The sequence below is a fragment of the Anolis sagrei genome, chromosome 1 (genome assembly GCF_037176765.1).
Source record: "Anolis sagrei isolate rAnoSag1 chromosome 1, rAnoSag1.mat, whole genome shotgun sequence".
In the NCBI taxonomy this organism is placed as follows: Eukaryota; Metazoa; Chordata; class Lepidosauria; order Squamata; family Dactyloidae; genus Anolis; species Anolis sagrei.
This window is the reverse complement of record NC_090021.1, coordinates 89,104,251-89,680,966: the sequence shown is the minus strand read 5'-3', so window position 1 is coordinate 89,680,966 and position 576,716 is coordinate 89,104,251. Positions and strand designations below refer to the sequence as shown.

Below are 576,716 nucleotides of genomic sequence, written 5' to 3'. Positions count from 1 at the left end.
GCCCGTAGCCAGGATTTCGATTTGGGGGGGGGGCTGAGTTTGTTTGGTGGGGGCTGAGCCTGAGTGAAAGAGGGTCTACCCTAGCAAACCTTTTGTATTGTTACCCCAATACCCCCATGCATATGGGATATAATGAGTATGGTGATCAGATCATGATATGAATAAACATAACAGTTTAAATAATGCACCAGTAAGGCCTTTTCGTGAACCATCATGAGAATTTGGGGTGGGGCTGAAGCCCCCCAAGCCCCCCCCCCCCCCCCCCCGCGGCTACATGCCTGATAGTCATGTTTGGGGAACTACAGACTCCCAGAGAAAACACCTTAAGGAATCTATAGTTCCTCCAGAACTATCCAGTGGAAGTTGGAGAAACTAAAGATTCCTGGAGAGGTGCTCTTTCTCGGGTACAATATAATTATTCTATTATCTGAAAATTTTCACTTTAGTAGGGATCTTGTGCCCCTAACCCCAGTGAATGTGGAGGGTTGACTTTACTTTTGAATTCATACAGTGTTTTAACTAATATATGAGCTGTCTTCAGTCCCACTTGGGAGAAAAGCAGGGAACAACCAACCCAACCACATGAAGTTACTATGGAGATTTTGGCTTCAGTAAATGGACTATGATGAATTAGTTAGTTCTGAGTCATGAATGAAGAATCAAGCCCTTAGGATGTCATCCCATGGAGGGAGTGGGGCGTCATATTACCATAATAGGAAACAAATCATATCACGTCTCAGATCCCATTATACTTTGTTCTTTCTTGCCTTTTCTCCCAAAATCATCTGTTTTCAGATTTATCCTGAGTGAGAGCAGTTACCACCCACTCAATTTTATTAAAAAAAACCTTTGGAAAAAACTTTGGGGATGGATTTTTTCTTCCAATCCTGCTACTCTCGAGTAGATTTGAGCCAAAATTCTTAGAAGGTAGAGACCACTTTGGAGATATAGACTTTCCCTTCCAATCCTGCTATTTCCAAGGAGACATGAGGCATTAACTTGTATTCCCCTTTTCTCTGGGCACCTCTCCTTCCTCCCAGTGTTATTGTTCTCCATCAGAGAAGTTCAAAACAAAAGTTAAAAAGCTAGCTGTAGTGCAATTTTGAAAGCGAAGATTGGTATAAAGGAGAAAGAAAAGGAAAAACAAGGTGGTGGTATTTTGAAATTTCACTATTTCTAATCATTAAATTAATTTAAAAAATTACCATGCTAGCTTCATGAAGCAGGATTTTGTGAGAGAAATGCCAGTGCTCAGCAGGATACTGCTCATAGGAATGCACCTTACTCCATGTCACTAAAGCGATTCAACACAGGCCAATTTGGCCAATACCATTCCATGTGTTTTTTTCCCATTTTCTCCAATTTCATAGTGATTCCTGAGATCAGAAGATAACCTCTGTCCATCCCCCCCACACACACACACACACTTCTTGACAGTTCAGAAACACTTTCTTTACAAGACATGACAGGCGCAGTGAGAAAATCCCCCTGCGCCATATGATGGGCTCCATTATACATTGCTAAATTTCCGTATTACAAGTGTTGAGAAACTGGGGGGGGGGGGCTTTGTGTGATAATGTTCATAGAGATCATCTCTGTGTTTCCTTTAGCAAGGAAGAAATGAGAAAGAATAATGTACAAGGAAGGATAAGGTGGCAAAATTAGCTTTAGTGTTAAGAAAGTGCATTGTTGGTGCATGGTGAAGTGGACACCTCTGAGATGTGGAATACTCTAAATCAGAATAAACAAACTTTTCTAGAGAACTGTCTGAGAACAGCTCAAATAAATAATAATAATAATAATAATAATAATAATAATAATAATAATAGGCAGTCAAGAACCAACATTGAGGAAAGTCAATAGTAGTAAACTGCTTCAAGTGCAAAACACAAAGAGTGACTACCGTAAAAACACAATCAAGAGCAGAAGAGAAAACTGGCAAAAGAAGGCTCTCCATGGACAGTTCCTGGGAAAAATTAAGAGCCAAATTGATAAAGAAAAAACATGGATGTGGCTCACAAATGGAACTTTGAAAAAGGAGACGGAGGGCCTGATTCTGGCAGCCCAAGAACAAGCCATTAGACAAATGCCATCAAAGCCAGAATTGAAAAGTCAACAACAGATCCCAAATGTAGACTCTGCAAGGAAGCAGATGAAACAATAGATCACATCCTCAGCTGCTGCAAGAAGATTATGCAGACAGACTACAAGCAGAGGCATAACACCGTTGCTCAGATGATTCATTGGAACTTGTGTCACAAATACCATCTGCCTGCAACAAAGAACTGGTGGGATCACAAGTCAGAAAAAGTTACAGGGAATGAACACATAAAACTCCTCTGGGACTTCTGGATTCAGACAGACAGAGTTTTGGAGCACAATACTCCTGACCTCACAATCGTGTTAAAAAAACAAAGTATGGATTGTTGATGTTGCAATCCCAGGTGACAGCAGGATTGAAGAGAAACAACTGGAAAAGCTGACACAATATGAGGATTTAAAGATTGAACTGCAAAGACTCTGGCACAAGCAAGTCAAGGTGGTCCCAGTGGTGATCAGCACACTGGATGCAGTGCCTGAAGAGCTTGGCCTGCACTTAAACAGAATCAGCGCTGACAAGATTACCACCTTCCCGCTGCAGAAGGCCACCTTACTGGGATCTGCACACATTATTCGCCGATACATCACACAGTCCTAGACACTTGGGAAGTGTCTGACGTGTGATCCAATACAACAGCCAGCAGAGTTTCTGCTGTGGACTCATCTTGTTGTGTTTCTAATAATAATTATAACAACAACAACAACTTTATTTCTAGACTGCCCTCTCTCCCCAAAGGGACTCAGGGCAGTTTACACATTAAAAAAGCAAACATTCAGTGCCTCAAAATGGGTACAAACACATCAAAATAATGCAGGATATTTATTTATTTATTTATTTATTTATTTATTTATTTACTTTACTTTACTTATATACCACTGTTCTCAGCCCGAAGGCGACTCACAGCGGTTCACAACAAATACGAACAGCAAAAATTCAGTGCTATAGTATAAAAACAGTTAACAACCTAACACATTACACAATTAATAAACAGTTACTACAATACCCATTCACTGTCGTCTCGTCATCAAAAACATGTTCCAGATTCGTCATCCATTGTTCCATTCCAGTGTTCATTAACCAATCATTGCACTAATTATTCGAACGCCTGCTCAAACAGCCAGGTCTTCACTTTTTTAATGGATAGTAACAACATAAAACTTACACCAAAGGAATTAAGCATTGAAATAAAAATAAACCAGTAACAATCCACTAAGACATAAAGAACTAAAACGTAAGTAAACATTAGAATATACACTCTAAAAGCAAATTAAGAGACATTACATTAAAAATGGCTGACATCAGAAAGACACTGACCTTTTAATCGGTGCGTTTAGAGCAGTTCAGCAAACTTTGAAAATAAATGAAAGATAAGAATTTTAAAAATTAAAAAATTAAAGCGTTTTAAATACTAGCTCCAGGACAGGTGTTCACATAAAAACAGTTGAATCTGATGGTTTAACTACACTCCAGTCCATGGGATGATGGAAGTTGGACCAAACACATTTGAAGACTATCAGCCTCGATGGGTAAATAATTATAGTGCAAGAGCAATTAACCTGAACCAGGCTACCACTGTAGTAAGATTGTTTATAAGGACCCTCCTCTGAATGGCCCTAACAATGTAGGGGTTGTGGGGCTACTCTCACAAGGAATTGTGAGAATTTACCACATCTGGTCAACACACAGTTAGGGAAGGCTACACTAGAGCTAGACTTCACTGTGCTAAATTAGTATAATCAAATAAAATATGGCATCTTTTTTTTTTACACACAAATCAAATAGAAACCTCTTTCTAGACTGAACTGAATAAGATAGTTGCGCAGGGCATTACTGCAGTGTGAAAGGCGATGCCTCATATTCCCTGGGGCAATGTCAGCTTGATGTTTGAAGATAACATCCTTTTAGTCCATTGAAGGCCTGTACTAATCCTTGCTGAGCTACTGTTGTGCTGGGCAGCCATTCCCTCGACCAAACCTTGTATTTGGGAGTTCCCTTTCTTAGTGGATTAGAAACAAAGGTCGCTTATATGCTTAATTGTTTAATGTATTATATGTCTAAATCATTATATGGTTTTATAATTATCAGTGATGTTCCTTTGTGTTACAATTAACATGTTTATTGTGCTTTTATTTTCCTCTATATATTATGATTTGTTTTTTTGATTTGCTGTTTTGATTTAACTTTTCCTGATTAGATTGTATGACTATTATTAATTATACTGTTTTCCTTGTTATAAGCTGCCCCGAGTCCCCTTGGGCAGAGGGGGGGGGGGGGATATAAATAAAACATTATTATTATTATTATTATTATTATTATTATTATTATTATTACACAATAGAAATGCAGTTGACATTAAGTTAGTTCTCTATCAGCTTTTCCTTGAAGCATTTGAACATTGAAGAAGTGCCGCAGAGCTCTTAATAAAAAGAAGAAACTGTTTTGTTAAGGGTGAAAAAAACCTTTTTATATACAAAGGTTGTGCTTTGCTCTTTAGCATTTGTAATGACTATTTAAAAGGCATGAGACGTTTGTACCATTTTTAAGGTGACCATTGTTCTTTAAAGTAGAGTTGCCAGTTTAGGGCCATTTCAGGTTCTGAGACATGTAACAACAGCCTCCATTGATTAACGTAAGCATTACCCATCAAGTATTAACCACAGTTGATCAAAATGTGTAATTATAACATCGAGATAGCAGGTCAAGGTGAAATGATAGATTTATTATTTTTCCCTTACTTAGTGTGGTGGATGAGGAAATTGAATGTAGCCTTCTTGCTTTTAGCTAGAAAGTGAATACAGGGTATAGCAGATGGTGAACTCTGGCATTTCAATGACTTGGAGGAACCTGACTAAGTAAATTTATATAGCCTTTTACAAGTCTTTGCAAGATAAGCAATGCCGTATTCATAGAGTAATCACTTTTCCCCTGCTATAAACAGTCTAGTGAGTGCAGGAAGACTCCATGCTTCCCTCTTAAAGTGGCTTGCTGCACTATACAAAAAACAGCTTCATCTGCACACCTGCCCCCATTCCAGCTACAGCACTTCGCTCACCCGTGTGCCCACCTGCCTACCTTCTATGGCAATTCACTTACCCATCTATCCACCCAGCATCCAGCTACAAAAACCCAGTATTTTTGGACTCAACCATGTGAAGCACTGTACCTACAAGACAGAAGGGTGATCATTATTACAGCTTTATTGGTTGTTGGTTGAGGTTGATTTTATATTTGTTATAATGCTGTTTGATTTTGTTTCTGTTGTTGTTTATGTATTTTAATGCATTTTATTTTAACTATGTTGATCGGGCTTGTCCTCATATAAGCCGCCCCGCATCCCCTTGGGGAGATGGAGGTGGGGTACAAAAATAAAGTTGTTGTTATTATCATTATCATTATTATCATTATAGGGTGGTAGGCAAGTGAAGCACCATGGCTAGAAGAAGGGTGGGTGTGCAGGTGAAACTATTATTTGTTTAGTGCTGCAAGACACATAAAGAGGGAAGCCTGAATTCTTCCCCATGCTAGCTAGACTGTTTATAGTGGGGAAGTTGTGTACCTCTGCTGGCTACACCATATGCAGATCATTTCACAACACTACACTGGGGTGATGAATCAAGGCTGCAACTATTATGCAATGAAAGCAACAATTTGGGGGCCAAAGAAAGGAGTGTGACTATCATATGGTGACAACTAGTGTGTCGTGAAATACGGTATATCAATTAAAACTTGCAAACTGTAGAAAACTGCTAACCCATGACATGGACCAGTAATTTGTACACAGATATTTCTTCTTGCACAGAGCTTAGCCCACCAAATTGGCAGACTTACCATCTCACACCTGAAGATGGCCTGTGAAAACTAGGCACTCAGGGAAAGTCCCTAAAATCTGGTAACTATACCTTAAAGCTCCCTCTAAATTTTTGCTGAGATTGTGATTAGAATAAAGGGCATCAGTTCCAGGAAGAACTGTTAACCATCTCATCTCTTAGGCAATTACCATACTACTATCCCACATTAAATTCTATGGCTGCCTCTTGTAGAATCCTGGGATTTGCAGTTTAGAGAAAGGCCTTTAAAATTCTCAGTTTGACTAAACTACAAACTCCAGAATTCTACAAGAAGGCAGCCAAAGAATTTAAAGTGAGATGGCAATATGATAATTAAGGACCTCATCACATGAAACAATTTTCCTGCTTCTAGATGCTGTCAAAGTGAAATCCCTCAACTGCCATCACATAACGCAAGCCTACTCCCCTCGCAGCCCCCCATTTACCCTTCCAACCTCCTGACACATCATGTTGGTATATCAGGAGTTTTTGATGGGGGTCCTAAGCATTAGCCAGGCTCCTCAGGTAAGTTTAAGGGGTAAATAGGGGGCTAGGGGCTTGCTAGAGAGAACTTGGCAGGTTCCAGAGAATGACTCAACATTGTACATGCTGCTAGATGTACATAATGGGATCTTGGTTTGCCACTATTCCTACAGCACAGCATGCCATCAAGTAATTGCTCTGTTGGGAGGGAGGTAGCAGGTAAAAAGTTGGGAGAAAAAATGGGTCATTGCAAATAAATGAATTCATACCTCTGCAATGAACAAAATACCACAACTGGATATGATCTAATGGGATAGCAGCCCTTATTTCGTTTTTGCAGTCCTGGTAGGGATAGAAATAATTTTCTAAAATAATTAAGGAATAGGTGAAAAACAAGGGTTTCTTGAACATCAAGAATCCTGGACTGACCAGAATATATGCAGTTCAGCATTTATTCTGTGCAAAATCCACACTTTTATTTTGCATTTTTTTAAAAAATAGCATTTTCTGAACAGGAAAAAAACATGTGGGGAATGGTTCTATGTATGACATTTTGTAGACCTGATGGGGAAACTCCATGGGCCATGTCCTGCACAACAGTCTATGGTTTAAGAAATATTTCATATCTGCTAATACATTCTACATGAGTTACTATATTTTCATTACATTTTCAGATAGGTTTCTGCAATTTAAAAAAAAAAACCTTCTGGAAAATGGATCAAATGGGATCAGGAACCAGACTATATAAGAGTGTCTTGAGTGTCTTCAAGAACCACAGCCTGCAAAGTTAGTTTGAGGAACTGAATGAAAATACCAAGATTGTGCATCTTAAACTCAATGGCTCTTCAGCAAATGCATATGCCAAGGCCAATAATGCTTTTGTTATAGCTGCTTTCAAACCTCTTCAAAACAATCATCTGTCTTCGCCCTAGCTTTTGCATGTGAATTATACATGTGGGAAATGGATCTTGTGCAAACAGCCATAGCTTTGCAGAATGACCTAGTGCTTTATTTTTAAAGGCCGCTTATGTCAATGCTTTCTGTCCTGTGACCATGTTAGCCACCATTATTCCAGGGTGAGGTCAGTCTTTTCCTTTTGCTCAGGCTGTCTGCCAGTTTCTTAACACCTGCCTTGAAAGTGACAGCTCTATGGGTGTCCTCATAAATTACGAATCATGTGCCCCTGTCCCAATGCCTTGGGACAGGCACAAAGTTAGAAACTGTCCTGTAACATTAGAACTGTGGCTTCTGGATGGGACAGCTGAGAAGAAAACAGAGAGACAAATCAGCAGGGGACCAGCTAAGTATTCCCCAGACTGCCAACTTGGGATGAGTGGACAGTTGGTAACACAAGTTGGGAACTAACTGTGTGATGTATGTATATATAGACTGTTATTATCTTGTAAAACATTATGGAAATATGGCCTCTTTCCCCACAACTTACATTGGAGCTGAAAGGAGGTAGCCCTGAGATTCCAAGCGTGAAGGAATATTAAGAATTCAATCTTGGAGATACTGGGAGTACGGCTGTTTCTAACATTCAGAGTCCTGGCATGCAGGGTAGTTCATCCCATGCTGCTCCTCATATATGATATGGACCAGTAGAAAGCAGGCAAACATGAGTTGTCACATGCATGTAGGTACACCCCAAGAAACATTGTTGCTTGTGGCAAAGCAGTGAATGATATCTCCCACATCAGCATCCAGACAAAAATACTCCAATGCTCGTGGAAGTTTTATTTTGATATCTGAGGCAGACAAATGCTACAAACACGTCTCCTTTTCCTGGTAATGGAAATATAACTACAGCTACAGCATCAACAATAACAACAACACATCAACTGGAACAATTTGCAACCATTTCATGAAACCATTTCAGTCACCTCACTGTGACTAATATTAGGGTTAGTCCCATTGCTCAGCAATCATAATGATGGGAGAAAGTAGTGAGTGAATAAACTTTTGTTGCTGTTATTTCATGCAAAGTTTGCATTTTAAAAGTGGTTTTCATATTCCAGGAGTTTTAATGAAAAGTTTGTTATTTTTTTGTATGGAAAAATGCATTTTTTGCACAAAATACAATGTTTTGTGCAAAATAAAAACCCAAGAAAAACAGGGGGAAACACAAAAGAGTTGCTTTTTATTGTACATATTTGGAAAATCTAATGGGGAGACACCATGTCTTACCACATCAAAAGACACATTCTTGTTAAGAAGAAATTTTGCAAATATTGTTTGCATATCTAACCTATCTAACATTAAGAAAATAAAAATGATACTGATATTAACATGAAAAGGGATTAAGAAATGACCCAGCGATAGATCCTATAAACACGGCAGTGGTGGCCCTTGTAGTTTTTTCCAGCTTTATGATTGTATGAAATACCAATAAAATGCACAAATAATTACAAAAGGGTGCCATGTTTCATCCAGGGAAGATTTTATTGAGGCTAAAGAGGCCTTATTTTTTCTATTTATATTTTCTATCGTATGCAGTGATACCTTGACTTAAGAGTTTAATTTGTCCTATGACCAAGCTCTTAACTCATAACACTCTGATCTGAAAGCAAATTTTTCCATTGAATTGCATTGAAATGCTATTAATTCATTTTAGGGCCCTGAAACTCATCCACCCTTGAATTATTTAGTTCTGTGTTTTTAAATACAAACATGCACTTTATAAATAACAAATAATGTATATATGCACATTCACATGAAACAAAAAAAAGATTAACTTTCAAATTGTAGAACCACAAAGTCGTGGCAATGGAGCACAAAGCACCAAGTGAAGAGGCAGAAGCATCATTTTCTTCATACTGTACTCATTCAGCCTCCCTCCCTCTCTTGCTCTCTCTCACTTTCTCTCTTCATGAAGCCAAACATACCAGGAATAAAAATCACACCAAATCAACTAAGCTAAAGTTCTTTAAAACAGACAAGAACAAAGCAGACAGCAATCTCCCAAAGCAGACAAGAGCACAGGCATGGAGGCTGCTTCCTTGAAGCCCCAATTCCCAGTACTCTCACACTAGTGCTCCCTCTGGAACTAACTTAACTCAAAATGCTGCTCTTATGTCAAAGCAAAACTGAGCTGAGTGACAGCTCTTAACTCAAATTGCCCTTAAATTGGGATGCTCTGAAATAGAGGTTCCATTGTAATCTGAAACTTGATCTTGTGTTTTTGCATGGTAGAGGTTGGATTGAATGGCCCTTGTTGTCTCTTCCAATTTTATGATTCTAAGTTCAACAAGAGGTAACAGAATGGCAGTATAATTCACCTTCGTTATCAATAGCAGAGAAATGGGACAGAGATGTCATTTCTGACCTTTCTGGATCAAATTGATTATTTTCGTGAATGACCTTGGCATTCAATGTGAATTTGAAAGTTCCATCGTCAGAAAGGTATGCACTGTGACTTACTTGAGAATGTTTTTTTATCATGATAGCCTCAATTATCATCAACATTATTAGAAGTTAAACAAGTCCTTATTGCCAGGGCAATATTGCTAGATTTATAATGTCTTACAATTACGAATGGTTCTTTGAAGGCAACAATAAAGCTATATGGCCCTTAGTGAAAATGTGTTTGACACCACTGATGTGGTGTTCCTCACGTTAAAAAATCTTTTTCATGGTTTTTCACTTTCACAGGGGAACTGTGTCCCTAACTGCAATGAATATGGAGGGATATTTGAATAATGCCTTTATTTTCAAAGAGAAGAGAAAATCATTTTCAATTGGCACATTCTTGTAAAACAGTCTGATATTTTACTGCATACAAATGCTTCAGGTGCTCTTTGGTCATTATATTGTGCCTCAGAAGCATTTTATTACATCTTTATCATTCAGGTTTGGCATCAGGTTGTGCCTTATACTTCAGATCAGAGCATGGTCTTTCCCCTCAATCAATTCTCATACTGAATGTTTTACCCCCTTTTGCTTCTAGTTCTCCTTTCCCATTCCCATCACCTGCTCAGTTGCTTGTCCTGCTTCAGGGCCTCTAAATCTTCCATCTGTCAAACTTCCTCGAAACAGTAGATACAATTACAGCATAAATTTGAACTTAGCTAGTTGTTTAAAGAAAAATCTTGCCTTTCCTGAAAGCCATTTCATTAGACAACAGAAGAACAACAAGACAAGAACAAGCAGGACAGCTGTGAGCAATTTGCAACATTTCATGCCCACAGTATTATTGGCATTGTGAGTGATGAGCCAATTAAGGTTGAGGAAAATCCCCAGTGAACTTTCTTTAGTAACTACAGATATCCTATTAAAGTGGCCATTTACCCAATTAGCTGCAATAGACGTAGATACTTCTTATCCCTCACACATGCTACTGCTATGGTCTGTCCTAATGAATATAGGCCGTAACAAGATAATGTAGCAAAGTTGAGAAATACTCATAGAACCAGATTTTTTTAGCTGTATTCAACACTTATTAGAAATCCTTAGATTAGAGTGTGACTGACATGAAAGTCAATGATGAGCACATGAAGGAGGATGGAATACAATAAATTCAGATAATTGTGTGGCTTAGTGTATCAAAGCTATCAAGAAATGCGGAGCCCCCGGTGGCACAGTGGGCTAAGGCCCTGTGCTGGCAGGACTGAAGACCGACAGGTCGCAGGTTCGAATCTGGGGAGAGGCGGATGAGCTCCCTCTATCAGCTCCAGCTCCTCATGCGGGGACATGAGAGAAGCCTCCCACAAGGATGATAAAAACATCAAAATCATCCAGGCGTCCCCTGGGCAACGTCCTTGCAGATGGCCAATTCTCTCACAACAGGAGTCACTCCTGACACGACAAAAAAAAAATCAAGAAATGAAATAGATCCTGGATAAGGAAGATGTTCAATAACAGCAACAGGCCACTCCTCATGAAGAAGAAGAATTGGATAATCATCTACTAAATCAAGAACAAAGACATTTATATTTAAAGACATTTCTTTAAATATAAATGGACTAAATTTGCTAAACAAGAGGAATAGACCTTTTCATTATTTACAGTTACTGGAAACAAGAAGATATTCCCACTCAAGATTTATGGATTACAAAAATGATGGATCTGGCAGAAATGGACACATTGATAAAGGTTTATACAACCACCAGACCCTCCTGTGGTTGTGTTTTAGGATCAGGGTGCTTTGGATGTGGGGAATAATGTTAATGAGGTTCAAGATGAATTTCAAGATGGTGATGGTTTGGTCAGTGATACTGATGCAGAGAATGACCAGGATATCCCTGTAGTTTCCCATTATAATGTCCCTGAGGGATATGGGGATGATGGTGTGCTTTCTGAATTGTTACCAGAGAGTTCTCATAAGAGAGAACATGAAAATAGTTTGGAACCTGCAGAAAATAATGAGCAAGTAGATAATGAGCCAAGAGATAGACGAAAAGAGTTCAGTCAAAACAGGAGACTTGTGTAATGGCTTAGGCGCTCTGCCAGACTTTGACAGAAAACAATAACAAAGCCTCAACTAAAGAGAAACCAATTTCTGACCGCTTAGTGACCTAGCTAACAAGGGGATAAAAGTCTCCAGTTTGGGATGTGTAGTCAGATGAAGCATTGTTTAGAATCACGCCAAGTTCTCATCCTAGTTTCATGGAAGCTTTGCTTTGAAGTTCCATGCTAAGATATTTCTTATTTCATGGTTCTGAATCCTGGATCTCGTGATTGCTTACCCAAGCCTTGGATCAAGGTATTGCTGATTTTCTGGATTATATTAGAGTTGTGTGGACTTTGCTTTTATGGACTTTTCTGATCTCTACCTTGGACTAATTTGTTCCTGCTTATCTTCATACCTAATTGGATTTACCTATTCCTTTAATGTGCTTCTTACTTTGCTGTTTTTTACTTATCTTCAATAAAAGGATTGTTTTTTTCCTAGTCAACATGTGGTGTTTAAAGTCAGAGGATTATTTGTGTCCTGCAGTAGAACACCTCCCAAATTTGAAGAAGAAATCTAATACTGTAATAAACAGAGATGGACAAATTGACCAAGCTCATACAATTGCCAGAACTTTCCAAATTTGAAGAAGAATGGCAGCCTTTTCTTGACTCTTTAAAAGAAGAAAATGAAAATATTGGGTTTTCTATAGCATCAAGGGAAAATAGTAGTACAGGGATGTAGGAATAACAAGATAAGAAAAAATAGAGAAATCTGTGACAAGAATAACAGGATCCCCAATGATATCCAAGGGACTCTGGAAAGTTAATCTACCAGAGATAAGAAGTTTTATGACAAAAGTTTTTTTATTAGTAGAGACAGGAAAGGAAGCATCAGTTGGAATTTTCTATTTACCATTTCTCAATTTTTCTATCTCATTTGTTTCAAAACAATGTATACCAGCTTTTCTCTCCTTCTGTTTTAGAATAGAAATGTTCTTTTCCCCTCTTTTCTGTATTAAATAACAATGGAAGAAGACAAAGATGGAAGATGTTAAAATGCTCCTGTTCTGTTTTTACCATTTCCCCATTTGTCATATATTTTCAATACAATTATATTTTAAAAAGAAGAAATGCAGAAGAAATAGGTGAAAAGGAAAAATGTAATGGCACGTGGTGGCAATGGGCTATATGCTGTTGACAGTGCAGTTGGTTCTCCACATTTGTGAATTGAACTTTTGCAGATTTGATTAATGTGTTCTCTGTAGGAATTTCTAGGTGTTTCAGGGCAACTCTATGGACCCAGAAATTCTAGAAGATCTACAGTGTTCTCTCAAGTTTTTTTTTTTAAAAAGAAAACATTTTTATTTATGTTTTTCCCACTTTTGCATGGATGTGTGCCCTAGGCCCTGCAAAGGTGGTGGACTGACTGTGTAAACTAATATAGACTTCCTAAATCAAATGCTAAACAGTAAGTCAATGCTTGTGCAAATCACACTGATTCAATGGCTCTATTCTAGATTGACAGTTGGATAGGTTTAGGCACTAAGTGAAAAAGAAACCACAACAGTACTCTTAAATCATTATAATCTTGTATCATATTGTTTTGTTATATCAAATATTTTCAATGCGAGCCTTTGAAATTTGATGTAATTCTTGCTCTGCCCACCAGTTAAACCAGTAATATCTACAAACAGCAGCCCTGCCACACACACACCCCCACACCCCCCCACCCCCACCTCGATATATATCAGTTTTTAAAAAAGGGTTTACTCATTAATTTTAACTGGTTAACCAATTTCTGAGCAAACCAGGTTTTTTTCCCCAAGCACATTTGTGGGGGGAGGGGGGTTGAACCCAACCCCTCTGGCTACGGGCCTGCTGCAACATTAGTATATTGTTGTAGACAGAATTTAAAATACCAAGTGGAGTTAAAGAAATGTTTAGGACTGTATCTACGGTAATTTGACTATGATGCAAACCCAAACACAATCTTTCCAATTTGGAGCAGGAATTACAATTGTAATTTAAGAGTATTATCACTTGTTGAACATTTTATTTTCTGTGCACTTTTTCTTTAGCTAAGTTGACTTTCTGTTCTAAAATACTGAAATTAAATAATTACATTTCATTTAAAGAATACAAAAAGTTGTAATTACTGAAGCAAAAATGCTCAAGTGATACCATTGCCTCATTGTTTGCATTTTGCCAGTCTTTTGTATCTACATTGTGCAAAACAGTTCAGGATATCTGCAATGGTTGCTAACCTGTGATATTTAGGGGCTTGCTAGAATTGGGGGGGGGGGGGGTCAGCAGAGATTTTTGGATTTTTGAAACAAACTAGATCTTAGCATATGGCCTTACATAGCCACCAGTTGTGTTTATTGGATCATAATGAATGTCCCTATCTTTTGATAAACCAAGCAGAAGATACTTTTTTATTGTAACAGCGAGTTATTAGCAACTGGGAGCAGGGGCAAAAAGGCTCTACTATTCATTACCAAATACAGATCCTGTTTCTGTACAATAAACCTTACTAAAGAGACGCTCTTCATAACAGAGTGAAGCACCTTGACAGGAGGCTGCAAAATAGCCATTTGTTTGTATGCTTGTTGAGGAGATCATAAATTTAGTTCTATAGAAAACTATAGTCCTATGCATACTTGCTTGAGAGTAATGTCAGGGAAACGTATTCTGAATAAACATGCTTAACATTGTATTGTTAAATGCTTATGGTTGTAGAAATTATGTTTTTCTACCTACCTCTTTGGGGAATGATTCCCCACCAACTCGTCCAGCTCCTTTTCACCCATCTGGGTGGCCAAGAAAACAATAAATTTGATCCTTACAGAGTGGCAGCTTTGGAATCTCATTACTGGGAGTAAAACACAGAATCAAATTGACTAAATCCTCCAGGAATTCCATCAGGCAGCAGTTTTCCTTAATCTCTGCAACACGACATTTAAGGTCTTTTGTAGTTACATTAATATATTATACTTTTCCACCTCCAAAGACTTTTATTTTACTACATTTGGATGCGTAAGATGTTCTGATTCTTGGCATTGAATGAAATTGCTTTACAGGTTGAAAATACAAAAAGTGTCTTGTTGATATGTTGCAACCTGTAAGAGAAGAATTGTCTCGTAAGTATCCAATAGGATTTCAACTTGCCTCCAGACAGGACCAATAAACAAGGATATGAAGGGTGCCTAATGTAATAAAATATAGTAACATCAATCTTGATTGAGACCAGTTTGGATTTAATATTAATAATATAAATATTAATAATTTATTTATCATGTCAAGAGCCACCAGACATTTGAATTACATTTTTAACAAAACAAACAAACAGACAAAACACAAAGTTTGCAAGCTTGGTAGTTGATTAAATGTCCTTTGACCAGTATCTGGCCACTTGGAGTGCCTCTGGTGTTGCCGCAAGGAGGTCCTCCATTGTGCATGTAGCAGGGCTCAGGTTGCATTGCAGCAGGTGGTCAGTGGTTTGCTCTTCTCCACACTCGCATGTCGTGGATTCCACTTTGTAGCCCCATTTCTTAAGATTGGCTCTGCATCTCATGGTGCCAGAGCGCAGTCTGTTGAGCATGTTCCAAGTCGCCCAGTTTTCTGTGTACCCAGTGGGGAGCCTTTCATTTGGTATCAGCCATTGATTGAGGTTCTGGGTTTGAGCCTGCCACTTTTGGTCTCTCGCTTGCTGGGGTGTTCCAACAAGTCTCTTTAGATCTTAGAAAACTATTTCTTGATTTAAGTTGTTGACGTGCTGGCTGATACCCAAATAAGGGATGAGCTGGAGATGTCACTGCCTTGGTCCTTTCACTATTGGCTGCTACTTCCCGGCAGATATCAGGTGGTGCAATATTGGCTAGACAGTGTAGTTTCTCCAGTGCTGTAGGGCACAGACACCCCGTGATAATGAGGCATGTCTCATTAAGAGCCACATCCACTGTTTTAGCATGGTGAGATGTGTCCCACACTGGGCATATATACTCATAATAACAATAATACTTTATTTATAGACCATCCTCTCTCCCCAAGGGGACTCAGGGCTGTTTAAAACACAAAAAGGCAAACATTCAATACCCAGACAAATGCAAAAAAAAAAAACCCAATAATGCAATATAATAAACATAACAATCCAGAAAGGAGAAATATTCCAGAATATTCCAAAATCAAAATGTGTAGATTTGACTCTTAAAACTGAAGTTGAAGCTCTGGTTAGTGGTGTGATGAACTGGAGTTGCTTTAGAGTTTTCATTTTAGTGCATTTGCAGTGGAGATTTTGAAGACACCTGTGCTCTTTCTTGACATTTTCTGTGTGATTGTTGGACTTCACCTGTTCAGATAGGAAATTTTATATTTCATTTATTGTCAGAAGAGGTAACATGAATTATACACAGATCATATGAAAGATGATCATTAACAATCCTTCAGAATGCTTGGATGTGTTTTGCTTGTAATTCAATAAATATATATTTTAATTAGGATTGCTGCATCTTTTTTCTGAAAGGTTCCACATCTTAACACTGATATGGCGGACAGGTTCAATATGACCATGGCTCTGCTGGGAATTGTTCTGTCTCTTGAATTTGCTTACTGTGAGTGGGAATCAACTTCACTGGACTCATTTTTGAAAAAAATTACCAAATTTGGGAAGCAGAAATTACTGCTGTAAGAATAGCAGCAGTAGTAGAGCTCTGTACCAGGTGTGCATATTCTGCATACATTTCCAAGTTCTTCTCAAAAAAATAGTTATTGATTGGACATTTTTTTTCAAATCTGAAGTTTGTATTCCTAGTTCTCTTTCACACTACACAATTTCACACTGCACCATGACTGCAATTGCTCTCGTCTGTGAAAGCCTTGGGTTTACAGTTTTGTGAAATATCACAAATTCTGAACCAAAGAGCAATCATACAAAGGTTACAAGCCACAAATCTCAATTAATTTTTACAATGAATGAAGCTTGGTTTCACCTATGGCAATACATTTTATTGTTTAGCTCATTGGCTGTATCAAAACATTTAACAAACACATTTAACACAAGGCACTTTACATACAGGACTCAAGGCAGCTTTACACACAGGCAATGATTTGATACCTTAAAACATAATGTACACTTAAATAAATATTAAAATAGAATTAAAAACAATTAAAACATTTAAAAACAATACATTCAGAGTTAAACACATAATCCACTAGTGTAATCCGGGCCATTCCAATGGTCATTGCACGTTGTTCCAAGTCTATCTATTGCACAAGTTCTCTAAAGTCTTGGTCACAAAGCCACATTTTCACTCTCTTGCAGAAGGTCAGGAGGGAGGGAGTTGATCTATTATCCTTGGAGAGGGAGTTCCACAGCCAAGGGGCCACCACTAAGAAGGCCCTATCTCTCGTCTCCGCCAAACGTGCCTGCAAGGGGGGCAAGACTGAGAGCAGGGCCTCCCCAGATGATCATAAACTCTGTGGTGGTTCATAGAAGGAGATACGTTCAGATAGATAAGCTGGGCCAGAACCGTTTAGGGTTTTATAGGCTAAAGTCAGCACTTTGAATTGTGCTCGGCAGCAGATTGGCAGCCAGTGGAGCTGATGTAACAGGGAGGTTGTATTGGGCTGTTTGAAAAGTATGTTTAAGATGACTTAGACATTTCAATGAGCCAGTTTTATTGAGGGTAGCAATGTCTTTCTGAGCTTCTATATCTAGTATTCATTGTGCAACAATTTTTGGATATAGTTCTAGATTTGGATATAGAATTGGAAGTCAACCACTCCTAATGTAGTTTGTCAACTGAAGTAGCCAAGAGGTCTGGTGTTGATTTTTGTCCACAGGCACAGTTTTGGTAGTCTGTCATTTTCCATGACATGCATTTTTACCCAGTAGTTGTATGCTCTAATTTTAGATAAGCCATCAACTGTATATACTCCCAGCTCTGCTCTTACTGTGGCAGCTTGGGTCCTTTCACCTATGGCAATATATATTAGAATAATATTAAGTGCCATGTGGATCTCTTTCATTTCTCATCTCTGCCTCCCCCCTCCCCCCCCCCCCCCCCCCCACTCCCAGCCTCACTATTTAATTGACATTTCTGGAAAATAAAGCTTGAGAGAATTGAGTGGAACCAATACCTCTCTGTGGAGACCTTGTAAGCTCATATTTCAGAACCCTGTCTGCTCCCATTAGTTCCAGTGGCAAGAGGTCTCCAGTGAGCGACTCATTAAAAAGTTGTGTGGGGCCTTCTCCCCACTTTCTAGTTACACAGCTCTTACATGGATGCCAAACTTATCGGAAAGGTCAGAAAAACCCAAAGTTTTGTATAACTAACAGAATAATTATTTGAGCATGATAAATGAATATTGCGGCAAATGGAGTTTTTAGGAGAAAAGGAAGCTTCTAGGCTGGGTGAAGACATGTTACCCTCAAAAGGGAGCTCTCCACATTTTGTTGCAAATTCCATTGATGTATTAATTCTTAAGACTCAATTGTGATCTTAACTGGTTTAGCAAACCTTGTAAAAAGAACTGAAATAATGATGATGGTGATGATGATGATGATGATGATGATGATGATGATGATGATGACTTTATTTTTATACCCCGCCTCCATCTCCTGAAAGGGACTCGGGCGGCTTACAAAGGGACAAGCCCAAAGATTACAAGTTGCAACAAACACAGTTACTTACTTACTTACTTACTTGGGCGATCCCTCATTGGACGAGTAAGATGGTCTTCCATTATGGATTTCCTTGTGGGTCCGTATGTGGCTGTGGAGCCCTATTCTTGCTCTGCATCTTCTTCCGCAGTGAGGGCATTGGTTTCCAGGTGGAAGGTGGTCCCGGTCGGGGTTGGCTTGATGCGCCTTCCTCCTGGCACGTTTCACTCTTTCACCCTCCACTCGTGCCTCTTCAAATTCTGCAGCACTGCTGGTCACAGCTGACCTCCAGCTGGAGCGCTCAAGGGCCAGGGCTTCCCAGTTCTCAGTGTCTATGCCAGAGTTTTTAAGGTTGGCTTTGAGCCCATCTTTAAATCTCTTTTCCTGTCCACCAACATTCCGTTTTCCGTTCTTAAGTTTAGAGTAGAGCAACTGCTTTGGGAGACGGTGGTCAGGCATCCGGACAACGTGGCCGGCCCAGCGGAGTTGATGTTGGGGGACCATCGCTTCAATGCTGGTGGTCTTTGCTTCTTCCAGCACACTGACGTTTGTCCGCTTGTCTTCCCAGGAGATTTGCAGGATTTTCCGGAGGCAGCGCTGATGGAAACGTTTCAGGAGCTGCATGTGACGTCTGTAGACAGTCCACGTCTCACAGGCATAGAGCAGGGTTGGGAGGACAATAGCTTTATAGACAAGCACCTTGGTCTCCCTACGGATGTCCCGGTCCTCAAACACTCTCTGCTTCATTCTGGAAAATGCTGCACTTGCAGAGCTCAGGCGGTGTTGTATTTCGGCGTCGATGTTGACTTTGGTGGAGAGGTGGCTGCCAAGGTAGCGGAAATGATCAACATTTTCTAATGTTACACCATTAAGCTGTATCACTGGCATTGGAGAGGGATTGGCTGGTGACTGCTGGAACAGCACCTTGGTTTTCTCAATGTTCAATGACAGGCCGAGCTTCTCGTATGCTTCTGCAAAGGTGTTTAGAGTGGCTTGTAGGTCTTCTTCTGAATGCGCACAGACGACATTGTCATCAGCATACTGGAGTTCTATAACAGATGTTGTTGTAACCTTGGTTTTGGCTTTCAGTCTGCTGAGGTTGAATAGCTTGCCATCTGTCCGATAGATGATTTCCACTCCGGTGGGAAGCTTCCCATCAACAAGGTGAAGTATCATAGCGATGAAGATGGAGAATAGAATTGGGGCAATAACACATCCCTGTTTGACACTGGATTCCACTTTAAAGGGACAAGCCCAAAGATTACAAGTTGCAACAAACACAGTAAAATACTAGCAATAACAACAAATAATAAAAAACATTAAAATCAATTAACATCATAAGAACAACACTCTGGCTGGCCAACAATTTGAAGCTGGGTTCAGGCTCAGAGTAAGTGCAATGATTCCTTGGTAGAGCCGAGGGAAGGCGCAATAGTCAGGGGGCTGAGTTGCCAGGATAATGTCCTTGTCCATTAAAGTGTAAGTAAAGGAAAGGGGGCAAATAAAATGCAGGAGCTGAGAGAAGGTCAGGATAATTCTCTAGTGAATCAGCTAGTCAAAAGCACAACAGAACAACCAAGTTTGTGAACTGTGCCCTTTCCCAGAACAAACACAGTCCATTAATTAGCTAGCATATTTTTAAAAGGAGTATCTGTGATATTCACCTAATCTAAATGATCCAGTCCTTCATTGCTTGTGAAGTATAAATGATGAAGTTAAATTATAACAGAGTAATTTTAATAGCTTTTAGTTCTGCTCAGCCTTGGTTAGCACTTGGATGGAAAACTACAAATCAAGACTAGGTGCTGTAGGCTATATTTGAGAGGTATTGGCAAAACCACCTCTGAATCTTCCTTGCCTAAGAAAATCCTATTGATCATAGAGTTGAAAGAGACCCCAAAAACCATTCAGACTAACCCCCTTATGAAAGTCATTGAATCACTATAATAGGCAATTTGAAGGCATATGTACACAGAGAGAGTTCTATGAAGGTCATTGACATCTAACAATTTTGGGGCATTTAGGATAAGTGAAACATCATTGCAGAAAACTGGGCACCTCAATAGTTAACATTTTTATGAAAACCAGTTGGCATTTTTTATCTGTGTTATAGCACAAAGGTCCTGATAATCTAGTATCAGTCTTCAATTTAGGTAATTAAAAAATTATGTGGACCTGTTAGTGAGGCAGCAAAATTGTCATGTTTGGTAGGCAACAGACAGCTCATGGAATTGGTAATTGGATAGTACAACCTTTTGCCTATAAGTCTTTCATCCAAATGCACTCTATGTCAGTAGCTGACAAAAATATTGCCCTTGAGGCTGTTCCCTAGCTGAGTTCAGATGGCTGTGTCTTCCCATCTCAAGCATATCTGTATCAGAAGTTTCCACCACACAATGGTAACTTGTAAGTATATTCCAAATAGATGATGCAAAAGACTATCTAGAATTAATGTCAGAATGGGCTACATTAATAATAATTGGAATAATTCTGCCCTTGAGTTGTTGATCTGCATTTTCCAGCATTCCTCATCCTTTGCCATGATAGATATTTCAGGCCAGCAATATCTGGAGGATTTCAGGATTCATACACTTGAGGTAGCTGGCTGCATATAAGAGGGATAAGACTGCCACCCCTCCTTAATGCAGACAAATCAAAACTCACATCTCCAAAAGTTTTGTAAGAAGTTTGTTTTCATATGCCTCCATGAGTCAACTTGTTTTTGAGCACAAGCAAACTCTTCTGGGAGGCATAGCCAATCTTGCCCCATCACATGCTCTCCATAGCAGCCACATACAGACAGCAGCCACGTGCCTCCTCTCTCAACATTCTGAGATGAAGATCAATTGAGGTCTCAGGAGCTCATTTTTGGTCTGTTCTCCAGTGCTTTTGCATGCAGCCATCAGTCTAGCAGCCACATCCAACCAACAGCAGGCAGCTAGCCACAACTTAGGAACCCTTTAGGATCATTTTCTTTGTGTGTGAGAGAGAAGATATAGTGAAGATAGTCACCCAATTAGTGATATACCACCGCTTGACACCAATTATAGTGAAGATATGTCCCAACAACCTGAGATATCCCACCAAGTGCCACCAATTATAAACAACTGCCTCCAATTATGACAAACAATGGAGAGACCGTAGGCAGAATTTGTCTCAGACACACTCACACACAAGATGGAAGACAAAAGGCAAACAACAAGGCTTGGCCCAAGGCAAGACCGTGAGGGAACCAGTGCACATATACATACACCCTCACTCACAGAAAGCCAGTCAGTGGAAAACCTCCACTGTATACTATATTTTACCTTTGCTCCTTCCAATTATTTATTAAAAACCTCTTTCTTCTTCTGCCACCAATTTATTATTTTATTAGGCCACCTCCTTTACTGGGATATTCATAAAGCCATACAAAGACTTCAGTTGGAATAAAACAGGAAACTATTTTAGAACAGTCAATATGCTTAATGGTTGCAGATAATTTGTAGGCTTTTATTCAATACAGAGGATGGTACTTATATTCTTGATTTTCTTAGAGTTACACACATAGAAATCCAAACAGGAATCTTTTAAAACCTTTTGAAGTCTCCCTTCCTTCCTTCACAGCACTCTAAACACTATAGAGATCTAATTATTATTATTCATCAAAGAGGTATATTTCCTATAGCAACGCAGTTCCCAAATTTCTTCCTTCCTCCCTTCCTTCCCTTTAGACTCCTAGCTCCTTCTCCTTCTTCATCAATACCCTAACTCAGTGATTCTCAACCTGGGGTCCCCAGATGTTTTTGGCCTTCAACTCCCAGAAATCCTAACAGCTGGTCAACTGGCTGGGATTTCTGGGAGTTGTAGGCCAAAAACATCTGGGGACCCCAGGTTGAGAATCACTGCCCTAACTGATCTTAAAATGACTGCTGTCTTCTTCCTTTTGCTCTGACTCCGCCCATCTCCAGCAACTGAACTTTTCCCTCCAATTTTATTAGCCAATCAGACTGCACTTCTGGCTTGGAGTCTGCCTGATTGCTCCACCCCTAAGCTCTGCTTACCTTCAACAAGTTGGTCCTGGCTTCTGCCTTTACACCAACCTTTTACACAACAATCCTTTAGAGTAGGCCAATCCATTATTTTATTAGGCCACCTCCTTTACTGGGATATTCATAAAGCCATACAAAGACTTCAGTTGGTGAGATGTCAAGACTAAAGATAGACATTCTGGGGGTCAGCAAACTGAAATGGACTGGAATGGGCCACTTCACATCAGATGACCACCAGATCTACTACTGCGGACAAGAGGAACATCAAAGAAATGGAGTAGCCTTCATAATTAATAAGAAATTCGCTAAAGCGGTGCTTGGATACAACCCAAAAAATGACAGAATGATCTCAATTCGAGTGCAAGGAAAGCCTTTCAACATTACAGTGATCCAAATATACGCCCCAACCACAGCTGCTGAAGAAGCAGAAGTAGATCAGTTCTATGAGAATCTGCAGGAACTACTGGATAATACACCAAAAAGAGACATTATTTTCATTACAGGAGACTGGAATGCCACGGTGGGAAGTCAAATGACAACAGGGATCACAGGCAAGCATAGTCTGGGAGAACAAAATGAAGCGGGACGCAGGCTGATAGAATTTTGCCAGGAAAACTCGCTGTGTATAACGAATACTCTCTTCCAACAACCTAAAAGACGGCTTTACACATGGACCTCACCAGACGGTCAACACCGAAATCAGATTGACTACATCCTTTGCAGCCAAAGGTGGCGGACATCCATCCAGTCAGTGAAAACAAGACCTGGGGCTGACTGTAGCTCAGATCACGAACTTCTTATTGCCCAATTTAGAATAAAACTAAAGAGATCAGGGAAAATACACAGGCCAGTTAGATATGATCTCACTAACATTCCTAGCGAATATACAGTGGAAGTGAAGAACAGATTTGAAGGACTAGATTTAGTAAACAGAGTCCCAGAAGAACTATGGACAGAAGTCCGGGACATTGTTCAGGAGGCGGCAACAAAGTACGTCCCAAAGAAAAAGAAAACCAAGAAGGCAAAATGGTTGTCTGCTGAGACACTGGAAGTAGCCCAAGAAAGGAGGAAAGCAAAAGGAAACAGGGATAAGGGGAGATATGCCCAGTTAAATGCGCAATTCCAGAGGTTAGCCAGAAGATATAAGGAACTATTTTTAAATAAGCAATGCATGGAAGTGGAAGAAGACAACAGAATAGGAAGGACAAGAGACCTCTTCCAGAAAATTAGAAACATTGGAGGTAAATTTCAGGCAAAAATTGGCATGATAAGAAACAAAGATGGCAGGGACCTAACAGAAGCTGAAGAGATCAAGAGAAGGTGGCGAGACTATACAGAAGATCTGTATAGGAAGGATAATAATATTGAGGATAGCTTTGACGGTGTGGTGAATGAATTAGAACCAGACATCCTGAGGAGTGAGGTTGAATGGGCCTTAAGAAGCATTGCTAACAACAAGGCAGCAGGAGACGACGGGATCCCAGCTGAACTGTTTAAAATCTTAAAAGATGATGCTGTCAAGGTGATGCATGCCATTTGCCAGCAAATATGGAAAACACAAGAATGGCCATCAGACTGGAAAAAATCAGCTTACATCCCCATACCAAAAAAGGGAAATGCGAAAGACTGCTCAAACTTCCGTACAGTGGCCCTTATTTCTCATGCCAGTAAGGTAATGCTCAAGATCCTTCAAGGAAGACTCCAGCAATACATGGAGCGAGAGTTACCAGATGTTCAGGCTGGGTTTAGAAAAGGCAGAGGAATGAGAGACCAAATTGCCAATATCCGCTGGATAATGGAGAAAAGCAGGGAGTTTCAGAAAAACATCTACTTCTGCTTCATTGACTACTCTAAAGCCTTTGACTGTGTGGATCATAATAAATTGTGGCAAGTTCTTAGTGGGATGGGCATCCCAAGCCACCTTGTCTCTCTCCTGAGGAATCTGTACAAGGACCAAGTAGCAACAGTCAGAACTGACCACGGAACAACAGACTGGTTCAAGATTGGGAAAGGCGTACGGCAAGGCTGCATCCTCTCACCCAACCTTTTTAACTTGTATGCAGAACACATCATGCGATGTGCGGGGCTGGATGAATGCAAAGCTGGGGTGAAAATTGCTGGAAGAAACATTAACAACCTCAGATATGCAGATGACACCACTCTGATGGCCGAAAGCGAGGAGGAGCTGAGGAGCCTTCTAATCAAGGTGAAAGAAGAAAGCGCAAAAGCCGGGTTGCAGCTAAACGTCAAAAAAACCAAGATTATGGCAACAAGAATGATTGACAACTGGAAAATAGAGGGAGAAACCGTGGAGGCCGTGACAGACTTTGTATTTCTAGGCGCAAAGATTACTGCAGATGCAGACTGTGGCCAGGAAATCAGAAGACGCTTACTTCTTGGGAGGAGAGCAATGTCCAATCTCGATAAAATACTAAAGAGTAGAGACATCAGACTGGCAACAAAGATCCGCCTAGTCAAAGCCATGGTATTCCCTGTAGTAACCTACGGATGTGAGAGCTGGACCTTAGGGAAGGCTGAGCGAAGGAAGATCGATGCTTTTGAGCTGTGGTGTTGGAGGAAAGTTCTGAGAGTGCCTTGGACTGCGAAAAAAACCAACCAGTCCATCCTCCAGGAAATAAAGCCCGACTGCTCACTGGAAGGAAAGATACTAGAGACAAAGTTGAAGCACTTTGGCCACATCATGAGGAGACAGGAAAGCCTAGAGAAGACAATTATGCTGGGGAAAGTGGAAGGCAAAAGGAAGAGGGGCCGACCAAGGGCAAGATGGATGGATGGCATCCTTGAAGTGACTGGACTGACCTTGAGGGAGCTGGGGGTGGTATTGGCTGACAGGGAGCTCTGGCGTGGGCTGGTCCATGAGGTCACGAAGAGTCGGAGACGACTGAACGAATGAACAACAACAGGCCAATCCATTACAGGAGGTTTTCCATTTACTAGAATTTAGAGGTGCCAAAATGGGAAGTGTTCCCATTGGTATGAATGGGGAGATTAACAAAACAAAATATTAACAAATTGTTGGTGTTTTAAATTTGAAACAAAAGGACCCCTCAATATAGTTTAGAAACACTAACAAAATTAAACAGAGGGCACACAAAATTCATATTTTGAAACAAAACAGATTTTTATTTGCACACCTCTATTATAATCTACTGAGGTTTGGTTCCTGGACTCATTGTGGATACCAAAATCAGTGGATGCTCAAGTCCTATTATATAGTATGATGTAGTAAAATGGTTTCCCTTGTATAAAATGACAAAATTAAGCTTTGCTCTTGAGATTTTAAAAATATTTTCAATCAGTGGATGGTTGACTCTCTGGATACAGAATCCATGGATATGGAGGGCTGACCGCATGTGAGAAAACATGAGATGGGTGCTTAAGAGTAACATATATTGAAACATTTGTGATTGTCATGTGCCTGAATCTACAAAAGAGATCCAAATGTATCTGATAATTTAAAGAAAAGAAAAGTGAGGGACTTTCCTCACATCATACTTGCATCTCGATTGGAGAGAGGTTTTTTAGTGAAAATTATATGGAATTTTTTGAAACCACCATCCAAAATCTACATTGACTGAGGAGCAGGTGGGTGCTCATTTCAATCTATTGAAAATTGTGTTACCTAATAATAGCCTTGCATATATTTCAGCCACCAGCAATTTAGCGCGTGTGGGCCCTCCACTTTCCTCTAAACATGACAGATATTGTAATTAGCACAAATCATTAATCTTACCTCCACTTCCCCTTGGCCTCCAACAGGACACTTTTGCGGCTCTGGGCTTAGAGACACAGCAAGTTACGCGGGACATTCCCAAGATTCCCCACAACATGACAGCAATGCTTTAGAGAGTTTCTGCAGCTTGTTATGAGGGATGCCGTGCATGATTACTGGAGGGTATATTTTCATTTAGTCCAGAAGCTTGGCACACTTTGTCAATAAGCAGAAACCTAGAAAGAAAAGGAAAGGATTGTTTTCCTCATGCTCAGAATGGTGAAAACAATGGACCAATTTGTATCCATCGAGACTCAACATCTTTTTTAAAGAGAAGATCCCAAGAAGACATATTAAATTCCGGTCCACCACACCATACGTGTTTTGAATTCTTTTATGGCGAAACATGATCGGAATGCAAATCATGAGGATCCCCTTTTTATGTTTACATTTGTACATTTTTCCCCTGCCCCCATTGGCTATTTCTGACAAGAGGCAGATTAGTGGAGCTGTCTATAATTTGATCTCATTGACAGAAGAGCCGTTGGATACTTCTCACCCCTAGTCCCAATATCCAATCGAAACACCAGACCCTGCAGTGTATACCTATATGGCATTTTAAGTGCTGGTAAATATTTTCAAGAGGAAAATTGCTGCTAAAAATAAGCATGAGAGCATTACAGCGATCACAGCAATAACGCCCGGATGAAAGGCTTGGTTTATGACATGTGACATATTCAATTAGTTATTTGGATCCCTTAAGCAGTTCAGTTAGACTATTATAAACAGCTACAGATTCCATTACATAATTTTAAAACAATGTCCCTCAGCTTGTGTCTGGTCTGTGTTGGGAACAGGCTTACTATCTACTTGTTTCATCATTGCCTCTTTTTCTTAAAAACCATGTCATTCACTATATGGTTTGAGATCTGATTTTTTTAAAAACCATGCGTGTAAACACAATTGATTCTGTCAAGATCAAGATACAAATACAGAATTATAACTTAATATTATCTCACTGAAATTCTGAAGAAATACTACTAGGATGAGCATAGGCCACAGTACACAGGGGTGTTTTATAAAGTTCGGTAAAGCCTAAAATTTCCAGGCAAAATCTTGCATCATCAGGCATAACTATTATTTATTTTGAGGCATTTTCTTTTATTTAAGACATCCATAATGTTAATCTTGATCCAGTTTTGAAATGTTTCATAGGATTGAGTCATCTGATTTCATACAAAGAGCCACTAGAGCAGGGGTCCTCAGACTTTTAAAGCAGGGGGCCGGTTCAAATTCCCCCAGATGGTGGGGGGGGGGGGCAGACTACAATTTGAAAAAAAATATGAACCAATTCCTATGCACACTGCACAAATCTTATTTGCAGTGTTGTGTCTGACTCTGGAGGGTAGTGCTCATCTCCATTTCTAAGCTGAAGAGCCACCGTTGTCCATATACACCTTCAAGGTCATGTGGCTAGCATGACTGCATGGAGTGCCGTTACCTTCCCTATTGATCTATGCACATTTGCATGTTTTTGAATTGCTAAGTTGGCAGAAGCTGGGGCTAAAAGCGGGAGCTCACCCTGCTCCCCAGACTCAAACCGTCGAACTTTTGGTCAGCAAATTCAGCAGTTCAATGGGAAGTATGGACCTGCTTCTGGCTGATTAGATAGTCAAGTTAGTTTAGTTAGGATTGTTGTTGTGTGCTTTCAAGTTGTTTCAGACTTACGGCAATCCTAAATCTAAAGTTTAAGGCAGGTGGTGGTAAATGATCTTGGAGGGCCTCACCTGGCCCTCAGGCCTTAGTTTGGAGACCCTGCACTAGAGGCACATTATGCTATGGAACTATGGAACCATTCACACTAGATAGTTTTGAGTGGGGTATTTGGACTTCTAAGCCTCACCAACCTACAAACACTAAAATTCTCTGGCGAGGAGCTGTGACGATTAAAGTAGAATTATACCACTATAGGTTTTTTAGGGCTGTATGGCCATGGTCTAGAGGCATTCTCTCCTGACGTTTCGCCTGCATCTATGGCAAGCATCCTCAGAGGTAGTAAGGTCTGTTGGAACTAGGGAAAAGGGTTTATATATCTGTGGAATGACCAGGGTGAGACAAAGGACTCTTTTCTGCTGGAGCTGGGTGTGAATGTTTCAGCTGACCACCTTGATTAGCATACAATGGGCTGACTGTGCCTGGAGCAAACTTTTGTTGAGAGGTAATTAGATGTCCCTGCCTGCTTCCTCTCTGTGGACCTACTACAACCCAGTGATTCCGGCCATGAAAGCCTTCGACAATACATTATACCACTATAATTGTGCAGTGTAGAAGGACCTACTTTTCAGTATAGAGAATAAAATTGTTGGGTATGCTAACACAAAAATCCTTTATGTTTGTCATCACTGGGCTATGTGTACAGATATATTCCTCTGGGCATTCAATAAATTAACAGAAGAAAAACAAATTCTAAATTTAGGGCATTAAGACCCCCAACCATGTAACAAAGCTTGCAGGGCTGACAACATCAATTATGAGCTTGACACAATAAAGATGGTTCTAATGCAATATAAGAGCCACTCACTTTAATGGTCTGGATGTTGAAAATCAAACACAACAAATGAAAAACAAGCAATTAACGGTTGAATAAAGATCTTTTCACTTGATTTAGTATAAATGGAGGTCACTGGCAGGTTTGTTGCAAATCTCACCGGAGCTTTTCCCAGTCTCATTTTTTTGGATTACAGCTCTGAGAATCCCTCAGCCAGCATGATCCTGGAAGTTGCAGTCCAAAAGGGAAGCTTTCCAAATTCAGTCTCAGGCTTCCATTATATGTCTCTCAATTAATATTAACCCTGGAATATCAGACTAGCACAGCCTAGGACTGTAGCTTATCTGCTGCATCTGATCCTACTAAACATCTCTCCAGTTGACCTTGCTTCATAGCTGTTGTATTTAGTGTAGATCTAAGCATTCACAATTGCTGTGAAGTCTGTGTTTCAAAGTTGTGCATTTGTGTCACCAAATAGCACATACATTAATTCTGAGAAGCTTTCAAATCGACTGCAAATTTATGAAGCATTCATCTTCTATCGTTTTTTTAAATTGCAATCGCTTTTTATCTCAGAGGTCATTGGCATGTTGTAACAAGCAAATTACAATATACCAAATACACAATGAAAGCTTTTCCTCATCACTAAAGAAGGGAATAATGGAAAGGGATGGAATGCTTTGCTTCTTCTAAAAGCAGCACAAGAAATAATACCCAAGAAACTAGTTTTGATCAATATCCAGTGCTACACTGTGCTCCTTTGATTTAAATGTCTAATCACATTAACACAGATGGAACTACACTGGCCAGAACCCAGGTTCTTTTGCATAACTGACAGGGTTGTGTGTGTAAGAAATTACATTCATACTAGTTCAGTAACTACCTATGCACTGAGTCATAGGAGAGGCACCTTCATATTTAGAAGTCCCTAGATTTTGGGAAATCTTTGGCACCTGGTTTCATTGGTGTCATTTCATGGAAAGCTCTTCAACAATAAACATTTTGCTGCAGAGAATTTATCACGGGGAAAGCAAAAATGGAACAATTTGCAACAATACCATCACATAAATGGGTAGAAGAAAGTAAGTTTCTGAAAAACTGTCATTATCTGTGGTTTCATGAAGAGGAATATAAGAACCAGATCTAAAGAAAATTAGGAAAAAGGAGCAAAACAGGGATTCAAATAAAATTTTCTGTCATGAAAATAGAGAAAATCACTTTATGACATAATATCCAGCATATCCAGATTTACAGATAGGTAAACAAGTGTAAAGAGCTATACACAAGAACCTTGCATGTGGTTTTAGCTTTGAATATGTTTTTAATCAGTTTTAAGGATTTTAACTGGTTTTTTATTAAGACCATTAGTTAATAACATTGATGTTTAATTCTATTTTAATGAATGTATATTTTTGGATTATAAATTATATTTAAATGCTTTTAATGTAAGGACTCTTTTCCAAACCAGAAGTCTACAATTGCCATTGACCCCAAGCAGTCAGGCCAATGATTTGAGATAACAGGATTTTAAAACATTTGGAGAACACCAAGTTACAGAAGATGACTCTAGACTTTAAGGCAAAGTGAGAAAACAAAATTTGGAATAGCTGTGTGACTGGGCACCATCCTACAATACAAAGCTATCTAAGAAAAAAAAATATGTCAGCCTAATTAATAAGATCCTAATTTTAACACCTGCAGCAAAGCTGAATCAAATCTTGTTTTCAACAAAGCTTGGTGAATTTCAAGGACATTAACTAAACTAGCCTGAACAAAGATAGTAAGGCACATGCTCAAGAGCCATAGAAAGATGTGTCCTTTTGGATGACATCCTTCAGTGGTTTGATCTTCAGTGTGACATTTATTAATATAGTCCAATGTAAAATGGCATCAGAACTGATGAGAAAATGCTTTTATTTATAGCAGACTTAGTTGAATGGGCAAACGTTATAGTTTGTCCATTGAACTCTGATCTTGATTCTTGAATCTTAATTGAAAGTTACCGTTGTTGAGCCACAGCACCCACCCAAAAAAAAATTATAGTACACCAAGAGTCTTCAAGCAAATAATACGGGTTTTTTTCTGTTTTAATTAAAACCTTTTCTGCAGATCCAGAGTTGCAAAATGCCAAAGTGCTAGAGGTTCCAGAACATACCTAGGAACAGCTGTACCCTGCAAACTCTCATATCTAAACCCTTTAATAAAATGTATCAATTTGATGGGGGTTGTATATCTTACATCTTTTATGTATTGTGTCAATCCCTAAAAGTATAAACTGGACCTCAAAAACACTGATGTGAATATAAGGAAGTGGATACAAGAAGATTTTTATGTTATTATCTCTCCTCATCGTCCTGCTGCCTTTACATTTGCCGCCTTGAACCCCATTTCCCTCTGGGGTTACTTACCTGCCATTCTGGTACCCACTGTGTAATTTAAAGCTCCATTTAATTTCATAATTATGAGAACAAAGGAATGGTTGGAGAGAGTTCTCATGGGAATTGATGTCCTCTATCTAGCCACCTGTGTGTCCATGGCTCCATTTGTTTACCTCTCTCATCAGCTGTTCTAGGATTATAAAATGAGAATTAGTGCAGTCCACACCAACATATCAGAACCAAGTCTTGCGGAGTTTTTTAGGCCTTTTTTACTGGAGGGATACGCAGTCCTCCATAGAGTACATTTTTTGGCCAATCGCAAATTTAAAGAGGACCTTTTTAACACTTGTTTTTCATCTGATCCTATGATCCTGAGCGTGTTTTTGCTGAATGTCATTTGAAACACACACCCCTTTTCCCAGTTTCTTGCAGATTTTAAGGCATGTGTAGAAGGGGCCTCCTCCTTCTCCTGTGTAAACTTGCTCATCTCCAGTGGCCATTTTGGAAGATCCAACATTCCCAGGTATATGTTGGAGTCACTGGACAATGGAGAGAGAAGTTGTCTGATGACCAGGTTTGGTCTCTGGAACTCCTTTCTGAGGAAGCCTGTGTCATGTCCTCATCAGTGATCTAGAACATGTTTTTTGGTATGCTAATTGAAACAAACTAAAAGGTTACGATTTCACTGTCTTTTTGAACTGCCTGTTTTGCATTTACTTTTAATAGTTTAAGTGTTGCAAGGATAGATTAAAAGAGTATTAGCAAACATGTAGGTACTTTAAATGAGCTCAAGTGTTGAACCAGTTGAATTAGACCCAGGGTGCTAAAAAGAGCCAACAGTGTTATTTCAGAGCTGCTGACTGTAATTTCTGGGAATTCTTAGAGTACTGGATTGGTTTCAAAGTGAAGACGAAGAAACGCTGTCCCAATTTTTATAAATGATGGGAATGCTACATCTAGAAAATAAAAAATAAACCTGTCAACTTGAGTCAATACCAGGCACAGTTTTAGTAGTCAATGGGGAATATACTGATTAATGATGATGATGATGATGATGTGATGCAAGAAGAGAGTTCTGCAGATACATTTGACTGCCAAAAGGCCAAATGAAGGGCTCCTACAGGAAAGGGTGTGCCCATGTTATGAAATCCTGAGTGCAAAAAAGCAAAATGGGGCAAGTAGGGATCAGCCCTTATCTTTGGTAGCCACATAATTTGAAAGTATATCCCTTTTTTAAAAATGTTTTTATTGTAATGGTATCCATCTAATCTATCGAAATAAACTTACTTTATATACATCCATAAACCATTACATTTTTGCCCCCCTTTTTCCCTCCCCCCTCTCTCCAACTTTACAACAACGCATTTTTAAGTGCAGCCAATCCAGGATTCTGTCCATTTTTTCCTTTATCTGATAATTAGCTTTCCCTTCTTCAACCCATTTCACATATTTTAACCAATTATCTTTAATTCTTTGTATTTTTATAGACCATGGTATATCTTGATGTATTATTCCCATAATATCCGATTGTACTTGTTCATAAGTGTATTCGCTCCATCTGTCCATTGTCCATTTTTTTCTTATCCTTCCATTCCAATGCTATTACAGCATGGGCAGCTTTAACCATCGCCATCAAAGTTTGTTGGTCTTCTTTCTTCAGCATTTGTAGGCCCAACGTTCCAATTTCCAACAGTCCCGGCCCAATGTACAAATTTACCTTGAATAACCCATTTATTTGTTGTAATACCCTCTTCCAGAATCTCTGCACTTCCTCACATTCCCACCACGTATGTGTAAACCATCCCTTCCCCTTTTTACAATGCCAACAAGTTTGAGCTTGACCCTTTTATCATATATGCTAACTGAGCTGGGGTTGTATACCACTTTAGATAAATCGTTTTTACTAATTCTTGAAGTGTTTCCATTTTAATGGTTGAAAGTATATCCCTTGATCTTATGGGGCTGCTAGAGAAGTCAGTAGGAGGACACATCCATTGAATACACTACTGTAAGATATTCTTCTCTGGTCAATCACAGCCACAACAGCCCAAGAACTGTTACTCCTTTTCTACCCAAGAAGGTCCAAAGAGACCAAGGCACCAATTTTATGAGCCAGGTCATGGCACAGATGTGGGATCTGTTGCAAATCAAACCACTATGAACTTGAGTGCACCACCTTCAGCAAAGATACATCTTTTATTTTTTGCAGATGTATTCTTCTTTATTGATTTGCTGGTGGTTTGATTGTTCACTGAGGTACCAACCCAACCCAGCTATCCTTGCTTGGACTCTTCATCCTGCAACTACTGCCAGAACCCTTCCGAAGCCTGAACCTATCAGCTATTCCCTGGAAACTGTGCTCCAGCCCTTTTTCCATGGCTGAGCACTCTTTGAGCTTAAACAAGCCTTTTCTTTCTATCCAAGGGACTCTGGATGTGCTTGAGGGCCCTTCTACACTGCCTCATATCCCAGGATCTGATACTATATTATCTATTTATCCCAGATTATATGGCAGTGTGGACTCATATAATCCATTTCAATGCAGATACCTGGGATCAGATCCTGGTATATCAGGACAGTGAAGAAGGAGCCTGAGAGATCGTCTGAGTAGGAGTATTTGACATACTCCTTTCTTTGGAGGATATTGCCTGTGTGACATTGGGTAACATTCAGTCCTCAGAGGCAGTGAGGATGCTTGCCATAGATGCAGGTGAAACATCAGGAGAAAATACTTCTAGAACATGGCCATATAACCCGAAAAAACCTACAACCCAGTGATTCTGGCCATGAAAGCCTTCAACAATACAAAAAATTCAAAACTATAATATGATTTCTGCTTATCCTTTTCTAATTTCTTATTTTTGGTAGCCTACATCAGAAGCAAAAAAACAAAAAACAAAAATCTCAGAAGCAAAAAAACAAAAAACAAAAACCTGTCCTCGACCTGCCAAAGTTACCCACCCTAATATAGTTTTTATGTTCATTGAGAAATATGTGTAAAATATATAGTATAATATAAGGGATTTTGTGTACATTTAGTACAGTATGTGTCTTCAACTGCAAATTTGCTTTCACAGTGTTATGACCTTTCTTGGCAACAGCAGCTCAGTTCTCCTTTTACAGCCTCAGCTGCTCCAAAAGTCTTGGCTTGCTTATTGACTGCTGTGTGTCTGCAAAACTGTTTTCAAAGTTTGTACCAACATACAATGGAATCCTTCATGTTGGAAGCAATACTTAGGAAAGTGCTGTGCCATCCACCCAGTTTTACTACATTTATTCTCATATTGAAAATATTTCAAGACTTGCTAGGTTAATCCCATTTGTCTCCTTGCCACACACCTTGTTTTCACATTGGTCACTATGAGGGAGCTGTCACTTGGAGACTTTGTGGGAAATTGATGGCAGACAGAGAAGGGCAAAAAGACAGGACAGATGGTACTGTCAGCACTCCTTGGTCAACACTGTGATAAACGTGCTGTGTCTCCTCATATGGCACTCTATTCCGTATACTCTCCCTCTCCTCAGCCTGATTACTTCACCAACAGCTGCATATTGTAAGATATTTGTTTTTTTCTTTATTAAAGAAATATATATTTTATCAGCTTTTAAGCTGGAAATTAATCCTTCCCTTGGACTCATGCAACTGTGGCTTTCACAGGCCCAGACTGAAGAAAATTCCCCAGGCACACAATTTCCACCTCTGACCTCCATAAACATTTGCCTGCGATATTTCTTCTCTGAACTGTGGCCTCAGTATTACCTTTCTATATACTGGTCTGAAAGCCTTGTTCTTTCTTCTATACCAGTGCTTCCAGCTGTTTTGAACTTCAACTCCCAGAAATCCCAACCAGGTTGGGATAAAGAAATCTGGGAGCTGAAGTCCAAAATATTTGCAAGTCCAAAGTTTGGGAAACACTGCTCCATACTGTAGCCTCAGTATTGCTTTTCTATAGGTTGATCTGGCCAGGTTTGTTTTACCAGATCTCATCTGAAACTTTATGAAGTAGTTTCTTGTCCTTCTATATCAGGAATCGGCAAACTTTCTAACTTGGGGGCTGCATGTTAGCAGTTCCTGCTAAGAGGATTGGCTGCCTGGTGATGGATGGATGGATGGAAGGAAGGAAGGAAGGAAGGAAGGAAAAAAAGGAAGAGAGGGAAGGAAGGAGGAAAGAGGGAAGGAAGGAGAAAGAGGGGGGAAATAAGGAGGAAAGAAAGAGAGAAGGAAGGAAAGACAAAAGAGAAGGAAGGAAGGAAGGAAGGAAGGAAGGAAGGAAGGAAGGAAGGAAGGAAGGAAGGAGGAAGGCGAGAAGGGAGAAGAGAAGGAAGGGAGGAAGAGAAGGATGGAAGGAAGGAAGTGAAGGAGAAAGGAAAAAGAGAAGAAAGGAAGGATGAAAAAGTAGAATGGAATGGAGGGAGGGAGAAAGAGAAAATGGAGGGAGGGAGGGAAGATACAAGGAAGGGAAGAAAAAAGAGAAGGAAGGAAAGAGAAAAGGAAGGAAGGATGAAAGAGTGGAATGGAATGGGGGAGGGAGAAAGAGGGAGGGAAGGGAGGGAGGGAGGAAAGAGAGAAGGAAGGAAAAAGAAAAGGGAAGGAAGTGATGAATGAGAGAAGGAAGGAAAAAGAAAAGGGAAGGAAGGAGAAAGAGTGTTCAAATCATTTATTGAGTAGCTGTATTTTGCACCAACTACAGTTTCTACATCATAAAGGCAGCACCACACAAATCACATTATACTAATCTGATCAAAGGGCTAGCAATGAATGAAGTGCTACAACTAGATTAGATCTATCGAGAAAACTCCTTAGTTGCCAGACCAAATGAAATTGGTCCCAGCTACCCTAAACCACAAAGTCTACTTCAACTTCTAGTGAAATGTATAGAACTCGAAGTAATCACAAAGTACATATTCCTCCCTTGGATAGAGTGTGATCACAGTTCCCAGACGTGAGAACCATCAATCCTCAGAACCTCCATCTTATCGTCAGGACTCATCTTCAGTTTATTGGTCATCATTCAGCCCATCACAGTATTCAGGCATTAGTCCAGCAACTTCACAGCACTAGATGACTCTGATGACAGGAAGAAGTACGGCTGAGTGTCATCATCAACATGCTGACTCCAAAACTCCTAATGTTCATACCCAATATCTTCATATAGATATTAAATAGCATAGGTGATAACATGGAACCTTGCAGCATCACACACCACTGAGATATATATGAATCCTCTAGTGCCACTCTACGGAACAGGTCCTACAGACAGGAAAAGAACCACTGTAAAGCAATGACTCCTATTCCCATCCTGCAAAACCACTAGGGCCCCTTCTACACTGCCAGATTGTTGGCCTTGAACTGGATTATATGGCAGTGTAGACTCATATAATCCAGTACAAAGCACATAATGTGTATTATCTGCTTTGACAATCTGGATTATATGGCAGTATAGAAGGGGCCTAAGAAAACAAACTCAGCTGTATCACTAGGTACTGTGTGATCCAGGAAGATCAACAGGGTAGAAAACTTCCTGTCTTTCTCCCACAATAAATACTCAGTGGGTGCACCTACTGTGCCATATCCTGACCCAAAACCAGACCAAATGAGTATGGATAAGTCTCCCAAGATGTCTCAAATTGCTCAGTCGTTTTTCCCAAAATGTCAGAAGTTGCTCAGTCACTACATATTCAAATGCCTTATCCAGAAAGCATATATTAGCACTAGAGTAGTACAAAATACCTTTGGGCCAAGGAAGGTCCTCTTCAGCAAAGAGTACACCATGCCTTCTTTCAAAGCAGTAGCCACTTCCCTTGGATTGAGTGGAATGTTTACCACCCTTTCCCAACAACTGATCCAATTCTAGCAGCCAAGACAGGCAAATACCAAGCTTACACGTGAAGGGGTGAACCAATTCAAGTTTTTTGTCTACATCTTCAGACCATAAGTGAAACCAATCCCCCAAAACCTGACCAGACATTACATTCTGGATCCTTCCTTGGACTCAGTGACAAATGTGTAAAAAGCTTTTGAGAAAATGCAGGAAACAAGTTACCTGGCAAACTTTTCGCAGCAGGTTCATCAAGTGTTCCTGTTCCAGTTTCTCTGGACCCAGTCCCAATAAACATCTCAACACTTTGAATAATCTTACCAGCTAGCAACTGAAGGACATAATATTACAAATACAAAAATATACTTGTATTTTGGCCCACAACATGGGCAAAATGATAAGTTATAGCTTATATTCAATTGCATTTACTCCAAGACCTATACTCTTGCCATCGATTGTGATTTTCACCTGGTCTGCTATGTCTTCAGCCAGTGCCTTGTTATGATGTTTTGCTTTTTTAAAAACTTTAGAGACTTAAGTGCTAAAATTGCTATAGTACTTATTTCCTCAGAATGAGATCCTCCCATAGATACAAGCACTTTTTCTTTACTGCTCATTTTCCTTCAGTACTTCAGTTCACATTGAGAGATAAACATACTCATAGGAAAAAAAACAATAGTACTATTATAATTTATTACCTTAGGAAGCAAAGTGAAGATATTATTATAAAGTGTTGAGCCAGTAGGTTGCTGATCTCAGAACCTACTGGCTTTTTAGACAGAAAAAAACCAGAATGTTAACTTAATAGCATGGATGACACCTGGTTTGACAATAGTACATGAGAAAAACATCTGGAGGTCTTAGTAGACCACAAGGTAAACATAATTCAACAGTGTGATGGACCAATCAAAAAAGCCAATGCAATTCTACACAGTATCATCAGGAATATGGTGCCCAGATCATGAAAAGTCTCAGAAGCACTTTTCTGTTTTGCTCAGATCTCACTTGGAATTTTGTGTCTCATTCCAGACACCACAATGCAAGGATTCTGACAAGTTGGAACAGAGGAGAGTGACCAAGATGATGAAAGGTCTGAAAACTAAGCTCTATGAGGAACAGCTTTGGGAGTTGGGGATATCTCACATGTAGAACAGTGGTTCTCAACCTTTTTTTGACCAGGGACCATTTGATCAGGGACCAGTATCCAACATAAGTACCAAAAGGGTTACGAATCAGTTTTTGGCCAGCTTTAGATTCGGCTTGGTTATTTGAGGTGCTGATTCAGAAAATTGCATTGGATAGACCACATCAGCTCTAGTTTCTGATACAGAACATATGCCCATCCACTAGCACCATCTGCTTGCCCACAGAAAACCATATTTAATAATCTAGAGCTGATGTAGTAGTAATCTTTTCATGAGTAGTCAGCCTCTCCCCTTCCGACATCTCTATTGCCTTGGCACTGTAAGAGGGTTTCATGAGACCAGTTGCTCTCATTGCCTTGTGGTTTCAAGGCAATGGCATAGTAATGGTGAGGCCGCGGACCATATTTTAGTTCTTGCGAACCACTAATGGTCCACAGGGCACAGATTGGGAGCCACTGATAATAATAACAAATAAAACTTTATTTGTATACTGCCTAGGGGACTCAGAGTGGTTTCTACATATGCAAAATAATACAAAAACATACAATATAAAAGAGAAACATAGACATAAACTGTTAACACAACATATACATTAAAATCAGTTTAAAACCAGTTCTGCTCTCTTCTTCATGCTAGTTAAGCTGCCAGCGGCAAAGATTTCAATAAGGAGCCTGGACTATTTGTAACAAGCTGGGCCAAGGAGAAGGAAAAAATGGGGCTGGCTGAATACTATAGTACAGATGTAGAAGAAAAGACTAAGAGAAGACATCTTTAAAAATTTGAAGGATTTGCATGTTGCAGTTTGTTTTCTATTGCTCCAGAAACTAAACACAACAAATGGAATCAAATTACAAGAAAAGAAATTCCAACTATAATAACTGGAAAGAATTCCCTGACTGCAAGAACTGTTCAACAGTTGGCAGACACTCTTTTGGGGGGCGGGGGGGATGAGGTCTTTAAATAGATGCTGGACGGCCATGTTTTAAAAGTTGCATGGCAGGGAATTGGACACGATGGTGTGTTAAGCTAAACACTTCAAAATATTGCAATTGAGGATGGTATAGCCAGAAACAAGATGTGTTTGGCAAAACATTGTTTGAACTTGCTTTGACAATGTGAAGTACAGCAAGAAAGACCTCTAACTAGTGTGAATAAATTGTCAATATTTGCTTGAGATAGTGCTTGCAGTTCTGGGGGGGACTCTTAATTTTTTGTGTGTCATAGACTTAGCATGGGAATTTGGTTAACCAATTAAATTCATGAGTAAACCAGGTTTATCTTTTTAACGTGAAAAATTTCGTGGGGGGGGTTGAACCCCTAACCCCCCCCCCTCGCTACAGGCCTGGCCCACGCTGCCATATATTCCAGTTCAAAGCAGAAAATGTGGGATTTTATCCAGCTGTGTGGAAGGGGCTCCAGCTGACATGTAATAAAAACCAATATCAAACATTATACCCTTTACAAAAGAAGTCATTTACTTTACAAAATGGCCTATAATCCAATTCCCTTAAATCTAAACTATTGGGACACATTCTTAACAGCAGTCATCTGCCATTTAGCATATTTTAAGGGTTTTTTAGAGAACGTCTTTAAGCAAAAGGATTTTCAATTTCATTAATTATTTAATGAGCTGCATCCCCTTATGTTCCAGGGTAGATAGGAGAAAAATGCACATATTGAAGACAGAGCCATATTTCTTGTGTTTAATTCCACATTCCCCTGAACTGAATTCTCAGGGGGATAATTTTCCTAGAGAATAGTTGCACAGGATTGAGATCCTCCATTCCTTCATTATTTTCTGGTCCTCCTCCAGATGAAAACAGCTGAACTCTAAAGAGGAGCCAGGAGCAGCACTTCAGTTAAACAAATGTCACAGAGTGACAGGATCTCTCTTTATTCTTTTAGTGGTGTCACATCTGCTTTCACTTTCCCAGTGAAAAGCCAAGTGCTAAGTACTGGTTATGAAGCTGAGGCACAGTAGCTTATCACTTAAATTAAGCTGCATGAAATTCTACATGATCTGTTAACACTCAAAAGGCAGTTGGAAAAATGTCATTAAGGAGGACAACTACTTTTCTTTATGATAAGATGAATCTTGAGGGGCTAGCAAATTATACTGAGGGGCCAGATCATACTAAAAAGCTTCAGTTCAGAAGGGCACACATTTCTTTTACTTACATGGTTTGGACTGAATGATGGTACTGGAATGCCTGCAGGACTAGCCCAAGTACAAATTAATGGTGCCCTTTCTCACTGCAGGCACAAAACCTAATAGGATAGATCAGTTGATAGGAATTAAGCAACTTTTGTGGGGAAAACCCTGTCTGACACCTCTCAAGATAGCTCCCCTGCCCCAAAAAAGCCAATGGGATTTTGGCCTGCATCAATAGAAGTATAGTGCCGAGATCCAAGAAAGTCGTGCTACCCCTCCATTCTGCCTTGGTTAGACCACATCTAGAGTACTGTGTCCAGTTCTGGGCACCACAATTGAAGAGAGATGTTGACAAGCTGGAATGTGTCCAGAGGAGGGTGATTAAGGGTCTGGGGATGATTAAGGGTCTGGAGAACAAGCCCTATGAGGAGCAACTGGGCATGTTTAGCCTGAAGAAGAGAAGACTGAGAGGAGACATGATAGCCTTGTATAAATATGTGAGAAGAAGTCATAGGGAGGAGGGAGCAAGCCTGTTTTCTGCTGCCCTGGAGACTAGGACGCGGAACAATGGCTTCAAACTATAAGAGAGGAGATTCCATCTGAACATTAGGAAGAACTTCCTAACTGTGAGAGCCGTTCAGTAGTGCAGCTCTCTGCCTCGGAGTGTAATGGAGGCTCCTTCTTTGGAAGCTTTTAAACAGAACCTGGACTCTATGATTCAATGATTCAATGATCACCTCCTCTCAAGTTTCCTATCTATTCCCTGGAATTTTCTGTTCTCTTTATTATCTTAGAATGAAGTTAAGATAGTTAGCATTAGAATCTCTGTTCTCTACTCCATCAGCAATGTAGTTCCTTTAATAAAGATTGCTTTTAACTTTTAACTACTGGCATTTGCTCCATAAAGTGGCATCTCACATTTCCTCTGCTATGAAGCTTATGAAGTTATGAAGCTAGATTAGGATATATACAGCAAGCTGCTTAACACACAGCTTTTTCCTCCAGCATCTCATTGGTACCAGCCAGCATTTTCTGCCGAAGGATGCTTCCAGATGGTGTCAAAACGTGGGACAAAGAAATTAGTTTTTAAAATGTGGGACCTGAAAAGGAGTCCAAACACAGATCTGTTGGTGCCACTGCATAGTCCACCACCCATCCTTACAGCTGTTTTTTGAAGCTGATTAAGATGAAGAGCAGACATCTGGTGGAAGTTTGATTTTTTAAATTCACTCCAGATGTGCACAGATGTGCATATGAAGTCCAGCTCATAATGAAGCATTAAAAAAACTTTCCTCAGATCTCTGTTTTTCCCCAATTGTTAATTCAAACTCTGTTTAACATGACAAGACAGACACTGAGAGAGCTGTATTTGCTTTCCACTTGTGCTTCCCTGAGTCACCCATGTCTCCATTTGGCAGAGGATCAGCTGATGAGCTGTTTCAGGCTTTTCAGAAATGCATGTTCTCTAAGGGAGTCCAGACAGGGGGGAGGGAAGCAAATTATGTATTTTCCATAGCTGTTAGGATACAGAGATATGGAAAGCTCCATGCTTCTCAGAAAGAATAGGGTTTAAAGGGCATTTTTAAGCACATGTTATCTAGCCCTTAATTCCTCCTGATTCCCCCTGCACTTTGGCTAAACATCACTCAACCAACCAACCCCCTTTAACCTGTGTCTTCTGGGGTTTTAATGCACACATGAGCCCTAAGGTAACAGTCTCATTCTCTGATGGTACAACTGACCCTACCTAGTTGTCACAAATAGCAAGTCATGGGACCATTCCTGGTCTTTCTAAAACAGATGGCTAGCAGCATACTAATTTTGAACTCCTGCATGTTTGAGATCAAATGGGCCATTACATTGTTGCAACAAATCCAACAAAGACCCGAGGTACATTAAAGATACAATTTAGGCTACTGATGAGAGGGGGGGGGGGAAATAAAGTGTAAGCACAGTTATAATGTTCTACATCTTAGTCCAATTCTTTGAGTAGAGAGGTGTTTTAGAACCAATGTCATTACATGTAAATCAGGAAATATGACAATATACCTATTACTTGATGGGCTATTGCCTTAATTTACACTGAATGCAATTGGAGAATACATAGTGACATGTATCTTTCTGGCTAGATTGGACAAAGTGTAACCCTCCAGATGTTGTTGGACTTCCAGACCCATCAGGCCTCGGGGGGGGGGGGGGGTCTATGCACACCTTCAAATCCCCTGTGGACTTATGACCACCTTGTAAATTTCATAGGGTTATCTTATGCAAGAAATACTCAGGAGTCATTTGTTCCTTCATCTAAAATATATTATACAGCCTATCCATAGTTGAAGACTTGATTTCAGCTGTCATTCCAGGTGGCTGCCACTTTTTTCCCAGTGGGGCTAAAATATTGTGCTATTCTGAGGATTTTGGGAGATAGCAGATATAACCACCACAAAAATGGACAGCTCCAACTGGCACCCTCCCCAATAGCCTAGACCTAATTTTTAGTTTCAAATAGTATAATTACTCAGTCACTTATATAATTCCCATTGATTCAGTCATTCTCTTCTAGGTAAGACTAACAGCGGTTTTAGACCAATTATCTTAGGAATTTTCTCATGGTTTGCCAATACTGTAGCAATAATAATTAGCAATTTTGGTCTCTGTATTTTAAAAATGGAAAATCTACAAGTTACTTGTCTGTGTAAGACAGGACAGAAAACTATTTTGCCAAGAAATGTCTGGGAAGCAAGCCAGCGCCATTAATCCGAGCCCTTCACTCTCATTCTATGAACAAAATAAAGTGACACGAAGCCAGCCTCTCCAAGAAAAGCCATCAGAGAAGTACCATGACTGGGAAAACATAAAGTCAATATTGGTTTTTCAAAAGTGGTGTTGTCCAAGAGATGGGAAATACCATATCAGGGTGACAGGAAGCCTAACAAGAAATCATGTTAGACATTTCGGACATCCTGAAACCTTCCACTTTTTGATGTAAAGTCAATAAGGTATGATTGGCTGATGAACAGAGAAGCAAGGGTCCATAATAGCTATAAAAGCTGACAAACTGCAGTTGTTAGAGGCCAGTTAGCAGTCTCTGCACTATGGAATTAGTGCAATTTGATTTCATATTAACTACAATAACACTTTGCTATGCTATGGAATCAATACTATGGAATTCTACGGGTTATCGTTTGACACTGCCAGATAATATGGGATAAACAGAAAACCTGGGATCAGATCCTGGGATATAAGGCCTATCTGGAAGGGTCCTAAGTCAGATGAAGCTGCCTGCTATGCTGTTTTCTATGCTAAGCTAAATAATAGCAGGCAAAATTTAATGCCCTTTACAGGCCAAATGAGAAACGCTCTTTGAAAACAAAGATTAAAGTAAATATCAGTGAATGTACTATGCAATCTAATTGATTATGTCCTACAAGTGCCATGCACTTTATAAGTACGAGAAATGCTTTTTAGAAGAAGATAGTGCACCTAAAGTATGTAATGTTTGTAAAAGCAATGTAATGTTTATACAGAGTATTGTATTCAGGCTGGAAATGTCTGTATGATCTGATGAACCTAAACAAGGAGTATGTAACTGCATCAGTATTTTTCTGCATAGAAAATGTATAATCACCTGTCTTTCTCCTATCATATAAAGTTGCTCAAAAACCAATGCTTAAGACATTCCAACCTTTGGAACCAACTGACCAAAAAAATGAACTCAAAGGAAATATAGCTAGGTGATGACAAACATAAGTTTTTAAATTGTTAGTCCTTTTGTAAAGAAGTAAGGACTGGGGGTCCTGCTTGTTTTAGTTTTACAATGCCTGGGGCACTCTGGCAAAATAAAGAGACCATTACTCACTGGTAGCTAAAGAAATGAATCCTGCATTCAATACCTCTGTTAAAGAAAGATTGTTCGATCTATTTCAATAAAAACAAATATGTGCCAAGAGATACCTAACCATATAGTGAAATCAATAAGCCCTTGATAATTAAGTATTTGTGCCAAAATGGGTGACAATGAGTGAACAAAAAGTGAAATCAACTTTTTCAGCAGCTATTGGAAAACCAGACCACTGACAAATTGGACTATTTAGAGATAGTCTGCTTCAGTGTTTCATTTTATTCTGTGGTATCTTCTAGGCTGTTCCTCATACATCTCACATATTCATAGAGGGTTTGGAGGGCTGAGTAAGTTAAGCTTCCTATTATCACAGCTGAAAGAATTGTATGAGAGTCATGATTACTTTGCTGCCTCCATACTTCATCTCTCTTCCTGCACTTGTGCTATTTTGCCTGCAACATATCTAATTTTTCCTTCTAGCATGAAAATGTTTTATGTTCAGCTTCTGCTCCAGAGCACTGGGAAGTAAAATGCTTTTTTGATGGTGTTTTGCAACAGCAAATATGCTGTACTTGCAAAGCCTATGGCAGCCTAGTTGTAAAACTAACCTTGGCTGCAGTCCTCTGTGATTTGCTTTCAAAGCCACAGCAGGAGATACTGGCCAACAGCACCTAGAACCAGTAATAAGAAACATCATTAATGTCAGCCAAAAGAGATATGTGAGTAGTTGCCGTATATAGATGACATTTGTCTCCAACATACAGTCAAAGATGTACTGCTCTGTCAAACCAGATGAGGTCATTTCATTCTGGCAAGGACTCCACCTAAGAAAAGAGATGGGTTTTGTAATTAATTTTAATTAAGTGAAATGAAATAAGTTATTATTGTTTACAATGTGGCAGGTATTATTAGTTTTGTATTGCTGTTCTTATATTGTGGGAGGCTTCTCTCATGTCTCCGCATGGGGAGCTGGAGCTGACAGAGGGAGCTCATTCGCACTCTCCCCAGATTTGAACCTCCGACTTGTTGGTCTTCAGTCCTGCCAGCATAAGGGTTTAACCCATTGTGCCTAGGGGCTCTACATATTGTGAGATGTTTTGGCCATACTATATTGAAAGATGGTATATAAATTTAAAATGTTCCTTATGATTATTAAGATAGTGCAGTACTGATACTACATTTACAACTGGTTGCTTGGGCTAATACCACTAATTTGTTTGGAAGTTTTGGGTGTACCAACATGCATTCAGATGCCCACTAGCCAAAGATCTTCGCTTCTACAAATGTACTCTCATGGACTTTAATTATCAGAGCCATAATTTACCAGCACTATTTTCTCCTTCCATCTTTGATCATGTGACAGTGGATACGTGGATAGCAAACTGTTCGTAATAAGTATTTGCATCCTAGGCACTTTACGGTTAGGAATCTCTACTCCAGGGTTATTAAAAGTGGTGGTCTGTGGTCCCTGAGCCATCTGCTACTGTTCCTTGGAAAACTTCTGGAAAAGAGCTAACAATGCTAGCCAATGAGCACAAATATGGTACCAGTCCCTGACATGCTCCCTCCACAAAAAAGAATTAAATAGCCTGAGTAGCAGTGTACACTGCATAGAATGATAATGAAATATTAGTTTATCATTTGCAAGAGAGTATTGAAGTTTACACATTTTATTTTATATACTCCACCTCATGCCACCGGGTTTGAGGAAGCACTTCAAATTGGAACTACTTTTCTGCTCCTATTGCTACTACCAAGGTTGCTGGTTGCTGATTGTCTGACTTGACTTGGAACCTGCTGTTTCTCCAGTGATTACTTGAAACTGAGCTCCTTACAGTAGCTAATGAAATTGGCAAGTCATTCCCAAACACTCCAGTGACCAGAAGCTTACATTTCAAAAGTTCACATAGTTTCGAGGGTAATCGCTGTTACGAAATGACATGCAGTCTATATATAGAAACCAGTTCCAACCATTCTGTTGCACCTTCATAACATTCCATTACACTTCAACATAATCCAGGAACCAAAACCGAGGCCAAAAGCTGAATCCAAAAAGGCTTGGATTATTAAAGCAAAAGAAGTGACGTTTACATCCATCCAAAACTGCTCTACTTCAGGTTCTCCCATGCTGCACAATGTCTGCCATTTTCTTCACCTGTGAGCAGTCTTCATCATGAGCATTATTTGGATGCCATAGCCACATGATCATGTGGTAAAATCCAGGTCTAATATGAACATGATTATTGGTCTCAGCCCTCCAAACATCAAGAGAGAGACTGGGAGATCAATGAAGATAAGAGAACACCAAAATGTGTGAATGATTCATTCTCATCACTCCGCCACTGCTGTAAAGTTAGCAAAAAGACAGATTGGTTAATTTGTCTTTGACTCTTAATCCCAAGAGCAAATAGAGGATTGTATGCAGTTCTGATAAAAGCTTGGGACTGTTTCTTTTCCAGATTATAAAGTCAGGGTACCATTTTGGAAGATTCTGGAATTTATAGATCAAAATAGTAGCTTTTCTGAGCACTGATGTTTCTATCCAATCTTCAAGTCCTTTGTTCTTTGTGGGAGGGAGTTCAAATTGCCCTTTCCTTTGTTGGAGATAAATGTGTGGTGTCACACAGCTTTCGTTGCCTAATTTTAACTTCTAACATGGTTTGCTAAACCACCAAGATCTTGATCCAAGCCAGAAATAGGAGGCAAGACGATAGCCATGTGGTCAGCAAGGAGCTGGGCCACATGCCAAAACACATTTGAGATGGATGGAATTTCTTGCCCCTGTGAAAATGCAGTGCTAAATCTTCCTCTGTCTCTCCTCCTCTTTATACACAAGTGGATCTCTCTAGTGCACTGAACTGTCATTTGAAACTAACAAGGAGGATGTGTCTCCCAGCAATCTGAGCTTCGGTCGAAAGTTCATGACTTACCCAGCCCTATGACATCTTGGACCACAATTTCTGGAATGGTTAGAAAAATATTTTGGTGTAATTCACCTTGCTATGTTATTTCACTAATAACTTCTAAAAATGCAAGGAATGCATCCTTAACATTCCTTGAAATCATCAGTTTATGGAGCTGGGACTTTTTTACTGTATAAATGAATGAATGAATGAATGAATGAATGGCCTGAAGTTGCATAGATGTTCTGTCTCTCCAACTCCGCTCTTTTGCATTTTTACCATTTACTAATTCCTGTTTGACCGCAGAGTCACCAGAGGAGCAGAAATTACTTTCATTTTCAAATAAGAAATTCCTCACTGCCCTTAAAAAATAACTAAGGTTTGAGACCAAAAAGAAATATATTTTATGTTTTGCCTTTATTTTGCACCACTAGTAGTGCAACAATGTTTCATTTGCTATCATGGCATCTTTTAGTCCTCTGCCTAATCCAAAGCTCTAACATGGAACTCCATAACATGCAAACTTCTAGGTTGCCTTTAGTGGACAGAACTGTTTTGCAAAGAGCTGCAATTCCATTGGAGTGAATAGGTGGTGGCTTCTCAGCTCTGGAATGCCCTCCCTAAAGAGATTAGGCTAGCCCCCACTCTCCAAGTTTTCCAGAAACACCTGAAAACATGTCTTTTTAAAGAAGTCCTTGACCATGTTTCGAGATTATGGCCTTTATCACTATATTTGAGGACTTAGTGTGTTGCTTCACTTCAGTACTTTATGGGAACCGCTATTGTATACAACCACTATTTTTGTAGCTTGTGGGGTTTTATAGTATCTCTTAAATTGATAGAGGGGTTATTGCTGTTTTAAGTATAATTGAGACTTTTTTTTTACTTTTCTGTATTTTGTTATATTTGTATTTTGATGCACTATTGAGCACTTTCTGTGAGCTGCCCTGAGTCCCTTCAGGCAGATGGTAGTGAGATACAAAGAAAGCTTTATTATTATTATTTGATATGTAACAAGATTAGTATACAGCAAACTATGCTGGCATTTGTATTTGATCACATGTCAGACACTTCCCATGTGTCTAGAACTGAGTGATGTATCGGCAAATAATACGTGCACATCCGACAGATGGTAATTATTATTGTTGTTATTCTTATTATAGGTGCACACCAGGTGAGTTCCATGTGTCTGTTGGAGTCCATGAACATATAGCCATTGCAGGATTAGGACACTGGTGTGCTGTAAGAGAAACTTAACCAACTAAGCAATATACTGGGTGCTGTTCTGTGGTATGTCTCAGCAGTATGGGTCGTTGGCCATCTCAATCAAGAGTGTTTGGAAATACAGATACTTTCCAGCACATGCTAACAAGAGAAACATCCAGCTATAACACCACTGTCCATTGCTTCTCCTTTCTTCATCCATATTTCTATTGTCTGCTTACATACAGTCAAGATCAAATCCATACCTGTCATGACCCAACCAAAATGAAGCTCTTTAACTCAATAATTTTGAGAAATGGGTTGGGGGTCAGCAAGCACTCAACTTTGACTGGAGCCCAACTACTGTAGACATAGTGGACTAGGGGCTTTGGAGAACCAGAATTGAATCCCTGTTTCGCCACTGATAACTTTGGACAATTCACACTTTCTCAGAGGACAGCAATGGGAAAACTCTGAAAAAGTCTTGGCAAGAAAACCTTGTCTATCGTAAGATGCATCAGCTCGTAGAATTAATGCCATTTGACATCACTTTAAACTGCCATGGCTGAATGCTATGGAATCCTGGGATTTGTGGTTTGGTGAAGAACTAGCACTCTTTAACAGAGAAGGCTAAAGACCTTGCAAAACTACAGACCCCATGATTCCACAGCATTGACCCATATAACTTAAAATGGTGCCAAACTGCATCAATTCTACAGTGTAGATGACACTACAGTGCAGTGTTGTTGTTAAGTCAGAAATTACTTGAAAGCACATAACAGTAAAAACCACTGCATTAGGGTGCTATAGAAAAGACAAAACACAGCTTCCAATGAAAGCAAACTGAAAATGAAATGTTTGTTCCCATGAACACTAGTGGACAGATGTTGCACCAAGAACTTAAAGAGGAAACATAGGAATTTTGTTTCTGTACAAATAGTATTAGAACACCGTTCTCTTCTGTGTATGTACATATATGCCTATAGAACTGAACAGTGTTCCTCCTCCATACAAGAAAGCATCAGAAAGAGTTTCAGCAGTGACTTCACCCTTGTTTCCTGTAACAGTAATCAATGCTTCTTGCTGAAAGAAATGTGAAAGCCGGCTTCTGCGCTGCCGGAATGTGTGGACTGTGTGGTGTTTGCATGGGGCTGGAAGGCGAGAGGCTGAAGTATGGCTTGGCAAGAGCATCCTGGAAAGGCTGTGCAAATACTGAAAGACATGTATGCGTTTTTAGGCATGCAGGAGCCAGCATTAAAATACATGCCCAGAGGAGAGAGAAAAAGCCTGGTTTCTATCTGGATTCTTTCTCTCTAAAAGACAATGTGTGGTAGGATCCAGTTGGTTAACGGTATCTCACACTAAAAGCAACTTACAAACTTGCCTGCATTTTGAGATCTTCTAGTGGAGTCCTGCTTGCTGTCCTGTTAGGATCACAGGTACATCTGGCGACAAGACAGGAGAGGGCATTCTCAGTAGCTGTCCCCAGGCTCTGCAACTCCTTTCCGAGAGGGGCTGGTCTGGCACCCTCCTTGCTATCTTTCCACAAGCAGCAAAACTCTTTTTTACCCCTTTAGGCAAGCCTGTGAGAAGTGATATTTTAGGGGGAACAGTTTTTGTATAATGTGATGGGCTGTTCTTGCTGTTCTTTTTTCTTTTTTGGTTTCAAATTTTATGGCAGATTTATTTTTAACTTTTTGAATGTTGATCATTTAAAACTATGTTTGCTTAATTCCTATAAGCCACCTTAAATCCTAAAATGTGGAAAAGGAAAGATGTTGGGGAGGGGAAGCAAGAAAGCCACAATAATAATAATAATAATAATAATAATAATAATAATAATAATCTGCTCTATCAGAATAAAGAATATAGAATCATAGAATCATAGAGTTGGAAGAGACTTGATGGGCCATCCAGTCCAACCCCCTGCCAAGAAGCAGGACAATCATGTTCAAAGCTCCCCCAGCAGATGGCCTTCCAGCTTCTCTTTAAAAGCCTCCATAGAAGGAGCCTCCACCACACTTCCAGGTAGAGAGTTCCACTGCTGAACAGCTCTCACAGTTAGGAAGTTCTTCCTAATGTTCAGATGGAATCTGTTTTCCTGTAGTTTGAAGCCATTGTTCCACATCCTAGTCTCCAGGGCAGCAGAAAACAAGCCCCCTCCCTATATATGTGTGTGTGTGGGGGGGGGCAAACATTCAATGCCATTATATAATTAACAGTGACAGACAATACATAGACAGGGGCAAGGCTTCCCTTTTTTTCATCTCCAGAATCTGGAGGCTGTGCCCGACTGGCCATGGAGAGGTACTGTTGTTCCCTTTTTCCATGCCAAGGAGCTTGTTGTCCATGGATGCCTTCTTGGTCGAATTGCCAGCATGTCTTCAGGGCCACCTTTTTACCTTTCTGCCAAAGTGGTACCTATTTATCTACTCACATTGCTGTTTACGAACTGCTAGGTAAGCAATAGCTAGGGCTGATGGTGGAAGCTCACCCTGACCTTGGCTTGAACTGTCAACTTTCCAGTCAGCAAGATTTTCTGTAGCTGGTGATTTAACCTGCTGTGCTAAACACTGCCCCATTAATCCATGTTATAAGATTGCAAAGACTAAATACAAAAATTGCATAATAAAGTAGCTGCTATACTTTATGTATAGGGAAATTATGTGAACAGGAATTCCATAAAGAGTTCTTGAGAGAAGTAGTGGGCCAGTTGCACATATACAACGAAAAGTTTCTTGGAATGAAATACAATCAAATCATTGCATTGTTGTAGCCAAGAAACAGATCAATCCAACAGTTAATAGTTAGGAAATAGTCCAATGGAAGAAGCTCTTGTAGGCATATATTTTCTACATAATCTTTACAGATCCTGTTTTCAAATGTTAGGTATTCTTTATTTTATTTATTTTATTTCTGCCCTGTTTTACTTCAAAATGGGAATCAAAGCAGCTTTTTCAAAGTTTAGAAAAGTTACTTTTTGTCAATTCTCAGAATTACTGTTACTATGACTAGTAAGATACTATTTCATTTCTAGCATTAATATGTATGTCTGTATAAATGTGTACATATGTGTTAAAATGGACTAATACCTTTTTTTAGTATACCCCCACTTTGATAATGTAAAACACTAAAATAAAGTGTAATTTGGCTTATTATGTACTTACTATATTTAATATTTAGCATGGCATGTATTTATTTCATAGATTTAATGTGTTTATGTGTCCAGATACTAGCAACTGAAGGCTCTTCTGGTCTTGATCATAAAGGAAGGCACCTAGAAGATTATGAAAATGAATTGTAAAAAAGGTTGTTATTGGACTACACTTCTCAGTATTTTCCAGACAGAATGCCCGATGGAGGGAGAACCAGAATTGTGCCACCTGTCTCCAGCCCATTGACTCTCATCACTGATCTTGGAAAAATTACTGTATATACTTGAGTGTAAGCTGAGTTTTTCAGCCCTTTTTTAGGCTGAAAAAGCCCCCCTCAGCTTATATTTGAGTCAGTTATTTATTATTTTAGTATTGTTTTTATTATTATTATTACATTAACTTTATTATTATTACATTTACTTTCTTTTACTCTTATTATTATTATTATTTTATTTTTATTACACTTATTATTTTACTCAATTATTATTATTTTACTATTTTTATTACACTTATTTTACATTATTATTATTATTATTATTATTATTGGAAGGATACATTTGCACATTTACATCGAAGGTTAGAATAATGGTTTGATCAGAGTTGGACAGTCTTATCTTAAATTACAGTTTTATATAAATATTGAAGACCATTTAACCTACTGATACCTCAATGAATGTAATTTCATTGGTATCTATTTTTATTTTGACATTTACCAGTAGCTTTCCCATCCTCGGCTTAAACTCAAGTCAATAAGTTTTCCCAGTTTTTTGTAGTAAAATTAGGTCCCTCGGCTTATATTTGGGTTGGCTTATACTCGAGTATATACAGTGCTTTTTTTATTACAGCTTCCAGATTCTTCTAGCCATCAAGGCTATGGCTTCAAGAAAAAAACTTTTCAAAACTCTGAATCCTGGAATTTTTTTCGTACATGCAGAGTGGACTTCTTCTTTAAATGCATAAAGACACTTCTTTAAATGCATTAAGGATGGGGGTACAGCTGATGAGAGAAAAGTCTAGTGTTAAAAGCAAACCACGAATGATGTTAATTGTTTATTTTCTGGGACAAAAAAGACATGACAATATTCTAAAACCAACAATAACAAGTTTACTTTATTGGTATAATGAGTAACCATTTCCAGTTATTTTCAAAAATTACTTTTTAAAGCATTCTAGAAAGAAAGGTAATATGCAATAAAAACACTTTGAGTTATCCCTTTCCTACACTATTATGATAGTAAAATAGCTGTTTTGTAAATGTTAAGAATAACTTACTCTTGCAAGATAAGTATACAATACTATCCCAAGTGTTTGTTTGTTTTGCAGTACCAACCCTATTACATAAAGACCTCTGCAGAGTTTATGTCAATCAATGTAAAGCTATATTAACACCAAAAAAAACAAACATATAAAACCATAAAATCAAGGCTAGCAGAACACGACAATGGAAAACCAAAAATCAATAGGGATCCCATAGGCTTTATTTTATTCATATGTTCCCTCATGATGGTCTTGGTTTTCTCTTGAACAGCCACCTACTGAGTTCTTCACCTGCTGCAGTCAACAGAAAAAAGACAAGTGATCTTCCTTTGCATCCCACTTACAAAGATCTCATCGCAGGATTGGTTGAGTAAACTGATTGACGTGAAGCAGATGCTATGTTTCTATTTCTCCTATTAAACAAACCCATAAATAAGTGACACATACCCCCAAACAGTACAATACTGAAGTTTGGAGGAGATGTATTGTCGCACATGTGCATGCAATAAATATTATCGCTGTGCGGTTAGCCTGAACCAGTGAACTCTTAAGTGATTATAATGAATCAGAGTCACTTGGTACAAAACTCAGAGTTTCATTCACTCCTACTGAATGAAAAATGTGTTGTGTTGCTGTTGTTGTTATTGTATCTTGCATAAAACAGCTACCAAGAACAGCTTGATTATTATTAAAGCCTTAAGCCTTTTTATTCAATGCACTGCAAAAAGCATCCAATTTTAAGCCATGCACTAGTTGGTGGAGAGTTCATATGCACAGAAGCTAGAAATTTGGATTAAAGGGCAAAGACATCAATGACAACTCCTCTAAAGATATTCTCCAAAATACACAACTAACCTTGTTTGTTTGTTTGCTTGCTTGTTGGTGGGAGTGAGAGAATAAATGGATGGGAAGAGAAGAGATGGAAAGTTTCCAGAGAGTTTACATCTCAGAAACTGATGGATAAATGGCAGGAGTATTTGGGGCCACTGAAAGCTACTCAATCCTTTGGTACTTTTTTTCCTAAACATCTTTTAGTGGTAAGCATTGTTGCATTATGTTGCAACTCTTTTGACTATCCATTCTTAATGCAGTCCTCCTCATTTCCTACTGACTTACCGTTCTCACCAAGCATTACACTATGTAAAAAAAAAATGAAACATTTTCTGTTCCTGGTTTGAAAGTGTTATTCCTGTTTAATTGTGTGGTACTGACTTGGAAAGTAGTTGTTATACTCCAGAAACTTTGTTTTTGTGGCTGCTACAAATGATGTTGAATTGGTTGAGAGTCAGTGATATATTCATTAAAACCTATAGCAAAATGTGCTGCAGGATGTCCCTCAAAAACAAAGTGTTTGCAGTTTAATAAACTTTTTTCCATGCTTTTATTTTTAATATAATTTTATTGATATTTTCAAATAATATATTATAAGAAGAAAAAAAGGAAAAAAAGATGGATAGTGGAAGTTAAATAGAAGAAAGGAAAAGAAAGAGAATGATGTGTGTGTGTGTGTATACACACACACACACACACACATACATACATACATACATATATATATGTACCCTTTTATATTGGCGAGGAATGTTGGGAGGATTTGGGGGAGGAGGGGAAGGGCAGATGGGATGTGTTTGGGTTAGATTATGGTAGTCAAAGGGGAACATGTAGGTTATGGGGAAAAGAAAGAAGATAAGAGAAGAAAAAAGAAGAGAAGAAAAAAAGAGAAAAACTAAGATGGGGGAAGGGTGGCAATGAAAAAACGTTTATGATCTTCTTGTACACTTCTCACGATCTGGTGGTGTTTCCTCTTTGGTTTTACTGTTGCTAATCCTCTTGTGGATCATATTGTCTTTCCAGTTATCTTGCTAATAAAATTTTGAACAATGATCCAATCAGTCTTTTCTTGTGTCTTCGTTTGCTTGTTTCTGAGACAGAACCAATTAGGAATGACATTTATAACCGAGGAACAAAAACCGTGTTACATTGTGTTATTATCTTTTACAATGAGTCATGTCATCTCATTATAGTGTCAGGCTAGGTACTAGAGAGTGTTCATGTTTGATTTATTTGCAGACCAATGTATCTATCCTATGGGTTGTTGTATGTTTTTGTGCTATATGGCCATGCTCTAGAAGCATTCTCTCCTGACATTTCACCTGCATCTATGGCAGGCATCCTCAAAGGTTGTGAGGTCACTACCTCTGAGGATGCCTGCCATAGATGCAGGCAAAATGTCAGGAGATTATTTATTTATTTATTTCAGGTATTTGTATCCCACCCTTCTCAACCCCCCCGGGGGGGGGGGCGCTCAGGGCGGCTTCCAGCCAACACATGAGCCTACATGTAAAATACAATAAAATACACACCAAAATCAATAATTACAAATAGTTAAAACATTAAATGAATACAATAAAGTCTCTTTAAAAGGGAGCCAGTCTAGTGGCCGTCATCCCATTGAGTTCTGTAATTGTAGTCTCCATTAAGCTTGTCCATAAACCATTTCCATAGCAGTTGTCATCATTATCATCATCAAGTCTGCAAGATTACCCAAAGGCCTGGTCCCACATCCAAGTTTTTAATTTCTTTCTAAAGGAGAGGAGGGATGAAAATGACCTAATTTCCCTGTGGAGCGAATTCCACAGAAGGCCCTGTCCCTCGTCCCTGCCAACCGTGTTTCTGACAGGGGCGGGGCCAAGAGCAGGGCCTCTCCAGAAGATGTTAAACTCCTAGGTGGGACGTAGAAGGAGATAGGTTTGGACAGGTACGCCGGGCCAGAACCGTATAGGGTTTTATAGGTCAAGACCAGCACTTTGAATTGTTCTCAGAATTGAATCGGCAGTTCTAGATTGTGGGCATATAGTCCAAAAAACCTACAACAACCCAGTGATTGCAGCCATGGAAACCTTCAACAATAAATCTATCCTATACAAAAAGTCAAGGATGTACAGTGAACAATAAAAAGTTTAATCCATGCACCCCTTAAGTTTCTTCTTCCATGTTGGACAATTGGGATCATCTTTGCTGCCAAAACTTTACGTCACATGAATTGTGAGGGATTTCTTCTTAACATGCATGGTAACCAAATTAATACTTTTTAAGTTGCTCTAATACAGCCGTGAAAATGCAAACAGCCGCCAGACTTCCTGCAACCACTCCTGAGCTTCAATAACTTTTTTAAAGACTCCAAAAAGGAGAATCACAAAATCTCTGTGAACTTGATTCTGTAGCTAAAACACCTTTTTTTTCTAAAATTATAAATCAGCATCTTCTTTGTTCTAGTTTTGAAAATGAAAATGACTGAGCACATCCCAGGGAGGATTTGGGGCTTGCAAATGTAGCAGTTATGGCCCCTGAGTGCACCGGCACATGATCATTCCTGACACATAGAAGCAGAGAGGATTAGGTAGTGTGATCCTGTTAATTCTCCTTGATATCTCAATGGCCACAAGAATGAGACCAAGCATAGGACCTCATCACATGGACCTTGGGGAGCGTCCTAGGACACTTTAAGGACATTTCCTCGACGGAGCCCATCATACAGGACTACTTCTGGTGGGGTTCTGTAAAGGAAGCATCCTGGCGGCATCCAGAGAACAAGGGCTTCCTGTCTTCTCATTAGATAGAATTGGGGGGGGGGGGGGGGAGCCAAGCAGCAACGCTTCCCCCTGTGTGATGGGGAAAGCAACACAGTGGGCAATGCGGGGCAATAATATCCAAAATACTCCAAATTCCAAAATTGATCTTTCAATTTATGATGGTTCAATAAACACACACTTTTGTCTGAGCACAAAATTATTAAAAATATTATATAAAATTCGACTTTGTGTATATAAAAAGAATGTTGTGTTTAAACTTGAGTTTCATATTGAGAATATCCCATTGCATATGATTAATACCAACACAAGCCTTCCAAAATCAAAAAAAAATTCCCAAACTCTTCCAGTATAAAGCATTTTAGATAGGAGATACACCACCAGTATATAATATTCTTGGCATTCTAAGTCTGTCATCTCCAGTTTGTCTGTTTGTCTGCTTTTCTTTTCTTTTTTTCCCCATGAAATACTTCTACCAACTTCTGCTAGATCACTATCTGCCACAGTTAGCAAGTGCCCTCATTATCTATATTCCGTTAAACTCCAGATTTGATTATCATGAAATGAGGTGCCTTAAATGTGTGTTGTAAGCGTCAATCGATGCTAAAAATGGCTGACAGAATATATAGACTGACACAGCCATATATAGAGACTGACACAACCAGACTTGTGCATATCGTGCCACTTTTAACTGAACTCACCAGGAAATATATTCATTTCCTCACCCAGTTCAATGTGTGATGATTAATTTAGTTAGGGACCTAAATACCTGAAGCTCCACTTCTTCCCACATCACAGACTGAGCTTTGAGGACTCTGATATGCAGTCTGAGTATTTACCATTTGGTTTCAGTTACTCAAAATGCCTGGAAGCACATTTGTTTCTGTTGCACATGCTTGAAGCTAAATCGCCTAATGTGTGTGCATTCTTCATCCTAGAAAGCCACAAAAAGAAATGAAATCTATGTCCTGCCCAAGGCTTGCTTTGTGTTTGCTGTCGCCAGCAACGAACTGAGGATTCCCCTAGCATGGAAGGAAATCCTGGGTGTTTTAGAAATGACATACTCAGTTTACATTGCATTCTGTCAACATAGCTGTTGTGGCTGCAGGACAGAGGAACATGGCTGGGATAATATTGCATTCTGGCAATCTGTGTCTGAGAGAAATGCAATCGCTGTGTCATCCAGTAGCTCTTGCTTGTTTTGTGAAAAGTTCCAAATGGCTCCTATCTATCCTGTCTATCTATCTATCTATCTATCTATCTATCTATCTATCTATCTATTAATCACCTCCTAAATTGTGCCCAAAAAAATCACTTGGAGGCCAAGATGGATGATGGAATATTGCTGCAATCTGCTCTTGGAAACCCAATCTTATAAGTTAATCACCATATTTCACCTTTATTGAAGTTCATACATTAATCAAGAGCATTCCCATATAAAACACATTTCAATAATGTATGCTGAAGGTTTTTTTTGTTATGTTTTGTTTTTTTTTTTTGTTAATGTCAGTGGTAACCACCAAGTCCTGTCCATATAAAATGCACATTCTTCTCACAGCAAGAAAAGAGGGAGGTGAGAGCTTTTAGCCAGCTTCACTAACAAGTAGTCCATTTCCAGACACAATTTCATGTGCTGATGTATGACCCATAAAGTGCTTGGGTACAGACTGTTAATGGTATAACTGCTTTAGTTATATATATTTTAAAGTACCCATACAAGGTTAAAGCTGTAAGACTAAATTAAATGAATTTAATGCTGCAAGACTAAACTGAATTGGTTTATTTTGTGGATTTATTTTAAGTATAATCCTCATGCTGCAAAACTAAACCAAACTGGCTTATTAGATATATTTTTGATCTTTTTTTAAATGACATATTCGTAACCTTTTGGGAAAACTAGGAATCTCCACAGAATTTTAGAAGTGTGATCCTTTTGGAGATCAATTGGCATTCATACTATTTGGAATAATCATAACCTATTGGAAAGGCATGACCTTGTTAGAAATCATAACTTTTTGCAAAGTATGATCTTCCTGAGAAGAGTTAAAAACTTGCTTGAGTCAACTTTCTCCTTAGTGGTAAATATCCACTAGTATTCATGCAAGGCAATAAGGTTTCTCAGCTGTTAGACTGATATACCTAGATATATCTTTGAACTGTTAGGAACAAAGATATGCCAATGCACAAAAATATATAGCAGAGCTTCAGAAGTTTTATTTCAGTTGCCCAAAAACATCTGTTCTCCCTTAAAACATCTTGGTTCAAATCATGCTCTCAAGAGACCAAAAATAATCTTCATTAAAATAACATAGTTGGTTTACTCACAAACTTTGTGTATTAAGCATACAGGTACTTTGCATATCAATCCAGTTACAGATAGGATTTGAAGTCGTTTCTCTGTGCAGATAACACAGGGCATCTTTCTTAGATTTTTAATAGTCCATAGTCTAGAGTAGAGCATCTCTCTGTTCTGAGAGTCTAATAGAGTCTGTAAAGTAATCTGTTTCTACTGACTTCTAAAAGCATACTGTTTCTAAAATGGAGTCTGATATCCGAATAGTCCCAGATGTAATCACATGGTCTGCAGCCCCTCTTGCAACACAGAGTTAAGGAAAACTACATATCAATACACGCATATACAATACAGTAAGCAATCTGAATTACATACAAACAAATTACTAGTATAGGAGGCTTGTAGAAGGTTGCTATTTCCAACATTAATTCCAGTAAAGTATAATCAACATGTGATTATAACCTATGAATAAACAGAAATAGCTGGATGCTACTTTGAGGTATTATTTCTTCCTCCTTTTTTGAAGGAACAATTCAAATTTATAACTTTGCAAATCTGAGTATAAAAAATTCCTGGAAAGTCAGAATGAAGAACTGAAATCATAATTCATTTGCCAAATAGTATATTTGAAATCACAGTTAGAAACCATCAGTATCTTCCGTTAATGTGCGTGGTATAATGCCACCAGTTCACTTTTGTCCCATTTCATGTGCATCACATTTTCTTTAAGAAAGTTTGGAGAAAGTCAATCAAGATAGTTTGTGGTTTAATATTGTCCTTGGCTAGACGCAGGTAGAAATTTTGTTCAGACTCTTATATATATGCATTCTCCAAAAGGTGAAAATTTCAAACTTCTGTTTGTGGGGAAAAAAACAATTTGGAAGAAAGCAAAACTGAGAGATTTTCCTATCCCAGCAGAAGATTTCCAAATGCAGAGCTCTTAAAACTCTGGCTTTCAATCCCTATGTAATTCATTGTATATAATGTTCACTTTAAAGTGGCTGCCTCTTTTTCTCCTAACAGGCTCCTCATCTTTAACAAATCCATCACTGCCACATCCAATATGATAATGACTTTGCCCTGCTAATGAATCTGGTCAGCTCAGATGGTGAGAATTTCAGACAATGAATGAACAGTGGAATTCCTGACATGAAACAATAAGGACCAGCTAACACCTCCCAACAACAGATTCCCCCAGGCAGGAAGTAGTCAGGCTTTGAAGCTGCAAGGCCATTCAATGCTAATCAAGGTGGCCAATTGCAACATTCACACTTGCCACAAGCAGACAAGAGTTCTGTCTCCCACTCTGGACATTCCACAGACAGAATAACCTCACTTGCCTAGTTTCCATCAGACCTCACAACCTATGAGGATACCTGCCAGAGATGTGGGTGAAACGTCAGGAGACAATGCTTCTGGAAAATGGCCAGACAGCCCATAAAAATCACATCAACCTAGTGATTCTGGTGTGAAACTGATTAAAATGCAGATGACGTGCTATACAAGATACATATAAACAAGAGGGAGAATACTGCAAATAAAAACAGGGTAAATTTCAGCCAGTCTAATACAGGGAAGCTGGCTTTCAGTCATCTTGTTGTCATTTAATTCACTTTGTTGTTGTGTCCAAGTTTTTTCTGACTTACAACTTTAACAAGAACCAATCATGGGGTTTTCCTGGCATGATTGGTTCCAAACCGATTGTTGTTGTTATCTATTATCAAATCTTTTCAGATGTATGGCACTCCTAAAATGGACATATCAGGGAGTCTTCTTGGCAAAAATGGTTCAGAGGGGTTTGCCTTTGCCTTCCTTTGAAGCTAAGAGAGTGTGACTTGCCCAAGGTCACCCAGTGGGTTTTCATGGCTGAGTGGAGATTCAAACCCTGGTTTTCAAAGTTGTAATCCAACACTCAGACCACTACACCACATTCTTTCAAAACTACTGTGGTTTTTGTTTTGTTTTTGTTTTTTTGCTGCCCTGAAATCCTCAGCCAGGAAAGAAATATTTTAATGATGCTAATGTAGTTGATGGTAATGATGGTACCAGTTTCTCCTGCTTTCTGCTGCTCCTTGAATTGACAGGCTAGTGAAAATGGCTGCTAAGAACTCTAGCCACTGCCATCACAGTCACAAAAAAGGACAGGGCAATAGCTCCTTGCCATTCATCACACATGTCAAAGGTTACAAGACGCTCTATTGACAACAGTGCAAATATCTCTGGGTTGCATGACTTGTGAGGCTGAGATCCTGACCTGGCCAACTTTTAATGACCCTAAAATCTTCCAGCATTTACTTCCCCGCCATTTTCCTCCAGGCAGGAATTTTTCCAGCTCCAAAAAATGGGAGAGGAAGGGATGAAAAACCCATTCAAAATAACAATGAGGGGGGAAAGAATGGACAGCCAGCAACATCAGAAAGTGTGGGTCTTGCAGCTGGATTGGATTGCAGGACCTCTAAGGCTGGATCTACACTGCCATATAATTCAGATTATTGCAGCAAATAATAGATTATCTGCTTTGAACTGGATTATAGAAATCTACATTGCCAGATAATCCAGTTCAAAGCAGATAACCTGGGATCAGATCCTAGAATATAGGACAGTGTAGAAGGGGCCTGAGATGCATCCTGTGGTTTGAGTTGCAAGACCTCTAAGGTCCCTGATATCAGAGATTTCCAAACATTTCATGATGGTGACACACTTTTTGGCATACATCATTTCACCACCCAATAATTTGGTTTTATTAGCAAGACAATCCCTTGGAAGAGATGGAAATGCATACATAAATGGTAATGATCCAACCTATGGGGAGACAACATATCTCATGAAAACCTTTCCCTGATATTTTATAAAAGAATATGTTCTCCTTACTTTTGCGGGTGTTGTGGTTTATTAGTTCCCTCCTTTCGGACTCTTTGAGACCTCATGGATTAGCCCATGCCAGAGCTCCTTGTTGGCAGTCACCACCCTCAGCTCCTTCAGAGTCATGCCAGTCACTTCAAGGATGCCATCCATCCATCTTGCCCTTAGTCGGCTCCTCTTCCTTTTTCCTTCAATTTCCCCAGCATCATTGTATTCTCCAAGCTTTCCTGTCTTCTCATTACTTCATCTTTGCTTCTAATATCCTTCCTTCCAATGAGCAGTTGCGCCCCCCCCCCCCAAGTATGGGCACACACCTATAAACTGCAGCACTATAAATACTACTAACATGTTGCTTTGGACAGCTGTGCCTTAGGGCCCTTCCACACAGCCATATACCCAGAATATCAAGGCAGAAAATCCCACAATACCTGCTTTGAACTGTCCATACCGCCATTTGGTCCAGTTCAGAGCAGATATTGGGGGAATTTATTCAGTACTGCGAAAGGAGCCTTTGAGTTGGGTTACAGGGCCTCTACAATCCCTTTGAACCCTGTGGATTGAGCTGCATGGCCCCTCTACGGTCCCTTCGATGCACCCTGTGGGTTGAGTTGCATGACCTTCCTCTGAAGCTGAGAGAGTGTGACTTGCCCAATTTTGTAAGGACCCTAAAATCTTCCAGCATTTCCTTCCCCATTAGTTTTCTCGCGGCTTTTTTTTTCCAACTCCAAAAGGCGAGAAAGATGCAAACCTGGGGAGGGGAGGGTCTCCCTGCTGGAGGAGCACGAGGTCTCCCGGTGCGCGCGAGCGGGGCTCAGCAAGGGTCCCGGAGGGGGGGGGGCTGTGCCTCTCGGGCCTTCCCATTGGTCCTCCTCCGCCCCGCCCCTCCTGACGCCGCGCGTGCCGCTTAAAGGTCTCCCGCCTGGCGCCCGGGGCACCTGTTGGCCCCTTATGGAGAAGGAGGAGGAGGAGGAGGAGGAGGCATAGGCGTAGGCATGTCCTTGCTGGAAGGGAAGGCGCCGAGGAGGAGGAAGGGGCGAGGGGCTTGAGGGCGGGCGGGCTTTTTTCTTTCCTTCCTTCCTTCCTTCCTTCCTTCCTTGTGGCCTGGAGTTGAGGCGCCGCTCCATGGTTGGCCCCCGCCGCCTCCAGCCATGAGCTGCCTGGATGTGATGTACCAAGTCTATGGTCCTCCGCAGCCTTACTTCGCCGCCGCCTACAGCCCTTACCACCAGGTAGGTCCCCGGCCAGGGCCAAGGCAAAGGCGCCACGCCACACCCCACCCATCCCGGCATCCGCGGGCGGGGGAAAAAAAGTTTCTTCCCGCCGTTCTCGCGGGAAACAGGAGCGGATTGGGTTCGGGTTGGCTTCCTTTCGGTCCTTGTTTTTCTCCCTTTATGTGTAAAGATATCAAGAGAGAAGGAAGGAGAGGCTACACACACACACACACACACCTTGGGAGCCCCTGACCACTTCGGCAGGAAGATAACCGCGCTCCTTACAGTCATGCCGGCCACATAACCTAGGAGGTGTCTACGGACAATGCCGGCTCTTCAGCTTAGAAATGGAAATGAGCACCAACCCCCAGAGTCCGACCCGACTGGACTTCTTGTCAGGGGAAAACCTTTACCTTATACATACATGCACGGAGCCCCCGGTGGCGCAGTGGGTTAAAGCACACAGCTGCTGAACTGGCTGACCCAAAGGTCGCAGGTTCGAATCCGGGGGGAACGGGGTGAGCTCTTGCTGTTAGCCCCAGCTTCTGCCAACCTAACAGTTTGAAAACATGCATATGTGAGTAGATCAATAGGTACCGCTCTGGCGGGAAGGTAACGGCGCTCCGTGCAGTCATGCCGGCCACACGACCTTGGAGGTGTCTATGGGCAACGCCGGCTCTTCGGCTTAGCAATGGAGATGAGCACCAACCCCCCAGAGTCGGACAAGACTAGACTTAATGTCAGGAGAAACCTTTACCTTACATACATATAGACACATGCGAGTGGATTGCGTGGGTTGGAGATAGGATGATGTGGAGTTCGCTCTCATCCCTTAATATGCCCGTGTGTAAAGATAGATTGATGCAGTCGGGCAGTCTATGCGACTAGGCGTGCATGTGAGTGACTCGCGTGGATTCGATGCTTTTGCGTTGCCTTTCGTTGGATCCTTGTGGGTCAAAAAGTAATGCCTCCATCGCTCTAACTTTTATCCCTTTCACAGCATGATATGCTAGAGGGAACCTTCTTCTCCTGACAGAGCATTTTCTTTTTCCGATGGACTGATTAGAACCTTGAATCTGAAGCTTAAACAGCCGGCATTGAATTTCTGGCCAAAGAAGGTTAATGCGCGCCTCGGGAAATCCAGAATCGTTTGGAGAATGTTTATGATTTTGGCCCCTTCGGACTTTTACATGTTTGGACCCCCGAATTACAATCTACCTGGGTTGTTGTGGGTTTTTCTGGCTGTATGGCTGTATGTTCTAGAAGCATTCTCTCCTGACGTTTCGCCTGCATCTATGGCAGGCGTGTTCAGAGGTTATTAGGTCAGACCTAAACAACCTCTGAACACACCTGCCATAGATGCAGGCGAAACGTCAAGAAAGAATGCTTCTCGAACATGGCCATACAGCCCGAAAAACCCTCAACAACCCAGTGATTCTGGCCATGAAAGCCTTCGGCAACCCATCCTACCTGGTTTCAAATTCAAAGACTTAAATGACAGTTCAAACAGCTTTAAAATCATGAATCAGGAAGCGAAACCCTGATTCCCCCCCCCCCCCCCGCCCCAAATGGTTTGGTTCCATAGTGTGATGATCTGTAGCAACTTCTGCTGTTATGTGTTCATTCATAACGCTTTTATGACCCGGGAGGCAAAACTTTTTGACCCACCCGTGTATATACAGAGAGAGAAATCGCAGAATGGCCTATTAAATATAGAGAGATGTAGATAGAGATGTATCTATGCACGCATGTGAGTGAGGCCGAGTGGATTAGAGGCGGAATGATGTCGAGGTGACTTTCCTTTTTCCTCCCTTAACATATATACATAGAGAGCGAGACAGAGAAAACAAAACGATGTTTGTGTGTGTCTACACAGTCTGTCTGCGTGTGCGTATGTATGTATATATGTGGTTTTGCGCATGGATTGTAATGTATTTTTTTATTATTTTGGGTGCTTTTGAGTCTCTTCCGCTGTGTTTTTTCAGTGTTTTTATGAGTGGTGGTCACTCCTTGGCCTGATAGATGTATTGTGTCCAAATTTGGTGTCAATTTGCTCAGTGGTTTTTGAGTTATGTTAATCCCACAAACGAACATTACATTTTATTATATACTAGCCGTCCCCTGTCACGCGTTGCTGTGGCCCACATGGGGGTTCTTTGTGGGAGGTTTAGCCCAATTCTATCGTTGGTGGGGTTCAGAATGCTCCGTGATTGTAGGTAAATCCCAGCTACTACAACTCCCAAATGTCAAGATTCTATTTTCCTCAAACTCCACCAGTGTTCACATTTGGGTATATGGAGTATTCATGTAGAGTTTGGCCCAGATCCATCATTGTTTTGAGTCCACAGTCCTCTCTGGATGTAGGTGAACTGCAATTCCAAAACCAAAGGACACTGCCCACCAAACCCTTCCAGTATTTTCTGTTGGTCATGGGAGAACTGTGTGCCAAGTTTGGTTCAATTCCATCGTTGGTGGGGTTCAATATGCTCTTTGATTGTAGGTGAACTATAAATCCCAGCAACTACAACTCCCAAATGACAAAATCATTTTTGAGTGAAGGACATACATTGGGTTGTTAGGTGTCTTGTGTCCAAATGTGGTGCCAATTCGTCCATTGGTTTTTGAGTGCTGTTAATCCCACAAACGAACATTACATTTTTATTTATATAGATCGATAAGAAGATTCTCCGGTCAGGAGCGACTTGAAAAATTGCAAGTCGCTTCTGGTGTGAGAGAATTGGCTGTCTGCAAGGACGTTGGCCAGGGGACGTTGCTCGGATGTTTTGATGTTTTACTATCCTTGTGGGAGGCTTTTCTCATATCCCTGCATGGGGAGCTGGAGCTGACAGAGGGAGCTCATCCGCGCTGTCCCAGGATTCGAACTTCCGACCTGTTTGTTGGTCTTCAGTCCTACCCATTGCGCCCCCAGGGGCTATTGTGAGCATATATATATATAGAGAGAGAGAGAGAGAGAGATAAAAAGAGGAGGAACGTCAACTTGAAAGCAGCCCATGCCTGATCCACTCAAATGCGCACGTGCGTATATGCGAATGGTAATTATATGTGTTTATGTCTATGTGTAAACAAGGCATTGCTTGCATTTGATTCGATCTGCCGACCCGCGCGTGGGAAGGACCTGATCCTGCCTCGGAGGAATGTTGCGCCTCTCCTTAGAAGAGAGAGAGAGAGAGAGTGATGCTGCTGCCAGTTCTATTCTCTAAATGATAGAATGCATTACTGTCATGAGATAGATTAGATTAGGCCTGGGCAAACTCTGGCCCTCCTTCCAGGTGTTTTTGGACTTCAACTCCCACCATTCCTAACAGCCTCAGGCCGCTTAAGCGGCTGAAGGGGAAAAGGAGGTTGTTAGGAATGGTGGGAGTTGGTCCAAAACACCTGGAAGGAAGGCCAGAGTTTGCCCAGTCCTCGGTTAGATAGATCGTGTGAATTAGATAGGTTAGATTTCGATCCATGGATTGAGAGTTTCTCTACCAGTTGCAGAGCCGTGGATCCAGCGTGGCTTTGAACACGTATAAAACGGGCTCCGGGTTGCAGCCTCCACCCTTTCAGTCCACTTAACATCCGGCGACTCGCTCGCAGAATTAGATTGAGTCCGATTGCATTAATCAAATTGTAAACACCGTCGTAAAATAAAACTAACCCGGCACTACTTCTTGAAGTAAGTCTCTTCTTGCAACCTGCTGGCACCTTCCTGTGGTCCTCGAATGGGTCGCCAAATGGAAGAATTCTGACTTTGTCCAGAAGTTTTGCATTTTGGGAACGAAAGGACTTCCTGGAAGTCAATCTTTGCAAAGATCTTTGATGACACAACCCCATCCAATGATTTTATATCAGTGAGTAGATAAAGGCGGGTAGGTGCATTCTGGTCTGTGTCTCAAAAACTAGAGCAAATAGGAGGAAACTGGTGCCGTTTTTGGAATCGGCAGGTCAAATATATACCCAGAAACAGGGCGAATATTTGAGGCACCCAAGTGTGTATTGGCCAGTGTTGTTGCGTATTATTATGGTTATAAGGAGCCCCTGGTGTCACAGTGGGTTAGAGCCTTGTGCCGTCAGGACTGAAGACCGACCGGTCGCAGGTTCCAATCCGAGGAGAGCATGGATGAGCTCCCTCTGTCAGCTCCAGCTCCTCATGCAGGGACATGAGAGAAGCCTCCCACAAGAATGGTAAAACAGCAATACATCCTGACAACGTCCTTGCAGAACGACCAATTCTCTCACATCAGTAGCGACTTGCAGTTTCTCAAGTAACTTCTGACACGAAAAAAATATTGTTATTATTGACTCAATGCTCTTTCACTAAAAAGGAAAACAAACGACCTTCCAGTGCGAAGAGAGCCCACATTTCCAATAGAATCTTATTCAAAAGTCAGCTAAGACTCCTTCTACACTGCCATATAAAATCCCACAATTTCTGTTTTGAACTGGATTATGTGACAGTGTGGACTCAGATAACTCAGTTCAAAACAGATATTGTGGGATTTTTCTGCCTTGATATTCTGGGTTATAGGGCTGTGTGGAAGGGCCCTAAGATCCCTTCTACGCTGCCATATAAAATCCAGATTATCTGCTTTGAATCGGAATATATGTCAGTGTGGACTCAGATAATAATCTGGATTATTTGATTAATGTGGATTCTACGGCAGTGTAGATCCACCCTAACTCTGCTAAGGAAATGATTTGCAACTTATGTATCAAGTCTGTTCCCTGACGGGGATTTCTAAACGCGATTTTAAATGGCATATCGGGATTGAATTGACAAGGAGAACTGCACCTGTTCGGCCTTTTTCTCTCTCTCCTCTTGGTGGAAATTGTTTTTCCGCGTTCCTGAGATTGGGCGAAATTCCCCAGTGGCTTCAAAATAAAGCGTGTCGAGCTTCCTGTGTTAGAATGGGCGAAACAGAGGATTGGTGCAACAGGGGATGGATGCTATGGGACCCGGTGGGAGCTGTAGTTTGACAAGGTCTTGAGCCTCCTCTGCCGAAAAGTGCTGGTGTCTCGCTCAGTGACAATCTCCCGGTCCCGCGGCACCCAATTCAAGCGGTGTCAAACGGCATTCATTCTACACGGGCCAACTTGGGACCTCCAGGTGTTTTGGGACCTCCTCGCACTAGAGAATGAATCCGCTCTAAATCCGGTTGCTGCCTCCTGCAGAATTCTGGGGTTTGTAGTTTAGGGAGGAGCCTTTTACAGCCCCCCCCCCCCTAAACCCCAGCCCTCTGCAGGAGGCAGAAACCGGATTTAAAGTGGATTCATTCTCTAGTGTGATGAAGCAGCTGGACTTCAACTCCCACCATTCCTAACAGCCCCGAGCCCTTTTCTTTTCTCCCTCAGCTGCCTGAAGCTGTTAGGGATGGTGGGAGTTAAAGTCCAAAAGACCTGGAGAGCTCGCGGAGCTTGTCCGTGCCTTGCCGGCGTTCTGCTTTCGAGGGCGACGCACCAAACGCCGCCGACCTGAAGCAGCGGACTTGGGCAATCCCGCTTTCTCTCCGTCAAAGGATCTGGCCACACGAATTGGGTCCCGCCGGAAACGCCTCTCTCCTCGCGCTGCCCCTCCAGGGAAGAAGGCCGCCTCGCTCCCAAGTCGCTTTAGCCACGGACCCGCCCTCTGTGCTCATCGCAGAGCCTGCTTCGGAAAAGCACCCACTTCGGGAAATCCAGAAACAAAAACACGCGCGATTTCTTTGCGACATCTCGACTGGCGCTGAGAGCCGGAAAAAAAAGACGCTGACTGAACGCGGGAAAGACAAGTGGTCTCCGTGTAAACGCCTTCTTCCTCTTCGCTTCCGCCGTCGTGTGCCTCCTGTGAAAATCGACGAGATCTTGCCCGTTCGTTTCGGGGAGAAAAGCAAAGCCCCTTCTCCCCAAATCTAGGCTTTTCTATTTATTATGCTAACCATTATTTATTAAAGTACTGCTTTTCGTTTTATATTATTATTATTATTATTATTATTAAGTATATAGTATTAGTTATATATTCAATTATATATTAAAATAATAAAATTAGATCTTATTAAAATTAAATACTGTTATAATAATAATAATAATATATTATTATTATATTAAATAGTATTATATCAAATATAATGGTCATTCTATATTATTATATTATATTAAATATGAAATAGTATTATATTATATTAATTATTATGGCCGCTTTGGGTCCCGTTAGGAAAAGCGGGATATAAATAAATATTTATTATTATTGGATTGTTGTGATCTCACAACCTCTAAGGATGCTTGCCATAGATGCAGGCGAAACGTCAGGAGAAAATGCCTCCAGAACATGGCCATATAGCCCGAAAAAACAACAATAACCCAGTGATTCCGGCCATGAAAGCCTTCTATAATACAATTGTTGTTATTATTATTATTATTATTATTATTATTATTATTATTATTATTCCGCCTGGAGCCATGGGGAAAGGCAGGGAATTATTATTATTATTATTATTATTATTATTATTATTATTATTATTGTCACATGCATATTAGGTCCAAGTGTCTGGGATTCATCTCTGAATATTGGGCTCTTTCCAAGGGCCAAGGATATTAGTGGTATTTTCAGAGTGCTGCCTTTTCTGGCTTGTACTCACACCAAGATTTACTGCAGAGTAGGCCATACTTCTGGCAAATGTTCCAGTTCACCATTGCTGCTTGTGGGAGGCTTCTCTCAAGGCCCCGCATGGGGAGCTGGGGCGTCCCCTGGGCAACATCCTTGCAGACTGCGAATTCTCTCACGCCAGAAGCGACTTGCAGATTCTCATGTCGTTCCTGACACACAAAAACCCTCCATTGCTGCTATTCTGTTGTGACGCTCGATGTAGTCAGTTGATTATTATTATTATTATTCCTATAATTATTAGTAGTAATTATTAAAGTATTACTATTAAAGTAATCGTATTGACAACTTCGAGAAATCCCGTTTTAAAAACTGGCTTGAGGCCCCTTCCACACAACCATGTAACCCAGAATATCAAGTCAGATTATCCACATTATCTGCATTGAACTGGATTATATGAGTTTACACTGCCATATAATCTAGTTCAAAGCAGATAATCTAGATTTTATATTACAGTGTAGAAGGGGCCTTAAGGCCCTTCCACACAGCCATATAACCCAGAATATCAAGACAGACAATCCACAATATCTGCTTTGAATTAGATTATATGAGTCCACACTGCCATATAATCCACTTCAATGTGAATGTTATACAGCTGAGTGGAAAGGACCCTAGGGCCCTTCCACGCAGCCATATAACCCAGAATATCTAGGCAGACAATCCCACAGTATCTTCTTTGAGCGGAGTTATTTGAGTCCACACTGCCATATATTTCAGTTCAGAGCAAATAATGTGGGATTTTATTGAGTTGTGTGGAAGGGGTCTTAGGGCCTTTCTACACAGCCCTATATCCCTGAATATCAAGGCAGAAAATCCCATTTTATCTGAGTATGGACTCAGATAACCCAGTTCAAAGCAGTCATTGTGGGATTTCCTGCCTTGATATGCTGGGTTATAGGGCTGTGTGGAAGGGCTCCTAGTCACCTCCATTAGGTTATTTCTCACACCCGGTTTGCTTCCCGTCAGATAACAGCGTGGCTTCTAAGGCTGCGTCTACATTGCAGCCTGAATGTAGTTTGCTTCCATTTCAGCAGCCAGAGCTGTGCCATCCTAGGAAATGCGGTTTCGCAGGGCAAATCCCAGGACTACATCGCATTGAGCCGGGATAGGAAAAAAAAAAACAAAAAACGGGGGCTCTAACCCCATCTATTCTCATGTGCAAATGCGCCTAAGGATTGCGTGTTTTTAACCTAAATCCGATTCTGATGGACGCTGTGGGAAGATGCGGGGGGGGGGGTGCGGACGGCCCTGCCCCCTGCGCCTGGCCCTTGGATCCGGCTTCACTCCGTTTTCCAGTCCACACAGCCTCGAGGAATCCCCAATGCGCCGCTTGCTCTCCTGGCTTCCTTCGGAAAGAGCAAAGCCTGCTTTTTTCTATTCCTTGACCCGATCTAGTTGGTTAAACTAGACGGAGGGCAAGATTCGCCTTTAAGCGAAATCAGCGTGGAGCTAAGAGCACCCCCCCCCCCAACTGAAATTTCCCATTGGATCATAGGGTGCCAAACTGAAAATAGTGCATGCAGCTGAACCTCGTCCCACAAAACGGGACTACCACGGGCATGGGCAAACTTCGGCCCTCTTCCAGGTGCTTTGGACTTCAACTCCCTGGCTGTTAGGAATGGTGGGAGTTGAAGTCCAAAACACCTGGAGGAGAGCTGAAGTTTGCCTATGCCTGGGCAACCACAATAAAAGACTTAGAACAAATAGAAGGAAGCTTTTCAAATATGTTATTTTGAATGAGATCTCTCTATCTTTTAAGTGCTGAGGGCATCTCAAGGTCCCCATTGAGCCCTGCACTAGACTGCCTTGGGGAGCCCTCTTGTTCCCAAGGAATGCTTTGGCTGGGACATGGCCAGGAGGGTGGCTGGGCATGGCTAGGCCTCCCTAGAAAACTCCCCACCGCCACTCTTCCAAATTGCTCAATTAAGTGACAACTTAATTGGATGCTGAAGTCTACCTCATCAGATTGTATAGGGCACAAAATCAAAAACTGGAAATTAATTCTGACAAGAACCCAAAATGCCCAATTGGTACAAATGAAGTAACCTTGCCATTATTGCTCATGCTTATATTAGTGTGCATCTTGTAACAATTTCTGGCCTATGACAACCCTAAGGCAAACCTATCACAAGGGTATCTTGACAAGTGTTGTCCAAGGCTTTCATGGCCTGAATCACTGAGTTTTCCGGGATGTATGGCAATGTTCCATAAGCATTCTCTCCTGACTAGCATTTAATGGCCTTGCAGCTTCAAAGCCTGGCTGCTTCCTTCCTGGGGGAATCCTTTGTTGGGAGGTGTTATCTTGGCAAGATTTGTTCAGAAGGTCTTTCCCATCTTCTGAAGGCCAGAGTGTGTGATTTGCCCAAGTCACTCTGAGCTTCCATGGGAATTCAGACTGTAGTCCAGTGCTCAGCCCATGTGTCATATTGGTTCTGACATCATTACACTAGAGAATGAATCCACCTTAAATCTGGTTTCTGCCTGCTGCGGAATCATGAGGTTTGTAGATTAGGGAAGAGCCTTTAACAGCCTCACTAAACTACTAACACCAGAATTATGCAGGAGACAGAAACCGAGTTTAAAGTGGATTCTTTCTCTAGTGTGATAACACATTATTTTTAAAGCTCTGGCCCAAAGTAAGTTGGAATCAGGGCAGACCTTTTCATGGACTGTAGGCCTCTTCATCAGGTGCCAAGAGGTTGCAGTTGACCAAAAAAGCAACTAAATGTGATAGCTTTTAAGATGCCAGAAAACTATTTGTGTTTGTGGAGGAGTGTACTTGCATGTGCACATGCTGCAACAGACCCCCAGCATGGTCACTTCTGTTGTTCACAACAACATCACAATCCAATGGTACTTCACAATCTTTTTGTGGCACAGAAACTCTTAACTTACATTAGCAATAAAACTCTGCAGGTCTTAAACCTTATGGGGACGAGAGAGAAGGCCTTCTCAGTGGTGGCCCCTCAGCTGTGGAACTCCTTCCCCTGAGATACTCAATCACCCTCCTAGCCTTCAGAAAGAAAGTAAAAACATGGCTATGGGACCAAGCTTTCAGAGAATAACTGCAGTGTAATAAATGAATGTAGAATCTGTGCAATGACAACTGGAATGGCTCTGGATTACAATCTTGGACTGTGTGATTTTAATAATTGATGCAATTGTTTAGATGTTTTAATTCTTTGGTTTTTAGTACATTGCTTTTATGGCATTGAATTGTTGCCGATACTTAAGGCAACTCTGAGTCCTTCTCAGGGTTGAGGACAGGGTACAAATGTGGTAAATCAAATAAATAAATACTATGATGTGCACATATACAAGCTTTTTCCCAGCTAGCAAGCACTTCTTCAAATGCATAGAATGGGCTTTGTTCAAAAATACTGCTCCAATCAAGTGTTCTCTTCACAATCTGTCTCCCCATTTGCTCAAAGGTAAATTGTAATGCATGACAATAAATAATCAATGTATCTAGGCATCCTGCCTTTAAGGTCTTTGGTATCTCTATCCAGTCATGGGCTAACTTGGTCCTCTTGGTGTTTTGGACTTCAACTCCCAGAAATCCTAGCCAACTTGCCAGCAGTTAGGAATTGTGGGAGTTGAAGTCCAAAACACCTGAAGGGTCTTTTTCCATGCCTGCTCTAGTCACTCCTTCCTCCCTTTTCCTTCTCTCTTCAAGATTATGAGACATCTTGAATCATCTTGATGATGTTTTGTCTCATGTCTGTTATAACAGGCTGTGCTTTTTATTTAATTTTAGTTTATTAAGTTATAATTCGTATTTATATGTTGGGTTGTATAAACTTTGTTAGTACGGATGTATTGCTGTTGTATTGGGGCACTGAATGTTTGCCTTTTATGTTTGGAATCCATCCTGAGTCCCTTTGGGGAGGTAGAACAGAATATAAATAAATTAATTATTATTATTATTATTATTATTATTATCACAGCTCTACTGGGCTCCACCTAAAACTTTTGTTCAGTTTGTCAGGGTTTAAGCAATCTGTACATATTTTTACATTCAGAATGTATTTTTCAATATAATTATGAAATTTTCCAGGTACATAATTTGACCAGTGCCTGTTGGCTTTGTGTGACTGAAGTTACTATATATGCTCATGGATAAAGTGACCCCATGTATAAGTCGAGGACAGGTTTTGAGGGCAAAATTATGGACTCTTAGATGACCTGTGGATAAGTCAAGGGTCATTCCACAGGCAAAGAAAAGCACCAGTGCCACTGCTATTTTCCCATCCAAGCATTAAGAATGATCAGAAGCACCACCACAGTAGAGAGGGTTGGTGCTTCTTTCATGTTCTTCTTGGACAAACTTAGCTCTTGCCTTTGGCCCTTCTACTTGGGGAACCACATAGAATTAAGGTACGGTACTCATATTGATATGTGGATAAGTTGACCCACATGGGAGCTGAAGGACATAACTTTGTTTCATCTTTCTCTACCTGGAAAAGCAATGTTGTACAATTATTACAAAGCAAGCTTAATCTGAACAGGAAGGATGTGTGGACCTTACTTACTTAAGCAATCCATCGTAGCCCGAGGATGATGATCCTCCAAGTATAGTGTCTTGGTGGTGGGTCTGTAGGTGATTGTGGAGCCCTATTCTTGATCCGCATGTTCTCCTGCAGTGAAAACATCAGTTTCCAAGTGGAAGGCGGTCCCGGTCAGCACTGGCTTGACATGTCTTCCTCTTGGCACGTTTCTCCCTTTCAACCTCCATTCGTGCTTCTTTGAATTCTGCAGCACTCCTGGTCACAGCTGTCCTCCAGTCAGAGCACTCAAGGGCCAGGGCTTCCCAGTTCTCAGTGTCTATGCCACAGTTTTTAAGGTTGGCTTTCAACCCATCTTTAAATCTCTTTTCCTGTCCACTAACGTTACGTTTCCCATTCTTGAGTTAGGAGTATAGTGATTCCATTGGGAGACAGTGATCAGGCATTTGGACAATGTGGCCAGTCCAGCAGAGCTGATGGCATAGGAGCATTGCTTCAGTGGTCTTTGCTTCCTCCAGAAAAGTGTATGGACCAGGCCCTGACTGACTTTTGTTCTCTTCCACAGAAACTTGCCTTCTACTCAAAAATGCAGGAAGCCGCAGAGAGTGCCAGCAGCGCCAGCACAAGTGGGGGAGGCAGTGCCAGCAGCTCTTTTTCCAGCCACACCACTGCTGCCAGCATCAAAGAGGAAGAGTGCAGCCCAGAGAAAGAGCGCCCCCCGGAGGCCGAGTACATCAGCTCCAGATGTGTCCTGTTCACCTATTTCAAAGGGGACATCAGTGCTGTGGTGGACGAGCACTTCAGCCGGGCCCTCAGCCAGTCCAGCAGCTACTCACCCAGCAGCACCAGCACGAAGGCTGCTGCAGCTGCTAGGAGCACCAGCTCTTGGAGGGGTGAGCCCACTGGGCCTCTTGGCCATGCCACAACCTTGTGGGGTTGTCTGTCTGCACACTGTCCTTGGAAAATATTGCCTGTCTTTGTCTGTGGAGCAAGAACCATTGATGGGGAAGGCAGGACTGCATACTGTATTTCACTGTTATAACATGTTATTATACTTGAATTGCTGTGGAAACATAATGGGATTTTAGGGCAGGGAATTTATATTTTTCAGCTCATAATTTCACTGTCTGCTGCCATGACAGTTAAAGTGGAATATATAGTGCTATAACAATGTAGAGTGATAAGGTTTGAGGTTGTTTTCTTTTCAAACCTGGGGTTCAAAATGGCGTCTGACTGCTACTGTTTAGTATAGCGATTGCAGGGCAATCCAGTTGGAGCTGTGCCTTCTAGAATATATATGCGTCTTTCCCTGGGTGGTAACTGACTTTAAGCTTCACCTTCAAAAACTGGAAAGCAGAACTTGGAAACTTTTTGAGATAGATTCTAAGGCATGCCACTATTACCACATTGATATCCATCATAAAGCACTTATTTTCAGGGAGTCAGAATTGAAAGTACTACAAGATTCTTTTGCTGCTTATACTCAGGTGGGCATGATTTGAATGTTGGTATCCTCATGGCTATAAGTCTGTAAAGAAGGGGGATTTCCTTTAACAGGCATCAGAAAGCTTAGTTGTAATTCCTATCATACTTTATTTCTTTTATCTGAAAGTAGAAAAGTGAACTGTGGCATGTTAAAGAATAGTATTTTTCCCAAAGGCACAATCTTTCATTCACCTGGTACCTGCCTCTCCTTCAGAAGAGAGAGAGGGCTCAACCTCCTAACCATTCAGCTATGAAGTCATTAAGCAGGAATATGAGAGGTTAATGTCAAAATAATCTCTAGAGAAGGCTTAGTCAAACTTTGGCCTTCCTCCAGGTCTTTTGGACTACAACTCCCACAATTCCTAACAGCTTACCGGCTGTTAGGAATTGTGTGAGTTAAAGTCCAAAACACCTGGAGAAAGGCCAAAGTTTGACCAAGCCTGCTCTAGAAATACAACTCTAGTTGCACTAAAAAGAATAACAAAATGATCATTGTTTGTTGCAATATCTGTTCTTTAAAACTCAATAATAATAATAATAATAATAATAATAATAATAATAATAATGTGGGCTGAAAAATTTATCATAATGAGAGCAGATTTAAAGTAGCTGTTTTGAATAGTGACTGAGTGATACTTTCCCAACTGTCACAGTCACAAACTCATTGCTGGCCCTGAAAATGTGGTGCTGATTTTATTTATATTTAATATATACATTATTTTGGGATCAAGCCTTTGGAGAACAATTGTAGTGTGATAGATGATCTTGGAATTATGTGCAAAGACTATCAAAATGGCCTGAATTATGATTGTGGATACTGTGGTTTTAATAGTGATTGTAGGTAAAGGTAAAGGTTTTCCCCTGACATTAAGTCCAGTCATGTCCGACTCTAGGGGTTGGTGCTCATCTCCATTTCTAAGCCGAAGAGCTAGCATTGTCTCCTCCAAGGTCACGTGGCTGGCATGACTGCATGGAGCACCGTTACCTTCCCGCCAAAGCAGTACCTATTGATCTACTGACATTTACATGTTTTCAAACTGCTAGGTTGGCAGAGGATGGGGCTGACAGCAGAAGCTCACTCTGCTCCCCAGATTTAAACCTGCGACCTTTTGGTCAACAAACTTAGCAGCTCAGCAGTTTAATCCACTGCGCCACCGGGGTCGTAATGCTTTTTAATCTAAATGTTTATTTTAATTGTACATTGTATTTAAGGCACTGAATTGTTGCCTATCTGTTTGGGGTTTTGTGTGTGTGTGTGTGTGTGTGTGTGTGTCAGGAGCGGCTTGAGAAACTACAAGTTGCTTCTGGTGTGAGAGAATTGGCTGCTGCAAGGACGTTGCCCAGGGGATGTCTGGATGTTTTATGGTTTACCATCCTTGTGGGAGGCTTCTCTCATGTCCCTGCATCAGGAGCTGGAGCTGACAGAGGGAGCTCATCCACTCTCTCCCCAGATTCAAACCTCCGACCTGTCAGTCTTCAGTTCTGCTGGCACAAGGGTTTAATCTATTGCGCCACTGGGGCTCCTTGCTTATCTGTAAGCTGCCTTGAGTCCCCTTCGGGGTTGAGAAAGGAGGGTATAAATATAGTAAATAAATAAATATACTCAGTCCCCAGAGTTCTCCAAATCAATACATGTCAGATAAAAATATTGTGTGAAAACAGATAAAAACATTAAACAGAGAGAGAGATAATTCCAGCAGTCAGAAAATCCACCCTTCATTTTAAGGACCAAAAGCCATAGAAAACAATGTTTTCCTGGCTGCCTTTAGGAAATTCAAGTGTGGAGTAGAGGAATAAGCCATTCCCCTTGGAGGGAGGAATACAGTTTGGGTGTTGCAGCAGAAAAAGTCCTGTTGAATGTACATACCAACCTAGCCTCTCAGAACAGCGGTGAACCTGCACTAAAGATCTCACATTTCAAGCAGGCTCCTAAGAGAAGAGGCAACCTTTAAGGATGCTCTTGATTTAACCTAGATCAGTTTTCTTGACAAGATTTGGTCCCAACTAAGGACTTGAATTGGTTGTTCCAACGAAAGTGGGGTGGTGCCAGGGCTGAGGAATGAACAGAGCAGTCATAACTCACCAAGATGGCAGGGGGCCAGCTCAAGAGAGACTGGGCCAACTAAAGTGGAATCCACATTCCTTCCACCAAGAATGGCTCTAGTCTTGGCCTATCTGTGTGGCAACACGTGAGTCATGTCCTTGGGCTGCTAAGAGGCTTGAATCTGGCATAATTCTGCCCTTCCCTCACTCCACCCCTTGCCTGCCCTTGTTTTGGCTCATCTACCAGCAGCACAGTTGTGCTGGCTGATTCCAGAAAATATGCAGCCGTTAGGCTTGATATTAGCAGAAGGTCAATTTACCAGGCACAGAAGATTTCTGCTTTTCCCCTTAAATTTTTCTCATTTTGTCTCAAAGTTGTGCTAGCTGCAGAGGCTTAGAAGCTACAGAAACCTCTTCAGTTAGATGAAATGCCCAATTGCTGTATATCCCCCTTCTGCTAATTGATCTCAGAGATCAACTGGCTCAGGCACTATGCCACTATGCCTTCACAAAGTCCTAAGTCATTCCCAATGCTGTTTGGATTCAGTGGAGTTCCAGTTGCCTACTGTTGGCCCAGCTGTCACACTTCGAAGTCTGTTCTGCTTTGGCTATCACATGGGAGAGGGGCATTCAGCAATGTTTTAATGTGCCAGGATGATATCTATATTTGTGGCTACAAGTGTTCCTTCTTTTCCTGTAATTTCTCCATGGATTGTCAGCCAATGGTTCACATTGTAACATTGGTCCAGGGAACACCATTCTAAGTAGCGTTGCTCAAAGTCAGGTCCTTTAGGACAGGGTATAAATTCTTAATAAACACACAAATGTTGGCAAAAAGAAACAAAGACCGGAAGAACCATAGTAATTGTAAAGTATTACAACAGAGAGATTGGGCAGTCTTGTATTGAAAGTGCTGTTGCTGTTTTACCACTCTATTCCTGGGGGGGGGGGGGTGAGGGGGTTTGAGGGGTCACCAAAGACCATCAGAAAACACATATTTTTGATAGTTTTAGGAATCCTTTTGGCAGAGAAGGCCGAAGATCTCTCTGCCTGCCCTACACTTTCTTTTAGTCCTTTCAAGGCATTGGGGTTCTGTGTGGGAAGATTGGTCCAATTCTATCGTTGGTGGGGTTCAGAATGCTCTTTGATTGTAGGTGAACTATAAATCTCAGCAACTACATCTCCCAAATGTCAAGGTCTATTTTCCTCAAACTCCACCAGTGTTCACATTTGGGCATATTGAGTATTCGTGCCAAGTTTGGTCCAGATCCATCACTGTTTGAGTCCACAGTGCTCTCTTAATAGTAGATGAACTACAACTCCAAAACTCAAAGTCTAAGCCCACCAAACCCTTCCAATATTTTCTATTGGTCATGGGAGTTCTGTGTGCCAAGTTTGGTTCAATCCCATCATTAGTGGAGTTCAAAATGCTCTTTGATTGTAGGTGAAATATAAATTCCAGCAACTACAACTCCCAAATGACAAAATCAATCCCCCCCAACCCCACCAGTATTCAAATTTGGGTGTATCGGGTATTTGTGCCAAATTTGGTCCAGTGAATGAAAATAAATCCTGCATGTCAGATATTTACATTACAATTCAGAAAAGTAGCAAAATTATAGTTATGAAGTAGCAACAAAAATAATTTTATGATTGGGAGTCACCACAAAATGAGGAAATGCATTATGGGGTCACGGCATTAGGAAGGTTGAGAAACACTGCTCTATCTTGTAAGACTGTTCACTATGTCTGGCCACTGAGTGTAAAGTTGTAGGAAAAGTGGGAGACGACAGAACGTAAAAGAAGCCACAGCCCTGAATCTGCAAGATCCAAACATGGTAGTTAATGCCTGGTGATTTGGAAGGTCTTTTGTTCCTTGGGTCACCTCACATTGAATTTGACTTGACTAACAACAAAAAGGAGTGGGATTGAACCCCCTTTTTGAAAGACTGTTAGGAGGATTTGAACCCCACAGTTCCCCCAATGCTTTTACCTATCCACCTCTTCTGAGTAGATGTAAATAATGATGAATCATTTCTATCACAGAAGGGGATAAAAATGCTCTGGAGTTATGATCTCTTTTTCCCTGAACATGTTCTCTTTTGCAGAGTTAAAATTTCTGTCTGGGCCAATTATTGATGTTATATTCAATATAACTACCTCTTCAATTAAAACTGTAATGGTGTAGTTGTTTACGTACAATGAAGTTTAGGATTTTTTTTCTAGTAGCAGTTGCCACAGCTAGGGGTATTTAAAGTGAGAGTCCTCATAATGGGCAGTGCTTTTCAAAATATAGTGCCCTATCACATATATTTATATAATTCCATTACTTTCTTTTTATGTTATTTCTCCCTTGTTTTGTTGTTGTGAGCTTTCAAGTCTTTTCTGACTTAGGTGACACTATAACAGAGTTTTCGTGGCATAATTTGTTCACACAGAGTTTCCATTTTCCTTCCTCCGAGGCTGAGAGAATACGGCTTGACCACTTGGGTTTCATGGCTGAACAAGGGTTTGCATCCATGCCTGCAGGGTCATAGTCCCATGTAGTCCGATCACTATAACACACAGAGATCTAACCCCAAATTATTAGTTCCAGTGAGAGTTGAACCAATGGACACTTCATAAGCCAACTATTAAGTGGATTCCAGGGACTCAGTGGGTCTACTTTAGTTGGGACCAAGCACTGGATTTAGGCCACTAAGTCTATTTTCTGGCGTCGACAGAGGGAAAGACTGGTCATGCCTTGTTGTTCTTCTAAATTGGGAATTTCCTGCTACTGGGATCTGCTCCAAATACCTTTGTGCAAGGGTCACTCAGTTGGCTCAAGCACAGGCAAGGCAAACCGACTGGCTGTGGAAAAGGACTCCTTGGCACACAAGCTTGGCACCTGGCTCTGGCCCCACAAAAGAAGGTCTAGAATGTGCTCCTTGGAGCCAGAATGTGGGAAGCTGTCTAGAAAAAAAAGCCATGTGCAAGCATGTGAAGGAGTGAACCCAGGCAGAAACAGAGGGTGCATCTAGGCTGTAGAATGAATGCACTTTTGCAGTACTTTAACAGCCTTGACTTAAAACTATGGAATAATGGGAGTGTCGGTTTACAAAGTCTGTAGCCTTCTCTACCAAAGAGTCCTGGGACCTCATCAAACTGTATTTCACATGGCAGCTAAAGCGCTGTCAAACTGTATTGGCACCTACACTGTCCACCTTCTGCAAGAAACTAAAAACATGGATGTTCCACTGTGCCTTTGACTAAGCATTTCCAAAGAATTGTCCCAATGTTACCTAAGTTCCTGCACTTTAGCATGGCTCTTCGCTCTACAATCCTGACATTTTAATGCCCATGAACATTATGCTCTCAGCCCTGCCTTCTGAATTTTGCACTTTCCCTTAGTTCTATCTAGGAATTTGCACAAGCCCAGAGCCCTCTGAACTCAGCACGTCTATCATTCCATATGGTACTGTTTTTTATGATATGTTTTGTTCTGATATGTTTTTATTTGGTTTTGTTTTGTTGTTATTTTATTGTGATATGTTTTAAACTTTGTGCTCCCTGGGCTTGTCCCTTTGTAAGTTGCCCCGAATCCCTTAGGGGAGATGTTGTTGTTGTTATTATTATTATTATTATTATACTGACACAAAAACACAATATGTCACAGCAAATGAGATCTATATGCTGGATTTCGTATCACAAAATCAGAAGTCAAACACTTCCCAAGCATCTAGGACTGTGTGATGTATTTTCAAATGATGCACGCAGATCCAAGTAAGGTGGCCTTTTGCAGCTGACAGGTTGTGATTTCGTCAATGTTTATTGTTTCCAAATGCCAGCTGAGATCTTTTGGCACAGCACCCAGGGTGCCGATGACCACTGGAACCACCTGTACTCGTTTATGTCAGAGCCTTTGCAATTATTATTATTATTGACACAAAAACACAGTATGTCACACCAAATGAGATTTATATGATGGATTTCGTATCACAAAATCACAAGTCGAACGCTTCCCAAGCATCTAGGACTGTGTGATGTATTTTCGAATGAACTGGATTATCTGAGTCCACATTCAGCTAATGTGGGACATTTTGCCTTGATATCCTGGGATATAGGGCTGTGTGGAAGGGCCGCAGGTGCATGAGCCTACTCTGCAGTCTTGGAGGCAAGGCTGCATCCTTTGAGCCTTCAACAGCTTTGAGCCGAGGTAATAGTAGGTGATTCCAGTAGTTTTCCTGCCCAGTAGAACCCCTCATTTATTGATTCCCGCACATTAAGCAGCTGTCTGGGGCTCCAAAGAAGGCCAGGGCAGTGTTTTCTCTCTTCTCTGTCCCCTTCCACACAGCTGAATAAAATCCCACATTTTCTTTTTTGAACTGGAATATATGGCAGTGTGGACTCAGATGAGCCAATTCAAAGCAGATATTGTGAGATTTTCTGCCTTGATATTTTGGGTTATATGGCTGTGTGGAAGGGCCCTCTGCTAGTTAACCTGAAACCTCTTATAAGAGGATTGGATGCAGGGGGTCCTTCCTATTCTTGGGAGAGGAAAACTGCTGAAATTGTTGTTCCATCCAGATGTGCCTGATGAGTGGTGGCTGTGGAATTTATAATCCAACACAATTTGGGGAAGGCCTCAGAATTTGTTTTCTTCTCAGCACTTGGGTTTCTGTTTTCTGGACTGTGTTCCCATGTTCCAAAAGCATTTTCTCCTGATGTTTCACCTACATCAATGGCAGGCATCCTCAGAGGTTGAGGGGTCTGTTGGAAACTAAGCAACTGAGGTTTATATATCTTGAATAATATCCAGGGTGTGAGAAAGAACTCCTGTCTGCTTGAGGCAAGAGTGAATGTTGCAATTGGCCCTCTTGATTAGCACTGAATGAATGAATCACAATCCCTTGAGGGGTGGGGCAGAGCAGACCTTCCGAAGGAGTTGCTTACAAGCATGTAACACTACAGCTCCCACGGTTCCATAGTCTGGAGCAGTAGCAGTTAAAGCGGCATTAATTCCTCAGTGTAGATGCACCCTGGGTTGCAAGAAACCCCTCCCCTTTGAGACCCATGCCGTCCCCGCTTTCCGGCCAGATTGGAGCTTTGTCAAGGTGAGTCGAAGAAGTGTCCCTAACTCTGCTCAAAGGCAGACTCCAAAAATCCCAACTCCGTCATCGAGGGATCCTCCCACCGGTCTTCAGAGCTCATGACCCGCGGGAGGCAGCCCACCGCCTTCTGCTCCAAGAGTTGGAGGAGAAGAAGATTCAAACACACCCACCGCCTCTGCAAGGGCGAAAAAACAGGAGATCTCTCCCTCCATTCAGTTTTTCAGAGTAACAGTGACACTCGCCTAGGGGCAACTTTGAAACCTTAAACTGGTCGCTGAAAGATACAGTGAACTGGACTAGAAGGATTCCGGGGATTGTCTCTGGCCCCTTCCACACAGCTGAATAAAATACCACATGATCTGCTTTGAACTGGGATATATGGCAGTGTGGGCTCAGATAAGCCCGTTCAAAGCAGATATTGTGGGATTTTCTGCCTTGATATTCTGGAATATACTTACTTAAGTAGGCGATTCCTCGTAATCCAAGGATGATGGTCCTCCAAGTGTAGTATCCTGGTGGTGGGGCCGTGTTCCGGTAGGGGTTGGCGCCCTCCATTCGTGCCTCTTCAAATTCTGCAGCACTGCTGGTCACAGCTGACCTCCAACTGGAGCACTCAAGGGCCAGGGATTCCCAGTTCTCAGTGTCTATGCCACAGTTTTTAAGGTTGGCTTTGAGCTCATCTTTAAATCTCTTTTCCTGCCCACCAACATTCCATTTTCCGTTCTTGAGTTCGGAATAGAGCAACTACTTTTGGGAGAAGGTGGTGGGGTGGGCATTCGGACATCTTCCAGCACGCTGACATTTTCTCAAGAGATTTGCAGGATTTTCCAGAGGCAGCACTGATGTAATCCTTCCAGGAGTTGCATGTGACGTCTGTAGACTGTCCATGTCTCGCAGGTATATAGCAGGGTTGGGAGGACAATAGCTTTATAAACAAGCACCTTGGTATCCCTACGGATGTCTGGGATATAGGGTTGAGTGGAAGGGTAATAGTATGATAGCTGGGTCCAGAAGCTCCGAGCCTTAAGGAAATGCTGGATTGCTTCTTCAGGAGCGCTGTTAGCGCAAGAGAGACTTGGCTAATGTAAGCCAGGCCAGAGACAGACAATATAGAAGGAATGTAAGAGTTCTTCAATGGTGAAACCCTCATCCTTACCCTTAACCGTACCCTAACCGTAACCCCTAACTCTTACCGTAACCCAAACTCTAAACCTTGCCCTAACCCTTACCCTAAGCGTCCCCTCCTTTCTATCCTTCCTTCGCCCTCCCTCTGCCCCTTCTCTTCCCTTATTCACAGCCTCTTCCTAAGGCTCGCAGCTTCCGGACCCAGCTTTCATACTATCACCTGGAAGGACCCTAGAAAGGAGTTTCAGAGTACAGGCAGTTTCCGAGTTACAAATGTCTGCCTCGTAGTTAAGAACGGAGGTGACAGAACAGGAAGTGAGAGAAATCTACCCCTAGAAAGGGATTTTTACCCCCGAGAGCGTTATCATGGGGAAAAGGTATCTCCAATACAGCTTTATCTCCTTCCACACTGCCCTGTATCCCAGAATATCAAGGCAGAAAATCCCACAATATCTGCTTTGAACTGGGTTATCTGGGATGTGGGATTTTCTGCCTTGATATTCTGGGATACAGGGCAGTGTGGAAGGCCCCTCAAATCCTTGTTTCCACAACAAGCAAAATTTGTCAAATCCAATTATGACTGGGAGAGAAAGAGGGGTGAGAACTTCTGAACAGGGGCACAGGCAGCAAAACAAACACAAGAGTGTTAACCCTTCCCTATGCTGTCCAAAGCATATATATATATATACATATATGTGTGTATAGTACCTGTTCCAACTTACATACAAATTCAACTTAAGAACAAACCTCCAGAACCTATCCTGTTCCTTACTTGGGGACAGCCTGTATACAGATTACCAGGGTAGCACAAAGGTGTTTGCAGCCTGAGTCCAATGTAAACAGGGTGAAACCCAACTGAGATGCATGGCACTGAAAACCAATCAAGCTATTCTCCAGGGTCACTTTAGCAATCCAACCCATTGGATGCACTTTTTCAGGCCACCCAAAATCTGACCACTGCCTCACATTTCCTAATGGTAATTTGCTCTTGCTGTGTACCCTGAAATAGTTTCTGAATTATAGGAAACCTGAGTGGTGGGGTATTTGTACACAAAATGGCCTTACTTTCAAGAGGTGTTGGGTTTCATCCCTGAACTGCACAAATCTCTTGTGCCATCAAATTTCCAGACCTCAGTGAGTAGCTAGAGATAGGATTAGGCTGAGGAATTCCTCTCCCTGTCTCACATTCCTATGCATGTTTCCCAAAAGGGCTTTGGCTTTACTCTTCCTCCTTGCCACTGTCTCCTCCGGTTTGATGATGTAGGAATGGAATTCTATGAGGGAACTTCTTTAAAAGTATTTTTTTATTGCCCAGGGCTTGGCCATACAGTCATTCACCATTTCTCCCGTCTCTTCTGCTTTTCTTTCCACCTGCGAGGATGCACATTTTGCCTCTCTCTAGACAAAATGTAGCTTCGTGGATTTTCTACCCTTTTTGCCTCTTTAGAAGATGAAATTTAGTAAGCTAGTTACTCTGGGACCTTTTTGATCAAGAATGTATTTTATTTACTTCAATAGATACGTTGAACTTTAAGTTCTGACTCTGCAATCCTGTGTCATCCTAAAATATAGAAGCTTATCCCAGCTCATCACATGCAAGTTTCTGCTGCTTATGAAGTTTCCTTCTGGTACTCTGCTATATTATGGTGGAATCACTCCAACTGAGGGTTATTTTTGAGCCTAACTGGTCAGATGCACCAACAAGAAGAAACAGGAATCCTGCTAAAAAAAAAAAATCAACCTCCCCATTAGGCATTTCACTTGCTTGGCATCTCTGTGTCCCTCCTTGATCCTACATTGACCCACTGCAAATAGACATCTTGGTTGCAGCCCTTTTAAAAAAGAGTGAATATCCTGAGCTGCTAAAGCATGTACAATGTCGCAACTGTAAGATGTTCACCCAGAACATCATCTTACCTGTACTCAGTTAGAGATGGCTTTCCCATCCCAGGATATTAATTCATCCCCAAAGTGAATTTCCAAGTTTTGCATGATTACTTTGGGCTCTTCCACACAGCCCTATATCCCAGAATATCAAGGCAGAAAATCCCACAATATCTGCTTTGAACTGGGTTATCTGAGTTCACACTCAGATAATGTGGGTTTTCCTGCCTTGATATTCTATGGTATAGGGTTGTGTGGAAGGGCCCTTTGTTTGGTACACTGTTTCTTACATCCGTGAATGATCACAGATCAGAATGGACATAAAGAACATGTGTGTGGTTCTAGACTAGTCTGTTCAGCAATAAGGCTGACTGGGATCAATGGATCTTACTCCCCAGTAAATGACAGGAGAATTGCAGCCTAATCATTCCTCCTCTAGACACTGTCTTCGAACATAGGGAAAATGCAGCCCATAAACTGTATAAAGCCCATCCTGTTATAGTCAACCCCAGCTTCTGCCAACCTAGAAATTTGAAAACATGCAAATGTGAGTAGATCAATAGGTACTGCTTTTGCAGAAAGGTAACGACGCTCCATGTAGTCATGCTGGCCACATAACCTTGGAGGTGTCTACGGACAACGCCAGCTCTTTGGCTTAGAAAAAGAGATGAGTACCATCCCCCCAGAGTCAGACACAACTAGATTTAATTTCAGGGGAAACCTTTACCTTTACTAAGAAGGTTCCTTGCATCATGTAGGTTGTCAGGGCAGTTTTACTAATATAGCCATCTGCTTTATTAAGGAACCATAACTCAAAGAATCACCAAGCTACAGATCTCAGAAGTTTTGCAGAGTAACTTATGAATCAAGGAGATCAAGGAGATTACATTAATTAATAGTAAGCTATAGCAATTCATCCCCAAAGCCACTTTCATCTAAAGTATTTTGGATGGGATCATTAGTTATGAAATCACAACAAAAGTTGTTTTGTGTGTGTGTGTGTGTGTGTGTGTGTGTGTGTGTGTGTGTCACGAGTGACTTGAGAAACTGCAAGTCACTTCTGGTATGAGAGAATTGGCCATCTGCAAAGACATTGCTGAGGGGACACCTGGATGTTTTACCATCCTGTGATGGTTTCTCTCATGTCTCTGCATGGGAAGCTGGAGCTGACAGAGGGAGCTCACCCTGCTCCCTGCATTTGAAAGTCGAGACTGGTGAAAGGAGAAAATAATTCCTGGATGCATTTTGGAAGAAGTCTTCAGACAATCCCTAGAATGTTAAAAATTGTTTATTTATGCTAGGTTTTCATGACTTGGTTGTTTCATTTCTCATATGCATTTTTGGTACTTTTGAATTAAAAGTTTGCTGAAACAGTTGAACTTCTCTTTTTTATGATATCCTTTTTTCCATTTCATTTCTGCCCACAGTACTAAATGTTCTGTTAAAAGAAATAATGACCGGGAGGGTATCTACACTGTTTACTGAGGTATACCTATACAGCACTGAAAATAATGGATTATTCTTTGTGTATATGTGATAAAGTATTATCTTCTCACATGCTTCTAAGGTTTGGTTCCAGGACCATGGGTACCAAAATCTCTGGATGCTCAAGTCCCATTATATACAATGTCATAGTAAAATGGTATCCCTTATGGCAAAATAAGGTTTCCTTTTTTGGAAATTTTTTTGGTGTGTGTGTGTGTGGGGGGGGGGGGGGTATTTTCAGGTCATTGGATTGTTGAATCTATGGATGCAGAATCCATGAATACAGAGGGCCAATGGTACTCTTGTCGGGGGGGGGGGGGCAATTTGTCCTGGAAACTAATTCAACTTGTCCTGGAAACTAATACCAGTGGTTCTCAACCCTCCTAATGCTGCAGCCCCTTAATACAGTTCCTCATGTTGCAATGATCACCAACCATAAAGTTATTTTCGTTGCTATGTTATAACTGTAATTTTGCTACTGTTAAGAATTGTAATGCAAATATCTGATATGCAGGATGTATTTTCATTCACTGGACCAAATTTGGCACAAATACCCAATACACCCAAATTTGAATACTGGTGGGGTTGGGAGGATTAATTTTGTCATTTGGGAGTTGTAGTTGCTGAGATGTATAGTTCATCTACAATCAAAGAGCATTCTGAACCCCACCAACAATAGAATTGGGCCAATCTTTCCACGAAGAACCCCCATGACCAACAGAAAATACTGTGTTTTCTTATGATCTTTGCTGACCTCTCTGACACTCTCTTGCGACACCCCCCCCCCCAGGGGTCCTGACCCCCAGATTGAGAAACGCTGTTATATACAGAGTAGTACAGTAGTATAAATGACAGAGGGTGGTGATGAATAAACTAGCATCCCACCATTTCATTTCTCTGAATGTTTCTTCTCTCTGCCTTCCTTTTTCAGATGGATCATTCCCCATGAGTCAACGCAGCTTCCCACCCTCCTTCTGGAACAGCACGTACCAACCCTCTTCAGTGCCAGCTTCCTTGGGCAGCCCTCTGGCAGCCACCACCCACAGCGAACTGCCCTTTGCCACAGCGGACCCTTATTCTCCGGGCTCATTACACAGCCACCTCCACCAGGGCGGCCCAGAGCCCTGGCACCCTGCCCACCACCATCACCACCATCACCACCACCATCCTTACATTGGCACACAGAGCTCGGCCTATCCCCGCCCCACCACTGTACATGAGGTATATGGCCCCCACTTCGACCCTCGCTATGGCTCGCTCCTGGTGCCTGCTGCTTCTGTGCGCCCCCACCGCCTCACGCCTGGCTCTGTGCCTACACCTGTCAGCCCTCAGTGTGAACTAGGCAAAAGTGAGCCTGCCACATCAGCGTGGACAACGCCTGCACCTTTCGCCAGTCCGGCAGGGGAGATGGCACAGAGCTTAGGCCTCAATGTGGACACAGGTAAGGCCCACAAGAGACATCTGTGTGTGTCTGCGTGACCTCAGCACCTCAACAGGCTCTGCCATTATTATAAAATCAAGATGGGAAAGTATAGTGAAAGGAAACTTCCTGCATCATAGAATGCCATACTTTGTGTTACCACAGAAGATGCCAACATTCCTGTTTCTTTTTCCTTCTCATCCCATTTAACACACGAAGTTACACTTTGTGTTATATTATGCCATGAGTCCGTGCATTTCCTAATACTTTCTACCCATAGTTGGCAGTCACATATTTGTATCACACAGGAAGAGAAAGAGACACAAAGCAGTGACAGTACTCTTTTAGTAACTTTCATTCCACTTTCAGCAACCCAAGAATATATAGTCGCATTTGAAGTTATGCTTAAAAAATGGAGATGGCCTTTTCCTTGCAAAAACTTTTGGAATGTTATACTTCTTCAGATTCTTGACAGCAAACTATTTATCTCTAATAGAATGATATAAATTCTCTAGGGTATACAAACTGGGTTTTTCCCTTCACATTCATTCTTTCTTTCTTTCTTTCTTTTTCCCTTCTCTTTCAGGGTGGCAATAGCTAGTTTGATCTATGCAAAAGAAATAGATTGTTCTTGTTTGCATCTGGTTTAAATACAATGTCATATGTCTCGATATCTCATGTACCACTAGTGGAGTCGCAGTGGTGCAATGGGTTAACCCTTGCTCTGACTGGACTGCTGACCTGAAGGCTGGCGGTTCAAATCTGTGAGATGGGGTGAGCTCCCATCTGTCAGTTCCAGCTTCCCATGCAGGGATATGAGAGAAGCCTCCCACAGGATGATAACACATCCAGGCATCTCCTGGACAATGTCTCTGCAGATGGCCAATTCTCTCACACGAGAAGCAACTTGCAGTTTCTCAAGTACTTCTGACTTTATAAAAAATGTACCAGTAACTCCAATGGAAAGTGGAATGATGGGTATTTGATGTTCCCCTAATATTTCCCACTTGGCCAAAAGTTGACCATATAGCTGCACTGGCGAACCTCAAGACTGTTGTCAAAGGCTTTCATGGCCAGGATCACTGGGATGCTGTGAGTTTTCCAGGCTGTATAGCAATGTTCCAGAAGCATTCTCTCTTAACATTATATGTGAGCAAAACGTCAGGAGAGAACACTTCTGTAACATGGTCGTACAGCTCAGAAAACTCACAGCAACCCAACCTCAAGATTCCTAGAGATAATATTTTTCATCCAATCCACAAATAACCAAATCTGCAAAAGTCAAACCCAAAAATGGGGAGGGCAGACTAGTTTTTTTGTCCACCATCTTGGCCTCACCTCTGTAATAACCACTTGAAGTAAGGCAAACCCTTTGGTAGTGTGGTTGGATGGGGATTAGTTCTCACTATCACAAGTAATTGTTTAATGTCAGGCTTATAGGCAAATCTGAGCTCTGGCACCACTGCCTCTCCCTTAGACATGAAAAGCCCTTTCAGGCAATTATAGCATTATCATTCCATTTAACTGCCATGGCTGCCCTCCTGTGGAATCCTGGGGTTTGCAAAGGGAGCGTTGAACCTTCTCTGCCAGAGAGCTCTTCTAGTGCCCAACTAAACTACAAACCCAGGATCCTGTGGCCGCTAAAAGTGAAATCAAAATGCCTCACCTAACTCCAAACAAAAGGTAGTTTATTTGCCCATGCAAGAAAATGACAGTGTTTGACTTTTTTCTGTCCTTATTTTAAATTTCTCCCTTTCCCTTTCTATTTTGGTTTATTTCCAATTTTTTTTCTCTTTCTCTCTCTGTTCTCAGGTTTGCAGCCTCAGGATAAAAGCAAGGATCTCTATTGGTTTTAGAGCTGTCTTCCCATCTTCTCAATCCCCTCTAGTCAGACCTCTCTACCTAAGTAGGACTGGTGGTGACAGAGCTGAAACTGAGTCGATTTGTGTTGTAACAGCTTTTGATCTTGGTTTGCAGCTCACTGTTCTTCTTCCTTCTGTGCTGGATCCCTCCTGAGCTGAGCTGCCCATGTCTAAGGCTCCCCTTGTCATGCACAAACTCCATCTCCTCTGCCCTGCCCCCCATCTTTGACATTCAGAATTTCATGTCACATTTCAAGTTCAAGAACACAGGCAAAGCAATGGGATCTAACAGCTGCTTCAAGTTGCTATTTCACTCAAAAGAACAATAAGACATTGGGGAGATACGAAGGGGGTGAAGCAGTCTCTTTGCTATTGAAGAACTAAAACCAAGTGCAAGGAGATCACACCCAGAACTGTGAGCAGGCCATTCTAAAGAGCCAAGAAGGATGTGGAAATCACTGAGTTTTGGAAGGAAAACAATGAGTAGGAATGGCATGAACATTTCTTTTCAATTGTCATTTTTTAAAAAAACATCTACAATTTTCAAACAGCATGGGAAATGATTCAGACATTATAAATGGGATTATTTTTGCCCTGTATCGTGTGGAAACAAAAGAGAAGAATTCTAAACGCCAAAATCCATTTGGGACTTTAACAACAACACAAAAGAGAGAACAAGGACAAATCTTTCAGACTTCAGTGTGGTGGTGAGTGGCAAGTGACTAGCATGGGCCACCTGCCTTCAGGATTACACAAATGCAGCTGTTCGAGAGACAACTGTTCCAGCTCTAGAAACTTGACAACCAAGGTGGCACTTCTCCGAGTTTGGCACAACAATTGCGTTGGATAATGCATACATACATATGTGTATATAAAAGGTTTTTATACAAGGAACATTATGTGATGAAAGAAGAGACCCTTCCAGGAAAAGAGAAAGAGAGAAAAAAATCCTGACAAGCTGTCAAGAGGAACAACTGGAGAAAATAGGGGGGAAGTAACTAAATAGGCAAAGGACTTCATTTTGATTTGAACACTCTTGTGTATCTTTGTAAGGGTCAGGCAACTTGATCTCTTTCTCTCTTCCCTTTTCTTCAGAAGGGACATATAACAAGTGTTTCTTTGTAGAAAAGTTGTATTAAAGATGTCTCCTTTCACCCTCCAAGTACAAGAGTTTTGTGTAGAATTCAAGGAAAGTCAGTTTGAGAATTCTTGTGAACCCAGGCTCTAGTGAAGGGGCAAGCACCAATTCTTTTTAACTAGTATGGTTAAAGTGGGTGAAGAAGGAGAAAACCTTCTGAATACTATGCATAATTTAAGGCAGCTTGAGCGTGTTTCTCCTAGACATTCTTCTTTACTTTCTGTACTCAGCAGCCCCAATCATGGTGACTTTTCCTCCTAAAGGAGGTGTTCCAATCACATAAAAATTCTGATTGATTTTTTGAGTAGCTATTCCATGTTCTTTCAGGTGTGTCAGAGCTTTCTGATACTGCCAGCTTCCTTTTCAGGCCTTAGATATAGACAGGATAGCTTGGAGAAGATAATGATGCTGGGGAAAAGGAAGGAAAAAGGAAGAGGGGTCGACCAAGGGCAAGCTAGTCACCTTGAGGTAACTAGCTTGACCTTGAAGGAGCTGGAGACTGAACAAATAAACAAAAACAAAACCCTTGGCATCAATTTACAGGGAGATTTTTATTTATATAGATTCCTTGCCCCAGTAATGGCGGCAGTGCTCTGCAATTATCAAAGGTAACTTCATTGAAAACTGTTGACCTCCAAGCAAACACACATAGAGAGCGTTTTACTGCAGTGGCTCAGAAAACTAAATGCCAAATGAAAATGGTCTTAAGTATAATTTGGGGCATTTCTAGCAGTTTAAATCAGAGCAAGGAGCCCTACCCATGGTGTTGACTAGAGTGTTCTGTGCTATGGCCTCATCTTAGGCCCCTTCTACACTGCCATAGATTCAGTTCAAAGCAGATAATGTGGACAATCTGCTTTGATAATCTGGATTATATGGTAGTGTAGATGGAGTCTGGGTGAGAGGGACCCAAAAATATAAGCATATTTTACCTTAAAGGTTTTACTGTCTGTAATCAGGCCTTTGAAGAGATGGTTTCACATTTTAGAATAGGGAAAACCTATATGAACAAACTTTGGGGAACTGCAGCATAACCTTATAGGGTTGAATCCAGGAGGACTGGATTCAGCCCCAAGCTTCACAGCCCAGGAAGTAAAGCTATCCAAATGCAATAAGACAAACCTCTGAATCAACATGCAGTCCACTGCACTGGAGCCTTTTCTGCCAACCGGTCTTCTCATATGAATCCAGAGTAGAGATTTTTTTTTTTTTTTTTTAGATTCTGGGCTGTTAAGCTTGAAAATAACCCTCAGTTGGGGTGATTCCACCATAAATATAGCAGAGTACCAGAGGTAAACTTCATAACCAGCAGAAACTTACAAATGATGAGTTGGGATAAGCTTATATTCCTTAGGATGGCACAGGATTGCAGAGTCATAACTTTTGGTTCAAAAATATTTATTGAAGTAAGAGAAATACATTCTAGATAGAAAAGATCTTGGACCTAACTAGCTTACTAAATCTCATCTTACAGAGAAGTAAAGGGGTAAAAAGTAAAAAAAAAAAAAGAATTCATGCAGCTACATTTTGTCTAAAGAGAGGCAAAATGCATCCTCACTAGAAGGAAGAAAAGGTAGAAGAGACTGGAAAATGGCGAATGGTCACATGACCAAGTCCAGGGCAATAAGAATACCTTTAAAAAGGAAGCTCCCTCACAGATATTCCATTGCTATATCTTCAAAAGGGGATGAGACAGTAGCTAGCAGGAGGAGGAAAGACAAAGCCCTTTTGGTAAACATGCATAGGCATGTGGGGAAAGGAATCCCTCAGCTTAATCCTCTAGTCTCTATCTACTCATTGAGGTCTGGAAACTTGATGGCACAAGAGACTTGTGCAGTCCAGGGTTGAAACCCAACAGATGTAAAAGGGTTAAAGAGAATTTCATATTGCCTTTTCTCTTTGCCATTGGTTATCTGGTGTTTCTGAGATGCAGCAAAACTTGACCAGATAAATCTTTCTTAACCACTGCCATTTGTTTTCTTAGAAAAAAAGTTAAGAGTGGAGACTCAGGATGATAAAACAATCCCTTGTCTTTTCCGCTTCTTTTCTTCACCAATAAGAGGGAGAGAGGCTGTGTACTTCTGTTTGGTTTTTTATCTTTTTTGCATCCAGTGGTAAATACTGCAACTATTCAGAGGGCCAGTGCTTAAAACAGCAACACATCATTCTGTATTGTAGGATGCTTCTCCTTGCTATCTGGGCACAGACAACCAGAGCAAAGGTTTCCCCTGTGGGTACTGAAATTAATATCTTTCCTTCTGCCCATAATGTCACTAGATTGATGGAAGGTGGAACAAAATCAGAGGAGCCTTGGTGGCTAATGTTTCAACTGAATTCTTGCTGGGAGAATCAACTTATCTCAAGAGCATGGTGCAAGGGAACAAAGATATGACAAAATATTATTCTAACCAGAGAAGTATCAGGTGATTATTCATTTTCAATGTGAATTAGGGGTCATGAAAAAGCTTACAAATGTCCTGCAGGTCACATTTCAGTGCATGGGGAAAGCAAAACAACATCACTCAGTTGTTCCCAGGCACAAGTACACCATCAAACCTGTCTGCTCAGATGGCCATACAGCCTCTATAACCCAGGAAGGGAACTTACACAATAATTTGCATATTCGTATATTTGCATCTCAAGTTTCTATTTAAAAAATGCTGACATTTTTGGTGGACACCCCACAGCGGAAATCTTGGTGCTGCAAAATCCCAGAACAAAGTAGCAAGTGTGGACGACAGAGGCAGAAATCCCAGGACCAACTGATCTGTATGTGGCCTCTTCTCAGGTCCCAGGGTTTTTTCTGGCCCTGACTAAAACTCAACATTTGGTGCTGTCTGGAAGCACCCTGAGATCACTATGGACGTCAACTATGCATTCATCTACCTGTACATGTTGTTGGTATACATAGGAAAGTTTTGACCAAGTGCTGTAAATTGTGACCTTTTTTCTACCTATCGTAACATTTGAAATAATATTGTGTCGAATATCCTTTCATTGCCTTCATGAATCTCATGAAGGCAATGAACAAGGTGATGAACTCTTTACCACTTAAGCCTGTGCAACTTACAGTCCTCCCAATGATATGGGATTGCAACTTCCATCAGTTCTAGCCAGCAAAGCCAAAGTTGAAGGATAGTGGGAGTTTCAGTCCAACAACAGCTAGAGGACTGCAAGATGTCCAGTCCTGGTTTAAGTCAGTAGCATATCTAGAAAATAAACATTGGGGTCTTGTCTAATGAATACATTGGAGAGTGTTTGCCAATGACAATGGCAAACTGCTCTTTTAGACATAGAGGTAATGAATACACCAAGAACTGTAAAGCTTAATGAATTTATTAACTTATTGGGTAAGATCTCTAGATGTTATAACATAAATTCCTGTACCTTCCATATTCTTAAGCAAATCACTATACGCAAAGCAAATACATCTACAGAACAAATACAAGTGTTCATTCAGCTGTCGGAAGCCCTGGAGATGCAACACCAGAAATGTGTCTCTATAGCCAACATAAAGGCACCAAGCTCTCCCTGGGTAAGCCTCTTTATTCAGTATAAAGCCTCTTTGATCTTTCATGTCTGCACTCCATTGGATGTTTGCTTCAATTTATTTCACACGTATTTGAAAAATTCTAATGAGCTAATTAATGGTATCTGCTCTAACACTATGTTACATTTAACTGGACAAGGATGAGTTGCAGCAAGTAATTGTTACTGATAACTCCCTTTCTTCCAAGGCTATACTAAACTTAAATAAAAGATAAATGAAAATAAAAACCAATATTACAAAAGGTTACTATTAGCTGAAGCCAATACTGTATAGGCTTCTGTGGAAACATAGCCAAAATGGCCAATATCATGGGACATATATCATCCTAATCCTCCTTGTGCAAAGTTCTTCCAGTGTAATTTCTCCTGTCTGACATCTTTGAAACACACACACACATACACACACAAAACATTCCAAATTCCTGGATTTTCCTTGAGACAGATCTCTCTTAAACAAAAGACATGAAAGCCTATATTTCTGAAATGTACTTCAAGTGTTCAAAATGCTCTAAGTACTTTAGCCCAGAAATTCTTGAAAAATCTTTCAGGGAAATCTGACACTATTATATGCATGTCATAGGAGGATGTACTAGGATTTTTGGGGTGGGTGCAAAGCTGGATTGCTTAAAGCCATCTAATTGCAGTGCTTCCTTTTTACAGACACAATGTTCCATCTGTGAACACTCAAGCAAAAATATTTGGTCAAAAAAGGAAGGAAACAAACCAGGACAACTCACTAGCATTTTGAGCTCCATGTATTGCACTGGACTATCAAGAGGGTTGCTTTTAAAAGTTCTGATAGAAATCTAGGGGAACAGATAATTTTTGTTGCTGACATCTATGTTAGTGGGGTGATATATGGCAATTACATATGGTGACCCCAGATTGCAGTCTCCATTGCCACAGCACCCACAAAGTGTAGACTCTGCAAGGAAGCAGATGAAACAATAGATCACATCAGCTGCTGCAAGAAGATTGCGCAGACTACAAGCAGAGGCATAACACAGTTGCTCAGATGATTCATTGGAATTTGTGCCAAAGAACTGGTGGGATCACAAGTATGGATCGTCAATGTTGTAATCCCAGGCGACAGAAGGATTGAAGAGAAACAACTGGAAAAGCTGACACGATATGAGGATTTAAAGATTGAACCGCAAAGACTCTGGCACAAGCCAATAAAGGTGGTCCAAGTGGTGATCGGCACACTGTGTGCAGTGCCTAAAGACCTATCTGCCAGTTTCGAAAGGCCAGCTTACTGGGATCTGTACGCATTATTAACCAATACATCACACAGTCCTAGATACTTGGGAAGTGTCCGACGTGCGATCCAATACAACAGCCAGCAGAGTGATCTTGTTTGCTCTGGACTCATCTTGTTGTGTTTCAAATAATAATAAACTGTATTTGTACCCCACCACCATCTCCTCAAAGGGGACTCGGGCGGCTAACATGAGGCCAAGCCCCAAAATTACAGTACAGTAAAATAAAATACAAAAAAGCAGAAAATACCCCGCCTCCATCTTCCTGAAGAGACTCAGGGCGACTTACATATGGGGAAAAAATGTCCACAGAACATCAAAGCAAAAAATCAAAGCAAAAACAATCCATTAAAACAAAAAACCCAATTAAAATAAAACATAGCAAAACAGAACAATCGGATAAAACACAATTAAATAAAATATAAGGGTATAAAGAAGATCCAGATCTTTGCAGGGTTTTTCTTTAAGCCGGGCCCAAGTTGGAGTAAAAAGTTTACCTCTGATTAAATACATTAGCCTGGGTGAATCATTTGGATGCTATACCACACTATATGGCAGTGTACATGGGGCTTAAGATACTGAAGCCTATGTCAAAAGTATGTCCAGAATCTTTGACAGCACCTTTAAAATTCAGACTAAACTTCAGACTGCTATTGGAGACACCTTGCCATCGTTAAGCTGTAGGCGACTCATGAACAGGTTGACAACATGTCCTTGACGACTTGGATGGCAGTGACAACAGACACGCTTTATTTAGTGTGTTCACAAAAATTACATAAAATATACAATTCCTTGCAGGTGTTTCAAATGATCTGGCCAGGATCCATGTAAATCAGAGACAAGGGAACCTCCAGATGTTTTATACACTTAGGGGTTCATTATGAAGAGATTGCAGCAGTGTATAGCCCAGAACATCTGGAGGGTCAAGGGTTTCCAACCCCAGTTATAAATTCTAAATGGTTTCCAAGAATCCAGTTCAGCAGAGAGGTCCATCCCATTACAAGTGCCTTGAGTGTTAGTTTCTTCTTGTTGAAAATGCACACAATTTAGTGAAACCCTTATAAGTACAAGCACCTATGCCAGAGATAGTCAGTGTGTGGCCTGCCATGTTTTTTTACTGCATTTTGCAGAATCCCTCACTATGCATTAGGCTATGCTGACTAATGCTGATGAAAGTTGCAGATGAAAGCCATCTATAGGCATACAGTATTCCAGCCATAGCTTAGGGTCCATTCATATAAGCATGCTCATCATTTGATGACAGACTGCATTAAGTGTATTTATTTGGATGTGTGAAATGACTGTCACAAATGTAATCCATTACATCAAGCATACTAGTCCTGAAGGAGGTAGATCACACATTTCAGCTGCAATCCAGTGAGTGATGAGAGAAATACTGGCTACCCATTCCATATCATGTTAGGCCCCATAAGATAAAGGTAATATAAGCAGCCAGAGTTCTGCATCTCCCTAAATAGTTTTGATTATTCCTTTATAGTAGTCAAAATACAGTCTTGCTCTCTCTTAACCAAGAATTCAACTTGGCTGAACTCCATGGAGCTTTCTGAATGGGGACATATAGGATTGCACTGGAACCGTCATACTCATCAATATAAATAAAAATGTAATGTTCGTTTGTGGGATTAACATAACTCAAAAACCACTGGATGAATTGACACCAAATTGGGACACAATACATCTATCAGGCCAATGAGTGACCATCGCTCACAAAACACTGAAAAACACAGCAGAATGGACTTAAAAAGCCAAAAAAGCAACAACAAAAAAGCTACAGCGCATGCGCAAAAATGACACCCCTGCCACATGCAATAGCATATCCACACTCTCTTCTGGACTACAGCTCCCAGCATCCCCTAGACCAGGCCCTTAGGAGAGGAGGATGAGCCAAATTAACTGCTTCCAAGATGCAAGCTTTCTTCTCCTTGGATCTCTTTGAGAGCATCCCAATCCCTGCATATTTCCAATTCCTGGACTGCAACTCACAGAAATTCTCCAGATAGATTAGATAGAGATAGATAGGTAGATAGATAGATCAGTCAGGAGGACTGCTTGGAGTTGCAGTCCAAGAATAGGTAGTGAAGGAAGAACGGGGAGAAAGATGAAGGAAAAGAAAGGGAGGAAGGGAAGAGGAAGAGGAAGATAAGGAAGGAGAGAAGGAAAGATAAAAAGGGAAGGAGAGAAAGAAAGAAAGAAAGAAAGAAAGAAAGAAAGAAAGAAAGAAAGAGGAAATGTTGGCCACAGCAACACGTGGCAGGTACAGCTAGTATTCATATATTTCTCCTTTTCACATACAGCATATTTTTGTGTTATTCTCCCATTTTAAAAGTTAAGGGGCCATAGAATTTGTCTAGTGGTGAATTCAGCATCTTCACAGTTGTTGTTTGTATGTAACTGTACCACTGGTATTTCTGCAAGTAGCAGGAGTAAAGATAAACACAGCCCCCCTCTGACAAGTCAACATATTCAATCTCTCCCCTGCCATGCAGCCCCAGAATATGATCTGATCCTTAATTTGATCTTCTCTTTACAAGTGAAGAGCTTTGGTGTTCCTATATGCTGTCATATAGCAAGATGTAAATGATTATTCTTCCTTGACAGACCTGCACAGCTCTCTCTGTATTTAACTGCAGCCCCCACGAGTTAGACTAGGCAGGAGAGACACTTGATAGCTGCTGTTTCCGTGGTTGAAATATTTGTGAAGTTAACGCATAATCTGAAAGCAGAAGCTAATAAATTATAGGGTGCTAATTGGGGCCCGGAGTGGAGCCGTCAATCACATTATCCTAAACACACACAGAGACCCTCATAACCTAAAAAGGCAAGAGAGCCTCTCAGAACGGCTCCCAGTTGTCACCGGCCATGACATCCTGTGATCCATCTCAACTACTGTCAAGGCAGACAGTAGAGTTTAAAGATTTTTAAGACTGCAATCCCATGCATGGTTTCTCAGGAACAAATCCCATTGAACTCCACAGCAGTGCTAATTTCAGAAGAAAGATCAAAGGCAGTCATTTCTAGGAAATGTGCTCTTTTTAAAGGCAACCCTTTTTTAAAGATAAAAGTAAGAAATCTATTAATACACTGCAAATTTTAATGCAGTGAGGCCCACACTCTGAACCGATACATATAGCATATTTAGTTGTTGTTCCCTGCCACTATTTCCATAGGAGTCCCTTGTGGCGCAATGGGTTAAACCCTTGTGCCAGAAAGACTGCTGACCAAAAGGTTGAATCCGGGGAGTGGGGATGAGCTCCTGTCTGTCAGCTTCAGCTTCTCATGCGGGGACATAAGAGAAGCCTCCCACAGGATGGTAAAACATGCAGACATCTCCTGGGCAACATCCTTGCAGAAGACAAATTCTCTCAAACCAGAAGTGATTTGTCGTTTCTCAAGTCGCTTGTGACACACACAAAAAAACTATTTCCATATTTCTCAAATACTGGGCTGGATCTAGATTCAACTATGTGTACTATCGGACTCATGGGTGAATGAATTGAGTTATGAGCAGACAATACATGACCTCCCCAGACGATCAAGTGGAGGTAAAATTGGTGAACAGTGGGCCCTTGATATCCACTGAGGTTTGGTTCCAGGATCCCTTGTGCATACTAAAATCCATGGATGCTCAAGTCCTATTATATACAGTGGCATAATAAAATTTGTGTCCTTTATATAAAACGGCAAAATCAAGATTTTCTTTTGGGATTTTTAAAAAAAATCAAGCGGTGGATTCCTTAGATGCAGAATCAGTGAATATGGAGGGCTAACTGCACTTCCATTCACTGAAGTCAGCTTGCTATGCCCAATATTCTTCTTCTTTCTTGAAGAAAATGATGTTTTGATAGTACTGCAACACCTAAGTTTCTTGCAAAAATGGCTTTTTAGCAGAAAGCATTCAGCAATATTATTATTATTATTAATTATTATTATTATTATTATTATTATTATACTTTTCTCCTGCTTTTCTCCCACGGATGGGATTCAAAACAATGAACAAAATAGAAAAAAGTCAACTGCAGAATACAAAAGAATCCATCATCCCATCCACTCAACATATAACCAATAAATCAGACATTGCATAAAACATAAGTTGCATCCATATACATAAGGTAAAGGTAAAGGTTTTCCCCTGATATTAACTCCAGTCATGTCCGACTCTGAGGGTTCATGCTCATCTCTATTTCTAAGCCAAAGAGCTGGTGTTGTCAGTAGACACCTCCAAGTTCATGTGGCCAGCATGACTGCATGAAGCATCGTTAGCTTCCCGCCAAAGCAGTACCTATTGATCTACTCACATTTGCATGTTTTCTAACTGCTAGGTTGACAGAAGCTGGGGCTAACAGCAGGAATTCATCCTGCTCCCCGGATTTGAACCTACAACCTTTCAGTCAGCAAGTTCAGCAGCTCAGCGGTTTAACCCACTGCTCCATATACATATACATAAACAAAAAATAATCACATATATCACTGACATTAAAATTATATTTTTATTGTCATGATTTCTTTCTTTTGTTAGCAAAGGGTGCCTCATTTTTATGCCACCAGATCTATATACTATAAATCTTTATCATGGACAGGTGCTCATAGCAGACACAAATGGGTTAGTGTTCTGCCATAAACTTGCTACCACCTGCCGATAGGAAACAAAATGACATCTGTAAGCTTCTGATCTTTATTAGCAACTTACATCACCTGCCAATTTTCACCAGTTTGTCCTTGAAATAACTGGTATAACACAGAGTAAAAATACAGAATTTTAAGGAAGACTGGTAACATTCACATGATATGGTTTGAGCAGTTTAGAGAAAATTGTACATAACTGCTATGTTTATAATGGATAGGACTTACTTTGGTATAAACGTGATATGATCAGACTGTTATAAAATTACCTTAGGCAGAATGGTGTTTATTGCCTGGCTCTCAGTCTATTCAAGCAAAAGAAAAGTGGGCCAAAACAGTGCTGGAGCTAGAGAAAACCCAGTCTTGTGCTTCTTGTCATGCTATCGCCAGCGACTGCTTTTACAAAATCCACAAGGCAACAAGAAGTTAATAAGATAAGGTATATAACCATAAAGGGAACAAGGAGTTATGGATAACACAGCAGCATGTACAGCCAGCATGTTGTGTAAGTGGTTTGGGCACTGGTCTTTGTCTTAGAAGATCCAGCTTGAACATAGGGGTTTGTCCTTATTTTAAGTCAGACTGTCGTCCATCTGGCTCAGTATTGCTTCAGACCTTTTTCACACTACAAAATTACAGTACTCTGCACTTCAGATGCCACGGTTAGAGATACTATGGAATCCTGGAATTTGTAGTTTTGTAAGTTATTTAAAAATATCTGCCTCTCTATACTATAGGCTCCAGGAATCCATAGAAGGTAGTCATGGCAGTTAAAGTAAATTAAAGGGGTTTAATCTTACATTGAAAGAAAAGTCTGCTGTGGTAGCAGCTATCCACTGTCCCAAGCAGAGAAGGTAAGCAATGCATGTATCTTTCCCATTCCCTGCTGCCTGAATTTTTTTAAATTCAGGGATGGGCACACAAGCAAAAGGACTGCACCCTTCCCTCACTGCTATTACAGTCGCTGTTGAGATATTGTGGACCTGTGGCAGCTCTAGTGCTTTTGTGACTCCAGAGCTTTGTGAGATTGCAGAGCAATGTTATGACACAGAAGAAAGGTGTTTGAGAGTAGTTGCATTGTTTTTTGCTGTAACTATATTTTCAGCCATGTAGTACAACTTGCTATACTGGATGTATCAGTAGCAGGGAATGCAAAACAGGGGTTCATGGGCTGGATATGGCCAATGGCCATTCCAAACTTTGGGATCTTCAAAGTTTGAAGCCTGTGCTATGATTACACTGTGCTATGGTTCCTTCAGAGGTTTACCGTGCCATGAAGTTCACTGGCTAACCTTGCATCAGTCACAGTCTCTCAAGGTGCCTCTACAAGGCCAAATAATGCAGTTTGAAGCTGGCTGGGTGTTCACAAAATGTACCCCCACCTGTGCACATATTGGATTGCAAGTTGTGAGCAAATACATTGTGAGCCATAAAGTGAAGAGATGATGGAGTTGCCCAATATACTCACTGGAACTTCCTCTTCATATGGCCTTTGAGGGTCTTCTTTCTTCTCAGGCTGTTCATATTCATAACATGGATCCCCTTGGAAGTGACTTTTTAGCCCTGCAGTCAGTGTAACCATTTCTTTAGTAGGAGGGGGGGGGGGGAGAAGGCTCCAGTCAACATAGTTTAAGCTATGAACAACACATATAACAAAGGGGAACCATCAAGAGTTTTTATTGAAGGGAAAGAACAAGACATTCTTAAACATTATGAGATCTATTGGATCAACAAAGTGGATGACAAGAAGACAGATTCCATGGCACATAAAGCTGAAAAACAACCAATTGTTCATGACACCACAATGATAAAGAGAGGATCAAGCTAGAAATAACCCATTTTAAAACTCAGCAGAAAGTTCAAAAGAAACCACATAATGTGTTGCAACAAACTGGAATATATCCCATGCAGGGCTTGAATTCAAGGTAAAAAATGTCAGAACATCACTAGTGCTGAAGCACTCTAAAAACACTGAACCACAGCCAGATGGAAGGTAAACAATTACTCCCCCAGGAGAGGAAAACATATCATTCACATCGGAATTATCCCTTGCTGCCCCTTTGTTCACATTTCCTGTGCCCTGCCATGGTCTAGCACTGATCCTGAATGGACATGGAAATGTGCATCAGCACATCTCAGTGGCCTGGATCAGGAAAAAAAAAACACATGTTCCAGCAGCTGTCCAACTGCAGATACTGCGGTTTCTGAGTTCAGTTCTGATCTGCAATTAGCAGATACTGTGGCCTCCATCCCAGCCTCGAACCGGTTCCTGGGGTATTTGTGTAGGCACTGCACAGCGAAACCAGAGCATTTTAATCCATCTCCATATTGTATTATAGTCTGTGTAAAAGCACCCTCGGAATAATTTGCAACATGTTGTTAAAAGGATAAACTAGAGAATGTGGAGAACCATATACATTTTGTTTACCCAAAAATATTTTCTGTCAGTTCCCTCTATGAGCAGAGACTTTTTATACCATCTCCATCAGTTGGTTTATGTTCCCAAACCTCTAGCTGTTTTGGATTAGTGAACAGCCACTATGATTCCTGATGGTGGCCATATCTGCTAGTTCCAGGATGACACAGACAGCAAGGGAGAGGTACATTTCATTTTGGGGAAGACTGGATTAATTTACATTGATCTTGGGATTGAGAATAAAAAATATTTGTAAATGTTGAAAATTCCCTGGGAATATTTATTTATTTATTTCGAGCATTTGTACCCCATCCTTCTCACCTTTGGAGGGGGACTCAGGGCAGCCTCACAACAGGCAACCATTAGATGACAAATAAAAAATTATAAGATAAACATTTACAGTTAAAACAATTCTAAATATTCATTTAAAAGTTCCACCAGTTCAAAATCATAGTCCAAGGAATACCTCAGGATAGAAGCAAACATCACATAGATCTACAAATACATGCACACACAAAAGGAATGAACAAAACCAGGGACTTTCTGATTTTTCAGATCTATCTGTACAGATCCTTATTCTAACCAAGTGTAAAATTAGAAGGAACAGGAACAACATCTGGAACGTTTCAATCAGTTGGAATGCCCCTTATTAGAGGAAGGGGAAGAGGAAGAAGAAAAGGAGAGAAGGATAAGGAAGCTGTTGCCACTGCTAAGATCTTATATTACATTCATAACTATGTAAACATGACTATGAATGATTTAAGGAGTCAAGCCCTAAAGCCTACTTTCAACTCTAGGGAGCTGCATGGTTGAGTGGGGAACTCAATGATGCTTTGTTTGTTAGACAGTCCAAATTGCAATATATCACTAAATACATACAAATAGAACACAATTCCAATAGGCATTGGGATCTTTTACAGCAATAATTATCCATGCTCCATTGAATTTTAATATGAGTGTTATTTTGTATGAATATTATACCCCAGCACAAGCCCTAAATAAACATTGATGTGAACATAAATATATCAGAAAAGTTTAAGGAATATTTTTTTAAGTTTTTTAAAAAGTTTTGATGACAAAAACTGGCAGGTGAAAGACAACCTGTCAATTCAGCTAAAACCACTATGAGGAAAGATTTGCATTGATGGTGGCATGGTAACTGGATCTGTGCTCATGCTCACAAAGAGGGTACAGCTTAGTTATCTGATACACTCTTCTTCAGAAAATGATTCACATTCTAGGCTGTGAACAGACTGTGCTATCTTGCCTCAAACACCTTGAGGAGTATTTCTACAAAGTGCTCTTTAGTTACTGATCTGAAAGAGCTGTTGACAGCTGAGGCCTTGAAGCACCTGTGCTTCCCAGAAGGATGTATTGAGACAGGGAAAGCAAGAGAGAGAAAGGTAGAGGAGTAGAGCTTAGCAGAACTGTGGAAGAAGGATTCACTACAAATGATAGCTTTCCTTTCATGTTTTCTTTAAACCACTGTTGACTGGCAGCGAAAGCAATTAGATGTGGGATTCTCAAAATATGGACTCAAATTGCTTCTGAGAATGGACTGAATGGCCTTGGGGAAAGTTGTGGTCTCATGTTATTCTTTGGATAAAGCCAATCTTTTGAATTCATCTGTAAGTTGACTTTGGATAAGCCTTCAGTCCTTTCCAATGTTTCCCTATACAGGGAGGAGAGATGCTGTCAGAGAGGTAAAACGAATGGTTATGTTTGGGAAACATATCCAATTTTCTATGGGAGAAGAGCTCATTCAAATCCCACATCCCCATAGAAACACAAGGAGAAAGTAGCTTTTGATGGAGAGGAATTCCAACTGAGCCATTCCTGGCCAACACCAATCAAGTCTAGGCCTTGTGAAAGGAATACTAACAACAATATTTTAGTAAATTTGGAAAATGTAAAATGGTTAATAAACATAAAATGCTTAAATGTATATTTCTTCAAAAGGTCACCAAGCTTCTAAGTCTATTTACATGTATTTAAATATACCAGTTTGAATAAGGAGAAAGTGACCTACAAATGTTTAAATCAATGGTTCCCAATCTGTGGGCCGTGGCCCAGCAGTGGGCCACAAGAAGGAAAATCCAGCTCATGAACCTCCTTCCTCTTTATTTTATTTATTTTGCTACTTTCTACAGAGTTAACCAGCCCCACTCCTTTTGGTACTAATGTTGGAGAATAGTCCCTGGTCAAAGTGGTCCCTGGTCAAGTGGTTCTTCTTCAAGTGATCCCTGGTCAAGTGGACCCTGGTCAAAAAAAAGGTTGGGAACCACTGGTTTAGACAGACAAGTCTTTTTGCTGCCTACAGCACAGGAGCAAATGGTGTGTCCCCTTCTTCCGATCAAGTCAAGGTTCATAGTCCCGTGTTCCAGGCAAACCTTTTTCATACCAACATTTCACAGATAAAAATTAGGATATGCAACATCAGAGTGTGCTCAAGGTGACAAATAATAGCAAGAGGAAGAATATACAAGTTATAAATTGCTGTGGCAGTTTGTTTTGCCAGAGCTTAAGGGGAAGGGAAAGATTCAACTGGGCTGTGGTGCAGCTAGTTAGTAGCCAGCTGCATTAAATCACTACTGACTGAGAGGTCATGAGTTCAAAGTCAGTCCAGGTCAGAGTAAGCTCCCGACCATTAATAGTCTAGCTTGATGTCAACCTATGCAGCCCGAAAGACAGTTGCATCTGTCAAGTAGAAAATGTAGGTACCTCTTTATGCGGGGAGGCTAATTTAACTAATTTACGATGCCATAAAACCTTCCAGCAGCATGCAGAAGAATGAGGAAGTACTCCATCAAAGAACTCGGTGTCACAAGTGGACAGTAAAGCAGCAGCTCCCCCTGTGGCTGGAATCGAGAATACCCTTATGAAGCCAGAAAAACTGGAATGTTAAATGCCTCTGTGCCTGTCTATATATGTTGTATGTCTAAATGGCATTGAATGCTATATATATGTGCATTGTAATCTGTCCTGAGTCCCCTGTGGGATGAGAAGGGCAGAATATAAATACTGTAAACAAATAAATAAATAAATAAATAAACACTCTCTTCTCCCACCTGCTTTGCACTTTGAACTTGATTTTGAAGCTTGCCACTTTCTAGCTAGTAGATCAGCACATCTGGAGGAGAATATGTTTCAAATAGAGAAGTGGGCATTGTTTTCACTGTTTTTGGGAGTGTATCTGCATTACCAATTACAGAAGTTTGACACACCTTTGCTATTCACATCGCACCTATAAACTTAAAGCAACCCCACAAATTTAATAGGTTCTTATGCAGAGAATACTCATAGATAGTTTGGCTAATCCCTTCCTTGGAAACATAGCCATTAGCACCAGCAGTTTATTGGCAGTCTGCCACTCAAGTATCATGCAGGATCAGACAAGTGCCTTTAGCGAATTTTTACTTTCCAAAATAACTATTGTTTTTGTTGTCTGCTTTAAGTCATTTTGAACTTGAAGCGATCCTACGATGAAACTATCACAATGCTTTCTTGGCAAGATTTGTTCAGAGGGAGTTTGCCTTTGCCTTTCTCTGAAGCAGGGAGAGTGTGACTTGCCCAAGGTCACCCAACAGGTTTCCATGGTTGAGTAGGGATTCAAATCCTGATCCAGAGTCCTGGTCCAATGCTAAAACCACTACAGGACACTGGATCAAATATCAATCACTTTCCAAAATAACAATTGTTACTCAAACATTATTAGCTTCAACGGAGTCGCCTTATTTGTACATCTGGATACAAAGACAAAAATAAACACTTGTAAGTTATTATTGGTGCTGTTCTTTGGCTTATTCTTGGCAACCCATTCCTTTTGTCTCTAAACTGCTGCTGCACCACCACTACCCATGGTTCTCTACTTGAAAATGGAGCATGACACTGAAATCATAGCTCATGGCCACTTAGGAAACAAAGCAATGCCCTGGGAAGAAATTCTAAATTATAGAATAATTTCATTTCCTTTTCCTTTTTATTCATATGTTGAGTCACTTTAATATCATAAAACCTAGCAAAACAAATTGCTCAACAAAACTGAAACTCAGAAAAATACACCTAGGGCCCATCCAGACAGTACCTTTATCCCAAGAGCTCCCGCAGCAAACAGGAGGGTGGCCAAACGCTGTTCCCTGTAAACGCAGAAGCAATAGCTACAAACAGCAAAAATGTGAGATTTTCAGGTACAGACATAACCCAGATCTGAGGTGAGAATCCACATCTTTGAATGTCTGTATGTCCCTGCACTTGGAAAACATGGGATTTTTTATCTGGGTTTGTTCCCGGGTTTTAGATGTTTGTTCCTAATTGGTCTGTTCCTAGTTGAGTAGAATGCGAAAACTTTGTGTGCCAGAAACTTCATGAAACATGTGGAGGTCACATTTTCTTTGGCCAGGACAAAGTTGTGGCCCCCTAGTTGACGTTGTACGTCTTTTCAGAATAAGAGCAATCAGGAACAGTCATATATAACCAAGACCGTAGCCAGAAAAAAAATGGGGGGGGGGGGGGTTAATTTTTTTTAGTGAATAATTAGAAGTAGTTCTATAACACAAAATAATTTAAATAATATGATTCATTCTATTTTTATATAGACTTAATTAAATCTCCTTCATGGGAGGCTTCAAATCCCTCTCATGCCTTAGGCTTTGCCTACCAGCTGTGGGTGGGCCAACTTGGTTGCTTCCAGTATATCAACTATTACTGCAAATAATGACTGTGAATAAATTGTCAAAAATTGCCTGAGATAGTGTTTGCAGTTCTGGAGGGACTTGTTTAATTTTTGCTTTCCATAGACTTAGCAGGCGGGTTGGTTAACCAGTTAAAAATCATGAGTAAACCAGGGTTTTTTTAACTTGAATTTTTTTTTTGTGGGGAGGGTTTCCTTGCCCCTGACTAAAGCACATGATTGAGTGCTGTCTGGAACCGTCCCTAGATGCAAAGTTTTGTGGGATTTGGGGTGGGGAGGAACAAGAATAAAAAACATAATCCATAGCCATGGTGACAAACAGAAGAAGTAGAAAATAATAATAGATGCTCACTAATGATTTAAAATTATTAAGGCAATATTTAGGAAGATTCCATCCTTTTTTCAAGCTGTTGTTGTGTCGTCTTGAGGATTTCATTTCAGCCATGACTGAAACATGTCATGGGGGTTTAAAAGGGCAAAGAGCCTTAGAGCCGCAGTGTTAGCAAAAGGTTGAGGGTATTTTTGCAGGACATCCTTAAGACCAAAATATTAAAATAATGACTTCTAAGTAAAACTGGGTATTTACAGAGCAGACACATGCTGTGACCCGACTAAGTATAGAACATCAGAGAAGCAGTCACATTTCTTTTCCATATAATTATCTGGAGCTGATGAGATGATCTGTATACAAATGGAGATATGAAGTCACCGTGATATTTCTGCCAGATATATAGATAGATTACTAATACAGTACTAGAAGAGGAACAAAATACATCCATCTAAACCTTTTGCCACCATGGTATTGTAGCTTGTTTCCTTTCATTCAGTGGTAAAATTATATATAGCTATAGAAACACAGTTTTAAGAAGCCACAAACTAGTGGCCAAATGCAATGTTAGCCCTATTTGGAGTAGACCCGTTGAAATTAACCGTCCTTGGGCATACCTGATAAGTCATATAGATATCAATGGTTCCATTCTAGGTAAAATTTAACCCAATATCTGTTTTTTGAAAGCATATTGCTATATAAAATACCACTTAAGCTTAAGCCTTACTTAAACTCTTAACGAGAGTAGAAACCATGTGTGTGCCTTTAAGAAGACTGCAGGAACAGTTCGGTTTTGACTTCAGTGCTGGAACAGTATGCTTAGAGATTTATTAGACTCTCAAAACAGAGAGATGCTTTGGACTTTGTACTAGTGTTTCTAAGGAAGATGCCCTGCGTTTCCTACACAGAGAAACTACTTAAAATTCTATTGTAACTGGATTCGTAAGCAAAGTGCCTGTATTCTATACACAGTGACTCTGTTACTTTTAAAGAAGACTGTTTATTTGTGTCTCTTGAGAGCATGATTTAAAGGCAAATATTTTTAAGGGAGAATAGATGTGTTTGGGCAACTAAAGGATCACTTCTGAAACTCTGCTGAATATACATGTTTTTGTGCATTGGCATGTCTTTTTCCCTGACAGTTCAAAGAAATACTAGATACATCAGTTTAACAGCTGAGAGACCTAGTTGCCTTGCATGAATGCTGGTGAGTGCCATTTTCCCCAAAAGGTTGTGACTTCTAATAAGGTCATGCATTTCCTGTGAAGGTAATTAATCCCATTTCCCAAATGGTGATGGAGATTCACATTTTCAAAAAAATCCTCTTATATGAAGTATTACCATCCACATGTGTATCACATCTCCTAAAAGACAGCTATATGTGATCCATGTCCCATGTTAGTACAAGTTGCTTACATAGTGTGTATGATTATTTGGAGGCTTATACAGTCATGTCTGTATGCTCAAAGCCCCCTCCATACATGTTTTCATTAATTCTCAGTGAGTAAGTGACAATGCCTACTAAGTTTACTGTCCAAAGACCTCTGGCTCATTACTCATCAGTCTCTTAGTCTTGCTGCATCACTGGCTCTAATGGGCTATTACTCTCATTGGAGCCAATGAAATCACAAGTTGCTCAAGCCAATGGGACTTTAGCTTTTAGCCAAAACTTTAACATAAAGCTGGAGTTCCATTTGTTGAACAGAATTGGTATGTAATTTGCAATGGCAGCCAGGGATTTGTAGAATGTGCATACTAGAAAATTGCAAATAGTCTTTTCAGCAAAATCCTGAAAACAAAGTACACTACTGAAATTATGAACCAGGACTCAGGAGGCATTGTCAGCAATGTGGATACAGTTTCATACCCTGGCAACAAGTTGTGCCGGACCAGTAAGGCAAGGACTTTGTGTAAGAATTGAAGACAGGCATCCCCCTGAACATATCACAGAATTCCTGTAAGTGAAAGAATTTGTGACTCATTTTTATATCCCCCATGAATCATCTAACTGCTTTAGGGAAGTGCCTGCCTTCTTGGGCAAATGCCACTGAACTATTAACATGTGCCTCAGTTGATAGCCTTAATATTTAACACCTCTCAAGCACAGATGTTTTCACAACAGGAAAATGTAGTTATTTAGACTTCTTGTAGTGATGACAAACAGGGCTGGAGTAGCTTCATCTGCAAACATCTACGCCATCATTGGACTGTGGAAGCTCTGCTGTCAACCCAGATATTGGCATCATTTCCAGAACTGGAAGAACATCCGATGGCAATGCTTCTATGCCATGTAAATGCATTATCATCAATCAAATAATATTAAGCCATCAAGATTTAATTTATTACTGGCTTTAAAAAAAACCAATTTAGTGCTGCTTTTACTCTGGATGTGTGCCATCTTGACCAATGCAATATATTTTATTGTTTTCATTTTTAACTTTATGGTGTTCTTTGCTGAAAAGATTGTGTAATCCACTCTGAAAGGTTTTGTGAAGAATATACAGTAATTCAAAGCAAACAACCTCTTTCCTTTTCTCCAGACATGGTGCCATAAAGTACAACAGACAGCTTCCCCTTCCGTGAGTATCAAAGTACTTTGGTTTACAGGCATCCATCCAAATTTGTAGTTTTAATTTTTGTGGATTTTATTGACTGATTTGGTTTTTAAAAATGTTCTTTTTACAAATATGTAGGTCCTCTAATGTGATTGTGTGGTTGGTTTCCAGCAGAAGTTATGATAAATAATAATAAAATTTTATTTATATTCTGCCTTATCTCCCCAAAGGGACTCAGGGCGAATTCCAAGCAAATAAAAAGGCAAACATTCAGTACGCTACCAGATAAAACATAACCCAAAATAATCTAGCTTAGTTGACCATAGAGTCATGCTAAAAAAGAGAGATGTTCTCTCCAGCTAAAAAGAAGCATTTTATTTCAATTTTTAAATGTTCCATGGTGGTCCTAGTCCAGCAAATGTAGAGGCATGACTGTATTCTCTTCTATTCATTCTCTCATTTTAATTGATTTTCAACAATAGTTCTGTGCTGTGCTTCAACACAGAAATAAAATCAAACAGCTTCCTCCTGTTTAAGTAAATGTAAAACTATGTTGCTGCAATGGCCAGGCCCACTTCCATTGTTGGATTATCCCTTCTGCAAGGATCAGTAATGAACTTCCATAGACATTTCCCTTTCCAGCCTCTAGCCTCAAAACACACTTTTTTTGTTACACATAGATACACAAACAATTCCCATCAACACAAGACCTATTAAGTCTGACAGCTTCATGTCAGTTTTCCATGCAGACTCCCAAACCCTGCTTAGTAGAAGCAATTTGACCTTTGAGCTCTCTTCCTATTACCGATTGCTTGTTTTGTAAAGTGACTACAAGGAAGCTAAAATGCAGAGGGGACTGTGATTAATGGCTGCCATAGGATCATATGGAGGGAGGGAAGAATTCCAAGAATCTGCGTATTCCATTAATAACAGAGAAAAGTAGCAATAAGCTGTTTACTTTGCTGACAGCATCTGTGTGCAGGTGCTGAGTGTTTTGTGGCTGGGATAAAAGATGGTCTCAAGAGTCAAAAGACCTAACCCAAACCTTTGCATGTTAATCCTATGTTATTGATATCACACCCTGACCTCACAGGTTACAATGGCTTGGTTCAGAAGATAAGTTAACTAAAGGAAATTCTCAAAAGGAACGTTTCCCAACCCTTCTCCATTTTTCGGTCTCTTATACCTCCTGATAAGCCCTTTAGACAGGTGGAAGCAAAGACAGTTCCTGAACAGCATGGGTAGGACAGGAAGGTTGGGATAGGGGGTTGGTACAGGCAGAATGTTCTTAATTTCCTTAATTTATCCTAGAAACCAAATCTGACACTCCATGATTCCCCTTTTGCAGCAGCTCTCACCCATCTCCAGCTTGCCCCACCCCTCATTATTTTGCTATTTCATAAATCCAGAATTGTTTGAACTTTAGGATCCAAATAGCACTCAGGAAATATACATTTTGGGACTATAATTTTCAGCATCCTAAGTGACTGAATATTGTCAGTTAGAGATTCTGGAAGTTTCTTCCACAAAAAATTATTCCTAGAATGATAAAAAAACATAGTGTTAGAAGAGATCAAGCTCTAGACGTCAGCCTATGTAAAAATATGAAACTGCACCTGCTCCTGAAGAACAGGTTCAGACATTTATTTCTGGGAATAAATTTTGTAACCTGGGATTCATTCTCACTGTAGATGGCGCTTCTTAAGCAATCTGATGTGGGGGATTAATTACTTTCTTTCACATTATCCCAGGGATAATTCATTCTATTTACTACAAATGTTTGCCTTTCCTGGAAACTCTCTGGTCTGGCATTGGTCCATGGGCCGCCACTCTGAGTAATACCAATTTAAGAGATGGCGTTATTGAAGAAAATTCAGCACTTTATAATGGAATGGCCAAACTGCAAAAAGAGTCTCAAATTATAATTAAAGGCAGGGGGAGTACATAACAAGTGAAATAACACAGGCCTTACCCAGACTCGAAAAAAAGCACCTGTGCCTTGTTAGCACATCTTAACATAGTTAGTTCCATCGTCTCATCCAAATACGTCCAATACATGATTGGGCTTCATCCTTCTTAGATCTTCCTGCATGAACTGTGAGTGGGGCTGTGACGCGATCTTCAGAGGAGACCCTCCTCTTGGTCCCACCCCTGTCTCAAGCACGGCTGGTGGGAACAAGAGAGGGGATCTTCTTTGTAGATGCTCTCCGCCTCTGGAACTCTTTCCCAAAAAAACTAAAAAACGCCCCCCCCCCTTTCCTTGCCTTTAAAAGGTCACTAAAAACCCACCTATGCACTCAAGCATATGGAGAGGAGGAAGTCTAACACATCTCGACATACATCATCATCTAGATATGTTAAATCTTATCTAGTTACTGGAATTGACTTCAGCTTGTTGTTTGTAGAAAACCATTCCACCTCTTAATAAGGTTTTAGTTGTTAGTTTCAGATGTTTTACTCTGTGTTAAATTTATATTATGTGATTATTTCTCTTTTTTTAAGTTTTATTTCCTGGTTATTTTTTTATGTTATTAAGTTTAAAGTTAGCCTGTTTTATATTGTTTGATGTGTTCTGTTTCAATGTAATTTGTTTATATGGCTTCTCGTTGGCACTGAATGTTTGCCATATATGTTGGAAACTGCCCTGAGTCCCTTTGGGGAAATAGACAATACATAAATAAAGTTTTATTATATAATTATATTATTATTATTATTATTATTATTATTATTATTATGAGTATTTTGCAGGTTCTGCATCATTCTCCTTAAAACAATCTATGGTATTTGCTATTTGCTTATAATGCTGCTCTCACTTCAGTTTAATAAGGATATGTGTGATGATAAGATGGTCACTAAAGACCAGGAAAATGTGAGTCAAAGCAGATCTTTTTTCCCTGTGTAAATGATACCTATGATTCCAAGTTTCAGGCTAGCTTCCTACTTATTCAGAGTTGGTTTGAAGTCCCCCTCATTCACCTGCCTTTTTCAATCCATCTTTCTGCTATACCACAGATGTGTATGCATATAGCTACATATGTGTTTTAATGAATAACAATACCATCCTATAGAAGTAAGTACCCTTCAGATTTTATTGGATTGCAACTCTCATTGTCCCTCACTGCTGGCTATGTAGCCCAAGGCTCCTTGCATTACTGAGAAATTTGCCCTTCTCTATAATACAAAATGATTTTCACTGAATTCAATGGGCATTACTATGCTGCATGTTTTGTATTTTTTTTAAAAAATTAGTAGCAATGAATCATTTTGTGCCCTTCTCTACTCTCCTTATTACCATGTAAATTTGATGGAGATTGCACTCTTGTGCTGGGTTATCTTTACTGCTGTGCTGTCCTGTTGACAATGAATTGCAGAACATCTGCTGGAGGTGTAACTGTAGAAGAATTCCTAGAGAAGGACTTTGCCTGCTGGCTTCATAGCAAAAGAAGTTCTTGCTAAGCCAAGCCACCAGAATAGTGATCAGAGCTGGCTGCTGCAGTGATTTTCATGAAGTATACTCTTGCCTCCTGAAATAAGCAATTTCCTTAATTTTGATTGGATCAGGCACTCCTTCTGTGGTTTTTAGCATTGAATATGTTTTTATGGATTTTAACTGTGAATTTTAATACTATTGATATTTAATTCTGTTATAATCTATATATATAAATCTGTAGGGGGCGTCGTACGGAGCCGCATAACTCCACAACCCCCCAACGAAACTTAACCAAAATTGCCATGCCCCTAGGCCAACCCACTCGCTACAAACTAATCTACTCCAAAATAAAACAAACACCACTGCAACGACAAAAACACCACAAAACAACTGAACATGCGCACTGGCGCAAACTCCCCGGCACGCGCGCACGTACGGCCCCTCCCACCCCCCACCCCCCGCGCGGCACACACGCGCCCGCAGCGCAAACTCCCCGCCACGCGCGCACCCGCCGCCCCTCACCCCCCCCCCGCGGCACACGCGCGCGCGGCGCAAACTTCCCCCCCACAAGCGAACCCGCCGCCCCTCGCCCCCCCCCGGCGGCACACACGCGCGCGCGGCGGAAACTCCCCGCCACGCGCGCACCCGCCGCCCCTCACCCCCCCCCCCGCGGCACACGCGCGCGCGGCGCAAACTTCCCCCCCACAAGCGAACCCGCCGCCCCTCGCCCCCCCCCGGCGGCACACACGCGCGCGCGGTGGAAACTCCCCGCCACGCGCGCACCCGCCGCCCCTCACCCCCCCCCGCGGCACACACGCGCGCGCGGCGCAAACTCCCCGCCACGCGCGCACCCGCCGCCCCTCGCCCCCCCCCCGGCGGCACACGCGCGCGCGCGGCGCAAACTCCCCGCCACGCGCGCACCCGCCGCCCCTCACCCCCCCCGCGGCACACACGCGCGCGCGGCGGAAACTCCCCGCCACGCGCGCACCCGCCGCCCCTCGCCCCCCCCCGGCGGCACACCCCCTCCCCTCCTCCCTCTACCCTCCTAACATTACCTCCAAGCCACGCCCCCTTCTAAACCCATCCCCCCTCCCCTCCTCTCTCCTCACGTTACCTCCAAGCCACGCCCCCTTCTAAACACACACCCCTCCCCTCCCCCTCCTCACGTTACCTCCAAGCCACGCCCCCTTCTAAACCCATCCCCCCTCCCCTCCCCCTCCTAACATTACCTCCAAGCCACGCCCCTTCTAAACCCATCCCCCCTCCCCTCCTCCCTCCTCACGTTACCTCCAAGCCACGCCCCCTTCTAAACCCAACCCCCTCCCCTCCCCCTCCTAACATTACCTCCAAGCCACGCCCCTTCTAAACCCATCCCCCCTCCCCTCCTCCCTCCTCACGTTACCTCCAAGCCACGCCCCCTTCTAAACCCATCCCCCCTCCCCTCCTCTCTCCTCACGTTACCTCCAAGCCACGCCCCCTTCTAAACACACACCCCTCCCCTCCCCCTCCTCACGTTACCTCCAAGCCACGCCCCCTTCTAAACCCATCCCCCCTCCCCTCCCCCTCCTAACATTACCTCCAAGCCACGCCCCTTCTAAACCCATACCCCCTCCCCTCCTCCCTCCTCACGTTACCTCCAAGCCACGCCCCCTTCTAAACCCAACCCCCTCCCCTCCCCCTCCTAACATTACCTCCAAGCCACGCCCCTTCTAAACCCATCCCCCCTCCCCTCCTCCCTCCTCACGTTACCTCCAAGCCACGCCCCCTTCTAAACCCAACCCCCTCCCCTCCCCCTCCTAACATTACCTCCAAGCCACGCCCCTTCTAAACCCATCCCCCCTCCCCTCCTCCCTCCTCACGTTACCTCCAAGCCACGCCCCCTTCTAATCTGTCAAGGAAGAATCATAGAATCATAGAATCAAAGCGTTGGAAGAGACCTCATGGGCCATCCAGTCCAACCCCATTCTGCCAAGAAGCAGGAATATTGCATTCAAATCACCCCTGACAGGAGAGAAAGAGGGAGGGAAAGAAAGAAGGAAGGAAAGAATATAGGTAGAAAAGGAAGAAAGGAGAGAAAGAGGGAGGGAAAGAAAAAGGGGGAGGAAGGAAAGTTAGAGAAAGAAGGAAGGAGAGAAGGAAAGAAAAAAGGGAAAGAAGGAACGAAAGAAGGAGCGAAGGAAGGGGGGAAGATGTAGAGAAAGAGGGATGGAAGGAAAGATGGAAAGAGAGAAGGAAGAAAAGACAGACTGCAGAAGAGAAAAAGGAAGAAGGAAGGAAAGAGGGAGCGAAGGAAGGGGATAAAATGTAGAGAAAGAGGGAGGGAAAGAAAGGAGGAAAGAGAGAAGGAAGAAAAGAGAGACAACAGAAGAGAAAGAAAAAGGGGGAAGGAAGGAAAGCAATAGAGAAGGAAGGAAGGAGAGAAGGAAAGACGGGAAGGAAGGAAGGAAACAGGGAGTGAAGGAAGGAGGGAAAGAAGGGGAGATAGGGGGAAGGTTGGCCACAGCACCACTACTTTGTCAGTACTACATTTTCGAAAACAACACACTACGCCACAGCAACGCGTGGCCGGGTACAGCTAGTGTTTGTATATATTTGTAGATATTAAATTGTATTCAAATGTTTTTAATGTAAACTGCTTTGATTCTCCTTGTGAAGAGAAAAAGTGGGGTATAAATAAAACATGATGATAATAATAATATTTCAGTAAAATCAGGAAAGGACAATAAATCAAGAAACTTCCATTGACAATTGACTCTAATTGGCTTGAGTTACGCACTCATTCCAGCACAGCATGCACCAAGTAGAGATATTGCTCAGGGAAGCATGTATTATTTACGGCTTCTCCCATACATCATGTCAGTTCCATGGCCTACCTCTCAAGTCTCCGGTTGCACATACAACCTCCAGGCTGCATCATTCCACATCTGTGAAAACGACAGTCTACATAACATGGTGATCATTCTGGCAGAGCAGGAGGTCATACTTCTTTAGTCAGGCAGAGTAAAGAATGTGCCAACATGTCCTTCTTTCACAGGGCCGGGGCATTCTATATGCTTTTTTGTCCATTTTCTCCTTGAAACAAGGATTTCGAGGGCTGTTTTAAAAAGAAAAAAGAAACAAAGCTCTTTGGTTGTCTGATGATTCAACTAGAGATCAGTTAGCTCAAGATGGGTAGGGTTCTTCTTTTACATCAGGCTTAAATGGTTGAGACAGGAAATATGACATGACCTTGGCAGGAATAGCCATGTCAATTCATATTGCAAGTTTCTCATAGTTCTCAGCTGGCTGACAAGTATATTGCTCTTCCTTTTCTACATTGGTCTCATTTTGAACTGACAATAAATTCTAAGCAAGTATTATACTCCTCAAGGAAACCATTTATAGCCAGCAAGTATCAAATGAGTAGAAGGCACATAGCAACAGCAAAAAGGAGAAAAACGAGATTGAACTTCCATGTTGCAATGACAGCTTCCTCCTAAGATCTGAAAAGCCAATCCTTCTAATGCATGGGAGGTCCCAGAAACAGAAAAATGCTCTTGGGCCCCCAAAGGTGATCTACCCTAGTTTAAAATGAGCTCTCCTTGCAAACCCTTTGAACAGGACTGTAGAGATATTTCATCTCTGTCTGAGCATGCATCCACAATAGGTTGCTCATTTGAATTAGTTCATTTATTTAACAATTACTGTTAAGTCTCATTTTCCTGTCATGATCAGCAACATGCATTTTGAACAATTATATAGATATCCACAGCAACCCATGCCTCCTCAGAATTACAGTAAGACTTTCCCTATAGGTCTGCTAGTCAGTTTGGAATAGTTTGCTACTACAGTGATCCTGACAAATTGCTGGAGATGGAGAGAAGGATTTCTTCAAATCTAAGCCCAGATGCACATCTGAATGGTAGAATCCTCTCTAGTTTAATATTTAAAGGTTTTTAAAGCAGGGAAGGCAGACTCCAAAGTTAAATACCAAACTGAGGTAACTGAGGGAAGCAGACATATAACATTTTAAAGATTCGGGTGTCTAGAAGTGCAGGTATTTGTAATCAGCACCAGAATACCAGTGACAAATCTTTTCATTCATGGCTCTCCCTTGAGTATCTTTTGAGCCACATAATTTGGAATAGAGAAAACTATATTGATTGTTGCTTTAGTGAGAGAACTGGAAGACAGAAACTCTTGCAGGTCTTCTGCAAACCATACAGTGATCTACTAGTAAATTATATGGTCCACCTTTGGTTTAAAGAGAATGGTACTTAAATTGCAAATAATTGAGCTGTACATCATTATTTATTTATTTACTGCACTTTATATCCCACCCATCCCGACCCCGAAGGTTACAAAGGCAACAATTTGATGCCATGTGTAAACAAATCATAGATAAACAAACAAAGACATTAAAACATTAAAATCAATCAGTTAAACAACAATCGTGGGTTCCTTATGAGAATTACACACATAAAACTGGACTGTGCTTGTAACACTGGTATATATAGCATTCAGTCTTACTTCTGAGTAAGACATGCATCAATATAGAGAGGAGAAGGAGAACGGAGGTTTATTCCGCATACTTTGTGGGGAAATGTCCGAACTGTCAAGAAATACAATTGTGTGTGTGTGTGCGCGTATGCAAGCACACATGTGTAAGATGCACACCACACTTAAGACCCCAAATAAAGCCCTGGAGCCAAAATCCTCCCCAAAATTGTACAACAAGATACAAGATGATGGATATGATGCAACAAGAACATGGAATCTGTTAAACCTTTGTGAAAGACAATGTTCACAATGTTTTAATACATCTCTGTAGTTTAGCTTACATCTAAATCTAATATCTCTGATGAAGAAAAGAATAATGTCATCCTAAATAGAGATGTATTTATTTAAGGAACATGGCACTTGAGAAAAGAGAGTCTTTGTAAAGCCTCACATTGAAAACAGGGAAAAAATGTTAGGCTTCTCAGCTTTATCATGGCAGGGCAATATTTCCATATATTCACAGGTCCCTGTGCTGGTAGCTTACAGCACCAGGAAAGTATGCCTGAATGAAAGCTTATACAGCGTCAAGTATGCTTAACCATTCCCCTGCTGTCAGTTCTTCACATTTCATGAGCGTGTTACTGCCGTGGCAGCAGAGCAAGGGAGAGAACTCACTGGCATTTTGACTTATAGAACACCATGTGCACATGCTAGTGCTATATACATTAATAATGGTAATGATAACAACAACAACAACAAGGGCACAACAGCACCAAAATTTAAATGACCATAATTAGAAGAAAGGGAGTATTGCCTGCTTTGAGACTGACATGTCATTATTCTTGTAGCACCTGACTATCATAGCTATGTAAACATAACTAGGATCTGTTAGATGAACTTTCTTCTAACACACAGCGTTAAATCCGACTGCTCATCTCAACTAGAGTAAATCCTCTGAGTCAATAGGACTTTGGTAAGTCTACTAATCCTATAATTTATATCCCATACCTTACTAAAGCCAGAATTAATGTTAAAAGATAAATGTAAGTTTTGGTCATTGTAGAAACTATAAAAGATTACTTAATCATGAAAAGTTTTTTTATGTAGACAAAATAAATTCTTTTATTAAAATCACAAGGAGGGTCTTTGTCCTATGAAATTATTTTGAGACAAGTGACAATGGCCCTTGGGTTTTTAACACGAGAATTGCCACTTATATGTAACAAGGGTGACACTCTGTGGTCAGAATCATGCATGACACCGCTTTGGTTCTATTTCTTTGGCTCTCCTGTCCCCACTGAGGATAGCAAACCAATGGAAATGTTTTGAAGTGATTTGCCATCATCAAACTTTATTTATATCCTAGGAGCCCCTGGTGGCGCCTGTACCGGCAGGACTGAAGACCGACAGGTCACAGGTTCAAATTCGGGGAGAGCGCAGATGAGCTCCCTCTGTCAGCGCCGGCTCCCCATGTGGGGACATGAGAGAAGCCTCCCACAAGGATGGTAAAAACATCAAAATATGCTGGTGTTCCCTGGGCAGCGTCCTTGCAGACAGCCAGTTCTCTCACACCAGAAGTGACTGGCAGTTTCTCAAGTTGCTCCTGACATGAAAAAAAAAAATCTTGCCCCATCTCGCCATAGGGGCACAGGGTAGCTATGAGGCACTTACCATGCCATGACATTTTGTCCAAACAGGCACTTCCAACTGCAACCTTTTCTGCACAAAACACAGTGAAATGTGTGGCAGGGATTGGAAGAAATAGGTTTGAAGCATGATTTCCTGAATATACTGTTTTCCAAACCAGATATAGGTACAATTCTAAGTATAAGAAACAACAAAGTCCCACAGCATTTCAGACCGAACTTGGGAAGGTTATTTCTTTGGTTATTGGGCTGTGAGTTTCTGGGTGCTTTGGTCCAAAAATAATTTCCCAAGTTCTGTCTTTAAGACTAACTTATAGCATAAGCTTTTATGGACCAACAGGCAGAACTGGGATATATTGTGGGGACATATATCATTTTTTAAAGTCTCTTTCATCAAATATGAATGGTTATCCAAAATCCTGCATAACTCTTGTGTAGCATAAATCTACACTCACATAGTCCAGTGGTGGCTGGCCTATACTATCCAGCTGCTGAATGCTGGCATTGTACAATAAATTGCTGTATAGACTCATGTAGTCAAAAAATTGACCCCCAGAATTTGGGTTGACTTATCGATGGATAAAGTAAAGATTTCCCCTTGACATTAAGTCTAGTTGTTGTGTGACTCTGGGGGGTGATGCTTATCTCCATTTTTAAGCCAAGGAGCCAGCGTTGTCCATTGATGTCTCCAAGGTCATGTGGCTGTCATGACTGCATGGACCACTGTTACCTTCCCACCAGAGTGGTACCTATTGATCTATTCACGTTTGCATGTTTTTGAACTGCTAGGTTGGCAGAAGCTGTGGCTAATAGCAGGAGCTCCCCAGATTTGACCTTTAGATCAGCAAGTTCAACAGCTCATCAGTTTAACCCACTGCACCACCAGGGGCTCCATAAGTGTAAATACTCTATCTTAAATCTTACCAAAAAGCATTCTCTTCTCTGAGTAGAGGGCAAATGATGAGAGCTTTGTTCATCCCAGCTTTGAAAAAAAAACCTCTACTCTCTTATCCATGGTGCTACGTCTGCCTTTTAAAATAACTATTAAAATATTTAATATTATACTTAATAGCTAGAGTGGGAAATAGCAGTTGGACAGTTGATCTCCTGGAGTGGCACTGGTGCCTTCCCATGTCCACGGAATGATCCTCAACTTATCTACAAGTCATATTGAAACTCATAATTTTGGCCGCAAAACCTGCCCTTGACTTATACACGAGCTTGACTTATATATAATACAGTATATATAGTACATATCTATGACTGTGCTTCCTACTTATGAAGGCCCAGGGAATAAAGTGGTGTGCTGAAAGCATTGTTGAGTATCTATGCATCATACAAGAATATGCAATTGCATATCAAATTGTTACACTTACAAGCTTCTCTTTACCTCTGAACAGAATACACTGCAACCTACTTATCCATATTCCAAAAAAATCCCTTCCCTCCCACCTCCCCCACCCACCCAAAAAGTGTTTGAGGAACTTTCTACGTCTTGCTGTGCAATTCTATGGTATCCTTCCAACCCAAACATAGTCAAAATAATGGGTTTGCTATTATCCACGGGTTCATGGATCCCTAGGTTTTTTTAAAAAATTTATCCCCATAGAAATAGGGGTTGTATTATATGGTTATTGCACCATAGCCAAAAAAAGTACAACTGCACTTTTGGAAATGTACATGTGCATAACATACTAACAGGAACAGCACCATGTGAACAAAATGGTTTTAGTTGGGGCCTCGGTAGCACAGCGGGTTAAACCTCTAGCTGCAGAAAATCTACTGATCAGAAGTTTGGTGGTCCAAAGCCGCGAGTCAGGATGAGCTCCCGACTGTCAGCCCTAGCTTCTGCCAATCTAGCAATTTGAAAGCATGCAATATGAGTAGATCAATAGGTACCACCTCGAAGGGAAGGTACCTAGGGTGACCCACACAGATATGCAGACATGCCGGCAACACAATCAGAGATGTCTATGGACAACAGACTTCTTGGCATGGAAAAATGGAACAAGAGCACCTCACCATGGCTGGAGCTGAGCATCACCTCCAGACGTGAGAGATGGAAAAAAGGGGAAGGCCTTTACCTTTGTCCATGTTCTATGTCGTTGTTCACTGTGTGTAAAACACGTTGAATGCTTGCCTCATATATGTATATTGTAATCCACTCTGAGTCCCTCTAGGGAGATAAAACAGCATATAAATAAAATGTATTATTATTATTATCATTATTATTATTATTATGTGGAATGAAAGATTGACAGATTTTCAGTCAGATTTAGAATGGTTGAAGCATTAAGACAGAATTTTTATCAGAATGTATCCCCTTTCTTGCCTTGTCCTCTACTCAACCAATGTTCCTCAGTGCTTTTGGACTCTACTACTCCTTTTACCTCCACCCCCCCCCCCCCCAATTCCTCCTGAATTGCTTCCACAGGGTCTTCTGTGTCGGCAGGCTGTTCATCTTTTCTTCTCAGCAATCCCCTCGTGACATATTAAGGCAAAGAAAAAATGTGTAGTATTCATACTCAGGGGTCACCGAGTAACTTAACACCCTTCCTTCCACAGGTCGCAAAAATAGACAGACAGATTTTTTCCATGATATGACACATATTAATCTTTGTAGATGATGTACAGCCGGTAATCTGCAATGCAACACTACATCATAAGATGTAACATAAATTTAGCCTCTTGAAATGCTCTTTGGCTTATTATGGCATCTCACTGGGCAACGCTCAGCAGGGGTCTTAACCATGTTGCATGCTCTGCTGTCCTGTAATAAACCACTCAACTCACAAAAATGGAGACAGGCAAGTTGTTTAAGCACTTGGGACTTGGAAGATACTGGAAATATATCTCCATAACAGAAGCACAGCTGAACAGGTTGAAATCTGAGCCAATGTTTCATTTACATCTGTTTTAATTTTGTAAAATTGTTAGGGAGAGTCTGTGTCTTGCCCTTAAAATCAGTCCTTACTACTGTTTTCAAAACATTTAACCCATAAATAATCTGCTTTTCTGCATTCCTTCCCATCCTCTATTTCTATTCCATATACAGTATGTCGGGTCTGAAATCAGATGATAGTGCAGAGATGATCATACTACTTATTAAGTTGCTCTGGGCACTATTTTGGCTAAAAGAAAAGTTATAGATGTTTCAATTTGATAAGATGTGAAAATAAAAAGAGAATAAAAGTGTTGTAAAACACAGCGCCTTTTCAGTACCCATAACATGCCCTGGAATAGCCTGCTGTGAGAAATTCACTTTACCTTTTCATCTATTAATTAAAGATATTTCTTGGCAACCCTTCAAGACTTCTGAAGCTGGCTTAAGATATAAATACAGTAACATTTATATCTTAGTCAATAACATTTTTAACTAAAATTATAACATTTTTAACTAAAATTATTTTGAAATCAAGCGAATTAAATAAAATGTGATTTTGCATATATAACAGCATCAAAAACTATAAAGCATTGTCAATTAAAAGGCAGAAGGAACTCGTATATTTGAGAGCCCTCTTGAAAACAGATACAGAGGAAGTCAGGCTGGATCTATGCTGCCCTATATCCTAGGATCTGATCCCAGGTTATCTGATTTGAACTAGATTTTATGAGTCTCCACAGCCATATAATCTGAGATAAGAAGATAATCTGGGATCGGATCCAGGGCTATAGGGTCACGTAGAACAGGCCTCAGCCTTTTGCTTGTTGGGAGATAATTCCATTGACCACAATGGAAAAGGCTTTCTCTCTTGTGACTGGAAGCTCTTCTGATCTGAGTGGTAGGTGAAGAAGCAAGGCCTCTGAAGATGACATTAAAGCATGTGCAGTTACATTTGGGGAGAAGCAGTCCTTCTAATAACCAGAACGCACAATATTTTACAGAACTGAAAATCCATGCCAACGTTTTGAATTAAGTTTGGAAAGGGACTGGCATTCAGTGCTGCTGGTAGAGAACTGGTATAATATGATCTGATTGTCTAGCATCTGCAATCAATGTCAACTGATGCTTTTGACATCCCTTCCACACTGCCCTATATCCCAGGATCTGATCCCAGATTATCTGCTTTGAACTGGCTTATATGGCAGTGTAGACACGTATAATCCAGTACAGTACTTACAGTAGCCCAATCTCAATCTAACTAACACATGCTTAACAGAGGGTCCATCTACACAGGCCAAATGAGGCAGAGCTGGGGTGAATGAACACCATCACACCCATATGACATACAAAGCCAGTTCACCCTAACATCCACCAAGGCCACTGAACATGGCCTTGTCCTACATTTTAAAAAGTTGGGGGATGCTCTGGAGCCCACCCATACTTTGTGGCAGTGTAAATATTTGGGATGGCTCTGAGTCAGGACTGGTCACAGCTATTCATACAGTCGTGTTGCTTTCTCTGAGTTCATGTGGCCTGGGGACCTCGTGTCTTTGGCTTAGCGGCAGCCACCAAGTGATCGGCAATGTTTCCTCTTTTCCCCTTTCTTCTCCCACATTGCTACTGTTGCACATTAAAATGTGAATAACACAGAGGTATTACTTTTGGGAATTAGGATTTTATGTGGGGGTGTTGTTGTTTATATGACTATTGCAAAGTACTGTACATGGCCATGGTGATTTGATCTGACCAACATACAATCTCACACATGTCAAACTTAAGGTCACTGTCCCAGTCCAACCTACCATGTCATTTTATGTGGTCTTCCAGATGCTGGACTGCAACTCCTGTATTCCTCATAATTAAACGTCATGACTTTTGCTGATGGCAGATAAAGTAACGTTTGGAAGACTGCAGTTTGTTCTATTCAAGTCAGGTTAATAGGATTTGAATTTAGATACAAGGCTTGTGGATGTGATGTCTGCCTTTAAAATGTCCCAACCTCAGAGCTACAAATGCTGTTGTGTTGTAATTCCCATTATCCCCAGTCTGCATGGCAGATAATCAAAAGTGATGGGAGCTGTAGTTCAATAGCAACCTGGAACCCAAACTGAGTATAAACTAAGGAGCACCAGCCACTATGTAAACAAATTATAGTTGGCCCTCTGTATCCACAGATTCTCTGTCCACGGATTCAATGGCCCTTTGATGGCAGCCACTCACTAGCAAAGCAGTCTTACTCTGTGTCTAGTCTAGTCCCTATCAGCAGCAACAAGGGTTGGAAGAATTTAAAGGGGTGGGGGGGGCACTCCTGCTAAGAAACTAGTACTTTGTCTTCTCTGCCCAGAGCCTATGGGGAATTTACAGGTTCTATATGACTAAGTATATTATTTATTATTATTATTATTATTATTATTATTATTTAATCCATTTCAAAGCAGACAATCTGTGATCAGATACTGGCATACAGGGCAGTGTAGCTCCAGCCTTTTTTCAGGCTGGTCTGAAGCAGAGTCCCAATGACCCACTTTTCGAAGAGGCCTCATCCACTTCAGAAGAAATATCTGAAGCATCCAGAGTCTGAAATCCACTCACACTTCTTGGGTTGCAAAGATTTGTGGATGTTGACATTAATATCAGAAAAGATATTTAGCAGGCCATATCAGGGAAGCTGTCAACACAGATTTAATATGTAGCCCAGTTTCGCTTATGTAAAAGAAACACAATTATTTTTGTCCCTTAAAATTCAGAGGCCACAAAATTTGGCTGAAGAGCACAGGGAACAAACTAACATATTACGGCCACAAGAGGGCTCAGCTCACCTCTTGTTCTGAAAATGTAAGCAGCAAATTAAGTCTAGAGGAATACATTTAAAGAGCCTTGCAGAACCAGTAAAACTCAAACAATCTTATCTGGATTCTCACCAGCTCTCTCTAAATCAGAGGCCCCTTCTACACTGCTATATAATCCAGATTATCAACACAGATAATGCAAATTATCTTCTTTGAACTGATGAGTCTAGACTGCCATATAATCCAGTTCAGAGCAGATAATCTGGATTTTATATGGCAGTGTAGAAGGGGCCTGAGGTTGAGTCCTTGGAAGAGTCCTTGAGTCCTTGGAAGAGGGGTTGAGCATAAATAAAGGAGGAAGATAATAATTCAATTAGATATTCAATAATTCAAGAGAGATATTGACAAGTTGGAATGTGTCCAGAGGAGGGGGACTAAAATGATCAAGGGTCTGGAGAACAAGCCCTATGAGGAGCGGCTTGAGGAGCTGGGCATGTTTAGCCTGAAGAAGAGAAGGCTGAGAGGAGATATGATAGCCATGTATAAATATGTGAGAGGAAGCCACAGGGAGGAGGGAGCAAGCTTGTTTTCTGCTTCCTTGGAGACTAGGACGCGGAACAATGGCTTCAAACTACAAGAGAGGAGATTCCCCCTGAACATGAGGAAGAACTTCCTGACTGTGAAAGCTGTTCAGCAGTGGAACTCTCTGCCCCGGAGTGTGGTGGAGGCTCCTCAAACAGAGGCTGGATGGCCATCTGTCAGGGGTGATTTGAATGCAATTCCTGCTTCTTGGCAGGGGATTGAACTGGATGGCCCATGAGGTCTCTTCAAACTCTTTGATTCTATGATTCTATGAATAAGGATCATGATTTCAGAATTATGACCATATGTTTTTGTTTTTTCCCCCATGTCAGGAGCAACTTGAGAAACTATAAGTCGCTTCTGGTGTGAGAGAATTAGCCACCTGCAAGGACGTTGCGCAGGGGACACTTGGATGTTTTGATATTTTACCATCATTGTAGGAGTCTTCTCTCATGTCCCCGCATGGGGAGCTGGAGCGGACAGAGGGAGCTCATCCAAGCTCTCCCTGGATTCGAACCTCTGACCTGTCAGTCTTCAGTCCTGCCGACACCACAAGGGTTTAACCCATTGCACCACCAGGGGCTCCATGACCATATGTGACAGTACAGAAGTGAGAAAGTGGAAGACTGTATGTCAGACTTCCCCTGCCAAAGGCAAAGTCCAGAATCTAATCATCCTTCTGCTTTCCATTGCTGTTGCACATGTAGCATGGTATTGATCATTCTCAATAATGCAGATTTGAGGACAATGCTTATATATTTTAAATACGTCTCCAGTCCTCACTAGTCACACAAAAACTCTGGCAGTCTCCTCCTTCTCATGCTATATTTCTTCTACAGATGAGAATTAACATCCAACTGCACAATACAGAAACTTAAATAATACTGGTAATGAAAACAAGCACCAATGTCAAGCACATCTGAGAATTGTTTGAAACACTGATGAGAAAACCTTCCGCTTATTGAAGTACAACAAATATGATGATTGAATGGACATAATAATGACAGTGGCCCAGGAGATTGTGTTAATCTCTGTCTTCTTTCATACATCTTGCTGTTTATTGATTTCTTTAGCCTCTTTATAGAAGACCAACCAGATTGCAGGGAGGCAAGATAAAAGTATTAGCAATCTTCTACAAAAAGGAACTCTTAGGTAATGATTAACCTTAAAGTGACAAATGTTCTATTTTTCTTGGTCATTTCACATGAATAAGTACAAAAAAAGAATGAGTTTTGTTGCTCCAGCACCAGACTTTTTGCATTTCATAGGTGCCGATAAGGCCAAATTGTCTTAGGAAATCTAATGAATTAAAAATAGGGGGGGGGGGGGGATAAAATAATAGGTAATAAAGCACAACACATTTGTTTCTCTTTTTCACACACACACACAAAGGTTAATCGATAACATTTAGATGTAACACCCCTTGGAATATGAGATTTTATATAAACTATTTCTTGCTTGGAAAAAAGTACACAGTTTATGATCCTAGTTGTTATAAATGCTTTTGTCCTTGGCAACAGGTTAAAGAGTGTGTTCCTTTCAAGATGTTGAAGTGTGGTCTTCCTTGATGTCTTAATCACTTACCATCAAGGCCCTCTAATCTGAGGGCAAAATGTGTGGTCACAAATTCACCCATATGCCAGCTTTGTATTTTTTTTTGATTGACTGAATTAAAAGAGACGACAGCTGCCTGGTGGGGATTCCCTCTAGAGCTGGATCTACACTTCTCTATATCCCAGGATTTGATCCCAGATTTTCTGATTTGATCTGGATTATATGAGCCTCCACTGACATATAATCTGGGATAAGCAGATAATCCGGGATCAAATCCTGGGATATAGGGCAGTGTAGAAGTGGCCTAGGTCATATTTCCCAAATCCTGGTCTTCCAGCTGTTTTAGACTTCAGTTCCCAAAATCCCTGCTCATTGACCAAGGCAGCTGAGATTTCTGAGAGGTGAACTACAAAATACTTGGAGGACTAGAGTTTGGGAATCACAGCTCAGTACAAGGGAGTGTCAGGGTCTCTCCTTTCCCCTTGTCTTCTTTATGATATCCATGTAAAACATGCGTTCTCTGTGTGATTTCTAGGTGGCATCACCCTGCTTAAAGGAAAAGGAAGGAGGAACATTGTCCTCTATGGACATAGCCCAAAACTGCAGGCCAGGAGGCAGAAAATCAGTTCTTGACCTTGGTGGAAATGATATTATCCATTTTGTCTTGAATGATATTATCCATTCTGTCTGGGCACCACAATTCAAGAGAGATATTGACAAGCTGGAATGTGTCCAGAGGAGGGCAACTAAAATGATCAAGGGTCTGGAGAACAAGTCCTATGAGGAGCAGCTGAAAGGGCTGGGCATGTTTAGCCTGAAGAAGAGAAGGCCGAGAGGAGATATGATAGCCATGTATATATATGTGAGAGGAAGCCACAGGGAGGAGGGAGCAAGCTTGTTTTCTGCTTCCCTGGAGACTAGGACATGAAACAATGGCTTCAAACTACAAGAAAGGAGATTCCATCTGAACATGAGAAAGAACTTCCTGACTGTGAGAGCCGTTCAGCAGTGGAACTCTCTGCCCCGGAGTGTGGTGGAGGCTCCTTCTTTGGAAGCTTTTAAACAGAGGCTGGATGGCCATCTCAGGGATTATTTGAATGCAATATTCCTGCTTCTTGGCAGGGGGTTGGACTGGATGGCCCATGAGGTCTCTTCCAACTCTTTGATTCTATGATTCCATGACCTCTGTCTGCAGCTGATTTGTTCAATATAATTTAGAGATTATACTTCTTTTTAAAAACTTGCAAAAATGTGCAACTTTGTTATAAATATGAGAAAAGTGAAAGCAGTATAGAAAAATATAAATGCTCTTGATGCTGGAAATTTGAAGTTTTTCAAAGCCCCATGGATACTGAGGGAAGCCTGACAAGCTTTGCTAACCATGGATGTTTCAAGTTAGGAATCTCACCGAGTTGAAAGCAAATGACAGAGACTTTATTCAATTTGTGCACATACAGCAACAGGTACTCAAAGGGTACAAGTATAAAAGCAGAATCAAAAGCAAACATTTTTATACACAAGAGTTCTCATGTGTTAACAATGCTATGTTTTGAAACTCTCTCCCTTTCCCCTGATTGGCTGCTGCCAAGAAGGTGGCCAGTGTTTCCCAGGCCTCTGATTCATCAGAAGGTGGGTCCTAACCAGTGCGCACCCTGATTGGATGTAGCGGTGGTGACGCAGCTGGGGATCTCTTCCCAGCTGAGCAGGGAGGCCCCAAGGCTCCCAATGGGGTGGCAAAGGTGGTCTCAGGGAAGGAGGTGTTTCTAGGGGCTATGCCAACCCCTAGGTAGGTAGCAATAGAATACTGGAGACAAAGAAAAATCCAAAAAGATTATTTGGCAGGATTATGCAGATACTGGGTCCTGACTGCTGGGAAGACAAAGAAGGAGTCCCAAAGATGTCTAATGCTGATGGGATTGCAGTCAAGATTTCTTCCTAGACCTTTGTCCAATGGATAGCTGAGATCCCCAAAAAAGGAAGTCTTGAGTAGTGAGTAGTAAGCAGATGGCCTCCAGGAAGATCCTTTGTTCCATAGATTATGTCCCATCTCTGGTTCCAATGTAGGGCGTGGGAGAATCTGGAATTGCTCAAGAGGTTGTTTGACAGGTTACCGCAGTTCATGAGTTTATGTATATTTGCCTTCATTTTGTAGAGCTCAATAATAATAATAAATATATGAAAATATAAAAGTGAGTGCATGTGGTGTTTTTGGTATAGGCTTATAGAAGGAAAGGGGGATGAAGAGAGGGGGGTTTCGCTGTTGCTGAGCACAAGGTGGAAAATGTTATTTGCCTTATCTGTTTGTAATTTACCCCCTTCACTCATCTGCATATTCACATAGGAAGAAAAGCAAAATAAAAGAAATATAGAGAGGTATATTGTAGCAGGGGTTTGGACATTGTAGCTGTCTGGATTGTACCTGGCTGGAGGAAAAAGTGAGAGAGAAAGATCATGAGTTCTCCAGTGAAGTTCTGGAAATTCGCTGCTGCGGACCAGATCAGGCTGAACAGTTGAGCTGGTGATATTTGCTCGTGTGTGGGGGGTTTTGGAGGCTATGGGGTTGGGATTGCTGCTGACACTGGGAGGCTGTGGTACAATGGCAGTTTCCATTAATCTGGCCTTCCATCCTTGAGAAACTATAATTCCTGCAGGGACCAAATGATGCGTTCTTTTTATTAGAGGTGGGTTGGGGGTCTTTGACAATACTCCCAAATCCAGAATGGGCATTTGAAGGGAACTGTAGGATTTGGTCCAAAACATTCGATCACCCAAAATTCCCTTGCACTGTCTCTCAACACAAATCCTGATGCTAACGTTTGTTCAGGATATACCAGCAACCAGCATCAAATTCTGACTTTTACACATAGATACTCAATTTGGAAACTGACCGAAACGTTGTTTTAAAATGTTGTTTCTGGTGGGTTGACAATGGAGTTCCACTATTATTTCCACTAGGGGGCACTGTGACATGCCATACATTAAACTTTGGGAGTCAAGACAAAGTTCTCAAAATCCCTGGCTATTTTTTGATCCTTTGTTTTCTTCAGCGTTAGGCATGCATGAAGGAAAACATTCTCCTGAATCAGTGGAGTGGAAGAATGAGCCATAACTCCCAGGAGGAGGGGAGCCATAGGTAATTGAGGTTTTCAGCCTGGTTTAATCTGTATTATTTAGAGCAGTTTCAATTCATGCACACATCTCTCAACATTCCTGCTCTTCCTTATAGTCCAAGAGCTGAAGTACAATGAGATGCATTGGATGTATGTGGCGCAGAAGGACATTCTGCCAATGTCATTCCTAGAAATGCAAATATGACATGTCCTTATCAAAGATGAGTGTGCACTTGAGTATGACCTGCAGATTCTTTCCTAAAAGCTATATGACTATCATCCTTGTGTTTTGAGTCTAATGTTTATAGAATCATAGAATAATAAGAGTTGGAAGAGACTACAAGGGCCATCTAGTCCAACCCCCACCACGCAGGAAAACACAAAGTACCCCTGACAAATGGCCATCCAGCCTGTTTAAAGCCTCTAAGGAAGGAGCTTCCACTACACTCCAAGGCAGTGAGTTTCATGGTCAAGACGTTGGAGTATTGTGGGGTTTTCGCGCTGTATGGCCGTGTTCTGGCAGCATTTTCTCCTGACATTTCACCTGTGGCTGGCATCTTCAGAAGCATCTTCCCAATGTTCAGATGGAATCTCCTTTGTCAGAGCTCTAGCAGGTATACCCACTTAATAATTATTATTATCCTCATGTGGCCTCCAGATGCTACTGGTTATAATTTGTACTTGCTGTCTTTATTACAGTCCAATAATAATATTAGAAGGGCCACATAGTCTCTTTCCCCTCTGTAAATTTAATTGGCTGTTAAGTGATAGGGCCCCCTGGTAGCGCAGTGGGTTAAACTGCTGAGCTGCTGAACTTGCTGGCTGAAAGGTTAGTGGTTCGAATCTTGGAGCAGGTGAGGTCCTGCTGTTAGGCCCAGCTTCTGCCAACCTAGCAGTTCGAAAACATGCAAATGTGAGTAGATCAATAGACACTGCTTCTGTGGGAAGTTAATGCAACTTCATGTAGTCATGTTGGCCATATGACCTTGAAGGTATCTACGGACAGTGTCGGCTCTTCAGCTTAGAAATTAAAATGAGCACCACTCCCCAGAGTCGGACACGACTAGACTTAATGTCAGGGGAAACCTTTACCTTAAGCAACTGCAGACTTTGCTATCTACTTAGTAAAGGTAAAGGTTTTCCCTTTAATTAAATCTAGTCCTATCCAACTCTGGGGGTTGGTGTTCATTTCCATTTCCAAGCTGAAGAGCTGGCATTGTCTGTAGACACCTCCTAGGCCATGTGGCCAGCATGACTGCATTGTTACCTTCCTACAGAAGCAATCTCTATTGATCTACTCACATTTGCATGTTTTCGAACTGCTAGATTGCCAGAAACTGGGCCTTACAGCAGGAACTCACCCCACTCCCTGGACCTTTCTGTCAGCAAGTTCAGCAGCTCAGTGATTTAACCCACTGCGCCACCAGGGGGGCTTGGACTATCTACATAGCTGTCCAGAAATGCCAGTCGAACTACTTCCCTATGGAAGTCCAAACACAGAAAAAAAAAACCTGGATTTTCCCAGGCATTTTGTTACTGAACGTAATGTAGCATTGGTGCTCACCGTATTTTAAGAACAGTTATATTTTATTGTGAATAGCACTTTGGAGTGGTTGTTTTATTTTTGGATGTAACTAACAGCCTTGAGAATGGGTTAAGTTAGAATGGCAAATCATAAATTGCATAAATAAATGAAGATTTGCTTGCCAAGTCCTTGTAGGAGGGAGGCCTAGCCAGGCTTTTAGCTTCTCTGGCTCCCTTGAACTTGGCAACAGGGGAACCTGAGGTTGTGGGAACCGGTCAGACTTTGCATGGCACTTATCTCCTATTAATAAACTCTGGAGAATGGTGGCTTGCTTTCCATGAAGTTTTTTTTTAATTGAAAATAGTTTGCAGCGTGGGCCAACATAGGCCTCCTGTTCTAGGGTCGAGCTCCCTGACCTGCCTGGCCAAGATTTCTGTATGGCAAGCAACATTTTAACAGGTCCTCCTACGTGAGGTTCCCATACATCCAGCCCGATATGTGTGCTCTTGTCTCAGCATTTGGATCCATTCCCCTTTATCCTAGGAGTTGCCTTGGAAATGGGAAGAAAGCAAAGTAGTCTTCAAAGTCAAAAGCTTTGGCAACGTTTCCTAAAGGCCATATATAACCCCTGCAGCCACACTTTAGCTTTTGTTTACCATAAATTAGTTCTCAAGGTGCCACAGACTTTTTGTCGTCTGATGAAAAAAAAAAAAGCGCCAGGACACCAGCCAAGCAAGTATATTTTCCCTTCTGCCCACAGCCCAAATTGAAGTGTACACGGGAAGGGGCTCTATAGACACTGCTTTTTCTGCAGAGGACAAAGCAAGCACTGCTATGAATACTGCAATAGCTATTGGCTGTCCTCATGTTGACACTCAGATATTGCCATTTGATCCTGCAGGGGGAAAATGTGCTATTTAAGGGAGCTAAGCCTGAGTTATTTAGAATTTCTGCAACGGGGAGAAATCCCAGGATTCTGAACGGTAAAGCCCAACCTTGTTTAATGCTTTCTCTCTTATTTACTGTACACACTCAATCTGTTACTGATTCGGCCTTGGCCAGCACTGTTTGTTTACAGCGAGTGACCCCTGATTTTCCAAATGGAAAAAGGGGAGGAAAACAAACAAGGGGGGAAATGCACAAGTTTGGCTCAAGACCAATTGGCATCTCTGTAGATTACCAAAGAGGTCATGAAAATAAGGTTGCGAAAAACTGTAACGGATTGGAAAGACGGTCATTCATGAGATACTTCCCTAAACCAGTCAGGAGATGGGGATTTGTTTTCTCTCATGTGGAATAATGGCTGGACAAAATAGCATATTAAGTTGTTGGCCAGACATTTCTTTTAGCCAAGAAAGTCCAAACTCAAGAAAATTAACAATGGTAAGAACGCTGAAGATTTATTTGGAGAGGGAGGGAAATGGTTAATACATAGTGTGGCTCTTAGAGCAAGCTAATGGGGGGGCTACTCTTTAATAGCAAGAAGCAAAAACATGTTTATTGTTGTAAAAAATCAATCAGATCAAAGATAGATAAATAGGAATTGAACTGTTTAATGTATATGCTTCAAAAATCCCGGGGCCACCATATACTGTAGTAGTAGCAAGAATTACAAGGGCTTCCAGATGTGGCTGCATTATTCCCATCACCCACCCCAGTCTTACCGAATTAGCAGTAATCCATTTGTTTACAAAGGCTACTAAATTTATTTGCAAAATAAGCAGATGCAGGCTCTTGATCCTGCTAGTAAAAAGAAAGCAATCCAGTCTTCCAAGGGTACACTCGGGATGTATCTACACTGTGGAATTAATGCAGTTTGACCCCACTTTAACTGCTGTTATTTTTTATTTTGTGTGTGTGTGTCAGGAGCAACTTGAGAAACTGCAAGTCGCTTCAGGTGTGAGAATTGGACATTGTCCAGGGGACGCCCAGATGTTTTGATGTTTTATACTTGTGAGCGGCTTCTCTCATGTCTCCACATGGGGAGCCAGAACTGACAGAGGAAGCTCATCTGCGCTCTCCTCAGATTCGAACCTCCGATCTGTCAGTCTTCAGGTTATTTTTGTTGTTGCTGTTATATTTATGGGCTGCTTTTTGTTTCTTAATGAGACTCGAAGCAGTGAACAATGCCAAAAACAGTTCCATGGCTCAATGCTTTGGAATCACAGGAGTTGTAGTTTTACACGGTCTTTAGCCCTCTCTGCCAAAGAATGCTGGTGCCTCCCCATACTATAAATTCCATGATTCCATAGCATGGAGCCATGACAATTCATGTGGAGCCAAACTGCATTAATTCCACAGTGTAGACACACCCTTAGTGAATCCCTACACCGCTATTGATTGAAAAACTTGGCCCTCATTTTTACTGGCAGCAAATGAGGGCCCTTCCACACTGGCCCTTTATCCCAGGATCTGATCCCAGATTATCTGGCAGTGGGGACTCATATATTCCTGTTTAAAGCAGATAATCTGGGATCAGAGCCCCTGGTGGTGCAGCGGATTAAATCACTGAGCTGCTGAACTTGCTGACCGAAAGGTTGGCGGTTCAAATCCAGGGAGCGGGGTGAGCTTCCGCTGTCAGGCCCAGCTTCTGCCAACTTAACAGTTCAAAAACATGCAAATGTGAGTAGATCAATAGGTACCGCTTCTAGACTTAATGTCAAGGGGAAACCTTTGTTGCGAAATGAAAATCATGCGTAGTTCAGTCTTGCTAGAGAAAAATTATGCCACGCAGATATCAGTAAAGAATATGGTGTTTACTCTTTGTTATGCTGAGTAACATATATACAATCATGTGAACAGTCGCATTGACTCAGACAATGTCCTTTGAGAGAGATTCAGATGTTCCTTGGGTGTCCATGTGAAGGGTCTTTTTCTAGCAGCTCAGAAGCATAACTTGTCATGGCAAGCTCCTGCACAGAAACCTAAACATGTAACTGAGTTGTTGTAGGTTTTTTGGGCTGTATGGCCATGTTCTAGAAGCATTCACAATCTCTGAAGATGCCTGCCATAGATGCAGGCAAAACGTCAGGAGAGAATGCTTGTAGAACATGGCCATACAGCCCAAAAAACCTACAACCACCCACTGATTCCAGCCATGAAAGCCTTCAACAATAAACATGTAACTGGGTTGTTGTAGGTTTTTCAGGTTGTATGGCCATGTTCTAGAAGCATTCTCTCCTGACGTTTCACCTGCATCTGTGGCAAGCATCCTCAGAGGTTGTGAGGTTTCGGCCATGAAAGCCTTTGACAACATCTGTTGCCAAAACTCCCAGGCTCAGCTACCCTCTCAGGCGTGGCCCAATCAATCAGCTTTGTGCTTTGCATTTTTCAGTTAACACATTCACCAACCGATTTTACATGCTCCAACAACCTTTACCTTTACTAATATGGGATCAGATCCTGGGATAAAAGGGGCAGTGTAGAAGGGCCCTGAGCTCTTAAATCTCTTCTTGAAAGGAAAGTACAACGGGAAATTGCATCAGAATTGCACTATGACCCAGTGTGTCAGAAAATCCCACAATATCTGCTTTGAATTGGGTTATGAGTCCACACTGCCATAGATTCCAGTTCAAAGAAGATAATGTGAGCTTTTATTCAGTTCTGTGGAAGACATTCCAGTTCAAAGCAGATATTGTGGATTATCTGCCTTGATATTTTGGGTTATATGGCTGTGTGGAAGTGCCCTGAGAAAAGCTGAATACTGCTATTAAAATTAGAGGAACCTATTTGCTATTATTATGCTTTTAAAGCTATAAGCTCGATCCGGAAGAGGGAGCAGGCTTATGTGAAAGGTGCCTATGGCAACCGTGTGGGGAATTCTGGCGCCTGTAGTTCTGGCTGTGAAGGCCTTAAACTGCGAATCCCAGAATTCCAGAGGATGTTGCCATGGCAGCTAAGGCGGCACAGGGGCGCAGAAGAAGAAGAAGAGGGAAGTCAGGAGGAGGAGGAGGAGGAGGGATGGGCGGGGCGAGTGTGGTGGTGATGGGGGGGGGGAAATTCCCTTCCGCGCTTCTGATTGGATGTCCTTCCCTGAGGGGGACCTATCGGAAGCGCGCCGCCCGCCTTCCTTAGTCTCTGGGCTCCGAAAGAGCCGCCGGTCGCCGAGGGAAATCTCGAGGCTGGGCGGGAGAGGGAGGCTCGCCTCGCCTTGCCTCGCGCGCGCTCTCTCCCCTCTCTCCCACTGTCGCGCGCCCCCTGAGACGCGCGAGCCATGGGCGCCTGGATCCTGGAAGCGACCCTTCTCGACCTCTGCCCGCTGGTCCTCCTCGCCTTCCTTCTCCAGGGCTCTGCGGAGAAGCTGGGTGAGTCCAAGCCACCCCTGCCTCCGGCTTCGTGAGGAGCTGGAAAGTTTGGGGTGTTGCGTGGGAGGGGGCAGCTCTACACTGGAGAGTTAATACACTTTGACAACACTTTAACCGCCGTAGCTCAAGGCTAAGGGCCGTGTAACTTAACTACCCAGGATTCCATAGCATTGAGCCATGGCTCTTAAAGTGGTATCAAAGGGCATTGATACCCTATAGAAAGCATGGGGAAACTTGGGCCCTCCTTCCAGGTGTTTTGGACTGCAACTCCCACCATTCCTAACAGCCTCGGGGCCCTTCCTGGAAAAGGAAAGGGCCTGAGGCAGTTAGGAATGGTGGGAGTTGCAGTCCAAAACACCTGGAAGGAGGGCCCAAGTTTGCCTGTCCTATAGTGGAAGTGTGTGGGAGAAAGTGGGGGTGATATACTCTTACACACCACTTCCTCTCACCTGTGTGAATGGAACATGAGCCCCTTTCAATGAGAATGCCAGTGGATGGGAAAATATCTGGCACTTTTTTGCATTGGCCCTATAGCAAGCATGGGCAAACTTGTGCCCTCCAGGTACTGTGAACTGCAACTCCCACCATTCCTAACAACCTCAGACCCATTCCTTTCCCCCCTCAACCTGAGGCTGTTAGGAATGGTGGGAGTTGCAGTCCAAAACTCATGGAGGGCCCAAGTTTGCCCATGCCTGCCATACTCACACATCACTTCCGCTCACCTGTGTAGATGGAACATGAGCTCCTTTGGATGGGAATGCCAGTGGATGGGAAGATATTTAGCACTTTCTTGCCACCTGTATGTTCTCTTGCTCCTACACTGCGGAATTAACACAGTTTGATACCATTTTGACTGCCATGGTTACTGGAATCTTGAGAGTTCTAGTTTAGTGAGGCACCAGCTCTCTTTGGCAGAGAATAATAATAATAATAATAATAATAATAATAATAATAATACTCTTTATTTATATCCCACCACCATCTCCCCAATGGGGACTCAGGGTGACTAAGATGAGGCCGAGCCCCAAAATAATACAACAGAATAATATACAAAACAATAGAAAACTAAACACAACAAATACATAATGCAACAAAATAAAATAGACAATGCAAAATGACATAATAAAATCAACCACAAAGGGCGGGCCAAATGTGCAAGATAAAATGTTAAAAAACGTTAAAAACCTGGGTGAGATAGGAAGTAGAAAAGGTGTATTTGTAAAGGAGGAGCCGAGACTGCGCAACTCCCACTCTCCATGATTACATAGCATTGTAGATGTCTCTGGAGTCGTTATGACCCTTCAAGGTGCTTCTAACTTAAAACCAGCATAATTTTATGTGTATCCAAGGGCCCTTCCACACAGCCATATAACCCAGAATATCAAGGCAGAAAATCCCACAATGTCTGCTTTGAATTGGGTTATCTGAGACCACACTGCATATAACCCAGTTCAAAGCAGATAATGTGGGTTGCTGTGAGTTTTCCTGGCTGTATGGTCATGTTCTATACTCTGGAACGTGGCCATACAGCCCAGAAAACTCACCGCAGTCCAGTGATTCCAACCATGAAAGCCTTCGACAACACAAATAATATGGGATTTTAGGTTCTTTGGGATTTTTTAAAATCCCAAAAAATATGGGATTTTATTCAGCTGTGTGGAAGGCACCCAAATGTGCATGTTGGGAGAGGTTGAAGAAAAGCAGATACTTTCCCCACTCTGTTTTTATTTGGACACTAAAGTGACTGAAGTTACAAATCTCTATAAGACTGTAAATACAGGATGACGTGAGCCGGGATGAATTTAAATAACGTACATGAGTAAGACACTCATATTGTGTCCAGTTCTGGGCACCACAATTTAAGGAGGGTATTGACAAGCTAGAACGTGTCCAGAGAAGAACGGCCACAGCAATCAAAGGTTTGGAAACCCAGCCCTATGAGTAACGGCTGAGGGAGCTGGGGATGTTTGGCTTAAAGAAAAGAAGACCAGGAGGGGCATGATAGACATGTTTAAGTATTTGAAAAGATGTCACATTGAGGAGGGGACAAGGTTGTTTTCTGGTGCCCAGGAGACTAGGACATGGAGCAATGGATTCAAATTGCAGGCAAAGAGATTCCATCTAAGCATTAGGAAGGACTTCATGACTGTAAGGGCTGTTCGGCAGTGGAATATGCTGTCTTGGAGGGCAATGGAGTCTCTTACTCTGGAGATTCTTAAACAGACTACATCAGTGGTTCTCAACCTGTGGGTCTCCAGATGCTTGGCCTTCAACTCCCAGAATTCCTAACAGCTGGTAAATTGGCTGGGATTTCTGGGAGTTGTAGGCTAAAACATCTGGGGACACACAGGTTGAGAACCACAGGACTAGATGGTCATCTGTTGAGGGTGTTTTGATTGTGTGTTCCTGCATGGCAGTGGATTGGACTAGGTGGCCCTTGTGGCTTCTTCCAACTCTATGATTCGTGTTGCTGCAGGATTTACATTGTGTGTTTTCAAGTTATGTCCATTTTATGGCCAGACTATGCTGAACCTATCATAGGGTATTTCTTGACAAGGTTTGTTCAAAGCGGGATTGCCTTTGCTTTTATGTATTGTTGAAAGCTTTCATGGACGGAATCACTGGGTTGTTGTAGGTTTTTTCGGGCTAGATGGCCATGTTCTAGAGGCATTCTCTCCTGACATTTCGCCTTCATCTATGGCAAGCATTCTCATCTATGGCAAGCACCTCACTACCTCTGAGGATGCTTGCCATAGATGCAGGTGAAACATCGGGAAAGAATGCCTCTAGAACAGTGGTTCTCAACCTGGGGTCCCCGGATGTTTTTGGCCTACAACTCCCAGAAATCCCAGCCAGTTTATCAGCTGTTAGAATTTCTGGGAGTTGAATGCCAAAAACATCTGGGGACCCCAGGTTGAGAACCACTGCTCTAGAACATGGCTTATAGCCTGAAAAAACCTACAACAACCCACTGCCTTTGCTTTCTTCTGAGGGCCCTTCCACACAGTCATATAACCCATAATATCAAGGCAGGTAATCCACAATATCTGCTTTAAACTGGATTATCTAGGTCCACATTGCCATATAATCCAGTTCAATGTGGATCTTATACAGCTGTGTGGAAGGGGCCTGAAACTGAAAGAGGACAACTTTCCCAAGCTCTCACCCTGTGAGCTTCCATGGCTGAATAGGGATTTAAACCCTGGTCTCCAAAGTTGTAGAGCAATCCTCAAACTAGGACAACACTGTTGTTTGTTGCTGCTGCAAAGCCTACTAAATTATGCTGTCATTGCCACCTGGACCTTGTCCTGTTTTCTACAGGGATCATTGTAATAGATTATTGAAAAACCTTGCCTTGTATCGCCCACTCTACATATAGACAATTCATGACCTGATCAATCTACTTGTCCTCAGTCACTTTTCAGTCCAGTGGCCTGATAAGAACACCAAGACTTCCCTGCACACTCTTGTATGTGTGAAGCTGGCCTCCTCACAAGTAAAGAAGTATTTGTGTGTGGAACCTATATTTGAATTGAAAACCAATTTAGAGACATGTACTGTGATGCCATATTTGTCCCATTCATCCCCAACCAGGCTTGGACCTCAGATAAGTAGCACACTGTGGATCAGGATTACCTTCAGCAGTCCACCTCAACGTCAACTTTTATTTTAATTTTATTTTAATTTGTAACAGTCATATTCGTTGTTGTGTAGCATTTATAGTTCTTTCTAACGCCACCTCAATTAAAGGTATGTCTGGTTATGGGCATCAGACCTCCAGAAAAGTGAAAGACAGCAACTAAAAATATCTATTTTGTAACCTGAAAACATACCTCTCTGAGAATTTATAGGTTCTTCCGCATGACATCTGCCAGAAGTTGACCGTAAAATTGCACTGAAAAACTCCTAGAGGTGTTTTCTATATGATTCTCTAGATCTTTTAGCATGTCGATATGGTCTGTTTCCATACACTGGAGGATTAGACATTTCTAGAGATAACATTTTAATCAAATCCTTGAACAATCAAATTCTCAAATGTAGAGTACTGTAGTGTACTATACTTTTCTTAGGCTAAGATAAAATGAAAAGTAAGATATGTTGTGGAAAGCTTTCATGTCTGGAATCACTGGCTTGCTGTGAGTTTTATGGGCTGTATGGCCATGTTCCAGAGGCATTCTCTCCTGACGATTCACGCATATCTATGACACAACCTCTGAGGATGCCTGCCATAGATGTGGGCGAAACATCAGGAGAGAATGCCTCTGGAACATGGCCATACACCCTGGAAAACTCACAGCAACCCAAAAGTAAGATAATTCAGTGTTCATTTTTAGAGTTCATAACCAAAATTTCTGTAAATCACGGAGATTAAACACAGCAATGAACTCTCTGCTGCACTTACTATAAACAGTAGTCTAAAAAAAAAAAAACATAACTCTGCTTGGCACCCCCCCCAACCCCATACCTTCACTCAGGGCATATGCCCAGTTCACTCACACATAAGTTCATCCCAATCTCCAACTTTCCCATATTCGGCAGGAAATTTGGAAGGGTGAATGTAATAATGTTTACCTGAATGGCATTACAGCAGTCCTTTTTGTGACTGCAATCTGTGTTGTATCAGATTTCTAGACACCAGAAGGGTTGTAACTTAATTCAGGTAAATATGGTTATAGTCACCTTTCTGCTGGGGTGGGGAGATTGGGTTAGCATGTGCGTGGCTCTATGTGTCTTCCATTGATACATTGTATAAGTGCTATAACAGGGCTAAAGCGTGAACAAATTTCTTTCTTATTCATTTCTTGTTCCAGTGTGATGGGGGGCAGAGATCATAAAAGCACGCATTTACAAATATAGAAGTGTAAGACTGCACATTTACATGAGGCAGCTTTTCTGCCTTTGACAGTGGTTTATATGCTACCCAAGTGGCCTTGTATTTTGCAGGACCCGAGCTGAGCTTCATAAATGCTTTGTGAAAAATCCCATAGCTATGCATCTTTAAACAAAGAGCCCCTGGTGGCGCAGTGGGTTAAACTCTTGTGTCAGCAGGACCACTGACCAAAAGGTTGGCAGTTCATATCCAGGGAGCAGGGTGAGCTTCCTTCTGTTAGCCCCAGCTTCTCATGCTGGGACATGAGAGAAGCCTCCCACAGGATGATCAAACCTCCTTTCGCCTGGGCAACATCCTTGCAGACAGCCAATCCTCTCACCAGATGCAACTTGTAGTTTCTCAAACCGCTCCTGACACGAAAAGAAAAATCTTTAAACAACATGATTTGTGATGTTTGAAAGATTTTCTGATTTCTGTGCTTTTTTGTGAGTGTGCATAGGAAAAGGAGAAAATTGTTTAGTTTGGCAAAATATTCTCCATGGACCAGTTAGGCAACTAATAAATATCGCAGGGAGAGGGAGGAGCTTCTTTTGTTCTCTAACTTTAGTTGCAGTTTCTAAACTTAGTTTTCCTATATCTTACCAGTTGAAATTATTCAGCTTTTCAGATGTCATTAGATTTTTAATCTCAGTTGCTCTAGCCAGTTGTGGGGACTGCTGGAAGTTGTGGTCTGAAAACATTTGGAAAGTCATTTGCTTCTTACTCCTATTGTAGCTCGGTTTTGTGAATATTTTCTCAGAAGTAAATCCCATTGTATCCCAATGGGTCTTAATCCCAGCATGTGCCTTTAATTTGTCTTACTTTTAAGCTTAATCAAACAGTCTTGTCTTTTTCATCTCTATATCTTCTAGTAAGATGTGGGAATTTCCACTGCCAAAATGTCAAACTTTTGATTGTAACCTAGGGTTAGATGATAGATGGGTGCTGGTTGCCAAATGTAACAGTAGAAGGTTACGATTGTTCTGAAGAGGTTGAAATAAAAGGTCTATATTATGTTTGGTGGATCCATGACATCTGGCATGCAAGACAGAAGACAAAATATTCTGTTAATTAAAAGAAAAGTTGAATTACACAAAAGGGATTTCTTTAAGGACATAGAATTTCTAAATAATGGTTGCCTGTGTCACTTTAAAGGGAAAAACATATCTTGCTTCTGGTCTTTCATTACCTTCAATCACCCCAATAATCTTTTTTTGTTGTTGTTGTTTTATGGCAGCTGGAAAACGTGTCCCTGCCAGTATAATCATGCATTATGCTATCTTAGCTGATTTTCATGCTTTATATAGTTCTACCCTGTTAATCCGTGCCTAGTTTATCCATGAGTCTGAGTAGTTACAAGATTATAACAGTAACCCATTTTTATACCCAGTGTCTGTGGATTATTGTTCTTTTAAATCATCTCTTCTTAATTAGGTTTCTTGAAAACAATACATTGCATGGTAATTGATTACTCCTAAATATAGCTCCAAGTTGGCAGACATCAGGCTTGCGGTATCCAACATCAGCTGGGTGCAAAATCAAGAATTGGTTTGGGTACCAGAACTGAATATGGGTCAGTGTTCTCCCACACCCAAATCTATTCCAGGTTACCTTCCCCCACTCACTGTCTTTGTTTCAGCAGTATGCTGTAGGCCAAGCGAGGGAGTCTGTTGTTATTGTTAAATGACTGAGAGTCAGAAGTCTTTGCCCATCAACTGGAAATCACACAGAGATCTACAAGGAGACCCTGATCTGCCTTCTGCTGCCTTGTATAATGGCTAAGAATAAGAACTTTGAATTTTCCAGTTTAAATCTCAGGATCACCAGAAGGATGACATTAGGGAAATTATTACCTCTCTTTCTCAGCCCTTCCTTCAGCAGCATTATGCTGAACAACAATACAGACTTTTTAAAAATCCACTATAAGGATTTTAAAAATAATGCAAAGCTCTCTAAACTCCCTAAATACACTATATAGGTATTGAGACCATGAAACATTACAAAATATTTTTAAGCGTGACTGATTCTTAGGTGTGCTGTAGGGGAAACATGACTAGCAAAGACCCAGTGTTAACTTTTATGCATAGTGATATTATCTGTTAACTTAACCCGTGAGACATTGTCTCTTTATGAAGTTTGCAGTATGGCCCATGTTTGTGGGACTAGTATCCACGGTTTCACTTACCTGCATCAGGCAAAATATTTTTTTTTCTCTAAGAGTTTTCTAGGTTAAGTCTATGTTATGCTTCTGGCAAAAATTCCTATAGAGTTTCTCTGAAGGACCTAGCAAATTCCCAGAAAGGAGATACCTTGACAAATTTATGGCAGTGGTTCTCAACCTGTGTGTCTCCAGGTGTTTTGGCCTACAACTCCCAGAAATCCCAGCCAGTTTACCAACTGTTAGGATTTCTGGGAGTTGAAGGCCAAAGCATCTGGGGACCCACAGGTTGAGAACCACTGCTCTATGGTAACATCCGGTGGAAATAATTCATTTCAGTATTATCCATATTTTCCCGTTTCCGCAGTAAGCTCAGGAATATATATCCTGCTAACATAGGGGCTCTACTATATATGCATATAAACATGGCTTTTTAAAATTGGAAACATAAGATCAAGTGAATCCAGATTTCATATGTTACATATTAATTGATTTTGTTTGCATAGTTTAGGTGTGCATTCCTGACTTGTGAAACAAATATTAGTAATTTCATATATACTTTAAGATTCTTGCGAGAAAACTGTTATTATATTTGTTCCCCTTTTCTATATTTTGTATGTAATGGTAATTAGGAACAAGCTTTGTGCATCCAGTTAAAGCTTGTAAACGCGACAACAATTTACAAAAGTCACCAGTGGTTATATTGGCTGGTGGATTCTGAAAGTTGTAGTCTGAAAAGTGACTCTTTTGAAGGTAAATTATGCATTCAGTGCCCATTCCCAAATTATTCAGCAGTAGTTGGCATGCTGGGAATGTTCACCCTAACCAGGGCACTGTCCCTTTTATAGTTCTGTTTACAAGTTATATTTTGAGGTTAAGTTGTCAATCAGGCTTTCTCTCCTTCATCTCCCATTGAAGTATGTATAAGCTATATTCTTTTATTCAATTCTCATTTATTTCTGTGGCATTGTCCCCCCCCCCTTTCTGTAATTGATGCCAGTTTATCTTTTAGCCACCACATATATAATATGCCTTGAATTTCATAACCTCGCAGATTCAAAGTGGCTATGTTTTGTCCTATCACATTGTTGATTGTGGAGGCACGGAGAATATGCTATAGTGCAGGAAGGACAAAAATAAGCTGTGTTTCTAAAACATCCTGTTTTTAATGGCTTTGAAGTCATCTTATGCCATTGTGTGTTCATTAAAAATGTTCAGACTTTACAAAAGGCATGACTGGTTCAAGATTAAGCTATACAAAATCTGAGATAAATAAAATGTTCTGTTTGTACTGAGTTGTGCAAATTTACACTGGCTCTGTATTGGTAGCACTTTTGCCATTATAATTTCATATGGTTTTGGCTTCATTTCTAGTCAATCTGACCCGATTAACCTGCTTACTGATGACCAACATGTTTAAATCTGGGTGAAATGGTCATACAGTTTCAGGGCCATTTTATAAATCAGTAAAAACATCAGTTGGTTGTTTTCCCATAAGTTGATTTCCACCCTTAGGGTTTCCTGGCAAAACTTGAATTAAAATGGAATTTCCAAATGTAGGGCATAAGCAAAAGTGCCTCCCAGTGGGACTTGGTTTGAGGACATGTGAATTCCTAATTGATACTTCTCATCTGTTGTATGGCCCAGAAGCATCACAATTTCCAAGCTAAAGTTGTTCGGAATCAGCCTGTGGTTGTGTTCCAGGATGATCATGATGCTTCTGATGTGGACAGGGATGTGAGAAATGATGAGGGAAATGATGGTGCTGAGGCTGAGGTGCAAGATGGAGATGGTTTGGTCAATGATTTTCTTGCAGACAATGACAGAGAGGCCCCAGTGCAAAGGGCAGTTTCTCATGAGAATATTCCTGCTGGGCATAGGGATGATGGTTTACTCCCTCTCTCTGTGAGCTCTCAAGATTTGGGTTTGGAAAACAATCTGACACCTGAAAATTTTAATGAGCAGCCAGAAAGGGAGTTGAAAAACAGGCAGCTGGAGTTCAGCGAGGACCGACAACAAACTCAAGGTTTACGTCGCTCAGAAAGACTTTGTCAGATAAGAGTCAAGGGTGGGGGAAAACAAAACCAATTTCTGGGTTTTGGGATAAAAGATTTGTCTTTGTCCTGTTGATTCCTATCAGGATAAATACTGCCTTGGATTGTTTTTGTATTTTTGTGGACATTGTTTTGAGTTACTGCATTTTACTGACCTTTTACTTTTTGGAACTTTTCTATTTTCTTACAAGCATTTCTTTCTACTGGCTATTTTACTAAGTTTCAATAAAAAGGATTTGTTTCTTCACTCAACGTGTGGTGTTTTTTTTAAAATCTGAGGGCTTTTTCCTGTCCTGGAGTGCAACAGAAGTGATTTGGTCATTATTCCAAGAAGAAGGAAAAGTTGCTTTCAGGTAGCCAGTATAGTCCCACTACTACTGCAAGTTTTGTAAGGCTATGTAGTAACAGAAGTCTCCCCTGGCACTATGAGTAGTGAAGGCTGGGATTTTTGGGGGAATTGTCTTTTCTTTTACTCTTTAACTAGAAACACAGTCAATGTTACTCAAGCAAGGAGAAGCATTTGTTCCATTGGATTTGAAACAAAAGGTGGAGGGAGGCACAATCTAAGGAACAAAAGGGAAGAGGTAACTCACAGTTGCAAAGGAAACTCTGCAGTTGAATGAGGCTTGCTGCAGTTTGTGTTGCAATGGAACTGTCTGAGACTATTGTGTTTGCTCAAATAACTTGCAAGGCAATCTTATTGAAAAGCTGTGGTGTGTTTTGGACGCATTAAACTGCACATTCCTTTCAGTACATATTTGAAGGTGCTTTTGTTTTATATAATTGAAATGAGGGAAACAAACCTGCTGCATGTGCATGTTCCCGCTCCCCCATTCTCTCTCTAATAATTTTTTATTAGAATGTAAAAGTGCTTGTTAACACATCGGTGTTATTTTTAACTCCTATATGAAATGGGTTACAAGACCATACTGCTTAGCTTTGCTGTATAGTTTTGCAATTAACAAGCTTCACTATTAATTGCTCCACTTGATGCAACCCAAATGGCCAAAGTGTGTTGATTTTGAACTCGGGGGCATACATTGTTTTGAACAAGTAATGTAAAGCATTGAAGACCTATAGCAATCTGTAGGAGCCCCTGGTGGCACAGCAGATTAAATCGCTGAGCTGCTGAACTTGCTGAGTGAAAGGTCGATGGTTCGAATCTGGGGAGTGGGGTGAGCTCCCACTGGTAGCTCTAGCTTCTGCCAACCTAGCAGTTTGAAAACATGCAAATGTGAATAGATGAAATTTTTCCAGTGGGAAGGTAACGGGGCTCCATGCAGTCATGCCAGTCACATGACATTGGAGGCACCTACGGACAGTGGACAACGTTGGCTCTTCGGCTTAGAAATGGAGATGAGCACCACCCCCCAAAGTCAGACCTGACTCGACTTAATGCCAAGGGGAAACATTTACCTTTACTTTAAGTAATCTGTGGTGGTTATTTTGGAAAAATTGCATGAAGTGAAATGCTGAATTTCCAGCATAGTTCCATATGCTGGAAATTCAGCATCGACAAGGAAAAATCCTGTGTTGTATTAGAGAGTAAGTCTATGTTTACATGTTGCATGAGCACTCCCACTGTCTATCTGGCATAGCTCCTAGATGTTTTTTATGTACGTGTAATGTAGTGATGACCAATTCATTTTTTTTGTGGTCATATTGTCCATACAATCTGTGTAATGCCGATATACAAGAGAGGTAACAAAAGAATAGAGAACCTTTCTAGACAAGAAAAAAAAACCCCAGGTTTTGCCCATTTAAGCCAATATTATTTTGGGTATCCTCATGATATATTGTGTGTTCAAGTGCGCCATATACAGTGCTAATAGGCATCAAAAAGTGTTCCATATATAGTGCTACTAGGCATCAAAAAGGTCTCTCACAATGCTAATCTGAAAGAGAAGAGAAGAAGGGACAATAGAAGAAGATAAAAAATGCAACACAGATCCTGAAGGATAATTTGCTATTCTTGTTAGAGAAGACTTTATAGTTGGAAATTTTTCCCTTTTACTTCACGTTCTTCCTATACTAAAGAATATGTATAACGATACCCCTCCCCCCCGTCTTTGACGATACAATAGACTTGTGTATTTAACTAACATGACTCCGTAACTAATATACTATATCCTGTGATGTTCTCCGTCTTTCCCTTCTTTTTCCCTTTTTAATTGTTTATTTGAGTTTTCCCCCTCTTATTTTGAAAACAAAATAAAATCTTATTTGCAAAACAAACAAACCAAAAAGACTCGTGTCTAGCAAGATGTCATGCTTCTGACTAATAATGTCTTTGAGAATCTCATGCAGAAACCTGTTTTACAGTCCAAACCAAAACTACAGTTGACATTCTTACTTCTCTCTAGAAGTCAGTTTCTTGTTTGCCAGATCAGATCTGATTTTATCAAACAGAATGGATTTCAGAAACCCATGCATACAACTAGTAGCAGTGCTTATATATGGTGTACCCCAGCTCTCTTACTCCTGGATATGGACATTCTAGCCACTTGTATTGTGACTCTATCTGAAGTTTGCCCATGGTAAAACTTGGCTATGGAACCAAGTGTTTGGAAAGTAGTTACAGTGCAATGTGCTGCTATGAGATTAATGTAATATAATTGGATCGACTTTGGACTATTTTGGGACCATGTGCTATGTTTTTAACTTTTTATTTTAAATATTTTTATATGTTGCTGTTTTGATTTTAATCCACTATATATTTTTTATTTTGTTGGTTTTATGTTTTAATATGGCATTGAATTATTGCCAGTTTGGAAGCTGCCCTTCAGGGTTGAAATACAGCAGGGTAAAAATACAGCAAATAAACAAACAAACAAACAAACAAACAAATAAATAAATAAATAATGTGCATTAGAAAGCATCAGGATTTCTTATATGGGCAAATGCCTTCTATTGCATACTGGCCATATCTGTTAAGAGAAGTAGACAGTGTCAAGAGAAGTAATACTCTGTATGTGCTGGCCCGTTTAAAAAATATTAAAATTACAAGTGATGGCTTATGTTTGCAGACCCACAGGTCTGTTTGAAATCAATATACATAAAAGTGCCTTCTCCTCCACTTTAACTGTCTTAAAGGACAGTGAAAATAATTGAAACATTAGAAGTCTTCCCTTTTAATTCATTGTTCATTTTAATAGGCTTTTCTCCCAATGATATTAACTTTCTTCTCTGACAACTTACTTGGTCAGGACAAGCTTTTCAGCATTTCTCTTCGGTATTATCTTGATTCACTAACAAATCCTAAGTAAATATTTAGTCATCAAGTATCATCTAACCAGAAAGAGTTGCATGAACTGTCCCAAGCAAACTTCTTCGTAATCTTATTGGGCAGTTAACACCAGTCAGTAAAAATCTTATTTTCTTTCCATTATTTTGTCCTTTTGGCTATTATCCAACATTTATTTATAGTGGTCAAGAGATCTTAGAATCAGGATTAGAGAGACCAGAAGTAGAACTCTTGATTATCTATTGTTTTTTTTTAAAAAAGGTTTGCATATCAAGGATAAAGTTGCTCGTACTTTCGCAGAGCTTGTTATCACAGTATCTGAAGTAGTGTCTAGTGTCTCATCTTAATCATACTTCTTTGGGTCAGTTTCAGTTGCTTCAACTTGATGACATAGAAAAACACCTGAGTCAATATATCTCCCCACCTGTAAGGTTGACCCTTGTCTCTCTTGACCGATAAGATTAAGTAGATATATAGAGTGGAACCTGAGGTAATAAATGCCTCATTAAATAGGGTGTGTCACTTTGAAAAAGGTTATAGTGCACCATACTCAGAAAACGTTTCTCCAGGATCCACAATCACATGAGCACCACTGACCCATTGATAATACCTCTTTATTGGGCTATTATGTGCTCCCACACATTACCTGAAAAGGGATATTTTTTGACATTCTTGGAAGATACAGATTGTTTGGTTATATCTGAAATTTGGTTTCAAGCCATAGTTTGGTAATGAAACAGACCCAACCAATGGCCTGTTCTGAAGAATACACAGGAAGAGTATTGCCATGAATGTCTTAGGCATTTTGATGTCATTCACCTATTAGAGCAGTTCTGTAGGATGGGAATAGGAAGCACTTCTTTTGATTTTTAGCTACAGGACCAATTTCAAAATATAAATGTGAGAAATCTGTAATAATTACTTTTTCTTAAATGAGATATCTGAATAGCTTGAAACGTCTTTCTTGTCAAGGAAGAGAAAACTTGTTTACATTTGTTACATTCATCGTTTGATGCTAAGTAACACTTCTCTCTGTCACCACTGACCAAGTTAGAGTTAACAAACACAGCGGGAGATAATTCCAGTTGTCTTCTGGTTTTGTTTTTTTTTTTAAAAAAATGTGATCATGCTCAAATACAATTGAATAAAAAGCAAAGCCTTGTGATTTCTGTGATTTGTTTAATATTTTAGACTCTCTAACTGTTATCTTTTGAAATAATTTAAATGGCTTTTTCTACCCAGTGATCTTTTGATATATCAGGTGAAAAATATAAAAAAATAAATACTTAAAATAAAATGGAAAAGATGAGAAACTCAGGAGGCATGGCTAGTTCTGATTGCCTCTTTCTGGCAGGACTATGGACTTGATGTGCCAAACCTCTAGCTCCAATTTCTTTGTTATTCTACTGTCTGACTCTCAACTCCTCCATAAAATGCAAATGTATATTAATTAGTAATACTAAGGGTATTGTAGTTAAATTGTAGCACAAAGTAGTTCATCACCATGTTGTGACTCATCAGGCTTCTTCAATAGAATATAAATATTATTTGATTTACATTTCTGAATAAGAAAGTGTTCTTAAATTCCCATAAAAGTAAATATGCAAAAAAAAACCCATAATTGTTCAATATATTCTAAGCTTTTGTTTTAAATAGGAATTGATACATTTCTGATATTGCGCTTGGCTCCATAAACCTACTCCACTTCCCTGGTTTTAAATAATATACCTCCATATGTGAAACATGTAATTTCTTTCAGAATGCCCTGTGCTTTGGCCTTACACAGAACAGTACAGGGAAGATTCCTTTGCATTTCCAGGAATACTTGACATGGAAAAGAAAGTCTTGTGCATCTATCCTGGGATGTTAAATCAGACTGATGAAATTTACTTCCAAGCATGAATATGTTTGCAACAAAAATCATATCAGCTGTTCTGATTTTAAGGAAAATATAGCTCTGAGTCCCCTTGGGGAAAGAGGGTGGTCTATAAATAAAGTTGTTGTTGTTACATGTGTGAGCTTGCTGGTGTTTTTTTTAGTCCCTAGCCTGCCCTAGTTCTGATCTTTTTGTTACGTACAAAATTCGCTGTATAGATGTGCCTTACTGAAATATAAGAAGTTTGCAGGCAGTATAACAGTTAACATCCTCTTATTTCTGAATACAGAAAGGTAACACCTGCCAATCCCCTGGCTACATGTAGGTGGGGAAAAGAGGCTGCCTTCCTAGCATTGCTGTGAAGGTTATTTCCTCTCAAGTCACTTTTCTGGGCAAAGAAAATCTGTGGATCCAATGTCAAAGTATGAAGCCGTGCAAACCAAACTAGTTCCTAAATGTAATATTTTAAGTTGAAGTGGGAGAAGAGCACATCCCCCCACTCGCTTAACAATTACATCAGAACACTCCACTATCCCAATTATCTCTTATCATCACCATTTTAAAATGCTGATAGGAAGTGGTACATTGGTGCTTTCAATCATTTTTGGGTATAAGGGTGTTCAGTGTAACAAAGGAGTAAATTTTACCCCTTTCCCCTACACAGTTGTCTACTTAATTTAATTTAATTTTAGATTTTCTTCCTTGTCTGTTTATTGCTCTCACTTTCTCTATCACAGGATATAACTTTTGTATGAAGAAAAAAGCTAAGATATTCCACAAAGAGTGTACTGCTTTTATAAAGTCAGACACTTGGCTTATCAATCACAGAAAAGGGTGATACAAATAAACAAGTGGGATAGGACCCCTCTCTTGTTTGCCTCCATATTTCCTTTTCCTTTTAGCCTCCCATTCCCTCACTGGATCTGGTTTTTGGACTGTGTTCATTGTGGTAAAATGTGACCAACTCTTGCTCTCCATTGCAATTCTTAAATGAAAACTCAAAAACAATGGAAGATCACATCGATAAAATTTAGTATGTTACAATTACATTTAACATGACCTCCCTGAATGCTTTCCATTTTCCCAGATCTACAAACCTTATTTGGATCTTACCAATTATTTTCTTCATAACTGGTCTTCACTCTGTTTTTGACTTCCCAAATTCTACTTTATCCTGTTTCTGTCTCTTTAATTCACAAGTCTCTTAGTCATATCCTCCTCTCACAACCTTCACAGCGTTCTTCAGGCTGTGACTAGCTGGCTCACTTCACAGTCAGTTATCCAAATATACCAGGATCCAATAGTATATATCCAAATATGTATATTATTGGATCCTGTTCACTACCAGCAAGAGCACATGATGTCTTTCCATGGTTAAAAATAAAAGGATGCATGGTGCTTCATTGATAACACTGCCCAACCAAAAAAAAAATCTTGGCATCTTGGTTTTTAGGCCTGCCTCTGGGGTTATCTGCAGCACTGATTGAGAAAATTGCATTGGATAGACTGCATCATCTCTAGTTTCTTAGGTATAGTTGTCATGATTTTCTATGGACAAGCAAATGACTGGTATATGACGTCTGTTCAAGGAGGAGAAAGCTGGTGCCATTTTTTGAATCAGCAGGCCAAATATACTCAGAAACAGAGCTAATATTTGAGATGCCAGCATTTGTGTTGTCTTTGATTTGGGAGCTCATCTCCCATTCTTCACAATTGTTTGATTATTAGATTGGGAAATGAGGCAGAATATGTGCACTATTGTGATAAAGACTTCTAATCATCTTTTCCTCTCTCTCTCAATCCTTTCTGTTGTAAATAGGGGATGGATGTGGACCTATGACCTTCTATCAAGATAGTGGAACTCTGGCATCCAAGAACTATCCTGGGACATATCCCAACCACACCATCTGTGAGAAGAAAATTCAGGTGTCTCAGGGGAAACGGCTGATTCTGAAAATTGGAGATTTGGACATCGAATCACAAAAGTGTGAATCTAATTATCTTAGCATCCACAGTTCTACTACAGTGCATGGTATGTAAATACTGTTAAGGTTGAATTATCAGGAGAGTTAACATTGAGTAGAGGGATGGCAGAAAAATCCTTCTGGTTTTCGTTTTAATGTGGACTGAACTAGTTTATGCTTTCTGAACTAATACATGAAGTGGTATTTCATACTGCTAAAACAAATACTGCCAAAACTAAAATACTGTTATTTTGTAGTTCTCCAAATTTGATCATTCCTGATGATGAAACGTTAAAAAAAACTGTATATTTTAGAGGAAAAAAATACAGAAAATGTATACTCTAAGTATAGAAGACCTTCTCCCAAAGCATATACTGCATTAGTTAATATGGTATACAAAATGCAAAGGAATCTTTGTGTGTATATATATTTCCATGGACGTTGAAAAAAAAAACATTAATAAGCTTAGCTGGACCCAAGATGAAAAAGCACGAACATCGGAGAGAGCAAAAGATCTATTTCTTTATTCTTTTCTGTGTATGGAGAAAAGCAAGAAGCTATTGCTATCTCACTATGTCAAGATTTTTCTCAAATAAGGCTAGAAAATTTTGTGTCAGGCAACATAGTTCTGTTAGCATGGCTCTTTTCTGTATTATTGCAGTGCTACAAAGTTGCATAAGCATTGCCTTAAGTTTGTCTTCATTATATATTCTTCAAAACATTTGAACTTTCCGTTCATATCTCTAGTGGAAATATGACTTGGCATTGTATATTCCTTGCTAAAGAAACAATTACAGTTTCTCCCAAAATGGAACCAAAAAAATTGCAAATAGAATTATGCAATGGAAGAATACTTTGACTGGTTTACGTGTATTACAGAACCTTTATTTTTAGGCTTAGAAGTAATCAAACTTTTGAGCCTAAACATAAAGGTTCTGTAATATATATATATAACAAGTCAAAGTATTCTTCTTTGCATAACTCAAATTGCAATATTTTTGTTTGCTTTTGGGAGAAAAGCAGTATATAAATTAAATAAGTACATTGTAACTATTTTGCTAATGACAGGCAACTACAGGGCATGCTGTTGACATTTTATTTTTCTATCTTGCTGGTTCTGGAAATTTCAGCAGTTATTTGTTCTACACATACAGCATAGACTGGTAGACATGACTTTCTGAAACTAAAATTCAGAACCCAAAGGAAATCTGAGATTCTTGGGAATCTGAAATCTCTACCAACAGTATATGTTTTCCTGAATAATTACAGCATTGATGCACAGCTGAACCCACCCTCATATTAAGAACACCAGACACCTTGGCAGTGTTAAGCCATCTAATATATTGTAGATAAGCTTTTTGCAGGATTCAGTCTGTTTGAATGCATAATGTGATGGAGAAACTGTTCACATAGTAACACAGATGTAGAAAAATAAGCTAAAACAGTGGGTCAAAAGATAAAGAAAAAAGGACTGAAGATAATTGTATGTGAATTTCAGAAAAGAAATGCATTCACACTCCAGCTAGAATAGGCATGCACTGTGTATCATGCTCTGATTTTGCTTTTAGGAATTATGTTGCAACCTCTATTAAAATGAGGCTGGTTTTAAACCCAATAGCATGTACCCAGTGGACAGTGATGGCAGTGATTCATAATCGGGCACCTTGACAATGGATATTTATTCCTATGTGTTTAAATCTTCCTTCTTTTAATTTATGTTTAAATGTTAGAATAAGCTACAAACATGTCCTGTTGTAGAAGATAACAAGATAGCCAAACTTTAATAAATGCTGTACAACTTTGTAGCCAAAATATGAAGGGTTATTTTTCCCTTCTGGAGATTTGAGAAACTGCAAGTTGTTTCTGGTGTGAGAGAACTGGCTGTGAGGGAAGGTTGGCTCCCGTTTGTCAGCTCCAGCTTCCCATTCGGGGAAATGAGAAAAGCCTCCCAAAGAATGGTAAAACATCTGGGCATCCCCTGAGCAAAGTCCTTGCAGATGGCCAATTTTCTCACACTAGAAGCAACTTGCAGTTTCTCAAGTCACTCCTGACACACAAAAAAAGAGATGGAAGATGATGATGATGATGTTGATGATGATGATGATGATTACCTGCCTCTCCTTGAGGCCGCACACAACACACTTAAAAACACATAAAAGATACATATTTCCCCCATTCTGCCAATTGTGAAAGTGTTAACCTTTGACTTGAACAGGGACATTTAAAAAGAAAAATACACAACTTTCTCCTTTTGTGTGCATCAGCTCCCCCAGCGTAAGGGTATCTGTACTATCATCTTTCTAGTAATTCATATTATTTAACTTTGTCTCTCTCTGCTTCCATGTTCAGCGATAAAGTTTGCTTTTACAGACTCATGTAAGCTATCTCAAGGACCCATAAACTTTAAGGAACATATAAAAGCAGTCTTCCATGGGTTTATCTGACCTAGTATTCTGTTCTCTGGCGGGCAAGGACACTAGTGATTCTTGAAAGGACCCCCCACCCACCCACACACACACACACACACACACACACTTTCTTTTAAGATCCTTCAAAGTGAAGATATCAGGGTTTGTACCTAGGCAAGCAATGTTTTATTTACAATCTCATCTTAAAACATTCTGTAGCTGTTCTTCAGATTTTTTGAATCAATATGACACAGAGGCCTTGTAGATTTATACCTGCTGTATATGTAGTTTATAAATGATCCTCTAAATTAATAACAGAGGCTAGTGCAGCCTCTTCGAGTTTCCTCAGGGAGATGGGATATAAAAAAAAAAGTTGTTGTTGCCATCCCTCCACATTTGCAGCTTAGGCTTTTGCAGATTTGATTTTTCATGGATTTGATTAAAGTGTTCTCTCTAGGAATCTCTGGGTCCTCAAATGTGATTGTATGGTCAGCTTCTAGTGAAATTCAACCATAGAGTCATGCTAGAAGACCTAGAAATTCATAGAGACATATTCTCGTAGGTAAAAAAAAACAACAACAATTTTATTAGTCACCGTTTTTCACAATAATTCTGTGTCCCTATCCTCCGGGAGACATGGAGGGCTGACTGCACAGTTCATAATCTTTACTTTGAATTGTTTAAGAGCTGTTTCTTTTCCTGTTGTATGATATGTATCCTCGTTTGAGTAAGAAAAGAGCATTTCCTGTCCATCATGAATGTTTTCTTCACTCCTAAGAATCTTGCTGCAATTAATGTGTTTTCCCTTCTCCATTCCTTTCTTCCCTTTTTCTTTTTCTCTAAGCATTGAGACTGTCTGACATACTCTAATGTTGTCTGGGTATTCTCTGCCATAATCCTGGAATACTTTTTGGTGTACTGTTTTGACAGACCAGCCAGCCTTAGGATGAGTCAGCTGTCTTAATTTACCTGAGCAATAGACAGGTCACTGAGAGAAAACCGAGAAAAGTTCAGAAGAAAAGTATCTGTGGGAAAAACATGAGGCAACAACACTTGCGTAATAAAGGAAAAGAAGGGAAAAGACTAGTTTTCTCATGACCTTCAAAATATAAAACACAAATATTCTCCTTTCCCTTCTGTTTTTATCAGTGTGTTGGTTTGTTTCCCTGTTTAGCTTTTATGGAATATGGTATGACATCTCTGAATATAAACATAAAAAGATAGTCTTGCTTTGCTTTTTTCTTCCCCATAATAAAACATGAGATTGAATATTTTCAACAGTATGGCCTCTGAATTGGATGGGGGTATATTTCAGGAACTAACCTTATGTCCCCTGGATACCTAGAATCATAAGTTGGAAGAGACCCCAAGGGTCATCCAATCCAACCCCTGCTATCATGCAGGAACACAGAATCAAAGCACCCCCAACAGATGACCATTTAGCCTCTATTTGAAAACCTTTAGAGTGGGAGACTCCATCATGCTCTGAAGCAGCATACCTCATTGCTGAACAGCATTTACCACCAGGAAGTTCTTCCTAATTTTTAGGTGGAATCTTTTTTCTTGCAATTTGAATCCATTACTTTGTGTCTGAAAACTGTGGATAACAGCGGATCATAAACTTTGACTATACTTGAGCTAGAAACATATCATAGAAACCCATAGACCTAGAGAAGCCCACAAACACTTCTGGGGGGTTGGAAGAGGCTGGAGTGTGGGTAAATGAAACCGAATATTAAATCAGTGGATGAGGAATATTTGTTATAGGGATGGGAGGAATTCAAGTGATTGTCTATGTCTACATTAGGGATTGGAAATTATGTAGCATGCAGGTCACATGCAGACCTGCAGGGGTTTTCTTTATCAGTTTTGAGTTTGTCCCTCCACCAGAATCCTAGCATATCTCATACATTTCCCAGGTTTGTTTTTTTTTTCATATCAGAAGCAACTTGAGAAACTGCAAGTCACTCCTGGTGTGAGAGAATTGGCTGTCTGCAAGGACCTTGCCCAGGGGACACCTAGATGTTTTACCATCCTTATAGGAGGCTTCTCTCATGTCCCCAGTGGAAAAAAACCCCTCCAAATGATAAATTTCTATGTAGCATGCAATCTCCTAAATAAGAATTCCCCTAAACTCTGGAAATTTTTTAAAAATGGAAGTGATTTCCATTTTCAGCCAAAATCAAGCCAAATGTTGTAGTACAGCCTGCCACAGGAGGATAGGGATGACTATTGATATCCATGCCCAACATGGCTATCTACCTTTGAATTAATAGCAGCTTTTCTCAGCCTGGTCCCCTTTAATTTGCCTTCACTATTGGCCCCATTGAGATATATAAGAGTATAGTCTCAAACATCTGTAGGAACAATGGTGTTGACCATCCCTTATTTCAAATCCAAAATAGTCCACATGAGTGGATAAGACAGTGACACATTTTCTTTCTGCTGGTTCAGAGAACACAAACTTTGTCTCATGCACACACAAAAAATATTGTGGATAAAATTACCTTTACACTATGTGTATAAAGTGTATATGAAACATATATGAATGTCATGTTTACACTTGGATTGCATCTCCAAGAGATTTGAATGATGTATATGCAACTATTCCAAAATTCAAAATATTTCTAGTCCCTAGAAATGTTTTGGATAAGGGGCACTCAACCTGTAATATACTATATGGATGTGGTGAATGGAAGCCTAGTACAGATAAATGGTGTTGTTATGCATGGGTTAGTGACTGTCCTGTCTGGGATCGAGCCTGAGTTGTCGTCTTTCTCTGTTGTTTGGTACTCAAATGGTGTCTGTGGCCCCTCCAGGATTATAGGGATTTTATGCTTGCAGATTGTGTCGGCTTTAACTGTGTTTATTATTGTAATCTGCCTTAGAAGCTGAATGTTTAGATATATCAAAGACATACCATTTGGCTGCTGTGATATATATCCTGTAGTAACACTTCACCAACGCACTGTTTTGTGGACTGCCAGACATGTGTTGTTGAAACGGCTTTTATCCACAAATGTGCAACAAAACTAAGGTCTTGTTTCATGTCTTTGTTCAGGAGGAATTTTGATATTTCAAACTGGAATTCAGTATTTTTTTCCATCTTCGGGTTGGATCTCTTTAGTTGTTCTGTTTTTAAAAAAGGTTTGCTTAAAGCACTCCTCCTGTCATTCAAAGTTTTAAAAGAGACAATAGTAATTTCATAGAAATATTGTGTACTTCTTTATATGTCTTCTTAACCTAGAAATACAAATACGAGAAAATAAGGTAAAGCAAAGAAATAAATCAATATTTTAACTCTGCTTTTACCACACAGTTTTGCAAATATCTAAATCATCTCTTAATCAGAGAAATGAAATAGTTTTCAAGAAGTGTGTGAGGAGGGGATGTTTTCTTCATGTTAGGCAATCATACCTGTTAATTTGCACACTGTGTTATACTATAGAGTGAATTGACAAGTAGCAGGTGGGGGAATCAAGATTTTACAGGTCCAGTGATAGTTTCATGGTAGCATTCTGGAAAATGCTGGATTATACTTGGAGTCTACCTTTGTTACTTGTCTGGACCTGGCTACATGTTTTCATGATGTTATGTTTTATTGTGATATGTTTCTATTTGGTTTGTTTTTGTTTTTATTTTATTGCATTATGCTTTAACTGTGTGCTGTCTGGGTGTCAAGACCCAGGCCAGGCAGGAACACAACAGGCACCGTTAGAGTTAAAAGAAGGTGTTTAATGTCTATTAGCAAAACAAAAGGAGACTCTTCACTTCAGAGGTGTAAACTAAAGAGGCTTGCAGGCAGCAGAGAAGTAAACAAACCGGTCCCAGTCAGCCTTGGCTGACGAAAAGGAAAGTCAGTCTTAAACTAAAACAAACAGCTTGAATTCAGCAAGAAAACATAGTCCATTCCAAAAGCCAACGAAACAGCATACAGCAATCCTCATGAGGAGCGGTCCAACGAAGTTATCAGGATTAGGCAGGGGCGTAGTCAGGCAGTCCGAAGGTCAAAGCACAGAAGACTCACGAGTCAGGAACCAGCAGCGTTGTTCACAGGATCAGGTAACACGAAGCTGCAACAAGAACTCAGGCAGGAGTTAACACAAGGCACACGGCATGCGACACTTTGAACTCTGCGATTAGTCTGTCCCCAAGCTGCTGCTTAAATCTCATCCGAATCGCTGGAGTTACTGTCAGCTGGGTCCAATTCCTCAGGTAAATCCAGGCTGCGCCATTGTTGCCAGTCAGAACTCCGTGCTCCATCCTGCAAGGAATTATCTACATCCCAACTATCCTGAAACCCCTGGAATTCATCGCTTGAGGTGGGGGCATTAAGGACATCCATGACTTCTTGCACTTTAGTCCAGTCCAGATTTTCCTCTTCGCTGTCAAATTCCCCACAATCTGCTACATCTCTCAGGCGTTTAGCAACAGATCCTACATCGCTATTTGAGCTGCTGGCTACTCTTTTTACACCTCTGTAATCATCCAGCTCCATCTCCTCGCGAGTAAAACCTGCAAAATCCTCCTCATCGGTCGTCTCTAGGAACAAATCCCTGATCCTTTTCAGCTGCCGCTGAGCTTCATCATTCTCTAAGCTACGTTTCCTCCTACTACTAGTAGTAGGTGCATGAGACAGACGCTGAGTCTCAACACTGGGCTTGTCCCTTTGTAAGCCGCCCCAAGTCCCTTCGGACAATGGAATATTTGTAACTAAATACTTGTATACCTTAATAAATATTGTTGTAAGTCATATGATATCTGGATACTTATTCAATAGAAATGTATCTTTTTTTTCCTTCTAGTCTTTTATGAAATAATTAATTTTTATTTGGTTTTGCCTTGAGCTGGCCTACTGAGAATACATAAATATTCAGTTGACTTTGAATGCTATACTTCTTAAAGGCTATTGCTTTTTACATATGAACCTGGAGCAATTATTAATACAGAATAATAATTATTGGCTTCAAATATGTATGTTATTATGTATATTGATAGATAATGAATGTACTGTATTTATAATCATTATTTTCTTCAAAGTGAAACCAACATTTTCCACAAATATACACAAAATCCCCTTACTTGGTTTTTTTAAGGACCATACTGTGGAAATGTGCCTGTCCCAGAGGAAATCATCTTAGATTCCAATGAAGCAACTATTCACTTTGAGAGCAGGTCTCATGTTTCTGGAAGGGGCTTTCTTCTGTCTTTTGCTAGCAGTGACCATCCAGGTAAGATTGAACCCCAAAAATCATTTCAAGCTAGAGCAGAGGTTGATGCTGAGAGTTGATTAGCAGAGTGCTGCATTTTAGAACAAATGTGTAGAAAAAAGAAAATGTTTCACCTTCAGTGACGTCTGGTGTCAGCATACTACTTTGTTATGGCCCTTGGAGGACCTGGGGCCTAAACCGATCTCCCATTTTGTCACAGTCTTGACCTGCTCTCTGGGCCCATGAACCCAGACTTATATCCACATCAGCATTTCTTTCAATTCCTCTGAACTTCTTGAAGCATTTCAGATAGAGGTGAGCATGCAATACGGGAAGCAAAAGTGTGGCCAGGAAGCCCTTTGAGGAATGTGTTAACAGATATCTTTGGGACGTCCGGCAACTCTCTTCAGGCTTGTCATGCCTCCACCTCATTTTTTGGCAGAAGAACATTATGCAAAATCCAAAAGAATGTAGCCTGAGAGGGTACCATTCCTAGTCATTCAAAATAGCCACTACAGCAGGCATGGGCTAACCTTTTTGCCTTGGGACTACATTGTGGGCCCAGCTGGGAGGGTCAGGTTGAGTCAGGAAGGCAGCTGGGCACACACTGGGTGGAATGGGCACAGGAGCGGAGAGGACCTGGGAGAGGGCCCAGGGCATCATGAGGTTGTCCTCCTGACTTAATGCTGGGATGAAAACGAGATATGCGGTGATTTCCCCAATCCTCCTCCCCCAATCTTCAGGCTGTGCTCTCAGCTTTATACCGGGAGGAGGGCTAGACAGGCAATGTCTGAGAGCAGTTCGGAGGATTCTCAACCACTTTGTGCTTTCCTTAGGCCGTCCTCCTGGCATAAGGATGGGGCTGCTTGCACCATCCTTATGCCAGGAGAAGAACAAGGCATGCATGGGCTGAGAACCCTCCAGAGAGCTCTCAGTTGCTGTGTGCCTTCCTCCCCTGTCCTTTCTGCATAAGGATGTGGTGGGCCACCGCACCCTTATGCAGAGAGGACAGGGAAAATTGAGGGTCTGAGGTAAATGCCGAGGGGGCCACATCAGGCCCCTGGGCCTTAGTTTACCCATGCCTGCACTACAATGATGTGGCTGTGTTTTTCTAGAATTTTAGCAGAGCCAGACATTGTGTAATACAGTCTCCAGGCCCCAAGTGTGCCCATTCCTGTTGTAGTGGGAAGAGACTAACAAGAAGAATCTGACTTTGAATAATTATTTTCAATTGGAAGTCAAATCAGAAAATTCCTGTATGCCCATGGAAGCACTCTGAAGACCCCCATTCAGGACCTCTTTCTCCTTCTCCCCCATTTGTATATAGAAATACATTTCTGTCTCTATAACAGCACTGATTCTATTTCTCATATTTTGTAGAGAAGGAAATACATGCTAAACAGGAATGTGAACAATCCCTCTTGAGAATATGTAATGTATTTTCCCATAGCTTAAGGTTCCTGATTCTGTGAGGTGGAGATGACGTTTCTGCTCATATCCCACAATGAAAATGTAGGTTCTGTACGATTGGAGGATTTGGCTGAACTGAATTCATTGTGTTTGTTCATGTTACTTGCTTCCTTTCATGTGACATAGTAAAAAAATATGGTTCAAACTGAATGCTGTTTCAGAAAAGAGTTCCAGCTTTTCAGAGGATAAACTAGAGATAAATTTATTTCAAAAATTCACCAGAGGTTAAATGATTTGAATGACTGAAAGAACTACTTAAAATATTGCTATGAAATATTTGTGATATAACAAATCAGGAAGAGTATTCCTTAGTTTAATTAAAACTGCTCCATTGTACAGAAACATTAGGAAAACAGGAAGTGGCAGAGACATTCCTTGAAGACGTATGTTTGACCCTGGCTTTCATCAGCTGAAACAGCAAATGTTCTAGAGTGACACCTGACATAGATACATGGTTTTTATTGAAATACTAATGTGATATTGACCAAGATTTCTCTTCAGAGTTTTGACTCACCTCTTACCCTGGTAATTGATATTTATCATACTGACTAAATCTGTTTGCTGCAGACCTCAGCCTTTTTCTTTGATCTCAGTTCTCATTATACAAAAATATTCTGAAAATGACCATTACAAAGGTCTCTGCTATGACTGTGTGGGAAGTTTAGTTTGTGAATGAGTCCCCTCTGACGCAAGTTTTCTGACATAATTACTCCTGTAGGAGGAACATGTTGGCCCATCTTAAACAAATCTGGGAGCAGGGTAGGAGTAGAAAAGGGAAATGCTGAAAGTATTATGCGGCTATAGATTGATAGCTCTTGAAATGAGTTTGAAAGGGAAACATTTTAGCTTTATTTGAGTAGCTTCACTGTATTTCTTTATACATTCACATTCACAAAGAACTTTTGCTTTCAACAGATCTAATCACATGTTTAGACAGAGCAAATCACTATGTGGAAACGGAATACAGGTAAATATAGATTTGGGAACCTGACATTTTGGCTGTCATGTTGTGTCTTGCACTTTACAGATGCTGTAACCGGATGAAGTACACGATCACTTGTTATATGCTTGAAACTCTTCTGCCAACCACAGGAATGTATTTTCCTGGAGATATTCAGAGGTATCTGAATCTGTGATTATCTCCTTGATACTTATCTGTCTTCCTCTGAAAAACTCTGCATTCCAGTTAAATTAAGAAATGCTACTGCAGACCTCTGTTCTATTTTAGTGGAAGGCAGCACTGCCTTCCTATGCATGTGTGTGCTTGTATTTGTATGTACATGTATATGGGCATGCGCAGCACTTCACACCAGTTCCTATTTCTAACAAGATCCTTTTCTTTCTTTTTTTTATGGCAGCAGGTACTGTCCAGCTGGTTGCAGAGACATAGCAGGCGATATTTCTGGAAATATAGTGGAAGGCTACAGAGATGTAAGTTTATAAAATCACCTAGGGAAAAGATAGCATTGTTTTCAGAACATATTTTATCAATAAAAAATCAATATTGAGTTCAGTGGCCTGTAAAGCAACTTGCTTTGCAAAGTGGAGGATAGTCCCTTGTTTAGAAGACAAAAAAAATTGAAATCAATATAATGAACTGGCTCAGGTTATAAAAGTCAAATTGTGTTGTGTTGTTTTCATAGCCGGAATCGCTGTGTTGTTGTGAGTTTTCTAGGCTGTATGGCCATATTCCAGTCTTCTGGAATTCTCTCGACGTTTCATCTACTTTTTGAGCAAGACTCAAAAAGCAGGGAAATTCTAGACAAGAATCAGTCAGGGCCAGCTTACACTCCCAACAATGGATTCCCCCAGGCAGCCATCAGGCAGGCCTTGCAACTGCAGGCCATTAATGCTAGTCAAGATGGCCAATTGCACACGCTTGATTCACACGTGCCTCAAGCAGACAAGAGTTCTTTTCCCAACACTGGACATTCTACAGATATATAAACCACACTTACTTAATTTTCAACAGACCCTTCAATCTCTGCCATAGATGTGGACTAAATGTCAGGAAAGAATGCTTCTGGAACATATAACCCAAATTATGGTTGTTGGGAGTCATTTTTCCCTTGTTTAAAAATTCTATAAAATTGGTAAAGTTGAGACCATGACTAGTAGGTATATATACTAACTAATCAGCTATCTTCTGAATGTCTTAACATACCTAGCTTGGATAATGTGTAAGTGGTTTATTCCCCTGGTTGTCACAATTCTTTCTTATTATTGAGGATCAGGATAGAAAAGTATGTATTGTACCACTGAGCAACCAAATAGTTTTATTCCTGTGTCTGGAGGCTAAGTGGTATTGTGACTGTTTTGATGTAATAGATGTAATAGAAAATATAGTGACTGACTATCCCTTTCATAGTTCAGTCAGCTCTCCACATTTGTTGGGGATAAAGACACAGGACCTCTGAGAAAGAGAAAATCCATGAATAAAAATACAAATGTTTTTAGCAGAGAGAACAGCTTTCCAGGAATCTAGGTCAGTGGTTCTCAACCTGTGGGTCCCCAGGTGTTTTGGCCTACAGCTCCCAGAAATCCCAGCCAATTAGGAAATCCAGCTGTTAGGATTTCTTGGAGTTGAAGGCTAAACATCTGGGGACCACCCACAGGTTGAGAATCACTGCTCTAGGTCCTCCAGTGTGAGTCTGGTCAGTCTTTGATAGAAGTTGACCATCGAGTTGCACTGGAGGACCTAGAGATTTCTTGAGAGTCCATATCAATCAAACTGCAAATAATTAACTCTATGAAAGCTAAACCCACAAATGTGGAGGGGTGACTGTAAGAGTCTTCTGAATATGTGTGTCTGTGTGCTTCGTGTGTACAGGCCTGCATTGTAAGGTCTTGGTTACAGGTAATTGGCATGGGATTTTTTTCAAGCCATTTCTTTTTATTCAGTTTGTAAAGTAGCCATAGCTGATCTGATGTAGGGGGAAAACCCTCAGCTTTGCCACACGCATGATAGTTGAACTATCTGCATCAAAACACAGAAGTATGTTGCATCATGCTTCTCTACCTATAGAATGGGGAAGTGACGCCTTGTTAATGATTTTCCGAGCAAGCATTAGATGAAGGTGTGTTCCTACAGTGTAAAATATTAACCTTAGAACATACTTGCTGAACAAGTAAACGTATCTAAACATTTAAGAATATTTTCATAGCCTAAGTAATACAGAAGGAATTTGCTGCTTTTTCTTTTTAGACTTGAATTTTTTGAAAGATAGGATGATGTTTATGTATTTGTATTTTGATCTGGCTAACTGTGAGATCCTTGAATATTAAAATCAAATTTTATTTGATTTGTTCACTTCAGACGTCTTTATTGTGCAAATCTGCTATACATGCCGGAGTAATTGCCAACGAACTGGGTGGCCAGATTAGTGTGATTAAGATGAAAGGAACACAGCGATACCAAGGAATCCTGGCCAATGACATACTTTCACAGGAGTAAGTACTGGCCACATTCAGGTACTTGTGTCTCACTCACCCTTTTCACTTGAGATATCTACCAGCATTTTCCTTATGGATAGAGCTTTTTGAGTCTCTCTTTTGTGTGAGCCATGATTAAATTAGGAAGTCCCTGTTCATCCAGGAAGCTGGGGTTGTGCTCAGACAATGAGACTTCAGCCTCATGAGCTAACATTTGCCTGTGTTCCCAAGTTTTGCTCCTTCCTTTATGCACGTAAACAAACCAGGAAGTCTGGGATTAATTCTACTTTTCTGTTTTAGCTGAACTAGGGAAATAACATAAATAGCTTTTTGAACAATGTAGGTTTGTCCTGCTTTAGCTCTAGTTGGCCCTAACAAGCAGGCATGAAGAACAGGCAGGATTATTTTTAATATATATGTATTGTTGTGATAATTTTTATGCTTATGTTGTTTGGATAATTTTATGCTTATGTTGTTTACTCTGTATGTTTTGATGTCTGTTACTTGGAAACCACCCTGAGTCCCCTAAGGGAGAAAGAGCGGTATATAAATAAAGTTTTATTATTATTTATTATAGTAATAAGGGGTTAGAATGAAATCAAATAAAAAACAACCCAAATGTTGATTGTGGTGTATCTTTTTTCTTTCTTTCCAGTGGTTCTCTATCAGATAAGCGGTTTATTTTCCATTCAAATGGTAAGAAATATTATCTTATTCATACACACTTATGCGCACACAGGCATACTTCTGTACATTGTCGTTGAAGATATAAAAATAATATTTTAGTGATTTTGTCACTGAGGAATGTGTGACCAGCATATATGAATCAAGGCATTTTAAAACAGGGGAGTGGGTGAACAAACATACACATTCCGCATACTCTGTAACTATGCTCAGAGCCCTCATGTTTTTTTTTTATTTTCAGTACTGTTTTTAATACTGTTAATGTTTACTTCTATTTTAATGTTTATTTATTTTTTGATTTTAAATTATATTGTTTTGGTTTTATTGTGAGCTGATTTGAGTAACATTTTTAGAGAGATAAAGCAGGATGATGATAATGATGATGACAGTGATAAGAGCAATATTGTTCCGGGGTAAAACATATGAGGCAATTAGACTGTTATGTCAGTGGGGGGCTCCCAGTATGGCATGCAGTCCAATCAGAATATAGACAAAAAAATAAAAATAAAAATAAATTAAAAAAAATAAAAATAGACAAGAATAAGAGCACTCTTTCTCTCTTCTTTCGTGTAAACACTACACATATTGATGATGATGATGATGATAATGATACTTTTTTATATCCCGTTTTTCTCCTTCACGGGACCCAAAACGACTTACAACATATTAAAATCATGTAAACAACAATCCAAATACATGGATGATAAAGATAAAACATCATAAAATAAACAGCTTAAAACAACAATAATATACATTCACATTCTTGTAGCATCATGTCAGATTATATTGCACTTTGTTTCAGTCCATAAACATTATGGTGTTTCTTATTACTCCAGCTGATGCCTCCACTGAGCTTTTCAACATGATTCATCCAATCCATCCCCATGAATCCAGTCTACTGTCAGCTCTCCCCAACTGTTACATTTTCCTCAAAAGTAGTGACTTGAACGCTGTTTTGGATATAAACCAAAGCCATCTGGAGATGAATCTTGATGCATTCAAGATTAATTGTTACACTATTTCTTTGGTTTATTTTGCAATGAAAACTTGTTTAACAGTCACATTTTTTCTCTCTTGCCCCCACCTATAAACACCCCCCCCCCTTTTTTTTTTTTTTGCTTTCACTACTTACATATCCTTCCAGAAAGCTTTTAATCTTGAACAAGACTTATGTCAAATGCATGGGTTTTGCATATCAGATGGGGCTTTATCTCAGATTAGGATCATGAGGTCAATGGAATAAGCAAATATTTACAGGAACTATTGATGTGATCCAAACAGTATGTGATCCAGTGATAAAAGTAATCCAGTTTACTGAATGAATGGCTGTCCTCATTGTTCTTCAGCTGAAGTCAGCAACACAACCTAATTTTTCATTTACCCTATGTGACGTTGTTAGTGTTGAGGGATGATGGGTTTCATTTGGAAAGCTACTAGTTATTTGTTTCCCAATATGCATGTATACTAATTTTGTGGGGTTTTTTTTTACATTTTGAATTTTAAGGTTGCAATAAATCATTGGGCCTAGAAGGAGGAGATACTTCAAAGGGTCACATCACTTCATCTTCATTCTGGGAGGAAACCAGTGAAATTGGGGAGGTGACTCAGTGGTCTCCTGATAAGGCCTGGCTCAAAGTTCAAGGACCATCCTGGGCTGCCAATCAGAGCAACCATCGCCAGTGGCTGGAAATTGACCTGGGAGAGAGAACAAGAATAACAGGTCTGTTAACTGCCAAGCAGATTGTGTTCTTATCTGTCTGAAGTCACTATGGTTTTGATAAGCATCATTCAGATGTGAAACATGATCAGATGCCGTTTGCTTTCTATTTTGGAAGCTAGAGATTTGTGAGCTTAAATGCTGTGGAGGGGTACATATCGGTGTAACCCACAATTAAAAGTGTAATGTTTTAGAAAAGAGCCCTGTCCATGCCTCTCTGCTATCACTGCAGTTATTATCCATAAAAACATAGTTATTCAAATTGTACCCTGCCTTCACTAGCAAAGAGAATTCGAAATGCAAAGCTATGCCTTTAGGCCAAATTCCTCTGCATTCATCACAGCATTTCAGGAGCAAAGGGTTTTTCTAGTAACACAATAGGAAATGATTTATGGTTGGATAAAATGCAGAAGGCTCATTAGAGCTGGTTTGTGGTGTGCTCCTCTTATCAACTGCTATTAAGCCTTTATTGGTGGAATGTAGAAAGGAATTTTCCAAACCCATGTCTTCTGTTGTCCTTTTGGAACCATGTAATTGGTTGTAACTTATTATTTAAACATTCTTAGAGAGGTAGATGGACAAAACTAAATATAGCTGATTTCACTGCAGCTGTTGAACTGTCAATGGCACTTTGCTTATTCCTTTTTTATGTACCATACATTTTAATGTTACCAGGAGCATCATAGATTTATTCTGCTTACTGAAAGATGGGCTGAACTTTCAAGAAATACCCTCATATTTATATTTTGCTACTCAAAAATAATGTAATGTAGGTCACTAGCTTGTATAAAAAAGTCAAAATTCATCCTGGAAACTCCGAGAAATCTTCAGACGATGCTTTTGCTACCCCCACACAAGAAAGGAAGTTACACAAACTCACTCTCACCCTCTCCCTCTCTCTACATATATATGGTAAAGGTTTCCCCTTGACATTAATTCTAGTCCTGACTGATTCTGGGGGGTGGTGCTCATCTCTATTTCTGGGCCAAAGAGCCAGAGTTGTCCGTAGACACCTCCAAGGTCATGTGACCAGCATGACTGCATGGAGCGCCATTATCATTCTGCCGAAGTGGTACCTATTTATTTACTCACATTTGCATGTTTTCAAACTGTTAGGTTGGTAGAAGCTGGGGCTAACAGTGGGAGCTCACTCCACCCCCCTGATTTGAACCACCAAACTTTTGGTCAACAAGTACTGCAGCTCAGCGGTTTAATCTGCTGAGTCACCAGGGGACCCTGTTGAAAGTGATAGTGTATCATAAAGCTAAAGATTTTCAAAAATATGTCTTTAAATAATATGAACTAGTTACTTTTTCTTTTTAAATTAATGAACAAAAACTTACCTTCTTTTAAAACTTTTTTTCTTAAAAGGAATTAGAACTACAGGGTCCACTATGCTGAATTTTAACTATTATGTGAAGACCTTCATTGTGAACTATAAAAATAACAACTCAAAATGGAGGGTTTACAAAGGAATCCTGAGCAATGAAGAAAAGGTAATCAAGCGGAAGATGGAAAGGGAAGGGTTAGGGTTGGATGCTTTGACCTCCAGTTGGCACTTCATTATGAACTACCATCTATCCTTTTCTTCATATAATAAAGAATTGCAGTCCATTGTATGAGTATGTTTAAATCCCATTGACTCCTGCAGGGATAAAGTAGCCTTATAATGCACATGACTGCAGCCTAGGTTTGACTAAGTCATGGGTTATTTGTTTATACATTACATTAGGAAAGCTTGCTTCACAATATTTTTTTTTTTTGGCGTGTCAGGAGCGACCTGAGAAACTGCAAGTCGCTTCTGGTGTGAGAGAATTGGCCGTCTGCAAGGACATTGCCCAGGGGATGCCTGGATGATTGGATGTTTTTATCATCCTTGTGGGAGGCTTCTCTCCCCACATGAGGAGCTGGAGCTGATAGAGGGAGCTCATCTGCCTCTCCCCAGATTCCAACCTGCGACCTATCGGTCTTCAGTCCTGCCGGCACCGGGGGCTCCTCTGCTTCACAGTGATGATTGTGTTGCAGAAGAAGTAATAATAGAAGAAGAGAGGTGGTCTCCCCACCTCAAGCTTAAACAATAACACTGTTTAAGCTTGAAGAAACTGTGAAAAATACAATACATGAACAGAGGCAATGAGTCCCAAAGTAGAGTGTGCTCAAGTGCCCTCTGAACCATATTCTCAACAGATGGAGAAAGCATTTTAACAGTCCTGCACATGCATACACAAACAGTGAGAGGCCTAAGTGGATAAACCCTCTCCCTTGCGTGAAACTCAGGGCATTGAGCCAGATCGGATGATTTTCAGGGAGAAAAGCTGTCTTAGTCACATGTGGCGGGATGAAGGGAACTAGACAGCACAATATAGGAGATGCAGAATGAGTTGATTAGCACATTTCATGACAAATTTAACTGTTGAGCTAGCAACAAAATCTCGCTATTGTCACAATGCTCAATCTTTTGGATTGGCTATACTGTTTGAATGAGAGGAAAGTGTCTTCAATAGCTCTAATTATAGAAAGCCCTCACAGTCCTTTGACCTCCCTGAGTTCTTTCCATCCATTTCCTATTATGTGGAAGAGTGGGATCTAATACCCACTAATCCAGTGGTTCCCAACCTGTGGTTCGTGGACCACCAGTGGTCCACAATAATGAAAATATAGTCCACTGCCTCAAAACTATGCGGCAACAAGAACAACTGGTCTCACAAAACCCTCTTATAGTGCCGAAGTAATGGGGGTGTTGGGAGGGGAGAGATTGACTACCCACGAAAGAGTACTGCTACCACATCAGCTCTAAATTATTAAATATGTTTTTTTGTGGGCAAGCAGATGGCAACTACTGGATGGCATATGTTCTGTATCCGAAACTAGAGCTGATGTGGTCTATCCTATTCAGTTTTCTGAATCAGCACCTCAAATAACCAAACCAAATCTAAAGTTGACCAAAAACAAATTCATAACCCTTTTGGTACTAATGTTGGAGAATAGTCCTGGGTCAAAGTGGTCCTTGTTCAAGTGATCCCAGATCAAGCTGTCCCTGGTCAAAAAAAGGTTGGGAACCACTTCTCTAATCCATCCTATTCCCCAGGGTTCAAACGTGTGCTCCACAGTATTAATTATTCATGTGTATCTTTGTTTGAGATGTTTTAATTTGTTTTCAGTATGTATGATCTAAACATACGTTTAATGTTTATTTCAAATTATAGGTATTCAAAGCTAATTCAAATCATGGAGGTATAGTACGGAATAATTTCATTCCTCCCATAGTCGCCAGATATGTAAGGATTATTCCACAGAGCTGGCACAAAAGAATTGCTCTGAAGGTGGAACTTCTTGGTTGTCGTTTTGCCCAAGGTAAGCTATTTTTATCTTTATAAATATTTGATAGGTGATAGAATATGAGTGCTACATAAATCTGCTAAGATTCACCTAATTTTGTATTCTCTCTTCAGTGAACAACTCCATTATTTATCCTATCTGGCAAAGACCAAGTCAAAGTACAGGTGTTTCAGTCAGAAAAGAAGACAGAACGATCACAGAACCTCTGCCTCCAGAAGAAAATAACCTAGGTACTTAGTACTCATTCTAAAAGTTTTCAAGAATTAAAGTAATGCTTTCAGAACTTAACCCCTGGTGATGCAGCAGATTTAACCAATGAGCTGCTAAACTTTCTGACTGAAAGGTTGGCATTTCGAATCCAGGGAGCGGGGTGAGGTCCTGCTGTTAGCCCCAGCTTCTGCCAACCTAGAAGTTCGAAAACATGCAAATGTGAGTAGATCAATAGATCTGGCGGGAAGGTAACGACGCTTCGTGCAGTCATGCTGGCCACATGACCTTGGAGGTGTCTACGGACAACACCAGCTCTTCAGCTTAGAAATGGAGATGAACACCATCCCCTAGAGTCAGACATGACTAGACTTAATGTAAGGGGAAACCTTTACCTTTACCTTTTTCAGAATTTATCCCCCATGTTGGTTCTTGCACTTGGGCATATTAAGTTAATGAAAAGTAAATACTTAAAAATGATTGCAATCTGTTCCTTGTTTTTAAATATTGGGAACGTAAATTGTGAACGAATTAATTTTTCTCGAGATCAAAATTATTTTAAGAATACATGCTTTTCTGTATACCAGTACAATGTGATTTATTTATTTGTTTTGGTATATAGCTCAACTCTCAGACAAGTTTTTAGAACTTGGGTTTTTGCTTATTTATTTTGGCTTCTCTTTTTCTTTAGGAGCAAAATTGACTGTTATAATCGTTCCAGTCTTAGTGGTGCTTTTTTTGTTCTTGATATCTGGAATTTGTATCTCTGCTGCCCTGCGAAAGTAAGTGACAATTTCTTTTTTGAGCTGAAAAGTGTGATCCTTCTCATATGATTAATCCCTTCTCATGTATCATTGTTCAAAGAGCAGTTATCAGATTTACTGGACACTACTTGCAGTGAGAGCTGGGTTCTCAGTTCTTGTCTGAGCCATTGTTGTCATAAGACAGGAAGGAGCAAAGACCTAACACAAGAAGCCATATTGATAATTACTCAGTTATGTGCATGGACAATTTAGAATGTGGAGCTGTGGTCACCCCCTGATTGCAAGAAACAGGATCAGAAAGAATCATAACAGTTTTGACATCCTATATCACAGTTAAGGATGTGCATTGTTCCATATTCATTATCCCTAAGTGGTTGCTGATGTGACACTCTTGCCAGTCATAAATGCCCTCTCAAACCTACCTTACCAGGCATCATTTGCATCAAGTAGGAGCTCCCTTTGGCACAATAGGTTAAACTTGTTCCAGCAGGACTGCTGGCTGAAAGGTCAGCAGTTCAAATCCGGGAAGTGGGGTGAGCTCCTGTCTGTCAGCTCCAGCTTCTCATGCGGTACATTTAGCCAGACTTAGTGGATCTTGAGTATGTCCATGCCCACAAAGCTTGAGGGCACTCACTGCAATTTACAGAGTGACCCAGTGGGCATCTCAACTCACTTCAGAGAAGTGTTTAAAAACCTTTTTCTTCATTACAGGAAAGGAAAGAAAGGTGTTGCATATGGTTCCTGCAGCACAGGGAAACCAGGACCAGGTTAGTAGTAAAAAAAGAAGGAAAAAAACCCTTTTTAACATAGTAAAAGTAAGAGGAAGGCATAATGGCCAAAATCTGATCAGTATTCTCCTGTAAGGTAGATTCATTGCATCAGTTCTGGAATGAATGTTAAATCAGTAGTTGATTCATTAGGTCTACTTTTCCAATTTTAACTTTACATTTGGCCTTCCCACTGTTTTTAATTGTGTGTAATCTTATTGTTAATGGTTGCATATTTTGTTGTCTATGTTTTTTATTTTAATTGCTTGTATTGTTGTATTTGGGCTCGGCCTCATGAAAGCCGCACCGAGTCCCTTGGGGAGATGGTAGCGGGGTACAAATAAAGTGTTGTTGTTGTTGTTGTTGTTGTTGTTGTTGTTGTTGTTGTTACTTTAGTTGGAACTATCAGTAGGATGCCAGCTAATGTTTCTTATTATGTGTCAGTAATGAGTTTTTCACAGGTATTTGAAGTACCCTCTTGATATGTTTGTCCCCCATTCCCAACCATATTAACCCAATATGTGAGGATTGTTCCACAGTGCCGGCACAAAATAATACAAAAAATATGGAGCTTTTGTCCTTAATGTTGGGGTTCTACTGGAACATACGGATAGCAGCTAGTTCCAACTTTCCTTTTTTCATCTTTCTGTTCCTTGGTGCCACTATGACTGATTTGCAAAAACTTTGCTTACGCATCAGTGACTGACTGGGATCCTGTTCGTTACTCCTAGCTAGATTAGTGTAATGAATCAATTGTTGAATGACCTGTTTGTGGAAGGCCATCCTTCCACAAAAACTCTCCCACAGTTTTTGGCTCTTTCTGAGAAGGGCCTTTTTTATTCTCAGTATAAGCTATAACTTAAATTTGGTAAGTTCTTGAGAAGCAGGTATAACATGTTAGCTTTCTGTTCTAGGTTTCTGGAATCAAATCAAGCATCCCTTTATCAGACATCCATCTACTGAGTTCACCATCAGTTATAATAATGAAAAGGAAATGCCTCAAAAGTTAGATTTGGTCACAAGAGACATGGCAGGTAACACCGCTCTCCTTTGAATACAGTTGATATGTAGAGTGTAAGTGTGCAGGGAATGGGTTTAATCTCGCCACTCATGACTAACCAGAGTTAATATAGTTCAGTATTATGGTGCATAAATTTATTTGCTTGGAGATTTTTCATCTATCTTAAATAGAGTACAAGCATGTGAGTGGGATTTAGCTGTCTGTTCTTTTATAGAATTTGGTGTCCTATGTTACCTTGAGTGGATTCTTATTTTATTTAATTACTTCAGCTGTAATTCATGATTACAGGTATGGATGTGTAACCTAGAGTTTCATATTCATAACTAATTCCACAGCAACTGCAGTGCCAGAAGTGATGAATAAGCATCTCAACTATTTATTTATTTATTTATTTATTTGCAACATTTATATACTGCCCTTCTCACCCCGAAGGGGATTCAGGGTGGCTTACGTAATTGCCATTATTTCATGCCCAAACTGCAATTAAAAGCAATTAAACAACAATTTAAAACAACATTAAACAACATATGTAAAAATTAGATTACTATTGTGCATAGATCCAAAGACAGATAATCAATTAATTGTATTCATAAATCCAGGGTCAATTCCAACTGTATTACAAAGATAATTCTGCTGAACCAAATGCTTGCTCCCAAAACCAAGTTTTCACTTGTTTGCGAAATGACAGGAGGGAAGGGGCCAATCAAATCACACTAGGGAGGGAGTTCCACAACTCAGAAGCCACCACTGAGAAAGCCCTGTCTCTCGTCCCCACCAGTCACAGCTGTGAAGTTGGTGGAATCGAGAGCAGGACCCCTCCAAAAGGTTCATAGAGAGAAATGTGTTTGGACAGGTATGTTGGGCCAGGGACATTCAGAACTTTATAGGCCAAAGCCAGCATTTGGAATTGTGCTCAGTAGCAAACCGGCAACCAGTGGAGCTGGTGCAATAGGGGGGTTGTGTACTCCTTATATGCTGCTCCCGTTAGCAATCTGGCTGCCGCAGATTGGGCTAATTGAAGCTTCCGAACAGTCTTCAAAGGCAACCCCATTGATGGCACTTATCAACTCTCCTTTTTAAAGTTGTCCAATTTGGCAACCTTCACTACATTAGGTGGCCAATATTGAGCCCATTTGGAGTTGAGATGCAGTGTTCTAGATTAATTACTTTGTATTCAGAGTACATTAAAAGTTGGATTTATGAGCAGGTGTGAAGGGTGGGTCTGCCTTATGTTGAAAGGGAAACTAATATGTCTTATTCTGTAACGATTTCCTCAAGGGAAGTAATACAGCAGAATGCAAAAAAGGCATTGTATTTCCCCAGTGATGGATGTGGCAGGCTTAAGTAATAGTTGACATCCAGTTTCATCTGAATTCCAGAGCTACCTTTTCTTTTCCATCAGATTATCAGCAACCTCTCATGATAGGAACTGGGACAGTAACTCGAAAGGGCTCCACCTTCAGACCAATGGATACAGAGGATGAGAAGAAAGTTTGCGTAGAGACTGGGAACCACTACCTCTGTCCACCAAGAGCCAATCGTCATGATTACGCCCTACCTCTAACCAGTCAAGAGCCTGAATACGCCACTCCTATCATAGAGCGGCATATGGGAAGAGAAAATGCTCCGCCTTCCGAGAGCTGCTACAACATTCCCACTGTTTCTGCAACTCATAAATACTCTGTTTCTGCAGGCAGCTTCACTGCCTCGTGCAAGAGTGATTCTGAAAGCGGAGACTATCAGACACCACAAAATCAGAAGGGATATGATAAGCCAAAAAATAATATTTTGCCCATGGTGGATTATAGCACTGGCTACCAGAAGCCCCAGACTGGTTCAGGGATGCGTGAAGGCTATTCAACACCCAGATACTACCTGAAACCGATAAACCAGACTGCAATGACAGCTCTCCTATAACCTAGAGACCAAGGAAAAACTTGGCTGCCCTCATGGCCCAGGCACTGAAATGGACTTTCATAAAAACTATGTTTGTTTTTGTACAAGGATGGTGGACAAAAGCTAGAGTCTACAGTTCATCACTCAAGCCTTCACAAAGAGGTCTACAAGAAGTCAGTTCTCTGCAGCTGTGATATTGGTGCTCTAATCTAATGTTGTGCAATGTGTACATATGTTTTTAATTTAAGAAATGTAACTTAAATGATTCCATTAATTTGTTTTGTTCTGTTTTGTTTTGTTTTGGTTGTGTGTGTGTGTGTGTGTGTGTGTGTGAAGGAAGTGTGTTGATGAGACTATTTCTGGGATGGTGGAATATAGGTAATGCATATTACACCAATCAGTGTTTTTGCCCCAAGCTTCTTCCTCAAGTGTCCTTTTAATGAAAGGTTTTTCAAACTCAGTATACAAAACTGCAGGTAATCAGGACTAAAAACAAAAATATTTAATTCTGTGTCCCCACAGTACTGATTGATAGTTAACAAAAACTGAATGTTAACATGTTTAAAGTTATGTGAATTGGGCAGTAGCTTTGTCATCTTTACCTGATGTTTTGTGATCCCACTTGCCAAGAAATGCATAAGACATTGAGACCATATATTGATTTCATTCATCATCACTGTAGAGATTTCAGCAGACACTGTTAATACTCCTTCAAGCATTCCTATGCACCCCTAACCAACTATAAAGCCACTTTTGCAACTGTAAAAATGTGTTAGTTGTTCATACCAAAAGGCAGCATGGTGTAGTGATTTGATTCACCAGAAGTCCTGTTTTGGTGTGTCATCTAGCATAGAATATTTCAGTTTCTTTTTTCTGCCTCTGTACTTGAGTACAAGCTTGGATAAGGGTTATTTTGATGGGTATTCTCCAAGGTCTTATTGGTAGTATTCAACCAGTCTTTGCATAATATCCTTGGACTGTTTTTGCTACATCTTTCTTACTGTTCATTTCTTCTTTGATTTACATTTCCTGAGTAAAACACAGTGTAAACTGACCCCAAATATCCCATTTCTGTCTGTCCGCTTCTGCACACTCATCCAATGTATTGCAATGTTTATAGATTTCATTGCTTATTTTGTCTCTCTTCTCCTGATTCATGCTTCTTGTGTTCCACATTCCTATAATATTTGTTGTGCAACGTTCCTTTCACCTCTGAGCATATTCATGGCTGAACGCAGTTTCAGCTGGAAACCCATTTTGTCTTTAGCTACAGTGCCACTTTTATTGGTCTTTGCCGTATCCCAGTTGCTCACTAATTCCATCAGGCTTGGAAGTCAGCTTTTGGCACTATCTCTTGTTTATTTTGGAATGTTTTATCAAAGGGTTTTCATGGTAAAAGACATTCAAAAATGGTTTACTGTGCAAAGTGTTAGTCATGGTGGCACTACTGTTGTCTCTAAGAGATTCTCTGTCAGTATCACCTCCCACTCTGCCAGTGTCACATCTCACTATAGCTGCTGCCCTGTAACCACTTGGCACATTTAGTCTGGCTCGTCAGCAAAGTCTTATCTGACATGGAAGACCCTGCTACCAGCAGAGCTACCATCAGCACAGATTCATGTCTCACAGGAGCACTCAGTTCCACCACCAGGATCCCATTGGTGGGTTCTTCAACTGAAACATACAAGTTTGAATAATTTATGATGCCACGTCGTACTGCAAGGGCATGTTTGAGTTCCAGAAGAATACACAAGTAGGGTCAGTGCATGTATCCAAAGATACTTACAAAAGTGATAGATAAACCAAATGGTTGGTATTGATAAACTCTACTGGAAACATAATTTGAAATGCTGGAGGCATAACAACTTGCTGAGTTTTGCCTTTTTTGGTGAAATCCCAAAGTGAAGTTAAATAGCTACCATCATTGCCTTTGCATCCAAGAGCTGGGGATTTTGGTCCACAATGTAGAAAAGCTGTTCCAAACAATATAGATTGAAATTTCCAATGGTGACTAGGAGTCTCTTGCAACAAATTAAAGTAAAATGTACATAACAGTTACTAAATCTGACATAAGTGGAGAGAAAATCAACAAGCATCTCACTGATAAAGTCATAGCTGCAACAAGATCAGCTAGAACAGGGGTCCTCAAACTAAGGCCCGGGGGCCGGATACGGCCCTCCAAGGTCATTTACCTGGCCCTCGCTCAGGGTCAACCTAAGTCTGAAACGACTTGAAAGCACACAACAACAATCCTATCTCATCAGCCAAAAACAGGCCCACACTTCCCACTGAAATACTAATAAGTTTATATTTGTTAAAATTGTTCTTCATTTTAATTATTGTATTTTAGGTGTTTTTGCACTACAAATAAGGTATGTGCAGTGTGCATAGGAATTCATTTTTTTCTTCAAATTATAATCCGGCCCTCCAACAGTTTGAGGGACTGTGACCTGGCCCTCTGTTTAAAAAGTTTGGGGACCCCTGAGCTAGAAAGTGACAAATTAGGTCACGAAGACAAGGCATTATTCCACTTTCTTCAGTTACCATTGAATGAAAAGTAATAGCTTATTGCTGATGTATTTCTGTGGTTGAGGAGAAGCGTTTTCAGAAGATAAGTCTTCGATCAATAGTATGAGGTTAGCAATCGGAGAAGGTGATTGCACCAAAAATGTTAGCAAACACAGAAAGAAAGCTTAGCATGGCATGGTTATGTGTATTTTCTTTTCCAGCAGTTGCGGGATAGCTGACTTGTTCTGTGTATGTACTGGGAACTAATTAGGTTAAAGACCTAATTTCCTGGGGTCAGATCCTATGCTGCAGAATCCTTTGCTTTGAACTCTTTTCACTCTGTGAATAATTCTGGACTTTGCTCTGATGAAAGCTCATTTAAACACATAAGGATTAGTGTATCGGTTTGAGACAAGAAGTGTCATTAGTCCATTAATAGTGAGGGAAAGTATGCCTAAGCTTTTGCTGTGTTGTGGCAGAAGCATCTGCAGCAGTATGCATTCTATTTTTTCACACCAGGGGAGAGACTAGAACTACTGGTATTAACAGGACTAGAGGAGAGTCTTTATGATCGTGTTAAACATCCACTTCTTTTCTACTGTAACTCAATGGAGTTAACAGCAAGTAAACAATACATGTCAGTTCCTGGCTTTTCAAATTCATAGTATCTTCTGAATGCTCTACTGGTTGCTCATATTATTTGTGTGTGTATATCTATGAATACATATAGACATATATCTACACTCAAACATGTGTTTCTGTGTGTATATGGTCATTCAATCATTTCAAGCAATTTGATGTGGAAGGGATTCGAGGTTTTTTTTCTCCACTATGCCTTGGAGCAGTACTACGTTTGTACCCTTTGACACAAATGTTTCTAAGAAAGGCTTCAACGACAGTCAGTAGTTTGCAGTCCAGCACCGAACTAGGGATAGCACTGGTATCAGTAACAAATCCCATTGCATTTCAAGCAAGCTCAGCTGTTTCTCAATATTCAGTCTGCATGGGACTTCCTTAAAGTTTTGGATGCAGCATGCTGTAAGGCAGGGTTCCCCAAACGTTTTAAGTAGAGAGTCGGTACATGGTCCTTCAGACTGTTGGGGGGGGGATATAATTGTATGTGGGTGCATACACATGCATCGTATGTGCATAGGGGGTGTGTGCATGCATCAGCCATGCATGCATCGGCAGCCATGCCACACACCGCCACACACCCACAGCTGATGCTCACACTCATCCTCACCACACAATCACTGCCACTCACATGACCTTGCTGCTGCCACACAGTCACACATACACTTGTTGCCACCATTGCATGTGAACATGGTGATAGTGGTGACGGCCAGGGGAAAGACCTTGGCAGGCCGGATTCAAGAAATTCCTGTCCAGGTTACTTCGAAGGGCTATTTACAGGCCCACTTTCCCTGCAGTGCTGCACATCCTTTACTATACTCTTGATAACGTAGATGCTTAATTACCTGATGATCTTCACATGGTTTCCTCTGGAGAACATTGTGGGGAAGCTAACTAGTGGAAGACAGAACTGGTCACCATGGACATCCAAAGCACAGGACTCCGTCACTGCAGATTCCTCTGACTTTCTGCCTCATTATTGTCCTGACATGTTTATGTCTAGAGAGAGTTAGCTTTACAGCATGTACTATAGACTATTAAAAAAAGGTTACTCACAAAGAATCTCAAGGCCATCATTGTGGTTCAGAGATAAGACTATCGTCGCAACATTTCTCCTGGCAAGAGGCAAAAACAGCTGCGGTGACCCCTATCTAATAGACTGAATACACTCAAGGTTATAGATATAACTGATCAGGTTAAGAGTTTTTAAAAATATAATGCATAAGTTTTCATGTGCACAAAGGCCATCATTTCTAATGAGTTATTTGCAAGATCAGGTAAAGAGTTAGAAAAGCTTGTGCATGTGTATATATCTTTTGGGATGGTTCAGGGATCCATTTTCAGCTGAGTTTTTATTTAATTTCTTTTCAAATTAACCATTACATTACAATTAAAACATGAGAAGTTTAGGATACAGGTTGACCATCCCTTATTCGGAATTCGGAATTGTGTTTTCAGTTTCCGTAAAAGGGCACAGAAGTTATTTCCAAGATCACAAAGTTCCATAAAACAACACAAACTCCTTGCAAACAGATTTACACTTAGCAAGACTTAATCTATCCCATGTGGCTATTTTTAATGGATCACCTATAGTACTACTAAAGTTACCAAAGATGAGCTTGCAATATGAACAGAAAATATTCATTTTAAGTGTTTGGAGGTATGTTTCATGTTGTTCTGAGTGTGTAACAGCTGGACCTTTTTATAATTTGTAACCCATTGAGATAACAATCCTTTTGCTCGATCTTTGGGCTGAATATGCTCCAGGGCAGTAGTGTCAAAATGTAATTAACTGCAAATAGATATTTATTGACCTGATTGCTATGGCATGACATACTTAAACCAGTTTTTATAGTCAAAACCCATTGAAATGTGACTGTATTCTGAGAATTTATAAATGGGGAGCACTATGTACAAGAACACTGAAAACAAAGTGCACATAGATATCACACCACGCACCTTTATTGTAGAAAAAGCAGTAACATTTTCTGAAACTGGCAATGTATAGCAGTGCCAGAAGCAATATGATACATTCTGAAGAATGCCATATTTGCGGGTGAGGGGTGGACAGACATTCAGTGGGAAATGGAAACAGTTGAAATAAATGTTCTTCTGTTATAGACTGAGGCTATTTTGTTCCGCTCCTATCACAGCTCATGGAATAGAACTGCAGGTACAAACAAGGTCAATGCTTTGATTGTGTGTCTAAAACCTAGTTAATAAGACTTAAATACAATGTAAGTTATTATTGTTAGACCTGATGGACTTTGAAGTAGATTTTAATTGTAAGTTCCCAAAACCATAAGACATAACTAGCTAGCTTCTTCTTCAAAGAAGATGATATATATAAAGCATACTGGCAACACTTTGCAAAAACAGACAATCCTCCTTAACCAATATTAATCCTACCAAGAAATAACTCAAAATTAAAGTTTCATTAATTTGAGGGAGATTATTCTGAATCGGACTTACATTGTATTTAGTCCATAGTAAACATTCTTGAGAGCCAGTGTGGCATAGCACAATAGTTTGAATGTTGGACTATGACTGCGATTAGGGCTCAAATTCTTACCCAGCCATGGAAACTTAGGCAAATCACACTTTTACCTTCAGAGGAAGGCAAAGGCAAACCTCCTCTGACTAGATCAGTCGTTCCCAACCTGTGTTCCATGGACCACCCGTGGCCTGCAATAATGAAAATATGGTCCGCTGCCTTACCATTACTACACCGATGCCTCAAAACCATGTTGCAATGAGAGCAACTAGTCTCACTAAACCCTTCTTACAGTGCTGAGGCAACAGGGATATCAGGAAGTGAGAGGCCAACTACCCACAAAAGATTACTACCACCACATCATCTCTCAATGATTAAATATGGTTTTCTATGAGTGAGCAGATGGCGAATACTGGATGACATATGTTCTGTATCAGAAACCAGAGCTGATGTGATCTATCCAATGCAATTTTCTGAATCGGCTTCCCAAATAACCAGATCGAATCTGAAGTTGACCAAAAACTAATTCGTAACCTTTTGGTGCTAATGTTGGAGAGTGGTCTCTGGTCAATGTGGTCCCTGATCAAAAAAAAAAAAAGGTTGGGAACCACTGGACTAAATCTTGCAAACTTCTGTTCTTATATAACAGTATGCGATCTTTACCCAGAGGTCTGCCGCCTTAACAGAAAGGCTGGTCCTGCTTGTACAGAGATCAATCTGTCTAAAGTCAAAACCCATCAGAATTTGTTATCCATGAACATTAAAAAACACATCTGTTAACAAAAGCAATTTGCCGTATTGGCCTAAATTAAGCTACTAAACAAAGACTTCATCTGAATAGGAAGCAGAAGCTTCATTCCATGCTTGACTTGGTTCTTTATGCATTTATATATTTTTACACTTTCTTTTTTAACTTTTTCATTGTGTTCATCTGTAAGCTCCCCACTCTCTTATCTTTCCCCCCATAGTTGTCTTCTACTAAAATGTTTTGAACCAGCAATGAAAGCATCCACTTTCCACAAGGCTACACACTAGTTGTCTGCCCCAAACCAACTCATCACTTCAAAATCAATTGCAGATTAGCAGACAAACAGAAGATAGAAGAGCAGATGGTCCTGTTTGCATGAAATCATAAATGTATCATGAATCAAAGCCCTGTGGTTTGTTTAACTGCTCTTCTTGCAAGTTGGAGAGCTTGAACAGCATCCCCTACCAAGGTGTTCATATGCTCAGCAGGGCACCAACAAATCCTTGTCTTGATTCAGTACCTCTTATTGTACCCTCAAAAGAATACAGAAAATAATGATTGAGGCATTATTATCCTATTTTTTCCATTATACCATAATTAAATTGCCATTTTAAAATTTAGAATAAGACCTGCTATAGAATCTGGAAAAATCTGCACGTTATTTGATGTCAGTTTGCTGCCCATTCACCCTGGATGAAAGAATTATATATTCATTTGTGGCTGCTTCCTGCAGAATATAATGCAAGTCCTTCACATTCACTGGGACTTTAGGGTACAGAACAGCCACAAAAGAGGAAAACCATTAGTTAAAGGACACTTTTTACTTCAAAGAACATATCTCCAGAAACTCTAGATCATCTTGTGTAACTCTATGATCAACTTCTGTTGGAAGTTGACCATAGAATCACACTAGAGGACCTACGAATTTTTAGAGAAGTGTTATCGCGAGGTCTTCCAGCATAACTCCAGTGCACATTTACTACAGAGTTATATCAGAGGACTTAGAGATTCCTAGAGATAACATATTAATCAAAACCACAAATAATCAAATCCCCAAATATGAAACTTGCTAATGTGAAGATCCAATTCTACTGTTTTGTTCTTCACACAGTATCTTTATGTTTGATTTCTCTCCAGCAATAGATAATCTGTCAAGGATGACAATGAGGCTGTATTATGTATTTATTTATTTTTTAACTATAGTTTGCACTTCCATTATTTCTGGGACTGAGTGACCCCATTATTATAGCCCATTGGCATTATGTGCTATCGGTGCCAGAAGTTTTCCAGTTAGGTCTAGTCTGAGAATTTGGAAGCCTGGTATTCCTCACAACAAGAACACATTGCTCTCAGTTTGCAGCGTCTGCTTCTAAGATATAGAACAAATTTCTACTACTAAAATCCCTTAAAATTGTAAATGCATAAACGGAGAGTCATGAAACATAAGGGAACAAATCTATTTCCATTCTTGGTGAGAATAAGAACCTGAGAAAGGCATCCACTCTTAGCAAATTTAATAAGCAGATCTTCTGTAAGGCAGCTTTTCTTACTTAGTGTTAAGCTGTTTATCCCTAAGTGACACCATCTGTCCTCATAGACAGTGCTGTGAAGTGTGAATTGGCCAACATGAAGAAAGCACTGAAGCTCAGTTTTGCATGTGAAAGTCACACTGAAATGAAAGGAGGGCCCTAATACATATAGAGAAAGAGGTCTCCCCTTTTGGGCCCAAGAGTTTTAGAGGACCCTGGCACAGCCACCCCCCCCCCTACAAATCTCAAGGGCCCAATACAGGAATTGTCTTGAGGATAAACTTTAAATAATGCCTACAGGCATTTATAGAAATAGAAACACATTTCCTTGCATTGGTATATCTGCAGTCCATGTCTTATGGGTTTTTGTAAGGGCCAAAAGGTAACGTTAAGAGCAAGTGCTGGGAAGCCAAGTTTGCTCCAAGCAAACACCCCTCTCTAAGACAGAACAGTGTACTCTTGTTGTTAAAGTAGGACTATGTGGGACAGAGAAACAAAAAGATTTATTTCCTTCTGTCTAACATAGTCTATCATATGTAGGCTACATTCAGACGAAGGTAATTGCAAAACCAGCTCTGTGTATTCTTTGCCTAAAGAAACCCTATGAAATTCATGGGGCAAAACAAGGTTCCACAAGGCAGTGGGAGCAAGTCATGCTGCATTTTTCTGGCAGGGTTCATGGACTATTCAGTCAGTTTAGATGCAACTTGGACACACATTCAAACCAACCAAGAGCATTATTTTATATTTCTTTCAGTAACCCAATACAGTAGAGTCTCGCTTATCCAACATAAATGGGCTGGTGGAACGTTGGATAAGCAAAAATGTTGGATAATAAGGAGGGATTAAGGAAAAGCCTATTAAATATCACATTACATTATTATTTTACAAATTAAGCACCAAAACATCGTGTTTTACAACAAATTGACAGAAAAAAGCAGTCCAATACATGGTAACGTTATGTAGAAATTACTGTATTTACGAATTTAGCACTAAAATATCGCAATGTATTGAAACAGCTGTGAATCTGGGCAGAAGATAGACTGCATTGGATAATACAGAACATTGGATGAGCGAAGGCTGGATAAGCGGGACTCTATATCTTACTGAAGGCTGGAGATATGGAAGAAGCTTAAAGATATCCACTTCACAAGTATAACACAGATTGTGCTGAGAGTTTTAGTAGAGAAGTACTACGACTGGGTAAATTTGTGTTTTGATTCAATAGTAGTAGAGTTTTTAAAAAACAATTGTAATAGACCCCATTTTAAAAACTGAAATTGACCTTTGGCCACTTACTTTCACCCTGGCATTTTGGTGGATTATTTTACTCTGGAATGACCCAAGGAAAGGAATGGTCTCCCAAAATAACAACAGGTTTCCTCTCCCCTCTTCATGTTTTTTTGTATCGCATCAATGACTTTCACCAAAGCTGGTAGACATTTCAGCAAGCAAGCAGTCAACAATTCTACAACATGGCAAAAACAATCATAATTTCTAGCCATCTTGTCTTCTGAATGTAGCAATGCAAAAGAAACTGATGGCAACTCATAATTTTGATATGTTTCTAAGCCAAGGAAAAAATGAAGTTTTGCTAATAATTGGCCTAATATTTTCAGCCATGTTGGCATCAACAGAATTTATTTATTTATTTATTTCGGGCATTTCTACCCCACCCTTCTCACCCCCTAGGGGGGAATCAGGGCGGCTTACATCCGGCACAATTTGATGCCAACAATTACAATAAAATGCAATAACGATAAACACAATAGTTAAAAACATACAATTAATACAATATCAACTAAAAACCACTCTATAGCCCGTGTTCATCGAGTTCTAAAATCCGTCAATCCATTTAGCATTACCATAGTCCTTTCCAACTCTAGTCATCATTACCTTGTTAATCTGTCAGATTACCCAAATGCCTGGTCCCATATCCATGTCTTCAGCTTCCTTCTGAAGGAGAGGAGGGATGTTGACGACCTGATTTCCCCGGGAAGTGAATTCCACAGGTGAGGGGCCACCACTGAGACGGCCCTGTCTCTCGTCCCCACCAGCCTCACTTGTGATAAAAGTGGGGCCGAGAGCAGGGCCTCCCCAGAAGATCTTAAACTCCATGGTGGGACATAGAAGGAGATACGTTCGGACAGGTACACTGGGCTGGTGCTGTATAGGGTTTTATAGGTCAAAACCAGCACTTTGAATTGTGCTCAGAGCTGGATCGGCAGCCAGTGGGGCTGACGTAGCAGAGGAGTGGTGTGCTCCCTGTATGACGCTCCGGTGATTAATCTGGCTGCCGCTCGTTGGACTAGTTGAAGTTTCCAAACAGTCTTCAAAGGCAACCCCACGTAGAGTGTGTTGCAGTAATCTATTCGGGATGTAACAAGAGCGTGGACCACTGTGGCCAGATCAGACTTCCCAAGGTACGGGTGCAGCTGGTGCACAAGTTTTAATTGTGCAAAAGCTCTCCCGGCCACCGCTGAGACCTGGGGTTCCAGGCTCAGCGATGAGTCCAGGATCACTCCCAAGCTGCGAACCTGCGTCTTCAGGGGGAGTGTAACCCCATCTAACACAGGCTGTAACCCTATGCCCTGTTCGGCCTTGTGACTGACCAGTAGGACCTCTGTCTTGTCTGGATTCAATTTCAATTTGTTAGCTCTCATCCAGTCCGACACAGCGGCCAAACACCGGTTCAAGGTCTGGACAGCCTCCTTGGTGACAGGTGGGAAGGAGTGACAGATTTGGACATCATCTGTGTAGAGATAACATCGCATTCCGAAACTCCGGATGATCTCCCCCAGCGGCTTCATGTAAATGTTAAACAACCTCGGGGACAGAACTGAACCCTGTGGGACTCCACACAACAATGGTTGTGTGGGGCCGAACAGGAGTCACCCAGTAACACCTTCTGGGACTGATCCTCGAGAAAGGACTGGAGCCACTGCAAAGCAGTACCCCCAAGTCCCACATCTACGAGGCGTCCCAGGAGGATACCGTGGTCGACGGTATCGAAGACTGCTGAGAGGTCCAGCAGAACTAACAGGGACACACTCCCCCTGTCCAGCTCCCAGCAAAGATCATCTACCAAGGCGACCAAGGCTGTCTCAGTTCCATGTCCCGGCCTAAAACCGGACTGTGCCGGATCTAGATAATCAGTGTCTACCAGGAATTCCTGGAGTTGTATAGCCACCACATGTTCCATGACTTTGCCCAAATAGGGGAGATGGAAACAGGCCGAAAGTTGTCTAATTGAGTGGGGTCCAGTGATGGTTTTTTCAACAGCAGTTTTATAATAGCTTGTTTTAAGCTCGCTGGAAACTTTCCCTCCTGTAGGGAGGCATTAACCACCACCTTTACCCACTCTGCCAAACCCCCTCTGGCTTCTTTTATCAGCCAGGATGGGCAGGGGTCTAGGATGCATGTAGTAGGTCTCACCTCTCCAAGAATTCTGTCCACATCCTCAAGCTGAACCAATTGAAATGAATCCAATAAAACCGGACAAGCAGGTGCACGTGTTACATCCTCAGAGACTGCTGTTAACATGACTTCGAATCCGGACCGAATCAGCACAACTTTATCCGCAAAGAATCGAGCAAATGCTTCGCAATGAGCCACTGAGTCATCAGGGATCACACTCATCGGTGAATTTAACAGCCCTCTGACGACTCGGAATAGCTCCGCCGGACTATTCTTTGCAGATGCAATATTGGCAGCAAAGAATAATTTCTGTGCCGCTGCTATTGCCACGTCATAGAAACTTAAGGTATCTAGACGTGTTTGGGCTGATTTGGAAGGGTTCCGACGCCATACGTGCTCTAGCCTCTTCTTCTTTCGCTTCATCACTGCCAACTCCTCAGTAAACCAAGGAGATGGTTTAGCTCGGTTACTCGAGAGGGGGCGCTCCGGTGCGATTGTATCAATTGTCCTAGTCATCTCACTATCCCAGTCCAAGACCACAGTATCAACAGAGTTGCTTGCCAAGGAGGTGGGAAATTCCCCAAGAGCCGTCAAGAAACCATTTGGATCTATAAGTCTCCTGAGGCAGACCATTCTAATGGGTCCACCACCCCTGTGGAGGTTGAGAGACACAGTAAGTCTAAACCTAATCAGGTGGTGATCGGCCCATGGCAACGGAGAAGAACTCTTTGGTAATCAAAAACTATTAGCAAACTGACTCCAAGACAGATGTTATTAAATTAGCAAAGACAACAAGTGGGGCTGACTCTAGTTTTTTTCTTTTGTTTTCTTTTTTGAAATACAGAATATGCTACATTAATTTCAGAATTAAAATTAACATTGTTAGTTTGCATATCATACTGTGGTGGGATAAACTGTTGACCACAAAGCAACTATATTTGTTGCTTTCAGACCTTCTCCTCTGCACCATATCACAGCAAGCAACGAAAATGGGCTTCAATCAGTATCGCATGTTATTGAACCACCTGCCTCTGCGAGGAGAGTCAGTATATATAACATACCCCCAGAAGCAGACACAGTCATCTACACAGGCATTCAAAGATATGTCTGGCCTCAGATAAGGTAGACTACAGCTTCCATAACCCAGCATAGTTTTTGAGATTGTGGGAGTTGTAATTTAGTTGCAAGAACCAGTTTGCATGTCATAATATACTGAACAAGGCAGTCCAACTGATATTTCACACATTTTTGGACTACAACTGTGATGCTGGCAAAAGCTGATGGAAATTCCACTCTACCAAGATATGGAAGCCTACACATTCTCTCTCTTTGACTTAATATATCACTAAGAGCACAAACATAAATATACCAACTCAGAAATTAATCAGAGTACAACAAGAAAGTACGCCCAGGAAAGTGAGTGTGATGGGGAAGCCAAACGCATCCATTCATTTTGTGGTCTAACTCCAGGCGTGTCATCTTAGAAATCTCACTGAATTGAATGTAGGCTCATTGCAAGGTAAATCACTTTGATTATAGACTAATTTTGTTGGTGGACAATGCAAACAGCATAATCCAACAATGCCGAAGACTGAGCCTATACTTAATAGCCCATCATGCACATAATTCATTCTTTAAACTAGATGGCTTTAGGATGAGCTTGATTTTTAGAGGCAAGGAAAAATGAGTTAAAGTATGACTTCTATGAATCCTTTAACACTTTTCTGGGCAGAAAGCCCACCGATGCTCACACGTTGATCTTGGACAGATTGACTCAAACATCCCAGCACTTCTACACACACACACACACACACACACACACACACACACACATAAAACAATGTATTTATCGTGTCAGAAGCTAATTGTATTTAAAACACAAAGTTTAAAGCTTGGCATTATACTAAATATACTTTGACCAGAAGCTGGCCACTGAAAGTACCTCTAGTATTGCTATCATTTAAATTTTTACAATGCTTTCAGTCAGATCAGATTGAGAAGAATGTCATGTGTACAGCATAAGTGCATTCACAAATGCAACTATGGACACTCCCAGTTTCTGCTACTCATAGTGATGATCCCCCCAGTGCATGGGCTGCAGCTCTAGACATCAGCAGTTTCAAGGAAGCACCAGCAAGTGCAAGCCAAGATTTCATACTAGCAGAAAATTGGGATTATAGTCTTTTAATTATAATATGGATGTTGTTCCCTCCTCTGTCTGACTGGACTTCCTTTTCCTGTGCCACATGAGCACCCCAACCCCCTCCCTTCAGACTCCCTCCCTTTTAAATCCATTAATTGTGTTGGTTTTTGATATACTCTTGCTTTGATGTTCTGGCAATGATGCACTTGTCTTAAAGTTTAAGAGTTTTAAATTTCTGAAGTTTAAAAATTTTAAATCTCTCGACCCTTAGACCTGATGTGTTTGTGCGGGACTGTGTCCCTCTTCTCATGATCTGGTCATTGACCTTAATAAAGTGAACTTGACTTGACTCAAGGAATTCTCAAAAGCATTTAGACTCCCACTCAGGATTTGCTTTTTCTGCAAGTTCTGTCAGTGTAGGGACTATCTGTATCATTTGCTGCCCTCTGCTGACAATTTGTAAAATATCTCTAGGATTTGCTGCCATCTGATGACAATTTGTAAAATATTTCTTAGAAATGGCTTATCACACACACAAATAGTACAAAGTTCAAAGAAAGGGCATTTATCAGTTCATTCAAGAAGCTGATAGTCATACCATTTTACAAGAGTGCAAATCAAGTAGCAATATATGTAAATAAAACCTAAGCTCTGTCTAGCTATATACTAGCAATATACCAAATCTTAAGTGTAACGTAAGAAGTGTTAACTAGATATGTAAATAAAACCTAAGCTCTGTCTAGCTATATACTAGCAATATACCAAATCAAGTAGCAATATAGATAAATGTTGCTTTGTTTCCTAAAATCCAACCCTGCTGATTGGGTTTTTTTCTGCACAAATGCTCCAAACCACAGCAATGTAACTATTTTACTTTATAGCATCATTGGAAAAATTCCATTGGGATCTTACTTCCTGTCCAGTATTTTTCATCTTTGAAAACTGAACAGAACTACAGTTTAATGGCTGCTGGAAATACTACTTTATGCACAGATTGTAAAAGATTAGCAATATTTAATGAGAAAGCAATGTAAACTAAATTCATGCTGATTTTCCCTCTAAAGGCTCATCTGATCCTTGAAAGCAGCAGGGAATAGAGTGACCATATGTATGTACTGTAATTATTTCACAAGCCCAATGTGTCACCATCACCAGTCTGGCATTATCAAATAAAAATCCAAACACATCAATTTGCAAGGGCATCAACACAAGACTGCAGAAGTCCAAAGCTTCCTTAGATGTGGTCGGAAAAACAATGTGTGGGGTGAGTGTTCGAGAAAGCCTCTGTCTCTGCAATTTACCAGTGCTGATTGTAACTTCGACTGGTTTGCTTTGATACTCTCACACAGAGTAGTATAATGAAGAAACATTCAACAAAAGACTCCCTTTATAAAAACAACTAAGTTGTGCAAAGACAAGAAAGAAAAAAGGTTTCTACAAATAAATAGTGACATTACTGGTGTGAACTAATGTGTTCTGTGCAATATTTTGTCTAAGGTACTTAGACAAAATATTGCATAGAACACATTAGTTCACACCAGAAATGTCACTGGTGCTTACTGACCTCAGGTGGCAGGGAGAGCCACATTTGTAACTCACACACAATATGCTCTTTCTTATTTCAAATAATTCACTTTCCTCAGACATAGTATTATGGTTTGGATTACTTTAATATACAGTATTAAAGGAGCAGTTATAAAAATGTACTGCAAATGAAATACAGTTCCATGAGCAAGTGAGCAGAATGACCGACAAAATTATTTTATGAGCAACAGTTAAAGGAATTTATAAATAGCAAAAATCTTTGCATAAAGTATTTACATTTTTAAGATAGCTCTATAAACATATATATAAGTGCACCTAGAAGAGACAAGTTTAACTGTGCTCAACAAGACAACATTTTAAACACTAAACAGTAGGTTAACTGACATTGCACTAAAAGTATTTCACCCTTCAGGTATGTACATCCTATAGAAAAAAACACTTACAAAGTTTCATTTTACATTATTTCCACTCTCAAAATACATCTTTACTTGTTATAGTTTAATGGCCTGCAGCACAGTGAATGGAGAGCAGGCATTCCATGCTTTATCCTATAACAACAAAAGCTATTACATGGTTTGTAACTGTTCGCATATAGAGAGTGTGCATTCTAGTAAGGTACATATGTATATATATACACGCAAACACATACATAACAATAGAAGAACCTACCCAGGACAACCACCGTTGTATCAATGTCTTTGAAAAATACCTTAGGCATTCAAATGTGGTATTTTGCAATATTGGAGATTTTGCTTTTTAAAAATGTGTCTTTTATTGAAGTACTAACCTTAGTGTTTCTCAAACTTTGGTCTTTCTGGTGTTTTGGACCATTTCCCAGAATCCTAATCATTGGGCAAGGCAGCTAAGGCTTCTGGGAGTTGAAGTCCACCTAAGAGGCTATAGTTTGGGAATCACAAATGTGTTGCCTTATCTGGCACAGTAACTAGCATCACGTTACAGGACACACACTTCTCTCCCATTGATTCAGGGCCAATTCACATGATCCCCTTAATACAGTGCCAGCTGCTGACACACCGCTGATTGGTAACAATTACTGCTACCTCACTGCAAGAGAATTCTTCCCATAATGGTTCTAATGGCACAGAAACGGGGTTTTAAAAGGTCCTAACACATGACAGATAACCTTATTCCCCACACTGGAGGTTCCCTCTTAATGATGTAACTGGAGCCTACTGGCAACTGGCACTTGATGTGGTTAGTCATTGGGAGTAATTTTAAGGCAGTGATGATGTGGTCACTAATTTTAATGTTGCCTTACCATAATGCCAGAAATTCTCAAAAAATAGGTGGAAGGGTGGAATGATAAATCTTATGCTAAAGCAATCCCGTCACTACTAAGCCAGATTCAGGGCATAAAATATGCCCATCGGCTTCTTGCTAGCCTCCCATGCTTGAAGTCATGTGACTCTCCTCTTCCAGAGAAGTTTAATAAAAGACCTGAATGGCCATTCTTCATGTCTATGAGGAATATCGCCGTATTAGAATGAAGTCATTGTCCAGAAGCATCCAAAGCACAGTAATCCCTGCAATCGTCCCTCATGTGAACTGGTCATGTGTAAAACTGAGTGATGCTATGCTCTGAAGAAGCTAGATGTTTGCAGATTGTCAGAAATAACAGTGGAACTAAAAGTTCTTCAGACCACACAGCCCACAAAACACCGAGTGGTGACTACAAATCATACATGCTATGCAGTAAGAAGAGGAGGCATCTGAAGCCACCCTCACTCAGGCCAGGTAGAATGGAATGGTACCCACTCAACAGTATCAACTGTATGTTAGCTTCATACAAAGCCAAGGGCAGAATGAATTCCAGCAGGTCAATTTTACACTTTTTTGCACTTCAGTAGTAATATAAGTGTTTGTTTTAAAACTTTTAGAGTATTTCAGATCCAGCATTGACTGAGGAGGTCATAGAGGGCAGAATGAATTGCACACAATTTCATAAACAAACAGAACACTAAGATCTAAATCAGAGATTTAACTCGTAATATGCAACTCTGTGTCTAAAAAATACTGATTTTTGTATCTTGTGGCAATCCAGGATGATATTTTTGCCATTCAGATTTTTAAAAGATGTCATTTAATTTAGCTAGCTAAGTCAGATACATAAAATAGAGAAGTCATGCCTTCCTCATAACCGAGGAAGCAAATGGATGTGATGTTTTGTTTTTGCTATTTATCAGAGGAACACATGTCAACAGTTCTTCTGAATCATTCTAGTACCTTTTTTATATCATAGATGCGATCCAAAATTATATCATATTAAAAGAAACGTCTTTGGGGGGAAAACATGCTTTGGTGCTTACAATTCATGGGTATTTGTTTGACATGCAACTTCTTAGAAAATGGGGACATTTACATGTTTAGATTTACTCATAATGAAGCTTTGGGTGAACCAAATTAATAGGTTTTTTTCAGGCAACAGTAATGCAGCTTCCCTTTATCTTTTAACTGTCCTTCTTTAAAACTTTCTGTGGCATTTATATTATGTAGAACTGCTATAACCCATCTTGTGGAAAAATGTAGTCCCATTTTGATTTAGGTGTTGGAATTTTTAGGCTAAGCTTTCAGCAGACTGAGCTAGTTTCGATACAGTCTCTTCGGTGTCAACAGAATTTCCGAGGTTTCCATTTTCATGACCATCAATACTTGCTTTCTTCTCAAACACTGCAAAGGACAGAAAAAATGCATAAGACCTTATAGACTCTTAAGATGCATAAAATATATTTCTGCTTGTAAAGAAATAACTTGTGGGACTGTTCTTCTATATACAGGCAAGAACATAAGCCAGAACAGGCAGGAAAAACTACAGGCAAAAACACCTCCTCTGCGCTTCCACATCCATATCTGCTCTTGCAAAGGCTCAAGAATGAGTATGCTTCATCTAACAACATCTTTCAGCTTGACAAAGCAAACCCAATGCAAAGTACAGAATTCTGCTAACCAACAAAGAAATGCAATGCTGAAACACTTCAAAAGTAGGGTTTTTTTTTTCGTGTCAGGAGCAACTTGTGAAGCTGCAAGTCACTTCTGGTGTGAGAGAATTGACTGTCTGCAAGGACATTGCCCAGGGGATGTCTTATGCTATTTAATGTTTTTTATCTATTATGTTTATGTATACTGATTTGTTGGAAACCGCCTTAAGTCGCCAATTGGCTGAGAAACGCAGTATACAAATACAGCAAATAAATAAATAAATAAACAAATAAACACCATGTAAATATTTACTTCAACTTTCCCTTCATTATCTTCTGAAGGTTTTACCTTGCAATGATTTGACATCTCCGCTTCCATCTTTTCGACTGGAAGCAGAATTTCCACCTTCCTCCAATTCATCAAGATACAAACGATAACGATGCCCACTCTCATCCTCATATTCTACATTTTCATCATCTGAATCTACTTCTGGAGCGACATATACAACTTCAAATTCAATTTCTCCTCTCTAGAATAAAAGAAGAAAGGTTATGTGGCTTGTAAGTATGGGCAATACAGCAAGCTAAGCAAAGAATAGGGAGATAATAAAAATAATGAAGTAATGCCGTATTTCATCAATTGTAAGATACAGCCCTATTTTTGCTGTCCAATTTTGGGGGAAGTGGTATTTTCAAATCTAGGTAACACCCGTATATGGTAAGACAGCGTAATCTATTTATACCAGTTCAAAAACAGGTGAGTAGACAAAATGAGGGTTAAATTCCCATTTGCCACAAAAGACCAGGGGAGGAAGGACCACAGCAGCCCAATAGGAATGTTCTTCTTCCCTGTGATTTTGCAGCTAGTTCAACTCCTCTTCCACAGCCACACCCTCCATCTTTTGCTTACTAATAGTTAAGGTTCAACAGCAATCAACATTGAAAACTACAGAAATGTGAATTGAACATAGGTTATGTATCCCTTAGCTGAAAAACTTGGAACCAGAAGTTTTAGATTTTAGAATATTTGCATATACATAATGAGATCTCTTGGAGGTGGGACCCAAGTCTAAACACAAAAATTATTTTTGTTTCTTCTTTAGCTTCTACACATAGGCTGAAGGTAACTTTATATACAATATTTTAAATATTTTTGTGTGAAATCAGAATGCAAAGGTGTTGCTATCTCATGTGGACATTTCTGGAGCATTTTAGTATTTGAAATTCTGGATAAGGGATACTCCACCTGTAGTAACAAATATTCCTAAGAGAAGAGAAAAGATGGAGCAAATGATAAACTCTGTAATACAACAATGGATAACACATTACTTCACAGAATATTTGGAAGGAAAGTATTTTTGAACTTTTTGAACTAATGTCTGAAATATACTGCTCAATTTCAGTTCTTTTGTGCTTGAATGTTTTTTTGCATGTGACTGGTGTGATTGAATTTAGATTATCTGTATCTATATCTATATCTATGTATATAATAAAAGTCAAAACTTGTATGCGGAGGACAAAAGTGTGGCGGGAGGAGTATGTGCCAGCGTTTTGATTGGCTGCTGCAGTGGTGCTATTTGCATATGGTCTCTGATTGGCCAGCTTCAATAGGAGCCCCTGGTGGAGAAAAGAGTTCATGGCAGAAACGAGGACATGAGAAGGAAATTTGCATATGGTCTCTGATTGGCCAGCCTCAATTCCAAGATTCCGAGATGAGAAAGAGAGGAAAGGAAAGGCCGGGGGCCGGGTCAGAACACTACCAATACAGACCGAAATAGGCACACAGAGCCCCCATCACCCACTCGACATCCTACTGCAGTTTGGAGGACTATGAACCATGGATGATGGGACTTGCAGTACCACCACTCACATTCTGAGACCGCTGTTAACCTTATCCAATGTCTGATCAGGACCAAACTTGGCACATAGACCTCTCATGACCCACTTTACGTTCTGATGTGTGTTTGGCTGGGGATAGACCATGGATTATGGGACTTGAAGTACTTTTCCCCAATTCCTGAGACCACTGCAACCCTCATCCAATTACTGATAAAGACCAAACTTGGCACAGTGAGTCTCCATGACGCACTCTACATCCAGGTGCAGTTTGAAGGAGGATGCACCATGGACGATGGGACTTGCAATACCTGCACTCCCTTCCTAAGACCATTACAACTGCCAACAATGATGGATCAGGACCACAATTTACACAGAGACCCAGCATGACCCACTCTACATCCTGGTGCGGTTTGGGAGAATTTGACAATGGATGATGGGACTTGCAGTCACTTCACTCACTTCCTGAGACCACTGAGACCCTCGCCAATGACTCATCAAGACTAAACTTGGCACATGGAGCTTCAATGACCCACTCTACATCCTGGAGCAGTTTGGAGGATGACAGACCATGGATGATGGGACTTCAAGTACCTACACTACCCAAGACTGCTGCAAAACTCATCTAATGACCAATCAAGACCAAAGTTGGCACACAGAGTCCCCATGACCCACTCTACATCCTTCTTCAGTTTTGGAGAAGGGTGGACCATGGATGACGGAACTTCCAGTACCTTCACTCACATTCTGAGACCTCTGCAAACCTCATCCAATGACGGATCAAGACCAAACTTGGCACATAGACCTCTCATGACCCACGTTACATCCTGGTGTTGTTAGGAAAAATTTGGAGATGGATGATGGGACTTGCAGTACCTTTGCTCACTTCCTGAGACCACTGAGACCCTCGCCAATGACTAATCAAGACTTCACTTGGCACATGGAGCTCCAATGACCCACTCTACATCCTGGTGTAGATTGGAGGAGGACAGACCATGGATGATGGGACTTCAAGTACCTCCATTCCCTTCCGAAGATTGCTCAACCCTCTTCTAATGACAAATCAAGATCACACTTGGCACACAGAGCCCCCATGATCCACTCTACATCCTGCTGCAGTTTTAGAGGGGATGGACTTTGGATGATGGGACTTGCAGTACCTTCACTCACTTACTGACACCACTGCCACCCTCATCTAATGACTGAAAAAGACCAAACTTGGCACACAGAGCCCCCATGACCCACTCTATATCCTGCTGCTGTTTGTAGGAGGATGGGCCATGGATGATGGCACTTCAAGTACCTTCACTCACTTCCTGAAAATAATGCAGCCGTTATCCAAAGACCAATAAAGACCAAACTTGGCATACTGAACCGCCATTACCCACTTTCTCTAATAACCCTGGCAACGCCGGGTCCCCAAGCTAGTATATAATAAAGAAGAGTGTTTGTATCGGACAGAGGAAGGGCGGTGTATGTGGCAGCGTTCTGATTGGCTGCCGCTGTGGTGCTATTTGCATATGGTCTCTGATTGGCCAGCTTCAGTAGGCGCCCCTGGTGGAGAAGAGGGTTCATGGCAGAAACGGGGCATGACAGAAGGAAATTTGCATATGGTCTCTGATTGGCCAGCCTCAAGTCCAACATTCCGAGATGACAAAGAGAGGAAAGGAAAGGCCAAAGGGGGCTGGGTCAGAACACTCCCAATACAGACCGAAATAGGCACACAGAGCCCCCATCACCCACTCTACATCCTACTGCAGTTTGGAGGAGCATGAACCATGGATGATGGGACTTGCAGTACCATCACTCACATTCTGAGACCGCTGTTAACCTTATCCAATGACTGATCAGGACCAAACCTCGCACATAGACCTCTCATGACCCACTTTACGTCCTGGTGTGGTTTGGCCGGGGATGGACCGTGGATTATGGGACTTGCAGTACCATTGCTCAATTCTTCAGACCACTGCAACCCTTTGCTCACTTCCTGAGACCACTGAGACCCTCGCCAATGACTAATCAAGACTACACTTGGCACATGGAGCTCCAATGACCCACTCTACATCCTACTGCAGTTTGGAGGAGGATGAACCATGGATGATGGGACTTGCAGTACCATCACTTACATTCTGAGACCGCTGTTAACCTTATCCAATGACTGATCAGGACCAAACTTCGCACATACACCTCTCATGACCCACTTTACGTCCTGGTGTGGTTTGGCCGGGGATGGACCGTGGATTATGGGACTTGCAGTACCATTGCTCAATTCTTCAGACCACTGCAACCCTTTGCTCACTTCCTGAGACCACTGAGACCCTCGCCAATGACTAATCAAGACTACACGTGGCACATGGAGCTCCAATGACCCACTCTACATCCTGGTGCAGTTTGGAGGAGGATGAACCATGGATGATGGGACTTCAAGTACCTCCACTCCCTTCCGAAGATTGCTGCAACCCTCTTCTAATGACCAATCAAGACCACACTTGGCACACAGAGCCCCCATGATCCACTCTACATCCTGCTGCAGTTTGAAAGGGGATGGACTTTGGATGATGGGACTTGCAGTACCTTCACTCACTTACTGACACCACTGCCACCCTCATCTAATGACTGATAAAGACCAAACTTGGCACACAGAGCCCCCATGACCCACTCTATATCCTGCTGCTGTTTGTAGGAGGATGGCCCATGGATGATGGGACTTCAAGTACCTTCACTCACTTCCTGAAAATAATGCAGCCGTTATCCAAAGACCAATAAAGACCAAACTTGGCATACAGAACCGCCATTACCCACTTTCTCTAATAACCCGGGCAACGCCGGGTCCCCAAGCTAGTATATAATAAAAATAATTACAGGAGACTCCAAATGAAACTTTAAGCAACTGAATCCATCTATTGATGTAATGAAATGGGTTCTTCCAGGGCAGCTAGCACAATAAATAAGGGAAAAGTCATATAAATGTCAATAATAATCTAGGATTAACTAATGCAACAGTTACCTGCTGGGAGAGAATAGTTACAGCTTCTTTATGCTTGGCATCTCTCAAATTAACTCCATTTACAGCTAGAATAGCATCTCCAACGTGCAGACCACCACATCGATCAGCAGGCTGGCCAGGATGGATTTCAGAGATGAGGATGGGGACGCCATGCTCCTTTCCACCCTTTATAACAATGTTTAAAAGGACAGAGGCTTCAGACATTTCAAAATATCCCACAGCCTAACATATATATGTTTTCAAAACATTTTAAAGCCTAACAATATATATGTTTTTTCAAAACATTTTTTAAAGTTGAATTAATATTGCTAGCCATTTTTTCCGTGTCAGAAGCAACTTGCGAAACTGCAAGTCGTTTCTGGTATGAGGGAATTAGCTGCCTGCAAGGACATTGCCCAGGGGATGCTTGGATGTTTGATGGTTTACCATCCTTGTGGGAAGCTTGTCTCATGTCCCCGCATGGGGAGCTGGAGCTGACAGAGGGAGCTCAACCCACTTCTCCCCGGATTTGATCCGTTGACCTGTCGGTCAGCAGTCCTACCAGCACAAGGCCTTAACCCACTCCACCACCAGGGGCACCAGCCATCAAACATGGTGATAAAGAATTTCTCTATTCTATGAATCCCATTCACAGCACAGTTTGTAGAATGTCTACTATAAGAGCAAAAAGATAATGTCAAACACTGCACGTACAGGAGATGTAGAAGAAAATATAAACATTCAGTTAACAGAAAGAGGAAAACAAATTAAAATATTACGGTAATTGAAATGCCGAGTCCTTCATGATCTTCTTTAACCAAGAGAACTTTTCTGATTGGACCAACACCTTGACTCTTCTTTAAGGAATCTGTATTCTAGTTTCAAAGTAAAAATAAATATTATTATGGTCATAAAGAAAATCACAGGTTAGCAAGAAAAGTTTGCTTCTAAAATTGTCTTAAGAGTTTTCCCATGAGTTTTGGAAGCACTTCTAATTGCCACTACCCCATACAACAAAGTGTAAGAAACTGTCATTATTAAAAAGGAATCACTGTGGATATTTTTATCAGTATTTGTTTCTATGTGTCAATAGTCTCATGGCACTAGCAAAGTTGGCATTACACTGGCTACTGGGGCTTCAAGACAAGTAGACCTAAACAAAACCTAGATCTATGCCAATGGCCAACAAAGTAGAAATCATAACAAATGAAAAAATATATTTGGATGAGATATTCAGATAGTCTCTGTTCAAATGCTGGGGGCAGCTGTTTCTGTTTTGTTGTTCAGACATGCTCAGTGAAGGATTCAGGAGGCAACTTTCCTGCTAAATTCAAATACATGGCTAGAATCAGCTGCAGAAAAATCCCACATTTTCCCAACTCAAGCAACGTGACAACATGTTGCTCCAAATCAACACTAAAAGTCTGTAATTTTCCAACCCTCATTTAGCAGCCTTCCCATGCCAATGCTGCTTAAAAGACTTGCAGCTTGACAGAAGATGAAAAGTAAAAAAAAAAAATGGGAAAGGTTGGCAGGCATATAAAGATTTTGTAAAAAAATAGTTCTTGGTCAGATATTTTGTTAACTGAGGCATGCCCATTAGAGGTGTGCAATTTAGCTAAAAGGCATGTAATTTCAGGTTCCATTGTTGACCTCATTCTGTTACCATGAACTTACTCGAAAAGGGAGGAGTGTTGCCATTTTCATTCGGCAAAGATTCAACCCACTGGCTACAATGGGAAATTTTAAAGGTCTAATCCTCAGTCATTTTAAGGCCTATCTGCATGAAACCTCCCTCTGTTTTAGACACCATTTACAATTGCAGGCCTGCCAAGTTTCAAAGCAATTCACCAATTCATTAATTTTAAAGAATTATTTTAAGTTTTAGCTATAACGTTTTTTGAAATAAGGCAAACCGCAAGATAGGGTTCTGGGAATTGTAGTTGCCATTTGTATCCATTCTCAGCCAATCAGAGCATGGACACAACCACCCTGTTTTCCCCAAAATAAGATCTAGTAGAGGTTTTGCTGAATTGCTAAATATAAGGTCCCTCCCAAAAGACCTAGCAAAGTTTTTGTTTGGAAGCATGCTTCCCCTGGTGACCAGAAGCTGCAATACCATCCCTACTGTACAAGTGGTCTAGGCACTACTGTGGAAGATCGTTCCAGTCTCCAGACAGTGTGTGTGAGCCAGATAATTTACAGCCCTTGTTTTTTGTGGCCCTGTGTGTGACAGCCAGTATACTTATTATATACTGACAACTGTACAGTATATAATAAATGTTCATTTTTTGTTCAACAATAAATGTGAATTCTTCTTCATGGAAAAATAAGAAATCCCCTGAGAATATGACCTAGTGAATCTTTGGAAGCAAAAATTAATATAAGACACTGTCTTATTTTTGGGAAAACAGGAGACTTTTTATTGGCTGTGAAACAGAGAGAGTGAAAAACTTCAACTTCCATCATGCTCTGAGAGGAACTCAGAGACTTTTCAATGTCTGCCTATGCAAGTGCTGCTGGAAAAGTGAGTTCCCAGCAGGGCAACAGGGCCCTCTCTGGAGGAGGAGCCAAAGAAACTTTCCAAAAAAGAAATGGAGGGATGCTGCTTCTGTTGGGGAGGGAGAAAAGAAAAGATGAGGCAGAGCCCTGCATCAAGTATACAGTCTTAACTCCTTCCTCTCCAGGAACCAATAAAATCCAGCTCCCTTAATCTGTTTTTGCCGGGCTTTGCGGCTCCCTCCTCCCCGTTCTGTTTTTGGATATTATACAAAATGACCCATACAAAATATTACAAATATTACAAATCATTTTCGTTCGAACTGATTTGGGCTCAAGTCTAATGCTCATATAATGGTAGAAATGATATGCTCATAAATGCCAAGATCAGCATACTTACATGGCCTGGAGGTGCTTGCATGGGTCTCTTTAAGTCATTGCGACCACGACATGCCCTGATCACAGTTTTGTGCCGGTGCAAATGGATTTCAGCTTCCAACTGGTTCCAGAGTTTATCATGAGCAGGTCCTTTCATATCTCTTCCTAGTAACTGAATTTGTTGAACTCTATGTAGTAAGAAGAGAATATAATACACATAAGCCGATGTGTTAAACTAGTTTATCTTGCCACTCCTATGTTCTAAAATCCTCTAAAGAAGTGATCATGTGGCTTAAATCACTACTAAGACATAGCTGGAAGAATAAAATGGGGTATCTTGCCCACACTTCCCCCAAACAGATCCTACACCAGTTCCACCTTTATTCTCTCCCACTACTTCCGGTTTTCATAGTAGTCTAGAACTGCATAGATAAGAATGCCTGGATTATAGGCTTCTCTATTTCCCATATGTTGTTTAAATATACCAGGAAGCAGTGAATAGTTTAAGCCTAAGGCAACAGTTCTGACTAAAATTCCAATGCAGATGTCTGATTTTTCTTACATACCTTCCTGCCAGTTCTTTATCCAAGTATTTGGCTGCAAGCCTTGCCCCATACACTTCAGCCTGGAGGACAGCTATATGTCGGCGAAGTGCCTCATTTTCCTTCCTAAGTAACTTCACCTCAGCTTCAAGCTGAGCTTCTTTCACCTTTTCTTTTTTGTTGGCTTCTAGTTCTCTTTCCTGGAAAATGAAAAGTCCTAGTTGTTTAGTCATAAGATAAATAATCTTATTATGCACGTAGACATGAAGTCTACAAACACACCAATAAACCATTAGTTACATAGAGAAAAAAGCAATTACATATAAGTGTGGCCTTAGATTATCTGTGCCCCGTGCCTGAGCACATCAGGCATTCTTCTCTAAGAAAGGTTCACGTTCGCAAAATAGCACCGTAAGCGGAAACAAACGTATGGAAGCCCAGGAAGCATACTCTTCTTAATCCAATTGCCACATCTCTCTCTGCATTATAAGACAATTTACTGCAAGTATCAAAAATGATTTATTCTGAAAGAATCAGCTACTTGTACATAATAATTCAACATGGAAGTATATCAATGACAACTGAGTTAAATGAACATATGGAATGGCATTAAAAGTAACTTAAATGACCAATTAACAAGATGGTTAAAACAACATGAATGATGTTTTTTTATTTTATTTAAAAGGGATAATATTTTAAATATATCATTCAGATAATCATGTTTGGTATTTTCAGAGGTATGTTGGAAACACAAAAAAGCAGTATCCGATATTGCTGATCCAAGATTCCACTTCAAGATTATAAGATTAATTGCTAATTTTGTACTTCTAAATTCAGAAGGACTGGATAGTGCAATTTTTTGGCAATCGTTTTGAAAAGAGCTCTCTGAAGTGATGGGTAAAAGTCTGTGAGTATACATAGGTGACTCAGTGGAAGGGACGGAGAAGGTTCATCCCATGAGCCCCTTGGAAGCTTTTAAACAGAGGCTAGATGGCCATCTGTCAGGGGTGCTTTGATTGGACATTTCCTGCATGGCAGGGGGTTGGACTAGATGGACCATGTGATCTCTTCCAACTCTATTATTCTATGAATCTATGTTATTTTGAACTTGTATTCCAACATGCTTTATAAACAGTTATATCAAAAGAAAAAGTATAGAAACTGAGTTTCTGTAAAAATAAACTATAGCTTCTGCTAATCTATTAAGGTATCCAAAGCCAAAGTATATCACAACGCAGCTGGCTTTAAAAATGCAGCCAAAAAAGAACTCCAATGAAGAAATACCTTTCAAGATGTTATTCCATGAAGAAACAAAGGACATTTATGAGGCCAGTCAAGTCCTACTCATCATACTATTCTATGCAAATAAGCATCTTACAGCATTCTATATATTGGGATATTACAATTTTGTTATTTTAGAATTCACTGAATGTTGCATGATTTTGGCTGCTGATCAATTGACTGGTACTGCCAGTCTTTTGTATGAAGTTTTTGTGTCCCAGGAGGCAGCAATCTGGATTTCTGGATTGTGACTGCCATTCAATTTTTACAAACTTTTATAGCAAGACTAAATTCCAATTGCTACTCCAAAAAATGCAAGTTAATGATAGCAATCAACAACAGCAATGCAGGCATGCAGGTTGGGTGGAGAAAAGCATAAAATCTAAAAGCAGCACTGAGCAGACACGAATGCTTGGCGAAGAAACCGAGAAAGCAGAATAATCTAGCTAAAATCCACTGGCACTAAACATCCAGGTCAAAATGCATAAGTCAGCATAATCTACTGCACTGGTTTGAATTGAAACACAGATAAAGGCAGCTAGTAAACTTACCAGGTCCTCCACAGAAGGGACAGACTTAAGATGAGAGAAAAAAGGTTTCATGATTAGAAACAAAGGCAAAGCAATTAAGTTTATAAAAGAACGCCATACACCAGGTACCACAGTAGCCCAAATACTGAATTTCACCATGCGCAAGATCTAGCAAGGAAAATGACAACTTGGAATTTAATTTATGACTTACTTCAATAGGAAATGAAAATGGTCTATTAATGAACAAACAGTAGGAAACTGTTATCTAAATATTTATCATAGGCAACCCCATCTCACAATAAAGCTGAAGCCAATTTCATCAAGTAAGAACAAATCATTGCCCCAAAAATACTTTCAGCACTAACACATGTTTATTCAACAGACATGCAATTATGGAGGACAGATATAAGTAGAAATGTTTTTATAAGACCTAGATTTAAAGAAAGCCTTCAAGACTCCACTCAGATTAGCTTGCTTTTTAGTTTAACCGAAAAGGAAGTATACACATATGCATGCGCACGCACACTTTTTTTTCTGCGTCAAGTACTGTATTACCAAAATCCTTACTTTTGCATCCCTCTAGTTCTCAGTCTCCCCTTCCTCACCTTTAATTTAGTAGCAGCACAGAAGCAGAAGCATAGACAGAAGAAATTAAAACCATATTATCACCAACACATTTCTTTTCCTCTCTTCCCTCCATTCTACATCAGTTGAGGTAAGTGGTTTTGAATAAACTACACTCCATGCCACAATATAGTTACTATACTGCAATCCACCTACAGTGGGTGAGCAAATACAGGGGAAATGTGAAATTAAGCAATTTAAAGAGGGAAAGATAGCAGCTCAACAAGGAGAACTTCTGTGCTGTGCAGACTTATCTGTATGACAAGGGAGTTTGAGGTTTCGTCTCATTCTGAAATTCATGTTCTAAGTCCTAAAACAATGATGGGCAACCTTTTGAGCTTGGTGTGTCAATACTTGCCAAAAAACCGAGCATAACTTGAGTGGGGTGTCACTTCGAGAAAAAACCCATAATTTCTTGATATTTATAGTTTAATAACAAAAATATATTATTGTAATATATAACTGTATTTAATAAACCAAAAACTAATTATTTAATTCACCTGCTTTTTCTATAATGCCATATATCTCGGCATTATAGAAAAATGCTGGTGTAGGAGCCGAGGATTAAATGTCCTTCTTGGGATGCAGCCCCATCTTCTCTGTATGTGGCCACGTGCGGCTGTGTGTCATCGAAAATGGCTATGCGTGTCAGTGCTGACACACGTGTCATAGGTTCGCCATCATGGTCCTAAAACATAGCCATAAAACACAACTACTTTTCGGAGATCACTTCTAACTCCTCTGAAATAACATATTCTTGTTAATTAAATCACATATATCATGTGTGTATGTCTAGTTATCTATTTGAATCTGAAAGGGAACTCTACACACATACATGCACACACAGAGTCGTCTTTCTCAGGCAGCTGAATTGACAGGGAGAAAACAAAGTAGAGCATCAATACAAACACAATGGATTCTACTGTACTGTACATTTTCCCTAACAAACACACTCACCAGTTTTGCCTTGATTGCCCCTGAGTCAACACTCTGTCCTGTTTTGGCATGGAGCTGAAGCTGAATAGCATGAAGTTGTAATAGCTGGTCATGCACCTCTTTTTCTAATACCGCTTTTTCAGCCCGTGTTTCAGTCAGTTCAGATTTCAGATCCACTAGTTGGGCCTGGAAAATACAACATCATTTGTTCATTTACATGGGTAAAATGTCTACCGAGCAAGTTCACTTGAGCAGCACTGCTCTATTTGATGTGAAGGACCATCATCCCCTGCCATTTGGTAATAGACTAGTACAATATTTTTACAATATTTCCACACATTCCTGGAAACCGATTGGGGACTAGGAGTTGATGGCTCATGCAAAAAAAAAAAAAAAAAGAGAGAGAGAGAGAGAGAGAGAGAGTCTGCACACTACTACTCTGAGTAATACTGAGATATAGAAAGACATTGTGGCATTCATTATTATTATTATCCTGGGTTTTTCTGATTTTGTTTTTTTGCTTGATCAATCCAAAGCAGCTCGCAACCTTAAAAACATTATCATTGGAAACAACCAGTTCACAACTTAATAAATATAATTTAAAACCTACAAAAATATAGATATTAAATAGAATTAAACATACACTTATTAAAACAAATCAGTTAAAATCACAATAAACAAATATGAAACCACTGTAAAAAATTAAACACCATACAGCACATCTGAATGTGACCCCTAGGACTTGCAGGGATGCCTCCAGAAAGTATTCACAACATTTTTAAAGATGGCTTTTTAATAAGTGTTATGTTTACCATCCTAAACAGGGATTGCATCTGCTAAGGTTGTACGAATCACAGTACTTAATTACTATTAAGACAAATCACTCCTGTGGGAAAATTATTCACATTTCTTATTTGCTCAGCATGGTTTTTTTTCAACCTAATTAGTTCCACGGAAAAATACATGTGCACAGACTCTTGAGTTATAGACATAGTAAGCTATGCATGCTGCACCTTGATTTGTTTGGAATAAATAACCACTCCTGGTTCCACAGTTGGCAACACCTGTCAGCATCTATACTAAGTGTACACTAAGCAATAAACTGGAAATGTAAAATGACTACACCCTTGTAGTAAAATGACTACCATACCTGTATGACAGAAGGAAATAAATTAAAAGAGGAATCATATGACCCCCCAGATACCTAATTCCTGGCTAGTCTGGGATCCAAGAAGATCTAAAGATTGCTGATATAAATGGTTAAGGGACAATTACTACATGTTCTCTAGTTTGTGTTAAATGCACCAAGATTAAGACAACATGGAGAAAACAGGTATACTAAAACACCATGTTTCAAACAACCTATTAGAAACACCAACAGAAGAACATGGATTTACCGTATACACTCATGTGTAAGTCTAGAAATCTTTGTCAAAAAATCAACCCAGAAAACCTGGACTGACTTAGCCAAAGGTTGGTGTGTGTTCTGTATCTGAATTCCTATATTAAAAAGGGCTCATCCCTTTCTCTTCAGAGAGTGGTGAAAGGCACACAATGTCAATTCCAGAAGAATTTAAAAGAAGCACCGATCCTATCAATTCTTTCTGCCATGGTGCCACTTTGGGCCTTTTTGAGTGTCTGGATGGGGAAATGGTGGTAGCCAAGGACAGCTGCTGCCCCTCTGATGTGGTGTTTGGTGTTTCCCCGTCTCTGCAGAATGACCCTTGATTTATTCATAGATCATATCAAAAACCTGTTATTTTGGGTCCCAAACCTGCCCTTGACTTATACATGAGTTCAATATATACACCTGTATACAGGAAATCCAGTCCATGAGTTACAAACATCTGGCTTGCATACAATTCATAGTTACAAACAGAGATAAGACAACAGGAAGTGAGAGGAAATCTACACCTAGAAAGGGGCAATTTATTCCTGTAAGTTGTGAAAATGGTGTCTCCACTAAAGCTTTATCACTAATCTTTGTTTCCATGACAACCCAAAATTTTCAAATTCCAATTCTCATAGGAACAGAAAGGGGAGGTGAATTCTTCTAAATACAGCACAAATAGCAAAGTAAACATTGCAGGGGTGCTTACTCCTTTCCCTATCCTAGCCCAAACTTTAAAAATGACTGCAGTTACACTTAGAATATCTACCTGTTCCAACTTACATATAAATCCAGCTTAAGAACAAATATACAGAATCTATCTTGTTTGTTACCTGGAGACTGCCTATATATGGTAAAAACAAAAGAAAAAAGAATGTTTATGTTTAGATTCTAAATCACGTTGGCCAATCACACCCCCACAGTTAGTAGAATAGAATTAGAACAGGTTGTGGACAGTTAGTTTTGTCATAACATCTACTCTGATAATCTGCCACAGTAATGAAAGACTTCTCATCAACAATCAACATTCTTCTCCACATGCAAATTCGTTGATACCAGAGTTTTTAATATTACCCTTTTGGTATCTATTAAGTTTCAATATTCAGCTGAACATAAGAGTCATTAAAAAGCATGATTGAGATTGTAGCCTCTTGTCTATTCACACAGGTGATTGTCAACTCCACTTTTAAAATAGCTTCCTAAACATTTATGAATTTAATTTTTCATAACTATTAAGTTTCAGTCAAGTTTTGTAAGTTTTTTTAACATATAGGGAGACATCACCCCTTTGCTCATTTTTACGCATATACCAAAAAATACAAAATGAGATGAGGAGAAATCTAGGAGCACCTTTAAGGCCAATTGATCTATTTTATCATGAGCTAGGTGGGTAACAATTCACTTCTGATTAAAGCCACAGGTTTTTAAGCACAGTGAGCCAGTTGTGGCATGAAAGCTCATACTAAATTATATCAGTTTAAAGGTGCTGACATATCCAGCTTCCCTTCCCCTCCCCCCTTTATATGCTGTAATAGATAAACACAATGATTGCTTTGAAAACTGGTATGCCAAATGACATTTTAGTGTGTTTCTGGAAAGACTGGAAATATATTTTAACTTTTATCTTCAATTCTTACTTCTAAAGGGGATAGATAGAAAAACTGACCTCCAAGAAGACTGGGAAATATGAAAGTGGACCACAAAATATTTTAAGTTTACCACCACAAAGAGATAAAAGGCCTGCCATAGACTAAACAATGGCAATACATCAGGATGTACGATTATCCTAATTTTCTTTTATATTTCACCCATAACAATCAGCATACACCCCTTCAATTACAAACAAGAATGACTAGGCAGGAATTGCTGTTATAATCTTCATCTTCCAGAAGACACACAGTCTAAATGCATGACAAGCTAGCAGGAAATAAAAATACTAAAAAAACTGACTTATCTCTTTGAATGTTTAAGCAGGATTTATTTCCTCTGAAGCAAAGATGAAAAAGGACTGCCATCTGTTCAAAATTTAGAAAATATCTATATTCTCAATTGCAGAAATCTAAGAAGGGGAGTATGTTTTGTTTTTTTTTTAAAGTTACACTTCCTTTCAAAAAAGAATTACAGGCTGAGCATCCCTTATCTGGAATTCCAAAATCTGGATTACTCCAAAACCAAAAATTATCCTTATCGGTAGCTGAGATAGTGACACCTTGGTCTCTGATGGTTCAATGTACAGAAACTTTATTTCATGTACAAAATTATTACTAATATATAATAATATATAAGGTGTATATGAAACATAAATTAATTGACATGGAAGAAGAAGATATTTTAATATAGTTAAACTGGGAAGCCAATATCAACATTTCCCACTTTTAAGCTCTGAAGATACAGACTACATTACAGGATTTTAAGCTCTGAAGATATGGACTACATTACATATTAACTAGTACATAAACAACTTTGAATCACATCACTGTAGATGGCTCTTTAAATATTAATATGAGAATCAGAAAATTAGGATTCAAAACTGGAGGGAGATCCAGTCCCTATGATCCAGCACCCAGTCCTTATTTGCAGTTAACAGTAATCTCAGATTCTCTAAAACTAATGGATTGTTGTTTTTCCTTTAGCAAGAGCTGGAAACATTCTTTTGGTGAAATATGAAGAGTATCTATCTGAAGAAATAAAGCAGCCTAGCGACATTTCATTCTCACACCATCCTTTTCCTGGAAGAAATTTTCTGCACTGTTGTAGAGTCCAAGAACTGTGTAGCGTTAAAACTCCTGAGTGCCACTCACTTCCACAACCTCTGCAACAGCCACTAAATGACTGGAATCAACCTGACACCATTTTCCCAGCATGTTGATACCCATGCCTGCAACTATTTATTATCGCTGTGTTTTAATTATTTTTTGCTTGTTAATTTTAACTAGTCTCTTGTCCATAATTCTGCTTATATTATGGACTTAGTTGCATGATACTGTGATATCACAACAGGTACATTTCCTTTTGAATGCACACACAGAATATTTATCACATTCTTTGCTTTCTGGACTGACAATATTTTTAAGTAAAGAGTAACACTGAAATAGCTGTTATAGCATAAGCTACTTTCTGATTATGAGATTAGTTAATGTGTAGCATTGTTAGTTTTACAATGCATATAACCAGGATAAAAGTATCAAATTAAAACAGTGGCATCTCATGCTTCATTTGAATGCATCTTTTTTATATAATGAATGGAATGGGTGAAAAAGTACAGAGGTAGAAAAAACCAAACCCAAAATTCACAGTCTCGGTATTGTGGTGCCTCTAGGTACTCAAATGATCCTAAAAATATACGGCTCAAAAAGCTCAACTAGTACAAAATTATAAATACTTACACAATGTCACAAACTGTGAACACATTAGACTGCATGTATGACAGATATCAATTTTACTACAACCAGCCTCTCTAAAGCGTTGCAAACACAACTTAAATTTGTCAAAATATTTATTTTATTTTCCCGATGTTACATTTATACCAATTTTTCCCATCAAGTTTTATGCTTTGCTGCAATGTTTGCACACATGCATATTAAAACTGAATTGTCTCCAACAATATATACAGAGTGCCAAGAAAAATAATGTAGCAATCCCATGCTGAAATGATGAACTTCAAAGATGGGAGAAGATGCATTTTAATAAGATGTTCAGCTACATATGACTTCTGGGGAAGACAGAGATAGGAACTCCATTCTAGAACCTTCCAGGTTCACACGGAGATTAAACTGGCTCCCAGATCTGGAAATTCATTACAATAAAGAACATATGTAAAGCTGTATAATTAGAACAATAGTTGACAAAAGCACTGCTCATCTTATGTGGAACTGGCCTCCTCCTCCTCCAAAGTACAAAGTATCCTTCCAGGTACTTTGGATATTGGGAGAGAAAATTAATTTGCTGTGACTTGTGATCTGCTGTCAAAGGCAGAAAGGAGTAGCACTTCAAAATATGCAACAATAAAAAAGATTGGAAAAGGCTGATCTAAATTGTTAATTACCCGAGAGCACCCATTTCTGCATCTGACCTCTTATGTAGTTTGACACCACTGCCATGGCTCAATGCTATGAAATCCTGGGAGTTGTAGTTGGGTGAAACAACAGCAAAGAATGTGAAAGTTCTTTTAAAGCTTCAAGTACAACCCCCACAATTCCACAGCACTGAGCCATGGCAGTTAAAGTGATGTCAAACTGCATTCATTCATTTTGGTGTAGATGGATCCTTAGATTCACATATTTTGAATGGCTTTTATATTTTTCACCTCTCAAAACAGCTTTGTTTGTTTTGGATATGTTCCAGAATTATTATTTACCAAGCTACTTCTTACTTTTTCAAACTCATTCAGTAGACATATAGTGACCTATCTCGGTAGCATATTGACTTTCTTTAACTGCACTTTAAAAACCCAAGAAACACAGTTACTGGGATATGACTATGACTAATACCATAGGTGGATAAACTCACTTAAGGAAGCCACAGCCTTGAGTGGGCAAGATCTGAACTGCAAAGCTGTTAACACTGTGACTTCAAAGTCTCTCATTCATATGGTCACTTGGCAGTTAACAAATATGAATTAGATATGCTCTTTTTCACTAACCTTACAAAAGTTGGCATTTCTGTAGCAGTATTCTTAATACTATAGTTAAATGGAAATTGTTCAAAAAGTTAAGGCATAAGATATATAGTATTAGTAATAAAATAAATATATATGAGAGCTTTTTAAAATGAAAGTTGGAGCAAAGTCAGGATCATAGGGATGTCCCTAATAGGCATAGCCCCATAACTACACATGAAAGAATGCATTCTTGCAACATAAACTTTTTCTGGCTCTGCAAGTATTTACCAAATTATATGAAGGAAGTTCAGTATTGAAATTATACCACTATCATTTTTGCAAATGTATTCTGTCTGCTTATCCTCACATCACTGGAAAAACTTGAAACCTACTTAGAATTTCTGAGAGTATGTATTTTAGATCAGATTTTGGACACAGTAGCTTTCATATATACAAAGCTCTTTAGCATGCTTTCTTCAAGGTCCAACCTGGACATCTTGGTACATGAGCCCGAAATTCAATCAGCATCTCCACTCTTACTTGAAAAACACCCATTTCATATAGTGTGGGATGCTTGTTCTTTATGTTTAGTACCCTCAACAGTATTCAATAATAATCTGCAAGTGACAGCCCCATATTACTTCATGATATAGCTGACCACGTTTCCCCCAATACTGGGTTTTTTATGCTTTATAAAAGAGCACACCAAGTCATATCACATTGCTTGTCAGGACAAATAACTTAACCATCAATTACAATCATACCTGTTCTGATTAGCAGAGGTCCTCCAGGATCTCAGGAAGAAAGAAGACAAAATTTTCCATCCCCTGATACCTAAAGTTTTAACCGAAGATGCTAAGAACTGAACCTGGGATGTTTTATCTACAAATGCACTTGCTCTGCCACTGTTCCATGAATAAGGCAGAGAACTTCATTTTAATATTATTAGCAATTCAAGACTACATCTAAACCTTTATTTCAAAAACTCCAAATCCAAGTGGAGGGGACACTTTTTATTATACAGGTTGACTATCCCTTATTTGCAATTTTGAATTTTGCAGTAATATGTTTTATCTGGGTGTTTTAACTGTGTTGTACCCCCCAAGAGGCAGCTAACAAATAACAGTTATTATTATAATTAGAACAAAATAAAAATACTCCAAAATTCAAAATCATCCACTGTGATACTTTTGCTTCCATGTACCCAAACTTTGTCTCATGCACAACATTATTTAAGATACTGTGTATACAATTATTTCCAGGTTATATATACAATGTATATATGAAATACTAGTGAATTTCATGTTTATACTTGGGTCCTATTTTGAAGATATCCCATTATGTATATGCAAACATTCCAAAATCCAAACAAATCTGAAATATGGAACACTTCTGATCCCAAGCATTTTGCGTAAGTGATACTCAACCTGTACATATTTTGAGGTGGGAAAGCATGAAATCTTAGTATGATACTTGTATCTAAAATTTACCTCCCCTTTTGAGTCTCCAACTCACAATATCCAAGCAACAAAGTTTCAGAAACCTTGGACCCAGGCTTTTTCAATTCCAAGGGCAACACTTTTAAGCACGACAAAGCCACCACACTGGACAATTAGTTGTGTTTAACAAACTAAATTCCTATAAGTTTATCTCCCCATAAGTTCTTTGTCTTTAGGGTGCCACTGGCTACTTAGATGTGGTCAACACATTGTCTTCCCTTAGCTATGGCCAGATTAGACCAATTTGCTCACCAATCAGCTACTCATGAAAAATGTATATAAGGTATCTTTTAATCCCATTTGAAGGGTTGAAATGAGATGGCGTGTTCTCATGGCCTTGCTTTGCCATTAAACACCAGCAGAAGAAAATGAACTCCTCCCTATGACTTGAGGTGGAGTGGGGGAACAGAGCTTGGGGTTATTACTTTTGGGGCCTGCAGCTCCCAGAATTCCCCACCTTCTGGAGCTTGTATTCCAAAAAGCAACTTTTCGGAGCTGTGAAGAAAAGTCATTTTCCTTCTGCACATTACTTCTTTCACGTATGACTCCTACACCAACATCCCATTTCCTATTCCTCTCATCCCGGAACTGAACTCGGGCAGCTATTCTCTGCTTATTCCTTCCCCTTGAACTTCATTCACCTCTAATCATCTTTAATGTCTAAAAACATGAGACAATTTTCATAAAGAAGAAGGAAAATATAATGATATTTGTGGGCTTTGGGGATTAAGCTTTACCTGCTTTACTCAACAGGCAGAAGTTGAGACTCTATGCTAGATGGTACTTCTGCTTGGGACCAGAAGTGGTTTTTGTTTTTTGTTTTTTGGATTTTGGAATACCTGCATATGTATATGCATATGCACATACATACATGATGAGACACCTTGATAATATGACCCAAGACAAAACCCAATACCCATTTGTCCCTTATCCAAAATGCTTGGGGACAGAAGTGTCTTGGATGGATTTTTTTATATAAGGATATTTATACAAGATATTTTAAAATAATTTTGTGTATAAAACACAGGGAACAAAGGTGTCACACTTTCAGCCACCCATGTGGACAACTTTGGAGTATTTTGGAATCCTGTAAAACCTTTTAATGAGAAGATGATTATGCTTTGGGCTGGAGAGTGAGAAGTCAATTTTGAATTCTGTGCATTAAGAAAGAAGGGTTGTGAAGCATTTTTTCTTCATTTTCCCCCTTCCCCAACACCATCCTATTCCACATCACTTCCCTCCCTCATTTAAATATCTATTTTATTTACTTATGAAAATCTTAATTAAAATATTGTTTTAAAAAAGCAGACCTTTAAACTGTTAGAGGTCCAAGTTTGGGTCCAGGCTATTTGTCTAATCATATCTCCCCATACAGACCATTCCGTGCACTGTGGTCAGCAGAGGAAGCCCTCCTCTCAGTCCAACCCCTATCACAAGTGCAGTTGGTGTGAACAAGAGGGAAGGCCTTCTCCATGATCACTCCCTATCTGTGGAATTCCCTCCCAAAAGAACTAAAAGTAGCACCCACCCTCCTCTCCTCTTGAAAACGCACATGTGCACTTTGGCGTATGAAGAGGAGGAGGATTAGGACAGTCCTAACCTATTCCACTGCTGCTATGGTATATGAGAAGAACAACCTTGATAGTCATTTTAATTGCCTTTTCTAGGATTTATGTCTAAATGGTTAATTTATGTTAGCATTATAATTAGTTTTATTCGATTATTTGTATTTGGTCCTTATTTTCCTGTCAATTTCTCTTTTGTCATAAGTTTATGGTTATTATTTTGGTATTAATCTGTTGATTTTAAAATGTTTGTATTTGACTTGGGCATTGAATGTTTGCCTTTCTTGTGTGTAAACCACCCTGAGTCCTATTGGGGAGAGAGGGTGGTCTACAAATAAAGTTTTTTTTTTTAAAATATTATTAGCATGTCAGCCGCAGTGTGTAGGTGTGTCACACAAATGTAATGAGAAAGTTCTGGGTCAAGGTGAAATAAGCAATGAATCATATCTCAGAGAGAGAAAGATGTTCATGAAATATGTTGTGTCCCTATACATTTGAGCCAACAATGTGATGCGGCGGGAGAAAAAAGCCAATGGGTTTTTGGCCTGCATAAATGGGACTATAGTGCCTAGATCCAGGGAAGTCATGCTACCCCTCTATTCTGCCTTGGTCAGACCACACTTGGAATCACACTGTGTCCAAGTCTGGGCACCGCAACTGAAGGGAGATGTTGATAAGTTGGAGTGTGTCCAGAGGAGGGGAACTAAAATGATCAAGGGTCTGGAGAACAAAACCTATGAGGAGCGCCTTAAAAAGCTGGGCATGTTTAGCCTGAAGAAGAGAAGGCTGAGAGGAGGAGCATGTATAAATATGTGAGGGAAAGTCATAGGGAGGAGTGAGCAAGCTTGTTTTCTGTTGCCCTGGAGACTAGGACACGGAATAATGGCTTCAAACTACAAGAAAGGAGATTCCCCCTGAACATGAGGAAGAACTTCCTGACTGTGAAAGCTGTTCAGCAGTGGAACTCTCTGCCCCGGAGTGTGGTGGAGGCTCCTTCTTTGGAGGCTTTTAAACAGAGGCTGGGTGGCCATCTATCAGGGGTGCTTTGAATGCAATTTTCCTGCTTCTTGGCAGGGGGTTGGACTGCCAAGAGGTCTCTTCCAACTCAATGATTCTAAGATTTCACTATTAACAACCTATATATGTGTCACTATCTCTTATAACAGGCATGGGCAAACTTTGGCCCTCCAGGTGTTTTGGACTTCCACTCCCACAGCCGGTGGGCTGTTAGGAATTGTGGGAGTTGAAGCCCAAAACACTTGGAGGGCCAAAGTTTGCCCATGCCTGTTATAACCTCCAGTTTGTGAATAAAACTGAATTACTGTGTCGCAAAATTATGTTGGCAAAAAAAGTGTACCATCTCCTGAAAAGTTTGGAAGGCTCTGCTCTAAAGGGTGCTGTTGCCACTTAACATGATCTGTGGGGAGGTGCTTGGTTCGACCCTGGTGTTTGTATTTCAATGAAAGAGGGGTGTGGAGGGAGCATCAGGGGGACGGGTGGGCAGCGTGTGTCAAGCGTTTGGTTCCTCGGAGGAAGCCCCCGCGTGAGAGACTGAAAAGGGAAGGCAGCTTCACCTCGAGCTTGTGGTTGATCTGGGAGACGGTCTGGGCCTTGTGGCAGAGCTGGGCGAAGCAGGAGCTGAGGCTGGTCATCTTCTGCCGGCCCTCGTAGGTGATGTCCGCCTGGTCCGGGTCGATCTCGCCCAGCAGCAGGTCCACGTCCACGAAGGCCTTGTCGAACTCCTTCTCCAGCACCTCCAGCCACCGGAACATCGACAGGCCGCCCCCGCCGCCGCCCCCGGGGGACGAAGCCGACGAGGAGGCCGCTGCCCCACCGCAGGCCCCGGGGCCCGCCCCCCCGCAGGAGCCCCCGCCAGACATGGCGCCCCACTGGTGCTTCAAGCCTCTCCGCCAACTCACCCACCCACTCACCGACCCACGGGCCGCCTTGGCCTCCCTGCGCCTCACTCCCTCACTCGCTCGCTCGCGCACTCCCCACGGCGCATGCGCGGGAGCGGCGGCTCCTCTCCTGTCAGCCGGGAGACCCCGAGCGAGCGATTCCCTCGCCTGCCACAACGGAGACCCGCTGGCCAGGTGGGACGGGCCGAGCTCCGAATCATCGATCGGTCGGGAAGCTTCCCTTCCTGCCTCCCTCCCCTGCGGCCGCAAGGGGCGCTGCTGCGCAGTTTGAAGGGGCGGCTCCAACCAACCTTGGGTCCTCTGTCTGTTTAGAACTTCAACTCCCAGGATTCCTGGCAATTGGCAGTGGTGACAGGGGCTTCTGGGAAGCGAAGTCCCAATCAGCAGGAGGACCTGAGGTTTTCTCAACCTTCCTAATGCCGCGACCCCTTAATACAGTTCCTCGTGTTGTGGTGACCCCCAACCATAAAATTATTTTTGTTGCTATTTCGTAACTGTAATTTTGCTATTGTTATGAACCATTGAACCATAGAATCACAGAGCTGAAAGCCTCAAGGAATTCATTGGGTGTCCTAAGTTAACAGATGACTAAGTTAACATCTATCTTGGACAATTCAGAATCATAGAATCCTAGAATCAAAGAGTTGGAAGCGACCTCGTGGGCCATCCAGTCCAACCCCCTGCCAAGAAGCAGGAATATTGCATTCAAATCACCCCTGACAGATGGCCATCCAGCCTCTGTTTAAAAGCCTCCAAAGAAGGAGCCTCCACCACACTCCAGGGCAGAGAGTTCCACTGCTGAACAGCTCTCACAGTCAGGAAGTTCTTCCTCATGTTCAGGGGGACTCTCCTTGTAGTTTGAAGCCATTGTTCCGCATCCTAGTCTCCAGGGCAGCAGAAAACAAGCTTGCTCCCCCCTCCCTATGACTTCCTCTCACATTCTTATACATGGCCCTTATCATGTCTCCTCTCAGCCTTCTCTTCTTCAGGCTAAACATACACAGCTCTTTAAGCCGCTCCTCATAGGGCTTGTTCTCCAGACCCTTGATCATTTTAGTCGCCATCCTCTGGACATATTCCAGCTTGTCAATATCTCTCTTCAATTGTGGTGCCCAGAATTGGACACAGTATTCCAGATGTGGTCTAAGCAAAGCAGAGTAGAGGGGGAGAATGGCTTCCCTGGATCTAGACCAGGGGTACTCAAACTAAGGCCTGGGGGCTGGATGCGGCCCTCCAAGGTCATTTACCCGGCCCTCACTTAGGGTTAACCTAAGTCTGAAATGAAAGCACACAACAACAATCCAATCTCATGAGCCAAAAGCAGACCCACACTTCCCATTGAGATACTAATGAGTGTATATTTGTTAAAATTGTTCTTCATTTTAATTATTGTATTGTTTTAAGTGTTTTTTGCACTACAAATAAGATATGTGCAGTGTGCATAGGAATTCATTCATATATATTTTTCAAATTATAATCCGGCCCTTTAACAGTTTGAGAGACTGTGACCTGGCCCTCTGCTTAAAAAGTTTGAGGACTCCTGATATAGACACTATATACCTATTGATACAGGCCAAAATCCCGTTGTAAATATCTGATATGCAAGATGGATTTTCATTCACTGGACCAAATTTGGCACAAATACCTATTATGCCCAAATTTGGATAGTGGTGGGGTTGGGGGGGGGGGAGTAGATTTTGTTATTGGGAGTTGTAGTTACTGGAATTTATAGTTCATCTTCACTCAAAGAGCATTCACTTGGCACACATAACTCCCATGACCAAGAGAAAATACTGGAAGGGTTTTGTTGGGCATTGACCTTGAGTTTGGGAGTTGTAGTTCACCTACTTTCAGAGAGCACTGTGAACCCAAACAATGATGGATCTGGACCAAACTTGGCACAATTACTCAATATGCCGAAATGTGAACACTGGTGGAGTTTGGGGAAAATAGACCTTTGGTATTTGGGAGTTGTAGTTGCTGGGATTTATAGTTCACCTACAATCAAAGAGCATCCTGAACTTCACTAATGATGGAATTTAACCAAACTTGGCACACAGAACTCCCATGACCAAGAGAAATTATTGGAAGGTTTGATGGGCATTGACCTTGAGTTTTGGAGTTGTAGTTCACCTACACCCAGAGAGCACTGTGGACTCAAACAATGATGGATCTGGACCAAACTTGGCACAGATACATAATATGCTCTGGTGGAGTTTGGAGACCTTGACATTTGGGGGTTGTAGTTGCAGGGGTGTATAGTTCACCTTAAGAGAGTGAAGATGAAAAATGCTCTTGATTTTTCTGGTTGTCAAAATGGTGATTTGCTATTTCTGGAAGGTTCCATGTGAACAATTCACTCCATTTTGTGGCCAAAATGGGTGTCACAAGGGATCTGGAAGACCAGAGGAGTGACACACATCTTCACACATCACAGTGCTGCCTCAAAGCGTGGTGGTATTTCTTTCTCGTAAGGTATTAAACAGAGGCTGGATGGTCATCTGTCAGGGGTGCTTTGATTGTGTGTTCCTGAAAGCAGGGGGTTGGACTGGGTGGCCCTTGGGTAACAACTCTATGATTCTGTCTAAATTGTAACTAAAGTAGCTGATGTAATACATCAGCATTTCCCCAACGTACCCAGGGCTGTAATCATATGTGCCATTCTATCATTGCAAACTTTCCTAGAAACTTGCCACAGACCAGTAGCTGATATCTCATAGGTCAGCAGTGCTTCATAGACCATTATTTTCAGTAGCACTAATCTAAAGAATGGAGCCCCCGGTGGCACAGTGGGTTAAACCCCTGTGCCAGCAGGACTGAAGACCGACAAGTCGCAGGTTTGAATCCGGGGAGAGGCGAATGAGCTCCCTCTATCAGCTCCAGTTCCTGATGCGGGGACATGAGAGAAGCTTCCCACAAGGATGATAAAAACATTAAATCATCCTGGCGTCCCCTGGGCAACGTCGTTGCAGACGGCCAATTCTCTCACATCAGCAGCGACTTGCAGTTTCTCAAGTTGCTCCTGACATGACAAAAAAATATATATCTAAAGAATGGTGTGAAAACCTCCTATCGCAAATGGTCCAGAAAGCTCTGAAGACTATAATCACACCTTTTTGCTCTGCCATGTGTATTAGTCATGCTCCATTTGGTCTTCTAAGGTAAAGGTAAAAAGGTTTTCCCCTGACATTAAATCCAGTCGTGTCCAACTCTGGGGGTTGGTGCTCATCTCCATTTCTAATCCAAAGAGCCAGTGTTGTCCGTAGCTGGCTTGACTGCATGGAGCGCAGTTACCTTCCCACCGGATCGGTACCTATTGGTCTTCTACAGAAGTGGTTCTCCATATATTTTGGACTTCAGCTCCCAGAAGCCCCAGCTAGCATAACTTGTGATCGGGAATTCTGAAGAATGAAGTCCTAAACATCTGGAGGACCAAGGGTTGAGAACCACTGTTCTCCAGCATTCTCTAAGTGAAGCCTGTTTAGAATTCTCCATTTGGCCACAGACTTCTGGACAAGCTGTTGATCAGGGCCAGTTCCAAATGTGATTCGCTTGGTGTGTCAGCTACACTGGCTATCCAAAGCTTTGAAAAGTTAGACTAGGGAAACTTAAATATTCTAGAAATTTATCAAAATAAGTGTTTTCCCCCAGATATTGCTATTTACAGACACAGTTATGATGTACGTATGGTTCACCTATAACCCCCTGAACAATCTGGGCCAGGCTACATGAAAGGCAGCATTCATTCATACAAACCTGGTCAGATTTTGATTCCAGTGGGATGTGCCCATTGTCTATGAGCCATGAGAGGGGCAGTTGTTGGGGAAGAGTAGGTCATCTCACAATGGCCATTCCTTGTTGAAAGCGGCATGCTCTCTCTCTTTTCTTTGTCCTTCTGTTGGTAGAAAGAAAGCCCTTTGGCATTTCAGTTATTTATTGGCTGTAGGGACCGCTAACCAACTAAATTATCATTTATTGTTATTGCTGTGTTTTTATTGCTGAATTTGCTTTAATTTAGATGAGTATTTTATTATTTCAGCCACCTTGATTACCAGTGTTGGTGGAAAGGTGGGTTATAAGCCAAATAACAGATGATAAAATGAAGTACACTGTGATATGTTTTGAAAAGTTAACGGAACTATGCACTGTCCCCTTGAGACAGCTTAGATGTCAGCTTTGGTTTATCCAGGGCAATACTTCACTGGATTACCAACAAAGCCACCTAGTGCACCTGCTGTGAGGAAATCAGATTTCCTCATTACTGGGAACATAATATTGAATTACTGAGGAACTGGCACTTTCCTTCTCCACATGTACTAGATTATCGTCATATACACCTGATGCACCAGTGGAAATTTCCTCCTTTCTATCCATGCCACTTAAAAAAATATGTGGAGTTATTTTTTGGACTAATGCAAGTCCAATGTTGGACTATTACAAGTCCAAATGGTATTGGACTTGTGCTAATTCAACACTATTTTTGGACTAGTACAAGTTTCCATTTTTCAAAATATTTTTGTTGATTGAACATCCTTAACTCTATTAGGAAAATAAATGTTAAGTGCAATTATTTGAAAGGGGCTACAAAGTCCAGCAAAAGTAATCTCCTCCTCTTTCACCCCCATCTTCAACACCAACCTTTTTGCTTGGAATGCAACAAGGCCGAGGAGAGAATGCTTTAAAGTTTATCTTTAAGCGACTTCTGTGGGAGAAAACACATCAAAGCAACTAGTCAATGTCACCATAAAAGATCGCTTAAGAAAAAATACAGTATTACAAACACTGGATGGAGTCAGAACACAAAACTGCATTTTAAAGTTCTGCTACAGTCAGGTGTGCATTGACTGCAACCTTAAGCAGATGGATGGGAGGCGTTAAACATTCTGGAATGCCTCCCTGTTGCTCTGCAGGCTAGTGAGACAGTTCAGTTCCTCTGAATTGTTCTTTCCCTTTGAATTTTTGTTCTGCCTTTGTGTGTAGAGGGGTGCAGCATTTGTTCTTGATAAGACAACAAAATCCTGTTCATAAAGAATCACTGGTTGAAGCTGTGTGACAAACACTCTCATGTAATAAAGATTTTTATCACTGACAGGTGCAATTTGGTCAAATACCAGAATCCAAGGACAAATCCCTGTCAATTTCTTTTAAGTACATTGTGTTCTCTGAAATCTCACCTCAATTCAGATAAAAACTCCTATACTGACCTTCAGATCCTGTCATTAAAATAATCCAATATGACTTATATTACATTTTTGTCTTTATCAGAGGACTTCTAAGCCAAAGTTTTCAGCACAGTGCATTTATTTATTTATTTATTTATTTATCGTGTCAGGAGCAACCAGACATTTGCATTACAGCACAGTGCATTAAAAACACAGAAATCCACTGATTTTTTAAATAAACATAAAGCAACAAAAGAATAATGTCAAACGTAAAGAAAACACAGCAAAGTTAAGGAATTTTATCGAATGACAGCTGGGAAGCAGACAAGGAGCACTAATATTACAATGCAGTGAATTCCTCTAAATCAGTGTTTCTCAAACTCTGCTCTGTTTTGGACTTCAGCTCCAAAAATCCCAGCCAGCTTACCAGCTGTTAGGAATTGTGGGAGCTGATGTCCAAAACATCTGAAGGAGTACAGTTTGAGAAACTCTGCTCTAAATCATTACAGACTGAAACAGCAGATCAAGATGGTAATACTGTACATTATTAAGAAGTGGAGATGGGAAGTTACTGTATTCTATGTGGGATCAGCCCAAAAGAGAAAGAGGAAAACATACCATTGTAAAAATAACAAAAATGTGCTAAAATGGCAGGTGTGCAACCAGGATCTACTTAAACACGACTGTTCATAACGGTTGCAATACACTGATCTGGACTATGGCATAAAAATGTTGCCTATAGGAAACTGCTCATTTGCTTTGGTGGCAGAGCTACTGACATTTATATCAGGCATTTCTTCAGAAGAGTGTCATGTCAGCTGGTACAAGATAAGCAAACTGTGGTCATTCAGATGCTGTTAGATACAAGTCTCCCCAATCCCTTATCATTGGCCATCCAATGGTTGCAATCTGGAGGGATGTGAGGAGAACTGCGTGGAGCAATAACTTGGTTTTTATGGACCATATGGACCAATCATTGAGGGCAAAGAGGAGGCTAAAAGTAAATCCATCAGAGTTATGGGGGGTTTTTTTTGTTTTGTTTCCTTGAGCCAATGGCTCAACAGAAAGCAGGGCAGCAAGTACAATATTCCCCATGGCAGTAGTTTGATGGTATGAATGGCCTCACCACTGGATTGCTGTCTGTTTCAGAGACAGCAAAGGTGCAAGAATGGAAACAGACTTAAGCAGCCTATAATATAGTCATACTTGGGTCAGTGAACGGATGCACAGTGGGTGACTGTGAGACAGTGAAAAAGAGGGTAAAGTTATCTGAGCAACAGATTTATCCAGGAGACAATATCAACTATGAGCTTTAATCAGTTTTAAAAATTCATTTCAGCAATGACTATTGTTAAACTATGGGAAAGCATATGTGAAACAAAATAAGTGTTCTTGTTTTTTCTGGATCATTTAACTAAGAATGAATTAACTGGGTGCTTCAGAGTATTTTTTCCTGGTGGGTTTTGAATATCCAAATATTTTATAGCCCACTATAAAAGAACTCTTTATCTTTTCTCCCAGCTCCTTCTGTGATGTCACATTTAGCCAAATGAGGAAACTACCGATAATGGAAGTGTTTGCAGATTACACATCGGGCAATAAATAAGATCAATTTCCCATGCCAGACAAAATAAAGATTCCTTATCATTGTTTAAACTTTTTGCTCTTTGTGACACCTGCTAATATTTTAACCCACATAAGAGATGGTATTTTCTGCTTCCCCCTTCCCTTAAAAAAAAAAAAGAACACACAGCTGTATTTATCTTTTTATCAGGTGTTATGGTATAAAAGACCACATGGTTGCTTAAGTTCATGTTGCAGTTCATAGCTAGCTGGTTGAACTGAAGGATCTTTAGGAAAATGAAGCAATTTTATCTATTACTACTTTTGTTTCACTTTTACAGGGCTGTCATCCCCATGTGCCCACGAAAATGCAGCTGTGACTTGGCAAGAAGGGTACAATGCTACCAAGTTGGAGAAATTCCTAGAGGGATTGCATCTACTTCCAGAAGAATTCATATCAGCCACAGCAAAATAAAACGGCTCCAGGTAGAATGGTTTCTTCTCTCTTTCTCCTCCTCCCCTCCCCATTTCATCTATTCTTCCCTTTCATTTGGTTAGGTAATTAAGAGTTACATACAAAGTATATCATTATGGTAGGGGAAATTTAAAGGGTAAAGAGACGTCTACTTCTTAGCTTCTAAAACAAGGGAGGGAAGTTCCTCCAGATGTTGTTGGGCAGCAAGTTTAAGTAGCCGCAGCCAGCAAAGGTAATGAGTAATGCTAGGAGTAGCAGTCCACAGCGTTTGGAGAACTCCATGATTCTTGCCCCTATTTTAAGAAATCAGGAACCATGTTTTTCTCCCATATAGTAGGTCATGACAGACCTACATCCTCACATAGCCACATGTTATCAAATTTAGTACAACCTTACTTCTCAGTGGACTGGACTGGAATTCAAAGTTTAGTTCAATTGGAAATATATCACCTTTTATGTGATCCATCTAAACTTCACAAAAGTGGTGTGAGTGGGTTTGGAAAAGAGTACCTCTGACAGAAAACAGTGTAGAAGTTTGAATGTCTGTGTAGCATGTTGAGGTCATTCTTGTTGTTTATCATCAAGCAATTACGCATTTTTTAATTTTTAAGATGCCTTTTGTTGGCCAAAAGCCAAGGTGAGATAATTGGGTAAAATGGGTTTAAACTGAATCTATGTTCACACTAGGGGAAAAGGTCAATTAAAAACAAGTTATGTACTTTACTGAGTGGTTAGAGAGTGATGGAACCCTGATATTAAATAATGACAGTGCAAGGTTTACTTGATAAATGTAAGTGTGTCTGATGATGAAGCCTGCAAGCCTTTGAAGCTTCACTGGCTTCTTCATCATGATGCACCAATTGTTGAAAAACAATAACAGAAGTGGCAAACTATGAGTTAGGGCAGTTAAAAGTATATTATCGTCATTGTATCAGTATGGTAGATACTCCAATGTCAGCAATACATATATAATACACTCAGCAAACATGTTTTCGTGGCCAATAGAGATAATGGAAATAGTAGTCCAAAACATCTGAAGCATTAAGAGCGGCACAGTTTTTCCTAGCAAGTAGATTCAGGCAATGGCAGTGATAGTGGTGGCTTTTATATCAGTGGCATGGTGAATTTAATCCAGATTTTAGTTCCAAATCTAAAGGAGATATCCAAGGTGCTGAAACCCACACCCAAAATAGTTTTAGCAACTTGAATAGCTTCTTTAAAGTCTGGAGTACTATTCAGAAGGATTCACCACTCCACTGATACAGATGCCACCAGCTATCACCCTCAGCAGCACTACATACCATATTTTCTCAAATCTAATGCTCACCTTTTTTGGCTAAATTACATATCCAAAAGTGAGGTGCATGTTAAATTTGAAGGCATGTTAGAATCACGTATGTAAACCTGTCTGCTCTCCTCCATCAGGCTGAGGCTGGCAAAATTGTCAGCCTCAGCTTGACAGGCATGGCTTCCCAAATGTCTACATTCACAAGGCCTTCAAAACTTCTCCCTCAGTTTTGAAAATGTGAAAAAGGGCTTAGCTGAGAAGCTGCTGCCTGCATGTCAGGCCAAGACTGGTGTTTTCATCAGCCATAGCCTGGTGGTAGGGCATGGCTTCTCCTTCCTTGTCGCCTGTTCCAAGGCATGCAAAAGGATAGCCAACAGGCAAAAGGAAGTCATGCATTACATTTGGCAACATTTTTTTTTGCAATGCGTACCTTCAAAATTGAGGTGCGCATTACAATTAATGGCATGTTATACTTTAGTAAATACAGTGTGTTACCAGGCACAATTTGCACATAGCTCAGTTAAAAACATCAGCTCTCCAATCCCATAGTTTTCCTAGTGTCTCTGCAAGCAAAGCATCAACTCTCCAGTCCTACATATAGTAATGTATATGCCTGGCTCTCATCTCTGGAATAAAGTAATAATGAAATAAATAAGCCTTTAATACACAAAGAACATTTTTTCTCCATCACAACTGGTTCTTAGAGAAATAACTTTCATAATGTGGCTTTCAAGGAGTAAGTGTGGAAACTGGGTACCTAGCCCAAGCTCTCTCAGTCTTGTACTTGTCCCTTCATGATTCCCAATATACCTCCTGCCTAGTCATCCTTAGGTTTAACTTTCTTCCTCTTTGCAGAAAAATAATATTCCTGTGATCTAAAGCAAATTAGAAGTTAGCAACAAGGCAATGGTATATATCTATTTTATTTTCCATCAGCTACATGTAATCATATCATTTTTCACGCAAAGGACCTCAAGGTATTTTGCTCTTACAATATAAGCTATATCTACTCAAAAATACATGGCCCTGAATTCAAAACAGCCTACTTCCACGAAAGTGTAGAATTGCAGCTTTAACATCTGCATGATCAGGAAGGCAGGGTTAAAAAATCTTACTGAGGCATTTGTTTTTGTTAATTAAGTATTATACCTTCCTCACTTTTCTTAGTGCCTTGTAAGCAAAACTCCACAATACTTTAGCTTAAGAAATTTGCATAAATTGCTAAGTAGAGTGAACTCCCTGTGTACTTATGTAGACTTGCACACACACATATACACACAATTCTACAAAAAGGAATTACTAATAGTGCCAGCCAAAATTAACAGTCATTGCACAATGACAAAAAAAAATGGTTTGCCTTTGCCAGTCACCATAAGGCATCCTATTTCTCTGACAAGTGTGTATTACTAAGATATCTGAAGACACATTTGTAGATTGCAGCCAAAATTTACTTGAGTAGAGCTAATATATGAGGCACATGAGTAAACTTTCTTATACAAATAGCTCTATTTGCTCATTAGTATAAAATATAACCAAATTTCAGGGGCAAGAAAAATGTGTTTGTGTGTCATGATCAGAAAGAAAAATTGTCCTTCTTTATCAGTGTAATTGGCCATTTTATCATTTACTGACTCGATATTCGTAGCAATACAAACAATGCAACCATGAAGAGTGCCTTTACAATAGAGCCATAACCCCCTTTTGAATCTACTTAAAATGTCTGAAACATGAGTTTAAAAGCTGTGCACATAACGAACTTGTGATCCATGCTTCTAATCCTTCCTCTTGCTAGCCAATTCAGTCCTTTGAAGTTTAAAACTGATAATTACTAAATCAATAAACATTCTGATGTTCTTTATAAAATACATAGATTATAGCTTACAAGATAATAATAGGTTACAAGAGAGATCTCAAACAAGGTTTTACATTTTTCAGTAACTAATGCTTTGCCACAAATAGTTTCTGTTTCATTTGTGTTTTTAAAATATTTGTTTCTTTTAAAGTTTTTTAATCATTCAAAGCTTCCACAAGATCAAACAGAACATAATATATGAAATATATAAGTATATGCATTTTACATAACCAAAAAACCCCCACATTATTGAATTACACATATATCTATGCATAACCATGTCTCAGAGATCCAGTGTCCTCATCATTTTCTAGTAATTATCTCTTAATTTTCACATATTATGGACTGCATCAAAGTGTTAGTCGAAATGAGAATAAACTCATAAAATCAATGGGAGTTTAATATTTAAATTTAAATGACATTTAAATAAACAGGATTTATTCCATTGGGGACTAACAATTAGACTTAGGCCCATATTCTTATGGCTATAAAGCATGTGGAGCCCCCAGTGGTGCAGTGGGTTAAACCACTGAGCTGCTGAACTTGCTGACCAAAAGGTCAGCAGTTTGAATCCCTGGAGCGGGATGAGCTCCTGCTATTAGCCCCAGCTTCTGCCAACCTAGCAATTCGAAAATATGTAAATGTGAGTAGATCAATAAGTACTTCTCTGGCGGGAAGATAATGGCACTCCATGCAGTCATGCTAGCCACATGACCTTGGGGACATCTATGAACAACGCCAGGTTTTTGGCTTAGAAATGGAGATGAGCAATAACCCCCAGAGCTGGACACGACTAGACTTAATGCCAAGGGATTAAGTCTTTACCTTTACTATAAACCATGTGTCAAATTCAAAGTCTGTGGACTGAATGCAGCCCATGTCATTTTATGTGGCTCTCCAGATGCTGGAGTTGTCATTAGCGATCATGACTAGTGTTGATGTGAGTTGGGGCACAACAACATCTGTAGTTTGTTCTGTTTAGCCAGGATAGTAGGGTTTTAATTTAGGTACAAGGCTTTTGAATATGATGTCTGATTTTTAAAGGTCATTAACCTTTCCCCAACCTCAAAACCACAAATGAATTTGAGACCCTTGCTACAAATGGAGAATACAAATGATGAAGAGCATCAAATAAATCTTTGTAAATGCTGTAAATAAAAAACCTAAAAGGATTATAATTGCAGAAAGAAGTCTGAGTAAATATGCATAGAACTGAGGAATGAAATTACAATCTTACCCAAGTTTTCCTTAACAAGCAGCATTGGGATTTACATCTAATCAAATATGCTTAGGCGTGTTGTACTGCCTGTTCTTCTACAGTGGTGTTAATACAAGTTTTGCATATATTCTGCTTTACACCTCAAGAGGGCTCCAGCTTGCCATGGAAAATGCACCATTTCTGGTTTGGTGGGATTGTGTTCCCTTTACCTGAGAAGACTGTACAACTCCCATTCATTTGCAAATACAATCTTCCTGATTATGTGTGTTAATTCAGTTGAGGCATTAGTGAAATGCTCTATTGCTAAATTGACCTTACAAAAAATAATTTTGCTTTGCCATTTATCCATCAGGTCACTGATTTCCAAACAATGTCTTCCCTTGAAGAATTTGTCTTGACTTGCAGTGGGACAGAATCAGTGGAAACTAACACTTTCAAAACTTTGGATACTTTAAGAATCCTGGAACTGTGGAAAAACAAGCTGAGGAACATACCATCCCCACTCCCAGCAAACCTTGAAGTGCTGAAACTTGGTGATAATTTAATAAGTGTTTTACACGAATCTGACTTTGAAGGTTCAAAGAACTTAAGGGTCCTTGATATACAAAGCAATTTGATTGCAGTTCTTTCTTTTATTACTTTTTCCTCTCTCAAAAGTTTACAGAGTTTGACTTTGGATGGGAACAATATGGAATCTGTGACTGGACCAATCCATCTCCCCAACTTAAAGTATCTGAGCATGGAAAATAATAAGTTGCAATCTTTCTCTGGAAGTTTTTTCACATCTCTTCAAAATTTATTGTTTCTCAATTTAAATGGTAATTTACTGACTGACACGCCCCCAGAATTACCCAGATCTTTACTGTCACTGAAGTTAGAGAGAAATCAACTCAAAATGCTGAGATCTGGAGATGTGAAACAACTGGCAAATTTATCACAGCTTTTCTTGTCTGAAAACCAGCTTTCATCAGTTGATGGTGTACAACATCTTTCCAGTTTAACAAGGTTGGAGTTAGCTGGGAATAAACTCCAAACAATACCAGTCAGGCTGCCAATCACTTTGCAGAAAATCGATTGCAGTAATAATCTGATTGGGAAAATTCAAGCACAAGAATTCCATAATCTTCAAGACCTCAAGCATTTGTTCCTTGACAACAATATTGTTACCACATTTGAAGATGGGGCACTTCTAAAATGCACAGTATTGTCTAATCTAGCACTTGAACAAAACTTGCTTCATTCTATTCCACTACGGTAAGCAACTAAACCAGAAACACAGTTAAATGCCAGAATATTAATTTTCTATTATTATTATTATTATTAGGACTTATCTATATCTCAGATATAGGATATTGAAAAAAGTTCATCCTGTAATCATCAGTGCTGTTTTAGTATATATCACAAACCATGCATAACAAAAAAAAAAAAAACCTGTTTGTGTCACTGCTAAATAATGCAATTACTGGGATCTGTAAAAGCCAATGTGGTATACCATTAAGAACTGAGCTGGGTATTGATGACCTCTAAAAGGCCTCTGAAATATCACTGAACCCTAAGTCCCATCAAGTCCAGACAATATTTCACATGGTCAGGCAAGAAAGGAGTTGGAAGTTCAACTCCTTTCTTGCCTGACCATGGAGGACATGATCCCCCGACCAGTGAAACCCAGCATCCCTCCATTTGAGCTGCTCTTAGTCTTGCCAGTTAAAAGTCATGCTGCAGCTATTAATGCAGTTTGTCACCACTTTAATTGCCATAATTCAATGCTATGGAATAATGGGAGATGTAGTTTTACTCTCTGCCAAAGAGTGCTGGTACTTCACCAAACTACAACTTCCAGAATGTATCCTTGATAACACAATTATCTTGGTCCCTTGCTACCATGTGACTTAAGACTGTTTCAAATTTATTGCAAGGATAAAACTGTAGAATAGGAAGATGTCCTAAGACCTCAACTCTCTGGCAGAACAGTAGGGCATAAATGACAGGTTAGAAAATATCAAAATGTAAATGGCATATAGACTATTTATTTTCTTATTCTGGAAAGAGAGTTGTGTTTTTCCTCTCCAATTCCTACAGCAAACAAAAGTGCCAGGACTCAAACCTCCTTAAATCCAGTCATCCCAACCATCTATACTAGCCCGTAACATTTCAGAGATAGATCTTCTGGAGCCCTGGCTAAAATTATAACCCGTTTGGTCTGTGGGCAAGAAATCAAGTTTGAAATCCTGTTAATTATAATTTAATAGTTTATAATTATAATATAATAGTTTAATAATTATTAAACTACCTTGGTGGCATTGGGGCATGTCAGGGCTTCTTGCCCTAATGACAAGGGTTTTGTGAGAAGAAATGAAACTGGTGCTGTAAAGTATTTACCATGTTTATAGTTATGGCAGAAATAATAAACAATGCATGTTTGAAGATCTGGCTTTACCAAATAATGAAGGGACTATGGATATGGTTTTAAACTCTGGATATGGCCTTTCACGTTGTTTTTTATTGTTATGAAATGTGTTTTATTGGTCTTTTATTATGATATTTTAAATGATTGAATGCTTATACTGTTTACCTGTATTGTTTATTGTTGATTTCTGTGGCACTGAATGGTTGCCTTTTATGGTATAAGCCACCTTGAGTCCTCATGGGGAGATGGGGCAGGATATAAACAAAGTTTGGGTTACTGTGAGTTTTCCGAACTGTATGGCCATGTTCCAGAAGCATTCTCTCCTTGAATAAAATTTGATTGATTGATGTTTCTTTCCACCCACCCCCCTTTCAGCCTTCCACAAACACTAGCCAGATTGGATCTGAAAGGAAACAGCATAGAAAGAATTAAGGAGCAGGAACTGTCCCAGCTTCAGCATCTACAGGTTTTGAATCTACGAAACAACAAATTATCCACCCTAGATGACAGTTTTGTGAAACATTTGCCTCGTCTCCGATACTTGTATCTGGATGGTAACCCCTGGAATTGCACTTGTGAGCTCCTCAAAACCAGAAGGCTGCTCCTGACTCAAGGAACAGACGTCAAAGGGGGACGTTGTACATCACCAATGGAAAGCCAGGGTGAAAGCTGGATGTCTTCCAAAAGGATCCTGCATTTGTGTGCATCCAGCAATCTTCCTTCATTTGAAGAGGGGAAAGAAACTGGAAAGGAAAGAAATATTGAAGAGCCCTCCAGTTTCAGAGAAAACATGGATGACTATTATGACTATGAGATGGATTAAGTTTACCCCCAAATCTAAGATTAGCTCACTTCTCTCTCAGGCCATCAGTGAGACTTTTCTCAAATCCTGTGCAATAAGGTGCCTCTGAACATTAGTTCAACAGTTAAGTCCCTTTTGCTCTGTTCACTTATTTAGGATGGGGCAATTCCAGTGTTGTATCAACATCACAGAGATAGCATTAAAATACAGACTCTCCCACAGTTAGCTGGAACTGGCTATATCAGAATTAATGTTGAAGTCTTTAGGGTTATATGTTTTTTTGTGGCTTTTTCTTTCTGCAATTGTTAGTTCTTTTGAAAATTGTATTAATAGCTTTAGATAAATACATAAATAGTGGCTGAGCATGTGTATAGCTGTAGTCCTTTTGTAAACAATTACATGTTAGGTGTCGCCAATACAAATATGTACAAATTAGGAGCACTCAAATAAACTTTCCTAAAGTTTGTACGTAATTATTTTAGCAATGTTGTTCACACTGTGATGGAACCTTTGTGCATGATCTACTACTATGAAAATTTATTTAATTTGCTTCTTTACTCCCAAATGTGATTCAAAGTGGCATAGTTTACATCTCTGACTAAATAGAGACATGGACACCAGAGCCATGGTTTGCTGTCCTTGTTGTCATGTGCCTTCAAATCTCTGAACTGTGGCAACTCTGTCACACAATTCAAAGTCATAGCCATGTTAGTCTGGATCAGTGTTTCTCAAACTGTGGTTCTCCAGATGTTTTAGACTTTAGCTCCCACAATTCCTAACAGCTGGTAAAACGGGCTGGGATTTCTGGGAGCTGAAATCCAAAATACTAGGAGGAGCAGAGTTTGAGAAACATTGGTCTGGAACACCAAGGCATCTTGTAGCACCATTGAGACTGAAAGAAGCTGTTGCATAAGCTTTCATAGATGCAGGGTGCATCTACACCGCAGAATGAATGCTGTTTGGTACCACTTTAACGGTCTTGGCTCAAGGCTATAGAATCATGGGATTTGTAGCTTGATTTTTTTTCGTGTCAGGTGTGACTTGAGAAACTGCAAGTCGCTTCTGTTGTAAGAGAATTGGCTATCTGCAAGGACATTGCCCAGTTTGAAGTTTTTCCATCCTTGTGATAGGCTTCTCACATGTCCCTGCATGGGGAACTAACAGAGGGAGCTCAACTTGCTCTCCCCGGATTTGAACCGCTGACCTGTCAGTTTTCAGTCCTACCAACACAAGGATTTATTCCATTGCACCACCAGGGAAGGGAGAGTGCTTGATGAGACCCCAGCACTCTTTGGAAGAGAAAGTCTTGTACACTTCCCAGGATAGGAGCCCCCGCTGACGCAGTGGGTTAAACCCCTGTGTCGGCAGGACTGAAGACCGATAGGTCACAGGTCTGAATCCAGGGAGAGCGCGGATGAGCTCCCTCTAAGCCCCAGCTCCTCATGCGGGGATATGAGAGAAGCCTCTCACAAGGATGATAAAACATCAAAATATCCAGGCGTCCACTGGGCAACGTCCTTCCAGATGGCCAATTATCTCACACCAGAAGCGACTTGCAGTTTCTCAAGTTGCTCCTGACACGACAAAAAAACAAAACAAAACTTCACAGGATTCTGTATCATTGAGCCATGGCAATTAAAGTGGTGCCAAATGGCATTAATTCTAAAGTGTACATCAGGCATGGGCAGACTTTGCCTCTTCAGGGGTTTTGGACCTCAACTCCTAGACATCTCAGCTAGCTTACCGGCTGTTAGCAATTGTGGGAGCTGAAATTCAAAACATCTTCAGGACCAAGGTTTGCCTATGCCTGGTGTCAACGCACCCATAGCCACCATTTAAAGGAACAGGCTGAGACTGTATCCACACTGCAGACATATAACAGTTTACCACCACATTAATAGCCATGGCTCAATGCTAGGAATGCTGATACAATATTTGCAGTTTTGTGAGATGTTTAGCTTTCTCTGTCTGAAAGTTCTGCTGCCAGAACAAAACCCAGGATTCCACAGGATGGAGTTATTTATTTATTTACTTACGATATTTCTACCCTGCCTTTCTTGAACCAAAAGGTGACTCAAGGCCGCTTTGCAACATAGGCAGCTATTCGATGCCATTAAAACAATGTAAAAATTATAATCAACATTTAAAGCAGAATTATAAAATACATACAATAAAATCTTTAAAAACATATAATACCACTACCTTCACTATTAGCATCGTTGTCCAAAAACATTGTCTAGCTGCTCCAGTATTTGATTTCACATAGTTCTGTGTTAATCTATTGCACTAGGTTCCCAAAGGCTTGTTCAAAAAGCCATGTTTCACTTTTCTGCAGAAGGCTAAGAGGGAAGGGGCTGATCTAATATCACTAGGGAGGGATTTCCACAGCTGAGGGGCCACCGCTGAGAAGGCCCTGCCTCTCATCCCCACCAGTCATGTCTCGAAGAAGGCGGGACTGAGAGCAGGGCCTCTCCAGATGATCTTAAACTCCTAGATGGTTCATAAGGAGATAAATTCGGACAGGTAAGCTGGCCCGGAACTGTTTAGGGCTTTATAAGCTAAAGCCAGTACTTTGAATTGTGCATGGTAGGAAACCGGCAGCCAGTGGAGCTGGTGTAAGAAGGGAACTGTATGCTCCTTGAACACTGCTCTGGTGAGTAATCTGGCCGATGCCTGTTGGACCATTTGAAGCTTCCGAACAGGCAACCCAACGTAAAGTGCATTGCAGTAATCTATACAGGATGTAACCAGAGCATGGACTACTGTGGACAAGTCAGACCTCCCAAGGTACGGCATTTAAAGTTGTGTCAAACTGCTGTAACTCTGCAGTTGGGTAGATGGCCCTAAAGGTAAAGGTTTTCCCTGACATTAAGTCCAGTTGTGTCCAACTCTGGGGGTGGTGCTCATCTCCATTTCTAAGCCAAAGAGTGTTGACCATAGACACCTCCTAGGTCATGTGGCCGGCATGACTGCATAGTGCGCTGTTACTTTCCTGCCAGAGCAGTACCTATTGATCTACTCACAATTGCATGTGTTTGAACTGCTAGGTTGGTAGAAGCTGGGGTTGACAGCAGGAGCTCACACCGCTCCCTGGATTCGAACCTGCGACCTTTCAATCAACAAATTCAGCAGCTCAGTGCTTTAACCCGCTGCACCACCGGGGGCTCCTAGATGGCGCTAAAATACATACAAAATATATAAATAAATAATAAAGTAAAATAAATCAAGTTTATGCTACAACTTTTTCCCTTTGGTAGTTTCAAAAGTGCTACCTTGCCTGGGTAATAGCTGGATCCAGAAGCTCTGAGCGTTACGCTGTTTTTTATGTTTAACTGCAACCCAGCTTTTGCACTTTCTTCTTTCATCTTGATTAGAAGGCGCCTCAGCTCCTCATACTATTACCCCAACTGTGGTGTTGGAGGAAAGTGCTGAGAGTGCCTTGGACAGCGAGAAGATCCAACCAGTCCATACTTCAAGAAATAAAGCCTGACTGCTCATTGGAGCGAAGGATAGTAGAGGCCAAGATGAAGTACTTTGGCCACATCATGAGAAGAAAGGAAAGCTTAGAGAAGACAATGATGCTGGGGAAAATGGAAGGAAAAAGGAAGAGGGGCCGACCAAGGGCAAGATGGATGGATGGTATCCTTGAAGTGACTGGATTAACTTTAAAGGAGCTGAGGGTGGTGATGGCTGACAGGGAGCTCTGGCGTGGACTGGTCCATGAAGTCATTTATTTGTCGTGTCAGGGCAACCAGTCAATTATATTACATTTCTAACAGAACAAAGCAAACAAACAAACAGGCAAAATACAAAATTTGTGAGTTTGGTAGTTGATTAAATGTCCTTTGACCAGTATCTGGCCACTTGGTGTGCCTCTGGTGTTGCTGCAAGGAGGTCCTCCATGGTGCATGTGGCAGGGCTCAGGTTGCCTTGCAGCAGGTGGTCAGTGGTTTGCTCCTCTCCACACTTGCATGTTGTGGATTCCACTTTGTGGCCCCATTTCTTGAGATTGGCTCTGCATCTCGTGGTGCCAGAGCGCAGTCTGTTCAGCACCTTCCAAGTTGCCCAGTTTTCTGTGTGCCCAGGGGGGAGTCTCTCATTTGGGATCAGCCATTGGTTGAGGTTCTGGGTTTGAGCCTGCCACTTTTGGACTCTCGCTTGCTGAGGTGTTCCAGCAAGTGTCTCTGTAGATCTTAGAAAACTATTTCTAGATTTAAGTCGTTGACGTGCTGGCTGATACCCAAACAGGGGATGAGCTGGAGATGTCTCTGCCTTGGTCCTGTCACTATTGGCTGCTACTTCCCGGCGGATGTCATGAAGTCATGAAGAGCAGGAAATGACTGAAGGAATGAACAACAACAGGACGAGGGACTATTTTTTAAATGGATTCGCCATCACATACCCCTTCCAGCCACTAGGTGTCGCTGCAGGTGAAGGCAAACACGTGGGGCTCTGTTCTCCCTGCTCTTCCTCCGGACGGAGACGCCCTTTCGCTTTGGGGAGGGGCCACGTCATTCCCTCCAACAGCCCGGAAGTGACGTGTGCCGGCGTCGGCGTCGCCTGTCCGGCCAATGGGTGCCTCGCGCGTAGGCCGAGGGGAAAGGTCAGGGCAGGTCCGGCGATGGCGGCGCTCAGGGAGCCAGCCCGGCGGATAAAACCGTCTCCGTGAGGGGCAGGAGAGCGAGATGGTGCGCGCCGGGCGCTGCGGCTGAGCCTCCCCTCACTCTCCTCTCGGCTGCCGGCCCCCCTCGGTCCCAATGAGCGTCGCCCACGAGCTGCTGTGGCGCCTGCTCCACGTCCTCCTCAGCCTCCAGCGCGCGCTCGCCGCCTGGCTGCGCGCGTGCTTCTTCCGAGGGAGGCGCGGCCGGTGGCGGTGGCGCGCGGCCTCGGCTCTCTCGCGGGCGCTCCTGGCCCCGGCGGCGGCAGCGGCGGCGGCGGCAGCCAGCGGGCCCTTCGCCTTCCACAGGCCGGCCGCGGCGGGGAGGAAGGCGGCCCTCGGGGGGCCCGGGGCCCGCGCCAGGAAGGACGCCAAGTCTCTGCAGAAGCTGCCGGGCCACGTGGGGCTGGTGGTGGCCGAGGAGGAGCACAGCTACGCCGACGTGGCCGGCCTGGTGGTGTGGTGCATGGCGGTGGGCATCTCCTACGTCAGCGTCTACGACCACGACGGTGAGCCGCTCCCCGGGGGCCTCCACGCCCAAGCGCCAAGGCGGCCTCAGGCCAGGCTGGGGCATCCAGCGAGGTGTACGGGCAGCCCCCAAGTTGCGAACAAGATAGGTCCTGTAGTCGAAGTCTTTCATGGCTGCTCTGAGTTTTCCGAGCTGTATGACCATGTTCCAGAAGCATTCTCTCCTGACGTTTCACCTGCATCTATGGCAGGCATTCTCAGAGGTTGTGAGGTCTGTTAGATACTAGGAAAGTGAGGTTTGTATAACAGTGGAAGGTCCAGGGAGGGAAAAAGAACTCTTGTCTGTTTGAGGCAAATGTGAATGTTGCAGTTGGCCACCTTGATTAGCAATGAATGGTCTTGTAGCTTCAAAGCTTGGCTGGTTGCTGCCAGGGGGTCCTTTTCTGGGAGGTATTAGCTGACCCTGATATTCTTGTCTGGAATTCCTCTGTGTTTCGAGTGTTGCTCTTTCTTTACCATCCTGATTTTGGAGGTTTTTTTTAATACTGGCAGCCAGGTTTTGTGTATTTTCATGGTTTCCTCCTTTCTATTGAAATTGTCCACATGCTTGTTGAGTTCAGTGTCTTCTTTTTGTAGTCTGACATTAGAGTGTTCCAGCATTTCAAGCAGATAAGAGATCTTTCTCCAACCCTGGACATTATTCCACAGATATATAAACCTCACTTGCCTAGTTTCCAACAGACCTCACAACATCTGGGGATGCATGGCATAGATGTGGTTGAAATGTCAGGAGAGAATGCTTCTAGAATACAGCCTGGAAAATTAACAGCAACCAAGGTCCTGTAGATTTGTTCTTAGGTTGAATTTGATTGTAAGTCTGAACAGGTACATTTTTGAATTGTAACTCCAGCCAAATATCAATATTGTTTAGTTTTGGATAGCATAGGGAAGGGCAAACTGAAAACCCCCATGGTGTCTGTTTTACTCCCTGTGTTCCTGTTCAGAAGATGTAACTTCACTTTCTGCTGCTATGATAATTGGATTTTGACAAATTTGTCTTGTTGTGAAAACAAGGATTGGTGAGAAAGCCGCAATGGAGACACTTTTACCCCAGGATAACTCCTTCAGGAGTGAATTTCCCTTCCAAGGGATATATTTATTTCACTTTTTGTTGTCTCACCTCCGTTCTCAACTATGAGTCGTTTGTAAGTCAGGTGTTTGTAATTCAGGAATTGCAGAGAACGATGAAGGAAGACTTTGTCAAAACGGAACTGTATGATTCCATAGCACTGAACCATGGGAGTTCAGTTGGGGTCAAACTGCATTAGTACTACACTGCATGGGCAAAGTTTGTTCCTCCAGGTGTTTTGGACTTCAAACTGGCTGAAGTTTGCCCTTGGCTGCTAAAGATTCACCCCTTTCCTTCACACCAATTCTGTGCATCGCCTTTCCTTCTTCCTCATAGTCTGTGACCTTGGTATGCCTCCTTGGCTAATCCAAGGCTAATCCATTGCCTCCTCTGTTGTTCCTTAGTGGCCTTGTGTCTCCTTTAATCACAAGGATAATTTTTGAGAACTGAAGTCCAGAATACCAGGAAGACCACCGTTTAGGAAACAAGTGATTCCCAGACTTTCATGCAGTTGTGTCTACACTTACTGAGAGCAGAAGAAACTGCTTCACTCCAAGTCAGACCACTAATCCATCATGCCCAGTATTGTCAACTTGATTAGAAGTGGTTTTCCAAGTTTTCAGGCAGGATTCTTAGCTAATCCTATCCTGATGTTGCACAACAACAATGGTTCCCAAGCATTGGTCCTCTGAATGTTTTGGAATGTCAGCTCCCAGAATTCCTGGCTGTTGGCCAAGCTGGCTGGGACATCTGAGCGTTGAACTGCAAAACACCCGGTGGACCAAATTTTCAGAACTACTGCATTTAAATAATCTCAGCACAGCGCTGTGAAGATGCAGCACACATGAAGTTAGATCCTGTTCCTGTTTGCTGGCTTAGGTTTGATGATGTGAGATCTGAGTGAAGTTACAAAGAGGACTGCAGCTTTATTGTGGCTCAAACCTTTCATTTAGACAAGCTGCTTCATCAGAAAAAGCATCTTAGGCCACATTCACACTGCCAAAAATTACACCTTGAATTGCATTATAAGGCAGGTCCTCATGGTATTTTTATTAGGAAACACACGAAATATGAGATATGTGGCAACATCGTCAGATGAATCCATAATTAATTGAAATACAATAGTAAACAAGTGGGTTGCTGTGAGTTTTCCAGGCTGTATAGCCATGTTCCAAACATCCTCAGAGTTTGTGAAGTCTTCGACAGTACAATAGTAAACAAGTAATAAGTGATTACTTCAGATTGGAAAGCTGTGCCAAATTATATTCTGCAGGGGCTGTTCAGGATCCTTATCAGTAATTTTGCTGATGAGGTGGAGGGAATCCAATTGAATTCAAATACAAAAGAACTTTAATAAACTGGAAACTGGGCTGAAATTAATACAATGAAAGTGAACAGAAGTGCATCATTTGGAATTAATGTTGGCCTTAGGTTCAGTATGAGACAACAGAGTAATACTGGATCAAATAAGGCAAATGCTATCTTAGCCAACATTAATAGAGGTGTGGTTCCCAATATGAGAAATGTCATAGTCCTACTATATTTTGCACTGATAAGACCTGGTGTTTGAGCACTTCATTTTTAGAAGGGTAAAGAAAGGCGGGATCAATTTCAGAAAAAGGCAATGAGAATGATAAGAGTCATGGAAAACAAAGCATGAAGAGACATTGGTTGTCACAGGGATGGTGGAGTAGATTTTGATTAAACATTAGAAGGAATTTCTTGACAATGAGAGCAGTTTGGGGGTAGAACTAAGTACCTAGATAGGTCTCCTCTGAATGTCTTGAAAAGAGGCTGGGCAGCAACTGCCAAGAGATGCTCTAGCTGGAGACCCTGAATTGAGCAAAGAGTTTGACCTGATAATCCATAGGGCCCCTTCCAACTCTACGATTCCATGACAGGCAGAAGCTTTCTGGCAAAGTAAGTTCTAGTAAGAGGAGCACAGCGTGAATTTTATGTGGTAGTTTGTATCCTATTTATGTCATGAGTTGTGGTGATTTAGAATTAAACATAACCTTTAACAAAAATGGTACTCCCTCCTAATACTCCTTTCCAATTGCTTGACAAGAGGTGTTTACTAGTTATTCTAAGCATTTATCCAACAAGGCAGTGCTTACTGTAAAAACTAGTTCCTGCAATGTAAGTTAAATACGAAAGAGCTCTAACCACCAAATCCAAACTGTAATGAAAGGGGAAAAGAATCAGAAAGAAAATATCATTCTGAAATTACAGACTCTAGCACTGCAATCCTACTACACTTAATAATAACCATAATCATGGATTGTTAAATTGCTGGATTTGTTATTGCTCAAGTCCATCAACGGTTTCCAATCTTTAAAAAAAAATTCAGTTGGTTTCTTCTTTAAAACCCACGGGTTGCACAACACTTTTGCTAATTTTGGCTTGGTCCCACCCTTGTTTTTTGCCCTACCTAGCCTCCTCGTCTGCCCTACTTCTATGGTACAATTCCCTCTTTGAATATTATGCAAGACCAGAGTTTGCTAAGTTGCTTCAGCCTTGGGAAAGCTCTTGTGACTTTCTTGTGCATATTACTCTTTCTGCTTCCAGAAAGCACAAGGAGTCAGACAGGTCTTTGTGTACACAATGGTTTCTACTTCATTTGATTTTTGTTACATAGATTAGTTTAAATATTTTTATTATCATTTAATTGTGAATATTTATAAAACACTTAGATCTGGAGATGTCAGAGCCAAGTGTTTGATGAAACAAACAATGTACAGAGTACAGTATGACTCCCATATCCATGAGGGATACATTCTGAGATTTTGCATGAATACATGAAACAATGGATGAAAGCGAACCCTATTGAAATGAAGGATTTCTAGCCTAAGAATACCATAGAGTATTCTGGAGAACACAGAAAATGCCTAGAGAAGTTACAGTTTATCAGAAGTGGGTAAATGAAACTGCAGATACAGGGTTTGTACTGTAATCAGAATTTAATGCAGTATTTGTGCTGTCCTTGAAATAGAAAATAAATTGGATTATGCAAAGAAGACATACAAAAGTGTATGCTCTACATATATTTGGAAAGCGTAATGTGTTGAAAACACAGTTGGCCTGCAAAGAGCAGGGGTTCCTTCACTTTGTAGAGAAAACTAGAATCTGCCAATTCTCAGCTGTTGAAGAAAAGGGAGTCATTTTTTCCCCAATTCTGTCTTTGTCTTGCATTTGTCAATAATGCATTACAAACTATTCTGACTCTTCTGTTGTTAAGGGAAAGGAGGAGAAGTTGTAGGAGTTTATTTATTTATTTACAATATTTCTATCCTGTTTTTCTCGAACCCAAAGGTGTCTCAAGGTGGCTTTACAACATAAGCAGCTATTCAGTGCCATTAAAACAATGTAAAAATTACAATAAACATTTAAAACAGAATTATAAAATACATTAAAACCTTTTAAAACATATAATACCACTATCTTCAGCATTAGCCTCGTCATCCACAAACATTGTCTAAGCCACTCCAGTATTCGATTTCACATAGTTCCATGTTTATCTATTGCATTAGGTTCCCAAAGGCTTGTTCAAAAAGCCATGTTTTCGCTTTTCTGCGGAAGGTCAGGAGGGAAGGGGCTGATCTAATATCCCTTGGGAGGGAGTTCCACAGCAGAGGGGCCACTACTGAGAAGGCCCTGTCTTTCGTCCCTGCAAATTGCGCCTGCAAAGAAGGCAGGACCGAGAGCAGGGCCTCCCCAGATGATGTTAAACTCCTAGATGGTTCATAGGGAGAGATACATTCCGACAGGTAGGCTGGGCCTACAGTTTCCGGAGTTCTGTCTACAGTTTCTGGAGTTCTGCTGTATCTATCTCTAGGTTATTTATTTATTATGTTAGAAGCAAATTGAGAATATAATGGAATACGATGAATTATAATGTATTAAAAAAACACAAAGTTAAAAACGTGGCATTATGCTAGATTTCCTTAGACCTTTATTTATTTATTTACCTTATTTATACCCCCATCTTTCTCTACCCCAAGCGGGACTCAAGGCGGCTTACATATGGCAGTTATTCAATGCCATAAACACATACAAACATCAAACTTAAAATAAATTAAAATAAAATAAATACATATTAAACATATTTAAAATTACATTCAATGTTAAAATCATGCCATCCAGAAATTGTAGTCTAAGGCCGTTCCATAATCATGGCACATATTCCAACTAAATTATTGCATTGCGCTATTCTTCAAAAGCCTGGTCCCATAACCAGGTTTTTACTCTTCTTCTGAAGGCTAGGAGGGAAGAGATTGATCTAATATCACCAGGGAGGGAGTTCCACAGCCAAAGGGCCACCACTGAGAAGGCCCTATTTCTCGTCCCCACCAGTTGCACCTGCAAAGAAGGTGGGACCAGGAGCAGGGCCTCCCCAGACAATCTTAATCTCCAAGGTGGTTCATAGGGGAAGATATGTTTAGACAGGTAAAGTGGACTGGAACTTTTGGGCTTTGTAGGCTGAAGCCAGCACTTTGAATTGTGCACAATAGCAGACTGGCAGCCAGTAGAACTGACATAACAGGGGCGTTGTATGCTGTCTGTACACCGCTCCCGTGCGAAACCTGGCTGCCACCCTTTGTACCAATTGAAGCTTCTGAACAGTCTTCAGAGGCAACCCTACATAGAGTGCATTTCAGTAATCTATACAGGATGTAATCAGAGTGTGGATCACCATGGCCAAGCTGGCCATTTGGAGTGCCTTTGGTATCGCTGTGAGAAGGTCCTCCATTGTGCATGTGGCAGGGCTCAGACTGCATTGTAGTAAGTAGTCTGTGTTTTGCTCTTCTCTACACTTGAACTTTGTAGCACCGTTTCTTAAGATTGACTCTGCATCTCGTGGTACCAGAGTGCACTCTGTCTTCTTCGTGCCCAGGAGGGAGTTTCTCATCCAGTATCAGCCACTGATTGAGGTTCCTGGTTTTTACATGCCACATTTGGACTCTTCCTTGATGGGTTTTCTTTTTCCTTCATGTCAGGAGCGACTTGAGAAACTGCAAGTTGCTTCTGATGTGAGAGACTTGGTCGTCTGTAAGGACGTTGCCCAGGGGATGCCCAGATGTTTTGATGTTTTACCATCCTTGTCAGAAGCTTCTCTTATGTCCCTGCACGGGGAGCTGTAGCTGACAGAGGGAGCTCATCCGCACACTCCCTGATTTTGCACCTGCGACTTGTCAATTTTTAGTCCTGCCGGCACAAGGGTTGAACTCATTGCGTCACCGGGATGCTGAGGTGTTCCTGTGAGTATCTCTGTAGATCTTAGGAAGCTGTTTCTTAATTTAAGGTGTTGGCATGCTGGCTGATATCTGAACAGAGGATGGGCTGAATATGTCAAAGCCTTGTATATTTGGATGTATTTGAAAGCCCATCAACTCATGTATGATGATATATTTGATTAAAAAAAGCCATTGGTGTCCTCACTAATTGTTTCATCTCAGAGTCTTGTCTCTGCTTTTCAGTGAAATTTTGTGCATGTCCCATAGTGTTCAGTGTACATACTTCGGAGTAGATGTTGTCCAGCTGGGCCTCACATTGCATCTCTATCAGAGATAAGGCAATGTCTTTTATACTCCATTCTCTTAGGTCCACTTTACACTTCCCACTGAAGACATACAACGCTTGCAATGAAAGTGCACTATTGTGCACTTTCAAGACTGTAAACCGAGATAAGCAAAGTTGAATGGAGGTCCAAAAGGAAAGCCCTTAATGGACATCACACTCCAGTGTAAACCACATTGCATCGCAAAATCAGTTCCGTGGAATGTGAGTTACTGTGAAGACACCCAAAATCACACATGGGCATTCTGGAGGTGGAATTTTTTAAAAATGAAATTCTCCAAGCCACACATCCTGTGGATCTTGGAACCAGCTTGAGGTCAATTTCTGTAGTATATATAATCGCCACTGGGCCTCAAACTGGTTCCAGGATTTTCAGTCTAATCATCTATATATTGAAATCAATTTTTATGCTGGTTTTAAAATAACTTATCATAAGTCACTAATGTAGATGTTTCCTTACGTTCAAATTTGTAGCTGGAAGTGTGAGTGGGCAAATCTAAGTAGTTCCATTTGGCAGCTTGATCAAGTTATAGGCACTAGCCAGTTCCAATTTTTCTCCATTGCATAGGTTGTAATGTAACATATTCCAAAGCTGACCTTTGGAAGCCTCTAAAACTGAATGCAACTGAGAGGTCTTTACCACTTCCCTAAGTTTAACCTAAGACATATTGTTTGTCATACCAGCTTGCTAATATTGTTCATCATTTTCCATAGCACAGCCTGGATTGGTTTAAATCAAGGTAAAGTAAATTGGCAAGAACAAAATACATTGGTATATTTATAGTATTTCTGTGCCGTATTATGATTTAAAAGGGTTTGGGGCTAAAACAGATTCAAAGCAACAATAAGTAATTATCTTTGATTGCTACAAATACAGCCACCAAGTAAGGGTTAGGAATGTTTTGGGCCTAAAGACAATTTTCAATTTGGGAAGGGATTCAGAAATTGCACCACGGCAGTAGGTAAAAATATGGATTGGGACCAAATGCACTTGGTGGCAACTTGAAAGCTCAACTGCTCACCAAGTCACACTGAAAACTGACCTCATTGTCAATTGCCTAGTATGTCTTGAGTCCAGAAAAAAAATACCATGGACCAATGATGAGGCTTTAAGGAAAAAGAGAGAATGTTGCTTTAAAGCAAATATTTATATACAGTAGTTAGATGAGAGAGAGAGAGAGAGATAAACGTAACTTCCCTCCTAAAAGTAAAAGAGAGCTGAAAAGACACGTACACATTTCTTGAGAAACAGGAAGCAAAATTAGCAAGTAAAAAGTGATTAATGAAAATGAAAACATTTTTCAGTAAGGTGAGTTTTTCATTAAAGTGGTGGCAAAAAATTAAGAGTTCGGAAATGGCGAAATTACCAATGATCACTCTGAGCCACCATTTTAAAAAACGCACATTCTTGGAAAGTGGACAGTACTAGCACCGGTAATCAAAGCTTTCATGATTGGTTGTTTAAATACAACTTCTGCATAATTTCAAAAATTGTTTGGTGGTGTAACTGTCAGTCAGCTGAAAGAGAGGGCATGCTTGCAAATTCAACCTTCCATGGTGGTATATTTAAAATCAGTGATGGGAGCAACACAGCTGGCACTTGTTCCTCCACATGCAGCTCCCAGTGATGTGGGAGCAGCAGAGCAGAATGCATGCCCAATATATATACAAGGTATAGTTAATGAGGCAATAAACAAGGAATTAAATACTATATTAGTGCCATATATTGAATTTCAGGTCAGCATTAATGATCGGGAAACAAATTTATCCATCAATGTACAACCAATGAATTATTTAATACAAATAATTAAAAAAACATGTTTCAACCTAGTATTATACCTGAGATGAATGTTTACACAATGATTCTCATGCAAGAGTGAATAATATTTGATGTCCAGGAGGGACAAAATGAATGAGAGCTTCAGTCAGCATAAACAAAATCAGTTTATGCTGTCAGGAAAGAGACAATAAAGTCAGCAGAAGTATATCAAATTGAGGGCAGAAAATGTTCAAAAATCGCAAAGCATTTGGACATTTTGAGTCAGGGATAACTTGGATGAGAATGCTATGGCTCACCAGTCATATGAAGATAGAGATGAGGAAGTTTCCTAACATGCAGGATCAGTTTAAGAGAGTAATTCAGACAGACCATGGTGGAACGATGTAGAAGTCTGATTATAAGGATATTGGAAATCCTAGGTCTAGAATGGAGTCCATGGGGTAATATACATGATAAGGTTAATGGGAATAACAACAAGAGGTAACAACAGGGTAATAGATCTCACAGAATTCTTGATTGGAGGCTTACCCCACTTTTCAGAAAGTTGGGGCAAGAATTTTGTATTGCTGAAGGCTTTTGTAATATTACTGTATCTGTTCATGAGCACTCCCAAAATAGAAATCTTGGAATTGCTCTTGCCTGACTAGAGATGATCATTAGTTCAGTGACTGTAGTTGTTTGTGCTATTGTGCTAGTTTTGTTTTGCAAGTCAAATACCAGTGCAATTTAAGAGAAGAACCTGAACAGTTCAGCTGAAAGACCTGTGGGATCATGTGACAGTCCAAAGTCATCTCTGCAATTGTCACTACCAGTTCAGACAAGTATATCATGAGTAATAGCAGTTCTTTGTTTTATGTTAAAACATAGCATTAACATGGTCATCTATAGTATTCAATGAATTTGTGTGTATGGCATCTGAAACTTGTTTTTAAGGTGAACAGAGTAGACTAACATATTGTACTACAAAGGTTGAAGTGTAGCTTCAGTAACCATGAACATTGCAAGAGAAAGTTAGGAATATTATCAGAAGTTTTGCAGTGGTTCTTTCATATCACAGCCTATGCTGCTTGAGCAAATTTAACCCTCTAGAAAAAGAGAAGAACAAATGGGGAGTGGGGATTCTTATACAACTGTTCAACACTTGTCCAAGTCTCTATCCAGCCTCAGATATATATTTTGATACTAAACCTCTGTAGCATATCAATAGATGAATTGTTTGTCATATAGGTTTCTAGGAGAGGTATTCACACCTTTTGGGCAAAGACTAGGGCAAACAGGTGTGTGATACGGTGGGAGGGGCTGTCCTATCCACAATCCGGAAATGATTACCCAAATAAAACACTGGATTTCTTGTGGAAGGTATGTGAGATTTGAGCCATTACTTTTTACACAGTATACTGAAATTGGAAATACTTTAGTTACCAATGCTTCCCCACTCCTCAGAGCTGTTAGAAGAAACATCTACTGTGTCTGATAAATATTAATTTGGTAATGTTAAACATTAAAAAATAGAAGAATAATTTATTGCCACGAATACTGATATTTCAAATAATTCGAATAATCATTTATTGATTTATTTTGTTAATAAAATCAAAATATATTATAGGATTTAGGGGAGGTGGCATGGAGACTCTTACTGTTGATTTGTTGGGGCATATTTAGAAATACAGTCATTTTGTTAGTAACCTTACCAGACTTGATGAATTGTTAAACCCACAATATTGATTGTTATTTTATAGCATTTGAGCCATGATATATGTGGAGCAGAGATAAGAAGGCTTGTGGAGGTTGGGAGGGCGAGATTTTCTGGGTTTATTTCTATAAACTTTTTTTCCTGGCCTTAAAAAACAGATTATGGACAATTTTAGAATGATTAATAAAATGTTGAAGACTTTTCGTGTTCAACACGGTCTCTGAGAGAACAGGATTCAGATCTTCATTCAGTCATGAAAATTCACTGTGCAACCTTGGACCAATCGCTCCTTAACTATGAAGACAGTGGCAAACCTCTCTGAACAAATGTTGCCCCCCCAAACCCATGATAGGTGTGCCTTAGAGCAACCGTAAGTTGGAAATTATTTGAAGGCACGTTTAGGTGTTGAGCAATCATCTCACTTTCAAATTTTATTCTTGTCTCTCTTCATTATATGTTTACCTTGGAATGAGCCTGTGCTATACATGGTTCTCCAGAACAGTCACATTATTTGTTAAAATAAATATTTCTAGACTACAGTAGCTTATTTTGGAAGACGAGGCAAGTATTTGTCAAGGCTCTTTCCTTTATCTTGATCTCAGAGACCCGCAGAAGATGGATTATAGCTATATTTACAGCTATTAGTCCTCCTCTAGGGACCACGTTCATTGAGAATCTAAAGGGGAGAAAAGGAGATGCATAGTATAACTGATGTAATTTTGTAACCATATACTGATGTCTGATATTAGATTTCGTATTAGATCCAGAGAGGTATAATTTTCTTATTTACATTTTCCTGTGGTTAGATTTCATGACAGACACACATCTATACATCTGCCCTCAATTGTTCTATGTATCTTGCTCTTTATCCCAGGATGAATAATAACCAGTTTCATTTGGATTTGGGGGGGGGGGGGGGGTGAAGAGAAAGAATTGTATTCGTCACTCTGCACTGAATTGGTTGCCAACCATTTTCTGAGTTTTAAGGTATATAAAGATGTGATACTATAGATGTTCTGAAACAAAATAGTCAACTAACCAATCTAACTTTCTTTCTTCCTCTCAAAGGTATTTTCAAAAGAAATAATTCAAGGTTGATGGATGAAATCCTCAAACAGCAGCAAGAGTTGTTAAATTTGGACTGTTCCAAATATCCAGTGAAATTTGCAAATCAAGATGAAACAGATCAAGGTAAATTTGCATAACATTGTACTGTTATAAGGAGCAACAAAATATATTGGTATTCAAACTTGATCCATAAACATTACTTTATTCACTTCATACCCCAGTAATTTATTGGCTTCAGCATGAGCACAAAGAATTGTATGGATATTTTACCACAGATTATTAAAAAATGTAGCATGATGTTAATTAAACTTTGGGCTTTAGTTAACAATTAATATTTGAACAAATGTATCTAGATATTTTCAATAAAAATATTTTATAAGGTAAACTTAATTTTCTGGAAATCCTTTATAGGAGGAATTGTGAGTTGTGTAAAATGAGAGTGGGGAAGGGAGGGACTTATTTCAAGTCCTTTGTTTTTCATCTATGTTTAATTTATTCTTTCCTTTTAAAAACATTTTAACAGTTTTAAAATGCCAATCTACACTGAACGTACTGTCTTCAGAGGATGGAAAAACCGACATAGTAAGAGCTGCTCAGAAATTTTGCCACTTAGTAGCACAAAAGCAAAAAAAATGCACAGACCTGGATATGAATGTCTTGGAGAACTTATTAAGTAGTAAGTATGAGTGCAAGATGCTTGTTTCTAATGAAGAGTAGATAAGTGTGTGAAATGTTTCATACAATGGCAGTAACTTTTCAAGTCTAAATTGAAAGCACTGGTTTTGTAACTTAGTTTCATACTCAGTGATATCTTTTAAAATTGTTTATTAAGAGCTTATCTAGTTTAATAGTAAATTATCCTCCACCCAGGCACATTTAACATTCCGTGATTTAATTTATAATTAGACAATAATATAAAAAAACAATATCCAAAAATATGCATCATGCGATGGTTCAATGACAGACCATGTCTAGAATGTGTCATATATTTAATGGATGCAGTGTAGTCTTGAAAATGAAAGCGCTGTATCCCCTCCAGAAGGTAGAATGTATATGTTCATTTCTCTGACAATCAAGGCTCCAAACTCTGTCCAATTAACGAATGTTGGATCAACCTTGTAAATTCTTCCATCTCCTTATTATTCCCATCCTTGATGCCTATTGCAAGATAGATTTTTACATCAGGCATTTTCATTTTTTTATCATAAATTGAAAAAACAGCAATGTATTTTGAAAATATATGTTTTTATTATTTCTTTAGTTAATCCAATCAAGGCAGAATGGAATTATTTTACCAAGTCACTAACATTATTACAGCCTCTCCAACATTGGTATATGTGCTCTTATTATTGATTCTCTGTAGTCGTAAAGGACACATATACCAACAATAGTAATACTTTAATAGTAACCTATGTTAATGTTGCAGAATACAAGTTATATGGGATACATCTCCAAAACCTGTGCCATTTATTTTGATGTGTACTCAAAGTCCTTAAGATACTTTTTAACCTATATTAATCTCAGCAATTTTTAAAATAAATTTCAGAGGCCAGTTCCTTAGTTCTATTAAAATATTAATGGGCTTTATCTAAAATGTAAGGAAGTAAGGTGGACCTGTTTCTCTATATTGCATATCATACAGATTTTGCATTTGTTCAGCCAACTGCCAGCTGTCTTTTCTCATATTAGTCTTTTTAAAGACAGATCTGTAACGAATTATTTCTGCACAACATTAAAAAAAATCTTCATGTGTATTACCGTTGTAATATAACAGACATATTTTCACTTACTGCATGTGATTGCATAGTTGTAAGGTGCAATAATAATCTTGGCTATATAAAAAGAATATTTGTGTAGAAAATCTTTCTCTGAATGGTGGTACTCCCACATTTCTCTGTTACATATGATTTTTCCCATTCAAATTGTTTCTAAACCATTGACCATGTTTCTTGTTACTGAGGAGCTGTGTTTTTTTTAAAAAAAAACAAAACCCCGAATTGTTAATATAAGTGATTTTGTAATTGCCATAAAGCAAACAGTAAATTAAGGGAGAAGATTGCTTTACCAAACCAATTCAGGTGGAAACCTGATAATATTTTGCCTATACTGAAATTGCAGTAAAACCCTAAACTGGGATAGAAAGTTCTACTGACTTCAGTGGAAATTTCTGTGACCAAGGAGGCTCACAATTTTCAATCAACTTTTTATTTTTTAACTTTCAGTGTTTATATAGTGACTAAAATTATACATTTAGGCTATATTAAAAGCACACTCTTTTGTTGCGCTGGGACAGCAAGCAGGATGGTTTCACTTTGAAGAGATTTATTGCCTCTAACAACAATGAACTCTGTAGCTGTTAAGAAAGCTCCTTCCTGTACTGTACACATGCCTTTTCTGCTTTGGAAATATTAAGGGTATTTGTATTCATAACAGTAATTGCTGTTGGTGTGTATCACATCCTCATTTCAAATTTGTTAGCACAAGGAAGCATATGACTGCCAAAATATGCTATTGCCACTGAGTCTACCACTCTGATTGAGGCAGCACAACCTTTTCTCTAACAATATTCAGTGCTGTAAATAATCTCTTTGCTTTCAACATGCCGTAGACTCCAGTCTTTCACTTTCTGCTGTAGCAGAAATTGAAATACTATTAAGCTAACACAGCTGCTACTGGCAAGTATACATGTACACTTGTGGATATCTCTGAACAGATTCCTTAATTGTTCCCCCACATGCCCCCAGGACTCTTCCACACAGTCATATAACCTACAATATCAAGGCATATGATCCACAATATCTGCTTTGAACTGGATTATCTGAGTCCACACTGCCATATAATCCAGTTCAAAGTAGATAATGGGGGATTTTATACTGCTGTGTGGAAGGGGCCTCAGTTTGGGTGGAAGCACCAATCAAAAGAATCTGCTCAACATTATGAATACACCAGGATAATACATTTAGTGATAGCCTACTTAACATATCTAAAATACAGTAAAAGCAATGTCACCTCCAGTAGCCTTGTACAAATAACTGCAAATTAGTTTTATATCCCAATTTTAAAATTCACGTTCTCACACTTTGAAAAACAAACAAGTGACATTATGTAATTCTAACACTGCACACTTAGTCTTTCACAAGAAGAATGTTATAGCCTTCTAGTTTTACATTATTTCTTTATTGAAAAATAGAAGTGTGCACAACAGAATTACAGAACCAGTTCTAAATATTTACAACACCAACACAAGCATAAAATATGAGTTACTGTTTAATACATACACCTTGACACCTTAGTATCAAATGATGAAATAAGCAGGAAGGTAAATGATGGTATTACTGGTGGAATAATGTACTTGCTCCACATCCATTCTTTGAAGGTGTAGGTACAGACAGATATTGTGCCTTTCTCTGTAAGCCGCCCTGAGTCCCCCCTAGGGGGTGAGAAGGGCGGGGTAAAAGTGACGGAAATAAATAAGACGGAAATAAATACCTTTAATCCAAGTAAATATTAACGATAGAATATCACTTTGCTCTACATGTTCCAGGAACCTTCCAAGATATTCAAACATCACCCTGGATTCTCAAGGGCCTTGTGAATAATGTGTTCTTGAGACTGCTTTAAATTCTGTATTCTGGCTTAATAGGATGTTCATAGCTGAAGGGCTATTTTCGCAGTCTCTTCTGTGTCATCAATGTCTCTAGTGAGGATGGAAAGTTTAGAATCTACAGTAATTCCAAGAATGGAATGTCTGCTATTAACTGTTAGCCGTTCCTCCCTTTGTTCCTTTCTTTATTTAAGCCATAATTTTTATTTCCTTCGCTGGTGGGTAAAACTCTGAAATCAGATGATCCACAAACTGCTTTTGTCCTAGCTTCAGGAGAGGCATTTAGAGCAAAATCACTAATTATTATTGTTCCAAATCTGTTATATTAAGATTTTACTCTTCTCAAGATCTAGACATCTGTCATCCACCCCTATATCAATTTAGAATATTTTGCACTCTGTTAGAAATCCTTGCATCTTTGATTATATGCCAGCTAAATTCACAAAGAGATACATATTTCTTTTGGTATAATGGTGTTTTGCCTAAAATGGTCGATATCTACCTGTTGCAAATAATTTGTAACAGCAAATGTGATGTGTATGTGATGTGAATTTCTAAAGTACCAAAATGATCTTCCTTCTGATACCAACTACTCTGCATATTCTGTGTTTCTAGGTACTAATGGCTTTCCTGACCCAGACTTGATATTGAAGTTTGGACCTGTGGACAGTGTGTTGGGATTTCTTCCCTGGCAGATCAGATTGACGGAGATTGTGTAAGTTAACTATACATAAAATTTTTGAATGTTATTACAACTTCTTGATGTGTTAGAATTATACTTCATCTAATGTGTGTGAAGTGAAGTGGCTACATTACGCAAAGAAGATGCTACTCTTGCTAACATGGCCCTAGGCAATAATCCCCAAAGCCTTCATTAAAATGCATTGGTAGTTTCTTTTCCATTAGTTCATGGAGATATAGAATCTGCCACATTTCTATAAAGTATGACATATATGGAAAACTTATAAACATTATTAGAATAACATTTATTAAGCATAGGAAAGCCCATATTTTAACTGCTGCTGTATTTGAATAAAAGGAAGTATTGAAAATATAAATTGTTGATTGGCTTGCATCCCAACTTTAAATGTGAGTATGAATGTACTTGTGTTACATCTTGATGAATAGAGACACTGTTACCTGGCTTTGTTTTTGAAATGGCTTAGAAAGAGTGCTATCTCTAGCTTTATCTTTAAGCGCAACTGTAGGGGATTTTAGGAGGGAGGAGGGACTGTGTTCCCTTTTAATTCTTAAATATTACAATTTCACAAGGGAAACAACGGATCCCTTTGCCCTCACTCAGGATCAACAGCAGGAATAAGTAACTCTCCTATTACATTCAAATATTGCAGAGCTTGCTTCTGTTTAACTTAGCATCTCCCATTGATTTGAAGAAAAGACATTTTTTTCTGGGCTCTTATTTGGTTTTCTCCAGTGCAGAATTTCTGAATTCCAACAAGTCTTGATTCCACTGGGTAGTGATCTCTCCATGACAACAAAATGGTAGACTTTGTCTCAACTCTCCAATCACCCTAACCCCACCTAGTCAGGAAAATAAGATGGCAGAAGATGAAATCACCTTACTCAGCACAAAAGAGTTTGAGTAATGTGATAATATGATTTGCAGTACATTTTCAATAGCCTGAGTAATTGTTCAAGCCAAGTCTTAAAATAAAATTGTCAATCGAATCTAGTGCACATATTTTAGATGATGTTTCATTTCTTCTTTCAAATGAATGTAGTCTACAAATTGCATATGATATTTAGTTTCCTCTGTTATTTTTTCCAGTTCTTTGCCTTCACATGTGAACGTCAGCTATGAAGAATTCTTTTCTGCCCTCTGTCACTATGCAGACTGTGATCAGCGTGTGGGAAAATGATTTCTTGCAGATACTATCAGGATTTCCATGGAAAGGACCCAATGTCTCTGTTTACAAATTCCTGTGATACATACAAGTCCAGTACATAGTCTCTTAATTTATCAAATTCAATAAAGTGTCTTACCTTTTTAGAATTTGTATGTGTGTGTACTCATAGTCTGTGGAGGTGTGGGAAAGCAATGGTTTGCTACTGTGGCATATGGCATACCATAAATGTTATAAGGCATCTGCTTATAGGCTTCAAGGCCTTTATTTCTTTCAGTGACCAAATCCTTGATGTAATGAATACTCGTAGTATGAAGGAACCAATCAAACTAGCGCTACAATCAAAAGGGGTAACATGAGACTCTGTAAATCCCATCTCAGAGTCTACTGTCACATCTTTATAATTTCCACCTCCTTATGCCTTTCTGTTGCTCAGTTCCTAGGAGTGTACAGGTTTGATTATGCTCAGTGGCATCTGGAAATGCACGTCAAGTTGGGGGGGGGGGAGAGGTATATTTAAAAATGGAATTACTGTTGCAGCTTGGAAACAATATAAATGTAAAGCTCAGTTGAGCCATTTCTGGAATGGGGAACTGCTCTTTCGATTACAGATTAAATCTGTTACGAAATAAGTATGATTGGTTGCAGATTTTACAGCTCCCCCTTTTCTTTTGGGGGTATGTAGGTTTAACTGGTAGTTGGCAATTGTCTAAAAACTTCAGCAGAAGTGGGTGGATGTTGGATTTGATCATCATCATGTGATGAATAAGGTGAACCTTTCCCAATGTAACATGAACTATAATGCACTTCTGTATATTGTATGTTTTAGAATCATATATAACCTTCTCAGATTGTCAGGTAAGTAAGACATAAAGCTTTCCCTTTTTCAGAATAAAGATTTTGATTCCATTTTGATTATATTGAAAGTCCACCATGGTGTTTTCAGTTTAAACAAATACATTTGTAAATTTATTGTTATGAGGGAATCTGATACAAGTGTTTGCTTTTGAATGCACATAGCAGCAAAGGGAGGTATAATATTAAACATGCACTGATGACTGTTGAAATTTTGAAATCCTCAGCCATATATAATCTGCATAAACGATTGTGTCATTTGTATGACAATGTGATTACACTGCCTAATTGTATGACAGTGACAATGTGATAACGCACCCAATTATAAAACAATATATTAAAAAGTCAAGCGTTGTCCCCCCCCCCCCACTGTAAATGAACTTCCTGCAGCTCTTTTTTAAAGGGCTGATTAAAGTATGTGGTATATTACCTTTCTCCAGAAGATCTGTCCTAATTTTGTGTCCCTAGATTTTATTAGCAAGCTGTGGCAAAGCCTGTTTCTTTAGTTTTTGTTTTGATTTAAAGGGAACGGAAACGTAAATATATTTTGTAAATGACTTTATAAATACCACAGATTAGCAGAGTAAAATGTGATGTATTGTATACTATTGGTAAGCAGTATTTTTTTCTTTTTAAAATATTAATTTGTAATCAGTTCAAAGAGGGTCTATAATAAGAATGTGAACTGATTTCATTTTGCTTGTTTTTGAGGAAAGAATACCTTCTGTTGTGAGCTGATGATGAAAATTGGCATCACACTAATACTTTCATTAATTGGAATGCCAGGAAACTTCGTCTGCTTGGGTTATAGCCCTAAAGTTTCTACTATGGTGTTCATGAACATGTGCATTTTGTTTCAGGATTGCCTAACCTAGTCTGGATTCTTTTAAATGTCATTTGAAACTTCCTCTTTTTGTTATAGGAACCAAATTTAGAGTATATCCTGAAAGAAGGATGCTCAGTGTTAAGCATCTCAAGAGAATGTTAACTGAACTCCAGATCCATTTGCTTACCACAGCAATCCTGGTATAGCAGATGGTGAGACTTATTATAGGAAGGATCCTGTTCTATTTTTCTACTTGTCAGTTCTTTCCCCTGCTTACATTGGTCTGCTGCAAATTGCCAAAGAATATTTGCAAAACAATACGTAATTGCTCCCCTGTTGTGACACACCTTTCTAAAAAACTACCTTCTATACTAGGCTCAAGAACTTAACATGGAATTAGCTGTGCCAAAAACACTGTGCATATCCACAATTTATTCTTTGAATGTATGTCATTGCAGTAAGCCCCCCCCCCCTCTTTGTCTTGTCTTGTCTTGTGAGAAGGTATAGTTTGCGGCAGTGACATTCTGTATATCTTTGGATACCTGTAAATAATATGTAAAGCAAGTTTTTATGATGAAGAAATTGACTTACTGAGTTTCATTATTGAGTAAAATCCAAACCTGTAAAACAAATAAATATATCTTTCTACAGGTAGTGATGGTGTAATACTTCTGTATACAGAGTTCTTCCTGTTGGTTATGCTTGCGTACAGTGCAGTCCTAATTCATTCATACAGGCTAGCTGAAGTTGGTTAGGATGAAGCTTGAGGTCCTTGCAGCAGCCAAATTAGTACAATGTGAACTGACAGGAGAGCAGAAAAAAGTGACTGAACAAGGCAAGGGAGATCTAGGACTTTTCCTGACAGTCTGGTATATGTTATAATGTATAGAAATAATCCTTTATAAATCTCTTTCAACTATTTATAACAAGATTAAAGATAACGCTACAGATTAGATCATCAAGGGCAAACTTTGGCTCTCCAGGTGTTTTGGATTTCAACTCCCACAATTCCTACCAGCTGCCTACTTGCCCTTGCCTGGGTTAGATGGTGTTACCTTGACTGGTTTTTTTAAAGTTCAAAACAGTATTTGGGTTATCCAATATTGTAGATTTTTATCTGGATCTTCAATTGTTCCTAATAAATCATCTGCAAACGCCCGTATTTTATATTCGAATTTGCTGATTTTCGCTCCTTTTATATTTTCATCTTCTCTAATTTTCTTCATTAGGATCTCCATAGCCATTATAAAAATCAACGGGGATAGTGGGCATCCTTGTCTCGTGCCCTTCGCAATTTCAAATTCTTGTGTCAGTTGTCCATTTATTTTCACTTTGGCTTTTTGGTAGTTATAAATGGCATTAATTGCATTGTTAAATTTTTCTCCCATATCCAATTCTTGTATTAATATCTTAAAGAAATCCCAATTTAAATTGTCAAAAGCTTTCTCAGCATCTATTGCTAAAATGGCGAATTCTTTTTGATGATTTGTCTCGTAATATTCCAAAATATCAAGGACGTTGCGGATATTTTCTTTCATATGTCTATTTGGAAGAAAACCCGTTTGCTCTTCTCCAATCCATTTATTAAGAAACACTTTTAGCCTTGTGGCCATAATATTTGCAAATATTTTATAATCCGTATTTGAGAGAGATCGGCCTGTAATTTTTAATATCATTTTCCGGAGAGCCTTCCTTATGAATCACTGTGATTTCCGCTTCTTTCCATGAGTCTGGAACTTTCCAATATTTCATCGCTTCATTTGTGATAGTTTTAAGTATTGGGAGTAGCTGTTGTTTAAAGGATTTATAAAATCCAGCCGTAAATCCATCCGGCCCTGGGGCTTTATCTCCATTCATTTTATTAATTGCTTTTTCTATTTCCTCCTCCGATATCTCTTTGTTCAATTCTTCTCTATCCTCATCCGTTATTTTGTCTAATTTCATTTGGCCAATGTACTCCATAACTTCCTCTTTCTTTATTTTATCCTTTGTATATAATTGGATGTAAAATCTCCTGAATTCCTCTATAATTTCTTTATCAGTCCTCAAATCCTTATCCACTGTAGTTATTTTAGATATATGATTTATTTGTCTTTTTTTCCAGATTTGGTTCGCCAGCCATTTACCAGGTTTATTTGCATTTTTAAACGTCTGTTGTTTTAAAAACTTCAGTTGTATCGACTGAGATTCTAACTCTACATGAGTTTTCTCTTGTTTTAACACCAAAAGTTGCCTCTCTACTTTTTTTCTTGGTCTCTTTTTTAATTCTGCTTCCTTAATTGCAATTTCGGCCGCCAACTCGTTTAGTCTTTTATTTCTTTCCCTGTTTTTCCTAGCTCCTTGTTTTATAAAGTGTCCTCTCAGAACTGCTTTGAAGGCATCCCACACCACACGTGGGTCCGTTTCCTCCACTTTATTTATTTGCAAATAGTCTTGAATTATTTTGTTGTAGTATTCTTTATCCTGTTCTGTTTTTATTAGATTCTTGTTCAATCTCCATCTCCTAGAGTAGTTTTTATGGTTAATACAAATTTCTAAAGGGCAGTGATCTGACAAGTCTCGTGGTAAAATATTAATTTCCTTCACTTTGGCGGAGAGTTTTCTAGTTATCCAGGCCATATCAATCCTGGACCAGGATTGATGTCTATTCGAGAAGAATGTGTAATCTTTTTTATCTTCATTTCTAGTTCTCCATGTGTCTTCTAAATCAAATTCTTTTTGCAACTCTATAAATTTTTGAGGGAGTTTACCTTCCTTTATTTTCTTTTTCTTCGCATTTTTGTCTATTTGAGGGTCCATCACTCCATTGAAATCACCTAACAAAATCAGATCATCAAATTCTACTTCTTTTAATTTGGAGTTCAAAAATTCAACAAATTTTATTTTTGGACCATTTGGTGCGTAAATATTACATATCAATATTTTTGAGTCTCCAATTGTTATCTTTACCGCAATGCATCTTCCTTCCAAATCTCTAAAAGCTAATTCAGATTCTATTGCTTCTTTTACGTAGGTTACAACTCCTCTTTTCTTCTTCTCATATGAGGAATGATATTCTTTTCCTAATTTTTTGTTTGGGAGGTGTGCAACATATTTATCACTGATATGCGTTTCCTGTAACGCTATTATGTCGTAATCCAATTTCTTCAAGCTGTTCCATACTTTCTTGCGTTTCTGGGGGGAGTTCAAACCGTTAATGTTATTTGAAAAGCATTTTATTTGTCGTTCCATCATCCTATTCATTCCCATCCAGTCCCAATCCTATATCGCCAAAAGCCATTTCCGCTATTCCAGTTGCCTGTTGTTCCGTACTCTGATCATCTTTTTCTTTTTCTTCTTTCCGTGGTGTCATTCTTGGTGTCGTTCTCTGTGGTTTGGGATCTTTCAATAGGTAACTATAATCCTTTGGTGACTTATATCTTGCCTTTTTCTCTTTAATACCCTTTCTTGGAGTAGATAGTCTTCTTTCTTCGTCTCCTTCCGCTTCGTCTCCTTCTTCTTCCTCCTCCTTTCCCATTTCTTCTTCTTCTCCCTGTTCTTTCATTAATTTATCATAGAACACCTTAGCCTTATGTTCAGATGTTAGCCAGTATCTTTCTTCATTATATGTCACCATTATTCCTTCTTTTCTCTCCCACCTAAATCTTATCTCTCTCTTTTTCAACTCTTCTGTTAGAAAGAAGTATTTTCTTCTTCTCACTAAGGTCATCTGTGGAAATTCTTTCAAAACTGCAATTTTCTTTTCTTTGTAGAAGATTGGGTTTCTGTTACTTTTAAACAAAATGTCATCCCTCACCTTCTTCCTTGTAAATTTTACAATCACATCCCGTGCGGTTTTATTCCTCCTTGCATAAAATGAAGAAATCCTATACACTTGGTCCACCTCTTGTTCAAATTCATCCTCCTCACACTCCATACAACTTGCCAACATTTTAATAACCAATGATCTTATGTCTTCTTTATCCTCCTCCGCTATATTTCTGAATCTTAATTGGAAGTCCATTTGCATTTGCAGTAATCTCTCTTGTTCCCATTCCATTTTTTCCCTATGTTTATCCAACCCTTTTATCTTCTGTGCCATTTCTGATTGTGTTCCCTCAATTTTCTCTTTAGAGACTTTTAATTCTTTCACCTCTCCATGTAATTGCGATATGTCTTCTTTTATCTGGCCAAACTCTTGCTTTATTTCTGACTTCAAGACCTTAAATTCTTCTGTCATCTTTGTAATAATTCCCTCCTGTTTCTTATAATATTCTTCATGTTTAGCCATAACCTCCTCCTTCAGTTCCACTTTCAGAGCATCTTGTTTTTCCGAAATCTTTTTTATTTCTTTTAATAGATTGTCCATTTTTGGATTTATATCCAGAGACCCCCTCCGGGATTCTGGTTTGCCTGGAGTTGTCATTTCTATCAACTCGTCTGCTTCTCGTCCTCGAATTATCTGTTTTCGTCTACTTCTCGTCCTAGTCCTACAAGCTTTGCTATTGTACTTGCTACATTCTGTTAATTTTTTAAAATAAATATATAGGCTTCATTGCTGAACTCAATTTTACTGAAAGAATTGTATTTTAATCTAAAAAAAAAAACCTAAACAGTCCATAGGGGAAATTGCATCTAAGCGACCTGGACTGTGAGCTGTCAAATCACAAATGAATCTTAACATCTGTGTTTGTTTTTTCCCATGAAAAGGGTGCTTAAGTCCAAAAACGAATTTCTGAATTATTTGTAGTTTGTTTTGCCCTATATATCAATCAGATCAGTTGTACTCCTAAACACCAACACATCAGTATACCAGAGACATGTTATAATTTTTCTGTGAATACACTTTCAGGATTATATTTTCAAACTTCTCCATATATAAATTGGTTGCCTCTGGGGCCATAAAACATGCCATGTTCATTCATTTTATTTGCCAGTAAAAGTTATTATAAAATTAAAAGTGCTTATTCGTATCAACAAGAAAGACGTGTTTCACTTCTCTCCTGTCCAGAATCTGGTGTGCAAGAAATAGCTTAGGCAGCCTCTTAATGTATACTGCTATAGAGAAATCTCATATCCATAATGATTAAAATTCCTTTGCATTGTCTCCAGAGCTGCTATTCCAATCATGAAATCTGAAGAATCCTGTCTGCAAAGTGGGATTAGGTGTATAACAGGCTTTTTAAAAATACTAATTTATTATTTATTTCATTTATCATTTATCTCCCACTTTTCTCCTGTCATAGGATTCAAGCAAGTTCACAAAAATGCCTTATAAAATTAAAATGAATAAAAAGTTAAAACATTAAATATGTATATTAAAATTGTAGAATTATTTCAAAATTAACTTTTTTAAAGAAAACATGCACACTTCCAGCAACCAGTTCATTATTAATGCCCACCTGACTAGAAGGACTTTCCCTCTCCAGCGAAATAAAAACAGACAACCTGAAACAATTATACACATTGACAAAGTGATTCAAGGAATGTATCTATTTTGATTTTAGCAATGACAACTGTAGGTCTGCCTTTATATAAGAGTAATGATGAATTCATTTTTATAATCAGCACAGTCTTGAACTACCCCACCTGCTTGTCTAACCATACAAGAGGATCTGAGAAATAATTTTCATAAATTTTGATCTGGATCATTCATGTTCCAAGGTTGGACCCGGGGGGGGGGGGGGCAGGGGGAGGGTATTCCTGAAGGAAAGAAACAACATTTCAAAAACTTAATTGGCTTAGAGGATGAATAACCCTGGAGAGTATTCTAAAGCCTATCTTGGAATCAAGACATTGGACACAATCGTTCCAAAAATGATGCTATTTGATATTTATTTGTAAAAGGTAAAGGTTTCCCCTGACATTAAGTCTAGTTGTGTCTAACTGGGGCTTGGTGCTCATCTCCATTTCTAAGCTGAAGAGCTGGCACTGTCCATACACACCTCCAAGCATGACTGCATGGAGTGCTGTTACCTTCCTGCCGAAGCGGTACCTATGGATCTACTTACATTTGCATGTTTTTGAACTGCTAGGTTGGCAGAAGCTGGGCCTAACAGCAGGAGCTCACCCTGCTTCCAGGATTTGAACCACCGACCTTTCAGTCAGCAAGTTCAGCAGCTCAGGGATTTAACCTGTTGTGCCACCAGAGGGCCCTTTGATATTTATTAGGAATCAGAACAAAGCCAATCCAATTTATCATGGCTAGAAGAGGAAACAAAGAGAAATCCTTGGCTAACCTTGTCCATCAAGTGAGTTAAGTCATCTTTTAGACTAACAACTATTTTTCAGGGAGCATCTCAAAGGAGGGACCAAAGTAATCCAGTCTGTTGCTTGTGACTTATTTTTTTTGTGAGGAAAAAAACAATAGAATTAAGGAAAGTGCAGAACACAAATGCACAAAGCTTATAGAAAGTTACAGGAATTGCTGCCAAAGGTGCTTCTATCAAAGACTGACTCAGAAGAGTGAAGATTTCTGCAATGCAACAAATGCCAGTTTGATTTTCCTTTATTGACATTTGTGCTGCAATCAAAATATTTTGCAACTTCACAGTGTTCCATGTCTTATTTAAATTAACCAGTCAATCGTCTTACTTGCGTCATGCCCTTTTCCGAAGCATATTGACAGTGCCAATTTAATCTATTTCAGTTCCAGGTTGTGACACAACAAAATGTGGAAAAGTCACAGGCTGTGTGTGAGAATATGTCTGCAAGGCAGTCTCTGTATTACACCTTCCAAAGCGTATGCACCATTAAATAGCATGTATAGCACAACAACCAAAAAGTGAAATTTAAATGAATATTAAGAGGATTTCTGGTATTGCCTCATTAAAATGAAGTGGTCTAGCCTGGAGTCCTGCTGTCTTTTTGTCATCATGGCAAAAGGAACAATGGAAACCACTGGGAGAGAATTCTTTGAGTTCACAAAATTATGACTCAAAGAATCAGTTACAACTAAACAACTTGGTTAGTCTAAAAACAAGTTCTCTTCCCCCCCCTCCCCCATACACACACACCTATAGTATAAACCTCAGAACAGCATGTCCTTTCCTTCCTATGATTTCTGGGACTCCTGAAACTGAAGCCTTAACTAAGGGAGCATTTTATATATAGCCTGTGACGCAAATACTAAGGTTTATTTGATATACATGAGAGAAGGTCTTTCAGAAAGCCTAACCCTAAATCACCAGGGTTTTCAGCATTTTTAGAAACACACTTTGGTTTGGGCTCAGAAAAAAAATGTGAATCAGTGCAGCTGAAAACGTGCAGGCATAATATTACTAGAACATCCATCCACCTGACATCTGCCAGTAAGTAGCAGCCAATAATGAAAGGACTAAGGCAGTGACATCTCTGGCCCATCGCCTGTTCGGATACCAGCCAGCACGCCAATGCCTTAAATCAAGAAATAGTTTTCTAAGATCTACAGAGATACTTGCAGGAACACCTCGGCAAGTGAGAGTCCAAAAGTGGCAGACTAAAACCCGGAACGTCAAGCCATGGCTGATACCGAATGAGAGCCTCCCCCCCCCCCCCCCCCGAGTACACAGAAGATTGGGCGACTTAGAAGGTGCTGAACAGACTGCTCTGGTACCATGAAATGCAGAGCCAACTTTAAGAAATGGGGCCATAAAAGTGGAGTCCATGACATGCAAGTGTGGAGAAAAGTAAACCACAGCCCAAAAGATGTAGACATGGGATGATGCATTTTTGTTGGTTCAGCTGGAATTGCCAAGATGTTTAAGGTATTAACTACGATATTTTTCGTGGGGAAACAACTGTATGCTAGTTTTAGTTACATGTGGACAACAGATAGCAAAGCACTGCTGAAAGATTCCTATTCAACTCCTTTGGCCTATGAAATCCTGATACTTTTTAACATCTATGTGAAATTGTTAAGATATGTTATATGTAGGTTTGGAGTGAATTATCAGTTTATGTATTTATTTCCATCTGATAAGCAAAAACTGGAAACTATAATTTTGATGCTGTAATGTCTCTAATACAAGTTAACCTCTTGTCTAACCCAGGCCTTTTCAAACTGTGTTCTACGGAGTCCTTGGGACTCCACGAGTGATAGTGAGGGGCTCTGCAGCACCATTCTGCTTCCCGCCTCCTCTTCTTTCCTTCTCCTGAGAAATGCATGGAAATTAAAGTTTGAATCTGCTGAAATAGCAGCAGCAACAGTGTCCTCCTCTTCTCCCCTGCCTCCCTCACTTCCCAGACTCTTTTTCTCGCTGTCCAGACCCAACCACCACCACTACCACCTTTTCTGTTTCCAAAACCTATTTCCCTCCCACTACCCTGGGGGCGCTTTGATTCTGTTTTTCCCATATGGCAGGAAGGGGGTTGGACTGGATGGCCCTTGGGGTCTTCCACTGAAATACTGTTAAGTTTATGTTGCTTAAAATTGTTTTTCATTTTAAATATTGTATTGCTCCTTCGCTCCCTCCCTCCCTCCCTCCTTCCTTCCTTCCTTTTTTGTACTATAAATGAGATATGTGCAGTGTGCACAGGAATTGGTTCATGGTTTTTCAATTCACAAAGAACACTCGATCCATCTTCCACTGGCCTGGACCATCTGTCAAACTTTAAAATACAATGCAGGTCCTGTACCCAAAAGTTTGTCTATATATACATTATATACATTATCTATATAAATAAAAATGTAATGTTCATTTGTGGGATTAACATAACTCAAAAACCACTGGACAAATTGATACTAAATTTGGACACAATATACCTATCAGGCCAATGAGTAACCGTCACTCATAAAAACACTGAAAAACACAGTGGAACAGACTTAAAAAGCCAAAAAATAAAAAAATACATTACAACACATGCGCAAAACCACACATATACACATACATACATACACACACAAAACACATATACACAGACTGGGCCACAGCAATGTGTGCCAGGGGACGGCTAGTATAATATATCACATAAATATTTTGGGGTACATCATGAGAAACTTTTGCTTCAAAAAGGGCTGCCCGGCTCAAAAAGTTTGAGAACTTGTGGTCTAACCCATATAAATCTGTCATGATATTAACCCAAATATGAGAATTTCCAAATTTCTTGATGGAACACTCCTGAAGGATTAACAGTACTATTTAGCTCAATCAGGGCCAAGAACCACCTAGTGCTTCTTCCATAAAAGTAGCAGCTAATGCAGTCACCAGAAAAAAAAAAACATTCTGAATTCTAGGTCTGTGATAACTAAGAACCACCGCAGAGAAAAATAGATCAAGACATGGGTCCATAGCAGTAGTGACATAAAATAAATTGTTTCCAACCTTTCCATAGTCCCTTTCTGCTAAGTTTCATGAACTGCAATGGCTTTGGGTGACACAGTATCTAAAATAAGTAATTTTCATACAGCTGGCCAAAATCACCATCTGGGTCACATCTTACATAGTAATAATAATTATGAGATACCATTATTAATTAGTGTGGGGGCGCTGTTTTGTATTTATTATTGCCTCTTCAATATTTCATATTTTAATTGCTGGGTGTTGAGTTTGTCTTTGATATTTATGTCGTCAGAGTATCACTACAGTTTGGAATACTTTTTTAAAGCTATTCTTCTAAGTCCTTCTTGGTTGTCAAATATCATCAAGCAACCCTAAGGTGAATCTATCATAAAGATTTCTTGGCAAAATTTGTTCAGAGTGGGTTTGCTCTTGCCTTCCCCTGAGGCTGAGAGATATGAATTGCCCAAACACACTCAGTGAGTTTCCATGGTCAAATGGGAACTCAAACCCCAGTCTCATAGTGTCCTGGTTCAACCTGCAAACATTGCATTAAGCTGGCTCTGTATTTTCATAGTGTGAATATCAGCTTTTACAAACTATGCAACCCTTCCTTTATTGCTGGAAGGTGTAAAAATATCTACCATTGAAGAAACTGCAAAGAAGAGAGACCTCTTGTCTTACAACCGCATACCCAAGAAAATCAAATCAACACCTTTTTTTTTTTTTTTGCTGAAAATGCAAGAGCATTGAAATTAAAGGAGGGCAGATCAACCTGAGAAAACAGTTTCTGTGTAATGTCGCCCTCAGGGCTCAGAAGCTTTGTAGTTATAATACTGAAGACTTCTGCCTGTTAGGGCAAATAATAAACCAGAGAGATCTGTGCAGAACTATTGGGGTAAGAGATTATTTTTCTAAACCCTAATGGAATAGAATTGTAATAAAGATAAAAATATAGAATGGGTTGCACATATATATGTGTGTGTGATTGGTGACATCATTTTCAATATAATCTGCTTTTCACGCACAAATTTGTAATAAGAAAAACAACTCCTTTAGACATCATTTGGTATCCAAATTGCAATGAGCAGTTTCAAATGTAAAAAGTCAAGCTTTAAGGGGTGGGGGAGGCTTCTAGAAGAAGAAACAGCAACAGTAACAACAACAACAACAACAACAACAGCCTGCCATTTGAACATTATGCTGGAGGCATACTTTGACATTGTGCATCCTGGGATTTGTGGTTTGATGAGGCACCAGTGCTCTTTGAAACAACTTCTGCAACTACAGCTTCCATGATTCCATAGCATTTGACCATGGTGAGTAAGGTAGTGTCAAACTGCATTAATTCTACAGTGTAGCCGCAGTCTCAATGCCACTTGAAATTCAAATGACTAATGAGCACTTAGGCTTAAGCAACAAAATTAGGCCTTCCATTCCCCATTGGGACAACATTGTAGGTGCCTTTGAATTTGACACAGTATTTTTGGTTGTCATCCAAGTTGCTGCCTTCTATCCCATTCTGGGAGAAAGACAGCATATACATGAAATAAAATCCTTTATTCAAGGATGCAGACTTCATGCCCAGTGGCTTTTAGAAGCAAAGAAAGAGGACTGCCATAACTCATTTATTGACAAAATAATCCCCATTTCACTTTAATGGGTTCCACATCCAAGGAATGCTATCCAGGACAAGGTTCTCAAGAATTGAACATTTTGAAATATCCAGTGGACTTGTAATCTAATGAAACATGGTAGGGAGAAAATACAGGCCATTTTGTTTCCTACTAACATTCAGGCTCCTATGATATTCTTGCTCCAATACTATGCAGACACACAGAGGAAAAGTATCCTATTTATCTTTTCTATTTAACTAGGTTACTTGCTCAACCTTTGGGAGTCCTAAGTAATTATTTGCCCAGTTGCAGTGCTGCTTCCCTCATTAACCAGAAGTTGCTTTTTAAAAAGTGACAGGAAAAATGATATGACCATGGAAGCCAGCAAGTAAATATATCAGGGAACAGATTTTTTTTTTTTGTCATGTCAGGAGTGACTTGAGACACTGCAAGCCGCTTCTGGTGTGAGAGAATTGGCTGTCTGCAAGGACGTTGCCCAGGGAACACCCGGATGTTTTGATGTGTTACCATCCTTGTGGGAGGCTTCTCTCATGTCCCCACATGTGAAGCTGAAGCTGATAGAGGGAGCTCATCCGTGCTCTCCCCGGATTCGAACCTGTCTGTCTTCAGTCCTGCCAGCACAGGGGTTTAACCCACTGCGCCACCGGGAACAGAATAATATGTTTATTTTGTTTTTTAAAACATTGTACAACTTATTACTGATCTATGTGGATGACAAAAGTTGTGTGGGTGACCAAAACAACCACTGAATACAGTATAGGTTAGACACAATGGGACTTATTTTGAAGTTGAAGTTGGACTTTCATTATTTTGACCAAGATCCAAAGGGCTACGGCTTCAGCCTAGAACTTGGAAAAGATGCTTTGTTTTGGTAGAAACCCACTGATAGGATGGCTAAGATAAAGGTAAAGTTTTCCCCTGATATTAAGTCTAGTCGTGTCCAACTCTGGGGTGGTGGAGCTCAACTCTATTTCTAAGCTGAAGAGCCGGAGTTGGTCAGAGACACCTCCAAGGTCATGTAACCAGTATGACAAAATAACCATTACCTTCCCGCAGAAGCAGTACCTTTTGATTACCTATTGACATGTTTTCGACATGCATATTTTCAAACTGCTAGGTTGGCAGAAATTGAGCCTAACATCACGATTTCACACCACTCCCCAGATTTGAACCACCAACCTTTCGATCAGCAAGTTCAGCAGCTCAGCAGATTAACCTGCTGTGCCACCAAGGGGCTACTAATGTTCTCATATCATCACACTATCCTCTCCCTATGTCATGCTCACTTTTTCTATGGCCTTGTAATGGGCCTTTTTTATGAAGAAAAACAGCTAATGCTGACAAAGGCTAGAAAGGCCAAAACATAGTGGTGTTTATTTCATTCTCACCAAGTAGACTCCATGCAAAGCAAGAGCATAAAGCAGGCCTGCACAACATAAATCCCATGGGCCGGATATGGCCTGCAAAAGGCTTCCCTGTGGCTCATGGAAGGGGCTGGGCTTCCCTTTCATTAGTTGGCCCTTCCCCCTGCCTGTGCCATGAATAACTCTTCAATAACTTTAAAGAATAGGTTCTTTTTATTGCAATTTCCAGTGTGAGAGGGTATATCAGATTACAGAACTTTTACACAAAGAACGACATTATACATACAAACATACAGATTCTATGTAACTACATTGGATTTACTTCCATAATGCCATAACTTCAAAATTTCAAAATGCATCCTTTCCCTAAGCACAATGCCAAGGACCAGACTTGTGTTTTCTATATAGAAGAACCTGACTCCCTGCACAAATTCCAAGACTCCAAAAGCACACATCTTCCTCTTCCCTTGAGAAAGAAGCTCCAGGCTGCTCCCTTGCAAATCTGCCATTCTCCGAATACACCATCTCTCTCCTTCCCATGGAGCAGAGCATGGCGGGTGAATCAGACTCCTCAGGTATGTCACAATTTGAACATTATTAGATTGAGTCTTTGATAGGAATATTCTGCTGATGCAGTCCCGAAGTTGTAAATTAATGATGGACATATTCATCCTGGCTCCATCTGTTTCCTGGCCAGATGTTGATTCTTCTTGATAGGTGTTAGCCTTGTGTTGATTTCCTTCTTAACATTGTAAACATTTATCTTATCACTGTCCAGTTCTTATCAGAGTTTGCTTTTCTAGTTCTTATTGGCAACTTTTAATTACAATCCAGCAAGCAGGTTTAGTCACTGCAGACCTTAATATTATACTGGTGTTTCCAAAATTAGCTCCCATTCATTCATTCTCCCATTCAACTCCATTCATTCCCACATATCAAATCCATATTTATCAAATCTGCATATCAAATTTCTTATTACGCCTGCCTTCCTGGTCAGACAGACAGGGGAAGGACTGACCAGCAAAGGAGAAGCCCAGGCCCTTTGCTCCTTCTCCAGCCTCCCATGGGAATGGTGCAAGGCTGGCAAAGAGGCAGGCCTTCCCCTGTGGCTACCTTCCTTCCTGGTCAGGCAGACAGGCAGAGGAGGAGGCGTGGCCTGCAGTATTTCTTTTTCATATTGATCTTTTACAAGTGTCAAGTTGTGTAGGCCTGGCATAGAGCAAGTCAGGGGTGGGCAGTTGCGAAGAATCCTAGGTTGGGATGGTTGATGGTTTCCATGTCAGTGAAATATGAAATTGGTTCCAGATTTTAGTCTGAAATTTAAAGAAGCTATTCAAGGTGCCTGAGCTATCTAATATTGGTTTGTTACCAATGATTCAATGGGCAAGAAGGAGGGGATTTCTTACCTTTTTAAAGTTCAATGGTAAGCACGATTTCTTTGATTCTAGAATACAGTATGACCCAGTACCCATGGGGGTTAGGGTAGGTAAATGTTGTCCCCTGACATAAAGTCCAGTTGTGTCCGACTGTGGGGGTTGGTACTCATCTCCATTACTCCAGAAAGGCTAAAGTGGATAGACCTTATTTTATATCACAGCTCTATAACAGTTTGTAGATTAGAACAACCCCCTCCTGGTCTGAAAAGTGAGAAAGGCCCACACATAAACAGCTTAATTACATGGCACAAAAGTAACACATTATATCCTATCAATTATCCAATTATCTGATGACAACTGACATACAAAGAAACAGCCACACCACCTGCGGTGTTTCCTTCAACCTGAAAAGCAACTTGTGGTATGACTTAATTCTGACAACAGTTCTCCCTGTTTTACGCATCATATTATTAAAAGTTATATCTACAGGTATGAAAACTTTCCAAAAGATCTTATCTCTCTTACCCTAGTAAATGCAGACAAAACCGTTTTGTGGAAGATACCTAAAAGGAATTTATTTGGCTAAGATTATTTCATTTAAGAAGACTATGTGAAGCTTCTGCCTTTCCATTCAGCTTTGCTTCTAAGGATTGGCACAGAAAAGAAGCCCATGACGTTTTATCTTCTTATCTGTCTCCATGCCATGAATCATACTCTTGTAGTCACATATACCATTGGTATGAGGCTTTGAACTGCTGAAGAAGATTATCATGCCTTGCACCTGCATCGTGCCAATCAAGAACCCTTGGCAGAGCCTTACTCACCAACCAGCTTCATTGCTTTGCCTTTTTGTTTAGGCAAAGGTAAAAGTTCTCCCCTGATATTAAGTCTAGTTGTGTCCGACTCTGGGGGTTGGTACTCATCTCCATTTCTAAGCCGAAATGCCAGCATTGTCCGTAGACACCTCCAAGGTCATGTGACTTTTCTGCCAGAGCGGTACCTATTGATCTACTCATATTTGCATTTTTTTTAACTGCTAGGTTGGCGGAAGCTGGACCTAACAGTAAGAGCTCAGCCCGCTCCCTGGATTTGAAACCAGCGACCTTTCGGTCAGCAAGTTCAGCAGCTCAGTGGTTTAAACCTCATTTATTATTTTCCAAGCATGGGGACTAGGCTAAAACAAAGGCAGATAAAATAAGTACTGACTCAGGGCCCTTCCACACAGCCCTGTATCCCAGAATATCAAGGCAGAAACACATTATCTGAGTGTGGACTCAGATAACCCAGTTCAAAGCAGATATTGTGGGATTTTCTGCCTTGATCATCTGGGATATAGGGCTGTGTGGAAGGGCCCTCAGCTAACTGTGGCACTAAAACACTAATTTAATGCAGATTTAATTTTGAAAAAAAGAAAAAAGAAAAGTCATATAGCACAAGATTATTGAAAGATCTAGTAAGTTAACATTACATACTATTTTCCGCAGTCCAAAGGTTTGCTTAGAACAGAGGAGAAATTGGGTGATCATCAAGTTATAGCTGAACTCCAGCTTCCATCAACCCTACACCCAAAGGTGAGGAAAATTGGGAGATATGGTTCAGTAAGAGCTGGAGAATCACATGATTACTAATTCTGATTTAGATGTTAGCAACTTTCTTTGAGGATAAAGTAATAATAATAATAATAATAATAACTTTATTTTTACATCCTGCTTTCATTTCCTTGAAGGGACTCGGGGCAGCTTACACATGGCACAACACACCCAAAACAGCACACAAAAATACATGCAATACAATAAAAGATAAAACCAATAGCATATAGTGCCCAATAACCTATGGTGAAAACTTTCGTAAAACATGGCCAACTCTAAACAGGGACAAGGGAATAGAATAGTGCAGTTGGTTCCAGGACCCCCATGGATACCAAAATACACATATTTATTTAAAATATTTAAAAATATTTTCAAGCCATGGTTGGTTGGACAGAATCCGTGCTTATGGAAGGCCAGCTGCATCCTCCAAATCTCTTTGTCACAAAGGAGGAGTTAACATTGGGTCTCTTGCTACATGGAGACATTTCTAAAAGTCATAATGTCCACCCAACTTCACAAAAAATGATTTTCATCTATGTAATAGAATATCTCCTTCCTTGTGAACTCCCTGCTAAGCGTGTTGCCCATCTCTCTAGAGCAGACCTGGGGGTGGGGGGTGGGGAGAGGGGGTGGGGACATTGCAGGTTGAGAGGGAGGGAGAATTCATCTCAGTTCCTGGTGGAAACCATTGCATTCATGGAAGGAATAAAGCAGATATCACGTAGTAAACAAGACTAGGAATAACAATCAATATGTCACTTAAAATAATCCCAAAGTATTTTTATTTTTAAAATTCAATTAAAGATTATAAGATCTGAAGAACTTTTCAAAAAGTTTCACAGACCCTTGAAAGGAGAGCAACATAGGCAGTCTTTTCTTGGAAGGGATAAACAAGTGGAGTGCCATTATTGAGAAGATCTTCTCCACATCACCATACATCTCAGACCTTCTTGACATGTGGAGAAGAACCTCCAGAGAAGATCTGAAAGGATGGAGAGGTCGATGTGAAAGGAGACACTGCATCGAGTATTCAGTTCCCAAGTCAGAACTTAGAAATGTTTGGACAAATCCTAGAATCCCCTACTCAATATATGACTTCCCAGTTAGAGGATTCTGGGAATTAAAGCCCCTGAAGTCATTTTTCCAAGGCCTACATTATTGTGGCATAAACTTTGATAGAGCAGAACCCATCTCACCAGAGGCAAAAGGCACCAGGGATATATACATACACACATACATATGTAAAAAGGAGAAATGTAGAATGTTTTCACAAAGCCGAAAAGAAAAATAGTGCAAGAACAAAATGAGTCACATTCCTATGTAGAATACTACGTGGGATCTGATCAAAAGAGCAGGAGGTTCATTCCTGCCTGGTGATAAGTTACCAAAGTGAGATGAATAGCTTTACATAAAAGCCTAAGACAGGTCATTAATTTCTTTAGGAAGCAACTACTCCCAGTTCTGCGTCTGATAAAAGTCAGAGTTGCTCATGCTAATGAATTTCAAATCAGCAACACATGCCGGATGTTTCCCTTGGAAAGGTTTCTGCTGTTGTTGTTATTGTTGCTCTTGAACATGACAATCTTTAGATGAGTTACACAATGTCCAGGCAGATTAAAATACCCCCTACTTGGCTTTTATGCAGCAACACTATGAGGTAGCTGAGTGCTCATATCAACAGATAAGAGACAAAGTGGGTGATACTAGATGAACTGATCAAGAGAAAATGTTGCCTCCTCCAGGTACTGTAACTGAACAGACCAGTAGTACGGAATCCTTCAATTCTAGTCAACAGAGACTGGATCCTAATATTTCACCAGGGGACAACAAAAGAGCATAGGAGCCATAGCACATACCACATTGGATTTGTCTTCACCATCAAAGTAATCTAGATTAATGACATCATCATAACAACAACAAAAACAACAACAATTCTGATTTTGTAGTCCTGGAGCTGCCACAGATTGATTTTGTAAGTGTCACATCTACCTGTAATATGTTACACTGAAATTGTATTGCTGTCCACAATCAAAATCAAAACCACTTTTTAATGTCTTCTTTTCCTTTGAAGTGATTTGTCTGCTGCTGCCTTCCTGGCCAAACATCGTTAATGACAAAACTCCACAGGGAAGATGTCTTGAATGTGCAGCAGATGGCGCTCAAAGGTTTCAAATATTGCCTTGGTTTCCCCTCTTCATAGTGTGAAGAGTAGTGTGATCAGGGAATTTATACCTTCCCAGGACTTGTTTTTTAGGTGAAGTTTGCCTCAACTCCTCCTTTCTTCTTAGCAGTGGCATGCCAAAGGACAAGGTTTTAAAAAGGAATCACTGATGTAAATGGATTCCATCTCTATATTTTCACTGTATTGTCGAAGGCTTTCATGGCCAGAATCACTGGGTTGCTGTGAGTTTTCTGGGTGGGCTGTATGGCCATGTTCCAGAAGCATTCTCTCCTGATGTTTCCCCCACATCTATGGCAGGCCTCCTCAGAGGTTATGAGGTCTGTGTACTGTCGAAGGCTTTCAGGCTATATGGCCATGTTCTAGGGGCATTCTCTCCTGACGTTTCGCCTGCATCTATGGCAAGCATCCTCAGAGGTAGTGAGGTCTGTTGGAACTAGGAAAAAGGGTTTATATATCTGTGGAATGACCAGGGTGGGACAAAGAACTGTCTCTGTTGTTTTGTTGTTGTAATTTTAGAGCTTTTTAAATACTGGTAGCCAGATTTTGTTCATTTTCATGAACAACAGAGAGGAAACAATCAAGGACATCTAATCGCCTCTCAACAAAAGATTGCCTCAGGCACTGCCAGGCCATCAAATGCTAATCAAGGTGGTCAGTTGAAATATTCACACCTAACTCCAACAGACAAGAGTTCTTTGTCCCACCTTGGTCATTCCACAGATATATAAACCCATTTTCCTAGTTCCAACAGACTTCCCTACCTCTGAGGATGCTTGCCATAGATGCAGGCGAAACGTCAGGAGAGAATGCCTCTAGAACATGGCCATATAGCCCGAAAAAACCTACAACAACCCAGTTATGAGGTCTGTTGGAAACCAGGCAAGTGAGATTTCTATATCTGTGGAATATCCAGGGTGGGAGAAAGAACTCTTGTCTGCTGGATGCAAGTGTGAATGCTGCAACCTTGATTAGCATTGAACAGACCTCACAACCTCTGAGGATGCCTGCCATAGATGTGGGCAAACACGGCAGGAGAGAATTCCTCTGTAACATGGCCATACAGCCTGGAAAACTCACAGCAACCCAATTTTCACTGTAGTTTACCTTAAAGCAAAGGTAAGGAAGGAGGAGAAATAGCTTTCAGATGTGACTGCATTTGAGGCTTGAACCATTCTTATTTGGCTGGTTCGAAGCGATCTGGCTGATGTGAAAAGTTCAGTTAGACACTGGAATCAAAGCAGTTGATACTTTACTGCGGAGTGATTATGTAATGCTAGAATTTGCGCTTGCAGGACAGGACAAAGAAGAGCATAGTCAAACACAAAAACCTTGGATTACAGGAAAGCTGATTTGATCAAGCTCAGAAAAATACTCACCAGAGTCCCACAGTTAGATATACCAAAGGAAAAAGACATCCAACTTGAAGAAGTAAAAGTACAATCGCAAACAATTCTGCAGAAAAATAAAAAGAAATGAAACATATGAACAAGCCAATGAGGCTGCACAGTAAACTTGAGGAAGTGGAAAGAAAAAAAAGATATTGTACAGTATATAAAGAACGGTAGGAAGAATGAATCACCGAGAAGGTATACTGATGCAGAACCCATGCTTGTAGGAGTAATGCAAAGACAAATTGAGCTGAGACACAGCAAGGAACAATAACAAGGTGGTGTTTTCCAAATATTTTTGAGGCAAAACAACAATGTACTGTGTGTAAAGGTGGGGCCGCTGCTCAGTAAGGACAGTAAAGTCCTAACAAATCACAATGAAAATGCAGAATTGGTAAACATCAATTTTGCTTCACCACCCTCCCCCCAAGAGCTCTGTGTGCTTCCCTGTATCAGCAGATAACATGGCAAGGAATCTGAATTGCAAATCAAGACCCATACGGAATTAGTTAGCAATCACCTAGTTAACCTAAATGAGTTCAAATCTGCAAAGCCAGGTGACAAAGCATTCCAGCGTATCGAAGGAACTTGCTAACATACTTGCCATTGTTTTTGAAAAATCTTGAGAACTTTTGAGGACTGCATGAAAACATATAATCAAAAAGGTCAACAAGCTGGTCAGCTTGATCTTAATATCAGGAAAAAATATTAGAACAGTATATACAGGAGTATGTCTAAAAGTAGCTTGATGACAATGCACTAATTAATAGTTACTCACCAGCATCTCCATTGATCACAACTATCTTATCTACAGAACTGATAGAACTTTTGAGAGTCCTGTCTTCTCAACCTTGGCCTGGCTAGGAGTTTGTTTACATTTTGCTGCTTTCTTGTATCTGGGCTCCTGGTATGTTATAACAACTCCAAGACTAGGTGGCAATCATCTCCTTGTTTCACTCCTTTTCTTGTTGGGTAACCTGTGGCAGACCTGGACTGCATTAACAGCTTGGGCATTTGAACCCCCTGATTCCTGGGACCCTTTGCTGACTGGAGCACAGGACAACTACATTTGCCCCCCAAGAAACCTGTAGGCCCTCACCTCCACCACATCCTTCCCCCTACTTTCACCAAGATGAACTTCCAATGTCTCCCACAACCTGAAGGGAAGCCATTTTTTCATTGAATGAAAACCTTGTACATGTTTCCACATTGTTCTGTCTTGAATGCCCAATACATTGTATCACTTCATCATGATTTTGAAAAGTCTCTCAATAATAAATGGAGGCCTCCTGACTCACACATTCAAACTATCACAAAAACATAAGGATCCCCCCCCCCCCCCCAATTTGAGGGATGATTTCACTATTCCTCAAATCTTGAGAAAATGGGAGAAACTAAGGATTTAGGCCAAAACCAAAATAGGAAACAATTTTATAACCAACAAACAGAGGATCCTGTAAGGGAAATGGCTCCAGACTCCTTTACAGTTGGTCATCCTTGTTGTAGACTATTTCCGTGTGAATTCAACAACAACAACAAAATCAGAAATGCAGCTTATCAACATTATCAGTAATTTTTTTTTGGTCGTGTCAGGAGCGACTTGAGAAACTGCAAGTCGCTTCTGGTGTGAGAGAATTGGCTGTCTGCAAGGACATTGCCCAGGGGACACCTGGATGATTTGATGTTTTTATCATCCTTGTGGGAGGCTTCTCTCATGTCCCCGCATGAGGAGCTGGAGCTGATAGAGGGAGCTCATCCGCTTCTCCCCGGATTCGAACCTGTGCAGTCCTGCCAGCACAGGGGTTTAACCCACTGCGCCACCGGGGGCTCCCATGATCAGTAATAAGTAACAGTAAGTAATTGAACAAAGTGACTACAATTCGTGCCATGCTATAGGAAGCTTTTTTAAAAAAAAGTCTAGAAAGAAGTCGAATGCAACATATTGGTGGCAAGAAACACTGGTATGTTCTCCAAAATTTCCTGACATATCCTTGTTTATTTTGAAATGCAAATACAGCAAACTTATGCAAAACAATTTAGTAGCATTCGCTGTCTTATTAGTGATTATGCTGATAAGTTGCATTTCTGAGATATTGTTGCTAAGCAATACAACTTCAGGCATGTAATGAGGAGCTCCAATATCAACTTGAAATGGGAATTATCTCAGCTTTGCAGGTTATTTGATGATCAGTCTCGTTATAAGGTTTATATTATAAATAGGATTTCAGCGCTCACATGCACACATATGTCTTCCTTCACAGATCATTTTGATATTGTTGTTACCACTTTAAATAGGCTGCAATAACAGCAGAAGCTGAGCTTAATGCAGAACTTGGAAACAATACTGTTTTGGACTCCAGCTTCCAGGATCCTCCAGTCACCATGGCAATTTTTGTACTGAGACTCTGCTAGTCAATATAAAAATATGCACACTATTTTAGTTAGTTGGATTGGCTTGATGTGCCTTCTCCCTTTCACCCTCCATTCGTGCCTCTTCGAATTCACAGCACTGTTGGTAACAGCTGACCTCCAGTTAGAATCTTCAAGAGCCAGAGTTTCCCAATTCTCTGTGTCTATGACACAATTTTTAAAGTTAGATTTGAGCCCATTTTAAAATCTTTTTTCCTGTCCACCAGCATTCCATTTTCCACTCTTATGTTGGGAGTACACTAACTGATTGGGCATTCGGACAACATGGCTAGTCCAACGGAGTTGATGGCAAAGGATCATCACTTCAATGTTGGTGATCTTTGCTTCTCCCAGCATGCTGACATTTGTCCACCTGTCTTCCCAAGAGATTTGCAGAATTTTTCAGTGGCAACATTGATGAAATTGTTCCTGAAGTTGAGTGTGATGCCTGTAGATGGTCCATGTTTCACAGGTGTATAACAGGGTTGGGAGGACAAACACTCTCTGCTTCATTTGGAAAAATGCTGCACTTGCAGAGCTCAGATGGTGTTGTATTTTGATGTTGAAGATGACTTTTGTGGAGAGGTGGCTGCCAGGGTAGTGGAAATGGTCAATATTTTCTAACGTTACATCCTTAAGCTGTATTTCTGGCATTGCAGAGAGATTGGCTGGTGACTACTGGAAAAACAGTTTGGTTTTCTCAATATTCAGTAAGAGACCAAGCTTTTTGTACACTTCTGCAAAGAAGTTTAGAGTGGCTTGTAGGTCTTCTGAATAAGCACAGACTACATTATCATTACCATATTGGAGTTCAATAACAGACATTGTTATGACCTTGGTTTTGGCTTCCAGTCTGCTGAGGTTAATAGTTGGCCATCTAGATGATTTCCATGCTGGTGGGAAGCTTTCCATCAACAAGGTGCAGTATCATAGTGACGAAGATGGAGAATAAGGTTGAGGCAATAACACATCCCTGTTTGGCACTTGATTCCACTTTAAATGGGTCACTTTGGGAGCCATTGCTATCCAAGACTGTTCCTATCATGTCATCATGGAGGAGCTGCAGGATGTTCACGAATTTGTCAAGGCATCTGGTTTTTTGGAGGATGGTCCAGAGACCACTGAGATTCACTGTGCCAAATGCCTTTGCAAGATCAATGAATGCTATGTACAGAGGTTAATTTTGTTCCCTGCATTTCTCTTGTCGTGCAGTGAAGATCTTGTCCACTGTTCCTCTGGAGGGGTGGAAGTCGTTCAGGGATTCTGGGAGGATGTCTTCTGAGAGAGGTAGAAGGCGGTTTGCAAGGATTCTTGAAAGGATTTTCCCAGTAGAGTTTAGAAGGGAGATACCTCAATAGTTTCCGCAGTCTGTTCTTTCCCCTTTTTTTAAAAGGGCAATGATAGTGGCATCCTTGAAGTCTACTGGGATTTTCTCGGTAGCCCACACTTTTTTAATGAGCCAGTGAAGTTGTTGTGTCAGCTCAGGTCCACCTGCTTTACAGATTTCAACAGGGATTCCATCAGGTCCATATATGGCAGTGTAGACTCATATAATGCACTTAAACAGCATTCTGAAACTGTATTATTTAGGAGTGTAGATGTGGCCTGAGACAATCTATTTCATTTTAAATATATTTTTAAAGTAATTTAAAACCAACCTTCCTAATGATTATAAGGAATACCTTCTTGTAATGTTGTGTTTTCTGACTGTGTGTTAAGAGGGGGTAGTACAATAGATGGTGCTTAGCACAAATATATTGGTTATATGAAAATTAAAACCAGGGATCCATGGCTGTGAACACCATGTGGATCTCCTGTCCTTCCCAATTTCCTTTAAAAAACATCAAAGAGCTTCTCAGGGGTCCTAAACTGGATGGGGAAGTATTTCTGGAGGAGGAATGCTAATCCTTCCCCTGAACTACCCATTAATAAAAAAATGATTTATGTATGTATTTAAAATATTTTTATAATATCTCCCAACCCATAAGGACTCCTGAGGCAACCAACAAATAAAAAACAATTGAAACAAAACAAAGATTAAAACATTTTAAAAGTGTAAAACAATCCTAAAATCCAGATTTGAAACAATTAAAACACCTGTTTCAAATTTTGAATGCCATGCAGAATACAGGGAGCCCCAGAGTTACAAACACCCAACTTACAAATGACTCATAGTTAAGTACGGGAGTGAGACAACAGGAAGTGACAGAAATCTACCCCTCAGAAGGGACATCCACTCTTGGGAGAGTTGTCATGTGGAAAAGGTGTCTTGACTGAAGCTTTATCTCCAATTCTTGTTTCCACAACAAGCCAAATTTGTCAAAATCCAATTCTCACAGGGACAGAAAGTGAGGTTAAATCTTCTAAAAAGGGGCACAGACAGCAAGACAAACACCACAGGGTTATTCACCCTTCCGTATGCTATCCAAAGCTAAAAGATACATATTTTTAACAAGTTAAACTTTAAAAATGTACCTGTTCTAACTTACATACAAATTCAACTGAAGAACAAGCCTACAGAACAGATCTTGTTTGTAACTTGGGGGTTACCCGTAGAGTTGTTTTAGCCAGTCTAACTTCCTTGGAAATCATAGAATCATTGAGTTGGAAGAGACCTCGTGGGCCATCTAGTCCAACCCCCTGCCAAGAAGCAGGAAAATCGCATTCAAAGCACCTCCAACAGATGGCCATCCAGCCTCTGTTTACAAGCATCCAAAGAAGGAGCCTCCACCACACTCCAGGGCAGAGAGTTCCACTGCTGAACGGCTCTCACAGTCAGGAAGTTCTTCCTAATGTTCAGGTGGAATCTCCTTTCTTGTAGTTTGAAGCCATTGTCCTGCGTCCTAGTCTCCAGGGCAGCAGAAAACAAGCGTGCTCCCTCCCCACTATGACTTCTCCTCGCATATGTATACACGGTCATCAGCTTTCTCTTCTGAAGGCTAAACATGCCACTCTTCATAGGGCTTGTTCTCCAGACTCTTTGATTATTTTAGTCGCCATCCTCTGGAAGGGAGCTCCACAGCTGAGGTACTGCAACAGAGAAAGGCCTCCCACATGAACCTGCCAACTTAACTTCATGAGGTATTGGGACATGTAACAGGGCCCATGCAGGAGGAGATAGGCTTTCGATTATCTTGGCCCCTCAAGCCTTACTTAGTATTTGGATTGGAGGCTGCTATTGAATACTAGGTGCTCTAGGCCATATTTCAAAGTTAGGAATGTGCAAAATCACATTTGTGTATTCCTTGCCCAAGAAAATCCTATGAAATTCATGGGGTCACAGTAAGTCAACAGATAACTTGAAGATGCACACACACATAAGAAATAATCCATCAGGCTGAAAAGCCTACTTCTTTCTTCTTCCTTCTCTCTTTCATAGCCATGCAATCTTGATGAAAATAAGTTTTTCTGTTATGTCTTTGCTCCGTCAAGCAACAGGTTTGTAGAGATGTATTTATTATAAAGTGTTATTTATAATTTGTTTAAACTGTATTTATAATGTTTATTATAAAGTGTTATCTATAATGTGTTTGAATCTGTATTTAGGGATTACATTTGTTGCCAGGGCCTAGCTGAGAGAGATAGGTTGCCATGGTGACAAGACAAGGCAGCAGAGGAGGTGGGCGGAGCTAAAGGAGTAAAAGATTTGAAAGTGGCAGTTAAGCTCCAGTCAGTGGCCGGAGAGCTGCTGAGAAAACACTGAATCTTTTGGGTGGAGATTCAGGGAATGTGTCTGTAGCCAGTGTGCTATAGGGAAAAACTGAATCTCTTGGAGATTCAGGGAATCAATTGGTGACCAAAGTGGTTGCAGAGAAGGACCCGGTACAGGGGGTTGTTGATTCTGAATTAAGAATCAAGGTTTGGCTGGGTTTAAGCCTGTTGTGCCAGCTGTGAAACCTTATGAAGTGTTTGCCTGAGTTTACTCATGAAACCTTACTAATGTAACCAGTCAAGATTCGTGCCTCTTGTGAAGAAACAATCAAATCTGATATACCTTGCTTGTTCTAATAAAATTGTTACTGTTCTCCTCAAGCCTTGCCTGATACAGTTTCTTCTAAGTTGAACATCCTGCAATAATAAAGTCAGCCAGAAACAGTCCCTTTATAAAAATAGTTCCTAGGCTGATATTGATCGTTGCCCGGCTTCCCTCATAGATAAGGTGGCAGTGGGTGCTTTACCACGTGCACCTTCACAATTGGTGGTATTCGGTGGGATTAGTGCTTCTTTACATAATTTGGTGGCAGACGACGGGATACGTGTAACAACTAATCGAGTGCCTTAAGTTTAATTTAGGAATAAGTTGTGAGGTAAAAGTTGTTGAAAACATGGCTACCAGGCGGCAGAGAAAGCTGGCTGAGGAAAGAGAGGGAGACCAAGGGGAAAGCTCGAGCTCTGAGTCAGAGACAGAGCCAGTGCCTATGACAGAAATGGCTTATAAATACAAACTGGAAATGGAGGAAAAACGATTAGAGATGAGACGGTTAGAACTAGAGATGGAGGCAAAACAAAGAGAAAGAGAATTTGAGGAAAGACAAAGAGAAAGAGAGAGAGAACAGGAGTTAGAATTGAAGAGAATGGAGTTTGAGCTAGAAAAACAAAGGTTGGCTTTGGCACAAACATCCAGTGTTGTCCAGGAAGGGAGATCTGGAGTGGATACCCCAGATTTGACAAAGAAATTCCCAAAATTTACAAAAGGAGATGACCCAGAGAAATTCCTTATATCTTTTGAGAGATGTTGTCGAGATTTTGGGTTAGCTAGAGACAAATGGATGATATACCTAAGGCCTCAGATAAATGAGAAGCTTTTACAGATTTATGGACAGATGCCGGAGGAGTCTTGTAGAGACTATGATCTGTTTAAGAAACAGGTTCAACAGGAATATAGATTGACTCCTGAATATTATAGATTTAAGTTCAGGACGTTGAAGAAAGATAAAACACAAAGTTTTGCTCAGGTGGCCTCTAGATTGTCTCAACTGTTCGATAGTTGGATAAAGACGTCTGAGGTAGAAGATTATCAACAGCTGAGGGAACTTTTGAAATTGGAACAATTTTTCCAATTAGTTCCTTATGAAATTCGTTGGGTGATTCAAGATCGCAAGCCATCCACGATTGTAGAGGCAGCGGGTATGGCGGATCAAATAACAACCTTGAAAGAAGGATTCAAAGGGGAAGATCTGCCAAATGACAAAAGAATAAACAGGCAGCCATTTTATTCACAACAAAAGCGCCCACAGCAAGAAAGGGACTCTGGCATAGAAAACACCCCCTATAGGAGGCAGAGTGTAATAAGATCAACTGCTCCTGAGGTAAAAAGACGATGCTTTCAATGTGGAGAATGGAATCATTTAAAATATCAGTGTCCCTTGTTAAGGAATGAGAAAACAACCCTCTTTATAAATAAAATGAAAGAAACACCAAAGGCAGAACCGGTTACTGTGGCAAAGGAGAGTTCAAGCTCAGAGCCTGGAGAGAAACAATGTTTGTTCATCCTGTCAGGCAGCCCATCTAAGGACTATTTAGAAACCATTTCTATTGATAACAAAGACAGGAAAGGACTCCGAGATACAGGTTCCGAAGTGTGCATAGCGCATCCCGAAATAATACCTCAGAAATTTCAGCAGCCAACCTCTGAAATAAAACTAAAAGGTTTAGGACCGGCGATTCCATCAGCAGTCGTGACTTTGCCGATAGAATATGAAGGATGGAAGGGTGTGTGGGATTTTGCAGTCAGTCCTGACATACCATACCAATGTTTAATTGGAAATGATTTGGCTGAGGAGATTAAATACTGTAAGATGGCGTGTGGGGAGAAAAAATGTATCAACAAAAGCCCTGAACAGAAAGCCCTGTGTTTTGCCATCCGACAAGATGGGGATGAGAGCCCAGAAGCCAGTGCTACAGTTGCTAAGGTTGTTAAGAAGACAGGAGGAGTTGAGGAAATTCAACAGGAACAAAGAGCAGAAGAACAACCCTATAGATTTATTGCTGGAGATGGTGTTCCAAATATAAAGTCAGAAGTGTACAGCCAGGAGAGACCATGCAAACGAGGAACAAGCCCTGCAGCAGAGCCGATTCCAGTGGCTGATTATTTGAGAGCCAGTGAGGAGAGTATAGAAACAATAGGTCTGGAAAGACAAGTGATAAACTCTGAGGAGAAAGAGGAATCCTTGACCTTAAAAGATGTATTTCCTTCAGCTCCACATAAAGAAATTACCTCAGCCGAACTTTTTGACAAAGACAATAAAATAAAATCTAAAGGGAAAGCTAAAGGAAAACAAACTCTGGACGTGACAGTAGAAGCTGATGCGAGTCCAGAATATCCAGGGGTCTTCTGTGAAACAAAGATCCATACACCTGAAGGGCTAATTGAAATTAAGATGACTTCTGGACATGATTCATCCACTGTAAAAGTTCCAGATGATCAAACAAAAGAAGTTCTAAAGAATGGAACTATAGCTGAGGATAAGAGTTTATGTGAAACTTATCAAAGAGCTGGCATCAACAAAATGATAAATACAAGATTGTACCCTATGACAGATGATGGTGAAAAAGAGAGACATTTTGTTGAGAGTAAAACTTTAGATCAACTCTTCCTTGCTAACTCTGAACATGTCGGTGTGTCTACATCTGAAGAGAGGGTGAACAGAAAAAGAAGATTTGGCCAGGTGTCGGAAGAGAAATCTCCTTTATCCTTGAACAAAGAAGAAAGAGAGAATAAAAGCCAAGTTGATAGACTGACAAGAAAACTAATATACACAGACTATATTGGTGATAAAAGGAAGAATTTACAATTTCCAGCTTCGGGGGTTCATCCAGACTACAGTGATGAGATCACAAAGGAGAGAAAAGGTGTTCTTGTTCGTTCTTCCAACGGTGGCGAGTTCTCTTCAAGACCAGGAGAGAATATTCAAGGAAGTGTTGATTCTTCGCAACAACAGAGTGCTACGCTGAAGCAAGTCTCATTTCAAGCCTTAGAACTCGATAAAAGCAGAACTGTTCCTGATAATTGGAAGACCAGATGGAAAGAGGATAACTCCAGCAGCGGAGAGGAGAAAGAAGAAGAATGTGGTACTGGGGGAAGTGTATTGGCCTGTTATAATTTGAGAATGGGTATCAGGGAAAGGAAAATTGGAATTGAGTAAAAGAAAAAACAAAAACCTTATTCTCTACAAGGGCCAGATCAAATAACACATTGCGTAATAAAAGTGTTAATGTAGAAAGGTAATAGATGTGTAATGTAGTGTAATATTTTAAAAATGGTTAACCTGTTTTAATTGCAGATTTGTGAAATGTATGATGTTATTACAGTGGTGAACTGTATATGTTTCATACCATAGATATAAGATATAAACCCATTATATTAAAGTGTGATAGGTATATACGTTTTACAATAGGCAATAAATATTTACAAATATATGTATAAATATAAAAATGTGAGACTTGGATACCACATCCATAGATGATACTAGAATTTCGTAGGTTAAAGGTTTATATATATGTGTAATTGAAATGTATTTAACCCTAATATGTTTCCCTTTCAGAATTGATATATATATATTTATTGTTGGATAATATGTGGAATTATTTTTTTGCCATTCTGGGACTGGGAATGGTCCAAAAAATTAATATTTCTGGGGGGGAAGGTGTAGAGATGTATTTATTATAAAGTGTTATTTATAATTTGTTTAAACTGTATTTATAATGTTTATTATAAAGTGTTATCTATAATGTGTTTGAATCTGTATTTAGGGATTACATTTGTTGCCAGGGCCTAGCTGAGAGAGATAGGTTGCCATGGTGACAAGACAAGGCAGCAGAGGAGGTGGGCGGAGCTAAAGGAGTAAAAGATTTGAAAGTGGCAGTTAAGCTCCAGTCAGTGGCCGGAGAGCTGCTGAGAAAACACTGAATCTTTTGGGTGGAGATTCAGGGAATGTGTCTGTAGCCAGTGTGCTATAGGGAAAAACTGAATCTCTTGGAGATTCAGGGAATCAATTGGTGACCAAAGTGGTTGCAGAGAAGGACCCGGTACAGGGGGTTGTTGATTCTGAATTAAGAATCAAGGTTTGGCTGGGTTTAAGCCTGTTGTGCCAGCTGTGAAACCTTATGAAGTGTTTGCCTGAGTTTACTCATGAAACCTTACTAATGTAACCAGTCAAGATTCGTGCCTCTTGTGAAGAAACAATCAAATCTGATATACCTTGCTTGTTCTAATAAAATTGTTACTGTTCTCCTCAAGCCTTGCCTGATACAGTTTCTTCTAAGTTGAACATCCTGCAATAATAAAGTCAGCCAGAAACAGTCCCTTTATAAAAATAGTTCCTAGGCTGATATTGATCGTTGCCCGGCTTCCCTCATAGATAAGGTGGCAGTGGGTGCTTTACCACGTGCACCTTCACAATTGGTGGTATTCGGTGGGATTAGTGCTTCTTTACAGGTTTAATAAATACAAGCAAATATATTCATTTTCTTGGCTGATTTTCACAATCAAAGGCTCTTTTGTGTGTGCATAATACATAATAAGCAGGTAATCTGAAAGCAGCTCCTGTCAAATCGAATGCAACTCTCAGTGTTGTTTCTCAAATGTTTCTCTGTTGCTGGAAGCTTCCCTGTTAATTCTATTCTGCTTTGTCTTCTCACAACAACAACAACAACAGCAACAACAATGGGGTGGGTTGGGAATGGAGGACAAAAATAGCCATAGGTGAAACATAGATTTGCACATATGCCTGAGGAAAGAGCATTCTCAATCCTTTCCTAGAGATAAAGTGCACTTCAGATATTATTGTAATAATGCAGAGCACCTGAATGGAGTATTTTATCCACAATGCAAAAAGAAGCTTATAAAATATAATTATTTTCCATAGCAGTCAAATATGAATGTGAGATTGCAAGGAGTGCCTCTTAAGTTTTGTAGATAAATATACATTTACGGGGGGGGGGGGGGGGGGGGGAATATAGGAGGAAAGGCTGCCAGGATGGTGATGGCATTACAAGGATGGAGAAACAGGAAATGGAGGAAATGGAAGGATATGAGTTCTTAGGACAACTCTCAGACCCATCTGACCAGCTGGCTTGGTGTTTGAAAGATATAGTTCAAAATGGTCACGTTTCCAAATTCTGATAAAGACCAAACCCACTGGTTAAACAGTATTTTCCAATCAGGGATTAACCTTGTCCAATTGGGTAACTTGTCGTTGCATTCAACTGCAGCTGATAACAGTCCCAGCCTACATGGCCATACACACAAACTTTAAGACAGGGATAAAGAATATGTGGCCCTCAAGAATCTCTTGGACTGCAGCTGCCATCCAATCTAGCTAGGATAGCCTATTTTGAGGAATGATCGGAGTTGTAGCCCAACACTATCTGAAGGGCCACAGTTGTCAAAGTCAAACCATGGAGTAGGCCAGGCTTTGACAACTGTGGCCCTTCAGATTTTTTGAACCAATGAAGTCCATCAGCCCTGGCCAGTATACACAATAAGGGATTATTGGAGTTACAGTTCAAAAACATCTGGAGGGGTACATCTCACTAAAGTTGACAATAGGAAGCAGCAGAGAGTACCAGCATAACCTGAGATTCCCAATTATAGTCATATATGACTATAATTATAACTGACTATAACTGTGGCCCTTCAGATAGTGTTGGGCTACAACTCCGATCATTCCTCGAAATATGCCATCCTAGCTAGATTGGATGGCAGCTGCAGTCCAAGAGATTCTTGGGGGCCACATATATGATACAATTGTAACACCACAGGAAGGTACACGCAGTCCCCAAGTTACAAACATCCAACTTACATATGACCCATAGTTAAGAATGGCAGGGAGACAACAAGAAGTGAGAGAAATCTACTCTTAAGAAGGGAAATTCACCCCTGGAAGTGCTATCTTGGGGAAAAGGTGTCTCCACTGAAGCTTTCTCATCAATCCTTGTTTCCAGAACAAACCAAAATTTTCAAAATCTAGTTATCACAGGGACAGAAAGTGAAGTGAAATCTACAGAAGAGGGGCACAGACAGAAAAAGAAATATTACAGAGGTGTATACTCTTCCCTATGCTATCCAAAACTTGTGTGTGTGTGTGTGTGTGCGTGTGGCTTCAACAGTAGGTGCATTTAAAAATGTGTATGTTCTGACTTATATACAAATTCAACTTAAGAACAAACCTACAGAACCTATCTTGTTCGTAACTAGGGGACTGCCTGTATTCAAATGATTTCATAGAAAAATGAATTATCTACTTTTAAACTGACCATAGTGCAGCCATAATAAGATATAAAACACCAATTGTAGGAAATCTCTTATTTTTTTTTTCTATTTTAGTTCTGCAAATAATAATTACATCAGCAGAATATAATTTCCCTCCTGCATGAATGAATTACTGTATTACTGGAAATACTTGCAGTGTGGTGCTTATTTTACATTTTCATTTTCTTTTGCAGGCAGCATGAAAGCAGCTTAGTCAATGTTTTTGTTGTTGCTGCACAGCTTCAGACCCAATTTTAGATGCGTTCTTTGCATTGCTCTCCAAAGTATTGTTATTAATATCATATTTCAACAAGGTAATCTTGGCTCAGTGCAACAACGTCTTCCTGAATGTACTTGCTCAAACTAAGCACTAGATTCAACCAAGTAAATATTTTTACTGAACACATAAAAGCTGTGTAATTGTTTATTAGTGCTATTACAAGTAAGGTTAGATTACAGGCTCATAGAATTTTAAGCTAGAAACTTGAAGTCCACAAGCTGTGGTCAAATAAAAAATGATTGTTTGGGGAGAAGAACTCACCTCCTGCTGAGTCCTGTGAACCATATATGGAAATAATGTGCATTGTTGTTGGTATTGTACGTCTTCAAGTCATTTCCAACTTATGGCAATCTAAAGATGACCAATGACCCAATGGTGATAGTATCATGTGGTTTTCTGAGGATGGTTTGCTATTACCCACTTCTGAGTCTGGGAGTGTGCCACTTGTCCAGATCATCCAGTGGGTTTCCATGGCCAAGAGAGGATTTTATCCCTGGTCTCAAGAGTCTTAGCCAGCATTCAAACAACTGTAATGATTTTCATGATTTGTATATGTTCTATGAATCAAGCTGAGAAATCTTTTGTCAGTGTTGTCAGACTTTCGGTCAGCAGACATAAATCAGCACTTTAGTGGAAATGGATTGAAAAGGTGATTTACATGAGGATACGATTCTATTTGGCAACAAATGTTTTTATATTGTTTAATAAATGGCTTTTGTATGTATTTTAATGTTTTAATCTTTTGTTTTAATGGTTGTTTGTATGAATTGTAACGGCTTCAAATGGCTGCCATTGTAAGCCATCCTGAGTCCCCCTTCGGGGGTAGAGAAGAGACGGAATATAAATACCATAAATAAATAAATGCCTTCAGGTTGACACTGCCGTATGGTGACACATTCCTTGGGTTTTCTTGTTCATAGGGGATTTACCTTTGTCTTCCTCTTAGGGTGACAGAGTATGACTTGCCCATTGTCACCCAATGAGTTTCCCCAACTAGGGAGAAATTCAAACCCTTGTGTGTCAGAGTCCTGGACTAACACTGAAACTGTGGTACCATGTTTGAAATAATATAGATTAGAAATACTAATTTAGATCTAATTTAGATCTTTCTTTTTTTTTAAAAAAAAAGCAATAGTTAAACAAATGGAGTAACACAGTAGAGTCTCGCTTATCCAACATAAACAGGCCGGCAGAACGTTGGATAAGTGAAAATGTTGGATAATAAGGAGGTATTAAGGAAAAGCCTATTAAATGTCAAATTATGTTATGATTTTATAAATTAAGAACCAAAACATCATGTTTTACAACAAATTGACAGAAAAAGCAGTTTTGTGTGTGGTAATGTTATGTAGTAATTACTGTATTTACGAATTTAGTATCAAAACATTGTATTGAAACAGCTGTGGATCTGGGCAGGAGGCAAACTGTATTGGATCATACAGAATTGTGGATGAGCAAAGGTTGGATAAGCAAGACTCTACTTTATTTATATTCCGTCCTATCTCCTCAGGAGGACTCAGGGTGGATTCCAACATACAACGGCAAACATTCAATGCCTCCATAGAACAAACAAGTAATGACATAATAATCCCAGAAAAAAACCACATATGAAAACAACATTAGAACCTAACATCAATAAACCAAATGTAATCAAACAAAAATTATATAATGACATAAAATCTGAACATAAAACATCCACATTGATTGGAATTGTGAGATCCTTGCTGATCTGACACAGACAGTATCCAAGAAATTCTCCCCTTCAAGTCAGGACTTGGACCAACATTCAATTTTTTAAAATAAAAGTGCAGCACTAAGCTAGTTTCCATAATAATTAAAATTAGCATGATTAATTTGCCCCAGCTGAAGACCCAGCCAGCCTGCCAAATGTTTTCATATTGTGAAGTTTAAAAAAAATCAAAGCTGGTTTTGGGGAGTAAAATTCTAATTAGACGACAGCAACAGAAGGACAGCTAAAACAAACATGCTATGTTACTCTTGTCCTTTAGGATTCAGTGCATTTTCCATCCAACAAGCAGACATCTTTGTGTAATACAAATAAGAGAACAAGCAAGGAAATCTGCCACCAAAAAAGCAAAGATGTTGAGTAAAATGTGCAAGAAAGTGCAGGATTCTTGGGGGCTTTTATGGAAAGAGAAATATATGGTTCAGTGATGTATGAGATTGAAGAAACAGGCCTGCCTTCCAGCCCTCCACTAAAGACAAGGCACAACTTAAAAGCATTCATCTAAACAGAATGACAAGTGTCACCACCAACACAGGACACCATCAATTTGGACATGTATTATGATCTTGCATACAAAAGTGGTTTTGTGTTCACTTTTCCCATCATGCCTCACTCTGAGGAAGGGTCACCAGAGAATGAAGTATTTAGATCTTGGCAACTTTGTGGTGGGTTCTTCTGGCCAGTGTGGCTCATAAAAGACCAACCCAATACATTTTTCATTTTCTCCGACAAATGAACTTGTGAGGGTGTGAGATCAAGAGGGCAATGCTGCCACTAGTTGCTCTCCTGCTGTAGCATCTGCACTCATTATGGTGCCCCTTAGACCTGGTAATGTGTATGCATCAGGCATGTAGCCGGGGGAGGGGGGCTTGAGGGGCTTCGGCTCCTGGCTATGGGCCTGGTATGCATGATTGGTTTGCAATGCCTCACCCTCCACTTTTGGGGCAGGAGGTTCATTCAAACTTATAGAAGAGTCTGCAGTGTGGGCTGTACTACTATCTTTCCACAGACACGGGATTATATAACTGTAAATAGGGCTCATGGGTTTCAGATCCAGGCATCAACCAACCTGTTTCTTGATCAAATAACCCAACCCATAGCTGGAAACCCTTGTGATGGCAGGAAAATAATGTCTACAACGTAGTCCAGACAACCTCAAACTGTGGCCCTCCAACTGTTTGGGCCTCCAATTCCCAGAAGCCCAAACAGTTGGAGGGCCATAATTTGAGGATGTTTGGCATAGTCCTTCCCTGCCATCAGGGAGAATTGAAAAAATGTTGGGAAAAGTATCTTTTAAAATGTACAGATAAGGGAGAATCATTATAAAAATGTATGCAGTGGAAAGATAGTTACAAAATAATATATTAGGAAATGTTGTGTACAAAGTATGTATGTTTGAGAAAGTTACAAAAAAAATATGTTAAGGGGAGTACACAAAAATGTTCATGTTAAAGTTGCTCAGAGAAATACATACAGTATACAGGAAAATGTGTATTTAGGATAAGCTGCATACCAAACTAAATGCAAATGTTTGCACATGAAAAGTCACAAACCTGGGTTAATTTATTTATTTATTGAACGAAAGAAACTCTATGAAATTCATGGGATTACCATAGGTTGACAGATATACATATCCTGCCTCTGGGAAACGGGTTTTGGAGAAGAAGGAGTCTTATGTGAAAGGCAGAGAGAGAATAGTGAAGGAGATTGTTCACGTTATGGTAGCCTTCATGCAACTAACTTTAGTCAGTATAAGGTTGTTGTTATATGCACAGAAAAATTGTTTCCACTAACATTTATTAGTAATGCCCGTTGCAGTGAAATCAGACTCTCTGCTTAATGAGGTCTTATATGCTCTCTCCTCCTTTTTCATAAATGTGGTTTTATACATTTATTAGGATTGTACATGTTTCAGTGACTACAATGACGTAACGAGGAGCGGCTTAAAAGGCTGGACATGTTTAGCCTGCAGAAGAAAAGGCTGAGAGGAGACATGATGTGAGGGGAAGTCATAGGGAGCAGGGAGCAGGCTTGTTTTCAACCTTGAGTCTAGGACGTGAAACAATGGCTTCAAAATACAGGAAAGGAGATTCCATCTGAGCATTAAGAAGACCTTCCTAACTGTGAGAGCTGTTCAGCAGTGGAACTCTCTGCCCCGGAGTATGGTGGAGGCTCCTTCTTTACAGGCTTTTAAACAGAGGCTGGATGACCATTTGTTAGGGGTGCTTTGAATGTAATTTTCCTGCTTCTTGGCAGGGGGTTGGACTGGATGGCCCACTTGATCTCTTCCAACTCAGTGATTCTATGATACTTCTACGCTTGTAGATTTCCTTCACTGAGTCATAATTAACTATAATGGTAATGGGCACTGTCAAAGGTTTATTCTTGCATAAAATTGTGTCCATTTCAATGCTTTGTTTGATATTAGCATGACCAAGCATGATCCAAGGTTAATAATGCCCACCCTAAATGCATGGTAGTGCTTTGAGACCAAAATAAGCAATGAACCAAACATGATTCTATGCTATCTTACAGAGAAAATCTCATAGGTTCTATATCATATTACAGAGAGAAATTCATAGACACGTGGCTGTTTGATCTCGATTGGCCCAAAGTTGATTGTGTGGTGCACATAATCATTTCCTGATTTCTTTGCACACACATTGGCTATTATCTCATATAGCTGTGGGCATATGAGATGGGTGGCCTAAAATGTAAACTGTAGTGCATCTCATTGGCTCATTTTCTATGTTGATTTATGACAATTTTTTGGCAGTTCAGCTGACAGTTACCTAAGGCAAAATAAAATATTGGGCAACAAACAATGTTATAAAGTAGAGGTGGTCATACCTTAGGTGTGTGAAATCTACTGTAACCTTAACATCCAACCAATGGAGCCAAATGCAAAATAATTATAGAATTTAATGCATTGGATTGAACTAAGTTCATACTCTTCTACATAAAAATAGACTCCTGGCTTTCCCTGACAGTCTCTTTCTGGGGGCCCTTCCACACAGTCATGTTGTTGTTCATTCGTTCAGTCGTCTCCGACTCTTCGTGACCTCATGGACCAGCCTACGCCAGAGCTCCCTGTCGGCCGTTACCACCCCCAGCTCCCTCAAGGTCAGTCCAGTCACTTCAAGGATGCCATCCATCCATCTTGCCCTTGGTCGGCCCCTCTTCCTTTTGCCTTCCACTTTCCCCAGCATAATTGTCTTCTCTAGGCTTTCCTGTCTCCTCATGATGTGGCCAAAGTACTTCAACTTTGTCTCTAGTATCTTTCCCTCCAGTGAGCAGTCGGGCTTTATTTCCTGGAGGATGGACTGGTTGGATCTTCTCGCAGTCCAAGGCACTCTCAGCACTTTCCTCCAACACCACAGCTCAAAAGCATCGATCTTCCTTCGTTCAGCCTTCCCTAAGGTCCAGCTCTCACATCCGTAGGTGACTACAGGGAATACCATGGCTTTGACTAGGCGGATCTTTGTTGCCAGTCTGATGTCTCTACTCTTCACTATTTTATCGAGACTGGACATTGCTCTCCTCCCAAGAAGCAAGCGTCTTCTGATTTCCTGGCCGCAGTCCGCATCTGCAGTAATCTTTGCACCTAGAAATACAAAGTCTGTCACGGCCTCCACGGTTTCTCCCTCTATTTTCCAGTTGTCAATCATTCTTGTTGCCATAATCTTGGTTTTTTTGACGTTTAGCTGCAACCCGGCTTTTGCGCTTTCTTCTTTCACCTTGATTAGAAGGCTCCTCAGCTCCTCCTCGCTTTCGGCCATCAGAGTGGTGTCATCTGCATATCTGAGGTTGTTGATGTTTCTTCCAGCAATTTTCACTCCAGCTTTGCATTCATCAAGCCCTGCACATCGCATGATGTGTTCTGCATACAAGTTGAAAAGGTTGGGTGAGAGTATGCAGCCTTGCCGTACGCCTTTCCCAATCTGGAACCAGTCTGTTGTTCCGTGGTCAGTCCTGACTGTTGCTACTTGGTCCTTATACAGATTCCTCAGGAGAGAGACAAGGTGGCTTGGTATGCCCATCCCACCAAGAACTTGCCACAATTTATTATGATCCACACAGTCAAAGGCTTTAGAATAGTCAATGAAGCAGAAGTAGATGTTTTTCTGAAACTCCCTGCCTTTCTCCATTATCCAGCGGATATTGGCAATCTGGTCTCTCGTTCCTCTGCCTTTTCTAAACCCAGCTTGAACATCTGGCAACTCTCGCTCCATGTATTGCTGGAGTCTTCCTTGCAGGATCTTGAGCATTACCTTACTGGCATGAGAAATAAGGGCCACTGTACGGAAGTTTGAGCAGTCTTTCGCATTTCCCTTTTTTGGTATGGGGATATAAGTTGATTTTTTCCAGTCTGATGGCCATTCTTGTGTTTTCCATATTTGCTGGCATATGGCATGCATCACCTTGACAGCATCATCTTTTAAGACTTTAAACAGTTCAGCTGGGATCCCGTCATCTCCTGCTGCCTTGTTGTTAGCAATGCTTCTTAAGGCCCATTCAACCTCACTCCTCAGGATGTCTGGTTCTAATTCATTCACCACACCGTCAAAGCTATCCTCGATATTGTTATCCTTCCTATACAGATCTTCTGTATAGTCTCGCCACCTTCTCTTGATCTCTTCAGCTTCTGTTAGGTCCCTGCCATCTTTGTTTCTTATCATACCAATTTTTGCCTGAAATTTACCTCCAATGTTTCTAATTTTCTGGAAGAGGTCTCTTGTCCTTCCTATTCTGTTGTCTTCTTCCACTTCCATGCATTGCTTATTTAAAAATAGTTCCTTATCTCTTCTGGCTAACCTCTGGAATTGCGCATTTAACTGGGCATATCTCCCCTTATCACTGTTTCCTTTTGCTTTCCTCCTTTCTTGGGCTACTTCCAGTGTCTCAGCAGACAACCATTTTGCCTTCTTGGTTTTCTTTTTCTTTGGAACGTACTTTGTTGCCGCCTCCTGAACAATGTCGCGGACTTCTGTCCATAGTTCTTCTGGGACTCTGTTTACTAAATCTAGTCCTTCAAATCTGTTCTTCACTTCCACTGTATATTCGCTAGGAATGTTAGTGAGATCATATCTAACTGGTCTGTGTATTTTCCCTGATCTCTTTAGTTTTATTCTAAATTGGGCAATAAGAAGTTCGTGATCTGAGCTACAGTCAGCCCCAGGTCTTGTTTTCACCGACTGGATGGATGTCCGCCACCTTTGGCTGCAAAGGATGTAGTCAATCTGATTTCGGTGTTGACCATCTGGTGAGGTCCATGTATAAAGCCGTCTTTTAGGTTGTTGGAAGAGAGTATTCGTTATACACAGCGAGTTTTCCTGGCAAAATTCTATCAGCCTGCGTCCCGCTTCGTTTTGTTCTCCCAGACCATGCTTGCCTGTGATCCCTGTTGTCATTTGACTTCCCACCTTGGCATTCCAGTCTCCTGTAATGAAAATAATGTCTCTTTTTGGTGTATTATCCAGTAGGTCCTGCAGATCCTCATAGAACTGATCTACTTCTGCTTCTTCAGCAGCTGTGGTTGGGGCGTATATTTGGATCACTGTGATGTTGAAAGGCTTTCCTTGCACTCGAATTGAGATCATTCTGTCATTTTTTGGGTTGTATCCAAGCACCGCTTTAGCGAATTTCTTATTAATTATGAAGGCTACTCCATTTCTTCGATGTTCCTCTTGTCCGCAGTAGTAGATCTGGTGGTCATCTGATGTGAAGTGGCCCATTCCAGTCCATTTCAGTTCACTGATCCCCAGAATGTCTATCTTTAGTCTTGACATCTCACCAATAACAACATCCAATTTGCCCTGGCTCATAGATCTTACATTCCAGGTTCCTATGGTGTGTTGATCTTTAGAGCATCGGATTAGTCGTTCGCCTCCAGTACCGTCGGCCGCTAGCCTTCCTTTCGGCTTTGAGCTAGCTGCGTCATCACATCTGGGGCTAGTTGAACTTATCCTCTGCTCCTCCCCAGTAGCATTTTGGCCATCTTCCGACCTGGGAGTCCCATCTTCCAATGGCATACCGACATATCTCTGGTTGTACTGGTCCATTTAGTTTTCTTGGCAAGGATACTGGAGTGGTTTGCCATTGCCTTCCCCAGGGATCACTCTTGGTCTGACCTCTCTGCCACAACCGTCCCGTCTTGGGTGGCCCTTCACGGTTTCGCTCATGACGTCATTGAGGTGCTCAAGCTCCAGCGCCCCGACAAGGCGGTGATCCTTTGCTGGAGTCATATGACCCAGAATATCAAGGCAGTCATATGACCCAGAATATCAAGGCAGAAAATCCCACAACATCTGCTTTGAACTGGGATTTCTGAGTCCACACTGCCATATATTCCAGTTAAAAGCAGAAAATGTGGGATTTTATTCAGCTGTGTGGAAGGGGCATGGGTTGACTATTTTGTTGCAGTTATTTGGGTGTCCAAAATCCTTCTTAATTGACTGCAAAATACCAAGAGATTCTGATCTACCATCTGCTCACTCTGGAGATGGGGGTATACTATTTGAACTGTCATGAATCCTTATTCACCTCTTACATATTCTGGCTGCTAGCTGGCATCAAAGTTCAATAATTTACAAGTCAATTGTAGTGCCAACAGGATAGTTAGATTTGACTAGGTATATGTGAAGTGTGGTCCACAATGACATGCTGTCCCAAATCCTATTTTTGTGGACTTTGAAACTTCTTATTAATCCATCAAATCCTTCTCTCCCCACTCCTACATTTTCTAAAAAAAAATATTGGCACAATTTAGAATCATAGAATCAAAGAGTTGGAAGAGACCTCATGGGCCATCCAGTCCAACCCCCTGCCAAGAAGCAGGAATATTGCATTCAAATCACCCCTGACAAATGGCTATCCAGCCTCTGCTTAAAAGCTTCCAAAGAAGGAGCTTCCACCACACTCCGGGGCAGAGAGTTCCACTGTTGAACGGCTCTCACAGTCAGGAAGTTCTTCCTAATGTTCAGATGGAATCTCCTCTCTTGTAGTTTGAAGCCATTGTTCCGCGTCCTAGTCTCCAAGGAAGCAGAAAACAAGCTTGCTCCCTCCTCCCTGTGGCTTCCTCTCACATATTTATACATGGCTATCATATCTCCTCTCAGCCTTCTCTTCTTCAGGCTAAACATGCCCAGTTCCCTAAGCCGCTCCTCATAGGGCTTGTTCTCCAGACCCTTGATCATTTTAGTCGCCCTCCTCTGGACACATTCCAGCTTGTCAATATCTCTCTTGAATTGTGGTGCCCAGAATTGGACACAATATTCCAGATGTGGTCTAACCAAAGCAGAATAGAGGGGTAGCATTACTTCCTTAGATCTAGACACTAGGCTCCTATTGATGCAGGCCAAAATCCCATTGCCTTTTTTTGCCGCCACATCACATTGTTGGCTCATGTTTAACTTGTTGTCCATGAGGACTCCAAGATCTTTTTCACACGTACTGCTCTCGAGCCAGGCGTCACCCATTCTGTATCTTTGCATTTCATTTTTTCTGCCAAAGTGGAGTATCTTGCATTTGTCACTGTTGAACTTCATTTTGTTAGTTTTGGCCCATCTCTCTAATCTGTCAAGATCGTTTTGAATTCTGCTCCTGTCCTCTGGACTATTGGCTATACCTCCCAATTTGATGTCGTCTGCAAACTTGATGATCATGCCTTCTAGCCTTTCATCTAAGTCATTAATAAAGATGTTGAACAGGACCGGGCCCAGGACGGAACCCTGCGGCACTCCACTTGTCACTTCTTTCCAAGATGAAGAGGAAGCGTTAGTGAGTTAGTGTTTGGGTCATCCTTTTTTCCCTTCTTGAAGATTGGGACCACATTGGCCCTCCTCCAATCTGCTGGAACTTCTCCCGTTCGCCAAGAACTCTCAAAGATGGTTGCCAATGGTTCCGAAATGACTTCCGCTAGTTCCTTCAATACTCTGGGGTGTAGTTGATCTGGCCCTGGGGACTTGAACTCATTAAGAGCGGCCAGGTATTCCTGGACGACTTCTTTCCCAATTTGGGGTTGGATGTCCTCCAATCCCTCATCCACTCCATCTTGCTGAGGTTGAAGACTCTCTTTTTGTGAGAAGACCGATTTTAGACCGAGAAGAAGATTTTAGCTCAATTTTGTCTTAAATTATTGGGAAATCCCACCAGGACATGATAACATGTAGCAGTATCACCACCACAGACCCCCCCCCCCCAATTTAAAACAACAACAACAAATGCATTGGGAAGGTTTTTTTTTTCATCTCAAGACTGTTCCAAACGTCCCAAATTAGCTGCAAATGTGGCAGTTTACTTGGGACAAAGAAAAATGGTTTTGCACCAAAGTGGACATTGCAACTTTTAATAGATCATTTTCATATGAAAACCCAGTGGCTGTCTCAGAAAACAATTTCTTTTGCAATTATATCGAAATCTGGTTTTTGTTTGTTTGTTTTTGCTGCCTTTGCCGGGCTAGTTGTTGCTGGTCCACTCAGAATGAAAAATGTCATGCCAGTTGTAAAATGATTTTAAAATGACAGACGCTAGAAGTTAGACTCATTGAAACAAATGAGGCGTGAAAACAATATGACTTACTTTTGAATAGACATGTACAGGATTGTGCCATTAACAAGCTGTCAATCTGTTTCTTATTGCATAACTTAGAGTTCTGGTGGTCACCTGCCAGTCCTTGTGTAGCTTTGAACAAAAGCATCTCAAAGATAGTCTTGCTCCCATGTGAACCTTCATTCATTTTAAGATACCCTCCTCTAGCAGAAGATATCCCCTTTTCAAGACCATTAAGCAGGGTGGGAAGGATTCCCCACGCATCTGGGAGTCCTGCAAGTTCAGCAAAATATTTGAATTTTAATTTATTGCTCTTTGACTGGTGAGAGGGAGAGAACAACAACAACAACAACAACAACAACAACAACAACACCTTTATTTGTACCCTGCCACCCGGCCCATGGCCAGGATTTTGATTTGGGGGGGGGAGGGGCTGAGTTTGATTCGGGGGGGGGGGGGGGCTCAGGATCTACCCTAGCAAATCTTTTGTATCATTGTCCCAATACCCCCATGCATATGGGATATATTGAGCATGGTGATCAGATCATGATATGAATAAACATAACAGTTTAAATAATGTACCAGTAAGGCCTTCTCATGGACCACCCTGAGAATTTCGGGGGGGGGGGGAGGGCTGAAGCCCCTCAAGCCCTCCCCCCTGGCTATGGGCCTGCCCACCACCATCTCCCTGAAGGAACTCCGGGTGGCTAACAAAGCTCTCAAGGTGCCACACATAAAGTAGAATTACATATCATCAAAACAATAAACAATTTGACCGAATACAAACAATGGACAACGTCAATCAATAAAATATCTTTTTAATTCTAAAACACAGCCATACCTGTGGGTCACTGAGTTTCTTCAAACACTAACTAAAATGCCAAATAACAATGGTTGATGCCATCACATAACCATAGAACATTACTCCAGTTCAAAGTCCTGTGTAAATAGCCATGTTTTTAGGCTCGAATTGAAGGTTTGGAGATTTGGGGCTAATCTAATCTCTCTAGGAAGAGCATTCCACAGCCAGGGAGCCACCACTGAGAAGGCCCCCCCTCTCTCATCCCCACCAACCTGTGATGGTGGTGTGAGCAAGGGAAAGACCATACTAGCAGATCTCAAGGCCCACATCGGTTCATAGAAGGAGATGTGATCTCAAAGATAGGTTGGACCTGAAGCATATAGAGCTTTATAAGTAATGACCTGCACTTTGAATTGGGCCCGGAAACTTGTCGGGAGCCAGTGGAGCTGCTTTAATAGGGGCATGGTGTTAGTAATCTGAACTAGTTGTAAGACTTTTTTTATCAGGTGCCAAAATAAGTTGCCTGGCTTTTAGATGCTGAATTTGCAAGAGCATGTAGCAAAGCGTTTTGGACCAGACCTGGTACCTCATTGTCTTCCACAACTAAGTTGACAGTGGAAGACTGGGGAAAGAGTCGTTTTGGTTCTGTAATCCTATCTCTAGAATGTTCTTTGCAGGGAGACTTGCTTAGTAGGACATAATTGTACTTTTTCAGTACCATAGAAGCATAGAGTTTTATAGTTGGAAGAGACTGCACGAACCATTTTGTTCAACCCATGACAGGCAGGAATACATAATTAATCACTCCCAAAAGATGACCATCCAATTTTGTACAGACTGGAATCATTTCAATTTTGTTTGAATATTATATCTGGAATTGTAATGCTGGCAGTAGAATATTGTGGCACATAACTTGCATGTAAAACCATGGCAAAAATGAGTACACTGAACTGTATTCCTCGTCTGTGCTAAATACAGTTGGTTACATAAGTGTTACAAATATCACTGACTGCACTGTACTTAGAAATACTATCTAAACCAGACTTCACTGGGGACAAAGGGTGAATTTTATCATCTGGAATGTGCCAGGGACTCCTATTATCCCTGAATTTGCTATTGATCTAACAGTACAGTGATGACAACTAGATTATTTCTCTTTAAGGAGACAGTTGGTGGAGAGTGTGTACCATGCTTTAGGTGTCATTGACTTAGAGAAAACAACTAAGACAGATAAACAGCAACAGCAATGTGTCATGTTTAGGTGATCAAGGGACAGATGCACTTATTGTGTGATGTGTGCAATATTTATTTATTTATTTACAATATTTCTATCCCGCCTTTCTTGAACCTGAAAGTAACTCAAGGCGGTTTACAATTCGTCAGCTATTTGATGCCGTAACCATATACAGTATAAAATGTAAACATTTAAACAAGTTTATAAAACCATACAATAAAAAACCATTTAAAACATATAAAACCAATATCTTCACAGTTCATCACATTGTCCAAAAAACATTGTCTGAGCCATTCCATAATTCAGTTCTATATGAATACGTGTTTGTCTATTGCACTGCATTCCCAAAGACTTGTTTAAAGAGCCAGGTTTTTACTTTCTTTTGGAAGGCCAGGAAGGAGGGGGCTGATCTAATATCCCTAGAGAAGAAGTTTCACAGCTGAGGGGCCACCACTAAGAAGGCCCTGTCTCTCGCTGCCGCCAAACATGCCTGCGAAGAAGGTGGGACTGAGAGCAGGGCCTCCCCAGCCAATCTTAAGCTCCGAGGTGGTTCATAAGGAGAGATACATTTGGACAGGTAAGCTGGGCTGGAACCATTTAGGGCTTTATAGGCTAAAGCTAGCACTTTGAATTCTGCCCGGAAACAAACTGGCAGCCAGTGGAGCTGATGCAACAAAGGAGTTTTATACTCCTTGAATACCACTCCCTGGCTGCTGCCCGCTGGACCATTTGAAGTTTCTGAACAGTCTTTGAAGGCAACCCTATGTAAAGCATGTTGCAGTAGTCTATACAGGATGTAATCAGAGTGTGGACTACCATGGCCAATGTACTCAATACAGTCTTGTTTGGGCAAAGATGAGAAAGACCATATGAAACTACAGATGTGTCTCAGACTTCTCTGGAATAGTTTCACATAGAAGCTCTTATTTTCTCTCTCCCTGCTTTGCCTCCAGAATGATTTCTCTTGTAATTTGAATCTTATTGGCAAAGCTTAGTGTTAATCTAATTGTCTCTGTATTAACTAATTTCTGCTTTCTTTCTCTTGAGAGCAGACCAGACGTGAATGGATGGTATCAGTCTGACAATGCAAGATCCCTTTCTCCATTATTCCCTTTTTGTCCCTGTACATCTAAGCTTGAAGGAAAGTCTTATGTGACTCAAAAGAGTTTTTAATTTTGCTTTTAAAATAATAGTATAATTGGAAATGTTTTAATCACTTGCTCTACTTGTTCTTGGGTCATCCTAAGGGGCTAGCCACTGGGAATTCATACATCCAGGCTAATATCCCAGTGACTGCATTATTCAGTGTTAAACTCATGTGTGTGAAGCAACCATCACCATTCCAGAGAGGTGTATTTGAGATCTTTTTGCATGACTCGAAAAGATCATTTGAACTGGAGTGAGGAAGGTGTTGTGTGATTTGAAATTGTTTCATAGTTATAGTGACCCTAAGTTGAACCTGTCATGGGACCCTAAGTTGAACTTGGCAAAGGGGCTTTGTCTTCTTCTGAAGCTGAGAGTTTATGACTTCTCCAAAGTAATCCAGTGGGCTCTTATGTGTGAGTGTTGATTAGATCCCTGTTCTCCAGAGTCATATCCAGTGCTTAAACTGCTGCACCATGCTGTCTCAGGATGATGTGGAGTGCAAACCAGTCCTTGTACTTACCTCCGAAGAGATAAGTATCTATAGGCACATGCAGCTTAATGTTAAGGAGCCACGGTGGTGCAATGGGTTAACCCCTTGTGCTGCTGAACTGCTGACCTAAAGGTTGACTGAACTACTGACTTGAGGTTAGCAGTTTGAATCTGCAAGATGGGGTGAGCTCCCATCTGTCAGCTCCAGCTCTTGCCAACCTAGCAATTCAAAAACATGCACATGTGAGTAGATAAATAGGTACTGCTTCGGCAGAAAAAGGCAAAGAGACACTCCAAGCAATCTTGCCTGCCACACAACCAGGAGGTGACAATGCAGGCTTTTCTGCTTGAAATGGAGAAAGCACCTCCACAGAACCAGAGCACCATCTCCAGAAGCCAGAAATGAAAGGAGAAGCCTTTGCCTTTGCTTGAGTTTGTGTGTCTCATTCTATTTGATTGTAAATACATTGAATGTTTGCCCATGTATGCAAATGCTGTAATCTGCTCTTGAGTCCACTAGGGGAGAAAGGCAGAATATAAATAAAGTGGATTATTTTTTGAAACACCACAAGATGTGTCCACAGCAAACAAGGTCACTTTTCTGGCTGTTGTATTGGATCACATGTCGGACACTTCCCAAGTGTCTAGGACTGTGTGATGTATTGGTGAATAATGCATGCAGATCCTAGTAGGGTGGCCTTTTGCAGCTGACAGATGGTAATTTTGTCAGCACCAATTGTGTTTAAGTGTTCAAGGTCTTTAGGCACTGCACCCAGTGTTCCGATCACCACTGGGACCACCTTGACTGGCGTAAGCAGTTTGATCTTTAAATCCTCATATCATGCCAGCTTTTCCAGTTGTTTCTCTTCAATCCTGCTGTCATCTGGGATTGCAACATCGGCAATCCATACTTTGTTTTTTAATATGATCGTGAGGTCAGGAGTATTGTGCTCCAAAACTCTGTCTGTCTGAATTCGGAAGTCCCAGAGGAGTTCATTTTCTGTAACCTTTTCTGGTCTGTGATCCCACCAGTTCTTTGTGGCAGGCAGATGGTGGCACAAGTTCCAATGAATCATCTGAGCAATGGTGTTCTGCCTCTGCTTGTAGTCTGTCTACGTAGTTTTCTTGCAGCAGCTGAGGATGTGATCTATTATTTCATCTGCTTCCTTGCAGGGCCTACATTTGGGATTTGTCATCAACTTTTCAATTTTGTCTTTGATGGCCTTTGTTCTAATGGCTTGTTCTTGGGTTGCAAGAGTCAGGCCCTCGGTCTCCTTTTTCAAAGTTCGATTTGTGAGCCACAGCCATGTTTTTTCTTTGTCAGTTTTGCTCTCGATTTTCCCTAGGAACTGTCTTCTGCTCTGCATTGTGTTTTTATGGTACCCCCCCCCCTTTGTCTTTTGCACTTTAAGCGGTTTTCTACTATTGACTTCCATCAATGTTGGTTCTTGGCTGTCTTTCACATAATCTGCCAGTGCAGATTTCTCTTCTTCTACCATTTGTTTCTCTTGCAGAAGTACTCTGCCTCCTCCTTTTGTGGGCAGGTAAAGTCTGTTGACATCACTATGTGGGTGCAATGAGTAGTGGATTGTCATCAATTTTGTTGTTTTTCTGCCCAGATCATCAATGGCTTCACTGTAAGGGTCTGCATTTCATTTGTGTAAGGCCACCTTTTCTATCAATCTGTTCTTCAGATGGACTGGACTACAATGTTTACATTCCCCAAGTGGTAAGCCCTACTAGTGGGAGTGATGGGAATGGGTGTCCAATTAATCTGGTGGGCACTAGGTTGAGGAAACCTGACATAAATTCTAGCATTACAATTTTCAAAAAATGAGGAACATTTTTCTCTACATTTATTTTTTTAACCCCTAATTGGCATGCTTGATGGTGCCCCATATCTCTGTGATTGCTGATGAGCAATGAAGAATAATCACAGCCTGATTATGTCTCTCTTTTTTGAGGGGGGAGATGGTACTCTGGCACCTTCCTATTACTGAGCAAGCTCAGACTAAATAATTATTCACTCAAGAGGTACTTCAAGCTGACATTTAATTATGTGATGGGGAGAAATAAGCCATGTAGTGTATAATGTAACTATTACCCCATTGAGACTTGCTGGAGAAAAACAGTAATCAAGTTTGTGGTGCAGCTTTTCCAGGAAAAAGATATTACTCAATAATGTGGGTCACAGATTGGAAACCAAGGTCGTGTGGCAGCGTTTCTATGATGTATCATCATGTGCTGCTGTTGTCTCTCTGTGTGTCTATTACTGTAAAAGAAATTATTTTGTATATACATTTGTACACATGTACATCTAGAATAGGCAGCCATGCTGGTTGGAAATGATGTGAGATGGGCCATTTCAGATTTTAAAATTTCCCATTCTGCCATAAAGTTCAGCAGGTATGGTGTGAGAGTGATTAGGCCAACCACTGCTTCTCCGACTAACCTTCCTCACAGGCTTGGTGTGAGGATGTAATCAGACTAAAAATAAAATACGAATTACAGTTGTTTCTACAGGGTATTCCCACAGGAAACTGAGCTTGCTATACAGTGTGATATTTATGCAATCGTATTCCACATTTGGTAAAACAATTGTTACAAAATGGAACAACAAATTAAGCAAGCAACAAGAAAAAGTGTAAAATTCAATAAACAAACATATTGCCATATTTCAAGGAAGCAACTTGTGCTGAGGGTGTTATGTTTAGAGCAACAGCAACATGAGCAGGATAAAACAAATATTAATGCAGTCTATTCTAGATTTCCAACAGCCTGTTGTAAATATAGTTCAGGATCAGTTTCCTTCTGACAAGACTCACAGTTGGCTGCCTTATCTGTTCTCTGGAGGAGGCCGATGGAAATGAAAGGAAAATTCTGGGGAATGGCAGTGGCATGGTGCCCTAAACCATTTGGCAGGAAGGCAGAATGAAAACAGCAAACATGTGCTGATGTGCCAAATATGCCTTCCAAGTGATGCAACTCCCTTCTTGGCTCTTGTGTTTTTAGGTTGTGCTTCTGTTACTTACTTTTGAAATGTTGGTTTCAGGAAAATTGTACCCTATACACTTATGCATAGGTCTACAAATTGCAGCCCAAAAATCAGGGTTGACTCATTCAAGAGTCAATTTGGGTAAAGTACCTTAACAGAAACAGGAAACAGGGATAAGGGGAGATATGCCCAGTTAAATGCGCAATTCCAGAGGTTAGCCAGAAGAGATAAGGAACTATTTTTAAATAAGCAATGCATGGAAGTGGAAGAAGACAACAGAATAGGAAGGACAAGATACCTCTTCCAGAAAATTAGAAACATTGGAGGTAAATTTCAGGCAAAAATTGGTATGATAAGAAACAAAGATGGCAGGGACCTAACAGAAGCTGAAGAGATCAAGAGAAGGTGGCGAGACTATACAGAAGATCTGTATAGGAAGGATAATAATATTGAGGATAGTTTTGACGGTGTGGTGAATGAATTAGAACCAGACATCCTGAGGAGTGAGGTTGAATGGGCCTTAAGAAGCATTGCTAACAACAAGGCAGCAGGAGACGACGGGATCCCAGCTGAACTGTTTAAAATCTTAAAAGATGATGCTGTCAAGGTGATGCATGCCATTTGCCAGCAAATATGGAAAACACAAGAATGGCCATCAGACTGGAAAAAATCAACTTATATCCCCATACCAAAAAAGGGAAATGCGAAAGACTGCTCAAACTTCCGTACAGTGGCCCTTATTTCTCATGCCAGTAAGGTAATGCTCAAGATCCTGCAAGGAAGACTCCAGCAATACATGGAGCGAGAGTTGCCAGATGTTCAAGCTGGGTTTAGAAAAGGCAGAGGAACGAGAGACCAAATTGCCAATATCCTCTGGATAATGGAGAAAGGCAGGGAGTTTCAGAAAAACATCTACTTCTGCTTCATTGACTATTCTAAAGTCTTTGACTGTGTGGATCATAATAAATTGTGGCAAGTTCTTGGTGGGATGGGCATCCCAAGCCACCTTGTCTCTCTCCTGAGGAATCTGTACAAGGACCAAGTAGCAACAGTCAGAACTGACCACGGAACAACAGACTGGTTCAATATTGGGAAAGGCGTACGGCAAGGCTGCATCCTCTCACCCAACCTTTTTAACTTGTATGCAGAACACATCATGCGATGTGCGGGGCTGGATGAATGCAAAGCTGGGGTGAAAATTGCTGGAAGAAACATTAACAACCTCAGATATGCAGATGACACCTCTCTGATGGCCGAAAGCGAGGAGGAGCTGAGGAGCCTTCTAATCAAGGTGAAAGAAGAAAGCGCAAAAGCCGGGTTGCAGCTAAACGTCAAAAAAACCAAGATTATGGCAACAAGAATGATTGACAACTGGAAAATAGAGGGAGAAACCGTGGAGGCCGTGACAGACTTTGTATTTCTAGGCGCAAAGATTACTGCAGATGCAGACTGTAGCCAGGAAATCAGAAGACGCTTACTTCTTGGGAGGAGAGCAATGTCCAATCTCGATAAAATAGTAAAGAGTAGAGACATCACACTGGCAACAAAGATCCGCCTAGTCAAAGCCATGGTATTCCCTGTAGTAACCTATGGATGTGAGAGCTGGACCTTAGGGAAGGCTGAGTGAAGGAAGATAGATGCTTTTGAACTGTGGTGTTGGAGGAAAGTGCTGAGAGTGCCTTGGACTGCAAGAAGATCCAACCAGTCCATCCTCCAGGAAATAAAGCCCGACTGATCACTGGAGGGAAAGATACTAGAGACAAAGTTGAAGTACTTTGGTCACATCATGAGGAGACAGGAAAGCCTAGAGAAGACAATTATACTGGGGAAAGTGGAAGGCAAAAGGAAGAGGGGCCGACCAAGGGCAAGATGGATGGATGGCATCCTTGAAGTGACTGGACTGACCTTGAGGGAGCTGGGGGTGGTAACGGCCGACAGGGAGCTCTGGCGTGGGCTGGTCCATGAGGTCACGAAGAGTCGGAGATGACTGAACGAATGAACAACAACAACAACCTTAACCTTTAAAAAAAACCAGAACCATGCCTTTTCTTGGCATCATCTCATCTCAGGGGAACCTAAAAGAAGCACTAACCTTCTAAAATCTCTACATTACGACACAACTTCTGACCTTTTTAAATGTGTGGGCAGGGAAATAGCAACAGGAGTGGCTGGCCCATTGAGTTAGCATTGGTGCTTTCCCCTTTCCATGGAATGATCCTTGACTAATCCACGGGTCAAACAAAATCCATAATAATGCCCCCCAAACCTGCCCTTAACTTATACATGAAGTCAAGTTATACATGAGTATATATGGTAATCCTAATAGCTGCTCCACATTTTGATGCAACTCTTAACAATTTCCAAAGTGTATCTCAAAGGAAGCATAAAGTAAAGGTAAAGGTTTCCCCTTGACATTAAGTCTAGTCATGTCCGACTCTGGAGGGTGGTGCTCATCTCCATTTCTAAGCTGAAGAGCTGGCATTGTCTGTAGTCACCTCCAAGGTCTTGTGGCCGGCATGACTGCATGGAGCACCATTACTTTTCCTCCGAAGCAGTACTTATTGATCTACTAGGTTGGAAGCTGGCGCTAACAATGGGAGCTCACCTTGTCCTGTGGATTCGAACCGCCAACCTTCCAGCCAACAATTTCTGCAGCTTAGAGGTTTAACTCACTGCGCCACCATGGCTAAAAGCTTCAAAATATTTAAGTGGGCATTTTCATGTATCCCTACATGTATCCTTTGCATGCTAAGGTCAGAAGATCTTTCAACAACATTCGAACTTTGGTGGTGTCATTCTAGCAAACTTATAGGTATAAGGCTTCCCCAAGTAGAGTTTTGAGATTAGGTTTTGTGAAAGAGAGCCTCAATGCACTATTTAGCAGTGTGGATTGAGCAGCCCTCCAGATGTGAGGCTGCAACTCCTGTAGCAATCTAGACACTTTAGCCAACAGTGGGAATTTGAGGTCTTCCAAACCAACAATATCTGGAGGTTTGCGTGGTTCCCACCTCTGTCTTAGGTCAGGCAACCCCCTGACCATAAAATAAGCCACTAACTCATGTTCTTTCCTTTATTGTTTTCCTCAATGATTCCAAAGTGTCCTTACTGCTGGAAAGAAGTTGTGCTGCTCCTAATATTTCCTGGAAGACATTGCAGAAGGACCAGTGGCAGAGCTTAAGCATTGCATGAAGGTTACAGGTTCAGTCCTGGATATCTCTATGATGGGGATGGGACGAAATGCTTTTCAACAAAACACCACACCCTACACATCTTTTGGATTACAAACTTCAGCAACACAAGCTAGTAATATAGGCAATGATTAGAGTAGATGGAACGTAAGAGTTCATGATATCTGAGGCCAGAAAGGTTTGGAATGACTGATTAATAGTTACCATCATCATCACCACCACCATTTTCAAAGAAGTAGCCATGTAGTTTCTATTACCATAAAAAAGGAGAGATGGGAAGCAAAAAGGAAACATGGCATCACCTTAAAGAGAACTGTTATTATTTTAGCATGAGCTTTTGAGGATATAAAGACCCCTCCTTCTTTGGATACAGTAGTCAGTGCTATCAAGGCCTCAGATCTAAAGCATACTTATGCTATTGTGGGAGCAGGATAGGGACATGGTTTCCATTCTTCTGGATCCTGTTACACTCCATCTCATTTCCACAACTGTGTAAATATGTTTTATACCTAAGGTCTTACCACCACCATGCAGTATTTTATCCAAATATGTAGCCCATATTCACAAAAGCTCATGCAGAAATAATAGAAAAACCCAAATTTTCAAGCTACTGTTGATTTTTTCTCTCTCTTCCTCCTTTACTATTACAATTGTGTGTGTGTGTGTGTGTGTGTGTGTGTGTGTTTATGGAGCTTTCTCAACAATTTAAGGCATTTGTTTTTCTTTTTAGACAATGTGCGGGGGTGGGGTGGGGTGGGAGAGATTATGGAGCTGATAAGGAATCACTGAATCTTAGAGTTGGAAGAGACCCCAAGGGCCTTCTAGTCCACACATTCTGCCATGCAGGGATATAATCAAAGCACCCCGACAGATGACAATCCAGCCTTTGCTTAAAAACCTCTGGAGAAGGAGTCTTCGCCATTATGTTTGTGCATTCCAGGTTTTTGTGTCCTGGATTTCAGTGGGCAAGCCCTCCCACCAAAAGCCCTCCTCCTACTATGATTGGCTGGACTCTCAGCTGGCTTCTCAGCCAAGTGGAGGGCTGTTTTTGATCCTCGAAACAGGGAGGGGAGAGCAGGGGTGTTCCGTGCATGGCAACATGGTGTGCATGTGCAGGTGAGGGAGAGCATGCAAGGCTGGAGGGAGGCTTGTGCCAGCGAGTCCCTTCAAGGCAGGGGGGTTCTGTGTGGGAAAGTTGGCCCAATTCTATTATTGGTGGGGTTCAGAATGCTCTTTGATTGTAGGTAAACTATAAATCCCAGCAACTACAACTCCCAAATGTCAGGGTTTTTCCCCCCTCCAAACTCCACCAGTGCTTAGAAAGCCAAGTAAAATGATCAAGGGTCTGGAGAACAAGCCCTATGAGGAGCGGCTTAAAGAGCTGGGCATGTTTAGCCTGAAGAAGAGAAGGCTGAGAGGAGACATGATAAGGGCCATGTATAAAGATGTGAGAGGAAGTCATAGGGAGGAGGGAGCAAGCTTGTTTTTTGCTGCCCTGGAGACTAGGATGCGGAACAATGGTTTCAAACTACAAGAACGGAGATTCTATTTGAACACAAGGAAGAATTTCCTGTGAGAGCTTGAGAGCTGTTCAGCAGCGGAACTCTCTGCCCCGGAGTATGGTGGAGGCTCCTTCTTTGGTGGCTTTTAAGCAGAGGCTGGATGGCCATCTGTCGGGGGTGCTTTTCCTGCTTCTCTTCCAACTCTGTGATTCAGTGATTCATAACAGTAGCAAAATTACAGTTATGAAATAGCAAGAGAAATCATGGTATGGTTGGGGAGTCTTAAGGGGTGGCGGCATGAGGAAGGTGGAGAAACACTGCTTCAGTGGTGTCCTATTTGGGCCTGGCGGAGCCTGACTTGCCGCTGTCCGGGCCCCGGTGGTTCTGAATGCAGTGGGGGAGCCACCTGGGCGAGGAGGAGGGAGGAACTACAACTCCCAGCAGACCGAGCGAAGAAGGGGGGGTGGGAAGGGGGAGAAGCAGAGTGGGGAGGGGGTCAAGCGGGAGGAGGAGGGGGAGGAGCTGGAGGCGGGGAGGGGGCAAAGAGAGGGAGAGAAAGAGAGGGAGAGACCACCCCTTTCTTTCCCTCTCCAGGCACTTGCTGGGACTGAGTGAGGGGAAGCGCTGCACCTTCCAAGGTGGACAGAGACAGAGAGAGACAGAGAGAGACAGAGAGAGAGAGATTGGGAGGCAGAGGCTGGGCTGTGGAGAGACAAAAGCCGGGCCAGGGAGAGGCTGCTGCTGGTGGCGGCGGCGCTTCATCCCTTTCCTCCTCTTCCTCGGGGACACTTGCTGCCTGCGAAGGGGAGGCAGTGGGGAAGGGAAGGCAAGGCAAGGCAGGCGGACAAGCCCCCGCCGGGCTCTCTCCCCATGGCCGTGTAGGCGCCGCCGGCGCTGGATCCCCGAGGAGACGAAGCCGCGCGCCTTCCCCGGCCGCGGGCGCACCTTCTTCCGCGGGACCCCCTCCGCGATGCGCCCTGCTGCTCCCTTCTGATGGCCAGCCCCGCCATGCCCGCCATGCTCGCCCCCCAGCACCACCACCAGCAGCAGCACCAGCAGCACCAGCAGCAGCAAGCCAACCATGTCGTGGCCACCATCGAGAACCTGCCGCCCGAAGGAAGCGCCGCCGCCGCCAGGAGCAACAGCCTCTCCGGCCCCCATCCCTCCAACGTGAGCCAGAGGATCCGGAAAGTCTTTAACAGGTGAATGGGAAGGAGGAGGAGGATGGGAGGGTGAGGATGGGAGGAGGAGGAGGAGGAGGAGGCACACAGGCAATCCTTCAGGATCTGGAAACAACGGAGGGCGGGGTTGCCTTGCATCCCCTTCAGGGGAGGGAGAAGCGCGCTCTGCACATGTTCCAAGGGACTCACTCTGCTTGCTCTTTGGACAGGGATTGAGTTTCCACTCCTGGAGAGCAGGAGGAGGATTGGAGGAGGCACACAGGAAATCCTTCAGGATCTGGGAGAATGGGAGGGTGGGGTTGCCTTGTATTCCCTTGGGGGGGGGGGGAGAAGCACGCTCTGCACATGTTCCAAGGGACTCCGCTTGCTCTTTGGACAGGGATTGAGATCCCACTCCCTTCAAGACTTGGTCCACTGCACAGATACACAGATATACAAAAGCTGGATCTACGCTGTCATAGAATGCAGTTTGGAACTGCATTATATGGTCAGTGTAGACCAGGCATGGGCAAACTTGGGCCCTCTTTCCAGGTGTTTTGGACTTCAACTCCCACCATTCCTCACAGCCTCACAGGAGGAGGAAGAGGAGGAGGAGGAGGATTGAAGGAGACACACAGGCAATCCCTCAGGATCTGGAAGAATCAGAGGATGAGTGGAGGGAGAAGCACACTTTGCACATGTTCAGAGGGCAGAGACTGAGATCCCACTCCCTCAAGACTTGGCCCAGTATACAGATACACAGACATATCAAAGCTAGATCTACGCTGCCATAAAATGCAGTTTGGAACTGCATTATATGGTCAGTGTAGACCAGGCATGGGCAAACCTGGGCCTTCCAGTTTGGAACTGCATTATATGGTCAATGTAGACCAGGCCTGGGCAAACTTGGGCCCTCCCTCCAGATGTTTTGGACTTCAAATCCCCCCCATTCCTCACAGCCACAGGCCTTTTCCTTTTCCCCCTCAGGAGGAGGAAGAGGAGGAGGATTGGAGGAGACACACAGACAATCCTTCAGGATCTGGAAGAATGGGAGGGTGGAGTTGCCTTGCATTCCCTTGAGGCTAAGGAGAAGTGCACTCTGCACATGTTCAAAGGGCAATGATGAGATCCCACTCCCTTCAAGACTTGGCCCAGTGCACAGATACACAGACATATCAAAGCTGGATCTACACTGCCATAAAATGCAGTTTGGAACTGCATTATATGGTCAGTGTAGACCAGGCATGGGCAAACCCGGGCCTTCTAGGTGTTTTGGACTTCAACTCCCACCATTCCTAACAGCCTCAGGCCCTTTTCTTTCCCCTTTTCCATTTCCCTTTCCCACTTAAGCAGCTGAGGGGGATAAAGGAAGGGGCCTGAGGCTGTTAGGAATGGTGGGAGTTGAGAGTCTAAAAGACCTAGAGGGAGGGGCAGAGTTTGCCCATGCCTGCTTAGACCTGCTGCATTATACAGACCCATATAATGCAATGGGACCATGCTGAGCCTGTCCCAAATGGCATTGTCTGGCCGTGTCCATCCAGCCTGTGCCTGGTTCTCCTTTGCCCGGAGTTTCTGCAGGGAGGGCACAAAGGGAAGGGCCACCCAATGTGCTCCTTGGGGACAAGGGGCAGCCCCCTCCTTCTGTGGGAGGAAAGAGGAAGGGGTCTCTGGAGCTGCCGGCCGAGGCTGGATGCATTTGTGTGGCGGGAAGGGACAAAATGGAAGCCAGCCTCTGGAGCAGCAGGTGCCTCCCACTGATGGCTGGGAAAATGATGGGAAAATGAAAAGAGGGAACCAAAGGCTACCCAGTCCCTCTGAGGCATCCCTCCTTTTCTGGCATTTCACTAGACTTAAAGGATGAAAGCAGAACAAAGGCATTTTGGGGAACAAGTTCTCTCATTATGTGACCAACTCCAGCTCTTTTTTTGGGCAAGATGTAGTCAGACTTTGGAGTTTACACCTTCCTAAGCACAAGGGGAGATGCAACATAAGCACAAGGGGAGATGCAATCATTTTTGAAGAATTAAAGTGTGCTCTCATTCTCATGGTGGTGAAAAAGAATGATAATTTTAGGCAGTGGGAGACAGTGTGCTTCCTGGGCTTCTTCACTCTCTAGAAAAGCAGCACTTTTACACAAGCAGCTCTTTGCAACCGCCTTTCCCCAAGAGTTTGTTACCAAATGGTACCAAATTGATACATGAGTTATAGGTGGCAGCACATTGTTAGCTAGGAGTAGAATATTATGTACAGGTCAAAACTATCAAGATGTATCAAATCAAGGCTAGGAAAATCACATTTTGTAGCAATAGGTTGCTGTGAATTTTCCATATTCCAGAAGCATTCCCTCCTGACATTTCTCCCACATCTATAGCAGACATCCTCACAGGTTCAAAAGAATGCATATCCTCAGCAGGTTTTTTCAATTCCCGTAACACTTGTTCAGAAAGATTTGGTATATTTTGGAAACAAATTCCACATCTATGGCGCGATCTAGGCTGCTTTGTATGTTTTTCTAAGGAAATGATCTTCTGTGATAAGTCACAACGTGAAGCTTTAAATCTTAATGATGAACTCTCCTAGGGCTTCCTACCTAGATTGGATTATTTGAGTGAAGAGGATGAAGTGTGTGTGTGTGTGTGTGTGTGGGCGGGCGGGGGGGGGGGAGGGGGGATTTAGAAACACATCCGAGGTGATTTGTGGCTTTTCCTGAGTTTGGGGACGTAGTGTGTGTGAATGTGAGTATAGCTGTGTGCATGCATGCGTTGGTAATATTCGAAACAAACAAAACCTAATTCTCCTTTGAGGCTTTTAGCAGTTTGGAGGATTAGCTCCAGTCTAGCTGCTGGTGATAGGGAAGGTTCTCTTTGTCAAGACGATCAGTGCTCCAAAACAGGTTGGTGAAGCAAAACTGGGATTGCCTTTGCAGAAGGAAGGAAATGAAAACATTTTAAGGAATTGGAATAGTGGTGCAAAATCTGTTTATTTCAAAATGCCATCCCTTTTAAATGACCCCCCCCCCCAATTCCTTTTCTTGAGGTCTAATTATCTTGAACCATCTCTTGAGCCTCCTACAACCAGAGACCAGCTGTTGTCTTCCACTTTGCTCAGACAATGGGTCCATCTAGGCTTCTTTTGTCGTTGACACTGACTCGCAATGACTTGTCAGGCACCAAATTGGACTTTCAAGTGTCCTACATAGAGATGCCAGAGATTGAACTCGGGACTTTCTGCATTCAGAGAATGTGCTCTACTTGTGGATGTGCTCATCTTAGATTTCTTTTCTCAGCACATTCCCCCACCCGACATAAGGCTGATGGGACCTATCGCTACTGAATGCATCCACATGCTTACCCATGTAATACATTGGCAAGGATAGGGAAACCTATCTGTTAACTGTAAATCCTTATCAACTCCAGCCAGCATGACCAATGGTTGGGGTGATGGGAGTGTCTTACTGCTACTGAAGGACCTCTGAAAGCGTCTATCTATTTCTAGCACTTTAATCCTGCACTTTAGAATGCCTGGGTCATTATAAGCTATCAACTGGTCCCAAACCAATAAGCTGCTGTTGAGGTGTTGGCACTATAGCACTTTAGACAGCCCTGTACCTCTAGTCCGACCCTAGCTCTACATTACGAGCTACTAGCAATTGACTGATGCTACCACCTTTGTCAATTTTGTTATTACTGACAGCCTTCTCCGCCAGTGTTACTCAAATGCACTTTATGTTCTCCAAAACATGGGAAGGAGTAGGAAGCAGGGGGGTGGAGGACCCTAGGGGTTCAGAGTTATACAATTACAACAATGTCTGCTATTATTATGCATCAACACCTGATACTGCAAATGAGGAGTTTGGAGGAATTCCCCCTGGGGTAGGTGGCTCTGCGGGTGAAGGGGCTGCTATAGAGGTGGTGACAGGTAGAGGGAGATACGGGAAAGGGAGAACAAATAACTCAATCCGACCCAAAATTTCTAACAATAATCTGGCGAATTCAAAACATTTTAAGGATGCAAGACAAAAACAAATCTGGCCCAAAAAGTACAATAGAACATTGGCAATCCCAAAGATTACTTATACTACAACTTTACAAACAATTCGACCCAAAAACAATAGGAATATATTGGCAACTCCAAAAAATCCTCCTGACAAGATACAGCTGAGATGCCAGGATGGTGGTCCCTCTGGGTTAAGGGTGGTGCTGTTCAATGCCAGGTCGGTAAATGGAAAAACCTCCATTATTCGAGATCTAATTCAGGAGGAACAAGCCGACCTGGCATGTATAACAGAGACCTGGCTGGACGAGGGGGGAGGGGTGAACCTCTCCCAACTATGCCCGCCAGGGTACTCTGTCCAGCACCAGCCGAGACCCGGAGGGTGGGGAGGAGGAGTGGCAGTCGTCTATAAGGTTTGCATTCCCCTGATCAGGTGCCCCATCCCACAATCATCGTCATTTGAGTGTGCCGGCTTTAGGTTAGGTGACCGGGACAGGATAGGGATTCTGTTAGTGTACCGACCACCCCGCTGCACGACAGTCTCCCTACCTGAGCTAGCAGGAGTGGTCTCGGACATGGCGTTGAGCTCCCAGCGGCTTTTAGTCCTGGGGGATTTCAATATCCATGCCGAGACCGCTCTTTCAGGTGCAGCTCAGGACTTTATGGCCGCCATGATAACCATGGGCCTGTCCCAACTAGTATCTGGTCCCACCCATACTGCCGGACACACATTGGATTTGGTCTTTTCTCAGGGATGGGGTGACAGTGTCGGGGCGGAGGAGCTGACCATCGCTCCATTGTCATGGACCGATCACCACCTGATTAGGTTTAGACTGACTGTACCTTCTAACCTCCGCAGGGGTGGTGGACCCATTAGAATGGTCCGCCCCAGGAGACTCATGGATCCAAATGGCTTCCTGATGGCTCTTGGGGAATTTCCCACCTCCCTGGCTGGCGACTCTGTCGATGCCTTGGTCTCTCATTGGAACACCGAGATGACTAGGGCAATTGACACAATCACTCCGGAACTCCCCCTCTCGAGTAACCGAGCCAATCCAGCCTCTTGGTTTACTGAGGAGCTGGCGGCAATAAAGCGAAAGAAGAGGTGGCTAGAGCGCGTGTGGCGAAAGAATCCGACTAAATCAGCCCAAACACATCTGAATGCCTTTCTAAGGTCCTACAGTGTAGCAATAGAGGCAGCACAAAAAACATCCTTTGCCGCCAATATTGCATCTGCGAAGAATCGTCCAGCTGAGCTCTTCCGAGTTGTCAGGGGTTTGTTAAATCCGCCGAAAAGCGAGATCCCTGACAGCTCAGGAGCTCGCTGTGAAGCGTTTGCTCGATTCTTCGCAGATAAAATTGGGCGGATTCGGTCGGATTTTGACGCCACTTTACCTGCAGTCTCTGAGGATGTAACGAGAGCATCTGCTTGTCAGGTCTTATTGGATTCTTTTCAATTGGTTCAGCTTGAGGATGTGGACAGGATCCTTGGAGAGGTGCGACCCACCACATGCATCCTAGACCCCTGTCCATCCTGGCTGATAAAAGAAGCCAGAGGGGGTTTGGCAGAGTGGGTGAAGGTGGTGGTTAATGCCTCCTTGCAGGAGGGCAAGATTCCAGCGAGCTTAAAACAAGCTATTATCAAACAGCTGTTGAAGAAACCATCACTGGACCCCACTCAATTAGACAACTATCAGCCAGTTTCCAATCTCCCCTATTTGGGCAAAGTCATGGAACGTGTGGTGGCAGCGCAACTCCAGGGATTTCTGGTAGACACTGATTATCTTGATCCGGCACAGTCTGGCTTTAGACCGGGACATGGAACGGAAACAGCCTTGGTCGCCTTGGTAGATGATCTTCGCAGGGAGCTAGACAGGGGGAGTGTGTCCCTGTTAGTTCTGCTGGACCTCTCAGCGGCCTTCGATACCGTCGATCACGGTATCCTTCTGGGACGCCTCACAGATATGGGACTTGGGGGTACTGCTTTGCAGTGGCTCCAGTCCTTTCTGGAGGGACGGTCCCAGAAGGTGTTACTGGGTGACACCTGTTCGGCCCCACAGCCATTGTCATGTGGAGTCCCTCAGGGATCAATTCTGTCCCCAATGTTGTTTAACATCTACATGAAGCCGTTGGGGGAGATCATTTGGAGTTTCGGACTGCGATGTTATCTCTATGCAGATGATGTCCAGATCTGTCACTCCTTTTCACCTGTCACCAAGGAGGCTGTCCAGACCTTGAACCGGTGTCTAGCTGCTGTGTCGGACTGGATGAGAGCTAACAAATTGAAATTAAATCCAGACAAGACAGAGGTCCTACTGGTCAGTCGTAAGGCCGAACAGGGTATAGGGTTACAGCCTGTACTGGATGGGGTTACACTCCCCCTGAAGTCGCAGGTTCGCAGCTTGGGAGTGATCCTGGATTCACTGCTGAGCCTGGAACCCCAGGTCTCGGCGGTGGCCGGGAGAGCTTTTGCGCAATTAAAACTTGTGCACCAGTTGCGCCCGTACCTTGGGAAGTCTGATCTGGCCACGGTGGTCCACGCTCTTGTTACATCCCGAATAGACTACTGCAACGCTCTCTACGTGGGGTTGCCCTTGAAGACTGTTCGGAAACTTCAACTAGTCCAGCGAGCGGCAGCCAGATTGCTCACCGGGGCGACATACAGGGAGCATACCACCCCCCTGCTATGCCAGCTCCACTGGCTGCCGGTTCAGTTCCGAGCACAATTCAAGGTGCTGGTCTTGACCTATAAAACCCTGTACGGTTCCGGTCCAGTGTATCTGTCCGAACGTATCTCCCGCTACGTCCCACCTCGGAGCTTGAGATCATCTGGGGAGGTCCTGCTCTCGACCCCACCACTCTCACAAGTGAGGCTGGTAGGGACGAGGAGCAGGGCCTTCTCAGTGGTGGCCCCTCACCTGTGGAACTCACTCCCCGGGGAAATCAGAGCATCACCATCCCTCCTCTCCTTCAGGAGGAGGGTGAAAACTTGGTTATGGGACCAGGCCTTTGGGCAACCAGGCAATTAAAGACCAGCAGGATGGACGAAATGGTATTAAAAGCGGATCTATAAGACAGCAAACACTGACAACGTAAGGGAGGAATTTAGGTTTGTATCGATTTTATTGATTTTTACGGGAATAATGCATGAAGCTGTTAGTAACTGTGAATTTTACTGTAAGTTGTGATGATTGTTGTGATGCTGGCATCTAATCGTGCCTTCACTGTGTAAGCCGCCCTGGGTCCCCTTCGGGGTGAGAAGGGCGGGGTAAAAGAACCACAAATAAATATCTACAGTTTCTCATCCTCAAAGAAGAGTAATTCATAAAGGTTTCTAGCTAGAGTGGATCTAAGCCTCTTTGAAGATGAAGAGATACATGTGTGTGCATGTGTGCACATATGCCTTCATCTCACCAGTGGACTTATGGCAGCTCCATACATCTCAACAGGTTTTCTTAGGCAAAGCAGTGGTGATTTTGCTAGTTTCCTCCTCAAAAATATAGCCTACAGTACCTGGTATTCCTTGTTGTTTGCCTATCCAAGGATTTTCCAGAGCTGACCCTGTTTAGGATCCATTATCAGTTTGGATCTGTTGCATTTAGAGTATTTCGGAAGCAAAGACACATTTGAGTTTTGAAAAGATGAGGACTTTCAAGTGTTCTACATAGAGATGCCAGAGATTGCTTTTGTCTGGGAGCTATGCTTTATTTGGCCCACAAACCCCAATGCTTAATCCTAAATGTCTGTGGATATTGTGGCTCGTTTAAAAAGACACAGCCAATTCTCAGTTTGGCTTTTTGGGAATGTGTGTTGTCTTCTGGGTTGCCTTGTTCTCTTCTCAGCAGTTCATACTCTCCTCCGTTTTCTGTTTTGAATTGTATGTTTTGACTTCAATTTTCCTGCTTTTGGGCAGGGGGTTGGACTGGGTGGTCCACAAGGTCTCGTCTAACTCAGTGATTCTGTGATTCTGGCTTGTAATAGCAACAGGGTGCTGACCTTTGCTTCCAAAGTTTTGTAGATGGGTTTTTAACACAGGTTTGGAGATAAAAAATTGTGTTCGTGTTTTAGCTAAATGTGATTGTTAAATGATATGGAAAAGGTTAAGTATAGGACAAAGATGGAAATCCTATGGTGCATATGATTTTGTTGGGCTGTGTCACCTATTAATCCTAATTGGGATAGACAATCCATTCATCCGTCCTTGCATTTGTGCCCCACCTTTTCCCCACTTGGGGACTCAAGATGACTTACAAAGTACTGCAAAGAATAGGCTTCTGCAATTTGGTTGGAGGGTGATCCATTTTTGATATCTAAGTTTTGTTGGGTGCCCAGATCTGTTTTTGGGAGCCTCTTAAAAACCAGCTAATAGAAAAATCTGTTTTTGGCTAGGCAGTGGAAAGATGCAGGAAGATAAGGTCAATTGGTGGCAATGGGAACTTACAAGGCTCCCCTTTCCATTCCTGGTACCCAGGCCCGTAGCCAGGATTTCGATTCGGGGGGGGGGGGGGCTGAGTTTGTTTCGGTGGGGAGGGGGGCTGAGTCTGCGTGAAAGAGGGTCTACCCTAGCAAACCTTTTGTATCGTTACCCCAATACCCCCATGCATATGGGATATATTGTGTATTGTGATCAGATCATGATATGAATAAACATAACAGTTTAAATAATGCACCAGTAAGGCCTTTTCGCAAACCACCATGAGAATTTCGGGGGGAAGGTGGCTGAAGCCCCCCAAGCCCCCTCCCCCACCCCGGCTATATGCCTGCTGGTACACTTTCCTTGCTTCTTTTCAAGGGAGCCTGAGTTTGAGGAATGGGCTAAGGAAGCATGTGCTGCATACTCCCAAATAGAAGGGAAGAAGTCACATGTGGCAGCCATGTGGGCTGTTTTGGACAAAAAAACAAACAAAACAAAAACAAAACATAGTGCAGAGCCATTACTGCTATGGCTAACTGAACAAGCCAAACAAGTCGGATTGGCTGCCGGGAACTGACCAAACCAAATCCGTGCACAAGCCTAGTAAAAAGTTACAAATAAATTACATATGATTGCAAACATGAAAAATGTGACTAAAATTGTAAATTGTAACAAACTAACTACAAAATTTAAACCATTTTGAACATTTACTTGAAATAAAGGCACTATAGCCAATTAAAACTCTAAGCAACTCAATCCCAAAAAACCCACTGCAATGCAAAGGTCTTAATTTACTCTTGACACGACAGAAAATAAGGGGCCATCCAAACCTCCATAGGACAGGAGTTCTAGAATCTGGAGCAGCTATGGAGAAGGCCTGTCCTGCATTCCTCCCAGTTGGGTCTATGAAAATGGTGGGATCAAGAGAAATACTCTTTGTAGCTCAGCTATGGGAAGAAGTAGTCTTTCATATAGCTTCACCTTAAGCATATAGAGCTTTATAGACCATAACTAGCACAGGAGTACAGCTGTTGTATGAAGGACTTTATAACATGAGGATGGCAAAGTGGAATTGGTACTTTGCACTGGTACTTATCATCAACAACTCTTGAAACTGCCACTTTCCACTACTGTTTTCTGTGTAACAGGTCCCTTTTCCTGCAGTTGTGATATCTCAGCAGTCGTGTGGCATCAGTGGGTCCAATTCTACTCCTCTCCTGCACTGTACTTTGCTATTTCCAAAGAGGCGATTTCCCTCATTTTTTAAAAAAGTTTTTTTTGTATTGCCATAATTGCACAATTGTGGTAAAATAAAATTGATTGCCAGACTAGCACTGTGGAGCAAGCATTCTCAAACTGTGGCCCTCCAGCTAAACAGCCTCCAACTCCCAGAAGCCCTTGCCACCCTGTTCAATGGTCAGGTATTCTGGGAGTTGGAGGCCCAAACAGCTGGAGAGCATCGGTTTGAGAATGCCTGCTATAGAACTACTGTAGAGATTTGCAGTGACAAACATAGTTATCATGGAATGTTTCCATTCTTTTAACGAATCCAATTGTGGTGAAACATCAGACTGTTGTGATAAAGAGTTGTGAGTTCCCTGTAATTTACTACTGTTAAGGAATGCTGGGAACTGCAGGTCAAGAACATCTAAATCAGTATTTGTCAACCTTTCTAATGCTACCACTCCCAACCATAAAACTATTTTTGCTGCTATTTCACAACTGTAATTTTGCTACTGTTGTGAATCTTAATGTAAATATCAGATATGCAAGATGTATTTTCATTCACTCGAACAAATTTGGTACAAATACCCAATATGCCAAATTTGAATACTGGTGGGGTGGGGGGGGATTGATTTTGTTATTTGGAAGTTGTACTTGATGGGATTTATAGTTCACTTACAATGAAATAGCATTCTGAACTCCACCAGTGATGGAACTGAACCAAACTTGCACACAGAACTCCCACGGCTAACAGAAAATACTGGAAGGGTTTGGTGGGCATTGATCTTGAGTTTTAGAGTTGTAGTTCACCTACATCCAGAAAGTATTGTGGACTCAAAGAATGATGGATCTGGACCAAATTTGACAGGAATCCCCATTATGACAAAATTTGAACTCTGGTGGAGTTTGTGGAAAATAGACATTGACGTTTGGGAGTTGTAGTTGTAGTTGCTGGATTACTAATTTATCTAAAATCAAAGAGCATTCTGAACCCCACCAACAATAGAAGTGGGCCCTTGGCTGAGAGGCCAGCTGAGAGGCCAGCCAATCACATCAAGAGGAGGGCTTTTGAAGGGAGGATTGCCATCCGTTTCCAAAAAGGAAGAGAAGTACAGGGAGAGAGATCTTCAGCCTTCTCTGCCAAAGAGGTTCCTAAGACCATTAGTAATATATATTGTCTGATGGTCTTTGGTGACCCCTCTGAAACCACTTTGCAACCTCCCTCAGGGGTCCTGACCCCCAGGTTGAGAAACGCTGATCTAGATAGTGCTCTGATTTCCACTTCTAATACAGGGGAATACCTATGACGCCACAGCCAAACCACACAGGTATGCCCTTCTTGATTTTTTCTTCATGCATTCCAGGCATCATCCATGTAAATGAAAAGTAATTCTATGGCGGAGTTTTAATTAAGCTTGGCTCCTAGCTGAACAGTGACTGAAGAAGGGGGTGGTGGAATATGAATTTTCCAAGTGTTTTAAGCATTTGGAACTGATTATTGTTGCCATAAACTCTGATGATGATTTCTCTGACTCATCAAGTAATATTGCTACCTTCATTTTAACAAACTCATCTCCATCTGGGAACATCTTGTAAAGCCTGTCAGGAAAGGAAAATATATTTTGCTTAATGGGTCATAGATGTAGAGTGCTGGAAGCAAATACAACATTCCATGAGGCAGCATAGGAAGCCCAAATGCAATACTTTGCTTTTTGTAAGTGGGTGAATTCTGTCTGTCCAGGGCCTTGGTTTTGGAGGACATTGAAGAACATTGCATATATTTCTCCTGGCAGATTAGGATCTGGTACTCCTTTAAGAGTATTGGATATTATTTGGTGTGGGGAAGAAGCACATTGATCTCTTTGACTTCTAATCTATCCCCTCTAAATTGTAAGCAGTTCTCAAAATGTGATGGTGGAGGAGCAGAGGAGGGAAAGAATGAAATGTGGGCTGTGATTGGAAGAATTATCAGCTACCTTGGGTCCAGTTGCAGTGTAAGTGCACTGACAGAGCAACAGTTAGAGAATGAAGGAAGAGACAATATTAATGGAATTTATGTGATTTCTAGGCTCTATTTTGTTGTGTGGCTGCTCTTCTCCCTCTCAAAGGCCAGAGCAATGACTGGAGGGAAAATTATATATTATGTCAGGAGCAAAGCAAACAGTTGTATTGCATTAAAAAGCCCAAAAACAAACAACCCCCCCCCCCCCCCACAAAGTTTGCAAACTTGGCATTCTATTAAATGTCCTTTGGCCTGTAGCTGACCACTTGGACTGTCTCTGGTGTTGCTATAAGGAGGTCCTCCATTGTGCATGTGGCAGGGCTCAGGCTGCATCATAATAAGTGGTCTGTGGTTTGTTCTTTTCCACACTTGCATGTTGTAGCCCCATTTCTTAAGGTTGGCTCTGCAGTCTGTTCAGCACCTTCCAATTCACCCAGTTTTCTGTGTGCCCAGGAGGGAGTCTCTTTTTTGGTATCAGCCATTGATTGAGGTTCTGGGTTTTAGCCTGCCACTTTTGGACTCTCACTTGCTGAGGTGTTCCAGCGAGTACCTCTGCAGATCTTAGAAAATTATTTCTTGATTTAAGTAGTTGGTGTGCTGGCTGATATCCAAACAGGGGATGGACTGGAGATGTCACTGCCTTGGTCCTTTCACTATTTGTTGCTACTTCCCAGCGGATGTCAGGTGGTGCAATACTGACTAAACTGTGTAATTTCTCCAGTGGTGTAGGGGACAGACACCCCATGATAATGCGGCATGTCTCATTAAGAGCCACATCCACTGTTTTAATGTGGTGAGATATGTTCCACACTGGGCATGCATACTCAGCAGCAGAGTAGCAAAGCGCAAGGACAGATGTCTTCACTGTATCTGGTTGTGATCCCTAGGTTGTGCCAATTAGCCAGTTAGAAACAAGTATGATCTTGTTTCTAGCGCCCACCTTTTGCTTGATATTCAGGCAGTGCTTCTTTTAGGTTAGAGAATGGTCCAGGGTAACTCACAGGCATTTGGGTGTGCTGCAATGCTTCAGTGGGATTCTGGAGGGAAAGACCCCCCCCCCCAATAATGGGGTTTAACTGGGAATAAACCTGTGAATCCAGGTTTGTTCCAGTTTAAAATATATTTGCAAAGATCCTGATCTTCTAGGAAGATCCAGATCTTTGCAGGTATGGGCCCTGTGGAGACTGCCTCCTGAGATTGCCATGCACAATCCTGCGGGGGGGGGGGGGGTAGGGGGAGTCCCCATAGCCAGCCAGCCCGCCCAGGGAGGTGCCAAAGCAGTGCTACCCTCCCCTCCCTGCATCTCATTTCAACCAAAAATGTACCTTAAAAGCCTCAGTATTGAAGCATGAGGCGTCTCCAGAGCTTAAATTTATTAGCCTGTTTCCTCAAAATCTGGATAACCGCACTATTAGGACTTCTACTAAATGTGTAACTTATGTAGTCAAATTGTTTACTTGCTTATAGTGCATTTCTTCAACATAGCCTGGGAAAATTTACAGTGTTCCTATCTAGATATAATTTTTGCAAATGAAAGGATTGTTTTGTGATTTTAGTAGTTGATTCCTCTTTCCAGTGTGGAAGGTTACTGAAACCCATGACTCAAAAGGCATGCACAATCCCTTACAGGTTATGCATTTTGTTTCAAAAATGCTTCATATATTGTACATTACAAAAATGGTTTATCTCCTTCCATATGTCTCAAGAATATGTATTCAATGGATGTGTCAGCCAGGGTTTCAAATAGGTGTCTCCAAACTAAGGGCCGCAGACTGAATGTGGCCCCCCAAGGTAATTTACCTAGCCCCAAACTGCCCTAAATCTGAAACAACTTGAAGACACACAACAACAATCCCAATTGACTTGACTATCTCATCAGCCAAAAGCAACCCACATTTCCTGTTGAAATACTAGTAAGTTTATGTTGGTTAAAACTGTTCCTCACTATATTGTTATTTCATATTTTTTTGCACTACAAATAAGACATGTGCAGTGTGCATAGGAATTGGTTCATGTTTTTTTCAAACTATAGTCCGGCCCCCAACAGTCTGTGGCCCGCTCCACACAGCTGAATAAAATCCCACATTATCTGCTTTGAACTGGGAAACTTCCGCAATAAAAAGGGGGCTGTCCAGGCAACGTTCTGGGCAGTCCCACATTAACTCGCTACAAACCAGGAAAACCCTGGTTTGCAGCAAATTCATTTGTTAGTACATTTATTCCATGCCTTCTTGGAAGGTGCGGGATAAATGCACATCGTTCCCACAGTTTACCAGGCTAAATAAGCCCGGTAAACTTTGGGAATACCCACTCCCTCCCCCCAAGCCCCCAGACCCTTTAGAGATGTAAAAAAAACCCAAAAACAAACCCTTACTAGCCTGAAGTATTCCCTCCTGGCAGCTCTCCCTGCGTGTAGAAATGATGCACCAGGAGAAGGGGGGGGGGAAAATTATTCCCCCCTGCTCTCCTGGCACATCATTTGTACATGTCGGGAGAGCTTCTTGGAGGGAATACTGCAGACTGGTAAGGTTTTTTTTTACTTTTCTAAAGGGTCTGGGGGTTTGGGGGGAGGGGGTAGGGCCTCCCCACATTCTCTTGGGCTGGTCCTGAATGAACATGTGGACAACCCACTGCAGAAAGCGCAGACTTTCTGGGGTAGGTGCGAACACCCCTCCCACAACATCCATGGTTTTAAAACGCGGATGCTTTTGGGATAAAGGGCTGTCTGGATCTGCCCTCAGATATTTCAGTTCAAAGCAGATATTGTGGGTTATTCTGCTTTGGTATTCTAGGTTTATGGCTATGTGGAAGGGCCCTGAGGAACTGCTTAAAAGGTTTGAGAACCCCTGGTTTAGAATCAGGAAAAGAAAGAAGACCATGCAATGTTTCTGAATTAAACTTGACACATATATATGCTGGCCACCAAGTTCACACCTGTCTGTGCCCATTTGCTCAGAGAGACTATAGGGTCAGCATACCAATGAGATTTTGATTATTGTATCCAGAGAACTATTTCTCATTTTTGTCCATTTTTGAGTACATGAGAGCTGAAGTGGATAATTTAAAAGACAGGCTTAAATAAAAGATGCTGTGTCCTGCAGGTTTTCCGCATATGAAACTTTCCCTATAGACTCTTAAACTCTCATATGTCTCTCCTATAAATTTATATGTAAGGTTTCATAGCTATCTTTGGGATTATAAATGAAAGGAAATATCATGGTTTTTTTTTTTTTGGTCAGAAGGCAAAAAAGAAGTCTGTTGGATTACTGAGGACTGTTGATCTCTGAGTTACCACTTCTCATTAATTGCCTTCAAAGACACTTTTTGAATAAAAGCATGCTAAAATATGGTAGGTTTTAATCACGAATATAAGGACATTCCATTAAACAGCTCTTAGGTTCTGCTTTTAAAGAAACACTTTGATGACACACTTTGGAGGCATTGCTTCTGGTTATGAGCTGAAACACTGGAGTATTTTCAGAATTGCTAGTCCAGGTTTCTAAAGGCTGTGGGGACCATAGATACTTGAAGGTAAAGGTAGGATATGGTGTACAATTTGGAGATGTGTACAGTTTGGGGATGCATTGAATAGTTGCCTATATGCAAAGCCACCTTGAGTCCCCTTTGTTGGAACATGCAAGGAATCAATGAGCGTGTGTGTGTCAACTATACAATAAGATGCATGAAGCTGATTGGTCAGGCAATTCCCAGGGAGCAAGCTGTACCTGGGAATTTTGGTTACTGTTACATTTTTATTCAGGCTTAAGCTATGCAGGTGCTTAGAAACAGAGAGAGACCGAGTTTGGAGTGTGCTCTCACTTCATGAGCTGCTGAAGGGATTTATCCACACCTTTAAAGAAACACCATTTTAAATCTGTCATAAAATGAGTTGATGTAACTGATCACATTGTACATATGTTGTTTTGAACCAAGAAGAGGAAACTACTTGTTATTTACTGTTCACCTCCATGGCATATTTTCTTTCTCTGGCAAGGCAGTGTGTGGGCTGATCAAATGTGAACTACACATGGTTTATTTTACATTACGACATACCCTTCGGGGTTGAGAAGGAGGGAGATAAATATGGTAAATAAATAAACAAATAATTTTATAGACTATAGTTTTCAGATTCCCCCAATCAACATGATCAGTATGATATGCTGTTGGTTGTAGTCCCCCTAAAATAATATTTCCATGCTCTGATTACAACTAGTTTCTCTAGATTTGGCTACAAACTAGATTTAATTGTCTTCCATCCTACTTAGCCTTAACTCTTAGGGCTCCTTATTTAATATGGTTAAGAGGTGGCTTGTGGAGAAGGAAGGGACTAATGGAAAAGAGTACCATATTCTAGAGACTGGGTCTGTGATTGCTGATCCGGAAGCCACAATTATGTTTGCCCTGGCCATAAATCATGTCACATAGTCTTATAGGTCCTTGGTGAAATACTAGAGAAGACAAAACACCTGCTCATGAAGAATGCTGCCCTTTCTTCTAATATCAAACAACCTTGAGACATCACAAAGCCAACCAGTCTTTGAACAGCTCAGAAATCAAGAGTCATAATATAATTCATACTGGCACTACACTGTAGAATTCATTTAGTTTGACAGTGCTTTAATTGCCATGGCTTAATGCAGTGGAATCTTGGGATTTGTAGTTTGGTGAGGCAGCAGCAGCCTTCAGCAGAGAATGCTAAAAACCTTGTGAAACTATCTTGGAAGTGCTGTCAACCTGCATTAATTCTTCAGTATAGATGTATCCTAAGTGTGGTAAGACAATTTCATGTTCACATTGTTTACCTGGTGCCGCCTAAAGCAAGCTGTAATGTTGGAAGGGGAGTGTATATGTAATTTAGATTTAGAATGCAAATCAAACCCATTGCTTTATTCAATAAAGTAAAAGTTGATTCTTTTACAGTAAGGCAAAATACAAAATAATTAATAATGTAAATAAACAAACAGCAGTAGCAAAGCCTTGGAAATCTTCTGCTATCCCAAAATCAACAAGATTAGTTGTGTTTTGTGGCTAGTGCAGCAAACAGTAATTTGAATAAAATATGGATTTTTCTTCTGCCAATTAAAAAAAATAGCAACCTGAAGATCAAATATGTTTGTCTTTTCAAGTCCTACAGTACGAACACTCATAACCTTGAACACTTGAGCTTTCTTTTGTGGAACAAAAGCATGGTCTTCCTGTGGGAGTTTGTTTAAAGAGAGAACAAAGAACTGTTCAATTTTTCTCAGCTCGAAGGCAATAGGGAAAATATGAATTTGAAGGCCTTTTTATGTTTCATTACTTCCTCTTCACCTTTGGGGAGGAAAAAAAAATAAAGATTGAAATTATTCCATGCAAAATTAATAAGGTGGTATGTAAATGGTTGTGCCTATAGTTGCCTCTGACCTCAGATCACAGCAAACAGAAATCTTTCCTTTAGCTCCATTACAGATTTTTTCCTCCCTAGAATTTAAATGAGCCATTCACTGGGTGATTTTGGCAAATCATTCTCTCTCAACCTCAGAGAAAAGCAAATCTTATCAATAAAACTCTGTGATATATTCTATGAACAGTAAAAGTGACTTGGAATGGCCCAGATTACAATTGCGAATAGTGTGGCTAAGAATGAATGTAATGCTTTTATATGTTTTAATGTGTTTTAATTCTATCTTAAAATGTTTAATTGTACATTGTTTTATGTCATTGCCTATGTGTAAAGCCATCTTGAGTCCCCTTCTTTAAAAAAAAATCAACAAGATAATACACCAACCGTATACATTGCAGACATACATATACACATACGTAGACAACCCACCACCCACAGTACAGTTACCCCTCAACCCACCCCCAGCGCTACCCACCACCTTGGCTTCAGTCACCAATCCCTGCAGAATTTATGCACATCTTGTTTAATCCTCTATACTTCTAGTTCAATAAATTCCTCTTGTTTTTATTTCTTTAACTCTTCCAGTTTCTTTCAAATATTTCATTATTTTCATATTTCAAATTGCTATAAATCTTAGCCATCTGTGCATAATCCCACTGTATATCCTTCCAATTTTTGATGCTTAATGTTTTCTCCCCTTTCCAATCTTTGGCAATTGTAATGCGTACAGCTGCAAAGCTGTACAGACAAATTTCTCTCTTTGGTTGTTCTAATCTATCTCTGAATATCCCTAATAGGCACATCCCTTGATTTTTTTTTACTTTGTTATGGTTCATTTTATTTGTTTCCTTTATTATTCTTTTCCAATAGACCTGCACCAGTTCACAAGACCACCATACATGAAAAAAGCCCCTTTCTTTATTTTGCACCTCCAACAGGAACCTGATTGTGAGTTGTCCATTTTGGCTAGGAGGGCTGGGGTTATGTAGCATCTGTAGAACATTTTCTATACATTGTCTCTAATTGAACCTGCCACCTTAAATTTAAAGCCATTGTTCCACAGGTTATCCCAGATGTCAAAATCTATGCTTCTCCCTAAATCTTTTGCCCATGAGATCATGGAGGTTTTAACACAATTATCTTCCAAGTTGTCGTGTAGGATGTATTTGTATTAAGCCTTCTCCCCCTTTGTCTAATATAGTTTCCATATCTGATTTTTTGAAGCAAATCCCCTCTTTTCGTCTTGTTTAAATCTTTCATATAATTGAGGATATTGAAACCAGTCTTTAATACTCGGTTCATCTTTCCCCCTCAGTGCCCATTGGCCATTGAACCTGATAAGTAGTTCCCCATATGTTCTGACATCATCCTTACAGGTGGATCTCCCAATAGCTTCCATTGGCCTCAGCCACAGGAGTGTTTTTGGTTCCATCCCTAACTTGTATCTTTTCCAAATATCTATTAGGCTTCCTCTAATTATATGTTTATTTAAGCAGGGGTGTGCTCAAACATTTGCATATTTAAATCTGTCTTTGTTTCCTATGCCTCAAGCCTTTATTTTTTTACTTCAGCAGCATAACTAAGAATGGACAAATACAGGTTTGTATACATCCAGGAATCCTCCTCCAGCATCTTCTGCCTGGATAGGGAGAAAAATTGATCAATTTTAATGGGTGCCCAAGTCATACAATTGCAAATTGCCATTAGCAACTTGCCCTTCTCTCCAGCAGGCTTTTTTATTGTATGGAGGAGAACTCAGTTGTGTGATCTTCAGTCTCCAAGGGTTAAAGTGGGACAGCATGTTCACTGGAAACAGATGTTGTTTCTACATCTTAAAAAAACCCCCTACAACCCGCTGGTACTAACATCAACTGGCTTTCTTCCTCAGTTAACAACAAAAATTCTAAGAATTTTTAAAAAATTCTCCCTACTCCTGGACATATGTGTCTTCAGACACTTGTAGAGGTATTATTATCAGTATTATTATTATTATTATTATTATTATTATTCCTTGTTTTTTCTCTCCCAAAGAAGACTCAAAGCAACTTAACATAAAAGCATTAGCAAACAGTTTTAAAAATACAAATATGCAAACATTAAAACAGAATTAAATATAAACAGTATTTTAAAAATTTGCAGTTAAAAACCATTAAAATATACTCAAAGTTTAAAACCTGAATTGGTCTTTAAAATTTTCTTCTTTAAAAGCCTTCTTTGGGCTTGATGCTGTTTGTAGCTGATGTTCTTTAAAAGATATCTGATATTAGGTGTCAGATGAGGACTCTTTTAGGACCCGAGATTTCAGGGCCATGATTCAATAAACATCAAGCACAAAGAAACAGAGTATGTTATGACTGCCATATCTATGGGCAATATGTTCTAAGATACCCCCCCCCCCACATACACATGCGCACATACCTGAAATTACAAATAATAGCAAATCTTATATTTTAACCAAAAGCATACCATAGTGGTTCACTGGAGTCCCACAAGCATTTCTGAAAGGGAATACTTTGTGGACCATTGGTAAGTGAATGTAGATACAGAGTCCACAGAAAAGTGGAGAGGGTCATATTGTATTCCATTCAACCAAAATTACAGATACGTGCTGTATTCAAGGTAGTGCTTTCATTTTGAAATTCCTCACTCTTAGTCTAAAGAGTGATCATGCCCTGAAATTTGGGGATCCTAGATACTGGTTATACTGGGGAGTGAAGAGTGGCAGCAGCAAAGAACAGGGAAGATTTCAGTGAATGAACAATGTGCACCCCGCTATATTCATGTTTTTTAAAAAAGAGAACTGATGATTGGAAGAGAGATGAAGAGAATGGCAGCAGGAAAAAGTGTAGTAATCAGTTACACTTTGTAACTGATTATTACACTCTTCCTCATGAGGTGAAACGATGGTGCTATATCTGTTCAGACCAAAAAGCTGCTATGGGGTCTCTGAAAAATGCTGCAAAGCAGCACCTAATATAAATTGTATACAAGTGAGAAACACACAGAAAATTCAGTTGATTGGATTCGAGGAGTGACTGACTGAAGGAGTGAAAAGTGTTGTAACAATGGAGCAGAGATTGGTGTGGAAGTGCTGTACACATGGTTGCTTATTGTGAAGGAGGATGGGGATAAGGAAGAGTTTCTCCAATATAGCCAACCAAATACCATTGGGAAGCCTACCAGTAACTGATGCCATTATTTAGGCAACAATGCTCCTGAACACAGATGTTCCACTTAACTATTGTGATAAATAGTTTTTTCAAAGGTTTCCAGTGGGGCATTGCACACATATAGTTGCAGGGCGGAGATGTTTTGTTATATGTGCTAAAGTAAATTGTGTCTCTTAAAGTGCAGAAAAGGCAAAATACTTAGGTTGTGAATGGTGGCAGCACACATTGAATAAAATGGGAAAGAATTCTTAGAAGACTGTTGAAAGCACATCCAAATTCTGCTTGCAATTTTGGTCCTACAATTAATGCAGTATAGCGTTGCCTTATCTCCTCCACAACTGTATCTCCTCTTTTAAAACTTTGCAGTCTGTATGTCCCTTTGTGCGCATATTTGGAATTAGACTTCTCTCTCAGCAGCACAATAATGTAATAGTGGTGAAATCGATGTGCTGTTCTACATTCTAAACACATGAAGAAACTCACGTAGTGAACTGTGGCAGCAGCCCTGAGTGTAGGGGAAGCGCTTCCTCATGAGGTGTCATTTGGCAAGACAAACCCTGTGAATATCTGCAGCTTAGCTGGAAGATTTGGAAGTCCTGCGCTTACTGAGTACCTGCTGTATGCAGAAGACTTTTTTTTGACACAGATTGTAACTTCAGCTTTGGGAACGGGGTTAGTTAGTGCCTCTTGAACTGGGGAAGTTTCCAAAGAGCCAAGGCATAAATGGCTCCATAGACAAGGCTGGAGAATGGACAGAGTGGCTCTGATAGAATGGACAGAGCAGCTTTAATGTGCTAATGAGGGGAAGACCAGATGCCAGAAGGGATCAGAGGAGCTCTTTGTGATCCGGCCTCCTTTGAGATGGCTGAAGCCTCTGTCCTTATCGCTGCCGCTGCTGCTCGCAGGCAGGGGAGAGACAGTGGGGCTCTTAGTGAGGTGTTCCTTGCCTTTAGATCAGCAAATGACCTTAAAAATCAACACCTGCATGCTGATGAGGAAGAGGGGAGGCGAGCAACAGGGCTTGGCAAGGATGCTTTCTTTCTGTTGGAAAAGAAACACCCTGCACAACAATATTTCAAGTCGATCAGTCTTGTGAGTCGAGCTTATACAAGAATTAATGTCATTTGGGTAGAATATTGGTGACAAAACAATGCCTTTTTGGTACTATGTCTCCCGAAAACTGTAAAGACAATAAAATTGAGTTTTTTTCTGTTGAATAATGTAATCCTTAAATTGTCAAGGGTTACAGTGAATTCCCACAGAATCAAGACTAGTTAGGAGAAGAGATGAGAAGAAAAAGAGGGCTGAGCTACTCGAGCAAAAAGGGCCCTTCCAGACAAGCCCTATATACTAGTATCTGAAAGGGCCCTAAGATCTTGTGGCACCTTGGAAATGAACTCGTTTATGAGGGCACGTTCTGTCAATTGTGTACTTCACTGGGCGCATGAAGTAATAATCTTAAACTGTCAGGCTTATAAATGTGCATATATAAATCAACCAATTTGAGGTTATAATTTAATCCTGTGAGCCAACATCCCCTCAGTGTAATGTAACTATCCGCACACAGAGATACGTTACATGGTTAATACACATAGAAGGAACACTGCATGAAATATGTGAATGACTTGGTGTTGCTGTGCAGTGTGCAACATGCAGTATGGGATGTATAGTCAATGATGCCAACTGCCATGTGTAATCACAATATGCAATGCACACTCACAACTTGATGAAACAAAGAGAAGCATACTGTCTGTGCAATTCTGCTTCTACATAATATATCCATTGTGCAATGGTGGCAGGAAAGTTTGGAGAAGATAATGATGCTGGGGAAAACGGAAGGAAAAAGAAAGAGGTGCCGACCAAGGACAAGATGGATGGATGATATCCTTGATGCGACTGGTTTGACCTTGAAGGAGCTGGGGGTGGCCATGGCTGCCAGGGAGCTCTGGCGTGGGCTGGTCCATGAAGTCACGAAGACTTGGAAGTGACTGAATGAATAAACAACAACAATGGTGGCTCTTCGTTCATCACTGCAGGTTTTATATAGTGGCCTAACTCATTACTGATGGTGATGATGATGAAGATGAGGATATTTATTTATATCCCACTTTTTCCAGAGTTCCCAAGGTCTCATAGAATTGATTATTCATGTTGACTTATTAATGTTACTTGTGATACTAACTGATACTTATTTGAGAGAATCCCTTAAAGCCGATAAAAAATGGCATAAAATGTTGATCTTTCCCTTGAAATATCCTTAGGAGTAACCTGTGAAAACAACTAGAAATGGTTACTTGTTATAATAATAAAGTAACTTTGTTCTTTTTACATTGCTTTTAAAATGTACCTTATTTACCCTCAGTATTCCAAAAAGTAATGAGATCAAAGCAACAGTGCTTTGCACTATTCGTGCATTTTGAGATTTATCAGCTCCACGCTACTTCATGATAGGGCCAGTCTTGCCTTTCCTGTCCATGTGTCCCTCTCACTAGTCCTACCCAGAAAATAACTGGGCATACCCTGAATCTTTAGTGATCAGTGACAATAAATTTTCCAACTGGTTACTCTGAAGTCAATTGACAGGAGTTTCACTGGAGATGTGATTCTGTTCTGAGTCTGGCTGGCCACTTTGAGACTTGGCCCCAGTCTTCTTAAGCAAGTGCCAATATGAAATTCCAGGCATTAAGGATTTCATTTTCAAAATCATGATACAATGACAACCAGTCAGCTGAAGCCCTAATGTTGATAAATAGGCTCATTTGTGTCCAATAACAAGACCCTAATTATTGCTTCTCTAGCACCAAGTTAATTGCAACCTGTAAGTCAACATTAGTTGGTGACACAAGAAAAGAATCACCTCATTTGTTTCAGTGTTCATTTGTCAAGGAAACTGATGCCACTCATGTAACTTGTGAATCATATTTTGTTTTATCCCTTGTGTATTAAAAAAAGGGATCTAAATATCAAGGTTTGTCTATTTTTTAATTATCTTATTGAAATTGCACTGCCAGAGTGAAATCTGGAAATGGCGCCTGAGAGTGAAAATTGGACCCTGATCCTTTAATAGTTGTATGTATAGATATAGTCTACAGCAGTGGTTCTCAACCTGTGGGTCCTCAAATGTTTTGACCTACAATTCCCAGAAATCCCAGTCAGTTTATCAGCTGTTAGGATTTCTGGGAGTTGAAGGTCAAAACATCTGGGGACCCACAGGTTGAGAACCACTGCTCTACAGAGTTCATATACTGATCAGCTGCAGCACATTTTATCACTGATTTCAGACTTCATCCTGCCTTTTTAAACACATGTTTTCCTTGTGGATGTGTGTTGCAGTGCACGTTAGGAGTGTGCATTTTCTCGCCATTATAATCCTTTATAATCCACATAATTCTGGATTTTACAGTATGCATAGATGACCCTGAATCATGTCTATTCTTCGTTTTTGCACATCAATCCCATTTCAGGGAAGACTTGTGGTTGTGTAAGTATGCACATGTACACATATCTCCCAAGCATCCTTACTATATTTTTTGTTATTCTTTTGAACTCGGACTCTATCTGTTGGCACGGCAACCCTTCTGTATGGATCTGTAAAATCTTGTGAATAAACCAGTTCGTTCATTAACACGACTACTGGATAGATTTTTTAAAAAGAGCATGGGCACATTTACAAGATCATGCAATTCAGATTAAGGTTCCCTGTGGCGTTTCCCATAGTTCCTTCTGTGTCAGCTTTTAATTGGAATTACAGCATGTCGCCTTACTTGCAAAATATTCTGAACAATTAAACTCCTGTCCACAGTACCTAAAAGATAATTGGCCTTTGAAAATACTTGAAGGGTAGACTCTCAGGCTATATATTACCCTGCTTTGTGCTGTCCCACTGCACCTACTGAATATGGGCATGCATTTTGTGCTCTATGTGCCATTATATGTATATTGCACTTAAACGAAATACTGCAACATCTCTTTAAGTAGCTTTGCTATTACAAATTGCAGAAAACATGTAGGTATAAACCGAGTTTGAAACGGCTGGGAACTAGATTTTATGACACTAATTCAACATATTTTCTATAAGTTAGAGAAAGACAGATACAGCAATTCTGGAAACATATGTCCATGTATGTTTTAATTTGTGCTGATTAGCCGGAAATATGCTCTCATAATATGCAAATATCTTAGAAAATGTGATATTTTAATCCAAAAGAAACAGATATAATGATGGCACTGACATGGACCATTTAGTCTGTTCCTGAGTAATTTGTGCAATTCAGAGCAATTAAGGTGGTATTAAAGAAAAACACTGTGGGGAATGAATCATTCTCTCCAGCCATGATGACCTGATGTGAAGTATTGCTGTTTGATGTCTCTATGTGTACACATACATAAGCCTCTCTACATCTAACCCATGTTTAATATGAAAAATACTGAGAAAGATTTATGGCAGTATAGTTCCCATAATTACTCGTTGGTCTGTAGCAAAGAGAAGTTAAAAGGCCATAGAACTTAATAATTAGGACTCTCGTGATTTATTTGGTCACCTACACAACCCTCCTCTAATATATAATTGCCTTTTTACGAGGTTATAAGTAGGCTAATCCTTACAAACTTCTCTTCCTCATTTGTATTGTGGTCACAAGATCAATGTACCTGAGCACATTACACCTTAGTTTAAGATTTGCTGAAATGTCTGGCGACCTTAAGGAAAGAAAACGATGAGAACAATCAACCTTAGAACTGCTTTTAAATCTGTGCCAATGAAAGATCATGCCACAGCTTTTCTGAAAAAAGTCTGCAGGGACAAAAAAGTGCCACCAGGAGGATCGATATTTATTCTCTCGACTTTGAGGAAACATGAAACTGCAGCTTTTTTTCTCTTTCCCTCCCTCTCTCCTTCCAGTTCACTTCTTTTTTCTTGTATTCTGAAAGTTGACATATCTCTTCAACAGTGTGAGCTGCAAACCCAACTAAATGAAATTTCTGCTTGTTGCATTTATTATTATCCATTTTAATCACTTACTATGGCTGTAATCCAGCGTTTCTCAACCTGGGGGTCGAGACCCTTGGGGGGTCACAAGGAGGTGTCAGAGGGGTCACCAAAGACCATCAGGAAACACAGTATTTTCTGTTGGTCATGGGAGTTCTGTGTGGGAAGTTTGGGCCAATTCTATCATTGGTGGGGTTCAGAATGGTCTTTGATTGTAGGTGAACTATAAATCCCAGCAACTACAACTCTCAAATGTCAAGATCTATTTTCCCCAAACTCTACAAGTGTTCATATTTGGGCATATTGAGTATTCATGCCAAGTTTGGTCCAGATCCATCATTGTTTGAGTCCACAGTGCTCTCTGGATGTAGGGGAACAACTCCCAAACTCAAGATCAATGCCCACCAAATCCTTCCAGTATTTTTTGTTGTTGTTCATGGGAGTTCTGTGTGCCAAGTTTGGTTCAATTCCATTGTTGGTGGAGTTCAGAATGCTCTTTGATTGTAGGTGAACTATAAATCACAGCAATTACAACTCCCAAATGACAATATCAATCCCTCCTTCCAACTCCACTAGTATTCACATTTGGGCATAGCGGGTATTTGTGCCAAATTTGATCCAGTGAATGAAAATAAATCCTACATATAAGATATTTACATTACAGTTATTAAGTAGCAATGAAAATAATTTTATGGTTGGGGGTCACCACAAGATGAGGAACTGTATTAAGGGATCGTGGCATTAGGAAGGTTGAGAATCGCTGCTGTAATCTACTGTCATCTACATTACATTTAAGTCTGCTTAACTATGTAGCAGTAGGTCTGAGAAACCTGGTTAATGAATTGCAAAACAATTGTATTTGGATTGATAGATATTAGGCTCTACCAGTCCTATCGTGCATGGGCCTATTTACCATCTCCTATTTCTAGTAATACAATAGCAGCCACTTACTGGATACAGATGTAACAGAACTGTTTGATTCTGATTCCTGCAAACATGAATCCCCAACAGAATTCTGCCCAATATATTCTACTGCAGTAGTAGAGGCAGCATTTCTCCTAGTACTGGGTATTGGGGAACTCAAGATAGAGGGTGCTCTTGCTTTCATACCTTGTTTGTACACCTCCAGTAGGCACCAAGTTTGTCATTTTATGAACAGAATAACGAATTATGGTGGGTGACTGTTGACCTCTTCCACCATGGCCCTGTTTTGTGTGTGTGTGTTTTTAATTAAACTACAAAGAGATATTTTAATAATATAAAACAACATATAAGAAGGTTCTTAGCAAACCCAAACATAAAAACCAAACTACAACTGCAATTTATAAAACTATACAAAAATACAAACAACAAAGACTGGGGGAAAAGACAAATGACCTCCAATCGTTATAGTTATCAATTTACCCTACTTCAAGTAAATGTATAATGTGAATATACCCATTACTCAGAACTAACACTAATTATCTTCTCTAACTTTCCTTCAAATAAAGAACTGTTGGTTCTGAGTGGGTGAACCACCCCAGCAGATCCAGACCTTACCGAAATGTCTGGATCTGTTGAGATTTTGGGACTATGGGGACTGACTCTCAAGCCCACCTTCTACGATCTCAGGCCTCCCCACAGCCATCCTGGTTCTTCAGGATGCTGGAGCCCAAAGGTGTGGGAGGCCCCCTTACACCCCCAGCCCCCAATTGCCCCCTCCTGATGCATTATTTTTAACATCAGGAGGACTGTGCAGAGAAGCCTACTGCCTGCAGGTCCCTCTGGGAAATTATTTTGGGGGAATAGGGGACTGGGAGTGGCTGGTTGGCCCATCTAGCCATCCCCCGAGGGAAAGCCCGGGGTTATGGGAGGGGGTGGGGACTGGGTTTTTTTTAACCCACTTCCTGTCGGGTTTTAGTTAAGTCTAGAAGGACCCTAAGTAAAATACTACCATATTATGCTTTTCTGAGGCTTACTCCAGCTTCCGTTTTCCATTATTTCCTCTGCTGTTTCCTTGCACCTAAATTTTCTAAAATATTGTAAACCTTTGGAGTAGAGTCACTGGCACTATATGCAAAGATGGCATTATGTAAGCAAGAAATAATAATATCTGAAATCACGATGCTAAAGGAAATGCTGAGGTCCTGGCTATGCCATTCCTTTAAGAGCTTTTTTTGCAGACATTTTTGTTGTATAACTTTCTCCCTGAAACTTACGTGTTACATGGCCATTAAATCTCATATGCGGTTCACTTACTCCTGATGTACCTTCTCTAAACTCAGGATTTGTTCAGGTATCTTGTCTAGTTGGAAAACAATGGAGGTGCTTAGCCACTGTGTATTACCTCATCTCTAGTCTGTTTAAAGCAATAGTGGACATATATCATCTTTATGACCACATTGTCTAGTAGGCATTGGAGTAAAATGGAAGCTAGGAGTTCTCTGCGTATATAACCTTTTAAAAAATTCACGCTGTTTCATTTTGGCAGTTCAAGCTGCCTGGACAACTGTAGCACATAAGTATGAGAAGAATATGTGTAAGGAATGAAACAAAGCATGGCTGTTGGTGCTTTCGAATGTTAGATTGCTTAGCTAACCCATAATATGTGACCTTCATGAACACCTTCAGATTATCTGAATGTAAATTACCAGCAACTGCTAATTCAGGTGAAAACCGGGATAAAGTTGATGTTTCCGACTGCACTTAAAATTAAATTGGTCTTTCTTCTGTTAAGCTTCATGCCAATGGGAAATCATACCCTTTAACAAATAGATATTGTGCAAATGGAAGATTTGGAGCAATACATTTTGCTCATTTATGCTATAAATGAGTCGATTCCTTGATTTCACAAAATGCTGGTGAAGATGGTGATTATGACAACAACAACAACAGCAATAATAATAATAATAATAATAATAATAATAATAATAATAATGATAATATTTTGTAGAATGGGGAAGCAGGTTGAATATTTATAAAGCAAGAGTGTTGCATGCTGGGATTATTACCTTTGCCAAAATAGAAAGGAAAGGGACATTTCTTTCTTCTTAATACACTTTGAAAACATTGGTATAGTGGTGAGACCCATGGGGTAAATTGGGGTAAATAGCTTTGGGCAGCTCAGGAGTCTCCACAAACTCTAAGTCAGAGAGCTTCCCTTGATGATGAGAGAGGTTTTTAGAGAAAAATAGCCCTTGCCCCCCCCCCCACCCCAAAACAAGATATCCAGATATTTATTTATTTGTTTGAATGCAGGAGTAGGAGAAAAATACATTCTTGGGGACTATCTCCATCCTATAGGACATTATTTCCACCTGTTGCTTAAATACATCTTACCTGTGTGAATACAGTATGACCCCATATCTGCAGGACTGGTACTCATTGTTTCATTCACCTACATTTGACAAAATATAGCTTCTCTAGGCATTTCCTAGTTCCTTTAGCTAGCACAACCCTGTTGTATGCTTCTGACAGAAATTGCTATGCCATAGAGTTTGCTATTATCCGCAATTTTTGCTCAAGTAATCTCTTCATTGCTGATCACAGGGGCACCTCTGCTAAGATCAGAATGGGCATTCATTCTGACATAGGCAGAGGTGAACACTATGGCTAGGGTCTCAGATGGAACTCTGTGGTCAGCTAGAAGTGGTGGTATGACATGGGCATGATTCATCAATTTTCCCTGGGATGATCAAAGCAAGGAAAGGGTGATGGATGTCCAGTCTGCATAGCGGATTGGTACAAATTGGACCTGATCCCACTGTCCAAAGTGTCCTGAAGTCCCGGGATACTCAAGAGTTTTTCGTAAACTCTAGAGCAGTGGTGGCCAACCTATTGCACGCAAGCCAGAAGGGGCACACAGCGTCCTCTCCCCTGGCATGCATGCCATTACCCACGCCCACTTGCCCGCCCACTTGCCAGCCATCCCACCCCGCCCACCCGCTCTCCACTCATTTGTCTGTCTGTCCCCTGCTTGCCTGCTGACTCCCTTCCCCAATCATCCCTGTTTGCCCCCTTCTCATCCCCCAGGGCTTGCCACCCCCATTCTCCCCCTTCCCCCCTGCTTCCCATCACCTGAGTGCCCAAAACCCACCCCCACCCCCATTTTGGGCACTCGGTCTCTAAAAGTTTCACCATCACTGTTTTATAATATCCTTTGACTTTGCCTGAAGCTGGGTAAAGTCAGTTTAAAGCTAAAAACAGACATCAAAACACACACACAAATGATTGTACTCACTGGAAGCTGCTGTGTGTCACAAAGACAGCCAGCAAAGACATTTCAGCAGTCCATTGGAATAGTCCAGGTTTTGGTGCTCTTGAAGACAAGTCCTCAAATTGGCAAGGATCAAACTTACACATGATTCAAATAACGTATTCAAGCATCTCATCTATATCAGCCTGTAACAATGAGGTAATCCTAAAAAACATGACCAGGTGGAACAATGGATACCTTCATAATCTATGTAACGACATTGGCATTATGTTCTGAATGAAAACAAGTGGCTCTCCTTGAAGCAAATATATTACAGTAGGTAAGCAGGGATTTCACTGTTAGTCATTCAAGGCTTGAAATCAACAAGCTCCTCACGACTCAGGGTAACTCTGCAGGATGCTGTGTTGAGAATAAGATAGTATAGGTAGTGTGACATTTTTGCAACCATACTATCGCATAGAAAGCACAGAAAAGAGTCTTTGCTAATGTTAGTCATACTTGCTTCATGATCTGTGCAACCTGTTTCACTTCTCATGGATTTTTTAAAAACGAAGAGAAATGTTAAGCTTCTCCACACTGGGCTGGGCACTCAGGAACAATTTTAGTTATGTTATCTAACAATCATTGCAAAGTATTTGCTGGCAGGGAAGGTCTCCCCATATACGTAGGTCATATGTAATAACTATGAAATGTCAATAATGTGGAATTCCTGAGAAAAAAATCATTGTATCGTGTGCCTGGTGTTTCTCCCATTTTGTCTCTAATTTACATTAGTTTCCTTCAACTCTTCATCTCTACTTGAGCTCTTCCGTGTCCTGTTCAGGGGTCTATAGGAAAAATGCCTTAAAGCTTTTTGTCCAGAATGGTCTATTATAAGGAAGTAATTGCACCCAAACAATATAAACCCTTGAGGAGTTCACACAGTTCCTTTGACATGTGTCTTTCCAGAAGACACAGCAGTATATATTCACTGATTTTTTTCCAGAGCAAATGTATTCAGCATAATGTAGTGGTTACCATAGTAATTAATCACTCTCTTTTAAGCATGAGTATAGAATACCAATCCATATAAACTCTCCAGGATATTAGTTTGAACCACCCTCTGGGCATCTTTCTTTTTATGTTTGATCTTAAATGGTTGCTTGAAGGTTTGTTTTATCTTACGCGAAGAGAAGTGGGATTATCCGTTGTGACAGACTGGCTTCGTTTATTCTTTCTGCCCATCCTTAATATTTGGATTGCAGGAGAGTGTAGCCAGTTGCTGTCTGTAGGCAGAAAAAATGGATTTTATGAGACTTCAGGTAAACAGTGTTGTTGGGTTTGGAAGGTTCCTTGGTTTGTGTAATAGCTTCCCACCCCACCCTCAGAGATCTTGTATCAATTTGTTCCATTGGGCATGCAGATGCAATAGAAACAGCAATATGAAAACTATGACTTGTGCTGAAACTTGTATCAACAGATAAAAGCCTTACAGTTGAGGTATGCACTGTTGCTTGTATCTTGTCACCAAAGAGAAGTTACGCTCTGGTGGACAGGAAATCACTGGACCTGTGCCTGGATGCTGTAACGGGCTGGTTGAGAGCCAAAATGAAGCTGAATCTGGACAGGATAGAGGCTTTGTGCATTGATGGTCTTCAGATGTGGGAAGTAGGCAAAAGTATGATAGATGGGACCCTACACTAAGCTACTTGCACAACACGGGTCAGAATTAATGAAGGAAAGACATGTGCAATGTGGGTCAGAAAGGGTGGGGGGACAGAAAGGGTGGGGACAACAAACAGCCAAGCATTGTGCTTAAGGCAAGTGAAGTAATGTTAGAATTATTTACTGTTAAATGATAAACAACAGCTTATGAAGATGGTAAATGGGGTAGAAATGTTTCCTCTCCCTTTTCTAGCAAACAGTGTTCACACGACTCTGACGCAGCTGCGTCTTTTACTTGCTGCACTGTCTCACGCACGTGTTCCCCTCATTAATTCAGATCCACATGGTGCAACCAGCATAGGGTTCCAGCTATCATACTTTTACCGGGAAGTAGAGAAACAGCCTGTTCTGGATGTGGTTGCACTCCCCCTGAAGGACCAAGCATTTCCCTTTGGGACCACGTCTGGATCCATCTTTGTCAGTGGCAGCCAATGTGAATTCTGTTTCTCAGAGTATGTGTGGCTGACTTTGACTAGGCAAGCAAAGTTTATTGATTAGTCCATTGATCGTATCAACATTAAAAACAAAAACAGAAACGTGCACAAATAGACAATAATCACTATCCTAAGACTCCCATAATAGTGAACTAACATACATTCAAACTTGATTAAGTTAAAAGATAATTAACTTAATCAAGTTAATTTGACTTTGACTAGGCTTCCAGCTACAACCAGTTTTGGAATGAGATAAATTAGCCACAAGTGTCCATACTCTGGAAATTTCCCATTTAGACTGCTGCATTGCATTCCACAGGAGACTGTTCTTGAAGGTGATCCAAAAACTGCAGCTACTGCAAAATATAGTAGCTAAACTTCTGACTGGAAATCAAAATAATATTTGAAAATATTTGAAAACTGATTGAAAAACACAGTTTTGGGTGTCAAGAAATCTTAAGGAGAAGAATCCAAGGCTGATGAAAATATTTGCAGAATGGGCCTATTCTGTGCAAAATTCAAATGTGAGTCTTTTGTACCAAAATAGCATTTTCTGTGCAGAAAATGCTGTTTCCTGTGCAGAGAACCTTTTACTGCACAAAAATGTTCAGTTTTTATGCAGAATATGTTCCCAATTTTGAGTAGGCTTTAGAAACTGCACAGAAAAATTCTAAATATGATTTGTTGCTTTTGTTGAAAATAAAATGTGTGAAGAATTATGCACTAGTTGAAGCACATAAAATCATATTGTACCAGTTTTAAAAGGTTTGCACTGGCTGCTAACTGAGTTGAAGATGATGGTAATGACATTTTAAGTCCCAGATGGCTTGGGGCATTGATACATGAAGGAGGAACTTTCCATATATACACTTGCCTTTGCCTGCAATCTCAGTAGGGACCTTCCCTATGTCTCATTAATCAGCAGCAGAATGTGGAGGATGCCAGAGAGGGCCTTCTCTGCTGTGGCACCCCACTTATGGAACTCTCTCCCCTTAGAAACCTGATTTGCACCATCTTTGCCATCATTCCAGTGCCAAAAAAACCCCCCAAAACTAAACTAAACGATTCTGTCCACCTTCAGGGCTGAATTGACTATACAAACCCTCACCTGTAGATGATTTGAAATCAATTAAAAGTATTTTAATAAGTTTTGACCAGTGTATTTTAAATAATAATAATAACAATAATACTTTATTTATAAACCACCCTCTCTCCCTGATGGGAGTCAGAGCGGTTTACATACAAAAAGACAAACATTCAGTGCCATATAAATGGCTTCCTATATATTTAGCCTTTTCACACTATTTTTACACTATTTAAATTAGTCATGTTTTTATTATATGACACATTGAGATTGTTAGATAGGGACAGCATGTATATAAATAAGTAGGGTCACAAATAAATTATCTCCTGGTTAAACCAGACAATGCAGAAGTATCTCAGTGTGTTTAAAACAGCAAAAAGTGCATATCTTGGGAAGTCCCAGGTTCAAAGTTTTATTTAAATATGATTGTTAGATTGTCTTATTAGGGACACTTTCCTTCATTACTAAGCTTTTTCAGTCTTACCAACACCATGTACTTCGATGCCTTTGAACTCCCACTATATAATACTAAGGCATAAATCCAATTGCTGCTTCTAACTGGAACAGCCCAACCAAACCAGTGAGATTTCCATCAGTATTGACTCCCTATTCAATAGTTGATTCAATAGGTCTACTTTGGTTGGGATTGGCAATGAATTTAGGCCCAGGTGGTATTATTAATGGAATATTGTCTTCTTCTGGGATATAAGAACGGATTGGTGTATTGTTGTAACATGATCCTTGTTGTAACCTAATCCTTCCAGAACAAAGAAGTGGCATCGCTAGGTCACCAGCCAGGGTATGTGTCACAAAGGAGGTTCCCCCCTCCCTAAAAGCAAGCAAGAGAACTGAAGCATGCACAACCATTTTGTTCTTCCCATCTGCTCATGGGAGCCATGGCTATCTTACCGTCTGGGTCTTTCACCTGCTGCTCAGAAAAGCAGATCATTAGAACAGCCTTAAGCAGAAGGGTTGTGAGAACTAATTACCATTATGATGTGGGCATTGCATTGTGTTTGTCTTTTTTCTTTCTCCTTGTCTTTGTAGATCTGTTGCTCCCTTACCATCAGTTTTCACGGTTGCATAACTCTTTACAGATGACAATGAAATGAACTCAATGAGATCTGATATAGTTGCCATGCACCTGCCAGACTAACTGTAAATGCTCTGTATTGATCCATACATCTTACATACATTTAATCCATATTGCCGCTAAATCCTAAAATCTGTCTTTTATTTTCTTTAAGACAATACATGGCTATGTTAGACAAGAACAACAAGAAAAACAAAATCACTTTCATTTAAAATGTTTATATAAATATGGTGGCCACTAAGTCAAAATGCTTATCTGTACTTTGCTTTTAATTTGATGTGAGCTGCCTCAGGACAGAAACAAAACCAAGCAAATAAATAATAAAGGTAAGCGTTTCTGCAAGTTCACTGATTATGTGCACTTGCAGAAACACTAAGGATTAATTGTGTGTTTTGCCTTCCATTCATATCATTGAGAGTTAACAGTCCCTAAATGTGATTACTTTGTACCATAATTTGGTAAACTTAGAAGAACAGCAATAAAGCAGTTCCAGGAATTTTTAAATTCCATTCTCCACATTTAGTGAGAAGGACAAGAAGCCTATCTAACAGTTATAGGTACTCTGAACTGGCCCTGGGGATGATTACACTGCCCACATCTATCCCACTGCAGTATCATCCCCATGTGACTTGAGAAGGGGGAAATGAAAAGGGTGCTTACATTGGCAAAGGTTCTCAGGGATGGCCAGGAACTCTTTGGAGCACTTTGGCCAGTGCTATGATGACAAAACTATGTAGGCAAATGCCACCTTGTTTTCTCTGGACCACAGAGCACTAGGAAAGCAAGATGGATGCGTTGGTCTGTGTGAATAGTGGGGGTCCAGATGTTCACACAATCCCAAATTGCAGGGAAGGTTTGAAGCACTCCCTGACTGTCTGTAAGTTGGGGCACAATTGCATTACGTGACTGTGCCCTGCATTTGGGGTAAGCGAATTCCATGTGTCATGTAAATGCCATTTCTCTCCCATTTCAGGTTTTAGTGCTCGTGTAGATGATGTCCACTAGGTCTTAAACATCTTGGTTTCCTAAAATTTAAAGAACAAGTCATTAGAATGGAGTCCTGAGAGATAGTTATAGGATGGTAAATAATACCAGTTTTCCTGAATAGTTATATTAAATTATTTGAAATTATTTTTGGGGTCTTTCTTCTGATTCTGAAAGGTTCTTCTTCTGTGTTCTAAATCTATCACATCACATCTGGCACCAGCAGTGTTCATTGCATTGCAGTAAACAGACAATACACTATGACAATACACTATATACCCTGTCCTTCTCTACCTCCACGGAGGGACTCAGAATGGCTTCCAGACAGGCAACAATTTGATGCCAAACATAATATAAAACACATAATAAATACATCCCCAAAATTAAAATAATTCTCAATATGCATTAAGAACCAGCTCGACAGGGATCCGTTTCTTGAAATAACAAATTAAAGTTACTTTTCACACAAAACCCCATAACATATTAGGGTTAATGATGGAATGCAATGATGGAATGCAACATTACTTGTAACTTGTTACAAGTAATGTTGTTTCTTGTGTTGCATTATTTCGAAGCTGTACTTCAATGCAAACACTACACAAATATCCTGCTGACAATATTACAAAGTCCTTTATCTCATCCTCCCTTCCCTTTATTTAAATGTAGAGACTTTACAGAAAAGCTTTGTTTGGAGAAACACTGAACAGTGAAGTTGCCTTTGGGATTCCTTTCTTTTGCACAGACACATTGGTGGCTTCCCCTCTTTCCAAGAAAGTGATGGTGACAGTGGGATGAACAGTGGGGTGAACAGGACCTTCCCTAAGTTTGTCCATGAAATGCAAAAGGGATCCCCTGCTAAGTGGCTCTCTGAGGAATGCAGGGAGAGTGAAAGGAACAGTAAAAGTGCAGCTGTGCCTGAATGCTGTCCATGTGGTTGCTGCCAGCTGGTGGCCCTCCTGCACGCCGCTCTCTGTCTGCCATGTAGCCATCTGCTGTGGCTTTAATGAATGAATTGTTCCCCTCTCTTTTCTGGGGAGAACAATGGCTTTGGAATGGTGATCTGCATTCCAATGGATGGACGAACTGACACACACACACACACACACTTGCAGTTGCCCAGGCGGGATGATGGGAGTAAAGCTGATGTCTTGAATTAACTTTTCTGTTAATGCCCCGTTTTGTTATGTGATGGCCAACTCTCTTTTCCTTTTCTGTTGGTTGTCAATGGAGCTTCCCAGATCCTGTGTTCTTGCGGCCCTTAGGCAATGGTTTCCTATTTCAGTTTTAGAAAAAAAATCTATCATTAATCTATCCCCTCTGAACTCCAACACACACCTCACCACTGCTTTCCATCTCAAGATGCAAAGAGTTTATGAAGCTCTTTTGGAAAACTCTTCATGTCTTTGCCCACCTAACTATTGCTTTCATTTCTCTTTCTATCCAGTGTTTGCTTGTTCCATTGTCAACAAATAAAACCTTAACACTCTGTAGTTCAGCTTTCTGCGACCCATACTGCTGGGATTATGGGAGCCTTCCTTCAACACAAATGGTGTGTCCTGGATTGGAGAAAGATGCAGAACAGGATTATAGCATGCATATTCGAGACAAACACTTTCAGAGTGTCTTGTAGTTTTTGTTTCCTCATTGGATTTCATTGCAGAGAAATGAACAGCCAGGTAATTAGATATGCTTTTTAAATAAACAACACTGTAATAATATTAGGAAAATTGTTGTAGCAAGCCAGTATAATCATTATATGTATTTTTAGTCTCATATTCTCTGTGGGCATTCCATGTTTTGCTTTATTTTTGAGCTTTGTCATCATTAGAGTAAGGTTGAGCTTTACATAGCACTGCATTGTATTGCTACATACATTTTGGATAGATAGATACGTTTTATTGATTGGCCTATTGGCCGTATCAAAACATTTAACACATAACACAATTAACACATAGTCATACATACAACATACAACCCTCGGTATAAAAGAAGTTAAAATAAACAAGCTGTTAACAAGATCTCGTTCAGGTCAAATGTCTGCGTCACCTCCACAGTTTACCCCAATTGATTCTAAATGTGCAATTCTCAGCTGTGTTGCTTTGAATAGAAAAAGGGCGGTTTTGTGTGTTATTTTAGGGTTCTGGCCGGCCAACAAAAATGAGGTTTTAATATATGGGTCCCAGTGTGTTTTTTGAGTAATGTATGGTCCAAGGCAATGGTCTCTCTCTTTCTTATACAGCTCACAGTTGAACAATACATGTGTGATATCCTCCACCTCTGGTGCTCCACAAATACAAAATCGTTCGTTGTTACATACATTTTGGTTTAATTTAATTACTCTTTTACTTAGTAGGAACATTCTAATTAGCTAGCATTGAGAGGCTTTAAAAAGAACAACTATCAAGCCTTCTAGTTTATTAGACAAAGATCACCATAGTGTTAACACTGTTAAAAAAACCCTAAGCAAGTCTCAACCTGGAGACTGGCTTAAGAACTTCAGATAAGCTGCTCTGAGCTCCCCAGAGGAAGAGCAGAATTAATGCATAATGGATGGATTTATCCTTCAAGAAGGAATTCTTCAGTCATGAATTCCTAGTGGTGGGCCACTGTTTACTTATTTAGTTATATGTAATAGATCTGGCACCTGAGAACTCTGATGCTTAAATATTCCATGACTATTATGGTAGATTCAGCTTTAAATACAAACAAATTCCCACACACTTGACATAAATCTCATTCCTACTGTGAGTCCCAACTTGAGTAGACCCTTGAAATCAATGTTAACTTGGTAATTCCATGGCTATCTAAATTCTACTGATTTAATTGGTCTGGTGGGTCCATTCCAGGGGGGAGTAACAATGGGATTCAGGCCTGTATTTCCACTTTTTGAAGATTGTATTTTTTAAAAACTGAACAATATGTTTCAACAATGTAATCAACATTACTCTAATTTCAGAACAATATTTGAGATACAAGGAATAAAGAAGCAGTTATGAACAAATGTCATTGAAACAAATGTGAATGAATCTGAGGGGTTCATTCACACTGCACAATTAATGCACTTTGACACCACTTTAACTGCCATGGCTCAATGCTATCTATGGATTGCACTTACCTGAAACTGCTGACAGAACAGAATGCCATTAAAAATTACTTCTGGTCTTGGTGTACCATAAAGGTGTGTTGGAGGACCTAGCAAATTCCTAGAAAGACTGCCGATATGGGTCCCACAGCTATGGAAGTCTTACTGTGTGTGTAAAATAGAGCCTTTAAAAGTTAATTATATATAATTTAATCATAAAAAACAATGTGTTATTTTAGGGATAATTGTGAAACACAGAATTAAAAGATTACTTGCAGAGTCACAGCAGACACGTGATTGTGCAAATTCTTACTAGATCTGAATGTTTACAGTTCTACTAAAACCTTCATCAAATTGGCTTTCAGGTTATTACAACTGAGAATGAATTATTTGAAATCAGGTTCTTGTCTTCTGAAGTGTTAGGTCTTCTTATGATAGCCCCATGGATGAGAGACCTCCAAGTCACCCTCTCTTCAACAGCCCTACTTAGGTCTTCCAAACTCAGGTCTGTGGCTTCCATGATTGAAGCTATCCATCTAGAGTGCTGTCTTCCTCTTTTTCTAATGCTTTCTACCTTACCAAGCCTGACTTATTTTCTAATTGTTTTATTCAATTAGAGGACCATATTTTATCCTATAGTACATTCTTCTTTGCAAAGGAGATTTTAAAGTCTGAGCAGCACAGTTCTATGGTGGGTTAAAGCAAGACCCTTCATCCAGGTCCTCATTCGCTTGCCCCCTTGTGTACAACATTTTGGGGTTTCTTTTGAACTGGTATAGTGTGCTTTTGAGTTCTACCTTTGCCTAGTTGCATTAATATTTGAAGCTATCTTTTCCCTTTGGTTCACTAACAGAAAACTTTGCTTATCCCAAGATGCAAGCATTACTTCATCGTTTGGAAATTATTTGAAGCTTCTTTGTGCCATCAATGCCAAAAAACAAAATCCTGAAGGGAATTCCCCAGGTGCTGTCAATCTCTGCTTTAGATTTTCCTGAAGTGTTGATATTGACCCCATTATGGTGGAAATTATCCTAGAATCATCTGTAGTTCCCATTAATCCCTAAATATATGACCTGCCAACACCTAGGCTGCCAGTTGGCAGAAAAACAGAAGTGTCTGTTTATGATTGTTAGCTACATTGAATATATTGGCTTTTATATCTGCTTTTTAGAGGTTTCCAATTATCTCTTTGCCTTTAGCAATTATATGAAACAGGCAGCTGTTCAAAAACACTTTTAAATGGCAGTAGTACATGTTACAATTGTGTTGGATATATTTAAAAAACGGCAACAAATGTTAGTTTTCCTGCTGGCCTTGACTGATTTGCTTACACTTTCTTTCTTGTCAGTCTACTTACTTGTTTCTGCTTACTGCCCTAAACATTGCCAAACACAGGCAGAGTTTGAACAAGGCAACTGGGAAGATTTGGGTAGGAATGGGGTGCTGGAAAAGTAGGGGGAAAACTGAGGTGGGAAGGGAGGAAGAGGGAAGGACTGAGAAGAGGAAGGTGCGTGGCCTCCCGTCTCTTCTCAGCACAACAAGAGGAGAGGAAGATGCACGAGAGACGAGGACAGGAAGGCGTGCAGCCTCTCCTCCTCTCTTGGCACAGTGACCCAACTGCGTTGCTGTGTGGAGAGCTGAGGTCCTGGTGGGAAGGCGTGGGGCTGAAAGTAAGGCTTCTTTCAGCCCCACACCTTCCTGCTAGGACCCTCATCCAAGTTTAACCCGAGGAGGGCTTTTTCATTCTAAAAAAGGGCTGAAAAACAAGTATATACAGTATATCTCCCCACCTAAACATGTTGGATTTTATTCTACTGCCCTTAACTTGTGCATCAATGAAAACATGTACCACAAAATATGTTTGTTTCTTAAGGTGCCATCAGAGAAATTAGTCTGTGTTCTGTATGTAACAGCACATTATCATAGCTTGTGTTTCTGGAATGAGTTTATGGTATGACATTTGAACAAGATACTAGATTAATTTCAAGTTGTTTGATGGCAGCTGTTGAGAAATATTAGCATTAGGGTTTTGAGAGAATAAAATAACACCTGTCTTTTGTTTCTTCATTCATTTTGCCATTTTATGCGTTTGTTCAGGGGTCCTATATTTTGTTCTACATTTTATCGCAACGTTTGGATGAGGAAAAGGTTCTCAGAAATGTGGTATATATAATGAGAGACAGAAAAGTCAATATTTTCTAAAGATCAGATCTGTACAGATTTTATTCCAGTAGAGGATGATTCCTTTCCTTGTATCATTTTACTGCACTTCTTTTATCTCCTTCATTTATAAAGTTGGCTCGGCATGGGATCAAAACCAAACTTCTGTTATTAATCGATTCAGTCTTAAGAACATTTAAAGAATTCCTTTTCCATGTTCACAATGTTTTTTGTACTTTTGGTGACCTGAATCTCTGCCATGCACGGCAAATCAGCACTTTACAGAGATCAGGCAGTTTGAAAACTTCTTCTTTGAACCTTTGACTTCCCATCAGTCTACATTTCTTCCATGTGGACTCTCCTCAACTCTCAAAGAGTGCTGATCTATTTTTAATTTCACTCTCCTCTGGAAAGTGGCATGCTTTCACAATCTAATATACATCTCCAAGAAAGCCTCCCTTAAAACAAAATTTAATTGGTTGTCATGGCCATTTCCTGCAGATTCTTAACGATGACTTCAGCTTGGACTTGAATACAGCAAAGTTTTCAGACAAAGTACGTCTTTTAGCCAAGATCCTGCTTACTTTTGGCACACCATAAATGTATTTCAGGCCTAAATATTCAGAAGACACCAGTTTCATCTGTTCTTAGAACCTAAGCAGGGCCAGCCCTTGTTAGTGTTTTGATGGGACACCATCAAGTAATACCAGGCATTTCAGAGAATGCCATTAGCAAAACAATCTGAGTATTGTTAGCTATGAAAACCTCAAGGAATTCATTGGGTGTCCTAAGTTAACAGCAAAAGCTGGGTTGCAGCGAAACATAAAACAACCAAGATATTGCAACAAGAATGATTGACAATGGGAAAATAGAGGGAGAAAATGTGGAGGCCGTGACAGACTTTGTATTTCTAGGTGCAAAGATTACTGGAGATGCAGACTGTGGCCAAGAAATCAGAAGACGCTTACTTCTTGGGAGGAGAGCAATGTCCAATCTCGATAAAATAGTAAAGAGTAGAGACATCACACTGGCAACAAAGATCCCCATAGTCAAAGCCATGGTGTTCCCTGTAGTAACCTACGGATGTGAGAGTTGGACCTTAGGGAAGGCTGAGCGAAGGAAGATAGATGCTTTTGAGCTGTGGTGTTGGAGGAAAGTTCTGAGAGTGCCTTGGACTGCGAGAAGATCCAACCAGTCCATCCTCCAGGAAATAAAGCCCGGCTGCTAATTGGAGGGAAGGATACTAGAGACAAAGTTGAAGTATTTTGGCCACATCATGAGGAGACAGCAAAGCCTAGAGAAGACAATTATGCTGGGGAAAGTGGAAGGTAAAGGGAAGAGGGGCGACCAAGGGCAAGATGGATGGATGGCATCCTTGAAGTGACTGGACTGACCTTGAAGGAGCTGGGGGTGGTGACAGCCGACAGGGAGCTCTGGCGTGGGCTGGTCCATGAGGTCACGAAGAGTCGGAGACGACTGAACGAATGAACAACAACAACAAAAGTTAACAGATGACTAAGTTAACACCTACCTTGGACAATTTAGCCCATTGTAAATAAACTTTGGAGCACTGCCAGAACTGGCATGTTTATACTGAATTTGGGGCCATTGATCACCTAGCCAGGAGCTTAGTTGCCGAACTGAGGAAGCACATATCTTACCTCCTCAATGTCATTGCTGCTGCTTCTGCCTGGCAACAGAGCTTTGTGTGAAGTCTTGGTTGTTGTGAGACCCTTTGCAGACATTAGAAACAGCATGAAGGAGAGGAATAATACTCTTCTCTTATTCCTGATCTTGTCCAATCTACTTTCTGACATAGGCAGAAGTGTCTATGCAATGAAGAAGGAGAGGGTATCACCTTCCTCTTTCTTGAGGGTCACCTGGGTGCCCCATTTATTTATTTATTATTTCATATACTTGTACCCCGCCCTTCTCACCCCCGAGGAGGGGGGGGGCTCAGGGCGGCCTCACAGCAAATACCATTCGGTGTCATCATAATAAGAACAATCAACAAATTCATTAAAACAAAACATTAAATAAACAGGTGTTAAAACACGCCTATTAAAATCCCAATCCGGGTCAATTCATTGTCACTTCAAAATTGCTTATGTCTTCTTCATACAAGCCGATGTTCAAATGTAAGGTTCCACAGCCAAGTTTTGAGTTCCCTTCTAAAGGACAGGAGAGAGGTGGCCAGTCTGATGTCTTTGGAGAGGAAATTTCACAGACGGGGAGCCACTGTTGAGAAGTCCTGCCTCTCGTCTCCACCAATCGCATTTGCGACGGCGGTGGGATTGAGTGCAGGGTCTCTCCAGATTATCTTAAATTTCATGATGATTCATAGTAGAAGATACGTTCGGACATGTAGTCTGGACCAGAACCGTTTAGAGCTTTGAAGATAAAACCAGCACTTTGAATTGTGTTCGGAAACAGATCGGCAGCCAGTGGAGCTGGCGGAACAGAGGAGTTGTATGCTCCCTGTACACCACTCTGGTGAGCAACCTGGCTGCTGACTGTTGGACTAATTGAAGCTTCTGGGCAGTCTTCAAAGGCGGCCCCACATAGAATGCATTGCAGTAGTGTACTCGGGATGTAACAACATGGACCACCGTGGCCAAGTCAGACTTCCCAAGGTATGGGCGCAGGTGGTGCACAAGTTCTAATTGTGCAGAAGCTCTCCCGGCCACCGCCAAGACCAGGGGTTACATCCACCTTCTCTGTGCTGGTGAGTGCAGGAAAAGGGTGAAGGCTCTTGACAGCAAATCAGGTGGAATCAGACCCCACCTCAGTGCCCAGACTACCCTAAAGCTACAGGATAGTCCAGAGTTGGGGTGCACAAAGCTTCGGAGTATTATAATTCAGAGATTTGTATCTGCCTGAAGCAGAACAAAGATACTCAGGACTTCGAGATAGCTTTCCATTTGACGTGAATCTGGTGGTTTTGCATAGTGAAGACAGGGCCTAGAAGATGCAAATACACACACACACACACACAGTCCTACAGTTGCACAAAGGATGCCATGACCTTGAATATACCTGTTGTACAACAGTTGATTAGCTTCATATTCATTCAGAGAGAAGGCTATGGACCTCATCAGAAAAGGACAACCACTTTCACAATGATTTTATGCTAGCATAGCACTACAGTAAAACGATGGCCTTAATTAGCTGGAGGGGATTTGCATTTGTATGTTTTCTTCTTATTAAGTGCATTTATGCTTTTGTTGCCATGTTTATCATTATGAATACATTTCGTTCATTTGCCCATTCTTTTACATCTACTTTTTAAAATGTCACAGCAAATCTATGTAGCTGCATTATAATTTTTTAATGAAGACTTTCAAGCCAGCAGACTGGCTTTCTCTTTAAAGAAATGTTTCTAACTCTGCATTGTGGGATTGGTGAGCTTGAAGCAGAACAAGAGAAAAGATGGGGTTTTTTTTCCTCGAGGAAGGGCTAAATATTTTATGTGACTCCCAAACAACCCCTACTTCATAAATGAATTGGCAGGGTTTATTTTTTCTTTCTTTCACGTATTGAAGTTTGGGGTTAAACTTGCCAAATTCCTTCAAAATTCTACCCTTTAAAAACCACTGTCTACTAGAGGTGTTCACAGTGCTGTTTTTCAAAACAGGATCTGTGAAATCTGGAAGTCTGGGAAACCAAATTCCCGGAAACGGAATGGGCAGTGGGACTTGGATTAACTTGGCCAAAATGGACCATGTGACTGCTGATATCAGCTGCTTTTGTTTGCTTTCATGAGCATCGTGGCAACAGTTGTGCATCTGCTGGGGTTTTCCCTCTTAGCCTTGCCCGAGCCAATCAGAGCAAGAAAGCAGATTACGTGTCTTTTTGCCAAGCTGTCTGTTTATACCAGGGGAGCTCCTTCATTTTCTTGTGGAGTCCTGGCTTCCGAGAGACAGAGATTGTGTGCTCGCTAGTTCTGTATTCTACCTCAGGTGCGACTGCTGCTTAAGATTGCTTTTTGACTCAATTCCAATCTTTTTTTTTTTGGCAATTTTATTAAATTTTCTTAGTTTAATATGTTTCAGTCCTCTTTTGACTATTTTGTTAGGGAAGTGAGGGTTGGTGGGTGTTTGGGGAGGCTGTGGAAGGGCATTTGGGGGTGGGTTGTTTAAATGTTTCTACCTGTCTGTCTGTGTTTGGGGTGGGTGGGTGGGTTAATGAAGGGAGGAGATAGCCTGACTCCTGTTAGTCCCCACAGGGAGAATTCAATCTCTCCCCTGTCTACCTTGTTGGTTCTGTAATCTGTCCTGAACCTTTCTCCCCCCCCCCCCCCCCAAATTTAAGCATTTCATAAAAATCAATGGATGACCCAAACAGTCTGAAACTTGGGGGACTTTCAGTGGTAAATGCATCCTCCAATCATGTCCTTTTTTGTATTGATAACTGTACAAATAATGGAAAGGGGAGCCTTGGAAGTTCTCCCATTGTGGCCAATAAGCTGGATCTTACTGTAGTGAAAATGGAAGTTCCAGCTAACTGATTGATAACTGGTATTTCCCCTTCTGAATACGGGCAGTTACCAAAAAACCAGAATGTGGGCAACCAAAAATCGGACATCAGGAATGACATGGGTTTTTCCTGAATTGCATACCCCCTGTTATTTTAAATGGTAGAAGTGGTGGTGCATGAAGAAAAATAGCCCCATTAGCTGGAAAACTTCCATGATTTCAATCTACAGAGTTAGAATTAGGAAAGTTATGAAGATTGATGTGCAACATTTAGACTATCTATGGTGGCTGAGATGCAGTGGGAAGTTGCTTTTCTTTGTAAAGATGGGAAATTGGGTCAAAGAACAAAATAATTCTCCCTGCTATTCCTTGTTCTTATTCTGTTAGTTCTATTACACAGGTATGGATATTTTATTTTTGTATTCCATAGTTCCTTAGTATTTTTGTATTCCTTAGTTTATTGTGTATATTTTATAGTAAAATTGTGCCTTGTTGAGAAACCTTATACACAATTATATGGTACCCTGTTTACTGGTGTGAGTAAATCACTGATATCACATTATTTGATTGTTCCGTCATCTTGCCCTGGTTTCCAAAAAGTATCCAGTTAACTGTGAAACATTCAGGGTTGTTATATGTCCATAGGCAACTTGAAGAGACGTACAGATGCAATCTGAGAAAATGTGAATTACCCAGTACACCTAATTGGTTTGCGTGCCTGAGTGTTGATTGGAATCTTGCAGTCCTATTCTAATACTCAAAATATTACACTATACTAGCCTTCTTAAATTCTTAGGCCCAGTGAGTCAAACATATCGTAACTATTCTTAAGGTGTATATACACTGTAAAATTAATGCAGTTTGACACAATTTTACCTGCCACATTTCCATGCTATGGGTTCAGGGAAGCTGTAGTTTTACAAGGTCTTTAGCCTTCTCTGCTAAGGAGTACTGATGCCTCATCAATCAAAGTGGTGAGACTCTACAGTGTCAACACACCCTAAACTTCAACAGGCAAAGTTGCACGCAAGACACTTTCCAATGACCACTTCCCTAGGAGAACCTGATTCAATCTTAGTATGAAGTTCTCTTTCAAGGGGTAATTCCTGTCTAGCTCAATTTAGCTTGGATAATTACGTGCAAGTTTAGCCTGGAAAACTGTTCTTTTTATTTTCTTTTTTCCCCCCAAGTAGCGTACATCAAATGTTAAACTATGATTGAATAAATAGGATAAGCTGGCATGAAGGAACTTAAAAAAAAATAATAGTAAACCAAAGGTGGAAAACATGCAGCTCCCTAGGTTTTGTTGGATTTCAGTTCTCAACAATCTTAGCCAGAATAAGTAGCGGTAGGAATACTTGAAGTTCAAGTTAAGCTGCATGATTCCCATTCCTACCCTAAAATGTAGATAATTTTAACTGTGCATTAGAAATGGAAGGCAAATTCCCAAACTATGTTTTCTCTTGTTCTCCCAAACCTGGGGAAGATGATCTGTGCCCCTCATACTGTACAAGTAGTCAGATTCCTGGAGAGAGCAATCGGTCTCATCCACCCACTGCCAGCACGTGGCTCTCAATAGGAAACCCTAGAGGCAATGTGCTTCTCAAAAGAAAGAAGGATTTTTATTAGGGATATAAATCTTCACTTAAGTTTCTTCATGAAGTGGTGCGTAATTTCAGCCATGTTCTTTGCACTATGAAAAAGTCTTAGAAAAAAGTTTTAAAAGGCAATTCTTAATTGAAGATTTACTCTATACAAAATTTTTCCTTAGTTGTTTTGTCTAGAAAACAGATTTTTTTGCATGTAAAATAATATTCAATACAAAAGTATTATTTCTTCATAAAAAATTATGCTTTCTGAGCAGAAAATGCTGCTTTCTCTGCAGATCAATCATGTGTGTTTACATAGAACAAATGCCCAAATATCCCATGATCTGTGCAGAAATAGCATTTTCTGTTCAGAAATTAATCTTTCTGAATTAAAACGTTATTTTACATGCAGAAAATGCTTTTCCCTGTGCAGAAAATGTTCATTTCTGTGTGAAACATTTCCCTGTGGCCTTTGTGCAGAATCAATCCCAAATAAAAAAGATCCAGGATGCTTCTCATCACAGATTTTTAATGCTGAAAAAAACCCACATTTTTTTCATCATTTAAAAATATTTCTGAATATTCTTTCCATCTGTTCTATTCATCCCTTTCCTAAACTAAAGTTGAATACAATGAACAAAATAGTTAACAAGCAGCATAAGAATAAGAAAAGAGTAACAATGAAAGATACATCCATGGGGGAAAAATGTAGTTTCATTAACATCAGCTGAAAGAAATGGAAACTGTAGACAAAGACATTTTTGAAATGATGTCATCTAAGCCTGAAATTAGACTTGTTTATTAGGCAGGTTTGAGAGTGCTTCTTTGGCAGTAAGATAACTTTTGATACTTACCTGTGGTGCGACAGGGAGCGAATAATTTCTGATCTAGTTTAGGTATTGTGTTATTAATTTTTTGTTACACAGTAGTAAGGATGAGAGAGTGAAAGAGTAAGAGGTAGCTACAGTTTATCTAGGCCTGAACATCACACAAAGCTGTGTTTGAACTTAAACAAAAACTTTGGCTCTCTCTTCAGCTTCATTAGATGAAAAGAAGTGATGCGAAAATATGTGAGTCCAGACCTGTTTGCACAGTACTGAATCATCATTTAGCTTTGGCATGGGGAAGATCTGGCCATCCAGATATTTTTGCCCTCAGCTCCCATCAGCGCCACTCACTTTGGTCAATGGTAATGGATCGTGAGAGTTGTAGTCCAAAGCTTCCACAGTACCAAAGGGTTACCCTCTTAGCCAATTTAGCATTGCATTGAAATAAAGCTAACCAATTCTTGTAAATTGATATTCTATTTTGCTGCTTTTCTTGGGTCCATTTGAGAATTTCTTATGTCAACTTTTATGCTCCCTTAGGGGATGATTAGGATCGTACATCTTGTCCAGTTCTGGGGTTGAAAACCTCTTTCTATCTAGGTCCAGCATAATGAGCTTTAGCCAGTGTACCCAGGTCAGCTGCTTGCCGTTAGTGTAGTATAATAAATTGACATTTCACTTGATGGGAACTCGTGGAGTGCTGAAGACAATACGAACCTCCATGGAAATAATTATTATGTTGCCAGAAGTTCATGCATCTCAAATTGGTTGGTGCATGCAGTCAGTTTTCCTCTTTTTGGATGCAGCTCAGCATTGACACAGCTGCCTGCGTGATCTCAGGAGAGCACCATCAGCAAGGTTTTCTCATAGGACTTGGCAAAAAAGAGTGGCAGGGTTATTGACTCAGAACATTTCTGTTTGTATATAAATCATGATAGTGAAGCCCATAAACCTGCAGGATGTGCTGCTATCTAAATGCCACAGAGAAGCCCTGTGTAGAGCAACTTTACTATAAAGAACTTATCAAGACCTGTGTTGCATTGGGCTGTAAGGCTGTCCAAAGACATTTATGTAGCCAGAGGCAAAAGGCAAGGTAGCACCTGTCTCCAGTCTTAAGTGCAGATGTTGACTGGACCACTTGCAATGAGGTGGGTTCTTTCACCAGAGAGCACTATGGATCCCAGCATTGATGGACCTGGACCAAAATTGGCACAAATATCCAATATGCCCAAATGTGAATACTGGTGGAGTTTGTGAAAATAGACCTTGACATTTGGGAGTTGTAGTTTTTATTTTTTTATTTGGTTTACTTTTACCCTGCCCTTCTCACCCCGAAGGGGACTCAGGGCGGCTGGGATTTATAGTTGCTGGGATTTATAGTTCATCTACAATCAAAGAGCATTCTGAACCTCACCAATGCTAGAATTGGGTCAAACTTCCAACACAGAACCCCATGCCTTGAAGGGACTCACTGGCACGAGCCTCCCTTCATCCTCGAACATTCTGCCTCACCTGCACACCATGCTGCCATGTGCCAAGCACGCCTGCTCTCCACTTGGCTGAGAGGCCAGCTGAGAGGCTGGTCAATCACAGCTGAGGAGGGCTTTTGGTGGGAGGATTCACTGTCTGTTTCCAGAAAGGAAGCAAAGGACTGGTGGAGAGATCTTCAGGTTTCTCTGTCAAAGGGGTTCCTAAGAGCATCGGAAATATATGTTTTCTGATGGTCATTGGTGACCCCTCTGAAACCCCCTTGCGAGCCCTCAGGGGTCCCAGCCTCCAGGTTGAGAAATGCTGCTGTAGTGCATGGCTACTATTTTGTTTTCATCTTTGTTTCTTAAATCTCTATACCGCAAGGTGTTTTGCTTCCTCCTTGCAAATAGAGGTCACTCCCCTCTTCTTCATTAGTGTGTTATTACCCTTTGTTTGAGAAGGGAGCACCATGAGGCTTCACTCTCAAGATGGTTGACAAACAGACATGAGAGTCAGCATTCAGGACTCTTCTTCTAAAGTTAGGTAACTTTCATTTGTCTGTCTACTTGTTTATATGATCTATTACCTGAAAAAAAAGTAAGTTTCCTACCATAAGCTCACATATAGCACTGGCTAAACTTCATTCGGCTTTGCTGTAGATACCAAACAACCCTGTAATCTTAACTTTGGGAAATTTCTTTTGTTTGGTTTTGCCATTTTTGCAGTAACTATGTTTCTGAAAGAGTCCCAAGGACAGAAATGTCCTCCTCATATCCACTTCAGTTGCCCATTCCTGCTTTAGAGAAAACACGATGACTTAACCAATTGACCTATAGCGAGACGCTTTTAAAAGTAGTTTAATGGAGATGTAGGCTTTTAGACTGGTTAAAAGGAAAAGTGTGGGCTTCTAGTATTTACCCTTGCAGCCAACCTTCTAATATAATTTAAAAGCCAGCCAAGTATATACTAAGCTACACTTTCTGTATTAAGCACAATGTGCAAACATCCTGGTGTGAATTCTAGACTTGAGAGAGCAGTTTAGTCACAGCAGGAAAATCAGGAGAGTGAAAATAAGGGCTTTGACTAATATGTGTGTACAGCCTAGGCTTTTAAAATAAGCAATAATTAAAGCTATTTAGTTTTCTCCTTTCGGTGGTTACCAGTACAGTGCCTAAACCAAACACAGAGCAATTTTCATAGGATTTGTGTGAGAAAAGAAGTAAAGGCTTGCAGAGTTTGCATTGTTTTTATGTCTTGTATCAGTATATCTAGCAAATGTGCCCCTGTCATTTACCAACTCCCCCCCCCCCCGTTGAGGAAGTTGAAGTGGATAGGGATCCTTCCCACTTTTTATTCATATACATTGGAGATGACAGATCCTCCCCCCCCCCTACCCCGACATAGCAACCCCACATTCCTAATTTGTTTACATGGAAATAATATTTACTGAAAAGTTTCCTAGACACCATCATAACAAGAATATGTTGTTTATTCTTTTCCGGCTGTCTGTTTTCCCCTGGCACTTTGTAAATCTCTTAACATGGAAATTGCCCCCAGCCTTACTGACGGCTGCAGAGTATAAGCAACATCTCCCCCACAGTGACCTAGAATGTATCAGGGTCTGGGTCATTCAGAGAATGGCAGATGGTTGATAAAAAGCAGGGTGAACCATTTTACATTTCATTGTCGGTGTCTGAGAGGGCATTATTGTGAATACATTGTACTTTTAAAAAATCGCATTCAAGTAAATTTATTATTAATGCAACCTGATCCCCCAGATGGTTTGCCAGATGTGGCCATTGAATTGAGATCTTTTGGGTCTTAAAACATAAGCCATTATTCATTCTCTCTTATTCTCTGTCCAACTGTGCATGTGAAATAGAGAGTGAGTAAGTGTTTTGTGATATCTTTTGTTTATATTTACATTTTCACTTATTATTTGTCTATTTATTCATGATTATATTTCCAAATCACGATTCCACCAAAGAAGAGGAAGGGAGATAGTGGTAAAAGGGTGCTTAGCCCAAATACTTCCTGCTAGGAATGACAGACATGAAATCTAATAAGAATAAAGAGATTTTATTTAGCTACTTGATCACAGAAGCTAGAATAACATACGCAAGAAAGTGGAAGACAAAAAAAAAAGACCCAAATAAAGAAGAATGGATTGCAAAAATCTTAGATATAATGAATATGGATAGGTTAACATACTATCTCAAAACATATCAAGGCATACCAAAGACAACAACAGATTGGATTCTATTTTTGAAATCAGAAAAAAAAATCAACATAAAAATATAAAGATGGAGTGGACTAAAATGATTTTTCTTTACTACAAAAGACATTCAAGCCAGAAGAAGAACTGGAAGTCACAAAATTTTTCCTCAAAAATTTTAAATATTTTTTCCTCTTTTTTTTTTGCTTTTTTGTCTTTTTTCTTTTTTTACTGAAGCAACCCCTTTTTTAGTAATAACAAATGTTTCTATTTTTATGATTTTCTTTTTTTCTCCTTTTCTCTGACCTACCCACACCCCCATTCCCACCATTCCCACCTTAACCCCATCACTATCTTGCAATAAAATTTTAAAGTCTGCTTAGATAAAGGAAGTCTCTTACTGGAATGGGAAAATGTGTTTTTTGTATTCACTAGCTAAATTTTCAAGGGCTGCCATCAGTATCAATGCAAAATGGTTCTGTTCTGGGCTACATGACATCTCTTACATCCAGTATATTAATTGGGATACATGGCAGCATTTAATATGATTAATTTGTGAGACATTTTGTCAGTGAAAATACTTGGATCCATTTCAGCCTTTATTTTCACACTGATGCACTGGATATGCCTTCAACAGCTGTTTGTTCTGTTTTGTGGGATATTTCTTTTAAGTTGGTGCTACGTGATAACATAGACTCACTTCTTGGAGAAGAGAGCTTGACTTTTAACTTTTCTGGTTGCTTAGAAATGGACTGGCTAATAAGATGGTGAAAGCTTCATTAACTGAGGAACTAAGCCCATCAAACCTGATTGCAGTTATGATTACTGTTACTATTTATCAATCTCTTTTTAAACCTTGCCACCTTCGATCATTTTCATTGAGCTTCTAACATTCTATTTCTGGGCAGAGTCCTTCTGTTTGTAGTAGAGACATGGTTCCAAGCCTTTTTGGATGACACTGGTGATCTACAGTAGAGCCTCACTTATCAAACATAAACGGGCTGGCAGAAAGTTGGATAAGCAAAAATGTTGGATAATGAATGATTAAGCAAAAGCCTATCAAATGATGTTATGATTTTACAAATTAAGCACCAAAACATCACGTTTTACAAGAAATCGACAGAAAAAGCAGCTCAATACACAATAGCATTATGTAGTAATTACTGTATTTTCAAATTTAGCACCAAAACATCGCAATGTATTGAAACAGCTGTGGATTCGGGTAGGAGGCAAACTCCATTGGATAATACAGAAAGTTGGATGAGCAAAGGTTGGATAAGCAAGATTCTACTGTACATGCATTTCAGTCTGAATTCCAAACCAGTTTCAGGGCAGAGAGCTTTGGCAACTTTGCTGGATGCCTATACTACAAACTGGACTCTGTCCCTCTTGGTTTTTCTAGACCAAGTTCTGACACCATGACAGCAAGTTCTGACACCATGACATCTTACTGGCTAGGATGGAGGGGGTGGGGGGGGGGCAGGATATTCAATCTTTCACATTCTTTTTGTAAAGTCAAATTAAATGGTGATATTTGGGGAATAATACTTCTGTACAGCAATCTTTCATTTTGATTCTGTGATGTCTAATATGTAAAAATGGGAGATTTAGTTCGGACATGTGAGTATACAGTGTTACCTCACTTATTGGCAGGGTTACATTCCAGGACCACCCACAATAAGTGAAAAACCACAATGTAGGGATGCTATACTGTACACTCCGCCCACTTCTCTCTCTCACTCACTCAATCCCTCTTTTTCCCTCCCTTCCTCCCTCCCCCTCCCTTTGCTGGAGCCACCCTTCTCCCTCCCTCCCTGCTTCTGCACTGGCATGGGGCTCTCACCTGGTCGCCCTGAGGAAGAAGCCCCAGCAGAAGCTGCCTTGGCAGCTCTCTCTGTACCCCTTGCTGGCGCCGGACGGGACTCTTTGTCAGCTCTTCACCAGCCACACACACGCCTCCCTCGCAGCCTCCGGTTTCTGGGATGCACCACCAAGGGGTTCCTGGCTTGCACCCTCCCCAAGATGGTGCGAGAGCCATTCTTCTGCTCCGTAACTCTAGTCTATGAGTAACTCTGCAATTCAAGTCTGCGACAGCATCTATGCCGGAGAAACAACACACTTTGATAATGGTATATGGTGTTCCCTTGCTACTCATATTTTAATTTTTTTAAACCCGTGAAACACCGAGTCTGCATGAAGCAAACCACGGAACAGCGAGGGAACACTGTAGTTTCATCATTATGTAGATGACACCAAACTATTTCTCAATAATCAATCAAATAGGGAAATGGTTAAGTAGTTAAGTCAGAACTGGATTGTTACAACTTGCTCTGCATGGTATTGTATACCAAAGTCAGAATTATGCATTCAGTAGCATCCTTAGTGGCTATGTGTGGTTGTGAAGGCCAGAGAGTGATGAAAGTAGTGATGAGAAAATAATCTCATTTGAAAAACAGTGCTAGAAAAGCATTCCATGAGTGCTGTGGACTATTAAAAAGACTAATGAGTGGGTCATAGGATAAATCAAGCATGAATTCTCCCTTGAAGTTCACCTGACTTAATGGAAGCTATCATATTTTGGAGCAACCATGAAACAACGGAGCTCAATGGAGAAATGATAGCATTCTATAAGGCAGAAGACAGTAAGAAAATTCACACTACAGATGAATTGATTCAATAAAGAACCTGAGCAGGACTAGGTTCTTGTGGGTTTTTTCGGGCTATAGAGCCATGTTCTAGAGGCATTTCTCCTGACGTTTCGCCTGCATCTATGGCAAGCATCCTCAGAGGTAGTGAGGTCTGTTGGAATTAGGACAATGGGTTTATATATCTGTGGAATGGCTGGGGTGGGGCAAGGAGCTCTTCCCTGCTGCAGCTAGGTGTGAATGTTTCAACTGATCACCTTCATTAGCATTTGAAGGCCTGCCTGAGCCTGGGAAAATCTCTTGCTGGGAGGTGTTAATCTGTGCCTGGTTGTTTCCTCTCTGTTGTTTTGCTGTTGTAATTTTAGAGTTTTTTTTAATACTGGTAGCCAGATTTTGTTCATTTTCATGGTCTCTTCCTTTCTGTTGAAATTGTCCACATGCTTGTGGATTTCAATGGCTTCTCTGTGTAATCTGACATGGTGGTTGTTGGTGTGGTCCAGCATTTCTGTGTTCTCAAATAATATGCTGTGTCTAGGCTGGTTCATCAGGTGCTCTGCTATGGCTGACTTCTCTGGTTGAAGTCTGCAGTGCCTTTCATGTTCCTTGATGCGTATCTGGGCGCTGCGTTTGGTGGTCCCTATGTAGACTTGTCCACAGCTGCATGGTACACGGTAGACTCCTGCAGAGGTGAGAGGATCCCCATGTCAGATTACACAGAGAAGCCATTGAAATCCACAAGCATGTGGACAATTTCAACAGAAAGGAAGAGACCATGAAAATGAACAAAATCTGGCTACCAGTATTAAAAAACTCTAAAATTACAACAGCAAAACAACAGAGAGGAAACAACCAGGTACAGATTAACACCTCCCAGCAAGAGATTTTCCCAGGCTCAGGCAGGCCTTCAAATGCTAATGAAGGTGATCAGTTGAAACATTCACACCTAGCTGCAGCAGGGAAGAGCTCCTTGCCCCACCCCAGCCATTCCACAGATATATAAACCCATTGTCCTAATTCCAACAGACCTCACTACCTCTGAGGATGCTTGCCATAGATGAAGGAGAAATGTCAGGAGAAATGCCTCTAGAACATGGTTCTATAGCCTGAAAAAACCCACAAGAACCTAGTGATTCCAGCCATGAAAGCCTTCGACAATATACTGAGCAGGACTGTTAATGACTAGATCTGATGGAGGTCTCCCATTGATAAGCCAAAGCTAACTTGATGGCAAATATTAACAACTCTGCATGGGGCTTAATTTTATCCAAAAACTTCTGGAGGTCCCAAAAGTTGCAGTCATCATATTGACAAGAGTGCTAACATTTAATCACAAGTATATCTCACAGGACCTGCATCAGATTGGATTTTCAGTTCACCATAACATTCCTACCAAAAAAAAGTCATATGCATAGTTTGTTGTGTCTAGAAATATCTTTGAGAATATAATTTAGATCATATACAATCATACAAACATGCTACAATTACATTAAAGTACTTTCTTCAATTTGACCATGGAGATGGCATGCACGCACGTGTTCATGACAGTTTTTGCAAACTTCACAAAGAATGAAATTATTCATTAATCACAGCCAGTTACTGAATGCGTTTATAGGTTATATTATAATATCTGCATGCAATAGAATACATTTATAAATGTTTTTGAGTTCTAACTTCAAAAGTGGTTTTAAGTCTGTGATGAAAATGTCAGGGTGTGGTTCAAGGTGATATCTCATAATGATGCAGTAAAAGTGCCAGAGCAGATTAAAAGAAGAGACAATTTTAATTAGTGATTAATTTTTTATGTTCAGACTGTTGAAGCCATCTGTTATTACCAGGTAAACAGTTTTTTTTCCTGGCAGACTGCAGATTACCATGGGACCTGAATTTAGAAATGACATAGAATTCATTTGTAGATGTTTCAAGTCCCTGATTCATTCCCTTAATTTCAGCAAATAATGTATTCATCTGTTCAGCAAGTAATCCATCATTCATAAACATTTTTAGATTTATGAACAGGTTGTCATAACTGTTAAATATCCCATGAGCACATGTACCTTTCCCTCTTGCTTTACTCTTTCCAAATTCCTCACCTAACCTGTTGTAACAATAGTGAAGAATTATGCTGGCCCCAGTGATAACCTTGGTCAAATGGATTTCCATGTAATTATATAGCTTTTGTCTCAGAATCCAACATCAAGGCAGACTTTAACTATGGTTATTTGATACAGAGATCACCCCATATTAAGGTTAAAGAAAATGAAACAGGAATTTGAATTAATCCTGTTCCCACTACTCCGGCCGGCCCAGTTTTAAAGTGTCTTGATGTATTGTTATTGTTGTTGTTTATTTTGCTTAACTGTTTTTTATTTGCTTTAGGTATTGTTTTGTTGTATTGTGTTTTGAGGCTTTGGCCTGTGTAAGCCGCATCGAGTCCTTCGGGAGATGCTAGCGGGGTACAAATAAAGTTATAATAATAAAAAGAGTAGCAAAAAAGCAGGAAACCCCATCAGCCCATGACATTCTTCACTATCTTTTAACAATAATTAAGAGATTGGAAATATTACGTTTTTGCCTAATCACTTTTACACCATTTGTACAAACCCAAGTGATGCTTGCACCAGCTATTTATTGTAGCCTAGTAGGTGTTTTTCAGGGTCATTGCCTTTTGATGTCTGAGGTGGAAGACAAAAACAGCAAGTATCTTGCTTTGATGGATGGATTCATTTTTGTTGGATTATTGGCTCATGCAGACACACAGAGAGAGCACTTGGGAATCAATTTATAATGGCTGCCTGGCTGACTTTGAAGTCTGGGAATACTAGTACTCTCTTGAGGTTTGTTTGCTTGAGACTTATCTCAAGATATGCTTCTTTATTTTATTCATGATACTTAATATGTTTTTCTACATAAGTGTTCTCAAAGTGTTTGACATAAAGATCCAAACAATTAACTCACTATTTCAAAAATAAACATTGAAACACACAGGAATCAAAACAAGAAGGCTGCCAGCACTTTAAAAGCTGAATATTCATATTCTTGATGACATAAACTGGATTTTCCCTTTTTGAAATGAGGCAAATGAACTAGCCTATCAGATTTTCATATTAAGGGCATGGCACGGCTCAGGAGCTACCACAGGGAAAGCTCTATACCAGTTCACTTAGCATTTGAGAAAAAGGTGGTCTGTACTAGGCTTGTGCAATTTGGCTGGAGGGTGATCCGTTTTTGGTATCTGAATTTAGTTGGCTACCCAGATCCATTTTCAGGAGCCTCCCAAAAATTGGCTAATAGAAAAATCTGTTTTTGGCTAGGGAGCTGAAAGATTCAGGAAAATCTGGTCAATTGGTGGCAATGGGGACATACAAGGCTCCCCTTTCTGTTCCTGGGACCCTTTCCGTTCTTCCTTTCAACGGAGTCTGGGTTTGTGGAATGGGGTTAAAGAAGCATCCTTCCTGGGAACCATTCCTTTCTTTCAAGGGAGCCTGGTTTTGATAAATGGGGTTAAGAAAGCACGCTTCCTGGGACCCTTCCCTTTCTTCCCTTTAAGGGAGCCTGGGCTTGAGGAACTAGGTTAAGGAAGCATCCTTCCTGGGATAGTTTTCTTTCTTCCTTTCAAAGAAGCTTGGGTTTGAGGAACAGGGTTAAGGAAGAATCCTTCCTGGGACTCTTTCCTTCCTTTCAAGGGAATCTGGTTTTGAGCAATGAGGTTAACGAAGCAACCTTCCTGGGCTCCTTTTCTTTTTTTCCTTTCAAGGGAGCCTGGGTTCAAGGAACAGAGTTAAGGAAGCATGTGCCACGTACTCCCGAATAGAAGAGAAGAAGCCATGCCCGGCAGCCACATGGGCTGTTTCCGGTGGGAAAAAACATGGCAGCTGAGCCCTTGCCGTTATGGCTTTCCGGAGAAGCCAAAGTAGCCAAAGAAAAACATCTAAAATGGATCCGTGCACAAGTCTAGTACATACAGAGTTTCAACTGATGATTTTACCTGTAGTTAGATTCTTTAGTGTGTTAATATAGTATTTTGAATTGAGCTTTGAATATACTAGCAGCCAATGGGATTAGATGTAAAAATGTCATCAGCTTTCATTTATCCTTGCTTGGGAGCCACACCCTGAATGAGCTGGGAGCTTTTGGATTATTTTAATGCATTAGAGTGCTTTACAACAGTGTACTCAGAGAAGGTCGCCACATAAATGGAGACAGAGGAAGATACTGTTGTGTTTGAAGGAAAATTGGGGTTTGCAAAAGTAGATACATGTTTAAAAAATAAACACAAATGGAAAACTTATCTGCCCAACCTGCACTGAAAATTAGGAGTATTTGATAATCCAAATATAAATTTATGGGGAGTCTTCATAGATACAAAAGACTTATCCACAAATGAAAGGTGATTACAATAACAGAGAAGGACAGAGTTAATGTGTTTTGCTTCTTCTTCCATGCATGTTCTTTAAATGCTCAACCTGAATGTTTGAGATGAGTGGATGACTTTACAGTGGACCCTCAGTATCCACTGTGGTTTGTTCAGGACTCTATATGAATACCAAAATCTGTGGGTTCTTAAATGGTATCTCTTATATAAAATGCAAAAATCAAGATTTGCCATTTGGATTTTTAAAGAAAGTTCTTTCAAGCTGTGGATGGTTGAAACTGAAGGTGCAGAACTTGTGGATAAAGAGGACTGATTGTGCAGGCTACTGTGATATAGGCAAGTGCAGCACCATTTGGTCATGAGTGTTTCTACAATTCATTCCTTGATTTCATTTCCATGTTCAAAAACTAAATGCATTAATAGTTCCTAATAGTGAAAATGTGCTTGTGGCCATAATGTTTAACAAAAAAAAAAAAAAAAAAGAAAGAAGTAGATATAACATGGAAAAAATAGGGTCAGATTCCTATGTCACCAAACATGAAAAATTCATTATCTTTCAGGAAACTTTTCATTCAGAACTAACAAAATCCATGTGTGAAATGAAACAACCAGGTCAGGGAAAGCTTTCAAGTAAGCGAAAACACAGTGTGCTTGCTAGGCCATTCGAAAGCTTCTTCCAAAATGTATGGATGTCTTCCCTGCTTTTATCACATAGCATCTCCCTATAAAGTCTAAATGAGCACAGTTCTTGGAGGCTTCGGTGAAAGCACTCCAGCTGAGTCACTGAAAAACTGGACATGAAGGATTATCCTATACCTTACTGAGTCAGGAGGGGGCTCTGGGATTCCCTGCAGCCATTTCCTGTCTCTATGACTCTCCCTCTCCAGGAGCAGAAGAGATTTATTTGACACTGCAAATAGTATGTTTTAGTTCCAGTAGACGATTGTTAGCAACCGAAAGAGCACCTGTTCAGTCTATATTTTAGATATGGAGATGGTTCATTGGATGAACTGGTGCCGCTGGGAGGTTTTTTTCCTCCACCCACTGGGAAGAAGCCTGCTTTTAGCCATGTGGGCCCAGAAGCCTTTGTAAAAAGAAGCTTAATTGTCAGGGTTTTGTTAACTGTAATTGAGTTCTGGGCTGTGGGCCCTTGGATTCCGAGTGCTGGGTAGCTATTTTTTTTCATGAACATTTTCTCACATTCAAGAAAATGTTCATACTGCATGTCAAAGTGATACTGCCCAGAATTCTGTGTTATGAGCAGAATAGCTTTTCCCTGGGAAATGGAAGTCTGTCCAGAGGTTGCAAGAACATCTTGAATCTCTTGTAGTGTCTCCAACAATGCTTATGTGATTTTACAATCTTATTTAAATCATATTTAAATCATATGCCATATCACCACTTCAGATTGTTGCATGCTAAGGGGGAAATTAATTTACATTCGGTTGAGCAGTTACAAATATGTAACCTATAGTTATGCTTTCATGGCTGTTTCTTGTTTCTTATGTAATCCCTAATTTAGTGGCTATGAAGAGATTGTGAAAATTCCCCAATCTCTCCTTAACAGAAAGCAATGGGAATCTGTTTTTTCTTCTTTATCAAGAAGCTTCTGACCAATAGTGCCATCTCCCCTCTCACAATTCATCTCCATCATGGGCTCTTCCACAAGCCATATAACCCAGAATATCAAGGCAAATAATCCACAGTATCTGCTTTGTATTGGATTATCTTAATCCACACTGCCGTATAATCCAGTTCAATGTGGATTTTATAGAGCTGCATGGAAGGGGCCTGTGAGGGGTAATTGTGACTGACGTCCTGGCTCTACCTGTCACTCATGGGAGAAGGTGGGACCATCAGTCAGCTGCTTCCTGATTGACAGGAGAACAGACCCCCCCTCCCCCAATTGATGGGAATATCTTCTTTCTGGTAAATGGGGATTGAGGGGATTGGGATGAGATTCACTGCATAGCACTAACACTGTAGCGTTTATGCATACCATATGTAAATCTCCAACGAAATTCTGGCTATAGCACAATTGAGAATGATGCTTCTGCATGTGGTATTTAAATGTTTTCTAAAACTGTGCATCTCCCAAGACTGTAAATGAGCTATGGCTAGCTGCAGGCTCGGTTTAAATATTTTCATATATATCTTGATGCAGTGTGTCTTTCTGAGGTTTGCAAAAGTGAGAAATGAAGTCAAATGTGAAACCTTTTTTTGTTCCATTCTGTCTTGAATATTTAGTTGGGTTGCCCTTTTGAACTGTAGAATATTTTAATATGCAGAAGGTCAGAAGACTGTGATAGGCAGTGGGGGGCAGATGGCTAATTAAGTTTAATTAGCATGCAAGATGCCTGATAGCATAATTGTAAAGCACTTAAAAATGCATGACCCTTCAGGAATAATCAAGAGGTTGATGAAGTTTCCAGATTCTCTCAAGAGAAAGGGGGAAAAAAGTACAATATTCTCTAACCTCTCCACCACATCCAGGGTTCTGCACCCACAGATTCAGCCAATATGGTTCAAAAATATTCAGAATTTATTTTCCCCAAACAGGAAACCTTGAACATAGTCTAGGACTATGTTTACAGCAATATAATCATTAATTTAATAAGGAACAAGTGCTGAAAAGCACCAAGTCTCTGGGAAAGATGGATAACCACCACCAACTGTGCATCAAACTCATAGCCACTTGTTAGTTCTTGGAACTGGAAATTGTGTGGCTTCTTGCCAGGGTACTAGCATATGTATGCTAAACCTTTGCAAAATTATACATTTGCAAATCTTATGTACCCTGTTTTGTTATTATATGCACTAGCCTGCCCATCCAAATCAAGACTTGAATTATGCTATTATTGTTGGTTTTGATGCTTGTGTTATTTTGTTATGACAATTTGTTATAATTGTTGTTTTAGGTTATTTTAATTGATGTTATGCATTTTAATGTGCCATGTTTTTAACTCTGTTGATTGGGTTTGGCCCCATGTAAGCTGCCCAAATGTTATGAATGTGAAATTCTATTTATTCGTAAGGTGGAATTACAAATGCAAAGGGTTTACACAACTTTAAGTTTTTTCTTCAGAGTGATTTTTCCTATACACCTGCTTTAAGTCTCAAACTTAAACGTACCAGCCTGGAGAAGCTAGTCTTTCATATAAAGATCCCTTTGTCACTAGTTTGCAGTGCTAAAATGTTGGGAATAAATAGACAAACGGAGCCATCAAGCAGATGTTTTGCTGTTACACTTGTGGGCACTGGCATTTAAAGCTTCCGTTTTAGTTTGTTAAGGACAGCGCTGTGCAAGCTTAAGCTCTAATGAGCATTTAATGTTTTACATTTATTGCAAATTAGCATATTTGTTTCATGTTAAATTATGTATAGATTTTGTGCATGTATTCCATGTTGGATGTGGACTTCTGGGCCTCAAGGGAAAGAGGTTGTCAGAAGCATGGCTTGTTTCACAATGTGGCACCATTGGTTGTTTCTTTGCAATGCAAACGCCAATAGCTCTCCTTTGGGCTGATTAGGGACATAATGCAGTTGTCACTGCAACAAGCTTCCAAAACAACCTGGGTTGCTAAGTTGTGCCATTACTTCAGGATGCCAAGATTGGGCATACAACTTGAAGTTACATCTTCTTGATGCATCTCTTCCTAGTCCTAACCAGCAGAGTCAGTGGTCACGGGAATTGGCAGTGGAACAATTCACTGTGGACTGTATGTCTTCATCTTTGCAATAATACTAAGAAATAAGTCCACCCAAATTAATAATGTATCAAATTAAAGCCTAGCTGTTTACAGTGTTTGTTGTTATGTGCCTTAATTTCCAATTTCAGATGACTGTATTTGTTTCTTTACCGTATTTGTACCCCACCCTTCTCACCCTGAAGGGGACTCAGAACGGCCTTACAATAGTCAGCAATTAGATGCCTTATCAAACAACAAATAATAAAAATAAACATATACATTAAAAGCATAAAATTAAAAAAACAATAAAAACATTGAAATCAATATTAAAACCATACAATCCATAATCGTAGTCAAGGCCATTCCAGTTGTGATTGCACATATTTCCTCTTCTTTTAATGCACTGTACTTCTACGCAAAGGCCATGTCTTCAATTTCTTTCTAAGGTCAGGAGGGAGGGGGCTAACCTGATTTCACTAGGGAAGGAGTTCCATAGCTGAGGGGCCACCACTGAGAAGGCCCTGTCTCTCATCCCCACTAACTGCACCTGCGAAAGAGGTGGGTCAGAGAGCAGGGTCTCCCCAGATGATCTTAACCTATCACAGGGCTGTCTCAGCAAGATTTTTTCAGAGGTTTGCCCTTGCTTTTTGTTTGACGCAGAGAGAGAGAGTGACTTGCCCAAGGTCACCCAGTGGAATTCCATGGCTAAGCAGGAATGCAAACCCTGGTCACTTGCAGACCTAAATTCAGCACTCAAACCGCTACACTGCATTGTTTCTGTTGGTAGTATACCATGAGTTACTGAGAGTATAAAAAGAGGGGGGGGGGGGGAATAAATCCACACAATTTTGCAAAGCTTCTTTTCCTGAAACATAATCTTGCTTGTCAAGGTAAACAAGTGCTTTAAAATAATTCAACTTACAGAAAGACATTTAATGGAACAATAACCTGTCTTTCTCGGTGTGGTTTCCTCCACCTCCACATTTGCCCAGCTCTATCTCTGTTTCATTTAATTTTTCCAAATGGTATACACAGCCTTTAGAGATAAAGTTAGTGAGAATCTTTATGTGTGATATAAATCACAAAGAGACTATTAGCTGGCTGCACCTGCAGTTGTTTGTTTCCATTCCAGCATTGCCAAGGCATATCGCGTTAACTGCCCTTTCAAACATCCTGAGGCATCACTCTCATTGCAAATTTGTATATTATCTTTGCCTTGGTAAAAGGACAAGAAGTTGCTTTTTGTAGCTTAATTCTTATCTTCCTCCTCCCACATGTATTTCCACCCATTTCAATGGAACTTTGGATTTCTAAGTTCCTTCTCCTGTTTCTGGAGGAATACTTGTGAATTGACTTCAGTGGAACAGGGCGAAGCATTATGCATCTGTGCGCATGCTAATCTCGCCCTCTGTTGGCTGGTGCATGCTCCTTAGAGTAAAAAAAAGAACATCCATGTAAAGGAGGAATCCTTCCTATAAGTCAGGAGGACCTAATCTTCATCATAATGAAGCTTTTAAACAGCAGAAAATAAACTAATTTGTACCTCTGTAGGTTTAGAATAGAGAAGAGCCTACAAAACTAGCAACAGGGTAGAGAAGTCAGATCTAGCTCAGGCCCCTTCCACACAGCCCTATATCCCAGATTTATTTTTCGTGTCAGAAGTGTCTTGAGAAACTGCAAGTCGCTTATGATGTGAGAGAATTGGCTGTCTGCAAGGACATTGCCCAGGGGATATCATGATGTTTTGATGTTTTACCATCTTTGTGGGAGGCTTCTCTCATGTTCCTGCATGGGGACCTGGAGCTGACAGCGGGAGCTCATCCACACTCTCCCTGGATTCGAAGTTGTGACCTGTCGGTCTTCAGTCCTGCCAGCAGAAGGGTTTAACCCACTGTGCCTCCGGGGGCTCCATAATATCAAGGCAGAAAATCCCACATTATCTGAGTGTGGACTCAGATAACCCACTTCAAAGCAGAAATTGTGGGATTTTCTGCCTTGATGTTCTGGAAAATAAAGCTGTGTGGAAGGGCTCTTAGTTAAATTGTAGCAAATACATTTTATATCAGTTAAGTGTATCCAAATGCATAAATGCAGCAGATTCTATTTGATCTTGGAACCTAAGTGGAGTTGGTTAGTACTTGGATAGGAGACTGTCAGTAATACTAGATACTGAAGGCTATATTCCAGAAGGAACAGACAAATTCACCTCTTGAGTATTCCTTCCCTAGGAAAACCCAATGAAATTCATGGGGATCACTATAAGTCGACATGCAATGTGACAGTATGAAGGCCTGGTTCCTGGGCTTTTATGATCTAACAAACAGAAAGAACTGTTTTATCACATTGGGCCCTTCCACACAGCCATATATCCCAGAATATCAAGGTAGTAAACCCCACAATATTGTGAGTGTGGACTCAGATAACCCAGTTCAAAGCAGATATTGTGAGATTTTCTGCCTTGAAATTCTGGGATATAGGGATGTATGGAAGGGCCCTAGGAAAGAATTTATGAAAGAATGATAAGCATCATAGTAAGAGTTGTTACTATATCTGAAGTAAAGGTGACACTGTGAGACTCTCTCCCCATTGGCTTGATTGGGACAACCTGCCATTTCACACTTCTCTTTCAAGCGCTGTTTATTATTGTTATCCATCCCAATTGATTACTATCCACCTTCATGATGGAACAGTGTGGAAGAACTTGTTTTTCTTCCTCTCTTTTTCCATTAGTGTCAAAATCTCTTCAAGTTTAATCCATAATAATCTGGATTACTTTGGTGAGGAAACTGGCTATATGTAAACATAATAGACAACATAGGTAAAATAAATTAATAAATTACAAATGAGATAAATTAGTACAGATGGAGTGTGCATTACTAACTGTTAATAACCTGTATTGCAGCCAGCTATGCAACTTGGAACCAGGATCTTTTTTTTTTAAGGGCAAATACCGGAGCTCTTTTTAGAACCCAGGCTGCAATTCCTGCTCCTCTGAGGGGAAAGTTTTGTCTCTTCCATATGTCTGGTTTTATATCTGTGAGAATCTTGTGGGAGCGTGTCAAGGCAATGAATAACAATGGCATGCCTAGAGCTTGCTGTTTCCTGGCATCACTAAAAAGTTCAGACAGAGGGAGGTATACATAAGCTTGCATTGTTCCTATCTTTTATTACAGTAACTGTCTGTACAAGAGATTTGGGCATATCTCTCTCTCTCTCTCTTCACAGCCTTGATCTCCTTGGAATTTTCATGGCACATTCTTTCGGAAACAATTTATTCATTAGCACAGCAGTAATCATGGAAATGGGTCACCGTCTTTTGGGAGTGAAATGGTTCCAGTCTCCCAAGAGAACAACTTTTAAATAGCAGTTGTGTAAAACCTCACTTGCTATTTCTTTGGAGTTTTTTGCAGCTCAGTGAACAGGTTTAAAAAAAAGAGAGAGAGCAAGCTAAAAATTCAAACTTTAATGCATTTCAGTTGAATGGCAGTGATTGCGAGAAAATGATATCCTATATACTTACAATCTCCCATTGGGAACAAAGCCTTGCTTGTACTATGATTTGATCAGGGCTGGGAGAAGTTACTCGATTATACTCTCATTCAGTAAATAACTTTACTAAGTTTTCAGTTTGATGAGCATATTTCACTTCCCAAGTCCAAGAAACTTTGATGTTTTCTTTGTATGTCTTAGAGACTGTATGTCATACAATCTTGAACCATGAACTAAAGTAATTGGAAGATGATGGTTTTGACCTACAAAGCCCTAAAAGGCTTGAGGCTGTGATTAGAGCTTGCCCAGAATTGCAAATTCCTGGTAAAGGTCCTGTTGCATGGATTACCATTCTGAAAGTTTCATTTACTGAGTATCTGAGGCAGGAATTTAACTGAGTATCTGAGCCAGGAGTTTCTCAGGGCCCTTCCAGACAGACCCAAAATGCAGGACCTGTCTCACTTTTACCTGAAGGGTTCAAATGACACCTTAGGTAAAAGTGACTTAATCTGGAGAAAACTGGGATTTTCCAGTTTGCTCCGGATTGATAAAATACCTGGAAAGATCTGAACCTTCAGTTAAGGTGAGGGCCCTGTGGGGATTGACTATCAGGACTGCTTCCACAGTTCCGGGGGTCAATCCCCAAAGTCACCCCAGTTCTTTGGGCTCCTGGAGCCCAAAGGAGCAGGAGGGCACACCCCCTCCCCTCCAGTCCTCACTCCCCCCCAAAAAAGCTCACCCAAGGGGCCTGCTGGTAGTGTAGGCCCTTCTGCAGAGTACTCCTGGCGTGCAAAAATGATGCTTCAGGAAGTGGGGTGAGGGAGGGACAACGTGTAGCTGAAAGGCATTAGTCCAGAGGCATATCTGTCTGTCTTCTTCAAATAATCTCTTTATTGTGGATTCTGAGGCACCCACTGAACCAAAAAAAGGTGCTGGAATGAATGCCATTCCCTAAAGAAACACTCTTAATTGAACAGTGGGAAAATATGCAGGGAAAGAAGGAGGGAAGGAAAGCGATAGAAAGCAAAGCAAATTTCAAAGTCTATTCTTTTCTTTGGTCCATATATACATTAAAAATTCATGGATGATGTTATCAAAGGCTGCTGACAGATCAGAAAGAGACAGCAGGTACACCTGGGTTTTGCTTGCCCCCAATGGGAAATAGTTGTTATGATCTTCTGTGTTATAATGTAAGAACTCCTTGGAGAATAGAAAATGCAATTCTCTGAAACACAAAGAGATAAGAATGTTCTTACTATATTTTAAGTTTTTTGGAACCTAATGCAAACCAGGATAGTAGATAGCTTGTTGTTGCATGGTATTTAGATTACATGTTCCCATTTGATCTTGAAAGCAGAGTCAGATCTGGATAGTACTTGGATGGGAGGTCACCAACGAATACCAGGTACTGTAAGGTATTTTGCAGAGGAGGAAATTAAAACAAAACACCACTGAGCATTCTTTGCATTAAAAAAGCAATTGAAATTCATGTGGTTGCTATAAATTGCCAAATGTCTTGGAGGCACACACTGTATCTGAATGCTTAAAGAACCAACACTCTGATTGGAAATTTAGCAGATAACAACTAATATTGGACAAGATACATGGCTGTGCAATCATGACAAACCATTATCATCTGGCATTTGTTGAAGAAATGTATTTTGGCAGTGAGAAAAAGCCATTTGAAACATATTGACACTTATTTTCTGCATTAGTCAGCTTTGAGGCAGGTATTCCCACAATTAGGAAGTGTACTAATAGTTTCCCATTGCCAAAAGCAAATGGTGGGCATTGTGAATTCATTCCAGGCTTGTGATAGTTGCATGGATGTAATGCTTTCTTCCCTGGTGCTCCACTGGTAGTTTTGTAAACTGCAGTGGGAAGGACCTAAACTTAGGTTAGTCTTTGATATATAGCACAGCCTTCATATATGCAGGGACAATGTTCCTGGACTTTGCATGGATATGCACAACTGTGGAAGGACCTCTGCCCCAAGAGTGCAAGAGAGTCACACTGGGGGGTGGGGGGTGGGTTAGCAAATACTTAGAGGAGACATATTTTGTTGGATAAGGATAAAGGAATCCATGGGTGGATATCAGTCCCACAGATACAGGGGATCATACTGGAATGTTAATTTGTGTTGCTGCTGTAGATGGGATACGAGAATAAAAGGTTTAGGATGTAATGTAACTATAACACATTTCTGTCCTGTCTACAGCATGTCCTATTTTCCTTACTTTGCCAGTATGAACTCTTGTTAGCAAAACTGGTGACGATTTCTATATTGGTATTCTGGGGATGGTCTGCCAGAATGCTCTTTTGGTAGCATAGCTCCTTTTTAATGAGATGAATAATATATCCATCACTTCCTCAGGTCTCTAATTTGAGCAGATCTTAGGAATGGGTGTTGAGCATATACATACCTGCCTGCATATGTTTTCTTTCTTCGAGCAACTAGTATCCTATCCATGGTTTTATTTTTTTTCCTCTGTGGAGAAGCATGGCATCTTGACAGCTAAGACTTGACAGCAGAAGAGCTCAAGAGTGTAGCAATAGTATCTTATACAACTTCAATTGTAATTGCTTCATTCTGCAGAATCTGGGGATTTGTAGTTCATGGAGACATTCAGAATCATCTTCTAGCAAGCTGCAGCACTTCAGTTTAGCGAATTGCATATAACAAATAGGTTTAAGTAATTTAGTAAACTTCAAATTCCTGGAATCTAAGGAAAATAGCAATAATTAAACTGTATTGAACCTTCTACTGTAGACACATTCTAATGCAGCCAAAAAAGCCCCAGGAAAAATCCATGGAAACCTTGTGAATAATAAATTTCAGGTCACATATGTAAGCTGACTAAGGGTATGAGAGCCCCCAGTGGTGTGGCGGGTTAAACCATTGAGCTGCTGAACTTGCTGACCAAAAAGGTCAGTGGTTCAAATCCGGGGAGCGGGGGGAGCTCCCGCTGTTAGCCCCAGCTTCTGCCAATCTAGAAAATGTGAGTAGATCAATAGGTAAGACTCCATGGGAAGGTAACAGCACTCCATGCAGTAATTCTGGCCACATGACCTTGGAGGTGTCTACAGACAACGCTGGCTCTTCGGCTTAAAAATGGAGATGAGCGGCTTTGGGGAGTCTGACATGACTAGACTTAATGTCAAGAGGAAACCTTTACCTAAGAGTACACTCCACTTTAAAATTAATGCAGTTTGACTCTGCTTTAACTGCCAAGGTTCAATGATGTGAAAACATGGGAGTTGTCGTTTTACAAAGTCTTTAGTCTTCCCTGCCAAAGAGTGTTGTTGTCTCACTAAAGTACAAATCCCAGGATTCCATAGCATTAAGCCATGGGAGTTGAAGTAGTGGTAGGCTGCATTAATTCTACAATGTAGATGTACTCTAGAAACCCTTCTACACATGTCCAAAAACCTGGAAGAAAGCAAGATAAAAGGGGGAGTGGCTAAATGACATTTCAGGAAAGTTCACACAGAATCGGGGTTAACAGCTGAAAGGCATGTTTGTAAAAAGTGTGCTTAAAACCTGATTCCAGCACAAAAATGTGCACCTTCATGGCTTTTGTCATGGAAAACATGTGACTTCCTTCCAATCCTCCAATGTGGACTGCACTAGTCCATGTGCACATTTTAAAAGCCTGAAACAGCTGATCGGACTGTCAAAAAATGGAGCCACAGACACACTGGTGGCTCAGTCTAAGCCTATTGGAAAGCAATTAGAACTCCCTGCAACCCTTTCTCTGTTCTGATCTTTATAATATTAAACAGAGCTTGAATTTACTTTTGAGTGAGGAGAGAAAATATGAAATCTGCTTGTGTGTGTACATTTAGATCTCCGCATGTGTGCATATAACGTCCAGCGCATTAAAAAAAACAAACAAACCATTTCCACCAAATGTCCCCTGCCCATCTTGTGGATAAGCAAAATCTGCTTCAAAGGAAGGCGTGAGGACAGTTGGGGACCAATTCCCAGGGCTGACAGGTCTGTGTTTATTCCATGGGAAGGATTACAGCCAGACTCCCTTTTTGTTTTACACCATTTACCTGGCTTCCTATTCTGGCACTGTTCCCAGAAGATGCCTATTCCTAGAAGATGATGCTGTGACTCAGACAGGTATGTGGTGTAAGGAAGCTGGACCAGAATGTCAGTGCAGCCTGGTACTTTACAAGGCACTGGGAAAAAGTGTCCTTATATATACTTGATTTCACTTCTTCCATTGTCCTACACATCCAAATTTGACATCATTATTATTATGATTATTTTATTTTTATTTTTTTTATACCTCACTTTTTCTCTCCACAAAAGAGATTCAAAGCAGCAGTGGCTGCGGAAGGAAGCAGTCATTGCTGATCCACTTCATCTTTGATGAACAACTACAAAGTCCTTTCTTTTTCCTTCCTCTTGTTTTTGCTCTACTACTTCTTTACCATCTTCAGTAGATATATTTTTCCCCACCTCTACTGGATTTGCCAGGAACCAAGACCATCCCAATCTGGGCAAATTCAGCCATCTTATTACTTTGCTTTCTAGGTCTCCAAGTGTCTTTGCTTTAAACTGTGAGCACAATTCTGAGCCAGTTTCACATCTAACGTATTTATTTAATTCAGTGTGTTTAAGCTAATTTATCCCCTACTGAAATGCTTGGGATAAGGATTTGGGATTTTTTTCAGAGTTTGGAAAACATGTATTTGCATATATGTACATAATGAATCATAGAATCGTAGCAATGGAAGACACCACAAGGGCCATCCAGTCCAACCCCCTGCCATGCAGGAACACAGGAGTACAGGAGTACAGAATCAAAGTACTCCTAACAGATGGCCATCTAGCCTCTAGAGAAGGACACTCCACCACACTATGAGGCAGCACATTCACTGCCGAAGAGCTCTTGCCATAACGAAGTTCTTCTTAGAGATATTTTGAAGATGCGACCCAAGTTGAAATGCAAATATAATTTCTGTTCATAGTTGCATTATAAATATAATCTGAAAATTATATTTTGCTAACTTTATGCATGAATGTATGTAAACTTCTTGACATGGCTGAAGCGGCCACTTGTTAAGAAAAACAATAAGGAAGACTCTGAAACATCTTGTTAATGACTGGAAAGGATAACAAAGTATTGCAGGCACTAAACGCATATAATCAAATAGCATATACCTGGACAAACTTTACATTTTTAGCCTTTGAACTAGCTATGCAATTTCTGTTTGCCAGAACAGAATTATGACCAGTTTTATTTGTTTAATAGCACAATCTTTCCATTATAGTAAATTGTGGCATTTCATAGAAAATGAGTATCCCACTGTAATAGCATCCTGCCAAATGCATTGATTATAGGCTATTTCTGTCAAGTTCTGTGCTGTTTATTTCATTTTCAAGCTATATGTTCGATTACTTGGTATCTTTTGCTGGTGATTAGGACCCAAAACCTAATTTTTTACAATGGCACCATTTTCTTCATGACTTGTGAACAATTAATTGCCATAACTTGCAAGGCAGTAATGTCAATACTTCCATATTTGTTTTGAAACCTTAATAGCCAATTTCAGTTCTTCAGCAAAGTGAAGACATTGCAGAATACCTTACACCATACATTTTCCACCTCTTTGCTTTTTTTAAAAAAGTTATAGCTATCTGGGGAATACTGCAATAGATAATGTAGCCCCCCCTCTTTAAAACATATGCACACGCACACTAATTCATATATAATTAATGTGGCTTTTTTCCTTTTCTTCTATTTTATTCTTCTTTAAGTCTTTTTTGCAGTAAACAAATTGAACAAGTACATTGAGAAAATGTAAAATAATACTATTTCCCCATTTCTTAAATGGCTATTTTATGGTTCCCAGTTGCTGTGACATTTGAGCAAAGTGTGGATTAAAAAAATTAGACAGGTGGAAGAGTAGTTATAATATTGTCCACAAGGCATATTGATCATGAATTGACAATGAATTCATTTTCTTAAGACTTAATATTTGGAATTTGAAGACATAAACCTCATGAATCAGGAAATGCAGGCTTACTTAACAACCATGGTAGGATCATTATTGTCCACATGGCAATTCATTTGCATACTAAGAACATATCCTTCACTTTATACAGAGAAGCATTTCAAAAACCACAATGGTATTCTATTATAAGCACTCTCTTACGTGATTTGCATTTCTAATATATTTGTGTGTGTTGAGAGGGCAGTTCTGTAAAGCATTTATAACAATGTCAGTGCTTAATAAGACAATTTTTGTCAAAGAATGCACCAGGTAAGTGAATTTCCCCCATTATAGTTATTTTCATGCTTGTTTAGAAAGAATGATGATGTTCTTCCCATGTACTCATTTATGTCCATCTCTTTTCTCAATACTCAAAGTGGCTTTCAAAAATACACTTACAAATATGAAAGTATTTCAGATTTAGCCAGTCATGCATCCTATTACAGACACTCATGGACTTTAATCACTGCATTTAAGCTTTTAAGTGATAGCTACCCATGTTTTGAAGGAAATTACTTAGGAACATATTCTACAGGTGCTATCACAGAGAGGTTACTTAGGTTATAATATAATTGCTGGTACAGTAGAGTTCTGCTTATCCAACCTTCACTTATCCAATGTTCTGTATTATCCAATGCAGTCTGCCTTCTGCCTGGATCCACAGCTGTTTCAATACATTACGATGTTTTGTTGCTAAATTTGTAAATAAAGTAATTCCTACATAATGTTACCATGTATTGAACTGCTTTTTCTGTCAATTTGTTGTAAAACATTATGTTTTCATGCTTAATTTGTAAAATTATAATGTAATTTGATGTTTAATAGGCATTTCCTTAATCCTTCCTTATTATCCAACATTTTTGCATATCCAACATTCTGCCAGTCCGTTTTTGTTGGATAAGCGAGACTCTACTGTATGTATAACCATGCCAAGATCAGAGCAGGAAGACTTGAAAGTCACTGGTGATTACTGGTGCTGTAATGATGGGAGTGAATAGTAGTACAGGCTATTTTGATCTGGACAGAAGCTGCCATATTGAGCCCAAAGAGGTCAGAAGTTGGTATGGGGTCTTCCTTTCCTGATGTAGAAGGCTTCTGTTATCATCTCACTGGAGCCCCCGGTGGCGCAGTGAGTTAAAGTCCTGTGCCTGCAGGACTGAAGACCAACAGGTTGCAAGTTCGAATCCGGGGAGAGGCAGATGAACTATCTCTAACAGCTCCAGCTCCTCATGCGGGGACATGGGAGAAGCCTCCCACAAGGATGATAAAACATCAAAAATCATCCAGGCGTCCCCTGGGCAACGTCCTTGCAGACGGCCAATTCTCTCACAACAGGAGCTCCTGACATAACAACAACAAAAAAATCATCTCACTGCCATTGCTACATTCTACTTGAAAAAAATATGTATAAAATGTTAGAAAAAGTTGTTTTAGATTTCTCAAAGTAATTTTAACCTTTACTTCTAAACTGGTCTGCTTTGGGAAGGAATCAACCGTTCCTTCATTTTACATGTTATCTAAAAAATTAGATCATTTTGTTCATATCAATGAATTATGTGATCACAGACATGCTCCCCGCTCTTCTAGCTTTCCCTAAAACTCAAGCTAGATGAGTCAAACTTTAATAGGTGGTACAAGCTCTGCATATGAGTGGGACTGTCACCAGAAAAAAATTGTTTCATGTGATGTGGAAGAGAAGGGTTGTGAAATTTTGATTTGAAACAAAACAAGCAAGAAATGACTACATAGAAATCAAATTATAAGTAAGCACTGTAATTTTTGCCATTCTGTTGCTAACTAGAGATGTTATATTTGATAGTGAAGCCTAGGAAAACCTGATGATAAAACAGTGCATGGAAAATGGTGTTGGGCTGAGGCAGAGAAAAAACATTGATGAATAAATAACATTTGGACAAAAACCACAGTATTTGATTTTGACAGCTCAACAATGCCAGCAAGGTTTCAAGTCTCCCTTTTATATTTAGCTGTTATCTTTTCTCTGTGTTCAAATACATGGTTGGCATGGTTAGCCATATTTCTATTGAAATTCAGGATGATACATTCTTCACTCTGTTGCTTTGTGCTTTGGGAAGTCTGTTGGGATATCAAAAAGGTGGGACGTATCCTGACAAAAGGACATCGTAATTGAAATGTACTGGTTGTTTGGCATTCTGTTAGTTAGTTTCAACTAGAGTAGGCCCATTCAATGAATTGTTTACTACTGAGTCAACATGTAGACAAAACAAATGGATACAATAGGTCTACTCTAATCAGGACTAAAACAGAATGTAGGCCTTCCTGTGAGTGCACGTTGGCTACATTCACTCCACACATACTCCATATTGGCAGTAGTCTACTTCTTACATGGACAAAAGTAACCTTCTTTTGTTCTTCTGAACCGCACTGTAGTTATTTAGCTAGGACCACAGTTAGAGAATCTGTGCCTGGTGAGCATACACTAAACCATATGCTCCTGAATGTACAAGCATAAACCTACAGAGAAGTACAAGACATCTTATACAGTTCTGACAGCTATCCAGACTTCCAGACCCAAAGCCCTCCTTCGGTTCTTTCAAAGGTAGGGGAAGAGAGGGAGTCTTTATGGATTGCCCAGTCTTCTCCCAGTAAGTGCACAGGAAAATGGGGGGAATGGAGGGGGTAGTGCCAATGCCCAGCCCTGTTGATCTAAGATCAGCAGGGGTGAGTATCTGGGCACCCCCCCCCCCCCCGCAAAAACCCAGGGTTTAGGCCAGCTGTGTGGCCTCCATCCCAAGAAGAAGTGGGATTTAAAATCCCAATTCCTTTTGGATTTTTGGCCTGTTTGGAATGGCCCTCATAAGTATAATCCAGTTCAATGCAGTTCAATCTGCATTATATGAATCTACACAGACTATTATAACATAATTCAAACTGCATTATATGGCAGTGTAGATGGGGCCAAAAATTCCTAATAGGATGAAACCAAAGACGTGCCTGATTTAGTATGTTTTTCACCATCGCCATTGAGGTACAGTTGTGTTGCTGTGTGTCTTCAAGCCATATCTTGAAATAACGACTTATGAACAACCCAGTTATTGCAATTACCTTCCCTCTTTTTTGGCAACTAGAACAAATGAAGTCACCTTTCAAAAGTAACATAATAAGTGGGATTAATATTGTTTGTGATCTAATGAGTATTATTTTCTCATCAGTTTTCAGATCCTTTCGATAGGTGTGATGTGACACTAATCAGTGCTAAGGTGGTTTTTTTTTTAAGAAACAAAAAGTTATGAACATGTGATGAACAAGCAATGAGCAATACATCATATTACTGTAAGAAATGGATTGCTTCTCATTATAGAACAGGGTAATTGATTTCCAGTAATTATTGCAATATCTTTTAAAAAGGCAATGCACTGCCAGGGACAATAAATTATTTTGTAATAGGAGGTCATTGTAACTTTCTTTTCTCTGTTATATTGCATGCCATTTAGAGGTCAACAGGTTCTGCTCAGATGTGGGTTGTGTTCCTGCACAATATCACGTGCCTCATTACAAAAGCTATTGTAAGACTTGTGTCATGGTTTACTTTGGTTACATTGTCCAGTCAGTTGTAATAATTTAATTCCTTGTGGATAATTCCATATGCAGCTTTTTGTGCCCGTCATATGGAATACAGTTCTCTCAGGCCATCACTTTATAGTGTGGATTTCTGAGTTGCTGTATCATAATCTTAGAAGTCCTGTGCTTAAGGAAGCTTAACAGGCAGGGTTTTTTTGCACATTATATATTCTTTTGTGGAAAGTATTATGGTGACATAACTTCTGGCTCTTCTTTAGCGTTAGAAGATGGCATGGAATTGAAGCCACTATTGGGAATAAAAACTTCCAACATGGGTCATGGAAGTCATCGTAGCAAATCTCTCCTTTTCACTCTTACTTTTCCAACAATCATTTCTTTTTCATTTAATTGCTTAGTATCCAACCCTATTGAGACATTCAAAAGCATGAATTCTGAATATGTGAAGAGGAAGAATGAACACCAATATTCTAGTTTTACTTCAGAAATGGAAATGGAGGGGAGATTAGGAATATAGATCCCACACAGTCTTGTCCCAGCCCCAGCCTTATATGCTTTGGATACATATTTTGTGAAATCTGAATAAGACTGATTGCTGACAATAAGTCAGGGCTAGTTCTGTTGGGTGAATAAAAAGGTAGATTTTGAAAATATGAATCTGATTGTCTAATTCTAAAATAAATCAGTTGTGTATAAAATAACACAAGCCAACAAGTATTTTTCATCAAATATAATTTTAGGGCATTTCTATAGAGTTTTTTTGTGGTGAATTCAGATCTGTGTCAATAGATTTTATCAACAAAATGGGACATTTTTCTTAAAAAGCAAGGATTTGCTCGCTCAATTCAGTGTGCTAGGGCAGAGGTGCTTGTAAAATCCATCAGATTGGGCGGAGGATTCTGGGAGTTATAGTTAAAAAGGAACTGAGTAAGGCTAAGTACAGGGGGAGTTGTGAAGATATTTTTCTTGATCTGTGAACCCCATCCTCACGGTAAAAACAGTTGCCATGAACAGCACTAGTTTCAACAAACACTTTGTGAAATGTCACTCTGAAGGAGGGGAGCTGGCTGCTGAAAGGAAAGGGTAAAAAGATCTCTGGGGAAGCAATCAAACATCCTTTGTTGGGCTCAATGTAGTATGTATTACAGTGCAAAGCTGAGCTAGTCATAACATGTTGCTTAATTAAGCACAGTGTAAATAATTCTGTTATGAAAATGTAGTCAACCTGAGAGACATTGAGCAAGGTCATCACTGCACTCTAGGGCTGTTATTTATTTTTAAAAAACAATAAATAGAAACCAGGATAGGGGATTGGAAAGTGCTAGGAATGCAAGAATAAATTAAACCTTCTCCACATTAATTGCTTTCCTCTGACATGCTTGTTGAACTCCAAATAATGTGTGTACAATCAGAGAAGTAGATTGGCCCTCCAAGGGTTTATATATGCTGTGATGGATGATTAAAAAAAAAAAGCAATTGTGACCTTCATAGGAACCCAGGTTGGGATATCTTTTATGCAAAACAAGGATTCAAGGGACTTGGGGTTGTGACTGTCCTTCGGATTTCCTAATTGCCAGTGAAATTATTTGATATTGGTCTGTTCAATATCAAACAACTGAGCATAAATAGTCAGCAATTGAATTCCTGTGCCTTGTGGAGAGTTCTTTGTCTCTAAGGGCCCTTCCACACAGTCATATAACCCAGAATATCAAGGCAGATAATCCACAGTATCTGCTTTGAACTTGGTTATCTGAGTCCACACTGCCATATAATCCAGTTCAATGTGGATTTTATACAGCTGTGTGGAAGAGGCCAAAGTGAAAGACTTAAAAAACACCAGAATCACATTTATTAGTGATTCTGCAGAGAAGTTAACTAAGGTGCTAGTGATATGATACAGCAGAGTCTCACTTATCCAGTCTTCACTCATCCAACATTCTGTATTATCCAACGCAGTCCAGGGTGGGAGAAAAAGGAACCCTTGTCTGTTTTGGTGCTAAATTCATAAATACAGTAATTACTACATAATGTTACCATGTATCAAACTGCTTTTTCTATCGATTTGTTGTAAAACATGATGCTTTGGTAAAATCATTGTGTAATCATGATGTAATTTGACGTTTAATAGGCTTTTCCTTAATTCCTCCTTTTTTACCAGCATTTTTGCTTATCCAATGTTCTGCCAGCCCATTTATGTTGGATAAGCGAGACTCTACTGTAGTGGAAAAGGGACAATTTGCTCTTGTTGGGGAATGTGAGAAATAGTGCATTTCACAAGTAGAGCGATTAGTAGGCTTGTGCTTGGATTGGGATTGGTTGGTTCCCTTCAGCCAATCTGGTTTGTTCAGCTTGTTCAGATGACCATAACAGTAAGGGCTCAGGGTTGTTGTAGGTTTTTCCGGGCTATATGGCCATGTTCTAGAGGCACCTCACCACCTTTGAGGATGCTTGCCATAGATGCAGGTTAAATGTCAGGAGAAAATGCCTCTAGAACATGGCCATATAGCCCGGAAAAACCTACAACAATCTAGTGATTCCGGCCATGAAAGCCTTCGACAATACAGTAAGGTCTCAGTTGCCATTTTTTTTTGTCTAAAATGGCCAACGTGGCTACTGGGCATGGTTCCTTCCCTTCTATTCAGGAACATGTGGCACATGATTCCTTAACCCATTCCTCAATCCCAGGCTCCCTTGAAAGGAAGAAAGAAAAGGAGCCCAGGAAGGGTGCTTCCTTAACTCCATTCCTCAAACTCAGACATAGGGCCCTTCCACACAGCTCTATATCCCAGAATATCAAGGCAGAAAATTCCGCAATCTGTTTTGAACTGGGTTATTGGAGTGCACACTCAGATAATGTGGGATTTTCTACCTTGATATTCTGGGCTATAGGGCTGTATGGAAGGGCCCTCCCTTGAAAGGAAGGAAAGGGTCCCCAGATCCATTTCAGTATATTGTACATTTGTTTACTGAATGTGTTTTTTCAAAAAGCCAAAAGATGAAGCATACTGTAGAGAAGTCGGTTCATATTTTCAATGCAATACTGTCTATAGCAGTCAAGATGAAGTTTTAGCCGGGATTAAAAGATAATGGTACAAGGATAGAAAGTAGTCTGGGGAAATGCCCTGCTCCTGCACTGTATGCTTTTTGACCTTCTGTTCTGAGAACAGTGTTCTTTTGCTCTTCTCTCCGCCAGCACTTCTCAGACATGCTTTTCCACAGAGAGAGCAATTCATTATGGATGGCGTTCTTGTGACCTCATTAGTTCTCAAGCCATGGGTGCCTTTGAAACATGGATGCCACAATACAGTGCGACCATTGTTTCACTATAGTGCAGAATCAGAAGTCTAAGTAAGAGGGGTTTGACCCACAGTGCCCTTGGGATAGGATTGCATTCCACATGCCAAGTGGCTGCTGTATAAAGGAATCTCAGAAAATAGTGATGATAGTTGTTCTCCCAATTGCTCTCCATTTTGGCCTTTCTTCATTCTGCTAGTGCTCCATTGCTTTCCTCTTTTCTTCTGGTGTCACCATTCCTCACTCGAAGCATTGGAATTAATTGTATGAATTTACCATGGGGCTATTAAGTACCATTAACTGCAGTGGTTACTATGGCTTTTCGGCACAATTTATTTCTGCATCAGCTTTCATGGGCTTTAGAGGTAGTTCACCAAACCATATAGAGATAAAATAACTAGTCTTAAATGTGCTACAAAGTTTTTTTTCCTTCCTCTTTTAATACTAAAAGAAATCAACACAACTATTCATGAAGTAACTGTCTAATATCCTGGAAGAAAATAGGATGGGTTTCGCAAAACCTTTGGTGCTTCTACTTAAAGGTTTTGTGGGGAGGTTACACCCTCTCCACAAAACCCGATGGCACACTGCTAAAGACAACATGTGAATATTCAGTGATTCTGACCAGGGTGGAATAATGCAGTTATCACAAAATGAGGTCCATCTGTGAAGTTTCTGGGGAACTATGAACTCTTCGGGTGACTTTGGCTAAACTCTTTGTCTAACTTTGATTTCCTATCTGTAAAATAGTAATAGAATAATAACACATCTCACTAACTTCTTGTGAGAGGTCCAAAATGGAAGGGTTGTTTTTGTCTGTAGGTACTCCACATTTAAGCATAAGGAAAATATCAACTGGCAAGAATCAGAAAAAGACGGAGTTTTCAGTGACTAATTTTATCACTGTCTTGGAGTATAGACTCAGTATGTGTGGTGAAAGAGTCAGCATGTTCTCTTAGTTTGACAATAAAGTGTTGGTTTTTGTTGTTGGTTTGTTGTTTCTCTGTTTCCTCTTTGTTGGTATCCCACCTTCCTCCCAAATCTGGGGCTCAAGATGGTTTACAATTTAAAAAGACCAATATTGCCTAAAACACGTAAAATCTGAACTTAAACACACAATTAAACTATATTTGAAATTTGATCTTTCCACTGCAAACACTGAAAGAGAAATAATTGTCTGAATTAGAATCACTCTTTGAGTACTGGTTCTGGAAACAAATGTATGATATAAATAAATAAATAAATATTTTATTTCTTGCCCTCCTCTCCTCACAACTCAAGGTGGGTTACAAACACATAAAAATAATGGTTGAGCAGTAGACCAGTGGATACACTCTGGGTTTTTGTCTGAACTGTAAAGGAGCAATCCAAAATGCTGAAGCTATTTTGCAGATGGGGCTCAATACTTCAGGTAAAGATCAGACTGAGATTTAGAGTGGATTCACATTTAAGCTGTCAACCTCCACTTCTTCTGAACTTGGGCCATGGATTGCGCTTAGTACAATACTGTGGGCTGGGAAAAGTGATAATAACAAATCACATCAGCTGAATACATTTTAAAAGGTTTAGAAGTAAACAGATTATAAAAAAAACAAACAGAAAATACACAAATATTATAGCATATTACCTGGCAAAACGTCTACTGAAACCAAGGTCTTTACAAGGTGATGGGGAGTACATAAAGGGGGGGGGGAGGGCAGGGAGGTCTACATTTAAAGGAAAGTCTCACCAAAGACTCCCTCTCCTCCTGCTTTGCATCCAAAAACACCAGATGCTGGTGAAGGTGGAGGAGACTCTCTCTAGAGCAGATCTTAATGAATTCTTGGACACCTGCAAGGGGAATGTGTGGGTAACTTCGTGATTTCTGGATAGCAGCCGTGTTGCCAAGGACACTGAGAAAACCAGTGTTGATGTATCTATATTGTTTTTTGTGTATACTGTGTGTATAAATAATTTATATATGAAGTGAACAGTGCAGTTGGCTTAGCAGCGGTAAATGTATATGATCTGTGCTACATTGTGCTTACAGTACTGATGTTATTGTTCCCTGGGAGAGTGAAACCATAGGTTTGCCATCTCAGACTGATTGTATTTAAGCTTCAGTAAATACCCTTTCTTCCTTTCTTTGTTTGATAATAACACTTCCCTTTCTCATCTATCCATGCTTTGCTTTTTCTGGCAGCCTCTGGCAACATTCCTGTTTTCCTCTAAGTGCAAGAGCAGTACCTTAAAATAGAAAGTAATATTTAGCTAACATTTTGATGTGTTTTAATTTAATATCAGGGTGATGAAAATGCCTGAATTCCTGGCATGTATTATTTTAAAGAAGCCTCATGTTGATTTATTGAAATTGGGGTTGACTGTGCTCAAATAGTAACAGAGATTTGTGATAATTTATTTTCCAACCAATCAAGGCCTATGGTGATGTGCAGCACACATCTTCATATATCTTATAAAAGTCTGATAGTCCAGGCAGGCCTCCAAATGGCGTTCTTAAGAAAATGCACACTGCAGGATTTGGTGAGAGCCTGTGCTACATAGAGCAGATGCATCATTTTCACCACATGTACAGTGTAGAAATTGTCTGTGAAATGTGATTATCGCTCTGTTCTGTTTGTACTCTTGTGATATACAGTTAACTCTCCACATTTGCAGGGTCTAGATACAGGGACCTTGCAAAAGTGAAAAAACTAGGAATAATATAACACACCCTTTCCAACATGCATGCTACAGACTCTTCTCAACAGTGCCAGCCAATCACTCCCTTGCCCTTCAACTTCCTCATCTCACTCTTCTTTCTCCCACTGCTCTCTTCTCAATTTTCTGTCCTTCCAAAAGGGCCAGCCAGATTTAGACCCTTTTCCAACCCATTATTCTGTTGGAAGATGCTGATGCACAGACAATAGATCACATCATCACATTGAGAAATTTCCCCATTCTAGGACACTTCAATCTCTTTTCAAGAGAGCACAGAACTTATCACATGATGATAAACTACTTCTGGGGCAGAAATGTCCTGAAAGGAGGGAACTCTGATTTTGGGCATAGAGGAGATTGATGAGCTGGAAAGGGGGGAAATCTAGTTGGCTTTTTCAGAGGGTCAAGAGGGGAATGGGAGGAAGAGGAATGGGTGAGAAGATCCATGGCTGGAAAATAGTTTAAAAGCAGGCAGGCTCTTTTGGAAGAACAGCAAATTGAGAGGATAAGGAAGAGGATTGGCAAGGTTGAGTTAGTTAAGTAGCAGCTACAAATCTGTAAACAGAAGAGAAACCAAGAGATATGGAGGGCCAAGTGTAAATTCATTTTTAAATAAGTAGTCATCTTGCACATTATTCATAATATAGAATAAATATATCTATAAATAGGACCTACTTTTTGGCAGCGCAATAATCCATGCAGACTGAATTCATGTGACAGAACAGTTAAACTTAGCGTCAAACTCAGTAGAGGCAGCCTACACTCCAAAGTGTTCATAGTCCAAACTTAATTCTCTGGGTTCCTCAGGGTCTCACTCTCCTCTTATATTAAAGCCCTTACTGTTTATTATTTCAGACAGGCATGCAGTAGCAGTTGGAAATTTACATGTCAGTGAGATAGGGTGTCTGCTCTGCATTGTTGTTTGAACCTTAAATCTAAGATTCAGGGCTTTATCTCCCCAAATATGTTCAGACTTTGGAAAACTCCATAAAATGAAAGTTTGGGGGAGATTTGAAGCCACCACCTTCTTCTTTTAGAATTTTACTTTGGAAATGGCAAATTAGCTTTTGCTCCATTATGAAGATTTAAGAAGGACCACCTAGCATGGGATGGGCAAAATGTGCCTGCAAATAAAATACAGCTTCTAGATCACACTTTTGCATCCTCTCTCTTTTGTATTCTACCAATTCCACTGCAAATACCTCAAGTATTTTTATAATGAGTGCAATTATCAGGCATTTTGTTCCAAACTACTCCACAAATACATGCCATCATACTCTCATCCCAAATGCGGCCTGCTGCAAGACAATTTTCTTAGTCAAGGGATACAGTATTATTGATGGTTATTGTTTTGACTAAGAATCTGCTGAAGAAGAAGCCATACCTATGCACCATTGGGGGTATTGCTCAGTTCACATCCCCTACGGTGTTTCTCAATCTAAGAAATACTGTTCTTCAAAAGGGTAAGAAACCTAAGGCCCCTTCCACACAGCTGAATAGAATCCCACATTATCTGCCTTGAACTGGGATATATTACAGCTCAAACTCAGATATTCCAGTTCAAAGCAGATATTGTGGGTTATTCCGCCTTGATGGCTGTGTGGAAGGGTCCTGGATCTGTTCCACAAATTTTTCTTACATAAAGTAGGTTTCCCCTTGACAAATTTCAGTTTATGTTACATATAATGGTTAGCGATGTTCTACATCAAAGTGTGGCAGTTACCTATTAACAAATCCTAGTTGTTACAACTTGTAAAAACATTGTTTCTGCAATAAACTGTGGGCTAGTCTTAATGCTGTTTCTATGCCAGTGTTTATTCATGTAAACGGTTGCTATCTTTGGCAGAGCTTGGAAAGGTTACATTTTTGGATTATTTTCATCAAAATGAACTATCAGTTAGTAGACCATTTTGCATCAAAATGGACTAGCAGTTAGTGAAGATGACAAAATACGGGCATAATAGAACATACTAGCTAGTTCCACTTAAAATCTAGGCTTCAGATTACTTTGAAAAGCAGTTCTGTATACAACATATTGTAGAAGTACACATAGGAAGTTACCATAGAAGTAAGAAAGCTGCTTACTGTGCTAGAATTCAGTTGTTTATCAGTCCATGAAAAGGACTGATGTATGAGAGCAGTAGTAGCTGATGACTTTCCTGCTTCAGTTCACACTTTAAAGAAGCTCTCTAGGGTACTGAATTGTTATCAAGAAACGAGATTCGGCACTTTGGAAAGCCCCATTACAAGTCAGACAATAGTATGGACAAGATTCATTGCCTCATTGACATTAAGCTCTCTCACTTGCCCATCCTCACACCATCCAGTCTAATAGGTTTATATATTATGTAGATGCTATTGCATAATTTCAGCATTTGTTAATTTGAAAAATAATAAAACTGTGGAAAGAGCTGTGTATGGGTAGTTAAGGTTGGCAATATTTTGGGGGGTTGGTGAGCAGTGTAAGAGTTATTTGATAAACCTGAAAGGAGCAGCAAACTAGAAACTGCATCTCATTTTGTTTGATTCTTGAAACACTAAAATTCATTGTTATGCCCTGTGGAAGAAATAGAAAACTCTCATTCACTCACTAACCAGATGATTTACCATGCATAGCATGTTAAGCATTTGGCTCTTCTCGTGATCAGCTTCATTGATTTTTGCTTCCTTCATTTTGTCTAAATTGGCTTGCCAGTTACTCAGTCTTTTGAACCTGGACATAAATGTTTAAGTCTCACCAGATGTAATCAATAAATATCTTTATTTTAAGCATTTATTTATTCCTTCTCAGCCTGCCAGAGGCTTCAAACATTCTTTCAAACATTAACTATAAGTAGATAAAACAAATAAAAATAGTATTTAAAAACAGATTAAAAGAATGTTCCAGAAAACAGTTTAAATCCATGCTCAGTTAAAACAGCTACAGTCGTTCTTTTTAAAAGACCATATGAAATAATGCAGTCAGAGGGCGGTTCCAGGCAGCCCTTAATCCCAAAAACATCCATGTTAAAAAAGCAGATGTTTTTTGTGGGGCTGTCTGCACCCACCCCAGAAAGTGCATGTTTTCTGGAGTGGGTTGTGGACACATTCTCTTGGGACTAGCCTGGTAAACTATGGGAATACCCACCCCCTCCCCCAAGCCCCCAGATCCTTTAGAAAACTAAAAAAAGAGAAGCTTACCAGGATTCAGTTTTCCCCTAGAGCAGCTCTCCCGGTGAGTACAAATGACGTGCCAGGAGAGCAGGGGGAGAGGAGGAAAAGCGCCCCCCCCCTGCTCTCCTGGCATGTCATTTGCAGCCTAACTTCCTATGAGAGGGATTTTCACAATCAGGGAGCCATTGCAGAGAAAACTCTGAAAGTAGGAGTATGAAATCTCAGTATGTTGTTACCACAAAAGATTATTACCAAGCTTGGGAGAACAATGCCATTGCTAGCATTTAGGGTTTTTTAATCAAAAGATAGTGGTGTCATGAATAACCTAAAGGCAGGAGGTCATCTTGGATCAAGGTCAGCCCTGGTTGGTACTTGGATGAGATACCACCACCAACAAATACTAGGTACTGTAAGCTGTATAGTCAGTTGGGATAAGGGGCACAAGACCGCCCATGAAAATGAAAACCTGTGAATAAAAATACTATGTTTAACATGATCGACCATTTCTTTTGGAAATTCTAGATCCTCCAGCATAACTGTATGGTCAACTTCTACTGGAAGCTGAATATAGAACCTAAGGATTCTTAGAGATAATATTTTAATCAAATCCACGAATAATCAAATCTGCAAGAGACAAACAGCAAATGTGGAACACTGACTATGTTTCAGAGGAAGAAACTGGAAAAACAACCTGAGTGTTCCCTAGCCTAGGAAAATCCTATGAAATAAATAGGGTTGCCATAGGTCAGCAAGTGACTTGAAGGCACCTAATCACACAAACATCAAAGAGTACTTTTCAATTCCTGGCAACTCTCATGTTGTTGGGACTGTGTCCATACTGGGTTTGATCCATCCTGGATGTTAAAGGGCTATCCAAACTGTCGGACCTACTTTAAAAGTAGGGTTTGGGGTCTTGAATTTATTCTTCAATGAATCCAGGATTTACCAGTTCTCTAACAGGAGATAGATAATCACTACCCAAGCTCCAATGAATGATGCAAATGATTTTCATTAGGGCTAGTGCTTAGGGATGGAGAGTTCTGATTTGTTCAAATGATCATTCCTCTTGGATAGCATGGGTTCTGTAATATTATATACATATATATATCCTAATGACACATTTGGCTCTAGGTCAATAAAGGAAGTAAAGATTTAGAAGGCACCAAGCTCTCCATTGGTCCTATTGTTAATATTTTTTAAATGTGTAATTCTATTTTTCATATATGTAGCTATTTCTTTTCTTCCCCTGTTTCCTCATGCCACATAGTCCCCACCCCCTCCGCAAACCTCTGTAGAGTCAGGGGATCCTAAATAATGGTTAGTATAGGGTGGAAAAACATAAGCTTTCTGGAAGAAGCAAAGGCCACCAGTATTGCAGACATTGATTCTTCGCCATCAACTTTGCAGAACTGGTCATATTGTCCAAATGTTCAGTCATCGTCTCCCAAAGCAATTATTTACTCTCAGCTCAATAATGGAAAACAGAATGTTGGTGGACAGCAAAAGAGATTTAAAGATGGCTTAAAGCTAATCTTAAAAATGTAGAACAACACCAAGAACTGGGAAGTCCTGACCCTCAAGCACTCCAACGGGTGGTCAGCTGCTCCCAATTATGCTATGGATTTTGAAGAGGCACAAATAGAGGGCAAAAAGGGAGAAACTTGTCAACAGGAAGATTTCCTTGTTGGAAATTTATGTTCTCAGTGTGAAAAACCATATGGATCCAGAATAGGTCTCTATAGACAGTCATGGACCCATCACCAAGACTTTACCCTTGGAGGACAATCATACTTAGCCTCCTGTGATCTCCTGTGATATGGTAGAGTGGGCCAAGGGGAAAGGAGTGCCACTAAAAATTGGGCAGCGCTATTTGAGCTTCCAGCGTGTTCACATAAGGGGCTGCCCAGGGGGATAGCACACATGAGTATGGCTTTCTATTAGTTCCATGAAAGCTTCTCTAGATTCAAGCTGGTGTGTTAGCAACTGACACTGACATTCATTTTTGTGTGTGTCATAGTGAAAAAGGATGAGAATCCTTTGTTATGAGCCATTAAAGTGCTTAAAGCTTTGCAACAGTATGGAATTTGACCTCTCCTAGAAGGAGGTTGAGGTTTCCATACTACAGATTATTTCTCCATCGTGGAACAGAGAAAGATGAAAGGGAGTCAGCTTTCTATTCAATGCTGGCTAGAGGCTTGTATAATTTACATGGAATTGCTTTTCTTCCCATGCGTCAACTGAAATTGCCATTGCATAGCAATTAGCTTTAATGGAATAGAGCAAGTGATAGCTCAGGCATGCCAGCAACCCTTCAGCTTATTTTTAAGAGAATAAATTACACAACCTGGGTGGATCTGTTTTTGATGTCCCCTCCTTCTGCATGTCAGTATATATGTTTACAGGAATAATGTGAATTGTGTCTAATACTTGCTGGTTTTCAGGCAAACAAAGGCACGCAGGGAAAAAATAATTGTTTCCCTCTTGATCTTGTAGTTATTTTGAAAGTTATGAGTTCAGGGCGGCAGTCATTACTACCCATCTAAAAAAAGTCTGCTGGAATTTGATGTTGAATTAACACAGTTTCCTATCATTTACATTTTGTTCTATAACTGTCTTTATATGAGCCTAGGAATTCTTGGAATGGAAACCATGGGGAAGTCTATACATTCCACACAGTTCAGTTGGAGTAAGTTCATTAGGAAATGTAATGTTTATATTTGGTCTCTCAGGGGTAAACTTTTTGGTAGTTATTCTTGGAAATTCTCTACAGCTGAATTTCTCAGACTGTGGGTTGATGAATACAAACGATCTGTAGAACATGTACAAACAGTGGTGAGACATGCTAGGAATTGTTAAACTATATCCAGAGGGCCATGCAATTCCCACTTAATGTGTACATCTTTATTTGAGTGGAAATTAAAGATGCTCCTTGGTCAGATATTTCCTACTGAGAGTTCAATAAGAGTGAGTTCTAAGATGCCCTTCTCCTACTGCCAGTTCCTGCTGTTTCCAGCCTACAGTATTTAGTCTCAGGCCATAGCTTGGTTGTTGTTCTATGGAATAGTCCTGGCATTTGTTGCCTTGTTAGACAACTATAGGACTGTTGTCCTGACAGCTGACCAGGCCCTTTCCATTAGGCAGGGTTAGGAGAGGTATAAATGCTGGAGGAAACTTTGGCTGCCCCATCCATTTCTCATTTCCCACACAGGCAATCTTTTCTGTGTCCTGTAAATTGTCTCACTTCTCTCAGGGGAATATGATTGTCTAAAACAACACTGGTATGAAAGCAAGATTCAGTTGCCAGTTCAGTCAATTCATGTAGACACAATGGAGTCAGACACTAATTTGTCCATTGCCCAGATTGCAAAAATACTTGAGCCCAACAGGAATGGCAGCTATAGTTTCCTGGGTAGAGTTAACCTAGTTGCAGTAATCCATACAATGGTAGCATTCTAGATGGACTGCACCAGGGCACTCTATGTGGGGCTTCCTTTGGAGTTGATGCAAAATGCAACAACTACACTGCTGGCCAAACACAATATAGAAACCATATAATGCTGGTTTTAAAGGAATTGTGCTGGCCATAAAGACATTTCTGGTCTGGATCCAGCATCTGGGTTATAACATTTAAAGCCCCAAACAGCCTAGGATTTGAAGTTTGTCCACATGTATATGTCTGCCTAAAGTGCGCTGAGGATGTCTCTTCTGTGTCCTACCAATGGGTACAATAATCGTTGGAGGACATAGGAGAGGGCTTCTTCTGCTGTGGCTCCTGATTCTGGAATCCTCTTCTCATAGAGACACAATTTTACCAGCACCAGTGTCATTCTGTCACCAAGTCCAATCAAACCTTTGGGGCTTCACACATTTCTTCCAAGTTTGCACATGTGCATGGTTTGAAATTGGCCTTAAATAGTTTTAACTTATTTTAAAACTTGTACAATTATTTACTCTGTTGTAGCTCTTATCTGTTTAGATTATTTTTATTGTTCAAATCATTTTTAATTGTTCAAATTACTTATAAGCCACCATGAGATATATGAGTATGTGAAAGGATTTAAATATTTAGAGAAAATATTGATGCTAGAGGTAAAGAGAGCAGTCTGTGACCTTTGCCAAGATCAATGGGTTATGGCTAGGGCTGGGCAACCACGGAAAAAATTGTTTCTAAACTCGATTCGTTTTTAGGGGGTTTTTGCGTTTTGTTTTTTAAAAGAATTCCGAATTTTTTCTTTAAAAAAGTTTGATATTTATGAAATTTCGGAAATTACGAAACAATTTCAAAACAATAACGAATCGATTCGTTAATGGCGGACGCGATTGCGCAATATGCTAAAAAGCCCTCCAAATGGGACAGGGGGAACTTCTGAAGCTTCCCTCTCCCTCTGTTGTTGACTGTTGGTGTGATAATTTATTTATTTATTTTTTATGATAAAACAAACAACAACTATAAAACTTGCACCAGACATACGGAAATAATAACGAAATAATAACGAAACAATTTCGAAACAATTTCGAAACAATTACGAAACAATTACGAAATAAATTTTAAAAATTCGTTTCAATTTTTAGTTACTCTTGAATGGTTCAATATCGGATCGTAAGCCACTTTAAATACGAATTATTAACGAATTACAAAATTAACGAATGAAACCGCCCAGCCCTAGTTATGGCTGAGTCAAGGAGCTGTGGCAAGCGCTTCCTGGAGAGATGGTCAGAGCTGCAACCTCTTTAAAACAGGGCATGAGTGGATAGACAATCTGCGGTCCTCCAAATGTTGGGATAGAACTCCAATATGACTTACTTGCAAGCAGAATGAAGGATAATATAGTGTTTTGAGCATTGGACTACAATTCTGGTTCAATTCCCTGCTCAGCCATGGAAAACCACTGGGTGACCTTTGGTGAGTGACACACTCTCAGTGTCAGAAAACCCCATGATCGGTTTGCCTTAAGGTTGTCATAAGTCAGAAGGCACACAAGAACAGAGCACATGGAGAGCCAAGGGTTTCTCATCCCTATGGCAAAATTATACATTGAAAGATTTTTTATTTTATTTTATAAAACCACCTGAATGCATTGAACTGATTATATCAGAGATAACATATTTTACATTTGAAAGCAGTCAATCATTTGATCTCCCACTTGTATTTTGGAATGGTGTTGGTCTAGAAACTATTCACACTGCAAAAGTATAATAGTTTGACACCACTTTAACTGACATAGCCTCATCCTATAAAATCCTGGGATTTATAGTTCTCTGAAAGAAAATGATAAATATTGCACACAATTACGAATCCCAGAATTCCATACCATTAAGCCAAGGCAATTAATGTGGTATCTGCAGTGCAGACGAAGCTCTAGAGTTAATGTATCATTCAGTTCTCCAACTAGCTCTAGGTAAATTTAATGTTCTGTTCCAGACAGGCCGAAGTGTCCTGTCTCCCTTTCCCCAGAAAGAATCAGCTGAGCCATATGATCTAAGACATTCAGCAAAAGTAGAAATGTCTTCCTGCAGATTGTTGTGTATAGCCATTCAATTTGTTCACCGCAAATACCATATGAAGTGGTACTGATCAAGTTTCTTCACTTCTCTTGTAAAAAGATGTTTTATTCTGTTGGTTATATAGTGGATACTGAAAAATTAGAATTGGCACATTTTCAAATTGATTTTAATGTTAAAGGGATATTTATCAATTGTTAATGGTTGTAATTGGTTCTAAAATGAGCTCTTGCGCATCATCTTTAACAATGCAGCAATTGCTCTAAAGCAAGCAATCTATTCTGACTGCATGAGGAAACGGCACATTACTCAATGGATATTTACCCATATCATGAAGCAAAGTAGAAGCAAAGTAGAAGCATTGTGGAAAGTTATGCTCTACATAGCAAGTATCGTATTATCTTTGATCCATAGTCCTTTTTTTTGTAACAAAGGGATTATAAAACTCTCTACCTTACTGGTAAAAAGTACTGAATATGTATTGTAAAGCACACGGGGACAGTTTAAGGAAGCTCTATAGTGATATTAAGTGGGTTTTTTTAAGTTTCAAGACTGCTCTAAATATGTCTTAACAGTCCAATGAAACTATTGAAATTAACTCTATAACCAAATGGGCAAATACTGTGAATGGTAAATAGCACAAATGTGGTTATTTTTCTGATTTAGTTATATATCTAATTGTAGGAGACCCCAACCGCTGTTTTTTTTCCAACCCTCTGTCTTGACTCTGTCAAACAACATTTAATACCCATGGATTTTTTCATTCATGACTATCATGAATGAGTATATGACTTAATTTCTATCAAGAGTCTCAAAATTATAATATACACCAGTATTCGATTCTGTTCTTTTATCAGACTGAGTCCTTATTTTTCTCAGGAATGAACCAGTGCATTCCAGAGATACATTATGCAAAATGACTGTCTTTTTTTTTTTTTACTTTAATGGATTTATAATTCAGTTTTGTATGTATACCAATATCTGGAATGAATCCCAATATTACCTTCTAGGCAGCAGTCAATTCAATATATGTTTTTATTGTTTGTATTGGGAACCGCATGCATTCCTTGGAATGCACAAGTGTGTGGACTGGTAGTAGTAGCACTTACATTTCCAAACACCTTGGGGCTGCCAAGAAACCAAATCTGCTATTTAAATGGTAATGGAAATTACCAATTCACACAACCCCACCTCACACATGGCTCTTTTGCTTAGGGTGTAATGAAAAGAAGGCAAACAATTTAGATATTAACAGTCCAAAAATACGTTAAAGTAGTTCCCTGCTGGAATATTTGCTATAGCTTACCTTCTTAATTAGGTTATAGTCTCTAAATTGTATCTAAAGAAATAAAAAATAATCGATTTAGGTGGCAAAAATCATGCCTTTATAATTATGGTTTTGTTAGTTTCTGATCAAGGGGGAAACAAGTTGTGCAGCTGCATGAAGAAATGTACTTAACTCTAGATAGATATGCTAACGTGACCAGTTCTGGCTGGTTATAGAGCCCAGAAAGTTACTTAAATAATTTGTAACACTTATAATTCCAATGGCTTACAAGGTGTTGTAGTTAAATTTGAAATACCCTGTATTTGACCATTTCTCCAAAGTACATAAAATGGTTAATTTAGTTAATTTCTTCCTATTTTAACACTATGGGGCAGAGCCTGAACCAGGATATGAGTCATGTTGCATTCTTCCTGCAACATTTAGTGTCCAATCTTGGTTTTCCATAATGAGAGTAGATTAGTTGAAAGTGTGTTTAATCTAAGCCTCCCTCAGGATAGGGATGCTGGCCTAACATTGTTCCAACAAAGAGACTTGTGTCCCTAGGTTAGAAGAAGTTTCAATCTAGGTTATTTTTTTTATTTTTTTGCCTAAGCTCTCCCAATGGCATTCTGTGGCTGGGTGGGCATTTGAGCTCAGAACTCCAGAGTTCAGTTGCTCTAAGCAGGACACCACTAGATACCATGACAAAAATTGCATAGAGATGACCAACCCAGAAGCAGTCCTGAATCATTGGATAGACAGATAAAAATGTGATTATGCTATGTATTCAAACATAGATTTTGATCCCATGGAAACCTTCAAAGTATTTTATTTTTGCAAGCATGACCACAAAGAAAATAAGAGGAATATTCAAGATGTCACATCTTTTGCAAAAGCATTTTTCTGGACATGTCCATTTTAGGTGTTATACATTGCCTTCAGGTCCAAAACTGCCCATAGCGAAACATAACTTTAAATGCTCAATATGGTAAAGGTTACCTTAGGACTGGTTCAGGCATGACACAGAATGAACTACTGTGTATACAAACCCTTTCCTCTCCCATGGCTACAAGGAATTTGGAAGATTTTTCTTCCCTTTGCTCCCTCTTAACCATGGTTTGTCATGTCTGAGCCAACCAACTGTAGTAAACATTAACTGCAGTGTTGAATGATAGAAACCATAGTTAACATTGGCTAGTTAACACTGACCATTGTTTGTCAACTTGAGCAATTCAGTAAGTAAAAATGTAATTGAAAATGGATTTTTCCTCATGCCATTGTTGAATAAATAGGGGTTAGAGTGCAAACTGGATATTTCCTAGAGCTTTTTCATATTTCGCAAAACTAATTTTGTGTGATGTCCTAATATGCCCTATGTATCTACATAGATAAAGTTACATCTTTGCACGACTTGATTACAAGGCTTGTTTGCTGCCTCATGACACCAGCAAGTACACAGAACAATGCTTTCATGATGAGGCTTGTTAATTCACATTGAATTCATTTCACATGGTAACTCGCGGGGAAAGTACAACCATTACACAAAGCTGTCAAGATGTGCTGATACTTTGCTGCCTCAACTTGCAGCCCCATCTGTTCTCCATCTTGTTTGTTGGTTTTTCTCTGGAGGCTCTCTTAAACACAGCGGCAAAGCTTTTTAAAGATGCATTGTCACATTGTTTGTGAGGAACTTGAGATCTCTTGAAGAATGTTCTCCCGCTGTGCAAAGTGGGCATTTGCCAGACGTAAAAGTTTATAGTTCTAAGAACTTTGTTACATGCTATAAGAACAGCTGAGCATGATCAAAGAGTTAACATAATATAATTACTCTTCCTTAAATCTATCAAAACTGAATGATGAAATTTGGTATGGAGGATGGAAATTGGGCTGTGAGATTATGATTTTTAGAAATCACTGTGGATAATGCGTTCGGTATTCTGTTTGAAATTTGAAATATATTCTGTCAAACCAATCAACATTAGGAAATAAAAAGAAGTGGTTCTGCTGGTTGCTTTTATTATTATTATTATTATTATTATTATTATTATTATTATTCCGGCAAATGTTCTCCTTTTGGTGTCTCCAGAAGTGCTAGGCTTCAACTCCCATCATCCCAGCCACCAACAGCAATGTAGTTTTGGCCATCAGAAATTGTAGACCAGCATGACTATGATCTTCTTGTAAACCAGTGGTTCTCAACGTGGGGTCCCCAGATGTTTTTGGCCTCCAACTCCCAGAAATCCCAGCTAGTTTACCAGTTGATAGGATTTCTGGGAGTTGTAGGCCAAAAACATCTGGGGACCCCACGTTGAGAACCACTGTTGTAAACAAACTAGTTAAATGTGGGCTAGGTAATACTACTGTTAGGCTGATTTGTAATCGATTAAGTGTCCAAACCCAAACGGTGCTTTCATTTATTTATTTTCTACTACATGTAAGCAGTGGTGCAGTGGGTTAAACCACTGAGCTGCTGAACTTGCTGACTGAAAGGTTGGCAGTTCAATTTGGGGGAGCAGGGGGAGCTCCCGCTGTTAGGCCCAGCTTCTGCCAACCTTGGCAGGAAGGTAACAGTGCTCCATGCAGTCATGCTGGCCACATGACCTTGGTGGCATCTATGGACAATGGCGACTCTTTGGCTTAGAAATTGAGATGAGCACCACCCCCCAGAGTCGGTCACAACTAGACTTCACATCAAGGGGAAACCTTTCCCTTTCCCTTTTGTATTTGTATACCACCCTTCTCACTCCGAAGGGGACTCAGAGTGGTCTCACAGGTAGGCAACAATTTGATGCCATAACATATACATACAATAAAATAAATAATCACACCTGCGAAGGGGGTGGGACTGAGAGCAGGGCCTCCCCCCAGATGTTTTTAATCTCCATGGTGGATCATAGAGGGAAATACGTTCGGCTTTCTAATAGTTTCTATACATCCAGGAAATAAGTGACTAGTGGAATGCCACAGGGTTCGGTCCTGGACCTAGATCTATTCAACAATTTATTAATGGCTTAGATTAAGGTTTAGAAGGTGGGCTATCAAGTTTGGAGATGACATCAAATTAGGAGGGATAGCTAATACTTCAGAAGACAAGATCAGAATTCAAAATGACCTTAACAAATTAGACTGCTGGGCCAAAACTAACAAAATGAATTTCAAGAAGAAGAAATGTAAAATACTCCACTAAGGCAGAAAAAATGAAATGAAGAGATACAGGATGGGTGACACCCGGCTCAACAACAGCATCATGCTGTGATCCCAAGACTTAACCTTGTGTGACAAGATCTAGGCACTTCTGTGGTGGCATGCGGTGCTTTCCCCTTGCTGATTTTTTAAAAAGTTACACCACACTTTATAATTGTCAAGTATCTTTAAAAATAAGAAAGTAAGAAAACTAAAAGGAAGGGGTTTTTGCACTGCCGAGGCATTGGGCTTGCACAACACCAGCAGCTGTGTGGTAAGAGTCCTCATATTGGCATGTGGTAATGCCCTAAATCTTGCTGGAACATTCTGTTCATGATCATCTTGTCAAGCAAAGTTGATTGACTCTACATAGATCATTTCAATCCATTGTTCTTTTTACAAACCCAAATGTCAATTCAATCTATTGTTCGTTTCGCAAATCTCACTGGAAACACTATCCTGCAGTTAAGCAAACGATAGCAATCTGTAATTAAAGAATTAGCTATAGTTTTAATCGTGATATGTGTTCAGTCTCCACTTGCATGTTTGAACTCACAGAATTAATTTATGTTGTATACTATCTTATGCTAACCCACCTTCAGCAAGGAGAAACCTCTGGAATGCATGTGTATATGAGCATGCACACGTAGCTATGTATCCCTGAAGATATCCTTTACATTTTTAGGAATTTACTGTCAATGCTTACCTGTACATAGCCCTAGAGGATTCTGGTGCACAATATTCACTATACAGCTAAAGTTATTTTTAATTTAATTTTTATCTTTCTCTTTCTGTTTTGCTCTTCCTGTTTCTCTTCCTGAACATATCCCCATCTCTCTCTCCGTGATGATTAAGATGTAAATTGGCTGGAGATTAAATTTTATTCTATATCTTTACCATTTTCTCTTGAGTTCTGAGTCAGAATCTCTTGCTGACTTGATGGAAAATTAGCTTAGTTGGCAGAGAAAACACATTGCCTTTGGGATGAAACGTGAAATGATGTGATGAATTGATTCTGCTATCGTAGATTCAAAATATCAGCCTTAATTGGATGCTAGTTGTAGCATATTCTTTCTGAATATAAAAGTATTGTTTTCTCTCTACAGGCACCTTTTAATTCATATTTCCAGTTGATTTGGCAAACAATTAATAGCCTTCTCTGTTTAATTAACAGACTCAAAATAGTCAACAGAATCTTCAAACCTTGTCTGTCTGAAGGTCGTAATTTAACTGATAATCTGTTTAAAAGGCTATGAATTCATTTAAGACAATTGAGTCAGATCCAATTGAATTAGATACTATTATTTACTTGAGATTTCTAAAGGATATAACCGCATGTTTTTGTGCTTTGCCACAGCCAGAAAAAAAATCATTTCTAGTCTTAAGGGATACTGGGCTAGGGGATACCTGGCTCATGGATTCTGGGAGCTTCAATAAAAAGTGATTTTTCTAAGCCACACCACACCTCATAGCTAACATATACATTTTTACGCAGTGTACACTAGAACTAGCACAAACACAAAACTTGGTTTCTTTATAACTTTGTCATGATCACAATGATAGGCCATGAAGCTCAAGTAAGCCACGCTTACTCAATGCTATGTATCCAGAATTTTCTTCAATTTGCAGTCATCACAATGCATCCATAAGAACTACTTGTGATTTCTTTTTCTGTACAGTAAATTCTCAGAGGGTGCAATCTCAGATTTTTGCTACTGTTTTAGTAACTCTCAACTACAAGAGATGCTTGGGCTGGGATGGAGGAGAGAGAAAAATCCAAACTTAAGTATGTAATACACTTAGAAGCCACAGGGTAGCTGGTTTACTTTGCTATCCATGGGCTTTTATTGGTTCCCCACCAACTCCAGATTCATAATGCTGTGAAAGCAATGGCTTAGAATCTGTCTGCCTGTCATAGCAAGCTATGAGAAGCACCACATGCCTGTCAGTTAGCACCATATCCACACAATCTTGTCTCCCATTTACCTGTGTTGGTTAATGTGGACTGAAGGCATGTGACACAAAGAACTGTGAAGGGACTGTCTTGATTCCCCTAGTTTTCGATACCTTGAGGATTTAAGATGAGCTTAAAAAGGAACAAATTGAAGGTAGGTTGTGGATTGTTATGCCGTCAATATGAAATAAAGCTAACATGATAAAGTAATCCTGTATGATGCCATAGTGTGCTTACCTAGGTAGGAAGCCTGCATAATTAACTTTAATGGGGACACTGCTGAGTAAATACATGCACTGTGTGTCACTATTTGCATATTGTGTTAAGAACATGTTGTGTCATATTATGATCTAATGGTGTTTCCCTCCCTGTGTTGTATTTTCCCTCCAGGATTGTTCAAATATTAACATATTTACTCTGCATTCCAAATATGAACATATAAATTATAGGCAAATACATATTAAACTATGGAGATATATTTAAATCCACAGTGGGCATGATGAATTCTCCGTGAGAAGGAAATGGAAATTTTTACTGTCACCTTCTGCTTATATTTGGCAATGTTCATTTTATCTCTTTGTTGTAGCTAGGGCCAAGCTTGAGTGTTTATTCCTTATCCCAAACTACAATGCTGAAATATTGAAATTGGGGCCAAAGAGCAATCAGGATCAAATGGCAAACTTGGAAGCAAAGACTCAAGAGCAAGCAAATAGCAAGCCATCCTAGTGCATAAATCGACCCAGCAGCTCAAGCAACTTTTAGCTACAGCAGAAAACCCTTGCTGAAAAGGATTCAATAGCCAGCCAAAATTGGCAGGGTTTAGTTCACACTCTATAGATATAGCATAATTATTCCATTTTAATTGCCATGACTGCATCCTATGGGATCCTGGAACTTGAAGTTCGGTGAGGCACTATGAGAGGTCTCCATCAGAGACATCTAAATTCTAAAGATTTGTGTATATTCTTAATTATTTCATATTATTTAAGTATGATTCCAAAACTGGTGATTTTTTATTGGGTTTTATGTTTATTATTTTTATTACTCTATCGTTTAGGTAATTCTGTTTTGTGGTTTGCTTCCATACTGTACCAAGGCAGGATATACACATGGCTGTCTGTATCCATAGATTCTGTGTCCTTGGATCCAACCATCCTTGAGTAGAAAATATTCCCAAAAGCAAACCATGATTTGCCATTTTATATAAGGGGCAACGTTTACTATACCATAATAGGACTTAAGCATCCATGGATGTTTTTATTTATGGGGAGGGGAGTCCTGGAACCAAACCCTAGCAGATACCAAGAGCCCACAGTTAAGGCAATAAATAAGATTTGTGTCCTTGGGCTCATTGTCTCACCGTGCACCTTTTGTTCAGCTTCATTTTGTCCTATGCAGAAGAAGAGGAAGAATGATGCCTTTCCCTTGTGATGAGACCTGACAATCAAGATAGGTTTAAGATTAGATCTGCTAGAATCATAAATAGAAATGCAGTGTGGGAAGGAAATAGAAATGTTACCCAAGAAAATGTAAGAGGGTTTGGGGAGAGGGCAACAAGTTTTACCGTTGCTTTGAAAACAAGTATTGATACTCTTCTCACTTTTTAAAATGCAATTACAGATATACTTTTCAGATAAATCAGATAAGTCAGTAGGTCTTAATTTGGAAAGGGAACAAGACATTTGGAAAGGGATAGCATTTCAAGAATTTATCTTCCTAACGTATCACATTTATTTTGGGAAGCATCCTATGACACTTTCACTTCAGCTGGAAGACCGATGGGCTCGTTGCCCATCAGACGACACAAGGAAGCTTCTTGTGGAAGCCCCTCCTCCAACTGAGGGAAAATGTCACATGACGCTTTCCTCTCAACATGAGAGGCCTCTCTGGGATCCAACGTTTTCCCCTTGTGATGGAGAAAGCGTCACCAGGAGGGGGCTGTTCACGAGGCAACAGATTTGCCCCACTGTTCTCTCATTCTTCTCAGATGAATGGTGAAGTGAAATGCTTCACCTGGCTAATATGATTAGGTCCTAGTTGTGCTTGTTACCTTGAGATAATAGAGCTGGGATAGGGAATTTCCAAGGCTTGTAAAGGGTCCCAAAAGGCTATCCTAATTTTCATCCACCTCACATTTTTTTTTTACCAAAGAAGTGGCCAATAGTGTCTCCCAGACCTTCTCCCCATCTGATTTAGTCCCATAAGAATATTGTTTTCCAAAGACGGAAGGGGCCAGGGTACTTTCAGTATGGGTGGGGGAAGGAACATTAGTGTGGCCAAAACAGCAAGATGTGGTCCATGGGGTCCACTTTGCTCACTCCTGTAATAGAAGATGGTTGCTTATCCAGCAACTGCAAGCATGAGCTCCTTCTTTATCCTTTACCTACTTTCCCAGCATTACCTTTAGAACCACAGCTAATACTGAAGTGGAAAATTATGCATGTTATGGCAGACCAAGAACAGGGAAGTCTGAAGTATCACTGCCAACTTATTATAACCTCTCCAGACAGCTTGCTGGCTTTCCAAGGGGTGGAATCTATTGATTGATTGATTTTATTTGGATGCCACCATTCTCACACAGTGGGACCCAAAGCAACTCCCAAAGGGAATGAATGAATTTAAAAATAGTTTTAAAGCCCCCACATTAAACATAAAAATCTCATTTAGAAGATATGAAACATACACGCACACCAGTAAGAAGCTTCTTTGCTTGCACATCAGAAGGTTGCTTTTCCCGCCAGTGAAGGGAAAGCAGGAAGGGAACCAACAAATCATCCCACAAAAGGGAGTTGTAGAAGTAGAGATAGGGGAAGACCCTGGGAGAGTCTCTCTAGCTTCCTCACCTGGTGGTGGGACTGGGAGAAAGCATCCCCCTGTCTGTGTTAAAACTCTGGCAGGTTCACATGATCTTTCAGATAGTCTGGACCTAAGCTGTATAGGGCTTCTGCCTTGCCCGTTGCACAGCTCTGTTTGATAATGGTTCTAATTTGGTCATGATGCTGAGTACAGTGAGCCCAATGTTTGCTGCATTTTAAACTAGGTTTCCTCTCCCCATGTCCCTTTCAGCTGTTTGAAATTGTGCCCTCTTTCATAAGGACTGCCTCCATTGCTCCCTCTCTTTTCCAACCCTTTAACTTCACATCTTTCTCTGAAATTTAGTTTCTCACAAGAACAAGGATCTCATATTTCCGCTGTGTCACAATTGCTCTGTGTGGAAGATTTTTGGCATTACATTTCAAATGTTCTGAGAAAGAGAGAGCACTCTAAAAACTGCATTTAACATTTGAAAGGCAAATTTGCAGCAAGAAGAAAGAATAAAAGGACATTTCAAAAATAAGATTAAACAAGATTAGTTTATCAGCAATCTCCTCTCAACAGAACTGTTCTCTTATTTGGACTTTTCTATAGTTGGAAGCAGCTCAGATTTTCTGTGCACGCCAACCAGTTTTCTTCTATATCTTCTTGTGTTTCCATAGATGTCAAAAAGAGTCATTTATAGAACCATTATTGCACAAGTGTCAACAAGCCTATGTAGCAAGAAGATACACTGCATATAGAGATTACGTAGGAGAGCCGTGTGGGCATGAGCTGTGCTTATCCTGGCTCATGAATGTCAGGGTTTTTTTTGCACCTTTGGGGCTCATGTTAACCGAGTTCACCAGTTCTGATTCTAGATATAGTGAAAGTGTTTCACACTATGTAGAATAGAACAAAAGTACCAAATTCTGTCATATAAATGCATGGTAGTATTTCTGGAAAATAAGGTCCAGTTATGCCATATGGTGCAACCCCCTTATCCATGGACTTGATATCCATGATTTCACATACCCACACTCTAAAAAATAGTGTCCCCCCCCCCCCGATATATTTGTGGTCTTTCCTAGATCCTAGATCCTAGTTCTATTCTATGGTATGCTTCCAGACCAAGTGCAGTTAAAATATTGAGTTTGCTAATTTGCGGTTTCATGTGTCAAAGACCCATGTCTTGGAACAGGGCCTTCTCAGTGGTGACTCCTCAGCTATGGAGCGCCCTCCCCGGGGATATAAGATCAGCTCCCTCCCTTCTAACATTCCAAAAGATGGTTAAGACCTGGCTGTTTGAGCAGGTTTTTACTATGGAGCATAATTAGTCTAAAATGGATAATAGAATGTCTGACAATGCAATTGGATCACGATTTCAGTAAGGAGATGTTGAGGATTTGTTTTTATAGATATTATTGTTTTTTTTTATATTTTTAATGTTGAACTGTACCCTGATATTTGTTATGGAATCGAGTCACCTCTGGCTGAGAAAGGCGATATACAAATGCAGTAAATAAATAAACAAATAAATAAATTTTGTAAAGCTAAACCAGGTATGAAATTATTGACTTATCTTTGTAATAGATGGTACTATTACATAGAATGAATAATAGAATCTCTAAATTATGTTGGAGAAGGCGCGGAGAAATAGAAGATTGGGGCCACATGTAGCTAATATGCCCCAAAGTATGGAGATTCTGGGATGAAGTGCTATCAAGCCAACTTGTGGGGGAAACAATTCACTTCAGGGGAGTTCTATTAGTGATTTCTGTATTCGAAACTGTGAATATGAAACTCGTAAATAAAAATCTTATACGGTTCCTTTTTTCAGATAATTTTATTGCAAAATATATGAGGAATGGGGAGAGTACAAGGGTAGATATAGAACAGGGCCATTTTTAACATCTTGCATCTTCATTTTTTCCCATTGTTATCTAATACAAAAAAAGGTTTCTGTGGTGTTCAAAAGGTGTCAGGAGCAATTTGAGAAACAGCAAGTCGCTTCTGGTGTGAGAGAATTGGCCATCTGTAAGGACGTTGCCCAGGGGATGCCTCAATGTTTTACCATCCTGTGGGAGGAATCTTTCATGTCCCCACATGAGAAACTGGAGCTGACAGACGGGAGCTTGCTCTGCTTCCCAGATTCGAACCACCAACCTTTTGGTCAGCAGTCCTCCTGGCACAAGGATTTTATGCACCGGGGGCTCCATATAATTAAATATAATCATACAACATAAATTCCAATATAAAATAGGAAAATTGATATGCAGTGGCCTCCATTTTTTAAAATGAGCTCATTTTATAAAATCACCCTGTTTCCTGTCTCTACTACACGGGAGTGTGAGCTACTGAAACCTGCAGGGTTTGTGTGAGCTAGGGCCTAATGGACATATTTGGGAGTGAGTTTGGGAGGATGGAATCTGTACGGGGCTATTAATGAAAGCCTACACAGCCTGAAAGGTTAGGTGCCATTGGCTTAAACAGTTGTCCTCATGTTGGATCCAGAAGCTAAAACATTAAGTAAGGTTTATTCTAGTCTCTCAGACTATCTTTCCATTTTAAACATATAATCATTCCTTGCAGGTGCTGTTTTGTTGTTATTACTTATTGTGTTACAGCCAACAAATATAGACACCATATGGGGAATTGTGGAATAGTTTCTTAGTTAAAGCTCAGTTCATTTACACTCCGGTGCACAGGAGTGAACACATTCAGGGAATGTGTTGTTAGTCAGCCAGTGGGAGCTTATTTATTCATTATATGTACGACTTGCTGTACAACCAAAAATGTTCTGTGAGTTAACAAACAATAAATAAAGAAAACATAAAACATATATAATCACATTGAGTCATAAAAGTGTCAAATGCCAAGGAATACAAACAACAATGCTTGTACGAATGAATGAACACAACAGCAATCACATGGAACTGAAATATTAATTGGAGAGAGTTACTAGGTGTGCATGTGTTCCATGTCACGACAGCTCAAGAACAATTTTAAACTAGCTGTATATAAATTTGGACAAACCTGCCAGCTGCTACTTCTCTTTTAATTCATGTCCAACCTGAGCATTATACGATGAAATTGTTTCTTGTAGCTCTCCTTGTTTGCTTTCATAACAATCACACCAAGGGGAAATGCATTTGTACAGAGATGCATATTGAATTCTAGCAACATCCCTAATATTATGTCAAATGAGGCAACTGACACCCCTCTCATGCAAAAGAAACAAAAAATTCTGCACAGTTGTATTTCTCCCTCTCTGGAAATTATTGTGCACAGAAATATTCATTTTTGTGTGATGTTTACTGGGTTTTGCAGAAGAATCAGCAATTTCACATAATAATAATGATTATGATATGTGTTTTAAAGAAAAAGGGGATTTTGCATACATGGGTTTTCAAACAAAAAATCCTCAAGAGTACTAGGAAAAACAGTTTCCAGAAACAGATTTTTTTGAGCAGAATTGGATTTTTTACATAACCTATACCAATTTTATGCACAAAAATGATAAAGACTTTCTATGGAAAAAATTTCTCCACATAACTTCCCCAAGCAATAGAGTATGTGTGAATACTGCGCAGAAAGTGTGCAAAATTCTCTCCACTGTGTTATGAAACAGATTTTTATCTGAGCATTACATAAGACCCAATAATCTTTCCATCTCTAGTGTCACCTGGCCCTTCGTAATCTAGCCTGGCACCCTCAGTTACTGGGAGGAATCTGCCCCATTGACAGTGAGAAGTTTTAACTGCTACTTGATTTCATTGCCTTCATCATTGCCTTCATACTTTATAGTGATGCAAATTATTTGCGATAATTATTTTTGTTTTCTAAATGTTCAATTCTAATCCTGCTTTTGCACTTTTTTTCATGATTTTCTGTAGTAATTATTCCAGTTCTTTGTTATTTTCTGCTGGTAAATTGGTTTTATTAGCATATCTGAAATAATTGATCTTTCTTTCTTCAGGTTTCATTGCCCCTTCTGCCAAGTCTAATCTTGCATTTTACATATGATATTTTCAGCATATAAATTAAATCGGTAAGATGATATTTATTTATTTATTTATTTCACAGTTTTCTATACCGAGCTTCTCAACCTCATTGAGGGACTCAGCCCGGTTTCCAGCCATAAAAACATATACACTCATTAAAATATCATATATCACAATTACAAAAACAACTTTAAAAACACTATATATAAAACTACAGTGGTCAGTCGTCCTATTAAGATGGATCTACCTCAACTTCCATCCAGGGTCCTATGGTGTTGTCTCATTCATCGAAGGCCTGACTCCACAGCCACGTCTTCACCCATTTCCTAAATGTTAGGATGGATGGGGTGGTTCTGGCCTCCAGAGGGAGAGAGTTCCAGAGTCGTGGGGCCACCACCGAGAAGGCCCTGTCCCTCATCCCCACCAGGCGCGCTTGCGAGGCCGGTGGGACCGAGAGCAGGGCCTCTCTAGATGATCTTAATAATCTTGATGGTTCATAGGGGAGAATACGTTCGGAGAGGTAAACAGGGCCAGAGTCGTTTAGGGCTTTATAGGTCAACACCAGCACTTTGAATTGTGCTCGGAAGCTAATTGGCAGGCAGTGGAGCTGGCGTAACAGCGGAGTGGTGTGCTCCCTGTACCCAGCCCCCGTTAGTAATCTGGTTGCCGCGCTCTGGACTTGCTGCAGCTTCCGGGCAGTCTTCAAAGGCAACCCCACGTAGAGAGCGTTGCAGTAGTCTAAGCGGGATGTAACCAAAGCATGTACTACCGTGGCCAAGTCAGCCCTCCCAAGGTACGGACGCAGCTGGCGCACAAGATAAAGTGCAGCCGTGCCCAAAACCTTTACCAATTGGAAACCATTCTGTTTTTCCATATTCTGTCATGACATTAGTCACTTGTCTTAAGTACAGACTATGCATCAAGGCAATCAAATGTTGTGACATACCAATTTCTTTAAGAATGAGTCATAGTTTTTCATGATCAAGACTTTGGTATATCTATGAATGCCCTGCCCAACTTACCGGGCAAAGAAATTGCTGCTGTGGGCCCTCCCTCCCCTCCATTTCCTGCAGTTGTCTCTTCCCCAGAGCCCCCTTGTGGTTTATACATCTTTGTCTTCAAATGTCTACCTTCAGAATTGTTTCGCCCTGTATTTTAATATGGAATGCCTACATTTTTGCTACTCACTTTGCATAAAAAAATAGTATAGTATGGTTTCAGCTTGGCTTTGATTTATGATACCGATGAATGTGAGATCTTCAAGATCCCCTGCCTGTCACCAGCTGCCCTGCTCAGGTCTTGCAAATCTTGTGTCTTTCTTTATTGAACCAAGTTATTCATAATGTGGTCTTTCTCTTTTGCTATTGCCTTCCACTCTAGTGAACATAATACTATTTTCCAGTGAGTCCCTTCATCTTGTGGTGTGTCCAAAATAGAACAGCCTCAGTTTAACCATCTTAACTTCCAGGTGGGCATGCAAGCAGCCAGCCAATCAGATTGAAACCTGATTGGCTTCCCTCCGGTGGACCTGAGCAAAGTCCTTTTCGCTCAGTTCTGCTTCTAGGCTATAAAAGCTCCTGCAGCTCAGTGCTCCCCTCCTTCCTACCTTAGGTTCTGTTTTGTTGCATGTCTTTTGTTTGGCCATCACAACTTATGGGCGGTTGGCATCACTCTTGGATTCAGCTATGTCTCGTCCTCTCTGTGCTTTCTTTAGTGGAAAGGGGGGGGGTACCAGCTCAGGTTGCCTAGAGCAGCATAAACCTGCTTTATGTTCACCCCTACCCATCCATGGTGGCATCAGTTCAGCACATGGGCTGGCTGATGAGGCGATCCAGGACTGATGTGTATTTGCCAACCCTATTTTCAGTTGTAACCAATAAAGCAAGTTGTGACCTTTGTCATCCCAAGCTACAAGTGTTCTGTGTTGTGTTCTTGGTTGGTGGAGGAGAGGGTCAGTCGCCATGCACATGCAAATCATAGGCTGGGATTCCTTTGAAATGCTTTGGTGTACTGCATTAACTAACACAAACTTGTCATATGGTTCTGATACCTCTTCCTTTTCCGAATGCAGCTCAAACATCTGCCATATATCACTCCATATATGATAAAAGTATTTGCTGTAGAATTTGGATCCTCACTTTACTTGCATGGCTAATTAATGCAATGTCCCTATGATTACTGCAATCCTTCATCCAGCAGTTGGAATACTCTAAAGCACACAGGGGCAAACTTTGGCCCTCCAGGTGTATTGGACTTCACCTCCCACAATTCCTAACAGCCAGTAAGCTGGCTGGGATTTCTGGAAGTTGAAGTCCAAAATATGGGCCAAATGGAATCTGGTGCTAAAAGCACCAAATTCCATATGATCGCGGAAACTAAGTAGGCTTAGTTTTAGTTAGGACTTAGATGAGAAACTGTCAGTGAATAGCAAGTGCTTCTGGCTATGTTTCGAAGAAAAGAAAGGGCAAAACCTCTTCATAGTATTTCTTAGAAAATCCTATAAAATAAGTTGATAGACTTGAAGGCACACTGGACACGTGGAATGATCAAATGGCAGAAAATGAACAGTTAATTTGGAACTCTTTAAAAGAGTATATAATATATTCACTCTCAAATATGCTTTGCTTTTGTATTTGAGTACACATAAGGGAAAATTTTAAAATAGATTTCCCTTACTTTTCAAACTTCTTTAAATTTCTAGTTTGGTAAAAGTAAAGTGGAGGTTGAGCACCTCACATTTTCTTTCCTTCCTTCCTTCCCTCCCTCCTTCCTTCCCTCCTTCCTTCCTTTCTTAGACTCTGTCCCAATAATTAATTTTGCTTTCATTGTGCAGAGTGTGTCAAGTGATGTACTATAATTAAGGAAGAAGGCATGGCAAGAATCCACTATTGCAGAACACCGTCTATGACATTATAAAGATTTAGATTTTAATTTTCCAAGATAACTCATCACAGTTGTTGTGATGTACCATCTGAAATGTCTTCCTGCAGTTGTAAAATAGAATTTTTCAAGCAGCTGAAAACAGTATGTGGAAATTCAAATGACACAATAAACATAGGGTGGCTTGTTTTTTTGAATGAGTAGAAATATTAATTATTTCTGGGTTTCCAAATTGCCACTTTCTGAAGGGTTTCTGAGTGGAAAATTACAAGGACATCATAATGGGTATTATTCAGACTATTATTATTAAGACAATGAAGTAAACTTAAGTCTACAAAGGATTATGCTGCCAACTTCTTCTAGTTAGTCCCTTAGCATACTATTTTAAATGGATGTAGTAAGATTGCATGTGGGCAAATAACTATAGAAGTGGTTTGTGCAACCTGAGATTTACACTTCCCTAACAACAATTTTGCTGTTTTAGCAGCTCAGTGAGCTTCCGTTGCATGGTAGGAACATCCACTGCTCCATGTGGACAGAGCTCCATGCAGCTGCAAATTATTCTCGCTGTTCTCTTATATACAACATTGGGGTATTCATGGGGACATACAGTTCCATTCATAGGAGAAAATGTGATGTCTCCATATGTAAAGCTTTTGAAAGTTCTGCTTTGGTTATAGGCGATCCCATTTGCCCTTCCTATCAGCATGATGATGTGTAATAATATGGTGTGGAGGTTATCTAGGATCCTGGAAGAATTCTAACTGTACAGGATTATACTTTAAACAGAATCCAATGACTACATATAAGCATTTATTGTTGTGTGCCTTCAAGTCATACCTGAACTATGGTAACCTTAAGATGGACCTCTCACAGAGTTTTCATGGCAATATTTTTTTTCAGAAGTTTTCCTCTGAGCCTGAGAGAATCACCCAGTGGGTTTCATGGCCAACCTAGGCATCAGAATCATAGTTTAATGTTCAAGCCTCTACATCATGCTGACTCTCTGCATATAAGAATAGGTTTTCCACATCCAGAATGAAACCCAAATATTCCTTTAATCTTTCTTTGAACTTGCACTATAAGTGCTATCTCTCAAGGCCAATTACTGTATCAACAAAAGTGGAAAAGTACAATTTTCAAGCTGGTTGCAGTCAAGATAGTGCAGCTAATTGACTGCATCACTTGTAAACATGGAGCAATCAGATCTAACAATCTCACTGGTAGCGTTGCAACACATAAATGGTGGAGAAAGGTATTCCCCTTTTGAGGAAGCTTCCCAACTGCCAGAATGAGTGTACCTTCATTGCCTATTGAACAAATTCTTCGAAAGTGAACTTTGAGAACTGAAATGCTTTGTTAAGGTGAGCAATGCATTTGAATACAATTACATATTCAAAACACAGTCAAGGCAGGAAAGTCAGGTACAGTTCAGTTTCACAAGGGAAACTTGAGTGGTTTTTTTATGCTGAAGAGGTATTACAGAAGAGATTCAGTAATCAGGAATGCAGAGAGATGAACTTACAACAGATCTGTTGATATACAGCGATTTGCCTCTGTGGCACAGAGGTTAAAGGCAATGCACTCCATATCAATAAGCTGGAAGGTGTTGTAGGGAAGGAGGTGACATGTTGCTAAAACTGTTAGACAAATAATAAAGTGCATCACATGCCAGACAGGAAGATGCTTGGTAGCTTGATCCTAAAGGAGTGAAAGAAGTGTTAAAACCAGAATGGAAGAATACAGACAGATTGACGTCTTTTGAGTCAGGTTCTGATGCATAAGATGCTGGACTGAAGCCCACATTAGCACTGGATTTAAGCAGAGATGACAAAGCATCATGTTCTTGAGGTTATCAAAAATGTGTGGCAACTCCACCTAGGATTTTCAGTGATGAGGAATTCTGGATGGCACAGTCCAATTACATGAAGGTGGGGTCAAAACCATTCCTATCCCTCTATTTGAAAAAAATGAAACTGAATGAATCACCATAGCATCCACCTAAGTGTTCATAGAACATGCACTCTAAGTCTGAAGTGCAAGTCTTCCTTTGTGACTGTATCAGAATTCAACCTATTTGGGAACTGTACCATTTAAACTGGACACACTAACTCATCTGTTCTTTGCTAAGCCATGCTCTGAGGCCTTCATTGAATTTGTTCCTCGAACATTTGGAGCCTGCTGCTTGGTTGCACTCTCATACTATTGTGTGTTATATGTCCTGCTAGCCCAGACCCTGAACTGCTCCATGTCATCTTTTATCAGTTCTAAGTCCAAGCCCCAGGAAAAATGGGATAAGTGCCTATCATTCGTCAAAGTTTTTTTAAAAAAATCTGCATTAAGCTTGGGGATGGTTTCCTTTCTTCATGAATAGTGTCATTTTGGCTACATAAGAATCCACTTACACATAATGATTTTGCTATTCATGAGTAACTTCATGTTCTTTATTCCAGATATAACTGAGATTTTTTTTGGAAAATTTAGGGGGCCTTTGAACACATGGCATATGGGCAGTCAGCTCCTCGGGGAGAGAAAAGAAAAGATCAAAACACCCTTTGTGGTAGCATAAGACTTTTGTGCAAGGTTAGACAGCATTACATTTCCAGCTTTTGTTTAGAGTCTAACAATAGATTCAAATCCAACCCATAAAATATACCTTGTAATCTGCAGAGGCTGATTTATTACAAAATTATATGCACTGTATCTGTTCTTACTGGGAGAAATTTGAATACATTTAAATATAATTGCTTAAAGGAAAACAATCCTGTGTTTGATGAGTTCCATAGAAGCGAGACATCACTTCTCACTGTTCAGTTAAGATGAGGGTTATGTGGGATGCTAGCGAATTGTGTGATACTAGTTTGGAGAAATGAATATAGAATTCTTGTTTGCACCATATTAATCTGAATCATGAAGGTGATACTCCCATTAATAATACATTAAGAAATAATACATCTGTTGAGACAGCTTTCAGTATGTTCCATTTATCTTGGTCTGCAATGGCAGAAAATTGTCCTCTTTTCACTCAACATATAGTACATATGCTCATATTAATTGACCCCATATTCTTTTCATTTAGAGCCATAACAATGTTATTAGCCACAGTCTTCAGATTTCTTATGAAACCCCAGATAGCACTCCAGAGTGTCTCTTCTCATCTGCCAGAATTCAAAAGAAAAGATCGGAGGAAGTTCAAATCTTATAAGCTCTATCAAGCCTGCTGGAAATACATGGTTGTCCAAAGTGGCAAGGATAGTGTGCAGCTAAACAAAGACAGATGAAACACAGGGCTCTAAGACAGGAGCAAGAATAATCTGATGCTCCAGTTGTTATCAGACTGTAATTACAAGAACTCCTAGCAAGCATAGTCAAAGGTGGGGAATATTGGCAATTTTGGACTGTGCCCATTCTTCTTTGCAGTGTCAAAGTGGTAAAATGGATATTTCTGGCAGAACTTGGAATGTTACTTCTGAGGATTTAGTTTAATTTAATCATAGGTGATCCCTCACGACTGAGTATTATTGTCTTTCAGAAGTAGAATCTTGTCGATGGACCCTTAAGTGACAGTAGAGACCTATTTTGGATCTGCATGGTCTATCACAACGAGGATGTACATTTCCAGGTGGAAGGTGTTTCTGAGAAGGGTTTGCTTGACACACCGTCTTGGAACATTTCTCACTTTTGCCCTATTTATTAATTATTATTAATTATTATGTGACAGTTATGTAATGGTATGGTTGATTCCGTAATTGCGATAGATTTATACTGGTAGATTTAATATATAACATGTTGTATCTCAGAGTTATTTCAGCCATGGTCTTTGTATACTTTGTATACTTCAGCAATCTCTACATAGAAATAAATATTTATTGCTAGTATTTATAAATCATGGAAAGAGGTTTTGACACCAGCAGCACCACTCAATTCTTCTAGCTGTATTCTGACCAGTCAGTAAGGCTTTTGGGAATTATGCTTACACTTTTGTGAAGCTGATTTGCTGTTCTCATCAGAACCCGTGAAAAAGAGAAACATTCTATTTTGAAGTAGTTTATTGTGTAACAGATAACACCCCCATGAAAATAGGAAAAAGGTGATAAATGAGCTCCTTTAAAAAATGTTGGTGGATGACATTTTGTGGTCATTTTACATGAGGAAAAATTATGCTCTAACAGTATTTCAATATACCCACAAAACAAATTAATATGGCAATTTCTCCTTTATCTGCATTACAAAAAACACTTTTTACCAGGTCCACTGTGAAAAGCAATCTCCTTCAAGCTTTTCTTGTTAATACGTTGTCATGATTGCTCTATTTGAGGATGGCCATGTTCAACAGGCCTGGTAGTTGATTTTCCACCTTGGGATCTTTCAGGTAGCAAAATAGTCAAAACAATTAACAAAAGAAAAGAAAATCCAAGGTGTAGAACCCAGTCTCAACATTTCATATACATCTTATGCAATTTTATGCAGAATACTTGTAATAACATTAGGTATAAAACAAATTTGAGTCCATTGAACTACCAGAAAATGAAGATGACACTATTTTAGCCACTCAATTTTGGAGTATTTAAGGTTTTGGGATTCTAGATGAGGGCTGCTTACCTTATACTTTAAGGCAGAAGTGGAAATCGTGGGCTGTAGATCTCTCATCAGACTGCAATTTGCAATGTTCCTCGCTAGGTGAGTTTTTCAGACTGTATGGCCATGTTCCAGAAGCATTCTCTCCTGGCGTTTTGCCCACATGTCAAACCTTGAATGCCATGCAGAACTGTGCTGTTGGCTGGAAGCTTCTTAAAAGAGTTCAGGCCAGCTTAAGCTCTTTAGGTAGGAAGTTCCACAGTTCTGCCACAGAGAAAGCCCTGTTATGTACCCACCAACCTAACTTCACAAGATGTTTGGATAGGAAACTCCTGAAGATGTTCTGTTGATTCTCGCTCCCCCAAGGGAGGCTCTTTTCAAAGGTAAAACATTCTACTACACATTTTCTTTCAGTAACAACAGTAGTAGTGTAAGTGTCAAAACACATCCATCTTCCCATATGCAGTCTTACAGAAGATAAATGTATGCATGCATGGGTGGGTCAGGATTAATTTTTTGTAGTTTGTATTTTCTTCTATGATCTTATTTTTCTATGCCACTACTTCTTCAATAGCTCATGTGCAAAGGAGACCCCAGTTTTAAAACTGTTCGAGACCCATAGTTTCTTAATCCAGATTTACACATCCACCAAAAATCCCAAACTGAATTGAGTCTTAGGGTTTGCTATTTCCTGATTTTCCTACTTGGCTGGTGAAGATGAATCTCTACTATCACAGCCAATAGAGATGCCAAAAGAGAGAGGTGAGGGAAAGAAAGCCAAGAGAGCCACATCTAGTCTGTGAGTCCCTCTCCTGCCTTATAGAATTGAGCACAGAGGAAAAGTGGCTGATTTTAGGGTTAATTTCGTAGGACATTTCCAGCATCTCAGGTGAGCGTTATGGATACTGGAGGAAGGGAGACATTGTGCAGATGCCATAATTTTAGTTTTATTTTCTCAAATTTACAATTTCTTCTTTTTGACTGACCCTATCATTATCTGAAATAAACAAATTATAAGCCACTGAAACAGGTCTGACAGCCTCCCGTTGCCTAGTAGGTGCTGCTTGGCTGAGGCTGAAGAGATCACAATAGGGCTGCAATTTGATTTAAAATATTTAAACCCCTTAATGATGTAATTAAAGTATACATGAATTAGCATGTGGAAAAACTACCTTTCTGGAGTAAGAAACAGGAAGCATTGTCTTAGAAGAGCCCTTTCAAGACAAAATGGGAAAAATTGAGAATTTTTTGATGCTTGAGACCAGTATCTGTTAACACTATGTATGCATGTACGTTTGTGTCTCTATCTCTCTCTATTTCTGTGTGTTTCAGTGTATATGTACATAAATAAGCTGCTTGATTCATCAGGATCACAATTTCAATCAGTCATTTTTTCTGAACCAGACAATCTAAATAAAGTATCAATTCAAGACACATTTGGATACCCATTGCCGGGACATTTGGACTGTTGGATTACAAATCCTCATTTGAAGTGTTTTCTGTAGCTCAAGAAGTTTTAAATCTTAAATTAGATTGTGAGTACCAATTACTATAGATCATTTGAATGGTTTGATAAATGACAAGCCAATGCTTGTGTAACACCATTGGTTTAGTGTATCTACACTACCTAGATTCTAATTGGGTTGAAGACCAGTGACCTAATCAGACACAGTCTTCTTTGCATCTTCTCCCCATTTCTCTACGCTGCTGAAACAGAGCCCTACAGAGGTCCCACGGACTTCTGGCAGGAGTCTGTGGAGCTCCATTTCAGCAATGTAGAGAAATGGAGGCCAGATTGACTTTCAAGGAGTCAGGCATTACCCAACACCAAATGGCATAAAACATGGGAAAGCCAGACCTCTACAGGGAAAGGATGTGGGATGGCAGAAAATGGACCTCGACAGGAGAGAATTGAGTAAGACGGTTCTCTCCACTGTCCCATGCTTTCCCCCCTCATGTGATGAGGTCCCAAGTGTTTGCTCTAATTATTAAGCCAGATAGATAGATAAATAGATTCATAGATTGAGAGAATGTCATTACTTGGATCCTAGGCAGAGCACCCCTGGATATGTGCATGAAGCCGAAAATGAGCAGAGCCTTTTAATTAAAGGCTATCTCAAGAGCAGTGCTACTAAGCACATAGTTTTTTCATGCTACATAGAGTGCAAAACCACTTAATCGTTTAATTTGGGATGTGGACATTTCTTCCCTGTTTTCATTTGGAAGAATTTAAAGAATGAATGAAAGAGACAAAGAGGAGAAAAGGTGTAGTGAAGAGATACATGGGATACAGGACAGGAGAGAAATCAGAGTTAGTGGTAGGAGCAGTAACACTGAATAAGCAAGAGTAGGGCATGCTACAAGAGTGTGAGGTAAAGTAAGGGAGCGAGTAGTAGAAGGGAAGAGGCAGTTGGCATGTAGGAAACAAAAGAGGGTGCATTGGAAGGGAAAAGAATGGAAGGAAGAGTGAGCAGTGTAAGTAGTGACACATAGGCAACCAGGGAGAGAGACTTTGCAAGGTTCAAGGAGACGGAGGGAAGAATGGTTGTGAGCTGGACAAGCAGCAGCATGTAGGAAGCAATTAAGAGGCGTTGCAAGAGTTCGAGGTCACTTTGAACTCTTTCTTTCCCCTTATTGCTGGGTTTTAGGGTTCTCTCTTAGCTACTACAAGGTCAGAGCTTGGAAAACATAGCCTGTTTGAACTACAACAACTCAAGAATCTCCAAGACACTATTGCAGCTAGCCATCCTGATCGTAGTGGATTGGATTGTGTGTGGTTGAACAGAGTGTCTCTTCTAACCCTATAATGCTCTGGGATTCATACTGTTTGAGCACTTTTATATGAATAAATAACAGCAATAACTTTATTTTTATATCGCGTCACCATCTCCCTAAGGGGACTCGGGGTAGCTTACAAGGGGAACAAGCCTGAAAATTACAGATAAAATAAAACACATTAAAACCAATCAAATAAAATAATAAAAACACAATCATCGACATCATCATACAACAATGTGGCTGAGATAAAAGTCATAGCTGGATTCAGGCTCAATGAGTGCAATAATTCCTAAAAGGAGCCAATGAAAAGTGTGGAGATCAAATGTATGGGGACTAAGGCATAACCTTAGCAAAATGATGAGGAACCAATAGGAGGTCTGGAATAAAGTGCAGGATTTAGAGTGGATCAAGATAATGCTCTCGTGAAACTTTTATGTTTTAATATAGAGTAGAAACTCTTTCAAACTCTGAGAAGGACCTGGTCACTCATGGCACTCAACCAGACATCGCTCTCTATTAAATTCAGGCCATATGTCTCTTTGTAGCATCACTGGGCTTTTATTAAAATGTTTGAGAACAGAATGAGACATGGTTTGAGCATTGTACTAAAACTCTGGGGGACAGGATTTGAATTTTTGCTCAACTATAGAAACCTATTAGGTGACTTTGGGCAAATCATGCTTCCTCAGTTGCAAAGGTAGGCAAGAATAACCCCCTCTGAACAAGTTTTGCCAAGAAAACTCCATGATGGATTCACCTTAGGGTTGACATACATCAGGAACAATTTGTAAGCACACAACAATAACAAACTCACAAGACAAAGGTTTGCTCAGCCCTAGAGCCTCAGGTTTTTTTCTTGTTAAGTACACCCACATTTTTAAAAGTTCTAGATAAATCACTGCAATTTCATCAAAAGCAAGGCATTACCTCCCTGAAAGCATGCACAAACCCTGTCTCCTTGCTATCAGTGATTGACACAATGCATGCAAAAACTTTATAGCTTGAAAGCTCTAGATTTACTAACCGTATAGAAATGTAGAACTTGCCTTGGGTAAGACTCTTTCCTTGATGAAGCCAAACTTACCACATCCTGTTGCCCTGGGAATAAAACAGAGGGAGAAATGTAAGCACCCCACCCTGAATTCCCTGGAGGGAGCAGGGAGGCGCACCAGTGTAATAGGTGAATACTTGCTAATTGCATGGCGGAAGCAATTAGTTGCAAGTACAGTTTCACAATATATAGTTGAATGAGCTGCCACTGATAGGGCTTGCATAGTAGCAATCTTTTAGAACTTGCACCATTGTCCAATGAGGGACTGAATGAGATTGAGATCTTTTGCCCAAAGAATGAATGAAACAGCTCCTCCTTTTTAAATTGGAAATTACTGCCATCTACAGTAACACCAGAAACATTGCTAAACAAGGCCAGGCTATATTTTCCTTCCCATGATTTCACTGGGCTCAAATACTTAGGGGTGGTTTGGGTGGTGGGCTGTATAGCATGTGAAGATAGGACTTCTTCATTGATATGACTCAAAGCACCTTGAAATTTTTCAAAATGACTTATTTTGCCTTGGTGACAATGGGTTTATTTTCTGCATTTACAATAATGGGAGTTACACAGAAAATTCCATTAAAATAATGTGATAATACTTCTATTTCTCATAAGCTTTTTCAAAAGCGGGTGGCTGTTTTAAAACAGACAAAGGATAGATTTTTTTATTTTCCTATTCCTATTTTCCTGAAAGGTTCTTGTAGGAAATTGGAGGATTCCCGGAAGCATTTAGGACCATCAGGCATGAATAACTGATAAGACTGAACCTACTGATGGTTGCTGCTCTAATCCACAAAAATAGGGGGAACGTGATATAGCAGTACTGCAGAAGTTGGAGAACCTAGTATATAAAATGTATCTCTCAATCTATCCTTCAGAATCAAATCTGCTGGTAAACTGAACAAAATGCTTCCAAAATTGAACAGAGCAAAGGGAAAATGAGAAAAGAAATAGAAGGACATTAAAAAAAAAAAAACACCACAGGAGAGATGGAAGAGAATGAAAACAGGAATGCTTTCATTAACTTCTCCTGCCTCAACTTTTATTAAATATTTCTGAACTATCTCAGGTTCTGTTCAGGTCCACAGCTTATAATGTTATACAAATCTAGTATCTTAAAATAACATTTTTAAAAAGACTGAAATCCTGACCTTCCTTGTAAAATCACAATAATGACAGTACATTAAAAGCTACAGCTCTATTAAAATACCAAAAAAATAGTTGGATGAATTCTGGAAAATAAATAGATCTTTCTCTAGAGTTGAAATAAAAATAAATTAATATGTGGGAGGAATTCATGGGGAGGAGGGAACAAGCTTGTTTTCTGCTGCCCTGGAGACTAGCGCACAGAACAATGGCTTCAAACTACAAGAAAGGAGATTCCACCTGAACATTAGGAAGAACTTCCTGACTGTGAGAGCCGTTCAGCAGTGGAACTCTCTGCCCTGGAGTGTGGTGGAGGATTCTTCTTTGGAGGCTTTTAAACAGAGTCTGGATGACCATCTGTCAAGGGTGTTTTGAATGCAATTTTCCTGCTTCTTGGCAGGGGTTGGACTGGATGGCCCACAAGCTCTCTTCCAACTCTGTGATTCTATGATTCTAGGTACATGAGACACGCCACAAAAGTGAAGGCACTATATATTATAATTATATTTACAAGATTTTTTAAAAATCCCTCTTCTCTCCTAACATGGGACCAAAAGCAGTTTGGCATACATTTTAAAAGGCAAAATAAGTAGCACAAAAGTTTAAAAATATTAAACAATAAAGTCGATGAAAACATTAATTTAGAACAGTTAAAAATGCTCTGGGATTCAAATTAAGTACTTAAAAATAAACCTAGCAGCATACCCATTACTCATCCTTCTTATAGGTCTCTCATTCAAAAAATATGGTGATACCTCAAAGAAGACTGTCTCCAATAATGAGCTGTCCAGCCTTAGAAAGTGGCAACACTAATGTTGTTCATTCATTCAGTCGTTTCCGACTCTTCGTGACCTCATGGACCAGCCCACGCCAGAGCTAATAGAAGATCATTAATGATTACTGCTTTTTTCTTTGGATGTTACTTCCATGGATTCCCCAAACTAGATGGACATCTTAGGATTTATGGTCTGAATGAAAGTGCTATTGTATCACAATGTTGAAACAGGCAGCCTTTGAAATATGATGGTCTTAAGATGTGAAGACCTTTCAAAGTCAAAAACAGCACTTCAAAAATATTTGTGGAGACTGGAAAATTGAGAAATTGTTAGACAAATTATGGTTGAACAAATGAGAACCTACGTGAAAGTTCACACAGAATTACTCTTCCATATAAACGCTTAGACTCTGCTTATTTCCCGATCCTTCATAAAAGGACTGATTTGTGGCTCTTTTGAAATTGGCAGCTGATAGCCTCCCACATCTCCTTTTGAACTTTTTATTTCCACTAAGCATAAACTTATTCAGCCACCTTGCAATTTAAAACTCTATTAAAAGCAGGGAAATGAGATCAGTGCCCTTGTGTGTGTGTGTGGTTTTTCTCTTTTACCTAGTCTGTTCCATCAACATGTGTCAAGCCTGTAATAAATTTGCCATGCTGTCAAAAGCTGTCATGCTGTCTCCCTGTACTGAAAGCCAGCGAGCAAAGGAAAGATTTATCTTGGAGCCTAAGGGAAAACCAATAAAGTGGAACCATCGCTTTCCTAACGTGTATCTGAAATTGAAGGGTTTTACTGCCTGGGAGATCCAAGCTTATCTTCAGTACTCAGTCAAATTAATTTTGCGTTCCCTTTACTTTTCTCTCAACATTAATTGACTACAGTAGAAATTTAATGTAGGCACCAGTGAAGGAGACTTCCAGGTTCATACTGACAACTGTTCAATTCACAGGTTTAATTTGGCTGTTTAATTTGTTGGGTTATTGCATGTCTTGAAGCACTACACACAATTGTCCTTATCTTTTATGGGTTTACTTCTGAGTTGTGCTGAGGTTCAGGCAAGGGGATTGTGGTAGTTGGGAACACCAATGGCATAATGTAATTACAGAACATGCCACCAGATACAACAAGTTTGTTGTTGTGTACCTTCAAGTCATTCCAGACCTATGTGAACCTATAACAATGGTTTCATGGGAGAATTTGTTCAGAGAGGGTTTGCCTTTGCCTTTCTCTGAGGGTATGACTTGGCCAAGGGCACCTCGTGGGTTTCCATGGATGAGCAGGAATTTGGCACCTGGTATTCTAGTGTCCTTGTCCTACACTCGAACCACTACACCTCACTGGCTTCTGATAGAAAAAGTACAGCTTTTGAAAACTTCTGCTTCTGTGTTGTGATAAGATCTTCTAGTTCTTACTGCTTTCACAACATTCAGAAAAATGTCACTGCAACCTAAGGGGAATATACAAGGCAGGGATAGCTAATTAACAAAGTAAATTGAGGACTTGAATAACTTATCAAGGTGTTTCTTATTTCTCATTGCATTGCACATTGTATTTTCACTGTAATGATTGTTTATTCATATTTATATCTGCACTGAACTAAGTGGAACCTTTACTTGGATAAGGTGGTGATAGAGGCTTGGAAATTCGTAAGTAAGTATGGCAAAATGTCACAATAGCTAGCCCACTTCCTCACTGTCTGAGCGCAATCTGAAATAATCAAAAGTATTTTCTTTTGTAAAGTCTCTAATGCTGAAAGATACAAAGATGATGGTGAAGTCTGAGCAGCAACATCTTCAAATTGGGAATGGCTTTTCAAAGAATTATTTCTGGAAGATGCCCAAACTTGTTCCTTCCATTAGTTTATTTAGATGGACCACTTGGCATACAGTAATATGAATGATGTGTTTTATGGTGATGGTTTATGAAGGATCACCATCCATCCTACCAGATATGAAAAATTGGCAGTGATGGGAAGTATATGTCCTTTCACCTTCATCAAATGCATTCTGAAGATTTAGGTTTTTTTTTTTTTTACCTTGTCAGGAGTGACTTGAGAATATACTACAAGTTGCTTCCGGTGTGAGAGAATTGGCTGTTTGCAAGGACATTGCCCCCACATGGGAAGCTGGGGCTGACTGACAGGAGCTCACCCCATCTCAGAGATTTGTACCACTGACCCTCAGGTCTTTAGGTCAGCAATTCAGCCAGCAAAAGAGTTCAGCATATTGCACCACCGCAGCTCCTTAGGTCTTAAATAATAAGTTACTACCATGTTTTGAGGGTTGGACTACAACTCTGGAGATCAATAAGGGTTTGAATTCCTGCTTAGGCATGAAAGCCCACTGGGTAATCCTCTTACACATTCTCATCTCCAGAAAACCATGTGATAATTTTAGGGTCACCATAATTTTGAAATTTGTTGATGGCACATCAACCTCCATTTTGAGAGCCAGCATGTTGTAATGGTTGGAGTATTGGACTACAACTCTGGAGGCCAGGGTTCAATTCACTACTTGGTTATGGTAAAAACCACTGGGTGACTTTGGAAGACTTGAAGGCAAAAAAACAAGAACAGGTTCCAAGGGTCACACAGTAATTCTTGGAACTGTTCCAACATAAAGCCAAATTATCCAGTGGAAGAACAGCTTTCTATGGTCTATGGACTGTGTGAGATATTTTTTCTGTACAAGTTATGCAAGCAATTTCATACATTTCCATGTGATGTTTCCTTTGCTTATGATTCATTTTGTTCTAACATTGGGAGTGCCATGCAACATTTGGGAGTTTATATCTACGAAAGCGCAAACATAGTTACTGACAAAGATGTTCTTTCAGAATTTATCTTTCCAGCTGCCAAGACAATGATCAGCAGAAAGATTTGTAGTAACAGTCTGTCTGAGGAAGATCTGTCAAAAAGCAATTTTACAATATATTAATATATCTGAGATGAAAGTAAATAAAATTCCCAAGTGAGCCACTCTCCACAAGGATGGTTACTTTTATCCTTTGTCTGGAATCCATTATTTACAGCTTGAAAAAGACTTAGCATAGGAGAAATATAATGGTGCCTTGCATGCCAGGAAAGATGGCTAATTGGCAAAAGAGAGCAGAGGAAGAAGAAGAAGAAGGACAAAAAAGCCAACACAGAGCTAATTAAAAGAAACTGTCCTTGAAACAAAATGAGAGATGAAGGAAGTTTTTTTAAAGGACCAGAAAAAATAAAATTAGCGCAGCCAACTGAAACTGAGCAGAGGGGTGGACAAAAGGGAGAAAGAAAAGACAGGAAAGTAATGTATGGCATGCAGGAGATAGAAGAAAACAAAATTAAGAAAAATGGGGTGTGAAATCTAAAATACATTAAACACACTTAAACATGGCTTTAGCTAAAACATTTGTATTTGCTAAGATTTGTGAATACATAATGCAGGAGTATGCCATTAATTATCGCCTTGATAGTTTTTTGTCTCTCTCTTAATATCTACACTGCAAACACTGCTTATATAACCACAGAAAAGGGGACGAGTTCTGCTCCAGTAGTGTCAATCAATGCATCCACACTTTCTTATATTTGGGGAGATATTCAAGGTATTGTATTGTCGAAGGCAAGGTATTGGTTGCACCATACGCTACTTTATTAGCTTTCATATATGTATATATACTTGTCAACTGTATCCAGAGAATTGACCTGGATTTGAAGCATGTTCTTGTAAACAGTGGAAGAGACTCTAACTGCTTGGTCCATAAATTTGTTTTTATGTGGCAATCATGTGGACTTTTCAGGCTAAATCCAATTGCTAGCATAGGTAAAGGTAAAGGTTTTCCCCTGACATTAAGTCCACTCGTGTCCGACTCTGGTGGTTGGTGCTCATCTCCATTTCTAAGCCAAAGAGCTGGCATTGTCCGTAGACACCTCCAAGGTCATGTGGCCAACATGACTGCATGGAATGCCGTTACCTTCCCCCTGGAGCGGTACCTATTGATCTACTCGCATTTGCAAGTTTTTGAACTGCTAGGTTAGCAGAAGCTGGGGCTGATAGTGGGAGCTCACTCCGCTTCCCGGATTCGAACTTGCAACAAGTTAAGCAGCTCAGTGCTTTAACCCACTGCGCCACCGGGGGCTCCAATTGCTAGCATTCAGTGGGTATATCAACAGTTGTACAAGTTTTGTTGATTCAGTGGGATGGCTTAAGTGTAACTAGAGTGACCATCTAGGTAAATGCCATTAAAAGTTCTGGGGTCCTGTTCTTGAAACTATTATTTCATATTGAAGCCAATAATGATCCACTATCATCCCTTGGCTGTGGGGAGACATGTAGAAGACAGTAGAACAGTGGTTCTCAACCTGGGGTCCCCAGATGTTTTTGGCCTCCAACTCCCAGAAATCCTAACAGCTGGTAAATTGGCTAGGATTTCTGGGAGTTGTAGACCAAAAATATATGGGGACCCCAGGTTGAGAACCACTGCAGTAGAAGGAAAAAGGAATCCATTCAGGTTGTTGCAGAGCACTTTTGGATTTGACTTTGGGGATGTCTTGGCTAACTGGCAATTCTGTCTTCTTGTTTCTTTTAGGGAGCTCCTGCTGTCTATAGCCCTTGGGCAGGTCCTGTCCCTCCTTATCTGTGGTATTAGCCTGACCAGCAAGTATTTGTCAGATGATTTTCATGCCAACACTCCAGTCTTTCAGAGCTTCCTGAACTACATTCTCCTATTTTTGGTCTACACCACAACATTAGCTGTTAGACAAGGTAAGTGACATTGTCTTGAGGATGGAATAATTGCCCCTTATAATCAATATTGAATATACTTGTGCATAGGTTGACCCAATTTTGGGAAAAGATGGCATATAAATGATCACAATTATTGGGATTATGATGATAGGAGTAATAGTATTAGCAATAAACAAGCCAAAACAATAACACTTCACTTCATGTTTTTTCATCCCAGTCCTCACCCACTAAGCTTTGGACAATAGCCTGGATGGTAGTGCTGAGCTTAGCCTCCTGAGTAATGGTAAATGCATTGCCAGTGCATTAAGCTACAGCTTAGAAGTTGTACTGTGGCCATTAGTGTTTCAGACTCTTCCTATTTTTACAAAGGGGTTGACAGCAGCCCTGCTGCTTTATTTCTATCACAGTGTTTCACGTGGGGCAGACAGTCTCCCATGTCAAGGGCAGAAATTTATTCACTCCCCATGGAACACTCCTGATTAAACAGATGCTGCTGTGTTCCACCACAGGGAGACCTCTAAATGAGGATTTCAGTTAAAACTCTGGAAAACTAGCAAAGGATAGCATTAGAGACTGCAATGTGCATTCTCTGCCTAAGGAAAAAGTTGCTCTGGCAGCTTTTTCTCTCTCTGCTGTTTTACACAGATTAGAAGAACTGTAGGAAATGGACATAGTTCAAAGCCTGTAAAGCCAGCTGTGGCCTTTTCCTTGTCTGTTTAATTTGCCAATAAACCTACTGGAATATGGGGCAAGCAGACTCTAACCAATATATTGCATTTGCATGGTGTAAATCTACATTCACCCAGTTAAGTTATGGATGCTGTACATCGCTCTTCTGCTGAATACCTCCAGTGAGCAACCAGTTGGGTAAATGTGTCTACAGTTGCCCCAACCTCAATGAATCAAGTGACACGTACTGCAGCTCTCCATGACACATCCCATGTTGTGCCAAATTGTTCCTCCTGCTTTCAGGTACACATTGTAGGCACTGAAGGTAACAACAAGTAGGAGATCTCTTTGAAAATCTGGTGTCCTGCCTTGCAAAGGAAGAGACTATGGGAGTTTTCTACAGTGGGATCTAAATGAGTTCTCCGGTCCTTAACTTTGTGAAGTCAAGCGGCTCCATTTCTCTGAACCTCCAATTATACACTCTGAATGATCCTAGACCTTAGATATCCATTCATTTCTACGAAATAAAAAGAGAAATTTGGAGTGCATTAGTAAATTATTACCTTGCTGCTTTTTTGAACACCCTCTTGCCTTTTACAAATCATTTTCAGTTTTGCTTTCAAGTATTTGCAGATGCTTCCTCTCTCTATGCTGTCTGTAGGCAATTTATGCCTCCTTCCTTATGGTCGGTAATTTCCTGTGTGTTAATTTCCACTCTGATCCTTTTGTGTGGCTCTCTTACTCCAATGTTAAGTAGATCATTAAGATTTTAGAGAAATTGTTTTGCAATCCACTTATGTGAATACATAACTGAAATATCTGATCAGATTTCATGTTAAAAATAATTATATGCTGTTGATATATGTTGCTTATATCACCCAAAAACAGAAGTGGACTAAAAGTTGCTCCAAACAACATCCAAGAACTTCCAAAATAGTTTAGCCCTGCATTAAGTGAAGTCAGGATGTGTGGGCAGCGCAACCAGTTCCAAAGTGAACCAGTCTGCTGTCCACATGGGCTGGTGCTACTATCTTTTCCACAGATGGTCACAAAACTCCAGAGAGCTTTTGACCACTGTTGGGTGAGTTTTCTAAATCAGCAAATGTATCTCCATGCTACTCTGGACTGGCCCTATACCTTATGGTAGATGTAGATGAACCCTAAGTATCACTCATTTTTAGTAGGGCCTTATTTTGAACTGAGTAGTAACTAAAGGACTAAAAGTATTGACTTTGCTTGCTGATTGATTCCCATAGGAGCAGAGAGAAGGATCAAGGCCTTTATCTACAAGGATAAACCAGCAGCAGTAGCTCTTGTCTCAGCAGTTCTCCAGTGCTAACTTAGTGACCCATTCTCAAAGCTCTGTGAATTTTTCCTCAGGCAGGACTGAATAGTATGTGAAGTAAGGGGAAAACTCACACAACAACTGTTACTGTTCACATTTGGGATGCAGAGTGACTCAAACAGCAGCTGTAATGCATCACTGCCTTGAGCAGTACTTCATTGGTTGTTTACCTTGGAAGGGAGCAGGAAAATAACCCGTTTGATTGTGTCCTGATTTGATATGTATGAAAACAGTTGAGTTCCATAAATTAAGAACTTGTAGATCCAAAATAATCTGATTCCTACCTTTTCTGAGAAGGTTGAATATACATTTCAGGTGGAATTAGAAAAGTCTCCTTTGTTTTGATTTCTTGCCCGAAGTAGGGTTGTTGCACATCTGCAGTGTATACTCCCAAGGTTGCCATTTCGTTATACAAAAGGATTAATGGAGAATTCAGATCCAGTAAAATCCTTACGGTAGCATTTCAATAGCATTAAGCACTGTTGTAATTTAATGCTTACTACATATGTTGTGATTTAATCATTTATTTATAAAAATGATGTTCATCTTTCAGTATTCAAATTTGTGTTTACAATCATAGGAAATATTTCAAGCTGAGAATATAATTTACTTAGTTCTGTTTTATAAAAGTATTTTCCTTTTTCGGTGCACTTTGAAAAACCCCTTCAACGTTTCTTCTAGTTCTTCAAATCCCCAAAATGAACACTGATGACAGTTGGAATAGCTCAGTCCCATACGGGCTGGTGTTTTTATTAATAATAATAATAATAATAATAATAATAATAATAATAATCTGAATGGAACTGTGTACTTTGTCACTGTGTCCAGAGCTTTAACTTAAAGCAAAGGAGAGCAAGTTGAAAAGTAAATTGTTGCACCATATTAAATTGAAATACCTCTGGGTTAAGAAATATTTCTTTTTCGTTTCCTGTGTCATTATATGGGGAGGAAATGGCTGCTACTGTATTGCCTTACCTGTAAGCAAGCATTGATATTGTACCACTGATTAATTTTGTGAATTTAGTACTAAGCAAACTGTATTTATATTGTGTGGGGGAGGATGGGAAGGTTATATTCTCTTTTTAGGCAATGTATAAATAACTATCCCATTTCTTTGGGAAAGCTTTTCCTGTATGGCTAAGTTAAACATAGACACCGTGTGTTCCAAATACAATAAGCCTTCCACCTTTATGGATTTGACTTTTGCAGATATGTTTATTTATGGCTTTCATTAAAAATGTTACCTGTAAGAATCTATAGGTCCTCTCCAGTGAGAATCAATGTTTATTTCTGTTGGAGGACTGAGAGAATTGTAGAGGTTACACCTCTAGGAATTTCTAGGTTCACCACTGTAATTTTATGGTCCAGTGAAAGTTGTCCATAGAGTTATACTAGAAGACCTAGGGATTCCTAGAAAGGTGTTGCATTTTTATTTGCAGTTCTTCCCTCTCATGGGGGTCCTGCGCCCCTAATCCCAGTGACTGTGGAGGGCTGACTATTGTTTACATGTCTTTCTCCTACCTTCCTGGGTGACTAGAGTTGCCAGTCACAGGAAGTGTACGTAAGGCTCATCTTAGTTGGGATGGCGGAGCCCCCGGTGGCCAAATGGGTTAAACCCTTGTGTCGGCAGGACTGAAGATTGAGAGGTCAGAGGTTCAAATCCAGGGAGAGTGCAGATGAGTTCCCTCTGTCAGCTCCAACTCCCCTTGTGGGGACATAAGAGAAGCCTCCCACAAAGATGGTAACACGACAAAAAAAAACATCAAGGCATCCCCTGGGCAATGTGCTTGTAGACAGCCAATGATCTCAAACCAGAAGCTACTTGCAGTTTCTCAAGTCACTCCTGACACAAGGAAAAAAGTTGGGAAGATTTTCTGTGTTGATAGAAGTGTTCAACAAATGAAATTTCCCTCTAAACCAGTGCTACCCAAATGGTGGTCCCTGGGCCATTGCCGGTCCTGGTAGGATTCAAGGAAAGGCAAAAAACAAACAAACAAACAAAAAACAAACAACAAAACAAAACAAAACAAAAACCCAACTTCCCCCAAAATTGTAGAAACACTTTTGGAATGGGGTGCAATTTGCTTCACTTTGTATTAAAAATACAGGTCAGAACATAAAAATTGAAATCCCTACTTTTTTAAAACAAAAATCTTATATTAGCTTCAAGAATGATGATACCTGCTTAGAACCAGAGAAAAGCTAGCTAAAGGAATGTTAGTGGCAGATACAGGCTGCCTTTCAGGCAAGATAATGTTGTGCCCTGGAGTCGGTTAACATCTTTGTCCAACTGAGCATGAAGCAAATTTCAAAAGGTTAATAGAAGTCCCAGCATAGTCCTACAGCCTTTGGAGGTGGGGTGGGGATCGTGATATCTTTTGATAGGTATGTTTTAAAGCTTCCCTTCTCCCATGTGGGTTTCATAGTTAGCTTAATTGTAAACCATATGCTTGCACTTCTACAAACCTTAGGGTTGTCCAACCCCATCTTTCTCCAGGGCACTTTGGGCATTATAAACCAGTATTTTTAATTACAGATGTATGTGGAGAATTTGTGCAACATAAGGTATATCATCATTCTTTTTGTTTCACAATGTATAACATAGGAGCATTCATTTTGATTTCTCCATATATAAAATTAAGTGTGTTAGAGCCATATGGGAAAATAGAGGTGTACTGTGGGTGGAAGGAAGAGTGCAAATGCATATACACTCACAACAGTGGGTATAGGACTTCTGAATTTATTGTCACTAGCCACAGTGACAAGAAACTGCAATTTTGGCACTAAGAACAGCAGCCAAGGACCTACATGACAGTTATCCATAGAGAAAGATTATGGTAGTTTTTCCTACTTCTGTGTTTATGCTTATAGAGAACATTCTCATTCTTCTCATGTCAGTTTCAATATTGCAAGCAATTCTTAACAAAGAAAATCGGTGAACAAAATATTACAGAGGATGTACATTGCTTAATCTTGAACTTCAATATCCTGGGTGCTCCATAACGTGGAAGTTGCTTTAGATTCTTATTCCGTAATTCAGATTCTAAATTCTATTTGAATTTAAGGCAGTGGTTCTCAACCTGTGGGTCCCCAGATGTTTAGGCCTTCAACTTCCAGAAATCCTAACAGCTGGTAAACTGTCTGAGATTTCTGAGAACTGTAGGCCAAAACATCTGGGGACCCACAGGTTAAGAACCACTGATTTAAGGGATAAACACTGTGGCTGGAATTCCAGTGGATTGCTCTGCTACTGGTAAAGTTTGTAGTTGAGAGTTAGTTGTACTTAAGAGTATACCAAAGTGTGACACTTGGTGCTGGCAATCTTTTCATGAGCACACACAAAGTTTTGGTTCTTACTCTTTGGCTAATTGCATATATGGCTGGTTTAGACCCATATAATGCAATTTGAACTGCATAATACAGGTACACAGAGACTATATAATGCAATTCAAACTGCATTATATGGCAGTGTAGATCCAGCCTTTGACTCATTGGCTGCTTCTACACAGCCATTTCATTTGAGGCATGATGTGGATTAAAAAGATGTGGTTCCCTGAGGAGTGCCTACACAGGCACTCAGGAACCAGATTGAAGCTGGGAGAGTGGCCACAAAAATCCGCTGATCAGTCCATCCAAGGGGGAAAAAATCCTACCTCATCTGGTAGGTTGTACTAATAAGAAGCAGCCTGTCCAACGAGGCTCAGTGTTGGACCGTAACAGCTAGAGGAACAAATGAAAAGCGAGAATTCCCATAGGAGTGCTGTGGTTTCCCTCTAAAAGGAGGTGTTTGTTTACCTTCAAGTTAAACTGTGTTTCTGATTTGTTGTTGAAGGCTTTCATGGCCGGAATCACTGGGCTGCTATGAGTTTTCAGGTTCCTGAACCATTCTCTCCTGATGTTTTGTCCATATCTATGGCAGGCATCCTCAGAGGTTTTGAGGTTTGTTGGAAACAAGGCAAGTGCGGTTTATATATCTGTGGAATGTCCAGGGTGGGAGAAAGAACTCTTGTCTGTTTGATCAATTGGACTCAGCATTCACACTTTTTTGGGTGGGATTAAACATCACACAATGTTTGATAGTTTTAATTTTCACTAAGATATCTTTTTCTTTACTAGCTGCTTAGTATGTTGTAAACATATCCTTGCTACAAGAAAGACTTGTAGTCTTTAACAGTGGAAATAACTTAATTCTATTTCTTTTGAATCTTTGATTAATAAGCTCTGTCCTTACCCAAGTCTGTGGCTGTTTGATTTCTTTACCCATTGCTTGGAGCTTGCAGAAGTATTCCCTGTATATATTCTTTTATTTTTAAAATGGTATTGCATTGTATCTTTTTTTCTTTTTCTGTCAGCTAATAAAAATAAATTGTTCACATCCTTCCTCATCAGATTGAGTTGTAAACAATGCCACATCTGAAAAAACAGAACTCCTTTCCAATTATACAGGTCCATAGATCTGCTGAAGTCTGTTCCAAGGCCCTTCATGAATACCAAAATCCATAGGAGCTTGAAAACGTTGTTGTTCCAGTGTGCCTTTCCAGAATAAGGAAACTCCTAGCATTATGTCCCAACGCACTTTATCAGAGATCTAGGATATCTGCATGCCCATCCCCCTCCAAACACTCCACCTGGTCATGCCCAGCACTTTTAATTTTAATTATTACATTTGGCCCTGCCATTGATTTTAATTGCATCATTGTGTGTTGTTAATATTATTGCTTTGTTTTTGAGTTATTTTGCTGTTTGTTGTTGCTGTTGTTTTTACTATTGTATTTGGGCTCGGCCTCTTGTAAGCCGCACCAAGTCCTTCGGGAGATGGTAGCGGGGTACAAATAAAGGTTTATTATTATTATTATTATTATTATTATTATTATTATTAGATGATCATGCCCCACTGTATACAATGGTGTGGTAAAATAGGACCACTTATATTAAATGACAAAATCAGGTTTTGCTTTCCAGATTTATTTATTTATTGGAATGTTTTCAAGTACTGGATAAATGAATCTGTGAAAACAGAATCTGTGAAAAGAAAATTTGTGTCTATGGAAGCTTACTGTAAGGTAGGAAAAGATCAGTTGGAATGTGCAAATGCAGTACAAATGAAACACGTGAATGATGTTAGCAAAGTAAGAAAAACTAAGTCCAAATATCCCAATAATAAAAAAACCAATAACAACACACATCACAATAACTATCCCTGTTGTGAGTTCCTCACCTCACCCCATGAATCAGGACTATGACATGGTACATAACTCCACCTTAGATTGACATCAGTGGCTGCCATGAGTAAAGGTCAAAGAGAAACTCTCTGATGTGATCATTCATGCTGCTGTTTCTTCTAAAGGATGCATGTAGTCAAGGTCCAGGTGGAACATTTCCTTTGGGGTTGCCAACTCCCAAGTTGACTGGCTTGGAGCAGGGCTGGTCTCTTGATGAAAGATGTTTGGCTGTGAAACCATTGTATATTGTAACATGAGACGGCCACACCTTAACCATATCTGCAAATCTTTCCTACTGAGACAAGCTTCTGACTAGGAATGCAATTTTTTGACAATTTTGTCCTGCAGTTTGTTCCCCAATATGTCAGAAAATTATTTCTGAACAGTTTTCACCTAGTACACACATCCCAACATTCTTCAGGATATGTGTGTGTGTGTGTGTGTCAACCTCATGTATAAATTAAGGGCAATTTTGTAGATTTTGATATGCCCTGTATATAAGTTGTGGGTCATTCAGTAGAGATGGGAAAGTTCCCAGTGCCATTTCATGGGGCCAGTCATCCCTGGCTGTTGCACAAACATTTCCCTCCCAGGCATTCAGAAAGACCGTTTACCACTCTACTGAGAGAAAGGGGTTGTTTCTCTTTTTATATCAGAGCTAAGGTACAGCATTTATATTGACCCATGAATAAGTTAACACGGGTCTTCTGGGTTGATTTTGTAACTAAAATTCCTGGAATTATCTGTGTGTATATATAGTAATACCCTGGGTGAAGCATATGGCTGTTTTGTGCAGAATCTATCACTTTTTCACAAAATATATGATTTCCTGAAACAGTGGGGGATTTTTTTTGTGTGGAAAAATTCCCATGCAAACCCCCTCCCCATGTTTTCTCCAAAAATGTTGTGCAAAAATCATATTTTTTGTGCAAGATTCTCACTAATGTTACATAAGAAGCATGTGTTTTTGGAAACAATGTTTGTGCAAAAAAAGAAGGAAAGAATATATGTGATATTCACATATTTTAACTGTTAATAGCTAGGGATGGCGGGGGAGGGGGGGGCTCATGAGGAGGAGATAGACAGCAGACTAGCATTGTGCAGAAGGGACCCAACTGCAATGTCAGTTTCACTGCTTCATGCAATAAAGTCCTAAATGTCTTCATGGGAAGCAAAACCTGAAGAAGGAAGAAGTTTTCTATCACTAAAAGGTTGATTGTTGGGTTTATTGGCAGCAAACACTAAATAATCGCTGCTTGTGGTTTCCGTTGATTTTGCACCTACTTTGTAATTGAACAAATGCATGGTGGCCAACCCATTGAGTAAAATTATTAAACTTTCTATTTCAACCCTAGTGCCTAAATAGCCCTGATAGAATGTTATGAAGAACTCAAAAGCATATGCTGTGTTTGTTCCAATATTGCAGAATTTTAGTGGTCTGTATGCGATAACCTGATTTTTGTTTTTATTTAACAGGGTGCTTTGCTTCTGTTTTGCTATTATCACAGTTTTTATTCTACCTAGTTAGTAATGAGTGCCACTGAACTCTGTGATATTCATTCTGAGTAAGGATGCATGGTATCTGACTTGCTCTAACTAAATGTGCTATTGACAGCTGGAGAGGAAGTAAATGTGAAAGTGAAAGTAGTGCAGCAGATATTTAGGTAATCACAAGTAGGTTGCTGAATTGAATTTAACATCAAATTGGTGAATTCTGAATGATAATGAAGCTCTAGATTTCAGAAATTGCTCCTTTTATACTAATTCCATCACCATTGAGTGAGTGGTGGAGTGGAAAGCACCAAATCCCATCTAATTATCTCTCCCGCCCTTCTCCACTCCCTACCTCAATTTTTTTGGTCAAGTTTTGTTTCTCAATAGTAACTGTTGAGAGTTGTTGTAACTGAATACATCACATGAGGATTAATAACTACATACAAATTGCTTGTCTACCATACCCAGCCATTATTAGTTCATACCTGCTTGTGAATAACTCAGAAGAAAGTTGGAAAACAATTCCTTGTTGTGGTGCTGCTTGCTATATAAGAAGATCATGTTCTTACCTGCAGTTTTGATGTGTATGTTACGTAAACTAATCCCATTTTATTAAAGTTTTATCAGGGAGGGGAAATTTAACACTAATTTATGTCTTGTGTACTCATCAAGATCTCATGGAAGGGCCTCTCCTTGTCCTGCTGACTGAGATTCATGGATTAGAGATGACAGGATTTAAATCTGGAATTGATGTATGCAAAAGGCGTGCTGTACCGCTAAAACATAAGATCTTCTTCAAAGTTTAAACAAATTGAAAAATACGTAATGATTGCTGCATCCAAATATCATGGCTGTCCTAAATAGAGTGACAGTTCCAGTAGCTTGTCCATACAAACAGAAAACAAAAGACGTGTGAGCCAAGTTGATGTCTAACAACCAAGGTCAAGGAAGCCAAATCCAGAAGTCTTTTGATGTTAAACCAGAAGAGTAATGAAATCAGATTCACAAAGCACAAACTGTTGTTGGATGTCAGGTCAGAATGGAACCATTGTCCACAGCAAGGGTGTGTCGTCAGGGTCTCAGCTACTGCTTAATTAATTAGCATTTTTCAGAAAGTTGGAGGGATCTTCTGAGCCTCTCCCTTTGCCTATGCGGTGCTGTAGATATGTCTAAACTTTTTGAAACTTCTTGGGAGGTGCTTGCTTCAACTTCACTCACTAGAACTTGTAAAAACTGCTTTGAGTTGTTTGCTTCAGTTGCTGGCACTTCCATCTGCTCTTTTTCTGCACTGACTGAGCAGGGCATGACACTGACAAGGCAGAATTCAAGGTAATTTCCAGTTCACCTTGAATAAGCAGGCAGTTCGAGTGGAACCATCTCTGGTGGCTATATGTTCATTAGATTCCTTTCACTCTAAAACACAGTGACCAAACACGATCTAAGAAGTGGGTTAAAGTTATGGTCTTTGCAAAGATACAAGCCCTCCTAATAACTTTCCTGCCAGATGTTAGTTGGCACATTACTGATTGTTTTGTGGGGAATGTTATTGGTGTCCACCCTTTTTCTTGGCATCCTGGATTGGAATCAAGCAGCATGAATTTAAAGACCTAGGAGTACAGTGGGCCCACAGTATTGACTAGGGTTTGTTTCCAGGACCTCCTCTGGATACCAAAATCTGTGGATTCTCAAGTCCCATTACATGTGATGGCATCAATGGCATAGTAAAATGGTGTCACTTATATACAATTGCAAAATCAAAGTTTACTTTTTGGAATTAAAAAAAACATTTTCAGGTCATGACTGATTGAATCCATGGATGCAGATTCCATGGATACAAAAGGCTGACTTTTTGGACCATTGGCAATGCATAAATTCTTTTTCTTCTTATGCAATTCATGAGAACTTCGAGGTGTTTTCATTTAGTAAACAGATACTCCTTTTCCTTTGCTTAGGGGATAGTTTATGGTTGTTTTGTAAAAGTACACCAATTTGAATCTGATAGCTGTAAGCAAAATTCGAGCCTAAGGTTGCCTCCCATTTTTTCTAACTTCAGTTTTCACCTAGAGTTTATGGAATTTTTAAGCATTCATCATTTCATGCTGCTAGCAAGCATAGGGTTTATGGATTTCCTTCACGTAGCCACTGCACTTACATGGCAGGTTTTGAAGTGTGGTTACAAGATGATAACTGTATTGCTTGAAGGCTGTAAGTCTTGCTTTGCCAGAACAGTACTTTGTATGTAATTAATGTAAAAATTCAAAGGAATGGAGTTTATCCTCACTGCCTCCTACTCATTATAAAATGAATGTCAATGGAGGAATGAAGCATTCCTAAATTGAACCACACTCCTTAAGTGTTCATCAGAACAGAAGAGAACATCTTTCTATGGGGCAGGAGGCTGAACCAGAGACACCTCAGGATTCTGATACGCATTCCATTAACCTGATCTGTAGCTTCTGGATTTGTGTGACGAGCAAGGCATAGCTATCATCTGATTTTGAAGAATCCATCTGAACATATTGTGATGCATTTCATGCACATAAAAACCCAACATGCATTTAAAATTGCAGATTTTGAGATAAAAGATCTTTTAAATTGTCCACACTTGCTGGTCAAGTATGCACAGTTTCAACTACCCACATCCAACAAAATATATCTTCTCTAGGATTTCTTTATGTTCTCCAGGGTGACTCTGTGGTACTTCCAACACCAGTCATTCATTTCAGTAGGTTCACTATTATTCATCGTTTTCTGTTTCCATAGTAAGTTGAGGAATGTATCCCCTTTGGATACGAATGGTTGCACTATATTAAAATGATGATTTTCATGTTGATTTGTTAAATTTTTTAGAAGAATATTGAAACACATGAGTGAACTATTTTGAAAGTTACATGGTTAGAAGTGAATTAATTCAATCTTCATATTTCTTCTTGCCTCAGAAATAATATAGGTGTAGTATTTCCCTATGCAGGTATAATCCTTATTTTCTGTGTTTTACTCCTGAGATTCTTCAAAAGCCATGCCATAGAATCAAAAAGTCAGAGAGCCACAAGAGCCATCTACTCTAAGTGCTTTTCCACTATTAAAGAACTTCTTAAAAATTACCATACAGCTTCTGTGTAATCCCTCCCTCAACAAAGTAGAATCTACTGCCTACTTTCTCACGTTTAGCTAGAATTTTCTTTTTTGTCATTTGAGCTGTTGGTTTCACCATTCATTCTGGAAAAGCTTAAAATGAGTTCACTCTATCTTCAACATGTCAGACCTTCAGATGTTTAAAGTACAGAATAGCACTATGTCAGCCTCCCAAAATATTAAACACATACGAATAGTACGTATTATAAGACAACAGTATTATATAATCCCTCAAGACCCCCATCCATATGGATTTTGATCACATGGTTAGGAAAGCTCAGGGCCTGTGCCATATCTACTCCAATAAAGTAGGTTCATGCTTTCTGCATAATAGGTTCACCCGTGCTCATTCCTCTCCTCTAATTGATTGGTAACTTTCCTTCTCTCCAAAACATCTTCACCCCTTTACAAACAGGAAGTTGGGGAGATCGGGATTTATTGGAAGGACATCTTGTGGAGAGCAATGGTGTAACCATCAGGATGGGTAGGAGGCAGGGCATCTTGCAACTATTGCAGGAAGAAGAGGAGGGTGTTGAATTGTGTTATCATAAACTTCAGGAAACACCACAAAAACTCTTGTCCCTTTCTCCCCTCCGTTACAGTTAGTTTGGGTGATAGTAAGAAGTTTCTTCTTCTATGCAAGTTACAGAACTTATATGAAATTATTATGGGATGTTGAAATATAAGTTATCCTGATCAATTAAGAATCTGGATTCTAAATGGAACCTTGCTTTCCATGTTATGCAGGGCATGTGACATGTTTTCTGTTTTTCCTTCTTTCTTCCAGCCATTCTTACAAAGCATACGAAAATAAACTGGAAAGGATCCAAAGAACTAAGCAATGAATTCCATATGCATAAATGGACTTCTGCTATGCACTTTTTAAACAGGAGTCTTTTATGTCAAGCCTTTTTTCCCTCCTAAAGCTATTCAAAGAAAATAAGCTTTTAAAAATCCAATGGGCATGTCAGAGCCTTTGAACACACCTAAAATAGCTCTTTGGATTCCAGCCTGAGTTTCAAAGCAGTGTGCTTTACACAGTGTCTGGCTGCTGTTCAAGAAGCTCTAAGCTGGCACATAGAGTTTGAAATACAGTGTTAAAATGACCCAATGCCATTCTGCGATCTTGCAATGCCTACTTTAAAATTTACAAATCTCTTTATTGTTCACTTTCAGCTGTAAAGAATTCTTGAATTTGTCCTTAAAGAAGTTGGTGATGAATGAGAACTTTGAAAAGAGAGCTTTTGAAATAAGCAATGGTCTGGAGTTTTTGCTCTTGAACTGCACTGGACATCCGTGTTTAAACATACCTGACACCAGTATATACTAAGCCTTTCTACTGAGCTGGGGTATTTTTTGGGGGGAGGGGAGGATTTTCGGTAGCTGCCTTTCTTTCAGTGTTTTTTAAACAAAAAGAGGCACAAATATTCCTACTATAAAATATTCTGAAAATATCCATGAAGTTTCTGGCAATGGAGAGCTGCTCAATGCCAAATTGGTATTATCCCATTTTTGACTGCACGAGATTTTCTGGTTCTTAGCAAGCTCTTTGCCAATGAAGAGTTTCAGCATATGTAATTTCAGTTAAATAAAATCTGCATCACTTTGTGCTGAGGCTAAAATTTATGCCACCAATAAACCTTTTATGGCAGAAAAATAGGGTGAATAATATTATCCAGGCATAGCCTTATGTGATTGCTGTAAGTAGTGACTGCAATTGAATAAGTTGCATTTGGAACAATCCTTTAGAGGTGTTGTATAAACAAGAGTAAAGCCATCTCTGAACCCTTCCGTAATGGACAACTATCAGCCAGTGAGCAATCTTCCCTTTTTGAGCAAGGTATTGGCACGTGTGGTGGCCTCAATCTGGTTTCAGGCCAGGTTATGAAACAGCAACAGCTTTGGCCACCTTGATGACCTCCCAGAGAATTGGACAGGGGGAGGATGTTCTCCTGAATCTCTTGGTGGCTTTCAATACCATCGACCATGGTATTTTTCTGTGCCGTCTCGCTGAGATAGGACTTGGAGGCATTGTTTTACAGTGGCTCCATTCCTTCCTGGAAGGACGAACCCAGAAGGTGGTGCTGGAGGACTTCTGTTCAGACCCCTTGCCATTGGCTTTTGGCATCCCTCAGGATTTCCCATGCATCACATATACATGAAATCATTGGGAGAGGTCATCGAGAGTTTTGGAGTGTAGTGCCATCTATGTGCAGATGACATACTCCTTTTCACGCAAAGCCAAGAAAGCTCTCCTAACATGAAAGCAGTATCTGTAATGGACTGGATGAGGACAAACAAACTGAAACTTAATCCAGACAAGACAGGCATGCCCCTGGTCAGTTGGAAGGCAGATCAGGGAATAGGTATTCAGCCTGTGTTGGAAAGGGTTATTCCCCTCCCCCCAAAGACACAGGTTCTCAGTTTGGGGGTCCTCCTGGGTTCAGTGTTGAACCTGGAGGCCCAGGTTTCTGTGGTGGCTAGGAGCTTTGCACATTTAACATTTATGCACCAACTGTGCCTATTTCTTGAGATGCTGGATCTAGCCACAGTGGTACATGTCTCCGTTATTTCCCATTTGGATTACTGCAACACACTCTATGTGGGGCTGCCTTTGAAGAGTATTCAGAAACTTCAGCTGGTCCAAAGAGCTGCGGTCAGGTTGCTAACTAGGGCTGGCTACAGAGAGCAGACAATCCCCCTATTGTAGCAGCTCAATTGGCTTCCAGTTTGTTTCTGGGTACAATTCAAGGTGCTGATTTATGACCTTTAAAGTTCGATACAGACTAGGCCCGGGCTATTTGGCTGGCCATATCTCCCTGTATGAATCTGCCCGGGATCCTGAGATCTGCAGGAGAGGCCCTTCTCTTGATCCCTCTCCCACTTCAAGCTCAGTTAGTGGGAATGAGAGAGCGGGCCGTCTTTCTCGGTGGCTGCCCCTCGACTCTGGAATTCCCTTCTGCCCAGGGAAGCCAGAATGGCCCCCTCCCTGCTGTCCTTCCAGGGGCAGGCTAAAACCTTTTCATTCAGATCATTTTTAAGATCAAGTCAGGGGATGCTGTGATTTTAGCTATGAATAGGTTTTAAAACCAGTTTTTAACTGTTCGTTTTCAATTCTATTAATATTTAATTCTATTTTGATGTTTGTATGTTTGGGAGTTTTTAAATTGTTTTGTATCAGTTTTACTATATTCTGTTTTGATTCTATGTTTTAGAGAGAGAAAAAACCAAAATAATAGTAATAGTAATAATAATATCCATTAGTGCACTTAATTCCTGACTGACATTCTCTGTGAAGAAAATAAAGGGTCAGATTATCCAGTGATTCATAGTTATTTCATTCTATAATTCTAGCATTGTTGACTACACTCTTATTCTGCTATAAGTGGTTTCGCAGTATTCATTTGAACTGTTGCTTTTGTAACTATAGATAGTGTTTAAAAGACAAGAAAAGAAGGAATATTGAAGTTGTACAGTTGTGTTATTTTCTTTGTGAAATTGTTCAATTATTTTGTTCGCTCATATTTTAAAACTGCTTTATAGAATTTTTTTAAAAGTCCATAAAGCAAATGAAGATATTGTTATTGCTCTTTTACTCTGTATTACTGTCTGTAAGCAAAGGAAAAGAGAGAGGAGGCGTATTCACACAGTATTGGCATATTTCTAGTCAAATTGAAGAAACATTCATACTTAAGTTGATGTTGTTTCTTTTCATCCATGTATCCCACCGTACCATTAGAGCAGGGGTGTCAAACTCATTTTCATCCAGGGCCACATCAGCCTTTGGTTGCCTTCAAAGAGCATGACTCCATGGAAAGAGAATCCATGGTTACAAAGGTGCAACTAATTTTTTTTTTGCATAGTGGTCATACCAAATGTTTACCCATCACTTCTAATTGTCCACCATGTGGATTAGGGATAAGGGGAATTGCAAGCCAACAGCACTTGTGGCTCTGAGATTGGAAAATGGTTAAAAGACATTTTAAAGTCAGACATCATATCCATAAGCCTTGCATCTAAATTCAAACCCTACTATCCTGACTAAACAGAACAAACTGCAGCCTTCCGGATGTCACAACTCCCACCAGCAAAAGTCATTATGTCTTATTATTATAATGAATACAGGAGTTGTGGTTCAGCATCTGATAAAGTCTTGTGCTGGCAGGACTGCTGACTGAATCTGGGGAACGGGGTGAGCTCCCATCTGTCAGCTCCAACTTACAGCAGTGGAACTCTCTGTCCCGGAGTGTGGTGGAGGCTTCTTCTTTGGAGGCTTTTAAACAGAGGCTGGATGGCCATCTGTCGGGGATGCTTTGAATATGATTTCCTGCTTCTTGGCAGGCGGTTTGACTGGGTGGCCCATGAGGTCTCTTGCAATATTATGATTCTATGATTCCTATGTGGAGAAACCTCCCACAGGATGTTAAAACATCTGAGCATCTCCTGGGCAATGTCCTTGCAGATGGCCAATTGTCTCATACCAAAAGCGACTTGCAGTTTCTCAAATTGCTCCTGACATGGAAAAAAAATCTGGAGTGCCACATAAAATGACATGGTGAGCCAGATTCAGCCCATGAGCCTTGAGTTGGACACTTGTGCATTAGAGAATTCTCCACTCTCTAAAATATTTGCATGGTTGCCTGCACTAGCCACATCCTGTGTTTAACTGCCTGAAAATGAGTGTAAGACAAAATTCAGATTTGGAGTGGAATCAGCAGTCAAATTAAGAGAAAATATTTCGTTCAAGATTTAAGCAAATGGTAATAAATTTGATTTAGAGTACTTGAAAGTGAGGAAAACCATGTTCTCTGACCAAATGTCAGGGCAGCCCTGCTATTAATCAGCCCGATGCAAAATGACATTTTAGGAGTCTACCATAAAAGCCCAGATGTGTGCCCTGGAGAATGGATAATTCCAGGCATCTTGAACTAAAGAGTCAAACTAGAGGTCAGCACCAAAATCTCCAGCAAGTTTATCCTGTAGAAAACATTATTCTTAACATTGGTGCTAGATTGAGTTCTATACATAATCAACCAAAACCTTGTCAACCACTTTCATACTCCAGCGCAACTGCTTTTCCTTACTGTGGAGAAAGTAATATCTTTAATAGCAATATCAAAAGAGCTCTGCAACAGAAGAAAGAAATTTTGAGGAAGCCACTTTCATGTATTAACACATTTAAAAGGAATTCTTAGCATGTTGACCTGAGATTAGAAGAAATAACACACACTGTTTCCCATTGTTGCAGCTTCAACAATGCACTTGAGCAATAACAAGAACTAAAGTGATAGGGCATAGTAATAGTGAGGGAAATACTAGCAGAATACATAAAAAAGCAATTTGATCATAATGTAAGCAAATTTTTCACACTTGTGTCAAATGCATCTATCACAGAAGTGGTCTAATGAAGGATATACCATCAGTATCCTCTAGAAATTCAGCTTTTTTTGTTAGAATCATGAGATGCAATACAGATTTCTACTTGAAAAAAATAAAACCAACCTTTTGTTGGAGCATGTAAGGAATCAGTTAATGTGTGTGTGTGTCAACTGAAAAATAAGATTCATGAAGCTGATTGGTTGGGCAATGCCCAGGGAGCAGACTGAGCCTGGGACCTTGGGTTACTGTTACATTTTTGTTCAGGCTTGAGCTATGCAAGTGCAGAGAGTGAAGCAGAGACAGACAGAGTTTGGAGTGTGCTCTCGTTTCATGAGCTGCTGAAGGAGTTTATCCACATGGACAAAGAAATACTATTTTAAATCTCTTTTAAAAGGACATTTTGTGAGTTGACGCAACTGATTATATTGTACATATGTTGTTCTGAACTGAGAAGAGTAAACTACTTGTTCTTTACTGTTCACCTGCATGACATATTTTCTTTCTCTGGCAAGGCAGTGTGTGGTCTGGTCAAATGTGAACTACATGTGGTTTATTTTACATTACACCACACCTTTGACAACACCACTAGCAACAAAAACATCTTACTATTGATGAGGATATAAAAAAGGAGCTCATATTTTCATCAGATGACTATTCCCTTATTAACAAATGAAGCACACAGCAGCAAGCATCGATATTCCTGTTACCTCCCTGATCCAATCCACACTCACCCACCTCCATAAAGCTGTTACCTTTTATGCCAGCTGATGCAAATGCTTTTCCAGAAGTAACCGCAGACACTCTCAAGAGGCTAAAATTGTTACTTTTTAAGATTTATAGCTCGATGGACCCATTTGCCCTTGAAAGGTGATAAGCCTTCCTTGGGTTTTTTTTTTTCTCATTTGTTTTTCTAGTCCAGTATGATCCTGATTTAGGGCCCTTTTCTCTTGGTTTTATGGTTTTTTCATGTCAAATTTTGAGGGAAATTTATTTTATTGTGGATGAAGGCTACCCTAAGGGGGTGAAACCTATTCTAGGCAAATTATGAAAGCTTCTTTGGGGATGATTTATAGCTTCTTATTTGAAATAAATTAAAGCGGATCTCTCCCAACGCTATCTATTTATTTGTAGCAGCCATTCTGGTATAAATTTTCCTATGGTAGTAAAAATGTTGGTGTATGCCAACCCATTAATATCTGCATAATTCCCATGAACTTTCACATTCTTAATTCTCCTGAAAAGATGAAAGCAGGATGCATGCTTTTTATTTTTCAAACATCTGCGCACCCTTTATTGGAAAGACAGATAACCATTGACAGCTGATGGGGAAAGAGGTATGGAGTGGAAGAAATTGAGGCCTTGGCATCTACAAGTTGTTGCAACTGAAACAAGCCTTGAGTCCTGCGATTGGGTGTGCCTTTGAGTGAATTAGTGAGGCAGTGGGAGAATGGGCTCCCACTGGCGAGATGATTGTATGGATGAGGATATTGCAGATACATTGAACCATGTTCTTGCTCCCAGGAAGAGCTCACTAAGAGCATTGGAGGGTTAGAGGCTGGGCTGGCATTGAAGCTACCAGACATCACTCAAGAGGTGAGGTGGATTTATCTCATATTGGAGAAGAGTTGTTACCTGGATGATTGAAATATGCCATAAAAAGGAGATAGGAAGGGAGAAGGAAAAGAAGAAGAAGAAATGTGTAAGCACCTAAAAGTCCCTTCTACACAACTACAAAATGTGGCTCAAACCAGCATAAAAAGTGCTGGTTAGGAGCCGCATTTCATCTCCACATGGCTGCAGTACGCTGCCTCAGAGGTCCTGGGATTGGGCACACAGTTGCTGTGCTAACACCGGTTCAGTATGGCTGGGCATGGTGTGGAATCCCTATCCTCCCTGCTCCCCCACCCCATTCCTGTTGGAGAAGACTGAAAATATGCCTTACCTTACTTACTTACTTAAGCGATCCATCATTGTCCGAGTAGGATTCAAGATCAGTGTACTGATGGTGGGTCCATAGGTGACAGTGGAGCCCTATTCTTGATCTGCATGTTCTCTCGCAGTGAGGGCATTGGTTTCCAGGTGGAAGATAGTCCCGGTCAGGGTTGGCTTGACGTGCCTTCCTCTTGGCACATTTCTCTTTTTTTACCCTCCATTCATGCCTCTTCAAATTCTACAGCACTGCTGGTCACAGCTGACCTCCAGCTGGAGCGCTCAAGGGCCAGGGCTTCCCAGCTCTCAGTGTCTATGCCAGAGTTTTTAAGGTTGGCTTTGAACCCATCTTTAAATCTCTTTTCCTGCCCAGCAACATTATACGCCTGCGAGACATGGACTATCTACAGATGTCACATGCAACTCCTAGAACGATTCCATCAGTGGTGCCTCCGAAAAATCCTGCAAATCTCTTGGGAAAACAGGTGGACAAATGTCAGTGTGCTGGAAGAAGCAAAGACCACCAGCACTGAAGTGATGGTCCTCCGCCATTAACTCCGCTGGACCGGCCATGTTGTCCGGATGTCCAACCACCGTCTCCCAAAGCAGTTGCTCTGCTTCGAACTCAAGAATGGAAAATGGAATGTTGTGCCTTACCATCCTTCAGGGGCCATTCTTCCTCATTCTGTCATCATTAGGAAGTGATGGACCTTTGGAGGAATAATTTTCCAAAGATCAGTTGCTTCCTAATCATGCCAGAATGAGGAAGAACAGACCCTATAAGGAACTGTACAGCATGTTTTTGTGTCTTTTCATGCCTGAATGGAGGGCCAAGTGGAGAAGGAAGACACTGCCATCCTACCCACTTGGGTAGCCTGAGTACAAGGAGCATAGGACAGCTGTGGGGAAGCCATCTGCAATCGTAAACGGCAATCCTGGATGGCTGTTTCTGGTGGATGGCCACCAGTAAAGGTTCAATTTTCCTGGAAGATTTTGATTAGAGACTGACCCCAGGTTAAAACGCAATACCTGGGTGCATCATTTGAATGCCCCAGTCTAATGTGAGTGCTACACTGTATTAAATTCCATTGTTGATGCAGCCTAAGACCCCATCTACATTGCCATATAAAGTAGTTTCAGATTGCAGATTACTGGCATTGAACTGGATTATATGGCAGTGTAGACTCAAATAATCCAGTTCAATGCTGTTCAATCTGCATTAAATGGATCTACACTGATCCTTATAGTGCAGTTCAAACTGCATTATGTGGCAGTGTGGATGGGGCCTAAAGGTAATTTTTTTATTCCTGCATGAGATTTTTTGGATATACTTCTTCAGAGGCAGTACAAAATGGTAATAAATGGTCAAGTGTAAAGCATATATAAAGCATTGTTAGAGCCCCCAGTGGCGCACTGGGTTAAACCACTGAGCTGCTGAACTTGCCCAACTACGCTCAGCTTCTGCCAACCTAGCAGTTTGAAAACATGCAAATGTGAGTAGACCAATAGGTACTACTCTGGTGAGAAGGTAACAGCGCTCCATGCAGTCATGCTGGCCACGTGACCTTGGAGGTTCTACGGACAGCACCTGCTCTTCGGCTTAGAAATGGAGATGAGCACCAACCCGAGTCGGACACGACTGGACTTAATGTCAGAGGAAACCTCTACCTTTACTATAAATCATATTTACACAGTTGTGGAAGTGATATGCAATCAAGTGGGATACTGAAAGATTCAAATTCTGACCTCTGTCCAAAATTTTCAAAGGTCTGAGCAAAGTGATATGGATCTTTTAGATCTTTGCAATGGTCAGTTTGTGTTGTTCGGGAATGACTAGAATCATAGAATCAAAGAGTTGGAAGAGACCTCATGGGCCATCCAGTCCAACCCCCTGCCAAGAAGCAGGAATATTGCATTCAAATCACCCCTGACAAATGGCCATCCAGCCTCTGCTTAAAAGCTTCCAAAGAAGGAGCCTCCACCACACTCCGGGGCAGAGAGTTCCACTGCTGAACGGCTCTCACAGTCAGGAAGTTCTTCCTCATGTTCAGATGGAATCTCCTCTCTTGTAGTTTGAAGCCATTGTTCCACGTCCTAGTCTCCAAGGAAGCAGAAAACAAACTTGCTCCCTATAGAATCATTAATATGCATGGCATAATAAAGGAATATGACAACCAGTAGGTCACTGACTTCATAGTATGCCAAGACACTTTTGAAAACAGCATACTTTCCCAATGCCACAGTCAGCAGACCACTTACGGGCCTCAAAATATACTCTCTGAAAACCTATCATCATTTTCTGTTTGGGGAGCAATTCTCCCCCCGTCTGCGTTTTTCCACCAATTCTGGAATGGTACATTAATACCAATTATTCCCTTTTTTCCTAACCAAGTAAGAAAAGGTCTCAAAATGATGCCATGAAAGAGCACTTTCTTTTTCTCCGCTCATTGGTTCATTTGATTTATTCATTCCAACCAGGCATAATAAAATTCTGCGGGATGATTTTCTCCTTGAGTCAGTCAATTAACCAAACAGACTCCATTCACACTATGTCTGGAAGTATGATGAATTAAAATTACCACAAGGAACAGAAGGAGGAGAGAATTGATTCCTGTCTGATAACAGTGGGCTTCAAGTTAACATTTGGGCCTGTTGTGTTCCTTTCTAGACCTTCCACTTTCCATGCCTATGCCCACACCTTTGACTGAATTCTTTCCTTTGCCCATTGCTTTGACCTAGGTCTTTCCTATGAGTCTCCCAAAGGGGAATGAAGTATGAATTATCCAGAGAAATACTGCAGTCCCTGGGTCCTTTACTCTTTCCTCTACATCCAGTTGGGCTATTTAGATTCCCTTACCTTCAGCCATGCTGGGTGGGGTTGATGGGAGTTGATGTTCAAAACTGCTGGATTATGTGCACTTTTATTAATGCAACTTACTACATACGTTCTTCATATTGAGGCATACAAACAGAGCAGATTCCTTAATCTTCTGTTCCAGTGAAATGTTTCATATCTTTAAATTTCAAACTCCAGTCCTAAACCTCCTGTGCCAGTACACATGCTGGCACGATATCCTGTTATAAGTTTGTTTTCCAGTTCTGCAGAAGTGCAATTTCCGGCTCACAGCCAGAGGCGGCCCTAGGTAATTTTCAATGGTAAGCAAACAGTATTTTGGCGCCCCCCCCCCCAACCAATCATTGATATATATTATCTGTTTGTCGTGGGAGTTCTGTGTGCCATATTTGGTTCAATTCCATCATTGGTGGAGTTCAGAATGCTCTTTGATTGTAGGTGAACTATACATCCCAGTAATAGTTTACCTTGCCGCATTTGCTCCCTTGCCTGGCCCGCTTTGGGTCCAGAGGCATGCCTGAAGACCCCTGCGTGTGCACCAAAAGTCACCTCTTCTCCTGACTTTCTCCTCAGCCATTGAGACCGAGAGAGAGAGAGAGAGAGAGAGAGAGAGAGAGAGAGAAAGGTGGAGATGCCCACCTTTCCTGAAGGTAGGTGCAAAAACAAAGGAGGGAGCGGAGGTGGGAGATACCTCCAGCCGGAGGGGCGCTCTCTCTCTCTCTCTCTCTCTCTTTCTCTCTCTCACTTGGTCCCAATGGCTGAAGAGAAAGTCAGGAGAAGAGGCGACTTTTGGTGCACACGCTGGGGTCTACAGACATGCCTCTGGACCCGAAGCGGGCCAGGCGTGGCGGCTCCACCCCTTGGCCCACCCGCGGATTGGGGAGAGGAGGCGGGTGGAGTGCCGGGGGATCGGGAAAGGGAGCCGGTCATGGGGAAGGGATCGAATGCGGAGAATGATTGAACCAGGTGGAGCAGGAACGAGAGGGGCTAGGCGAGGCTCAAGGGCCCGGCCCCTTTGGGAAGAGGATTGCCCGGCAGCGAGGCAAGAAAGCCGAGGCTCCCCCCGGACTGCTAGGGCTGTTGTGAGCTGAGGGGGCGCTCCTCAAGTGGCAGTTGAGGGGCATTTACAGAGGCACCTCTGCGCCCCTGGCAAAAAAAAGTGTTCTGCGACCGCTTACTTTGTGTAATGGACGAGCCGCCCCTGCTCACAGCTGTAGGCAAAGAGAGGATGGACACCCTATAAGGATGGTATTAGGGCTGTTTCTCCTTCTTCAGAGTTTCTCTTTTCTATATTTTCCTTGTGTTTATATCTGGGTGCTGGTGTGGCATGAGAAGGCCAACAAATCAGTGGCAGCCTAGTTACCTGGCAGGGGGTTGGACTTGGGGACAGTGTAGGCTTCGTTCCCAGCCCATATAAGCTCTTCCCACCACTACACCAAAAGCTTTGATCATCAGCCCTCTTCCCCTCAATGTTTGTATTTTTATTTTGTTAGTGGTGTCATGTTGCTCAGATCTTTGAGTGGTTTTTGGCACAGGGAGAAGATCTAATTGAGGATAGTCAGGGCACTTGCACCTATCATACCCTATATTGCATGGTGGCTCTTAGATGTGAAGACCTGGAATTCTCAAGCTTTTTCACACGTGGAGCCCTTTTTGAAGGAAAAGTTTCTCATGAAACCCCAAGAAATGTTTATATTATATATTATATATAATGTATCTATATTAGGCATGGGCGAACGTCTGGGCACAGGGGCCACATATCATTTTAAAATTTGACAGATGGGCTAGGTCAGTGGCAGGTAGATGGAGAATGTTTGGGTCAGTGGCAGGTAGATGGAGAAAAAACATTCCTTTGTACACTGCACATATCTCATTTGTGGTGCAAAAAAGAAAGAAAGAAAGAAAGAATGCAATATTAAAATTTAAAATATTTACAATTTTAACCAACATAAACTTGACGGTATTTCAGTGGAAGACCCCAGGGGCCATCAAGTCCAACCCTTTTCTGCCATGCAGCAAAAACACAATCAAAGCACCCTCAACAGATGGCCATTCAGGCTTTGCAGTAATTGTAGTAATAATGATAACAGAAACTCTAGGGACCATCCAGCCATGCAGGAAAAGGTCTCTGAAAGCAAGCAGGGCAAAGGGGAAGGGGTCTGTATGGCAAAGAAGGGAAGGATGAATTGAAGGGGAAGGAAGGGAATGAAGGGGGAGAGAAAGGAAAGTGGGTAAGGGGGTGGGAAGGGAACCCTTCATGATTGGGGTTGCCATCCTCAGCATGTTCCACCCCCAATGGCGATGGTGGGGCAACAGGGTGGGCAAAGACCTGCTCCCTCTGGAAAGAGACCTGTGGCTGGCCCTGGGCTACCCCCCCCCCCCCCGGGACCTGAAGGTCACCTAACCCACCCTCCATGCTCTATGGGATCCTCTCTGTTGCCTTCAAGCTCATCTTCGAGGAGAGCCCTGCCAGTGCCACTGTCCCTGCCCCCAGGCCTGCTCCATGCCCCTTACACCCCATTACTTCCACCTCCAATGGGGAGGCCCCCACCCCCACCCTTCTTCACCACCTGACTTTTGGCAATTGTGCTTCCAATGGTGGCACTTCCAGCTGCAGCACTTCTGGTGCTTCAGTGGTGGGAGAACAAGCAGCAGACCGGTACCTCCTTCCCCACTGCTTCACACTTGGAGGAGGGAAGAGCAGAGCCCTTGACTCTGCTTTGTAAAGCTCTAAGGGCTCTGTGGAGTACAATTTGAGAGCTGCTGGTGTAGACAATCAGATCATAATCAGTACAAGAACAGTGGCTCCATCTCATTTCCATGTGTGAGAAAACAATTCAGTGGGTTCTTCCATCTCTCATTCTACTGCTACAAAATAATTGGGCTGGATGTGGGGGATACCAAGCAGTGCCAAACAGTGCTGGAGGTCACACCCATTCAGGTGAGCTTCTCCATTCCAACAAAATGTGGCCTGTGCTCATTCTTGCTAAATGCACTTGCCACTCGACCCACAAATGTGGGTCATAATATTGCAGCAGCCCAGCAATCAGGACATTCCTTTTGAAGTGTGATAGTATTATCTGTCTCTGTAGCAAAGTATATCTGAGAAACAAGTAGATCTGAAATGTGAGCAGCAAATTCTTTAAAAATATGTGTTTGTAATATAACACCTTCACACTATATCTCTTTGTATGTGTGTGTGTGTGTTGTGACATGCTTCACCCTTCAGTTGTTATGCCAAATAATGCACTGAGGTATGAATTATCTCATTCTCCTACATGTCTCAGTGATTGGTTACAAAACTTAGCAGGAGAAAAAATCAGTGCCAGTACAAAGCAAAATCCATATGGAGCATGACTGCAATGTCACAACATTTCTCAACACACATTACTTATGAGACTTAAAATATACTCCAGAATTTTTGTCAAAGCTTGTGTGCTTTAACAAGAATAAATTCTATATTTAATCACCATCAACGTGATTTTTGGAAACAGATATAAAAGTAAGTTATTTTTTTTTTACTGCTCTGCAGTTTTTAAAAATAGCTTCCTGCATTGATTTTTTTTTTATTCTTGTGCCAGACAGAACAGTTTCATGCTGGCACCATGTAACGATCACATATAATATGCAGACATTCAAGCATGACTTTTGTGTAAATTTTAAATTCCCTTCAGATGAATGCGACCTGCACTTCTAGAAAACTGGGGTGAGAGAACAAAGGGTAGGAACAAACTTTGGAATGATGTGTGCCACTCCACAACAATATGCAAATGTTAATGTAACCTAGAACATAGGCAAAATCAAACCCTCTCAATTTTATTGGGATTGCATCTTGTATATGGATGCAACATCGAATGCAATGTTACTATAAGTAATTTAGATCGTCACTATGATAAAGGACATGTGAAACCGAGCAAGACTCCTATTTTGTTGTTGTTCATTCGTTCAGTCGTCTCCGACTCTTCGTGACCTCATGGACCAGCCCACGCCAGACCTCCCTGTCAGCCATCACCACCCTCAGCTCCTTCAAGGTCAGTCCAGTCACTTCAAGGATGCCATCCATCCATCTTGCCCTTGGTCGGCCCCTCTTCCTTTTACCTTCTACTTTCCCCAGCATAATTGTCTTCTCTAAGCTTTGCTGTCTCCTCATGATGTGACCAAAGTACTTCAACTTTATCTCTAGTATCCTTCCCTCCAATGAGCAGCCGGGCTTTATTTCCTGGAGGATGGACTGGTTGGATCTTCTGGCAGCCCAAGGCACTCTCAGAACTTTCCTCCAACACCACAGTTCAAAAGCATCGATCCTCCTTCGCTCAGCCTTCCCTAAGGTCCAGCTCTCACATCCGTAGTTACTACAGGGAATACCATTGCTTTGACTATGCGGATCTTTGTTGCCAGTGTGATGTCTCTACTCTTTACTATTTTATTGAGATTGGACATTGCTCTCTCCTCCCAAGAAGTAAGCGTAAGACTCCTATACTCCACAATAAACCAAAGGCGTACTTACACTGTAGAATCAATGCAGTTTGATATCACTTTACTGCCATGGCTCAGTGCTGTGGAATGATGGGATCTGTAATTTCGTGAGGCACCAACATTCTTTGGCAGAGTAGGCTAAAGACCTTGTAAAATTGCCAAAGCATATATTTTATCTACACCTCAAGTCAAAACATGCTTTGAATTTGTGAATTCATTGTATGCTAAATAGCAGCCTTGATGGGTGGAATCAGGGCTAGTTAATCTTTTGTATGTCCCCCCATGTGGTGTTTTAAACCCACCATTAGAAGTTATTGTATGCTGGGAGGCAAAGCTGCTAATATAGATAGCAATGCCCATTTCTCTCCTACAAGAAAAGATCGAGCACCAACTTCAATTTGAATTGAAATCACAGTACTAGATGTTAATACTCCATACATAGCACAGTTTTAAGTTTGTTGATCTCACTCTCGCATGGCCACTATTTAACCAACCATCCAGCACATACCATGTTGCTTGGTCCTAGATGTAAAACGAGGATGAGCAAAGTATGACCTGCGTGCTGTATGGCCTTCCAAGAACATATTGTGGTTTCTAGAGCCCTACATGGTCCAAAACTGAGGAAACTTAGCAGTTCTTCCATTATATATCTCTCTCTTCTCATCCCTTAAAAAACAAAATAAAACAAAATTTTCCAAAAAGTCATGTCAGACTTACTTTTTTTGTTCTGGGAAACCCCTACATGAAAGTGGCCACTGGAATTTCAATGGCAATTTCCAAAGAACAGCAACAACACTGACATTTGAGACAACTACCACAATTTCCTGATGAGCTATAGCTAGCCTACATTTTAGCTATTCACAAAGTCACAGTTTGGAGTTTGAGCTTGCAATTCAACACTACAACTTGGACAACAAACAAAACACTGTATCAAATTTTGAATAATGAGCCACAATGTCATTAGCACACAGTACTTTAACTACATTATCATAGTCTAGCAAAGGGTGTAGCTGGCAGATGAAGCTATCCAGATGCTCTAACCCAGGGGTCCTCAAACTAAGGCACGGAGGCCAGATACGGCCCTCCAAGGTCATTTACCCAGCCCTCGCTCAGGGTCAACTTAAGTCTGAAATGACTTGAAAACACACAACAACAACAACAAATCCTATATCATCCGCCAAAAGCAGGCCCACAATTCCCATTGAAATACTAATAAAATTTATATTTGTTAAAATTGTTCTTCATTTTAATTATTGCATTGTTTTAAAGTGTTTTTTGCCCTACAAATAAGATATGTGCACTGTGCATAGGTATTCATTCATTTTTTTAAAAAAATTATAATCCGTCCCTCCAACAGTTTGAGGGACTGTGACCTGGCCCTCTGTTTAAAAAGTTTGAGGACCTCTGCTCTAACCCATAGAGGCAACTTGTGTATCTAGTCTCAGAGATGAATCCAAAAGGTTTAGGTTCAAACAGAATAGCTAACCATTATAGGAAAGTGCATTCTTGACTAACTGGCTCAGATTTATTGACAAAAATTGAATACCAGTGTTTACTAGACAATGTTTCAAATTTTAAAAAAAAGCACAAAGGCCTCATAATCCTTAACAACAACAAAAGTTAATTCATCGTAAAAGTTGCAAACCATGCAATTTTGCAAGAATGTTGGAAACCACCACTGCCGCCAAGAAATCAATATTTCAATAACATCTTAGTTGTTGAAGCAACAGCTCAGGCCTTTTGCTCAGGAGTGCATGATAAAATGAAAAGCAATTAGCAAAGTAAGTGATCTCAGCAGTCAAATACAGGGGTGATGTATTAGAATCCTCCTACATGTGCATTACCAGAGTAGTTCAGCAGTACAATGCTGATATGTATACATAGCTTCTTGAGCTCTATACCATTCTGGAAAGGAGGTGTGCCCTTTGAAAACAATTCAGAACTGGCAGTTATGCAATGTGCAGGAGATTAAATTGCCAACTGGGGTGAATCATATGACATGCTGCTCTTAGATCATGTGATATGGGTAGGGAAATAAAAATGTCCAAAAAATAAAAAGAAGTGAATAAATGGTACAGATTTATTGTTAAGTGTTTCCCTCAAAAAAAAAAAAACAAACTCCTCAGTCTTAAAAAGTTTCATTTTATAACCCATTATACATGATATTAAGCATTATACTGAAATGCATAATAACAAAATGGAAAATTAAAATGTGTTTGGGGCCTCCCCAGTTTAGAGCTTAGGAAGGTAACTTTTGTGACCACTATTCCCAGAATCATCCAACAAGCATGGAATGGTTTTGAAATTACAAAATTTAATTCTTGTTGAAGAATGCCTTCAAATCATTTCCAATTTAAGACATTTTCTTGGCAGGATTTATTCAGAGCAGGTTTGCCTAAACCTTCCTCTGAGATTGAGAGAGAGTGACTTGCCCAAGGCCACCAACCAGGTTTCCATGGCCAAGTGAGGAGCTGAATTCAAACCACTACGCTGACTTTCCAAAATTTACTTAGTTCAGAATATTCCTATTATGTGAAGTAAGATAGTACAGACTAAAATTTTGTGTGAATTAATAATGAGAAAGGAATTTTATGATACAGTTATTCCTTACCGTTTTATGAATCCACTATTTCAGGAATGAAAGTCTGTGAAGAACATTTACAATGACTATGAAGGATCTAAACCCAAAACCTGCCACCATATTTAAGGAAGTATAATCCACCATATAAATACCCTAAGGGCATCATATCCAGTCTGATCCTGGAAGCTAAGCAGAGTCAGCGCTTGCTAACTCTTGAATGGGAGACCACCAATGAATCCTAGGTGATTTCGGCTATATTTCAAACAAGTATTTCTTGCCAAAGAAAACCCTATGAAATACTGCAAATCAAAGACTATGTGAAAGCACATGCAAACATAAAGGGGGGGGGGGGGGGGTTAGGGCTGGTTTGAGTTCATAGTAGCATACAGCCAGAGGCGGCCCTAGGTAATTTTCAATTGTAAGCAAACATTATTTTGGTGCCCCTCCCCCCCCCCCAACCAATCACTGATATATATTTTCTGTTTGTCGTGGGAGTTCTGTGTGCCATATTTGGTTCAATTCCATCATTGGTGGAGTTCAGAATGCTCTTTGATTGTAGGTGAACTATACATCCCAGTAACTACAACTCGCATATGTCAAGGTCTATTTTCCCCCAAGAGCGCCTCAAGAGCGCCCCTGGGCAAAATCAACTATACTGCAAATGCTTACTTTGCATGATGGGTTGAGCCGCCTCTGCATACAGCTGACTACAAGCCATATCCAAATGGCTAACAATATTTCACTGGTTTGTAGCTCTCTGTGCCCAGTTGAAAATTTTTCATTCTCAGCCTTCAGACAAGCTCCATGAAATATACTTCACAGATTAATTGGAGCTCTTGAGGCAGAAAAAACACTCAGCTATTGTCTTGCCTTGAAAATTCCATCTTCTGGGGTCATTTCTTTGGAAAAAAGCCTTGCCTGTCAGTCACTTAAAGAAGCCATATTCATTCCTCACAGAACTTCTGAGAAGTGTATCTGTAATCATTGAAAACTATTTATTTGCTCCATATTGTAAAATAGAACTAAAATAAAGGATTACAGAATATCCTACAATTTGTCCTTCATGAAAATATGAACGGGGTGTGGGTACTGTTTCTTGTTTTGAGAGGTGAACAAATATTCTAAATAGCTTTAAAGTCTTCAAAAGGTGGCAGAGGGTTATTTTTTATTTCTTCTTTCTTAACATCATAAATCAAGAGCCTGCCCAGTACTTCAAACACTGGTCCATCTGCATTCCTGGAACTGAGATTTCCCAGAGAAAAACTTACGTCATATTTAGTGTCCTTCCTTGGAACATTATTGGAGAGAGAAAAACTGACTTTATTTTTATTTATTTACATCATTTTTACCCTGCCCTTCTCAACCCCCCCCCCCCCGGGGGGGGGGTGGACTCAGAACGGCTAACTTTCCCAACTATGGGAGAGAAATTTCCTATGCCATTTCTAAGGCTGGTGTTAAATTGCACCATCAGTGAAGGTATACTATATCCATTTCAGCCATATATTGAGGGATTATAGTAGGCTGTTAGGAATTGTGGGAGTTAAAGTCCAAAACACCTGGAGGGCTGAAGTTTGCTCATGCCTGGATGATAGCATATGGTACTAGTCTGCTTATCCCTTCTGCCATCCATATCTGGCTGCTGTCTTTCCTCCATCCTAATTAACATAATAAGATTATTCTGAACAAAGTAAAACTTGGAAAGCCATTTTGTAGCTGTATGTTTGGCAGAACTACTGTGAAGAGCAATTTAGAAGAGCAATTTAGGAAACTAGATGTGCTTAGCTTGGAGAAGTGAAGGTTAAGAGGAGACCTGATAGCTGTGTTTAAATATTTGAAATGATGTCACATTTTGGGGCCTGCTTGGAAGGGCCCTGAGTTAAAAAGAAAACATCAACAAGATCCAGATCTTCCAGGAAGATCCACATTGTTGCAGGTGCTATGGCAGTGGAGACTATCATCTGAGATCACCATGAGCTGTTTAGTAGTGGGATATGTAGCCTCGTATGATGGAGTCTCTCTTTTTTTTCCTTTTTTTTTTTTGAGGTTTTTAAATAGAAGCTAAATAACCATCTGTAGGAAGTACTTTGATAGTATGTTAATGAATGGCAGGGCATTAGACTGGATGGCCTTGTGGCCACTTTCAACCCTAAGATTCCCTAGTTCTTTGATTTCCAGAAAGGCACCAAACAAACACAAACCCCTGAAGCTTCTTCACATGTTCAACATTTCCTGGATAGATTATCTCCACCACAGAAGGAACAGAAACATTGAGCTATAATGATAGAAATGAAGGAAGGGGAGTGTTACATATAAACAGACTAGAACATACTAATACTGCAGGAAAGTGAGATTCTGTGTAAATGCCAACCAGGCCTGTGGCTGATTTGTTTTGCAGCAGACCCCTTTGCATCATCAATATATAGTTGATGGATGTCACTATTCATGAGCTTTGTTCTGCTTTCTGTTTCACTCAAAGGAAACAGATGTACAGGTAAAGTTGGCATTTTCTGCTATTGCAAAAATTGCTGCAGGAAGATCAGCAGCATGTCGAGATAAATGCTGACCGTGGTCCATAATGTCCCATTTTTGTAGTTTTTTTTTTAGTTCTGAGTCCCATTATATCCTTATGTACAGAAACAAGGAAATCATCAGCCTCCTGAAGTGGATGCAAAGAAGGCTGACAAGCCCTTCATGTTCTCCCCTCTTTGAGGCATGTCTTTCAAACGCTTCATCTGATTCGAAACACTTTCATCTGTGTGCAGGATATCAGAACTGACAATGCTTTGTTGCTGTTGACTTAGGTGCACATCAAATGCTGACTCTGCACAGAGTGGTGCTTTTTCAGTGGGAAGTTTAAGCCACATGGTGATTGGTTGTCAGGGCTTAATAAATTATTCAACAAAGACCAATCTTTGTGTGTATGACTCTCTCTTCCTCTCCCTGTCTCCTTTCCTCTCCTTTTCCACACATGCCACTCAGGTGGGAAAAAGCACCATGCTGATCTCATTAGTGGTTATGCATAAAAGTAGTCTGTTGCTAGTTCAGTTTTCATCTGGGGAAAAGATGGTCCATTTGCAAAGAAATTATTCCTCATGTAGATTCAATGCATGTCCCTTTTGTTGGATAAGATCATAACGTCCACAGGTGTCTTTGCTTACATTCTGTGGGAGATGGGTGACTGTGAATAAATATTCCTTAATAGCCTTAAGCTTTTGTTGTGGTCTAATTTGAAGCCCAAATATAGTTGTCTCATGGTAAGTATGGAATAAAGATGTGTCCTACCTGGAGGATGACAGGTTGTGCACCATTGCATTACTGAGTAATTTTCTTGCACTCCTCATAGATTGCTTAAAACTTGCTTCTAGCGGTTAAACCTAATTAACACCCTATTTGTTGGTTGATTCATAATGTATATGTGCAGCTAGATCAACAAAGATTGTAAGAGGGAAGATATGTTAAAGAACCAGTGAGGTGTAGTAGTTGAGGGTTAGACTCTGAGAGATAAGGGTTCAAGTTCAAACTTGGCCATGGAAACCCACCAGGTGATCCTGGTGAGTCACACACTACCCCCCCCCCCTCCACTACGATAGGTTCACCTTAGGATCACCACAAGTTGGAAATAACTTCAAGGTGCACAGCAAAAGCAAGGTATATTACCATCTTTACTTATAATATTTTTTGTGTTATGCCTAACAGTTGAGTTCTTTGCCTGCAACAAAATATGGCCATTTTGAGGTGTTCTTGATCAATATGTCAGCCAGCCATGCTATTTCCAGGCTATTCCAGTCCATTATTTATTTTCTATTATGCAGCTGCTTACCAATAGTCCACATTTTGTGCTCACTTCACATGCTCCCTAGACATATCCACTCAAACATACCCATTTATGTTATTTTCCTTAAAGTTTTGTGGCACTTTGATAAACCTTAATCTGAATCCTTATGTTAATTTATGTAATTTATAGTGGAAATGTTAGTCATACTCCCAGAGTTGGTACAGCCACTTTTTAATACATACCCCTATTACCTACCCACACAGATTTGCCTTATTTTTCCCATCTAACAGTCAGCATCAAGAATGAATACTACTACTCCAGTGTATGTAGACATATTAAAATACGAATCTCTTTGAGTCATATGTCCGAGAGCAACCAATTCCAAGAATGACTGCTATTTCAGTGTTGATGGGAAAGGGAACAATAAAGAGCATATTCAGGCATGCCCAAAACAATTATTGTTACAGTCCTTCTACACTTCAGCCTCCGCTAGTTATAGCATATGACTGGCATTTCTGTATGCTCAATATATTACCATACATTCTTTTGAGAAGAAGGATATTATATCACAATAGCATGCAAGTTCAGACAATGTTGTTTTCTCTCTGTTTCTGAAATATGTTTCTTGGAAACATGTTTCTTGGAAACTATATGGGAATACAAACGTCCGCATATTTTGCGGACACTACCTTCCATGCCTCCTAATCCCTCTGATGCCAACATCAAGCTGATGTAAGGACTCAGCACCCTTGTGTACTTGCCAGAGCCCCACCATTTCAGACAGAACTAGTGATCATGTTTGAATCCTTATCATGGGATATCAGGCTTTATCAGCAGTTTGCGACTTTCACTACCCTCCATGCCCCAGTGATGCTGCCTCAGATACATTGTGGTGGGGAATTAAATCCTAGTGCAGTGGTGCACCACCTGTGGCCATCCAGGTATTTTAGCCTTCACCTCCCAGAATTCCTGACCATTGGACTACCTGGCTAGAATTTCTGGGAGTTGGGGGTCAAACAACTGGAGGACCGCAGGTTGTACACCACTGCTTTACTGGATACTTCTCAGGCACCCCTCATAGATTACTTGTATGTGTGTGTGTGTGTGTGTGTGTGTGTGTGTGTGTGATGTTGTGCTGTTTTGTTGGGCTTGGCCTCATGTAAGCCGCTCTGAGTCCCCTTTGGGGAGATGGTGGTGGGGTAGAAATAAAGATTATTATTATTATTATAAACACAACTATTATTATTATTATTATTATTATTATTATTATTATTATTATTTGAAACACAACAAGATGAGTCCACAGCAGACACTCTGCTGGCTGTTGAATTGGATCACACGTCAGACACTTCCGAAGTGTTGTTGTTGTTGTTGTTGTTGTTGTTGTTAAAGCTTGTTTTTAGCAGTTAAACCTAATTAACACCCTATTTGAACAAATCATCTCTCCCATCCACAAAATGAGCATCTTAGGGTCACCATAACTCAGAAACAACTTAAAGTCATGTAACAATAACATCTAACAATCTAAGTGCTCATTAAATTTAAGACTCACTTGTAAAGACTTAAATTCAGTTTTTTTGCCATCCCAAATAGTTGACACCTTCTGTCTCCGAACTCTATTGCATATTGAGGAATAGTAATTAACTGTATACAAGAATGCCTTTGGGCGACTGAGCACTCTGTTCCTTGCCCTGTGCTGAATTGTGAATTGTGAAGACAACATGGGGCTTAGGAGGCGGGGAGAGCCTCCATCCCAAGAATCTAGTTGGGATCCTTGTCCTTTTCCAAACAGCTGCATAGCCATCCTTCCTTTTTTTATCCTTCTTTTCTCTCTGCTTGTTTTCCCCTCTCTCCCTGTACTTTATGTTGAATGGAGTTACATGAACTTTAAAGAACAACTCGTCTGTAAGAGAGTTCATGTCAAGATTTAGCCAGATCAGATGCTAAAGACAGACCTTTTTATAAGCTGACAAGTTGGCAGCTTGACAATTTCTCTATTTTTAATTGAAAGGAGGGCAGCAGCAGGGCACCCCTTGCCCTCTCTCATTCAAAGTGGAGCAGACCCATACTCTGCCAAGCAGCAGTTGCAGGCCATCGGGCGTTTAAAGTCTTCAGAAATGTGAACAGATGCTGAGAATGTAACAGAAGGACTGCCGTCTGTGAGAACTAACACAAACAATTGATGTTGGACCATTGACTTTGGGAAATGGAATTATTCTGCCCAAGGAGAATTGCCGGGATCAGGGGTCATAATAGGCTTTTCTTTTGTGTGTATATATATCTTTGCCTTGACTTCACCTTTCAACTTTTATCCAGCCCATGGATTTCATAGGGTCTTCTTAGGCAAGGAATACTCAGAGATAATTGTGCAAGTTCCTTCCTCTGAAATCTAACATGCAATGACTGCTATTCTGAATGAAGAAATATGTCACCTACTGTATTGTCATCATGTCACACATTGTTCTTTTGCCTTGGATCTTTGTGTTGTTTGTATGCATCAGATCTTTATACGCATAATCAAATGGCTTATAGGCATTTTTGGTGTATTAAATGCAAGTAATGGTAAAGGGTTCCCCTTGACATTAAGTCTCATCATGTCCAACTCTGGAGGTTGGTGCTCATCTCCATTTCTAAGCTGAAGAGCCGGTGTTGTCTGTAGACACCTCCAAGGTCATGTGGTTGGCATGGCTGCATGGAGCACCATTTCCTTCCCACCGGAGCGGTACCTATTGGTCTAGTTACATTTGCATGTTTTCAAACTGCTAGGGTGGCAGAAGCTGGGGCTAACAGCGGGAGCTCACCCTGCTCTCCAGATTTGAACTGCCAACCTTTTGGTCAGCAAGATCAGCAGCTCAGTGGTTAAACCTGCTGCGTCACCAGGGGCTCTTCAATGTATTAAATGTATTGGCTCAAAAAACCCAGTAAATGATACGAATCATCTTTGTCACTAGGGCTGCTTTTCTATAGACTTTCTGTATTGTTCTTCTTTTTTATAGAGCACCAGCTACTGGAGGAGATGAAAAATCAAAAGTCAGGTTGCCGCATGACATCCAATTGCTAGCCTATCTTGAATCTCAAAAGGGACATGCATACAGGAGAAGCAGATACGTGTTAAAACTTTTTTTTAAATAACCAAAACAAGAGATGCAATCAAGAGCGTGCATGAAAAGTTATTTGCCCGGTTCTGAAAACAGTGGTGCTGGTTGCTAGGCAACTGAAGCACACTGATCATGGCTGGGAATAGAGAGCATTATTTTGGAATACATTCTTGTCAGGAAGAGAGCATTCGATTGACAGCCTTGGATCAAAATTCACTCTTTTAGGAGATGGCAAAAGGCTTCTCCAAATGGCACCACCATTGCAGGTTTATAGCCTTTCATTCGGGTGCTCTTGAAGGTAGTGTTTCACAAGAGGTAGCTACAATTGCAGAATCAAAATGCATCCATCACAGTGCTTTTGTTTGATAACTAATGGGGAGAACATAGCCCAGTGTTAGACTCCAGAGAGATCACAACTGGATTTCACAGAGCAGAGCTTGAAGGGAACTCATTAAAAGTAACACATTTTCTGTAATGTGCCGTAATGGGATTTAATGAGAGGGCAAACACAGAACTTCCCCCTATTTCTTGATTTTAATATATTGTTGATTTCTGCTGTGGCAATTAACATTTGTCGAAGGCTTTCATGGCCAGAATCACTGGGTTGTTGTAGGTTTTTTGGGCTGTATGGCCATGTTCTAGGAGCATTCTCTCCTGACGTTTCACCTGCATCTGTGGCAAGCATCCTCAACAAACCTCACAACCTCTGAGGATGCTTGCCACAGATGCAGGTGAAATGTCAGGAGAGAATGCTTCTAGAACATGGCCATACAGCCTGAAAAAACTACAACAGCCCTATTAACATTTGTTTCTTTCAGTGTTTCTTTTTGAGGGACATTTTGAAGGCCTGGACATTGTTTTTCTCCTTTTATGGTTTTTAAAAATAATCAGTCATAATTTAATGAGTAATGCTATCGTTGAGTTCTCCATTATTAGAAATGATGACTGTCACTCATGTTCAGATAAGTATTTATTTGCCTTTCTTGCCCCAGAGGGGATTCTTCGTAACTGTGAGTCTCTTAGAGCACAAAGGAGGAGGAAAGAAAAGAGAGAAAAGAAATGTAGCTGCACCTTTAAGGTTACTAGTTTCTATTTTCACATAAGCTTTTGTGGATATAAACCCACTTCTTTGGATGCAGTACAGAGTCTAATTTGTCTCAGCCAGAATGGCTGGTGTAGCTGGATGAGAGGGAAGTCAAGGACAAAGAGTCAGGATTGAGCAATCGGCAGGCAAGCAATTCACGCACAGCCAAGTTCAGGCCTTGAGGAAAATGCATCCTAGAGCAGGGTGCAAGGAGTGTGTCCACCTCACACGTATTCATCCAACACTTAGAAGAGCTATGTGTAATATTTGGATTTAGTCTATAGCAGAGAGGGGAATTTTGGCTTTTGAGATGTTCAGGTCTTCTACTCTGAAACCCCAGATAGCATAGCCCCAGATTTACTATGCCATCTTGTGTACACTTACATGTATGTATAATTCACCAGTCAATTTGGGGCCATGCCACAAATTTCATAAAGTTTTCCGGGGCAAAGAATTCTCAGAGGTGGTTTTGCCAGTTCCTTCTTCTGCAATATAGTCCACAGCACCTGATATGCATTGGTGATCCTCCATCCAAGTACTAAATAGAGCTTCCAACATCAGACAGGATCTAGTTGGTGGCAACACTGCTTTCTATGCTGCTAGCCTTCCAGTAATGCTTATGAAAGGAAGTAGAAAGAAACTAGAGTCACACTGGTCAGTGGCCATGCCTTAAATTTGCTTTGCCTGCCTTTGAATTTTGCCCATTTACCCTTAGCAATTTCTCTGATCTTGTTACACCAGCCCTGGGTTACTTAACTGTGGGATACCTATAGTTAATTGTCAGTTCCCGGCATCTTCAGGTAGGATTATGAAAGACCCCCATATAAACTCTGGAGAATCAGTGTAGACTAGGGCTGGGGAATATCTGAACTGTAGCTCTCATTATCCACGTCATTGGCTATACTGATTATGAATTATGTGAGCTATATGCCAACAAACACATGGAAGGATAAATGTGTCTACGCTCTGGTATAGATGATACTAAGTTAAAGGAATGTATGTTCTATCTCAATACGTAGTCCCTTTCTCTTATGCCCCGTCACAAAGATGTACCTAACCCCAATAGTCCATAGGCACAAATTATTCCCTTCTTCAGTTTTGCTTCCTGCATTATTAACTCAAGGATATCTCAGTTGCTTTCCAAAAGAGCTGGTGACTATATAATGAAAAGTGTTGGAGAGGGGTCACAACTTTGCCTAGCAATAGGCAAAATGCAAATGTTAAGAGAATCTAACAATAGGTGTGTCACTTCTTTGTCTTCCCAGTCCCAAATTGTTGCAGATATTTTTTGGGAAGTGAAAAAGTAAGAATGATTCAGAGCAATGCAAGATCAAGTATTAGTTAGATATTTCCCGCCACACCCAGCTGTGTAGGAGACCTGTACCAAATGTTTTACCACATCCATGCTTGATAAAATCACTCATTCCCTTTGTTCGTGTACCACTAGGAACCTGAGCGTGATTATCAATGGGACATTTTGGCAAGGTCTGACAAGACCTTTCTGGTTGCCTGATGAAAACCGATATGATGGGGCTTGAAATGCAATTAGTTGCACAGTTGGAAACAGGAACCTTTACCAGACAGGCACAGCTCCAGGCTGTTGGTTTTTTAAAGGTATCACTTTAGTTTTATCAACCAAACTGGAAAAGATTACTTTCCTTTATCCTTAGTAATTTTCTATTGCTAAGTTTATAAAAGTAGGTATCTTTTGCTCTTTAGAGCTCTTATAGAAGACAAAGATGGTGGGTCTAATTTGCATTTGAAGGGCAGTTCCCACAATCTCCCTGTCATGTTGGCTGGGGTATTCTGGAAGTTATCATATAAAATACTAACTTTTTTATAATCAGTTTCTGAACAGATGCAATGTTTGCTGTGATAAATCTAGATGTTTTTATATCTGAACATTGAGGCTGAACATCCATATGGTCCAACGTCACTGCCCAGAGAAAAAAGGATAATGTTTCCAAATTCTGGCCTAGAACAAAGCAGACCAAAGCAATGTCATTATCATTTTCCCAAGTTGTTATTAATATTTGGATATAATCATCAAAATGGTTCCTGGTGGGATGAGAATGCCAACTGTCACCTGTCAATCACACTTGGTATAAATATTATGAGGAATGTCCAGAATCCATCCATGAAGAAGAATCAGTCACGTTTTCCTGGATGGATAGTGCACTGAGTTGTTCTAATCTTTTGAGCCAGGTTTTTGCCCCATTTTTAGGATGACAGTTATATAGCTCTCAATCTGTTTTCTTTCTTTGGAGGTGAGAAAATTCAGAGTGATCGGCCAGCCAAATATTTGCCGGCATAACCCACAAGACAATATAAGGGGCAAACCACAGCATGTATGTTTATGGGTTGTTTCCTAAGTCAATACAAGTTACTGGCAAACATAAGCTGGTCTGTTTTTGATTAAACATTAGCTTGTTTGAAATGAAGGGGTTATGTTGAAAGTAGATGTTCAGGTGAAATTTTTTACCAATATGTGCATCTCATCTACCATAAGGTATTGCACAAACAAATCAACATTCTCAGGACTGTTAACCTTCATAGGTATGGCATGTTTACCTGGTTTGAACAGCACACTGATATATTAGGGCTGCCAAGTTTAATCAGTTTGATCAGTAGCTTTATCAACATGTTTCAATTAATCTAGTGAGATAAGAGTACCTACAGTAGGGAAGAATACTATGTGTCAAAACCACAAGCAATATTTCACTTCCTTTGCATTGCTCTGTCTAGTCATTAGACACGAGACGCTTGCGGAAAAGAATCTTAAGCAAAGAATCTTTGGCAATGCTTATAGTAATAATTTGATCTACATTTCTCTGGATCAGATTGCAGAACTTAATACTCTTCTAAACATTTTGATGCTATTTTTCAGCATCTCAAGCAGAGAACTTGCAAATATTAACTTGTTTGGATTACAACTCTCAGGATCCCCTAGCAACTATAATCCAAGACCATGGTAGCTCTGAGAGTCTTGATATTATATTCTAAAAAGATAATTATTTCACAGCTCTGCTTGAAAGTAGTAGAATGCATGTTTGGCATACTTATTTTGAGATGCTTGCTTAAAATTGCATGTTGAAAGGATTTAAAAATATTAATAGATTAATGTGGATATGGAATGGGATTTTGGCACAATTTATGATAGAAGCACAGGCTCTAGATGGGCTTGTTCATTTGGTCAATTCCTAGCACAAATAAAAACAAATGAACCAGCAATGGCAGGGACATTTCTTCTTTGCCTCTCACCAGTGACTTTGTTTTTCCCCTTACATACCAGGCTGTTTTCCTTTCCTGCTGCTTGTCATCAATTGATTTATGAGAATACTATTAACTACATCCTTAATAGCTTACCACCAGCTTTTTGCACAGACTGCAGAGCTGCTTTCTCACCCTTAGCAAATGGGGTTTCCTACTTATCCATCACGATGCACATTGAGGCAACGGATTCCTTGGCAATGAAGTTATTATGCCCTGGTCAGAACAAGGCAATGTCCAGCTGCTCTTCTAATTATTTTTTCTAGCAATATGTCTGCTAGATTTTTTATGAGAAGAATTTATTTATTTATTTATTTCACAGTTTTCTATACCGAGCTTCTCAACCTCATTGAGGGACTCAGCCCGGTTTCCAGCCATAAAAAACATATACACTCATTAAAATATCATATATCACAATTACAAAAACAACTTTAAAAACACTATATATAAAACTACAGTGGTCAGTCGTCCTATTAAGATGGATCTACATCAACTTCCATCCAGGGTCCTATGGTGTTGTCTCATTCATCGAAGGCATTGATGAATTGAAAGAATTTAATTGACTTCGGTTTCTCCCCATTCTCGCCTCCCTTTGCCTCTTTCCCCCCTCTATGTACAACTGGCAAAACCATCTCTGAGTGTTTCTTGCCCAAAAATAACCCTATGAAATTCATGGAGTTGCCATAAGCCAACAGGCAACTTGAAGTCACACTCGAAAGCAAATTGCAATTTGGGCTCAGTTTATCATCATAGTTACCTGGCTCCTAAATTGTGATGGTGACACTTCCCTTTTGTTTAACTAGTGATGGAGCACATTTGCAATAACTGTCCATAAACGGAAGGTGACAACATGCTAGTCTATTTTGACATGCTATATAATAATTGGAATACTGAAATAATTACAAGCTGTCATCATGACATAAATGGGGTAAATTAGGTGATGGTAAGAAATCTCTGATTTCAGCATTTGCATGTATGTGTAACTGAGTCTGATTGCAGAGTTTCAGTAATGAATGCAAACTGATGCACACTGAGCATTTCCTGGTGTGACAGATAGTTTGCCAAAACTGATAGTTTGCTAAAGCCACCAAGAATCCATAATGTGTGGTAAAATTGGCTAACCAGTTTTACCCATATTATAAGAAGTCAAGGAATGCTCCAGAGTTTTGGTGATACTGGAATCGCCCCATACTTTGAAGTTAGTGTGGACAACTAGATAGGCTGTAATCTGAACCAGACCATTGTCTACATGGCCCAATCTCTGTTCTCCATGGCCCAGAGAAAAGGGAATTGGGTCTGTGTTGTTTTTGTTGTTGCATCAGTTGGTTGGGGAACTCCATAGAGCTCCTCACCATCATCAGGTGCCTTTGCTGGTGACAGCCAAGAGCTCTCCAGAGCAGTACAGATTGCTGATGCAGCAACTGGGACAACAGACACAAGTGATGCCCATTGGGGCTGAAGTGGTTATGATCAGACTGTATAGTCTGGACTCCACTTCTGCTACAGATTGGGGTGGAGTGTTTGAACAGCTCTGTGGAATCAATTTCTGCTCCTGAACCAGTCGTGAATTTTGGTGTATATCTTGGCTGGATCTACACTGCCCTATAGCCCAGGATCTGATCCCAGATTATCTGATTTGAACTGGATTATATGAGTCTACACTGCCAGATAATCTGGGATCAGATCCTGGGATATAGGGCACTGTGGAAGGCGCCATAGATGAACCCACAACTGATCTTTTCCCAATCCGGTGTCATCTAGATATATTGAACTACAACTGTTTTCATCACAAGCCGTAGATCCATGTTAGTTGATGATTTTGGGAATTACAGTCTAGCACAACTGGAGATTTGGGAACAGATGACTTAGAAGTTATGGGAATAACCAGAAAAGGTAGATTTACAATACAGTCTTTCAACTATTGTCACAATCAGAGTACCTTTTAAACCCATTTCTAGATTTGCTCAGCAGGTGTATGCATCTTCTTACAGACCTGCCTCTGAGGTATTTTTTCTTGGCTTTGTTCTCAGTTTGACTTGACATAAAACAGAACTGGTATAAGCATTGTATGCATTTTCAAGATTTCTTGTCTCCCTCATGCCTTCCTTTGACTTCAAGAGCATCTTTATTTCCATTCATTCTCCCTCTGACATAATGTGATTCTGTTTTTTCCCTTTGATGCCTCCTGTTGTCAAATTGGCAAAACTTGCTGTAGTACCGCTTGCATGCATGCTATGTGTAAATGTAGTCTTCTGTACACATATTGCATACTTACACAAGAAAGGAATAACAGTCACAGCACAGCTATAGTTTGTGTACACTCTCATCATAATTTATTCTGCATCCATATTTCTTTCATTTTTATAGATTCTCAGCTGAATTTATCTTTTGCTTTCATTCTGTGTCAAGACCATACACCCCTTGGCTGCTTACTCCCTCTCTGCTGTTTACATTTTTGTATATCTGTATATTTTAAATTGTATTGTAATGCTTTTAATGTTAGCCACTTTGAGTCTCCTTATAGAGGAAAAACGAGGATATAAATAAACATAAAAAACATAACCATAAATATAATAATAGTAATAATAATAATAATTTTAATAATAATAACTGATATGATTCTACCTGTTTCCTGAAATCTTTTTGGGAGGTCCACCTCTTTGTCCCATGACCTTCACAGGTACATCTGTGGGAACATGGGAGGAGGCCTTCATGGTAGTTGCTCCCATGCTCTGGAATCGCCTTCCTAGAAAGGCTGGCCAGGTAACCATCTTGCTGTCTTTTTGCAGGCAGGTGAAGACTTTTTTCGTTTTGTCAGGTCTAAGTGCTCAGGTTCAAATGACCTTTCATTTGATATTTTGTTAATATTTTTGTTATCTTTACTGTTTAGTTTTTAACTACTTTTAATTTTACTGATAAGGTAAAGGTTTCCCCTTGACATTAAGTCTAGTCGTGTCCGACTCTGGGGGGTGATGCTCATTTCCATTTCCAAGCCGAAGAGCGAGCATTGTCCATAGATGCTTCCAAGGTCATTTAGCCAGCATGACTGCATGGAGCACCACTACATTCCCACCAAAGTGGTATCTATTGATCTACTCATATTTGCATGTTTTCGAACTGTTGGGTTAGCAGAATTTTACTGATAACTCAATTGTATTTTTAACTTTTGTACTAAGAGATGTTTTAATTTTTAAAGCAGATAAACTTCAGTAAACTGCTTTTGAGTTCCAGGCTGGATAAAATACAAGTGAAGATAGGTAGATGACAGGTACTCGTCATCATCATCATCATCATCATCATCATCATAGATGACTAATCAGGAAGGAATTTCTCGGTGTTAAAAGGTTGGGGCAGGGGGAATGTAGCAAAATTATCCTTCATGCTCCTTAGGGGGCATTTTTAACCAAAACGTTTTTTTGAATATTTTAAGATGTTGTGGTATGGATTGTGGTGGGAGAATTCAACTCTCCAAAATCCTATGGAGAATCAGTGTAGCTCTCCAAATCCTGACCACCTCCATTACAGAGAAACCATAAGAATTTAAAATTTTTGATGGGTCAAACTTGAGGCCTATCCAGCTTAGCATTCTGTTTCCTACAATGCATTACAAGTTGCCACACAGGAAGACAGAAGCAGGAGGTAAAGGCACCACCTTTTTCCTGCTGTAGTCACCTAACAAATGATATTCAGAAACATGCTGCCTCTGATCCATTCATAGTTCCACATTTACACAAAGTAAGGCAACAACTTCAGGTGGCAGATACTTGGGGGGGGGGGTACGAGTGACAAGCACCTACCCTGTCCCATTCCTCCTGAGCGCAACAATCAATGTCCCCATATAATCAATGTCCAACATCACCTGAACTAGCATTCTGTTCTACGATTGATGGAGCACTGTCTCGTCAATGTTAGCATAACATTCAACTGCCACTTGAGTTTGCTTTTGTTTGTGGAATGTGAGGAATGTGTGGTGTGGGAGGCATCCTATTGTTCTGTCTTGAGGATCCAAAACAAGTTGGGATAGCTCTGCTGAAGGTTATATATAGCTATGAAATCCATAGGTTCAGTGTAAGTCAACAGGTGATTTAGGAGCAAATTCTTTCTTCCTCTCTCCTTTTCTCTCCAAGTTTCATGGTTTAGTTTAGTCATACGGTATTAATTCTTCTGTTCCAGTCTCTCAAATGCTTTCAAAATATTTCATTTTCTCTTTCTCCCTATCATTTCTCCAGTTTGTCCTCAACTTATTTCAATTGATGCAAACTGATTTCAAACTGAAAAAGTATCTTTACCATTAAAGACAGAAAGAGAGAACGCAAAAGATCGATCTGCCTGTACCTGTAGATCCCTTCAGAGAGTTTTCCTTCCTTCCTTCCTTCCTTCCTTCCTTCCTTCCTTCCTTCCTTCCTTCCCTCCTTCCTTCATTCCTTATTTCCTTCCTTCCTTCCTTCCTTCCTTCCTTCCTTCCTTCCTTCCTTCCTTCCTTCCTTCCTTCCTTCCTAGATGTTAAAGCCAGCCAAACAATTCTTACATTACAAAAAAGAAAATCCCATGATTTGCCACCTGAAAGAGGCAGAATTGCAAAATTAGAGTCCACACAGATTGTACAGGAAATGCTAGATACTTGTCAATTCCTTCACCTCCATCTAACACAAGGCAATGCAAGAAAATGTTCATCTCATTTACTTATACCGTAGTAATGTAAAACTGAGTTGGAGCCGTAAGGATACAATGTTGGTTTTATAACTGATGATCCCACAAACGACACTTAAAAACAATACAATATTTAAAATTAAGAACAAATTTAACAAATATAAACTTATTAGTATTTCAGTAGGAAGTGTGGGCCTGCTTTTGGCTGATGGGATAGGATTGTTGTTGTTATTGTGTGCTTTCAAGTAGTTTCAGATTTAGGTTGACCCTGAGTGAGGGCCAGGTAAATGACCTTGGAGGGCCGCATCCGGCCCCTGGGCCCTAGTTTGAGGGCCCCTGAACTAGAGCATTTTAAAATACATTCCGAATGACTAGGTGGCCATTTTCAAGTTTTCTTTACACTGTGGTGATATCCACACTATTACCATCTATTGGTAAGTTCAGTCTAAAAGATGTCATTGAATTTAGAGAGGCAAGACAAAGGGGAGAGAGCTCTTTTCTCTAATGTGGTTTGTAATGAAGATGTTTTATCAGATTACAAGAGTCTAGAAAACAAAAGCCATGAAAGAAAAACCCGTACTGGTTTTTATTCCTCTGGAAAAAAATGATAGAAGGGTTAGTGCTGCTGAATAAATTTTTGATTCTGTTTGCTCAAATTTCTTTACTTTCCCAAGTGTCTCAAGCCAACTATGATGCAGTGTTAACAGCAGCAGAGCATTAAAAAGTAATGAATGCACGAAGCAAGAGTATGTGGAAGTGTTTGAAGAAGCGGAAAGGAGTAGTCACGCACAGTTTATTTTTATTTATCAGCATAAATTAATATGAGCTAAAATGGCATTGTGTTTCCTTTGTTGGCTAAAACAAATGGTACTTGTTTGTTTTTCCATAATCATTGTAGTTAGAGGGCAGACATCTCTTTGGGGCTTACACTGAAATTTAGGTGAGGCCCAGGAAAGAAGGCACTTCAAAACCATTCTGGGCATGAGTTCACATGTGTGCGTCTGTGTGGATATATGCCCTTAAGTGACTTGTTGACTTATGGCAACCTCATGAATTTCATAAGGTTTTCTTAGGCAAGGAATACTCAGAGATGGTTTTCCCAGGTCTTTCCTCTGAAATATAGCCTATTGCCCCTGGTATTTGTTGGCTGTCTCCTATCCAGATGGCTGGCCCTGTGTAGCTTTCAAAATCAGATGGAATATGGTACTTCTAAGGTGTTTGGCAATTCAGGAATGGTCTCATATACATTGTTGAGATACATTTATTCAGCTAAATATATTTACAAGGAGGGCCAACATGGACTCTGGGAAAATAGGTTCAGATCTTTGCTTAGCATTGGAAACCCACTGGGTGATCTTGAACTAGTCCCACTCTTTTGGCCTCAGAAGAAGGCATTCAGAAACTTCCTTGGAATAAACCTTGCCAAGAAAACCCTGTAATAGGTTCATTGTATATCAAAAAATACTTGATGGCACACATCAACAACAATTTATGGAGGAGGAAGTGAATCAAATTCATTCATAATTATTAGATTTAATTCTGTCCCATGCAGGTCTGCTGTAGAACATCAAAAAGAGTTAATGTCAAATATATGAATATAGCTTTTGCAATAGTTCTGGTGATCCCATCTCAAAAATGGTACCTGAGAAATGCAACAAAAAGGCATAAAACTTGCAGAAAAATGTGGTGGTGTGCATGGATTGCTTTGGGGAAATTATTAGAGGCTTATAAAATATGCCTAAGAGTGAAAAAAGTACCCCACCTCTACGCTTTGTTCAAAATTTTGATATGGATGACAACTTATTCTTAGTCCACATTGTGAGGCTAAAGTAGAAAAGAGAAAAGTGATCAACCTCCTACATCTTGTTAGTTGCGTGGCATAGTATTCTAACATCACCAGATGCAACTACAATGGCCATGTACTCGGACAGAGCACCACTGCCAGCTAGGAGCAGCTGCGATGACATGGAGAATAAGGCCCAGCAGGGTCAATGCAGTCCTGGCCCGTCTGGAAAGCAACCACAAATTCAGTGATGGATCCAGTGCTGTGCCAAGTCAGAATTACACCAGACTAACCTGCCTGGTATAGATACAGTCTTAGATGCATATCTCACTGAAGTGCATCACAACTGTGTAAGGGTGCAGTTGTGGGTTTGGGGATGTTGGTTTAGTTTGGTTTTAGAACTCCCTTCCCTCTCCTCATCCTGTATTCCTTTCTTTTTGTACAGGAAACTTTTAATTGAATTGAGCATGTCTTTCATATTATATGCACTGCTAAGGCGTTAAAAAACACCTCTGTAATTTATGTTTAATTTGCAAACCTCCTGCAGATAAATCTTCTTATTTTTGTACTATACAATAATTTCTTTGCAAAAGCAGCTTATTTTGTGATCTAGGATTTGAACTAACAGGCATATGCTGGTCTTACAAGCTCAAGCAGCCTGTTTCTGCTGGCTGGTAGTACCTAACGTGACATCAATAGGAGTCATATCATCATCTCCATAATGTATAAATTAGATATTTCCTCAGCATTTACCGTTAAAAATGTAATGGATGGGATGACCTACTAGTCCAGTTATTACTGCTCATTATTTCCCATAGAGACAGGAGGACATGGCAACAGATACATTAGTCAAAATGGCACAATAAATACTGATCCAATGCATTTAAATTGAGCATGGTAGGAAAACATCCCTATGGATCATCACTATACAATGTGACCCTGATATCAATGAAGAATATGTTCCCAGACTTTGCATGGGTATCTGAAACCATGAATGACAACAAGCCCTTTTGAAATGAAGTGCTTCTGACCCAAGAACACCATAGGCAAAGGAGAGGCATTTGAGTCCTAGGATGCAATGACACTTTCTGGAATTTAATGAGGAATTTATATGGAGTTCTTTCTTGGCATTTCGTAGTCCTCCAGCCTGACTCTGTGGCATGCTCCCATTGGAAGTTGTTCGTTCAGCAGAGTTTAGTATTAATTCTTGTGAATTCCTACTTTCAATATGTACGGAATGACACAATAAAATAAGCAAATATGTAAATTCATTCATTCAATATTTTGTGTTAGATGTGATGTGATTTGCACAAAGGGGGTTAGGTGCAAAAAAAAGTTTGTAAAATTTTCATTAAAGAAATTACAAAAAGGCTCCTGTTGCAATATTACTCTGCAGAAGATCTGTGAGAGGAAAAAAAGGAAATATTTATATCCTTATGTGTCAGAATACTCCCCCTCACCAACCTGGGAGCAAAAGATACTAAAACAATACTCTACCAAAATCATCAAAAGCCTGGAATCTGTTCATATAGCACAGTTATTTCTCTAATATTCTACTGTGATTGCCATGGCAACATTCAATTGAATCCTGGGATTTGCAGTTTAGAGAGAGGTGTTTTGATGAGAGCTCTATAGCAACTCAGGATTCCACAGGATGTTACCGTGGCAGATAAAGTGGAATCATAGCATTATAACTGTATTGTGAAAGGGGGTGGGTGGGCAGAAAATCCTCAACATTTTCTGTTTGTAGAAAACTTTATCATTATTTGCTTTTTTCTGCCAAATCTAGTTAAATGAATTCCTTTTGCCTGGCAAATTTCTTGAGTCTGAAAGATATCTACATTTTTAACTTGATATGTTGTTGTTGTTCATTCGTTCAGTCGTCTCCGACTCTTCGTGACCTCATGGACCAGCCCACGCCAGAGCTCCCTGTCGGCTGTCACCACCCCCAGCTCCTTCAAGGTCAGTCCAGTCACTTCAAGGATGCCATCCATCCATCTTGCCCTTGGTCGGCCCCTCTTCCTTTTGCCTTCCACTTTCCCCAGCATAATTGTCTTCTCTAGGCTTTGCTGTCTCCTCATGATTTGGCCAAAGTACTTCAACTTTGTCTCTAGTATCCTTCCCTCCAATGAGCAGTCGGGCTTTATTTCCTGGAGGATGGACTGGATCGATATATCTGCACATAATTATATTGAATGAAGCCATAGTATAATTTCAGAAGGAGAAAGACAGGAGCAGTGCAATAGGAATGAGAATGTCAGATCGATGCCTAGTTGATTTCCTCTCCATTGCCACTTTGTCTCCATTTGGGCAGTTAAGGTGGGCAGATGTCATGACTGTAGATTCATTTTTAACGCTGACTTACATCGACTCGGTGTGATTGTACAGCACTGGAACAGAGCGCTGTGTGCCTGGAAAATGTAGCTGATGATGAAAATTCTGTCAGGCAAAACTGTCAGGGAATTCCTCCAGAGATATTTCTGATCTTTTCACAAATCCTTTCTCATGATGAAAGGATCCGCTTCTGGCTCCTCAGAGAAATGTAATGGGCAGAAACCTATAGCAATTTATATTGAATATCCATAAATTTACAAGAATATGTCTTTGGCCATTGACACTGTGATTTTCATCCACTCAGGTTTGAAAAAGGCTTTCCCAGCCTGACACTTTCATGATGACTGTGCTGGCTGTGGATGATGAAAATGGTACTCCAATAGGTAGGAGCCAGGTTGAGGGAGGCAGATTTAAGAGACTGATAAAAGGTACTCTCTTAGTGCAAGATACTGCTTCTCCAGCATCCTGCTTTGTGTTGGAAGCCTCCATGCATAGAAGTCTCTCTCCTTTTCAGGCTAATGGAAGAAAAATGCTGGGAGGATGAGAGCTGCTTCCCCCCCCCCCCCACTTCTGTTTGTTCTCTAAAGGGTGAACAGGACTATACCCTCCTCAGCACTCAAGATTGTGACACTTTAGCTTTCCACCCCCATATCCAGCCCCGTACAATTATCCTGTCTCCTGAAGAGGCAGCTGTGATTGACAACAGTGATCTGAGCAAGCTTACCTGCATGTTGGACAAAAGTCTTCTGTGTAGAGCTGCCTGTGCTAATCCGCTTACACTCTATAGTAATCATCCATTGCTCAGTGTTAAGTGCTTTTGAGCTCAAGATCAAGGGCACAAATTCATTTACTGTGGCACCATACACTAAGCTGAACTTTCCTGTAACTTGCCAGTAAGCTGTGATTTTTGAGAAGGGTTGTTTTTCATTGTTGGATGTTTTCTCATGGCTTGCGAGAATGATTTCCAGCTTCTCTGTAATAGAAATTCTGGCCATTGTCTATAGTGACGGTATGTCCTGACTTATGTGAACCCATCTGCCTTGCAAGTAGCCTGAGAACAAATCCTTTTTGGTAAGCTAAATGTTCAGATCACAACAGCTTGAGGAACATTTTCATGACCAGTGGCCAAAAAGTGAAAAATCCATTATCTATTCAGAGCAGGTTGTTGACTCCAATGGCAAAAGGGTGGTAAGGTTTTAGTCTGAACTTTTGAATCTCTTATGAATCAAGAAGAGATGTCTGGTAGACTTATCACTGTAGCAGTGAGAGAGGTTTTTCTCATTCTGTAGGTGGTGACCTCCACTTGTCTTGGCTATTTGAACTCAAAAAAGGAAAATATCTCAGGATAATATGAAAAAAGGTTAGGGTTGGTCCTAATTGCTCCAGAACAATACATGAATTACAATTATTGGCAATCTCTTTCATATTAGTAAATAGAATTGAGCTGTATATTAAATATACACTCTATGCACCATCCAATGATCTCAAGGAATTGTAAACTCTTAGTTTCAAGATTGATGCTTGGAAAAGAAAGAAAGTAGAGGCAAAGAATATGCAAATTTGGAGCCATGTCCTACAGCTGTCACACTTTGATAGAGACAGCCCTAATTAATTCTCTGTCATCCAACTTTTTCAACTGCTCTTAAAATGTCTCTCCCCCCCCCCCTTCTCACTTTGCCTTCAGTTTACCTCAAATGCTGCAAGCTGTGTCATCAAGGCCCTTTCCAGTAGGATCAGGCAAAAGCAAATTGTTGCATACTCTCCTGGCTTTTATGTTCTTCCTTTTAATAACGTTTGCATTTTGGCCACACTGTGATGTTGCTTTGCCACATATTTCCCAGTTTTCATCTCTGAAATTTTGGAGGGTATGGGAACCTCTTGACCAGGGGCCAAATGTAAACTCTGGAGCCCTTAGGTCAGGACATACCCTAAATCACATAACCAAAGATCACTCCAGGAATTAATCTAAAGTGAGGAAAAAGATCATCTACACACAAATGTGTTCTTTGTTGTTATTGCAGCGGGACACAGAGAAGACTACGTCTTCACCTTGTTGACAAAATGGAGTCCAACAGAACCCATCCACATGATGCAGGGCAACTTCCAATGGGGCTCTGTGGGGCTCCATTTCGGCAACATGCTGAAACGCAACCCATAATGGCTTTGGAGGAATACAAAGAGGAAGCAGGGAAAGGATGGGGAAAGTACAGGAAGCAACGTGGGGTGGGAGGCCATCATAGATAATGTGGAAATACAGTAGATTGCAGTTCCCTCTGCTTTCCCCCCTTTTCTCCACTTCCTCCCGCTTCCCCTTGCCTTTCTGATAAGGTCCAAAGACACAGATCAACAGATTTAAAGTATAGGAAAAGAGATCTCACTTAAGCATTTAATAATAATAATAATAATAATAATAATAATAATCTTTAATTGTACCCCACCACCATCTTCCCCAAAAGGGTCTCGGGGCGGCTAACATGAGGCCAAGCCCAAAATTACAGTACAGCAAAATAAAATACCAAGAAGCAAAAATACCATGAAATAACAAAATAAAATAAACTTTCAAAATAACATGATAGAGAAATAGAACACAGTGGGCTGGCCAAATGTACTAGGATAAAATTGATAAAACCCTGGATGAGATAGGTAGTGGGAGAATGTGTTTCTGAGGGAGGAGCTAAAAAGGAACGAACAATGGGGTTAGACCTTCATTAAGGGTGGGGAAAAGTGCATCATGAACTTCCTGATAAGAGTTGTTTAATAGTCAGATATGCTGCTTCAGAATATGGTGGGGTGGCCTTCTTTTGAGGTTTTTAAACAGATGCTGGATGGCTATCTTTTGAAAGTGCTTTGTTTGGGTGTTACAAAGCAGGGGGTTGAGTTGAATTGCTCTTGTGGTCACTTCAAACTCTATCATTCTATGATCTCTATCTATCAATCTATCTATGAAACAAGAAGTATCCTCACAACCTCTTTTGGGGTGTCTTCTAATAATTGACTGAACTACCTCTTCTACTTGCTCTTCCTAATTTCTGCAAGAGCCTCATGTTTCCAAACCTTTCTAATTATTCTATTACCTTCTCAGTGATTACAAACACATGGAAATTTAAAGCCAACCCTGCTTTGCACTCCTTGGCCAGGGTCTTAAAGTTAATCGTGTGTAGGGCTGAAATATTACTCAGTTAATCTGAGTCAGAAGTTTGTAAAGCAACATTGGAGCCAACTTATGGGAAAAGGCACTCTGTGCTGTTTGCATTGTCAACAATCCATGTATATTGTTTCACAATGCATTTAAAATTATTACACATTTTATAGCAAATAAATTCTAAACAGGGCTGTAATTTCTCCCTTATAAAATAGAGTAATTAGAATAGCATGGATCAGATTTTGGCAGTTTATCAGACCTACTCAAAATGATGTGAATGCAGCTAAATGTCACCTGCCAGTCTATGTAGCATCAGTTCTAAACTAACACATTAGGCCAGATCCAGGCATGCCTGCTGTAAACCAAAGAACAGATTGAGGGAAATGGGATCTAGTGCAGAATTCTCCTAAAAGGAATTGGGCAGCTCTCTTTGATTATTCATTCCTCTTGCAGCCTTAGTGCTTCCTTCCGTGCTTTTCAGGAACTCACCCTATGGTGCAATGTGTGTTGAGTCACTAGGTTCTGACAGAAAGAGGGAACCTGCAAAAATGGGGAAATATGTGGTTTTCATCTTGTGGATTTTATTATTAAGGAATCACAAAGTTTGAAGAGAATACAAGAGCCATCTACACATCAGGGGATTGGGTTGAATTGCTCTTGTGGTCACTCCCAACTCTATGATTCTATTATCTATATTTGTCTATATATGTATCTATATATGAAATTTTTGTGGATTTGATTATTCTGAAATCATAGGAGTTTTGGCTTTTGTGGATTTCATTATTATGGAATCATAGAGTTCGAAGAAATCACAAGGGCCATCCAGTCCAGTCCCATGCAACTGATTTAAAATGGTTCCTCTCTCTACGTCATCTGGTGTGGCAAATTTCCTCTAGTCATGCTAGAAGACCTAGTGAAGAAACACTATGGCTTCCAAAGTGATTCTATGTCAGCTTCCAGCAGAAGTTGACTTTAGGATTATGATGGAAGATATAGAACTTTCTAGAGTGCTGTTCTCTCCGGTTTAAAAAAACAGCTATTTTCATGTTTTTTCCTATGCTCCTGGCCTCTGCTACACTCAAAGTGTTGGCTCCATCTTATGAAATCCTATGATATGTGGTTTGGTGAGGTACTAGAACTCTCTTGCTTAGAATCCTAAATACTCCTTCCCACACTGCAGATCCATAGGATGTTACCATGGTCATTAAGCACCTCATCACATTGAAGCTATCGAATGGCCCTATGGGACCTCATCAATGTGATGCGGTCCCACAGGGCCATTTGATAGCCTCAATGTGATGAGGTGCTTAATGACCGTGGTAACATCCGTTTGCCAGTCTCTATAGTGAATTGGTGGGGCAGTGAGGAAATCCTGGCATTCCCACCTCACCAGCAGCAACAATTCCCTATCAAACATGAGGAATCCTTGCTGCACAGCTTTCCCCTGCACAGGCCCTGTAGTTTCCAATGGAACATGGGAAGCTTCCTACATTCTGGCCGCAGCGTCGTAGAATGCTTACACCCCAGTTTATCGATGGAGCCCCACCAGAAGTAAATCTATGTTGTGTAATGGGCAGCGAGGGGCTCCATCAATCAGCTAGGATGATTGCAGCCCATTGTGTGATGAAGTCGTTAAATGATGTCAAAGTGCTATGACTGAGTAGTGCAAAAGAGATGGTTTTCTGTGAATTAAGTTCTTAGAATGCTTTTCTGCCAAATATGCAAGTTGATTTCTGTGTTTTCAAATAAATGAAAAACATCCAAGTTGCATTGTGTTTCCCCCACAAACTATATAAGAAAGGAATGCTTTTATGATCATTACTCATTTAGAGCATAAAGGTTAATGGAATAGCACGATGATGCAGCGAAACAGGTCATCTCATTCCGGTACCGATTGTCCACTGAATGCCGCCTGGATAAATTACTTCATGTAATCACTGGTCTGGTCCCTGCTCTGTCTTTGTTTCTTTCTGGAAACCAGACCAAAAAATAATAAGAAAAAAAGCTTGTTCTTACTTTTCCAGTCTCAAGGTAATTAGGAGAACAAGGAATAATTAGGATGCAACCTTCACATGGCTAATTAGAAACTTGTCCAATCACATTAGGAAATGAGAGGCAGGGTCGTATCTGTTAATGAGCAAATGGGACTTGAATCAGACAAACATTTGATTCTGGTAAACCAGGGTTATCAAAGATTACCCAGACTGTCAGAGAAGTATGTCCTCCTTTCATTTTAGGATTTTCACACTATTCTTGCTGTGGGACTCACTTTCAGGGAAGTAGATACAGCAGTATTAAGAATATAGTTGCTCATTCACTTATAAAATGAGCATAAGAGAACATAATTAAAAGGAGCAAACCTGACTCTTCTCTTCTGTTTTACTTCACTGCACTTCATAACTAAGCTATTTTCTCGCTTTTGTTACTGGACTGAAGCGTGAGGGAAGGGGTTGTTTTAAAATAATGACATGCTTGTAAAGTTGAGAAGGTGTGGGTTTTATATTAATATATACATATATTATTTTTTTTAAAGAGAAAACATGTATAAACTACTTTTTGGGCATCAAGAGATGTCTCCAAAGCGGATTGCAATGTTAAGCCTTTTTTTTAGAGTCAGGAGTGACTTGAGAAACAGCAAGTCGACTGTGCTGTGAGAGAATTAGCTGTCTGCTAGGATGTTGCCCAGGGGACACCTGGATGTTTTGATGTTTTGCCATCCTTGTGGGAGGCTTCTCTCATGTCCCCACATGGAGAGCTCGAGCTGATAGAGGTAGCTCAACCTATGACCTGTCGCTGTTAAGTTTTTTTGGCACAAGGGTTTAACCCACTGCGCCACAGGGGGCTCCAATGTTAAGGCTAATCCATATACATAAATAAATTAAACAAACAAACTAGAAAGCCAGTGTACCTTTTGAAACCAATGTATTTGTCATGTCAGGGCAACCAGTCAATTATATTACATTTCTAACAGAACAAAGCAAACAAACAAACAAACAGACAGACAAAATACAAAATTTGTGAGTTTGGTAGTTGATTAAATGTCCTTTGACCAGTAGCTGGCCACTTGGAGTGCTTCTGGTGTTGCTGCAAGAAGGTCCTCCATTGTGCATGTGGCAGGGCTCAGGTTGCATTGCAGCAGGTGGTCAGTGGTTTGCTCTTCTCCACACTCACATGTCGTGGATTCCACTTTGTAGTCCCATTTCTGAAGGTTGGCTCTGCACCTTGTGGTGCCAGAGTGCAGTCTGTTCAGCAACTTCCAAGTTGCCCAGTCCTCTGTGTGCCCAGGGGGGAGTCTCTCATTTGGTATCAGCCATTGGTTGAGGTTCTGGGTTTGAGCCTGCCACTTTTGGACTCTCGCTTGCTGAGGTGTTCCAGCGAGTGTTTCTGTAGATCTTAGAAAACTATTTCTAGAGTTAAGTCGTTGATGTGCTGGCTGATACCCAAACAGGGGATGAGCTGGAGATGTCTCTGCCTTTCACTATTGGCTGCTACTTCCCGGCGGATGTCAGGTGGCGCAATACCGGCTAAGCAGTGTAATTTCTACAGTGGTGTAGGGCGCAGACACCCCGTGATAATGCGGCATGTCTCATTAAGAGCCACATCCACTGTTTTAGTGTGGTGAGATGTGTTCCACACTGGGCATGCGTACTCAGCAGCAAAGTAGCACAGTGCAAGGGCAGATGCCTTCACTGTGTCTGGCTTTGAAACCAATAAAACCAACACACAAGCAGGTAGAGACAAAAGTAAGATCGAATAGGCAGTCTTCCTAAAAACCATTCATGAGGAAGCCACCCTAACCTTGTTTGGGAAAGGGGTCTTTCTCTTATCTTTTGCTCTTCTTCTGGGATCAAACATAATTTCACAGTTTAATAGTGTATTATTCACTACATTTCCCCAAACCGTTTGTTCAACATTATTTTGGGATTCTGGGAAAAGTAGCCCAAGAAGGTAGTTTTGCAAAAGTCTGGAAAGATCTGCCCCAATCCTCCCTCTGTATATAAATGGTGCATGTACTTAAGGGGCACATGCTAATTCTATTGGCCCAGTTTGATCTTAAGTTATGAACCAGAAAGCTCCCAGTTCAAATATAAACTGCTGCAGTATTACTTGTTGGCTTCAATTATTTCTCTTCACCCTCAGTCCTTTTACTGGCAGCATGGACTTGCTATAAAGGGTTATTATTTGGTTAAGTCATATAATAATATATGGTTAATTCGGGAGCCCCCGGTGGTGCAGTGGGTTAAACTCTTGTGCCAGCAGGATTGCTGACCAACAGGTCAGCTGTTGAAAACCAGGGAGAGCGGTTTGAGCCCCCTCTGTCAGCTACAGCTCTGAATGCAGGAACATGAGAGAAGCCACCCACAAGGATAGTAAAACATCAAGCATCCGGACGTCTCCAGGGCAACATCCTTGCAGACAGCCAGTTCGTTCACACCAGAAGCAACTTGCAGTTGCTCGAGTCACTCCTCACATGAAAAAAAAATGGTTAATTCAGATTGTGCATGTGAAGAGCTAAAGTACCACATGAGAACAAGCATTATTCTAAATTCTTTAGTTCAATGTTGGTTTACTTGAAAATGGCCCAGGTAGCCTGCATATTAGTAATCCAGGTTTCCTGGTAATGCATGTGTTCATGGTAAATGTTCAAGATGGCACAGAAATTTCCATTTGTGTCAGTAGCTTATTGTTTATTCTACAACCCTGATTAAATCCTGCCCTAGAAGTAAATCAGAAAAACAAGGAGGAAGCTTAATACCAAATGGCTGAGTGCATGTTCATTTTCTTTTGCATCAGGCATAGTAATAATCCTTGGCCTAGCATTAAGACTGTTTAACCTCTGGGAAGCTCTGGATTTAATCAGTAGTGCTTGTTATACCGGCAGACTTCACAATGTGGAAATTGAGGATTGAGTGATTGACAGGATTCTTCTGCAAGGGCATTGAAGAACGACTTAGTACTTTGCACAAAATTGATTCTAGGAAGCTGAGCTACCAATTATTCCAAAGCAAAAAGAGGAAGAAGAATAGAGGGGATAGGATCAACTTTTCTCAAAAGGGCCCATAAGTCCATGGCAAGAAGCTAAGGGAAGATAGCACCAGGCCTCTACACTTCAAAAATGTGCTGCCCTTTCCTTTGTGCTAATACACATGTATGTATATTGATTTCACTTAAATGGTTAAGCATCCCTTATCTTGAATTCCAAAATCCTCCAAAATCGAAAATTGTCTAATGGGTGGTTGAGATAGTGGTCCCTTTAATTTCTGATGGCTCAGTGTATGTACATACTTTCTTTCATGTACAAAATGTTACAGTTGTTGTATAACATTGCCTTCAGTGTTTTGGGTTTGGGATTTTGGGGGGATTATGGAACACCTGTATTTGCATATGTGTATATAATAAGATATCTTGGCGATGAGACCTAAGTCTAAACATAACATTAATTGATGGTTCACATACACCTTATACAAATAGCCTGAAGATAATATACAGCTGCTTCTCTTAACTTTTATAGCCTTTGTAGCATTTCCTTGTGAAATGCAACCAATCTGTTAATACAATTTAAATATTTAAAAATCTTTTTTCTTCCCACCCCACCTCTTTCTTGATACAGGAGAAGAAAATTTGCTGGCAATCTTGAAACGAAGATGGTGGAAGTACATGATCCTGGGGATAATAGATATAGAAGCCAATTACCTGGTAGTTAAAGCTTATCAATATACGACTTTTACTAGTGTACAGGTAAGATTTTAAATTACTGATTGTATACCTTAACATGCCTATTTGCTTGCTTGCCGTGCCCTTATATGTTCAATCAACCTGTAGAGGAAAATGGGGATTGCATACACTAGATTTGTCCTTGTTTTATATGTGTCACAAACAATGAGCCCTGTGGAGATAAAGCTGTAGGCATGTGAGGCCCACTCCCTCCTTTTGCAGCCAATTACAATATAGAACTGGAAACAGCTATCACAATTCTATTCCCATCCACAAAGCACATGAGCAGAGTGGCGTGAGAAGACAGCAAATGTTCTCCCTTTGCAGGTCGCAGACTTTCATTGTCTGTTTTTACTCAGTGTTGTGAAGAGTGGAATGATGGGTATGAATTTGATGCTGCAAGCCCAATTCTGTGGAAAGCCAACCCATGTAACTCTGGCAACCTCAGGTTCTGCAAGGACTCAGTTGGGGAAATGCATCAGCCATCATGGAAAGCACCAATAATACAGCAGTCAGGTAGCCAGAGAAACAATAGATCGGAGCCAAAGACTTACTTCTGCTAATGCTGGTTATTCCAGCATGCTCTGTGCTAGCAAGACGTCTCTACTACGACCTTCAAATGCTAGAAACCAGGCATTGTGTCCACATATTTTTTTACCAACCAAAGGTTACTCAAGTTGCCACAGGCCTCTTCAAGCACAACTATTTTTGCAGCAAACTTAGGTGAAGGTCTTCCATAAAAGTACCTCAGATTTCAGCCATGCCAGTGCAGATGCTAGAAGCAGCTGAACTTTGATCATGTAGAGAAGATTGCTTCATAGCAACATCTTCTCAGATGGTACAATACCCAGGTGGTTTGACAACAAAACTGACTGGTCATTTGAGTCCTTCAATTGTGAACCCTGCCAGGCAGAACTTGAAAGAAGAGACCAGATTCTCAGAAATGTGTTGGAAGATAGCTATCAAAATTGCTATGGAACATGCAGCACCTCCCTGTTTTCCTCCTTCATCCCAGTGTATTGTTTTGCTTAGCTACGTGCTGACTTTATCTCAGCCTTGTGTATTGGAAGATGGCTTTTGGATTCTGACAAGCAATGCATTGTGCTTCCGCCACACACTCTTTCCCTTCATTCTCTACTTTCTTTGCTTAGATCAGGAATGAAAAACTTTGGGACTTATGGAAGATTTTCTACAGGTCCAGAATACCTTGCCATCGATCAAAGCGCATGGGTCTTCTAGGACAGTGATTCTCAACCTGTGGCTCCCCAGATGTTTTGGCCTTCAACTCCCAGAAATCCTAACAGCTGGTAAACTGGCTGGGATTTCTGGGAGTTGCAGGCCAAAACACCTGGGGACCCACAGGTTGAGAACCACTGTTCAGGGAGTGAAGTCCAAAACATCTGGAGAGCCAAAGATTCTCCACTTCTGACTTATGCCTTTAACTATGCCAACTAGTACCTGAAAGTGTCTCTTATATCTCATTCTCTGACAGTTATAGCAGCCCATACATTTTTCCTGGCAGACAAGCTAGGGTTTATAGCCATTGGGACTCCACGCTCCTTCCATGAAGGACAATGCTATTCATTCAGAAAGAGATCCAACTATATTCAGGAGGCCTTATTTGCAGAAAGGTGTGCACAGTATTGCACTGTAATCGCTAACCCTGTACTTTGTCTCTTTGGGAAGCCAGATATAAACGCTTTGTCTCTCCTCCCTCCCTCCCTCTCTCTCTCTCTCTCTCTCTCTCTCTCAAAAAAAGGAACATGCAATGGGAACAGAAGGTTTGCTTTTGCCCAGCCAAGAAATTCTGAAAACCTCAGCTCTCTACCACCAAAATATTTAATATAAGCTGCCATTTTTACTGTCCTGAAATGAGGCTATACACAGGTCATTCTGGGAAAAGTGGGAAAATCTTCCCACAGAAACAAAGGCATTCAGCTCCTTGAAAATTAGCAAAATGGCTTTCTCAAATAGCATAAACAGGGCAAGGAATTTGGAAGTGCCATTTTCCTCCAATACTAGATGTGGCAAGTGGAAATGTAAAATCCTGTCAGATGTATGAGCTCAATGTGTAGAAACAATAGGTCATACTGGGACAGCAGTAGTTGTCAAAATGGCACAAAATGCCTAAATTTGTGCTCCTGTCAAGCAGCCCATTCACATCAAATATTCCTCTATGAGGTCGTGTGCCTGAACATGCCATCACCGTGAGCAAATGTCCTTGTTTTTCGTGATCTGTCCTTAGTTAGAACAGTAGCTAAGACTATACAGAAAATAAGTATACATTCTAACTGATGACACTGAAATTTCCATCAAGGAAGTCTATAGTTTTAAAAGATAAGCAGTATCTGTATCATTTCAGCAGATGATCAACTTTATTGTGCATTTTCTTTTTCACTTGATGTGTCTGCTCCATGATAGAAAACTCTACATGTACCATACTTGTGACATTTTACAGAAACAAATATTGGGCAGCTCTCTGCAGAAGCCTACCTTTATTCCAATTACATGCTACCTGTTCATGCCCAGCATTATTTTTTAATTTTTTAATTATTGCATTTGGCCCAGCCATTGGTTTTTAAATGCGTCGTGTTATTGTTATTGTTTTTGCTATTTTGTTATGAGTTTTGTATTGTTTTTGTATTATTGCTGTTATTGTTTTGCTGTGTTTGGGCTCGGCCTCATGTAAGCCACACCAAGTCCCTCAGGAGATGGTAGAGGGGTAAAAATAAAGTCTTATTATTATTATTATTATTATTATTATTATTATTACACTTAGCTATCAAAATAAATTTGAGTAGAATTTGATGCATGCTTTTGTTTTTAAATGTAAATATTTCTAAACCTCCTTTAAGATATGTTGTCTTTGCTACCATGGACTCCTGAGTGAGTTATTTTTTTGGTCTGAGCTGAAGGGACCCACTTAAGGCTGTGTATATTTTACACCTACTACGCACACTACCTATGAAGCAGAGAAGAAGAATTTTGACTACATTTAGAAAAAGGTGGTATTCTAATGCTTTGGAGTTTGTTGGGCATTGGCGTATTCTCTCTTTCCTCACATCATGTGATTCACATGAGACAGATTGTTTCTTATTTGCAAAGAACTAGAACACATAGCTGGAAAAAAAATTCTCCCAGCCACTGTAACTTTTCAAAATAACTTTTCCAAGCTCAGGAACAGCAGCTGAGTTTGCAGACCACAACCCACGATTTCCCTCTTTTATATTGATTTTTCACAAACCCAACTGTCCCACATGTCTTCTGTGTATCAAAAATGTTTTTACTTGACATCTTAAAAACAACATCAACAACACTCCATGGCTGAAATCCCACCCCGGTGCAGCCAAATTTTATATATGACTTTTTAAATTAAGTGTGGGTTGGCAATCTGTCAGTGGGCTGTAAGAGTTTACATCTAACTTACGCTATCGTGGCCTACTTTTGGATCATCGAGGAGTTGGAATTATTTACTGATAATGCAACAACCAAAATTCTTCCAACCTGTCTTTTAAGCAGCCAGTGGAGACACATCCAGTTATTTTCCAGTGGCTGCACGTGTAGTAAAGACATCATCCACAGGGATCTCTGAGGATTTCTGGAGGCTTCTATGGATGCTGGTTACAGCACACCTAACTACAAGAATATGAATTAATGGGTCTCCGGTAATCCCCCTCCACTCTTCAACAACTTAGAAACAGTCACGTTGGGGCTGCTACATCACTTAAGAGGAGAATTGGGTGAATAGCACTATTGCAATAGAGATGTAGCTACATGTCATGTTTATGGCTGACAAGGCAGGAGTTATTCTCCAAGCCATGGAGAATTAGTGTTGTTGTTTTTATGATTTTTATATTTGGGGGTTTAAATCCCTTTCTATACTTGTGCACTTGCAAGGACTTGTCATTGCTGTTGAAAAAAGCATTGAGCAATCATTCTAAATGTGTTGCTTCCTTTTTTAAAAAAAACAGTTTCTTATCATCGAAAATACATTGAACATATACTGTTAAATACTTGGAGAAAATTTCCCTATAGAACAATATTCTCAGAGTTGTTTCTCTATATTATAACAATATTATTATACATTTAATTTGGTCCTACTATTGTAATATTCGTTCTTGTCTTTAAAAATTCGGATCATTATCTCTTACTCATGGTATTGATAAGGCCAATTGGCTGATCAATAAAACAGTGTCAGTTTCTTATATGGGGGTTATAATTCTAAATTGGGTTGCTTTGTTTTGCTGACTGCCTAAAAACAGGTCAGGTCACACTAACCAATATATTGTTAGATGATTAATTGTGTTGAGTCATCAAGTATATCAATATATTTCAGAAAATGAGAGGTTTTAGTGCATTTAGATGACATTAGTAAATACCTATAATAAATTTAGCTTATTCCACAAGGTTAAACCCTTGTGCTGGCAGGATTGAGGACTGACAGGGCAAAGGTTCGAATCTGAGGAGAGCAAGGATGAGCTCCCTCTGTCAGTTTCAGCTCCCCATATGGGGACATGACAGAAACCTCCCACAAAGGATGGTAAAACATCAAAACATCTGGGCATCCCCTGGGCAATGTCCTCTCACATGAAATAAAGCTTATTTCTACTATTGTAATATAAATAAATGTATGTTAATTCAAAATTTGCCTCAGTTATTTAGTGCAGATGTGAAATTTACTTCTGTGGTTGAGTCTGGTCATGCAGTGATTAACTAGTTAGCTATGAGAAGTCCACAAGAAAGATTTGAGAGTAAAAGCACATTTAGTTACTGATGTCCCAGGCTTCTTCACAGCAGGCTTGTTTTTTGAAGGCACTCTAAATGTGTAAAATAGACAGTCTTATGAAATAGCTTGTGTTGGATTTAGTTTGTGGAACCCATGGCCCATCATTTATCCTCATAGTCCAATTCCAATTGGATCCAAGTGGGAGGTGTATTCAACAACATCCAGGAGCCACAGGAACCCCTCCTTTGAGGTAAACACTCTTCTAGAATTTTAGGAGCCATCTTGATATCAATTCGTAATATTTTTCTGAATTTCCTAGTTTTGTGAGACCATGCAGACTTCATTACCCCACCCCCCCAGCAAAAAAATACTTTTTAGGAACAGTTACATCTCTTGTTTCTCAGTTGCACATGAAAGGCTCTCTCTCACACACACATTGCAAATATTCTTTCACTTACCTGTCACGTACATGATATATTTTCTGGGCTTTCACCTTCTGCATTAAGTAGCTCTAAGCACTCTGTGTCAGGCATACTGTATTCAATGTTACAGGGGTTTCTCTTTAAAATTTCATACATTATACATCAACTTTTCCAGTTAGCTTTTCTTTTCCACAATATTGAATAGCATTATGGGGCGCATTCTGCCATTGGCACTAGCAATAAGCAGTGACTTAGTCTCCAAGTGATGACCTAAAGTAATCTTTCAGTGGTTTCTGGATAGCCTCATCAGTTAATTTCTTTACATATTTATGTGCTCCATGAAGCTGCACACAGCAACACAGTGTTAACATATGTTTGGCTTTTCTCCCAGCCTGATGTAGTCTGAAATTCATTAGCTCATTTTTGATAAAGTCAGCCCTTAAAATGCCATATCAAACTTTTGCATTCTAATGCCATCCAAATTTGACATGATGTATCTGACTTTTTTGTTGTTTTGAAATTATGTTATGTTTCTAAATTGTGCATTTGTTAATACAGGTAAATGCTAAGAATGTAGATGAATGTCCCTGACCATTCTGACTGGGAGGTGTGGGCCAAAAAAAGTAAACTTTCTAAGCTGCCCCCAGTGTTGTGATACCACACAGGTTTGGCCCTGCAGTACTACGCCTGTATCTGTTGGATCTGTATCCATTATACCACTGTCCCATGTCTTAAAAATATGTTCACGTGAGGCATTTTATAGGTCCTCCAGACTGATTCTATGGTATACTTCTGCTGTAGAGTCATGCTGGAGGACCTAGAAATGCTAGAAAAATATTTTTTCTAGGCATTTTTCAGGTCCTCTAGTGTGATTCTACAGAATGTATCCTCCAGATCCATCCATCCAGTAGGGTTCATTGTTAACTGTGGTTTCATGTTTTTATGGTACCCAATAAATACCCAATGGATATTGGTGATCATATTATATTATTAGGTAGAGTGAAGCTGCTGGTGAATAAGTCATGAGTAGCAGCCTGCACTATGCCTGCTCTGCCAGTCTGCTGTGCTCTTACACAATGGAGCAGCTTGCCTCATCACCACTGTGGAAATAAGATCCAGTTTCCATCCCAGTTGGATTGTGGGCCTGGAGTGTGTGGGAAAGTGTCATTGTGTTCTTCACCTCAAGCTATACAATGTCTTGAGCCAACCCTAATCTGCAAAAGCTGTCATCTATATGTGAATGATGCATCCAAAGGCTGGTTCTTCCTCATTTTTCTAAGACATCAAATATTAGCCATGTGCTACCTGAATGGAGAAAAGTGTTGTTATTTTTTAAACTGTGAACCCAGCCCCATTCATAATGCTGTGCCAGTCCTCTGCAGCCTGGGGCCATGTGAGCTCACATGAAAGAAAAGCAGCTCAAACTCCAGTAGAGTGATTTGTGAAGGGAAGCTTTATGAGTATTGCATAATAATACTGGCCTGCCATAAACATGTCTTCTAGTCATTGCAACAGTAAAATGTTGAATGTAATGTGAAAGAAAGGACACACAGATTGTTACCAAAATATCTCCAGGTTTAAGGACAGTTACCCACAAAAACAGATACATTTTCACAAGGATATCCTATTATTAAAGGCTGTATATCATTTTTGATCTTACCACTCATGCAATATACTTATTTGCTTGCAGTTATCTATAGTATCTTCTGCTTTCATGTTGCACCAAGCTGATGTGTCATGCCCTGAAATTGTGAAACATCTTACATAGAAGTATCCCCAGTCCTTGGCTCATTCTGCTGGTATAGACAGGAACAGCAGCACGACAGAAATGAAGGAAAGATCCCATGAATTCAAGGCACCAGGGGAAAGGAAATATATTATTGTCACTCCTGAGATAGAGAAACCTTCTGACCCCAATCAAGCTATTTCTCCAGTGTCTGCCTATCGGTGAAGTCTTCAGAGCCTAGGTGCTCTGTGAAGCCTGGCTTAGACAGTATCCTAATCCATGGCACAGGCAGCTTTCTAAGCCACCCTTCTCCAAAGACACTTGAAAGACCCCTACAAGGTTTGCCCCCCATACACACGCACACACACAGAGTCGTAAACATGACAGTGGACATTAGCATCTTCCTTCATCTTTGCCTATCTTTCCATTCCACCTCTTTCCAACCCAAGAAAAAACTGTGCTAACATAATGGATTGTGAACATCCATTATGTATCATGGCCTGATTGTGGATTTCATTTTTTGCCTAATATCAATATTTCATATTGATAATATCAATATCATGAATATTTCATATTGATAATGATTAATATATTATTATTGTCAGGACTTTTTTGCCAACACAAAGGCTATACAATAGCACCTTTCCTGTTCTACATAAACATATTTTTCAGTCTGATATTTGAATCTTCTATTAACACTGGCAGTCATAGGTTAGCACCCTCCATGACATCTGACTATAGAGTTGTCAAGCAAGAAACTGGAGAGGGTATCTGTACCTTTAATGATTGCATAGAAGAGAGAATTTCAGTAGGTATGGCTTATTAATTCGGTTCTGCCGATGTTTCCTCTTCTATGCAACTACTAAATGTACATGAGCCCTCTTCAGATTTCAGTCCAGCAACCTCTTATCTGAAGGTAACAAAGTAGTTTAAGTCAAGCCATACAAAATCCATAGTCTGTTCTCAGATTTCTAACTGCTGTTCCTTTGCAGCTACCACCTAATGATGGAGCAAGCTCTGGTAGCCAGGAGCTCTTCTGGTGATTTCTTTTAGATCTTCCGTGTTTCCATTTTTGGCAAAGCATCTTCCATTATCTTTTTGTTTCAAAGAGAAACTTAAACATATGTCTGTTGATAAAATCTCTGCACAATCAAGTTGGCCACAAAAAGCAAAGCAAACATTTACAAGGTAAAATAAATAGAACAGGTGATGTAGCATTTACTCCTTCTGTAGTGTTTGCTGTTTCATTGTGGAGTTTGTCTTTATTTGTTTACCTTGTAGAATTCATGCAAGGTGAATGCGTTGCTCCCGTTTATAATTAGCAAAAGCAACACAGTGCGTTTTCAGATATTCTTGGCTGACAAAGCTGTAATTTTTAAACTAGAGCTGCTCAGGAAGCCAGGAGATTTTACTGAGCACTGTTTTGTAGCGAGAGCCTGGAGTTATGTTGGGAATAGGCATTTCCCAGATCTGTCACATTAGACATGACCAGAGGGGAAATTGCCAATTAGAAGAGGTGAGGTAGCAGGTGATAAATCCCTCCCTTGACTAAATCTTAATTCCTCTTGCGACTGGTGCTACTGTACCTCAGGGCCAATCGTTGACAAGTGGCAGATGTTGGTAGGATGAGATCTCCACAATGTTTGCTGGGGGGCAGCGCTAATGAGCTGCCCAAACATGGCAATGGAAGGTTGCAATTGGATTGAAGGGAATCAATGCAGGAGAATCAACTCAGCTGTTTTGTCTTTAAATTCCAATGGGAATGGGCTGACCAGCATTTTACTTTGATATTACTAAAGATCAGCACTTTTCTCTCCAATTCAACACAGACGCCTTATGATTTTTTCAAAACACTTTAGAATCAAAATAGGGGTCATGCAAATTTCATTAAGACAAACAAAGCAGTGTTTTAAAGTCATGCACACTCCTATCCTGTATAGTTACACCTTTGGGCAGATTCCATCAAGCCCTGTTTCTGGATCCACCCAACAATGAATTTTAGAAGGTATAGAGCAGGGATATGAAACTGGTGGCCACAAGATGTCAACCAGTGAGGAATGATGGGCACTGTAGTAGCACAACCTCTGGAGGGCTGCCTCACAACCTCAATAGAAATATCTAAAGCATATTGCTTGGGGAAAACCATGATCTGGAAACATTGCACACTATGCACCTGCTAGGTTGTAGGTGTGAAGAATCCTTAACTGCACCCTTTCTGAGCCTGAAGGGTGAGAAAAAGAAAGTGGCACTTTTGAGACTTTACATCACTGCCCCCTTGTGGTAAGGAAGAAGATGGGATTTAAAATAATGACAGAGATTCACAGGGATAAAGAACACAGAGACAAAGGGCTTGTTTAGGGAATTTTCCCCTTCCCTACCCTGGGACAGATAGTTGAGAATGGAAAGGAACAGTGGGGATTTGAAGGAGAAAAGTTTGCATCCTGTGCAGCCTATCATGAGTCTTCTGGTGTATCTGTCTTATCGTCAGTGTCTAAATGAAATTCATTTATCAGTCTGGCTGGCTTCTGTATATGAAGGAGGGGAGGAGACTGCAGTCAAGAAACCAGAAGGGGACTTGGAAGGACAGCTAGGTAGGATCTAGATAATTGCAAAGGTATATCACAGAATACTAAAAGTGTACCACCCTATTTCCCATTCCTACATGTGGTTGTGAATGCTGGACAGTGAAGAAAGCTGATAGGAAGAAAGTCAACTCATTTGATATGTTGCTGGAAAAGAATTCTGCAAATACTCAGCTTGCTTTGAAAAGACAAATAAATCGGGCCCTAGAATTCTCTCGAAAAGCAAAGATGGGATCCACAGGTACCATAGATGTCTTTAAAGACAAATGAACAGATCCTCAAGACTGAACTCTCCCTAGAAGCCAAAATGATTAACCTGAGGCTATGATTCTTTGGCCATGTCATGGGAAGATATGACGGATTAAAAATGACAATAATGCATTGTCGATGGCTTTCATGGCTGGAATCACTGGTTTGTTGTAGGTTTTTCGGGCTAAATGGCCATGTTCTAGAAGCATTCTCTCCTAACGTTTCGCCTGCATCTATGGCAAGCATCCTCAGAGGTAGTGAGGTTATAGATGTAGGCAAAATGTCAGGAGAGAATGCTTCTAGAACATGGCCATATAGTCCAAAAAACCTACAACAACCCAATGACAATAATACTTGGTAAGGCAGAAGGCAGCAGGAAAAAAAGAAGACTGCATTCCAGATGGATAGATTCAATTAAGGGAGCCATGGCTGGCCTGAGTCTGCAAGGCCACCTTTAAAACCAGGGCATCACCTCTGGATAGCTCTGTTACAGTACAGACAAACACCCAGAGCAGATTCTTCAACATGGAAACTATTGCCATTGCCATTGAAAAATATTTTGGACTGGACACGTCCTTCCCCCCTTCCCCTCCCCAAGTTCCTTTGGGCTAAGCTAAGGGGATGAATTTAGTAAACATATCCTTCAAACCTCTTTCCTACTTTCTGCATAGTTTCAGAGTTTGGTTATAAACTGTACTGATAATAAATAGGTTGGTACAGCAATAAGCACAGTGATTCAGCAGAGGTCAACAACTGTGCAGGATAACATGGGTGTTTCATCCATGGCTGAGCCATAGACTTGGCTGGGTAAAGTGGGATAAGATGAGAGGAGTTATCTCTTCCATTTTGCTCCACCTTTAAGCCATGTGGGTAGATCAATAGGTACCGCTCTGGCAGGAAGTTAGCAGCGCTCCATGCAGTCATGCCGGCCACATTACCTTGGAGGTGTCTATGGACAATGCTGGCTCTTCAGCTTAGAAATGGAGATGAGCACCAACCCCCAGAGTTGGACTTGACTGGACTTAATGTCAGGGAAAACCTTTACCTTACCTTAAGCCATGCATTGACCCTTTTGTTTATGGAGAAGGCCTCCAATAAACATAAATATTTCTTTGGTACTAAGGCTGGCCCAAAGACCTAATTATTTAATTTGGATATTAGAACTTGTCTGATATTGGAAGACCAAGGTTAAGCTTGCTAAGTTGGTGGACAGTTGGGGAAAATCAGGTACTGTGTACTATATTTTAGAAGAAGGAACTGGGAAAACCACCAATGCCCAATCCTTGCCTAAGAAAACCCAATGAAATTAATAAAATCACCATAGAGTTCTGGACAAATCGAAGTCACATATGTGCGCGCACACACACACACACACACACACTCCTTTTCTACCTCTCCCTCACAAATGCACACAAACATTGGTCCAAATTTTTGGATATCAGAGTATTTTAGTACTGCTAGATTGAATTCAGACAAATCTTTTCATTCCCCCTCCTTTTTCACAAAATGAAATGGGAGCAGCACAATCTGAATTCTGAAGATTTTGATAGAGTCAAAGGGCTTTTAGGAGCAGTTGTGTTTAGGAACCAGAGAGACCTTCTCTCCCCAAACTGATTCTCTGGCACTTAGGCAGCATCTGTTCTCCAGACAGAAAAATGTCACTGGATAAGGGTAACAATGTTCAGGCCCAGCAAATTATCTAACTCTGGTCAGCTAAATTGCCTTATAACAGCTTGGCTCTATTAAGTAGCTGGATATGAACACTATTAAAAAGATGGAAAGCAGCTAGAATGCCTTTTGAATAGGCCTTTCTAAGAGACATTATGCATAGACATAATCAATAGAATAGCAGCTCTATTACTTTAAATGAGCTCTCTCTTAATGACTAGACAAAACGGCTGTTCCGCTAGTAAAACAATCATATTGCCCTTATTTTAACATTATTAAATGTAGCTGTTCAGGATAAGGGGTATATTAAGCAAGGCAGGCTGTGACGTATGGTGAGGAGTGCTTAGCATAATTTGCCTGCTCGCTTTCTCTGTTCTGGTTAATTGAAAAGCAAGAGAGAGGCCAACTAGCCTTTTATTTGGCATGGCCAGAACTTCCAACTAAAGCAAATGAGAATAATTGTCATGATTTTCATGATTATGGACTGCACATTTCTCTGCATTTGTTGTCTGCGTTCTGCTTGCACAAAGATATGGACAAAAGAATTATTGATGCCCTATAAACAGTATAATAACTTCTTTACAGATTATTCTTTTAAAGGGCATATGTGTCTCATGCTCTGCAACATTACATTTAAAATAGTGTTTTTAATTTAACACTTAAAAAATAGATCAAACCACTGGGAATTTTCAGGTGCCTGTATTGTCTCCATGCCATGGGTAGCTGTGAACAGGTGTGACTGCTGGATCCATCTTAGCAGCTCCTCCTGGTGCTGTGGCAGCGATTCAGGCTTTGTTGGAATATGAAGCTATGTTGGAAACAAGATTCAACTCTTAAATAGTTTTTATAACAAGTGGAGGAGAAAATGACATAAAAATTGTCAGTGGAGTTGCATTCCTCTAGTACAGTGGTTCTCAACCTGTGGTTCCCCAAAGTTTTGGCCTACAACTCCCAGAAATCCCAGCCAGTTTACCAGCTGTTAGGATTTCTGGGAGTTGAAGGCCAAAACATCTGGGGACACACAGATTGAGAACCACTGCTCTAGCAACAGAGCCACTGGCTATCCTTGGCTGTATATATATTGTAGTGAATCTTACAATGGGAAAAGGTTGGCTCTTACAATTATGCATTAAAATATGTCATTTGGGTAAATCAAACCTGAGTTGCTGTTGTTGTTATATTATTTATATGTTGCTTTTTCTCTCTTAAAATTGATGCAAGGCAGTTCCAAAATATTCATATTTAATAGAAATAACACTGTAATGTTGACTACATACTACTTCCATACCTTCTCTCTACAGAGTTTTTAGAAATAAAAATGCATACCATCATCATCATAGGCGATTACTTGTGACTAAGTATGATTGCCTTCAAGTGTAGAGTCTTGGTGGTGGGTCCGTAGGTGACAGTAGGGACCCTTTCTTGATCTGCATGTTCTTTCGCAGTGGGGACATTGGTTGCCAGATGGAAGGTGGTCCCAACAAGGGTTGGGACCACCTTTCGCTGTCCATTTGTGCCTCTTCGAATTTTATGATGACATGTTGCCATCATGTCATCATAGAGGAGTTGCAGGATGTTCACAAAATTATCAGGGCATCCGATTTTTAAAAGAATGGTCCACAAAGCCTTGTGATTCACCATGTTAAATGCCTTTGCAAGGTCTATGAATGCCTTGTATAAAGGTTGATTTTGTTCCCTGCATTTTTCTTGAAGCTGTCGTGCAGTGAAGATCATATCCACTGTTCCTCCGGAGGGGCAAAAGCCATTCTGGGATTCAGAAAGGATCTTTTCTGAGATAGGTAGAAGGCAGTTTGCAAGGATTCTTGAGAGGATTTTCTCACCAAAGATCAAAAGGGAGATACTTCGATAGTTTCTATAGTCTGTTCTTTCTCCCTTTTTGAAAAGGGTGATGATAGTGGTGTCCTTGAACTTTGCTGGGATCTTCTCGGTCACCCACACTTTTTCAATGATCTGATGGAGCTATTGTTTCAGCTCAGGTCCACCCTCTTTAAAGATTTCAACAGGGATCCCATCAGTACTTTGTTATTTTTTAATTGGTTGATGGCTTTGCTGACTATGGTGTCTCCAGTGAAGTTTTTATCACCAATCCTTGTTTCCACAATAAGCCATTTTTTTTCAAAATACAATTATCACAGAGACAGAAAGTGAGGTGAAATCTTCTGAACAGAGGCACAGATAGCAGAACAAATACCACACAGGTGTTAACCCTTTCCTATGCTGTGCAAAACACACCCACACCCACACACCTACACATATTTGGCTGGAGTTACACATAAAAAGTGTACACTTTACATACAAATTCAACTTAAGAGCAAACCTGCTGAACTTATTCTATGTCACAATCTACATTATTTAGCGTTTTTTTAGCAGAGATGCTAAGAAATGCTCATAATAAATTGCAAAGGTGCGTAACAGGACACACTCAATGGTGCCCAGTGTGTACTGTCACACAGTGCACATCAGGAGTGATGTGGGGCACATCCCATTTTGCATTTATCCCTTTGTTTATTGGCCCCATTGTACAACAGTCACTTTACAAACTCTGCTACATAATAATGTTACAGCAGCTGTGTATTGGTTACAAACATTATCCCTACAGATTTGTCTACTTGAGCAAAGACATAACTAACCAACATGATTTCAGCCATTATATATCTTTGTAACTTCCTCACCCCACCCCCACCCCCACCACATACATCTGTTTACCTTAAAATGGCAAAAATTGTGCTATGAGGGATGCTTGAGGTTACTTTTGCTTTAGTGATGCAAGTAAAGGCCTTCCTGAACAAAGGTATTTTAAATGTGGAAGCTGTTTGAAGTCCGAATATACTCCATTAATAATATTCTTCTTGTTCTTGTGTTTGTGGGAATTCCTCCCGCTCTCCATTCCTTGGATTAATCTAAGTCAAATAAAAAAATTACAAAGTACTCCCTCAATTTATTCCATGTTGTTTCCTTCCACACTTTCCACTCTGGTAAAACCTGACATTTTTAATATAGTATGATGGCATAAATCAGAAATGGAAGAGAAGGGAGCAGGCCTGGCTTTGATATACATTATTTCTATCTCCACAGAGAAATGATATGAAATCCATTTTTCTCTACATTTTGATCTGCATTTCCCCCCAATAAGTATTTCTGTATATTTTCTTCTGATTAAAAATATAAATGTCATAATAATATTCAGGGATCAATATAGGAATGTTAGATGATCAAAAACATACCACTAAAGATTATTTCAGTCATTTTTTTCAACTGTCTTGTACATGATTTTCCCCAAACTAAAGGCGGAGTGTTGAGGCTAAGAAATAATGATGTAGCTTACTGAGACTCATTAAACTGGAGGTTTCCCAACTCATAACTCAAACTCTTAACTACTTTGTGATATGAAATATTGTTTTTTATTCAATAAAACACAAAGGATTTGGAAAAACATTCTGAGACAATTTCCAAGCTGCTTTGAGTCCCCTTTGCGGAGATAAAGCAGGGTATTAACACAAGCAGAGCTGGATGATCTGGACAGAAAAACAAGAAAACTGATGACAATCCACTACTCATTACACCTGCGTAGTGATGTTGACAGACTTTACTTGCCCAGAAAATCAGGAAGCAGAGGGCTTCTGCAAGTGAAACAAATGGTAGAAGAAGGGAAACATGCACTGGCAGATTATGTGAAAGGCAATCAGGAACCAACATTGAGGGAAGTCAATAGTAGTAAACTTCTTAAAGTGGAAATGACAAAGAGTGGATACTGTAAAAATACAATGCTGAGCAGAAGAGTAAACTGGCAAAAGAAGGCTCTCCATGGCCAGTTCCTGGTAAAAATTGAGAGCAAAATTGACAAGAAAAATACATGGATGTGGCTCACAAATGGAACTCTGAAAAAGGAGACGGGGGGGAGGGGGGGGCTGACTCTTGCAGCCCAAGAACAAGCCATTGCATCAAATGCCATCAAAGCCAGAATTGAAAAGTCAGTGACAGACCCCAAGTGTAGACTCTGCAAGGAAGCAGACAAAACAATGGATCACATCCTCAGCTGCTGCAAGAAGATTGCACTGACAAACTACAAGCAGAGGCATAATACCATTGCTCAGATGATTCATTGGAACCTATGCCACAAATACCATCTGCCTGTGACAAAGAACTGGAGGGATCACAAGTCTGAAAAGGTTACAGAAAATGAACACATCAAACTTCTCTGCAACTTCCGAATTCAGACTGACAGAGTTTTGAAGCACAATGCTCCTGATCTCACCATCATGTTAAAAAACCAAATATGGGTTGTCGATGTTGCAATCCCAAGCGACAGCAAGATTGAAGAGAAACAATTGGGAAAGCTAACACGATGCAAGGATTAAAGATCGAACTGCAAAGACTCTGGCACAAACCAGTAAAGGTGGTCCCAGTGGTGATCAGCACATTGGGTGCAGTGCCTAAAGACCTTGGCCTGCACTTAAAAACAATAGGTGCTGACAAGATTACCAAACTGCCAGCTGCAAAAGGCCACCATACTTGGATCTGCATGCATTATTCGCCGATACATCACACAGCCCTAGACACTTCGGAAGTGTCTGACGTGTTATCCAATACAACAGCCAGCAGAGTGTCTGCTGTGGACTCATCTTGTTGTGTTTCAAATAGCAAAACAACAACAACAACAACAACAACAAACTAAATAGAAGCTTCAAAAAAGAGAAAACATTGCTATATGCCCTCCATGCCCATACAAATCCTATTGCCAGATGACATCTTTTTTATTTACATAAGTGATACTTACTATCTTTAGTTATTTTTTCAATATTTGCCTTGATTATATATGTCTGCAGTGCCTGCTCGTGTGTTACAAATATAAATCCTTCACTTTCTTTAGTTCAGTTTCCCACTCAGTAACCTCCTCCTCAACTGCTCCTTCTATGTTTGTATTTTTAATATACTGACCATATAATGAGATTTTTTTTATAAAGGCGGGGGGGGGGGGGCAGCATGCTTCAAGATGATTTTTCATAATTTTCTTTCTAAAATTTTCTTTTGTTGTTGAATATTTTTATATACTTATTGATTAATGTGTTTTCTTTGCATTCTTGATGTACGCACTCAAGACTTTTTGTATCCTTCAGAGGTTTGTTTCACTTGTGATAACCCCAATGCTTCAATATTACATGGTAGACAGAGCTAATCAATATGGCTTTGAGGTGTAGAATACAGTTTGCTGTCATAATTTATAGAGTTTTCCTGCCTAGTTCTGCTTGGATCTCATCAATGATTTCAGCATTAGATCAGATAACTGGCACTGTGTAGAAATTTATGACCTGACTTACATTACTACCATTACGTTTCGATCCTGAAACGTTCAGTATTCTTTTTATATACTCAGCAGTAATCTCTTTCACTCCTTTATGTTTAATATATTTAGTTTCTAATAATAATTTTTAATTTCAGTCATGATTAATACTTTTAATAATATATCATGAAGGAATTTTCTTCTTTCTGATGAGAATTTTGCTTCAGTTTATAAACATTGTATGCATTTTATAAGTGGTTTGAATATTTTAATTAATTATTTAATAACGGTCAACTCCCAAAATTATGTACCTTTTGATGACCTGCCATGGCAGTACTTTTTCATGGCAGTGGGACTGGGAGCTCCCATAAGGCAATAAAGTATGGTGATGGTAGTAACATTGCTATTGGTTTATTTATTTATTTTGTGTCAAAAGCATTGCATAAATAAATTAGTATAAAACTGATAAAATAGACGTAACACAAGCAGCTAAATAATTTTAGACCAAAAACAGGCAACAATGTCCACATTGTCTATAGCTTTAAACAGTTCTTCCTCTATGCATGAGGCAGGGCATTGTGGGCAAGCATACAGATGCTAAGTTGTTTGTTCTGCTTATTGGTGGAGGAAGATTGCTATTAGTAAGATCTCCAAGTCAGATTGCTGCTGAACAGCCAAACTAAGTTTCCCCAAACCAATATGCTACAAAACTTTCAAATTTCAAAGTAGACTGGTCCTCCCCTGGGTCAAGAAGAACCTTATCAGATGTTGGCTACCCTGGACATAGATATAAAGTGGGCAACAGGGCCGCATCATTCATTAGATAACCAGTGTAAGATACTGTTAAGCTACTAGAAGGCCACCGACAGCAGAAGAAAATGATATCTACAGAAAATAATGGTAGGTTACATACCTGTGACCATCTTTCTTCGAGTGGTGCTCTGCGAATTCACACTTGTGGAGAGACTGCGCCTGTGCGGGCTCCAACGGAAACTTCTACATTTTAAAACTTTTCAAGTTTTGGCGGTAACCCCGCCCAGCCCTGGCAAGGGATAAAAGGGCGCCCCGCGCACACCGATCCAATTCCTACGCCGCTACGGTAGCGAGAAATTGGAGGTTTGCCTAGTGGGGAGGCTGGGCGGGTTAGTGTGAATTCGCAGAGCACCACTCGAAGAAAGATGGTCACAGGTATGTAACCTACCATTTTTCTTCGTGGTCTCTGCGAATGCACACTTGTGGAGACTAGCAAGCTCAGGTCCTGGAGGCGGGAAGAAGGCAAACCGACTATTCAAGTCAAGGGCCAAACAATTTTATTAAGTGCAAACAGTTACCAACAAAAGATTGTAATCACTTCCGAAGAAGGGCACAGTACATGAAGCTTATGGGAGTACGTGATCCTCCCGGTCACGTGAGAGTGACCAATTCACAGTGAAAGACACTCAATAAATGAGGGCATTCTCAAACAATTAACATAAACTTGTGACCCTTGGAAACCACAACACAGTCATTGTGAAGGACACTCATTGCAATGAGGGCTCATTAAGTAGTTACACAAAACAGCTTTATCAGCAAGTGCAAAACACATTTGTAAGAAACAAGGTGTCGATAGCGACACAAGGCACCACCCGTAACGAGCCCATTAGGCCATAGTGCAAGGTTGCCTGCGCCTCAGGCAGGAAAGGCATCAAGTGTAAAGGTGCAATTACATTCACCAGCACCGGTAAACAGTTGAATTCAAGTAACAACATAAGAATAACATTCACAACAATATACGGTACCAAAGAAGCTCCCGGTACCGACAAGATACATGAAACTTGCAAAGTTCAAGGCGGACACGATCCCAGAATTGCCCTCCCAAAGGCCATGTCAGGTGTATACCTGGTATTCAGTCTATAATGTGAAACAAATGTCTGAGGATTCTTCCAGATGGCCGCCTTGCAAATAGCGTCCAGGGGAATCCCCTTAAGAAAGGCTGTCGATGCCGCCATAGCCCTGGTCGACCGAGCTCGGACGACCGAGGGAGGTTGCTGTCGAGCCAGCTGGTAACAAAGCTCGATGGTTGAGGTGATCCAGTGAGACAAGCGTTGTGCCGAGATCGGCAAGCCCACCTTTTCCAGGGCATATGCAACAAACAGTCCCTGAGACTTTCGAGACTGAGCAGTCCTGTCCCTATAACACAATAATGCTCTCCGCACATCGAGCATATGAAGTCTTTTTTCCCTCGGGGTAGAGGGAGACTGACACAACGAGGGAAGGACAATGTCTTCATTAACATGAAAGGGAGACACGACTTTAGGGAGGAATGCCACATCTGTGCGGAGAACTGCTCTGTCCTCGTGGACAACAAAATAAGGTTCAATCGACGTCAATGGCTCGAAAGGTGGTTGAGCAAGCTGAGTCAGCATGAGGTCGAGGTCCCAACCCGGCGTCGGGGAGTGGACTGGGGGGTGCAAGTTGTTGAAACCCCGCAGGAAAGACTTCACGGAGCTGTCCTTAAATAAGGAAGCTTCTCCCGACCGTTGAAGCTGCCAAGAGATGGCCGCCAGGTGAGACTTGAGTGACGACAGCGACAAGCCCCGTTCAGTAAGGTGCAACAAGAATGAGAGGATTGATGGTACCGACGGTCAATCATCTTCCAGGCCCTTTTCGGAGAGGAAGGCCTGGAACCGGTTGAGGCACACCGAATTTATTTATTTATTTATTTATTAGTACACTTGTATACCGCTAATATCTCAGCCTAAATCGGCAACTCATTGCGGTTTACAACATTTAAAAACAACAATATTCCGGTTAAAAATATAAAACACATACATATACAATACACAGTATTGGGCCACCAATATAGACCAATGCATCTCTTAAATTAAAATCATAATCCAATTTCGTTGTCTGTGATTGCCAGTCCTTGATCAGAAACTTCATCGCATCGGATTAGCCGAATGCTTGCTCAAATATCCATGTCTTCAGTTTTTTTCGAAATACCATCAGCGAGGAGGCTGATCTTATCTCTATAGGGAGGGCATTCCAAAGCTGCGGGGCCACCACAGAAAAGGCCCTGTCTCTCGTTCCCGCCAGCCGCACCTGTGAAGCAGGCGGGATGGAGAGAAGGGCCTCTCCCGAAGATCTTAGGGTCCTGGTGGGCTGATAGGCCGAGATACGTTCGGATAGATATGTTGGGCCAGAACCGTTTAGGGCTTTAAAGGCCAATGCCAGCACTTTGAATTGGGCCCGGTAGCTAATCGGCAGCCAGTGGAGCTGGTACAGCAGAGGAGTTGTATGCTACCTGCGCCCTGCTCCTGTTAGTACCATGGCTGCCGCCCGTTGGACTAGTTGGAGCTTCCGAGCCGTCTTCAAAGGCAACCCCACGTAGAGAGCGTTGCAGTAGTCAAGGCGGGATGTAACCAGAGTGTGGACTACCGTGGCCAAGTCAGACTTCCCAAGGTACGGTCGCAGTTGGTGCACAAGTCTTAACTGTGCGAATGCTCCCCTGGTCACCGCCGAAACCTGGGGATCCAGGCTCAGCGATGAGTCCAGGATCACACTCAAACTGCGAACCTGTGTCTTCAGGGGGAGTGCGACCCCATCTAACACAGGCTGTAATGCTATACCCTGTTCGGCCCTGCGACTGACCAGGAGTACCTCTGTCTTGTCTGGATTCAATTTCAATTTGTTCGCCCCCATCCAGACCGTCACAGCGGCCAAGCACCGGTTCAGGACATCGACAGCCTCCTTAGTAGCAGGTGGGAAGGAGTGACAGAGTTGGACATCATCTGCGTACAGATGACACCGCACCCTGAAACTCCGGATGATCTCGCCCAGCGGCTTCATGTAGATGTTAAACAACATGGGAGACAGTATTGAACCCTGAGGAACCCCACAAAACAAAGGTTGTGGGGTAGAACAGGAGTCCCCCAGTAACACCTTCTGAGACCGACCCTCGAGGAATGACCGGAGCCACTGCAAGGCAGTACCTCCGAGACCCATTCCCGCGAGGCGTCCCAGAAGGATACCGTGGTTGATGGTATCGAAGGCCGCTGAGAGGTCGAGTAGCACCAACAGGGACACACTCCCCCTGTCGAGCTCCCGACGGAGATCATCCACTAAGGCGACCAAGGCTGTCTCGGTACCATGCCCCGGCCTAAAGCCAGACTGTGCCGGATCCAGATAATCCGTGTCTACCAAGAATGCCTGGAGTTGTGAGGCCACCACACGTTCCATGACTTTGCCCAAAAAGGGGAGATTGGAAACAGGCCAATAGTTGACGAATTGAGTGGGGTCCAGTGATGGTTTCTTCAACAGCGGTTTTATCACAGCTTGCTTTAAGCTGGCTGGAAATATGCCTTCCCGAAGGGAGGCATTAACCACCACCTTAACCCACTCAGCCAATCCCCCTCTGGCCTCCTTTAGAAGCCAGGATGGGCAGGGGTCTAGGATGCATGTGGTAGCTCTCATTCCTCCAAGCACCTTGTCCACATCCTCGGTTTGAACCAATTGAAATGAATCCATCAAGATTGGACAAGCAGATGCTCGTGTTACATCCTCAGAGACTGCCGGTAATATGGTGTCCAGTCCAGAGCGGATCAAAGCGACTTTGTCTGCAAAGAACTGAGCAAAGGCTTCACAGCGAGCTGCTGAGTCATCAGGGCACCCATCCTGAATGGTGGGTTTTAACAGGCCTCTGACAACTCGGAACAGTTCAGCCGGACGGTTCTTTGCAGACGCAATAGTGGCCGCAAAGAAAGTTTTCTTTGCGGCTCTTATTGCCGCGGCATATGACATTAAAAAGGACACAAACCGTGTTCGATTTGGCTCGCTCGGATCCGAACGCCACACGCCCTCTAGTTCCCTCTTCTTTCGCTTCAACGCTGCCAGCTCCTCAGTAAATCAAGGTGCTGGTTTAGCTCGGCTACTTGAGAGGGGACGTTCTGGAGCGATCGTGTCTATTGCCCTAGTCATCTCCCCATTCCAGAGAGCGACCAGGGCATCAACAGGATCACCAACCGAGGTGGCGGGGAATTCCCCAAGAGCCATCAGGAATCCCTCCGGATCCATAAGCCTCCTGGGGCGGACCAATTTAATAGGTCCTCCACCTCTGCGGAGGTTAGGGGGTGCAGTAAGTCTAAAGCTGACCAGGTGTATAACACTTTTTGGTTGCTGGCTTGTGAGCTGCATCGAGGATCGGGAGAACTCCCGGACACAGAGACCTCAGGACCGGATCCTCCACGCCGAAAGATGCAGAGAAGCGAGGTCGGGGTGGAGGAGCTGACCGTCTTCCCGGGAGAGCAGATCCTGCCGAAGTGGAAGGCGTCTCATCTGTCCCTCTGATAGCTGGAGGAGGACCGAGAACCACGGTTGTCGTGGCCATTCCGGCGCTATTAAGATGCAGTTCATTCGCGCCGACTGGATCCTTTCGATCACCCTCGGGATGAGCGGGAAGGGTGGGAAGAGGTAGAGCAGATGCCTCGACCAGTCTAGCAGGAACGCGTCTCCGAGACACCCCGGCACCGTGTTCGGAGCAAGCCGAGCACCGAACTGCGGGAGTTGAGCGTTTTGCGGCGACGCGAAGAGGTCTGCGGCTGGGAGGCCCCAATCCCTGAAGATCTTGGCCAGTTCGTCAGGGTTCAACCTCCATTCGTGCGAGGTTGACCTGGTCCTGCTGAGTGTGTCCGCCTCGATGTTGGTCTCGCCTGGGAGGTGGAGAGCTGTTATCGACACCGACCTGGCTACGCACCAGTCCCAAAGTTCCAGTGACAGCTTGAGAAGTTTTCTCGAGCCCGTTCCGCCCTGCTTGTTCACGTAGAACATTGCCACCATGTTGTCCGTAAGAATCTGTACGGACTTCCCTGTAACCAGGAGGGCAAATGCTCTCAGGGCCTTGAATATTGCCAGCAGCTCCAAGTAATTTATGTGGCATTGTCTTTCTTGTGGAGACCAGAGGTCGTGAACTGAGAGCTCTCCTGTATGGCATCCCCATGTGAACATCAAGGCGTCCGTCGTGATCGTGACGGCCGGGGGCTCCGGATGGAACGGAATGCCCCTGCAGACATGCTGGCGGTTCATCCACCAGTCCTTTACCGACTTCGGTACCAGCAAGCGCTTCGCAGCACTGTCTCGCATGGGATTGAAGTGGTCCAAGAACCATCTCTGGAGGGGACGGAAGCGGAGCCTCGCCAATGGTGTTACCATCACCGTGGAGGCCATGTGCCCGAGGAGGACCTGTATCTGCTTCGCCGGGACCACTCAGGATCGACGCACTTTGAGCGCTTCGGCTCAAAGAGCCCTGAACCTCTCCTCTGGAAGGAAGACTGTCTGGGAGAGAGAATCGAACATGGCGCCGATGAACTTTATGCAAGTGGTGGGCTCGAGATGAGATTTCTCCTCGTTTAACTGGAGGCCCAGGTCTTCGAGGAGGGAAAGCGTTTTCGCCACCTGAATTCGCAGGAGGTCCAGAGAGCGTGCTGCCAACAACCAGTCGTCTAGGTATGGGAAAATGCGGATTTTTTCCCTCCTGAGGGCTGCTGCGACCACCGACATGCATTTGGTAAAAGTTCTCGGTGCCGTCACGAGACTGAACGGGAGCACGTTGAAGGCATACGTCTGTCCCGCTACCCTGAAGGCCAGGAAGCGTCTGTGATGTTTTCTGACTGAGAGATGGAAGTAAGCGTCCCGGAGATCGACGGACGCGAACAAGTCGCCGTATCTGAGGAGAGGGAGAATGGACGATACCGTCACCATCCGAAACTTTTGAGGTTCGATGAAGGAGTTTAAGTCTCTGAGATCGAGGATGGGGCGGAGGGAGCCATCCGGCTTTGGGACAGTAAAGTATCTGGAGAAGAAGGCTCGATGGTTTTGAGAGTCCGGGAGAGGGGAAATCGCCCCTTTTAGAAGCAAGGTCTCGACCTCTGTCAGAATTGCCGAGGATGGTTCGGTATCGACAATCTGCCCTGTTGGTGGGAGCTCTTCGAACTCCAATGCATAGCCTTCGTCGACAATCTTTAAAACCCATGCATCTGAGGTGATATTTTCCCATGCAGGGAGAAAGTTCGACAGGCGATCCCCGAACTGTGTCGAGCCGGATGGAAGGCTGAGGGCGGGTATCACTGGGAGGGACATGGGAACAACATCTGTAACGAAAGAGCAAAGGGTATCGTCCATTAGGGCGTCAAATGCGGCGCCTGGCCTGATTGCCTCCAGAAGCTTGACGGGACCGCGAACGCTGCTGCTGGTACTGCCTCCTTTGCTGCTGAGGTTGTTGAGGGTGGGTTTGTTGGGAGGTATGCAGGGGACGGGCTGGTTGGCGGTACTGTATGGTGCGGTACGGGACCGTATGCCGGCGTTTGTACTGGAACCATCTGGTCCTCTGCGCCTGGTTCTGATTTTCGAAACCGCACTTAGAAGCCAAGGTCTTGAAGTCGTGATTTGACTTCAGCTTGTCATCCGTTCCGGCGTTGAAGAGCCCCAGGGCATCGAACGGAAGGTCTTCGATCACCTGCCTCGACGATGTAGAGAGGCCAGAGGATCTGAGCCAGGCATGCCTCCTGATTGCCACGGCGTGAGCAATCATCTTGCCCGCAGTGTCTCCCGTGTGTTTGGCCATCTGCATCTGATGATGCGCCAGAGAGTTCGCCTCCTGAGCTAGGGTGGACAGGGCAGTGCGATCCTCGTCAGACATTCTTTGGAAAAATGGAGCTGCTTTTTCCCAAAGAATTTGTTGGTATGCGCCCATACAAGCGCCATAATTTGCCATGCGGGCCAGCAGGAGGGCACCGGAGTAAAGCTTCCTGCCTACTGCGTCAAACCTCTTCCCTTCACGGTCGGACGGCGCCGACGACTGTCTTCCGAAACCCTGAGCCGCCTTCACGACCACCGAGTTAGGGTCGGGATGGTGTTTCAGCCACTCCAAGCCCTCATCGTCCGTTCGGTACCATGATTCAATTTTCTTAGAGGTTGGAGGGACAGAGGAAGGGGTCTTCCAGGAGCCCTGGATCACTTCAAGGAGGTAGGGAAGGAAGGGTAGAAGAGGAGCGGGTGGGGATTCCGCTTGCACCCTTTTAAACACCGGGTCTTGCACTGCTTTGGAAGTTTGCTTGACTTCCAGGCCTAGGGCATCAGCCATGCGAGCCATTTGATCTGCAAAGGCTCGGACATTGTCAGTGGGAGATGGAGGATCAGCCTCATAGGCGTCGTGGGTGGGTGATCTCTCGATCCCGAGAGATAACACAGATCCCGAGTGTACCGATCCCGGTAACTCGCCATCTTCCTCTTCATCATCAGCAGCCACGGATTGGGGAGGAGGGGATGAGGAGACATCCCGACTCGGGCGCTGCGGTGGAGCCACTGGGGGGGCTTTTGGGGCCGAAGCCTGAATGGCACGGGCCAGTCTCATAGTCTGCCTGCCCCTTTCTGGAGTCTCCAGCACTGGAGAAGTCTCCTGTCTTGCCATCACAGTTGTCAAGGTCGTGACCGACGGGAAAAGCTCCTGTCTGGCTGTCACATGTCGAGTTGGTGCCTCGATCACCGTGTCCACCGAGATCACCGGGGACTCGGGTTGCTCCGAAGGCTGTTCCGGCAGCGGTTGCGGCTCCTGAGCAGGCTGTGGGGCCAGCTGGGGTTCAGCAGGCTGCAACGGCGATGACCTCGCTGACGAGGTGGCCGAGGAGGCGGTGGTCTGCTTTCGGGAAGAAGAAGAAGCCGAGGATGGAGGCGGCATCGTCTTCTTCTTCTTTGCCGGTGGCTGAGCTGTCTTTGACACAGACTTGCCCGGGGTGGGCGGGATGGAGGATGAGGTGGAAGCACGCCGAGATTCTTCTTGAGACCGGCGAAAAGCAATGCAAACCGCCGTGGAAGATGGCGGAGTCGCCAATGTCGACCTCATGGACCTGATCGATCTCACCGACGCCACTGAGCTGGTCGAAGAGTGCCGGATGCGTACGGTCTCGGTCGTGACCGTGCATGGAGCTCTTTGCTTCGTAGGCTTTGTAGCCTTAGAAGCTGTCGACACCGAGGCCTTAGACGTTGTCGACATCGCTGTTCTTGGCCTTTTCTGCACAGCCTTCTTCGGCCTTGTCTGGCGAGGCTCAGTCTCCGTCGAGGGATCAACAGATTTTGATGTCGATGCTTCCTTCGACGTTGAAGCTGATGTCGAAGGCCTGGATACCGCGGCTGACGTCGACGCCGATGTCGATGTTGGAGGTATCGGAGCCAACGTCTGCTGGTACAGGAGGTATCGAAGCCGATGGACCCGGTTCTTACGGGACTGTGCCGTCAACGATTGACAATGATGACATGAAGAAGTAATGTGTGCCTCTCCGAGACACAAAAGGCAAAGAGCGTGCTTGTCCGAATCAGGAATCTTCCTCGGACAATTCGCGCATCTTTTGAAGCGAGTTGTTGACATAATACTGTCGAACAACTCAAAGGAACTCTATCAAGAATCACTGTCCAACAATATCTCTATCCAACAATAGAAGTACCGAAGCGAGCCGTGCGGCGGAAAAAAAGGAATTGGATCGGTGTGCGCGGGGCGCCCTTTTATCCCCTGCTGGGGCTGGGCGGGGTTACCGCCAAAACTTGAAAAGTTTTAAAATGTAGAAGTTTCCGTTGGAGCCCGCGCAGGCGCAGTCTCTCCACAAGTGTGCATTCGCAGAGACCACGAAGAAAAAACACTATTACCAGATCAATCCACCAAAAAGAATTTATGCTATCTATAATGTTTCTAGATGTAACAGAACAGTGATTATGTGATCGAAAATGACATAAGATTCATAATAAAGTTATTATTGTTGTTAATGCCTAAATTGCCTATATGGCCTGGAAAAGCCCAAGATACTGTTTCCAACATGTGTGGTATTTCTAGAAATGTGCAGTATTTCTACTCCAGTTTCTTTTTCTCTCCTGGTAACTATGTGTCGACATGCATATGCATGCACACATATCCAGATGTGAAGACATGTAGAAAAAGAAACAGACAGAGAAAGGGAGAGAGAGCTCTTATTAAAACATGTAGTTTAAACCATTATATAAGCAAATACATAAATACATAAATAAATAGACACCTTACTTTACTTAGGCCTGAGGATGATGGTCCTCCAAGTGTAGTGTCTTGGCTGTAGGTCCGTAGATGGCTGTGGAGCTCTATTCTTGATCCGCATGTTCTCCTGCAGTGAGGGCATCTGTTTCCAGGTGAAAGGCGGTCCTAGTCAGGGTTGGCTTGATGCACCTTCCTCTTGGCACATTTCTCCCTTTCACCTTCCATTCATGCCTCTTTGAATTCTGCAGCACTGCTGGTTACAGCTGACCTCCAGTTAGAGTGCTCAAGGGCCAAGGCTTCTGTCCTCCTCTGTTCTGCTTTAGTTTCTTGGTATGTAGCCTTCATTGTGACCTTTTATTTACCACTGTTCTTCTCTTTTTCTTGCAGCTCCTAGATTGTTTTGTCATTCCTGTTGTGATATTACTTTCTTGGTTCTTCCTGCTGGTACGGTACAAGGCGGTACACTTCATCGGCATTGTGGTCTGCATTCTGGGCATGGGCTGTATGGCAGGAGCCGATGTCCTAGTTGGAAGACAACAAGGAGCAGGTAAGTGTTTGCATAATATATTCAATTCAGGAGGAAATGTATTTAATTATTCTCCAGTGATTACAAATGCACAACCAAATTCCCTATCTGAAAGTAAAGGATTGGGGGAAAGTACTGTACAATCTTATATCTGCTGAATTGTTTATCCACTTCTGATAAAATAGGTTTTAGGCATTTTCTAGGTTTTGCACTGTGACTATGATATTCTTGGACAGTACGTCCTTCATTTCAATTGGCTTCTATATTATCCCCTCTCCTGAATTTAGACCCTGAAAACATGTTTTTCAGATGGTTGAGAAAGCTTCTGGAACTGGATTTTGGAAGGTATATAATGGAGAAAGAAGGAGATAAGATTCAGTTGTGATTAGGCTACAGTTTCAGCATGATGTTGGGTCTAGGCCAATAAGCATGCAATTTCATTTACGCCAGACTGGGCATCCTCCAGAGCCTAGAAAGCTGTGTTGCACTATTTCAGTTTCCTCTGGAGCTCATGACTCTCTGCAGCCATCATTTTGAGTGACTAAAATGACATCACTTTAACTTTTGGTTGCTGCTTTGAGATATTGCTGGTGGTGCTGTTTTGGGGTGCCACCCTTGACATTGCATTACTTGTTCTTGGTCTTTGAGATTTTTGAGCTAATATTTTAAGAGGATTGCTGGGAGCTTTGGACAAATGATGGGGGGGGGGGGGTCCCCCAAAGGCCACAATTGGAACCCCTTCAGAGGACCAAATATGGTCCACAAGGCATGTGACTCCTACTTTTGATTTGGTATTGTGAGAGTGCATGTGTAAACTTTCCTTCAGAAAGAACAAGTGGATCAACACGTAGATGGCACTAATAATTCTCTGAACTATTAAGGCTAAATTTCTGATTAAAAAATCATGATGTGCTTTTATATTTATATCGTCCTTTTACCCCTAGGTGAAAATAAACTCATAGGTGATCTTCTAGTGTTAGGGGGAGCTACTCTCTATGGCATCTCCAATGTTTGCGAAGAGTACATCGTACGAAACCTGAGTCGGGTGGAGTTCCTAGGCATGATTGGTCTGTTCGGATCCTTTTTCAGTGGAATTCAGCTGTAAGTAACCAAAAAACAATTGCATGCCATTATTGCAGCACAATCACCAGATTGCATGCTCACCTTTTCTCACTATTTCATTAGAAATCCCCAAATAGAAATTCTTTCTGTATGAGCTTGAATGGCCTCTAGAAGACATCTAGTGTTTCACCCCTCCCCCCCATTGTTTCATCTCATTGTTTCACTCCAAAATATATGATGACAGGGAAACCGTTCCTCTTTCGGTTTTGTAGCTGTCAGAGAATTATTGAATAAATTATCATCCAGTTTGAGAACCAAACAAGGTGTTATTTCTTTCCATGTTTACCCAACTGGAAGCTGTTGGCTTCCATGGGGTGGGTCCACTATAAAATTATTTCAGCACTTTGGATAACTCCTTAAAATTTGAACTAAATTCACATCCCTACTGTTATGGGAACCACTAGCCAGTACTGAGTATAATGTATTGTCAAAGGCTTTCATGACCAGAATCACTGGGTTGTTGTAGGTTTTTCAGGCTGTATGGCCATGGTCCAGAAGCATTCTCTCCTGATGTTTCAACTCTTGTCTGTTGGGAGGTAGTTGTGACTGTTTCAATTGGCCAATTGATACATTCACACCCAACTCCGCCAAACAAGAGTTCTTTCTCCCACCCTGGACATTCCACAGATATATAACCCCATTTTCCTAGTTTCCAACAGACCTCACAACCTCTGAGGATGCCTGCCACAGATGCAGGTGAAACACCAGGAGAGAATGCTTCTGGAACATGGCCATATAGCCCAAAAAACCTACAACGGCCCAGTACTGAATATATTTTCAGCAAACTGCAATATAGCATCATCCATCTTGGACTGTACTATTTATGACTCCAGGAAGAACATAGAATTGAAAGCTCCTTCATGTTAAAGAAAAACTCCATCAGGGAACACAGTGTACCAGGAAGACAACTAGGTTATGGTGTTTAGATCCTTTTATTCTGCACAAATATACCATTGTGATTCCACTTTAATTGCCGTGGCTGCATCCTCTGAAATCAGGGGATTTGTAGTTTGATCAGAGGTACTTAAGTAGCACTCTGGTTGAAATTTCAAGCTACTCTTCCCTAACCTGCAAGTCCCAGAACACTTTCCCACAACACAATTATAGCATGATGGTACTACTTCAACTGACATGGTTCATCCTGTGGAATCCTGGCGTTTCGAAGTTTTATGGGCAATTTAAATGTTTCAGCCAGAGTGCTCTAGGGCCTCCCATCCAATTTTTAATTGTTTCCTTAACAATCTGCGCCCTGTAATAACTGAGCATGTTCAGTCATCGCTGGGTTATTTCCCCATTAAAGTTATTTTCTTCTTAATGATTTGTTTTGTAATTTCTCCAAAACACAAGCTCCCACGGCTTTCTTATACCTTCCTTTTGAGTTTGCATCAAATGGCACAGTTTTCGCGGCATAAACATTGGCACTCACAGCGTGAACATTGGAACATTAGACATTTTTATTTTGTTTTATTTATAGTGAGTGATTCAAGCCAGTGATGGGGCTACTGCCAGTATGCATGATTTTTTAAATGTTGAATTTTTACAGTATCTCAGACAGTGAACAGCTATCAGAATAGAATGTGGTGAGAAATAATTTGACTAGGTCTTCTAAGGTAATCAAAATAGAGATATAGTGAATATATAATTTTAATTATACCATTATTTGAAAGTAACAATGCATTTTAAAAAGAGGCCCTTAATTTATTGTCATCATTCCTGCCCTAATACCAGAATTTCGGAAAGTTACTTTTTTGGATCCCAGGACTCTGAATCATTAAAGTCATGGCTATTGGCTGTGTTAACAAAGGGAATTCTAGAAACTGTAACCCAAGAGAAGTACCTTTCCAAGGCTGTGCTTGAAAATGACATGTATGGGCACTGATTGAGCTGCTGGGGCCTGAGTTTCCCCTGTTCTCAGTTGGCAGTTGGCTTCAGAATCAACATATAATTACACCTTGGAAAGTTTGACTGATAAGAGAATTTATAATTAAAGTTGTCACTGGATGATTTTGCTAAATTAGTTGCTGTTCCGATTCTCGTCTCTTCCAGGAGGGATTAGAATCAAATTGAATCTATTCAGGGCGCCGTCCTGAGACAATTCTACATGGTAATGACAGATTGGAAAACCAACATTTTTTGAAATAAAATATTGCAAAGACTAGAAAAAATCAGAAAGATTAACTATATTGGTAATCCAGAGGATTGCATTGCCTTTACCTTAATCTTCCCTCTTCTTTTGGTAGCTTTATCCTTAACATCAGGAGAAAATTATAATTCACTTGTTACTTGCATATTGCTAATCTAATGCTTTGCACAAAATGATGAGATTATCCATATATATATATATATATATATATGAGGTGTCATAGCTGCTTACCTCTTTTATCCTACTATCTGTACGAAAACAAAATTGATTTTCCCTGCTGAGCAAAATTAGCCCAAAGAGGGTAAATTTCAGATCTTTCACAATACAGCTGTCCTGAGTGAATATGTGGAGGCCATGGCCAAAGATGAATCCCCAGTGGCGAAGTGAGTTAAACCACTGAGCTGCTGAACTTGCTAACTGAAAGGTTGCAGGTTCAAATCTGGGAAATGACATGAGCTCCTGCTGTTAGCCCCAGCTTCTGCCAACCTAGCAGTTCAAAAACATGCAAATGTGAGTAGATCAATAGGTACAGCCCCAGTGGGAAGGTAATGGCGCTCCATGCAGTCATGCCGGTCGCATGACCTTGGAGGTGTCTACAGACAACACCGGCTCTTCAGCTTAGAATGGAGATGAGCAGCAACCCCCAGAGTCGGACACGACTGGACTTAATGTCAGGGGAAAACCTTTACCTTTGCTATGGCCAAAGATCCCACCCACAATATCTCATTGGCTGTGGTGGCCCTTGACTTCAATGCATTTAATGAGAAACTAAACCATGACAACCACTTCCAGTTATATGAAATTATAGAATTAGGAGAAATTATATATTTGGATGGCAACCTCCAGAATCTTCTGGCTAGCATGTCCATGGATTTTGCAGTTATGAATCTCCTGACCCCAATGACCGACTTATAAGACATTTCCTGAGAAGGACTTATAAGACATTTCCTGGGACCTAAAATTCCAGAAGGCTACAAGTTCCTCATCCATCCCTATTACAAGAAATCAATAGGAATTACTTTTGAGGAACATATAGAATCAAAATTTGATGCACACCAAGAAACGTTGATCTCAGCCTCCTTGGTTTTGATCAATCCTTATATTATGCTTGTTCCGTGGTGCTCATTTCTGTGTGGCCCACTGCTGTTTACTTGTGATTTGTTTGAAAGTGGGTATATTTCATCTAAATACCTTTTCAGTATTTTAGTTGGAGAGCTGTCAAAGATATTAGCACTCTTAATAAATGGCAATATAGTATACAGAATGATTATATAGTCGACCCTTCATATTAGCAGGCTTGATTTTTGTGGATTTGATTATTCACAGATCTGATTAAAACATTACCTCTATTAATCTATCACTCCTCCAAAACTATGATCAGCGTCCATGATGGAGCACCTAGAGATACCTAGAGGTGTTTTTTCTCTTCTGAAAGGGTCTTATTTCCCTTACGCCAGTCAATGTGGAGGTCTGACTCTACAGATTTAGACAGATAACTGGAAATTCTCTGAGTTCCCACCATCAAACTTTATCTGGTCTTTTTCTTTCCACCTGCAGTGCCATAATGGAACACAAGGAGTTGTTAAAGGTTCCTTGGGATTGGCAAATAGGTAAGAGCTCAAACTATTTCATGAACAGCTATTATTGGATTATTGGATGAAATATTTGGGGTGAGTTTTAATACTGTTGGATGTGTAACGTCTTTGCATAACAAGACTGAATTATAACTTTTAATATTTATATTAAGATGTTTTTAATGCTTTGTTTTAATGTTTAAATGTTGTTTATGACTATAGTTGTGTAATGTTAAAGGAGGTCATGATTTGCACTAGGGATGGAAAGAGTCTTTGTAAATGTTGTTGTTCATTCGTTCAGTCATCTCCGACTCTTCGTGACCTCATGGACCAGCCCACGCCAGAGCTCCCTGTCGGCCATCACCACCCCCAGCTCCTTCAAGGTCAGTCCAGTCACTTCAAGGATGCCATCCATCCATCTTGCCCTTGGTCGGCCCCTCTTCCTTTTGCCTTCCACTTTCCCAAGCATAATTGTCTTCTCTAGGCTTTCCTGTCTCCTCATGATGTGGCCAAAATACTTCAGCTTTGTCTCTAGTAGCCTTCCCTCCAGTGAGCAGTCGGGCTTTATTTCCTGGAGGATGGACTGGTTGGATCTTCTCGCAGTCCAAGGCACTCTCAGCACTTTCCTCCAACACCACAGCTCAAAAGCATCGATCTTCCTTCGCTCATCCTTCCCTAAGGTCCAGCTCTCACATCCGTAGGTTACTACAGGGAATACCATGGCTTTGACTAGGCGGATCTTTGTTGTCAGTCTGATGTCTCTACTCTTTATTATTTTATCGAGACTGGACATTGCTCTCCTCCCAAGAAGTAAGCGTCTTCTGATTTCCTGGCCACAGTCTGCATCTGCAGTAATCTTTGAGCCTAGAAATACAAAGTCTGTCACAGCCTCCACATTTTCTTTGTAAATAGTTGAAAGAAAAAAAACCTTGGAAAATATCTAAACCTTGGAAAATATCTTTTTTTTCTTTGTAAATAGTTGAAAAAAAGATATTCTCCAAGGTTTAGTAAACTCTGATAAGAGGAATCCTGAAATGAAGAGAATCTTTGGCATTCAGAACTTATTATGTGCAAAATTCACATGTACTGTAGAGTCTCACTTATCCAACATAAATGGGCTGGCAGAACGTTGCATAAGCAAAAATGTTGGATAATAAGGAGGGATTAAGGAAAAGCCTATTAAACATCAAAGTACATTATGATTTTATAAATTAAGCACCAAAACATTATGCTTTGCAACAAATCGACAGAAAAAGCAGTTCAATACATGGTAACGTTATGTAATAATTACTGTATTTATTAATTTAGCACCAAAACATCGCTATGTATTGAAACAGCTGTGGATCTGGGTGGGAGGTAGAGTGTTTTGGATAATCCAGAACATTGGATGAGTGAAATTTGGATAAGCAAGACTCTACTGTAGTTGTTTTGCACACACAAAAGCACATCATCATTTTCTGTGCAGAAACCCACATTTTCTGCACACAGATTAACATTTCTGTTTTGAGGTATTTAATTCTGCATGGATAATGCTCTTTTCTGTGTGACTGGAGTTTTATTCTTCATAAGTTTCAATCATGATTGATCATCATTTGTTGTTGTATGTCTTTAATTCATTTCTGATTTTTGGCAGCCCTCAAGTGAACCCATCATGCTAAGAGAGTGTGACTTGCCAAGCAAATTGTCAGGGTTTAGGATTTTCTGCACTGAAATACTGTTTTGTGTGCAGAAAAAGCCGCCATAGTAATTGCGGTGGTGCACCACCTGTACTGCCTCATGAAGTAAGGGTTTATTTACTGTATTCTCATAAGAACGGCTGGTCCACAGCAGCAAGGAGAGACAAATTCTCTAATTTGAACCACTTTTCCAAAGCCTTAAATTGTATGAACTGCAAAACTACTTCATCTCTTGTCTCTCCCATATGCTATTTAGTGACTGGAGATATTACACACCAATCCATTTGAACTACTCAATGTTAATCAATTAAAAAATACTCAGAAGATGCATACTCATGGGGTCCCTTCATATGCATTCCATGGTTTTGCTGCCTGGGTTGAAATAGAAAGCCATGACTCTGAGAGAGAGGGGCCGAAAAGACAATTTATTTTGCTATTAAAAAATATTGAGCAAATACTAAAAGGATGCCAGTTTTCTATGTAAGAATTATCAGTAGGATGTCTTTAATAAAGGTGGAATTGCATCTTTGTAATAGTCGAATAAACCAAGAATAAGTTATGGTAATTGGATAATATGAAATTGTAAGCTGAACACAAAATGGCTCTTGTAATGAGAAGCTAGATAATTTGTTGATAATGCGTCAACAACAATTTTCTGAAGGCACATCATCAAGTTAAAGAAACATACCCAAGTCAGTTTAGTGACAAAGGGAATTCTTGAGCAATAGTCATAAATAAGCAACACATGACCCCTTTGCTCCCGTTGGGCTTTTTCTCTTTGTTTCTTCTAATTATTCCAAAACCTTAATAGACTTGTGCACATCTGCCTTAAGGTTGTGCCACAAGAAATATTGTTTTACAATTCATCTCCAAAGATAAACAAATCAATATGAAGCACAGTTGCTCTCTTTCTTCAAGCAGTGGAGAGATTTAAGTGCCTTCTGGGATTTATTCTCCTTTTTAGTGAGATGGAGAAAATGATGTTTTGTGATATAATTTTACAAATTTATATCTGACAGCGCCAGCAGGTCAGGTTTCTCAGACCAAAACCCTCCAGCTCCAACAAGCCCCAAAGGGACTAATAGCAAGACACCTTTCTTCCATATACCTTTCTTCTTTAGCACAAAGCATGCTCTTCATCAAACACATAACAGCTGAGCTTGGAAAAATATTTTGTGGAGCTGCACTTTCTAGAATCATCCAGTAAGCAAGTTAAGTGAATATACTGACTAGTAGAGTATCAGACTTGTAGCTTTAAAAGCAACATTTTCAAGCTTAATTATAGTGGATTTGTGCCCCTTCTACACTGTTCCATAAATCCAGATTATTTGCTTTGAACTGGATTATATGGCAGTGTAGACTAATATAATCCAGTACAAAGCAGATAATATGGATTTTCTATGGCAGTGTAGATTGGGCCTTGGCCGGTCTTGTTATTAATGCAACCAAATGTGGGGCTTCACACCTTATTAAGGTAATTCAATTCAGGATCAAAAATCACCTAGCCCCTTCTACACTGCCATATGAAATCCAGATTATCTACTTTGAACAAGATTATATGGCAGGGTAGACTCATAATCCAGTTCAAAGCAGATAATGTGGATTATCTGCTTCGATGATCTGGATTATATGGCAGTGCTAAAGGGGCTCTAGTTGCATCACTCTGGCCCCTTCTATACTGCCATATAATCCATATTATCAAGCATGGTTTGAGATTTGAGTGTTGGACTAAGATTCAGGTTCAAATCCTTGCTCGGCCATGGAAACTCAGGGCCCTTCCACACAGTCCTATATCCTTGAATATCAAGACAGAAAATCCCACATTATCTGAGTGTGGACTCAGATAATCCAGTTCAAAGCAGATATTGTGGAATCTTCAGCCTTGATATTCTGGGATATAGGGCTGTGTGTGGAAGGGCCTCTACTCAATGATCTTGGCCAAGTCACTATCTCTTGACCTCAGAGAATGACAAATACAAATGCTCTCTGAACAAATCATGCCAAGAAAAACTTTCAATGGGTTCACCTTAGGGTTGTTGTTGTTATTATTATTATTATTATTATTATTATTATTATTTATACCCTGCCTTATCTCCCCAAAGGTGACTCAAAGCAACTTAACATAAAAATATAAGCATACAATTTAAAATATACAAATACACAAACATTAATGTAGAATTAAACACAAACAGCACTAAAATAATTCACATTTAAAATCCATCAAAACATATTCAAAGTTACTGTAAGTCGGAAATGACTTGAAGCCACACAACAACAACAACAACAACAACACTGTTCATAAAGACAAAACATGTGCATGTGAATGTGAACAATATGTTAATTTTACAGAGAAATACACAACTAGGCTAACTGAAATCAACAGAACAGAAAATTATTAATAGCTATTATAAGATTGTCAACCTACACACGATGAATTTTGATTGTATCATATTCTCATGGTTTAAACTGGCAACACTACTAACAGGCTTTTTACTTGTTGTTTCTGAATCTTCTTCTTCCAGGTTTGCTATACGTTGGCTTCAGCGCCTGCATGTTTGGTCTCTACAGCTTCATGCCTGTGGTCATTAAGAAAACCAGTGCTACGGCGGTCAACCTCTCCCTGCTTACAGCAGACTTGTACAGCCTTTTCTGTGGATTTTTTCTCTTCCACTATAAGGTAAGTAGAGCAGACTTTGTACCTGAATAATTGATTACTCTCTCACAAAGACATTGTTAATGCGGAAAAATCAATAGAGGGAAGACAATAACATCTCTGCCTTGCTTTCACTCCAGCATTTATATGCATAGCACTGTGGGGAAGTGCACTGGTCCATCATAGGCAGTAGTCATTCCTGGCCTCTTGTGTCCCTTTTGGAGCTGTGCACAAGGCTTTCTGGCTGTCAGTGTGAGTTGTGACCATGAGATGTAAGTTTCTTGAGAGAGATGGTGATAACCCCTCCATGACCTCAGAGCATCTAAACAAAGGAATGAGAATAAAAATTGGGCCTATGCCAAATAGTCAACAGTTTCAGTTTTCAAGTTTAAAATTATGGTTTTGATTATTATTTTATTATTATTTATTTATACCCCATTTTGTCTCTCCAAATTTGAGGAGACTCAAATTAAAAATCACAGTTAAAATACATTAGAACATAATTCAAAGTTAAAAACCACAGTTATTCAAACAAAGGTGGTTGATGAAGTTGGTTTGTTGTTGTTGTTGTTTATATCCAACTTTATTCTCTTATGAGCCGACTCAGGAATATTTATTTATTTACTGTATTTATATCGCGCCGTTCTTGCCCATAAAGCCCTAAACAGTTTTGGCCCAGCTTACCTGTCTGAACGTACCTCTCCTTAAAGCCCTGCTCTCGATCCCGCCTTTTTCGCAGGTGTGTTTGGCAGGGACGAGAGACAGGGCCTTCTGAGTGGTGGCCCCTCAGCTGTGGAACACCCTTTCTAGGGATATTAGATTGGCTCCCCCTCCCTCCTAACGTTTCATAAAAAATGTTAAAACCTGACTTTTTGAGCAAGCATTTGCAAATGCAGTGTAACAGGCAAATATAGATATATGGAACGATTGGACAACATGAATTGGAAAATGATTTTAGTAATCATTTTAGTAAGGAGACACTGAGGATTTATGTTTTTATTGGTTTTGTATGGTTTTTATATTTGGTAAATATTTTAAAATTGTATTTTATGTTGTTGGGGGCATCAAATTGTGCTGACTGTAAACCATCTTGAGTCGCCATTGGGCTGAGAAAGGCGGTATATAAATATGGTAAATAAATAAAATAAATTCTCACCTTAAAAACAGCCTGGTACAAATATTAAAATCACAGGATCCAAAAATCATACACCATCACCATTCCAAATTGTGGTTGCACATATTTCCTAATTATTCTTTGCACTGCATTATTTTACTGGCCAAAAGTTTGGTCCCACAACCACGGCATTTATATTAACAAACATTTAATAAACTAACATATATTTATCTTTGTAGTGTGAAATGAATACATGTAATTTGTTTTCTTTCTCCTTCCTGAATTTATCATTTTTTGAGTTTCATTGAGTACAAATATTCCATTTTAAACATTATGGGGTATACTACTGTATATATAACAGAGCATTTTAATTCCATGAAAGACCAAAAATTAGCCAAAATCAAAATGACAAATGATTTGATGTCACTTCTGGTTGTGTCAGGTACATCATTATGGCCTACCAGCAGGTCACAAGGATAAAAAGTTGGTCCTCAGCCCATCCACAGTTGCCCACTTCTGCTCTAACCAATCATAAATACCAATTCCATAAATTTAACCAATCATGAACCCACAGAAGGTCATACCCAAGTCCCTCCTTCTCCCCTCAGTCCCACTCTTAGGTCCCTTACCAGGGAAAGAAATCCCAATTGCAATGTCCCATCAATGATGGGAAATGTCAGCAGATATTCCCTACATTGCCCTACAAGGGGCAACTAAAGTTGCACACTAAGCAACCAGTCAGGACAACACTGGATCCAAGAAGCAATGGCTGAGTACATTTCACTTTACTATCTCATCTGCCTTGAGCTATTCAAACAAATGTTACAACTCTCTGGAGTATCATTTTGTCCCATTTTTTTAAAAATCCAAAAAAAATTACCACAAAATTTCCAGTCATTTTGGTTTAGCCTCTAATGATTTTAAAAAAGCCCCAAAAGACAATATAGCCTTTAATCATTCATTGCACTCTGTCTGGAGGAGACACTCTTTAAAATTTTAACACTCCCTTTCTCTGATTAAAGAGCTGAAGTAACCAACTTCATTAAATATAGTACATATATTCCAGTGAAGAAGTAAACAACACAAATAAAAATTGCTGTCCAAAACTGGAGTAATATGTTCAAGATATATGTTATGTATACTTAGAACATAAAAGCTTTTATGGGCCTACAAAAATGATGGTTACAAGAAATGAAAGGCCTGGGTGGGGAAAAGACTTCTATAGTGCCATCGCTATTGTTCAGTGATCACCTATTGTTATCGTTTTCTTGATATAGTGTTGCACACAATTGAGTTGTAATGTTTCGTAAATGCCAACATTAATGTACCAATGATTACTTTATAGCAATTAAGTTATTCCAAGCTAGAGAAGAATGTAAAGCTTTGCAAAGCTCACTACCTCTCTGAGCCAAGAAAGTCAAATTCCTTGAATTTGTTATCCAGACCCAAATCCATTGACCTTGTTGATACTTTTTAGTCAAATGCTCTTAAAGCCCACCTTAAAAGCCAGGTGACTGTTCCAGGTGAAAGAGTCCTCTGGTGCTGATGGAGGTTGAATGGGTCTTCAGGATGATACACACAGCCCTTTCCATGATCAGTGAAGTGTGATGAAGGGTTGCAATAGCTCACTGATGGGAGTTGGCTGGACCTGTCATCCTCCAGCATCCTATTCACCAGTAACACAGAACGCTTTCACATGGAACAGCTGCTTGGCTTTTAAGGGTCAAATTGGGAGACAAAGGATAACTAGGATATCATAGTTATGTATCCCATTCAGGATCACAGCCATGATAGCTAGCTAACCAGAGTTAGTTTTGTCACCTTCAGTTTTGACAAAATCCTGAATCTACAAGATCTTGAGAAGCAGTAGATTTTTTTGTGTGTCAGAAGTGACTTGAGAAACTGAAAGTCACTTCTGGTGTGAGAGAATTGGCCATCTGCAAGGATGTTGCCCAGGGGATGCCCAGATGTTTTGATGCTTTACCATCCTTGTGGGAGGCTTCTCTCATGTCCCCACATGGGAAGTCGGAGCTGATAGAGGGAACTCATCTGCGCTCTCCTCAGATCAGTTCTGAAATCGACTGAAGGCCAACCTGTCGGCCTCCAGTCCTGCTGGCACAAGGGTTTAACCCACTGAACCACTGAAAGCTTCATAAGCAGCAGATAAAACTACTTCTCTATCACGCTTGCATTTGTCTGGAAGGGTGGGGAAGCTGCCTCAACAGTTGTGCTCTGCATGTTGTTCTTATTATTGTTTTATTCATTTATGTTGCTCCTTTTGCACAATATTGGACCTCACATTCATTTACAAAAAAAATAAAACCAATATAAGGTAAAAGTAAAAGTTTTCCTTTGACATTAAGTCTAGTCGTGTCTGGCTCTGGGGGGTGGTGCTCATTTCCATTTCTAAGCCAAAGAGCTGCTGCTGTTCGTAGACGTGTCCAAGGTCTTGTGGCAGGCATGATATATTTAAATTATTTTCCAAAGCATTGCAAAAATTCCAGATTGAAGATATAGTGCTTAACTGTGTGTATCAAAAAAGCCATGATTTTACAACTCGGTTTCCAGATACTGTGGAATTTATTTATTTATCCTATCAGATGCAAATTGAGGGTACAGTTATAATGTATTTAAAACACAAACAAAGTCAAAAACTTGGCATTATACTAAATGTCCTTTGACCTGGTCCTTTGGCCTCTTGGAGTGCCTCTGGTGTTGCTACAAGAAAGTCCTCAATTGTGCATGTGGCAAGGCTCAGACTGCATTGTAGTAAGCGGGCTGTAGTTTGCTCTTCTCCACACTCGCATGTCATGGACTCTACTTTGTAGCCCCATTTCTGAAGATTGTCTCTGCACCTCGTGGTGCCAGAGTGCAGTCTGTTCAGCACCTTCCAAATCAGCATGGTTAAGTATTAGTAACCATGATTAAACATTCCTAGGTTGTTGCTACTAACCAATACTTGACAGTTAATGTGTTGTCAAAGGTTTTCATGGCCGGAATCACTGGGTTGCTGTAAGTTTTTCAGGCTGTATGGCCATGTTCCAGAAGCATTCTCTCCTGACATTTCACCTGCATCTATAACAGGCATCCTCAGAGATTGTGAGGTCTGTTGGAAACTAGGAAAATGGGGTTTATATATAAGTGAAATGTCCAAAGTGAGAGAAAGAACTCTTGTCTGTTGGAGGTAGGTGTGAATGTTTCTATTGGCCACCTTGATTAGCATTTAATGGCCTAACAGTTTTCAAAGTCTGGCTTCTTACTGCCTGGGGGCATCCTTTGTTGAGAGGTGATTAGCTATCCCTGATTGTTTCTTGTCTGGTGCTCCCCTGTCTTTATTTAGTGTTATGATTTTAGAGTTTTTTTAAATACTGGTATCCAGACTTTGTTCATTTTCATGGTTTCTTCCTTTCTGTTTAGATTGTCCACATGCTTGTGGATTTTCAATGGCTTCTCTGTGTGGCCTGACATGGTGGTTGTGAGAGTGGTCCAGCACTTCTGTGTTCTCAAATAATATGCTGTGTCCAGGTTGGTTCATCAGGTTCTCTGCTATGACTGACTTCTCTAGTTAAAGTAGTCTGCAGTGCCTTTCATGTTCCTTGATTCATGTTTGGGCGCTGCATTTGGTGGTCCCTATGTAGATTTGAAGGTTATTGTTTTTATTATTGATTACAGATCCATTTTGAAGTTACAAAAAGTACATTTACTGGATAGTCTATAATCTTTTCTGATTTGAATTCAGCTTCCTTCTAACTGAGTTTGTAATTCTGTATATTCAGTCCCGTCATTTGTTTTGGTACCCCTGGCTTTATTTTGACATGAGGAAGGCAACCTTTTAAAGTGTCTCCAATCCCTTTAAGCAGAGAACATTACCCTTAAATACCGTCTATTAATTATCCTGCTACGGTCTGTTTACTCGGCATGCTTTCCACCTGTTTCTGTTTCCAGCCCACCTGCACCCCTTCTCTGTTGCACTAATCCCTTTTGCTTTATGGCCAATTGACCAATTGGCAAAAGCCTCTCATCAGTGGAAAATAAATGGCTTCATGCTAAATTAGAATCATCTGAGCATTTTAATACTCTTGCAGAACATAATTTTACGATGCTTTCAAGTAACTGCTGTGATTCCCCCTCTCTGTGCTCCTACTTTTATCATTTGACAGCTTTATTGCATCTAAAGTCATAAATCTCTGGAAATCAAAAGGAAATGCAGGAAACTGGTTTTATTGGGCTTTTAGAGCTTTGGAAACAAAATGAAAAAAGGGGAAAGGTGGGTTTTTTAATGTTGTGTTAGGATCTCATTTTCCTGCATCAGAAGGTGGTTTCATCTTGAAATCCATATAGGACTATGTTTCCATTGTTGTGCCCCACACAGGCTGAAGTCATAGCCTACACTGATTCAGAGTTGGAAGCTTGTAATAAATAAGAAATATGGGGCTGTGACTCACAATAGCTTGAATGTGCTATTTAAAATTTGGGGATTCATTTCCATATATATATATATAGTGACATCTCCAGTCCATCTCTTGTTCAAACAGCAGCCAGCATGCCATAGTTTCCTGAGATCTACAGAAATACTCGCAGGAACAAGCGAGAGTCCAAAAGTGGTAGGTTAAAACCCGAAACCTCAAGCCATGGCTGCTAGCAAATGAGAAACTCTCTCTTGGGCACACATAAGACTGGGCGACTTGGAAGCCGCTGAACATTTGGGGGCAGAAATAGGCTACATGCTCTTTTCAGAAGTACAATCTCTTTTTCCTTTCCTGAATCAAAAGAAATGTATGGGACATCCACTACTTCTTTCTGAGAATGAGGGTAGAAGAGAGTGAATTGCAAAAATGTAATTCTTCCTGTAAGATGAGAGTGCATAGAAATAATTTGTTCCTGAAACGAGGCTACAGCTGTTTGAAAAGACCAGTGTGGTCATATCAGTTTCCATTCTCACATGACCTTTCACATCTCAGTTTATAATTCACTCATTATTCGGAATACTGTCACATCCTATTTGACTGGTCTCCTTTTTCTGTCTAACTAAAATGGCAATGTCTCATGACTGCAGTCTACGGGCCGCTTCAGTTCAAGGATCAAATAACCGCAAGCCCTTCCAGTCCCAGCATTCACTCTTTCCCTCAAACAGGAGGAGGGAAAGGACTTGGGAAACAGAAGAGAAAAAACACAAAAGGGATCTGTGGTGGAGAAGGAAAGAGGATACAAAAAAGCCCTGTCTCAAACTCACAGTGGGGTAAATTAAGGACAAGTGTTTTACTATTCCTCACTGACTCCAGCAAAGCCTGGAATATTACCTTGTTGAGCTGTAGATTTTAGAATCCCTGTAGCAACATAGTCTCTGGCATCTTGGCTGGGGAATTCTGGGAATTCCAGTCCCCCAAAAAGCTTTTCTTCTGAACTGGATTTCCAGGAGGTTTATTTCCTAAAATATACATTACATTTTTGTTGCTCCAGTGCCAGCTTCCATGCAAGCAAAATAAATTGCATTTTTTATCAAACAGATTTAGTAGTTGTTTTCCTCAGTGTTAATGTTAATTTAGTCTTCTTATAGTCTTATGTGAGCCATATGCTGAATTTTGGTTATAATCTGAAAATTATTTCCCCCACTAGATGAGCAGTTTAGTTCCCTTTCTCTACTAACAAAGCCATATATACTGTGTGTGCTGTGGGCCAGAAGGTCTGACAATATTATGCTATTAACTGGTAAAACAACTGCACCAAACTGTATTTTATATTGGCAGTCTCTCTTGTTATGTTTTATCTGATGTTTAACCGTTTTTTGAAAAACAGCACTGTGGTAATTTGAAGAATTTGGATAGAACGTCTGGATTGGGGAAAAACACAGATTCTAATTTAAAGCAAGGTGATAACATTGGAAGTGCACAGATGGGTGAAATGAAAAATATGTGTATATGTTACAGCACCATAAATGTTTCAGAGCCAAACAGAAAATGACTAGCAATTGTGTTAGTTTTTTAAAAGTAAATTGCACAGGGTCCAATCTGTATGGGATCCTGGAGCAGTCGGGAGCTTTGCCCTCCCTTTAGGGTTACCTCATCTCCCCAAGTGTGCCCAACCCATCTTGGACCCAAACTCTGGGAGAAAGACTGGGTATAAAGTTAAGAAATAAAATTGCAATTGCTATTATCACTGATCCCTTATCTGAGTGCTGGAAGGCCTTTGTATAAGACTGAACAAGATGCCAAAAAGCCAGTATTTAGGGGTTATGGGCATTTTTGGGTCATTTTGTCCCCCAGTCCCAACCATAGTTTCTGTATAAGAGGGAAGAATCCTTCTAAGGACCTGGGGACACCATCAGTTTGGCTAACGGCAGGTTAGAAAAGCAGGCCTGGTTCCATTGCTTTACCCCCTTTGCTGCTGAGAGGGGACTGGATTGCTATGATCAGTATGCATTCCATGCTATTCCATTCACCCCTGAATTGCAGCTGCAACAACACTGCTGTTGTGTCAAAGGAAGAAGAAGCAATTCAATGTGTCCTGTTGTATGGTGCTAGGGAGAGGAACTGTAGAAAAGCACTCTTCAACATAGTTAACATTCTCCTTGAATCCTGTGTCCAGTTCTGGGCACCACAGTTTAAGAGGAATATTGACAAATTGGAATATGTCTAGAAAAGGACATCTAAAATGATCAGAGGTCTAGATATTATGAAAGAACGGGTTAAAGAGCTGGTTCTGTTTCACCTGCAGAAGAGGAGACTGAGAGGAGTCATGATAGCCATGTATACATATTTGAAAGCCTGCCATAAGAAAGCGGGAGGAGACGTGTTTTCTGCTGCCCTGTAAACTAGGGGAGCAATGGGTTCAAATTACAGGAAGGGAGATTCCACATGAACATTAGGAAGAACTTTCTGATTGTGAGAGCTATTAATCAGTGAAACACTTTGCCTTGGAGTCTGGTGGAGGCTCCTTTCTTGGAGGCTTTTAAACAGAGGTTAGATGGCCACCTGTTGAGGGGTGTGTGTGTTCTTTGATTATGCTTTTCCTGCATGGCAGGGGGTTGGACTTGATGGCCCATGTGGTCTCCTCCTACTCTATAAGTCTATGATTTTAAGTTGCAGGATCATGTCTGAATATCTCTGCCAATACAGATAATTATGATGTGATAAACATGGATTTTTGTACCGTTGGTGCATGCCAAAAAAGAAACTAGGTATTGATTATCATGAATACAGACAATTGTCAGCTCCATCCATCATAGATTTTGATTATCCCCTTTTTGGTATTTTGGAAATCTGGCAGTTCCACCTCCACTACATCCCACTTCTAACCAGGAGTGTTTCAGATACTAATTGCATGGAAAAAGAAGGCCTTTTATTTCCAACAGGAGCTTTTTCATCCAATGCAAACACTTACAAGGCTAAGATACAACCAGAGTCAGATGGAGGAAACTTAAAGCCAATCAGGATCTTGTCTCCCAGAACTACAAATTATTGTCATTTTCAACTCAGGGAAGAAAATTAAGAAGCCTGTGACATGACACTGGGTGGAGGGGAGAAAGAGATTCCTTCACAACATCTATTTCTATCCCAATTACCAGTGTCAGATGGTAGTTTCCATGCCATTGTTAATTTCATTCCAGATTTTAGAGGAGCTGTCTAAAGTGTGAAAATCCTATCCTCAGAATAGATTCAGCGCTATGAATAACGCCTTTGGCATTTCTAACTAAAACCCAGAGTGGGTTCTATTCCCCACTTGCCTGTCACCATCCCTGGTAATTACAGATCAAAACTGAGACATCTTTCACAAAAGCAAAGGCACTTTATTTTATCCTCTTTCAAAACAAAATAATATCTCAATCACAAAAGGATGTAGTGAAATGTTAGCCAAAATCCAGTTGTTTGTGTCAGGGGTTCTATGCAGTCATAAAATTCCTGTCCTTGCGTAAGTGATCTTAATAGTTCTGGTTAAGGAACCAGGTATCCAAAAGCATAGTTGTAGTAGTCTTCTACTCAAACAAGAAAACACAGAGAAACTTTTGTTCTTTCTCAAATAAGCAGGAAGGCTTTTCTTTCTCTTTTGTTGAAGCAGTATATAAAGTATATACAAAATATACAACCATGACTTCTTCTTCCTCACTACTTACAGCGGCAATTCTCCAACACACTTTCCAAACCACCATCTATCCTGCATCAACCCTCATCAAACTTACTCAGTATAACTACAACCTATACACAACTCCCATTGCATTAACCACCACACTCTAGAGTGATTTAAGTCTTTTACAGGTTGGTTGGGCCAGAGGTATTAGCTTTACTATCACTTAGAAAATGTCAGTTAATTGGGTTGTAAGTTTTCCGGGTTATATGACCATGTTCCAGAAGCATTCTCTCCTGATGTTTCACCTGTATCTATGGTAGGCATCCTCAAAGGTTGTGAGGTCAGTTAATTTCCAAATCCTGACAGTTTGGTCAAACCAAATAGAAACACTGAACCAATGTGAACATTTGAGTGAAGAGTGTCAGCAAAAATAAAGTGGACTGAAAATGAGGCTTTTCCTTCAAGTCTCCAGTAACAGTTGCCCCTTTCAGTGACCATAAAGAAATTTCTATCAAGATATCACATAGGATTGGATGTACGTATTCTGTAGTATGTCACCCAACTCACTCTAGTTGAGTTGTCACAGATGCAGGTGGGAAAATCAGTGAAATTGCCATTCCATTCCATTTACATTCAGAAGCTTTAAAAACACACACCTTAAGTTAATTACATTTACACTGAAAAGGGCATGTGAATGTAATACTAAATTGGCATTTACTTCGATTTGCTGGAATAAAGTTGAGAAATCCCATCTCCATAACATTGCTCTTTCCCCACCTCACTTGCCTCCGTTTTGAGCTTGGGAGAGCAGGAATGCATTGCATGAACGTTTGAAGACTCTATTTCTTACCCACCCACTCAATGAAAGTGACGAAGTGAAGCTAAAAATAAATACATTCTCTCAGGAAAGATGCAGGAAAATATTTCTTGAGTGGCATTATAACAATAAAAGAGCAAGAGAGACTATAATTAACAGAAAAGCAAGGTAAAAATAGATAAAATGTAGCAAAAGAAGCAGAGATTAAAAGTGGAGGCTAGCAAGCCAAAACAGATGTGCAAAAGGAAGCTCAGGGGGAACCAAGGATGGGCTATCAAAGAGTTGGTGATTATTGGCAATAAAACATACAGACACAATGAAAAACCATGTTCATGTAGTATATGGTGGCTTCCGTTCCCTGCTCCCCCGTCCCTCCTTGTCTCATGCAGTCTGTCACCTGCCACTAAAGCACAGAGGAAACAAAAGCATTATGTCTCATAATATTTCTGGGCAAATGCTCTAAAATTACATTACATTGTATTTAAGAGAAAGTGCTTTACATTTTATTTTTCATAGATTCTTAGTGTGGGAAGAGACCACAATAAACATCCATTCCAAACCCTACCATATAGAAGTACACAAAGTGCTCCCAGAAGATGGCTTGAAAAACCTCCAGAGAAGGAGGCTTCCACCACACACCGAGGCAATGTCTTCCACTGTCAAACAGATCATACTGTCAGGAAGGACTTCCTAATGTTTTGGTGGAATCTCCTTTCCTATAGTTTGAATCCATTGCTGTGTCCTAGCATCTAGAGCAGGCCTGCACAACTTGTGACCCTTCAGGTGTTTTGGACTTCAGCTCTCAGAATTCCTGACCATGGCACAATCTGGCTAGGGCTTCTGGGAGCTAGAGTCTCAACCATCTAGAAGGCCACATGTTGTGCGGGACTGCTCTAGAGCAACAGAAAGCAAACCTGCCCGATCTTCAATATGGCATCCTTTCAAATGTTTTTCAATGTCATTCACAAAATCAATGCTTTGGTTTTGCTCTCTCCAAGGGCAAAGCCAGTGGAACTGCTGCCCCTCTTAGTCACCCAGTAGTGCCAAAAAAAAAAAAAAAAAGCTCACTACTACTGCTAGCATTTTCCAGGAAATGCTGTTTGATGGTTAAAGAGACAAGAGGCATTGGCTAAGTAAACCCAAGAGAGTGCCCTAATATATCTGAATTGTGATACACTTGGTGAGAAAAATTGACTACCACTACTTTACCCTGCAGCAGATTGATTTATTCACTAAGGACTTTATCACACCAGCCTGCAATCTCTTTGGTTAGTTAAAGTACTGGAAATGTCATGGGATCAGTATGTTCATTTTCCCATGCCTCCACAATAATGCTACAGTACTGGTTTGTGTGGGGGTTTGTAAAAAGGCACCATGATGTAATGGGTTGACTGGAAAAGCATGTGTTCACAGCTGATTGGCTGAGCATACCAGGAGCCAGAATTCTGATTAGCTACTGTCTGGCTTGCTGCTGAGACAAACAGTTTTAATTGCCATTTTCACCCAAGAGAGTGAAGAGAGCACTGACTGGAAACAGCCAGGAAGGAAATGGCTGCCAACTCTCTGAAGCCTGATCATTTCTAAGACATGAAGCATATTTTAAAGACGGTTTTAAATAACTGTTTATTCCCTCTGTTCTCTGTAAGATTCAGAGAGACTGCTATATATATTGTTGCTCTGTTTCACCTTTTGAACTGAAGTAAAGTCACTGTTACTCATTACACAAATCTGAGAGACACATGATTATACTGCAGGGTATATTTTAGTTCGGAAACAGTGGTAAAGCTTCTGTTTATTTATATCTACAACCTTCAACAGTTTGGAGATCTATGTTGCTGTGTTCTCTCTCTCTTCTGTACCACTTAATTTGTGTTACTGTTTTGTTAGCCTTGTTAGTTTGTTAGCCCTCGAGATCTATGTAGAATTGACATTGAACATGTATATGTAACAGGATCAGACCTATAAACATCTACGATTATCTTATTCTGGTTTTACAATTCCATGTTATTCTCAAAGAGAGCTTTTCCAGGTGGTTGTGAATCACCTCCATTAGCTGCTCAGCATGTCTATGAAATTGTGCTGTGTATGCACATGTTCAGATGGAAACAAAGGCTTTGAAATGCTGGTAATCAATTAATAAGGATAAGGAAGGAATAAATCAACTTCCAAGCACCAGATTTAGCACTGAAAAATAGTTTGTGAGGCAGAGGAATTAAGATGCACTTCTCAGCTGAACACCTTGTTTTTTTTTGTTTGTTTTTTTCTTTTTTGGTGAAACAGAGGTAGCAGCTAAAACTGTAAGCCAGCATCCTTATGATAAAAAGTGAAGAAATCCAAGTAAACCTCAGGCAAGGAAAATGCTCATAAATAAAAGCTATTAATAGATAATATTATCAATAGTACTAGTAAAGTAGTGTTTAGATAGCTGTATTTGAAAGGATATAGGGGCGGCGGTGGCGCAGCAGGTTAAACAACTAAGCTGCAGTACTCACTGACCAGAAGGTCAGAGGTTTGAATCTGTGAGATGGAGTGAGCTCCCGTAGTTAGCCCCAGCTTCTGCCAACCTATGTTCAAAAACATGCAAATGTGAATAGATCTATAGGTACCACTTTGGTGGGGAGGTAATGGTGCTCCATGCAGTCATGCCCGCCACATGACCTTGGAGGTGTCTATGGACAACACCGACTCTTCGACTTAGAAATGGAAATGAAAACAACGCCCCACATGACTAGACTTAATATCAGAGGAAACCTTTACCTTAGGATGGCTCATATTTAACAAAGACTGACTTTTATTTAATTAATGCTATTTTTAATATCAATTCACTATTCATAAATCACCAATGAATTGTAAAATAATTCATAATGACCATTTCTAATTCATCATCCAAAAGTGCCAGAGGCTGTATCTGAAATGCAGTGAGAGGAAAATCAAGAGTGCAACCATCAACTCTGGAGACCAAGGTTTGGTTTCCTAATAGGCCACTGGGTGTTCTTAAACAGGTCACATACTCTCGGCCCCAGAGAACCCTATGAAAGACTCATCATAGGGTCACCATAAGTCAGAAATGATGTGAAGGCACACAACAACAACAACAACAACAACAAATTCACCATCGGGATGTCTGTTTTCCTTTTCAGATGTTAATACTTTAATATGATGAGAAACAAGGTTGCTAATTTTCACTCTTGACAGACTTACAGTACTCTACCATCTTGATGGATTTGACTCGATTTGGATTTCACCAATTATTTGACAATAATGGATTACTCATTCAGGCTGGATCTACTTCCCTATATCCCAGGATCTGATCCCAGCTTATCTACTTATCTCAATGGAGATTCATATAATCCAGTTCAAAGCAGATAATCTAGTATCAGATTCTGGAGTGTGGGACAATGTAAATCCATCATCAGTTATCATTGGATTCTTGCAGGTCTTTTCTACCTCTTGGACATCGTATTTGCTCTGATACCACTGTGAGCCCATGTAACCAATGCAACTGTCACTGCTCATCCCCTTGAAGTGGTGACTCCCATATCAATGATGTGGTGAATCAGCTCTGGGTTTGATTCTAAATTACTCGCTGTGCTGAACCTTACTGCAAAATCAGTTAAGCACATTAGATAATTCCTTAAGGTTTGGATTCATTGCTTCACTGTTATGGATACCCACCCTCCCACACTCACTGAGCTGTTCTGATTTTAACCAACATTTCTATGTTCACAGAGAAAATGGGGCCCTTAGAGTCTTGATCCAAGTTTCCAGTTATGCAAGAATGATTGATGGATGCAATTTCTCCAAAGTAGCTTATTCTGATAGACTGTATTGTATTTTTACCCAGGCTGGCATATGACTGATAAGAATGAATTAATAATGACAGTGAGATTCTGACCTTTGACACTTTAGCATGGTATATCAAATCTTAGAGGTGTATTATTGCATATGTCATGAATTTTACTTGCAAAAATCGATAGGTAATTGGATGAAAGAGCCCCAGTTGTTAACTGTTTTGGCTCCCATCTTTGTTTCAAAAAAGATGACTTCAACATAAGAGCTGCTATACAAAAGGAGGAAAGCATCCCCGAGACAAATGTAGTTTCAGTATGTCAGAGTTTTGAATCTGCTGCATATATATTTTTCTTCCTGTATTCCACTAACATCTCTGAAGCAACTCAGTGGATTTGTCTTCCTTGCAAGTTGATCTTAGGAGGAAAAGCATAACATCCAGCCTTGTGTTGAATTATAGCAGTGGTTCTCAACCTGTAGGTCCCCAAATGTTTTGGCCTTCAACTCCCAGAAATCCTAACAGCTGGTAAACTGGCTGGGATTTCTGGGAGTTGTAGGCAAAAACACCTGGGGACCCACAAGTTGAGAACCATTGGGTTACAGGAAAACAGGAGCCCCCGGTGGCACAATGGGTTAAACCATTGTGCTGGCAGGACTGAAGACTGACAGGTTGGAGGTTCGAATCCAGGGAGAGTGCGGATGAGCTCCTTCTGTCCACTCCAGCTCCTCATGCGAGGACATGAGAGAAGCCTCCCACAAGGAAGATAAAACATCAAAACACCTAGGCGTCTCCTGGGCAACATCTTTGCAGACGGCCAATTCCCTCACACCAGAAGTGACTTGCAGTTTCTCAAGTCGCTCCTGACACACACACACACACACACACACACACAAATAGGAAACATAGGAGGCTGCCTTAAATGAATCAGATACTGATCCATCTGACAAGGTATTGTTCTGGCTGGCAGTAGTTCTCCCAAGATCTTAGCTAGAGGTCTTTCCTGTCAATTGCTGTCAGATCCCTTTAACTGGAGATGCCAGGTGGTAAACCTGGGTCCGTCTTCAGGCAAAGCCTCAGTGCTCTGCAATAAACCTCATTAAACCAAAAATCAGAAAAGTTAAATTTTTTGAACTACATCTCCCAGAATTCCCCAGGCAGAAATTCTAGAAGCTTTGGTGCTCAGTGTGTTTGGTTTATACTAACTCCACAAATCCTTGGGAGCTTTCTTGTCCCTTGGGAATTCTTCCATGGAGAGCATTCTGAGTCAGTTATGCATTGAATATTAAAATCTGTTTCCCTGCTGATGCCTGTTGTCAGTCACCTTTGAGAAATATTAGCACAAGTTGTATTGCCTCACAGATGTTTGAAGTGGAGGAAGCTCATTTAGCCAGAAAATAAAATGCTGTGTGAAATGAAAGCTGAAGGAACTCCTGTTCTCCAAGCTGGTGGGAGAGTGGGCTTTTGCTTCTCAGCTGGAGACAGAGGAAGAGAAGGAATGGGAGGTGAGGAAATTAATCTCATGTTTTTATTTACAGTTATGTTAAAAGCAGGTGTAAATAAAACAAGTCTAATTAACATGCTACCGATTAAAAAATATAGGACCAGTTTCATTGGTGGTGGGACTGAAAATATGTGCATATAATAGGCATCTGATTGATGGGACCCTCCAGCTTTCCTGTTGCCACAGTATGACCCCAAATAGAGTCAAAGGGGTGTATTCTCTCCCACTGGAAGGAGGAAGAAGGGGCTTCACCCCATCCCAGTGCACCTATGATGGTTCAAATCAGTGACTTAATGAAGTAGAGTCTTTAGGTGCTCGCCTAGGGATCTGCACCATGTGCTTTGATAGGATTACTCTACCCTAGATTATTAGATTGGAGAAACAAAAAGTCATAGAAATAATACCTAGTCTATGCGGCAAGACTTGTGCTGGGGGGGGGGGGAGTGGATGGGTCTTGAGGATGGTGCCCACAGCCCTTGCCCTGGTCACTGAGGTGTGATGAAGGGTTGCAACAGCTCACTGGTGGGAGTTGGCTGGATCTGTCATCCTCCAGCATCCTGTTCACCAGCAACACAGAATGCTTTCACATGGAACAGCTGCCTGGCTTTTAAGGGTCAAATTGGGAGACAAAGGTTAACTAGAATATCATAGTTATGTATTCCATTCAGGATCACAGCCATGGTAGCTAGCTAACCAGAGTTAGTTTTGTCACCATCAGTTTTGACAAGATCCTAAATGTACAAGATCTTGATAAGCAGCAGAATTTTTTTTTCGTGTCAGGAGCAATTTGAGAAACTGCAAGTCGCTTCTGGTGTGAGAGAATTGGCCATCTGCAATGACATTGCCCAGGGGACATCCAGATATTTTGATGTTTTTCCATCCTTGTGGGAAGCTTCTCTTATGTCCCTGCATGGGGAGCTGGAGCTGACAGCTCTCCCCGGATTCTAGCCTACGACCTGTTGGTCTTCAGTCTTGCCAGCACAAGAGTTTAATCCACTGTGCCACCGGGGGCTCCTGTGCTAATAATGATTTGTATGGACATTGTGTCAGGGAGCATAGCTGTGTGTGATGGTAGCAAGACAAGCTTATGTGGTTACTGCCCCTTTCTCTCCATCCCCCAGGACTGCCTCCCCTTGGGTTTGGGAGGGGTCCCTACACTTTGCAGAAAATGTTTGGGGAGGGAAAAAAGGAAGGAAAGAATCAACAAATATGGCCATTGGTTCTATTCTGCCAATCCTCTGCTGGATTACAGCCTTCCTAAGGGCATGTGGAACTACTATCTATATAGGATACAAGACAAAGATTTTATGTGTGAAGCAACTTTAAAACAGAGTGTGGCCCCATGCTGGCTTTCTTAGAAGAGAATATTCTAGTTTCCTTCCCTCTATAGGATGCCATTCAAATCTGATGATATGATATTGAGTTTTTCTACTGCTGCTGGTGAGAGACACAAATTCATTGCCAAGGTGATAACGTGAAGGAAGGTTTGTGACACTTCAGGGAAAGAGAAAGGAGAGTTGTGCACACAGTAGCTGTTTTCAAAGGCAGCCACACACTGCTCTGTTCTCCCTGAAGTGTCTCTTGAAGAACAGATCTACAACAAAAAGGGGAGCAAATCTCTCTCATTCTTCAGGGATAGTTTGATATGAACATCTAGTGCAGAGCAGTGGCTGTAAGAGACTTGGAGGGAAACAATGGCCAAGCATGATGGCAGAGAAAGCCCAGCATTGCCATCTTCTTGGTCGACTGTTATAGTAACTCATATTAAATGAGATTGACCTGTAAATAACCAGGCCCACTCCTCCATTTCAGTCTCTGTATATGAATTAGCTACATTTGTATGGTGACGATAAAGAAAACTATCCTTTGGCAGTCGTACTGTATGCGTACATTGTAAAACTCAGCACAGAAGGAAAAAACAAGAGACTTGGGCTGAATCAATTATGGTAACCTTGCTTTTTGAGCACCATTGGTTTCAAATATAGCAATCCAGAATTGATTAATAGAAGCAGCTGGCATTTTATTACAGTTTTACACCCACAAACAAAACATAACACATACACAAAAGAAGACAGCTAGCAACTGAGTTGTGATTAAAAGAATCACTTGAGAATATTCTGAAGTTAGTAATTGGGAAGAGAAAAAAGGCTTTATTTATAAATGTTTCTGAACTGATTCAGCATCTAATCGTTCAGCCATGTTATGGTTTTAAAATGTTTGTTTGTGATTGTGATATGTTTTTTTCTGATCTGTGTTGTTGATTTTATTCTATTGTATTTGTTTTAATCAGTATTTTTGGGCTTGTCCCCTTGAAAGCTGCCCAAGTCCCTTCGGGGAGATGGAGGCAGGGTATACAAATAAAGTTATTATTATTAACTGACAACTCCAGTATTGGGGTTGTTGTAGGTTTTTCAGGCTATATGGCCATGTTCTAGAAGCATTCTCTCCTGTCATTTCACTACATCTGTGTCAAGCATCCTCAGAGATTGTGAGGTCTGCAACCTCTGACGATGCTTGCCATAGATGCAGGCAAAATGTCATGAGAGAATGCTTCTAGAACATGGCCATATAGCCCAAAAAAACTACAACAACCCAGTGATTCCAGCCATGAAAGCCTTCGACAATACAACTCCAGTATCATTTTGAAGCAAAGAATTGCAATGTAGGGAAGTGATCACCCCTTCCCACTTTCTGCTCAATTCAGCACTGAAGTGCAGGATGCAGTTGTGGCACCCATGAAAGATGGTTGTCCAGCTTCTCTCTAAATATCTGCAGGAAAGGAGAGCCTGCCCCACTAAAGACATTTTCTTTCACTGTCAAATGACTGTCTTCTATAGCAGTGGTTCCCAACCTTTTTTTTCTTTTTTCTTTTTTTTGACCAGGGACCACTTTGACCGGGGACCACTCTCTAACTTTACTACCAAAAGGGTTACCAATCAGTTTTTGGTCAACTTTAAATTCAGTTTGGTTATTTGGGGTGCTGATTCAGAAAACTGCATTGATAGGACCACATCAGCTCTAGTTTCTGATACAGAACTTATGCCATCCAGTAATCACCATCTGCTCACATACAGAAAACCATATTTAATAATCTAGAGCTGATGTGGTAGTAGTCATCTTTCATGGGTAGTTATCTTCTCCCCTCCCGATATTACTGGATATGACAAGTACTTACTGTATACTGCCTTACTGAACATGCTGTTAATGCCCCATGTGAATATAAAGTCTAACCAAAATAGGATGAGTAGGCTTCCTCAACTTGATGCCTTATAGACAGCAAACTACATTTCTATTACCTCAATGGACATGCTAACTGAGGATGGTGGGAGATGTCCATCACACCTGAAGAGTACTAGATCGGTGAAGGCTATGCTAAAACATCTCAATATTCAGGACATTACTAGCATGATAGAAAAGCAGGCATCGCAACACAGGGATCATCTTTTTTATGAACTGGGAAGAGGAAAGCATGTGTGAAAAAAAATAAACAAGCAGAAATTTTAAAGGTGGAAACAAAACAATTGCTTTTGCTTTCTGCCTTCCATGCATGAGTATCAACAAGTCTTCCAAGGGATCTGTTTGCTTTACATCTAAAAGCAGAAAGCTCCACCAGTCCAGCAGATATTGCAGTAGCTGTAATTCCCACAGTGCTGAAATCTTGACTGAAGCCATTTCTCTGAGATCAGTGGCATTCGAAAGCTACCTTTTGGTATGACTGCTGTTTGATAATGATATTTTTGGCAGACAGGGCAACGGGGTGCTTCTATGAGATCACCCTGTGGGGTCGCGCATGAAAGCAAAGTGAGATGCTTGAGGGGAAGAGCACTTGACAACTTGAGGCCAATTCTTCCGACTCTTCTGACATTCTTCAGATTTTCCTCATTAAGGAAACTCCCTTTTGGAAATATGCCTGTTATGTTATGCCTGTATAAAGCCACAGCAGGTACAGACTTCATCAGGAGCTCCAGGGCTGCTTTTTCGTTTCTTTACTCAGAAAGCTTTACGTATTTAAAACGTCTGTCAACATATCAAATGTACTAATATTAATCCTCATGTTGAGGAGTGATTGGTGTTGCTTTGTAAGGGAAATGCATCACAGGCAAGATTGTAACAATGGAATGAAATATTATTTGCTCAAATGATCACCAGTTTAAATCTCTATGGAATTGGACTAACTTAGGCCCCTTCCATACAATTGTATAAAATCCCACATTATCTGATTTGAACTGGATTATATGGCAGTGTAGACTCAGATAACCCAGTTCAAAGCAGATATTGTGGATTATCTGCCTTGACATTCTGGGTTATATGGCTGTGTGGAAGGGCCTGTAATGTGTTCCTGAGAGCAAGCATGATGCAATGGTTCGTGTGTTGGATTAGAAAACTGGAAGACCAGGATTCAAAAATCTGCTGGATTATGGAAATACACTGGATGATCTTGGGAAGTCATACTATCTTAGTCCCCTTCTACACAGCTGTATAAAATCCAGATTATCTGTTTCGAACTGGATTATATGGCGGTGTAGACTCAGATAATCCAGTTCAAACAGATAATGTGGATTATCTGATTTGATAATCTGGTTTATATGGCAGTGTAGAAGGGCCATCAGCTTTAGAGAAAGCCCATGGCAAACTCCTTCTGGACAAATCTTGCCACCAAATTCCTGCAAATAATACTAAAACAGTGGTTCTCAACCTGTGGATCCCCAGATGTTTTGGCCTTCAACTCCCAGAAATCCTAACAGCTAGTAAAGTGGCTAGGATTTCTGGGATTTGTAGCCCAAAACACCTGGGGACCCACAGGTTGAGAACCAGTGTACTAGACCATGTGGACCTTGCATTGCCAATAGAAAGCGTTCCTCCTGTCCTCTAGCAGAATGCATAATCAGACTCGCTTTGGCATAGATCAGTTATTAACGGAATATGGATGCATGCTCTAGATTTTTTTGTTTTTAGGGTTTTTTTGTTTGCTTGCTTGTTTGCTTGTTTTTAAAGTAGACCATGCAAGACTGAAATTGCCTCGTAGTGAAAAGATGGATTAAATTAAAGGAATATGAAAACTCAATTGGCTTTTCATTTTCTGGCACATCCAGAAACTGAAGCAACCAAACATTTTGTTTAGCAGAGTTTATGATACCACTTTTTACCTCCTTCAGCCTCCCCCCCCCCCCCCCCGCTTTCCCGGTGAACCTAGATGAATAATATCTTCACCATAGCTGTGGTGGGTTGGAGTGATTGATATTGTTGTGTTGTCTTGTGATCTATCCTTGTTACAATGCAAAATATTGATCCATCATCAGTATAAAATACTTGCTTCTGCTATCACAAATGTTGCTAGAACTAGTTTGTTGACATGCATCAATGCAGATAACAATATTTTGAAGTCAGCTTGTGGAGGGTGTCTATGGAAATTCTCTTGGTGAGTATCTCACATTCAGATTTTTTCCACCACTTTCTAGAACTGCCTTAGGTTTAATTTTTCATTCTGGTACTGTAATTACCTTTTCCAAAGATTCCTTTGATCACCGAACACAGTAACATATGAAAGCAGTGTTTCCTCTCTTTATTTCCTGCTTATTTCTGGAGTGGAAGAAAAGCTGGCTCCAATTCCATTTAGACTTACCTCATTTGCAGACACAGCCAGAAACCCTGGTGCTCCTTTGTCTGCTTCAAAGCTTTTACACTATAACATTGGCAGGCTTCACAAAGAGGCAGCTAACTCACATCTATGTCTGTATTTAATACATACCAACTCAGATCACTTTGAAATGGTGGCATAAATATGAACCTAGCATCATGTGGAGTCTTATCATGGTTTTAATTTAATGTTGTTGTGATTTTGTTCTTATTTCTTTTTCCTTTTAGTCTTTGCTTTTGTGCTGTTTTAACTGATTGCCCTTAGAAATGGCAAAAGTTATCTTGAACTCTGTTTCTGTATATGTTTTATGAATGTGATAGTATTTTATCGCTATTTCTTGCTACTGTGGTGAAGAATACGAATAATAATAATTGGAAATAATCACCTTCTGCTTGGCCCATCGGAGTTTTATTCAGAAGTAACTCACTTCATTGAGTTATCCACTTTGTTATGTAATGACCTAAGACTGCACCCTTAATTCATCTTTGGGCAGTTTTGCGGCCATGCAGATATCTCTTGGTAGAAATTGAAACACAGCAATTGTGTTCCTATTTACAAAACATTTAACTTTCCAAAATGAGCAGCATTTCTTGACTTTCCTTTTTGCCTTGATTGCTTCAAGGCAGAGAAAACATTGTTCTGTACCAAGAAGTTCTAAAAACTTTTGGCTATATTGATAGTAAGAAAGAGAGTCTAGATATTTGTAAAATTCCAAATTATTATTATTATGTTTATTATGTTTGTTTATTTATACCCCACTGAAAATATGAAATGATATAGGATAAAAAAATGTGTTTTATGAATCTGAAATTTTTATTTTAAATCCTGAATTTTTATTTGGTACAGAGGAGCTTCACATAGTATTTCCATCTGCAGATGAAAGATTTCTTCAATATAACTGATGTATTCTCTGAGATATCAGAGACCTTCAGAAAGCAAGTAAAAACATGGCTCCGGGACCAAGCCTTTGGCCAATAGTGCAGTGCAATAAGTAAAGTGGAATTATTCTCAATAACAACTGGAACGGCTTTTGACTATGTCTATGGATTGCATGATTTTAATAATGTGTTTTAATGTTTTATTGCTTTTTCATTTTTGTTTTAATGTATATATTCATTTTATTATTTGTCTGATATGGCATCAAATTGTTGCCGATTGTAAGGCCAATCTGAATCCCCTTTTGGTTGAGAAGGGTGGGATATAAAAACAGTAAATCAATAAATAAAATAATATTGGCTTGCTACATTCTCTGATGCCATGCTGCTAGACAATCCCCCAGAAAGGCTAGCCCCAACCAGGACCCAAAATCTTGCCCCTGCACTTTACTGTTGTTCTGTACCTAAATTTATAATGCTCTATTTTCATACTGCCCTCTATCTTTACTACTGCTATATAACCTATGCACTTTATCCATCAGCCCTATCCTCACAATTGTTTTTGCACCAGTCCGCCCACCCGTGCCCAGAAACTGATTGTTATCATAGGGCTCATTGGTTGTTGGTATGACGTTTGTTTTTATTTTTTGTTATAATGCTGTTGTTTTATTCTGTGTTATATATTGTAATGTGTTATATTTTAATCATGCCTTTTGGGCTCATTCCCATGTAAGATGCCCTGAGTCCCTTTGGAGAAATGTGGGTGGGGTATAAAATAAAAATTATTGTTATTATTAATAATAATAATTGGCATGCTCATTACTAGCTTTAATTGTCTTTCTCTTTAGTTTTCAGGACTTTATCTGCTGGCATTCTTCACGATCCTTGTTGGGCTTGTGCTGTACTCCTCCACATCCACGTACGTTGCCCAAGATCCACGGGTGTACAAGCAGTTCCGAAACCCTTCTGGACCTGTTGTAGACTTACCAGCCACTGGGCAGCTAGAGCCTTCAGTCACATACACCAGCCTAGGCCAGGAAACAGAAGAAGAACCTCACGTCCGAGTTGCCTAAGCACAGGCCTTTGCCACCCCTTGGTGGAGTGTGTATCTCCATTATCTCTGTATCATTCATAGAGAAAGGTATTTACCGGATGCAGTTGCTCAGGTAGGCTGCAAGGTAGCAAATAGGGAAGGCTTGTGAAATTACAGACTAAATTATTTTGAAGTGTGAACGACTAAGAGCAGTGACTCTCAGCCTTTTTGCTCTTTTAAGTGGAGTTCCTCCGCAAGTTGTCAGTGGGTTCCTTAGTGAGAAGTTCAGAAATAGTGGGCAAGCTTGCTTGTAGAACAACTTGCCTATCACCAAGCTTCCCTTGGATTATATGTAGTGGGCACGTTCTCAGCTACACACTCAGTTTGGTAACAGTAACACCCAACTTGTCTGGTGGATGCCATATCTGAACTGAGTGTCTTCTCCAGAACATTCCCCCAAGAATCCTCTCCCGTGTGCTGGTGTTTCATGGCAAAAGGTTCCTCAGCAGATGCTGAGTTGCAAAGTAGGCATGATCAAGATGGCTGCTGGCCTCTATGAGCACAGTGTTGCACTCAGTTCTGTTCATGAGTCTTAAATTCCTGCCTCATACATCCTCTTCCCCAAAGTAAAACCTATTAGAGAATGGAGAGATGATAGTGGATGCTCTCAGTGACCTGTGGAAAGAGACCTTTTCCTACTGGAGAACCTGAGTCTTTGACTGCAGGGCCCAAGGATTTTTGGAAGAAAAGAACCAAATGGCACTCTCTCTACTCATCAATTCCTATGGAAGATCAATACTTCTCCTTGGTGGCAAATAATCTCATGGAATAGCCATTCCTGCCAGACTTTTAGTCAGTGCCCTATACGCCACTGTGAATGTTCACCAGTGCCCCCACTTTGCCCCCTACTTCTTCCTCAGGAGTGGCTTTATGCTGTTTTGTTTTGGAGAAGGGGAGGTGGCAGGAATTGCCACTGCAAACCCTCAAGGAGTTCCAGGAGCTCAAAAGAGATCTGGAGGGTGAAATGCTTGGCAATGGCAAGCATTTGTAACAAGATGCCGGTCATGCCACAAGGCAAAACTCTTTGTAAGCCTCTGAATTCCATAACAAACCAAAAGGATGTTTCTGTACATCTTGTGCCCTGGCTTTGCCAGTGGTTATATGGTATTTAACAAAAGCTGCCTTTGTACAGTAGGAGGCCTTTCACACTACATAATTATAGCACTGTCATCCAATGAAATACATGACAATTAAAGAGTGCCACAATCCCTAGGTCCACACACACAGAGACACTCTCAACCAGTCATGGTTTATTTCATATAGAAAAGGGCAGGTTACTCACAATACCTATACCCTAGTTCCATTTTGTTCATTCTCCCATCATAGCTTCTGACTGCTCACTCATTAAGGCAGGTTTCCCCAACCTCTTGCTTTGCAAATGTGAGCAGTTACAGATCCCATAATCGCCAGCCATCTGGAAGGTGTCAGGTGAGGCAAGTCTGCCCTAAGAAGTAAATCATTCTCCAAAGCTAGGGGATGAACAATTGCCAATCTTCATCTCTATTCTAGGAATAGGTTGAAAACAAACATTTTAACCCCTTTTTACAAAATATTAACAACTATGACACTGATGTACATCCATCTTTTGTAAAATGGTAAAGGCTTAGTAACGGGGATATTGCATTTCTCACTTCAATGTCTTAATCTTGCAAATACAAAACCAGTTTCTTACCTTTTTCAAAAAATATCTACTAAGAAACACATTTTCTATTTTTTTTAAAAATATATATTTAATTTGGACTTGTGCCTAAAGAGGTGAGAATAGAGTCCAGTTTTATAGCCTTTCCACATATGAGGTGAACACAGTAGATAGTTTGCTATTGCACCAGACTTCATTTGTTCAGAAAGTGTTAAGAATTCAAGTGTGTTCGCAGGTCTTGTGGTTCAATCCACATTTCCCACTAAAGAATCTTAAGTTAATTTTATTTCTTTTTCAAAATCCCTTTCTATTGTCTTTTTTGATACAGTTAAATTTGCCAAACGGGACCCTATTACATTGCCACTGGTTATTGTTGAGTTACATTCATCACAGATGCCAGACACCTCAACAGTACATTCCTTGCACATACCATTTTGCACCATACTTTGTGTGACGTCATGTAACCATTTCCAAACCTGTACATTACTGAGAAGGGAAGCTCAATACAGATTGACCAGGATTCATAAATTATAAATACTAAATTTACTTTGAGAAATACGTTATCTTATTGTTTTCAATTCTAGAACTTGGAAACATTTTTCTTCTCTGCTGCTCTCAGAATTCTTCAGCCATAGAATGCCATCTATGAGACTTTAAGAGTTTGTCCAAAAAGCAACATTTCTAAGCATTATTCAGTTCATACTCTGTTGCAAGGTTAATATGTATTTAGTTTTTTAGTATAGTAGTGGGGTTATAGACTCCTTCCATCTCTGATTTGGGTTATTCTGTGTTATATGGCAACCAGCAAATCTGGCTACTTCCAAATATCTGTGCAGACTCATTTTCTGCTGAAAGGGGTTTTGGAGAAGTACACTGGGCAGATTTACCCTTTGCCCAGATTTAATTTAGCAAAATCAACTGAAGATTTGCTTCTCTCAAGGACACAATGGAATCCTTTCTGTAATAGTTATGTGCCCAAAACATTTTAAAGCCTCTGATTATCTCCTTGCAATCATTTGAATACTTGATACCCTGATCCTAAATATGTTTACCTGTAAGAAAGATTGAAATAGGACTTGGCATTAAATCATTCTAGCATTTGCAGAGTTAATCCTTTCTCAGACATCTCATTTTTGCCTCAAACCAAGCTTTAAGGTCGAACAAGCTTCCGTGTTTGCATTCTCTACGGATAGACCAAATTACACATTATACATACAAATGTATGTTCAAAAATCACAATGAACCAGTGTTTTAAAATATTGAACAGGCTTGACATGCCATAGTTTAATTATATAAGTCAGGAGAAAGAAAGGGAATGTTTCACTTGTTCCTTGCTGTTTGCTCCTGAAAAATCACATCTTGCTCTGCCAATGAGGTCCCAGATACCTCTTTACCTTCATTAGGTAAATGTAAATACATTTTGGTTCTCTTGACTATTCCCAATTGGTATGGGAACTGCTGTGTCTGAAGTTGCCCTAAGACATCAGTATCCAAAGTCAACTGCTGTTCAACTGCTAGCGTTGCTCCAGACACCAGTTCACAATCCAAGCAAAAGACTAGGAATATTTGAATGGGTTTCAAATACTCCTTACTGTGTGCTGGATTGTGGTTAGAAGGATTTTTTTAATTCAGAGGCAATAATGTAGGCAACTACCTACAAACACTTGCCAGAATAATCTCCCTTTCCCATGAGGCTAAAAATGTTGCCGATTTCATTTGGCTAGTCTTGATTTGTGGGCTTGGATAGAGGCTTAAGTGAAAACAAAAGTGTCATTGATTTCTCTAGAGCCCACATGCCTTGAAAGAAGCAGGGAAGGGATCTGTGCCGCAGTGATAGGAAAGTGTTTTCAAGAGATTTCCTTGCAGTAGAAGAGTCAAATAACTTCATTTATAGCTTAGTCTCCAGATGGCCATGGGAAAATACTAGTTTACCTGCCTCCAGGGAATACAAATAAAGAGATGAGACTCGAAAGGAATTGGATATTTCCCGAATGAGCCCAAGAGCGCCAGGAAACATTTTCTTAAATTCTTAGCACTGAAAATACAGGGTTTGCAGTCCATCCAAGATAAATGGTAGCATTTTGGTGACTCGGAAGTATTTTAGCTGGAAACTTGATTTTTGATAAGAACTGGTCTTTGCTAAAAGATTCGTGCCTCCTTCTTGCATGCAGTTGGAAGTACGACTTATTATCCTCTGAAAGCATTGTTCTTCTGAAAATTAAAATAAATGCTATCTTGAGAATTACATAGCATGGATATCAAATCTCATGATGATCCAGATTCACACATGCTTGCACCCAACTTGTGTTGTGTTTAGACATCACCATGAGGGTTCACATTCATTGCCTCCCTGAGAAAAGACATGCATTCCTTTTAGGAGTAAGATTCCCTTGTGTGGAGCCTTCACATCCATTAGATCATTTAAAAACCACCAAGAGCCCCACAATTTACATAAAATTATATACACTGGTATAAGTGACTTAGATACAGATGTGTAAGGAGCAGGTCCCCATCACAAATAGAGCCTCACTTGCCATGAAATGGGTGGGGACTTGAAATGCACCTCGATCAGCAACTCTTGCTCTTGGCGCTAGATGTTAAGGTGGACCAGGGGGAGGACTTTATGACTGTAGCAATCATGGCACAATAATTGCTACAATTATTGAGCAGTTATAGATCCATTAACTCTAGGTTACAAATCCTAGCATTTATGTTGAGTGCTAAGTGGATAGCACCAATTGTCCCATGGATCACAGAGCTACAAAGAGGCCTTTATCTTCAGCTTCACTTTGCATACATGAAACTTCAATACAAACTAGTAATTCTGTAACTTCTACATAATCTTCTATATCTGACATCTTTGACAAAAATACCACACTCTTCCTTGCATCTTCCATCAGCCCTCTCTCTCCAGCTTCACCATGAGGGCTGAAACTCTCTACTGCACAGGACATCATCTAAGTAATATTGGGCAGATAAGAGGCAGGACTGGCATCCGGGCCATAAAGCAATTACACAACCTCAGCTTTCAGGTAACATGTTTAGAACTGGGGTGTTCCTGTTAGACTATCATTCCTGCATTTCGTGCAAATGACTCTTGGGGGGGGGGGGTGCCCAAGCCCCAGGCACTGCTTGAAGACCACTTACATCTTTAACTTAGCACTTCATTTAGGCTTAAATATTGGCTTGACTCCTCTGCTCAAGCCACTTTTTACAAATAGAGGACTCAGTTCTGAAAACACTTCGATACACTTAGAATAGAAATCCGAGAAGAGGATTTACCTGTATCTAAGTGTGTTCATGAAAGGGGTCTTAATTGTTTTCTCAGGTTTCAAATCAGGATTCTACTGACGGACATTGCCATCTCCCCGTCTTTTTTGCTACCTTTTGTACCAATTAAATACCTTTCTCTGAGTCTGCTGTTTCATGTTTGATCTTAACCACTTCTTGAAGAATTTGTGTGTTGGTTTTCTGTTTAAACACGTTTATTTTGCATCTTTATTGGGACTTTTTTTGGAGGATCTCAATTTTTAGTATTTATTTTGTAAGCCAAATGTTCTTGTAGGGTTTTCCTTTGAATTTCTCATTTTTGTGACACTAATTTGTAGATTAAGTCTCAATGAAAACAAACTGGATGGAACTCAGCATACCACTCAATTCACTGACAAAGGGTTTTTTTAAAAAAAAAAATCAAAATGAGGATGGAATCCCAGATGGTTAAAAAGTTGCAATCTGGGGTTATTTTTCTACAATGTTTCATAAGAAGTCCATTTGACTGGAGACACAGGGAAATGCTTAGTGCTGCACTGTTCACCTAACAAAACTGTGTTCACGCACATCACTGAGCCCATGACCCTATGAAGCTGCCTTATATCCAGACCAACAATGTTTACTCTGGCTGGCAGCAGCTCTCCAAGATCTCAGGCAGAGGTCTGACAGTCTATCTGCCGGGCTCCTCTACCTTGGGGCTGTTGGGATATGATCCCAGCACTGTTCCTGTGCAAATAGTGCTTCTGATTGATAGACTATCCTTAGTGAACATTGCCAGTTATTAGGGCAGGGAAACTGTGAGGATTATTTGCTATCTCAAGTTAAAGATCCAGTTTGTCTGTTTATGTACACTTAAAAAAACTGGAACAACTTTGTAAGTCTTATCTAATGGAAGCAAGGGCCATCAATGAAATGTATTTTTCCCTAATTGTTTGATTCCCTGTCATTCCAAGAACTGCAGTGGACACCAGCAAAGAGCTTTCTGTCCGCCAGGTAGCTATAACACCAGCTAAAAACAATGACTTCGTAAGTACTGTATAGACCAGTTCCTAAAATAAAAATGTGTTCAGCTCTCTTATTGGTGCTGACTGGATAGTAGCAAAACATCTCAGATGAAAACTGCAGTGAGCAGCTCAGTTTTTCCTCAATGGACTTAAAAACCACACTTACCAACAAGGACAGACCAAGTAATTGATATTTTGCACCACTGTGTCAGATGAAGACGCTTCAGTGTATAGTTTAGATATTGCTAACTTGTGCCATTAACATTTTCAACAAGCGTGTAGTATTTTCTCTTTAAAAAACATTTGAGTATTCTTGAGTTAACTAAATAAATACAAATTTTACCCCATGGGTAGGATTTTAATTGTAAATGCCATAATAAAGCACATTAATTTTGACACTTATAGATTGAAGTAAGTACCAAAAACAAAGAAACAATGTCCAACAATTTTCACTGAGAACAAATTATCTTTTGTTTTGATATTTGCATGCTCCAACATGAACTGGCTGTGGCAATGTAATGCCTGTACAATGTTTTCAAATAAAAAGAATACATCCTTTATATGTGAATTGGGCTGGTTTTGTTCTGAGTCAAAATTATGGGGATGTTCTGAAACAATAAGAAATGCACTTCCACCAGCATGAAGAAAGATGAAATGGTATTCTACACACAGTAGTTGTTAGCAAAACAAATGGCACTTACATCCTAGGTAAAGAAAGGTCAAGGTTTCTCCTTAACATTAAGTCGAGTCATGTCCAACTCTGGTGTTCATCTCCATTTCTAAGCCAAAGAGCCAGAATGCTCCACCTTCAAGGTTATGTGGCTGGCATGACTGCATGGAGCACTGTTACCTTCCTGCCATAGTGGTATCTATTGATCTACTCACACTTGCATGCTTTTGAACTGCTAGGTTGGCAGAAGCTGGGGCTAACAATGGGAGCTCACCCCATCCTGCACATTTGAACTGCAGATCTTCTGGTCAGTAAGGTCTGTGGCTTAGCAGTTTAACCCGCTGCACCACCATGATCCCATTCTTACATCTTATACATTGCTTTCTATCATGTCTTGCCCTGATAGCTCATATGGCGTTTTCCATGTCTGTGTCTACCTCTACTTGAATTATTCTAGAGGCAATCTTATTTCATAGCAGATAGGGAATTTTATGATTATTTTCCTGGACATTTGGTAGCTGATATTTATTTCTTTATTGACCATATTTATATTCAGCCCTTCTAAATCCTGCAGGGGACTCAGAGCAGCGCACATATCTTTCAGAAATGCAAATGAGCCATTGCTTAATTGTAACCTGACAACTATACATCTACTAGTGGTTCATCCTGGGGAACAATAACACTTGCATACATGTGTGGTGTTTTGGTTGGACTTGATAAAGGTATTATCCAACTTAATTTGTGTGTCTTGGAGTAGCATAGTGTGTGTCTATCTGTCTGTCTGTCTTGGTAGCAGGTAAAGATTTTACTCAGGCAAGAAATAAAAAAACAAAGGGTTTTTAAAAATTGAAAACCAGAGTGCAAGAAATCTAGTGCCATTGCTGTAAGATACCTGAAGCAACAGCATAGTAAAGGTAAAGGTTTCCCCTTGACATTAAACCTAGTCATGTCCAGCTCTGGGGATTGGTGCTCATTTCTAAGCCGAAGAGCCGGCGTTGTCTGTAGACACCTCCAAGGTCATGTGGCCAGCATGACTGCATGGAGCGCCATTACTTTCCCACTAAAGAGGTGCCTATTTATCTACTCACATTTGCATGTTTTCAAACTGCTAGATTGGCAGAAGCTGGGGTTAATAGTTGGAGCTCACCCTGCTCCCTGGATTTGAACCGCTGACCTATCAGTCAGCAAGTTCAACAGCTGAGCAGTTTAACCTGCTGTGCCACTGGGGGTTCCAAACAACAGCATAGAAGAGCAAATAATGCAATCAAAATATTATGTCATTTTGTTGATCACCAGACCTCTAATTAATTACTAGGGGTTATTGAAAAGCTGGTCATTGTGGTTTTGTACAGCCCTCCTAAAATGACTGTACGGTCAGCCTTTTGAATCCAGGGAATGGATTATACCATCCACAGCTTAAAAATGTTTTTTTTAAATCTGAAAGGTAAACCTTATTTTTGCCATTTTATAAAAGCAGCACCATTTTGCAGCACCATTGTGTAGAATGAGACCTGAGCATCCATGGATTTTGATATTACAAAAGGTGGGAAATAATAGGATGCTGAAAAAAAAAAAACCCTGAATTACTGCTGTTTTTACATCTTTAGGAAAAGCTATAACCAGAACACTGGATGTAGATAGGTCGGTAGTGATTTATATCTTTTATTAGCCTGGCTATTGCTGGAGGGGTTCTGCAATCTCTCATACATAAAACTCTTTCACCAGTTAAAAATGGACAGAACGGAGCCAAAGCTGTTTCAGCTGATAAGACAGAGATCCCACAAAAGCACCCACTGGACATTTCCACTTCAAATAATCTATGGTCAAAGGGAATCAGCAGCAGGAGTTATTTCAATTAATTTCCATCCATTTGCTCCTGGTGAGAAGATTAGATTTAAGTGAAAATTCCCTTGGCAAAGCGTTTAAAATGAACATTCCTTTTACTCTTACTCTAAACCACCCCGTCACTGTGACTTTGACTCTGAAGAAAACAACCAATGTTTATGCTGGTACACACTTACACATCGATCCTGTACAAGAGAGAGACATTGCAAACACTGAACAAATACCCACATCCACACTTTCTTATTGGGCCTTATTCTGGGTCTATGTTAGTCAAGGAGAGGAGCACAAGGAAATCCTGTGCTCAGGTTACCCTGTTCCCCCCAAAATAAGACATACCCATAAAACAAGCCATAGCAAGATTTGTAAGCATTTGCGCAATATATGCCATACCCCAAAAAGAAGACATCATGATAGGCTTGGCTATGCAGAGTACAAGGTCAGCTCCCCATCAAGTCCCGGTCGTTCTGTGTGTGCTGCAAGCTGAGGCATAGAGGGAGAGATAGAAAGTAAAAGTCTTCTCTTGAAATATAAAACACAGTCTTCGTGTGAGTAAATGTCCTGTTCTTTATTCCATATGGATGGAGGGCCTTTTCTATTTCTGCCCCTGCCTTGTGGAATTCCTTGCCGCCCAACATGAGAGCCATGCGTGACTTAGGGCCTTTTACTCTCGCACTTAAGACCTGGCTTTTTACTAGAGCATTCGATCTCTGTTGATTTTTAATTTTTGTATGTATGTATTTTATCTTTTATAATTTAGCTGTAAATCGCCTGGAGCATTGTCGGATGGAGGGCGATTAATAAGTTATTAAATGATTGATGATGATGATGATGATGATGATGATGATGATGATGATGATATGAATAGACTCCAGTAGTCACATGAATTGACTCCAATCTACGACCGGTTTCGACTCGCAAGAGCCTTCGTCAGGTGGTTGGGTTCAAATTATACTTGCCACAGAATAAAACTTCTTGCAGGGTATATTGCTCAACAAAGAGCTGATCCACCCCTCCAGAAGACACTAGGTGAATTGCTCACCTCAAAAGTTGAGCTTTTTGTGATAATTTGAACCCAACAACCTGACTAAGTTAATTTGGTGGATTTTGGTCTCCACAATGTCAGGGGAACCCATTTTTCTTTTCTGGTATTACTCAAGCTCCCCAGCACTGACCATCAACTGACTGTGGTTCTCTCTCACCCCCCACAAACACCGGTAAAGCTGCTGCTCCCCAACACTGACCAGCAACAGTCTGCGGGTCTCGCTCACCCCCCACAAACACTAGTAAAGCTGCTGCTCCCCAGCACTGACCATCCACAGTCTGTGGTTCTCTCTCACCCCCCCCCCTCACCCCACAAACATCAGGGGATAGGGGAAAAGCTTCAGCAAGCAGTCTGCTACGGAGCCCACTTAGATCATAGAATCATAGAATCAAAGAATTGGAAGAGACCTCATGGGCCATCCAGTCCAACCCCCTGCCAAGAAGCAGGAATATTGCATTCAAATCACCCCTGACAAATGGCCATCCAGCCTCTGCTTAAAAGCTTCCAAAGAAGGAGCCTCCACCACACTCCAGGGCAGAGAGTTCCACTGCTGAACGGCTCTCACAGTCAGGAAGTTCTTGCTAATGTTCAGATGGAATCTCCTCTCTTGTAGTTTGAAGCCATTGTTTCGCGTCCTAGTCTCCAGGGAAGCAGAAAACAAGCTTGCTCCCTCCTCCCTGTGGCTTCCTCTCGCATATTTATACATGGCTATCATATCTCCTCTCAGCCTTCTCTTCTTCAGGCTAAACATGCCTAGTTCCCTAAGCCGCTCCTCATAGGGCTTGTTCTCCAGACCCTTGATCATTTTAGTCACCCTCCTCTGGACACATTCCAACTTGTCAATATCTCTCTTGAATTGTGGTGCCCAGAATTGGACACAATATTCCAGATGTGGTCTAACCAAAGCAGAATAGAGGGGTAGCCTTACTTCCTTAGATCTAGACACTATGCTCCTATTGATGCAGGCCAAAATCCCATTGGCTTTTTTTGCCGCCACATCACATTGTTGGCTCATGTTTAATTTGTTGTCCAGGAGGACTCCAAGATCTTTTTCACACGTACTGCTCTCGAGCCAGGCATCCCCCATTCTGTATCTTTGCATTTCGTTTTTTCTGCCAAAGTGGAGTATCTTACATTTGTCACTGTTGAACTTCATTTTGTTAGTTTTGGCCCATCTCTCTAATCTGTCAAGATCATTTTGAATCCTGCTCCTGTCCTCTGGACTATTGGCTATCCCTCCCAATTTGGTGTCGTTTGCAAACTTGATGATCATGCCTTCTAGCCCTTCATTTAAGTCATTAATAAAGATGTTGAACAGGACCGGGCCCAGGACGGAACCCTGCGGCACTCCACTTGTCACTTCTTTCCAAGATGAAGAGGAAGCATTAGTGAGCACTCTCTGTGTTCGTCCACTTAACCAATTACAGATCCACCTCACCGTAGTTTTGCCTAGCCCACATTGGACTAGTTTCCTTGCCAGAAGGTCACGGGGGACCTTGTCGAAGGCCTTACTGAAATCCAGGTACGCTACATCCACGGCATTCCCTGCTTCTACCCAGCTTGTAGCTCTATCGAAGAAAGAGATCAGATTAGTCTGGCATGACTTGTTTTTGATAAATCCATGTTGACTATTAGCGATGACTGCATTTGTTTCTAAGTGTTTGCAGACCGCTTCCTTAACAATCTTTTCCAGAATCTTGCCCAGTATCGACGTGAGGCTGACCGGACGGTAGTTGTTTGGGTCATCCTTTTTTCCCTTCTCGAAGATTGGGACCACATTGGCCCTCCTCCAATCTGCTGGAACTTCTCCCGTTCTCCAAGAACTCTCAAAGATGGTTGCCAATGGTTCCGAAATGACTTCAACCCATAAATGCAGATTATTGTACCATACTTAATAAAAAAATAAGTCATCCTCTGAAAACAAGCCATAGTGTGTCTTCTTGAGGAAAAATAAATATAAGACAGTGTCTTATTTTTGGGGAAACAAGTAGATACAACATTGAGGGGTTGGTGGGGCATAACAGAGATTTTGTGTCTAAAGAAGTAATATCCATAGCACTATGGATAGTTCTGGTTTCTCTTTTAGATTTGGCTATTTACATCTCTTCAAACATAATTTCCCCTGAGCAAAGAAGACGACATCTTGTGGTCTGTTTTCCTTCCAAAAAGAGATCTTTTGCATAGAATGCCTATGGATTATGACTACTGCATTCACTAGTTAGTTCATTTTATTAGTTTTATAGGAATGGTTTTTTTTAAAAAAAGAGAATTAATCACTGTGTTATTTCAACCTGTCAAAATTATTCAGAATCTTTTTCCAGGACTTTAAAAATACTTATTTATAACACCATTAATCGCCTCCTGTCAATTTTAGCTAAAATTTACCTGGCTGCTTTGTTAGCCTAAAAATAGAGATTCCCTGGAAGCCATCTATAAATACATCTTTCTTCAGCAGAGTTTGTACATAAATAACACCAGGCAGAAGCATCGTAGCACACTTTGGTCTACTGCTTGAAAAATCTAGGTTTTCCCATTACTAAATGTTTTAACTCTCTTCCCCCTGTGCAAGTCAAAGGGTAGGAACCCAAAATTCACCTTTGTAGACCAGAAATTCTGGTGTTGTTATGAATGTTGGCATCTGCATGATTGAAAAGTATTTCTACTCAAGGAAGGACCCCAATTTATTGCTCACCCTGTTGATCTTACTAGATCAAGTGCTGCTATACAGTCAGCACTCAATATCCACAGACTCTGCACCCACAGATTACACCATCCATTGCTTGAAAACATTAAAAAAATCTCCATGAAAGGATAACACTTTATTATGCCATTGCTTATAATGGGAGTTGAGCATTTGTGGATTTTCGTATCCATGGGGATCCTGGAAACAAGTCCCAACCGTTACTAAGGGTCCCCTGTATACTGAGCTTTTACTTAGGTTCTTCAGCTGGGTCTACAATGGATAAGAGAGATTGTGAACAATGGGACAGCTTGCCTTATGCAAAGAGGAGTGCTTATTGCGAGTGAAAAATCACAACTGAATGCAAAACACAAGGTAGAAACAGCTTGTAACATTCTACAACATATATGGAGGGCAAGACCAACAGGTTGGAGGTTTGAATCCGGGGACTGCACGGATGAGCTCCTTCTGTCAGTTCTAGCTTCCCATGTGGGGACATGAGAGAAACCTCCCACAAGGATGGTAAAACATCAAAACATCTAGGTGTCCCCTGGGCAACTCCCTTGCAGATGGCCAATTCTCTCACATCTGAAGTGACTTGCAGTTTCTCAAGTTGCTCCTAACATGAAAAAAAAAATCAGCTGGGAATAAGTTGAACTTGGCAATTTTAGACTAATCCTCTATTAGCCTTAATGATCCCAGAGGCAATACTGTGTTGATGGTTTCCATGGCAATTACTATAGCTCTGGACTTTAGTATGAACCTTAAAGCAATCCAAAACACAGGATGGTTCAAAAATTAACATTAAAATCCAAGGTAGAGTCACCATTCCACCCCCATGGTAGCCTCCCTCTTCCACTACTCTGATAACACTGGCCAACACACAGTTTGGTGCCTCAAATGTTAACCTGTTTCTGGGTATACTTGACCTTCTGATTCCAAAAATGACACCAGCTTTCTCCTATCAGCTCTTTTTGACATTCAGGACATATATTATCTATCAGTCACCATCTGCTCACCCATTCGAATGTAATTTTCTGAATCAGTGCCCCAAATAACCACAGGAACAGGCCTAAAAACCAAGACACCAATATATTTTTCCCTTGGGCTGTGTAATTATTGTATACATGTAGGAATTATTTCACACTCCCATGCTAGAGGACTATTTCTCCCTATATGAGCTCATTATGGCTGTAAGATCTTCAGAGGTGGGCTTTCTCAGATCCATCACTTTCTTGTGGGCATTTTCATGGCTTCTCCCAGACTTTGGAACACTCTCCCTAGCAAAATCTCCCCCCAAATTGCATTCTGATTTCAGTTTGAGTGCAGTTATGCAGTGAATGGAATGGAATTGCCATTCTATTTTCAAAAGGTAATAACTAATAGTCTGATCCTAAGCAAACTGTCAGATTATTCTGATGTCAAAGGAGCTTTCACGTTACATGGGGCTGTCACAAGCTTTTCTGCACTTGATTGCTGGTGCACTAGCAAGTGACAGAGAGGAGAACTTAAATTCAGCCTGGAAGTCTTGTGTCTTCACACCTCACTAAGCCATGGTAGATTACAGTCTGTACTCCATTTCACAATAAATGGAGATTTGAACCTTTGAGTAGATTAATATCCATTCAATTCCCTTACCAGAGCATTGTTGTAATCCTATCAGTCAGCTAGCTGAAGGATTCATTTCAACATGACAGAGGTAGACACATGAATCTGTTCCAAAGCAATTTTTTTATTAATAATACACTTCATATGTACCAATTGCCAAAGCAAGGTTAATTTATTGTGATTGAGGGTTGCATTATTCTGAATTAATATGATTGATATACTTAATTTTTAGTCAGTGTGAATTCATAGACATAAGACATGTTTATACCATCATTTGGGACTTCACATCTCTTGACTCCAACATGCTCCACTCCCTGGCTTCATGGATATGCAGAAATAGCTAACAATCTAGGCACATCTTTCCTCTTGTCAAGATTGACACTGGTCCAAAACTCAAACAGCTTCCCTGGGTTTAAGCAGAAAGGAGAGAAATAGTTTAGTATCATCTTTAAAGTGGTACAACACACACAAAAGAGTAATACCTTTATTGGCCAACCTACAATCTTGTGCAATCTTTTGAAGCTCCCCTGGCTTTGGCTGAGGAAAAAGGTATTTTAAAAATCATACAGGACCGGGCTGTGGCACAGCTAGTTAGTAGCCAGCTGCATTAAATCACCACTGACTGAAAGGTCATGAGTTTGAAGCCAGTCTGGGTCAGAGTAAGCTCCTGACCATTAATAGTCTAACTTGCTATTGACCTGTGCAGCTCGAAAGACAGTTGCATCTGTCAAAGTAGGAAATTTAGGTACTGCTTTATGCAGGGAGGCTAATTTAACTAATTTACAATGCCATAAAACTTTCCAGCGGCGTGCAGAAGAATGAGGAAGTACTCCATTAAAGGACTTGGTGTCACAAGTGGACAGTGAAGTAGCAGCTCCCCCTGTGGCTGGAATCGAGCATACCCTCATGAAGCCGGAAGAGCTGAAATGTTAAATTGCCTCTGTGTCTGTCTATATACGTTGTATGTCTAAATGGCATTGAATATTTGCCATGTATATGTGCATTGTAATCCGCCCTGCAGGGTGAGAAGGGTGGAATATAAATACTGCAAACAAACAAATAAATAAAAATAAAAAGTGGCCGTGTTCACATCACAATCCTACATTTTGTATCAGATGTTGTTTCTGCTGTAGTTTAATCAGTCTAGCGGCGTCCTGCACCAAATAGTCTTAGAAACACCAGATAGGGAAACAAAATGGAAAGTGGAGGGACCTTGCAGGGCTACAGGCAAGGAATCAAACAGGAATCCTGCAATATCACTTTCCATGCTGCCTCATTTAGGAAGGAATATTGTCATAGTCAATATAAAGCAGTGTCTCTAATTCCTCTCTAAATCCTCTCCCAGAGATAATATGGCTGATGGTATAAAAGCTGCCAAGTGATCAACAGCAAAATGCTCCCTGTCCAGATCCTGGATCAGGTGGTCCACCAAGTCAACCAAAGTTGTCTCCATTCCATAGCCGGCCTAAGTCAGCATATACACCCATAGATCATTGATCCTGCCTCTCTGGTTTGACTAAACCCTTTCTCATTAACACAATCCAGCATACAATTAATCCAGTAAAGTTGCTGAATAAGTGCCATCTTTTAGGTGATTGATGCCCCTCAGTGGTTCCAGGGGATAATTTAGCAGAGTAAACTTACAGCTGAAAAGTGTGAAATGGCATTCAAGGAGCAATGAGACCAGTAGCTAAAGTTTAACTTAATCTTTATTAAGTGAACTCCATTTCGCAATAGAATAGCAAAGGAATTGCTAGTCTAATTAGCCTGACTACAAAAAGCTCCAGGGAAGGAATGGAAAATTGAGAAGAGGCAAGCTAAGCCTGAGAGTATTAGGACCTCATCAGATTGCCCGTCCTATGACATTTGAACCTCTCTTCAGACACTGAGCCTGCCGGATCCCATCCAATGATGTCAATCTATTCCAGGCAGGGCTTGGTACTTAAAGTGAGGTCCAAGTGTTGCAAGAGGCAGCACTGTCATCACTGAAGGTTTCCTATGTTGCACAGACAACAACGGGGGCAAGCCGGGTGGCACCGCTTTCTCCTACGGGATGAGGAGAGGGTTGATACAGGTGATGCGGATTCAACACAATCTGGTTGGATCTTCTCAGCGCTTTCCTCCAACACCTCCAACACCACAGTTCAAAAGCATCTATCTTCCTTCGCTCAGTCTTCCCTATGGTCCAGCTCTCACATCCATAGGTGACTATGGGGAATACCATTGCTTTAATTATGTAGATCTTTGTTGCCAGGGTGATGTCTCTACTCTTCACTATTTTATCAAGATTTTATCATTGCTCTCCTCCCAAGAAGTAAACATCTCCTGATTTCCTGGTTGCAGTCTGCGTCTGCACTAATCTTTGCACCTAGAAATACAAAGTCTGTCACTGCCTATATCTAATATCTATATCTAATAGCACAGATATCTATATATAATGAAAAGACAAATGTTGTTAACTGCTGTAAATATTGATTACAAATGGTTCTATAGTATGTAAACATCAGTTTAATGCAAATTAACAATCAAAACAACATAACATAACATAACAATATTTGGGGTTTTTTCCCATTAGAATACTAACCAATACATTGTTGGCTAGATTTACAAGTGTGGAATCCCATTTGTAACAGTTACTCAATTGGCTTGTTACATCCAATGCCATCCAGATTCACAGCAGCAATATTTCTTTCTTGTCTTCCCATTAAATTAGCAATTAATCTGCAGAATCATAGAATGATGGAGTCGGAAGGGACCCCATGGGCCACCTAGTCTAATCCTCTGCCAGTATAGTAATCCACCACTAACATACATACCTCTGAAGGGAGGCTACCTAACCTTCGACTGCTTCCTGAGGCAGTCTATTCACTATCAAAGAGCTCTTATAATAGAAATGTTCTTCTTTGTGTTGTTTGAAATCTCCGTTTTTGTACTTTGAATCCATTGGTTGGATCCTATCTTGGAGCAGCAAAAAGGAAGTTCATCTTTTATGAGGCAGCCCTTTAAAAGACGGCTGTCATGTCATTCTCGTTCTTCTTTATTCTGTGCTAAACATAACCAACCCTTTCAGCTGTTCCTTATATGGTTTCTAGACCATCTTGGTTCCCTTCCTCTGGACATGTTCCAGCTTGTCAGTGTCCTGGGTTTAAATTATTACTTTTCTAAATGAAATCATTGTGAAGTAAGGAAGGCATAGACTAAATCACAAAAACAACCCAGAATAGCTTGATGTGATTCATGATGAGCGTTTGTTTCAATACTCTAACGTAGCTTTAAATTAAATAGCCCTTTAGACTCTAAAATAGGTTGTGCATACTCTGGCTGATTCTATATCTGTTTTATGTTTCAAAGACATCAGAGTTTTGCCTACCTTAATTTAAAAATGAGGGAGGACAAGAAAATATATTGTCAAAGGCTTTCATGGCCGGAATCACTGGGTTCTTGTAGGTTTTTTGGGCTATATGGCCATGTTCTAGAAGCATTCTCTCCTGATGTTTTGCCTGCATCTATGGCAAGCATCCTCAGAGTTTGTGAGGTCACAACAACCCAGACAAGAAAATAGTTTGTGAAACAGGCTGACAACTTGATATTGTTAAGGCAGGTGGATACTACCACTTATTCTCAGTATTCAATGAAGAAGGTACAAAGAAATATTTCAGGAAAATCATAAACTTTGTACCCAGCCCTGCATCTGTTCACTGGTTAATGAATGTTACTTCTTTCCAGCCACATCTCTGGAAGGTAGCCTGATAAAATGTGGTTTAAAAGCACAGATGTTCACAGCTTTAGAGGAGACAGGATAAGATATGGGTCTCCCATCCTTTAGAGCTCATGCTTGATTGTTTGACTGGGCTACTTGGGGACTTGCACATAGGTTTTTGTTTGTTTTTGGATTGTATGCTTTCTCTGTTCTCATGGTATAAGGGGACAGGGTTTCTGCAAAGGTTAGGTGAGCCACTAACTTGGTAGGAATTGAGATAGTACTGAGAGCTCTACATCAGAAATATTGTTTCCAGTTCTAGACACCACAATTCAAGCAATATATTGGCAAGGTGGAATGTATTCAGAGAAGAGCAACGAAGATGATCAAAAATCTGGAAAGCTAGACTTATGAGGAAATATATGGTAGCTAGGGTATTTAGCATGGAGAAGACTGAAAAATGATATGATAATTATCCTTAAATACCTGTATGGAAAAGATGGAACAAATTCATTTTATAATGTTCCAGGAACAAGAATTAATGGATTCAAATTAGAAGAGATTCTACCCAAACATTAGGAAGAACATCTTTATCTTAAGACCACTTCAACAGTGGAATAGGCATACTTTGGAAGATGGTGAATTCTCCTTGTTTGGAGTTTTAAGCATTTCTCATGAGCAATTAAGGGGTACTTGGAAGGAGATTGGACTAAATGGTCCCTATATGTCATTCTATGATTCTATGTTTCAGCTATATATTCAAAACTGACAAAAAAAATCTATCTATACACATAATAGAAGTGAAAAATGTGTATCTGTGTATGTGGCCAAGATGTCTACTCACATAGACAGCCTCCCACCTCCACAAGCAGGCTATGGTTCTAGGTGCTGAGAAGCCTTCAAAGGCACTCCCTCAATTGAAGCCTTCAAAGGCACTATAACCCTCAACTGCAGGTTATAGTGAGCACCAGGAACATGTAGCCCAAATGCTGTTAATGTCCTCCCCAAACACTAACCACTCAGGGAATGCATTCATTCGGGGACAATTTCATCCTAGATGTGATGTGCTTCCTCCACCACAGGCAGGCATCCCAGGGGTGCTTGTGTGGAATTTGCATGACCCCACCCACTGGCTCTCTCTTAACCCTTTCCTCCCATTTTCTATGGCACACAGCAAACACAGGCGGGTTGATGAGCAACTGAACAGACTGGAGGGGTTTGAGGGACTGACTCAACAGGATGGAAATTGTAGTTCACTGTGCATCAAGGCAGAACACTATGAATCCTTTCAATAATAGACCTAGACCCCATTTGCTATGCAGAACCCCCATGATCAGGTTTGGGAAACTGACCTTGATTTATTAGAGTTGGAGTTCAGCTACATTCAGAGAGCACTGTGAACCCAGCCAGCGATGGATCTAGACCAAACTTGGCACACAGACCCAACATGGAAAACTGCATACTGGCAGGGTTTGGGAATGATTGCCCTGGGAATCTGGGAGTTGTAGTTCAACCTTATCCATACACCACTGAAGCCAGCTGACGACAGATCTGAACCAAACTTTGCATACAAAACCAACATGGCAACTGTGATTACTGGCTGGGTTTATGGTTGATTGCCCTGGGAATCTGGGAGTTGTAGTTCAACCTTATATAGATATCACTGAACCCAGCTGATATCAGATCTCGACTACACTTGGCACAAAGACCCAACATGGCAAACTTTGAATAATGGCAGGGTTTGGGAAGGATAGACTCACGATTCTAGGAACTATAGTTCACCCACATCCTTATACATTTTCTATTGGGAGCATTCATTAAAAAACAAACAAAAGGAAAGACTGGCTTTTTTCTAATAAATAGCGTTAGACATTACCAAACTGATATAACTAAACTTCAAAAAACAAACAATGCCTTTTTCAACCCGAGCACCGCCGGGTCCCCAAGCTAGTATAGATATAAATGTCAGATTACCAAAAGATTACAAGAAATAGAAATACAGAATGTGGTGCTTGATTCATTCTTGTGAGATAGATAAAGGATCTCATCACCTGGAATTTGAGATTCATGGGGGGACCGTTTGTCTAGAGGAGAGAATTGTACCTTTTGGTCTCCAATCATCCCATTTCAAGTTCTGTCTTCCCAACACATGTGTTTTCCTCTTCAGTTTTCCCCCCATTGTTGGCTGTGTTCGAATCATCACATGGAAGGAGGGAGGGACGGAGAGAGAGGGAGAAAGATGGAAAAGGAGGGGAAAGGAAGGGAAGGGAAGGGAGGGAGGGAGGGAGGGAGGGAGGAAGGAAGGAAGGAGATGAAAGAAAGAAAGAAAGAAAGAAAGAAAGAAAGAAAGGGAATAAGGCAGGAAGACAGGGAGGGAAGAACCAGTGTAATTATAAAACCCTTTGCAACAATCCATCTTGCAAGCCTGCGCTTCCCTTCATTAGACCATTAGACCCTGCTGTATATGGAAGGGAGAGAGCGAGAGAGAAAATGAATAGAGGGAATGAGGGAGGAAGACAAAGAGGGAGAGAAAAAGAGGGGGTGAGGAAGGAAGAAGAGAGAAAAGAAAGAAAGGGGGAAGAAGGAAGGAAGGGCATGAGGAAAGAAGAAAGGGAGGGAGAAACCAGTGTAATTACAAACTCTTTAGCAATGATTCTCTCTTGCAAGCATTTTCTTCCTTTCATTAGACCGGCACAATTTTGAGCCTAGATTACTATTAAGGAGAAAATGCAGTGGTAAGAAAATGGAGAGGAACATAAATTCCTCCACATCACTGGAACAATTCAACAGACATGGGTGAATCTGTCAGATCCCATCACATGTTTTTCAGCTTTAGTGACAGTTCTGACGAATGCCAGGGGCTCAGAATGTGATTTCTTTGCCGTGTTCTGAACTCCCTCCTTTCAGCACGCTTAATCTCCATTTCAAGGACAAAAGGCAACAGATGATGGCCAGAAGTAGGCAAACGTCATGTGATGGGCTCCGTGCCTTTTTGTTCTTGAAATGGAGATGAAGTGTCCTACAGTGGGGGAAATGCTCCATGTGATGAAGTCAAAAGTCGCTAGTCTCATTCAGACATGGAAGCCCACATTGGTACTGTCACTTGATTACTGACGTCTTTATAACATACATACACCATGTGATGAAAGCATGTTTTCGTGCTTCTTCAATTCTTATATTGTGTGATATCCAATCATAGGTGTGTGTAACTCCCAGCCTGTAGACTGAAGAACATCACAGCAGTCTACAGAAAGAGGAAGTTACAGTGAAAGTGATGGCTGGTATCTTCCAATTGCTTGTCTCTGATTCTGTTCTACCTGGCAGGCATCATATGTAATAAAAGCCATAATATTTTTTTTTATTTAAAAAAATCAAAATGACACTGACGCCATATATGCAAACAGGTTGCCTTTAATGATCATTTAAAAATCAAAAGTGGTAAAACTGAAACATCTTGGACTGCATTTCTTTTCTTATATTAGCAGGGCTTTTCTACGTAAGATGAACATTAGAAGCCCTGTCACATCATATCACAGCTCTGTTATCTTTGGGTTTTTTTATTCTTTTCTTTCATTACAGTACAGTAGCATCACAATTAAGCAATGCAGTTACCTGTTAGGTTTCAGTACTCAGATTACTAGTTTCTGGGGGTGGTCTCACATCTCCATTGCTGAAGAACAGAAATTGCTTACACTATTGCAGATACAACAAAAATATTGATGTGTTTTGCAAATAACAAGCTTGCAGTAAATGTGCTTCTGTCTCCTGAAAGAGAAACAAGGAAAAGTGTCTGGTATGTTATTTCATATTGTTAAAATATATGTTCCATAAAAGTCGCCTATGTTATCTTCTAAATTAGTGGTAGTCAACCTTAACACCACAACCCCTTAATACAGTTCCTCATGTTGTGGTGACACCCAACCATAAAATTATTTTTGTTGCTACTGTAATTTTGCTACTGTTGTGAATCGTAATGTAAATATCTGATATGCAGGATGTATTTTCATTCACTGGACCAAATTTGGCACAAATACCCAATATGCCCAAATTTGAATACTAGTGGGGTTTGGGGGGGGGGGGGATTGATTTTGTCATTCGGGAGTTGTAGTTGCTGGGATTTATAGTTCATCTGCAATCAAAGACTTCTCTAAACCCCACCAACTATGGAATTGAACCAAACTTGACACTCCCATAACCAACAGAAAATACTGGAAGGATTTGGTGGGCATTGACCTTGAGTTTTGGAGTTGTAGTTCACCTACATCAAGAGAGCACTGTGGACCCAAACAGTGATGGATCTAGACCAAACTTGGCACAAATACTCAATATGCCCCAAATGTGAACACTGGTGGAGTTTGGGGAAAATAGACTTGACATTTTGGAAGTTGTAGTTGCAGGGATTTATAGTTCACCTACAATCAAAGAGCATTCTGAACCCCACCAACGATAGAATTGGGACAAACTTCCCACCCCAAACTCCCATGATCAATGGAAAACACTGTGTTTTCTGATGGTCTTTGTTGACCCCCCTGGACCAAATTTGGCACAAATACCAAATATGCCCAAATTTGAATACTAGTGGGGTTTGGGGGGGGGGGGGGAATTGATTTTGTCATTCGGGAGTTGTAGTTGCTGGGATTTATAGTTCACCTACAATCAAAGACTTCTCTAAACCCCACCAACTATGGAATTGAACCAAACTTGGCACTCCCATAACCAACAGAAAATACGATTCCCTCCCAGGGGTCCTGACCCCCAGGTTGAGAAACACTGTTCTAAACTTCCTCATGAGTAAAAGTGGTTATGTTATACTCTATTTGTTTGTCCCATTTTTTTAAAAAGACTGCTAACTCATAATGACTGGCGATTCTGGGACAGCAATCATATGGTAACAGTTTTCAGGCAGCATTTTAAAGCTGCCAACACTTGGGTTCCTACTGCGTGTGTTTTTAATGATAAATAAAAATCTTTAAAGTATTTGTCTTACCAGCCTTTTTAAAAAAAAAACTGGCATCCTGACAGCTGGTTGGGGGGGGGGGGCAATCGGAGTAGTAGGGCATCAGATTGGGGAAGGCTGCCTTGGGACTGAAAAGAAGAATTGAGCTTTTGCTCCATTTCCACAATGTTTCAGGGTGACTTCATTTCAAGCAAATGCAAGTGCAATTTCTTTGACTTACCTGTGCTTGAAATATCTTGAGCATTCACCACTATCACTGGAAAATAGAAAAATGAAACAAGTAGATTTTAGCATTTATATTGGAAACGGCACTACTGGACATCAACAAGCACGGAGAGATATGCATAGCCCATCTTCTGATTTCATCACAATTCATTTCTGGCCCAGGGATGGATTTTCCCCTTCAATTTTGACTTTTAAAAGATCTAAATCATTTAGCTGTCTTTTCCATGGTCCCCAAGATGGTTTGGCTTCCATACATACAAGCAAGTGGTTATAAAATGCTAATTTTGTAGCCCCCTGCTTTTCAAATAAATCTGATGTTATACAGCCATGCCATTCAGCTCTGTCCATTAGAGAAACATTTTTGACTGTATAGTAATTGTGATCATTGGTGGCATCTATTTATCAAAAATGTTAAACATGATTTTACGGCCCTGTGCATTATACCTTGTCCAGCCACTAGAAGCGGGGGGGGGGGGGGGGGAGGGAGGGGGGGTAACAGGCCCATATCCTACTACCATACATACCTTCACCCTACTTCCAACTCAGCACATAATTCCAGCTCCAGAAGGCAATTCTCTGCAGTGCCCATTTGCAAACTGATCCCAAGGCACTGGACAATGGGGAGAAGTTCTACTTGGATTATCTTCATGACATGCAGCATAGCACCCACCTCCTCTGGGCTTCATATCTTGGGTCACCTTTGTCCTACAGAGGCTGAGTTGGAACAAGAGTTCTGCGAACGCTGAAGTGCAGCAAGCCTTTCCAGTAGCACACCAAAAGCTCTACATCTAACACACAAAGTGAATGAAGGTGGGGGGGGGGGGGCATGAAGGTAGAGGTAAGGGCAAGTCAGCAGTAGGGTGTGGGAGTAGAAATGTGTCTGGACCTCAGGGTCACACAAAATGACATGATGGGCCGGATTTGACTCGTAGACCTTGAGTTTGGCACTTGTGGTCTAAACTAGGGTTTCTTAAAGTTTTTCCACTTGTGACCCCTTTCTGTCTGAAAATCTTTTACATGATCCCAGGTATATGAAATAGGTCTAAAAGCCAAACATTTACTGATATATATATTTTTCATGTTAGAAGCAGCTCGAGAAAACTGCAAGTTGTTTCTGATGTGAGAAAGTTGGCTGTCTGGCTTTGCCCAGGGGGCACTCGGATGTTTTACCATCCTGTGGAAGGCTTCTCTCATGTCCCCGTAAAGGAAGCTGGAACTGACAGACAGGAGATTATCCCATCTCGCGAATTCGAACTGCCAACCTTCAGGTCAGCAGTTCAGCTGGCACAAGGATTTAACCCATTGCGCCACCACAGTTCCACAGATTTACTGATAATAAACCAGCATTTGCAAGATTAGCTGAATAAGTGATTTTTCTTTCTATGGAGTATAGCTGAATCATTTTCTGCACAGTCCATTGTAAACTCTACAGGTTGTTTTTGTAACTGGGTGGCATTCAGAAATCCTTTACAGTTGCCAGTTTTTTCATGGCCCCAACATTGAGCTAAGGGTACCATATTTGGGATTGGGACCCACAGTTTAAGAAGCAGCAGACTAGACAATAGTACTCCTGCATGCTATATACATTAGCTGTTATGTGATGTACATTTCTGATTGAATTCTTGGAAGTGGTTAATATATGGGCTCTGCTCCTGCAAGTACAAACTTCATTGAAAGACTGAGGGTTTTTTTCTCATTGGTTCAATCTTTCCCCAATATCCTTGTCTTTTTTTGTTGTTAAAGATTAGTTCCTTCCTCTGTCTAATCCTACACAATAATTTGTATGAGACGAATACATACTGAAAATGCATTTTCATTTTCTCCATTCTTCTAGTCTTTCTGAGGTTATAATTGTACCCATAGAATTTCAACAAAAGAACATTTAATTGTTTAAGAAAATGGATTTGCATCAGAACTGTGCTCTTTCCCTGTGGATTAAGGGTCTCTGTATGTGTGTGTTCGTTCTCCTAGAGCCGAATTCATTAGCATATGTCCTTCAATGAATGTGTAGAATGCCAACAAATGTAGGTTTTTCTCCATTTGTGATTACTCTAACAGAGGATTTATCTCTTAAGAAGCTTGTGAATAGAATGATTGGTTGTCCTGTAGAAATCGTTGGCTTTTTAATGGAAATTCACAGAAAAATTTGCCTGTCTCAAATCTTTTTTTAATCAAACAAATAGCAAGGGTCACTCTAAATGTGATGGTTGAATAATCAAAGTGAGTGAACAGAAGGCTATTAAACATTAAGCTGATTTGTTCAATAAGATTTGTCACATTTTTTTAAAAAAAGTCAATTCATTCTGTTATGTAATTGTATCTGAAAATGTAGCTCAACCTCTTTGATGCAAAATTTTAAAATGTCAGAGGAATGGTGTTAATGCAGCAGATGGAAAGAAATGTGAGTGTTTTGTAATTTGCAATGCTACATTGAGACATTTGTTCAAATGTCAGTTAAACTCTGACCTGTCTGGGTTTTTTAAAAAGCCATTATATTTTTGTTCTTATCATTTTAGACGGGTATCATTTTAGAGTGTAGTTGGCAAATAGTGGGATTGCAATAGAAATCATAAAACGTTCAAAACAAACATCAGTATATTTGGACTTGTGCCTGGAGAAAGTGAGGGAGGCCTCTATGTGTTGGCCACATCCATGCCCCCAGATCCATGGTGGTCTCCACATATTGGGGAGGTGGGATGTGAAATGAGATGTTTTTCTCTGTTTATGGAAAGCTCTTTTCTGTGATTTAAAAGCTCAAAGCTGGGAGTCCAAGGGATGGTGGTCACTGTGAGATCTGAATCTGCTCTGCAAAAAAGTCTAAGCAGTTTTAAACCCCAAGACTCTGACTTAATAACTGTAAGGACCTTTCCCCATCGTATCTTGAATGGTGATGAATTATGGCATTAATGAGCTAATGCAACATCTATATGTCTTTTTGCCAGTGGTGTGTATAAGAAGCAACAAGTCTTATGGCTTGCTTTCTGGGAAATTATGCCACTTGGGTAATAGTTCTGTTTTTACAAGATAATAAACCATCAAAAGATAGTAGGCATGAAGCCAGATAAGTAAACTATTGGAAGAGGGAAATGATACTGCATTGAAAGCTTTCCTCAGTTGATGTATGTGTGTGTTGTGTGTGCTAGGGTGATTACTCACAATACATAAATGAAGACAGACCTGCTCTTCGGCAGAAAAAGAATGGCTGAGTCAGGGTCACCTCTCACACCAGACAAATCAATTTAGCTGCTTGTGGGTGGGAGAAAAAATGGCATCCTTAGTCTAAATGAGTGTTTCTCAGCCTGGGGCTTGGGAACCCTGGTGGGGGGTCACGAGGGGGTTTCAGAAGGGTCACCAAAGACCATCAGAAAACATATGTCTGATGGTCTTAGGAATCCCTTTGACAGGGAAGGCTAAAGATCTCTTTGCCTATCCTCCTCTTCCTTTTTTGAAACAGATGGCAAATCCTCCCAACAAAAGCTCTCTTCCTGCTGTCATTGGCCAGCCTCTCAGCCAAGGGGAGGGCTGTTTCTGAGACTCCAAGTGGGGAGGAGAGAGCAGGTGTGCTCTCCCCTAAATCACTGTCAATTCCTCCCAAATCCCTCCAATATTTTCTGTTTGTCATGGGGGTTCTGTATGGGAAGTTTGCCCAATTCTATCGGTGGTGAGGTTCAAGGAGCTCTTTGATTATAGGTGCACTATAAATCTCAGCAACTACAATTCCCAAATGTAAAGGTTTATTTCCCCCAAACTCCACTAGTGTTTACATTTGGGCATATTGAGTATTCATGCCAATTTTGTTCCAGATCCATCATTGTTTGAGTCCACAATGCTCTCTGGATGTAGGTGAACTACAACTCCAAAACTCAAGATCAATGGCCACCAAACCCTACCAATATTTGTTGTTGGTCATGAGAGTTCTGTGTGCCAAGCTTGGTTCAATTCCATTGTTGGTCGAGCTCAGAATACTCTTTGATTGTAGGTGAACTAAACTCCCAAAATGGCGAAATCAACCCCTTCACTAATCCCACCAGTATTCAGATTTGGGCGTATTGGGTATTTGTGCCAAATTTGGTCCAGTGAATGAAAATACATCCTGCATATCATATATTTACATTACAATTCATAACAGTAGCAAAATTACAGTTATGAAGTAGCGATTAAAATAATTTTATGGTTGGGGGGTCACTACTACACGAGGAACTGTATTAAGGGGTTGTAGCATTAGGAAGGTTGAGAACCACTGCTCTATGTAGAGAAACTAACAACTTACCTATTAATCTTTCTTTATCAATGGCATAACATCTTCCACTGTATCCATGGCCAGCAAGCTGAGGTAGGAGCATAGGGCAAGCCATATAGTTGGAGATCACCATTCTTTCTGTCTTCTAACTCTTCCCAACTGTTCTTCCTCCACTCCTTGAGGTGATTACCTTTCTCTGCCTAATGGTGGGGATGATTGTTTCCAATCAAACACTGTGTTAGATTTCCATATGCAATAGAATGACGTGCAAATGAGTTGATAGAAGTTTGAGTTCCCATGTCAATGGATTGGTGCTCTTTTGGATGCTCACTCACATAAAATCTCCCTGAAGCTGAAAAAAATGCACATGGAGATTTTAAAGTAGTCCATTACTTGTGCTGCTTGTTTTAAAATTGAGGGATGTTCTAATGCATGTTAAATAGTAATTTGACATAATGTGGCCCATGTTTCTACCTCAATGCATCAATCCTTATTCTATTCTAGAAAATGATCAAAATCTGCAAAGTTATATTAAATAGTGGTCTTTTTATTTTTAAGAAAGAAAATTGAAATTGGCCACAAGTAAGTTTTTTCCCCAGAACTTTCATATCAGTTTAAAAAACCTATGTGTGCTTGCTTATAAAGTGTTCTTTCGCTGTTTAGACTTAGTTCTTTTATCGTTCACACTTGCAGCAAGTCCATCACATCATAGTTATGCCTGTTCTAAGAAAAGAAACAGCAATGATAATAAGGTGCATTGCCCAAATTAACTCGGGAGTTCCCTGGCTTAACTAGGATTTGAATCTAGTAGTCCCATCAACTCTGTTATTCCTGATTTACAGAAGAGAAATTGAGATTATAATAGAGTGATTCACCCAAATTAATTCAGGATTCCATGTCTAAACTAGGATTTGATCCTATCAGTTCCAGGTCATATACTCTGATCAAAAATAGAGCAAGGTACTGTCTATGAGGTTTTTAAATAGAGGCTGAATAGCCATCTCTCAGTGGTGTATGAACAGCGTATTTCTGGATGGCAAGGAGTTGGACTAGATGGTCTTTGTGGTCTTTTCAGATTGGATGATCCTATCTGGCCTACATGATTGCAGACTGATTTGGAAAAGAGACCTTATAGGTTAAAGGTAAAGGTTTTCCCCTGACATTAAGTCTAGTCGTCTCCAACTCTGGGGGTTGGTGCTCATCTCCATTTCTAAGCCAAAGAGTCGCCATTGTCTGAGGACACCTCCAAGGTCATGTGGCCAGTATGACTGCATGGAGCACTGTTACCTTCCTGCTGGAGCAGTACCTATTGATCTACTCACATTTGCATGTTTTTGAACTGCTGTGTTGGCAGAAGCTAGGGATAACAGCGGGAACTCATGCTGCTCTCTAGATTTGAACTGCTGACCTTTCGGTCAGCAAGTTCAGCAGCTCAGAAGTTAAACCTGCTGCACCACCAAGGGGGGGGGGCATGTTCATAGATACAGTCATACTCCCACACTCTCCTCCAGTGCCTACCAAAGGGCTATTCTGGATGGTATTCTATGAATTTCTTTTTTTCTTCATAGAAATGAAAAGAAAAGAAAAACAGTTTGGTGCTTAACAATTTAAATGAGGCCTCCATAAACCCAACTTCAAATCTACCATAATGTCTACAACCTTTAAAAATGTCTGTCTCTAGATGATGTGAGAGCATAGACAATCTTTTCTAACTTCTCTAGAAAACCCTCATTATGTGATCTGGGTTTTGAACATTTTAATATGAATGTTCACATTTCTCCACATTTTTCCATGAGGGAAAGCTTATGTAATCCAAACAAATGTTCTTCTATTTTATAAAACAAATCTGCAGTCCAAGCAGCAAAGCTTTACTCTTTTGGGAACAGAAAAAATGGTGAGATAAAAATATTCACATCTGTTTGGTTAAACAGAACTGGAACATTCAGGCTGTGGTGCTAAAGGACTTGGAACAGCTCCACTTGCCTTCTAAGTGTCTGATATTCATGCTAAAGGCTGACATCTTATTCACGCTTACCTGGGTGACAAGACATCCTGTCAATTGCTACAAGACTTACTGTTGCGGGGTTATGTGGATGGAAATCCTTGTTGGTCTCCTATCCAAATATTAACCAGGGTTGACCCACCTAACCCTCCAAGATCCGATAAAATCTAGTACTACAGATATTTTAAGACCCCACTCCACATAATTACCATATTTTCTGGTGTATAAGATGACTGGGTGTATAAGACAACCCCCAACTTTTCCAGTTAAAATATAAAGTTTTGGATATACTCACTGTATAAGACTACCCCTCTTCCAACACACACCAACTAAAAATTTAAAAAAACCCATCAGATTTGATTTCAATATGGTAATTTTCCTATTACTGTACATCCTTCTCTGCCTCTCATATCTTGCAGGGATGAATAAAAATATATTATTAAATAAGACTTAATACTATATTATATTCCATAGCAGCATTGTGCTCTTGGCCTACATACCATAAAAACTCCAGTTCCCATCTCATCTTAGAATGAGGTGAGTACATGGATGGGAGACCAGCAACAAAAAGCTAGGTGAGGAACAAACCACCTCTGAGTAGTCTTTGCCTAAGCAATCCCATGGGGTTGCTGTAAGTGAACAGGTGACTTGAAGGCACACCAAGAGAGAGACTTTAGTGGCATTTGTCTTAAAATAAATATATAGACATTTCAAGAATTATAAAATGAATTGCATAAAATGTGTCCTTCAAAAGTTGCTATTGTGCCCCATTGAGGTCTGCACCCTATTTGGCCACGACATAGAAATGACCGTGTTGGGAGGGACAGATTACTTTAAAGATGGTTTTGGAGAGATTTGCATGTTGAACAACCAATAAGGGTTCTTAACTGCAACAATAAAAAAAGTGAGTTACAAAACATCCTTTGGATTAGACTTTGACAGCCAGAATCACTGGGTTGCTGTACGTTTTTCAGGCTTTGTGGCCAGGAGAGAATGCTTCTGGAACATGGCCTTACAGCCTGAAAAATTTACAGCAACCCATCCTTTGTTACTGTTGTTACTGCAACTCTTAACAGGATGACAGCCATTTCCCCCCTGTCTCTGATTCAGCACAGTGAGTTTCCAAGGTTCGGAT

The 576,716-nt window shown here is 40.5% G+C and overlaps 6 protein-coding genes across 8 annotated transcripts; 5 read left to right on the top strand and 1 right to left on the bottom strand.

Annotated features, from left to right (window-relative positions):
* Positions 1 to 62,313: 62,313 nt before the first annotated feature.
* VGLL2 (vestigial like family member 2) lies at positions 62,314 to 91,285 on the top strand. The gene is made up of 4 exons (XM_060753235.2): positions 62,314 to 62,599; positions 74,295 to 74,622; positions 87,773 to 88,282; positions 90,074 to 91,285. The coding sequence occupies exons 1-4, from the start codon at positions 62,519 to 62,521 to the stop codon at positions 90,115 to 90,117; spliced, it is 963 nt and encodes a 320-aa protein (XP_060609218.1). The 5' UTR covers positions 62,314 to 62,518; the 3' UTR covers positions 90,118 to 91,285.
* Positions 91,286 to 136,776: 45,491 nt separating this feature from the next.
* Positions 136,777 to 176,357, top strand: DCBLD1 (discoidin, CUB and LCCL domain containing 1). Of its 2 annotated transcripts, none has more exons than XM_060753237.2 (15): positions 136,777 to 137,002; positions 153,024 to 153,236; positions 160,673 to 160,807; positions 163,172 to 163,223; positions 163,618 to 163,687; positions 165,573 to 165,706; positions 166,344 to 166,384; positions 167,877 to 168,092; positions 169,461 to 169,585; positions 171,296 to 171,443; positions 171,542 to 171,658; positions 172,327 to 172,417; positions 173,111 to 173,166; positions 174,081 to 174,200; positions 175,590 to 176,357. In XM_060753237.2, exons 1-15 carry the CDS (start codon positions 136,912 to 136,914, stop codon positions 176,102 to 176,104), a joined length of 2,124 nt encoding a protein of 707 aa, XP_060609220.2. In that variant the 5' UTR covers positions 136,777 to 136,911; the 3' UTR covers positions 176,105 to 176,357. The 2 variants fall into 2 exon arrangements, with proteins under 2 accessions (XP_060609220.2, XP_060609219.2); XM_060753236.2 differs by having other exon boundaries at positions 163,615 to 163,687.
* A 14,849-nt stretch (positions 176,358 to 191,206) lies between these two features.
* Positions 191,207 to 216,732, bottom strand: GOPC (golgi associated PDZ and coiled-coil motif containing). Of its 2 annotated transcripts, XM_060753238.2 has the most exons (9): positions 216,277 to 216,732; positions 205,670 to 205,834; positions 204,110 to 204,133; positions 202,302 to 202,477; positions 201,758 to 201,923; positions 199,638 to 199,733; positions 198,880 to 199,044; positions 194,386 to 194,566; positions 191,207 to 193,788 (listed from the first exon to the last, which is right to left on the bottom strand). In XM_060753238.2, the coding sequence occupies exons 1-9, from the start codon at positions 216,580 to 216,582 to the stop codon at positions 193,676 to 193,678; spliced, it is 1,392 nt and encodes a 463-aa protein (XP_060609221.2). In that variant the 5' UTR covers positions 216,583 to 216,732; the 3' UTR covers positions 191,207 to 193,675. The 2 variants fall into 2 exon arrangements, with proteins under 2 accessions (XP_060609221.2, XP_060609222.2); XM_060753239.2 differs by lacking the exon at positions 204,110 to 204,133.
* Positions 216,581 to 231,665, top strand: LOC132760915 (nephrocan-like). The gene is made up of 4 exons (XM_067469979.1): positions 216,581 to 216,795; positions 223,688 to 223,832; positions 228,533 to 229,434; positions 230,963 to 231,665. The coding sequence occupies exons 1-4, from the start codon at positions 216,581 to 216,583 to the stop codon at positions 231,408 to 231,410; spliced, it is 1,710 nt and encodes a 569-aa protein (XP_067326080.1). The 3' UTR covers positions 231,411 to 231,665.
* Positions 231,666 to 235,941: 4,276 nt separating this feature from the next.
* Positions 235,942 to 253,379, top strand: NUS1 (NUS1 dehydrodolichyl diphosphate synthase subunit). The gene is made up of 5 exons (XM_060753240.2): positions 235,942 to 236,555; positions 247,762 to 247,884; positions 248,285 to 248,437; positions 251,981 to 252,080; positions 253,155 to 253,379. Exons 1-5 carry the CDS (start codon positions 236,147 to 236,149, stop codon positions 253,243 to 253,245), a joined length of 876 nt encoding a protein of 291 aa, XP_060609223.2. The 5' UTR covers positions 235,942 to 236,146; the 3' UTR covers positions 253,246 to 253,379.
* A 55,429-nt stretch (positions 253,380 to 308,808) lies between these two features.
* Positions 308,809 to 553,172, top strand: SLC35F1 (solute carrier family 35 member F1). Its single transcript, XM_060753242.2, has 8 exons — positions 308,809 to 309,479; positions 429,316 to 429,491; positions 487,305 to 487,432; positions 514,501 to 514,660; positions 515,584 to 515,740; positions 519,462 to 519,514; positions 523,677 to 523,831; positions 546,455 to 553,172. The coding sequence occupies exons 1-8, from the start codon at positions 309,271 to 309,273 to the stop codon at positions 546,677 to 546,679; spliced, it is 1,263 nt and encodes a 420-aa protein (XP_060609225.2). The 5' UTR covers positions 308,809 to 309,270; the 3' UTR covers positions 546,680 to 553,172.
* Positions 553,173 to 576,716: the final 23,544 nt, after the last annotated feature.

What these genes read in the sequence shown, in the direction of transcription:
- LOC132760915 (XM_067469979.1), top strand. Translation starts at nt 216,581, where the DNA reads ATGGCGCCCCACTGGTGCTTCAAGCCTCTCCGCCAACTCACCCACCCA. An exon ending in AACGGAGACCCGCTGGCCAG is followed by an intron (nt 216,796 to 223,687) that starts GTGGGACGGGCC and finishes TCACTTTTACAG; the next exon opens with GGCTGTCATCCCCATGTGCC. An exon ending in GCAAAATAAAACGGCTCCAG is followed by an intron (nt 223,833 to 228,532) that starts GTAGAATGGTTT and finishes TTTATCCATCAG; the next exon opens with GTCACTGATTTCCAAACAAT.
- SLC35F1 (XM_060753242.2), top strand. Translation starts at nt 309,271, where the DNA reads ATGGCCAGCCCCGCCATGCCCGCCATGCTCGCCCCCCAGCACCACCAC. An exon ending in CGACTTTTACTAGTGTACAG is followed by an intron (nt 487,433 to 514,500) that starts GTAAGATTTTAA and finishes TTTTTCTTGCAG; the next exon opens with CTCCTAGATTGTTTTGTCAT. An exon ending in TTTTTCTCTTCCACTATAAG is followed by an intron (nt 523,832 to 546,454) that starts GTAAGTAGAGCA and finishes CTTTCTCTTTAG; the next exon opens with TTTTCAGGACTTTATCTGCT.
- GOPC (XM_060753238.2), bottom strand. Translation starts at nt 216,582, where the DNA reads ATGTCTGGCGGGGGCTCCTGCGGGGGGGCGGGCCCCGGGGCCTGCGGT. An exon ending in GATAAAGAACTGGCAGGAAG is followed by an intron (nt 201,924 to 202,301) that starts GTATGTAAGAAA and finishes CTTACTACATAG; the next exon opens with AGTTCAACAAATTCAGTTAC. An exon ending in AGATGTCAAATCATTGCAAG is followed by an intron (nt 193,789 to 194,385) that starts GTAAAACCTTCA and finishes TGTCCTTTGCAG; the next exon opens with TGTTTGAGAAGAAAGCAAGT.
- DCBLD1 (XM_060753236.2), top strand. Translation starts at nt 136,912, where the DNA reads ATGGGCGCCTGGATCCTGGAAGCGACCCTTCTCGACCTCTGCCCGCTG. An exon ending in AATGACATACTTTCACAGGA is followed by an intron (nt 165,707 to 166,343) that starts GTAAGTACTGGC and finishes CTTTCTTTCCAG; the next exon opens with TGGTTCTCTATCAGATAAGC. An exon ending in GTTTATTTTCCATTCAAATG is followed by an intron (nt 166,385 to 167,876) that starts GTAAGAAATATT and finishes TTGAATTTTAAG; the next exon opens with GTTGCAATAAATCATTGGGC.
- NUS1 (XM_060753240.2), top strand. Translation starts at nt 236,147, where the DNA reads ATGAGCGTCGCCCACGAGCTGCTGTGGCGCCTGCTCCACGTCCTCCTC. An exon ending in CAGCGTCTACGACCACGACG is followed by an intron (nt 236,556 to 247,761) that starts GTGAGCCGCTCC and finishes TTCCTCTCAAAG; the next exon opens with GTATTTTCAAAAGAAATAAT. An exon ending in ATCAGATTGACGGAGATTGT is followed by an intron (nt 252,081 to 253,154) that starts GTAAGTTAACTA and finishes TATTTTTTCCAG; the next exon opens with TTCTTTGCCTTCACATGTGA.
- VGLL2 (XM_060753235.2), top strand. Translation starts at nt 62,519, where the DNA reads ATGAGCTGCCTGGATGTGATGTACCAAGTCTATGGTCCTCCGCAGCCT. An exon ending in CCTACAGCCCTTACCACCAG is followed by an intron (nt 62,600 to 74,294) that starts GTAGGTCCCCGG and finishes TCTCTTCCACAG; the next exon opens with AAACTTGCCTTCTACTCAAA. An exon ending in GAGCACCAGCTCTTGGAGGG is followed by an intron (nt 74,623 to 87,772) that starts GTGAGCCCACTG and finishes TTCCTTTTTCAG; the next exon opens with ATGGATCATTCCCCATGAGT.